General features: G+C 42.7%; 6 protein-coding genes, 1 long non-coding RNA gene and 1 pseudogene across 34 annotated transcripts in view; 3 read left to right on the forward strand and 5 right to left on the reverse strand.

Annotated features, from left to right (window-relative positions):
* Positions 1–29,700, forward strand: part of LOC118364159 (polycomb protein SCMH1-like) — a 41,400-nt gene extending 11,700 nt beyond the window's left edge. For 7 of the 8 annotated variants that reach the window (XM_035745392.1, XM_035745388.1, XM_035745386.2 and 4 more), the window contains 10 exons: positions 6,454–6,700; positions 21,164–21,396; positions 21,730–21,906; positions 22,012–22,138; positions 22,381–22,581; positions 22,887–23,054; positions 23,351–23,476; positions 26,019–26,150; positions 26,368–26,501; positions 29,011–29,700. In XM_035745392.1, the coding sequence (XP_035601285.1) occupies positions 6,454–6,700; positions 21,164–21,396; positions 21,730–21,906; positions 22,012–22,138; positions 22,381–22,581; positions 22,887–23,054; positions 23,351–23,476; positions 26,019–26,150; positions 26,368–26,501; positions 29,011–29,139 (1,674 nt within the window). In that variant the 3' untranslated portion in view covers positions 29,140–29,700. Of the gene's footprint in view, positions 1–6,453; positions 6,701–21,163; positions 21,397–21,729; positions 21,907–22,011; positions 22,139–22,380; positions 22,582–22,886; positions 23,055–23,350; positions 23,477–26,018; positions 26,151–26,367; positions 26,502–28,622; positions 28,738–29,010 lie in introns of all 8 variants that reach the window. The other variant, XR_008087846.1, reaches the window with a different exon arrangement.
* Positions 29,701–49,641: 19,941 nt separating this feature from the next.
* Positions 49,642–52,441, reverse strand: LOC118364160 (cbp/p300-interacting transactivator 3-like). 2 transcript variants are annotated; one of them, XM_035745396.2, is made up of 2 exons: positions 52,246–52,441; positions 49,642–51,309 (listed from the first exon to the last, which is right to left on the reverse strand). In XM_035745396.2, the coding sequence occupies exon 2, from the start codon at positions 51,302–51,304 to the stop codon at positions 50,555–50,557; it is 750 nt and encodes a 249-aa protein (XP_035601289.1). In that variant the 5' UTR covers positions 51,305–51,309; positions 52,246–52,441; the 3' UTR covers positions 49,642–50,554. The 2 variants fall into 2 exon arrangements, with proteins under 2 accessions (XP_035601289.1, XP_035601288.1); XM_035745395.2 differs by having other exon boundaries at positions 49,642–51,313.
* Positions 52,442–95,168: 42,727 nt separating this feature from the next.
* On the reverse strand, positions 95,169–96,860 carry LOC127914254 (uncharacterized). The gene is made up of 3 exons (XR_008087840.1): positions 95,904–96,860; positions 95,583–95,698; positions 95,169–95,483 (listed from the first exon to the last, which is right to left on the reverse strand). It is a non-coding gene; the product is annotated as an uncharacterized LOC127914254 (long non-coding RNA).
* Positions 96,861–105,554: 8,694 nt separating this feature from the next.
* On the reverse strand, positions 105,555–111,415 carry LOC118364161 (transcription initiation factor TFIID subunit 12-like; annotated as a pseudogene). Its single transcript, XR_008087847.1, has 5 exons — positions 111,181–111,415; positions 110,674–110,751; positions 110,424–110,538; positions 108,838–108,926; positions 105,555–106,393 (listed from the first exon to the last, which is right to left on the reverse strand). The product of XR_008087847.1 is annotated as a transcription initiation factor TFIID subunit 12-like (transcript).
* A 1,777-nt stretch (positions 111,416–113,192) lies between these two features.
* On the forward strand, positions 113,193–124,381 carry LOC118364162 (glucocorticoid modulatory element-binding protein 1-like). 16 transcript variants are annotated; one of them, XM_035745403.1, is made up of 10 exons: positions 113,193–113,615; positions 113,745–113,841; positions 114,218–114,357; positions 114,495–114,571; positions 114,658–115,044; positions 118,110–118,700; positions 118,791–118,898; positions 121,248–121,388; positions 122,245–122,364; positions 123,278–124,381. In XM_035745403.1, the coding sequence occupies exons 7-10, from the start codon at positions 118,877–118,879 to the stop codon at positions 123,808–123,810; spliced, it is 816 nt and encodes a 271-aa protein (XP_035601296.1). In that variant the 5' UTR covers positions 113,193–113,615; positions 113,745–113,841; positions 114,218–114,357; positions 114,495–114,571; positions 114,658–115,044; positions 118,110–118,700; positions 118,791–118,876; the 3' UTR covers positions 123,811–124,381. The 16 variants fall into 16 exon arrangements, 12 of the variants coding, with proteins under 12 accessions (XP_035601296.1, XP_035601300.1, XP_035601294.1 ...); XM_035745407.1 differs by having other exon boundaries at positions 113,745–114,357; positions 118,791–118,984; XM_035745401.1 differs by having other exon boundaries at positions 113,745–114,357; positions 114,757–115,044.
* Positions 124,382–136,402: 12,021 nt separating this feature from the next.
* On the forward strand, positions 136,403–443,045 carry LOC118364163 (receptor-type tyrosine-protein phosphatase U). Of its 3 annotated transcripts, none has more exons than XM_035745412.2 (30): positions 136,403–136,809; positions 219,411–219,542; positions 266,361–266,632; positions 279,738–279,819; positions 296,780–296,895; positions 308,708–308,882; positions 316,923–317,216; positions 320,725–321,042; positions 326,165–326,274; positions 327,851–328,052; positions 337,172–337,274; positions 337,889–338,162; positions 364,652–364,688; positions 371,114–371,252; positions 374,037–374,194; positions 379,793–379,980; positions 387,606–387,729; positions 399,134–399,210; positions 400,750–400,767; positions 401,479–401,515; positions 402,346–402,443; positions 403,065–403,181; positions 406,953–407,107; positions 407,503–407,638; positions 408,403–408,552; positions 417,578–417,892; positions 418,818–418,943; positions 420,245–420,402; positions 433,867–434,002; positions 437,975–443,045. In XM_035745412.2, the coding sequence occupies exons 1-30, from the start codon at positions 136,740–136,742 to the stop codon at positions 438,041–438,043; spliced, it is 4,386 nt and encodes a 1,461-aa protein (XP_035601305.1). In that variant the 5' UTR covers positions 136,403–136,739; the 3' UTR covers positions 438,044–443,045. The 3 variants fall into 3 exon arrangements, with proteins under 3 accessions (XP_035601305.1, XP_035601306.1, XP_035601307.1); XM_035745413.2 differs by having other exon boundaries at positions 219,414–219,542; XM_035745414.2 differs by lacking the exon at positions 400,750–400,767 and having other exon boundaries at positions 136,404–136,809.
* Positions 443,046–548,049: 105,004 nt separating this feature from the next.
* Positions 548,050–556,996, reverse strand: LOC118364164 (membrane progestin receptor alpha-like). The gene is made up of 2 exons (XM_035745415.2): positions 556,866–556,996; positions 548,050–553,502 (listed from the first exon to the last, which is right to left on the reverse strand). Exon 2 carries the CDS (start codon positions 553,494–553,496, stop codon positions 552,432–552,434), a length of 1,065 nt encoding a protein of 354 aa, XP_035601308.1. The 5' UTR covers positions 553,497–553,502; positions 556,866–556,996; the 3' UTR covers positions 548,050–552,431.
* A 3,061-nt stretch (positions 556,997–560,057) lies between these two features.
* Positions 560,058–563,156, reverse strand: LOC118364165 (stathmin-like). 2 transcript variants are annotated; one of them, XM_035745416.2, is made up of 5 exons: positions 562,992–563,156; positions 561,399–561,442; positions 561,001–561,167; positions 560,652–560,843; positions 560,058–560,462 (listed from the first exon to the last, which is right to left on the reverse strand). In XM_035745416.2, the coding sequence occupies exons 2-5, from the start codon at positions 561,412–561,414 to the stop codon at positions 560,403–560,405; spliced, it is 435 nt and encodes a 144-aa protein (XP_035601309.1). In that variant the 5' UTR covers positions 561,415–561,442; positions 562,992–563,156; the 3' UTR covers positions 560,058–560,402. The 2 variants fall into 2 exon arrangements, with proteins under 2 accessions (XP_035601309.1, XP_035601311.1); XM_035745418.2 differs by lacking the exon at positions 562,992–563,156 and adding an exon at positions 562,358–562,512.
* Positions 563,157–576,716: the final 13,560 nt, after the last annotated feature.

Here is a 576,716-nt window from a genome sequence, read left to right on the forward strand (position 1 = left end):
TCACCCCGTGGGGTCAAAATGATCACAAGAACGGTGAGCAAAAATCCCAGAACCACATGGGGGGACCTAGTGAATGACTTACAGAGAGCTGGGACCAAAGTAACAAAGCCTACCATCAGTAACACACTACGCCGCCAGGGACTCAAATCCTGCAGTGCCAGACGTGTCCCCCTGCTTAAGCCAGTACATGTCCAGGCCCGTCTGAAGTTTGCTAGAGAGCATTTGGATGATCCAGAAGAAGATTGGGGGAATGTCAGATGAAACCAAAATATAACTTTTTGGTAAAAACTCAACTCGTCGTGTTTGGAGGACAAAGAATGCTGAGTTGCATCCAAAGAACACCATACCTACAGTGAAGCATGGGGGTGGAAACATCATGCTTTGGGGCTGTTTTTCTGCAAAGGGATCAGGACGACTGATCCGTGTAAAGGAAAGAATGAATGGGGCCATGTAATCGTGAGATTATGAGTGAAAACCTCCCATCAGTAAAAGCATTGAAGATGAAACGTGGCTGGGTCTTTCAGCATGACAATGATCCCAAACACACCGCCCGGGCAATGGAGTGGCTTCATAAGAAGCATTTCAAGGTCCTGGAGTGGCCTAGCCAGTCTCCAGATCTCAACCCCATAGACAATCTTTGGAGGGAGTTGAAAGTCTGTGTTGCCCAGCAACAGCCCCAAAACATCAATGCTCTAGAGGAGATCTGCATGGAGGAATGGGCCAAAATACCAGCAACAGTGTGAAGACTTACAGTGTGACCGTTTGACCTCTGTCATTGCCAACAAAGGGTATATAACAAAGTATTGAGATAAACTTTTGTTATTGACCAAATACCTATTTTCCACCATAATTTGCAAATAAATTCATAAAAAATCATACAATGTGATTTTCTGGATTTTTTTTCTCATTTTGTCCTGTCATAGTTGAAGTGTACCTATGATGAAAATTACAGGCCTCATCTTTTTACGTGGGAGAACTTGCACAATTAGTGGCTGACTAAATACTTTTTTGCCCCACTGTAGATGAGGTTGGCTGAAAAAAGGACTGGGAGGGAGAAATATTTTTTTGTCATGGGCAAAGAAACTCAAAAGGGGTGATTATACTAATTAATACAAATTTTGATCTGACTGTGCAAACAGATCCGCAAGGAAGATTATTATCATTATTTTAAATATGCTATTGTACCTAAAACAGATCTGTCTAATTCATTTATACGGGGCAAATAATGATGATCCAAACTTCTTTGAAAATGTATATAATAATCTATTGAGCTCGTAAGCAACAAATTCATCTATTATTATGGTGGGAGATTATAATACGGTTTTAAGTACCTCAAAGGATCGTAAAAGAAATCACTCTACAAACTATCCTCCTCAAGCACTTAAGGGGATCATGGATACATTTGAATTAGTGGTTATATGTAGGCTGAAAAACCCTGACCTAGTGAGATATATACCCGAAGGAGGCTTAATCAAGCTAGCCGTCTTGATTACTTCCTAGTAAGTAAAAAAAAAAAGTGATAATAGGAGAACGAATGCAATCGCACCTCCATCTAATTGGCCTCCTTATAACTCTACAGAATTTCCACGTGGACAGGGATATTGGACATTTTATCAAAGCCTATTTGATGACAATTTGTTCTTAACTAAGACAAAATAATTCATAATTGACTTTTTTTTGCACAAAATAGGTACGGCAGTTCCCTTATTGTATGGGACACTTTTAAATGTACCTTTAGAGGTACAATTCAATACAATACTCATCATTAAAACAAAAGCAGTTTAGCAAATGGACACTGTACTATAGAGGCACAAAAGGAAAAAACAAAAGAAATGGAGGTAGTTTTCAAGAACGATCAAGTGTAATGTATTACAAACATATTGAATGGGAAATTGTGAGGGAAAAAAAGATCCAATCTTCAACATAGAAATGCTACCAATAAGAATTTAAAGAAGATCCTTACAAATGGAGTCATCCATGATTCACCAAATTATATTTTGAAAGGAAGCAAAATATTTTAAGCAAATGTTTTATTTTCAGTCTCCTCCATTTCCACTGAATGATGTTAACTGTAAGGATTTCTTTCAATAATAATAATAATTAATAATGTAAAATTAGCAAATTTACAGAAAGACCTGTGTGAAGGCCAACTTACAGAAGAGGAACCTTTTGAGACAATAAAATCTTTTCAGTCAGAAAAAACACCAGGGCTCGATGGTATACCAGTAGAGGTATATCAGGCCTTTTTTGATGTACTCAAACATCCATTATTAGCATGTTTTATTTACTCCTATACAAATGGTAGAATTTCATTACTACTAAAACAGGACCAAGGTGGTAAGTATAAAGATCCAGTCCATTTAAAAAAACGTACATTTCAATGTAGTTATGCGAAAATCCTGGTGAAATGCATAGCACATAGAATTTTAAAAAATGATCAGACAGGTTTTTTTTACACATGGACAATATATTGGAGATGATATACAACAATTACTTGAAACAATTGAACATTATGAAACATCAAAGATACCAGGCCTGGTCTTCAGAGCAGATTTTGACAAGGCGTTTGATAAAGTATGACTAGAATTTATAAATAAATGCCTGGATTACTTTCATTTTGGTGAGTCTCTTATATAATGGGTTAAAGTTATGTACTGCAACCCCAGGTGTAAAATAGTAGATAATGGTTACTTCTCAGAAAGTATTGAGCTTTTAAGAGGAGTTAAATAAGGCTGTCCGTTGTCTCCATATATATTATGACCATTGAAATGCTAGCTATTAAAATTAGATCCAACAACATCATCAAGGGGATAGAAATCCAGGGGATGAAAACAAGTGTCAATGTTTGTCGATGACTCTAGTTTTTTCTGAAGTCTGCAATCTGGATCCCTGCACAGTCTCGTTGAAGATCTTGATCACTTTTCTAGCCTCTCTGTACTAAAAACTAATGACAAGTGTTGGATATAGATCGATAAAAAATAGCGTTTACACTACCTTGTAGTTTACCAATAAAATAGACGTACTTGGTATTCACATCTCAAAAAATATAAATGAACTTACCACAATCAATTTCAATAGAATGTTAGCAAAAATAGATAAGATTCTGCAACCTAGTTGCCTAAGTTAAATAAAAGTTTAATTTAAAAAAATTAAAAACACGGCGAGGTAAATACTTGTCTATTTATGGAAAAATCTAATTGATTAGCTCTTTTGGTTATATCATAGTTTACTTACTTACTAATGGCACTGCCTACTCCAGACGAGTCGTTTTTTAAATCATATGAGGAAAAACATTTTCATTTTATTTTGAATGCTAAGCCAGACAAAATTAAACGTGTGTGTTTACAGTTGAAGTCGGAAGTTTACATACAACTTAGCCAAATATATTTAAACTAAGTTTTTCACAATTCCTGACATTTAATCTTAGTAAAAACGCCCTGTCTTAGGTCAGTTAGGATCACCAATTCATTTTAAGAATATGAAATGTCAGAATAATAGTAGTGTTTTTATTTCAGCTTTTATTTCTTTCATCACATTCCCAATGGGTCAGAAGTTTACATACACTCAATTAGTATTTGGTAGCGTTGCCTTTAAGTTGTTTAACTTGGGTCAAACGATTCGGGCAGCCTTCCCACAATAGGTTGGGTGAATTTTGGCCCATTCCTCCTGACAGAGCTGGTGAAACTGAGTCAGGTTTGTAGCCCTCCTTGCTCTCACATGCTTTTTCAGTTCTGCCCACACATTTTCTAGGATTGAGGTCAGGGCTTTGTGATGGCCACTCCAATACCTTGACTTTGTTGCCCTTAAGCCATTTTGCCCCACCTTTGGAAGTATGCTTGGGGTCATTGTCCATTTGGAAGACCCATTTGCAACCAAGCTTTGACTTCCTGACTGATATCTTGAGATGTTGCTTCAATATATCCACGTAATTTTCCTACTTCATGATGCCATCTATTTTGTGAAGTGCACCAGTCTCTCCTGCAGCAAAGCATCCCCACAACATGTTGCTGCCACCCCCGTGCTTCACAGTTGGGATGGTGTTCTTCGGCTTGCAAGCCTCCCCTTTTTTTCCTCCAAACATAACGATGGTCATTATGGCCAAACAGTTCTATTTTTGTTTCATCAGACCAGAGGACATTTCTCCAAAAAGTATGATCTTTGTCCCCATGTGCAGTTGCAAACCGTAGTCTGGCTTTTTTATGGTGGTTTTGGAGCAGTGACTACTTCCTTGCTGAGCGGCCTTTCAGGTTATGTCAATACAGGACTCGTTTTACTGTGGATATAGATACTTTTGTACCTGTTTCCTCCAGCATCATCACAAGGTCCTTTACTGTTGTTCTGGGATTGATTAGCACTTTTCGCACCAAAGTACGTTAATTCTTAGGGATCAAATCCCGTTAACGGGATCGATTTGACAACATCTGTTGAAATGGCAGAGCCCCAAACTCAAATTAAATTATTAGAAATATTTAACTTTAATACAATCACAAATTAAAGCTTTACTTCTTGTTAATCCAGCCACGGTGTCAGATTTCAAAAAAGCTTTACGACGAAAGCAAACCATGCTATTATCTGAGGACAGCAAATCAAACATACACAGACAGTCATATTTCATCCCGCCAAGCACGACACAAAACTCAGAAATTATGATATAATTCATGCCTTACCTTTGACGAGCTTCTTCTGTTGGCACTCCAGTATGTCCCATAAACATCACAAATGGTCCTTTTGTTCGATTAATTCCTTCGTTATAGCTCCAAAATGGCCATTTATTTGGTGCGTTTGATCCAGTAAAACACCGGTTCCAACTTGCTCAACATGGCTACAAAATATCTAATAAGTTACCTGTAATCTTTGTCCAAACATTTCAAGCAACTGTAGGTATTCTTTAACGTAAATAATCGCTAAAATTTATAAACTGCGTTCAACAGCGGATAAAATCAAAGTGGAGCGAGCTTTCAGGTTGCGCACCCCTAACAAACAGTACAATAGACTCGACCCTCGTTCTGAACAGCCCTACTTCTATATTTCTCAAAGGAAAAACATCAACCAATTTCTAAAGACTGTTGACATCTAGTGGAAGCAATAGGAACTGCAAGCAAGTGCCTTAGAAATCTCGATCCCCATAGAAATCCCATTTGAAAAGAGAGTGACCTCAACAACAACAAAAAAATCCTGGATGGTTTGTCCTTGGGGTTTCGCCTGCCAAATAAGTTCTGTTATACTCACAGACATTATTCAAATGGTTTTAGAATCTTCGGAGGGTTTTCTATCCAAATCTACTAATAATATGCATATCCTAGCTTCTGGTCCTGAGTAGCAGGCAGTTTACTTTGGGCACGCTTTTCATCCGGATGTGAAAATACTGCCCCCCTAGCCTAGAGAGACAGAACGCGTCTCCTTCCTGAGCGGTATGACGGCTGCATGGTCCCATGGTGTTTATACTTGTGTACTATTGTTTGTACAGATCCATGTGGTACCTTCAGGCATTTGGAAATTGCTCCCAAGGATGAACCAGACTTGTGGAGGTCTACAATTGTTTTTGAGGTCTTGGCTGATTTCTTTTGATTTGCCCATGATGTCAGACAGCAAAACATTTCAGACATCACAGTTTATATACATCCCACTTAAGACACTCCTCTTTCTCTCCAATCCTTACATTTTATGGCTCTACAGAGGGTAACAGGATTCCAAACATGTATTACTCTCTTATTAAGAATCTGTCCTCACCTCCTGACCTCAACCCCTCTTTCATCTAATACACAATGTCCATCTGTCTTCCTAATATCAACCCATCGCTCTCCTCCATCAAACACATTCCAAAGCCTTCTGTCTTTCTTCAGAGAACCATTCACTTGTAGCATAGTGTCTTTCATTTCCTATCATTCATTTAATATCTCAATGTTCAAAGTTTAGCCGATTCCAACAGTATGTTATCATGTGTTTATTGTATGCATGTTTCTATGCCTAAGTTTGTGTTGCTTGTTGAATGTCCTTCCCTATAAGCATACTGAAAGTCTGTTGTCAATTTGTTTACTGTAAAATAGCATTGTATCTGGTCAAACCTATTTTTTTCCTAAACTTTACTAACAGGCTGATTGGTCAGCTATTTGTGCCAGTAAAGGGGGATTTACTTTTCTTAAGTAGTGGAATGACTTCTGCTTCCCTCCAGGCCTGAGGGCACACACTTTCTAGTAGGCTTAAATTGAAGATGTGGCAATATCGTCCGCTATTATCGTCAGTAATCCATCCAAGTTGTCAGATCCCGGTGGCTTGTCATTGTTAATATAATAATAATAATAGACAACAATAATTTGTTGTGATCATATACATTTGCCAACTAAATAAAGCTTCCGAACAATTTCACATTTCATCTGGATAATCCCACATTTACCCACTCCCTTGTCACTGACCTCTCCCGTCCCTGCCACCTCCCTTCCCCTCGTACCCCAGCAGGAGCCCCCGGTCCCAGAGCAGAACTCCTTCCAGGTGGGCATGAAGCTGGAGGCAGTGGACCGCAAGAACCCCCACTTCATCTGCCCGGCCACGGTGGGGGCGCTGCGTGGCGTGGAGGTGCTCGTCACCTTCGACGGCTGGCGGGGTGCTTTCGACTACTACTGCCGCTACGACTCCCGGGACATCTTCCCCGTGGGCTGGTGCTCTCTCACCGGGGACAACCTGCAGCCGCCTGGTACCAAAGGTCTGTGCGTGTCTGTGTGTATGGACAGTATGTGTGTTTGTTTGTTTGTCACCCTGTAGACTTGTCAGCTGTTTGTACCTGTGGTATTGACTTTAACATGATTAATTCATGTAAAATAACATTTTACAGTAACTGAAAGAATTCAAATCTGATGTTGGGCTCTGAAATGTCCTCTGAATGAGATGAGTGGTTTATTAGGTCAATAGAGCGCACCTTTGAAATTCCTTCTCGTGTTGGAGGAAGACATAATGTGAGTGAATGAGTGAGGAAGCACAGAAGGGCGAGAAAGAGAAAGGGTCACTTTTGTAAGAGTGTGTTTTATGAGACCTTGGCACAGGACTGTGGGGGGTGTAAAGCTATGAGAGTGTATGCCCCACTCTATGGGCCTCATGCTGGCACTAAAATGGGACAAGGCAAAGGGGGCATCCAGGATAACCAGAGACTGAGAGAAAGAAGGAGAAAAAAACAATAGGGAAAAGGAGCTGTCTGCGAAAAGCAGGCTGTTTACAATGTCTTGTCAGCAGAGGGAAGGAGAGTAAGAGTCTGAAAAGAGTAGAGCGTGAAGGAGAGGACAGCAGTGCAGCAGATTGAGGGTGGGTTTTCCACCGCTGAAGGGTACGGTAAGTTGAAATGAATAAAGGTCGATATAACATTTTAGAGGCCCTCCTGTTAGCCACAGTGACAAAAGTGCTGTTTTAAAGCTAATTGCCTGCAATTCTACACATTTTGCTATGGCTTATGCTGTCTGATTTGAACAAAATCAATGGCAAGACAAAAATGCTCCTGAATGCATCATTTTTAAAATGTTTGATTCCCTGATTGTCTAGCTTGTGTATAGGTGATTGTTAGTTCTCAATGATAATCTAATTAAAAAATATATAGGTCCATTATCTTTTCTACATACAGTGCATTCGGAAAGTATTCAGACCCCTTGACTTTTTCCACATTTTGTCACGTTACAGCCTTTTTAAAATGGATTAAACATTTTGCAAATGTATTAAAAACTGATATCACATTTACATTGAGACCCTTTACTTCTGTACTTTGTTGAAGCACCTTTGCCTGCAATTACAGCCTCAAGTCTTTGGTATGACGCTACAAGCTTGGCCCACCTGTGTTTGGGGAGTTTGTTCCCATCCCATTCCCGACCGTCACTGCAGAGCTATTTTCAGGTCTCTCAAGAGATGTTCGATCGGGTTCTGGGCTCTGGCTGGGCCACACGAGCATTCAGAGACTTGTCTCAAAGCCACTCCTGGATGTGTGCTTAAGGTTGTTGACCTGTTAAAAGGAACATTTGCCCTAGTCTGAGGTCCTGAGAATCTGGTTTCTCATGGTCTGAGAGTAGTTTAGAACCAAGTGACCCTCTTGTTCTTAGTCACCTCCCTGACCAAGGCCCTTCTCCCCCGATTGCTCAGTTTTGCCTGCCGGACGGCCAGCTCTAGGAAGGGTCTTGGTGGTTCCAAACTTCTTACATTTAAGATTGATGGAGGCCATTGTGTTCTTGGGGACCTTCAATGCTTCAGCCATTTTTTGGTAACCTTCTCCAGATCTGTGCCTTGACACAATCCTGTCTCGGAGCTCTACGGACAATTCCTTCGACCTCATGGCTTGGTTTTTGCTCTGACATGCATTGTCAGTTGTGGGACCTTTATACAGACAGATGTGTGCCTTTTCCAAATCATGTCCAATCAATTGAATTTACCACAGTTGGACTCCAATCAAGTTGTAGAAACATCTCAAGGATGATCAATGGAAACAGGATGCACCTGAGCTCAATTTTGAGTCTCATATCGAAGGGTCTGAATACTTATGTAAATAAGGTGTTTTTGTTTTTTAATACATTTGCTAACATTTCTAAAAACCTGTTTTCGCTTTGTCATTATGGGGTATTGTGTGTAGATTTTTATTTAATCCGTTTTAGATTAAGGCTGTAACATAACAACGTGGAAAAAGTCAAGGGATCTGAATACATTCCGAATGCACTGTAGTTTATATCTAGTTTTAGTTGTTCAATAAATTTACACTGAAAATGTTTTTTTAATCTCGAAAATTATATAAGCAATATACAGTACCAGCCAAAAGTTCATCAGCATGCACCATCACACCACCACCTCCATGCTTCACGGTGGGAACTACACATGTGGAGATCATCCGTTCACCTACTCTGCGTCTCACAAAGACACGGTGGTTGGAACCAAAAACCATTCCTGTGGCGGTCCTCATTAGAGCCAGTTTCATCATGGTGCTTGATGGTTTTTGAGAATGCACTTGACGAAGCTTTCTTTAAATTTTCCGTATTGACTGACCTTCATGTCTTAAAGTAATGATGGACTGTAGTTTCTCTATGTTTATTTGAGCTGTTCTTGCTATAATATGGACTTGGTATTTTACCAAATAGGGCTATCTTCTGTATACCACCTCTACCATGTCACAACACAACTGATTGTCTCAAACGCATTTAAGGGTCTGACCCTTTTTTTTTTCAATTTTAGCCTAAAATGACATACCCAAATCTAACTGCCTGTAGCGAAGGACCTGAAGCAAGGAAATGTATATTCTTGATACCGTTTGAAAAGAAACACTTTGAAGTTTGTGGAAATGTTAAATTAGGAGAATATAACACATTCGATCTTGTAAAAGATAATACAAAGCTTTTTTTGTATTTTCTTGTACCATCATCTTTGAAATGCAAGACAAAGGCCATAATGTATTATTCTAGCCCAGGCTAAATTTGGATTTTGGCCACTAGATGGCAGCAGTGTATGTGCAATGTCAGACTGATTCAATGAACCATTGCATTTAAGTTCAAAATGTTATAACAAGACTGCCCAAATGTCAGTAATTGGTTTATTAATACAGTTTCAAGTTCATAACTGTGCATTCTCAAACGATAGCATGGTATTATTTTACTGTAATAGCTAATGTAAATTGGACAGTGCAGTTAGATTAACAATAATTTAAGCTTTCTCCCAATATCAGATATGTCTATGTCCTGGAAAAAATGTTATGTTACTTACAACCTCATACTAATCCCGTTAACCTATGTTAGCTCAACTGTTAACGGGATTAGCATGAGGAGGACCCACCAATCCTGTAGAGGTTTTAAGTTAAGAAGGAAAGAAATTCCACAAATTAACTTTTAACAAGGCGCACCTGTTAATTGAAATGAATTCCAGGTGACTACCTCATGAAGCTGGTTGAGAGAATGCCAAGTGTGCAAAGCTGTCATGAAGGCAAAGGGTGGCTACTTTGAAGAATCTAAATATATCTGTTTAATACTTTTTTTTGTTATTACCATATGTGTTATTTTGTAGTTTTGATGTATTCACTATTATTCTAAAATGTAGAAAATAGTACAAATAAAGACAAATCCTTGAATGAGTAGGTGTGTCCAAACTTTTGACTGGTACTGTATGTATACACTACCATTCAAAAGTTTGGGGTCACTTAGAAATGTCCTTGTTTTTTGAAAGAAAAGCACTTTTTTTGTCCATTTAAGATATCAAATTGATCAGAAATGCAGTGTAGACATTGTTCATGTTGTAAATAACTATTGCAGCTGGAAACAGCTGATTTTTAATGGAATATCTACATAGGCGTACAGAGGCCCCATTATCAGCAATCATCACTCCTGTGTTCCAATGGCACATTGTGTTAGCTAATCCAAGTTTATCATTTTAAAAGGGTAATTGATCATTGATCAATGTCAACAGTGAAGAGGTGACTCCGGGATGCTGGCCTTCTAGGCAGAGTTGCAAAGAAAAAGTAATATCTCAGACTGAGTACACACTGGACAGAGGAACTGTGCCTAGAAGGCCAGTATCCCGGAATCGTCTCTTCACTGTTGACATTGAGACTGGTGTGTTGCATATACTATTTAATGATGCGGCCAGTTGAGGACTTGTGAGGTGTCTGTTTCTCCAACTAGACACATTAATGTAGTTATCTTTCTCAGTTGTGCAACAAGGCCTCTCACTCTTCTTTCTATTCTGGTTAGAGACTGTTTGCGCTGTTCTGTGAAGGGAGTAGCACACAGCGTTGTACGAGATCTTCAGTTTCTTGGTAATTTTTTATTTGGATAGCATAACAGCGTCTGTCAAACAGCGCCTGTCTGCATCAACAGCCTGCCGCCTCGTCCATGCCTTCCCCATTTCTCCTTCTCCCAAATCCGTTCAGCTGATGTTCTGAAAGAGCTGCAAAATCTGGACCCCTACAAATCAGCCGGGCTAGACAATCTGGACCCTTTGTTTCTAAAATTGTCTGCCGAAATTGTTGCCACCCCTAATACTAGCCTGTTCAACCTCTCTTTCGTGTCGTCTGAGATTCCCAAAGATTGGAAAGCAGCTACGGTCATCCCCCTCTTCAAAGGGGGGGACACTCTTGACCCAAACTGCTACAGACCTATATCTATCCTACCATGCCTTTCTAAGGTCTTCGAAAGCCAAGTCAACAAACAGATTACCGACCATTTCGAATCTCACCATACCTTCTCTGCTATGCAATCTGGTTTCAGAGCTGGTCATGGGTGCACCTCAGCCACGCTCAAGGTCCTGAACGATATCTTAACCGCCATCGATAAGAAACATTACTGTGCAGCTGTATTCATTGATCTGGCCAAGGCTTTCGACTCTGTCAATCACCACATCCTCATCGGCAGACTCGACAGCCTTGGTTTCTCAAATGATTGCCTCACCTGGTTCACCAACTACTTCTCTGAAAGAGTTCAGTGTGGCAAATCGGAGGGTCTGCTGTCCGGACCTCTGGCAGTCTCTATGGGGGTGCCACAGGGTTCAATTCTTGGACCGACTCTCTTCTCTGTATACATCAATGAGGTCGCTCTTGCTGCTGGTGAGTCTCTGATAATATAAATAATAATATATGCCATTTAGCAGACGCTTTTATCCAAAGCGACTTACAGTCATGTGTGCATACATTCTACGTATGGGTGGTCCCGGGGATCGAACCCACTACCCTGGCGTTACAAGCGCCATGCTCTACCAACTGAGCTACAGAAGGACCACCTCTACGCAGACGACACCAGTCTGTATACATCTGGCCCTTCTTTGGACATTGTGTTAACAACCCTCCAGGCAAGCTTCAATGCCATACAACTCTCCTTCCGTGGCCTCCAATTGCTCTTAAATACAAGTAAAACTAAATGCATGCTCTTCAACCGATCGCTACCTGCACCTACCCGCCTGTCCAACATCACTACTCTGGACGGCTCTGACTTAGAATTACGTGGACAACTACAAATACTTAGGTGTCTGGTTAGACTGTAAACTCTCCTTCCAGACCCATATCAAACATCTCCAATCCAAAGTTAAATCTAGAATTGGCTTCCTATTTTGCAACAAAGCATCCTTCACTCATGCTGCCAAACATACCCTTGTAAAACTGACCATCCTACCAATCCTCGACTTTGGCGATGTCAAGTCCCCCCTTATCTCAGCTCGCTGGTCACCATAGCATCTCCCACCTGTAGCACACGCTCCAGCATGTATATCTTTCTAGTCACCCCCAAAACCAATTCTTTCTTTGGCTGCCTCTCCTTCCAGTTCTCTGCTGCCAATGACTGGAACGAACTACAAAAATCTCTGAAACTGGAAACACCTATCTCGCTAACTAGCTTTAAGCACCAACTGTCAGAGCAGTTCACAGATTACTGCACCTGTACATAGCCCACCTATAATTTAGCCCAAACAACTACCTCTTTCCCAACTGTATTTAATTTATTTATTTATTTTGCTCCTTTGCACCCCATTATTTTTATTTCTACTTTGCACATTCTTCCATTGCAAAACTACCATTCCAGTGTTTTACTTGCTATATTGTATTTACTTTGCCACCATGGGCTTTTTTGCCTTTACCTCCCTTCTCACCTCATTTGCTCACATCGTATATAGACTTGTTTATACTGTATTATTGACTGTATGTTTGTTTTACTCCATGTGTCGTTGTATCTGTCGAACTGCTTTGCTTTATCTTGGCCAGGTCGCAATTGTAAATGAGAACTTGTTCTCAACTTGCCTACCTGGTTAAATAAAGGTGAAATAAATAAAAATAAATAAATCTAACAATTCCACAACTACCTAATACACACATCTAAACTAAGGGGTGGAATAACAATATACGTATATACATATGGATGAGCGATGACCGAGCGGCGTAGGCAAGATGCAATAGATGGTGTAAAATACGGTATATACATATGAGATGAGTAATGCAAGATAGGTAAACATTATTAAAGTGACGAGTGATCCTTTTATTAACATCTTGCGTCGAGCCAGCCAGGATCCGGGATCGTGACTACAGCCTCAAGCCCATTACCATAACGCAATGTTAATTATTCATGAAAATCGCCAATGAAATTAAATAAATATGCTAGCTCTCAAGCTTAGCCTTTTGTTAACAACACTGTCATCTCAGATTTTCAAAAATATGCTTCTCAACCATAGCAAAACAAGCATTTGTGTAACAGTATTGATAGCTAGCGTAGCATTTAGCGTTAGCATTCAGCAGGCAACATTTTCACAAAAATCAGAAAAGCATTCAAATAAAATAATTTACCTTTGAAGAACTTCTGGTGTTTTCAATGAGGAGACTCTGTTAGATAGCAAATGTTCAGTTTTTCCTGAAAGATTATTTGTTTAGGAGAAATCGCTCAGGTTTGTTCATCACTTTTAGCTACGAAAAAAACCTGTATCCAGGAGTGTCATTCGATTCGCAAGCTCATTAGCATAACACAACGTTAACTATTCATGAAAATCGCCAATGAAATGAAATAAATATGCTAGCTCTCAGGCTTAGCCTTTTGTTAACAACACTGTCATCTCAGATTTTCAAAAATATGCTTCTCAACCATAGCAAAACAAGTATTTGTGTAACAGTATTGATAGCTAGCGTAGCATTTAGCGTTAGCATTCAGCAGGCAACATTTTCACAAAAACCAGAAAAGCATTCAAATAAAATAATTTACCTTTGAAGAACTTCGGATGTTTTCAATGAGGAGACTCTCAGTTAGATAGCAAATGTTCAGTTTTTCCTGAAAGATTATTTGTGCAGGAGAAATCGCGCCGTTTTGTGCGTCACGTTTGGCTACCAAAAACCCCCGAAAATTCAGTCATCAAAACGCCGAACTTTTTTCCAAATTAACTCCATAATATCGACTGAAACATGGTAAACGTTGTTTAGAATCAATCCTCAAGGTGTTTTTCACATATCTCTTCGATGATACATCTGGTAGAATACTAATAGGCTAAAATAAGGGTTTTCATTTCGATGTTCATTTGAAATTGCTATGATTGTATTGTTCTTATTTAATGTCTCATTGAGAATTATTTACATGCATGTTTGTTTCTTAAACTCCCAAATTGTCCACATAATTTTAATTTCTACCTGGAAGTCTCCTCTCTCCTCTCAATCACATGGATCACAACCAGGATAAAAAAAAGAATGGTTGCAGCTGGAGATTGCGCACCAATTTCGACGCAGGACACCGGGCGGACACCTGGTAAATGTAGTCTCTTATGGCCAATCTTCCAATGATATGCCTACAAATACGTCACAATGCTGCAGACACCTTGGGCAAACGAGAGAAAGCGTAGGTTCATTCAGGGCACATTCACAGCCATATAAGGAGACAATGGAAAACAGAGCCTCAAAAATCCTGCTAATTTCCTGTTTGAAGTTTCATCTTGGTTTCGCCTGTAGCATCCGTTCTGTGGCACTCACAGATAATATCTTTGCAGTTTTGGAAACGTAAGAGTGTTTTCTTTCCAAAGCTGTCAATTATATGCATAGTCGAGCATCTTTTTGTGACAAAATATTGCGCTTTAAACGGGCATGTTTTTTTATCCAATAATGAAAGCTTCAAGAGGTTAAAGTGGCCAATGATTTCGAGTTTGGCTGTTTAACAGTCTGATGGCCTGTTTTTCAGTCTCTCGGTCCCAGCTTTGATGCACCTGTACTGACCTCACCTTCTGGCTGGTAGCGGGATGAACAGGCAGTGGCTCGGGTGGTTGTTGTCTGTGATGATCTTTTTGGCCTTCCTGTGACATCGGGTGCTGTAGGTGTCTTGGAGGGCAGGTCGTTTTCCCCTGGTGATGCGTTGTGCAGACCGCACCACCCTCATAGGACATCATATATAAATGACTGATTTGTTCCATAAAGTTCCATCATTTTTGTCCAAATAGCCACTTGTTAGCGTGTTCAGCCCAGTAATCCATCTTCATGAGGCGCGAGCATTTCATCCAGACAAAAACTTGAAAAGTTCCATTACAGTCCTTTAGAAACATGTCAAACGATGTATGGAATCAATCGTTAGGATGTTTTTAAGCCTTCTTGGCTACAGGAACAATGGTGGCCATCTTCAAGCATGTGGGGACAGCAGACTGGGATAGGGAGAGATTGAGTATGTCCGTAAACACACCAGCCAGCTGGTATGCGCAGTTTCTGAGGACATGGCAAGGGATTCTGTCTGGGCTGGCAGCCTTGCGAGGGTTAACACGTTTAAATGTCTTACTCACGTCGGCCATGGAGAAGGAGGGGGGTGGGCCCTCAGTCCTTGGTAGCGGGCCGCGTCGGTGGCACTGTATTATCCTCAAAGCAGGCAAATACGGTGTTTAGTTTGTCTGGAAGCAAGCACCCAACACCTTATTTTCCGCAAGCTTGTGACAGAATAGCTGGCTGGGTAAAGGAAAAGCGCTGGAGTGGTTCTGTGGGCTGCGTGACCAGATTGTCGGTTTTCTCAGAAAAAGCTAAATATGTGCAGCAGCTGACCACCTTCGCATTCTGGAAAATGAGGATTTCCTCTCCGTTCTGTTTTTGGCTGAACTGTTCTGTCACTTTAAACGGGTTAAATCTGCAGTTATTACAAGGAAGAGGGAAAACAGTCGTGGACATGGTGGAAAAACTTGAGGCCTTTACTAGGAAGCTTGAGTAGTTCGATTTCGACTTTTCATCTGGAAGGCTGCGCTTACACACATTGAAGAATCAGGAGTGCCATGTCCCTGAATGCGTTTTGGGTGGCAAACTCAGAGGAATACAGCACAGTAAAGAAACTTGCATTTTATGTGCTATGTGGATCAACTTACACCTGCGCGTCCTCTTTTTCCTCTGTGAACGCAATCTAGACTCACGACAGAAACTGGATTTCACACAAGTCAATCAAGGACTGCCTGCGTATCAAAATCACATCCAGCTCACCCACCATCAACAAGATCGTGTCCGAGGATAAATGCAACTTTTCCCATTGAGTAAGTAACTTAGCAAATACTAAGTCATATAGGCTACTAAGTACTTATCCAAGGCTATTAGGTCTCATGCTGACAGTATTTTCTGTTCTGTCATTACAGGAGCAGGCTATCGCGAGACATTCAGACATTTGCAGACGTCACCTTTTTTTCTTTACATTATTGTTTTTATGTAGGATGCTACATTTTTGTCCAGTTGCCATTGTAAGCAGGCCCAATTGGAAAAACGTCCACTTCTATTAGGCCACATTTATTTCTTGTGAAAAATGCAGCCTACCTCAGCCAAGTTATTTTATGTAAGGCTCGGAAGAAATAGGCTGCAAATAAGCTCTCTTGTTTATAAAGTCAAATTAAAATGAAGATATATATTCCTGTGCGCCACATGCATAACAAGTTAGCTAGGTTATAATTTCAACAACAGGCGCTGTTCACCTCCGATTGATTGCGCACAGCTTTACATTTCAGCACCACAAAATGGTCCGTTGACTGTCTCTTCTCCTCATGAATGTTAAAATGTAACTTTTGCGTTATTTAGGTGGGGTAACTTCCTTCTTTTTGCATCGCGTGTCTGATGGGGGTGTGTCGGATAAGGTGGAGGTGATATTATCCATAACTAGCCTCAAAGCACTTCATGATGACGTAAGTGCTACTGGGCGATAGTAATTTAGTTCAGTTACCTGCAATTGTGGACAACATACTGGGATAGGGAAAGACTGAATATGTCCGTAAACACACCAGCCAGCTGCTCTGCACATGTTCTGGTTGTATTGCTACACCATCCAAAGCCTAATTAATAACTTCACCATGGTCAAAGGGATATTCAGTGTTTGCTTTGTAAACAATTGGTGCCCTTCTTTGCAAGGCATTGGAAAGGTCCCTAGTCTTTTTGGTTGAATCTGTGCTTAGAATTCACTACTCAACTGAGGGATCTTAAAGATAATTGAGTGTGTGAGGTACATTCACTATATATACAGAATTATGTGGACACCCCTTCAAATTAGCGGATTCCACACCCGTTGCTGACAGGTTTATAAAATCGTGCACACTGCGATGCAATCTCCATACACAAACATTGGCAGTAGAATGGCCTTACTGAAGAGGTCAGTGGCTTTCAACGTGGCACCGGCATAGGATGCCACCTTTCCAACAAGTCAGTTCATCAAATTTCTACCCTGCTAGAGCTGCCCTGGTCAACTGTAAGTGCTGTTATTGTGAAGTGGGAAAGTCTAGGAGCAACAACGGCTCAGCCACAAAGTGGTAGGCCACACAAGCTCACAGAACGGGACCGCCGAGTGCTGAAGCGAGTAGCACGTAAAAAACGTCTGTCTTCGGTGGCAGCACTCGCTACCGAGTTCCAAAGTGCCTCACTTCATGAAATGGGTTTCCATGGCAGAGCAGCTGCACACAAGCCTAAGATCACCATGCGCAATGCCAAGCGGTGTAAAGCTCGCCATTGGACTCTGGAGCAGTGGAAACTGGTTCTCTGGAGTAATGAATAACGCTTCACCATCTGGCAGTCGGAAGAACGAATCTGGGTTTGGCGGATGCCAGGAGAACACTACCTACCCCAATTTATAGTGCCAATAATGGTCTGGGGCTGTTTTAAATGGTTAGGGCTAGGCCCCTTAATTCCAGTGAAGGGAAATGTTAACGCTACAGCATACAACGTCATTCTAGACGATTCTGTGCTTCCAACTTTGTGGCAACAGTTTGGGGAAAGCCCTTTCTTGTTTCAGCATAACAACGCCTCCATGCACAAAGCGAGGTCCATACAGAAATGGTTTGTCGAGATTGGTGTGGAATAACTTGGCTGGCCTGCACAGAGCCCTGACCTCAACCCCATCGAACACATTTTGGATGAATTCGAACGCTGACTTCGCGCCAGACCAAATCGCCCAACATCAGTGCCTGACCTCACTAATGCTCTTGTGCCTGAATGGAAGCAAGTCCTCGCAGCAATATTCCAACATCTAGCTTTTGCCAGAAAAGTGGAGGCTGTTATAGCAGCAAAGGGGGGACCAACTCCATATTAATGCCCATGATTTTTGAATGAGATGTTCGACGAGCAGATGTCCACATACTTTTGGTCGTGTAGTGTAGATGGTGTAGTCATTCAAAAATCATGTTACCCCCATGCAAACTATTATGTGATTTGTTAAGCACATTTTTACACCTGAATTTATTTAGACTTGCCATAAAAAAATGTATACTTATATAACCAAGACGTTTTTGTTATTTATTTTGTGTTCATTTGTAGTAATTTATAAAATGCTCTTTTCACTTTGACATTAAGAGTATTTTGTGTAGATTTGTGACAAAAAAAATCACAATATAATCCATTTTAATGCCCCTTTGCAACGCCACAAAATGTGAAGAAAATCCAAGTGGGGGTGAATACATATGATAGGCACTGTGTCTCATGTGTCCATGAGTATATTTATAACCTGCAGACTTTATTTTGGTGCGTGCCATTATGGGTGTGTGTATTTTACAAACCTGGGTTCAAATACTATTTCAAATGTCTCAATTACTTTCACATACATTCAATGTACCTCTGGTCTCTTGGCAGCTCCCACCAGCCCAGTCCAAGCTCTTCTCTGTCCTTTCACCACAATGGTGGAACCAGCTTCCCCCTGAAGCTAGAACAGCATTGTATTTTCTTCCCGAAAACATGTGAAACCCTACCTCTTCAGAGTATCTTCTAAATTACTAAAATGTAAGTGAATTAAGTATTCTAATATATTATATTTGAAGTTGAATATTTTAATGTATTTTAATGTATTTGGAAATGGCTCAAATACACTCCCATGCATTTAACCCAGGTATTTGAAAATAGTATTTGAAATAAGTATTTGGAAATAGTAAATGAGTTTTTAAAATTTGTTTACAAATAACCATTCAAATAATCAAATAAGAGTAATTGTTTTAATCTGTGTATTTGAAAATACTCAAACAGAAAAAGTATTTTTAAATACCAGATACTCAAATACACGTGTATTTGAACCCAGGTCTGGTATATTGCCCCACAGGCTAAGTCATGTGCGAGTGTCCGCATTGTATCACTCATTGCAAGTTCTGCCATTGATATCTATCTCAGTGAAGAATTCTCTCAATTCTATCCAAAGGGCTTTATTGGCATGAGAAACATACTGTATGTTTACATTGTCAAAGCAAGTGAATCTATAATAAACAAAAGTAAAATAAACAATCAGAAAAGAACGGTAAATATTGACTCAGAAAAGTTTCGAAAGAGTAGAGACATTTCAAATGGTATATTATGGTTATGTATGGAGTTGTAACAATGTACAAAAGGGAAAAATAAATAAACAGAAATATGTGTTGTATTTACAATGGTGGTTGTTCTTAACTTGTTGCCCTTTTTCTTGTGGCAACAGGTCACACATCTTGCTGCTGTGATGGCACACTGTGGTATTTCACCTAATAGATATGGGAGTTAATAAAACAATTCATTTGTTTTCAAATTCTTTGTAGGTCGGTGTAATCTGAGGGAAATATGTGTCTCTAATATGGTCATACATTTGTCAGAAGGTTAGGAAGTGCAGCTCGGTTTCCACCTCATTTTGTGCGCAGTGTGCACATAGCCCATAAAATGAGGTGGAAACCGAGCTGCACTACCTAAAGTCAGGTCTGCCTACGGTGGCCTCTCAATAGCAAGGCTATGCTCACTGAGTCTGTACATAGTCAAATCTTTCCTTAATTTTGGGTCAGTCACAGTGGTTAGGCATTCTGGGCCAAATAGCATTGCAGTTTGCTCAGTTGTTTCGTAAATTCTTTCCAATGTGTCAAGTAATTATCGTTTTGTTTTCTCATGATTTGGTTGGGTCTAGTTGTGTTGCTGTCCTGGGGCCCTGTGGGGTGTGTTTGTGAACAGAGCCCCAGGACCAACTTGCTGAGGGGACTCTTCTCCAAGTTCATCTCAATAGGTGATGGTTTTGTTATGGAAAGTTTGAAAATCATGACTGGGGTTATTGATATATCATCCAAAGTGTAATTAATAACTTTGCCATCCTCAAATGGATATTCAATGTTTGCTTTTTAACATTTTTTTTTTTTTTTTTTAACCTATCTACCAATAGGTACCCTTTGCGAGGCATTGGAAAATCTTGGTCAGTGGTTTTGGTGGTTGTATCTGTGTTTGAAATTCACTGCTCGACTGAGGGACCTTACAAGTATCTGTATGTGTGGGGCACAGAGATGTATTCATTTAAAATAATGTTAAACACTATTATTGCACACATGCAACTTATTATGTGACTTGTTAAGCAAATGTTTACTCCTGAACTTATTTAGGCTTGCCTTAACAAAGGGGTTGAATACTTATTGACTCAAGACATTTCAGCTTTTCATTTTTTTTGTTACCTGTGGTGCTGATGTTTAAGCTGAGGCAGGTATAGTTTGTTGTGTGCGATAGGTCAACGGTGTCTAGATTGGAATTTGTATATGTAGTCCTCCCTCTGTCTCTCATCCTTCCCTATGAAGGCAGGGCAGTAAAATAGTGTAACACATAAGTGTGTAACACAACTTGCCCCTTTGTTCCACAGCTGAAAGCAAACTGGGTCACCATGGCCCTCCTTAACACAAAAGCTGTCTGGTTCTATGTGCACTTGTGTGTGGCCAGGTCTACCACTCCTGCTGTGTTGTTAGAGGCATTACTTGAGCATTGGCTGTTTATGTCATGATTTTGATTAATTTGCTGCTCTTTCCTGGTTTGTTATTGTGTATTACCAAACAGTCATGGGGTCAATTTGATGCTACTTCCCGAGTCTGACATTCATTGTTTCCTGCCAAGTGTAACGGATGTGAAACGGCTAGCTTAGTTAGCGGTGCGCGCTAAATAGCATTTCAATCAGTGACCTCACTTGCTCTGAGACCTTGAAGTAGTAGTTCCCCTTGCTCTGCAAGGGCCGCGGCTTTTGTGGAGCGATGGGTAACGATGCTTCGTGGGTGACTGTTGTTGATGTGTGCAGAGGGACCCTGGTTCGCGCCCGGGTATGGGCGAGGGGACGGTCTAAGTTATACTGTTACACAGGCAGCATTTGAATGAAAGAAGGAAATAATGAATTACATAACTTGAGTGAATATCTCTAGACTCTAGAGGATAAATTGCATTTGTTTGATTCCTTAACATCCTATTTGAACTTTTTGTTTTTACACTCCCCCTATCTCTTTCTCTCTCTGGGGACAACAGTGCTACCCAAGACCCTCAGTTGCCTTTCAGACGGTAGCGAGGGAACAGCCATGCACCCCATGCCAGGACAGCCGCCTGGCCAACGGGGACGCAAGCCAGGCTGCAGGAAAGCCAAGCTGACAGGGCCCTGGGGGCAGAAGGGGGCCAGAGTAGGACCACAGGCCCCCCCGTCTGGAAAGGGACTGGAGCCTATCAAGGTCCCCAAGAAGAGAGGCCCCAAACCGGGGAGTAAGGTACAGACCAAGGACCCGGGTGGGGAAAGGAGGTTAGGGTGGGTGGGGTAGGGAGGGTGGGGTAGGGTTGGGTGGGTGGGTAGGTTGGGTGGGTGGGTGGGTGGGTTGGGTGGGTGGGTGGGTGAGTAGGGTTGTATGTTTCATCCTGTGTCGCAGCATGGAAATAGTATTTTATAATAACAACCTTATTTGTCAAAAGTTTAACTAAAGTCAAGAATTCACTTCTATTCTAATTCCACTGCTACTGAGAAAAGTAATGTTTGCCCTCCAATTAACAACTAGAGTGGTTGACTTGACCCTAACAGTGTCCTCTCACTCCTCCTTTGTGTTTAGTTGGGCTGGGCGAAGAGAGAAGGCTGGCTGGAGGGTGCCATGGCAGGCCCAGGGCAACCCGTGTCCCGGCCCAGAGGGAGGCTGCCAGCCAACTGGGCCCAGAGGATGGCACTGCAGGAGGGACAAGTGGAGTCTATCAAGATCCCCAAAAAGAGAGGGCCCAAGCCCGGCAGCAAGGTAACCACACACACACACACAATTATATATTTTTTAGGTTTTTATGGATGAGGGCATACCATCCCACTAAACATTGTGTATATGTGTGTGTGTCTGTGTGAACAGAGAAAACAGCGGGTGGTGCCCAACCCCATGCCCGTTTCCCCCAACAGCCGTATGCCAGAGCCAGACACCAGCACGGTGCCTCTGGACAACGCCACCATCCCCAGCGCCGCCTTGCATGCTGCCACAGGTAAACACACACAAAATAGTACTTCGTCCCTGCAATTAATACTCATATGGATTTCTGTGGAGTGCAATGCAACTTTTATTATGAATACTTGTATGCCCTCGGACATCCTTGTGAGTCAATAATCCATGAAAATGCATTAAGTCGAATCTGCCTTTTTCAGCCGGAGTGGTATACACGCTGAATGTTTGATGCCTCTGTGTTTGTGTCCGTGAACTGCCTGCATCTACCTACGTGTCCCACAGTGTGTGTCTACCTGAACAAGTATGGGAAGGTGGGACCCCACTTGGACGGGCGGCGGGTGCAGCAGCTTCCCGACCACGTTGGTCCAGGCCGGGCTTCCTCGGTGCTACAGCAGTGTGTCCAGGCTTGTGTGGACTGTGCCCACAACCAGAGCTCTGTCTTCTCCTGCCTCAAGCCAGGTCACGGAGGAGAGGTCATATCAGGTAAGGTCTGGGACTGGTACCTGCTTTCTGTATGGGCTATTTTCTCTATACACTTTATTAGAAGTTTGCTTATAGAGATAATCAAATAGTCTTTGCATTTCCTTAAAAAATATAATTTCTCCTTCATTTATTTCAAGCCTCCCTGTGCACTACACCAGAACCAGTTGTTAAAACAGACTGGTAGATCCTTTTTCTTCCTGAAATTGATCAAACCATAGCTCTATATCTCCTATTCACTTGGCATTGCTGCTAAATGTGAGGAACAGTATTGGCTGTCTGAGCCTAACCCTCTGTGTCTCATGCAGCCCACTTCGACCACCAGCACCATACCCTCACCCTGCCCACGGTCAACAGCGTCACGCACGTCCTGCACTTCCTGGAGAAACTCTGTCACAACCTCTACTGTGACCCTCTGTTTGGGAGCCAGCCCATCCCAAGAGGGGGCTTGCATTACGACAGCCATGCCTACCCAGGTCAGCACACACACACACACACACACTCACTCACTCACACTCACTCACTCACTCACACACACACACACACACACACACACACACACACACACACTCACACTCACACTCACACTCACACACACACTCTCTCTCTCTACTGGGGCTTAAACCATGGCTTTTCTGTTGATTCAGGACAGAAAAGGGTTGTCTTTCTTTTTGGCCTTTTCAACATTGTAACAGTGTCGATTTGAGTCAAGTATGTATGTATTTACTTTTCACTCCTCACTGTTTCTCTTTTCTGATACGACTCCCTCCAGAAAGGAGAAGTTTTAGGGAGGGCCTCGCGACTGGTCCAGGAAGAGGCTCCAAGCGGTTCCTTCAAGAATCCTACTACAGCCCCCTCCCCCACAAGTTGGCCAAAAACCTCTGCCTCTCCTCGGAAGGTACAGCTCCTTAGGAAATCCTTAACGCTTCATTTAAAATAACTTGATTGATAAAAATAGAAACATGCACCTTTAATGGGACAAACAAATGGAAAACATTTGTGCACAAACAAAAAATCTTATTTTAGGGTGTAGCTAGGACTGTGGAGTCCAGTTTTTATTTTAGGGTGTAGGTAGGACTGTGGAGGTCAGCCAGTTTTTATTTTAGGGTGTAGGTAGGACTGTGGAGGTCAGCCAGTTTTTATTTTAGGGTGTAGGTAGGACTGTGGAGGTCAGCCAGTTTTTATTTTAGGGGGTAGGTAGGACTGTGGAGGTCAGCCAGTTTTTATTTTAGGGTGTAGCTAGGACTGTGGAGGTCAGCCAGTTTTTATTTTAGGGTGTAGCTAGGACTGGAGGTCAGCCAGTTTTGTAATGCAAAAGTCTGACTGGTCTCACGGTAATTGACCCTTAATTAACAGCAACACGTTTAGCATCTCCAGATAGGCCTCCACAAAATCAAGCTGCATACCAGCCACATACAAGCTGCATACCAGCCACATACAAGCTGCATACCAGCCACATACAAGCTGCTGATGACCGTGGCTTTGGAACATCTACATTTTAAAAATGTAGATGTTCCCAAAGGCTTGCGCATCAGCAGCTTGTATCTTGTCAGCTATGTGAACAAGCCTACAGCCTGTGGCATGGAGCATAGCCAGATAACATACAGTATGCCAACTCACATTCTGTTTTTCGGAAATACATTTTCTTCAAATCATAATTTTTCTTTAGACCTGACTATAATGGATTTATTGTGATGGTGTATATTCAATTTAATATACACCAATAAGAAACATGATATGAAGAAAATTGATTTCTGAAGAACAGAATGGGAGTTGGCATACTGTATTTTATCTGTCTATGCTCCATGCCACAGGCTGTAGGCTTGTTCACTTAGCTGACAAGATATGCTTATAAGTCCCGTGCCATTATTTTGTATTATGATTTTATATAATTTAACTTAAATAAAATAGAAAGCTATTTTTCCCATTCCAGAGCGAGTGCGCATATGAAGTGGTTATGTTGAGCGTAAAAGTGAACCTTTGAAACAGGTCTTATACGTTAGGTTTACAGTTATTTGGCAACTGTAGTTGTGACTGATACAAACCTTAGAATGTCTTACAAATCCAAACATATGGGCTGCATGATGCGACTATAGGCTGTTTATGATTTGAGAAAGTCGTACAAAAAAGCTTGCACCGTTTCTTGCCTCGGAATGCACAGTTGTTCTCTCATAAAGTGATCATATTTTTACCCATCAGACTATTCTCAATTTAATCTCATCTTTACTAATATGTACAATTTGTTTAGATTTAGAATGGCTCAATATCAAATGGGCAGGGGGAAAAGTACATGTCATCTGCATGCACTCGAATGGAGGCCGTGCACTTTCCCGCCAATACGTTTTTCAATGATGCCTGGTAGGCTACTTCAGTGTTATAGCAGAGGCAAGCAAAATCTGTTTGGGAACATTGATGGTACCATGTTTCCACTACAAAAACATATTTCACTAAACTGTTGACAGCCCCTCTGCACGCTCTAGAAAGGAATAAAGGAGAGACGGGAGGAGATGGAAACTCATGGTGGTGAGGTAGTCTGTATAGCGAAAGGTAATATCACCCAATTTAGTTGTGAAAATATAAAAATTCCCTATTAACTGGATAATCAAATACAAATTCACTCTAATTATAGGCTTATCTGTAAACAGCCCTGCACAACCCTCAGCATCGCCTAGGGCTATATAATTCTCTCCCAGACTCGTTGATAGACATTTTGGAGCGTCCATAAGGTAACCAGTCCATCCAGTATGCATAATAATTACAGTCCACACTCAAGGGCGATTACTCAAATTTGTATAGGCTAGATCAATTATGTACCAAAGACATCTTAAATAAGTTTTGTTTTATGTTTTTTTGCCATGTGTAACATGTGGTAGGCTATGTATTGTGTTACGGCACAATCATCATTTTAATTCAGGTATTTTTCGGGGCTTGGGCTCATAAACTAATGCATATGTATAAGCTCTAAAATGCGTATTGGTGTTTTGAATGAATCATCACCTTAGAAGCGCTATCCATTTTGTTATGTTAGGCTTTGAAACAACATCCACAACAACAACGTTTTACACTCAGTTTCAACCTGCTGTTGAACTTCTTTCTTCAAATTGATCATCACAGTGAGGTGAGTTTTAAAAGCATAATACTGTTTTGAGATTGTTTTGATAGCAAGTGTTTGATGTGATTTTCCATATCATTTGCATATCATTCACATTTATGTCAGAGTGGTTAGAGGGACATGAGAGATTACCAAGACTCAACAGTCGCGTGGAATTTTACTGAGGTCAGACCTCAAGACTGCCGGTGTAGCGGTGATATGGTCACCGCAACAGCCCTGAGTGTAGCCAGTAATGTCCCACTAAGCAAACTTTTTGACTACAGTTAAACTACAGGCTACAGGTGTGTCACTTGGGCCTTGTCATTGACACTCCTCCATGTTGTTCCAGGTGAGCCTTTCCTCATGGAGAATGGTGTAGGGGGGTCGGAGCACTTAAAGAAGAGCCCCCTGTCCCCGGGCTCGACAGGGCAGCCTCTGAGCCTGCGCTTCCCCACCAAGTTGCTACATCTCAACTCTTCAGGTAGGGGATCATCTTTAATGCAGTGGATGACATTAAAAGGCAAAAATGATGTTGTCCAGTGTAATTTTTTTCCCATTTTTAGTGAAGCTAATTTATGGATTGTGTATGGCTTTAACGGCAACACTTTAGATGGATATGCTCGTCATTCCATAATAACAAACCCCACTGGTGACTAATGTTCCTCTGTATCTCTACTCTGACCCGCCATCCGACACAGGCTCTGAGCGTTTCAGAGAGTGCCCCCGGCCCAGTGGCCAGGACCCCAACCTGTGGACGGTAGAGGACGTCATGCAGTTCATCAGACACATAGACCCTCTACTGGCCCCCCACGCAGATCTCTTCAGAAAACACGTATGTATCTACAGAATTGAATAGAACAGTAGTATCCTATTGCATCTCTATGTACATGTCAGCCTGACCGCACAATCAGCATAGAAGGACACTTACAGTGCATTCGGAAAGTATTCACCCCCCTTGACTTTTTCCACATTTTGTGAAGTTACAGCCTTACTAAAATGTATTAAATCATTTCCCCCCCCTAATCAAGCTACACACAATACTCCATAATGACAAAGCAAAAACAGGTTTTTATCAACATTTAGCAAATTCATAAAAAAAAAATTTAAAAGACATACAGTGGGGCAAAAAAGTATTTAGTCAGCCACCAGTTGTGCAAGTTCTCCCACTTAAAAAGATGAGAGAGGCCTGTAATAGGTACACTTCAACTATGACAGACAAAATGAGAAGAAAAAAATCCAGAAAATCACATTGTAGGATTTTTAATGAATTTATTAGCAAATTATGGTGGAAAATAAGTATTTGGTCACCCACAAACAAGCAAGATTTCTGAATCTGCAATAGGTAAGCAGCTTGGTTTGAAGAAATCAACTGTGGGAGCAATTATTAGGAAATGGAAGACATACAAGACCACTGATAATCTCTCTCGATCTGGGGCTCCACGCAAGATCTCACCCCGTGGGGTCAAAATGATCACAAAAACGGTGAGCAAAAATCCCAGAACCACACGGGGGGACCTAGTGAATGACCTGCAGAGAGCTGGGACCAAAGTAACAAAGCCTACCATCAGTAACACACTTAAATCCTGCAGTGCCAGACGTGTCCCCCTTGCTTAAGCCAGTACATGTCCAGGCCCGTCTGAAGTTTGCTAGAGAGCATTTGGATGATCCAGAAGAAGATTGGGAGAATGTCATATGGTCAGATGAAACCAAAATATAACTTTTTGGTAAAAACTCAACTCGTCGTGTTTGGAGGACAAAGAATGCTGAGTTGCATCCAAAGAACACCATACCTACTGTGAAGCATGGGGGTGGAAACATCATGCTTTGGGGCTGTTTTTCTGCAAAGGGATCAGGACGACTGATCCGTGTAAAGGAAAGAATGAATGGGGCCATGTACCGTGAGATTTTGAGTGAAAACCTCCTTCCATCAGCAAGAGCATTGAAGATGATACGTGGCTGGGTATTTTAACATGACAATGATCCCAAACACACCGCCCGGGCAACGAAGGAGTGGCTTCGTAAAAGAAGCATTTCAAGGTCCTGGAGTGGACTAGCCAGTCTCCAGTTCTCAACCCCATAGAAAATCTTTGGAGGGAATTGAAAGTCTGTGTTGCCCTACAACAGCCCCAAAACATCACTGCTCTAGAGGAGATCTGCATGGAGGAATGGGCCAAAATACCAGCAACAGTGTGTGAAAACCTTGTGAAGACGTTTGACCTCTGTCATTGCCAGCAAAGGGTATATAACAAAGTATTGAGATAAACTTTTGTTATTGACCAAATACTTATTTTCCACCATAATTTGCAAATAAATTCATTAAAAATCCTACATTGTGATTTTCTGGATTTTTTTTCTCCATTTTGTCTGTCATAGTTGAAGTGTACCTATGATGAAAATTACAGGCCTCTCTCATCTTTTTAAGTGGGAGAATTTTCACAATTGGTGGCTGACTAAATACTTTTTTGCCCCACTGTAAGTATTCAAACCCTTTACTCAGTACTCAAGTCTTCTTGGGTATGACGCTACAAGCTTGGCACACCTGTATTTAGGGAGTTTCTCCCATTCTTCTCTGCAGATCCTCTCAAGCTCTGTCAGGTTGGATGGGGAGCGTCGCTGCACAGCTATTTTCAGGTCTCTCCAGAGATTGTTCGATTGAGTACAAGTCTGGGCTCTCGCAGGGCCACTCAGGACATTCAGAGACGTGTCCCGAAGCCACTCCTGAGTCTTGGTGGTTCCAAACTTAATTTTATTTAAGAATGATGGAGGCCACTGTGTTCTTGGGGACCTTCATGGTGCAGAATTGTTTTGGTAATCCTTCCCAGATCTGTCCTGTCTTGGAGCCTTTGACCTGATGTGTTGGTTTTTGCTCTGACATGCACTGTCAGCTGTGGGACCTTATATAGACAGGTGTGTGCCTGTCCAAATCATGTCCAATCAATTGAATTTACCACAGGTGGACTCCAATCAAGTTGTAGAAACATCCCAAGGATGACCAATGGAAACAGGATGCACCTGAGCTCAATTTTGAGTCTCATAGCGAAGGGTCTGAATGCTTATGTAAATATAAGGTATACTGTTTTTGTTTTTTAATACATTTGCAAAAATTTATAAAAGCTGTTTTTGCTTTGTCATTATGGGGTATTGTGTGTAGATTGATGAGGGAAAAAATCATTTAATCCCTTCTAGAAGGGATTAAGGTCAAGGGATGTGAATACTTTCCGAATGCACTGTTTTTTTATGCCATTGTTTTTAGTGCAAGGAGTTTTTTATTCTTAAGTGTTTTGTTGAGTTTATAACCTCCATAGCAAATTAAAATATTATCCCACTCCTATGTGTTGCAGGAGATTGATGGCAAAGCCCTCCTGTTACTACGCAGCGACATGATGATGAAATACATGGGCTTAAAGCTCGGGCCTGCCCTCAAACTCACATTCCACATCGACAGGTTCAAACATGGACGCCCTTATTGAGCTCATCAGCGTCCCCGCAACCCTGCTACTTCTACTCCCCTCCCCTCTACAGGATATAATGCGCTGCATACTACTGGACTGACCTAGGCTACGATACTTAGTGTCATATATCACCCTCCCTTTCCCTGCCGCATCTAAGAAGCCCTGTTGCGAATTTCTCTTATTTAGATTTTATTTCTGTTGTGTGGCACAATCCAGCCCTACGGCAGCATGGGATATTGGATATGCAGACTGACTGACTCGCCCACATATCCTCCTCATCCATCATGTTACTCGCCTGTTTTTCTATTCCATATTCTCTTACAACAACAATGATGCCCTCCCTGTGTGTAGCCATTTTTTACTGTAATGGCCATTTTAGGCCCGAGTTTTTATTACATCGTTTCTTTTTGTTTGATCAAGTACATTTCTTTTTTGTACCCTCCCTGAAAATAAGGACTTGCATTAAGCCATTTTCACCGTTTTGTATTAAATATGTATACTGAACAAAAATATAAATGCAACATGTAAAGGGTTGGTCCCATGTTTCATGGGCTGAAATAAAAGATCCCAGAAATGTTCCATACGAACAAAAGCTTATTTCTCTCAAATCCTTTTTAGTGAGCATTTTTAATTTGCCAAGATAATCCATCCAGGTGTAGCATATCAAGAAGCTGATTAAACAGCATGATCATTACACAGATGCACCTTGTGCTAGGGACAGTAAAAGGCCACTCTAAAATGCACTGTTTTGGCACAGATGTCTCGTTTTGAGGGAGCGTTCAATTGGCACGCTGACTGCAGGAATGTCCACCTATAGCTGTTGCCAGATAATTTAATGTTCATTTCTCTACCATACGCCGCCTCCAATGTAATTTTAGAGAATTTGTCAGTACGTCCGACTGGCCTCACAACCGCAGACCACGTGTAACCACGCCAGCTCAGGACCTCCACATCTGACTTCTTCACCTGTGGGATCGTCTGAGACCAGCCACCCGGACAGCTGATGAAACTGTGGGTTTACACAACTGAAGAATTTCTGCACATTCTGTCAGAAACCGTCTCAGGGTAGTTCATCTTTGTGCTCATCGTTCTCACCAGTGTCTTCACCTGAGAGCGGTTATGCACCGTATCCGACTTCAGTAGGCAAATGCTCACCTTTGATGGTCACTAGCACGCTGGACAAGTGTGCTCTTCACAGATGAATCCCGGATTTCTACTGTACCGGGCAAATGGCAGATAGCGTGTGTGGTGTCATGTGGGCGAGCGGTTTGCTGATGTCATTGTGAACAGAGTGCTCCATGGTAGCATTGGGGTTAGGGTATGGACAGGCATAAGCTACGAACAACGAACACAATTGCATTTTATCGTGACGAAATCCTGAGGCCCATTGTCATGCCATTCATCCGCCGCCATTACCTAATGTTTCAGCATGATAATGCATGGCCCCATGTCGCAAAGATCTGTACAGAGTTCCTGGAAGATGAAAATGTCCCAGTTCTTCCATGGTCTGCATACTCACCAGACATGTCACCCATTGAGCATGTTTGGGATGCTCTGGATTGACGTGTAAGACACCGTGTTCCAGTTCCCACCAATATCCAGCAACTTCGCACAGCCATTGAAGAGTGGGACAACATTCCACAGACTTTACATTTACATTACATTTAAGTCATTTAGCAGACGTTCTTATCCAGAGCGACTTACAAATTGGTGCATTCACCTTATGACATCCAGTGGAACAGCCACTTTACAATAGTGCATCTAAATCTTTTAAGGGGGGTGAGAAGGATGACTTTATCCTATCCTAGGTATTCCTTAAAGAGGTGGGGTTTCAGGTGTCTCCGGAAGGTGGTGATTGACTCCGCTGTCCTGGCGTCGTGAGGGAGTTTGTTCCACCATTGGGGGGCCAGAGCAGCGAACAGTTTTGACTGGGCTGAGCGGGAACTGTACTTCCTCAGTGGTAGGGAGGCGAGCAGGCCAGAGGTGGATGAACTTTAATCAACAGCTTGATCAACTCTGCGAAGGAGATGTCTTGCGCTGCATGAGGCAAATGGTAGTCACACCAAATACTGACTGGTTTTCGGATCCACGTCCCTATCTTCTTTTAAAGCTACCTGTATTGCCAGTCATGTGTAATCCATAGATTAGGGCCTTTCTTTATATGAACTGTAACTTAGTAAAGTCTTTGAAATTGTTGCATGTTGCGTTTATATTTTTGTTCAGTGTCATTAATTCCAGAAAAAAAACACTATGTTTCTCCCAGCTGTTTGGGAGTTGTTTGGAGGCATGGTTTTCAAACAGTATGACACACTACATTATAAAAATGCATTATACTGTGCTGAAGTTTACAATGACTCGTTATTTGTACTTTTTACATTTTTATACTATATTATTAGAGTTAATACAGTGAGAGCTTTATCATACGCATTAATGTTCAATAAATATATAATAAATGTTGGTATCTGTCAGTCATACTTTCTTAATTTGTAAACAGTATTGGCATAGCATTAAGTTACTTAGCCAACATCCACATAGCGGTTTTTGGGCAGTGTCGGAGTTGGAACTGTGTTAGTGCTGTCAAATCCACAAGAGGCTCCTGGCAGTATACCTAAAGCGGACATTGCCATTAAGATAAATCCCCATTAAGCCTTTTTTACAAGTTCGAACACTGGAATGTGAGGTAATTTACACCTCGATTATAGGCTGATAGAAGTCCTCATTTTGTTTAAGGATTTTAATTTGGAGTGTCATTTCTATATGGCCTACACATTCTGGTTCTGAACTTCTAACACAAGTGGGGCTGGTGTGGCTTCATGAAAATGATCAAGAACAGCTGCTCAACGATCTCCACACAGTTACACCTTGGTTATCGACATTAATACTTGATCTGATTGATTCTAGGCCAAAGTCTCAAGATGAGTGTATAGCATGAAGAGTTATGCAGTAATTGTTTTTGTACATTTTGGTATAGTGGCTCAAGATTAAGTAAATATTGAAATCACACTCTATTGCTCCAGGAAATTTTTGATGGACGACAATTGACCAACAGAGGGCAGGTGAGCTCCATCCATCCAGATTTACTCAGTCCTGTCTCCTTGATTCCTCTCCTTGAGGCTCAGGCACATGTTCTGCCATGAGTCATTTAGTCTGAATTGGAGACCCAACTTAACTCACAGTCATGTTATTTGCAGAGGGCATACTATTTGCATATGTTTTATTCCTTTGAGGTGTCCCAAGTGATGCTACAAGTTAACTAGCCCATATGTTGCGTAACACCTGGGTGCTTATTGAATTTAGTACCTCTTTTCTGACTGGTGGGCTAGATTCTCCAAAGCAAATTGTAACATAATTCTTACATCAACGTTAGCCTATTATTTTCACGTTTCCTTGACAAAGTGATTTGTGATTTGAAGTGATGGTTATTCCAATGAATTAAAGTGTGAATGAGAGTTAGGCCTGTGTGCATGACGTATCGATTGCAGCAGAAGCATTATAAGTGCGGATGTAACCACATCCTCATTGCAAAAACAGGAAAGTGCATGTGAGGGTTAACGGACCAAACCCACTGATCAGTGCCGATTAGGGAGGTTTGTGTATGTGCTTGCGTGCCTGTTAGTTAGACTTGTTCACGTGTGTGTATTTGTGTGCAAGACGGTTATAACAAGATCAAGGGTATAGGCTATGTTTGTTGTCTAATAGTAGCCACGGTGTCATTCATGAAAAAAATAGCTATTTATAGACCTCCCAGCTCCTTGCTCTTTATGTTGTGCTCACATCATGTGAGTTTCACAAACACTGAACAAACATGAGTGAGTCAGGTTTTAACTACTGACCCTTGAACGACCCTTGAACGAGATGGCCACGTGAACTAAGAGCTCCGCACAAGTAGTTTCCAATTCCTCATCTTACCTCCACTTTAAGTTTAAACTCCTTTAGCTTTAGTAAAAAAGTCATGGCGGCTACAAAAGGTGACATTTTTACCCGGACTCGAGCATTAGCGACGGAAAAAGCCTCCAAGAAGAATCTAGCTTCAGAAAAAGCTAGCGCCACTACTCAGAAGCAAGAGGACCCCCCCCCGAGGCCCAATGAATGCCAACCTCGCACTCTGTCGAATACATCCTTTCTGAGTTGAGATCCCAACGTACAGAACTCAACATTAAATTAGATGCCATTAACTCTCAGCTCAGTGCAATAGGGGGCAAGGTGACAATCCTGGAAAACGCTTTGCCTGACATCAACAACAAGATGTCCAGGCACCCCGCGTTTATGGTTGAGGCAGAGGGGTGAATCCTATCCATGTATTGACAGATCCTATCCACGTATTGACAGATGCCATGGAAACAATAGCATATGCTAAAAAGAAAATAGAACATCTGGAAGAGAAAACAGAGGACCTGGAAAACAGGGAGCGAAGGAATAATTGTGTTCTATTAAATCTTGGCAAAAAAGAAGAGGGAAACATGCCACTGATCCGCTACCTGCAAGACAAACTTCCCGAGTGGCTCCACCTGTCCATCGAGAGACCAAAAGAACTCGAGAGAGCTCACCGAGCACTGAGGCCCCCACCAGCAGCCAGACAACCACCGATTCACCGGCAAGGAACAAGTCCTACAGGCCGCGAAAATTAACACCCACAGTGGGAAACGCAAAACTTACTTCACACCAGGACCTGTCAGCTGGAATACGCAGAAAGCGCCGAGAGTTTGACAAGGTGAAGAAATACTCCATTGTTCGAGGCATCTTCAGGGGATTTAAATACCCAAACGAGTTCAGGATGCTTCACCAAGGAGCCCTGCGACACTTCAAAACTCCCAAAGAGGCGAAACGTTTTTGAAAGACAATCCTGGTCAATGAGAAACGGACCAATGACTAAATGCGATTAATGCTATTACTAAAGACAACATATAGCCGATATCCAAAGACCCACCCGCCCCGCTAAATGTCATTATAGCCGTCCAATCTATATTTATTTTCCTTTAGCTGAGGGATAGGCTCTATAGCCTAACCTAGGCCGACTAACGTTTCGGGCTACTTTTATTTCCATCTTTTTGTTGCTATTATTACTTGTGGTTCCCTGTCCCTTGGGGGAGGTATAGTAGTCTGGGCTATTGATTTTATTTTCTCCCTCTTTTAATGTGGTCTGGACGGGGGCTAGGTTGTAATTTACTCAATGCGGGGTGGAGAGGATGAGGCATTTCTTTGGTGGGGAGACGTGCATTGCTAACTTCCCGTTTTTTTGTGTGTTTTTCTTTCGGAACACAGAACTGAGACTGAGCGGGGGGGGGTAATAGATCCAACGGGATGTGTCGAGTTGTTTGGGAACTCGGCTGGGGTGTTCAGAAATTTTATGTACACCATTTATTTTCCTTTTATGTGAACGCAGCTGTAACTATTATCCACTTTTACCCAGAGATGACTTGCACTAAATTTCGATTACTGTTCGATGACGATGACTAGTACCTTAAATCTATGGACATGGAACTGCCATAGTCTAGGGCATGCAATAAAACTTTATTTTATTTATTTCAAAAAGATACTATGTGCTCTAAAAAGGAAAAAGCACACATCGCAGAAATTTGCTATTACAAGAGACACACCTACGTGATGCCGAACATGCCAAACTTCACAGAGCTTGGGTGGAACAGGTGTATTTCTCATCTTTCAAATCAAACAGTAGAGGCACAGCCATACTTATCCATAAAAATGTTCCATTCATAATTGACAAAAGCATATCTGATCCGGAGGGGAGATTTATTTTGATAACTGGGTCACTATATGGTCAACCAATTACTATCTTAAATATATACGCCCCTAACACAGATACTCCTGCCTTCATGTCAAAAATGATAACCCTGTTCAATGAGCATTGTGTTTCCTTTGGCGTGGTGGCCAGAGATTTTAATTGTCGCCTTAACCCAACCCTAGACAAATCATCTCAAGTCCCCACCACAAATCCTAGATCTGCAAAGATGTTGAACTCTCTTACTAAAGAGATGGGACTGATAGATATCTGGAGAGAGACTAATAGCTAATCTATGGACTATACGTACTACTCTAATGTCCATAACACCTACTCCCGTATAGATTACATTTTTATCCCAAAGAGTTTCATAAATTCAGCCACGTGTACAATCGGCCCCATAGCACTTTCAGATCACACCTTTGTCCAACTCCGCTTTGACCTCTGCAAAAACATCCCGAGGTCAAAGAGCTGGAAATTCAATACCTCCATGTTATCAAACGAAGCGTTCCATACATTGGTAACTACATGGATAGATAGACAACTCCACACAAGACAACAAAGATTCTCCTGTTTCTCCGGCCACAATGTGGGACACTGCTAAAGCCACACTAAGAGGTCATCTAATTGCATATGCTTCCTCTAAGAAAAAAAGCAATGGAAGCACACAGGCTAGATCTTGAGAGGGAGCTGGAATGCTGTGAAAAAGTACATAAACAATCCCCAGACAGCACCTCCTGGAGTCATCTTAAAGCAGCCAAAGCTAAACTGAATTTGGACTACACTCGGGAGATAAAAAAAAGTTTTCTTTACTAAACAGAAATACCATGAGTATAGCAATAGGCCGAGTAGATTGCTTGCTTACCATTTTTTTAAGCAGTCAGACCGTACAATCATGGCTATCCGAACAGCAGAGGACGAGGTCACATATGACCCAAAAAAGATCAATTTAACTTTTCATGATCTTTCCTAGAGGGAATCTCGCTACCTAAACTATCAGAGACCGACCAAGAAGATCTCAACTCCCCCCTCACTCCCGAGGAGATCCTGGAGGCAATTACCTCCATGCCACCTAATAAGTCCCAAGGCCCAGATGGATTCCCCAGAGAGTTCTACAAAGCTTTTTGGCCCCAGCTCAGCCCCATCTTCATGCCAATGCGGGAGGATTTTTTGCAAAAACTGAGTTCTCCCAGACTCAATGCACACAGCTCGCATTACAGTGTTGCTCAAAAAAGACAAGGACCCTCTATCCTGCTCGTCCTCCCATAAGCTTATTGGATTTCGACTACTAAATAATTACCAAATTGCTCACCAAAAGACTAAACACTCTTCTTCCCAAAATAATAAAAGCTGACCAAACTGGATTTATTAGAGACAGATACTCTTCTGATAATATTCGCCGTCTTTTTGATATTATTGATCAAGTAAATGCACAGAAGACCCCTGTCCTGCGGGCTTCACTGGATGCTGAGAAGGCGTTTGACAGGATGGAGTGGAGCTTTCTGTTTTCAGTCTTAGAAAACTTCAATATGGCCCCAAATTTTATTAAATGGATCAAATCACTATACTCTCATCCAAATGCCATGGTGACTACTAACGGACTGAACTGATTCCCTCTGGAACGGGGCACAAGACAAGGGTGCTCGCTGTCCCCCCTGCTTTACTTGTTGGGGGCGGAGCCTCTGGCAGAGTTGATAAGGAGCAATCCAAGTATTATGATTGTTTCTGCAGGCGGCCTTCACCACTGCGCCACCCGGGAGGCCCCGTATCTATCTTCTTAATGCCCAGCAGGACTTTGTTCTTTGCTTATGACTATTACATACTTTGCTAAGAAATGTATTATTCTATTGTGGGCCTCTAATACCTCTCCTACATTTAAAATGTGGATTGACCAGATTGTTGACTTTCTCCCTCTTGAAAAGCTCACTTATGACCTCCACAAGAGGCAGCCCAAGTTTGATAGACTCTGGTCTCCACTACTCAACTATATTTCAAATTGGACAGAGTGAATGGGGAGATTAGGGAAATGAGCAGATACATTCTGTAAGGTGCTGTGAAATCTAAAAACTGATTATTTGCTCGTCGTCTCAGGGAAGGCTAGAAATAGCTAATAAGAACCTTGATAGTACTGCTGCAAGTTTTATATATATGTTTATTTTTTTATTGTTCTTTGTATGTATGTATGTGTATAACTATTATTTATTATTATTATATATTTTTTTTAAAGCCCACATCTGTCAATGTGGAATGTGTTGTGTTGGTTGATTTGAAAAACAAGAAAACTTTAAATTTAATAAAATAAAATAACTGCTGACAGGGAGGCGAGCAGAGACAGTGGTGTTAACAGAATGCTATCTGACTCACCCACAGTTTTAGCTAACTGGTGGTGGCATTCTAGTGGGGATGCCAGAGACTTTTAGGAAAGACCTGAAAAGGAAATTCCCTGCCCATTGAGCAAAATTACGTTGAAAGTATGTATTATAGATGTATTTTCCAGACGTTGAAGCAAGGTTAATTTTAGTTTCTGATGAATGCTGAAAATATGTATGTCCAGACTTTGAAAACGGATGCAGAACACATCGGAGTAGGATTCTATTGCATTGACTCACTACTCAGCCTGTACTCCACACAGACCTAAACAATCAGAGCTGCAGTATGCCTATATACAAATAGACCATTGTCATACAGTGCATTCGGAAAGTATTCAGACCCGTTGACTATTTCCACATTTTGTTACATTACAGCCTTATTTTAGAATGGATTAAATAAATAAATACATCCTCATCATTCTACACACCACACACCATGATGACAAAGCAAAAGGTTTTTAGAATTTGAGCAAATGTATATACACTACCGGTCAAAAGTTTTAGAATACCTACTCATTCAAGGGTTTTTCTTTATTTTTACTATTTTCTACATTGTTGAATAATAGTGAAGACATCAAAACTATGAAAAACTAGTAACAAAAAAGTGTTTCGTTTATATATATTCTATATATGAGATTCTTGAAAGTAGCCACCTTGATGACAGCTTTGCACACTCTTGGCCTTCTCTCAACCAGCTTCAAGAGGTAGTCACCTGGAATGCATTTCAATTAACAGGTGTGCCTTGTTAAGTTCATTTGAGGAATTTATTTCCTTCTTAATGCGTTTAAGCCAATCAGTTGTGTTGTGACAAGCTAGGGGTGGTATACAGAAGATAGCCTTATTTGGTAAAAACCAAGTCCATATTATAGTAAGAAAAGCTCAAATAAGCAAAGAAAAACGGCAGTCCATCATTACTTTAAGACATGAAGATCAGTCAATACGGAAGATTTCAAGAACTTTGTGCAGTTGCAAAAACTATCAAGCGCTATGATGAAACTGGCTCTCATGAGGACCGTCACAGGAAAGGAAGACCCAGACTTACCTCTGCTGCAGAGGATAAGTTTGTTAGCGTTAACTGCACTTCAGATTGCAGCCCCAAAAAATGCTTCACAGAGTTCAAGTAGCAAACACATCTCAACATCAACTGTTCAGAGGGGACTGCATGATTCAGGCCTTCATGGTCAAATTGCTGCAAAGAAACCACTACTCAAGAAACACATTAGACATTAGACTGGTGGTAATCTGTCCTTTAGATCTGATGAGTCCAAATTTGAGAGGTGGTGTTGGGGTGCTTTGCTGGTGACACTGTCTGTGATTTATTTAGAATTCAAGGCACATTTAACCAGCATGGCTACCACAGCATTCTGCAGGGATACGCCATCCCATCTGGTTTGCGTTTAGTGAGACTATCATTTATTTTTCAACAGGACAATGAATTCCAGGCTGTGTAAGGGCTATTTGACCAAGAAGGAGAGTGATGGAGTGCTGCATCAGATGACCTGGCCTTCACAATCACCCAACCTCAACCCAATTGAGATGGTTTGGGATGAGTTGGACTGCAGAGTGAAGGAAAAGCATCAAGACAGTTGTAAAAGCATTCCAGGTGAAGCTGGTTGAGAGAATGCCAAGAGAATGCAATGCTGTCATCAAGGCAAAGGGTGGCTACTTTGAAGAATCTAAAATATGTTTTGATTTGTTTAACACTTTTTTGGTTACCACAGTACATGATTCCACATGTGTTATTTCATAGTTGTGATGGCTTCACTATTATTCTACAATGTAGTAATAGTAAAAAAATCTGAAAAACCCTTGATTGAGCAGGTGTGTCCAAACTTTTGATTTCAACTGTATATACTAAGCAGTGTCAGAGGAAGGCCCAAAAAATGGTCAAAGACTCCAGTCACCCAAGACATAGACTGTTCTCTCTGCTACCGTATGGCTAGCAGTACCGGAGTGCCAAGTCTAGGACCAAAGGCTCCTTAAAACTTCTTCAGGCTCGGGTCTATTTTTCTCCATTTCCGCCCGACTGACACACTCAAAGTAAACTGCCTATTGCTCAGGCCCTGAAGCCAGGATGTGTATATAATTGGTACCATTGGAAAGAAAACACTCTGAAGTTTGTAGAAATTTTAAAATAATGTAGGAGACTATAACACAATAGATATGGTAGGAGAAAAACCAACAAACTTTTTCTGATCTTCCAATAGAACGTTTAAGGAAAAGGTTTAACAATAATAATATATATAATAATAATAATATATGCCATTTAGCAGACGCTTTTATCCAAAGCGACTTACAGTCATGTGTGCATACATTCTACGTATGGGTGGTCCCGGGAATCGAACCCACTACACTGGCGTTACAAGTGCCATGCTCTACCAACTGAGCTACAGAAGGACATAGCTTCCAGTATGCGATTCCTATGGCTTCCAATGGATGTCAGTAGTCTTTGTTCAAGGTTCCAGGCTTGTTTCTTCCCAAACAAGGAAAAATGAAATTATGAGTTTTAGTACTGGGACATAGACTTGGAAATCAGTCTATGTGCGTGCGACAAAGAGAACATGCTATTGAACATACTTCTTTTCGTATGAAATATTATAGTTGACATTTTAGGGTACCTGAGGATTAAGTAGAAACATATTTTGACTTGTTTTAACAAAGTTTAGCGGTAGCTTTTTGGATTCCTTTCTCTGCACGTTGAACGAGTGGAATACTCAAATCGATGGTGCCAACTAAACTGACTTTTTGGGATATAAAGAAGTATTTTATTGAACAAAACGACACATGTTGTAGCTTCACCCTTTGGATGACAAATCAGAAGATTTTCAAAAAGTAAGTCAATTTTTATTCGCTATTTGTGAATTTATGAAACCTGTGCTGGTAGAAAAATATTTTGATGTGGGGCGCCGTCCTCAAACAATCGCATGGCATGCTTTCGCTGTAAAGCTTATTGTAAATCGGACAGTGCATTGAGATTAAGAAGAATTTAAGCTTTTAACTGATATAAACACTTGTATGTTCCTAAATGTTTAATATTATCATTTTTATTTTTATTTGCGGAACTGGCGGGACTCCTATCCCTAATTAACAGCTTCTACCCCCTAGCCATAAGACTACTGAACAATTCATCACATTGACTTAGTTTTTTTACTTTAGTTTATTTCGTAAATATTTTCTTAACTCTATTTCTTGAACTGCATTGTTGGTTAAGGGCTTGTAAGTATTTCACGGTGAGGTCTACAACTGTTGTATTTGGCACATGTGACAAATTTGATTTGACTTGATCCCTTCAAATATTGGATTTGGCTATTTCAGCCACACCCGTTGCTGACAGGTGTATAAAATCAAGCACACAGCCATGCAATCTCCAGAGTTAAACATTGGCCTTACTGAAGTGACTTTCAACATGGCACCGTCATAGGATGCCACCTTTCCAATAAGTCAGTTCTTAAAATTTCTGCCCTGCTAGAGCTGCCCCGATCAACTATATGTTTTGTTATTGTGAAGTGAAAATGTCTAGTAAGAACAATAGTTCAGTTGCGAAGTGATAGGCTCACAGAATGGGACCGCCGAGTGCTGAAGCACGTAAAAATCATCTGTCCTTGGTTGCAACACTCACTACAGAGTTCCAAACTGCCTCAAGAAGCAACATTAGCACAATAACTGTTTGTCTGGAGCTTCATGAAATGGGCTTCCATGGTCGAGCAACCACACTCAAGCCTAAGATCACCATGTGCAATGCCAGGCATTGGCTAGAGTGGTGTAAAGATCGCCGACAGTGGAAACGTGTGGAGTGAAGAATCACGCTTCACAACCAGATGGACGAATCTGGGTTTGGCGGATGCCAGGAGAATGCTACCTGCCTGAATGCATCGTGACAACTGTAAAGTTTGGTGCAGGAATAATGGTCTGGGGCTGTTTTTCATGGTTCGTTCCTGGCCCCTTAGTTCCAGTGAAGGGAAATCTTAACGCTACAGCATATAGAGACATTCTAAACGATTATGAGCTTCCAACTTTGTGGCAACAGTTTGGAGAAGGCCCTTTCCTGGTTCAGCATGACAATTGTGCACAAAGTAAATTCCATGCAGAAATGGTTTGTCGAGATTGTTGTGAAAGAACTTGAATGCCTTGCACAGAGCCCTGAACTCAACACCATCAAACATCTTTAGGATGAATTGGAACGCCGACTGCGAGTCAGGCCTAATCGCTCAACATCAGTGCCTGACCTAACTAATGCTCTTGTGGCTGAATGGAAGCAAGTCCCTGCAGCAATGTTCCAACATCTAGTGGAAAGCTTTCCCAGAAGAGTGGAGGCTGTTATAGCAGCAAAGGGGGACCAACTCCATATTAATGCCCATGATTTTGGAATGAGATGTTCGACGAGCAGGTGTCCACATAATTTTGGTCATACGAAATGATGACGGACATCCAAAAAGTAATACATACCATACCAAACGTAACATATCATACCAAATGTAACATATATATCATATTAATTTGAGTGTTCCAGATTTTTGTTTACTATGTTACGTTTACCCCCGAGTCCAGGTTGAGGGCAGTGGTTCTAGCCATGTGGTGTAGTGAGACAGGTTTACCAAAGGGATAAAGTGTTCAGGCCACCTGTTGTGTTTATGCACTGAAGGTAGGTAAGGAGCCAAGCGTAGTAGAGCAGAGATGTCAGTGTAGCATATATTTTAATAAGGGCAAGTCCAAAACAATGGAACAATACAATACCCCAAAACAACACAAGACAATGGAAACTAACAGTACTCCCGTAAGGTGCAAAAACACAACGCACCTTACTATAATAACCACACGTGAATTACACTGAAGAAAGCTTCCACAAGCAACAAGAGAATAATCCCGCACAAACCAAAGCGGGGAAACAGCGGTAAATATACACACAGAAATAAAAGCAAATGAAAACCAGGTGTGAATGAACCAAAGACAAAACAAACGGAAAAGGAAACATGGATCGGTGATGGCTAGTAGGCCAGCGACCCCGACCGCCGCCCGAACAGGGAGAGGAACCACGGTGGGAGTGAACCAAAGACAAAACAAACGGAAAAGGAAACATGGATCGGTGATGGCTAGTAGGCCAGCGACCACGACCGCCGCCCGAACAGGGAGAGGAACCACGGTGGGAGTGAACCAAAGACAAAACAAACGGAAAAGGAAACATGGATCGGTGATGGCTAGTAGGCCAGCGACCACGACCGCCGCCCGAACAGGGAGAGGAACCACGGTGGGAGTGAACCAAAGACAAAACAAACGGAAAAGGAAACATGGATCGGTGATGGCTAGTAGGCCAGCGACCACGACCGCCGCCCGAACAGGGAGAGGAACCACGGTGGGAGTGAACCAAAGACAAAACAAACGGAAAAGGAAACATGGATCGGTGATGGCTAGTAGGCCAGCGACCCCGACCGCCGCCCGAACAGGGAGAGGAACCACGGTGGGAGTGAACCAAAGACAAAACAAACGGAAAAGGAAACATGGATCGGTGATGGCTAGTAGGCCAGCGACCACGACCGCCGCCCGAACAGGGAGAGGAACCACGGTGGGAGTGAACCAAAGACAAAACAAACGGAAAAGGAAACATGGATCGGTGATGGCTAGTAGGCCAGCGACCCCGACCGCCACCCGAACAGGGAGAGGAACCACGGTGGGAGTGAACCAAAGACAAAACAAACGGAAAAGGAAACATGGATCGGTGATGGCTAGTAGGCCAGCGACCACGACCGCCGCCCGAACAGGGAGAGGAACCACGGTGGGAGTGAACCAAAGACAAAACAAACGGAAAAGGAAACATGGATCGGTGATGGCTAGTAGGCCAGCGACCCCGACCGCCACCCGAACAGGGAGAGGAACCACGGTGGGAGTGAACCAAAGACAAAACAAACGGAAAAGGAAACATGGATCGGTGATGGCTAGTAGGCCAGCGACCACGACCGCCGCCCGAACAGGGAGAGGAACCACGGTGGGAGTGAACCAAAGACAAAACAAACGGAAAAGGAAACATGGATCGGTGATGGCTAGTAGGCCAGCGACCCCGACCGCCACCCGAACAGGGAGAGGAACCGCGGTGGGAGTGAACCAAAGACAAAACAAACGGAAAAGGAAACATGGACCGGTGATGGCTAGTAGGCCAGCGACCCCGACCGCCTCCCCGAACAGGGAGAGGAACCACGATGGGAGTCGTGACACCTCCTCTCCCTCTCTGGCCTCTCTGGTGTACCCGATTCATTCCAGAATTCCCAGAATGCTTTCACTGTCAGCAGAATGAATGTGCTGTAGGGTGCTTTTCAAATTGCCTCAGGTCTTGGAATGCATGCTGAATGGAGAGCAGCCCCCTCCTTGGGCTCCTGCGACCTTGTTTGTGAGACAATCACAAATGAAAAGCCCCATCTCAGCACCCCCATGTCTCTGCAGAAGGTGCCGGCTAATGTTAGGAAATGTTTCAGCAATGATTGCAGGAACGTGGCTGATCGGTCACATGTCAGCAAGGGTATTATCTCTCAAGGGGAAAAGTAACTCTCACACACACATTCACATGGCTTCTTCAGTCAGTGAAAACATTTCCGTAACAGTATAGAAACATGGACATGAATATTGTGTGAAGCCGTGACAGGGTGGATTTCAAAGCATGGGCATTGCAAGTAATGGGCTAAACGAAGAAGTGAGTTTGAGAAATCAGAAAGTAGTAAGACATAGTTTTCACATATAAACTTTATATGCCTGAACTCAGAATCAATTGGGCTCTCCAAAAATAATATGGTCACACAAACACCAACACAGTGGTGAAGAGGGCAAGACAATGCCTCTTCCCCCTCGGGAAGCGGAAAAGATGTGGTATGTTAAACAGCTGCACCATTGAGTGCATCTTGACTGGTTGCATCACCACTTGGTATGGCAACTGCTCGGCATCTGACCGCAAGGCGCTACAAGGGCAGTGCGTACGGCCCAGTACATCACTGGGGCCGAACTCCCTGCCATGCAGGACCTCTATACCAGGCGCTGTCAGAGGAAGGCCGTGAAAATTGTCAGACTTCGGCCACCAAAGTCATAGACTGTTCTCTCTGTTACCGCCTGGCAAGCTGTACCGATGTACCAAGTCTAGAACCACCTTCTATCCCCAAGCCATAAGACTACTATGTAGTTAGTCTGAGTAGCTATTGGCTAACTATTTAACTATCTGCATTGACCCTCTTTTGACTCATCGCATACAGTGCATTCGGACAGTACCCCTTGACTTTTTCCGCATTTTGTTACGTTACAGCCTTATTCTAAAATGGATTTAAAAAAATGTCCTCATCAATCTACACACCATAATTACAAAGCAAAAACAGTTTTTTATTCATGTTTGGAAGTGTTTAAAAAACAAAACACTTAAATATCACATTTACATAAGTATTCAGGTCCTTTACTCAGTACTTTGTTGAAGTACATTTGGCAGCGATTAAAGCCTCGATTCGTCTTGGGTATAACGCTACAAGCTTGACACACTTGTATTTGGGGAGTTTCTCCAATTCTTCTCTGCAGATCGTCTCAAGATCTGTCAGGTTGGATGGGGAGCATTGCTGCACAGCTATTTTCAGGTCTCTCCAGAGATGCTCGATCGGGTTCAAGTCCGGGCTCTGGCATTCAGATATTTGTCCCGAAGCCACTACTGTGTTGTCTTGGCTGTGTGCTTAGGGACATCGTCCTGTTGGAAGGTGAATTTTCGCCCCAGTCTGAGGTCCTGAACGCTCTGGAGTAGATTTTCGTCAAGGATCTCTGTACTTTGCTCTGTTCATCTTTATCTCGATCCTGACTAGTCTCCCTACCACTGAAAAACATCCCCACAGCATGATGCTACCACCACCATGCTTCACCATAGGGATAGTGCCAGGTTTCCTCCAGACGTGATGCTTGGCATTCAGGCCAAAGAATTCAATCTTGGTTTCATCAGACCAGAGAATGTTGATTTTCATGGTCTGAGAGTCCTTTAGGTGCCTTTGGCAAACTCCAAGCGTGCTGTCATGTGCCTTTTACTGAGGAGTGGCTTCCATCTGTTCACTCTACCATAAAGCCCAGATTGGTGGAGTGCTGCAGAGATGGTTGTCCTTCTGTAAGGTTCTCCCATCTCCACAGAGGACCTTGGGAGATCTGTCAGAGTGACTGTCGGATTCTTGGTCACCTTCCTAACCAAGGCCCTTCTCCCCCGATTCCACAGTTTGGCCGGGTGGCCAGTTCTTGGAAGAGTCCTGGTAGTTCCAAACTTATTCCATTTAATAATGGAGGCCACTGTGTTCTTGGGGGCCTTCAATGCTGCAAAAATGTTTTGGTACTCTTCCCCAGATCTGTGCCTCGACACAATTATGTCTTGGAGCTCTACAGGGAAATGCCTTCGACCTCATGGCTTGGTTTTTGTTCTGACATGTACTGTCAACTGTGGGACCGTATATAGACAGGTGTGTGCCTTTCCAAATCATGTCCAATCAATTGAATTTACCACAGGTGCACTCCAATGAAGTTGTTGAAACATCTCAAGGATGATCAATGGAAACAGGATGCACCTGAGCTCAATTTCGAGTTTCATAGCAAAGGGTCTGAATACTTATGTAATTAAGGTATTTCTGTTTTTATTTTTAATACATTTGCAAACATTTATATACACCTGTTTTCAATTTGTCATTATGGAGTATTGTGTGTAGATTGAGGATTTAAAAAACATACATTTTAGAGTAAGCCGGTAATGTAACAAAATTTGGAAAAAGAGGTGTCTCAACTTCCCGAATACACTGTATGCTGCTGTTACTGTTTATTATCTATCTTTTGCCTATTCACTTTATCACTACCTATATGTACATATCTACCTCAATTACCTCGTACCCCTGCACATCGACTCGGTACTGGTACCCCGTGTAAATAGCCAAGTTATCACGACTCATTGTGTATTTATTCCTTGTGTTATTATTTGACTATTTTTCTATTATATAACAAAAACAATCTCTGCATTGTTGGGAAGTGTCCGTAAATAACCATTTCACTATAAGTCTACACCTGTTTGCAAAGAAGCATGTGACAAATACAATTTGATGTCCTCTCAATTATCTCATCCTAGTGAAGCTGCAGTTTGTTTGTTTACCTTCTATGAGAGGTTAATTCAGGTCCTTAAACAACCCTAAAACAACCATTCTCTGCAAATAGTCAGACTGCATGATAATGCAACCTCCCACATTCAACCAGGCTTTCAGGAACCTGCCCCTGCTATCAATAATTAACTCAGCAGCTGATCCTGTGTTTTTTCTGTCCTAATTCCCGTGAGGCTTCTACTTTGTCATCAAATAATCAACTGAACTACAAACTTTTGGGTCAACGTTTTTATCTGAATAATATAGTGATTATATCGTCATATAGTAACAATGGGCACTAGTTCCAAAACTAATGGTCCAATCACTACTACATAGGATATTTTAGTTGGACAGAGAGAAGCTTACTCAATGTCATATTTACAAAGGGAATAGCCTACAGCATGAGATACAACTGCAAATAAAGGTGTATAGACGAGAGCCAATGCAATGATGTTTTTAAATGACAAAAAAACTTTTGCACAGAATTGCTAGCACTTTATGAGAGAAATTATTCAGAGCGAAATACTAGTGTTATCCAGTTAGCATGTTTGATAAGCCTGCAGGCCTGGTCAGCTTGCTTTATCAGAGGGGTTGGGGGTGGGGACCACAGCCCATGCGTGACTAGGTATGGCCACCGTGCCCTCATTGGTGCAGGGCCCGGAGATTACACTGAGCTCATGGGAAGCCTCGACACCAGCTGTAGTACCTGGAAATAGAACGTTTGGGCCTGTTCAGGAGGTAGACATATAAAGTGTAGATAGAATTGACTACCATGTGCAACGGAGAATGAGAAGAATATTAACATTACGCAACATATTTCTAGATGCAACAATCTGATCTTTCAGCCCGTGTGGGGGTGCTGAAGCAAGGAGCTGTTAGAGATACAAATAGATAGGCTTGTGTAGAACGGACCAGGTGTAGCAGAGAATGAGAAGAATATTGACACTATGCAATATATTACTAGATGCAACAATCTGATTATTTCAGCCATAGTGATCTCTCAGCCCGTGTGGGGGTGTTGAAGCTAGGCGCTGTTAGAGATACAAATAGATAGGCTTGTGTAGAACGGACCATGTGTGACAGAGAATGAGAGGAAACAACACTATACTTGTTTCCATATGCAACAATGCGATCTGTCTGCCCAAATGAGGGTGCTGAACACTGTTTAGGGGTGGTCTTTGTCAGGAATCCTAGGGCCTCTTAGGGGTAAATCCCACCGAGAAATCCCCATGCACCAAAAACTCCAATCCACTTCATTTCAAGAAGTAGTTTTTAATGTAACTTTTTTTCACATTGGAGAATTTCCTTGGTGTTTATATGTAGTATTTTGTTTCTATCAGTCTTTCTCTCCATGTGGGTTTTGAGCTTTGACATAGAGAAAACAGCAAGCCGCCGACACAGGAAGAAGACAAGTTGCGTAGCTAGCAGTTTTTGTGGGTGAGCTGCCTTGTCTGAGAGAAAGAGAAGAACAAAAACAGGCTAACTGTAAAATTCTTCCAGTCACACCCTGCTTAGTCTATGTCTAGACTGGCCCCTCTGTAGGAGACTGAGACATAACAAGGGTGAGCAAATGGGTGTATGGGACATAATCCCATTTAACTCTGAATGCACAATGATGAAGAACCCATTTTTTGTATTGATGCTAAAGAGGGACCTTGCAATGCAGTGTGATTTCAGATATACAATATGTGGAGCCAGTGTTCTGCCAGTTAGTCAACCTGCCTCAGCACAACTTGCACTGGCAGTTTCCAGGAAGACCCGGGAGACTGGACATGAACTCTGCAACCTTTACTAAGGATGGTGCCAAGAGGGGCAGCGCAATTGTAGCTTATGCCCCAGCCTTTCTCATGACAACCCAAGTAACCCCACATGCCCTCGGCTGAATCTAGAGTTTTTGTGTTTGGCAAACAAGTCGCATTAAGATCAAGTGAGTTTCATTTAGAGCAAACCTCCAGTTGATTCCATGTTTCAATTTGGCAGTAAGGGCTAACTTGTTCTACACAATTAAACTACTGAAAATAGATGTCTCTTTTTAGAATGAGTTAGACAAAAGCGAGGACTTGTTACTCATCAAGTTGCAAAAAAAAAGTATCTTAAACTTGCAATGTAACTTTTTGGGCAACCTGACCAAATGCACATATAAAATGTGATATATAGATCTATCAATCTACTGGAAAGCAAGTCTATGTGCTCTATTTCTATGCTTCCCATTTTGTTTTTGTACACTACCTTCAAACAGCTGAAACATATAATACAGCAGCTTAGACGGTACAATGATTCTATACTATCTTCTTCTTTTGCCACTAACTGAAATTAGGCGAACAAGTTTTATTAACCAGGACATTGCGGAGTGATTTCTGCATAATGCACCTTTAACTGTTAATGTGGAGGTGATGTTCCCATAACATGGCATCAATCAAGCATTCCAAGCCCTGAGGCAAAATACTCACCCCAACCCCATAGAATAGTAAACTCATCTGAATGTAATATAATTCCTATCAGGTGGCTATAACATTGCATAAGGCATGGAATATTTATACAGATTTTCTTTTGAAGAAGGAGCCATGCTTGTATATGCCATTTATTATTGGCACTAACCTATACTCATTTTGCTTCCCCAACCAACCATTAAGTGCATTCTCAGAGCTAACAACTGTCACTAAAGGTGCACCTTACTTCTTTGCCCCGGTGGGGGGGTAGTAATTTACAGGGGATGAATTCAGTTAAACCCCCATCAAGGTAAGCATAGATTAACCCTGGCCCGCTCCATCTCCCCCACCACACACACACACACACACACACACACACACCTAGGTCTCACCTACTTTCTACCCAGCAACATATAGTTACCATAACTCATAGGAACCAGGACATTCATTCCTCGTATCTATTTTTATTAATGGTGTCAGGATGATCAGGAATGCAATGACTAAAACCACAATGTGGGTCCTTCTCCATATCAAAGGTCAAGAATTCAGATTAGAAATTCAGCTTTTTGGTGGATAGCAGTGCGCCGTTGAGTTTGATTTTAACATACCAGTCATAATTTTCCATGGTAGGATTGAAGGCAATTTGCTGCTTACAGCAGTAAATGTGGGTCATCATAAGACGGTGCATACCTTGAGGGAGATAAAGATATTCCTAAGAAACAGGGACACCTTTGAGATAATACTGAATTAGTTTAAGTTATTTAATATCCTGAACCCTGCAGGCTGGAAAGCACTAAAGTGGAATATTCCCTTTAGCCCCCAGATTACCTTTAATGCTCTCCTCTGCAATGAATGTAAAAGCAGGCCACACTTATATCCGGGCCATTTTTATTGATCCTCAAAACCCCGTCTTGACCGCAAAGGGAAGATAAAAACCACCAGTAAAGAAAATAATAAATTGGCATAATTAATGTAGTTCTATATCTTACATAGACTTTCCTGTATTAACACAGCTTTATACAGTACAAGGAGTAGGTTTGAGAACATCACAGCTAAAAGCAATCCTTGCCAAAAGTGAGTTATTCAACGATGATAAGACTTCCATTCAAATTCATGAAATGGCATTCTACTTGTACTGCCGTCTCCATTCTTGGAGAGAAATCCAAGCTCTTGGAAAATCAAAAATGAATTTGAGGGGCTTATTTTCAAAACAGAAGGCCCAGACCAATTAACTAAAAATAAATAAAAAAAATAAAAAAAATACAAACTACGAGCTTCCCCTGACCTTACCCAAAACACCAAAAGAACTTGATTCTCTCTCTGGACGATCTGTCGGTCTCTGGTTTGTTCCATTTTAATTTCTCTGAGAGTAACAAATAAATACATCTTACTACTAAACTGCCATTGAGTCCAGTGTAGGAGGCAACAGTGTCTTAACATTGAGAAGCCACTCTGAACAAATTCTGCAGTTTTGTTTACATTCACCTCTGGAGAGAAGAGATGCTGGAGGACGATGTCCCATTTACAAGCGAGCTGCGACCCAACACAGAACCACACCTCTGGTCACTTCACAAATGACACCATAGCACTGTGGCTATCCATACCAGTGTCTCTCGCTCACTCTTCTCTGCGACCTAGCACTGAGAGTGAAAGGAACAACACAAAAACTAAAAGCGGAGCAGTAGTTGTTTCCAGTGGGCAACACTCTACTCAAGTCTTTCCAAACTCTCCACCCTTCCAGGCCCCTTCACAGCATCGTTGACTTAGGTCCTCTCTCACTCAGCAGCTGATGGTGCTGGGCAGCTGTTTGCTCACAAAGTCTGAGATGAAGTCAAACTCGTTCTGGCCCAGGAAAAGTTCGGGCAGCTCCTGAATGCGGTCCAGGCCCAGCTCCACAACCAGGGATGTCAAAACCTCCTCGTCAATCATGTCCGCATCCATGCCATTCAAGGCCAGAGCCGGCCCGGCCATCTGCTGCATGTTAGCCAGCTGGGCCGGGCAAATGCGGTACTGGGCTGCCCCGTTGCCCATGTGGTTGCCGTTCATGGGCCCCAGTGGATGTCCGTGATACTGGGTGTTGAGTTTTTGCAGATGCATGCTGGCCATGAGCTGCTGGGACGTGAGACCACCATTCATATACTGCTGTTGTTGCTGTGGGTGCTGCTGGGCCTGCTGTTGCTGGCTCATGTGATGATGCTGGGTGTGGTGTTGCTGCTGGGCCTGCCCGTTGTTGTACATCATGTTACTAGACGTTATCTGGTGGTGGCCCATCTGAGCCCCGTTGGGCTGTCTGTTCACGGGCCCCACCATGCCTTGCCGCTGCCTCATGGCCACCTCCATGGTGGCCTGCTGCTGAGGTCCACCACCGTAGTGCATCATCTGGCCATTGGGCAGGGCTCGGAGGCCTGGCTGAGGCACTACGTGCTGCTGGTGGCCTGCCTGCAGGCCTCCGTTCATGCCTAGTCTGTAGCCGTGGAGGCCCCCACCTGCAGAGCTGTGGTTCATGGGCATTATTAGATGATCCGCCATGGCTCCTGTCTTTCAGCACAGAGGAAACACAGTTAGAGCGATGCAGTTGATTTTCAACCATCATGTAGGTAGGTAGAAGTTCAGTGAGCATGCAGTAGCCTACATTTAGCACAGTTGAAGCCAATTAGTGAATAGGTGACATGCCATGGACATATTTGACTTGGCTGCACTCGAGAAACCCATATGTTTGGATGCATAAGATCAGTTCATGTGAAAACAAAATGGGTTGATTTGGTAACAAGACAATTCCCTTCGATATATTTCTCAACCCTCCAAAATATTATATGATTACGCAATATTATTTCATGGAAGAATGTAGCCTACAATGTCCTAAACTGGCAGAGTAAAACCACAAGAGACGCTTCCTAGTCAAGAACCGCCGGGTTTGTTCTCCTTTTCGCGAACACTAGAAAGCCTTTCCACGTCTTCCTCAGTTTCGCTGAAAATGCTCCTCTTTGTGCTTTGCCGATTGAAACACAGGTAGGCTAGCTATCAACCTTGTTACCTTTACAACTGGACATTCGGTTGATTTAATAGATAACGGCGTCTCGGTCAGTGATGATGCATTAACTATAATTTGGTGTATAGTCCCTCCACAGTGCACATCAAACACAAAATGAAACTAGCTCGGTTATTTTACCCACGTTGCAACAAAGAAGCGAGAAGCGATACATTGGCATTATGCATTCCCAAACAGCTGTAGCCTATATTATACGGTTGTTCAAATTTAGGATTGCTTCCCAAATTTAACACAACGTCTACGACTTCCTACATTTGTTAATACACATCACTATTTTAGGTCTAGCCTATAATTGCATTGCCGATTAATTATTCCAACACCCCTAAAGACAACGAAAATGGAAACAATGGAACATCAACCTCAAGACCTTCACACAAACGCCAGACAGCGAATTCTACAATAAATTAAAACAAACACGTACCCGTATCTACTCGGATTAAAGTTCAGCGATTTTGCTACTGCTACGTTTTTATTTTAGTTTTGCAAAGCGAGGTGTCTTCAGATTACAGTATGTATTCCACAGGGTTACACTTCATGCTCAAGCAGGGCCGACGCACATACTGTTTATTTTCTGGGTCAACTCAGGGATTATACATACATTTTTTTTAACTCAATGGAAGAGGGAGGTGGAGCTACGGTTGCCTCTATTTATTATAGTTGCGCATGTGCATAGAAAAAAGGTACACTAGCCAATTTGAATACTTCCTCTGTATTTATTTTATAATCAATGTTTCTCCCATAGAGAATGACAGAGGCCTCTAGTGGCCAGTTTTAGCATGTGCAATGCCATTGAGGACGTCCACCATGCTTCTGCCATTTTAAAGTAGTCAACTTTAGATGTAATCTTTATTTATCTAGGCAAGTCAGTTAAGAACAAATTCTTATTTACAATGATGGCCTACCCCTGGCCAAACCAGAACGACACTGGACACGACACTATTGTGCACCGCCTTCACGGCCGGATGTGATACAGCCTGGATTCAAACCAGGGACTGTAGTGATGCCTCTTGCAATGAGATACAGTGCCTTGGACAGCTGTGCCACTCGGGAGCCTATCACTATGGTTTCTCCCCTTCCCTGATAAATGTAGACAACAATGTGCTTTAATAAAATGATCTTGTTTCTAAGATGTTGCTGGGTTTTGGTTTAACAAATACAATGTAATTCATAAGAGTTACAGTGGGAAATGTGTTAAATTATAATAGATATGTCGGTGGTGTGTGTGTTTTTGTCTATACCTACTGGAGTGAGTGAGTGAGTGAGTGAGTGAGTGAGTGAGTGAGTGAGTGAGTGAGTGAGTGAGTGAGTGAGTGTGTGTGTGTGTGTGAAAGTGTTTCATCTTGACGATCACTGAGAGTCCCTGTGACACACCAGTCTGCTGTGCATTGCCTGAGTGAGGACAGGACGGGGCAGTGGAATGCCTGTGCTATTCTAGGCCACTGGCTACAGTGGCTGTTGTGATAGTGTGCTCTGACCGCAGATGCACGTGCATCAGATCGCCTTTCACCACAAGGACCCTAGCCTGCAATTGCAATTGAATGAAAACCACTTAGTATTTTGAGAAACCCATTGTGTAGGGCACATATTTTATGGGTGAATCCTTATGCCTAACGCTTGCCTGTGTCCTTGTCACTTTAAGCAGGTGCTAATGACTTTTGGCCTCAGGTGTGTGGACTTTGAGAAACTCACAAATCCTGTCTGTTAGGCTTTTACAGAGAATCCACGTGGCTCTTTCTGTTAACTACCTGTCCCCATTCAACATGACGATATCTGTCTGACACAAATGTACACGTGAATGTAAAAAAACATGTAAGTCTCCACATTCACATTCACATTGCCTAGTCTTTGTATTCTGCCAGGGCCTAAACCTTTACCCAAATTTGCATCAGAATTGGTTAGTGCCTTATTCAGGTCTATGATACGAATACTCCAATCAAATCTGCACTGCTCACTCTGTTTTGATCTAGTGCAGAATGCAATCGGACTATCTTTGTATACAGTAGTCATAGGGCTCCCGAGTGGTGCAGCAGTCCAAGGCACTACATGTCAGTGCTAGAGGAGTCACTACAGACCCTGGTCAATTCCAGGCTGTATCACAACCGGCTGTGATTGGGAGTCCCATAGGGTGGTGCACAATTGGTCCATCGTCGTCTGGGTTAGGTTTTGGCCGGAGTAGGTCGTCATTGTAAATAAAAATAAAAATTTAACTGACGTACCTAGTTAAATAAAGGGTAAATAAATATTACAGTGCAAAGGAGAGTATGGTTGGTCTATGATACATTTGAATATATCCTCTATATTGCTTGCCTAAGGGTTGGGGGAGGAGCTTCCAAAGAGCCTGCCCTCAGCCATGTAGCAAATATTGATTTATTTGATCTGTGTGTATGTGGAGGTTGGTGGCACCTTAATTGGGGAGAACGGGCTTGTGGTACTGCCTGGAGTAGAATAAGTGGAATGGTATCAAATACAGCAAACACATGGGTTCCATGTGTTTGTGTGTGTGTGTGTGCCTGTCTAAGCGTGTCTTTGTTTGTTTGGGAAAGATGTTTAGCCTCAGTGTTGTTCATTACCTCACGTGACAAAATTTGTTTTCTGAAGCTCTGACGCTTGCTGGACTGGAAAAGCAATCCAAAGCTTGAGTATGAGAACAATAAAATCCTTTCCATACTTGCTTCATGTAATATCATGTCATGAAAGTGCATCCTTCACACACAATTTAGATCAGGGCTCTCCAGGAGCAAACCTGTAGGTTTTTGCTCCAACCTGTTGTAACTAACCTTATTTTGTTTATCAATCAGCTAATTATTAGAATCAGGTGAGCTAAATTAGGGTTTGAGCAAAAACCTACAGGATGGTACCTTTCTTAAATGTGTCCTTTGAATTTGCATAATGATCATCACCATGCTACCCACTGGGCACACATCGGTTGAATCAACATTGTTTCCACGTCATCTCAATTAAATTACTTTGAACAAACGTGGAATAGATATTGAATTGATGTCTGTGCTCAGTGGGTAGCTTTGTCTCTTGTGTTTTTGTTGTTATTATTATTAGTAGTGTTGTTGTTTGAGTTCTAGTAGTTAGCTACATGGCAAAAAAGTAATTAACTATTGAAAAAACGACCAAGATATGAATTTAGTTCAACTACCACCAAGCTACTGCAAAATGTAGTTAAATTACCAGTTGAACTACATGTAGTTTACTACTTCCCAGAACTGCTGAAGACATTGTTTTGCTGTGTGTTCTCTACTCTCCTTCAGTTCCTCTTTGCTACAATAGCAATGTAGCTACTTTTTTGGGCAGCTCAATAAGCTTTCTCCTCTCTCATACATCAGTACTTATACTATCACTTTTTTCCCCAAGCCCTTGGTCATATTCATTATGCGCCAAACAGAAGAACAATTAATCCGGGAGAGAATAACTGAATTTGTCCAATGAGAAACACTAATTTTCAATTTCTGTTTTAAAATGTTTTCTACTGTGCCATAATTCATATTTTCATGGTGACGGACGCAATAAGGCCACCTTACACAAGTGATCTGCTTTCTGAGGAACCAGTCCAGAATGATGAGACAGTTGTTCACAATGTAGATCATGAATCATTCATAGCCGTGATAATCTGTGTGGTTGGATATTGCTTAACAGCCAACCATGTCACTTATTGGCCCAAGCACTGAGAGGGCGCTGCAATCAGATTATATACAACAAAGCAGACCACTCTCTTGTTACAGGCATTATAACTACCTTTGTTCCAGGTGTTAAAACAGAAACTTTTGGTGAAGGTAGGAAACAACACCTCCACTTCGCTGATCCTCAACACAGGGGCCCCACAGGGGTACGTGCTCAGCCCTCTCCTGTACTCTTTGTTCACCCATGACTGCGTGGACACGCATACCTCCAACTCAATCATCAAGTTTGCAGACGGCACAACAGTAGTAGGCCTGAGGGGTGCATGCTCAGTCCTCTCCTATACTCCCTGTTCACTCATGACTGCATGGCCAGGCACGACTCCAACACCATCATTAAGTTTGCCGATGACACGGCCTGATCACCGACAATGATGAGACAGCCAATAGGGAGGAGGTCAAAGACCTGGCCGTGTGGTGCCAGGACAACAACCTCTCTCTCAACGTGATCAAGACAAAGGTGATGATTGTGGACTACAGGAAAAGGAAGACCGAGCATGCCCCCATTCTCATTGACAGGGCTGTAGTGGAGCAGGTTGAGAGTTTCAAGTTCCTTAGTGTCCACATCACCAACAAACTAACATGGTCCAAGCACATCAAGACAGTCTGAAGAGGGAACGACAAAACCTATTCCCCTCAGGAGACTGAAAATATTTGACATGGGTCTTCAGATCCTCAAAAGGTTCTAAAGCTGCACCATCGAGAGCATCCTGACCGATTGCATCACCCCCTGGTATGGCATCAAACTGGCATATGATTTTACTGCTGCTCTTTAATTATTTGTTACTTTTATTTCATATATTTTTTAGGTATTTTCTTAAAACTGCATTGTTGGTTAAGAGCTTGTAAGTAAGCATTTCACTGTTGTATTCAGCACGTGACAAATTATTTGATTTGATTACCAACAATGACGAGACCACCTACAGGGAGGAGGTGAGAGTCCTGGCAGAGTGGTGCCAGGAAAATAACCTCTCCCTCAACGTCAACAATATGAAGGAGCTGATCGTGGATTTCAGGAAACAGCAGAGGGAGTATGCCCCTATCCACATTGACTGGACCGCATTGGAAAAGATGGAAAGTTCCTTGTTCCCTGGCGTACACATCACTGACAATCTGAAATGGTCCACCTACATAGACAGTGCGGTGAAGAAGGCCCCTAAGACCCTCAAACTTTTACAGATACACAATTGAGAGCATCCTGTCGGGCTGTATCACCACCTGGTACAGCAACTGCACTGCCCGCAACCGCAGGGCTCTCCAGAGGGTGGAATGGAATGCTCAACGAATCATCAGGGGCACACTGCCTGCCGTCCAGGACACCTACAGCACACAATGTCACAGGAAGGCCAAAAAGATCATCAATGACATCAACCACCCGAGCCACAGCATGTTCACCACGCTATCATCCAGAAGGTGAGGTCAGTACAGGTGCATCAAAGCTGGGACCGAGAGACTGAGAAACAGCTTCTTTCTCAAGGCCTCAAGACTGTTAAATAGCCATCACTAGCCGGCTACCACCCGGCTACTAAGCCCTGCACCTTAGAGGCTGCTGCCTTATATACATGGACATGGAATCACTGGCCACTTTAATAATGGAACACTCGTCACTTTAATATTGTTTACATACTGCTTTACTCATTTCATATCTATATACTGTATTGTATTATACTGTATTTTAGTCAATGCCACGCTTCATTGCTCGTCCTAATATTTATATTTTTCTTAATTCCATTCTTTTACTTTTAGCTTTGTGTATTGTTGTGAATTGTTCGATACTACTGCATGGTTGCAGCTAGGAACACAAGCATTTGGCTACACCTGCAATAACATCTGCTAAATATGTGTATGTGGCCAATAAAATTTTATTTGATTTGATGTTACATCTGTGGATCCTCTTTTCAAGAAGAAGGGTTGTTCTCTTGGTAAGAAAGTCAAATACCAATTGTTCTCCTGATACTTTGACGTGTTTCATCGGAATAACGATATAGCTTTGACCCTGAATCCTTGATTGCTTGAGTTTATATCTGACATTGAACAGCTGACAGAGCAGACAAGGCCTTGACTGGGTGAATCTACTCCACAGTAACTAATTTACTCCCTCTCTGGCTGCAAGTGCTTAGTTTCATGGGCTCAGCCTGTGTGAGTTTCCTCATGTTTACCGTGAAGCAGGGGATTAGACAGGAAGCCTGATGGGAAACTTTGCCGCACCACAGAATGAGCTAATCAGCTGGCCAGCGGACACAGATCTAGGAACAAGCAGTTCAACCTTAATTCTCACACACACTCTATCTCTCAGGCCGGTAATGAGCGCTAGCATTGATCGGTAAGGTTGCTCAGGAGTTGTAGCATTGAGCCTTATGGTTGGTTAGGAGAGCTTATGCTATCATAGCAGCCATATGGTGGAGCGGTTAGGAAAATGCTTGCACATGCTTCAACCTGATTGCCCACTTCTTTCAATGGGATTGTCTGTAATGCCCAGCAATTTGGTCACGTTTGATCAGGGTACACACTATACACTGTGAGGTTATTCATCAAACTGTACAAGTACCACGGTTCTCATTTAATTGGCCACCTGTTAAAGATATTGACAAAACACAGACGAGTGAATTGTTGGACAGTCAATATTTTTTATTTTGAATTGTTGAGTAAATGGGTTAAATTCTGGATAAACAGGTGATAGCACATGTTGAAAGGGAATAAAAAATAATATGGTATCACATTAACTTCATCTAAAAACATAGCTGGGAGAGTATAGATCTATCCAGATTACCAATAATTATCCTGCAGCTATAGTCTTATATTTCTTGTCTTGTGTTCAAATCTCCAGTTGTGTTTTCTACAGGTTGTGAAAGGGTCATTCTTGAATTGCGGTGGCATTTGCCTCCCTCGGCATAGTAACCGCGAAAAACGCTTTAAAATGATAGATAGTTATACATCATACATGTTTTTGTTTATATTTAACTGTGTTTATCAATATAAAACATAATAAAACTCCTTCACAATGCAAAACTTTACCTAAATGAATTGTTAAAAGTACTAATGACAAGCAAATTGGCTTGCCACTGTAGTGATGATGTTGTAGTGCCATGTTTTGGGGATTTAGAGATATCTATTACTTTGAATGATAGAAAGTATTTCAAATATTGGACTGATCAATAAAAACAAAGGCTACTAAAATACAGATAAAAATATATATATATAATAAGTATCCCTTCGTTTAATGTCATTGGTGTTACCACCTTGAAAATCATTCATTACAAATATATACATGGACCTTGAGCATTCCCTCCAGTGGAAAACTGTTATGGGTGAGGGGTCTATATTAAATAAAAATGATTAGCTAATCACACATTTTTAGTATGTCATCAATTTGAGGATTCCATTGATAATTCGGTGTGTCTTAATAAAAGGTGTCTTGGTTTTAGTCATTTTAAATTTAAATACATTTAAATAAATCCGAATCTAGAAAAGTGAACTTAATTTTCACCAAAATTCCATGCTTCGGCAATTCAACAACAACCCAAAACTAAAAGTACTGTTAATCCAGGCTATGCTCGTTCTTTCTTCATTTGGGGGTGGTGGTGTGGTTGGAGAATTGTTATTGTTCTGGTAAATGAGAGACGTCTATAAATACACTCAAAGTTTCCTCTTGGACCCAGTACCAGAAGTGAGTGTTGTGTTCAGTGAGACAGCTCTGAGGGTTCAGTTTAGCTGAAGTCAAGGCTCAGGGTGGGGGATGGGAGGGCCTGCCAGCCTGCCTGACTTGAGCACTGCAGTGGGGGAAATTTGGTTATGGGGAAACCTGTTAAGCGTCACTTGATGGCCCCAGGGTAGAGGGGGAACTTGGGCTAAAGTGGGGGAGAATTGACACTCAAATTTGTAGTGCTCATTCGCTCAATTACAATTGATGAAGTTTCCACTCTTTTGGAATTGTTCCTGACTGCCAACTAAACTGTTATTCTGATTCTCATCACTGGTCAGTAGTCAAGAGATTTATGAATTCCTACCAGAGAGAATTAGGGACACACATTAGGCATGTTTTTATTCAGTTCCATAATCTCTTACCATAGTCTGGAAAGCCCCACGAGCAACACTCAACAATACTACCTCCACAAAACAAAAACAAATGACTATCCAACTGATTGTGGTGACACAAAGAGTTTGACTCAGTGGTTGAGGTGCTAAACATTGTTTGATTTATGTTGCTCATAATACATATCAATCTAATGTCAGTCCTGTGTTCTTACCAATACTGTCCATACCACATTTACATTTACATTTAAGTCATTTAGCAGACGCTCTTATCCAGAGCGACTTACAAATTGGTGCATACACCTTATGACATCCAGTGGAACAGCCACTTACAATAGTGCATCTAAATCTTTTTAGGGGGGTGAGAAGGATTACTTACCCTATCCTAGGTATTCCTTGAAGAGGTGGGGTTTCAGGTGTCTCCGGAAGGTGGTGATTGACTCCGCTGTCCTGGCGTCGTGAGGGAGTTTGTTCCACCATTGGGGGCCAGAGCAGCGAACAGTTTTGACTGGGCTGAGCGGGAACTGTACTTCCTCAGTGGTAGGGAGGCGAGCAGGCCAGAGGTGGATGAACGCAGTGCCCTTGTTTGGGTGTAGGGCCTGATCAGAGCCTGGAGGTACTGAGGTGCCGTTCCCCTCACAGCTCCGTAGGCAAGCACCATGGTCTTGTAGCGGATGCGAGCTTCAACTGGAAGCCAGTGGAGAGAGCGGAGGAGCGGGGTGACGTGAGAGAACTTGGGAAGGTTGAACACCAGACGGGCTGCGGCGTTCTGGATGAGTTGCAGGGGCTTAATGGCACAGGCAGGGAGCCCAGCCAACAGCGAGTTGCAGTAATCAAGACGGGAGATGACAAGTGCCTGGATCAGGACCTGCGCCGCTTCCTGTGTGAGGCAGGGTCGTACTCTGCGGATGTTGTAGAGCATGAACCTACAGGAACGGGACACCGCCTTGATGTTAGTTGAGAACGACAGGGTGTTGTCCAGGATCACGCCAAGGTTCTTAGCGCTCTGGGAGGAGGACACAATGGAGTTGTCAACCGTGATGGCGAGATCATGGAACGGGCAGTCCTTCCCGGGAGGAAGAGGAGCTCCGTCTTGCTGAGGTTCAGCTTGAGGTGGTGATCCGTCATCCACACTGATATGTCTGCCAGACATGCAGAGATGCGATTCGCCACCTGGTCATCAGAAGGGGGAAAGGAGAAGATTAATTGTGTGTCGTCTGCATAGCAATGATAGGAGAGACCATGTGAGGTTATGACAGAGCCAAGTGACTTGGTGTATAGCGAGAATAAGAGAGGGCCTAGAACAGAGCCCTGGGGGACACCAATGGTGAGAGCGCGTGGTGAGGAGACAGATTCTCGCCATACCTCAGCCATGAAGGTGATGTGATGAATTATGAATTCTGTAAGTGATCGATCAAGCCAATCTCAATAGCTAAAGGGTATGAGCCAATCCTAGAGATCAATACTTAGTGCCACTGAGTTGTCACTACAGGCTGGCCTCCATCCCTAAATGAAAACAGTGCCCCTATAAGGGCACAGGGCGAGACCCAAATGCAGACACGGGAGGCAGATGGTTCGAGTCTCTATTTATTATAATCCAAGGGGCAGGCAAATATCATGGACAGGAAAATGATCATAACAAGGTCAGAGTCCAGGAGCTACAGGATGGCAAGCAGGCAGGCTCGAGGTCAGGACGGGCAGTATGGTCAGGCAGGCGGGTTCAGAGCAGATGCAGGCAGTTGTCAAAACCGGGAGGACTAGCAAAAACAGAGAAAAGGAAAAAACGGACAAATGGGGAACACAGGAATAAATACCCAGGGACTAATGAGGAAAACAGGTGACATCTGGAGGTGGGTGCAGACAATAACAAAAACAGGTGAAACAGATCAGGGCGTGACAGACCTGGTCAGTAAGGAAAGCCTGGTACTGAATTAGATTATTTCTTTGAGGCATTGGATATCTGTTGTTTTTATTTAACAGGTCTATCCTAGAATATATATCAGCACTGAATCATTTATTTAATATTTTTGAATGATTAAGCTTACAATTGTTAAACACCTGCGCGATTCATTCTGTCTAGTGATGAGTTACTATTTCTGAACGTGCATTGTATCTGTGACCAGTCTCTCTAGCCCTGTTTATACCTGCTGCTAACATGCGTCCTTCATCCTTATCTTGTCCCGATCTTGCCTGTTTACACCTATAATATCTGATCAAAATCAGTTCACAATGTGTCTTTTAATCATCTACACCTATCTAAAAATGTGGGCACAATCAGAATGAGGACAAGATCAGGACAAAAACGCATATTAGAACCAGGTATAAACGTGGCTAGAGTCAACCATTTTTGTACCAATAATGTAGTGAAGACATTTCCACAATCCACACCACATTCTCTTTTTGTGTTTCCTGCCCAGGTGGTTGGAGGGAAGACACACCTATCTCTCGTTCTTCTTCACTGCACTTCCTGCTCTGCATCCAGCCGCAACATTTTCACAGTCCTCATATTGAGTTAAAGCCAGGAACCTGACCAAAGAAGGAGAATGAGGGGGAGAGATACCAGGGTGGACAAACATAGATATAACTTGTGAGGCATGAGGAGGGCTGAGGGACATGAACAGAGGTCGACATGAAGAATGGCCCATAAATCATGTATTACCTCCCAGCACTGTTAATGAGGTGGTGGCTCTTAAATAATTAGCGATGTGACTGAAGCATAGTTCCAAAGCAGTAGCCCAAGGATAAGGAGGAGGACATCGGGGACGAACGGTGAAGGGAATGTGGGACGCACCATCCAGGGGGAGGGAGAAGGAAAAGATAAGCAAAGTGAATGTACAGTATTTTGAGAGAGAGAGGTGAGCCAGAAAGAGAATAAATAGAGGAACAGAAAGATATATATATATGTATATGTTGATATATATATATGTTGTGGGTGGGTTAATTTGTTCATCCTGTTTATACATTGTGTGTTACTTCAGAAAGCTAGCACAAGGGCCTTTTGGTTTTTACACAGGAGTCAATGGGGAGCCATGGTTAGCTACTGTAGACTCATAGAAAAAAGGGTTCCAAAAGGGTTCTGCGGCTGCCCCATAGGAGAACCCTTTTTGGTTACAGGTAGAACCCTCTGTGGAAAGGGTTCTACCTGGAACCCAAAAGGGTTCTACCTGGAACCAAAAGGGGTTTTTCAAAGGGTTCTCCTGTGGGGACAGCCAAAGAACCCTTTTTTGGTTCTAGATAGCACCCTTCCCCCACCAACCTCTCACCAGGCAGGCTGCATTCATATTCATTACGGATGACATGCTGGGGCTGCTAGCTGGCCACGGGTTGTTTGGTGGAGGGGGCAGGGATGTTTTCTCTCCAGTCAGCTAATTGACACACAGATGTCAGGAGGAGCCAAGAGGGCCAAAGCACTCACTGACGTCAACCCTCAGCCTCTACCCTTACCCTCCACTCCTGCTTCGCTCCACTCACTACAAAGGGAATTACTTGGGTTCTCCTGCATTGAAAATAGCTCTTGCTTTTGTAGATAGTTACAATAGTAGGATGGTAATTTAGACACCCTAGCTGGTAGCAACACCACTTTATATGACCTACATAGAGCAAACAATGTTTTGCATCACACGCCATTTGTTCAGGGTAGCACTCCATCGGACATCTACATACTACAGGATTTCTGGGAATTCAAATGTCTCCCGGAGCGTCCAATGGCTGACAGTTCAGCCACCCAGTTTGTCTGTGTGTGTACTATGGGAGTGTTAAACACCTTTCCTGCACTACTACTCATTTTATTTACAAAATTACACACAATCCAATTACAGCTTGAAGATATGCTGTGTAAATACACTGTACATGCTGCTAACGCTGCCCTCTTCATCTTGGTTAACAAAGAGATATGGTTGAAAATGAATGACTGACACGGAGCTTCATATCTTGGTCAATAGTTGCCTCAAAATACATCATGCCTCAAATGGTAAAGGGGGATATCTAGTCAGTTGTACAACTGAATGTGTTCAACTGAAATGTGTCTTCCACATTTAACCCAACCCCTCTGAATCAGAGAGGTGCGGGGGCTGCCATAATCGACATCCACGTCTTCGGCACCCAGGAACAGTGGGTTAACTTCCTTGCTCAGGGGCAGAACAACAGATTTGTACCTTGTTCAGCTCAGGGTGTCAATCCAGCAACCTTTCAGTTACTGCCCCAACGCTCTAGGCTACCTGCCGCCAGGTTCAGCAATACCATGTGAGCTGACAGCCAGCTGACAGCCAACCAGTACTTACAGGAAACAGCCAGGCTGCCTTCCTGACTGGGGGGAGACAATCTAGCTTGTACCATGGGTTCTGTGTGTTGAGCAATGTCCTGATGAGCACGTGTCTGTCTCCAGGTGGCAAAATGTGAACGCAGTCTGCCCAACAGCGCCTCGTCCACTTCCTGTTTTTACACTCACCCGCACTCTGTTGCCATTTTGTCCAGGAAGCTGTGGGAGAGATACGGTTGACAAAGTCACACTTTATTCAATTGGCAACAGAGTCTGTATGAGAGAGGGAAAGAGAAAGGGGGGATACGTGGTCAGTTGCATAACTGAATGCATTAAACAGTAATGTGTCTTCCTCATTTAACCCAACTCCACTGAGTCAGGGCTGCGGGGGTCAGCCTTAAAGCGTCGTGTCCACCAGATACCTCAAACTCTGCATTCCGGCGGAAGTGCTCGTCGACCATCTCATTCCAAAATCATGGTCATCAATATGGAGTTGGTCCCCGCTTTGCTGCTATAACAGCCTCCACTCTTCTGTGAAAGCTTTCCACTAGATGTTGGAACATTGCTGCGAGGTCTTGCTTCCATTCAGCCACAAGAGCATTAGTGAGGTCAGGCACTGATGTTGAGCGATTAGGCCAGGCCCGCAGTCAGCGTTCCAATTCATCCCAAGGTGTTCGATGGGGTTGAGGTCAGGGCTCTGTGCAGGCCAGTCAAGTTCTTCCACACCGATCTTGGCAAACCATTTCTGTATGGACCTCGCTTTGTGCATGGGGGCATTGTCATGCTGAATCAGGAAACCTCCTTCCTCAAACTGTTGCCACAAAGTTGGAAGCACAGAATCGTCTAGAATGTCATTGTATGCTGTATCGTTAAGATTTCCCTTCCCTGTGCTAAGGGGCCTAGCCCTAACCATGAAAAACAACCCCAGACCATTATTCCTCCTCCACCAAACTTTGCAGTTGGCGCTATGCATTGGGGCAGGTAGCGTTTTCCTGGCATCCCCCAAACCCAGATTTGTCTGTTGGACTGCCTGATGGTGAAGCATGATTCATCCCTCTCGAGTGGCGCAGTGGTTTAAGGCACTGCATCTCAGTACAAGAGGTGTCACGAAGGTCTCTGGTTCGAATCCAGGCTGTATCACATCTGGCCGTGATTGGGAGTCCCAATTTGTTCTTAACTGATTTGCCTAGTTAAATACATTTATAAAAATAATTTACTCCAGAGAATGCATATCCACTGCTCCAGAGTCCAATGGCGGCGAGCTTTACACCACTCCAGCCTACGCTTGGCATTGCGCATGGTGATCTTTGGTTTGTGTGCGGTTACTTAGCCATGGAAACCCATTTCATGAAGCTCCCAACAAACAGATCTTGTGCTGAAGTTGATTCCAGAGGCAGTTTGGAACTCGGTAGTGAGTTTTACAACTGAGAACAGACGATTTTTACGCATTTGCATTTCAGCACTCTACAGTCCCGTTCCGTGAGCTTGTGTGGCCTACCATGGGCTGAGCCGTTGTTGCTCCTAGATGTTTCCAATTCACAAAACAGCACTTACAGTTGACCGGGACAGCTCTAGTAGGACCGAAATTTGACTAACTGACTTGTTGGATATCTGGCATTCTATGACTGTGCCACGTTGAAAGCCACTGAGCTCTTCAGTAAGGCCATTCTACTGCCAATGTTTATCTATGGAGATTGCATGGCTGTGTGTTTGAATTTATACAACTGTCAGCAATGGGTGCGGCTGAAATAGACGGGTCCACTAATTTGAAGGGGTGTACACTTACTTTTGTAAATATAGTGTACACTTTATGAAAGCTTCCACTTTCCAGTTAATTATTTCACATTCAACTGACCAGATAATCCAATTGTTTGGCAATGTGTCTCCTTGCATCATTTTTATCAGCAATTTTTGCAGCCTTGCGAAGCAATTGTGATTCAAGTACGAAAAATGCGGACTAGATGTCTGGCAAAAACAACAGAGAAAACATATGCGCGTCTGGTGGACATACGGCTTTAATCGACATCATCATCGCCTTGGGAGCTGTTGTTGTTGGGGGTTAACTGCCATGCTCAAGGGCGAAATTAAAGATTTTCACCTTATCGACTCGGGGATTCGATCCAGCAACCTGCCAGTTACTGGCCCAATACTCCTACGCAAGAAAGAAAGAAAGAAAGAGTCTGTCATTGATAGCCATTCCTTTAGAATGTCAACTAAAACAATCATATCCCACATATTACCTTTATTTCAAAGGCACAGTAGTCCCATTGAGACCAAGGTCTCTTTTACAAGAAGCCCTGCATTTCACAAATATTATAGAATACAAGCAACAGTTAAAATTCACAATAAAGGAAGAGAACAACATTCTTATATATTCTACCTGGAACTTGTAAGTAATACATATGGCAGCAAATACACTTGTAATATCTGACATGAGTGGTTAACATTTAGACAAAACAGAAATGTTCCATGTATTATATCAAAAACATGTAAGCCATGTAAGACATGTAAGCTAAACCTTTTAAGGTCTTATCACGTACAGTGCATTCGGCAAAGTATTCAGACCCCATGACCTGTTCCACATTTTTTACATTCCAGCATTATTCCAATTATTAAATAGTTTTCCCCCTCACCAATCTACACACAATACCCCATAATGACAAAGCAAAATGTGTTTTTAAGTTTAAAAAAAAAAGAAGCAAAAACGTAAATATCACATTTACATAAGTATTCAGACCCTTTACTCAGTACTTTGTTGAAGCACCTTTGGCAACAACTACAGTCTTGAGTCTTCTTTTGGGTATGACACTACAAGCTTGGCCCGCCTGTATTTGGGCAGTTTCTCCAATTCTTCTCTGCAGATCCTCTCAAGCTCTATCAGGTTGGATGGGGAGCGTTGCTGCACAGCTATTTTCAGGTCTCTCCAGAGATGTTCAATCGGTTTCAAGTCTGGGCTCTGACTGGGCCACACAAGGACATTCAGAGACTTGTCCCGAAGCCACTCCTGCATTGTCTTGGCTGTGTGCTTAATTTTGGACCATAGGGTTCTTGGTCACCTCCCTGACCAAGGCCCTTCTCCCCCAATTGCTCAGTTTGGCCGGGTGGCCAGCTCTAGGAAGAGTCTTGGTGGTTCCAAACTTCTTCCATTTAAGAATGATGTGTGTTCTTGGCGGCCTTCAATGCTGCAGATTTTTTTGATACCCTTCCCCAGAACTGTCTCGACACAATCCTGTCTTGGCGCTCTATGGACAATTCCTTGGACCTCATTGCTTGGTTTTTGCTCTGACATGCATTGTCAACAGTGGGACCTTATATAGACACATTCCAAATCATGTTTACTAGAGGTGGACTCCAATCAAGTTGTAGAAACATCTGAAGGATGATCAATGGAAACAGGATGCACCTGAGCTCAATTTTGAGTCTCATAGAAAAGGGGCTGAATGCTTACGTAAATAAGGTATTTCTGTTTTATACTTTTTATTAATTTGCAAAAATGTCTAAAAAAACATTTTCACTTTGTCATTATGGGGTGTTATGTGTAGATTGATGAGGATTTGTTGTTATTTAATACTTTTTAGAATAAGGCTGTAATGTAACAAAATGTGGAAAAATTCAAGGGTTCTGAATACTTTCCGAAGGCACTATAGATGGGAGACGAGGAGGAGGACAGAAGGTGAGAGAGAAGAGGAAGAGGAGGACAGGATGAGGTGGAGGAGAGGAAAGAAGGATGAAGAAGAGAGGAGTAAGAGGATAAAAGGACAGGAGGAGAGAAGACAAGGAGGAGGGGTAGGGGGAGGAGGAGGAGAGAGAAAGACGGGAGGAGAGAAGAGAAGAAGAGGAGGAGGGGATGAAGGAGGGGGTGAAGGAGGAATGGTTTTGATAGCAGCAGTGAATCTATTTAGTTATTAAGTGGACGTCTCTCAACAATCATTCTCACGATAGCACATTGATAGTGACAAATATCAAAGCTAAGCAAGGCTGGGTGTGGTTAAAACCCTGAATGGGAGACCAAAGGCATAGCTGTAGATAAAACAGGAGGTGCTGCTCATGGAAACTCATACCTGAAAATTAAAATGTATGTAGAAATGTTGTATTTTTCTGAGAGTAATTGTCTTGTTTTTTTATGTTGTCTTTGCCCTACCAAGAAAAAAGGCAGTAACTGCTCATTTGGTCGACAATTCGTTTTTTAATTTTTGCTACATTAAATACATGCTTAATCACGTGGACAAGTATCGTGGGGGTCATGTTAGTGTAACGGATGTGAAACGGCTAGCTTAGTTAGCGGTGTGCGCTAAATAGCGTTTCAATCGGTTACGTCACTTGCTCTGAGACCTTGAAGTAGTAGTTCCCCTTGCTCTGCAAGGGCCGCGGCTCTTGTGGAGCGATGGGTAACGACGCTTCGTGGATGACTGTTGTTGATGTGTGCAGAGGGTCCCTGGTTTGCTCCCGGGTATGGGCGAGGGGACGGTTTAAAAGTATACTGTTACATTCATGCTGTTGACCCGGATTACTGGTTGCTGCGGAAAAAGGAGGAAGGTCAAAAGGGGGGTGAGTGTAACGGATGTGAAACGGCTAGCTTAGTTAGCGGTGTGCGCTAAATAGCGTTTCAATCGGTTACGTCACTTGCTCTGAGACCTTGAAGTAGTAATTCCCCTTGCCCTGCAAGGGCCGCGGCTCTTGTGGAGCGATGGGTAACGATGCTTCGTTGATGTGTGCAGAGGGTCCCTGGTTCGCGCCCGGGTATGGGCGAGGGGACGGTTTAAAAGTATACTGTTACATTAGCAGTAACTGCATAATGTTACTGTGAAACCAAGGTAAATAAAAGCCATTTTACTCAGTTCCACGCTATGAGCACTTACTTAGTTTTTACTTGGTAGGCCAGTATAAGGAGAGCAGTTATTTTGTAAAGGTTACATTATCAGAACATACACTATTCTTATAATATTCATAGATGACTAATATAATTCATATATTTTGATTCAAATATGTCACATCACGTCTTTGTAGGAAATTCACATCAATCATGTAATCAATCAATGGCGTATGTCATAAGCACATAAGTTAAAACATATACAAATAAAATACACCACTGACAAATAAGGAAAAACATACAAACTCTTACCAGATCCTTATTAGATTACATATTAAATATTTGTACAAATAACCTTTTGCCATTCAAGATTCTTATTTGATTTTCATGATTCTTTTCCATATGGGATGGTCCAGATGTTGCACATGGGCAATTGGACAGAGCATTTATTTTTTTATTTTACCTTTATTTTACTAGGCAAGTCAGTTAAGAAGAAATTCTTATTTTCAATGACGGCCTGGGTTAACTGCCTGTTCAGGGGCAGAACGACAGATTTGTACCTTGTCAGCTCAGGGATTTGAACTTGCAACCTTTCGATTACTAGTCCAACACTCTAACCACTAGGCTACCCTGCCGCCCCAATTGTGGTCAACACGTTTAAAGTAAGTCATATTTAAAATAAAGTTACAGCCTGCTGATCTTTCAAGAGTTGACGCATGAGTCATGATGGTACAGTATTAATTTAGATGGAAAGATACAATAAGAGAGCCTTAAAACTCTTAACTTAATGTTAACTGTAAACAGAAACATAGGTTTCTGTTGGTTGGTGTACCAGAGATGCTGTGTTGTGTTCAGTGTTCAGATCCACTCGGTCTCAGTGTTGAATAAACAGGTTAAATAAAATAAAAATACAAATATAGATAGAAATATGGAAAGTAGAAGCTAGGTGCTGGCAATTTCTTAGCTATAAGCTACCCGATAAATATACAAAAGTATGTGGACACCCCTTCAAATGAGGGAATTTGGCTATTTCAGCCACACACGTTGCTGACAGGTGTATAAAAATCGAGCACACCGCCATGCAATCTCCATAGACAAACACAGTAGAATGGCCTTACTGAAGAGCTCAGTGGCTTTCAATGTGGCACCGTCATAGGATGCCACCTTTCCAACAAGTTAGTTTGTCAACTTTCTGATTCCCCGTCTGGCAATTTGACAGACGAATCTGGGTTTGGCGGATGTGAAGAGGGTTAAACCAAGGCCCCATAGCTTTTAAAGGGTTAATAAATTGTGTTAAGATAAACTGTAAGGTCTTCTCTTCTAGGAGACCTCTGTGTGTATTAACATCTGTTTTGAGTGTTGTGTCCTTCAGACATTCTCAGAAGGCGGAAACCGCCTATGTTCATACATACTCCTCCTGTCTGGGTCCCACCTGGCTATCTAGGACTCGTTCACCTTGTTATGACCCTATACTTGTGATGAAAGGTCAAGTTTTGGTCAAACCCACTTCTGAGCTTTTAATTGCTGATAAGATGGTTGCTGCTGTCAGGGGGAGGTTAGAGTTATTAAAATATTGTTGCCAGGGAAACTCACACAAGGAGGACTGGGAGAGGCTATATGAGTTGCAGGATGTCTTAGACATTTTGCAGAATCTGGGGAGAGCTATCATATACTGTACTCTGTACCAACTTCTGCCTACAATTGTATAATTTAAATACTTAAACAAAGAGTCTGTGTTTCCTTTCCATTACTAATGCATGTTTGATAATTATATAGACCTGATCATTTGAAGAAATTGATCAACTAAGGCCAGAAGAACTCTACCTGCCTGAATGCATAGCACCAAATGTAAAGTTTGGTGGAGGAGGAATAATGGTCTGGGGCTGTTTTTCATGGGTCAGGCTATGCCCCTTGGTTCCAGTGAAGGGAAATCTTAACGCTACAGCATACAATGACATTCTACACGATTCTGTGCTTCCAACTTTGTGAGAATGGTTTGTGGAAGGCCCTTTCCTGTTCAGATTGACAATGCCCCTGTGCACAAAGTGAGGTCCATACAGAAATGGTTTGTCGAGATCGGTGTGGAAGAACTTGACTGGCCTGCACAGAGCCCTAACCTCAACCCCATCTAACACCTTTGGGATTAATTGAAACACCTACTACGAGCCAGGCCTAATTGCCCAACATAAGTGCCCGACCTTACTAAGGCTCTTGTGGCTGAATGGAAGCAAGTCCCTGCAGCAATGTTCCAACATCTAGTGGAAAGCTTTCCCAGAAGAGTGGAGGCTGTTGCAAACTCCATATTAATGCCCATGATTGGGCATGATTTCCATTTTGGAATGAGATGTTCGACGAGCAGGTGGCCACATACATTTGGAGCAAAGAGGGGCGATAAAAAGTGTGAGGAGATTAAAAAGGAGTTGGCGGAAATTGCATAATATTTTGATTACCAAGCTATCAGAGTGGTTCATAACGTATTTCCATTTCGACCCATATGGACAATGATGACATTATTACAGCCATGGGATGAGGTGGCTCAGCCTTCTTACAGGGATTTCCTGGAGCATTCCTAATCAGGACATATCTCCTGATATCGGCGACATACTCAATAATATCACTCAACCTTGCCATGGCAAACAAACATGATTGTGTGATGTGTTTGAATCACAGGCATTACACAAAAAGTCACATTGAGATAAAGCATGTGTCACGCCCTGGTCTTTGTGTTTTCTTTATTATTTTGGTCAGGCCAGGGTTTGACATGGGTTATTTATGTGGTGTGTTTTGTCTTGAGGTTTTTGTAGGTTATGGGATTGTGGTGTAGTATAGTTGTCTAGGTAAGTCTATGGTTGCCTAGAGTTGTTCTCAGAGGCAGGTGTTTAACGTTGTCTCTGATTGGGAACCATATTTAGGCAGCCATATCCTTTGAGTGTTTCGTGGGTGATTGTTCCTGTCTCAGTGTTTGTGTGCACAAGAGAGGGCTGTTTAGGTTTTTCACATTACGTTTTGTATGGTTCGTCATGATCTTTACTAAAGATGAATCGAAATAAACACGCTGCGTTTTGGTCCGCCTCTCCTTCGACACAAGAAAACCGTAACAGCACGTTCAGAATTGAAATGAATAATTCACACATTCAATTCCATTCCCAAGTATTTGATTCACACAACACAGGCACCATCTTGCAAAAAATGACATCCTCATGCACACCAACAACATTTCTTTCTTCCACTGTCTGATTTATGACAGTTATCCTGTAACAGGATAGGAGTGTCTCATTTTTGGACCCATTTGTTTTCATCAGGACAATGAATGAATTCCTTCTAAAAAGGGTTACACAACAGATAGGCAGCCAAACTACTTTTAGGTACCAACACCAACGCAACAGAAAACCCTCTCAAAATCTGAAAAGGATAGCTTTTGAACACCAATGCCTTTGTGGCAAATCTCTCTGGCTCACCTCTTCGTTTCCTATCATACGACAACTAGATCTGGAGCCATTGAAGCTATTCACATTCTTAACCATATGCACAAAGCTTTGAAAAATCACTAGGTTTCAAGTGCTAAAATATTTTCCGCCATTCAAATCTACATCTCTGTAATTCAATCTCACAAATAACGACCAATTATTGTTTCCCCAGCTCCAAACCCGCAGGTTTGAGTCCTCCCTGTACATGCATGCCTTAAGTAAAATATTCCAAACAGAGGATTCAATATTTTGAGGGTCGCATGTTTTCCTCGGTTGACTTTCACACAGTGCTTGTGAATGGGGTGGAGAAACAGTGTCCCTCCACATAAACACAGGCTTGTGTACTTTCACAAACAGTCATCTGTTTGTCTGCACATTTTTCCCTCAGTTATTTTTTCTGCTATATCCAGAGACATTTAGTCAGTTTGAGTCATGATGCTTGAGTGTGGAATGCATCCAATTCAATTCATTATAACATGAACTTTTCATTATATTAATGCATTTGCATGTTCAATGAGCAAGTACATCCAATGCTGCTACTGCTGAGAGATACGTTGATTTGTACATTCAGCTTTGCCCAAGGTGTGCACCATAAAACATCACACCACTTATTTTTGTTAACACAGTCAGCAACCATTAACACAGTCAGTAACCATGTTAAATGCAAGACCTACAGTATTGATCTGTTATTAAGGGAAGTGAAGTTTACAAAAGAAGGCAATATATTCCGTGAAGAGAATGAGAGTGAGTAAACATTTGAGAGATTAAAAAAAGGTTTTGGTTCTAACTATATATTCCCTGTCAGATGACAAGATGGTCATTTCCATATAAATATTTGAGTGGAGGTTGAATAATTGATGGTTTCACTAGCAAAATGAATGTGATGCGGAGGCTCGCTCTGCCACCTTCTCTCTGCTCTGACTTCAGGGGTTCCAGGGTCTCTGTGTGTGTGTGGTATGGGGGGGATTACAGGCTACTGTCCAATCTCTATGAATACTCCTCTCCCAGTTAAAAAGAGACTGCCCCACCCATTCTTGCTTCCAAAATGTTCTGTCTGTCATTCATTCTGTGTAGGGCTGTGTTTGGCAGAAAGAGACATCTCCTCTGTGAGAGAATTCCCTAATTATTAATTCGTTCCCAAAGGCACATTTTGGCCTTACTTGGCTGTTTTATTGTTGCTGTTTTGTACTTTGAACCAGTGAGATAGGAACATAAGCCCTGACCAATGAGGTAATTATTCAAATGCAGGTTGGGATAATATTATACTTGTTTTTTGAAAATTGGTTAAGAACAAGACTGCATCTCCTCTAATCTTTTGTCGTAGTCTTTTTTGTTGTTGTAAAAGTCCTAATGCGCTACAATTTGGTCAGATTGACAAAAGTGTCCCACGCTCCCACTCTAAGCAGCATCACAATGTAAATCTTGTGGACACATCATCTGTTCAGTTCCACCAAAACAAAGGAGCCACTAGGCACAAACTGGTTGAATCAATGTTCAAATATAATCTAATTTCATTGGTCACATACACGTGGTTAGCTGATGTTATTGGTCACATACACGTGGTTAGCTGATGTTATTGGTCACATACACGTGGTTAGCTGATGTTATTGGTCACATACACGTGGTTAGCTGATGTTATTGGTCACATACGCGTGGTTAGCTGATGTTATTGGTCACATACACGTGGTTAGCTGATGTTATTGGTCACATACGCGTGGTTAGCTGATGTTATTGGTCACATACGCGTGGTTAGCTGATGTTATTGGTCACATACGCGTGGTTAGCTGATGTTATTGGTCACATACACGTGGTTAGCTGATGTTATTGGTCACATACACGTGGTTAGCTGATGTTATTGGTCACATACACGTGGTTAGCTGATGTTATTGGTCACATACACGTGGTTAGCTGATGTTATTGGTCACATACACGTGGTTAGCTGATGTTATTGGTCACATACACGTGGTTAGCTGATGTTATTGGTCACATGGGGTGGCAGGGTAGCCTAGTGGTTAGAGCGTTGGACTAGTAACTGGAAGGTTGCAAGTTCAAATCCCTGAGCTGACAAGGTACAAATCTGTCGTTCTGCCCCTGAACAGGCAGTTAACCCACTGTTCCTAGGCCGTCATTGAAAGTAAGAATTTGTTCTTAACTGACTTGCCTAGTTAAATAAAGGTCAAATAAAAAAATGTAAAAACATACACGTGCTTAGCTGATGTTATTGGTCACATACACGTGGTTAGCCCCTAGATCCACTCTGCATACCCCTGTTACCTCCTTTGTCCCACCCCCACACATGCGGTGACCTCACCCATTACAACCAGCATGTCCAGAGATACAACCTCTCTCATCATCACCCAGGCAGGTGTCATTAGTTTTTTTTTTAGTTTAGATTATTTTTTATTTATAAAGGGACAGTGCACATTAATCAACGTTTCAGTAAAAGTGCCGGTTTTAGCCAGCCGGCTAATTTTCAACCGCAGTCCCTGGGCAGGTTAATAAAAACAATTACAATATAGACAATAGCAACATAGAACAAGCAAAACGTAGCAACATAGGACAAGCAAGACATAGCATACAGACAGAGCAACATAGAACAAAAAGCAGCAAGACAAAATTCATAAAAGCAACAAAGTGTTTCCACACCTCACAAGCTACAGACAACAGACAACATGGAAAGCGGCAACACACAGCTAGGGACCATGTTCACAAATCTGATTGACCTTTAGCCATGTCTTCAAGCATTTTGTGAAAGTGTGATATGTGGTGCAGTTATGTGTGTCTGATGGCAGTGTATTCCAGACATGGGAAGCTCTCACAGAGAATGCAGATTTACTAAAGGTGCTTTTCCTTAGGGGAACTATACAGTCACCTCTCATGGCAGACCTTGTGGATCTGCTGCTATATGTCTGGGTTTTCTGTTTAACAAAAATATTGAGTGGAGGGGGAGCCAGGCCACTAAGGATCTTGAATACAAGACATGCGTCGGTGTATTGCACAAGATTTTCCCAACTCAAGAGCTCATGCTTTCTAAGGATGTGACAATGATGATGGCTATTGGGCTTCCTATCAAGCACTTTGAGAGCCTGTTTGTAGACAGACTGAATAGGTTTTAATGTTGTACAGCAAGCTTGGGCCCAACTAGTCAAGCAGTATGTTAAGTGGGGGAGTATCATAGAGTTGAAGTACAGTTTTGCTACCTCTGTAGTCAAACAATTTCATATAAATCAAAAATTAGCTAGGTTGAATTTAGTTATTTGAATTACCTTTTTCACATGATTTTTAAAAGAGAGGTTGGAATCAAGTATGATTGTCTCTGATTGAGAATCATACTTAGGTAGCCTTTTTCCACCTGTGTTTCGTGGGTGTTTATTTTCTGTTTTGTGTGTCATCACTAGACAGGACTGTTTCGTTTATTCATTCTTCCTAGATGTTATTTTGTTTAGTGTTCAGTTTTGATTATATTAAAAATCATGAACACTTACCACGCTGCACCTTGGTCCTCACCTTCCACAGACGACGGCCGTTACAATAGTACTGTGGATATAGATACTTTTTGTACATGTTTCCTCCAGCATCTTCACAAGGTCCTTTGCTGTTGTTCTGGGATGATTTGCACTTTCCGCACCAAAGTACGTTCATCTCTAGGATCTCCTTCCTGAGCGGTATGATGGCTGTTTCATGGTGTTTACACTTACGTACAGATGAACATGGTAACTTCAGGTGTTTGGAAATTGCTCCCAGGGATGAACCAGACTTGTGGAGGTCTACAATTTTTTTCTGAGGTCTTGACTGATTTCTTTTGATTTTCCCCTGATGTCAAGCAAAGAGGCACTGAGTTTGAAGGTAGGCCTTGAAATATATCCACAGGTGCACCTCCAATTGACTCAAATGATGTCAATTAGCCTATAAAAAGCTTCTAAAGCCATGACATCCTTTTCTGGAATTTTCCAAGCTGTTTAAAGGCACAGTCAACTTAGTGTATGTAAACTTCTGACCCACTGGAATTGTGATACAGTGAATTATAAGTGAAATAATCTGTCTGCAAACAATTGTTGGAAAAATGACTTGTGTCATGCACAAAGTAGATGTCCTAACCGATTTGTCAAAACCACAGTTTGTTAACAAGATTTGTGGAGTGGTTGAAAATGAGTTTTAATGACTTCAACTTAAGTGTTTGTAAACTTCAGATTTCAACTGTATACATATAAATATATGGATGAGCAATGACAGAGCAGCATAGGCAAGATGCAATAGATGGTATAAAATACAGTATATACGTATGATATGAGTATTGCAAGATATGTAAACATGATTAAAGTGCCATTATTATTAAAGTGACTAGTGATCCATTTATTAAATGGGCCAATGATTCAAAACAACCTGTACTGACCTCGCCTTCTGGATGGTAAGCGGGGTGAACAGGCTATGGCTCGGGTGGTTGTTGTCCTTGATGATCTTTATGGCCTTCCTGTGACATCTGGTGGTGTAGGTGTCCTGGAGGGCAGGTAGTTTTCCCCCGGTGATGCGTTGTGCAGACCTCACTACCCTCTGGAGAGCCTTACGGTTGTGGGCGGAGCAGTTACCGTACCAGGCGGTGATACAGCCCGACAGGATGCTCTCGATTGTGCATAGAAGTTTGTGAGTGCTTTTGGTGACAAGCCAAATTTCTTTAGCGTCCTGAGGTTGAAGAGGCGCTGCTGCGCCTTCTTCTGACCAGTTTCCCAGTCCCTGCTGATGAAACACATCCCCATAGCATGATGCTGCCACCCCCATGCTTCACTGTGGGGATGGTGTTCTCAGGGTGATGAGAGGTGTTGGGTTTGTACCACACATAGTGTTTTCCTTGATGGCCAAAAAGCTCCATTTTAGTCTCATCTGACCAGAGTACCTTCTTCCATATGTTTGGGAGTCTCCACCATACCTTTTGCTGAATACCAAACGTGTTTGCTTATTTTTTTCTTTAAGCAATGGCTTTTTCTGGCCACTCTTCCATAAAGCCCAGCTCTGTGGAGTGTACGGCTTAAAGTGGTCCTGTGGACAGATACTCCGATCTAATTATCTGAAAACATGGACAGTTATGTTGCCAACAAGACACACTGATTTGGCATTGGAGAAATATGGTAAGATGAACACAGGCCTATCTCCCTGTCCATTCTTAGCCTGTAATTTCGTTAATTTGTGTGGTAAAAAAAGATTCCGCTAATATGTCAAATGACATAGAATGGCATGTAAATGTATATTAAAGGCCATTTTTTGCAAATGGCAAATATATTCATGCAATTATTTTACTATAAAGGAGATCTTTCCACCCCTACTCTTGTCCACGGCGGTCTGCGAACCCACAACCTTCTGGCCCGCAGCCTTGTGTGCTATCACAATTCCTGAGTAAATGTAATCCTTACAGGACGAAGAACAGTTTCTAAAACTGCAAATCTAAGGCTCTGGTCTGTCCAAGATGTGAGGGAAAAGGAAGACATGTTCTTCTATTCAATTTGTGATAATTCTTATTTTGGGTATAGGGGAGGGTCAAAATGTTGTTTTTCAAGCATTCAGGGAGGGTTTAGGTCAAATGTATTTTACTGAAGGGAGGGCCATCCATTTTCATTTCAGAGTTTCTCCATGTAACCCTTATTATAACGTACACTCCCTAACATTCTTAGAACTTTTCTTTGAACGTTACAAATGTTTCTTGTGGTTTTTATGGAAAGTTTTCTTAATTTTCTGAAAACATGACTTTTAAATAGAACCATGAGGAAACCTGTAGAAAATGTTATGCTGAAGTACTAAAATTCCCAGAGAAGAATGTTGTTTCTTAACATTCTCTGAACTATTTGAGAACATTCCCAATATCAAACCAGTTGGGAAACATTCCTAGAACATGACAAAACATGTAATTAAATGTAACTATATTTGAACGTTTAGGATACGTTCTGTTAAAGTAATAAGAAAGAAAATTATGTTATTTTGTTATTTTGTTAAGTTCCGTAAATGTGCTGAGAATGTTCCAAAGTCAAGTAATCATTCCCAGAAAGTTGTGGAAAGGCTGTATGCAAAATAACCATAGGACAACCACACTCTCACCAAGCCCTAAGCAACATAATGGTTCTCAGAACATTATGTGCATCTTGAAAGCTAGTTATGGAGGAGAAAATTGAAGGCTTGAGTTCCCGCATGATTCCAAAGTATCCCAACTAGTCCCTGGAAATAGGCAGGAACCAATGACATAATAAACAAATCTCTGTTGTGGGGAAAAGGAGGGGACATGAAACTCAGAAGGTCATCTCTCGTGTTTCTGTGAGTCCCTGAGCACGGACATTTTTGCTGACTACTGCCGTCTATGTTCTACATAATTGGCTAAAAGAGCGAGCAACTATATTTACACATCCCCAAAAACATTAATTACAAGACGAGAGAGAAGTTATTCCTGGGGCTCCAGAGTGGCGAAGCGGTCTAAGGCACTGCATCTCAGTGCACTACAGTAACCTGGTTCAAATCCAAGCTGTATCACAGCCTGCTGTGAGTGGGTAGGCTGGGGTAGGCCATCATAGTAAATAAGAATTTGCTCTTAACTGACTTGCCTAGTTAAATAAAAATGATTAAAATAAATGATGACGCCCTAGTTGTTTTCCACACATTCTATAGACACATATAGAAGATTGTTAAGATGCTGTTTTATAGGCTATGTGCTGGCTGCATTGTCATGATCATGTCTCTTATAGAATTACCTGAGGATTATATTCAAATATTAGATTCGCATGGAAACGTTTTATCCTAAAGCTTGTTTATGAACAGGATGTTTCTGGTATGTAACACATATTAGGAAGCGGGCACAATCTAATCTAGCCTAGAGCCCCACGGCAGCTGAACGCTCTCCCATATAGTATCAAGGTTCACCCCAACCATGGGGTGAATTGCATATTTGCTGTGAGTGCAAATGCCTCTGGCTGCCTAAAAACACTACATTGCTATTGTTTTTTCCCCAAACAGAAACAACTTATTTGAGTACAAGTGAGAATCCACCTTTTCAAGCTTTATGGCTTTGTATCCGGCTTTTTCCTGGATCACAATAGATTCAGGAGGAGTCTCTAGTTGTCACCCGCCCACCCTCTGGTTTGAAAGAGGCATGTTGCTCTGGAAGGAATTGCAGTGTTTCCAGTGAAGGGATGGCTGTCGTAGACCTTGTTAATCACTTCCTGTTATTGTCTCTCTGAGGATGCGGATGGGCACTGATATTGCCGTGGTTCAATAGCAGACTTTCAATTTCCCATGTGTGTTTGTGTGTGTGTGTGTGTGCGTGTGTGCGTGTGTGCGTGCGTGTGTGTGTGCGTGTGTGCGTGCATGGGTGCGTACGTGCGTGGGCACATGTGTGCGTTTGTGGCAAAGGAAGGTGTTTATAGGCTGAAGGAAGCAGGATGGCTTGCTTTTGTTGTTACTTTGTCAATGATTGATAAAATACTCCAAACGAGACAGCTAGTAACAATAGGATGGATTGGATAGATGCCATTATTGATATTGTAGCAGCACGAAACCTATAAATGCAATTTGAAAAGACAATAACTGAGAGAGGAATCTATTTTAAGGCAATCTAAACCATTATGGGGAATCCCACACATCCTATCTATAAAAGGGATTTATAGAGAAGACCGGGTGCGGGAGAGGTGCTAATGCTTGGTGTCACTTTGTGGACCTCCTGGGAAGTCCAAGGAAAAAGTGAGCATGGTATAATACAGCAGGTAGAGATTAGCCAAATGTGGGAATATTGCTGGGATGAAACAGATATCTTAATGGAGACAATGTAAATAACATAGGTGATATAATGTTGCCTTGGTTGCCTTACAACGTTCCGTACGTTTTTTTTAATGAGAAAAAAAGTAATAACGCTAAATAGATTTATAAAGACCAGTGAAATCCCCATAAGCATAAATACGATCACACACTGTTTTTTCATAATTTCCTCATTTACAGACTGTACAAATTGCTGAGCGTCCTGATGGTTTTGACTAGGTTGGGTGTTGATGCAACTACATGATCATGTCCCTTGATGTACACAATCCTTTTGATTAAGCCATCAAGTTATTGTCATAGACATTAATCTTATGAAGTTATATAAAAACAAATATATATACAGTACTAGTCAAAAGTTTGGACACACATACTTAATCAAAGGTTTTTCATTATTTTTACTATTTTCTAAATTGTAGAATAATAGTGAAGACATAAAAACTATGAAATAACACATATGGAATCATGTAGTAACCAAAACATCTAAACTTCGTGGCCAACCTTTGCATTGATGACAGCTTTGCACATTCTTGGCATTCTCTCAACCAGCTTCATTAGGTAGTCATCTGGAATGCATTTTAATTAACAGGTGTGCCTTGTTAAAGTTTATTTGTGGAATGTCTTTCTTTCTTAATGCACTTGAGCCAGAATTTCTTTCTTAATGCGCTTGAGCCAATCAGTTGTGTTGTGACAAGGTATGGGTGGTATACAGAAGATAGCCTTATTTGGTAAAAGACCAAGTCCAAATTATGGCAAGAACAGCTCAAATAAGCAAAGAGAAACGACAGTCTATCATTACGTTTTGACATGAAGGTCAGTCAATCTGGAAAATTTCAAGAACTTTCGCAAAAACCATCAAACGCTACAATAAAACTGTCTCTCATGAGGACCGCAACAGGAAAGGAAGACCCAGAGTTACCTTTTCCTTAGGATAAGTTCATTAGAGTTACCAGCCTCAGAAATTGCAGCCCAAATAAATGCTTCACATAGTTCAAGTAACAGACACATCTCAACATCAACTGTTCAGAGGAGAATCCATGAATCAGGCCTTCATGTTCGAATTGCTGCAAAGAAACCACTACTAAAGGACACCAATAAGAAGAAGAGACTTGCTTGGGCCAAAAAACACGAGCAATGGATATTAGAATGGTAAAAATCTGTCCTTGGTCTGATGAGTCCAAATGTTTGATTTTTGATGGTTCCAACCGCCGTGTCTTTGTGAGATGCAGAGTAGGTGGATGGATGATGTCTGCATGTGTAGTTACCACCGTGAAGCATGGAGGAGGAGGTGTTATGATGGGAGGGTGCTCTGCTGGTGACACTGTCAGTGATTTATTTAGAATTCAAGGCACACTTAACCAGCATGGCTACCACAGCATTCTGCAGCGATACGCCATCCCATCTGGTTTGTGTTTAGTGGGACTATCATTTGTTTTTCAACATGACAATGACCCAACACACCTCCAGGCTATGTAAGGGCTATTTGACCAAGGAGAGTGATGAAGTGCTGCATCAGATAACCTAGTCTCCACTCCCCAAAATGCTAACCTCCCCATGTTATTGTAATGGTGAGAGGTTAGCATGTCTTGGGGGTATGCTATTTGTGCGTCTGTAACTTTCTCATTCATCATTATTCACGATTCATTCAGGATTATTCGTAATAATGGTAGCAGCCACATTAATGTAGAAGTGTTTAGAAACATATTCTATACATTTGTAGTCACCAGTAGTCATTGCGTGCTATGAATATGGGACCAAATACTTAACTTTTTACTACTTTAATACACATAAGTGAATTTATTCCAATACTTTTGCTCCCCGAAAATCGGGGGACTATGTACAAAAAGTGCTGTAATTTAGAAACAGTTCAAATACCCATAAATAAACGCTGACAGTCTGCACTTTAACCTCGTAGTCATTGTTTGATTTCAAATTTAAACTTTTGGAGTATAGAGAACAAGAAGAATACATGCTTAACTGTCCCAATAATTGTGGAGGGCACTGTATGTCAGACAGATACATTGAAAGTAAGAAAGAGAACTATCTAACATATGTTCTACTTAGTGTCAATGGAGAAAATAAGTCTACCCTGTGATATCTGGGCTGGTTGGGTGGGACCAACTGCCAGTGCATATGACTGTGCAGATCTAGGACCCCTCCTGCCATATCGATGTGATAAGGGTCCAAAGAATGGAGGTGATTGTGACATGATTAAAGGTCAAAGTCTAGTCTCCTCATATGACTCTAGTAGAGAGGGCAGTTCCACAATGATGCAGATAGTTAAATATTTTAGGGAGAAAAGAAGTATGAACATTCAGTGAGTATGTGCAGTACAGAGTAAATGTGGTTAAGTAGTTTTATGTGGCATCGTGCATCTCAAGAATAAATTCTCTATCTTTCCTCCCAATACAGACACATACACGTACGTACGCCTATGCAGACACACACACACGCCTGCCTAACTGCCTTGCACATGAGCATGTTCTGGCGAGCCTCCATTGTAAGCGTCCCTGGTGAAATGGGGAGTGAATGAGGCCCTTTGAGACCTGGATGGTGAGAAGCAGGTCCATTGTTAATGACAGCTGGGCTTCTTGTTTCTGCTCCCCTCTCTGGGGGCAATGGGCAGGGATTGGGTTTCTACCGCCCACCCAACCCCACATCTGCAGCAGCAGCATTGACTGTGACTCGGCTATGCGAGCTGAACGAGTGTGCTTGGGTACTCCCTTAAAAGACCTTTGCTTGAAAAATGAGAAAAAGCGGCAATAGCACTGTTTGTACATTTTGAGACACCATAGCCAGTATACACTTCCACAAAATAGTCAGAATTAATAAATAGATAACTCAAGATATGTCATTAAAAAAAGAATTGCTGAGAAGCAAAACATTTTTGCACTATAACGAACTAACGAAACAAATACCAAAACGTTGTAATGATCTTAGATTAATTCTGACTATTTTGAGGAAGTGGCTACGGAGTCTCAAAATGCAGAAATAGTACTATTGCTGCTTTTTTCTCATTTTTCAAGGTGAAGGTCTTTAAAGGGAGGCAAGCCACTGAGGGGAGGACGGCTCATAATAATGTCTGGAATGGAAAGTGTTTGATGTGTTTGATATCATTCTACTGATTCTGCTCCAGCCATTACCACATGCCCAACCTCCCGAAATAAGGTGCCACCAACCTCCTGTGGTACATGAGCACACTTGTTTGACTTGCTCGGCTGAATTAGGCGCCAGCCGAACTGAAGCATGCTGAGGCCTCGAGACAACTTCTTTCTGGACCCTGCATCCATCTTGTTTTTCAAAAATGTTTTGCTGTGTGGGAGTGTAACTACTTGTGACAAGGGATCAAGACAGAGATCCTTAAAATGCCCACTTAGAAGTGTTTCATGTTTGACAATTCCTTAGAACACAATGTAATTGTACCACAAACAATTAATTTGATGTGTGGTAGACTATGATGAAATTCATGTGAAATAGCAATAATGCAAATGTAACAGTATAACTTTAGACCGTCTCCTCGCCCATACCCGGGCGCGAACCAGGTTTGCACACACCACCTCTGCACACATCAACAACAGTCATCCACGAAGCATCGTTACCCATCGCTCCACAAAAGCCGTGGCCCTTGCAGAGCAAGGAGAACCACTACTTCAAGGTCTCAGAGCAAGTGACGTCACCGATTGAAACACTATTTAGCGCGCACCACTGCTAACTAGCTAGCTATTTCACATCCATTACACAAAGGCTGATCTGACTTTCTGTAATGATTGGCTAATGTTGGGGGCTGCATGTATGCTCAATATTGCATCTTCATATGTAATTGATCTAACTAGAGCCAACCATTTATTTCTGTACCATTCCTCACTGGCCACTCACAACACAAAACTACAAGCCTCTTCCTCTCTCCACATCCTCTCCCTTCTTCTCCTCCCCATCCCCCTCTCTCTTTTCCCACACTCCCTCCCATGCTGCCTGTGCTTTTATTGGTCAATCAGAAGCAGTTCTCAAGAGCACGCTCAGTTAGTCTCCTTGTGGCCGGAAAGTGGAATGGAACAAAGCTTCTCAAACTGGGGTATTAGGGCTATTTTTAGCAGTGCACGTCCATTTCTCCGGGCTCAGGCTCCAAATATAGATCACCGCATCAATGATTCCAAACAAGTCCCCTAGTCCCTGGCTCAAATCCACTTATGTAATGTCCCCTTGTAAGCAAGAAGAGTTGCTTGCACCACTGGGGCAGATCCAATACATGTTCTACTTCTCATCGTTTGTCTTTTTCTATGTGAGTCTTAGGAACTAGGCTATGTTCATTATTTAGGAGTTTTATTTCTCTCTGTGTGTGTGTGTGTGTGTGTGTGTGTGTTGTGTGTTGTGTGTTGTGTGTGTTCCTGTAGCTCTAGTCTAGTAGGTCAGGTGCATGTGGCGTGTTGGAAATTGAGAGTGGAGGAAGCAGTCCATTTCCATTTGGACGTCAAACACAAATCCAGGAAAACATGTTGGGTGTGACCTAAAGGTCCCAACTGGTATCCTGTCATTCAGCACACAATACAGTGAGGGAAGTGACAAATCCCGTAGCCAGTTCGTGTCAGTGCTCCCAAATAGGAGGAAGGTATGTACAGTGTCCCGACTGACAGAAGCTGCAACGTCCTTGGGTGAAATCACTCAAGACAAGGATCACTTCCATTCTAAAAACTGTCATAAAACTCAGTAGAAACAGCAACCTGTTCGTATCTCTGCTGCCACATCTATTTACATTAGCCTAGGGAGAAGGGAAATAATGTTACTCACCACCAAAGAAAACTTTCTGTCGATGAAAGCACCTTTTGACAATTACAAGACAACCAATATTTTTTTAACCGAGAGGACCATTCAATTGTCACAGATTTTAAATCAGACGAATGTTTAGAGTACATGGGGAAAGAACATCTTTAAGGTGTTACCCACGTGGATGAATATCCCCTCTCTTTTCTTTACATGGACATTGTGAATTATTGTGTGATCCTGCTGCTGTAAGATATTGTGAGTTGCTGCTGTGGGATGGGTGGGTCAGTGGAGCAGCTGGTCCCTGGGAGGAAGAACTTAACCAAGCCAATGTTGTGGATCAGCTGTGTCTGTCTGCGCTTTGTCATTCCAAATTGGCTTTCCAAATATATCCAGAGCCTGGGGAGGCTTTGACATGCTAATGTGTGTCTGTGGCGGTGGGGGCACCACACACTCCTCTTAACCCAGAGCTTTAGGTTACTACTGCCCCTGAAGGTAGGCTACATCCACGGGGGACGGGACCATGCAGGCCCACCGTTAGCGCAGACTGAAGTGAGCCACAAAGTCGGGAATTATGAAAATAACTCTGTTTCTGACATCAAACCCTTCAAGCAAAACAGTTATATTGAAGAAGCATAGCTACAACATAATTGATAAATAAATACTGATTACTGATTGAATCAAAACTCAGTGGACCTGTGTCCCATTCCACTTATAGCACAATTTAGACCATACCTCTAGATCGAACTTACCAGTAAGTTGTTATTTTGAAAAGTTGCTCATTGTTAAGTGTGAGGGCATATAAGAACAGTAAATTCCTACTCTAATGAGATGAGAGCTATGTTGCTGGTGCTGTCTAGCCATCAGGCAAAGAGAGATAAATTAATTCATTTTAAAGTGTGGGCACAAAAGTTGTACCTCATCACCTCTCTGTCCATTTCAGTTGCTGAATTAAACAAAGGAGAAAACACCACAGCTCCAATGAAGTGGCCTTCGGCAAGGCTGTGTGCCAGAGGTCATTAAAAGATCAACAGCAACCCTCCCATAGCACTAACTATGCAGTCAATTTTCCTCAGCAGACACCTCAACATATTTGGATTTTGTTCAAAACAATAAACATTGCCGCTCAGACAAACATTCCTCAATAATGCATGATAAAAGTCAACACAGGGCACATTTTGAGAGAGGAAAGCCAAGCCAATAGTATTTTTACTGCATCGCACAGCAATTGCAAAAGCACACTAGCACAGGAAGTGATATCAATATACTGTAGCCTGAGAGAGAGAGATAGAGAGAGAAGAGAGAGAGAGACTTGCTGACACCCCTAGCTGCTGTGAAGGGAACCCTATATTTGTGGTAGCTGTTTGCAACACAGCACACACAGAGTACACTAAGCATGTAAACACAGGATTTACCCTCCTCATTGTTCTCAGCTTATCTGGAGGACCTGGCTGGCACCATGGCAATGACAGCCCACAGCCCGCCCACAGTGGCTAGAGCAGCACAGATTGCCCCACTTTTGCCTGTCGTTTGTTCACAGGGTATATTTGTTTTGAACAGGGGGTTTATTCAGACTTTACATTCCTTTAGAACATTGTAGTCTCACCTGCTGTCTACAACAGCATCTATAAAAAAAATGCTGTGGGAGAAATCACTCACTGTGTTGATGCATGGGACACAGTGATGATTTATGAGAAACAACAAATAAACACACACTTATTATATTTGGACACCTTCCAATTGCTTATATGAACACTGTTTCTTTTCACATCCTTTTCATTAATTGGTCGGTAAATGCTTGTTCTTTTCTAAAGTCTGCAAAGACGCATAGTATTGTAATTGAATTGATTAATCTTTGCAGTGATGTGATTCAAACTTCCATGAATTTACCATCACCTGGAATTACAGAAAGAAAACACGGAGAGAACAGAAAAGCTCCACAGCAAATAATGACCTCATCTTCCATCTGTGGGCTGCTGCAGGGAGGAGACACCTTCAGCCTGGCCACGGCAGTCTGTCGCTCCGTCATCCTTGTCTGCTTCTGGGTGACTAAGAGATGAATGCAGAATGGGCACCCTACACTGACAACACGCAGGCCACAGCACGAGCACAGATGGCTTAGTCCAGTCACGTTATTAGTCAAGTGAAAATGCAAACTAACCTATCCCTAATAATTCCAGTTATAGTGGATAGAATTCGATTAATGATACCTTGATGATAATGGTTATGCTTATAGCACATCTTCCGACTTAGGGAAAGTAATGTTTATATTCTACTAACTGCATAACTATGGTAAGTCATTGTTTGTTTAACTGAATAGTGTCCCTGGTAACCCTAAGTACTCAAACCTGTACAGATGTAAGTGTAGAAGCTGACAGACATGTGGAGAATCTATACATCTCATCCATATCACAACCCTGTGTCATAGTTCATTTCCCTAGAAATGTAGTGTCATTGTCCTGTATATCACTTAGTTACATAATTACCAGGCATAAAGATTCCTGTTTTCAGTGTGGTGTCCAGTGAGTGGAGGGATGGAAGGCAGAAAGAGAAATTCAGCTCAGAAAACAGGACATCCACATGAGAAAAGAACCAAAAGGTTGAGGCTGTGGCAACCTTCAAACTTGACCTGAATGCTGCTGAGATGTTTTTGTTTTGGTTCCTAGAAACAAGGCACTCCCCTCACAAGGAATTGTATTGACTTAGAATAGATAGTCACTGTCTAAGGACAATACAATAAAGACTAAAGGTCTGGGTTCCTTTAATCCCCAGACTCCTGAAATTCCATGGACAACCCCCAAGCATGCACACAGACACACACCTAAATAAATTCATGCACACCCACCCAAGCACCCTAATTCACAGACACTGCTATGTCTGTGAAATGTGGAATCAGAATAACTCTGAAATTCCTATGAGTAACACCTCCCACCGCACGCACGCACGCACGCACGCACGCACGCACGCACGCACGCACGCACGCACACACACACACACACACACACACACACACACTCCTGCAATTATTCACATCCATAAGATAAGTACTTTATTAATCACCCAGGGGACAAATTTGATTGCACCAGCCACTACATACAGTTGAAGTTCAAAGTTTACATACACCTTAGCCAAATTTAAACTCGGTGTTTCACAAATCCTGACATTTAATCCCAGTAAAAATTCCCTGTCTTAGGACAGATAGGATCACCACTTTACTTTAAGAATGTGAAATATCAGAATAATAATAGAGAGAAAGATTTATTTCAGCTTTTATTTCTTTCATCACATTCCCAGTGGATCAGAAGTTTACATACACTAAATTCGTATTTGGTAGCATTGCCTTTAAATTGTTTAACTTGGGTCCAATGTTTCGGGTAGCCTTCCACAAGCTTCCCACAATAAGTTGGGTAAATTTTAGCCCATTCCTCCTGACAGAGCTGGTGTAACTGAGTCCAGTTTGTAGGCCTCTTTGCTCACACACACTTTTTAGTTCTGGCCACAAATGTTCTACTCCAAAACTTTGACTTTGTTGTCCTTAAGCCATTTTGCAACAACTATGGAAGTATGCTTGGGGTCATTGTCCATTTGGAAGACCCCATTTGCAATCAAGCTTTAACTTCCTGACTGATGTCTTGAGATGTTGCTTCAATGTATTCACATAATTTTCCTTCCTCATGACGCCATCTATTTTGTGAAGTGCACCAGTCCCTCCTGCAGCAAAGCATCACAACATGATGCTGCCACACCTGGGCTTCACAGTTGGGATGGTAATCTTCGGCTTGCAAGCCTCCCCATTTTTCCTCCAAACATAACAATGGTCATTCATAACAATGGTCAAACAGTTCTATTTTTGTTTCATCAGACCAGGGGATATTTTTCCAAAAAGTATGATCTTTGTCCCCATGTGCAGTTGCAAACAGTTGTCTGGCTTTTTCATGGTGGTTTTGGAGCAGTGGCTTCTTCCTTGCTGAGCGACCTTTCAGGTTATGTCGACTCGTTTTACTGTGGATATAGATACTTTTGTACCTGTTTCCTCCAGCATCTTCACAAGGTCCTTTGCTGTTGTTCTGGGATTGATTTGCACATTTTGCACCAAAGTGCGTTCATCTCTAGGAGACAGAACGTGTCTCCTTCTTTAGCGGTATGATGACTGCGTGGTCCCATTGTGTTGCATACTATTGTTTGTACAGAAGGTGGTACCTTCATGCGTTTGGAAATTGCTCCCAAAGTTGAACCAGACTTGTGGAGGTCTACAATACTTTATGTGGTCTTGGCTGATTGATCAAAGAGCAAAGAGCAAAGAGGCACTGAGTTTGAAGGTAGGCCTTGAAATATATCCACAGGTACACCTCCAATTGACTCAAATGATGTCAATTAGCCTATCAGAATCTTCTAAAGCAATGGCATCATTTTCTGGAATTTAGTGTATATAAACTTCTGACTCATATTGTGATACAGTGAATTATAAGTGAAATAATCTGTCTGTAAACCATTGTCGGAAAAATTACTTGTGTCATGCACAAAGCAGATGTCCCAATCCGACTTGCCAAAACTATAGTTTGTTAACAAGAAATGTGTGTAGTGATTGAAAAACAAGTTTTAATGACTCCAACCTAAGTGTATGTAAACTTCCGACTTCAACTGTACGTGCAGCGTGAGTGGAATACGTTGAAATGGTTGCAATTTAAATACAGACCAGGTAGCATGGGACTGTGGCTACATGGCTGACAAATGGTTTAAAACAACAGACCAGAAAATTGTAAGACTCTGAAACTCTCGAGTGAAGAAGATCGAGACTACATCGGAGCATTCAGTCTGCAGCTGTTTAAGTACTTAGTAAACTCGACCAAAGACCACCACGTGTGGAACATTTGAAGGATTCAGTCTAAAGAAGATGAGAGGAGAAGAACATTTCCCTCTCACCACCATGTTGTACATCTGAAGCATCCGGTCGAACGAACACTTTGACTTCGACGAGCCCGACGTGAATGATATACTGCTTTCCCGGGAACAGGCCCAGATCCCATCATTTGCGTGAAGAGAAGGCGGAGAAAAAAGGGCCAGAGGGCGGGCTGCCTTCTGAGAGTTCGTAGGCGATCGAATAAACCCCCACTTCCTTCTATTCTGCTAGCAAACGTGCAATCTTTGGAAAATAAAATTGATGACCTACACGGAAGATTAAACTACCAACAGGACATTCAAAAATGTAATATCATATGCTTCACAGAGTCTTGGCTGAACGGCAACGTTATCAACATACAGCTGTCTGGTTATACGTGGCAGGATAGAACAGCGGCGTCTGGTAAGACAAGGGGTGGCGGACTATGTATTTTTGTAAATAACAGCTGGTGCACGATATCTAAGGAAGTCTCAAGGTTTTGTCGCCTGAGGTAGAACATCTCATGATAAGCCGTAGACCACACTATCTACCTAGAGTTTTCATCTGTATGTTTTGTAGCCGTCTACATACGTACCACCACAGACTGATGATAGCACTAAGACTGCAGTGAATGAGCTGTATTCCGCTATAAGCTAACAGGAAAATGCTCATCCAGACATGTCGCTCCTTGTTGCCAGGGACTTTAATGTAGGGAAACTTAAATCCGTCTTACCAAATTTCTATCAGCATGTTAAATGTGCAACCAGAGGGGAAAAACACTCTGGACCACCTTTACTGCACACACAGAGACACATACTAAGCTCTCCCTTGCTCTCCATTTGGCAAATCTGACCATAATTCTATCCTCCTAATTCCTGTTTACAAGCAAAAATTAAAGCAGGAAGCACCAGTGACTAGATCAATAAAAAAGGTGGTCAGATGAAGCTGATGCTAAGCTGCAGGACTGTTTTGCTAGCACAGACTGGAATATGTTCCAGGATTCCTCCGATGGCATTGAGGAGTACACCACATCAGTCATTGGCATCATAAATAAGTGCATCAATGACGTCGTCCCCACTGTGACCATACGTACATAGCCCAACCAGAAGCCAAGGCAACATCCGCACTGAGCTAAAGACTAGAGCTACTGCTTTCAAGGAGTGGGACTCTAACCCGGGAGCTTATAAGAAATCCCACTATGCCATCCGACGAACCATCAAACAGGCAAAGCATCAATACAGGACTAAGATCGAATCGTCCTACACCGGCTCTGACGCTCATCGGATGTGGCAGGGCTTGCAAACCATTGAAGACTACAAAGGGAAACACAGCCGAGAGCTCCCCAGTGACACTAGCCTACCAGATGAGCTAAACTACTTCTATGCTCGCTTCAAGGCAAATAACACCGAAACATGCATGAGAGCACCAGCTGTTCCTGGAAGACTGTGTGATCACCCTCTCTGCAGCTCTCTGCAGCCGATGTAAGACCTTTACTGTGTGAATTTAAGTACGCTCTCTCTAATTCTCTCTTTCTCTCTCTCGGAGGACCTGAGCCCTAGGACCATGCCTCAGGACTACCTGGCATGATGACTCCTTGCTGTCCCCAGTCCACCTGGCCGTGCTGCTGCTCCAGTTTCAACTGTTCTGCCTGCGGCTATGGAATCCTGACCTGTTCACCGGACGTGCTACCTGTCCCAGATTATTTGACCATGATGGTAATTTATGTACATTTGAACATCCCGGCCATGTTCTGTTATAATCTCCACCCGGCACAGCCAGAAGAGGACTGGCCACCCCTCATAGCCTGGTTCCTCTCTAGGTTTCTTCCTAGAAGAAAGTCTCAAGGTTTTGTCGGGAGTAGGGAGTTTTTCCTAACCAACGTGCTTCAACACCTGCATTGCTTGCTGTTTGGGATTTTAGGCTGAGGTTTCTGTACAGCACTTTGAGATATCAGCTGATGTACGAAGGGCTATATAAATACATTTGATTTTATTTGATTGTGGACTACAGGAAAAAGAGGACCGAGCACGCCCCCATTCTCATGGACGGGGCTGCAGTGGAGCAGGTTGAGAGCTTCAAGTTCCTTGAAGAGGGCATGACAAAACCTTTGCTCCCTCAGGAGACTGAAAAGATTTGGCATAGGTCCTCAGATAATATATGCCATTTTAGCAGACGCTTTTATCCAAAGCGACTTACAGTCATGTGTGCATACATTCTACGTATGGGTGGTCCCGGGAATCGAACCCACTACCCTGGCGTTACAAGCGCCATGCTCTACCAACTGAGCTACAGAAGGACCTCAGATCCTCAAAAGGTTCTACAGCTGCACCATCAAGAGCCTCCTGACTGGCTTAATCTCTGCCTGATATGGCAACTACTCAGCCCTTGACCGCAAGGCACTACAGAGGGTAGTGCGCCCGGCCTAGTGCATCACTGGGGCCAAGCTTCCTGCCATCCAGGGCCTCTATACCAAGCGGTGTCAGAGGAAGGCCCTAAAAATTGTCAAAGACTCCAGCCACCCTAGTCATAGACTGTTCTCTCTGCTACCACACGGCAAGTGGTCCAAGAGGCTTCTAAAACAGCTTCTACCCCAAAGCCATAAGATTCCGAAACATCTAATCAAATGGCTACCCTGACTATTTACATTGACCCCCCCCCCAACCGCTGCTACTCTCTGTTGTTATCATCTATGCATAGTCACTTTAATAACTCTACCTACATGTACATATTTCCTCAGCTAACCAGCACATTGAGTCTGTACCGATACCCCCCTCTATATTCTTGCTCTTGTTATTTTACTGCTGCTCTTTAATTACTTGTTACTTTTATTTCTTATTCTTGTACGTATTTTTTTAACTGCGTTGGTTAGGGTCTCCTAAGTAAGCATTTAATTGTAAGGTGACTTGTTGTATTCTGCACTTGTGACTAATACAATTTGATTTCATTTGATTTAGATGAAGGGGAGGAGACAGGTTAGAGGAGGATTTTTAAGACTTGAGACAATTGAGACATGGTTTGCAGAGGGTGAATGGGTAAGACAACATATTTAATTGCCTGAACTGGGTATCGTAGTAGGTGCCAGGTAAACTGGTTTGTGTCAGGAATTGCAATGCTGCTGGGTTTTTCACACTCAACAACTGACCTGTGTGTATCAATAATAGTCCACCACCCAAAGGACATCCAGCCAACTTGACACAACTGTGGGAACCATTGGAGCCAACATGGGCCAGCATCCCTGTGGAAAGCTTTGGACACCTTGTGGGGGGGTATACTCAGTGTATATCATCAAATAGGTTAACAAAAACAATGATAGAGCTCACATGCCATCTGGTGGTCATAGAACTGACTGCCACAAGATTGGGCCACCTTCTGCCTCCCACAACAGTAGGGCTCCCAGCCTCTTTGTGGATCAAGATGTAAAATTAAGAGTTTGAATGATAATAAAACACGAGAATCCCCTTCAACATTTTTAACAATCAAATTACATTTGGGCCTCTAAAGTAAATGTAATTTAGGTTGTATTGATAATATATTAGTTCATAGAATCTTGCCTACAGTGGTTTCCACCCACTCAAACACAACAAACAAACCTCCTGCAGGTTGAGTTAAATAACTACAGGCAGAAGTATGGTGAGATGCCGGAGGGAGATTTGAATAGGTCAGTAGCCTACAGAGTATTACAAGAAGAACACAATTGCTGAATTTACAGTCTTATACTCAGCTGGCCTATCCCCGGATTTTGTGTTAAACGCTCTACAACAAAGCTTTCTTAGTGTACAACATGCTTTCTCTGCCCTTAACTTTGTTCTGAGCACCTCCAAACAAAGGTCATGTGGTTTAGTAAGAAGAATGCCCCTCTCCCCACAGGTGTGATTACTAACTCTGAGGGTGTAACGGCTTTCTTCCTGGGAAGGAGAGGAGGACCAAAATGCAGCGTGGTTATTTATAAACATCTTTAATGAAAGATGAAAACGTGAACACTATACAAAATAAGAAAACTTAGAAAAACCGAAACAGTCCTAACTGGTGCAAAACACAGAAACAGGAACAATCACCCACAAAATACCTAAAGAATATGGCTGCCTAAATATGGTTCCCAATCAGAGACAACGATAAACACCTGCCTCTGATTGAGAACCACTCCAGGCAACCATAGACTTACCTAGAACAGTCAACTGAACACAACCCCATAGACTACAAAACCCCTAGACAAAACAAAACACATAAATCACCCATGTCACACCCTGGCCTAACCAACATAATAAAGAAAACACTGAATACTAAGGCCAGGGCGTGACAGAGGGTTTAGAGATTGATGTAGTCACCTCATACAAGTACCTGGGAGTAAGGCTAGACAGTACACTGTCCATCTCTCAGCACTTATCAAAACTGCAGGCTAAAGTTAAACCTAGACTTGGTTTCCTCTATCGTAATTGCTCCTCTTTCACCCCAGCTGCCAAACGAACCCTGATTCAGATGGCCATCCTACCCATGCTAGATTACGGCAGGTAAGGGTGCTCTCGAGTGGCAGATATTCTTTACCATTCGGCCATCAGATTTGCCACCAATGCTCCTTATCCAATGGTCCTTACAGGACACATCACTACACTCTATACTCTTCTGTAAACTGGTCATCTCTGTATACCCGTCGCAAGACCCACGGATTGATGCTTTTTATAAAAACCCTTTTAGGCCTCACTCCCCCCTATCTGAGATATCTACTGCAGCCCTCATCCTCCACATACAACACCCATTCTGCCAGTCACATTCTGTTAAAGGTCCCCAAAGCACACACATCCCTGAGTCACTCGTCTTTTCAGTTCGCTCCAGCTAGCGACTAGAATGAGCTGCAACTAACACCTAAACTGGACAGTTTTATCTCAATCTCTTCATTCAACAACTCAATCATGGACACTCTTACTGGCAGTTGTGGCGGCTTAGCGTGATGTATTGTTGTCTCTACCTTCTTGCCTTTTGTGATGTTGTCTGTGCCCAATAATGTTTGTACCTTGTTTTGTGCTTCTACCATGTTGTGCTGCTGTCATGTTGTTTTGCTACCATGCTGTGTTGTCAAGTTTTGCTGCCATGCTATGTTGTTGTCTTAGGTCTCTCTTTATGTAGTGTTGTGTTGTCTCGCCGTGATGTGTGTTATCCTATATTTTGATTTAATTTATTTTTAATCCCAATCCCCGTCCCCGTCCCCGCAGGAGGCCTTTTGCCTTTGCTAGGCTGTCATTGTAAATAAGAATTTGTTCTTCTCTGACCTGACTAGTTAAATAAAGGTAAAAAAATAAACAAGAACATTTATGTAGATTTTCTAAACTAAGTGTTTTGATAACTTTCGGGGCGGCAGCGTAGCCTAGTGGTTAGAGCGTTGGACTAGTAACCGGAAGGTTGCGAGTTCAAACCCCCGAGCTGACAAGGTACAAATCTGTCGTTCTGCCCCTGAACAGGCAGTTAACCCACTGTTCCCAGGCCGTCATTGAAAATAAGAATATGTTCTTAACTGACTTGCCTGGTTAAATAAAGGTAAAAAAAAAAAAAAACTTTCAAATGTAGTAACAGGTCCATGTAAAATAAACAACCCTTTACATAATACCATAGAACCATAGAATCAGTGTTTGGCTAATATAACAATGTGCACCTTTGATTGTCTTTCCCAGCTGATAAAGATACTGTGCCCATCGGCATTTTGTTTGGTGTTAATGGGGCTACCTTGGTAAACATGTCAGGGTGGTGGTGTCCTGTATACACCAGGAGTTACCTGATCCTGGTGCAGAATACACCGGGTTTCTCCCTCCCCATATTGCCGTGCACCATTAAATTCAATAATAAAAAAAGACAAGTTAAAGTGGTCTAGTAAAATGTTCATGCCGAGTACCAGGTCTCTCTCCATTTAGAGACAGCAGTATGAAGCCCGTATGTCATTCTGGACTTCATCACATCCTCTTGCCAGTCTCCAAGTTCCGGGTCAATAGATACATCTGTGAACAAATACACAGTCACTGTTTGATCACCAATGCCAATTAGGATATTTGATATACCATATTAAAGTTTGAACAGGTCAGACTAAACCTACCTACCTCTTCATTGACAACCGTTGGTAAGCAGGCAAGAAGTGAGGATGGAGGTAAGTTCTTTGCCAGCACCCCATTGATGGGCATGGCAGTGTAGATGAGCTCCTGGCCCCTCCTGAGCACTGATTACATTATAAATGGTGGTTATAATTAGCATGGTGGAAACAACCTGATCGCTACATTCACCTTTCTATTTCACTTCAGATATGAAGTTAAATATAATGGTAAAGGCAGTGATCAGGCTGGTCCCAAAAGGCTATGTTTTGAAGTTGAATTGGGACAAAACTCGCAACTGTTCTACCTTTGACCAGGTCAAATGTCACCAACCTGATTCAAGTGTCCCCACTGTTCCATTTATAGGAATGCTCACAGCGAGGACATGTCTGTGTGATTGTGAGGGCCCCCTTGCTGGTCTTCTCTATGTTGTATGTTTGGCTGAAACGGGACATCTCTCGAACAACTGCAGCAGGCAATGTACTTCGTCATCTTATGAGCTGGTGTTGACTGGTAGGGCCTGTGACAGGGTGATACAATAGACAGCCAAGTAGAACATTTCATTTTGGAATAAAGAAAGGACAATGTTCTTTGATAATGCACTTCACAGTTACAAAATCACTCTACTACTTGTATCTGCTTGGCTGGGTAATTAACCTACTAGTTATCAAACTGGGTATTTTTTTTGTATACAAATTTTCACATAAGACACATTACCGTTGTTGATGAAGCCGTCTGTATCATCAGGGCAGTAACTTGGGTCAAGCTAATTCTAGTTCGTCACTAGTTACCACGGCCACAAAGTCATACAGGCCGTCTATTTCTACAATTTCTCTTCTTAAAATGTGATTTTAAATCTAACCTTAACCACACAGATAACCTTATGCCTAACCGCAGCCATGTAGCCAGAAATTCACGTCGTTTTGGTGGCTGACTAAATATTTTTTGCCCCACTGTAGATAAAATTAATCACTAACCTTTGATGATCTTCATCAGATGAAACGCATAGGACATCATGTTACACAATACATGTATGTTTTGTTCGATAATGTGCATATTTATATCCAAAAATCTCAGTTTACATTGGCGCCTTACGTGCAGTAATGTTTTGATTCCAAAACATCCAGTGATTTTGCAGAAATACTCATAATAAACATTGATAAAGAATAAGTATTATTCACAGAATTAAAGATAGACTTCTCTTTAATACAACCGCTGTGTCAGATTTCAAAAAAACTTTATGGAAAAAGCATAATCTGAGAACGGCGCTCAGAACACAAAACAGCCAGAGGAATATCCGCCATTTTGGAATCAACAAAGTTAGAAATAACACCATATATATTCACTTACCTTAGATGATCTTCATCAGAAGGCACTCCCAGGAATCCCAGTTCGACAATAAATGACTGATTTGTTCCATAAAGTTCCATCATTTATGTCCAAATAGCCACTTGTTGTTCGCGTGTTCAGCCCAAGTAATCCATCTTCATGAGGCGCAGGCACTTCATCCAGACAAAAACTCAAAGTTCCATTACAGTCCTTTAGAAACATGTCAAATGTATGGAATCAATCTTTAGGATGTTTTTAACATAAAACATCAATAATGTTCCAACTGGAGAATTCCTTTGTCTTTAGAAATGCACTGGAACGAGAGGTAACTCTGTCGGGAGCGCGCGTCATGAGACCAAGGCTCTCTGCCAGACCACTGACTCAAAGAGGTCTTATGAGCCCCTCCTTTATAGTAGAATCCTCAAACCAGTTTCTAAAGACGGTTGACATCTAGTGGAAGCCGTAGGAAGTGCAACTTTATCCATATCTCAATGTGTATTCGGTAGGCCAAGCTTTGAAAAACTACAAACCTCAGATGTCCCACTTCCTGGTTGGATTTTTCTCAGGTTTTCGCCTGCCATATGAGTTATGTTATACTCAGACATCATTCAAACAGTTTTCTATCCAATACTAATAATAATATGCATATATTAGCATCTGGCAGTTCACTCTGGGCACGCTATTCATCCAAAAGTGAAAATGCTGCCCCCTATCCCAAAAAGGTTAAGAAAAAAATCTTATTTACAATGATGGCCTACCCCGGCTAGACTGCTGTGCCACTTGGGAGCCACGTCACTACACCCAGTCACTACAAAGATACAGGCGTCTTTCCTAACTCGGTTGCCGGAGAGGAAGGAAACAGCTCAGGGATTTGACCATGAAGCCAATGGTGACTTTAAAACAGGTACAGCTGTGATAAGAGAGAACTGAGGATAGATCAACAACCAGTGGTGGGAAAAGTACCCAATTGTCATACTTGAGTAAAAGTAAAAGATACTAAAATAGAAAATTACTCAAGTAACAGTGAAATTCATCCAGTAAAATACTACTTGAGTAAAAGTCCAACAGTATTTGGTTTTAAATATCCTTGAGGATCAAAAGTAAATGTAATTGCTAAAATATACTTAAGTATCAAAAGTAAAAGTATTAATCATTTAAAAATCCTTACACTAAGCAAACCAGACGCCCCATTTAAAAATATATGTTTTAACAGATAGCCATGGGCACACTCCCAACACTTAGACATAATTTACAAACAAAGCATGTGTGTTTAGTGACTCCGTCAGATCAGAGGCAGTTGCCAGGGGATGTTCTCTTGATAAGTGCGTGAATTTCACAATTTTCCTGTCCTGATAAGCATTACAAATGTAACCAGTACTTTTGGGTGTCAGGGAAAATATATGGAGTAAAAAGTACATGCTTTTCTTTAAGAATGTAGTGAAGTAAAAGTAGTCAAACATATAAATAGTAAAGTACAAATACCCCAAAAGCTACTTAAGAGGTACTCATTTTATTTAAGTACTTTACACCACTTGTCAACAACATTGTAGTTAATCCACAATTACTAACCTAATTGACAGAGATGCAATCTCAATTGCACTCCACACTGCCCTTTCCCAACTGGACAAAAGGAACACCTATGTGAGAATGCTGTTCATTGACTACAGCTCAGCATTCAACACCATAGTGCTCATGAAGCTCATCACTAAGGACCCTTGGACTAAACACCTCCCTCTGCATCTGGATCCTGGACTTCTGACGGCTGCCCCCAGGTGGTAAGGGTAGGCAACAACACATCTGCCATACTGATCCTCAACACTGGGGCCCGCCAGGGTGTGTATTTGGTACCCTCCTGTACTCCCTGTTCACCCACGACTGGGTGGCCAAACACAACTCCAACACCATCATTAAGTTTGCTGACGACAACAGTAGGCCTGATCACCGACAACGATGAGACAGCCTATAGGGAAGAGGTCAGAGAACTGGCTGTGTGGTGCCAGGACAACAACCTCTCCCTCAATGTGAGCAAGACAAAGGAGCTGATCTTGGACTACAGGAAAAGGCGGGCTTAACAGGCCCCCATTAACATCGATGGGACTGTAGAGGAGTGAATGAGTTTCAAGTTCCTTGGTGTCCACATCAACAACAAACGATCATGGTCCAAACATACCAAGACAGTCGTGAAGAGGGCACAACAAAACCTTTTCCCCCTCAGGAGACTAAAAATATTAGGCTTGGGCCCCCAGATCCTCAAAAGGTTCTACAGCTGCACCATCGAGAGCATCCTGACCGGTTGCATCACTGCCTGGTATGGCAACTGCTCGGCATCTGACTGTAAGGCGCTACAGAGGGTAGTGCAAACAGCCCAGTACATCACTGGGGCCAAGCTTCCTGCCATCCAGGACCTATATACCAGGCGGTGTCAGAGGAAAGTCCATAAAATTGTCAGAGACTCCAGTCACCCAAGTTATAGACTGTTTTCTCTGCTACCACACGGCAAGCGGTACCGGAGCGCCAAGTTTAGGACCGAGAGGCTCCTCAACAGCTTTCTACCCCCAAACCATAAGACTGCTGAACAATTGAAAAAAATTGCCACTGGACAATTTACATTGACACTCCCTCCCCCCTCTTGTACACTGCTGCTACTCACTGTTTGTGTGTTAACAATGCATAGTCACTTAGTCCCCACCTACATGTACAGATTACCTCAACTAGCCTGTACCCCCACACACTGACTCGGTGCCCCCGTATATAGCCTCGTTATTGTTATTCTTATTGTGTTCATTTTTATTATGACTTTTTATTTTAGCCTACTTGGTAAATATTTTCTTCTTCTTGAAATGACCTGTTGGTCAAGGGCTTGCAAGTAAGCATTTCACGGTAAAGTCGACACTAGTATTCGACGCACGTGGCAAATAAAGTTTGATTTGATTAAATGGGAACAGGTCTGTCCGTGATATGGCACTGCTCTGCTTTCTTGATATCTCAGTCAACCAGACAGGTCCTATAAGCTTTAGTTTTGTTGCACCTGGACTACTGTCCAATTGTGTGGTCAGGTGCAGCAAAGAAAGACATAGGCAAATTGCAGTTGGTCCAGATCAGTATTCTCATGCACGTACGTCATTGTGGTCCTGTATGGCTCAGCTGGTAGAGTATGGAGGTTGCAAGAGTTGTGGGTTTGATTCCCAGGGCCACCTATACAGAGGATGTATGCACGCATGACTGTAATTTGAGTCTGCTAAATGATTTATGTATTATTACATACACTAGATGACCAAAAGTATGTGGTGCTAACATCTCATTCCAAAATCATGGGCTTTAATATGGAGTTGGTCCACCGTTTGCTGCTATAACAGCCTCCACTCTTCTGGGAAGGCTTTCCCCTTGATGTTGGAATATTGCTGCGGGGACTTGCTTCTATTCAGCCACAAGAGCATAAGGGAGGTCAGGTACTGATGTTGGGCGATAGGCCTGGCTTGCAGTCGGCGTTTCAATTCATTCCAAAGGTGTTTGATGGAGTTGAGGTCAGGGCTCTGTGCAGGCCATTCAAGTTCTTCCACACCGGTCTCGGAAAAACATTTCTGTATGGACTTTGCTTTGTGCACGGGGAATTGTCGTGCGGAAACAGGAAAGGGCATTCTCCAAACTGTTGCCACAAAGTTGGAAGCACAGAATTGCCTAGCATGTCATTGTATGCTGTAGGGTTAAGATTTCCCTTCCCTGGAACTAAGGGGCCTAGCCCGAACCATGAAAAACAACCCCAGACAATTATTCCTTCTCCACCAAACTTTACAGTTGCCACTATGCATTGGGGCAGGTAGCATTCTGCTGGGATCCACAAAACCCAGAAATGTCAGTCGGACTGCCAGATTGTGAAGTGTGATTCATCTCTCCAGAGAAAGCGTTTCCACTGCTCCAGAGTCCAGTGGTGGCGAGCTTTACACGTTTGGCATTGTGCATGGTGCGGCTGCTCGGCCATGGAAACCCATTTCAGGAAGCTCCCGACAAAAAGTTATTGTGCTGATGTTTCTTCCAGAGGTAGTTTGGAACTCGGTAGTGAGTGTTGCAACTGAGGACAGCAGTTTTTTGTGCGCTACACGCTTCAGCACTGTGAGCTTGTGTGGCCTACCACTTCACGGCTGAGCCGTTGTTGCTCCTAGACGTTTCCACTTCCTAATAACAGCACTTATAGTTGACCGGAGGCAGAAATTTCATGAATTGACTTGTTTGACGGTGTCATGCTGAACGTCATTAAGCTCTTCAGTAAAGGCCATTCTACTGCCAATGTTTGTCAATTGAGATTGCATGGTTGTGTGCACGATTTTATACACACCTGTCAGCAACGGGTGTGGCTGAAATAGCCGAATCCACTAATTTGAAGGGGTGTCCACATACTTTGTATATATAGTGTATATTTGGGTTCTCGAGTGGCGCAACGGTCTAAGGCACTCATCTCAGTGCTAGAGGCGTCACTACAGACACCCTGATTCGAATTCAGGCTGTATCACAACCGACTGTGCTTGGGAGACCCATAGGGCGGGGCACAATTGGCTCAGCGTCATCGGAGTTTGGCCGGTGTAGGCTGTCATTGTAAATAAGAATTTGTTCTTAACTGACTTGCCTAGTTAAATAAATGTTAACAAATATATATATATATATATATATATAATGTCAATCTCTCCTGGCTCAAAATTGAGGAGATATTGACTGCATCCCTTTTGGTCACAGTTCAGATAATCATTGGTATCACACAAGGCATGCAATCAGAAGTCTCTTCACAGTCCCCAGGTCCAGAGCAGAGGCTGGGAAACATACAGTATTAAGTAGAGCCATGACTAAATGGAACTCTCTGCCACCCTAGGTAACTCAAGCTAGCAATTAAACAAGATTGAAAAACCAGATTAAAGAAGACCTTACGGCACGACGGGGACGAGACACATCTGCATGCATTTTGTATTTTATTTTGCATTGTATCTTGTATTCAGGTATTCCCCAGGGGTACACGCAATGCCGTCGGGGGGAAAACAAAATAAAATGTGATTCACATTTTTGAGCAAGAATTAAGACGACTATCGAGTAGTAAGACATGTATAAAAGCAACAGATACCGTTCATAAGAAGGGTCTAGAAGCATCTTATATGGTGAGCTACCGAGTGGCTAGGACAGGCAAGCCCCATACTATTGTGGAGGACATAATTATTCCTGCTGCTGCGGGTATGGCTAGGAAAATGCTGGGGAAAAGGCCCAAAAAACTATACAGACAATGTCTTCATCAAACACCACTGTTTCACGACACTTCAGTGACATGGCAGGAGATGTTTTGAAACAATTACTGCTTTGCATACATGCCAGTGAATTCTATGCGTTACAGCTGGATGAGTTAACAGACGGGCCTGGCACAGCTCCTGGTATATGTCCGTTAATAATTATGGAAGACATCCTCTTCTGGAAACCAGGACAACAGGAGAGGATATTTTGTAAGTATTGGACAGCTTTGTGACATCAAATGGACTTTGGTGGTCACGATATGTTGGTATCTGTACTGATGGCGCAAAATCCATGACAGGGAGACATAGTAGAGTGGTAACGCACGCACAAGCAGTTGCTCCCGATGGCACTGGGGTACATTACATTACATTTAAGTCATTTAGCAGACGCTCTTATCCAGAGCGACTTACAAATTGGACACTGCAGCATCTACCGAGAGGCTCTTGCTGCCAAAGGAATGCCTGGCAGCTTGAAAGATGTTTTGGACACTACAGTTACAATGGTTAACTTTGTTAAAGCAAGGCCCCTGATGAACTCTCGTGTATTTTCTGCACTATGCAATGATATGGGGAGCGACCATGTAACGCTTTTACAACATACAGAAGTGCGCTGGTTATCAAGGGGCAAAGTATTGACACATTTTTTAAATTGAGATGAGCTTAAAGTTTTGTTTACTGACCATCATTTTCACTTGTTTGACCGCTTGCATGATGACGAGTTTCTCATATGACTGGCCTATCAGGGTGATGTTTTTTCTTGCCTGAATGATCAGAAGCCATTGTCAGATTATGGATAGGGCTGCGCTCAAGAGTTTCTTGCATTGACCAATGGCCCTGTTAAGACACTGATGCCCTTTGTAACTACGTACCGATGTGAGTGTATACTCGGCCCTCACTAGCATGAAAACTAAATATAGGCACAGACTGTGTGTGGAAAATTATTTAAGACTGAGACTCTCCAATACAACCCAACATTGCAGAGTTATGTGCATCCTTTCAAGCACACCCTTTTCATTAACCTGTGGAGTTATTCACAATTTTCAATGAACAAATAAGGTTTTATATGTAAGATGGCTAAATAAAGAGCAGAATTATTGATTATTATTAGATTATTATTTGTGCCCTGGTCGAAAAAGGGCTTTTACTCACTTACCACGAGCCGGGTTGTGACAAAATCATTCTTATGTTTAATAAATGTATCGTATAGTGTGTGTGTGGGCAGGCTTACAATGATGGCAAAAAACAACATTTGAGAGTGCGCTGACCCTGGTGCTAGAGGGGGTACGCAGCTGAAGGTTGAATCTTTGAAGAGGTAGGGGACTATAAAAAGTTTGGGAACCACTGATGTATGTGATATGTGGTTCTCGCATGGCTATCTTAAGATGAATGCACTAGTTGTGGGTCACGCTGCCAGCATCTGCTGAATGGCTCAATGGCAATGTAAATGTAGTGCTAAATATGTACAGTTGAAGTTGGAACTTTACATACACCTTAGCCAAATACATTTAAACTCAGTTTTTCACGAATTTTCACAATTTTATTTCTTTCATCACATTCCCAGTGGGTCAGAAGTTTACATACACTCAATTAGTATTTGGTAGTATTGCCTTTAAATGGTTTAACATGGGTCAAACATTTCGGACAGCCTTCCACAAGCTTCCAACAATAAGTTGGGTGAATTTTGGCCCATTCCTCCTGACAGAGCTGGTGTAACTGAGTCAGGTTTGTAGGCCTCCTTGCTCGAAAACTCTTTTTCAGATCTGCCAACAAATTTTCTATAGGATTGAGTTCAGGGCTTTGTTATGGACACTCCAATACCTTGACTTTGTTGTCCTTAAGCCCTTTTGCCACAACTTTGGAAGTATGCTTGGGGTCATTGTCCATTTGGAAGACACATTTTCAACCAAGCTTTAACTTGACGGTGTTGCTTCAATCCACATAATTTCCCTCCCTCACGAGGTCATCTATTTTGTGAAGTGCACCAGTCCCTCCTGCAGCAAAGCAGGAGGGACTGGTGCAGCAAAACACCATGATGCCGCCACCTCCGTGCTTCACGGTTGCGATGGTGTTCTTTGGCTTGCAAGCCTCTCTTCTTTTCCTCCAAACATAACAATGGTCATTATGGTCAAACAGTTTCATTTTTGTTTCATCAGACCAGAGGACATTTCTCCAAAAAGTACAATATTTGTCCCCATGTGCAGTTGCAAACCATAGTCTTGCTTTTTTTTATGGCGGTTTTGGAGCAGTGGCTTCTTCCTTGCTGAGCGGCCTCTCAGGTTATATCGATATAGGACTCGTTTTACTGTGGATATAGATACTTTTGTACCGGTTTCCCCCAGTATCTTCACAAGGTCCTTTGCTGTTGTTCTAGGACTGATTTGCACTTTTCACACCAAAGTGCATTCATCTCTAGGAGAAAGAATGCGTCTCTTTCCTGAGCGGTATGACAGCTGCGTGGTTCCATGGTGTAAATACTTGCGTACTATTGTTTGTACAGCTGAACGTGGTACCTTCAGGCATTTGAAAATTGCTCCCAAGGATGAACCAGACTTGTGGAGGTCTACAATTTATTTTGCGGTCTTGGCTGATTTCTTTTGATTTTCCCATGATGTCAAGCAAAGAGGTACTGAGTTTGAAGGTAGGCCTTGAAATACATCCAGATGTACACTTCCAATTGACTCAAAGGATGTCAATTAGCCTATCAGAAGCTTCTAAAGCCATGACATCATTTTCAGGAATTTTGCAAGCTGTTTAAAAAAGGCAGTCAACTTAGTGTATGTAAACTTCTGACCACTGGAATTGTGATACAGTGAATTCTAAGTGAATTAATCTGTCTGTAAACAATTTTGGGAAAAATGACTTGTGTCATGCACAAAACCGACTTGCCAAAGCTATAGTTTGTTAACAATAAATTTGTGGAGTGGTTGAAAAACGAGTTTTAATGACTCCAACCTAAGTATATGTAAACTTCCGACTTGAACTGTATGCCATGTCACAATGCTGCCCTTGAAAAACTGACTGCCAGCTTGGACAAAAGATTATGATCTTGACTGGAGGCCCTTCACCGGATGAGAAGAAATGTTACAAGATGGGCATTACCAATTGTGCCAACTTGTCAGAACATGGACATAACAGATGTAAAATTCTTTGCAAGTGCGTGAACAGGGAATTTCCTGAAGGAGGTCATTCGTTTGTCCTCCAGAATTGAGAAAGTCTATACCAAGTGGTAGTACAGTTATGAAAATGTAGTCAAATCTCTTTACCCTGTATAGTGATATACTGATGTAATCCATTTATATAGAAAGTGAACTCTGAAAAACTCAAGTTTACAACAAATGAGAAAGAACATGACTGAACAGTGAAATAAACACACAAATTAAATGCCAAGTGAAATATGAATCTTATTTATGGAATAAAAATAACAGGTTTAACACTGCCAATATAAAGTAAAACAAATGTTAGAGCTTCCCCACACATCCCCAGATAAGGACCATTACCCAACCACATCTCACTGCAGTCTGGCGACACAAGACATACTTCACATACTTATTATTTTTTGAATAATAGTCAGTCATTTGTTTTTAATTGTTGACATCTTATGAAAAACAATGTCCTGGGTAAATTTCTAATGAACTATGGAGATGACATCAGATCCCTACAGCAGACAAAAACATTGTGCCATGATAGTATCCTGGAAACCAACTAAATGCAAATGATGTATATTTCTGATGTTAGATGAAGGGGGTTCGTTTATGTGACAAAAACTAAACACACAACAGCAAACACATGCCAGACAAAATAAAAAAAAAGTTTACAAAAAAAATTGGGAAAGAGTATGGAAGACACCACCATATTGAAGATGTGCGTGTTTGGTGGTTACCCCCTGAACAAAAAAGGAAATTTGAACAGATAATTCCAAAAACAAAACACTGTCCCAAAACAACACTCTATACCAGAGTGTACATTTACACTGAATGAGGAGTGTGTGATTTTGGCCAGTCTGTGGTGAAAAGCATTAAAACGGACTCAAGATCAAAATACTTGTGTGATGATGGAGCTGATAAATCACACACAAAACCTGGGGAAGATGAAGACATGGGTGAAAGAATGTCCCCCATTATTAGAAATACACAGAGAAAAGACAAAGACAAACAGCACAGAGGGTTTGTGCGAGGCCGGTTCCAGGTCTTGCTACTTTTTGGTTGTTTTGCGGATCAATGCCATTCTCTGGATGAGACAAATGAAAAACATGCTCAATCACTATTGCATTTAGGTCATTTTTTCATAGACATTCTTATCCAGAGCACCTTACAGTCAGTGCATTCAACTAAGGTTGGTAGTAAGACAACCACATATCAGTCCCATATTAAATTATGGAAATTATTTTCAGTACTTCCTAAACAAACAATACACCAAAATAATAATGATATAATACATGTACAGTGCTGTGAAACAGTATTTGCCCCCTTTCTAATTTTCTCTACTTTTGCATATTTTTGATACTGAACCTAATATTAGACAAATGGAACCTGAGTGAACAAATAACACAAAAATTACATACTCATTTCCAGTGGTGTAAAGTACTTAAGTAAAAATACTTTAAAGTACTACTTAATTAGCTTTTGGGGTATCTGTACTTTAATATTCACTACATTCCTAAAGAAAATAATGTACTTTTACACCATACATTTTCCCTGACGCCCTAAAGTACACGTTATAATTTGAATGCTTAAGCAGGACAGGAAAATTGTCAAATTCACACACACATCAAGAGAACATTCCTGGTCTGATCTGGCGGACTCACTAAACACAAATGCTTCATTTGTAAAGATGTCTAGCCCACTCTTCCATGCAGAACTGCTTTAATACAGCAACATGTGGGTTTTCAAGCATGAACTGCTCATTTCAAATCCTGCCCCAACATCAATTGGGATTAGGTCTGGACTTTGACTAGGCCATTCCAAAACTTCAAATGGGCTGCTTTTTAGCCATTTTCATGTCGACTTGATTGTGTGTTTTGGATCATTATCTTGCTGCATGACTCAGCTGTTCCTTCTAGGGCTGGGTGATATGGCCAAAATCTCATATCCCGATATAGGTAATTTCATATCCTGATAACGATATATATAACAATATGGCACATTTGCTGTAATTTCAATGAATAAATTGTGTATATAAAATGACCACATGTAAAGGCCTATTTCTTATTACATTTTGAATTATACTCAACAAATAAAAGGTACTTACTCATATTTGATTATTTCTCCTTTTCTTTAGAACCTTTGCGCAAATGTTCAATTAAGCATGTAACAAAATATAAAATATGTATATAAAAAACATATATATATTTTGGGGGCTTGCCTGTTTTGCATGTTATTTTGGCATTAATGTGTGTCACATATCAATTTGCATTTGGTACCTTGGTCGAGTGTTGGCACCAACTCACGAAACCCCCGTTTCTCGACCGTGTAAATTGGGGCCATGTCTTTGCAGATGTAAGTTGTAATGGCAGCTGTTATCTCCTTCCATCTTCGTGAATCTTTGGCATATGGTGTGCCGCGGGCAAAAGCCTCTTGCGAGTCGGGGGCTTGTGTTGAGCACGCGACTGTACTTTTTTGGGTCTCATCTGTAGACTCTCTCCGTACTGTTTCACATGATTCTTGTGTAGGTGGTAAAAGAGGTTAGTGTTTTTTTTAGTCCGGGTTAGACTTTTCATACCCAAACCCCTGTGCATGCGACCAAAGAAGCCCCTCTTTTAGGTAGGAGGTCCTTGCTCTGTATCACGTTCACTCTCCTCCATGTTTGTTTGTGTTGCAAATTTCCCCGTGTGGAAGAACGCAAACCTTCGTCCAATTGACGACAAAATATTGCCGTAAAGAGTGATTTGCCACACAACGAAATAAACAATAGAAAAGCGTTTATCGTTTCATATTATGCTCTATTGTCACACAATATATATATATCGTCATATCGCCCAGCCCAAGTTCCTTCTATTAAGGCAAGTCGTCTAGGTCCTGAGGTAGCAAAGCATCCTAAAACTATCACACTACCACCCATCACCATGCTTGACCATTGGTAGAAGGTTCTTACTGTGTAACTGGTTGTGCCACCTTTAGCTGAATGACTGCAACCAAATTTCATCGGAAAAGTTCTCAAGTTTGCCAAAAAGCACCTGGATGATCATCAATACTCTTAGAAGAATGTTCTTTGGGTGACATAGGTCCTATTATTCCTGGTGAAAACCAAACACTTGATTCATTCTTCTAAGAGTCTTGATGATCATCCAGGTGCTTTTTGGCAAACTTGAGTAAACTTTTCAGATGAAATTTGGTTGCAGTCATTCAGCTAAAGGTGGCACAACCAGTTATTGAGTGTAAGGGGGCAATTACTTTTTCACACAGGGGAATTGGGTGTTGCATAACTTTGTTAATTAATAAAATAAGTACATCTTTCTTTGTTACTTGTAAACTCAGGTTCCCTTTATCTAATATTCGGTTTTGGTTGAAGATCTGATAGCAATCAGTATCAAAAATATTGAAAAATAGAAAAACTCAGAAATGGGGAAAATACTTTCACAGCACTGTTCATTTAAATTATTGAACGTTTAGCACAATGCATTAGTATAAATGTGAACCCTGGGTGTGATTAAGATGAAAGAGTGACAAACAAACCTGTTTGTGGGCCTCTGTGGTACAAGCCTTCTTATACGGCCGAATCTCATCTGAACCATAGCCAGGAATCCACATGTTCCATTGGCGCTCTGTTGAGTGGCAGGCAACATAGGGAGTGAGAATAAAATTCCAAGAGAAAATACACTCAATAGGAAATGGTCCATTAACTTAATCCACCTTTTATATGGATATCTTTAAAACTCAAAACTGCACTCAAGACTCTGTTCATTTTTGCCATTGTAAATCAATCATTCGAGTAATGGAGACAAACACTGCTTCTGTCACAATAGCTGCCAGGGCTCTACGGTGCGACTATTTTACTCACATATGCACCTGGAATTTTTATTTAGAAGCACCAGTGGAACTAGAAAAATGAAGGATTCTATCGTTATTACCGCTAATATTGTGATCCTAAATGTCTTTGTATGCGCCAACATTTCTCCAAAATGTTCAGCATATAGCCCTGCCTCCAGCGGCTGCTCCAACCATTTTTTTCCTTCACCTTTATTTAACCAGGTAGACTAGTCGAGAACAAGTTCTCATTTACAACTGCGACCTGGCCAAGATAAAGCAAAGCAGTGCGACACAAACAACAACACAGAGTTACACATGGAATAAACAAACACAGTCAATAATACAATAGAAAAAGTATATATACAGTGAGTGCAAATGAGGTCTAAGGGAAGGTCTAAGGGAAGTGAGGCAATAAATAGGCCATAGGGATGAAATAATTACAATATAGCAATTAAACACCAGAACATCTGGTGTTCAACCTTGTAAATGTAAATGTGTTCAACCTTCCCAAGTTCTCTCACGTCACCCCGCTCCTCCGCTCTCTCCACTGGCTTCCAGTTGAAGCTCGCATCCGCTACAAGACCATGGTGCTTGCCTACGGAGCTGTGAGGGGAACGGCACCTCAGTACCTCCAGGCTCTGATCAGGCCCTACACCCAAACAAGGGCACTGCGTTCATCCACCTCTGGCCTGCTCGCCTCCCTACCACTGAGGAAGTACAGTTCCCGCTCAGCCCAGTCAAAACTGTTCGCTGCTCTGGCTCCCCAATGGTGGAACACACTCCCTCACGACGCCAGGACAGCGGAGTCAATCACCACCTTCCGGAGACACCTGAAACCCCACCTCTTTAAGGAATACCTAGGATAGGATAAAGTAATCCTTCTCACCCCCCTTAAAAGATTTAGATGCACTATTGTAAAGTGGCTGTTCCACTGGATGTCATAAGGTGAATGCACCAATTTGTAAGTCGCTCTGGATAAGAGCGTCTGCTAAATGACTTAAATGTAAATACTGAGTTGATAGATGTGCAGAAGGTACATGCATTTAAGAGCAGTTGGAGGCAACGGAAGAAGAGTTGTAATGGCATTGAAGCTCGTCTAGAGGTTAGTTAACACAGAGAAGAAAGAAGAAGGGCCAGAAGTATACAGAATGGTGTCGTCTGCGTACAGGTGGATCAGTGAATCACCAGCAACAATGACCGACTTCATTGATGTATAACAGAGAAAAGAGTCGGCCCGAGAATTGAACCCTGTGGAACCCCATCAGCCAGTATTAGCCTGTACTTTTACTCACCCAGGTGTAGCTGGACGTCCTTCACTTCTAAGGTGTTGGATTTTCGATGGCGGGCCAGCTGACAGGCAGCCGTCACCACACTGTCAATGAAGTCATCTGCAATCTGTAGCAGCATCTGAGAGGAAGACAGATGGGGGACCTCAGGTGACAAGTGATGAGGCTCCTAAACATTGCATGCACTAACTAGTCTTTGCATTGTGGTTTGGGACGCCATCGTCAGTGAAAGACACTTCTGAGCTGGGAAGCATACCTCCTCCACATCCTCATCGAGCTGCTCATTGGGGTCAATCTCTCTTACGAGGTCCTGCAGCTTCTTTTTACTCAACACCTGAGTGGAGGGCAAACAGGTTGTTCGTCATAGTCAATGGTGCACTCGAAGCAGTCAAGTAGAGTGGCTATACGCTCATTGTACACCCTGAAACTTGGCATCTGGCTAGGGAGATGAATATAGAAGGCATGTTTTTACAGAATCAACCTGCACATGAAACTGAAGGATTGGCGTCAATGTATGTAAAGCCAAGTAGTAATTGTACCTTACAGTTATAGTGAATTCTTTGAACAATTCTATTTAAAACCGTCACCCAGCAAGAGGTATACACTTGCATGGTCGTGCTTATTAGCCACCAAATGGAAGAATCCGAACTTAAACAGGGAGGGATTTCCTGTCCAATAAGAAAGATACATTTTCATTTTCTGTCGCAAATTTTTTTACAGCATGCCCCAGGTAGGTGATGAGGAAATGGATAGGAGGAATCACCTGACTTCCTTCTGGGCTGACTCTGCCGGCAGGGCCAGGTGTGCCCATCACCTTCCCTGGAACGGCGGCGGCGGCGTTGCTATTGGCCATGCTGGTGGCAAGAGGTAGTGTTGAGGTAGGCCTCGGCCTTCACGGTGAAGAAGTTGGAGTGGTTGGACAGTGGGTGGCACTGGGTCATAATCTGCCAGATGGTGGGGCCTCTCTCTGGGTCTGCACTGTCGTCGTAAGGACCGTGAAACTGGAATCAAAAGGGAAAAGTGTGAGAAAAAAAGCTCCTTGCGCCCTCAATCAAAAAGCACACAGAATGCCAGGGTGCGGATAGACTGGTACATGGGATATGACTAGGGCCTTATAACATCTGCGTTGTGGAGAACACCTGCATTAAAGGGTAACTCCACCCCAAAACCCACACTTCTTCTATTTTTCCCAAGACCTCAAAAGTAATCTCCTGATGTAGTTAATATTGTAGTCCACAACAATGCTTTAAGTGTGATTTTGAGCATGAAAACCTGAAAAACAAACATAATTTTGGGGGAAAAAAATTCTACAGACCTAGTCATATCACGACATCTTGGCAGTTATGCATTTAAATGTCAGACTAGTTAACTAAAACCTAGGTTACAAAACCTGGAATGATATTTATATGGATATTTACTGGGTAGTTAAAAAAACAAATATCACACATTGCGGCTGGCAAACCAGTAAACATTACACCGTCTGTCAGTTTTATATTATTGCGTATGGGCATATCAACACTCACGTGACAGCTAAGTTAGCTAGCTGGCTATGTTTGTTGACTAGCTAGCCGGCCGACATGTTAACTGGATAAATATTTATTAAGCACATGTTGATTGTATGATATCGTGAGACAAGCGTTGAGCTTAACTAAAGGAATCCGTAATAATGTTGAAAAACTAACGTTAGTAACAAATGCATCACAACAACAGCTATTTTCAGTTAACGTCAGTTAGTTAGCAGGCTAATAACATGGTTTAACTAGGTAACGTTACAGATTTAGCAAATATTCAGCTTGAAGACACAACGGTCACATTTTTCATGGAATGGTCCAAGCAAGCGTATCTACATATAGTAAATAAATACCTTAATAGCCAGCTAGATACCTGCTAACACGACATGGGGAGGATCTCAATTGCAGACGTCATCTATCTTTGCCTCCTTCTCAAAAACCTATTGGAGGAGAGGGTCCGAAGCGCGGGACCTCTGGCTTTCTCATCCAATGTGTTTTTGAGAAGGAGAGAGGACGCGAGCAGTAAATAACTGAGCTCTTCCCATAATCATTACGCTGTGAAGCTAGCTGGAAAATGTACAAGTAATCTCTCAAAGATACATATATATATGTTTTGAATACTTACCTGACAAAACAAACACTATCTCCCCATGTTTTAAACTAGCTCATTTAAGTCCACACAACACAAACCTGTCTGTGACAAGAAATTCCGATTTTTTTTTCTTCTCTTCCTAACTGTATTTCCGGTACACCCAAATAGACGTACTACTCCCTCCAGTGTCTGATGAGGGAAATGTTGCACAAGTATAATTTAACACATTTATGAAGATTTTACACTATTGTGGCGAGATGTACTGTTTGGATTCTTTACATACAATAGAAATAAGCTGAAACATTTTTATGTAATTAATTTCATTATACTTTTGGCCAAATGTCATATACACAAATGTAAATTTACAAACAGAAAACCACATTTTCGTACCCTACAAAAAGAAATTGAACTGTATTTTAAGACGGTTAAATGCTCTACTAACAAAAAAGCTGTTAGAATTGTAAGTATATGTATGTCCCTTAAGGTCCTTGTGTAATTGTAATGTAATATTGTACCCCCTAGCTCGATTGTCCATTGTTTGTAATCTATGTATGCTTGTGTTACCTCATGTGCTTTATGTATTGATTAATAGAAAAAAAGAAAGAAAAAAAGGGAAATGTTGCACAATGTAGCAACGCCCACTTCCGCTCTACATTACATCCGACCCGATACATAGCTTCCTGTCTCGATCGCGTCCTGTCAGCCTGATTGTAGCCATACTAGCTTCGAAGTCCCTCGTTTTATTATTATCTCAGTATATTAATATTATCATATTTCTATAGTGTTTTTTTATAATTATTGTTGAAAATCATGTTTATCCGTTCAGTTAGTGATTTTTGTAATTCGATTATTGTGTGCTGTGTCTTTTTTTGTTTCTTCACTTGCTAGCTATTAACGTTCTAACTAGTAAGGTGGCTAGCAATTAGCCAACGCCTCCCTCCGCTACCAATCATGGCACTGTTTTACTCAGGACGCTTGTAAGAGCTGCCATTGACGGATGTACATCGTCTGGCCAAGACAAGTAGCAAAGCACCGAACTCCAAGTTAAAAACAAGGATTCAAACTTTGTGTCCAGTTACCTTTTCAACTATGAAGGTAAGTAATAGCCAAGTTGCCTATCTGATCAGACAATGACGTTTACTCAAAGCTGTAACTTAGTTTAAGACATGCCTTTTGCAGTAGTTAGCTAACATTATGATTGCTCTTTCTTTTGATTCCAAACAGCTTCGAACAGGGCCAATGTGACAGGAGAGGTCAGCATAAGGGTTTGCTGCTACAGGTCCAGGAGGAAAAATGAGAAACCACACAGTTTGACTCTAGGGTAAAAAGTCAGGTGTTTGTGACACTATATGCAGGTTACACAGTCAGAGATGAAGCCTAGTCTTAGACTAAGAAGTTCCTTTCAATGGAGATCTGCATTAAGAGGCATTGCTGAGTCTAGTAATTGTTCATTTCTCTTCCTTGCTGTTTATGTAAGCTCTGTTATGTTAAGACACATTAGATTACATTTAAACAAGGACATATACCCTTAATAGAAAAGTTTAAATCCGTATTGCTGTAATGAATTTATTGGCTGTTGCATGTTGCGCCAGTCATTTCTGTTTGCTAGTCGTGACATGTTGAGTGATTTTATATCCCCACGTGGGTTGTACTGAACCCCTGTGTGCCAGTAACAATGACACAACATCACCACACAGTTGCAATACTATTCCAGTCTGCACAACATCACCACACAGTTGCATTACTATTCCAGTCTGGGACGACTGGAACACCAGTCGTCCCACCTGTGCATTGCTGCACAGAGGCCGAGCAGCAGTGGCGTAAGCCAAGGACTATGGTATGTTTTAATAGCTATACCACATATCAAAATCATATGGTTATAATCCCACCATAATGCTAATAAATGATTTAATGAAAACTTAAATCGTCTCATGATTAGATTTAGAATAGTGCCCCGGCACTGTCTTTTTACAGGGTCTGCAACCTGGGCCCAAAGGCAAAATGACCATCACCAAGCCCACCAAAAAGCGCATGGCAGAAGGAGGGATTAGGTGAGTATTCCCTAATAACCAGTGTAGTAGGTAGTAGCTGGTCATATCCTATTAAACTTAGACTATATAAAATTATTTAATTTTAGGTGGTTTCAAGTACATTGTTTAGATTGGCTAACCACAGAGGCTGCTTTGCGGAAGAACACTCTACAGCTCCCTTTTTGGAATGCTCCCTGACCTCTCAGTTCTCCAGATAGAAGAGGCATACAAGAACTTTGACCCTCTATCCAAGCCATTGATCTGCAGCATGGGGATGTCTGCTGAAAAGCTTTTAGTTGACTCCCATTTTGGAAAGGTACAGGTGGGGAGCCTCCTGTCTTACCAGCAGCCTCCAATCACAACATGACCATAGTTCACTATAAGGAGACACCACCATTCCCTTTACTGCCCCTGGGTGGCTACAGACTGGAGAGCAACTTTCAAGGCTGTACTTGTGCTCAATGAAGAAGACCAGCTTCACATAGTCTCTTCAGGTGAGAGAATACATAGAGACCCAGTGGTGTTCTCACTAATTGGAAAAGGGTGACTGGCACTACTTATGTGTACATGCAGAAGTTCTTAGGCAGGAAAGACTAAATAACAAGGGACAGGCTCCTTTATCTTTCAATTCATGAAAGAGAAACAAACCAACATCTGTCTGTGCAATTCATTAATAATTTAAAATAATTCCGTAAAATGTTTCTGTTCTCATCACTAAATAAAAACTATTTATAACATTTTGTTTGGAGTATAAGCAGAGGTATTTATTATCAATAAAGGGACTACAGGGTGTTAGACAATGTGGATGGTCACAGCTAAAAAAGGATAGATGCATTGCGGTAGTAGCTCATTGCCCCTTGGCCCATGCCTTCACAAGAGGCATTCACTGGTAGTTTTGTGAGAAGGCAAGCCACAGCCCAGATGCAGTTGATGCTTCCCATCAGTGACATGAGGATCTCTTGGACATGGTAATATTCTACTGGAATAGCAAAGGTACTGCTCACTTTTTTTAGACGTCGAAGCCCACTAGAAGGTTCAATGAAATCTTCTTAAATTCCTAACTTCCAATAAAGATGCCGTACCAACTAATAATGTTAACGTCCTTAGCACTAACGTTAGCTAGGTACTGGTAGCGAACGTTTGCTAGCTAAACAGACAAAAGACAACCCAATCGAATTTAAAAAATGTATAGAAATATGATTCTATTAATATACTTAAGTAATGAAAGTGAGGCAGCTTGCATTTCTGATTGCAAATCACTCATAAAAGCAAAATATGGTCAGCATTGCTGTGTGCTGCTGGTTATAACAAGGTAGAGTACAATTTCATTTAATAATTTAATTAGAATTGTTCTAACACCAATTATAGTCAAACTCGCAAACTGTTTGACTTGAAAAAATACAAAAAGAACCGTTTGGGCGCCAAAAGACCCAGCTTTTTTTGGTGAGCTTAGCAGAACGAGCCGGCTCACTGAAAAGAGCCGGAATGCCCATCGCTACTGACAAGATGCGATCGGGACAGGAAGCTATGTATCGGGTAGGAAGGTGAGTGGAAGTGGGCATTGCTATGTTTTGCAAAAGGTCTATGTGAACGCAATCCCCAAAAACTGATATCACGTGTAGCCTAGTCAATAACCCACAACTGGTCAGTGTGATTGTGTATGGGTAAATTTGGGCGTAACATAATTTAATACTAAATAAAAATGTTTGGTTTTATGTTTTCACACATTTTCTTTACCGCTTGATGTCAACAAAGCACTTTTGTGTCAGTTTTATTCAACCACAACACACTTTTAGCTCTGTACACAAACATTTGAGGCCCAAATAAATTTTTTAAATGTAATAGAAATAACTATTCGTCACAATTTTTTCCCCAGTACAAATATATTCACATTTCAGTGTCATTCAGTTCACTCTGTGAACATGAAGTTCTCATAAATTCTTTAAAAAAATATCACAGTAAAAAGGAAAGATGGTAAACATTATCTAAACAGATGAGTCACAACTTGATACAATATAATATAATAATCAGACAGTCATTGCTGTTTCTAATACATGCATTTTTTTGTACAGCTCTTGTAAACAAAGATTTAAACTGTATAACAAGTTCATATGACACTTCAATGAGCATTTCAGCTTTCAAATATGTTAAACTATGACATTTATATTTTACTTTTTGTGCTGTTTTATTTACAAAATATATTAGATAGTGGAATCTGTATATAGCCTATAGCCATTCAATGCTAAGAGAGACACATTTTCTTGTAAATAACAGGTCATCAATGTTGGACGGTACTGGTCATGAATGGTCCCTGCTTTGCCCATTAAGGTGACCCAAGGGTTGGGAGTGCAAGGCAGCCAATGGTGCCACCAAGTGCATTCTGGTACACACAGCCAATTTAAAGAGTATGGCTGTGTGTACCAGGTTGGGCTCTATTCAATCCATATTGGTGAAATTCAGCATTACAGTGAGATTTACATTTAAAGATAATGTTTCTGTGTTAGTGGAGACTGCATTCACAGTAAATGCTGCACGTTTCAGCTCAATGGGAAATTACCATTACATTTATAGCGTGCAGTATGTAACACTTCAGCAATACTGGTTGAGCTTGCTGTATTCAGAAAGGCTCCTCATATGTGTAGACCACACTGGCCAGGTGTGGGCCATTGGCATGGAGAGATGTAGTGCTCCAGGGGCAGGGCCTCAGTGTGCTCTAGGAGCTTTGCAGGGGTATCATAGTGACTTGACAGTGAAGGGGACGGTGTAGCCCTACACCACTGTGGGCCGGAAGGTGGAGCCAAGCTTCTGCCCCCCAGCCTTCACATCTGGCTCAGCATAGTTTAGGCAATCAGAAACACAACAAACATGAATGTGTCATAGTGCTCACATATTATTTATAGTTCTATGAAGCACCAGAAACATATAGCTCAAGTACAGTTTAAATGTGACATCCTTAATTTCAGAAAGGGTAACGGGGGTTAAGGATTGAGATGACAACATACCCCAGTACTGTACACACAGGGGCTTGGGCTCCCGAGTGGCGCAGTGGTCTAAGGAATCTCAGTGCTAGAGGCGTCACTACAGATACCCTGCTTCGAATCCAGGCTGTATCACAATCGGCCGTGATTCGGAGTCCCATGGGGCGACGCACAATTGGCCCAGCGTTGTCTGGGTTTGGCCGGTGTAGGCCTTCATTGTAAATAAAATTTGTTCTTAACTGTCTTGCCTAGTTAAATAAAGGTTAAATGTTTTTTACAGTACTGGGGTATGTTGTTATGACAGAGCTCACAAGGGCAAAAATACATTCAAATTCAAGTGTTGCCCTGTACTCTCTCCAGCCATGTCTTGAAAGAGCCTCCCTCATACTCAGTAGGGATCATATCATGGGCATTGTTGAGCCCCTACAAGAGCTCTGTGGCTGGGATGAGGGCTGATAGGGGAGGCCTCAGACCCTATCCCGTACCCAACCTTCGAGAAGGAGCTATTTTAATTTGAGATGCCTATAATTGTCTTAGCGACTGACCCTCTGTCTTGTTTATCACTGGCCTTCTCATTATAGGGCCCCCTCATCTGTGGGAAGGAGGGGGAGGCTGTGCTTCCCTGGCATGAGTGCCCTTTATCCAGCACATATTAAAGGGTCTCTTTTAGAGCAGGCTCCACAGACCAAAGAAAGGAATGTTTATACTGCAATTGTGAGACTGACTAAGCGAAGGGGAAGAATGAGCAGCCCATGGAGAAAAGCTGTTTGCTTGTTGAAAGAGAGAGAGAGAGATGAGGTGGGACTGAAAGACTGATGCACTCAGATTCACGGATGGCTGGAGGGAGGGAGTTCCAGAGCCTAGGAGCAACCCTGGAAAAGGCCCTGTCACCAAAGCTCTGGAGCTTGGACCTGGGGATGTCAAGGTGGCCTGCTGTGGTGGAACGGAGTGAGCTTGAAGGTTGGTGCGGCAGGTAGCCTAGCGGATAGAGGCGAGCCAGTTCCAATCCTATGGACCACTGCCTGTCGTTCTGCCCTTGGGCAAGGCACTTAATCCCCCACGGGAGAGGGAGGTCTTGACTTTGGCAATGTTGCAGAGGTGGAAGAGGGTAGAGTCCAGGCTGACGCCAAGGTTACATGCGTGAGAGGAGGGAGAGAGTGGTGTCGTCAATGGTGAGGTTGCCAGCTTTGGTGAGGGTAGATTTGGTGGCTATCATGAGGAGTTCCATTTTAAGGTTTGTTGCATCCATGTTTTTATTGCAGAGGTGTGAGGTATGATTGTAGCCTGGTGAGGAGGACCTGATGGCTCACTGTGTCAAAAGCGGGAACTTAGATGGAGAAGAATCAGGATGGGCACCGGCATCAGCAGAGGTGAGGAGGTCATTGACAACTTTGCGGAGTGCAGTTTCAGCCCTGCGGAGGAGGCGGAAACCAGACTGGAAGGGCTCGATTAGCAGGTGGGTTTGGAATTGGGAGGCAGCAGTCCATTCCAGTCTTGGCAAGGAAGGGGAGTAGGGCATACAATTGTATTTTTGGTCCACCAGCCACTGTGGCAGGTAGATTAAAAATATATACCAGCCACTCAGATTTACCAGCCAAAATATTTTTGTTGTTGCTAAAATTACACCATCAAAACACAAAAAAACAGATGAGCATGCTTTGTATTGTTTCTAAAACAATACATGTATTACTAGTAAGAAGTAATGTGGTATATTGTTTAATTAAACGTTTGTGACCCGAGTCTTTTAACCAAATATCATAGATGAGACAAATCTTCACCTGACCCTTTAAGGGCGGGAGGTTACATGGTAGCATGACTCCAGTCATATTTGTGCCTGTGAGATTGAGTCTGACTAGTTGAGACGTTGTCTTCTCTTCCCTAACAGTTGAAATTTAAACATAGAAAAACAACCTAACTTGTGAACGAAACAATGTAAATAGCCAAGAAACATGAGGACAAAATCTTACATCAGTAGACTTTCCTATAAATTAAACCAACTTTTATGCCTCTGGAAAAGTAAAAAAGAAACAGAGTGCAAAAATACCATTTGGGTAAGGAATACTTTTTCATGTGTGCAGCTTTTTTCTTATAAAAGACAACAAATTAAATTAATCAAACTACACCATAATTATATGCAGTTGAAGTCGGAAGTTTACATACATTTAGATGTTGCTTCAATATATCCACAAAAATTGTATTCCTCATGATCCATCGATTTTGTGAAGTGCACCAGTCCGTCCTGCCCCCACAACATGATGCCGCCACTCCTGTGGTTCGCGGTTGGGATTGTGTTCTTCGGCTTGCAAGCCTCCCCCTTTTTCCTCCAAACATAACGATGGTCATTTTGGCCAAACAGTTATATATTGTTTCATCAGACCAGAGGACATGTCCCCCATGTGCAGTTGCAAACTGTAGTCTGGCTTTTTTTTATGGCGGTTTTGGAGCAGTGGCTTCTTCCTTGCTGAGCGGCCTTTTAGGTTATGTAGATATAGGACTTGTTTTACTGTGGATATAGATACTTTTGTACCTGTTTCCTCCAGCATCTTCACAAGGTCCTTTGCTGTTGTTCTGGGATTTATTTGCACTTTTTGCACCAAAGTACGTTCATCTCTAGTCGACAGAACGAGTCTCCTTTCTGAGCGGTATGACGGCTGCGTGGTCCCATGGTGTTTATACTTGCGTATTATTGTTTGTACAGATGAACGTGGTACCTTCAGGCGTTTGGAAATTGCTCCCAAGGATGAACCAGGCTTGTGGAGGTCTTAGCTGATTTTTCCAATGGTGTCAAGCGAAGAGGCACTGAGTTTGAAGGTAGGCCTTGAAATACATCCACAGGTACCCCTCCAGTTGACTCAAATGATGTCAATTAGCCTTAGGAATTTTCCAAGCTGTTTAAAGGCACAGTCAACTTGGTGTATGTAAACTTCTGACCCACTGGAATTGATACAGTGAAATAATCTGTCTGTAAAGAAATGTTGGAAAAATGCCATGTGTCATGCACAAAGTAGATGTCCTAACTGACTTGCCAACACTATAGTTTGTTAACAAGAAATTTGTGGAGTGGTTGAAAAACAAGTTTTAATGACTCCAACATAAGTGTATGTAAACTTCCGACTTCAACTGTACATAAGTAGCAGACAGTGTAGTCTCTCATTGGTTATTTTTGGTGATGAGAGAACTACAGTGTACTAACCAGCGCTGTGTAGGTTATTTTCTAAATGTAAACTGTTACAGTTACTAGTTAACTGTCCAAAATTGTAATCAGTAACGTAACTTCCGACTTCAACTGTACCGGTATATCATATCCCGTGGCTGCTGCCATTTATTAAACTGCTGTTATCCCTGCACAAACTACACTTCACCTTCATAAACTGCACCACTCATATTTCGAAATGGACTACATCAAAACATCAATGAATAATTGCCCTCAGCAGTCTTTGGAGTGGCACCTGTCTTATCACTGCACAGAGCAGTGATTGGAATCTAGAAATAAGAAACAATTAGATTTAGGGGCCTCAATGGTCCCCTCAGCAGCGCGTAGAACGTGGATACAAAACCCTGTGTTAATGAAGGCACTTGCAGAGTCATACAGTTGTTACCACTGCTTACAACCAAATGTCTACAACAGAAGTGTATCAGAATTTGAGCTACTGATATGAGTGATGACATGAGATGTGGGTGGAGTGATTTGGTATGTGTTGGTGGCTCTCTGTGTATAGTAGATGGAGGCCATGCTGCAATGTCAGATGAGAGGCAAGAGAAGGCTTACACTACAGTGGAGTGGAGCCCTGGGCCAGCTCCTCCCATCATCAGCACAGCCAATGGACATGTCAAGAGGGAAAGTGCCAATATTATCCCTGGTCAGCATAGCAACAACATGGATTTTTAAATTGATAGTTATCTTAATGTAAACACGTGCAAATAGGCACACGCATACGCACACACGTTCACACACACATACTGTATAAACACCCACACTCACGCACTCACTCATGCGCGCACGCAAACACACACTCTTAGGGACTTACAGTACTAATGAAAGTCACTGATGACTAAAAAGGCATCCTGGTCACATTTGACATACACACACACATTCCCCCCCACACCATTCCTCTTTCCTAATCATGCCACGCCTCTTGCCTTTAGATGGCAGTCTAAGCTTTTGGAGAGGCATAGCAGATGTAGGCTTGATGGGGGAGATGTTATCCAGTTTCCGCACAGAACTGGTAGCCATGTTGAGAGGAGTGGAGGTCCTCAGTGATAAGGCCATTCTGCAAGAGGCCGGTGGGCTTACACTCTGGGTGACAGCTTCCCACAAATACTTACATGTATGAAATATCAGAGAGTTAAAAAAATGTAATGTTCTGTGGGTAACATGTACACTGAGTGTACAAATCATTAGGAACACCTTCCTAATATTGAGTTGCACCCCCCTTGCCCTCAGAACAGCCTCAATTTGTCGGGCATGCACTCTACAAGGTGTCAAGTGTTCCAACCATGTAGCTGGAAGTCCTTTGGGTTGTGGACCATTCTTGATACACACGGGAAACTGTTGAGCACCTGTACTCAGTGTATTTAGCAGGTTTATATAGAGGGAGGTGGATTGGCAAGGGTTTCGTAGAAAAAAAAATATAATTGGGGATTGGTTAATTTGTTGGACTGATTTATTTGAATTGTCTGTCTATTTGTTGTAACTGTAATGTGTTTTGTTGTCAGATGCTGTTGTGCGAACTCCCTTTCTGAGATGTTTTGGACTGCTGGACTCAGTGAGGAGGGTTCTGGACCTGAGACCCAGTGAGACTGACAACCAGCAGCAGGTCCACAATGCTCTTAATGGTGAGAGAATGTAAGCTTGGATGTGAGCAAACATACAGTGGTTGCTCCACTAAAAGTTTTGCGATTAGAGGTAATTTGTGGTTTAGTACAGTACCCTGCGTCACCACTTCATTGCTCCAGACCAGTGCAAGGGGGAGTTAGAGCACTGATTATGTTTTTGAGTCCTACTGTGTCTCTAACTGACAATGAATGGGAGACATGAACCTAAATAGAAACTGATAATTGTGCACGATTTCAGTATTACTTACTAAAACTTGTTACACTAAGGTTTTTATTATTTTATTTTGTTAGGATTAATTTGCTCTTACTGTAGTGCTGTAGGCCACTCCCGACCGGTCTCGTTGTACAGCGCCTGAGTGGTGCAATGGTCTCAGACACTGCAGTGCAAGCTGTGTTGCTACAGATGCTGGTTCAATACCTGTGCCTGCCTCGACTGGGAGACCCATGAGATAACTGTAGGTTTTTGGTTTCTCTCCCTTTAAAAACAATAATAAATCATTCTAAATAACATACTGGCTTTATTATTTACAAATTAGCAACCATGTCTAACCCCATGTTCAAGAATGGCCTTTTTCCTCGATCATTTTACGTTATTTGAAAACGAAATAATCTCCAAAATATTTATAATTTTTAAACAAAGTGATTATTATTAATTTACAATTATATAAAAGCCCATTGGATATTCTCACAGATGTATTTTTAACCCTGTTGTTAGCAGGACAATATATATTGGTCATGGCTCCCGAGTGGCGCACAATGGGATTGCCTTGCAGTTCTCCAGCTGTATCCACTGAAAGCGCGCAAGGTTCAAGGCTCGAGGGTAGGGGGCACAGGATGGGCCGCAGAGCCGTGTTTCTTATTTCAGTGTTCATTGCCCGATGTTATACCAGTACAACCATGTATACTTCCTCAGTGCTGGAGGACCAGTTGGAGGACCAGTGGAAGCCGAGGCAGGATGAGCGCCCACCCAGCCCTGGTCACCTCTACGTGGGCAGCTTCTCCAAGGCCACCCCCTCAAAGTGCCTGCGGCTGTATTGCTCTAGCTCTTCCACCACCCAACCTCAGAACCAGACCACACAATCGTCCATTGTCTTATCCCGCATCACCACATCCTCAGTGTGTCCGCCTCTCACTGTGGCTGGCCTGCCTGTGGCCACACAGGCAGTCCGAACTCCCCACCGGCTCTTCAACCACTACACCACTGGCAACACCTCTGCAGGAAAGAGAGGCAGGGCCGGGTCTGTGGCTCTCCATGCATCCTCCAGGGTGACTGTGCTCAACACTACCACAGAGTCAGGGCTGGGGACCCCTCTACAGGTGCTTCATCTAACCCAGGAGAGGGAGCAGGAGTCTGGGGACATGGAGAGCCAGAGGCTAGGGAAGGAGAGGATAGTACTTGTGCAGCAGGGGGTACTACTGGACACTCCAGAGATTCAGACACACTAGGCTGGGAACAGTGGGGGTCTCAATCAATGATGGAGAAAGAGGGGGAGGAGGAGGGGAGGAACAGGAGAATGAAGGTACAGAAGGAACGGTTGCATAATGGCAAGAAGAGGGCATTAAAATAACATAAAACCAAGTGAGAGAAGAGAGAACCGTAATGAAAACAGTTAAAAGAAAATAGAGTGAGCGAGCGTGTGTCCTTGTGGAAGAGAACAAGAAGGTGAACTTCGTCATGTCATGTAACTCCACACAGACATTTCAGATTTATTTTAATTTTTACGTACAGTACATTTTCACATGGTGTTTATTACTGCAGTGCCCATAGTACTTTAATTACCCATGGTCTTCATCATCAAGGACATTGAAATACTTAATGATTGGGGAGAGTATGCTAAGTTGAGCCATTTTTTTACATTCAGTATTACCCTGTTTTGGGAAATATCTTTGTTAGAAAGACTACAATATCTACATATATTTCAGGATGTTGTGCATCCCTGGAAATAATCAGAATCATTAAATATTACAGTTAAGTGGGTAAGGTAAGTTAAGCTGCCTATTTCTGTACTGAATTAAATATTACCACTATTTTTTTAAACACTGTCTATCTTTATTTCCCAAACACAAATCAGCACAATCACACAATCCATTGTTTTGTGTTTTAATAATATAAAGCATATTTAACACTGGCTTAATTAATACCTGACTAGCACTTTGTACTTTTTAAAAACACTTTTAACTTAGGCCAGGCTCTGTTTCACCTCATATCCCAGCGATAATGCAAAGAAAACACTTACATTTGCTCAACTTTCACCCCAAGGCAAACATTTAGACTATATTAGCCCACACAGCTACAAGGATGCACTTTCATGCTAGGTTTAGGACCTCACATTGAAGCTTATAGGGCAAATCATTTGTGTCCCCCCTCTTGACAGGGTAGATATAATTTCCTGCAAATCTACACATTTTTCCATAGGGCGGAGAGAAATGATTGCAGTTTTTAATATGATATAATTGTATTTGACCTTTTACTGCATTGTGCTAACTCAGGGTCACACAGTGTTTCTTGGAAGACTTAAATAAATATACTTTGAAACAAGTCTACACCGCAGACACATGGTTAAGGGCTTAAAGAAATTAAGACAGCCGTACCATGTGAGGTATAGAGATTAAATGTATTCCATTTTGAGTTTGCATCCTAATATTACACTTTATATACATCACAGAAGACTGAAATATAACAAAACTTTTTTTCAAAATGTATAATGTTTGTTAATTAAGAAAAAATATTAGTAACATTCCACCCATGAGGCCACTAGGTAATTTGACTTTAGGAAAGGGCTACAAAATGAATGCCCCCCGGCCGGTACTTCGACCATGATAACAAGTTTAGATAGTTTAGCAGCCAGCTAACTTAGTAATCTAAAAAATGTTAGCTGACATGGGCTAATTGCCTATCAGTGACTGACATAAGAGAAAAACTGATGAATCACAACCAAATTTTGAAATTGCACCTTGTGTATTGTATTCTAATTTGCAACAGTAAATTGAGACCCCAACTGTTCCCAAAAAATACAAATAAAAGTTGCCCATCCCTGATATAGCTAGTACACACATAGCTCTAAGAATAGCTTGTCACTTGTTATGGATCCTTAGATATGAGTGTCACACCTTTTTTCAGATGAACCTATGGGATGTTTGAGGGGGTGTTCCTGCAGCAGCATATGCAGGAACGCCCCATATTGCGGGCCGCAATCACACACTGTCGCTCTCATCTCTCAGGCGCATCAGTTACGAACCTCCCAAGGAAAACGAACCCCCTCTTTCAATTGGCTCCTGGAGGCTTCTCTTCCTATTGGCTCTTGACTCCTGTCTGACGTGTAGATAGTTCAGGGAGAGGGGCCTGAGAGATGAGCTCTCTAGTAGGTAGCAGTATAGCGAGGGGCCTGAGAGATGAGGTCTGCAGCTGGACTTCTCTCAATGAGTGTCCCAGACAATGTCCATTCAGACTATGGTGATCTGTCAAAAAACAGCGGCCACTAGTCGGTAAGCCTTTCCCGACTGTAAACAAAAAATGGAATAAAGTGTGTGGATGTATGGATTATGTGAGCAGCACTACACTACCTACACAGGTCTAATGTCATGATGTTTTTGAGATGTCTTAGCCCTGTGACATTGATGTAACCTAATTCAGTGTTTCCCAATGGAACCTGTAGCATACTGTATATTACACAGAGGCCGGAGCTGTCTGGATTTCCTGATTCCCCCTTGTTTCCATCAGAGGTGCTGTAGATTTGAATACAAACCCCCAATCACTACTCTATTCATCAGGGCTCAGCTTAAGCAGCCTGCTGCTGCTTTCGGATCTCTCTGATCTGAATATGGCTCTTTATTAAATTGAGGAATTCTCAGACTGACCATTTAAAACACTGTCTAGGGATTGGGAAGGTGGGGGACTTTTGAGTCTATGTTGGGTCATAGAAGTAGAGTATTACTTTTGTTTCCTTGGGGATTGGAATCATAACCTTTCTTGATTAGAGGCTAAAGCTAATCTGTTTGGTTCTCCAGATGTGTTTGTTTACAGAGGGTTGCTAGTGGCAGATGCTGGTCTAGTTGACCACTTAACACATCCACACTGTGAGTGTCCATCTGTTCACCTATCCTTGTATTGGATTCGTGGAGCATATTATCCCATCCACCACCTCTGTGTGGCAAATTACCCTCCTGTTTCAAAGTAACCAAATTTGTGGTGTGGTGGACTATTAAGGTAGCAAAATGGCTGCCATGCATCACCCAGGTGTGATTCCAGATGTTAGTTTGACATTCACTTTGCTCCTTTGGTCAAATTGAATCATTTGCAGAATTATCCATCGCTCATCTGCCATCCCCGGCTAACTACATTAGAGACTGGGATGGAAGCTGGCCCAGTGATGTCGCTGTCAGCAGGGGTGTGCGTCTGTTTACCCTGTTTAATCCAATCCAGCATCTAATGTTCAGGCGGGACAACAAAATGAATGATGAAACAGCCTGCAAATGGTTGTTTGATCCAATTGGGCGTTCTGGGGCCACAGTGTTTAATGACGTCCAAACTATGTTCAAATCAAATCTCATTTGTCACATACCGATACAGAGACAATATGCGGGGGCACCAGTATCGAGGTAATTGAGGTAATATGTACATATAGGTAGAGTTATTAAAGTGACTATGCATAGATAATAACAGAGTAGCAGCAGTGTTCCAGGGGGTGGGCAATGCAAATAATCTGGGTAGCCATTTGATTAGATGTTCAGGAGTCTTATGTCTTGGGGGTAGAAGCTGTTTAGGAGCCTCTTGGACCTAAACTTGGCGCTCTGGTACCGCTTGCCATGCGGTGGCAAAGAAAACAGTCTATTCCTAGTGTGGCTAAAATCTTCCTCTGACACTGCCTGGTATAGAGGAAATGGGTGGCAGGAAGCTTGGCTGTAGTGCCTTGCGGTCGGAGGCCGAGCTGCTGCCATACCAGGCAGTGATGCAACCCGTCAGGATAATCTCGATGGTGCAGCTGTAAAACCTTTTGAGGATCTGAGTCTCCTGAAAGGGAATAGGTTTTGTTGTTCCCTCTCCACAACTGTCTTGGTGTGCTTGGACCATGTCAGTTTGTTGGTGATGTGGACGCCAAGGAACTTGAAGCTCTCAACCAAGTGGAATATAGCTCATCATGAAATACTCTACCGCTGGCGAGCAAAACCTTGAGACTTCCTTAATATTACATTTCATGCACCAGATGTTATTCACAAAATGATCAACTTGGATTAGCTAACACAACATGCCATTGGAACACAGGAGTGATGGTTGCTGATAATGGGTCTCTGTACGCCTATGTAGATATTCCATTAAAAACCCAGACGTTTCCAGCTACAATAGTCATTTCCAACATTAACAAAAATGTGCTTTTCTTTCAAAAACAAGGACATTTCTAAGTGACTCTGAACTTAACAGTAATGTACAGTGAGGCAAAAAAGTATTCAGTCAGCCACCAATTGTGCAAGTTCTCCCACTTATAAAGATGAGAGAGGCCTGTAATTTTCATCATAGGTACACTTCAACTATGACAGACAAAATGAGAAAAAAAATCCAGAAAATCACAGTGTAGGATTTTTAATGAATTTATTTGCAAATGATAGTGGAAAATAAGTATTTGGTCAATAACAAAAGTTTATCTCAATACTTTGTTATATACCCTTTGTTGGCAATGACAGAGGTCAAACATTTTCTGTTAGTCTTCACAAGGTTTTCACACACTGTTGCTGGTATTTTGGCCCATTCCTCCATGCAGATCTCCTCTATAGCAGTGATGTTTTGGGGCTGTTGCTGGGCAACATGGACTTTCAACTCCCTCCAAAGATTTTCTATGGGGTTGAGATCTGGAGACTGGCTAGGCAACTCCAGGACCTTGAAATGCTTCTAACGAAGCCACTCCTTCGTTGCCCCGGGCGGTGTGTTTGGGATCATTGTCCTGCTGAAAAACCCAGCCACATTTCATCTTCAATGCCCTTGCATTGCCGTGATGGTGTTCTTTGGATGCAACTCAGCATTCTTTGTCCTCCAAACACGACGAGTTCAGTTTTTACCAAAAAGTTATATTTTGGTTTCATCTGACCATATGACATTCTCCCAATCTTCTTCTGGATCATCCAAATGCTCTCTAGCAAACTTCAGACGGGCCTGGATATGTACTGGCTTAAGCAGGGGGACACGTCTGGCACTGCAGGATTCGAGTCCCTGGCGGCGTAGTGTGTTACTGATGGTAGGCTTTGTTACTTTGGTCCCAGCTCTCTGCAGGTCATTCACTAGGTCCCCCCGTGTGGTTCTGGGATTTTTGCTCACCGTTCTTGTGATCATTTTGACCCCACGGGTTGAGATCTTGCGTGGAGCCCCAGATCGAGAGAGATTATCAGTGGTCTTCCATTTCCTCTGTCATAGTTGAAGTGTACCTATGATGAAAATTATAGGCCTCATCTTTTTAAGTGGGAGAACTTGCACAATTGGTGGCTGACTAAATACTTTTTTTGCCCCACTGTATGTGTTATGGCTTTACAACCTCTGCTAGATTGTGGATACATATTTACCTGTCTAACAAAACACAGAGGGTGTTCTTTAATGGCAGTCTCTCCAACATAATCCAGGTAGAATCAGGAATTCCCCAGGTCAGCTGAATAGGCCCCTTACTTTTTTCAATTTTTAATAATGACATGCCTCTGGCTTTTAGTAAAGTCATGTGTCTATGTATGGGGATGACTCAATACGTCTGCTACTACACCAACTGAAATGACTGCAACACTTAACAAAGAGGTGCAGTTAGTTTCAGAATGACTCCTCAGGAACCTCCCCAGCTCCTGGTTCATGCTCTCCACCTGCCTGTTTGACTTAGGCCTATAGCCGGAAGTGAGGCTGATCATGACCCCGAGCGTCTCCATAAAGACTCTCCATACCTGTGATGTGAATTGGGGGCCACGGTCGGAGACTATGTCCTCCAGAAGGCCATAAGGACGGGAGACCTGCTGGAGTGATCTGTGAACTCAGTGATCTGGAGAGCAGTAGGGAGACCAGAGAGAGGGATAAAAACGACAGGATATGTAAACTCTATCCACAACCACCAAAATGGTGGTGAAACTGTCAGAGGGGAGATCAGTAACAAAGTCAATGGATAGATGAGACCAGGGACGCTGAGGCACGGGAAGGAGTTTCCTTGCTGGAGCATTATGGGAGGGATTTGGTTTGGGCACAGGAGTTGACATAGCGAGTGGCATCCTGCGCCAAGGTGGGCCACCAGTACTTCTCAAAGATGGATTGGGTAGTGTGAGAAATACCTGGATGTCCAGTGACGACAGCTGTGTGTGCCTAGGTCAGCAGCCAATCCCTTGTCCCTGTGGGAACGTAGATGCGCTCAGGAGGACAGTTAGTGGGTTCGGGCTCCCTCTCCAGAACCTGGCGGATGTCCACATCTACATCCCAGACAACAGGGGTAATGACTCGAGAGTATGGGGTTATAGGTGCAGTCTGGACAGGACCATCTTCAGAATCGTAGAGACAGGACAGGGCAGCGGCCTTGGTGGTTTTTTAACCTGGGCGATAGGCCAGCTTGAAGTCAAATCTTGTGAAGAAAAGGGCCCACCTTGCTTGGCACAGATTCAGCCTCCTCGCTGTCCGTATGTACCCCAGGTTCCGATGGTCAGTGAGGATGGCTGACGCCCTCCAGCCAGTGTCACAACTCCTCTAATGCCAACTTCACTGCCAGGAGCTCTCGATCACCAATGTTGTAATTCCTCTCTGCAGGTGACAGTTTCTTAGAGTAGCGGATACAATTTATGTAGATTACCTTGTTGTTGAGACAGAACTGTCCCCATGCTCACCTCTGAAGTATCCACCTCCACCACAAAGGATATCATGGGATCAGGGTGTTTGAGCAATAGGGTGGAGGTGAAACGTCCATTGAGTAGACGGAAGGCCTCCTACGGGGGCCAACCTTGAGGAGAGATAGGAGCGGAGACAGAGCTGAAGTTCCTAATGAAACGGCGGTAGAAGTTGGCTAACCCCAAAAACCATTGTAACCCATTTATGGTGGTTGGGGCTGGCTATGACCAGACCGCATCTACTTTCTTGTCATCCATCCTCACTCCCTGCAGGCTGATTTGGTAGCCTATGAAGGAGATCGACTTCTGATGAAACTGGTACCTCACAGCCTTGATGAACTGGTGGTTACCCAGGGGGTGTTCCAGGACTGCTCAAACGTGAGCGATGTGATCTTCCAGGGTAGCCGAGTAGACCAGGATGTCATCGCTGTACATGACCACCTGGCATCCGAGCATGTCCCTGAACACCTCGTTGACAAATGCCTGGAACACTGACCGAGAATTGGCTAAGCCAAAATGGCATCACAAAGTACTCGTAGTGACCAGACATCGTGCTAAAAGCCATCTTCCATTCATCCCCCTCACAGATGCGGATGAGATTGTATGCACTCCGCAGGTCCAGTTTGGTAAAGAACCAGGCCCGCGGAGCTGTTCGATGGCTGCCGGCACCAACGGGAGAGGGTAACGGTGCTTAGTGGTGATTTCATTGAGTCCTCTGTAATCAATACATGGACGTAACCCTCCAATCTTCTTGGCCACAAAGAAGAAACCAGCCAACGCAGGAGAAGTGAATGTGCGAATGAAACCTTGTTGGAGTGCCTCTTGGATATACTCCTCCATGGCTTGGGTTTCAGCCACTGACAGAGGGTAGATGTGTCTGCACGGGGGCACAGAACCTGCAAGCAGGTCGATGGCACAGTCCCAGGGGCGATGAGGAGGAAGAAGGATGGCATGGGTCTTGGAAAATACCTCCGGGATGTTAGGCTGAAGGGCAACCACAGGACTCTCAACCAACGTGGAACCACAGGGGATGGGGAAGCAGGTCCTCCGGCATTTGGATGACCAGTCTGTAATTCTCATCCTCGACCATGAGATGGTGGGGTTATGGACAAGGAAGGCCAGTTCCATCTTGACAAACTCGCTCAGACGTCTGCTGAATAGCGCAAGAAGCGCCGGCTCATTCCATCCGCTGGATGCGGCTACTGTCCGGAAGATGAGCGTGTCCTCGGCAGCCGTCTGGTGGAGTAGGCTCTCATCCCCTCTCTGCCCTCCGGTGGATGATCAAAGATACATTTCAACAGAGCCATGAACCCCTCATATGAATCTAGCTCCTCCTCTCCCAGACGGCCGTGGCCCGTTCCAACGCCTGCCCAGTCAGCAGAGAAATAACCGTGGCAACCTTGGACCTCTCGGGTGGAGGGGTTCCCCATCTGGTGTGCAAAGTAGAGGGAGCACCGAAGTAGGAAGCCATGGCATTTAGATGGGGTGCCATCATATTTATCCCGGAGAGACAAACGGGCATCACTGGCCTGAGCGGGTTCCTAAATGGTCTGTAGTGCTGGCTCGCTGGGTCGACTGGTTGTAGAGTATCCTCCGCTAGTTGAAGGCAACGCCTCCCGGGTATGTTCGAGATGTTGCACACTGTGAAGAACCTCTTCCATAGGCGTCTCCAGTTGTGCCAGCTGGTCGTGGTTTTGACAAAGAAGGTATCCCTGCTCGTCGACTGTCTGGGAGATATTCTGTTATCCTGCTGCGTCCATTGTTTGAGTCAGTATTCTGTAACGAAGACGCTGAGAGTTGAGAAGCAGGTGGTACCTTTAACAAACCAACAAACATAGACCGAGACAACATAGTAGTGACGTCTTCACATAGACACAGAAACAATAATGACTGTGACAATAATCACTGTGTGCGTAATGATGGATGCCAAGACCGGTGTTTAGTATACCTGCAACGTCGAATGCCGAAGGGGAGGAGCGGGAGTAGACGTGACAGTACTACATAGAGCAATGACTACATGGAACTTTATTCCACATCGGATTTAAAAAACGGATGAAAATACACAGCGGGGACTCCTCCACCTGTGGGATACTACTCAGTATCAGGTGATGCTGCATCCCAACAAACCAGTGTGTGGATTATTTGTTTACGTTGGAGTAACAGGGAGTTGCAGCGCCATGGACATTGCGGCATACGCCATATGGAGAACAGGAAGCCTGATTTGCCCCTATTGAGCAGAATATACAGTCTTCGCATTATGCAGAAGACCAGATCCTCCTGTCAGGGGAGCCCTCTTCAACAGGTTACAGTGGAGAACATGGGACAGTCATATGGAGGACAGCAGCAAGAAGTTGCCTCTCCAGCCCCGGCACCATTGTCGGGCATGGCTGCGACTGAGATATCATGTCCTCGTTCCTCAGGAGTTGCCTGCTATGGAGACTGAGCCCACACTAGATGTCCTTCCCCATCCTGCCTCTACTGCGGTGGAGTCTGAGGGAACCTTCTCCTCGGCTCGGGTGGCCTATAGGGTTCCAGCAGCATCGCCTCCAGATCATCACCAGCCAAAGCTACCTGGCGAGCCGTTGACTATACAGGTCACACAATACTTGCAATCTCCTTCAAGCAGTGACAGAGAGCAACATAGCTCTATCTGCCGATCTCTGGACTTGTGGGATGGTGTGTGTGCCCAAAGTGAGTTCTGTGACATTGATTTAATCTTTTCTTTACAGTACCAGACAAAAGCCACCATTTGCCTTGAAGACAGCTTTGCACACTCTTGGCATTCTCTCAAAATCAAATTAATTTTTTTGGTTACATACACGTTTAGCAGATGTTATTGAGGGTGTAGCGAAATCCTTCATGAGGTAGTCACCTGGAATGTATTTCAATTAACAGGTGTGACTTGTTAAAAGTTAATTTGGGGAATTTTTTTCCTTCTTAATGCGTTTGAGCCAATCAGTTGTGTAGTGACAAGGTAGCGGTTGTATACAGAAGATAACCCTATTCGGTAACAGACCAAGTCCATATTGGGGCGGCAGGGTAGCCCAGTGGTTAGAGTGAAAGCCGAAAGGTTGCAAGTTCAAATCCCCGAGCTGACAAGATACAAATCTGTCATTCTGCCCCTGAACAGGCATTTAAACCCACTGTTCCTAGGCTATCATTGAAAATAAGTTTGTTCTTAACTGACTTAAAGGTAAAATATTATGGCAAGAACAGCTCAAATAAGCAAAGAGAAATGACAGTCCATCATCACTTTAAGACAAGACAGTGCAGTCGCAAAAACCATCAAGCTCTATGATAAAAACTGGCTCTCATGAAGACCGCCACAGGAGACTCAGAGTTACCTCTGCTGCAGAGGATAAGTTCATTAGTTACCAGCCTCAGAAATTGCTGCCCAAATAAATGCTTCACGGAGTTCAAGTAACAGACACATCTCAACATCAACTGTTCAGAGGGGACTGCAGGAATCAGGCTTTCTTGGTCGAATTGCTGCAAAGAAACCACTACTAAAGGACACCAATAAGAAGAGACTTGCTTGGGCCAAGAAACATGAGCAATAGACATTAGACCGGTGGAAATCTGTCCTTGGTCTGATGAGTCCAATTTTTTTTTGTCCCCACAGTGAAGCACGGTGGAGGAGGTGTGATGGTTTGAGGGTGCTTTGCCGGTGACACTATCTGTGATTTATTTAGAATTCAAGGAATTTAAGGCACCAGCATGGCTACCAAAGCATTCTGCAGGGATACGCCATCCCATCTGGTTTGCGCTTAGGACTATCATTTGTTTTTCAACAGGACAATGAACCAACACACCTCCAGGCTGTGTAAGGGCTATTTGTCCCAGAAGGAGAGTGATGGAGTACTGCATCAGTTGACCTGGCCTCCAATCACCCGACCTCAACCCAATTGAGATGGTTTGGGATAAGTTGTACCACAGAGTGAAGGAAAAGCAGCCAACAAGTGCTCAGCATATATGGGAACTCTTTCAAGACTATTAGGAAAGAATTCCAGGTGAAGCTGGTTGAGAGAATGCCAAGAGTGTGAAAAACTGTCAAGGCAAAGGGATGCCAGATGTGTTGCGCTGCATGAGGCAAATGATGGTCACACCAGACACTGACTGGTTTTCTGATCCCCGATCCCTACTTATTTTTTAAGGTATCTTCGACCAATAGTTGCATATCTGTATTCCCAGTCATGTGATATCCATAGATTAGGGCCTAATGCATTTATTTCAATTGACTGATATCCTTATATGAACTGTAACTCAGTAAAATCTTTTAAATTGTTGCATGTTGTGTTTATATTTTTGTTCAGTGTACATACTGTATCAGGGTACTTTTCAAGAGTGTGCAGGTCCTGGTTGATACAGTTTGTTTTCCTATTATTTGCTCTTATCCTTATTTAATGTAAAAAAGCTTACATCACAAAATGGCAACTACTTCTAAACATATAATCAACACACTTCATGGATTGGCAATAATCCCTGTTGAATTCATGATGCGTTTTGGTCAAATCAGTTCACAATGTGTTCTCAACCTCATTCCAATATTTAAATGTAGTTGATTATTAGTCGAGTACAGTTTATAAACTCGATAGTACTGAAATTAAATAACAGTTTACTGTCTTTTGTGAATAAAGGTTGAAATCTCATTGATCAACTTCTCTACCAAATATTACCACTTTGAAATGATGTGGTGTGCCCACTGGGATGCTGTTGCCTTGTCAGCACTTTGCGGCTTCCTAAAATATTTAACTTGAATTATGAGTCACAAGGCCCATATAATTCCAGCATAAATATGTGAGGACACCATTTGTATGTGACAGTATCTGGCAATTCATGAAATAAATCATGGAATAAGTAAATCACATTGCAATGTCTTAATGCATGTTGCTGTATGCAATCACATGGCAGCAAACAGGTCGGCTGGCAAATTAACTAATCTAAACGTGCCATCATGGCTGACTTAATGGTACATTAAACTCACAAAATGATCAGTGTCCATGGCTTTGTGTTGAATCAATGACATGTTTGAAAATGGATGTCAGGTGAATGACCAGTAAGAGTGACAGACCAAGCATCCTAATTTAAGTGTCCTTAACCTGAATAGCAGGATTAGCTAAGTACTAAAATGCCTGATGGAACATGTAACAATGATTTTCAATCAGAAAACAGACCAGACAAGAGAAAATACTCAATTAGAGACTTTAACAGGTCAGTAACATGCAGGAATCTTCTTCTTCAGAACAACACATTGGAAGAATCTCAATTGCATACTTCTCACGTCCTCTCTCAAAACATATTGGAAGAGAAAGTCCCTCCCCTCTGACCTTCTCCTCCAATGTATTTTGAGAAGGAGGCAAGGAGAGATGACTTGAGAACTAATGTATTTGTATTTTTGTATGTATTATGGATCCCCATTAGCTGATCTGTTAAAGTCTCTAATTTGTATTTTCTTGTCTCTTCCTGGGGTCCAGCAAAATAAAGGCAGTTATATTCAAATAAAAACGTTACGTTACACATTGTGTGCCCTCTAATTCCATATATCTACAACAACAAAAAAATTCCATGTGTACGTGTGTGTCTATCTGTGTCTGTGTCTCTTCACAGTCCCCGCTGTTCCATAAGGTGTATTTTTTTTTATCTGTGTGCATACTTTATGGAGTAGAGATATGCACCTCTGAACAAGTCACACATACCCATAGCCTACACAGTACAATGTCATAGAGACTGAGCTATACATTTACATTGATAGCTGGATTAACATTTGGATATCTATGTCCCTTCTACTCCCTCAGTTATGACATAGCAGCCAGCCAAAGTTGTTGGCTCCGCACAAGTACAACTATTCATGGCTCAAAAGGTCTTTTGTTGTGTGCTAAAAAGATTTGCCTTATCCACTCAACCTGTGAAGCTGTTAGGATAATCAATCTGTTTCTCATTCTGCAGATAGACTGACAGACTGTGTCCATTGTTGCAGATATGCTCATCTCAGCTTTGATCATAAAGCCACCAGTGAATCCATTGTTGAGGCTACTTTGAGCCACTGGTCAGGGTGGATCTGGTGTGACATATTTTGGGAGATCGTCAGGTGGATAACCTCAGCACCCAGAACCATCAGTTTTGATGGAGACTAGGCTGTTGCAAGAGACTAGGTGGATGTATGTGAATGCTTGGTGAGGCACACACACACACACACACACACACAGAGAGAGCAAGAGACATGTAGCGAGTTCAGTCTTACCTCAGAAAAACCTTTAGACGCCAGAATAGTTGCAAGATGGTGCCACTTGGAGGCGTCCGTCGCATATTTTAAATCACACACATATCGAGACAGAACGTGTGCTTGGCGGAAGAGTGAAAATGTGGTGTACTGTTTATCCTGACGTCAGTTAGCACGTCTTGCACTACTGCTGCTGTCTCGTAACTACGTTTCAGAAAGAATTAGGGAATCGATAGGCTGGAGAAAACAGTTTGCACATCGGCCCTCGCGGAGTCACTGAAATTATTTCTGCATCTATTCCAAACTGGACTAAAACAGCACAATGAACAACTGTGCATTTCTACTGATCCTGGCCGTTCAAATCTACGCCGAAGGCATAGAGGGACCAACAGGTAAAGAGCCATTTATTCCTGTTTTCAAGTCACTGCGCACTTGGGAAGCGATGCATCCATCCTGGAGAGTTTTGCATCGATATATTGATCCTGAAAAGGGGTATGAAAGATGTCGCAGTATGTTTTCCGCAGTTAACTTTATTCATAGGCGACTGAAGGCTATTCAATGGAACGCTCGATATATTGTATAATGAAGAGGGTTTACTGAATTGTCAAGGTGCGAGATAAGGGGCTTTTATGAAAATGTGTTTCATTAGATTGCTTCGAATCGGAGGATAGTGCTTGTTTTGTGGCTCACTGTTTTGAAAGACTTGACCCTCAGATCAGAGTCCACCTCACATTCCCGCTTTTTGTTATAACTCTACCCGTCCCTTTAAATATGGTAGTCTAGGGTATGTTATTAGTATATTCGCCTAATCGTTTATAGCCAATATTTCCAATATTTAAGTAGGCTATTGAAACAGTGCGTCTGCTACCCTGTCATGATAACCTATTCGTATTTTTTGCTACTCTAATTCTGGATGAACATTTCTGGACATTCAATTCCCGAAATTGCATTCCAACGTATAAATGTGGATACAGCTTTACCCATGTTTTGTGTTGAGTTCCGTTTTAAAGCCTCATATCTAATTGAAATATGCAGACTGCTGAGGGAAAATCATGATTTGATTTAAGAACATGTGCTGACCAGCTGGCAAGTGTCTACACTGTCATTTTCAACCTTTCCCCGACCCAGTCTGTAATACCTACATGTTTCAATCAGACCACCATAGGCTATGTGCCCAAGAACGCCAAGATAACTCTCTAAATGACTATCACCTCATAACACTCAAATCTGTAGGCAATAGCTCACTGGTAATGGCTCACATAAACACCATCATCCCAACCACCCTGGACCCATTCCAATTTGCATACAGCCTCCACAGATGACGCAATCTCTATTACACTTCCCTCTCCCACCTGGAGGAACACCTACACGATATATACAAAAGTATGTGGACATCCATTCAAATGAGTGGATTCAGCTATTTGAGCCACAGCTGTTGCTGACGTGTATAAAGTCATCATCTTGTCCTGTGTATATATCTTTTAATCTTTTTTCTTTGCATATATTTTTCTTAACCTCAACTTCAACATACTCTCTTGCAATCTGCCTCACCCAATGTGGTATGGATCTACTATCTTCTTTACTTTAGAACCAGAACCCCCAACAGTAGCTACTAGCTAGTAGTCAGCTAGCTAGTAGTCAGCTAGCTACTAGCTAGTAGTCAGCAAGCCACTGCTAGCGGTCATCAGTTAACATTTAGCCCGGACAGCTCTTGCCAGTCTGCACAGCGCAATTCAAACCAGAGCATATCGGACTTATTTTTCTACATATCTCCGGATTCCTACCGCAAGCTCTGAAACTTTACACCTGGATCATCGCAGCTAGCTATCTGCTATCCAAGTGGCCACTCCTGGCTAATGTCTCTGTCATGAAGCAAGCACCAGTTAACCTGGAGCTAGCCTATGCTAGGCCCATCTGAAGAGGTCCATCAGCCACTCCTCTGGCTACAATACCTATTTTGCCAATTGGCCTGGACCCCTTTTACTGCCGATATGGAGCCCCACCCATCCATCACGACTGGACTACCAACGTAATCTGCCCAAGGTTTTTTTTTTCAACAGGCTCCTGCATCGCGATGTCCCCTGAATGCCCATCTGCTAGCCTGTTAGCCGCAACCCGCTAGTTATCTAGAGCATATCGGACTGTTAACTGAAGAGGCCCATCAATATACCTATTTTGCCAATTGGCCTGGACCCTTTTACTACACTGGTCTGCCATATTAACCGCACGAGGGGGCTACAACAGATTTCTTACATTGCGACGTCCCTCTAAGGCCCTTCTGCTAGCTTGCTAGCCTCGGCCCGCTAGCTGTCTGAATGGCCGTGTCTCCAGCCATCCTAGCTATTCACTGGACCTCTATGATTACTTGGCTACGCATTCCTCTCCCTAATGTCAATATGCCTTGTCCATTGCTGTTTTGGTTAGTGTCTTATTTCACTGTAGAGCCTCTAGCCCTGCTCAATATTCCTTAGCTAACCCTTTAGTTCCACCTCCCACACATGCGGTTACCTCACCTGGTTTAAATGATGTTTCTCAAGACATTATCTCTCTCATCGTCACTCAATGCATAGGTTTACCGCCACTGTATTCACATCCTACCATACCTTTGTTTGTACATGGCTTGAATCTATTCTACCGTTCCCAGAAACCTGCTCCTTTTACTCTCTGTTCCATTTACATTTAAGTCATTTAGCAGACGCTCTTATCCAGAGCGACTTACAAATTGGTGCATTCACCTTATGACATCCAGTGGAACAGCCACTTTACAATAGTGCATCTAAATCTTTTAAGAATCCAACAGGTCCCAGGGGGGTGAGATGGATTACTTTATCCTATCCTAGGTATTCCTTAAAGAGGTGGGGTTTCAGGTGTCTCCGGAAGGTGGTGATTGACTCCGCTGTCCTGGCGTCGTGAGGGAGTTTGTTCCACCATTGGGGGCCAGAGCAGCGAACAGTTTTGACTGGGCTGAGCGGGAACTGTACTTCCTCAGTGGTAGGGAGGCGAGCAGGCCAGAGGTGGATGAACGCAGTGCCCTTATAATAATATAATATATGCCATTTAGCAGACGCTTTTATCCAAAGCGACTTACAGTCATGTGTGCATACATTCTACGTATGGGTGGTCCCGGGGATTGAACCCACTACCCTGGCGTTACAAGCGCCATGCTCTACCAACTGAGCTACAGAAGGACAGAAGGACCTTGTTTGGGTGTAGGGCCTGATCAGAGCCTGGAGGTACTGAGGTGCCGTTCCCCTCACAGCTCCGTAGGCGAGCACCATGGTCTTGTAGCGGATGCGAGCTTCAACTGGAAGCCAGTGGAGAGAGCGGAGGAGCGGGGTGACGTGAGAGAACTTGGGAAGGTTGAACACCAGACGGGCTGCGGCGTTCTGGATGAGTTGTAGGGGTTTAATGGCACAGGCAGGGAGCCCAGCCAACAGCGAGTGAAAGCCAGACGGGCTGCAGTAATCCAGACGGGAGATGACAAGTGCCTGGATTAGGACCTGCGCCGCTTCCTGTGTGAGGCAGGGTCGTACTCTGCGGATGTTGTAGAGCATGAACCTACAGGAACGGGCCACCGCCCACAGATGTGTGGAGTGAGCTTGGCCCAAGATTTGTTAATGCTGTATAGCCAACTCATAAGGTTATTTGGCATGGCAATGACCATAGGAATCTGCAAGACTGCACAAACAGATCTCGGACCAGGCTAGTGTAGTGGCTCTTGTATTGCCTTGTGTATTGGCTCACAGGTATTGCCTGTGAGTCCCTGGTAGTTCATTACCTTTGAAGCTGCACGACTAAGTGGACAACTCCTTAGAATACTGTTTTTCATGTCAGTCCTCCTGAGATTCAGCCTGTGAACAAAACGAAGCGATTTCTCCTACACAAATAATCTTTTGGAAAAACTGAACATTTGCTATCTAACTGAGAGTCTCCCCATTGAAAACATCCGAAGTTCTTCAAAGGTAAATGATTTTATTTGAATGCTTTTCTTGTTTTTGTGAAAATGTTTGCCTGCTTAATGCGCTATGCTAGCTATCAATACTCTTACACAAATGCTTGTTTTGCTATGGTTGAAAAGCATATTTTGAAAATCTGAGATGTCAGTGTTGTTAAATAAGTGAAGGGAGTGTGAGAACAGAGAGAGCACAAGCAGCTTTATTCACATCCAGGTGTTGATGGGAGATGGAACAAAGGAAGGTCTATCGATTTCACAAATGCAGGCTGTCAGATACAGCTTATTGGCTTCATCTTGAGCCCTTCTCTCCTGCCAAAATCCTCCTAACTTCGGCATCACTCTATCATTCAGAGTAGCCTAGCGGCAGGTAACCGAGTGGTTAAGAGCGTTGGGACAGTAACTGAAAGGTCGCTGGTTTCAAACCCTGAGCCGGCAAGTGAAAAAAAACTGCCCTTCAGCAAGGCAGTTAACACCCAACAACAACTGTTCCCCGGGCGCTGATGACCTTGATTAAGGCAGCCCCCTACACCTCTCTGAATCAGAGGGGTTGGGTTAAATGCGGAAGACACATTTCGGTTGAATGAATTCAGTTGTGCAATTGACCAGGTGTCCTTTCTGCCCTTGGCTGACACATGTAAGACACATGTTAGTTTGGTTTTCGAATTGGGTATAGGTAGTGTGAAAATATTGGTCCTTGGTGTGTTCATATGACACATTACAAAGTGTCAATTTCTTTTCACAATGTCGTAGTCTTGCCTGAAGCACAGGAGGATTTCAGACCATATCTCTGTCCGAACTTTAACTTTATGAGCCGCTCATTAGTGACACAAGGCAAGAAGGAAAGGGACTAACTGGGAGCATCTGGTGTCCTGTATCTATCCATCAACAGTAATGTACAGATGTAGGCAGCGATAAAGCACACACTCAATCATGGCCTTTTCATAAGACACCATGCCATTCATGCCTCCAGCAAAAGCTCATGATCAATAGCAGAAGGTGACCCAATGGCCCACTCTCTATATATTTCTCTCATGTCTCTGTCTGGACAGAAGCCAGGTCCTTGATGTAGGCTGGTGGAACTGAGGCAGCATAGTGGTAGTGTCTCACATTAGCACAAAGCACCTAAGAATGCAGGAACACCCCTGTCCTGCGGCCCACGGGGTGCTGTTGACAAAGGGATGGATCCACCAGGACAAACGGAAGATTGTGTGTTTGATATTATTTTCATTATTTTCAGTCATTTTGTAGGCAGAATCATTCCCACCTGAGTGTATGGGAATATTTGGGGATGGCTGGAACGGAGCAAATGGAATGGCATATAATCACATGGAAACCATCTATTTGATACCATTCCACCTATTCCGCTCCATATTCCATTACCACGAGCCCGTCCTCCTCAATTAATGTGCCACCAACCTCCTGTGGTAACCAGTCTCTGTAGTTTGTCTGAAAGGGTGGTTATTTGTCTCAGATCAGTGTGTGACAATGGCCTGCTTTTTTTCCTTTTAAGGAAAAAGTACAGAAAAGCCCTGTGTCTTTCCCTTTGTCTGTTTGGTCAGATGGCGCAGTTAACAATCAGTTTAGGCTCAGATTATGCCTGGAGGTAGTCGGATCACAGGGGAGAGGAGAGAAGGCATTAGAGGGAGAATGGTGTTTAATATGGGTCTTTGTTTGTTTTGGTACGGTATCATGTGACACTGACACAGCTGACAATGGAAGCCTGTTGATGCTGTGGAGTTCTTGCATGGAGGCTTTCTTATAATAGGCCTTAGGCTTTACCTCAAAGCTGTTCACACACAGTCAGAGTACTTGTCTCTCTTAGTCTCTCGTTTTCTCAAATTGTCATAATTAGTTTTTACCTAATTGGAGTATGGTAATATTTTTGCTGTATTCCTCCCCGAGGTATTTTGGAAGTGCTCTAAAGTGTTTGGAACACACAGACGCTGGTGTGAACACACACACACACACGCACGCGCGCAAGTACCTACCCACGCACGTAGGCACGCACCACCCATAGCACACACGCTCACTTTTGAGATATTTTGGGGGATTGTAATGTTCTCATTTGTTAAAGTGAATCAGCTGAAGGCTTATGCATTGAAAGCATGATACTCATGGGGCTTCCGCTGGGGAAGGGAGAATCTCTCTCCGTCTCTCCCTCCCCTGTTTTGAAAGGATTAAGGTGGTGCTATTGATTTGGCTTGAGATCCAGACAAAAAGAGGTTGTTTCCCAAAACAGACACATGACCATATTTCTAGTTTCTCTAGTACAGGTTTTCCAGTATTTATCGTGGGCTATTAGTCTGATCCACATGTCATAGTAATATGATCCATACAGCCTATGATCCACCTCTATAAGTCAAGCCATAAAAACGGACCTTTAGACAGGATATGGCATTAAGCCAGGCTGAATAATAATGGCTGGTGTATAAGGTTTATGCAACCACAGAGTTTTTGTCCCCACATCAGGCTATCCTCATCTAATATGCACAGGTGCATGGATTCCCATCGCTTTATTTACATTTTACATGAGAAGGCGCACAATTTGGCCCAGCGTCATCTGGGTTTGGCCGGGGTAGGGCGTTATTGTAAATAAGAATTTGTTCTTAACTGATTTGCCTATGCCATGGAAATATTGAATCAAATTTCTCAGATATAAAGTATTCAAAAAGACTTTATTACAAGTGTAACAGAAGCCGAGCAATTCCAGTGAACAACTGCCTTCTCTTGTTATAGACCTCAGGCTTTATAGGTTTCCACTTTCAGATAACACACATGGTCACTCCCCTTTATGTAGGTGATTAACACCCCTTGGCCTCTTGCCACCATTATCTTTCTGTATCAATTCTTGGTTGTTTACAGATTCTATTGGTGGCATATCCATAGCAATGATACAAAAAAGAAGACACACAATTAATATAGGTGTCTGTCCAATGATACTCATAGGACTACACAATGGCTCTCCCCAAGCAGACATACATATACAATACAATCACATGCCTTAATGCTAGTCACAGGACCAGGCAATGACTTCCCTCAGGTCTAAAACAGCGCAGGCAGGCATACATACATAATGCAATTGCATGTTTCAATGCTAGTCACAGGACCAGGCAATGACTTCCCTCAGACCTATAACAGCACAGGTATACATTTTCTGCTTACATTCTGTTTTTACATGTCTAGTGATTAACTCCATGTTGACCCAGCTCTGTTCATTCACCTGAGCTCAGCCCCCATTCTGCTTACACATGTCTATTAATGAACCCTATGTTGATTTGGCTCACTACTTCTGGGAGAACAGTCCAGATACTGGAAAATCTCCATGATGTCATGAATCCTCTCCTGCACATAGTTAAATAAAGGTTAAATTATAAAATAAAAAATGACTGAATCACAGCATTGTGTAACATTGACCTTAGAGGAGGAAGGATATAGAGAGAATGAAAGAACAAAAAAACTTTCAGAGAGAGAGGTGGCGCTTGTTTTCCATGACAGATCTGTTAAATCCCCTAACTAACATTATCCCTTCAGAGGACCTGTACAGTGTGGTGCCCTGACAGTCACCATAACAGAACACAACACCATTCAGACAGAAATGTGCTTTTGTGGCTGTCTGGCTAACTTTGCTTTATTCACTGTACAGGAAAAGGGAAAATGTCCTTCCAGATGATTTAATTCCTTCCCCCTGAGCTGAAATGGAATAGTTAGGCTGAGTCTGACTCTGAGTTGATATGTCGGTGAGAAGGTGGTTTTGGAGGGTGGGGGAAGGAAGGGGAGGGGAAGCATGAATGGTCAGTTTAGGCTGTCATTACACTGCAGGGACAGGATTAACTGGGGCAAGTTTTACCTCAATGACGGATGCTACCTGGCCTCACTCCATTTGCTACACTATCAGTGTGGTGTTTAGAATGGTGATTTCCTGTGGGGCTAGCTAAATAGGTTTCCTGGCTGGGGAGCAGGCCCATTCAGTAGTGAGTCCTCGGGATTTAGCCCAGTCCAGTGAGCCCCAATTGCGCCAGAGGTTCTGCATGGGTTCTGTCTGGGGGCTTTGGATCTGACACACACAAACTGGAGGGATATTCTGAAGCCATTCTTTTCAATTATTTTGTGATACATGTCTGGGTCTGACTCTGTCTCCGTGCATGGATGTCTGAGTATGTGTCGGTTAAGAATGAGTTAGTGTGAAATAGTGTTTGAGGAAGATTCTCACACACACTGATAGTCACGTGCTGTCTAGGGCTTTGTCAGGGGATTGCACGGCAGGAAGCCTGTCTTAGTTTCTACAGTGCTGTTGAACTGATGAAATACAGGAGCCCAGCGATACATTATTTCTCTTGGTCCTTTATCCCCACATTTTGTCGATCCATCTCTCTTTCTCTATTTCTTTCTCTGCATCTTGCACTCTCTCTCCTGTCTGTCCGTGGGTAATTTGCCCCAGTGTTTCGGGGAAGGGGTAGAAGGTGTGTTTTCCTTAAGGCTACAGGGCCAAAAACACGTTGAGTTTGAAAGGCCCACGACAAAGTCATAACTCCACTCCCTTAGGCTATGGGAGAAGGTGACTTCATTAGCCAGCTCTAGCATCACTTTAACTTGATTACACTAACTGAGTTTAGATAGCGACATTGGTACTGAGGACGCAGTTCACACCTGGAGCCATTGTACTGTGTGTGTGTGTTCGTCTAGCAGTGCTTGAGGGAGGTCTGACACCTAGGACTTTGGCGTCTCTGTACTCAGTTAGGTTTTATGATCTACAACATAATGAACAGGTATCATTCTGGGAGCCCTCTATAATACTTTGAGACTGATGGGGGTAATACTCCACACACACACACACACACACACTCACACTCACACTCACACTCACACACTCTCTCTCTCTTATGGTTTTCCATCAATGTTGACTTTGCCCCCGATTTGTGTTTGTTGTGGGGGGGTTTTGTTTGTGGCATTGCATGTGGCTGTGGGACAGGTGAGTTCTATACCAGAGAGGGGTACCACTGTTTGCACACTGATGCCATTGAGCTCACAGTTCAATTTTCCTCTCTGAGATTGTGTCCTTGAGGTGTGTGACACCCAGGTGGCAGGTGGAATGCCAGGTATGGCGGTTATTGTTGCCAGGCACTCCATGTTTACAGGCTGGACCTCACACCGCTTCAGGAGGTTCTTGCTGTGGTCCTTTAAGCATTTATTTTGTCCCCCGGCAGACCTCCATTTTTCAGGTGGCCATAGAGGATCTGCTGGGGAATGCGGATCACATGCAGGTGTCTCTGAGCAAGAAACGCTTGCTCACCGTTTGGGTTTGTCTGTCGATGTAGGGTACCCTATGTTAGTCCCAGGATCCGTTGAAGGTACCGTATGTTAAACGCCTCAAAGGATGTTAATGTGCCTTCTGTACGGTGTCCAGGCTTCGGAGCCCTACAAAAGGGTGGATCAACGCACTGCTTTGTAGACTGAGGTCTTAGTGGGTATTGCCAGGTTTCTGTTCTGGAATACCCTGGACTTGAGACGACCAAAGGCCACAGATGCGAGTCCCACACGAACCTGGATGTCATTGTCAATGCTGCATGTTGGGGACAGGACACTGCCGATATAGGTGAAGTGAGGTACGACTTCGAGTTGTTGACCACCGATGTGGACATTGTCTCAATGGGTGTGACTTGTTGCACAATGATTTGCATATTTTTTTGTTGATGTGAGGCCAATGGAGTTGTTGATGGAGGAGATCCCATTTAGAGATGCTGCATGGATTCTGGTGAGTGGGCGAGGAAAGCATGGTCGTCTGCATATTGTAGTTCAAAGATGTGTTGAGGTCTTTGTGGTGTCAGAAATGGAAAAGTTTGCCATCCAGGTGGAACTGTATGCTCATTCCATCCTCATCTCCCAAGGACTTGTGTGAGAGGAGAGCGACTGCGGTGAGAAACATGTTGAAGATGGCAGGGACGAGGAAACAAACTTGTTTCACTTCAACCTTAACATTGAATGGGGTTGCCTGATCACCACCAATGCACACTCCTTTGAGGAACTTTGGCGGAACTCCGAGCCTGCCGATAAGTTCCCACAGGAGCTTGTGGTTTAGCGTGGTGAAGGCCTTGGAGAGGTCAATAAAAGCAAGGTACAGATCTTGATTCTGCTCTCTGCACTTCTCTTGCACCTGCCTTACCATAAATACCATTTATTGCAGTCGCGTCTGAAGCCACATTGGGTTTCTGGAAGAATGCTTTTAAATATGTGTTGCCAAGCGGTATAGCATAATCCTGGCTGGGACTTTGTCAGCAACCGCGAGGAGAGATACTCCTCTGCTGTTTCCGAGGTGTCTGCTTTGTCACCTTTTTCTCTTGCAAATTAGATATGGCTTCCGAGGACCAGATATTATTTATCAGGAGGAGAAGGCGGTGAGTGAGGAGGTATGTGAAAGCATCCAGGCAGTCACTCTCCTCTCAACTCAAAACAACACATGCTTATAGATCTCAGCTGGGATTCCTCCTGTTGTTTTTGAGAACCTTGATGACTCGTAAAACCTCAAAGCTCAGGGGAGAGTCCAATTGGCTGGACAGGGGGGGATGTTGGGCAGGTCGTTGAGTGCGTTGTGTACTGTTGGGTTCCCTTGTTGAGAAGGATGCTGAAGTGCTCAGCCCATCTTCCCAGAATCTGATGGAGCCACACACATCAAGGGCACACATCTGTGGATCTCACTGGGGTTATGTTTTTTTCTTTGGGGACCGTTGATAGATTTGATGACATCATAAAGTCAAAACGTAGTAATATCTGTGAGTTTGGTGGATGAGGAGTTGAGCTTCACCACCCATGTTTTTATTTAACTAGGCATGAACATTTTTTTATTTACAATGACGGTCTACAAATTGAGAACCTTGTCAGGGAACTCAAGCTGCATATTACCAGCACAAAGCTTGTTTTTCCTTTGCTACCAGAAAATAGTTGATTTGTTGTACTTTTCTCTCTGTGTTGGACTATGGTGATACTACCTATGTGCAAGCCTCCAGCGCTACACTGAAGGCTCTTGACTCTGTGTATCATGCAGCCCTTTGTTTTGTCACCAATCAAAGACGTCTAACTCACCATTCTGATATCTACAGTGCTGTCGGGTGGACATCACTACAAACACACAGGTTCAAACACTGGTACATTCTTATTTATAATTATAAGTACATTTTAGGAAAACTGCCATTTTATCTGTCCTTGAAATGAAAACACATACAAGCTCGGATCTTAATCTTGTTTCATGCTAACAGTCCGGAAAATTTGAATTGAGCATGGAAAAAGGTCCTTTCATGACAGCCCTGGTCTTGGAATTCCCTCCAAGCCAACCTAAAACTCCAGGACCTGGCTCCACATGTATAACTGTTGTGTAAATGTAACACTAAATATCTGAGTGCACAATTTCACGCTTCAAAATTTTGAGATATTGAGATTTTTGCCGCACGCCATATGCATGTTTCCCGTTATACATCAGACCTGTCGTGAAACTGTGCGAGCGTGAACTGTCAAGGATTCCCCCAGTACTGCTGCTCATTCAGTGCACCGGTCTCTAGGCGTCACTGAACTGTCTCACGCACACCTGATTCCATTTCCTCTGATTAGTAATTGTATTTATGTGCCCTCTGTTCACCATTGTCTTGTCGGTTATTGTTCCCATGTCTGTTGGTCTGTGAGTACCTGTGCTTTGTTATTCCGGCTTTCGTGCTGCATGTATTGTGCACTTGTTATTACGAGTTTTGTCCCGTATATTGTTGTGCATTTGTTACTTAGGGTCTTGCCCCGTGTAGTGTACTGCGGGTCTCATTCTGTGTAGTTATTAAAGGTTTAACCTCGCTCTTTTGTTTGGGTTACATCCATTTGTTTTTGTATACATGTTTGTTCTGGGCTTTGTCCCAGTGCCTTTTCATTGCATGATGTATCTTTGAGTGGAGTATTAAAAAAAACCTATTACGTATTCCTGCGCCTGTCTCCAATCATTTTTACAACGTGACATGAACGAGTATTATAAAAACGCCCATCATTTGCTGTATACTTTGGAAGTATTGGAATTAGGCCAAGACAGTATATAAGGATATAGAAATTGATAACATGTCTTTGGAGGAGTTGGCAGAATGTTGTCTTTTGCAGTGACATTTGCTGTATCTGACCATGTCTGAAAGGCAAACAATTGCACATTGTTGTGGACCTTTAAACAGATCAATAATGTTTTGGATTTACTTTTTCCCAAACCTAAATATGCTCCACTGCACGCGAATACTGAAACGTTGTCTACTCGGATACTATCTATAATATATAATAGGGACAATGAGGGATGTGCATGATAATTTGTTATAAGGCAACTTCGGGAATATGAACTCATCATGGCCAGAAAAGGTGAGGAATTTATTCTGCAATGGTTATGATATACAGTATGTATTATGTTTATAAAGGAAATATGTGACCTCCTTGAATCGGTCTTAAGTAGCAATGTTTGAATATATATATTTTTCTTACATTGGTTAAAAGTAGAGACTCTGAGCTAGAACATTGTATATCGTACACTGCAGTTGAGGAACAAAGGGAAAGTCATTCTGCTTTGAAAGTTGATTAACTTGTAACCCCACTTTTGAGAAAATGTCCCTTGAATGTTTTGGTACACCTACTGGAGAGCCCTTCTTTGTCTACAACTGTTTAGCATCGTTCACACCCTCTTAAGCCTTAGCCCCACCCATCTCAGGGTTGACATGTGAGGCCATGTGTTAACCTCCCTGGGAAATGTGGGACGGTAGCGTCCCACAGTGAAAGTGCAGGGTGCCAAATTCAAAACAACAAAAATCTCATAATTAAAATTCCTCAAGCATACAATTATTTTACACCATTCTAAAGATACAATTCTTGTTAATCCAGCCACAGTGTCTGATTTCAAAAAGGCTTTACATCGAAAGCACCACAAACGATTGTTAGGTCACCACCAAGTCACAGAAAAACACAGTCATTTTTCCAGCCAAAGAGAGGAGTCACAAAAAGCAGAAATATAGATAAAATTAATCACTAACCTTTGATGATCATCATCAGATGACACTCATAGGACTTCATGTTATTCAATACATGTATGTTTTGTTCGATAAGGTGCATATTTATATCCAAAAATCTCATTTTACATTGGCGTGTTATGTTCAGTAGTTCCAAAACATGCAGTGATTTTTGCAGAGAGCCACATCAATTCACATAAATACTCATAATAAACATTGATAAAATATACAACTATTATACATGGAACTTTAGATACATTTCTCCTTAATGCAACCGCTGTGTCAGATTTAAAAAAAACTTTACGGAAAAACCATACCATGCAATAATCTGAGTACGGCGCTCAGAGCCCAAACCAGCCAAAGAAATATCTAAAATATATAAGTCAACATTAGTCAGAAATAGCATTATAAATATTCACTTACATTTGATGATCTTCATCAGAATGCACTCCCAGGAATCCCATTTGCAAAAATGTTTGATTTGTTCGATAATGGCCATAATTTATGTCCAAATAGCTACTTTTGTCAGCGCGTTTTGTAAACAATTCCAAATTCACGAAGCGCGTTCATGAATTGTCAAAAGGTTCCATTACAGTCCGTAGAAACATGTCAAACGATGTATAGAATCAATCTTTAGGATGTTTTTAACATAAATCTTCAATAATGTTCCAACTGGAGAATTCCGTTGTCTGTAGAAAAGCAATGGAACGCGAGCTAACTCTCTCATGACCGCGCTTCACGAGCCCGTGGTACTCTGCCAGACCACTGACTCAAAGAGCCCTTATGAGCCCCTCCTTTACAGTAGAAGCCTCAAACAAGTTTCTAAAGACTGTTGACATCTATTGGAATCCTTAGAAAGTGCAACATGACCAATATCCCACTGTATCTTCAATAGGGAATGAGTTGAAAAGCGACCAACCTCAGATTTCCCACTTCCTGGTTGGATTTTTTTCTCAGGTTTTCGCCTGCCATATGAGTTCTGTTATACTCAGACATCATTCAACAGTTTTAGAAACTTCAGAGTGTTATCTATCCAAATATACTAATTATGTGCATATTCTAGCTTTAATGGCAGAGTAGCAGGCAGTTTACTCTGGGCACCTTATTCATCCAAGCTACTCAATATGCCCCCCAGTCACCAAGAAGTTAAACACACGCTATATCAAATAAAATCCAGGTTTATTTGTCACATGCACAGGATACAGAAGGTGTAAACGATACAGTGAAGTGGTTACGTGCAATATCAAAAACAAAGTGTCCAGATAATATTTTATAAATATTTTTATCATTATTAGATTACGCTTACCTGACACACTTGTCTAAATTGATGTGTCATGAGAAGGAAATGCTATAACCACCCCCCAGCCATGTCTAGCTAAGTGGATGGGTCACTATTGTCTAGACATGAACACATGTTCATGAGATCGATAGATCTTTTGTTTAGACATGCAGCTAAACAATGAACCAGAATAATCCCAGCTCATACTACTACCAATACAAACATGGCTGTAGTTCTAGCTGTAGTATGAATCTGCATGTAGTTAATGCTAACAAACTATGTACATTGTTAGCTAGCTAACATTAGGCTATAACTAGCAATGCAAAAGGATTTCAGATTTGAATAATATTCCTTCACTGATCATACACGTAACATTAGCTAGCGAGCCAGAAAGCTAACGTTTGCTAGCTAACAGACAGTACGCTTTAAGTTGCAATAAAAACGACTTTCTGACAAAATTAGAAACTTATCTTAAAATGTAGCTGGACTCTTACCTGTGTACATGGATGAACCATTTAACTCTGATTTGTTTCTAGCTAATTTACATCTTTGGGGCGGCAGGTAGCCTAGTGGTTAGAGCGTTGGGCCAGTAACCAAAAGGTTGTTGGATCGAATCCCCGAGCTGACATGATACAAATCAGTCATTCTGCCCCTACAATGACGGTAGGCCATCTCATTGTAAATAAGAATTTGTTATTACCTGACTTGCCTAATTAAATAAAGGTTAAATAAAATAAAAAATAAAATCTTCTTTGGCCAGCGTTGTCAAGTCACTCTGGTTCACACAGACCGTGGCATGTGCAGACAGACTTTTTCCAACTGATCTGTCGATAGCGCCTGCTAAATTCAGAGAAAAGTAGCACAACTAACATTTTCTTTCAAGAACTACACTGTAGAAAGGACTGTCCTCACATAGTGAACAGCTCACGTTATAGACAGAAGCAAGCTACATGGCAGACCAATCCAAACACATCTCCCGGCATGTCCAGCTCATCCATTCTTTTTTTCGTGGCTAAACCAATTAGGTAATTTTTTTTTACAATTTTATTTGTATTTAGGGATGGAATACACACTTGTTATTAAGGCACATGTTCCAGAAGGCTTTTCTGCCAAAAAAACACATTTGTATAAAAAAATGTATGTTTACGTTCAAGTGCCGCTCCTTTGAAGTAGTGACGTGCGACATGCTCCTAGTTTCCTGAAACAAGTCACATATGGTCTACTCAAGAAATTTGACATTACAGTATTCAGATGTAGTAGCCTACAAACATAAATGGAATAGGTGAACCATCTGTTTTATTGTCAAACTGTTTGTGATCACCAGGTGACGCGCAGACCATTGCTGTTGTGGTTACTGACATAATGCTGACCGATCACATGATTTCACTTTGGCGTTTAAAACCTCTTAGGAGAGTTAACTTGTCATTTGGAGTTGTCCGGCAAATGACGGCATTCAGGAAGGCGTAGAATGCTTCTTTGCTCTCCAGGTCTAAATCTAGGTTTGGCGTTTCTTGGTGAGTGGAATTTGCCATGTCATGAGTCTCATTGATACCTACTGGGGATTCTGGTATGTTGTGGAGCAGGCTAGTTCTGACTACAAAACCCACTCCATGGAGGCTTCAGGGGATCCTTCCAAAAGAAGGTGTATCCTTCTCCCACTTCAGTTAGTGTGTCCTCTCCATGGAATCGGATCTCGCTCAGAACTGCAATGTCGATCTTGTATCTTTTGGAGTTCATGTGCAACCAGTGTCTATAGTCTTTATGGGCGAATAGAATGTGTGGGGTGCTGCAGAGGAGGCACACTGTTCCTGTCCTGTGCCGCCTACTTGCAGGGTTGGACTAGGTGCTTACAGTCACATCCTTGACCTGCACCTTATACCCTTCCTGTCACGCCTTGGTCTTAGTATTTTGTGTTTTCTTTCTTTATTTGGTCAGGCCAGGATGTGACATGGGTTATTGTGGTGTGTTTTTTGTCTTGGGGTTTTGTGGGTTGTCTACGTAGTCTATGGCTGCCTGAGGCGGTTCTCAATCAGAGTCAGGTGATTTTCGTTGTCTCTGATTGGGAGCCATATTTAGGCAGCCATATTCTGTGAGTGTTTCGTGGGTGATTGTTCCTGTCTCTGTGTAGTTGTTCACCAGACAGGCTGTATAGGTTTTCACGTTCCGTTTGTTGTTTTGTATATATTTATATTTATTTCATGTCTCGTTCACTTTCATTAAAGAACATGAGTAACCACCACGCCGCATTTTGGTCCGACTCTTTCAACAGACGAACGCCGTTACAATTTCGATTTGTTTAATGCTTTTTTTGGTTACTACATGATTCCATATGTGTTATTTTATAAAGTTTTGATGTCTTTCCTAATGTTAGAACATAGTAAAAAATAAAGGAAAATCCTTGCATGAGTATGTGTGTCTAATATTTATACTGGTAAATCAGATATTTCCGTATTTTTCATTTTCAATAAATTTGCAAAGGGAGTTTATCAGCTCAATAAAATCCTGTTCATTAGCTCTGATTGACCCTTTTTTATATAATTTGATCCCACTTGCACAATGACAGCCCTTGGTTGCTGATGTTGGACGGATGGAGTTTTTGCTTCAGGAACCGAGATGTGCCTCACCATGGAACTACCAATGATGATGGCTGAAGGAAGGTGACGGGCCATGAATGTCTGGCCTCAGACACCCTCGTGGCCTGATGTGAAAGGGAGCCCTGGAGGTATGGGTCTGTGGTAGAGAACCCCTGAGCGGGACCCTCAGGAGACAGGATAGAGGATGATGGAGCATGAATTTCTGGAAGCAGGTGAGCAAAACTGTTGGTCAGCAGGATGGGATTCCCCATGACATTTCATTCACTAAAGATAGCTGCCTTGCACTGGGCTTACAGTGTGTGAATTGCCGCCACTGGGATGCAGGATAGATAACCGCGGCATCTGCCAGCTCCTCATAAAGCCGGGATGGGAGTGGGGTGTAGGATGGGAAGTGGTACGACGCCCAACCTGAGTAGAAAAAGTCTTAGTGTGACATGTCCAGGATACGCTGCAATGTCTCAATTTGCTTACACTTACTCCAGCAAGGAGCAATGACCTACTCAATGCAATTAAATGCTGGGGCCCATTAAAACAGAAATGTAACAAAGGTTGTGTTACCAGAATGATAGCCAGGAGAGAAGCACCTTGGAGGGGATGGAAGCCGGGAGGGAGGCAAGCGCTACACTGGGCAGCGGGAGAGTAAAAAATAGTAAATAAAATGTTATTTGTCACACGTACCGAATACAACAGGTGTAGGCCTTACTGTGAAATTCTTACTTACAAGCCCTTACTTAACCAACAATGCAGTTAAATAAATAGAGTTAAGACAATATTTAATAAATAAACTAAAGTACAAAATTAAATTTAAAAGTAACACAATAAAATAACAATAATGAGGCTATATACAGGGGGTACTGGTTCCCGAGTCAATGTGTGGGGGTACAGGTTAGTCGAGGTAATTTGTACATGTAGGTAGGGGTAAAGTGACTATGCATGAATAATAAACAGTTAGTAGCAGCAGTGTACAACAGGGAGGGGGTGTCAATGTAAATAGTCTGGGTGGCCATTTAGTTGTTCAGCAGTCTTTTGGCTTGGGGGTAGAAGCTGTTAAGGAGCCTTTTGGACCGAAACTTGGCGTACCGTTGCAGCTTGCCGAGAGGTAGCAGAGAGAACAGTCTATGACTTTGATGACTGGAGTCTTTAACAATTTTTGGGGCCTTCTTATGACACCGCCTAGCATATAGTTCCTGGATGGCCGGAATCCTGGCCCCAGTGATGTACTGGGCTGTACACACTACCCTCTGTAGCGCCTTATGGTCGGATGCCGATCAGTTGCCATACCAGGCGGTGATGCGACCGCCTGATGCTTTCAATGGTGCAGCTGTAGAACTTTTTGAGGATCTGGGGACCCATGCCAAATTCTCCTGAGGGGGAAAAGGCGTTGTCGTGTCCTCTTCACAACTTTATTGGTGTGTTTGGACCGTGATAGTTTGTTGGTGATGTGGACACCAAGGAACTTGAAACTCTCGACCTGCTTCATTATAGCCCCGTCTATCTGAATGTGGGTATGTTCAGCCATCCTTTTCCTGTAGTCCACAATCATCTCCTTTTGTCTTGGTCATGTTGAGGGAGAGGTTGTTGTCCTGGCACCAAACTGCCAGGTCTCTGACCTCCTCCCTATAGGCTGTCTCATCGTTGTCGGTGATCAGGCCTATCACTGTTGTGTCGTCAGCTAAATTAATGATGGTGTTGGAGTTGTGCTTGGCCACGCAGTCGTGGGTGAACTGCGAGTACAAGGAGGGGACTAAGCACACACCCCTGATGGGCCCCCATGTTGATCAGCATAGCAGATGTGTTGTTGCCTACCCTTACCACCTGGGGGGCGGTCCGTCAGGAAGTCCAGGATCCAGTTGCAGAGGGGGTTTTTAGTCCCATGGTCATTAGCTTAGTGACGAGCTTTGTGGGCACTATGGTGTTGGACGCTGAGCTGTAGTCAATGAACAGCATTATCACATAGGTGTTCCTTTTGTTCAGGTGGGAAAGGGAAGTGTGGAGTACGATTGAGATTGTATCATCTGTTGGGGCGGTATGCAGATTGGAGTGGGTCTAGGGTTTCTGGGATGATAGTATTGATGTGAGCCATGACCAGCCTTTCACAGCACTTAATGGCTACAGATGGGGCAATAGTCATTTAGGCAGGTTACCTTCGCTTTCTTGGGCACAGGGACTATGGTGGTCCACTTGAAACATGTAGTTATTACAGACTCAGTCGGGAGAGGTTGAAAATGTCAGTGAAGGCAAACATCCAAGGTACAATGTCAGATAATACCCCAGTGCAGAGTAGGGTGCCCAGATATTTCCAAGTAGGCCTCAAAAGTTTCAGCAGACCTGTCTCCTTAAAAAACTGTTTCTAATATTGTATTGCCCAATGTTTTCACAGCCAGATGAAACGCAGCTAAATGTAGACAAAAACCCACGAAAAGCTGTTCAGCTACAAACACTGATCAGAGAAAAAAAGACATGCTTGCCGCCATCTTAAAAAATGGGTGTGACCTGTAACTAGGTAGTGGAATATTTTCTTGGGGTGCTCTAAGTTGCTATTATATGCATTTCTGGCATTGAGAAATACACTACATGACCAAACCCTCGCTGGCCATAGCGCCCTGCTCGAGCAACGTGACCAAGCCGTGAAAACCCTTCTGGAGCACGTCAAGGAGTTTTCAAAGAGCCTTTCAACTTGCCTATAGAAATGGCAATGCATGGCACAAGAAGGGGAGAACACTGTCTCAATGGCCACTAAAACTCTATTGTCCATCCATATGTACAGTTTCAGCACATACACATCTGTGGTGGATAAACAAACGTATCATAATGTTGAGAGTAGTGGATCTCTACAGAGAGAGATCTGTCCAGAATCGTAAAAGATGTTTCTGAAATTGTTTAAGAGCCACGTGTGTGTGTGTCTGTGTGTGTTCACATGCTAGTCCTGGGAGCGAGGGCAGACAGACCGCTATGTGAAGGAGTGCCCTTCAAACACACATATCTGATAGGGCCTGGACTTGTATAGACCTATCAATCAAATTGTCAGTTAACCTGTTGCGACGAGCCACCCCGGATCCGGGATCGTGAATACAGCCTCAAGCTCATTACCATAACGCAACGTTAACTATTCATGAAAATCGCAAATTAAATTAAATCAATATGCTAGCTCTCAAGCTTAGATTTTTGTTAACAACACTGTCATCTCAGATTGTCAAAATATGCTTCTCAACCATAGCAAAACAAGCATTTGTGTAACAGTATTGATAGCTAGCGTAGCATTTAGCGTAACATTTTCACAAAAACCAGAAAAACATTCAAATAAAATAATTTACCTTTGAAGAACTTCAGATGTTTTCAATGAGGAGACTCTCAGTTAGATAGCAAATGTTCAGTTTTTACAAAAAGATTATTTGTTTAGGACAAATCGCTCCGTTTTCTGCGTCACGTTTAGCTACAAAAGAAACCTGTATCCAGGATTGTGTAAATCTATCCGCAAGCTCATTAGCATAACGCAACGTTAACTATTCATGAAAATCACAAATGAAATTAAATAAATCTATTTGCTCTCAAGCTTAGCCTTTTGTTAACAACACTGTCATTTTAGATTAAAAAAAAATATGCTTCTCAACCATTGCAAAACAAGCATTTGTGTAACACTATTGATAGCCTAGCATAGTATTATGCCTGACATTCAGCAAGCAACATTTTCACAAAAACCAGAAAAACATTAAAATAAAATAATTTACCTTTGAAGAACTTCAGATGTTTTCAATGAGGAGACTCTCAGTTAGATTGCAAATGTTCAGTTTTTACAAAAATATTATTTGTGTTGACAAATCGCTCCGTTTTCTCCATCACGTTTGGGTAAGAAGAAAAACGAAAATTAAGTCATTAAAACGCTAACTTTTTTCCAAATTAACTCCATAATATCGACAGAAACATGGCAAACTGATGTTTAGAATCAATCCTCAAGGTGTTTTTAAGATATCTATCGACGATAAATCCATCGTGGCAGTTGACTTTCTCTTCTGAAGAAATGGAACGCGCATGGACCTAGAGATTACGCAACACAGGACACCTGGTAAATGTAGTCTCTTATGGTCAATCTTCCAATGATATGCCTACAAATATGTCACAATGCTGCAGACATCTTGGACGAACGGCAGAGAGCTTAGGTTCATTCATGGCACATTCACAGCCATATAAGGAGACGATGGGAAACAGAGCCTCAAAAATTCTGCTCATTTCCTGTTTGAGGTTTCATCTTGCCTGTAGCATGAGTTCTGTGGCACTCACAGGTAATATCTTTGCAGTTTTGAAAACGTCAGTGTTTTCTTTCCAAAGCTTCCAATTATATGCATAGTCGAGCATCTTTTCGTGACAAAATATTGCGCTTAAAACGGGCACGTTTTTTTTTATCCAATAATGACATAGCGCCCCCATAGGTTGAAGAGGTTAAGTAATGAATGTGTTCATTTAGGTGTTAACTCTTCCCAAGAGTAAATTGTAAATTGCATAAATGTTTGTTAGCATCTGTCATGACGTGGCCCTCTTTGGGTATAGCGAGTGGCTTCCCCCCCTCTCCCTCCTACACCCAGGTTCTGTTATCTCCGGTCGTAAATTCCTGGAGGAGACTCTCCTCCTGGCCATGCATAAAGAGACATCGAGAGAACAAGGAACTTCTTCTACATCACAGAACTTGAGAACTGAACAATATCCATGTTTTGGAGAATGTGTAAACGGTTGGTCTGTTTTGTTTCATGTTTGTGACCTCATGAAAGACAATATTTATAATAATAATTACCTTAACTATGTTTATACAGGAGCCTCCGTTATGAGGTTTGTGTCTAATTATTGTATAAAATGAATGAGTAAAGATTAAACTATTTGTGAAATGATGTAATGTGATTTTAAATCCATAATGTGAGAGAATTGTATTCCCTTTAAAGTTTAAGTCATTGTCCCGCCCCCATGAGCACAGACATGATCTGGACAGCCCTTTTCTACTGTTCCGAATAAATCCCCCCACTTGAAGAAATCCTCTTTAGACCACGCGTATCTCAGTCAGCGGAGGGGGCGAAGGTTGAGTAGAAACAACAAAAACCGCAGTATAAGCTAAGATTGTAATGGTTGTTGAATTCCTAACCATACCACATGGCGCATTGGCTACACGAGTGGAAATGGATCAACTCTAAGACTATCGATCCCGACAGAATAAGAGAAAATCTTCCATACTAATTACTAGTCTGCAGCTAGAAATTATGTCAACCTGATATGCGAAGACCAACAACCGCCAAAACATCTATTCTATCAGAACAGTTCTGAATGGTACTCTGAAGTAACCATTCTAACCACGAACGACTCCAGCGAAGCAGATAGACGCTTGGATGAACTTTCTAACAGAAAGACAGACGATTCCAACAGAGATCACGATGACACACTGAGCGTAAATATATATTGATTGCAATTATTCCCGAATGAGTGAGCGTTCATGTGCAAAGGATTAGCATTTCAATTAATATAATTAGCAACTGCGTCGTGACTAATTTTTGTCTTTCCCGCCCTTCTTCGTCCACACCCACCTCCCTTTGTCCGCCAAGCCGTCATATCGGCTTAGCCCACTAGGGGACCTCCCCTATTATTTCCTTGTAACCATATCTACTGTTTGTTTGTTTATGCATTTCTGTGATTATTTAGTTAGTAGATAAATTAAGACAATTGATGATTCATAGTAAAGGCTGGGTTTGTGCAGATAACCAACATTTTACGACATTTGGAATGAGAATAAAGTGAGGTAAAGAATAATTAATTAATTAGAAGACTGATTAATTGATTAGATATTAAAATATCTGAAGAGTTATATTTGGAAAATTATAATTTTGTAATCTGAAGATTTATCCTTGGTGCCCCGACCTCCTAGTTAATTACATTTACATTATTTGTTTAATCACGTAATAATAACTACAGAGAATTAATTTGATAAACTAACAGTCTTCACTTTAATGATGCCAAAGACTTGCTTTGGGCTTTACATTATGTTTAGTTTAAAAACATATCCACAAGAGTAATGAATGTGTCTGAGAGCTTCATTTAGGCTATGATGAATACAATTGGGAAGATTTCAACACGTATTCTCTGGACATGATTATTTGTTTGTGAACAGCACTGTTGATGTGTGTGTGTGTGTGTGTGTGTGGACACTATTGTTAAACAAAAAATGAATTATGCAAACTCTCATAGACGGGCTCTATTTACTCTCTGTCTCTCTCCCACATGCATACACTCTTATGCTCTCTTTCACCCCCACTTATCTCTCACCAATACAGTGCACTGAGGCATAAACAACACATTGTCACAAAGCTCTTCAGATCACACACACTACCACAGTGTGGCCTTGCTTGGGACAAGCCCAGCTCTGCACAGTCTTGCTTCTGGAGTTTATTTCAGGCTTCACACACACACACACACACACACACACACACACACACACACACACACACACACACACACACACACACACACACACACACACACACACACACACACACACACACACACACACACACACACACACACACACACACACACACACACACACACACACACACACACACACACACACACACACACACACACACACACACACACACACACACACACACACACACACACACACACACACACACACACACACACACACACACACACACACACACACACACACACACACACACACACACACACACACACACACACACACACACACACACACACACACACACACACACACACACACACACACACACACACACACACACACACACACACACACACACACACACACACACACACACACACACACACACACACACACACACACACACACACACACACACACACACACACACACACACACACACACACACACACACACACACACACACACACACACACACACACACACACACACACACACACACACACACACACACACACACACACACACACACACACACACACACACACACACACACACACACACACACACACACACACACACACACACACACACACACACACACACACACACACACACACACACACACACACACACACACACACACACACACACACACACACACACACACACACACACACACACACACACACACACACACACACACACACACACACACACACACACACACACACACACACACACACACACACCACACACACACACTGCCAGGACAACAACCTCTCCTTCAATGTAAGCAAGACAAAGGAGCTAATCGTGGACAATAGGAAAAGGATGGCCGAACAGGCCCCTATTAACATCAACACAGCTGAAGTGGAGCGTTAAGAGTCAGGAGTTAAGTTCCTTGGTGTCCACATCACAAATAAACTATCATGGTCCAAACATACCAAGACAGTCGTAAAGAGGGAACGACAAAACCTTTCCCCCTCAGGAGACTGAAAAGATTTGGCATGGGTATCCAGTTCCTCAAAAAGTTTGACAGCTGCACCATCGAGAGCATCCTGACTGGTTGCATAACTGCCTGGTATGGCAACTGCTCGGCATCTGACAGTAAGGCGCTACAGAAAGTAGTGCATATGACCCAGTACATCACTGGGGCCAAGCTTCCTGATATTCAGGACCTATATACAGTTGAGGTCAACTTGTATGTAAACTTGTTGAAGTCAACAAGTTTACATACAATTAGGTTGGAGTCATTGAAACTAGTTTTTCCACACTCCACAAATTTCTTGTCCTAACTGACATGCCAACACTGTAGTTTGTAACATCTACTTTGTGCATGATAAGTAATTTGAATTGTTTACAGACAGATTATTTCTCTTATAATTCACTGTATCACAATTCCAGTAGGTCAGAAGTTTACATCCACTAAGTGTGCATTTAAACAGCTTGGAAATTTCCAGAAAATGATGTCATGGATTTAGAAGCTTCTGCTTGACTAATTGACATCATTTGAGTCATTTGGAGGTGTATCTGTGGATGTATTTCTAGGCCTCCCTTCAAACTCAGTGCCTCTATGCTTGACATCATTGGAAAATCAAAATAAAATCAGCAAAGACCACAAGTCTGGTTCATCCTTGGGAGCAATTTCTAAAAGCCTGAAGGTACCACGTTCATCTGTACAAAATAATAGTACGCAAGTATAAACACCCTGGGACCATACAGCCATTATACCGCTCAGGAAGGAGACGCATCTCCTTGAGAGTGCAAATCAATCCCAGAACAACAGCAAAGGACCTTGTGAAGATGCTGGAGGAAACAGGCACCAAAGTGTCTGTACCCACAGTAAAACAAGTCCTATATCAACATAACCTGAAAGGCCGCTCAGCAAGGAAGAAGACACTGCTCCAAAACTTCCATAAAAAAGCCAGACTACAGTTTGCAACTGCACATGGGGACAAAGCTTGTACTTTTAGGAGAATTGTCCTCTGGTCTGATGAAATAAAAATGGAACTGTTTGGCCATAATGACCATCGTTATGTTTTGAGGAAAAAGGGGGATGCTTGCAAGCCGAAGAACACCATCCCAACCGTGAAGCACGGGGGTGGCAGCATCATGTTGTGGGGGTGCTTTGCTGCAGGAGGGGCTGGTGCACTTCACAAAATAGATGGCATCAAAATAGATGGCATCAAAACAGATGGCATCAATTAGTGGATATATTGAACATCTCAAGACCTCAGTCAGGAAGTTAAAGCTTGGTCGCAAATGGGTCTTCCAAATGGACAATGACCCCTGTAAGCAGCTGTAGTTTATAAACTAATTAACATGGCTATAATTAATATTTCCTCTGGGAGAGCATGTAGATAGATGACAGTCGACAGTGACTCTCCTGCTCTCTCTCGCTATTTTATGTGTGTGTGTAAATATTGATGGTGGCGACATCCCAGTCCTGTCAGAAGCGTGTGTGGAATTCCCTGTTAGGAGGAGTAGCAGGCATGAGGTCCGTTTTTAACACACATACACGCATGGGACGATGACAGCCCATGGTGCGCACTGCACTCTGACTTCCGCCAGGCTCTTTGTGATGTAACTGTAATTTAGCCTCCAAGCCTTTATGCACTACCAAGGCTAGTGGAAATTGTAATTTGGGATATTGGTAGGTCTATCACGGATCTCTGCTGTCCTCATGTACTGGATGAGTGAACCCAATGACTCTTCTCCCTGACACATTCTTCTCAACATGTCAATGCTCTTACAGGTCAATTATTTACACCATTAGCTTCAAGGCAAAGACAGTGTGTCGATCAATGGTTTAATCCGTGGGCTATGTTTCCCTGCGTTCTCTCGCTTGCTCTCTCTGTGACAGACAGCAGCTCAGGACCGTGTATTTCTGGAGCCGGCTGGATGAATCAGAGTGGAGTAAATAACACATTTGGAACAAGGAGGCGTCAGCTCCGCAGGACTGAGCTGTACTCACGGCCTCCATCATTGGCTTATTAGATGTGCGTTTTTTCCTATCAACCCATAGGGCCTGCTGCTGCACCGCTCTTCCCTCCTCCTCTTCTCCCTCGTTTTCTACTGTACATCTGTATTCTGTTCCGCCAGCAACCTGCTGTTTCTACAAATGTGTGGAGCACCAAGTCTATTGGGGTTTGCTTAGTGAGGGGATGCCACAGGCCGAAGGTGTGAAGTACCTGTAATTTGAGGATGTGAATGGGGTTAAGACACAAGTGAGGAATGGAATTGGAGCTGGTATGAGCTTGTAGGTTTAAAGACATTACAATTAGAATTGGGGTATTGGACATGCTCAAGTTTTATACTACTTGTGGCAGACAAGGGGGTCAAAACGTTTACACGGACAGAGTAGGATTAGCTCGGTTTCAAAGGTGTTTATTTGAATAACAAACCAAAAGAAAAGGTCTCCCCCATGAGACCCTCTCCAGGATACCGTCTTTTGGGCTCAGGGTCTAGCAGTATCCCGTGGGGAACAAAAACTGAGCTCCCTCCTTTTATCTCCTGAACCGTCCCAACTATACGGGAGTAACCTTTCTTCCCCCAGTCCCTTCTGTCGTGCCCTTCTGGCAGCTTTATGGGACTCGTCCAGCTGGTGAGCAATCAGCCCTTGATTACTCACCAACCACAATCAGCCCCGATTAGTTCTGGCTGGAGAGCCTGTCAAGACCTGGCACGTCCAGCAGAGGGAGCCAACGCCTCGTGATGTGGACGAGTCTCCCCTTGTGGCTGACCTGCTGTATACCACATACTGTATTCATCAGTAATGATTGTGTACACACAGTCGTTTAGGTAGGAATTTAAGAGTAATACTACCTAGTCACACTTCAGCGTCAGTACAAGTCTGTGTGGTATGATGCCAGTACTACCACAGAGGACTAAGTGAGCCATACCACTAGTCCTACTCACACACACCCGTCCAACTGTCACAACAGGCCTGTCTGGTGCCCAGTCAAACCCGACTGGGGGACTTGACTGACTCTGACAGGGGGACCCATCACTGTAAGGGCACGCTGTGCCCCCGAACCTGACATTTGATTGACAGGCTGGAAACGCTTCAAGACGGTGTGAGCACTGTAAAAAGGCAGTAATAGACAATGCCACACCAGAGGGGTGTATGTGATCACCATGCATTATTTATGGATCTCTCAACCTCGGTGGAGTTTTGTTTTAAGCCTTCTTTACTGCTGAAGATCCATCCCTGCCAATGGGACTTGGTTGTGATTCATCACGTCTTCTCTTTCATGCTGAGAGGAATGGCCCGACCGACCATTCACTCTATATTTACAAAGAAAAAGGGAAAAGTCTCATGATTCGTATTGGTGCCCAGGTGAGCAAGTAAACGGTGCATCTTGCTCTCGAAAGGAACAACGTCACCTGTATTATTGGTTGTGAAAGAATGACCTCACCTCGTGGTCCCATTATCGTTTGAATCCTTTTCCCTTGGACTTTTATTCATGTTCATAGGCAGTGCCATCCCTAGAATAACCTGGATAACTGAAGTACATTCTCCCCCTCATGGTCTACCTGTATCTTGTAGCTAATTATTCTTTAGAGATGACTCGTCTCTTATTTACCCAATTAGGAGACTGGTATTAGACTATTATTACATTTCCAGACTCCTATTTGGCTGTCTCAGATGACTGACATGGACTCTACTTTGTGGGGAGTGGTGACTCTGGGAGCAGGGGGGTGGGTTTGTTTACCCCTCTATCACAGGCAGGGTTTATGTAACTGCAGGGGCCTGATCCCCCTGTTAACTCCCCTGCTCTGTGCTTCTCTGCACAGCTGTCCCCAGACGCAGCGCTAATTACCAACCATAATGAGTAGGAAGAGAAAGAGTTACACCAACCAACCTAGAGTAGAGAGTGTCAAATGGGTGTACAGTCATGGCCAAAAGTTTTGAGAATGACACAAATATTAATTTCCACAAAGTTTTCTGCTTCAGTGTCTTTAGATATTTTTTTGTCAGATGTTACTATGGAATACTGAAGTATAATTACAAGCATTTCATAAGTGTCAAAGGCTTTTATTGACAATTACATGAAATTGATGCAAAGAGTCAATATTTGCAGTGTTGATCCTTCTTATTCAAGACCTCTGCAATCTGCCCTGGTATGCTGTCAATTAACAATTTGTTCCAGTAATTGGCAGCAGAGAACTGGAAGGATAGGCGGCCAAAGGAGGTGTTGGCTTTGGGTATGACCAGTGAGATATACCTGCTGGAGCATGTGCTACGGGTGGGTGTTGTTAGCGTGACCAGTGAGCTGAGATAAGGCAAAGCGTTACCTAGCAAATACTTTTTGGCACTGTGATAGACTGCATCCAGTTTGCTGAGTATAGTGTTGGAGGCTATTTTGTAAATGACATCGTCAAGGATCAGTACAGTCATGGCCAAAAGTTTTGAGAAGGACACAAATATTAATTTCCACAAAGTTTGCTGCTTCAGTGCCTTTATATATTTTTTGTCAGATGTTACTATGGAATACTGAAGTATAATTGCAAGCATTTCATAACTGTCAAAGGTTTTTATTGACAATTACATGAAGTTGATGCAGAGAGTCAATATTTGCAGTCCTGCAATCCGCCCTGGCATGCTGTCAATTAACTTCTGGGCCACATCCTGACTGATGACAGCCCATTCTTGCATAATCGATGCCTGGAGTTTATCAGAATTTGTGGGTTTTTGTTTGTCCACCCGCCTCTTGAGGATTGACCACAAGTTCTCAATGCGATTAAGGTCTGGGGGTTTCCTGGCCATGGACCCAAAATATCGATGTTTTGTTCCCCGAGCCACTTAGTTATCACTTTTGTCTCATGGCAAGGTGCTCCATCGTGCTGGAAAGGCATTGTTTGTCACCAAACTGTTCCTGGATGGTTGGGAGAAGTTGCTCTCGTAGGATGTGTTGGTACCATTCTTTATTCATGGCTGTGTTCTTAGACAACATTTTGAGTGATCCCACTCCCTTGGCTGAGAAGTAAAATACACATGAATGGTCTCAGGCTGCTTTACTGTTTGCATGACACAAGACTGATGGTAGCGCTCACCTTGTCTTCTCCGGACAAGCTTTTTTCCGGATGCCCCAAACAATCGGAAAGGGGATTCATCAGAGAAAATGACTTTACCCCAGTTCTCAGCAGTCCAATCCCTGTACCTTTTGCAGAATATGAGTCTGTCCCTGAAGTTTTTCCTGGAGAGAAGTGGCTTCTTTGCTGCCCTTCTTGACACCAGGCCATCCTCCAAAAGTCTCCACCTCACTCACTTCACCTGCCTGCTGCCATTCCTGAGCAAGCTCTGTACTGGTGGTGCCCCGATCCTGCAGTTGAATCAACTTTAGGAAATGGTCCTGGCACTTGCTGGACATTATTGGGCGCCCTGAAGCCTTTTTCACAACAATTGAACCGCTCTCCTTGAAGTTCTTGATAATCCGATAAATCGTTGATTCAGGTGCAATCTTATTGGCAGCAATAACATGGCACATGTTTCCTTGCAGGTAACCATGGTTGACAGAGGAAGAACAATGATTCCAAGCACCACCCTCCTTTTGAAGCTTCCAGTCTGTTATTCAAACTCAATCAGCATGACAGAGTGATCTCCAGCCTTGTCCTTGTCAACACTCACACCTGTGTTAATGAGAGAATCACTGACATGATGACAGCTGTTCCTTTTGTGGCAGGGCTGAAATGCAGTGGAAATGTTTTTTGGGGGATTCAGTTAATTTGCATGGCAAAGAGGGACTTTGCAATTCATCTGATCACTCTTCATAACATTCTGGAGTATATGCAAATTGCCATCATACAAACTGAGGCAGCAGAATGTGAAAATTAATATTTGTGTCATTCTCAAGACTTTTGGCCACGACTGTACATAAGTGTACATTTGTGAGAAAACAATTTCCAGGATCCTGTTGTTTTCATTTCACTCTCTCTCTGCCTTGCAGTGTGGATCCAGAGATTGCCAACGGCTGGTATTTAAAGCATGTGGAAATTGCCATGGGCATGTAAGTGTAGTGTTGTGAACTTTTGAAGGCATCACCTCTTTGATGTTTGTGTGATCCTCTCGGTACGGTTGTTTTGCTCCACCACCACCCATAGAGCTGAGAGGTTTTTCTGAAAAAGAGTAACTGTTCCAACATGCCACATTTCGCAGGGCCACCTTACTCCTCCATTCTACTCTCTTCTCACCTTATCGTGTCTGTCACCACCTTCTAATTTATTGCTTTATTGTTCTTTTCTACACATACTACAATTTGTGAAACAGCTTGAAAGCAGAGGTAATCACAGATAACATATTTCTCTACTTTAGAACCTGTAATGTTTCTTGTTCATTATGCTGGCTGCAGCCTAATAAACAGTATCGGGTATGTACAAAAACACAGAGAGAGCTCAATATTACATTTCAACTACTCAGTCGGTGTGAGGAGTGAAGTCTCTGATGGGCATTTATTAGAGCAGTGAAGTCAGTTATAGTTTCTGACGTCACTATGCACAGGATTGCTGAAAGGTGAGAGTCCGTAAGATATGATCTGTGCCTTGACTTATATTTCATCACTGAAAATTTCTGTTCACATACACTTCCTCACAAGTCCTCAACTGGCAGCTTCATTAAATAGCACCCGCAAAACACCCGTCTCAACATCAACAGTGAAGAGGTGTCTCCGGGATGCTGGCCCTCTCTGAATAACAAATGACTGAGCGGTGGTAGGCAGCAGCAGGCTGTTTATGACTTCAAGCCGATCAACTCCCGAGATTAGGCTGGCAATACTATAGTGCCTATAAGAACATCAAATAGTCAAAGGTCTATGAAATACAAATGGTATAGAGAGAAATAGTCCAATAATTCCTATAATAACTACAACCTAAAACTTCTTAACTGGGAATATTGAAGACTCATGCTTAAAGGAACCACCAGCTTTCATGTGTTCTCATGTTCTGGGCAAGGAACTTAAACGTTAGCTTTTTTATATGGTACATATTGTACCATAACTTTCTTCTCTGTTTTTGCATTATTTAAACCAAATTTAACATGTTTCATTATTTATTTGAGACTAAATTGATTTTTATTTCTGTATTATATGAAGTTAAAATAAAAGTGTTCGTTCAGTATTGTTGTAATTGTCATTATTAGAAATATATACAGTGCTGTGAAAAAGTATTTGCCCCCTTTCTGATTTCTTATTTTTTTGCACATTTGTCACACTTAAATCACAAGTAAACACAAATTACAGTTTTTAAGTGATAATTGTATTTATTAAGGGAAAAAGCTCTCCGAACCTTCATGGCCCTATGTTACAAAGTAATTGCCCCCCCTTGTTAAGTCATACATTTACTGTAGTTAATCACATTTTTTGGAAAGCTGAGTTCATTTTCACTAGCCACACCCAGGCCTGATTACCTGTTGAATCAAGAAATCACTTAAATAGAACCTGTCTGACAAAGTGAAGTAGGCCAAAAGATCTCAAAAAGCAAGACATCATGCCGCGATCCAAAGAAATTCAGGAACAGATGAGAAACAAAGTAATTGACACCTATCAGTCTGGAAAGGGTTACAAAGCCATTTCTAAAGCTTTGGGACTCCAGCGAACCACGGTGAGAGCCATGATCCACAAATGGCGAAAATGTGGAGCAGTTGTGAACCTTCCCAGGAGTGGCCGGCCTACCAAAATTACCCCAAGAGCGCAGCGATGACTCATCCAAGAGGTCACAAAAGAACCCACAACAACATCTAAAGAACTGCAGGCCTCACTTGCCTCAGTAAAGGTCAGTGTTTATGACTCAACCGTAAGAAAGAGACTGGGCAAAAATGGCATCCATGGCAGAGTTCCAAGGCGAAAACCACTGCTGACCAAAAATAACATAAAGGCTCGTCTCACTTTTGGCAAAAAACATCTTGATGATCCCCAAGACTTTTGGGAAAATATTGTGTGGACTGATGAGACAAAAGTATAACCTTTTGGAAGGTGTGCATCTGGTGTAAAAGTAACACAGCATTTCAGAAAAAGAACATCATACCAACAGTCAAATATGGTGGTGGTAGTGGGATGGTCTGGGGCTGCTTTCCTGCTTCAGGACCTGGACGACTTGCTGTGATTAATGGAACCATGAATTCTGCTCTATACAAAAAAATCCTGAAGGAGAATGTCCGGCCATCAGTTCGTGACCTCAAGCTGAAGCGCACTTGGGTTCTGCAGCAGGACAATGATCCAAAACACACGAGCAAGTCCACCTCCTGAATGGCTTTAAAAAAAAATGAAGGTTTTGAAGTGGCCTAGACAAAGTCCGGACTTGAATCCGATTTGAGATGCTGAGGCCTAAAAAAGGCGGTTCATGCTCGAAAACCCAGAATTAAAACAATTCTGCAAAGAAGAGTGGGCCAAAATTCCTCCACAGCGATGTGAAAGATTCATTACGATAACTGGCAAACGCTTGATAGCAGTTGTTGCTGCTGAGGGTGGCAAAAAACTGCATTTTGTGTTTACTTGTGTGATCTTTGTGTAATATTTAAATTTGTTTGATGATCTGAAACACTTAAGTTTGTGCAAATGTGCAAAAAAAAAAAAAAAATCAGGAAGGGGGCAAATACTTTTTCACAGCACAGTGTGTGTGTGTGTGTGTGTGTGTTTATAAAATTGGCTGATTTAATCGGTATCAGCGTTGAAAAATCATAATCTACTGACCTCTACACAACATGGCTCATTTTTAGAACACATTTACAGACCACCTCCCTCCTGATGAATAATGCAATGCAGGAAAATAATTTTCTGATCTGGGTTCAGCTCAGCTACTTGATCTTGATCAATTTTTTTTCCTGTCAAGTTTGCACCTACCAGTGGTCAAACTGGATAACTTCTCAAAACTCAGTCCCAGCTTTGCCACACACTTATTAACCTCCTCCAAAAAATATTTCCCTGTGGTTGTGCTCTTCATTGACTGCACTGAAGCAAGCTACTCTGTCATTTCAAAGTCTGGGGTTATGCCTCGGAAGAATATCAACAACTGCGCCGTGTCACATGCATCACTGTTCTCATCCAGGGCCAAGGAGAAATAGGTGAAATCCTTTACCTTGTCTTTCAACTGTTGTTCCATATTCTCTGTGATGTCCTCAACACGCTGTATCACTGTTTGTCTTGACAGGGAAAACATTTTCAAACAGCTCTTTCTTGTCAGGGAAAAGTATTGCTGCAGAGATAAACCTTTTTTTAATGAATTCACCCTCAACAAATGGCTTGCTATGTTTAGCAATTTTGTGGGACAGTGCATAGCTAGCTCTCGCAATTCCGTTGTTTGTCGAATGCAGTTTTGTGAAAAGTCCTTGCTGTTTTTGCAACTATTTCGATGCACTTGCCCTCTGCTCAGAAGACATATTCCTATACTTCTCTGCATGCTTTGTCTGGAAGTGTCGGGACAAGTTGTAGTCTTTCAAGACAGCAATGTGCTCTTTGCACACTAAGCGCACAACTTTCCCTGATATCTCAATAAAGAAATATTTTGATGTCCACTCTTGCTGGTACATTCATTATCTACTTTCCTTTTCTTTGACTTATTTTTGCGCAATTTCTAGTTGCCTACTATTTGTAACTGTGATGTGTGGGTCAGCCTGTTAGTCTCTATCTGTCCTTGTGCAGTTGCTTTTTATATGCGCATTCAAAATAAATGTCCCACAAGCGGTGGGAGTTAAATCATTCCACAAAGGCGTGTAATCATTGAGCTGTTCATTTGTATAACAAATTAGTTTTTCTAAACTTTACAATCGCAAATGTTTTGTGTGATCTGAGCATGATTCTGCGGGCTGTATTTAATCAGGTCGCGGGCCGCAAACGGGTCCCTAGGTCAGCCTTTTCCCAGGCCTGTCCTAAGGCCATGTTCTCTTTTCTCCTAAATATGATTGAGTTCCCCTTGGTCTTCTTACTGTGGTAACTACAGTTTTAGCATAGCTTAATTTGGCTACATGCAGTTTTCGGAGCGGAAAACTATCATCTAGATTTTTGGGTTGATATGGGTCCCATATTCAGTGACATTCTGTAGGGATATTTATTGAAGGAATATGAGTGACTGACTTCCTCTATAGCTACAACTATGAAAATAAACAGACTGCTTTTTGAATACCCTCTGTGGTGCAAAGGAAATAACAAACCACATAACCTGCTGGAATGGAAAGATTCAAATCAGTGTACAAACAGAATGTCCTTACGTTCACCTTGGATTGTGACAGCAGCTTCCTGTGGAGGCAGAGCAGTAGCAGCCAGTAATAGCGTCACACATTGAAAAGCTGGGAGGATTTCATGCAGTGTATTTTTAACCATGCAAACTCTGGCGGGTAACACATTGTTTGGTTTGAGCATGGAGATGTTTGGGGTGGAACAATATTGGTAGGGCTTTGGATCTGTCACAAACAGCATGTAGTAATGTCACCACAATAGTCCAAGCAGCCATATACAGTAGGTGTTGAGTTTCTCAGTGTCGATACAGAGGTGGTAGCAGAGTCTGCGGTGTCTGCCTGTCACACATCCAGCTCCTCACAGAGAGTGCATGGGGTTATGGCACCACATCCACACTACACCCTTTGTTCATGGTCCAAAGCCACCCTAATTTTGGAGGTGACCCGCTGCTCCCCAGATTAAGTTATGAATCACCCCCTTAATCCTGGCTGACAAGGAGTCTGTGTGAAGTGGAGAGGTGGACTTCTGCTTCGTGTCATACACTAACAGATGGCATGAATCATTCTCTTAAACGCTGCATTAAGTATTACTCATTCTCAGCGCTGTTACACAGTTCGCCTGGCCACTGCAAAGTGTGATTAATGGTGTCAGAGATTTGAGGAGCCATGCTCGCTGGAGCCCCCTCCCCTTTACCCAGCATCTCGCACCTCCACTTCCAGGACTGTGATCTCAGAAAGGTGGCCAGACGGATCATTCCAGATCATTTGCAATTTTCTTTCTTCCTTGAAAGATGGAGCACCTGAATTTGGTCTCATTACCATCACACTCTTACTGCTGTGTGGAGGAAATGTTGACTTTGGCTACTGTATGTTGGTTTGGTTTGAGAAATGTATGTTGTAGCTGGTTTGCTTTGTGAATATCTTCATGATATCCAATTGCTTTGACAAGGGGATTTAATCGTGATAATATCACATTTCTAGAAGATAAACAATACTCAGAATTTAAGAAGATGCCCTTCAAGTACACTCAAAACACACATATATACAGTACAATCACAGCGGAAAAAAGTTAAGCTCATGATGATATTTTTATTGACGTGTTCTTTCAGTCCTGCCCCTGGCACCAATTTCGGCACACATTATGCTGTGGTCAGCTGCTTTGTCAGTGTGTATTATCTCTGTGCCGAAACTGTGACCACTTCTAAGTGTTAGCGCTCTGACAACTCCCATCCCTTTTTACATAATCAAACAAACAGGGGGTTTGTTTACATAAGCTGTGCCTGCATCTCCTACACTGTGATAGTTATGCCCAGAGGCCAGACAGGCTTTACACTCCGACTTCCAGGACTGCAGGCTTAACTGTCACTGTTGCTCCTTCTTCTCAGCCCACATGCATCTTGTTCGCTTCAGTTAACTTCCGTTTTCCTCTCTTCACGGAAAGAGTTTTGCTAAAGAGGAGGAGATTGCTGGAAATGCCCAGGGACTTTATCTGTGCTTTGCTATTGTACATTTTACTGGTTTTAATGATCTCATTGGCCAGAATCTGTGATTCCTACTCTGTTTTATTTATTTTTTATTTAACCTTTATTTAACTAGGCAAGTCAGTTGGGAGACCAAATGTCATTGGGTGAAGGCAGGTTTCTCTCAATATGAAGCACTCTATTGCCCCAATCCAACTTTATTTGTTACATGCGCCGAATACAAAATGCTTACTTACAAGCCCTTAACCAACAGTGCAGTTCAAGAAAGAGTTAAGAAAATATTTACGAAATAAACTAAAGTTAAAAAAATATATATAAAAAAAAGTAACACAAAGTAACAATAACGAGGTTATATACAGGGGGTACTGGTACAGAGTTAATGTGCGGGGGTACAGGTGAGTCGGGGTAACATGTACATGTAGGTAGGGGTGAACAAACAGCGAGTAGCAGCAGTGTAAAAACAAATGGAGAGGGGGTGTCAATGTAAAGGTTATTTTTACCCCCATTACTTTTTGTTGTTGTTATTGTGTACACTCTTAGAAAAAAAGGTGCCATCTAGAACCTAAAATGGTACCAAAAAGGAACCTTTTTGTTGTTGTTGAGTGTAGCTCAAGTGTAGCTCAACTGATGTTTAGTGGCAGGACTTGCCTTTTCAAAACTATTTTTCTCCTCACCCCTCCTCCCCTCTCCTGCCACCCTTGCCCCTTGGTGCCTTAACTCTGCTCAGCTCTTTGCCAGTGCCCTTCCATTGATGCTAATGAGAGGCGAAGGGACATTTGCCCCCCCGGTATCCCGCCTCAGCTACGGCCTCCTCCGCTGCTACTGGGACCATAGACCCAGAGACAGTGCTGATGTGATCATGCATGCGAGTGTTAGGGATGATAGATATAATTATGCTCTCCGACTACAGCCGCATGAGACAAAGTGCCAGGAACATGTCACTCTGCATCCCCATGGATGCACCATTAGTGAAATCAAGCCTTGCCCTGTCATATCTCTTTCTGACTTCAGATGATGATGGGCAAGGCGAGTTGGTGCTGGTTCTGTCCAGTCTAAGCTGTTTCTCCTCAAAAATACTTGTCAGAGAAGTTGAGAGTTGAGTCTCTCTCTCATTCACACACAATATTCTATGAAATGTATTGCTGTCACAGGTCGTTTTTTGCATTTTAGCCTCATATCTGCGCTGTGATGCATCTATTCTTCGGTTTTATTGTAAAGCATTTTCAACTGTTGTAGAGTAATGTCCTAGTTTCCATCCATTATAAGTCCTTGTTTAAGATATGGATGAGGAGGACTTACACTCTGTTGTCTTGTGTGCTAGCCTCATGTGACATCATGGAACCTTGTGACTCCTCTAATGTTATAACCGCTATGGTGAGCCGAAGCAGAAGACAATTCATGAATAAAGTTAAGACATTCTCATGTTTCGCCAAGACCCTAAGGCTCTATAAGCAATTAACCTTCAAAGATAATCCCTGAGAAGTTACTGGACTTTATCTCCTCCCCTCAATGTCGGCACTCTTGATGTGTGCTTTCGCAATTAGGCCATGGACACACTTCGCTATTTCTGGTTAAGGCCTGAGTGCTCAAACCATAAGACAGCCACAATTTCTGGCTCGGGAAGCTGATGGCTAAGTGTGGTATGGTGTTGTCGGGCAAGGCCTTGTTGTGGCATTAATGAGGACTAATTGGCTTTATATGTGGATACTGCAGACAAAGCTAATTACCAGTGGGCTTTGAGATGACAGAGATCATGCACAAACAACACAAATGACAATTCTTACATTGATAGATTTAATCAATAATGTATTTTGACAGTGGTGTAAATGTGTAATTACTAGGCTATACTGTATCGCCTGTCAGTAAATACGGCAAATTCAAACTACAGAAATATCAATATTCAACATTCAAGAAAATCTCAATTTAATACATCAAAATAAACTTCTTGTTAATCCAACATAATCCAGCCGATGTGTCAGATTTCAAAAAGGCTTTATGGCGAAAGGAGACAATGTGATTATCTGAGGACAGCGCCCCACATACAAACACATGAAAATTCATTTTCAACCAGGCAGGTGCGACACAAAAGTCAGACATAACGATATAATAAATGCCTTACCTTTGAAGATCTTTTTGCAATCCCAAATGTCTCAGTGACACAATGAATGGTCGTTTTGTTCGATAAATTCCTTCTTTATATCCCCAAAATGTCCATTTATTTGGCGCCTTTGATTCAGAAATACATGGGTTCCAACTTTCCCAACATGACTACAGTCCCAAAAAATTACCTGTAAACTTGGTCCAAACATTTCAAGCAACGTTCCTAATCCAACCTCAGGCATCCTAAAATGTAAATAATTGATAAATTTAAGATGGGATAAACTGTTTCTAATACCAGATAAAAACAACGTGAAGTGCGCTCCAGTTCACGTGCACCAAAATAGTAGGGACCTTCAGAGTGACACATGGAATGAACAGCACTACTTCTTCATTTCTCAAAAGAAAAACATTGACCAATTTCTAAAGACTGTTGACATCTAGTGGAAGCCATAGGAACGGCAACCAGGTTCCTAATAATAAGGGCATCCCATAGAAACCAATTGGGAAATCCTATGACCTCCATTTTTTTCCCCCTGGATGGTTTATCCTCGGGGTTTTGCCTGCCAAATCAGTTCTGTTATACTCACAGACATTATTTTAACAGTTGTAGAACATTTAGAGTGTTCAGAACTTTGGAGGGTTTTCTATCCAAATCTACCAATTATATGCATATCCTAGCTTCTGGGCCTGAGTAACAGGCAGTTTACTTTGGGCACGCTTTTCACCCGGACGTCAAAATACTGCCCCCTAGCCTTAAGAAGTTACGCTTTGTTCAGGGACAGAACGACCAATTTTTACAAGATGTTTTACAGCCTTGTTCCAACATCTGGTGGAAAGCCTTCCCAGAAGAGTGTAGGTTATTATAGCTGCATAGGAGGGACCAACTCCATATTAATGCCCATGATTTTGGAATTGTTTGACAAGCAGGTGTCCACATTATTTGGTCATGTAGTGTGTGCTTGGTAGTGTGAAAATACATCATTGAAGATTACAACAATTTAATTTAATCTTGTGTGATTCCCAATCATTACACTTAGCTAAGTAGCCTACGTGTACACATCCTAAACTATTGTATTAGGCTACCTATTGATGCTACGTTCTCCACTCAAAAGCTAATAAACCCAAAGGTGGCGCTATAAGCTCTTCCATGTCAACAAACAGATAATCTCAGCACCCAGAACCAATTCAATGTCTGTCACGAGACTAACAAAATGACATTGAAATGTACATGCTTATTTGCTTTTATTCCTCCAACATGTTCCGTTATGTTAAGTGGTTTGACTATGCCACCTCTTGTTATACAGTTTCTAAACACACTGACCAGAAAGGCTGTGACAACCAACCAGAACGTGAAAACATGAGACGGTCACTAGCGAGGCATTGTATAAAACAAGGCCATGGAATGTTAGCGCTATGGGTAGAGTAGCCGAGTACATCTGGTGTCAGGGCCTTGAGTTTTTTTTACATGCCTCGCCTGTGTGCCCGCTACATGGGTCCACTTACCCCTTCACAGAGGAGACCTCTCCCACTGATTTAGTGCCCACATTGGCTCAGCATGGGTCTGTCTAGTTCATAATGAGAGAACACTTTCAGTAGAATTCAGGCAAATAATGGAGTCTCTCCTGCATACAAATCCAATGATGCTGTTCTTGGACTGTCAGATTTCTGAAGGTTGAGAAGTTCAAGATTTTATTAACCCACTGTTCCTAGGCCGTCATTGAAAATAAGAATTTGTTCTTAACTTTCTTGCCTAGTTAAATAAAGGTCAAATAAAAAAATTGCTGCGGGGACTTGCTTCCATTTAACCACGAGCATTAGTAACGTCGGGCACCAATGTTTGGCGATTAGGCCTGGCTCGTAGTCGGCATTCCAATTCATCCCAAAGGTGTACGATGGGGTCCGGGCTGTGCGCAGGCCGGTGAAGTTCTTCCACACCGATCTTGACAAACCATCTCTGTATGGACCTTGCTTTGTGCACGGGGGCATTGTTATGCTGAAACAGGAAATGCCCTTTCCTAAACTGTTGCCACACAGTTGAAAGCACAGAATCGTCTAGAATGACATTGTGTGCTGTCACGTTAAGATTTCCCTTCACTGGAACTAAAAGGCCTGGCCTGAGCCATGAAAAACAGCCCCAGACCATTATTCCTCCTCCACCAAACTTTACCGTTTGCGCTATGCACTAGCCAGGTAGCGTTCTCCTGGTATACGCCAAACCCAAATTCAGCCATCAGATTGCCAGATGGTGATGGTGAAGCATGATTCATCACTCCAGAGAACTCGTTTCCACTGCTCCAGAGTCCAATGACGCGAGCTTTACATCACACCAGCCGACACTGCATTGCATGTAGTGATCTTAGGCTTGTGTGCGGCTGCTCAACCATGGAACCTATTTCATGAAGCTCCCGATGAACAGTTATTGTGTTGACGTTGCTTCCAGATGCAGTTTGGAACTCGGTAGTGAGTGTTGCAACTGAGCACAGACCATTTTTATGCGCTACTCGCTTCAGCACTCGGTCCCGTTTTGTGAGCTTGTGTGGCCTACCGCTTCGTGGTTGCATCGTTGTTGCTCCTAGACGTTTCCACTTCACAATAACAGCACTTACAGTTGACCGGTGGCAGCTCTAGCAGAGCAAACTGACTTGTTGGAATGGTGACATTCAATGACGGTCCAATGCTCTTCAGTAAGGCCATTCTACTGCCAATGTTTGGTTATGGAGATTGCAGGGCTGTGTGCTCAATTTTATACTCCTGTCAGCAATGGGTGTGGCTAATTTGAATGGGTGTCCACACACTTTTGTGTGTGTATATATATATATATATATTAGTTAATTTTTTTAATTGGATTGTATAAATGACCACTTATGTGGTATGCAAATCAGTGTGGATAAAATAGTTAATTTCAGACAGGTTTCTTTGTACAAGCTTAGGTACAAGATCTGTAGGATTTTCTACAGATATTATGAAGCGACAGCAATAAAGAGGAAAAACATGCATTAACTCTCCTATTTTTAGATCCCTATCCATGTTACTACAATTCAATAGACAATGGGACACATACTATAACTATTGGAGGTGTATGTGTATGGATCTAAGGCTTTTAATCTTCCATCAGATCTGTGTCTTTTGGAACCCCTCCACAGCTTATTTCACTCTTATTGCCAGCCGTGTTGAGCCAACTGCACTTTTCCCTCTTTGTGGCAACTGACCAGTTGAACAGTAGTCTAGCTGTGAAAAAAGCAGGGCCTGTAGGATTTGCCTTGTTGTTAATGTTGTTTAGAAGGCAGCGTAGCGCTTTATTATGGACAGTCCTCTCCCCATCTTAGCTACTGTTGTATCAATATGTTTTGACCATGACAGTTTACAATCCAGGGTTACTTAAAGCAATTTAGTCACCTCAACTTGCTACATTTCCACATTATTCATTACGGGATGTAGTTGAGGTCAAGGGTTTAGTGAATGATTTGTCCCAAAATACAATGCTTTTAGTTTTGGGAATATTTAGGGATAATTTATTCATTGCAAAACTAACTGCAGCTCTTTAAGTGTTGCAGTCATTTCAGTCGCTGTAGTAGCTGACGTGTTGAGTCATCTGCCCACATAGACAAACTGACTTTACTCAAAGTCGTTAGTAAAGATTGAAAAAAGTAGGGGGCATAAAAAGCTACCCTAGGGAATTCCTGATTCTACCTGGATTATGTTTGGGAGGCTTCTATTAAAGAACACCCTCTGTGTTCTGTTAGACAAGTAACTCTTTATCCACATTATAGTAGGGGGTGTAAAGCCATAACACATATGTCTATCCAGCAGCAGACTATGATCGATAATGTCAAAAGCTAAAGTTGTAACAAGACAGCCCCCACAATCACTTTATCAATTTCTCTCAGCCAATCATCACTCAATTTTGTAAGTGCTGTGCTTGTTGAGTGTCCTTCCCTATAAGCGTGCTGAAAGTCTGTTGTCAATTTTGTTCATTGTGAAAAAGCATTGTATCTGGTCATACACCATTTTTCCCCCCAGAAGTTTACTAAGGGTTGGTAACAGGCTGATTGGTTGGCTATTTGAGCAAGTAAAGGGGGCTTTACTCCTCTTGGGTAGCGGAATGACTTTAGCTTCCCTCCAGGCCTGAGAGCACACACTTTCCAATAGGCTTAAATTGACGATGCGGCAAATAGGAGTGGCAATATCGTCCACAATTATCCTCAGTCATTTTCCATCCAGATTGTCAGACCCCGGTGGCTTGTCATTGTTGATAGACAGCAATAATTGTTTCACCTCTTCCACACTGACTTTACAGAATTCAAAAGTAAATTATTGTCTTTCATAATTTGGTCAGATACACTTGGAAGTCTAGTGTCAGCATTTGTTGCTGGCACGTCATCCCTAAATTTGCTTATCTTGCCAATGAAAAAGTAATTCAAGTAGTTGGCAATATCAGTGGATATTGTGATGAATGAGCCATCTGATTAAATGAATGATGGAGCCGAGTTAGCTTTTTTTTCCTAAATTTAATTGAAGATGCTCCAAAGCTGTTTACTATCATTCTTTGTGTAATTTATTTTTGTTTCATAGGATAGTTTATTTAGATTTTTAGTTAGTTTAGTGACATTTTTTGTTTGTATTATTCCCCGCAAACCCTACTGCCCCTCCCCTAATTGGTGTAAACTAATAAACAATGACACTTAGGCTTCTACTTCCAGCTTATACATACTGTATGCATTTTACAGACACAATATATTATAAAATAGTTCTATTTGGTTTGTTTTTTGCCCTATTTCAGATGTCCATCCAGTTCTATTTGCCATATATTTGTAACTGTGCTATTTCACAAAAATTCTGAACCTATATACATTTTACAGACCCCCGTATGTTTTACATTTGTTATCTTATTAGCCCCACTCTTCAGCTCCATTCAACTCTACCCATCTATCTCTTAACACCATCCATATTGGATTTATATTTGCCATATATTTTTCAACTGTGCTGTGATGCTTCACAAAAGTTCTGAACTTTTCTATTGTCCTAGTTTCTACAGATTGTAAATTAAAGATACATTTTTTTGCTAAAAGAATTATATTATTGATTGATTTGACTATGAATTTTCAAATCACCTAGTATTGCTATGTGTAGCATTAGCTCTAGGTAAATGTTGCAATTCTCCAGCCATTCCAGGACCTGTGACCAAAAAGTAGCTAAATATGGACAGTGCCAAAATAAATTATCTAATGTTTCTGCCTCCTCGCAGCAAAATCTGCGGAGCTGGGAAGGTTGTATCTCCCATATATAAAACATTATATTGGTTGCAAGAATTTTCCATAATAATTCAAAATGTAAAAATTAGAAGTTTTGAATCCGGTGTTGTTTTGCGTGTCATTTCATAAACCATGTGTCATGGAATCGGTACATTGTCAGTCTGTCAGTCTCTTCACAACTATTTTGCAATGTTTATGGCACAGCTGTACATTTTTGGGTCCTGAAATGAAATTGGTATATATTTTTATGTATCACAATTTTCTTTAACCAATTTTGGTCTTTAATGCTGGCCCGAAAGACAAGATCCTGACTTTTTACCCCTTCCACTTGTCTCTATCATTTTTGCGTTAATGCTGCAATTAGTTGGTTATAATTTTAGGGAGAGCATACATTTCCATATATCTGTGTCAGCTGCATGTGTGACAACTCCACCAGTCCTATTTTTATTTTTTTATTTTTTTTATTTCACCTTTATTTAACCAGGTAGGCTAGTTGAGAACAGGTTCTCATTTGCAACTGCGACCTGGCCAAGATAAAGCATAGCAGTGTGAACAGACAACACAGAGTTACACATGGAGTAAACAATTAACAAGTCAATAACACAGAGAAAAAAGGGGAGTCTATATACAATGTGTGCAAAAGGCATGAGGAGGTAGGCGAATAATTACAATATTTCAGATTAACACTGGAGTGATAAATGATCAGATGATCATGTACAGGTATATTGGTGTGCAAAAGAGCAGAAAAGTAAATAAATAAAAACAGTATAAAAACAGTATGGGAATGAGGTAGGTGAAAATGGGTGGGCTATTTACCAATAGATTATGTACAGCTGCAGCGATCGGTTAGTGCTCAGCTAGCTGATGTTTGAAGTTGGTGAGGGAGATAAAAGTCTCCAACTTCAGCGATTTTTGCAATTCGTTCCAGTCACAGGCAGCAGAGTACTGGAACGAAAGGCGGCCGAATGAGGTGTTGGCTTTAGGGATGATCAATGAGATACACCTGCTGGAGCGCGTGCTACGGATGGGTGTTGCCATCGTGACCAGTGAGCTGAGATAAGGCGGAGCTTTGCCTAGCATGGCCTTGTAGATGACCTGGAGCCAGTGGGTCTGGCGACGAATATGTAGCAAGGGTCAGCCGACTAGAGCATACAATTCGCAGTGGTGGGTAGTATAAGGTGCTTTAGTGACAAAACGGATGGCACTGTGATAAACTGCATCCAGTTTGCTGAGAAGAGTGTTGGAAGCAATTTTGTAGATGACATCGCCGAAGTCGAGGATCGGTAAGATAGTCAGTTTTACTAGGGTTGACTAAGCTTGGCAGCGTGAGTGAAGGAGGCTTTGTTGCAGAATAGAAAGCCGATTCTTGATTTGATTTTCGATTGGAGATGTTTGATATGGGTCTGGAAGGAGAGTTTGCAGTCTAGCCAGACACCAAGGTACTTATAGGTGTCCACATATTCAAGGTCGGAACCATCCAGTGTGGTGATGCTAGTCGGGCATGCGGGTGCAGGCAGCGATCGGTTGAAAAGCATGCATTTGGTTTTACTAGCGTTTAAGAGCAGTTGGAGGCCACGGAAGGAGTGTTGTATGGCATTGAAGCTCGATTGGAGGTTAGATAGCACAGTGTCCAATGAGGGGCCGAAAGTGTATACAATGGTGTCGTCTGCGTAGAGGTGGATCAGGGAATCGCCCGCAGCAAGAGCAACATCATTGATATATACAGAGAAAGAGTCGGCCCGAGAATTGAACCCTGTGGCACCCCCATAGAGACTGCCAGAGGACCGGACAACATGCCCTCCGATTTGACACACTGAACTCTGTCTGCAAAGTAATTGGTGAACCAGGCAAGGCAGTCATCCGAAAAACCGAGGCTACTGAGTCTGCCGATAAGAATATGGTGATTGACAGAGTCGAAAGCCTTGGCAAGGTCGATGAAGACGGCTGCACAGTACTGTCTTTTATCGATGGCGGTTATGATGTCGTTTAGTACCTTGAGTGTGGCTGAGGTGCACCCGTGACCGGCTCGGAAACCAGATTGCATAGCGGAGAAGGCACGGTGGGATTCGAGATGGTCAGTGACCTGTTTGTTGACTTGGCTTTCGAAGACCTTAGATAGGCAAGGCAGGATGGATATAGGTCTGTAACAGTTTGGGTCCAGGGTGTCTCCCCCTTTGAAGAGGGGGATGACTGCGGCAGCTTTCCAATCCGTGGGCATCTCAGACGATATGAAAGAGAGGTTGAACAGGCTGGTAATAGGGGTTGCGACAATGGCGGCGGATAGTTTCAGAAATAGAGGGTCCAGATTGTCAAGCCCAGCTGATTTATACAGGTCCAGGTTTTGCAGCTCTTTCAGAACATCTGCCATCTGGATTTGGGTAAAGAAGAACCTGGAGAGGCTTGGGCGAGGAGCTGCGGGGGGGCCGGAGCTGTTGGCCGAGGTAGGAGTAGCCAGGCGGAAGGCATGGCCAGCCGTTGAGAAATGCTTTTTGAAGTTTTCGATAATCATGGATTTGTCGGTGGTGACCGTGTTCCCTAGCCTCAGTGCAGTGGGCAGCTGGGAGGAGGTGCTCTTGTTCTCCATGGACTTCACAGTGTCCCAGAACTGTTTGGAGTTGGAGCTACAGGATGCAAACTTCTGCCTGAAGAAGCTGGCCTTAGCTTTCCTGACTGACTGCGTGTATTGGTTCCTGACTTCCCTGAACAGTTGCATATCGCGGGGACTGTTCGATGCTATTGCAGTCCGCCACAGGATGTTTTTGTGCTGGTCGAGTGAACCAAGGGCTGTATCTGTTCTTAGTTCTGCATTTTTTGAACGGAGCATGCTTATCTAAAATGGTGAGGAAGTTACTCTTAAAGAATGACCAGGCATCCTCAACTGACGGGATGAGGTCAATGTCCTTCCAGGATACCCGGGCCAGGTCGATTAGAAAGGCCTGCTCACAGAAGTGTTTTAGGGAGCGTTTGACAGTGATGAGGGGTGGTCGTTTGACTGCGGCACCGTAGCGGATACAGGCAATGAGGCAGTGGTCGCTGAGATCCTGGTTGAAGACAGCGGAGGTGTATTTGGAGGGCCAGTTGGTCAGGATGACGTCTATGAGGGTGCCCTTGCTTACAGAGTTAGGGTTGTACCTGGTGGGTTCCTTGATGATTTGTGTGAGATTGAGGGCATCTAGCTTAGATTGTAGGACTGCCGGGGTGTTAAGCATATCCCAGTTTAGGTCACCTAACAGAACAATAACTCTGAAGCTAGATGGGGGGCAATCAATTCACAAATGGTGTCCAGGGCACAGCTGGGAGCTGAGGGGGGTCGGTAGCAGGCGGCAACAGTGAGAGACTTATTTCTGGAGAGAGTAATTTTCAGAATTAGTAGTTCGAACTGTTTGGGTATGGACCTGGAAAGTATGACATTACTTTGCAGGCTATCTCTGCAGTAGACTGCAACTCTTCCCCCTTTAGCAGTTCTATCTTGATGGAAGATGTTATAGTTGGGTATGGAAATCTCTGAATTTTTGGTGGCCTTCCTGAGCCAGGATTCAGACACGGCAAGGACATCGGGGTTAGCAGAGTGTGCTAAAGCAGTGAGTAAAACAAACTTAGGGAGGAGGCTTCTGATGTTGACATGCATGAAACCAAGGCTTTTTCGATCACAGAAGTCAACAAATGAGGGTGCCTGGGGACATGCAGGGCCTGGGTTTACCTCCACATCACCCGCGGAACAGAGAAGGAGTAGTATGAGGGTGCGGCTAAGGACTATCAAAACTGGTCGCCTAGAGTGTTGGGGACAGAGAATAAGAGGAGCAGGTTTCTGTGCATGGTAGTATATATTCAGGGCATAATGCGCAGACAGGGGTATGGTGGGGTGCGGGTATGGCGGAGGTAAGCCCAGGCACTGGGTGATGATGATGAGAGAGGTTTTATCTCTGGACATGCTGGTTGTAATGGGTGAGGTCACCGCATATGTGGGAGGTGGGACAAAGGAGGTATCAGGGGTATGAGGAGTGGGACTAGGGGCTCCATAGTGAACTAAAACAATGATAATGTTTGATATTATGATATTGTTTACAAAGATTCTACTTTAAAAAAAAAAATAAAAAAAAATGTGGGCCTCCCAGTTGGTGCAGTGGTTAAGGGCGCTGTACTGCAGCGCCAGCTGCGCCACCAGAGACTCTGTGTTCGTGCCCAGGCTCTGTCGTAACCGGCCGCGACCGGGAGGTCCGTGGGGCGATGCACAATTGGCCTAGCGTCGTCCAGGTTAGGGAGGGTTTGGCCGGTAGGGAAATCCTTGTCTCATCGCGCACCAGTGACTCCTGTGGCGGGCCGGGCGCAGTGCGCGCTAACCAAGGTTGCCAGGTGTACGGTGTTTCCTCCGACACATTGGTGCGGTTGGCTTCCGGGTTGGATGGCGCTGTGTTAAGAAGCAGTGCACAACCCAACGGTTGTGTATCGGAGGACGCATGACTTTCAACCTTCGTCTCTCCCGAGCTCGTACGGGAGTTGTAGAGATGAGACAAGATAGTAGCTACTAAACAATTGGATACCACGAAATTGGGGAGAAAAAGGGGTCAAATTCACACACACACACAAAAAAGTAATATAGTTCAGGTGCTATGAGCATAAATACTGACATGTCATGAACAGTGTGTAATGGTTTCCCTACAACCGCGTCATCTTTTCACTCTTCTATTGACGGCAGACTCTTCATTGTCGAAAGGACCCACAAGTAAGCATTTCACAGTTACTTCGTAAACAACAGGTGTAGATTATGTGACAAATAAAGCAACATTTCTCAACCACTATTCTGCCTTCTTTTGTTGTTGGGTTTGTCCTTCCTTGATACACAATGTCTACATTTACCTCAGTAACTTCAGTATAGATTAGTGTGTATATAGCCCATAGCTAAAGGTTTAATCTTTACTGTGGCAATTTGTAGACCTGCCACTTCACAGGACACTGTATGCTGTTGACCATGCCGCAGATATGTGTAAAACCATTAATGAGCAAACATGCAGTTGCACTGAATCGTCCTAAACGTTTCAGTTGCAGCTAGACACCAGCCTGGATATAGCAGGGAAAAGCACCAGACACCAGTCTATGAATAGCAAAGTGAAATCATTGTAGAGAAGCAACAATGAGAGTTGTGGGAAAGTATGCCTGTCTAGTCAAGTCTCTTAGTTCGAGGGCCTCTGTATAACTTCTAGTTCTCTCCTCATGGGCCTTATAGTTTCAGTGGAATATTTATGGCAGAGTTTAAACATGCCTGCAATGTCTTCCCCCAGCAAGAGCGATCCACTGGGGCATGATCAGAACTAAAGTACTGCAGGGGGCAGACATATTGGAAGGCTATGCATATTATTATTATTATTATTATTATTATTATTATTATTATTATTATTATTATTATATTATCAGGAATCAAGGTAAGACCCACATGCAGACTGTCGAAGTAACAATGTTTATTGTAGCAACAGAGGCAGGCAAAGACGGGTAAAGGCAGGCAGGGGTCAGTAATCCAGCGTAAGGCAAAGGTACAGGACGCCAAGCAGACTCAGGGTCAGGGACAAGCAGAGAAGTCAGGTGGACGGGTACAGGATGAGGACAGGCAAAGGTTAAAAACCAGGAGGATGAGAAAAGAGAAGCTGGGAAATGATAGGAGCTGACAGGAAAAACCCTGGTAAGCTTGAACAAACAAGACAATCTGGCAAAAAACAGACAGAACACCGGTATAAAAACACTGGGGATAATTGGGAAGATGGGCGACAACCGGAGGGAGGTGGAGATGAGCACAAGAACAGGTGAAACAGATCAGGGTGTGACAGTACCCCCCCTCTAGGGACGCCACCTGGCGTTCCACCTGGGCGCATACCTGGTTGACTGGGGTGCCGGCGGTGAAAGTCGGCGATGAGGGCCGGGTCCAAGATGTCTTTAGCACCTCTTCACCGGGCCATAACCTGACTGACTTCAGGCAATGAGTGTGGCAGGACGGGCTCCAGCCCACGATGACACCAGTAGCCTAGTCAATGGAGTGATTGTGTCGCTGGAGCTAAGAGAATCCCAATACCACGGGAACCTGCGGAGACTCAACCGGCAGAAATTGGATAGTCTCGCTGTGGTTCCGACACTCGTAGGTTGACGGAGGTGGTCTGGTGGGTGACCCTGGCTATAGAGTGCCTGACCACCGCTCTAATACCCATGGGAATGGAGAGGGGTTGAGTGGGGATGCCCAGCTCGGATGCCAGGGTAACGTCTATGAGACTCACATCGGCCCCCGAGTTGGAGTACCTCGAGAGACTTGGACCTCGAGAGACTGGTCCTCGAGAGACTGGTCGCCCCACAGCAGGGTGGCATGGAGAGGGAGGCGAGTAAGGGGAGAACAATAATTATCTTTCAGACCCGCTAGGTCTCTTGAAGGGACAGGTCAACACAAAATGACCGGCAGTACCACAATACAGACAACTCTGTGCCTCAAGTCTGCGTATGCGGTCAGCTGGAGACTGCCTAGTCCTGCCGAGCTGCATGGGCTCGTGAAGAGGTGAATCGGCCGTCTCCTGAGGCACTCGGGTAAGCTCGGATCCTCTCAGGGACATACATGCCGGGGACTTCCGTAGTTCATCAGCTGCAAGGTGGAATCCCTGAGTGAGTGATTGGGACTGCAATCTAACTTCTTCTCCCTCCTACGTTACCGTAGCCGACCAGCTATCCGGATGGTTAAAGCGATGAGTGAGTCGAGATCCGTCGGTAGTTCTCGGGCTTGCTGCTCATCCTTTACCTCCTCCGATAATCCGTGCAGGAACGTGTCAAACAGCGCTTCCAGGTTCCAGGTTCCCTCCGTTGCTAGCGTGCGGAACTCCACCACATAGTCTGCCACACTGAGGATGTCCTGCCGAAGCTGGAGTAACTTCCGGGCAGCCTCTCTCCCGGACAAAAGAGCCTCGAACACCTTTCTCACCGGGATCAGGACAGGCAAAGGTCAAAAACCAGGAGGATGAGAAAAGAGAGACTGGGAAACAATAGGAGCTGAAAGGAAAAATGCTGGTAAGCTTGAACGAACAAGACGAACTGGCAATAGACAGAGAACACCAGTATAAATACACAGGGGATAATTGGGAAGATGGGTGACACCTGGAGGGGGGTGGAGACGAGCACAAGGGACGTGTGAAACAGATCAGGGCATGACAATGTATGCTGTGTATTCTTCAAACGATAAATAGGATTGTAGCATGCATTTATACTGTTGATTTTGAAAATATCAACAAAACAATACAATTTTCATCATCAGATTTTTTTCATAGCATTTGTGAAAATATAATCAGTCGATAATACTGTTTATGGTTTAACTTGAATTGCAGAATGTAACTAATCTATTTTAAATTACAAATCATAATTTGTTTTATCAGATCTCATCTGATGAAAGACAGCAGGGTTTTCTCAATATGTCACATTTCCATTGTCGTTGCTCATTCAAGTTGTACGCGCTTTATTTAATACAAACTGATTTACTCTGGAACAGAGGACAGAGATTGAGTTTCCCTGTCGTGTTTCAATGATAATCCTCAAAGAGAGAAGTGAAAAGAACAATCTAGTAAACGGTAAACATGATTCATCAATTCCTTTCCCCATACTTATAACTGTTGTTATTGTCCTTCTTGTATATCACAGGATGACTTTCACACAAAGGTGCCATAGAAACAGTCCAGATTTGAACTGCTGTAGTAATCCCTTTGTTTTATATAGAGTACAAGGAGCCTGACACAATATCCTGCTGGGCCTAAATCCAGATGAATAAAAAAAATATTTGGAGGGGAGGGCGGAGTTAATAGTTGTAGGGGATTAGTCGAGCATGAAAGTCTCAGTGTGAATGGGAGTATGGATAACTCAGATGAAGTAAGACCCTTAGCTCGCTGGCCAATGGCGATACATCGTCCAGTGCCAAAGCTTTGCTCAGCATCTTCTAGATCTAGTTTATTTTCTCTTATCTGGAGTTTCTTCAAAATCCCCAACATAGTCTGCTCAGCAGAGAAACATTTTCAAAAGACAATTAGAAGGGAGTGGAATAGAACCTTCCCAGGGCACACTTCATGCACTTTGCTTTGATAAGGTTCAAATATTATGCTGGAGGAGTGAAGCCCTAACCGTGAACATGAAAAGTAGAACATGAAAAGTGGTTGCAGCACACCGCGGTACGCTGCTCAGCCCAACAGGAATAACATCTCCCTCAGTCTTACTGTTTGCTTTAGTGTATATAAATAGTTGTTTAGTGTACACAAAGGTCTGACAGGCCTTTGTGTTGAACACCCTTAATTTCGGCACTCCACACTTTCGTATAACTCAATGTAATATTTTGTACTTTGTGTGCCTAGAAAACCCCCAAATGTGTTATTTTTGTTTCTTTTACTTTTTGAAGCCCAAAATTGCAATACACAGTGTTTACATAACACAGTCGCAGGACTCGCAGTTATACTATTGGCATTCAAACAATAACAATAGTAGTCTACATGGGATCAATGATTTATTATTTGTTTCTAATCTTCACAACTGTCGTGTTATGGGGCATCTCAAGGTTGCTGTGTCACCTGTCTGTCATGGTGTGTAACAAGGCCGATGCTGGGGTCATTCAGCTCTTACAGAGGCCCCTCAGTCTTTTAATTAGCCAATTAACCCCGGAAATAAAAATACAGATGTCTGCCAAGCTGGTTGCAACATGTTCCTTGTGCTCCTTATTTATTGATGGCCACCTGTTGTGCTTTTGAATTTCATTCTCTGCTGGGCATTTGTCTACATATTATTTCTAATCTCTGTTATGGGTACACATCTGTGGAGGGCACCCTGCCTCAAGAGGGCATCTATGGACAAATTTAATTGATTGCAGCCATGATATGTGTTAGTGTTTCGGACAGAGTGTGAATGTGTCAGAAAGGGAAAGAGAGGGGTAGAAAGCAACAGAGTAGAAGGGATAGTGGTAGAGAAATGCTTTTCAGGCCTGTTCGAGTGAGAAAGCTGACTGGTGAGCGTTTGGCTCTTTGAAGTGAAGAGGGGCTTCCTGGGGTGAGTGCTGGCCTGTGCTTCAGCTTTCACCTCTCACACAGGGCTCAGAGGCCTCTCTCCCACCTGGACATCAAACACTGACCCCTGCTGGCCTCATGAGTTTACACAGAGATTCCCTCCTGCCATAAGCTCTCTCTTATCCTCTCTTTCTCTTTTTGTTTCACTTTCTCTCCATCTGATTTTCTCCATCTCCTTCCTTGCCCTTTCTCCCTTGGCTTACTTTGGTTTTAATGGTTTGCCCTTCATTGGTGTATTTTTCTAACTGTAGCATCTCTGACACAGCTGACATTTGTTCTGAGATAGCCTCTATGCCCAATATCATCTAAAATGTCAACTCAGTATGGATGGAATGGGAGAGAGGAAGACCTCAGTTCAGGGGCATTATCCACCCAGGGAGCTGGGGAGTCTGTCATCAGACTGGTGCATGGCTAATCACGTTAAACATTCATTTTTGTTCCTGATGCCTGCCTCCTTTCAACCTTACATGAATGGAACATGGTCCCTTCCCCCTCTCTCTCCTGGCTATCGACCCTTGTCACTGTGGCAAACCAATTTCTCCTCCCACTTTATCTCCTCCCACTTCATCAACCTATACTCACTATACATACAATGGGGCAAAAAAGTATTTAGTCAGCCACCAATTGTGCAAGTTCTCCCACTTAAAAAGATGAGAGGCCTGTAATTTTCATCATAGGTATACTTCAACGATGACAGACAAAATGAGGAGAAAAAAATCCAGAAAATCACATTGTAGGATTTTTTATGAATTTATTTGCAAATTATGGTGGAAAATAAGTATTTGGTCAATAACAAAAGTTTATCTCAATACTTTGTTATATACCCTTTGTTGGCAATGACAGAGGTCAAACTGTAAGTCTTCACAAGGTTTTCAAACACTGTTGCTGGTATTTTGGCCCATTCCTCCATGCAGATCTCGAGAGCAGTGATGTTTTGGGGCTGTTGCTGGGCAACACGGACTTTCAACTCCCTCCAAAGATTTTCTATGGGGTTGAGATCTGGAGACTGGCTAGGCCACTCCAGGACCTTAAAATGCTTCTTATGAAGCCACTCCTTTGTTGCCTGGGTGGTGTGTTTGGGATCATTGTCATGCTGAAAGACCCAGCCACATTTCATCTTCAATGCCCTTGCTGATGGAGGTTTTCACTCAAAATCTCACGATACATAGCCCCATTCATTCTTTCCTTTACACGGATCAGTCGTCCTGGTCCCTTTGCAGAAAAACAACCCCAAGCATGATGTTTCCACCCCCATGCTTCACAGTAGGTATGGTGTTCTTTGGATGCAACTCAGCATTCTTTGTCCTCCAAACACAACAAGTTGAGTTTTTACAAAAAAAGTTATATTTTGGTTTCATCTGACCATATGACATTCTCCCAAACTTCTTCTGGATCATCCAAATGCTCTCTAGCAAACTTCAGACGGGCCTGGACATGTACTGGCTTTAAGCAGGGGGACACGTCTGGCACTGCAGGATTTAAGTGTGTTACTGATGGTAGGCTTCGTTACTTTGGTCCCAGCTCTCTGCAGGTCATTCACTAGTTCCCCCCGTGTGGTTCTGGGATTTTTGCTCACCGTTCTTGTGATCATTTTGACCCCATGGGGTGAGATCTTGCGTGTAGCCCCAGATCGAGGGAGATTATCAGTGGTCTTGTATGTCTTCCATTTCCTAATAATTGCTCCCACAGTTGATTTATTCAAACCAAGCTGCTTACCTATTGCAGATTCAGTCTTCCCAGCCTGGTGCAGGTCTACAATTGTGTTTCTGGTGTCCTGTGACAGCTCTTTGGTCTTGGCCATAGTGGGGTTTGGAGTGTGACTGTTTGAGGTTGTGGACAGGTGTATTTTATACTGATAACAAGTTCAAACAGGTGCCATTAATACAGGTAATGAGTGGAGGACAGAGGAGCCTCTTAAAGAAGAAGTTACAGGTCTGTGAGAGCCAGAAATCTTGCTTGTTCGTAGGTGACCAAATACTTATTTTCCACCATAATTTGCAAATAAATTCATAAAAAATCCTACAATGTGATTTTCTGGATTTTTTTTCTCATTTCGTCTGTCATAGTTAGTGTACCTATGATGAAAATTACAGGCCTCTCTCTTCTTTTTAAGTGGGAGAACTTGCACAATTGGTGGCTGACTAAATACTTTCCCCCCCCACTGTACACATTGATGTATTTCTGTAGATATGTGGTAGTGGTTGAGTAGGGAGGGGCCTGAGGGCACACAGAGTGTTGTGAAATCTGTGAATGTATTGTCATGTTTTTAATATTGTATAAACTGCCTTAATTTTTCTGGACCCCTGGAAGATGGGGATCCATAATAAATACAAATGGAGTCAACAGCAGACGCTCTGTCAGACACCGAATCTCACTGCAAATAATTTTTATTATTACATTTGAACATACCCTGCCCCAAATCAGCCACCGCAACTCCCCAGATTACTGTATGTTTGTCTGTTTTCCCTCACTTTTCAGTCTGGAGCTCATCGTGGTTGAAACACCCTCCCTCTTACTGATGTGGAATGTTAACTGTCTGCAAAGTTCTGAAGCCTTAATGACAAAACAGGAAGGGGGATCACTCAGAGAGCTGGCTCCACATCTTGCTCTTTCCATCTCCATTGTAAACCAAGCCCAGTTGTGGTGAAGCTTGCAGTGTTGTTTCACATTGAAGCTGTTGTGTCCTTTTCTTTGACTGGAACCAGACTAGACAGTTATTGCAACCCAGGAGCACCACCGTCTAGTGACTGGCTGAACACCTCCTTGGGTTTCAGGTCACATCTCTCTCTCAATCTCTCTTTACCTTACTCTTTTAATTCTCTCTTTTTATCTCACTCTTTATTTCTCTTCCCCCTCTATTTCTCTCTCCCTCCCTTTTTCTCCTTACAGCTGTCTCACTACTTCAGTTTCATACTTTCTCCTCTGCTTTTCGCAGGCTTTTGCTTCTCTCTGTGGTTTCCACGCTCTTCCCCTGTGCTTAAATGACCTATTTCAATATACCAGCAGAAGTGGGGCGGGAGAGAAAAGGAGTGCAGAGAGATTGCCAAGAAGTGCAGAGTATGTGCCAAGAAGCATTGTGACTCCTGATGGCTTGTTTGGTGTCTGTGGTTGCGTCTCCAGCTAGGCAGCATGTGTAAATAGATATTCATGTATGACTCCTGGGTGTCTGTGCCCATCTCATTTAGGCTTTGAGGATGTTATTTATATAACTAGGTAAGTCAGTTAAGAACACATTCTTATGTACAATGACGCCTACTGGTGAACAGTGGGTTAACTACATTGTTCAGGGGCAGAACGACAGATTTTTACCTTGTCAGCTCGGAGATTTGTTCCAGCAACCTTTCGGTTACAGGACCAACGCTCTTACCACTTGGCTACCTGCCGCCCATTAGAAAGGCTGGACAGATGCATGAAACACACACGAACAGACAAACACAGGAACACGGCAGGGGACCTAAGCCCTCCCCTCTGTTTGCTTTCAGAAGAGAGGTCCAGAGAGATAGTCGTTGTTTCTGGGCTGACGGCTTGGTTCCAGCCGCAGTGAGATTAATGTTAACACAGAGGGACTGGGTTGGTGGCAGCTGCAGCAGTAAAGGGGTCCATTGGTGACCACATTTAAAATACCCAAATGTGGGTCAACATGGTAATTTTGCAGGACAGTGGAGCCTACACGAATTCAAAATGTTGGCAGCATCGCATGACAATCATTTGATCTCCATCTGTTTCATGGGAATATGCATTTATATCTTCTTCAATTACTTTTTTGTGAGCAGCCTTTGTAGGTCATAAGAAACTTCCTTTACCATGGAGTGGAGTTTAGTCTGCTAAGTGAATTAGCAGCAAATGTAATGTTGAATAAGCATGGATAGCCTCAAGTTCCCTGTAGGCCTATTTTGTTTAAATCCAAACAAATTCTGCCTAGTGGCGCGCTATAGAGTTTTGGGCGAAAAAAAATAGTGACTATTCAGCTAACCATCCTAAAATTAAATGACTAAGGTGGTATTTTTGGTGTAACAGTAGCGTTATACAATGGTGTTATATTTGGTTATGTAGCCTACACGTTTGCTTTGCGCAAAAAAAATGCTGATGCAGAAACGAGCGGCCATGTGTGGCTGTTTTATGAAAATATAGGAATATTTAGCCAAGGCACTACTACTTCACTAAATGGGATTGAGTGAAGTAGTAGTGGACTAAACTCCATTCCATGTTGAAGGAAGTTTCTGATGACCAGGCTTTGTGGAATCTAGGTAAGACTACATCGATTCACCAAAGGTCAATATTTAATTTTTTTATGAAATGCCTACTTTGTATCAATATTTGTACTCTGTAGTTGCGTGCCTTTCTTTGTTTGCTGAAATCCTTTTTTTTTTATAAACGTTAATCAAATACAACCACTGACTGTTTGTTGCTCTAAGATGGCAACACAGTGTAAATGTGAATGTGCCAATTGAATCACAACCCTTGACTGTTTCCATGTTGAATTTTAACGTTTATTGAAAAGTATATTTCAGCAAACAATGAAAGGCACACACCTAAATTATTGAAGCATTAACCTTGGGCAAATCACTAAGTGAAAGTAGCAGCAATTAAAATGTTGAATGAGCAACTAAGAGCATGGTAAATAGCCTCACATCTTTGATGAAATGACCTTATCTTTCAATACAGCTATTTACATTTAACATTTTTACATACTTTTGTAGAGCTTCATCAGAAGCACGCTTTTTGTAAGTACAGTGGCTCATCCTTTACAAGTACTGCGGCACAGCTTGCATGGTGCCATAGAATTCTATAGCACGTTATTTAAATGTCAACCACTGGTACCATTAATGCGAGTTAGTGCTAGTTTGACCACCAGAGGGCATCTTTGAGAAGCATTTGATAGCCTTCAATAGTGGCTGTACTAGAGAATTTTAAACTTTTTTTGTAAGAACATAGTATATGAGACTGATTTTAAAAAATGTTGCTTAATTAATTAGATTTATATTATGGTGTTTATATTCTAAGAAAAATCCTCTGAGTTTCCGTGGATGGAAAATATGGCGCTGTACAATGTGACGGTGGAGTAGGCTACACAGTACTGGGCTATTTAGCTAAAGAATCCCTGTGTCGGGCACGGGGGAGACCGGACTTTAATTCCCCTATGCGGAGGAAGGAGTAGGCTGTCCTTGTAAATAAGAATTTGTTCTTAACTGACTTGCCTAGTTAAATAAAGGTTACACTAAGAGCATAACATTTCTACACCATACTTTTAGTCTAAATAGTTGTAGGCTATTGCTTCAAATCCTATTGCTTCTAACTTCAATATGCTCTTTAAATAAATAAGAAGAATTGTGTGTGTGCGTTCACGCGAGGGGTGGGGGAGAATTCTGGCAGGGGGGATCATTTCGGCCCAACCCCCGGCACGGGTATCTGTAGCAAGGCATTTTGCATTGCGACACAGTGACAGGTGCACCACTGGGGAGGCCCCATCCACAAAGTATCAAAGTAAAACGTGGTGTTAGTAAAGGTATATTGTCCTGCTAATAGCCCATAATGGGCTATTATAATACTGTACATGGTGTCCGATACTTAAAATTGTACCAGCCTTTTAAGCATTCTAGTACAGTTAAATAGTTAACACACACACACACACACACAGGTCTAAGGCACTGCATCTCAGTGCAAGAGGCGTCACTACAGTCCCTGGTTCAAATCCAGGCTGTATCACATCCGGCCGTGATTGGGAGTCCCATAGTGCGGCGCACAATTGGCCCAGCGTCATCTGGGTCGTCATTGCAAATAAGAATTTGTTCTTAACTGACTTGCCTAGCTAAATAAAGGTTACACACACACACACACCACACTGACCAAAAAGTTATTTTGTTGGCATTTACATTTGTCCCCATTACATTAAAACATAATCAAAATCAAAATTTCTTCACTTACTCCGTGTCACTGTTCTCCCCTTGGATAACATGGGCGTGTGAGTGTGAGAAAGGAGTGCAAAGTAAGAGAGAGGGAGTGAAAGAGAAACATACACGTACAGTACTCTATACTGACCCCACCAGTTTGTAGTCTATCGAGAATAAATGCTAGGGGTAGATATTCTGTTATGTACCCCTATTAGTTGTCTTCTGTCGTGTTGCTTAAGTGATTCAAGTGCCACTGCTATGACACAAGCAGGCTTTTGGTGGTGTGTCCAGTAAGTGTTATGATGCTCTATTCAACTTCTTCTAGTCTTTCCCTCACTGTTGATGTCATCTCTTGCAAACAACATTAGCGGACCACTGACCACCTGCAGATGGGCGAAATCAAAAGAGGACAGAGCTAGGGCTAGAATGGGTGTTGGACCTGCCACAGTGTTCTCAACCTTGTGTCCCTGCTCTTAGTGTTCTAAGAGTCGCTCTGCTCCAGTTTTATTTCTCTCTGGCTCCCAGGAACAGCTGCCAGACATACATTTTAGCCAGGCATTGAGAGGCCTTCCTCCTGGGGTCCTTCCCTTCCCAGCATGAGTCTCAGCCTCAGGTCCTAATATACTGTCTCCTGTCACTGTGGATGCCAAATACCTTCCTCTGCATATAAATGAGCAAATTATCTTTTCAAATAGCCTTTGCAGGTGTCTGGTATCGTTCTCCACTCCAAAGAAGACTTCAGCATAAAAATATAGTATGTGACAAAAAAAGGAAGCAGGTGTTGGAGCCCATGCGAGGCAACACCCATCGCATCTTGCTAATTACACTGATTTGCGTTATGCTCCTTAAGATTGACTTTGCTATCAGGATCCACTTATAACTCTGTTCTTATCTCCTCTGGATTTAGAGAGATGCAAAGTGTCCCCTTCTCAAATTGGAAATTGACGGCATGCAGGGATGATGAGGAGAGGCAGCATAGCAATTGCAGCCTCTGGACGAAAAAACAACCCTCCAGATCAACTAAAATAGACCTACTTGAAAAGGATGGGGAGGAAATGGGATAATTAATAGTAACTCATCAGTGGTGTTAACTGAGATTTCCTCTACCCTCCCCCACTTACCTCCCTTCTTCCCTCCCTCCATCCTCCCCTTACAAGAAGGAGGAGGTGGAATATTTGATGCACTCCTCATTTCAAGTCCACATTCTGAGAGGAGAAAACCAAGCTTCCTGTATGTTTTTTTTTTTCACCCTGTTTCTTTTTATTTTAACTGTCATGATAATAGCAGGAACAACTGGTATTAACCCAATGAATTTTGGACTTCTAAAGACAGTGCTTGAGCTACAGGGCTCTACCATATACCAACCATTAGTCTGTGTGATTAATGGGGGCTGAGCTAGAGAGATGTTTGTAAGACAAGGGTGGATAATAATATCTGTAGAGTCCGAAACGTTTGAGCTTCAAACTATTAAAAGCTGTTTTGCTCTATGACGCTCACAATCTACATGAGTCATTCAAAGTCAAATCAAATCTGTCACACACATGTTTAGCAGGTGTTATTGCATGTGTAGCTTGTGTTTCTAGCTCCAACAGTGCAGTAATATTTAACCATTTCACAACATACACAACATACATTTAAACTCAGTTTTTCACAATTCCTGACATTTAATCCTAGTAAAAATTCCCTGTCTTAGGCCAGTTAGGATCGCACTTTATTTTAAGATTGTGAAATGTCAGAATAACAGTAGAGAGAATGATTTATTTCAGCTTATATTTATTTGATCCCATTCCCAGTGGGTCAGAAGCTTACATACACGCAATTAGTATTTGGTAGCATTGCCTATAACCTCTCTAGGGTACGTGGGACGGTAGTGTCCCACCTGTCAACAGCCAGTGAAAGTGCAGGGTGCAAAAATTCAAAACAACAGAAATCCCATAAATAAATTCCTCAAACATACATGTATTTTACACCATTTTAAAGATAAACTTGTCGTAAATCCAGCCACAGTGTCCGATTTCAAAAAGGCTTTACGACGAAAGCAAACCAAACGATTATGTTAGGTCAGAGCCAAGTCACAGAAAAACACAGCCATTTTTTCCAGCCAAAGAGAGGAGTCACAAAAACCAGAAATATAGATAAAATAAATCACTAACCTTTGATGATCTTCATCAGATGACACTCATAGGACTTCATGTTACACAATACATGTATGTTTTGTTCGGTAAAGTTCATATTTATATCCAAAAATCTGAGTTTACATTGGCGCGTTATGTTCAGTAGTTCCACAACATGCTGTGATTTTGCAGAGAGCCACATCAATTTACACAAATAGTCATAATAAACATTGATAAAAGATACATGTGTTATACATGGAATTTTAGATCCTCTTCTCCTTAATGCAACCACAGTGTCAGATTTCAAAACAACTTTACGGAAAAAGCAAACCATGCAATAATCTGAGGACGGCGCTCAGACGACAAATCAAGCCAAATTGATATCCGCCATGTTGGAGTCAACAGAAGTCAGAAATAACATTGTAAATATTCACTTACCGTTGATGATCGTCGTCAGACTGCACTCCCAGAAATCCCAGTTCCACAATAAATGTTTGTTTTGTTCGATATTGTCCATCATTTATGTCCAAATAATTGTGCATACACTATCCAAACTCACGAGGCGCGGTCACTAGCAGTAGACAAAAAAGTTCTGTTACAGTCCACAGTAACATGTCAAATGATGTATAGAATCAATCTTTAGGATGTTTTTAACATAAATCTTCAATAATGTTCCAACCGGAGAATTCCTTTGTCTGTAGAAAAGCAATGGAACGCAAGTGAACTTTCACGTGACCGCGCATTGTCAGCTCGTTAGCTCTTGGTAGACCTCTGACTCATTCCCCTCTCATTCGCCCCCAATTCACAGTAGAAGCATCAAAAAAGGTTCTAAAGACTTTTGACATCTAGTGGAAGCCTTAGGAAGTGCAAGATGACCAAAATCCCACTGTATATTCAATAGGGAATGAGTTGAAAAACGACCAACCTCAGATTTCCCACTTCCTGTTTGGAATTTTTGTCAGGGTTTTGCCTGCCATATGAGTTCTGTTATACTCACAGACATCATTGAAACAGTTTTGGGAACTTCAGAGTGTTTTCTATCCAAATCTACTATATGCATATTCTAGCTTTTATGCCTGATTAGCAAGCAGTTTAATTTGGACATGCTTTTCATCCAAAATTCCCAATGCTGCCCCCTACCCTAGAGAAGTTAAATAGTAAATTGTTCAACCTGGGCCAACCATTTTGGGTAGCCTTCCACAAGCTTCTCACAATAAGTTGGGGGAATTTTTGCCCATTCCTCCTGACATAGCTGATGTAACTGAGTCAGGTTTGTAGGCCTCCTTGCTTGCACACCCTTTTTCACTTCTGCTCACACATCTTCTATGGGATTTAGGTCAGGGCTTTGTTATGGCCACTCCAATAGCTTGACTTTGTTGTCCTTAAGCCATTTTGCCACAACTTTGGAAGTATGCTTGGGGTCATTTGGAAGACACATTTGCGACCAAGCTTTAACTTCCTGACTGATGTCTTGAGATGTGCTTCAGTATATACGCATAATTTTCCTCCCTCATAATGCAATCTATTTTGTGAAGTGCACCAGTCCCTCCTGCAGCAAAGCACCCCCACAACATGATGCTGCCACCCCTGTGCTTCACGGTTGGGATTGTGTTCTTCGGCTTGCAAGCCTCCCCTTTTTTCCTCCACACATAACGATGGTCATTATAGCCAAACAGTTTTATTTTTGTTTCATCAGACCAAAGGACATTTCTCCAAAAAGTGTGATCTTTGTCCCCATGTGCAGTTGCTTGCAGTTGCTAACTGCAGTCAACTGTCTGGCTTTTTTTATGGCAGTTTTGGAGCAGTGACTTCTTCCTTGCTGAGCGGCCTCTCAGGTTATGTCGAAATAGGACTTGTTTTACTGTGGTTAAAGATACTTGTTTACCTGTTTCCTCCAGCTTCTTCACAAGGTCCTTTGCTGTTTTTCTGGTATGATTTGCACTTTTCGCACCAAAGTACGCTCATCTCTACGAGACAGAACGCGTCTCTTTCCTGAGCGGCATGACGGCTGCGTGGTCCCATGGTGTTTATACTTACGTAATATTATTTGTATAGATGAACGTGGTACCTTCAGGCATTTTGGAAATTGCTCCCAAGGATGATCAAGACTACAATTTTGTTTCTGAGGTCTTGGCTGGTTGTCTTCCAATTTTCCCATGATGTCAAGCGAAGAGGCAATGAGTTTGAAGGTAGGCCTTGAAATACATCCACAGGTACACCTCCAATTGACTGAAATGATGTCAATTAGCCTATCAGAAGCTTCTAAAGCCATGACATCATTTTCTGGAATTTTCCAAGCTGTTTAAAGCCACAGTCAATTTAGTGTATGTAAATTTCTGACCCACTGGAATTGTGATACAGTGAATTATAAGTGAAATAATCTGTATGTAAACAATTGTTGGAAAGATTACTTGTGTCATGCACAAAGTAGATGTTCTAACCGACTATAGTTAACAAACTATAGTTTGTTAACAAGACATTTGTGGATTGGTTAAAAAAAATATTTTAATGAGTCCAACCTAAGTCTATGTAAATGTCCATCTTCTAAGTAATGGAATGTAATTAAGAATATATAAATACATGGACAAGCAATGTCATACCAGCATAGACTAAGATACAGTAGAATAGTATAGAATACAGTGTATATATACATATGAGATGAGTGATGTGCTAGAGTATCCTCTAAGTAATTGCTATTTAACAGTCTGATGGCCTTGATGGTCTCTCGGTCCCAGCTTTGATGATAGCAGGGCTTGGGTGGCTGTTGTACTTGAGATTTTTTACCTTCCTGTGATATCGGGAGCTGTAGGTTTCCTGGAGGGCAGATAGTTTTGATGCGTTGGGCAGACCGCACCACCTTCTGGAGAGCCCTGTGGTTGAGAGTGGTGCAGTTTCCCTACCAGCGGTGGGTGATACAGCACAATAGGATACTTTCAACTGTAAAAGTTTGAGGGTTTTGGGTGCCAAGCCAAATTTCTTCAGCCTTCTGAGGTTGAAGAGGTGCTGTTGCACCTTCTTCACCACACTGTCTGTGTGGGTGGATCATTTCAGTTTGTCCATGATGTGTACGCAGAGGAACTTGAAGCTTTCCACTTTCTCCACTACGGTCCCATCGATGTGGACAGGGGGTTGCTCCCTCTGCTGTTTCCTGAAGTCCACGATCATCTCCTTTGTTTTATTGACATTGAGTGAGAGTTGGCACCACACTCCTAGAGCCCTCACCTCCTCCCTATAGACTGTCTGGTCATTGCCTGCTAATGTTGTGTCGTCTGCAAACTTGATGATTGAGTTGGAGGTGTGCTTGGCCACGCAGTCATGGGTGAACAGGGAGTACAGGAGGGGGCTGAGTACGCCCTCTTTTGGGGCCCCAGTGTTTAGGATCAGCGAAGTGGAGGTGTTGTTTCCTACCTTCACCACCTGGGGGCGGCCTGTCAGCAAGTCCAGGACCCAGTTGCATAGGGCGGGGTTCAGACTCAGGGCCTCGAGCTTGATGATGAGCTTGGAGGGTACTATATGGTGCTGAATGCTGAGCTATAGTCAATGAAAAGCATTCTTACATAGGTATCTCTCTTGTCCAGATGGGATAGGGCAGTGTGATGGCGATTTGTATTGTCTGTGGATCTAATGGGGCGATAAGCAAATTGGAGTGGGTCTAAGGGGACAGGTAAGGTAGAGGTGACAGGTAAGGTAGAGGTAATATGATCCTTGACGAGTCTCAAAGTACTTCCTGATGACAGAAATGAGTGCTACGGGGCGATAGTCATTTAGTTCATTTCCTTTCTTGGGTACAGGAACAGTGGTGGCCATCTTGAAGCATGTGGGGACAGCAGACTGGAATAGGGAGAGATTGAATATGTCCGTAAACACACCAGCTAGCTGGTCTACTCATGCTCTTAGGACGCGGCTAGGGATGTCGTCTGGGCCAGCAGCCTTGCGAGGGGTAACACTCACGTCGGCCATGGAGAAGGAGAACCCACTATCCTTGGTAGCGGGCCATGTCGATGAAAGTGGACAAAGAAGGGGTTCTTCTACATAGACTATTGTGATCTTCTATGAAGAAGAACCACTTCTAACGAAATCATACTGTAATAGCTCACATATTTACTGTCTCAAACTCTGAACTCCGCACAATTGTCACCGACTAGTTGGAGATTCATTTTCCAGTGAGCAAACCATTTCTGTACTTAACATTTATATTTTTATTAGGTTTTTGCTTTGGCGGAACCATGTTTTTTTATTGATATTTGCAACTGTTTATGTCTAATTGTTTTGCATTCTTCTTGTAGCCCTGGTTGTCCTTAAAAGGAAATGGTAAACACTTAATTGTGAGGTTAAATATAATGGCTGTCATACGTATGAGTGTATCACAAACCTTCAGGGACTGAGGATGATTGGAGTTGTCTTTTAAACTGTTAAATGTTTTATTTAATGTAAAAGCAAATGGCCTCAGAGACCTCACAGCAGCACCTGAGGGCACCAAACCGCAATAGCTTTCAATATGACTCTACACTGAGTGTACCAAACATTAAGAAGACTTTCCTAATATTGAGTGGCACCCCCCCAGCCTAAATTCGTTGGGGCATGTCGAACGTTTTCCACCGGGATTCTTTCCCATGTTGACTCCAGTGAGTCCCACAGTTGGCTGGATGTCCTTTTGAAACATTCTTGATACACATGTGAAACTGTTTGGCGTGAAAAACCCGGCAGCATTGCAGTTCTTGACATACTCAAACTGGTGCACATACCCTGTTCAAAGGTACTTTAATCTTTTGTTTTGCCCATTCACGATCTGAATGGCACACGTACAAAATCAATGTCTCAATCGTCTCAAGGCTTAAAAATCCTTCTTTATCCTTTCACTCAGTGTATACTATTCAACTCAGTGACAAAGAATGAGTGCAGTGGAGCAGCCTGTTGAGAGAATTCCCCATCCTCCTTATGAGGTTATGAGGTTAGACTGAATTATTAATGCCCGGGGAGCCAGATACATTATTTAATGTTGTATGCAGTGGGGATGGATGTGTAAATAACTAAATAATATGGACACTCTATTTTATGTAATGCAAATTAGACCAGCAACCTCGCCAACCACTATCCTCCTGTAACTGGTGTTACACAATAGACAATATCTGGATCCAGCTACATGGACCCCATATAGTGTTAAGATTGGTTCCAAGATGGCGTAGCAGTAAGTCGTCCTGTCGTGTCATGTCCCTTGTATATATCGTTTCTTTTTCGTTTTTTACATATTTTTCTTCGCATATCTCTTTAAAAACTTTTTGCTAAACCTAAGCTTCCAAATACTCTCCTGCAACCCTCCTCACCCAATGTAGCTATTTTTCCTAAAGTATTTATATTTACTTCGGAACCGGAACCCCTCAACTGAAGCTCAACTGAAGCTAGCCAGCTAACCACCAGCCATGCTAGCGGTCTTCAGCTAACCGGTCATCAGCTAACCTTCAGCCCGGAAAGCTCTCGCCAGTTCGAACAACACGACTCTAACCAGCATAACGGACCTACTTATTTTTCATCCCCGGATTCCCACCGCAAACGGAACATTTTTTCAGCTGGATCTTCACAACTAGCTATCTACGAACTGTTAGCTTGCTAGCACAGGCCTGCTAACCGTCTGCATCGCCGCGTCCCAAACACCCATATTTACCTTCTATCTCCTTTTGATTTTTAATTTGTTTATACCTTCCGGAAACCTGCCTCACCCAATGTGATACGGAATCGCTATTATTTTTAATTTTTTAGAACACACTCAAGAACCTCCAGAAGCTAACTAGCTAGCTAGCTTCAAGCTATTTAGTCATTGTTAGTTTTTTTTAACCTGGATAACACTCGCCAGTCCAGCTTCCCTGCCCCATCCACCGCTGCCCCCTGGACACTGATCTCTTGGCCACATAGCTGATGCACGCTGGACTGTCCATTAATCACGGTACTCCATTCTGCTTGTTTGTTTTATCTGTTGGCCCCGTTGCCTCGTCAACGCCATTTTACCTGCTGTTGTCGTGCTATCAGATTAGCTGTTGCTGTCTAACCTACTGTTTTAGCTAGCTCTCCCAATTCAACACCTGTGATTACTGTATGCCTCGCTGTATGTCTCTGTCAAATGTCAATATGCCTTGTATACTGTTGTTCAGGTTAGTTATCATTGTTTTAGTTCACAATGGAGCCCCTAGTTCCACTCTTCATACCCCTGATAACTCCTTTGTCCCACCTCCCACACATGTGGTCCTTCTGTAGCACAGTTGGTAGAGCATGGCGCTTGTAACGCCAAGGTAGTGGATTCGATTCCCGTGACCACCCATACGTAGAATGTATGCACACATGACTGTAAGTCGCTTTGGATAAAAGCGTCTGCTAAATGGCATATATTATTATATATTATTATTATATTATGCGGTGACCTCACCCATTACAACCAGCATGTCCAGAGATACAACCTCTCTCATCATCACCCGGGGCCTGGGCTTACCTCCGCTGTACCCACACCCCACCATACCCCTGTCTGCGCATTATTCCCTGAAATATATTCTACCATGCCCAGAAACCTGCTCCTCTTATTCTCTGTCCCCAACACTCTAGGCGACCAGTTTTGATAGCCTTTAGCCGCACCCTCATACTACTCCTTCTCTGTTCCGCGGGTGATGTGGAGGTAAACCCAGGCCCTGCATGTCCCCAGGCACCCTCATTTGTTGACTTCTGTGATCGAAAAAGCCTTGGTTTCATGCATGTCAACATCAGAAGCCTCCTCCCTAAGTTTGTTTTACTCACTGCTTTAGCACACTCTGCTAACCCTGATGTCCTTGCTGTGTCTGAATCCTGGCTCAGGAAGGCCACCAAAAATTCAGAGATTTCCATACCCAACTATAACATCTTCCGTCAAGATAGAACTGCTAAAGGGGGAGGAGTTGCAGTCTACTGCAGAGATAGCCTGCAAAGTAATGTCATACTTTCCAGGTCCATACCCAAACAGTTCGAACTACTAATTCTGAAAATTACTCTCTCCAGAAATAAGTCTCTCACTGTTGCCGCCTGCTACCGACCCCCCTCAGCTCCCAGCTGTGCCCTGGACACCATTTGTGAATTGATCGCCCCCCCATCTAGCTTCAGAGTTTGTTCTGTTTGATGACCTAAACTGGGATATGCTTAACACCCCGGCAGTCCTACAATCTAAGCTAGATGCCCTCAATCTCACACAAATCATCAAGGAACCCACCAGGTACAACCCTAACTCTGTAAACAAGGGCACCCTCATAGACGTCATCCTGACCAACTGGCCCTCCAAATACACCTCCGCTGTCTTTAACCAGGATCTCAGCGATCACTGCCTCATTGCCTGTATCCGCTACGGAGCCGCACTCAAACGACCACCCCTCATCACTGTCAAACGCTCCCTAAAACACTTCTGTGAGCAGGCCTTCCTAATCGACCTGGCCCGGGTATCCTGGAAGGACATTGACCTCATCCCGTCAGTTGAGGATGCCTGGTCATTCTTTAAAAGTAACTTCCTCTCCATTTTAGATAAGCATGCTCCGTTCAAAAAATGCAGAACTAAGAACAGATACAGCCCTTGGTTCACTCCAGACCTGACTGCCCTCGACCAGCACAAAAACATCATGTGGCGGACTGCAATAGCATCGAATAGTCCCGTGATATGCAACTGTTCAGGAAGTCAGGAACCAATACACGCAGTCAGTCAGGAAAGCTAAGGCCAGCTTCTTCAGGCAGAAGTTTGCATCCTGTAGCTCCAACTCCAAAAAGTTCTGGGACACTGTGAAGTCCATGGAGAACAAGAGCACCTCCTCCCAGCTGCCCACTGCACTGAGGCTAGGTAACACGGTCACCACTGATAAATCCATGATTATCGAAAACTTCAATAAGCATTTCTCAACGGCTGGCCATGCCTTCCGCCTGGCTACCTCGGCCAACAGCTCCGCCCCCCGCAGCTCCTTGCCCAAGCCTCTCCAGGTTCACCTTTACCCAAATCCAGATAGCAGATGTTCTGAAAGAGCTCCAAAACCTGGACCCGTACAAATCAGCTGAGCTTGACAATCTGGACCCTCTATTTCTTAAACTATCCGCCGCCATTGTCGCAACCCCTATTACCAGCCTGTTCAACCTCTCTTTCATATCATCCGAGATCCCCAAGGATTGAAAGCTGCCACAGTCATCCCCTCTTCAAAGGGGAGACACCCTGGACCCAAACTGTTACAGACCTATATCCATCCTGCCCTGCCTATCTAAGGTCTTGAAAGCCAAGTCAACAAACAGGTCACTGACCATCTCGAATCCCACCGTACCTTCTCCGCTGTGCAATCTGGTTTCCGAGCCGGTCACGGGTGCACCTCAGCCACACTCAAGGTACTAAACGATATCATAACCGCCATCGATAAAAGACAGTACTGTGCAGCCGTCTTCATCGACCTTGCCAAGGCCTTCGACTCTGTCAATCACCATATTCTTATCGGCAGACTCAGTAGCCTCGGTTTTTCGGATGACTGCCTTGCCTGGTTCACCAATTACTTTGCAGACAGAGTTCAGTGTGTCAAATCGGAGGGTATGCTGTCCGGTCCTCTGGCAGTCTCTATGGGGATGCCACAGGGTTCAATTCTCGGGCCGACTCTTTTCTCTATATATATCAATGATGTTGCTCTTTCTGCGGGCGATTCCCTGATCCACCTCTACGCAGACGACACCATTCTATATACCATTCGGCCCGTCATTGGACACTGTGCTATCTAACCTCCAAACGAGCTTAAATGCCATACAACACTCCTTCCGTGGCCTCCAACTGCTCTTAAACGCTAGTAAAACCAAATGCATGCTTTTCAACCGATCGCTGCCTGCACCCGCATGCCCGACTAGCATCATCACCCTGGATGGTTCCGACCTTGAATATGTGGACATCTATAAGTACCTAGGTGTCTGACTAGACTGCAAACTCTCCTTCCAGACTCATATCAAACATCTCCAATCGAAAATCAAATCAAGAGTCGGCTTTCTATTCCGCAACAAAGCCTCCTTCACTCACGCCGCCAAGCTTACCCTAGTAAAACGGACTATCCTACCGATCCTCGACTTCGGCGATGTCATCTACAAAATTGCTTCCAACACTCTACTCAGCAAACTGGATGCAGTCTATCACAGTGCCATCCGTTTTGTCACTAAAGCACCTTATACCACCCTCCACTGCGAATTGTATACTCTAGTCGGCTGGCCCTCGCTACATATTCGTCGCCAGACCCACTGGCTCCAGGTCATCTACAAGTCCATGCTAGGTAAAGCTCCGCCTTATCTCAGTTCATTGGTCACGATGGCAACGCCCATCCGTAGCACGCGCTCCAGCAGGTGTATCTCATTGATCATCCCTAAAGCCAACACCTCATTTGGCCGCCTTTCATTCCAGTACTCTGCTGCCTGTGACTGGAACGAATTGCAAAAATTGCTGAAGTTGGAGACTTTTATCTCCCTCACCAACTTCAAACATCAGCTATCTGAGCAGCTAACCGATCGCTGCAGCTGTACATAGTCTATTGGTAAATAGCCCACACATTTTCACCTACCTCATCCCCATACTGTTTTATTTATTTACTTTTCTGCTCTTTTGCACACCAATATCTCTACCTGTACATGACCATCTGATCATTTATCACTCCAGTGTTAATCTGCAAAATTGTAATTATTAGCCTACCTCATGCCTTTTGCACACATTGTATATAGACTCCCCCTTTTTTTTGTACTGTGTTATTGAATTGTTAATTGTTTACTCCATTTGTAACTCTGTGTTGTCTGTTCACACTGCTATGCTTTATCTTGGCCAGGTCGCAGTTGCAAATGAGAACTTGTTCTCAACTACCCTACCTGGTTAAATAAAGGTGAAATAAAAATAAAAAAATAAAAAAGATGTGTGCATGGGTAAGTGTCCCTATCCACGTAACAGTGAAGAAGGTATGAGAGATAAAAATAGGTATTTTGACCTCATTGAGACTGAATGGTTAAGTAAAAATAAATGAGTAGGGACTGTGCTTTTTCCTGACCATCTGATCTGACCATGAAGGACTGGGAGAATAGCATGTATGGAATGTCTCTCCACAGGTCTCTCAGATGTGTGCTCATTTTCTAATCGTGTGGACAGCTAGTTAGCATATCCTCATTTAATTTGTTTCCCAGGTGGCTTGGTGAAGCCAGCATTTATTTTAATCGGTGGGGATTCATTACCCATAGCGCCTGTGAACTAGTTATAACTGAGGTGTGTGCTGAGAGATAAGAGGGGCATGAAGGCTGAGCAAAAGTTTGTGAATTGGTTAAAGTTGCATATGAATTTTGTTTGGGCTTTGTGTGTGGATTTGTGTGTGTGTGTAATTGGGTGGCGGTGGTGTTGATGTTAGGATCTGCTTTGGCACTTGGTTTGTTTTATATAACATAAGCAGCATTTTCTCCAAGACTCTATCCAAGCGGAAAGTGTCTGTCCCCTTAAATGAGCGAATGCATGCTACACCCTGAATACAGCATATGTAAATGAAGAGGATAATCAGAGATTCACTAGCAATGCCAACTGTGCATAGCAAACACCTCATTATGTGGTAAAGCAGGGGTGCCACAAAACAGATGAGCAAAGACATGTGAAGTCTAATTTGTGAAGCTACATATGACATTGAGAATAGACTGATCCAGGGAGACAGACAGCCCAATCCCTGATTTGATGCACATGTAATATAATAATAATATATAATAATATATGCCATTTAGCAGACGCTTTTATCCAAAGCGACTTACAGTCATGTGTGCATACATTCTACGTATGGGTGGTCCCGGGAATCGAACCCACTACCCTGGCGTTACCAGCGCCATGCTCTACCAACTGAGCTACAGATGTCAAAGGGGGAGCAAATTGTTGAACACATTGCCCACCTATGACATCTTTATTCAGTGACATTGTATCCTTGTGAGCTTCTGACAACTTTCTATTCTGTTTGCACCTTGCTCTTTTCTTTGGTAATACCCCGAGAGTCATGGCAACAGTACCAGTGGATTTGTGAAGTTATTATGATTACTGTGATGCTGAAGAGGTCGTCTTTTCATAAAGGGGATGCAGGTTAATGTATTCTCTTATACATAGATGGTATTATAACTGTTACTGTAATTTAATTATACCAATGTGTTTTCATTAATTGAATTCCCTTAATCTATTTTATGAGAATTTGTAAGATTCTTGTTTGCATAAAATAGACGGAGACCAGTCTTATCAATAATAGGTAACAGAATTTATTCTCGGAGCGCGCTGCCACGTTACCACGTTTATTTACAATAACATGACGTCATTTCATTGCTTGTAAAATTAATCTCCTCCTCTCGACCGAGACAAAGGGATCTTTAAAAGTTCATTCTGACCCCCCTAGCACATACAAAGGACACACAACACAACTCAATTAACTTTTGACCCCTCAACATTATCGATCACCACTTAGCTGACAGTTCTAATTAACAGAACACTTAGGAATGTACTCACTGCCTTATCTAAAACACCCCAGAGCACAGAAGACTAGTTCTGAGCATATTTGAGCAGGTAAGAATTTTAAGATACAAAAACAGAAAGTGTACAGTAATGTGTTCCATTTCATTTGAAGTCATTTAGTTTTTCTAGGGCAGAGGTTACCAAACTGTGGGGCGCACAGTCTTTTTGTTTGTTTTTTAACTCTTGAAAGTTGTAATAGTAAAATACACAAGGTGACATTTTGAAATTGTGTAGTGCATCATCAGTATTCCTCAGTCATTGCATACCTTAGAGAACTATTTATAACTTGTCAGAAATGGAACAGATCAACTAGCCCATGTCAGCTAGGTTTGTTAGCCCATAGATTTTGTAATAATGTTTGAGTCACTCAAATATCACATGAATACACATTAGACATGGCAAAATATATAGAATTGGAAGTAAATGCACTTTAAAACTTCACCTTTTAACCTTGGCACTGTCTCAAACATCATATTTAGGTTCACGCTGTGCCTGATGCCAAATTATAATGTAATTACTTAGCGGGATAGAGACACCGCTGTCATGGAGGGAGGGAGGGCGGGAAAGAGCGAGGGAGAGAGATAGAGGGCAGAATTGAAATGTGAAGGCTGGGCTGGGCCATACACTATATAGACCAGTCAGAGCAGAAAAGACACTCCAGTCCTGATGCTCCAGCTCTCGCCTGATTGGTCCCTGTGGAGAGAAATCAGCATGCTTCATTTATAGCTCCAGTAAGGAATAATATACTGGCAGCGTTTGGATGTGTCAAGTCCCATATCTTTGGCTGTTCTATTAGAAATAGATCCCTGTGCAGGACAATTAACCTCTGGCCCTCGCCATGTGGATCCCTTCAGTAACGGCTTAGCATGGGCCATAAATCAGCTCCCCGGGGTGAAGAAGAGGAGAAACCTAGCCCAACTCAACATTCATTACTCTGTTGGCTCTCTGGCTGGGCTGCTACTATTCTCTGCTACCAATTACAATGCTATAGAGTTTCCAGTTTTAGCATATTATCATTGAAATGTAATGGAGGTTGGAGGAGGTGAGCAAGGCTGACTCCTGTGCGTTTGCGCGCCACTGAATAAATCGTCTGGCAGACGATTCGTCTGGCAGCTTAATACAGAATTAAGTCCACAGTACGTCTGCTATCTGTTCTTACAGGCTTGGAATGAACCATCTAGTTAGTAGACCAAACCTAGTTTTTTTATGATTGCCTGTAATATTTGAACTTCCAGACAACAAAATTGCCAATGATCTGTAATGGTTTTGGTGTCCTCTTGTTCATCAGCTGTAAAATTGCTTTGAAGCTGACTGTAGTCCGTGCGTCTGCTGCTTAATGGCAAAATGGTCAAATTTGAACCATTTGCTTAATGGTGGATTAGAGTCCAGAATGAGTTTTAATAAAGCAGTGGACCAGCAGGGTGACCTTGAGGGTCTGGTTCTAGTCATCCCCATCAGTAGCCCCGATGCGTCTCTAGGCTCTCACTGTCGCGCTCCAACTCTGGCTGGGGGAATCAGTGGCTGCCCACTTCTAGCCTGTAATTTTCACAACACTGGGCTAATGTGTGAGATGGCAACAGATGCTGCGAGAGGAGACGGACGCAAATGATGCCCAAGGGCCTTAAAAGCCCTGGCTATTAAATATAATTTGGAAATATTTTGCTTTTTGGTATGTGGAATGTAGCATGTTGTGATGTATTACAGTACAATAATAATCACAGACCCCTGGTTGCCATCCCTCTCTCCCTCCCCAACGTTATTAGTGTGTGTGTTTATGTGGCTGTGCTTAGGGGATGTGCGCTGTAGTTTGTTTGTGTTTTATGGGAAGGGGAATTCTTTACAAAAGCAGGGGGCCATCATTGCCTTTGCCAGGATCTGTGTGTGTGCGTGTTGCAAGGTTTGTGTTTTTATATTTGTTTTATTTCTATTAGTTTAAAGTTTTTTGTTGTTGTTTCGGTTAGTTTTCCGATCCATTTTACTCATTATTATTTAGCTAAAGTTTTATAAAAACATTTATTTCGTTTTTCATATTATTTAGTTTTGGTGTGTGGGACAGAAAGTAGCCTATGCATGGGAGACTAGGAGCCATTTATGTATTTTTATAGTTTTTGTGTTTTGGGGATGTCAGTTCTTTCCACTGTGGGGTAGTAATGCATAAGGTGCTCAAATCAAAGTTTATTTGGCACGTGCGCCGAATACACCCTTACAGTGAAATGCTTACTTACAGGCTCTAACCAATAGTGTGAAAAAAAGTGTGTGTGTGTGTGTGTGTGTGTGTGTGTGTGTGTGTGTGTGTGTGTGAGTAAAGAAATAAAACAACAGTAAAAAGACATTTGAAAATAAGAGTAGCAAGGCTATATACAGACACCGGTTAGTCATGCTTATTGAGGTAGTATGTACACGTAGGTATGGTTAAAGTGACTATGCATATATGATGAACAGAGAGTAGCAGAAGTGTAAAAAGAGGGGATGGCGGGTGGTAGGACACAATGCAGATAGCCCGGATAGCCAATGTGCGGGAGCACTGGTTGGTCGGGCCAATTGAGGTAGTATGTACATGAAGGTATAGTTAAAGTGACTATGCATATAAGATCAACAGAGAGTAGCAGCAGCGTAAAAGAGGGGGTGGAACACAATGCAATTAGTCCAGGTAACCATTTGGTTACCTGTTCAGGAGACTTATGGCTTGCGGGTAAAAACTGTTGAGAAGCCTTTTGATCCTAGACTTGGCGCTCCGGTACCACTTGCCATGCGGTAGTTGAGAGAACAGTCTATGCCTGGGGTGGGTGGAGTCTTTGACAATTTTTAGGGCCTTCTTGGTTACATTGAGGGATAGGTTGTTATACTGGCACCACCCAACCAGGTCTCTGACCTCCTCCCCATAGGCTGTCTTGTCGTTGTCGGTGATCAGGCCTACCACTGTTGTGTCGTCTGCAAACTTAATGATGATGTTGGAGTCATGCCTGGCCATGCACTTGTGGGTGAACAGGCAGTACAGGAGGGGACTGAGCACGCACCCCTGGGGAGCTCCGGTGTTGAGGATCAGCGTGGCAGATGTGTTGCTACCTACCCTCATCACCTGTTGACCTGTTTAAAGGTCTTACTCACTCCGGCTACGGAGCGCATGATCACACAGTCGTCCAGAACAGCTGATGCTCTCATGCATGCCTCAGTGTTGCTTGCCTCAAAGCGAGCATAGAAGTGATTTAGCTCGTCTGGTAGGCTCGTGTCACTGGGCAGATTGCAGGTGTGCTTCCCTTTGTAGTCTGTATTAGTTTGCAATCCCTGCCACATCCGACTAGCGTCGGAGACTGTGTAGAATGATTCAATCTTAGCCCTGTATTGACACGTTGCCTGTTTGATGGTTTGTCGCAGGGCATAGTGGGATTTCTTGTAAGCTTACGGGTTAGAGTCCCGCACCTTGAAAGCGGCAGCTCTACCCTTTAGCTCATTGCGAATGTTGTGGGGACGACGTCCTCAATGGACTTTTTGATAAAGCCAGTGACTGATGTGGTGTACTCCTCAATGTCATCGGAAGAATCCCGGAACATGTTCCAGTCTTTGATAGCAAAACAGTCCTGTAGTTTAGCATCTGCTTCATTTGACCACATTTTTTATAGACCATTTCACTGGTGCGTCCTGCTTTCATTTTTGCTTTTAAGCAGGAATCAGGAGGATGGAGTTGTGTTCGGATTTACCAAATGGAGGGCGAGGGAGAGCTTTGAACTCGTCTGTGTGTGGAGTACAGGTGATCTAAATGTATTTCCCCTCTGGTTGCACATTTAACATGTTGATAGAGATTTGGTAGAAATTATTTAAGTTTCCCTGCATGAAAGTCTCCGGCCACTAGGAGTGCCGCCTCTGGGTGAATGGTTTCCTGTTTGCTTATTTCCTTTTACAACTGACTGAGTGAGGTCTTAGTGCCAGCATCTGTTTGTGGTGGTAAATAAACAGCCATGAAAAGTATAGCTGAGAATTCTCTAGGCAAGTAGTGTGGCCTGCAATTGATCACAATATTCTCTACTTCAGGCGAGCAAAATCTAAAGACTTCCTTAGATTTCGTGCACCAGCTGTTGTTTAAAATATGCACAGACTGCCCACCCCCCCTCGTCTTACCGGAGTGTGCTGTTCTATCCTGCCGGTGCAGCGTATATCCCGCTAGCTGAATATCCATGTCGTCATTCAGCCACGATTCCGTGAAACATGGGATATTACAGTTTTTGATGTCCCGTTGGTAGGATATTCGTGATCGTACCTCGTCTAGTTTATTGTCAAATGATTGCACTTGGCGAGTAATATTAACAGTAACGGCAGCTTTCCTACTCGCCTTCTGCGGGTCCTGACGAGGCATCTGGCTGTTCGTCTTCTGCGTCGCTTCCTTTTGCAGATATTTGGGATGTCTGCCCTATGGGGTGTTTGGAAAATATCGTGAGTCCTGCTTGTTGTTGAAAAAGTCTTTGTCTAATCCGAGGTGAGTGATCGCTGTCCTGATATCCAGAAGCCCTTTTCTGCCGTAAGATACGGTTGCAGAAACATTATGTACAAAATAATTAACAAATATTGCGAAAAGAACACATAATAGCACAATTGCACAATTGGTTAGGAGACCGTAAAACAGCGGCCATCTCCTCCGGCACCATCTTGTTGCCTGGGTCAGGTCATAGTTTAGGTGTTTAACAGTAGACTCGGCGAGATGATGAAGATTCACATAGTAAACAGTAGTAGTGGGTCAATTTCCCAACAACCAGGAGCGTTTGTTCCATTGTTGTGGTCCTGGAGCGTGCACGTTGTAGCAGTGTGAAGTGCACCCCATGCACATACGCAGATACTTCTGTGTGAGAAAAAAGTATTGCATCATGCTCATCTCAATGGGATGAGCATCTCAAGGGGAAATTTTAAGCAGATTACTTTTGCCATTCAAAGTGTGTTGCATTCTGAGGATGAAAATTGTCTGATTTGCACCTACATGCCAACTGCATGAACTTTACAACAATCATGTGATCAAAGGTCATGAAGTATTGACTGCAGTCAATTGCAAGTTTGTTGCTCTTCCCCAACCTCTTCCTGCAGCCATCACCTGCATTGTGGCAGGCTCTATTGTCAACCAATCATTAGGGTGTGTTTGTTTGACTCACGAGAACGTGAACAAAGACATGACTGAAACAGGAACCAATTAGCTACGATTTACAGTGCCTTCGAAAATTATTCAGACCCCTTGTCTTTTTTCACATTTTGTTACATTACAGCTTTATTCAAAAATGGATTCAATCGTTTTTTCCCTCATCAATCTACGCACAATACGCCACAATGATAAAGCCAAAACAGGTTTTTAGACATTTTTGCTAATTCTTTAAAATAAAAAAACTGAAATATCTAATTTACATAAGTATTCAGACCCTTTTTTCAGTACTTTGTTGAAGCACCTTTGGCAGCGGTTACAGCATCGAGTCTTCATGAGTATGACGCTGCAAGCTTGGCACATCTGTATTTGGGGAGTTGCTCCCATTCTTCTCTGCAGATCCTCTCAAGCCCTGTCAGGTTGGATGGGGAGCGTTGCTGCACAGATATTTTCAGGTCTCTCCAGAGATGTTCGATTGGGTTCATGTCCGGGCTCTGGTTGGGCCACTCAAGGACATTCAGAGACTTGTTCCTAAGCCATGCCTGCATAGTCTTGATGCACAATCCAAGATGGCGTAGCAGTCGGACGTATGTTTTGTCTTGTCCCGTCCTGTCTAGTGTAAATATAGTTTTCTTCGTTTTTTTCTGTATATATTTCGTACATATTTTAATCTCACTTTCAAACTAGAGCTGAATATACTCTCCTGCAACCCGCATCACCCAATGTGGTACGGATCCGCCTTTTCTATACTTTACTTTAGAACCGGAGCCACCATCAGAAGCTAGCCAGCTAACTAGCTACTAGCTCGTACTCAGTTAGCCATTGCTAGCGGTCTTCTAAGCTAACTAGAACACCAGCGCGACATCAACCCAGAGCATATCAGACTGCTCTTTCTCTACCACATCTCCGGATTCCTACCGCAAGCTCTGAACCTTTACACCGGATCATCGCAACTAGCTAGCTGCAATTCCGAGTGGCTACTCCTGGCCAACGTCTCTGGCCCAAAACAAGCTACAGTTAGCCTTGAGCTAAGCCCACCTCCCGACTAGCCGAAGAGGCCCAACGATACCTCTTTTGCCAATTGGCCTGGACCCTTTACTGCCGACACGGAGCGCCGCCGATCCATCACGACTGGTCCGCCCGACATAATCGTCCGAGGTGGTTTCAACAGGCTTTTTCGTTGCGACATCGCCAAAGATCCATCTGCTGGCCAAGGCCCGCGAGCTTTCTGAAACGCTGTGTCTCCAGCTCACCCAGCGCACTAGAGCTCCTGTAGCATACTCCTGGGCTACAATTACCCGGGCCCACGACCGGTCTGTCGATGTCACCGCAAGAAGAGGAATAAACAGACTCACCCCATCGCGACGTCCCCCAAAGGTTAGCTCTCTAGCCCTCGCTATCTCCCTACTTGCTATTCGGCCTGCTAACGGCTAGCTTGTCTAGCCCGGGCCTACGAACTGTTAGCTTGTTAGCACAGGCCTGCTAACCATCTGACTCGCCTCATCCCAAACACTTCTGAACCCATTTACTTTCTATCTCTCTTTGATTTTTATTTGTTTATACCTTCCGGAAACCTGCCTCACCCACTGTGATACGGATTCGCTATCACTTTTAATTTTTATTTATTTTTATGACACACTCAAGAACCTCCAGACGCTAACCAGCTAACTAGCTACAAGCTATTTAGTCATTGTTAGTTTAAAAAAAAAAAAAAAAAAAAAAACCTGGATAACACTCGCCAGCCCAGCTTCCCTGCCCATCCACCGCTGCCCCCTGGACACTGATCTCTTGGCTACATAGCTGACGCACGCTGGACTGTCCATTAATCACGGTACTCCATTCTGCTTGTTTGTTTATCTGTCGGCCCAGTTGCCTAGTCAACGCCATTTTACCTGCTGTTTGTTGTGCTAGCTGATTAGCCTCGCCTACTGTTTTTAGCTAGCTTTCCCAATTCAACACCTGTGATTACTGTATGCCTCGCTGTATGTCTCTCCCAAATGTCAATATGCCTTGTATACTGTTGTTCAGGTTAGTTATCATTGTTTTAGTTCACAATGGAGCCCCTAGATCCACTCTGCATACCCCTGTTACCTCCTTTGTCCCACCCCCCACACATGCGGTGACCTCACCCATTACAACCAGCATGTCCAGAGATACAACCTCTCTCATCATCACCCAGTGCCTGGGCTTACCTCCGCTGTACCCGCACCCCACCATACCCCTGTCTGCGCATTATGCCCTGAATATATTCTACCATGCCCAGAAACCTGCTCCTCTTATCCTCTGCCCCCAACGCTCTAGGCGACCAGTTTTGATAGCCTTTAGCCGCACCCTCATACTACTCCTTCTCTGTTCCGCGGGTGATGTGGAGGTAAACCCAGGCCCTGCATGCCCCCAGGTACCCTCATTTGTTGACTTCTGTGATCGAAAAAGCCTTGGTTTTATGCATGTCAACATCAGAAGCCTCCTCCCTAAGTTTGTTTTACTCACTGCTTTAGCACACTCTGCTAACCCTGATGTCCTTGCCGTGTCTGAATCCTGGCTCAGGAAGGCCACCAAAAATTCAGAGATTTCCATACCCAACTATAACATCTTCCGTCAAGATAGAACTGCCAAAGGGGGCGGAGTCGCAGTCTACTGCAGAGATAGCCTGCAAAGTAATGTCATACTTTCCAGGTCCATACCCAAACAGTTTGAACTACTAATTTTGAAAATTACTCTCTCCAGAAACAAGTCTATCACTGTTGCCGCCTGCTACCGACCCCGTCAGCTCCCAGCTGCGCCCTGGACACCATTTGTGAATTGATCGCCCCCATCTAGCTTCAGAGTTTGTTCTGTTAGGTGACCTAAACTGGGATATGCTTAACACCCCGGCAGTCCTACAATCTAAGCTAGATGCCCTCAATCTCACTCAAATCATCAAGGAACCCACCAGGTACAACCCTAACTCTGTAAACAAGGGCACCCTCATAGACGTCATCCTGACCAACTGGCCCTCCAAATATACCTCCGCTGTCTTCAACCAGGATCTCAGCGATCACTGCCTCATCGCCTGTATCCGCCACGGAGCCGCAGTCAAACGACCACCCCTCATCACTGTCAAACGCTCCCTAAAACACTTCTGTGAGCAGGCCTTTCTAATCGACCTGGCCCGTGTATCCTGGAAGGACATTGACCTCATCCCGTCAGTTGAGGATGCCTGGTCATTCTTTAAAAGTAACTTCCTCACCATTTTAGATAAGCATGCTCCGTTCAAAAAATGCAGAACCAAGAACAGATACAGCCCTTGGTTCACTCCAGACCTGACTGCCCTCGACCAGCACAAAAACATCCTGTGGCGGACTGCAATAGCATCGAATAGCCCCCGTGATATGCAACTGTTCAGGGAAGTCAGGAACCAATACACGCAGTCAGTCAGGAAAGCTAAGGCCAGCTTCTTCAGGCAGAAGTTTGCATCCTGTAGCTCCAACTCCAAAAGTTCTGGGACACTGTGAAGTCCATGGAGAACAAGAGCACCTCCTCCCAGCTGCCCACTGCACTGAGGCTAGGAAACACGGTCTCCACCGATAAATCCATGATTATCGAAAACTTCAATAAGCACTTCTCAACGGCTGGCCATGCCTTCCGCCTGGCTACTCCAACCTCGGCCAACAGCTCCGCCCCCCGTAGTTCCTCACCCAAGCCTCTCCAGGTTCTCCTTTACCCAGATCCAGATAGCAGATGTTCTGAAAGAGCTGCAAAACCTGGACCCGTACAAATCAGCTGGGCTTGACAATCTGGACCCGCTATTTCTGAAACTATCTGCCACCATTGTCGCAACCCCTATTACCAGCCTGTTCAACCTCTCTTTCATATCGTCTGAGATCCCCAAGGATTGAAAGCTGCCGCAGTCATCCCCCTCTTCAAAGGGGAGACACCCTGGACCCAAACTGCTATAGACCTATATCCATCCTGCCCTGCCTATCTAAGGTCTTCGAAAGCCAAGTCAACAAACAGGTCACTGACCATCTCGAATCCCACCGTACCTTCTCCGCTGTGCAATCTGGTTTCCGAGCCGGTCACGGGTGCACCTCAGCCACACTCAAGGTACTAAATGATATCATAACCGCCATCGATAAAAGACAGTACTGTGCAGCCGTCTTCATCGACCTCGCCAAGGCTTTCGACTCTGTCAATCACCAAATTCTTATCGGCAGACTCAACAGCCTCGGTTTTCGGATTACTGCCTTGCCTGGTTCACCAATTACTTTGCAGACAGAGTTCAGTGTGTCAAATCAGAGGGCATGCTGTCCGGTCCTCTGGCAGTCTCTATGGGGTGCCACAGGGTTCAATTCTCGGGCCGACTCTTTTCTCTGTATATATCAATGATGTTGCTCTTGCTGCGGGCGATTCCCTGATCCACCTCTACGCAGACGACACCATTCTATATACTTTCGGCCCGTCATTGGACACTGTGCTATCCAACCTCCAAACGAGCTTCAATGCCATACAGCACTCCTTCCGTGGCCTCCAACTGCTCTTAAACGCGAGTAAAACCAAATGCATGCTTTTCAACCGATCGCTGCCTGCACCCGCATGCCCGACTAGCATCACCACCCTGGATGGTTCCAACCTTGAATATGTGGACATCTATAAGTACCTAGGTGTCTGGCTAGACTGCAAACTCTCCTTCCAGACTCACATCAAACATCTCCAATCAAAAATCAAATCCAGAGTCGGCTTTCTATTCCGCAACAAAGCCTCCTTCACTCACGCTGCCAAGCTTACCCTAGTAAAACTGACTATCCTACCGATCCTCGACTTCGGCGATGTCATCTACAAAATGGCTTCCAACACTCTACTCAGCAAACTGGATGCAGTCTACCACAGTGCCATCCGTTTTGTCACTAAAGCACCTTATACCACCCACCACTGCGACTTGTATGCTCTAGTCGGCTGGCCCTCACTACATATTCGTCGCCAGACCCACTGGCTCCAGGTCATCTACAAGTCCATGCTAGGTAAAGCTCCGCCTTATCTCAGTTCACTGGTCACGATGGCAACACCCATCCGTAGCACGCGCTCCAGCAGGTGTATCTCACTGATCATCCCTAAAGCCAACACCTCATTTGGCCGCCTTTCGTTCCAGTACTCTGCTGCCTGTGACTGGAACGAATTGCAAAAATCGCTGAAGTTGGAGACTTTTATCTCCCTCTCCAACTTCAAACATCAGCTATCCGAGCAGCTAACCGATCGCTGCAGCTGTACATAGTCTATAGGTAAATAGCTCACCCTTTTTCACCTACCTCATTCCCATACTGTTTTTATACTGTTTTTATTTATTTACTTTTCTGCTCTTTTGCACACCAATATCTCTACCTGTACATGCCCATCTGATCATTTATCACTCCAGTGTTAATCTGCAAAATTGTATTATTCGCCTACCTCCTCATGCCTTTTGCACACATTGTATATAGACTGCCCATTTTTTTCTACTGTGTTATTGACTTGCTAATTGTTTACTCCATGTGTAACTCTGTGTTGTCTGTTCACACTGCTATGCTTTATCTTGGCCAGGTCGCAGTTGCAAATGAGAACTTGTTCTCAACTAGCCTACCTGGTTAAATAAAGGTGAAATAAAAAAATAAAATAAAAAGGGTCATTTTCCTTTGTATGGAGAACCTTCGCCCCAGTCTGAGATCCTGCGTGCTCTGGAGAAGGTTTTCATCAAGGATCTCTCTCTATACTTTTCTCTGTTCATCTTTCCCTTCATCCTGACTAGTCTCCCAGTCCCTGCCACTGAATAACATCCCCACAGCATGATGCTGCCACCCCAATGCTTCACCGTAGGGATGGTGCCAGGTTTCCTCCAGACGTGACACTTGGTATTCAGGCCAATCTTCAATCTTGGTTTCATCAGACCAGAGAATCTTGTTTGCTTTTTGCCATTTACTTCATCATGTGTGACCTCCCACTTAATGTAATCTCCGTCTCTCTCTCCTCAGCAGCAGGCTGCACCTTTGACGAGGATTCTGAGCCCAGTCTGTGTGACTTCACCCAAGGGGAGGAGGATGACTTTGACTGGCAGCTCTTCAGGACACACAACTCACCCTACGCCTCTTCTGACCTCCTGCGTGGTGAGTTCCTGCTCATATTATGCTTCAGAGTATTGAAGTATTCTCAGGTGCTAACCTGGTATCCACTATGGTATCCAATGCAAGTATCACTTTCACTTTGTGGATGGGTTATCTGTATCAGCAAGTATAAGAAACAAGGACTGGGGGGTGAGACATCTCAAGTCTTAATGTGTGATGTTATCCTCCCTGGATTACAATCCTTAGATTATCAGTGTGCTAGCCAACAACACTGCCTTTCTAAACAGACAGCGCCTGCTCTTCTTAGGTGCATGTTTGTTCAAATGAGATGCTGAAGCTGTCCAGAAGCTGTGGGTGTTTTGGAAAACTCCAAAGTGTGGAAGCCTGCCTAGGATTATTAAAACCTCTTAGAGCTCCCCCTACTTTGTGCAATTCCCGCCTGAAGACATACCCAAATCTAACAGCCTGTAGCTCAGGCACAGAACCAAGGATATGCATATTCTTGGTACCATTTCAAAGAAAACACTCTGAAGTTTGTGTAAATGTGAATTGAATGTAGGAGAATATAACACAATACATCTGGTTTAGATAAAACAATGAAAAAAACGATACGTTTTTATTTTTATTTTGTATCATCATCTTTAAAATGAACAAGATAAAACAAACATTCAGATAGGATGATAGGGACAATTTCGGTGAAATATATAAGAGGGCAACAGTACTTTGTGCAAAGTTTCAGAATGATAACTTCCAAAATGAGTGTGCTACATGACATTTATCATGAAGTCACCCAGGTGTCCTACACAAGTAGCCCAAATGTACCCAAGTGGCCAAATTGGTGAAGGTATACATGTTGAACCAAATAACTATATACAAAATATCAAAATGGTATTCTAACACACCCCCAAAAAAAAAAAAATGAGGAAAAAGAAAATGGTGGAAAAAATAATTATGAATTAAAAAATATATGAAAAAATATATATATTTATATATACATTTACAAAATAACATGGGTAACTATTTACACACTTTCAATATTTGGAAGACCCTCAGTCCTCTATCAAATCAAATCTATTTATATAGCCCCAGCCTAAAACCCCAAACCGCAAGCAATGCAGGTGTAGAACCACGGTGGCTAGGAAAAACTCCCTAGAAAGGCAAAAACCTAGGAAGAAACCCAGAGAGGAACCAGGCTATGAGGGTGGCCAGTCCTCTTCTGGCTGTGCCAGGTGGAGATCACAGTTGTTGTAGAGGGTGCAACAGGACAGCACCTCAAGAGTAAAAATGAACAGTTTAGGGTTCCATAGCCGCAGGCAGAACAGTTGAAACTGGAACAGTGCTAATGCCAGGTGGACTGGGGACAGCAAGGAGTCATCATGCCAGGTAGTCCTGACGCATGGTCCTAGGGCTCAGGTCCTCCGAGAGAGAGAAAGAGAGAATTAGAGAGCATACTTAAATTCACAGAGGACGCCGGATAAGACTCCCATTCGGAGTCAGTGTCACTGTGAAAGACAATGTTCAGTTAGAATAGTTTCACATATGAGCCCTGTATCAACAGGTATAATAAACCGATATATATATACACTGCTCCAAAAATAAAGAGAACACTAAAATAACACATCCTAGATCTGAATGAATGAAATATTCTTATTGAATACTTTTTCATTACGTAGTTGAATGTTGTGACGGCCCGGAATTTTTCTGAACCGTCTCAGTGCAGCTCCTTCCAATAGGACGCTTTCCCTTTAATTCCCAATTAAATAGCCAGCATCAGCTGCGCAAAAGTGGGGTTGTGATGGAGACGTGCATGAGGATGTGTTCAACCCTCAGTTCGAAGCTTCTCTATTCCGTTTGTTTTGTTGCCGTTAAACGTGTGTTTTGTAGCCTAAGAGAGTTTACCCAGGATCGGATCCACTCTTTGCGTCCCTGGACTACACCTCTCCGTTCTTCGTGGCCTTTCTCCGCTGGAGATCTATTGGCGGATTGGATTGTCTGACTGACCGACTGACTACCACCTTTTTGTATACGGTATTTCATTTGTTTGGATGTGATGTATACTGTGATTTATGTAGTTAGTTGTAGTTGAGGACTTAATTAAGAGTTGATCCGCTTTAAAGTTCTGTGGTAAAGTAATTGTTATATTGATTGTATGTTTAGTACTGGGTTTACGCTACACTGAATGAACGGACAAACATCGCGTGACAAAAGTCACTTGAGTTCACTGAACTCCTTTACCGGGCTGGACTCTTTTTAGGCCCGAGGTACAGGACATTTCTGGAGGAACCAGAACTCATTGTGATATTATTATATATATATGTGTGTGTGTAATCATTGTTGTTGCTAATACAACCCACGCAACAGAATATAGTTGTTTTTGAAGTTCTTTCCAATGTTTTAAGGGTTTATGAAAAGTTTATTTCCATCCTGACTTTTACATAAGTCCTTTGTATTGGTGTAGACTTGACAGACCAGATGGGACTCATTCGCACCCAAACTAAAAGGAGAAAACCAATGTTTTCTCTGGTAGGCACAACCTACCTGGCACCCCTATAAATAATAACCTCAAGTCAAAACCGTTACAATGTGCTGACAACAAAATCACACAAATTATCAATGGAAATCAAATTTATCAACCCATGGAGGTCTGGATTTGGAGTCACACTCAAAATTAAAGTGGACAACCACACTACAGGCTGATCCAACTTTGATGTAATGTCCTTAAAACAAGTCAAAATGAGGCTCAGTAGTGTGTGTGGCCTCCACGTGCCTGTATGACCTCCCTACAACGTCTGGGCATGCTCCTGATGAGGTGGCGGATGGTCTCCTGAGGGATCTCCTCCCAGACCTGGACTAAAGCATCCGCCAACTCCTGGACAGTCTGTCTGTGGATGGATGGAGCGAGACATGATGTCCCAGATGTGCTCAATTGGATTCAGGTCTGGGGAACGGACGGGCCAGTCCATAGCATCAATGCCTTCCTCTTGCAGGAACTGCTGACACACTCCAGCCACATGAGGTCTAGCATTGTCTTGCATTAGGAGGAACCCAGGGCCAACCGCACCAGCATATGGTCTCACAAGGGGTCTGAGGATCTCATCTCGGTACCTATTGGCAGTCAGGCTACCTCTGGTGAGCACATGGAGGGCTATGCGGCCCCCAAAGAAATGCCACCCCACACCATGACTGACCCACCGCCAAACCGGTCATGCTGGAGGATGTTTCAGGCACCAGAACGTTCTTCACGGCGTCTCCAGACTCTGTTACGTCTGTCACATGTGCTCAGTGTGAACCTGCTTTCATCTGTGAAGAGCACAGGGCACCAGTGGCGAATTTGCCAATCTTGGTGTTCTCTGGCAAATGCCAAACATCCTGCACAGTGTTGGGCTGTAAGCACAACCCCCACCTGTGGACGTCAGGCACTCATACCACCCTCATGGAGTCTGTTTCTGACCGTTTGAGCAGACACATGCACATTTGTGGCCTGCTGGAGGTCATTTTGCAGAGTTCTGGCAGTGCTCCTCCTTGCACAAAGACGGAGGTAGCGGTCCTGCTGCTGGGTTGTTGCCCTCCTACGGCCTCCTCCACGTCTCCTGATGTACTGGCCTGTCTCCTGGTAGCACCTCCATTCTCTGGACACTACGCTGACAGACACAGCAAACCTTCTTGCCACAGCTCGCATTGATGTGTCATCCTGGATGAGCTGCACTACCTGAGCCACTTGTGTGGGTTGTAGACTCTGTCTCATGCTACCACTAGAGTGAAAGCACCGCCAGCATTCAAAAGTGACCAAAACATCATTCAGGAAGCATAGGAGCTGAGAAGTGGTCTGTGGTCCCCACCTGCAGAACCACTCCTTTATTGGGGGTGTCTTGTTAATTGCCTATAATTTCCACCTGTTGTCTATTCCATTTGCACAACAGCATGTACAATTTATTGTCAATCAGTGTTGCTTCCTAAGTGGGCAGTTTGATTTCACAGAAGTGTGATTGACTTGGAGTTACATTGTGTTGTTTAAGTGTTCCCTTTATTTTTTTGAGCAGTGTATATAGAGAGAGAGTACAGGGAACATAAGGTTGAATACATTATTATGACCTGCTAGATCTACCGTCTCTTTTTATATTATGACATTTCAGCTAGATCTACTGTCTCTATTATATTATGACAGACCAGCTAGATCTACTGTCTTTATTATATTACAACAGACCAGCTGTATCTACTGTCTCCATTTCACTTTGGCCATTGTTGTGTGGGCCTGCCCTCCCCTCAACAGCCTCAAATAGGCTATTTCATGTGGGTTGGGGTGGGGCGGCAGACACACGCATCTCACATTTCATGACATTACATGTTTATTTATTGCTTCTAAAATGTAACAAAAAAATCACAAATAATATTTTCAAACAAGGGCATTAGCATGATAAGACGATGTCCTCTCCCGTTCAAAAAATATTCCTCCACAATCGCTAAATGAATCGTCCTACAACAATCTCTGTCTCACCTTCCCAATCAATTTATTCTAAAATTGTGTGTATATCTGGACTTAGATTTAGCTTTCCCTGACTTAGTCGCCATAATGATTGATATATGAACAGCTGAATCTGCGCGTTTACCAAACAATGCAGTGCGTAATATGTGTTTCTCCTTCCGGTATGAAACTTCAATAGCAAATTATTCACTTGCTCTGGAGCTTACTACATGGGTTGGTCTTGCAACACATAAACATGGCCTATTGCCGTTTAGCTCAGCTCATTGGCTATCTAACCAGCTAGATTTCAAGACGATCAGTGGTCATTTGGTTAAGACAGTCAATCAATGAAACAGTGGGCAAATCATTGGTGCACAATGATGTCATGACTTGTTGTCTTCAAATCGGTTTCTTTCAGTCAATACGTCCCGCAAAATGGCCCATCACGTTTGATTGTGTTACAAACGAACCAGTTGATTGCAGTGAAACCAAACATGACTGGAAATGTCACGTTCTGTGTGGGTTATTTACCTGGAATGTGTCGTCGAAAATGGAATGAGACGGAATTCACGACACAAGCGGTTCACAAAATGTTTCGTGTTGGGCTATAAAAACGGATTTTATCAAACAAAAGATCATTCATTGTGTAACAATGAGCATTGGGATTGCAAACAGACGAAGATTGTCAAAGGTAAACAATTAATTTTAATGCAGTTTGGGAATATGTTACGCCTGTGCTAGTTAAAATGTTTTTTTTTTTTATGGGGCTCTATGCTCAGATAATCGCATAGTATTCTTTCGCAGTAAATACTTTTTAAAATCTGACAACGCAGTTGGATTAGCAAGATTCTAGGCTTTCGATACATGTGAGACACTTGTATTTTCATTAATGTTTAATATGACTATTTATGTAGCGATCACCGTATGTTGTGGAATTTCAGCCCGCTAGTTGGTTCCGTGCGCAGAGAGGTTAATGGGATTCAGCGTAAATGGGTGTGGCGTCGAGCGGCGTCGGCCTCATCAGGAATGTGTGGCCGTATGCAAATCAACCATGAAATGTCCAGCATGTCTTTAATCAAGCAGTCATATCCCACAGTGGTGTCTATTCCCCCACTAACACATGGGATAACTCCTATGTTATCCCATGTTATGTTATGCAGACAGAAATGTACAGTTTCATGCGTCTCTGCTGGATGCTGCCACATGGAGAATGGAACTGCATGCGTACTTCATAAAATGCACCAATCATCCGACCCCCACATTAACAAGCACCTTGGGGGAACAGACAGAAAGAGAGGGGGGAGGTTACAGTATTTACAGCAGTGCTATTGAAGCTTATGGGCAAGGTTGTAGCTCTTCAAGCCGACTGCCTGAGAGGAGTGATTAGACCACTGATCTTTGTCTTAGTCAATCAATCAGTCAACCAATGATGTCTCACTGTGTGAGTGAGAGGTGTGGCAGGAACGTTGTGCAATGTGTAGAGTGTAGAGAATAGTATGGAGTCGTTTAAAAAAAAAAAAAAAAGAAAAAAGTTAGAGATGCAAAATAAACTTGAAAGAAACCCCCCAAGACATCATAATTACATAATAGAGTAGGACAAACGGTTGGCTGATACAAAAATGGATATTAAGAAAGATAACATAAGCTGTGCTGAGACAGACAACACAATGATAAGACTCACTACAATCAAGCGAATAGAATAATAGAACATTTATTAACCACAGTCCTGTAAAGCTTAGAGAGGATATCATGTCAAATACTGTTAAAGTAATATGGCTCTAGGTTCATCATCACCTTTGATGATACAGTGGTAGCAATATATGGTTTACAATTTACCGAAAAGACACATGCCAATGGAGGCACTGTTGTGGTCTATATAAAGAACCATACTGGCTACAGGTTCATCTGCCTCACCTAAAGGCCATTCTTGTGGGAAGCTGCTATAGACCACCAAGTGCTAACAGTCAGTATCTGGATAACATGTGTGAAATGCTTGATCATGTATGTGATATCAACAGAGAGGTATATTTTCTGGGTGAGTTAAATATTGACTGGCTTTCATCAAGCTGCCCACTCCAGAAAAAGCTTAAAACTGTAACCAGTGCCTGCAACCTGGTTCAGGTTATCAGTCAACCTACCAGGGTACTTACAAACAGTACAGGAATGAGAGTTCAAAAGAGGTCATACAAGAAGTTTTGTAGTTATTCCTATGTTATTGATGTAAAGAATATATGTTGGTCCGTGGTGTGTAAAGATGAGAAAACAGACAGTACACTTGACACATTCATGAAATTGCTTATTCCAGTTGCTAATAAGCATGCACCCATTAAGACAATGACTGTAAAAACTGTTAAATCCCTGTGGATTGTTGAGGAATTGAAAAATTGTATGGACGAGAAGGATGAGGCAAAAAGAATGGCAAATAAGTCTGGCTGCACAACCTGTTAGCAAATGTATTGCAAATTGAGAAATCATGTGACTAAACTGAATAAAAAGAAGAAGAAACTATACTATGAAACTATCAGGGTTCGGGTATGACCCAGGTGCAGACAGTGTCGAAGTAACAAATGTGTATTTCTAGTACAGAGGCAGGCAAACGACAGGTCAAGGGCAGACAGAGGTCAGAAATCCAGAAAGGGTCCAACAGGTCTGGAACGGCAGGCAGTATTAGGATCAGGGCAGTCAGAAAGGTCAAAACTGGGAGGAACAGGAACAGACAGGAGCAAGGGGACAAACGGGGACAAAGAATGTGTGTGCCCACAGGCTTAGAGGGAAGCAGAAGTCATTCCGCTACCTAAGTATAGTAAATCCCCCTTTAATGGCTCAAATAGCTGACCAATCAGCCTGTTACCAAACCTTAGTAAACTTCTGGAACAAACTTTCAGCATGGATATAGAGACAGACTTTCGACAAGCACAGCACTTACACAAATGACTGATTGGCTGAGAAAAATTCATGAGAAAAAGATTGAGGGGGCTGTTTTGTTAGACTTCAGTGCAACCTTTGACATTATCAATCAAAGTCTACTGCTCGAAAAACGTTTGTGTTATGGCTTTACTCCCCCTGCTATATTGTGGATAAAGAGTTACCTGTCTAACAGAACACAGAGTGGGTTCTTTAATGGAAGCCTCTCCAACATAATTCAGGTAGAATCAGGAATTCCCTGATTAGATTAAAATCAATTCCCTGCAGCTGTCTAGGCCCATTTACTATTTTCAATCTCTACTAATGAATTGCCACTGGCTTTGAGGAAAGCCTGTGTCTATGTATGCAGACAACTCAACACTATACATGTCAGCTACTACAGCAACTGAAATGACTGCAACACTTAAAGAGTTTCAGTTAGTTTCAGAGTGGCTGGCAAGGAATACGTTTGCCCTAAATATTTCTAAAATTAAAAGCATTGTATTTGGGACAAATCATTCACTAAACCCTAAACCTCAGCTAAATCTTGCAATAAATAATGTGGAAATTGAGCAAGTTGAGGTGACTAAACTGCTTGGAGTAACCCTGGTTTGTAAACTATTATGGTCGAAACATTTTGCTACTTCCCCCCCCATCTTCGCTACTGTTGTATGTCCATGACAGGGCACTGCTCTACCTTCTTGACAGCACTGTCAACAAGACAGATCCTACAGGCCCTAATTTTTTCGCACCTGGACTACTGTTCAGTCATGTGGTCAGGTGCCACAAAAAAGCACTTAGGAAAATTGCGATTGATTCAGAACAGGGCAGCACGGTTGGCCCTTGGATGTACACAGATAGTTTATATTAATAATATGCATGTCAATCTCTCCTGGCTCAAAGTGGAGGAAAGTTTGACTTCATCACTGCTTGTATTTAAATGCACCCAGGAATGCACCCATGCAAACCCCACAAGACATGCCACAAGACTATGGTAGGCTCAGAGTACTACATAAAGCCATGAGATTGAACTCTATTCCACATCAAGTAACTTACATTTACATTTAAGTCATTTAGCAGACGCTCTTATCCAGAGCGACTTACAAATTGGTGCATACACCTTATGACATCCAGTCAGAACAGCCACTTGCATCTAAATCTAGTTTTTTCCGCAGTGAAGAAAGAAATAAAGAGCAGGGGGTGAGAAGGATTACTTAGCCCTTTATGAACTGACTTACCCTATCCTAGGTATTCCTTGAAGAGGTGGGGTTTCAGGTGTCTCCGGAAGGTGGTGATTGACTCCGCTGTCCTGGCGTCGTGAGGGGAGTTTGTTCCACCATTGGGGGCCAGAGCAGCGAACAGTTTTGACTGGGCTGAGCGGGAACTGTACTTCCTCAGTGGTAGGGAGGCGAGCAGGCCAGAGGTGGATGAACGCTGTGCCCTTGTTTGGGTGTAGGGCCTGATCAGAGCCTGGAGGTACTGAGGTGCCGTTCCCCTCACAGCTCCGTAGGCAAGCACCATGGTCTTGTAGCGGATGCGAGCTTCAACTGGAAGCCAGTGGAGAGAGCGGAGGAGCGGGGTGACGTGAGAGAATTTGGGAAGGTTGAACACCAGACGGGCTGCGGCGTTCTGGATGAGTTGTAGGGGTTTAATGGCACAGGCAGGGAGCCCAGCCAACAGCGAGTTGCAGTAATCCAGACGGGGAGATGACAAGTGCCTGGATTAGGACCTGCGCCGCTTCCTGTGTGAGGCAGGGTCGTACTCTGCGGATGTTGTAGAGCATGAACCTACAGGAACGGGCCACCGCCTTGATGTTAGTTGAGAACGACAGGGTGTTGTCCAGGATCACGCCAAGGTTCTTAGCGCTCTGGGAGGAGGACACAATGGAGTTGTCAACCGTGATGGCGAGATCATGGAACGGGCAGTCCTTCCCCGGGAGGAAGAGCAGCTCCGTCTTGCCGAGGTTCAGCTTGAGGTGGTGATCCGTCATCCACACTGATATGTCTGCCAGACATGCAGAGATGCGATTCGCCACCTGGTCATCAGAAGGGGGAAAGGAGAAGATTAATTGTGTGTCGTCTGCATAGCAATGATAGGAGAGACCATGTGAGGTTATGACAGAGCCAAGTGACTTGGTGTATAGCGAGAATAGGAGAGGGCCTAGAACAGAGCCCTGGGGACACCAGTGGTGAGAGCGCGTGGTGAGGAGACAGATTCTCGCCACGCCACCTGGTAGGAGCGACCTGTCAGGTAGGACGCAATCCAAGCGTGGGCCGCGCCGGAGATGCCCAACTCGGAGAGGGTGGAGAGGAGGATCTGATGGTTCACAGTATCGAAGGCAACCGATAGGTCTAGAAGGATGAGAGCAGAGGAGAGAGAGTTAGCTTTAGCAGTGCGGAGCGCCTCCGTGATACAGAGAAGAGCAGTCTCAGTTGAATGACTAGTCTTGAAACCTGACTGATTTGGATCAAGAAGGTCATTCTGAGAGAGATAGCGGGAGAGCTGGCCAAGGACGGCACGTTCAAGAGTTTTGGAGAGAAAAGAAAGAAGGGATACTGGTCTGTAGTTGTTGACATCAGAGGGATCGAGTGTAGGTTTTTTCAGAAGGGGTGCAACTCTCGCTCTCTTGAAGACGGAAGGGACGTAGCCAGCGGTCAGGGATGAGTTGATGAGCGAGGTGAGGTAAGGGAGAAGGTCTCCGGAAATGGTCTGGAGAAGAGAGGAGGGGATAGGGTCGAGCGGGCAGGTTGTTGGGCGGCCGGCCGTCACAAGACGCGAGATTTCATCTGGAGAGAGAGGGGAGAAAGAGGTCAGAGCACAGGGTAGGGCAGTATGAGCAGAACCAGCGGTGTCGTTTGACTTAGCAAACGAGGATCGGATGTCGTCGACCTTCTTTTCAAAATGGTTGACGAAGTCATCTGCAGAGAGGGAGGAGGGGGGGGAGGGGGAGGAGGATTCAGGAGGGAGGAGAAGGTGGCAAAGAGCTTCCTAGGGTTAGAGGCAGATGCTTGGAATTTAGAGTGGTAGAAAGTGGATATATATAGATAGATAGATATCTCAAAGTGCTGTACAGAAACCCAGCCTAAAACCCCAAACAGCAAGCAATGCAGGTGTAGAAGCACGGTGGCTAGGAAAAACTCCCTAGAAAGGCCAAAACCTAGGAAGAAACCTAGAGAGGAACCAGGCTATGTGGGGTGGCCAGTCTTCATCTGGCTGTGCCGGGTGGAGATTATAACTGAACATGGCCAAGATGTTCAAATGTTCATAAATGACCAGCATGGTCAAATAATAATAAGGCAGAACAGTTGAAACTGGAGCAGCAGCACGGCCAGGTGGACTGGGGACAGCAAGGAGTCATCATGTCAGGTAGTCCTGAGGCATGGTCCTAGGGCTCAGGTCCTCCGAGAGAGAGAAAGAAAGAGAGAAAGAGAGAATTAGAGCACACTTAAATTCACACAGGACACCGAATAGGACAGGAGAAGTACTCCAGATATAACAAACTGACCCTAGCCCCCCGACACAAACTACTGCAGCATAACTACTGGAGGCTGAGACAGGAGAGGTCAGGAGACACTGTGGCCCCATCCGAGGACACCCCCGGACAGGGCCAAACAGGAAGGATATAACCCCACCCACTTTGCCAAAGCACAGCCCCCACACCACTAGAGGGATATCTTCAACCACCAATTTACCATCCTGAGACAAGACCAAGTATAGCCCACAAAGATCAGATTAACTGGACTACCGGGAGGGTAACTACTTGGAGCACCTTTTGTCGTTCTAATTGTTTACCTTCTGCCCTTCCACCTGCCTTGTCTGTACCCCAGTCCATTCCAGATCCCCCGGACCTGTCTTCTGTTCCTCCAGAGTATCACAGTTTAGCTCCTGTGTTCAGTAAGCACCACACCCCATCTCTGCCGCCTCATCGGCCGTACGACTGCGCTATTGAGCTTCAGCCTAGAGCTCCTCTCCCCATCCCGAGTAAGAGGCTATGGAGGAATACATCCAGGATTCCCTGGCTGTCGGACATGTCAGCCATTCTTCCTCTCCGGTGGGAGCTGGGTTTTTCTTTGTCAAGAAAAAGGATGGGTCATTGAGGCTGTGCATAGACTTCTGTGGGCTGAATAGTATCACTGTCAGGAACAAGTATCCCTTGTCTGTCATCAGTTCTGCTTTTGGCACTCTCCGTGGTGCCACAGTGGTCACTAAACTTGACCCCCAGAATGCCTTGTCCGCATCAGAGAGGGGGACGAGTGTAAAACGGCATTCAACACACCACTTTGAGTATTTGGTCATGCCGTTTGGTCTCACTAACACCCTTGCTGTTTTTCAGAGCCTGGTGAATGATGTTTTGAGGGATGTTATTGGATGCTTTGTTTTTGTATATGTGGATGATATTCTTATTTTTTCAAAGGATCTTGAGGCTTACAAGCAACACGTTCACCAAGTCCTCTAGTGGCTCTTGGAGAATAAACATTTTGTTAAGTCTGAGAAATGTGAGTTTCATGTTTCCTCTGTATCCTTTTTGGGTTACATTATTGCACAGGGACAGCTAAGAATGGATCCTGCCAAGGTTAGGGCAGTCAGAGTGGCCTGTGCCCGCTAATCTGAAGTAGCTACAACGTTTTCTAGGGTTTGCCAATTTTTACAGACGTTTAATCCATGACTACAGTCGTTTGGCAGCTCCTCTCACCACTCTCACCTCCACTTCGCACCGCTTCACTTCCGCTCCAATAGTTACCCAGCCAGACCCAGAACTCCAGTTCATCCTCGAGGTGGACGCTTCCGACAGGTGCTGTCCTGTCTCAACGTTCACCCTCTGATCAGAAGCTCCACCCATGTGCCGCCTTGTCCCGCAAGCTCTCACCTGCAGAGAGAAATTTTAACATAAGTAACCGGGAACTTCTGGCCATGAAGCTGGCTCTTGAGGAGTGGCGTCACTGGTTAGAGGGCTCGGTTCTCCCTTTCATTGTGTGGACGGATCATAAAAACCTATCCTACATCCAGACCGCCAAATGTCTGAACTCTCGATAGGCCAGGTGGGCATTGTTTTTCGTTAGATTCAACTTCACACTCACTTATTGCCCCAGATCTAAGAATGCTAAGCCCAAAGCCCTCTCCCGCCAGTTCACCGCAGACAACACAGGTTCCGAGCCAGAAACCATTATGCCATCCTCATGCATCGTTGCAGCTGTCTCCTGGGAGATTGAGTCCCTTGTTCTCCAGGCTCAGCAGAACCAGCCTGACCCAGGTAACCGTCCTAGTAAGCCTCTGTTTGTGCCAGATTCAGTTCGCTCTGAAGTTCTTTAGTGGGCCCATTCTACTCACCTCACCAGTCACCCTGGCATGAACTGGACTGTCGTCTTCCTGCATCAGCGATTTGGGTGGCCTACCATGGAGAAAGACACTCGCAAATTCATTTCAGCCTGCTCGGTCTGTGCCCAGAACAAAACCTCCACCAAATCTACGTCCGGTCTGCTTTGCCGTCTTCCCACACCCAGTCGCCCCTGGTAAAAACATAGCTCTGGACTTAATCACTGGCCTTCCCCCATCTAATGGTATCTCACTGATCCTCACTATTATTGACCGATTTTCCAAAGCGGCTCACTTCATTCCCCTCTCCAAGCTTCCTTCCTCCAGGGAGACTGCGGACCTGCTGATATCCCATGTGTTGCGGCTGCATGGCATCCCTATTGATATTGTTTCTGACAAGGGGACCCAGTTTACATCCCAGGCCTTCAGGAGTTGGAGACTGCCCTACGCTGTGTGACTTCGGCTAAACCTTCCTACTGGACTGCCCAGCTACCCTGGGTGGAATATACCCACAATACCCTCAGCAATGACTCATCAGGTATGTCACCCTTTGAGTGTGCCCTGGGTTACCAACCCCCCTTGTTCCCTGCCAAAGAGGTTGAGGTATGGCTCTCATCTAAGGATTTTCCCTTGAAAGTTGCTTCCAGAAAACTAGTGCCCCGTTTGATCATGTCATTAAACCCTCTGCTGTGCATCTGAAACTCCCAGACTCTCTCAAAATCCACCTCACCTTCCATGTGTCTTTGATTAAACCAGCTGCTCCTCCCCACCTCTTTGGCTCATCGATGACCATTCTCCCTATACTGTCCGGTAGCTTTTGGATGTAATGCCGTTGGGGTCGTGGTTGGCAGTATCTGGTGGACTGGGAGGGTATTACAGGCCTGAGGAGCGCTGCTGGGTGCCCCGTCGTCTGGCTTCAATATATCCACATACTTTTCCTCCCTCATGATGACATCAATTTGGCGAAGTGCACCAGTCCCTCCTGCAGCAAAGCACCCTCACAATATGATGCTGCCACCCCCGTGCTTCACGATTTGGATGGTGTTCTTCTTCGGCTTCCAAGCCTCGCCCTTTTTCATCCAAACATAACAATGGTCATTATGGCCAAACAGTTATATTTTTCATCAGACCTGAGGACATTTCTCCAAAATGTACGATTATTGTCCCGATGTGCAGTTGCTAACCGTAGTCTGGCTTTTTTAATGGAGGTTTTGGAGCAGTTCCTTGCTGAGCGACCTTTCAGGTTATGTCGATATAGGACTTGTTTTACTGTGGATATAGATACTTTTGTAGCTGTTTCCTCCAGCATCTTCAAAAGGTCCTTTGCTGTTGTTCTGGGATTGATTTGCAGTTTTCGCACCAAAGTACGTTCATCTCTAGGAGACAGAACGCGTCTCCTTCCTGAGCTGTATGACGGCTGCGTGGTCCCATAGTGTTTATACTTGAGGAATATTTTTTGTACAGATGAACGTGGTACCTTGAGGGGTTAGAAAATTGCTCCCAAGGATGAACCAGACTTGTGGAGGTCAACAATTTTGTTTCTGAGGTCAAGGCTGATTTATTTTGATTTTCCCATGATGGCAAGCAAAGAGGCACTGAGTTTGAAGGTAGGCCTTGAAATACATCCACAGGTACACCTCCAATTGACTCAAATGATGATCAATTAGCCTATCAGAAGCTTCTAAAGCCCTAGCATAATTTTCTGGAATTTTCCAAGCTGTTAAATGGCACAGTCAACTTGGTGTATGTAAACGTCTGACCCACTGGAATTGTGATACAGTGAGTTATAAGTGAAATAATCTTTCTGTAAACCATTGTTGGAAAAATGACTTGTGTCATGCACAAAGTAGATGTCCTAACCGACTTGCCAAAACTATGGTTTGTTAACAAGACATTTGTGGAGTGGTTGAAAAAGGAGGTTTAATGAGTCCAACCGAACACTTCCGACTTCAACCATATATACACTCTCACTCACACAACCCACACACCGGGATGCATGCATACAGTATTTTATAATAATAATAATAATAATAATAATAATAAGTATTTTGGCATTAAAAAGCATTTGACTCCAGGTTAGATGCCAGAGGAGAGTGCTGTGACTGAGAGGCAGGTGTTGTTCCTCTGTCATTTTTTGGAAGTTTGAAGTTTGAGCAGTGCCAAAGAGAGACTGCACTAAAGCCTGCATCAGTTTTATTATGACAGTACAATAATGACGTTTCAGTTTACGATGCTGTGCACTTAGGCACTAAACAGCCTCCATGTCACCTTGCTGGAGGTCATGCATTCTCAAGGGCGCAATAACAAAAGCTATACACATATCTTCCGGGGAAACTAGTATTATTTTATACTTTGTGCTTTTTCATTGCAACTAAAATTAGGACTTTTGGGGTCGATCCTCTGGGTAACATTGGGCAGAGTGGAGAGAGTTTCACATCAGAGCGGTGCGAGCTGCCCTATGGCATCGGAAGCATGTTTTTCTCCTCTTCCCCTCACTCTTGAAGTGGCAGGGGACTGTCTGTGATCTGCAACTGGCTGTCCCACACATGGTCACAGAACACTCTCAGAAACAGCTGCCGGATTTGCACGTCGCCTAACTCCTAATTTGTGGGCGCCCACTGGGAACCAGGAGCATAAACACACTCACTTTTCCATCTCAGTGGACCCTTGCAACACCTCCTCTCTCTTGCTCTTTTTCTCTTTCTTTCTCTCTTTGTCTCTCTCCGATAATTAAATTAGATAATTTGGCTACGTTTGTGGCCGGGGCATTGTACATGCCTATAGTACACAGTGGCTCCAGCTGCAGCCATCTAGACTGCAGGGAGTGTCAGTGCCCTGCACTCAGCCTTTCCACAGAGAGACAGGCTCTGCGTGGGAAGGGGCTCTGAGATGCACTATGCCAACTGCTACATGTCTCCTTCTTGCCAATATTACTATAGCTTCAGGGCATTTCTGCTTTACAGCAGTAGGGCCTCCCCTTTCCCTGAAGTCTTCCAGTCACCACGGCTCTAAATACCCCTGTACCAGCCTGCTGCCTGCCCTTGTTACATCCATCATCTGTCTCCTCATTGTGGTTCCCTCACCCCTACTCTTCATTGCAGGCTAAATCCAACACATACAAAACTTTGTCCAAAAAAAGACTAAACTAGCCACGATCTAATCTAGCGATGAGCAATGCTCAACAAGATAGATATCCCCCTTCCACATATCTCAGGGTTTCATTACCAAGTTTAACATTCCAGCAGCTTGGTCAGAGAGGTGCTGTCTCCTGTTATGATTACAGAAGGAGATAACCATGATTTATTGGCCAAACACCAAGACGATTAATTAGAAAGTGGAGTTGTGCTAATCCCGTTTCCTTGGACCCGTAATCGGGTCTAACCAACCCCCTCACACCATGAGAAGTCATGCAGGAAGGTGAGGCTTAAAGCCGTTACCACATTTAGGCTTGTTTGTGTTGACAGAAAGTGTGTGTATGTGCATGTGGATATGGACGAGATGAGACGAGGCACCGTTGTTTACAGTGCCCAGGCGCAGCAGCAAATCTATCTCACTGGCGTCTTAAGCATGAGGGATTAACGGGCTCACCAGTTCAAAGGCTTGTGTCTAATGCTATGGGCTCCTCCTGTCTCTGCTGTTCCTCGCTGCTCTGCTCCGCTGCAGCCCCACAGCAGTCACGCTTGGGTCTCCGTCACATCGGACCATAACTCTCCAAGGTCATTAGTAGCCTACCAAACTTGCTAACTGCCTGGTACTCGGCACTCTACTGTCCCTCTATTCACTCTGACATCAATGCAAATGTATTCGAAAATGTAATCAAACACTTCACGAGAGCCCATGAGCTCATGACGTGAGCAACATTTCTGTAGGCTATGCAATTGAGGGAGAAAACAGAGTGATGGCCGATAATAAAAAGAGCAGGGTCCCATCAGCTTTCTATAGGCTAGACCTACTATATTTATTTCTCAACTTTTCTCAACTTTCCTAATATTAAGCACATTGCTTATATTTACAACAGGAGTATAGCCTACCTGGCTGTCATGGAAATAAACCACGGGGAAAAGCATCCTCCATTCGCTATTTAAGGGCATAGGTGACATGTCATTTTTCCCGCTGCCTCTGTTTTGGTATAGGTGCACGATAATTGTCCATTTTAAATCAAAACAAATATTAACAATATTAACCTGTCACTTGATTATTTATTGAATGATTTATTATCAGTTATTTATTATCACTTATGCCCAGCATAAGAAACAATGCCTTTTTGTGCGACTTTTGCGATTCATAGTCACCAATGTTCACCATAAAAATGTACATTTATTAATAAAAGCATTACATGCATAATTGCATTTGCAGTCACTTACGATAATGTTTTTTTCCCGCTTCGGATTGCCAGCACACTCAGGGAGAAGGGAACAACACAGCACTCCAGGCCACAAAAGACATGGATTTTTTTTAGATGCATTGCAGCCACAAAGGAGATGCCACTGTGAAAATCGAGGCATTATCAAGTGCTTGTCAAATTGTGAATGAGAGTCTGTTCGTGTGTACAGCCTGCGCAACAAAACAAAGCATGGCTCATGACTTTCAAGCGACTTTAAAAAAAATTATCATTAGAGTCTCATCAGGCAGCCTTACAATGTATTAAAAATAAATAAAACATAGGGCCCAACATTTGTAGAACAACTAAAGTTACATGAATAACTCTAGATTAACTGCTCAAATCCTTTGGAGAAAATATTCCTATTTTATTCAGCTTTGTTTAATTGTATTCTTCATAATATAAAATAATGTGGCATAATTATAGTGTGTAGCCCACAGCTCTTTGCCATAGCCACATCAGGACCTAACATAAGGACAACTCAGAGTATTCTATTATTTTCTTCTGAAATAGACTACATTTTCTTCATATCATGCTTCTTTGGACCTGTCTAAAATAAATTATGGTATCATTTTGAAGGTGTAGGCTATATTACATAGACTACAAGCCATTTCAAACTGCTCAAAAAAATAAAGGGAACACTAAAATAACACATCCTAGATCTGAATGAATTAAATATTCTTATTAAATACTTTTTTCTTTACATAGTTGAATGTGCTGACAACAATATCACACAAAAATGATCAATGGAAATCAAATTGATCAACCCATGGAGGTCTGGATTCATTTTGAGTCACACTCAAAATTAAAGTGGAAAACCACACTACAGGCTGATCCAACTTTGATGTAATGTCCTTAAAACAAGTCAAAATGAGGCTCAATTGTGGCCTCCACATGCCTGTATGACCTTCCTACAACGCCTGGGCATGCTACTGATGAGGTGGCGGATGGTCTCCTGAGGGATCTCCTCCCAGACCTGGACTAAAGCGTCCGCCAACTCCTGGACAGTCTGGGATGCAACGTGGCGTTGGTGGATGGAGCGAGACATGATGTCCCAGATGTGCTCAATTGGATTCAGGTCTGGGGAACGGGCGGGCCAGTCCATAGCATCAATGCCTTCCTCTTGCAGGAACACACTCCAGCCACATGAGGTCTAGCATTGTCTTGCATTAGGAGGAACCCAGAGCCAACCACACCAGCATAGGGGTCTGAGGATCTCATCTCGGTACCTAATGGCAGTCAGGCTACCTCTGGTGAGCACATGGAGGGCTGTGCGGCCCCCCAAAGAAATGCCACCCCACACCATGACTGACCCACCGCCAAACCGGTCATGCTGGAGGATGTTTCAGGCACCAGAACGTTCTTCACGGCGTCTCCAGACTCTGTTACGTCTGTCACGTGCTCAGTGTGAACCTGCTTTCATCTGTGAAGAGCACAGGGCACCAGTGGCGAATTTGCCAATCTTGGTGTTCTCTGGCAAATGCCAAATGTCCTGGACGGTGTTGGGCTGTAAGCCTCATGGAGTCGGGCCCTCATTCCAACCTCATGGAGTTTGTTTCTGACCGTTTGAGCAGACACATGCACATTTGTGGCCTGCTGGAGGTCATTTTGCAGGGCTCTGGCAGTGCTCCTCCTGCTCCTCCTTGCACAAAGGCGGAGGTAGCGGTCCTGCTGCTGGGTTGTTGCCCTCCTACGGCCACCTCCACGTCTCCTGATGGACTGGCCTGTCTCCTGGTAGCGTCTCCATGCTCTGGACACTACGCTGACAGACACAGCAAACCTTCTTGCCACAGCTTGCATTGATGTGCCATTCTGGATGAGCTGCACTACCTGAGCCACTTGTGTGGGTTGTAGACTCCGTCTCATGCTACCACTAGAGTGAAAGCACCGCCAGCATTCAAAAGTGACCAAAACATCAGCCAGGAAGCATAGGAACTGAGAAGTGGTCTGTGGTCACCACCTGCAGAACCATTCCTTTATTGGGGGTGTCTTGCTAATTGCCTATAATTTCCACCTGTTGTCTATTCCATTTGCTCAACAGCATGTGAAATATATTGTCAATCAGTGTTGCTTCCTAAGTGGACAGTTTGATTTCACAGAAGTGTGATTGACTTGGAGTTACATTGCGTTGTTTAAGTGTTCCCTTTATTTTTTGAGCAGTGTATAATACATCTATGTGTGGAAGCCAGGAGATGCTACTGTAAATGTGTTTATGTTTATTTAAAAAACAACATTATTTATCTAGGCAAGTCCATTAAGAAGAAATTGTTATTTACAATGATGGCCTACCAAAAGGCAAAAGGCCTCCTGCGGGGACAGGGGTTGGGATTCAAAATAAATTTAAAATATAGGACAGAACACACAACATGACAAGAGAGACAACGCTACACAAAGAGAGACCTATGGCAGCAACACATGACAACACAGCATGGTAGCAACACAACATTGCAGCAGCACAGGGTACAAACATTATTGGGCACAGACAAATGCTCAAAGGGCAAGAAGGTAGCGACAACAATACATCACGCAAAGCAGTCACAACTGTCATTAAGAGTGTCTGATTGAGTCTTTGAATAAAGAGCCATTAACGATCAATTATATGCTTGACAATCACTGACTGATAACATTTCATGACCACCACAGCCCTAGACATGCTTTGTTTCTTTTAAAGAAACCAACCTTTTAACTTCACCTTCTTCGCCAGCTCAGTAACATGTTTTTTAAATGACAGTTTGTCATCAAGCCATATACCAAGATATTTGTAGGAAGGACCTCGCTCAATTTCTCTACCGCTCAAACTAGTCATGACAAATTAATTTAAAAATGGGTTATGGGACCTAGAAAAAATAATGTATTTTGTTTTGTTTGCATTTAACATTAATTTCAGGGAAAATAGTGACCTCTGCAGTGCTTTAAAAAAAACTTCAAACGTGAGAAGGCTTAGACAACCAAAGGAGCAATGGAATACAGCACTGTCATTTGGTTACAAATGAACATTACATTTTTTTGCATTACCAATGTTATTTATATAGATTGTAAATAGTAGTTGGCCGAGTATCGGACCTTGGGTCACCCCTTTGGGTCCTTGAGTTACATAATCTATCTTGATGGCCTGAGTTCTGTCATTAAGATAATTCTGAAACCATCGGCAAGCATCGGTACCTCTCTCCTTTTGAGGGCAGCTTATTCAACAGAATAACATGGTCGACAGTATCAAAAGTGTTTGACAAGTCTACACACATGTCAGCACAATTCTTTCATTCATCTAAGGTATTTTCATTATAATTTATAACAAGCATGGTAGCCGTAGTGGTGCTATGTTTAGATCTGAATCCGGATTGATTAACATTAAGAATACCATTTACAGATAGAAAATAACGTAGCTGTTTGTTGACCAATGATTCTAGTATTTTCACAAGACAAGGGAGCCTGGAAATGGGTCGATAATTATCAAGATCACTACTATCCCCGCCCTTATGGAGTGGAAGCACAAAAACTGCTTTCCATACTTTTGGAATATTTCCTGATACTAAGTTAGGGAAAAAATGTGTGTTACTGTTCCAACAATGAGGGGCACTGCATACGTAGCTGTTTCATGCAGTCAATGACCAAAAGTGCCCTCTTTGGCCTCGTGGGTGGAACGTCATTAATATTTTTCTCAATTTCATAATAACAATTATGACATTTTGGTGTTCCTATATCAAACAGGTTTGTTATATTTCAGTATTCTGTGATGTACAAGTCAAAAGTTTGGACACACCTACTCATCCAAGGGTTTTTCTTTTCTTTTTACTATTTTCTACATTGTAAAATAATAGTGAAGACATCAACACCATGAAATAACACACATGAAATCATGTAGTAACCAAAAAAGTATTTTAAAAAATCCAAATATATTTTAGATTCTTCAAAGTGGCCACCCTTTGCTTTGATGACAGTTTTGGCATTCCCTCAACCATATTTGCCTGGAATGCTTTTCCAACAAATGATAGTACCACTAAACGCAAACCAGCTGGGATGGAGCATCGCTGCAGAATGCTGTGTTAGCCATGCTGGTTAAGTGTGCCTTGAATTCTAAATAAATCACGAACAGTGTCACCAGCAAAACACCCCAAAACCATCACACCTCCTTCTCCATGCTTCACGGTGGGAACCACACATGTGGAGATCATGTGTTCTCATACTATGTGCTGTTCTAATTTGAGCAGCTGCTGAAAAATGAGCTCCTGTATATATTGAGATTTAAATGTTTTTTTTAGAGTGAAAAAATCGAAAAAAATCAAGAGAACTGCAAGACTCAATAGAAGACAAAACAAGGAACACACCAAAAAAGACAGGCTTTTGAAAAATTAACTATTTTTCATAAAATTGTACAGTTATCTTAGCTAGCTGAATTGCTAGCAGAATTGTTTACTTGTTGCTAAGCAGTTGCTAGGGACTCTCCTGGAAGAAGCTAGCTAGCTTACAAAGAATAACAACAAAAATATCTAGTTAACAGAAGAAAGGAAGACAAAATAAGGACAAAAGAAGGACAGAAGAAAAAGGAAAAGAAAGAGGACAACAAAGTGAAACAGTCAGCACTTCTATTGCAACTTCGTATTTCGTCGTCCTAACGTAGTCTACACTGCTATCTGCCCAGCAGCTAGCCAGCTAGCAAACGTCCACCGTCTGAACGACTTGATTAGTGTAGTGTTAGCTAGCTACATAGTTGTCTTCGTATCCAATATAATTGTGTAGTTTAGAGCGTGTAGTCTTAGAGTGATTATCTTAATTTACCGAGGTTAGCTAGCCAGCTATTTGTCGTCCTTAACGTAGGAGACACTGCTAGCTAGCCAACAGCTAGCCAACGTCTACTGAATAGAACTTCCGCACTCAACAACCCGGTCGCATTCCGCTTCGCTCCACAACGGTTTGATTTGTTTGATCGTAGCTAGCTACATAGCTAGCTACATAGCCGTCTGTGTATCAAAGATAATTGTGTAGTCTAGAGCGATTTTCTAGGTTAGCTAGCCAGCTATTGTCGTTCTTTTAACGCAACGTAACGTAATCAACACTGCTAGCTAGCCAGCTAGCCCCCGAATAGCAGCACTGTAGAAACTATTACACTCAACGGAACGACTTGATTAGTGTAGTGTCAACAACGCAGCCACTGCCAGCTAGCCTACAAAGTCAACAACGCAGCCACTGCCAGCTAGCTTACTTCAGCAGTACTGTGTCATTTTAATCATTTTAGTCAATAAGATTCTTGCTTACGTAAGCTTAACTTTCTGAACATTCGAGACGTGTAGTCCACTTGTCATTCCAATCTCCTTGCATTAGCGTAGCCTCTTCTGTAGCCTGTCAACTATGTGTCTGTCTATCCCTGTTCTCTCCTCTCTGCACAGACCATACAAACGCTCCACACCGCGTGGCCGCATAATCTGGTGGTCCCAGCGCGCACGACCCACGTGGAGTTCCAGGTCTCCGGTAGCCTCTGGAACTGCCGATCTGCGGCCAACAAGGCAGAGTTCATCTCAGCATATGCCTCCCTCCAGTCCCTCGACTTCTTGGCACTGACGGAAACATGGATCACCACAGATAACACTGCTACTCCTACTGCTCTCTCTTCGTCCGCCCACGTGTTCTCGCACACCCCGAGAGCTTCTGGTCAGCGGGGTGGTGGCACCGGGATCCTCATCTCTCCCAAGTGGTCATTCTCTCTTTCTCCCCTTACCCATCTGTCTATCGCCTCCTTTGAATTTCATGCTGTCACAGTTACCAGCCCTTTCAAGCTTAACATCCTTATCATTTATCGCCCTCCAGGTCCCCTCGGAGAGTTCATCAATGAGCTTGATGCCTTGATAAGCTCCTTTCCTGAGGACGGCTCACCTCTCACAGTTCTGGGCGACTTTAACCTCCCCACGTCTACCTTTGACTCATTCCTCTCTGCCTCCTTCTTTCCACTCCTCTCCTCTTTTGACCTCACCCTCTCACCTTCCCCCTACTCACAAGGCAGGCAATACGCTCGACCTCATCTTTACTAGATGCTGTTCTTCCACTAACCTCATTGCAACTCCCTCCAAGTCTCCGACCACTACCTTGTATCCTTTTCCCTCTCGCTCTCATCCAACACTTCCCACACTGCCCCTACTCGGATGGTATCGCGCCGTCCCAACCTTCGCTCTCTCTCCCCCGCTACTCTCTCCTCTTCCATCCTATCATCTCTTCCCTCTGCTCAAACCTTCTCCAACCTATCTCCTGATTCTGCCTCCTCAACCCTCCTCTCCTCCCTTTCTGCATCCTTTGACTCTCTATGTCCCCTATCTTCCAGGCCGGCTCGGTCCTCCCCTCCCGCTCCGTGGCTCGACGACTCATTGCGAGCTCACAGAACAGGGCTCCGGGCAGCCGAGCGGTAATGGAGGAAAACTCGCCTCCCTGCGGACCTGGCATCCTTTCACTCCCTCCTCTCTACATTTTCCTCCTCTGTCTCTGCTGCTAAAGCCACTTTCTACCACTCTAAATTCCAAGCATCTGCCTCTAACCCTAGGAAGCTCTTTGCCACCTTTTCCTCCCTCCTGAATCCTCCTCCCCCCCTCCTCCCTCTCTGCAGATGACTTCGTCAACCATTTTGAAAAGAAGGTCGACGACATCCGATCCTCGTTTGCTAAGTCAAACGACACCGCTGGTTCTGCTCACACTGCCCTGTGCTCTGACCTCTTTCTCCCCTCTCTCTCCAGATGAAATCTCGCGTCTTGTGACGGCCGGCCGCCCAACAACCTGCCCGCTCGACCCTATCCCCTCCTCTCTTCTCCAGACCATTTCCGGAGACCTTCTCCCTTACCTCACCTCGCTCATCAACTCATCCCTGACCGCTGGCTACGTCCCTTCCGTCTTCAAGAGAGCGAGAGTTGCACCCTTCTGAAAAAACCTACACTCAATCCCTCCGATGTCAACAACTACAGACCAGTATCCCTTCTTTCTTTTCTCTCCAAAACTCTTGAACGTGCCGTCCTTGGCCAGCTCTCCCGCTATCTCTCTCAGAATGACCTTCTTGATCCAAATCAGTCAGGTTTCAAGACTAGTCATTCAACTGAGACTGCTCTTCTCTGTATCACGGAGGCGCTCCGCACTGCTAAAGCTAACTCTCTCCTCTGCTCTCATTCTTCTAGACCTATCGGCTGCCTTCGATACTGTGAACCATCAGATCCTCCTCTCCACCCTCTCCGAGTTGGGCATCTCCGGCGCGGCCCACGCTTGATTGCGTCCTACCTGACAGGTCGCTCCTACCAGGTGGCGTGGCGAGAATCTGTCTCCTCACCACGCGCTCTCACCACTGGTGTCCCCCAGGGCTCTGTTCTAGGCCCTCTCCTATTCTCGCTATACACCAAGTCACTTGGCTCTGTCATAACCTCACATGGTCTCCCCTATCATTGCTATGCAGACGACACACAATTTTTCTTCTCCTTTCCCCCTTCTGATGACCAGGTGGCGAATCGCATCTCTGCATGTCTGGCAGACATATCAGTGTGGATGACGGATCACCACCTCAAGCTGAACCTCGGCAAGACGGAGCTGCTCTTCCTTCCGGGGAAGGACTGCCCATTCCATGATCTCGCCATCACGGTTGACAACTCCATTGTGTCCTCCTCCCAGAGCGCTAAGAACCTTGGCGTGATCCTGGACAACACCCTGTCGTTCTCAACTAACATCAAGGCGGTGGCCCGTTCCTGTAGGTTCATGCTCTACAACATCCGCAGAGTACGACCCTGCCTCACACAGGAAGCGGCGCAGGTCCTAATCCAGGCACTTGTCATCTCCCGTCTGGATTACTGCAACTCGCTGTTGGCTGGGCTCCCTGCCTGTGCCATTAAACCCCTACAACTCATCCAGAACGCCGCAGCCCGTCTGGTGTTCAACCTTCCCAAGTTCTCTCACGTCACCCCGCTCCTCCGCTCTCTCCACTGGCTTCCAGTTGAAGCTCGCATCCGCTACAAGACCATGGTGCTTGCCTACGGAGCTGTGAGGGGAACGGCACCTCAGTACCTCCAGGCTCTGATCAGGCCCTACACCCAAACAAGGGCACTGCGTTCATCCACCTCTGGCCTGCTCGCCTCCCTACTGAGGAAGTACAGTTCCCGCTCAGCCCAGTCAAAACTGTTCGCTGCTCTGGCTCCCCAATGGTGGAACAAACTCCCTCACGACGCCAGGACAGCGGAGTCAATCACCACCTTCCGGAGACACCTGAAACCCCACCTCTTTAAGGAATACCTAGGATAGGATAAAGTAATCCTTCTCACCCCCCCCCCCTTAAAAGATTTAGATGCACTATTGTAAAGTGGCTGTTCCACTGGATGTCATAAGGTGAATGCACCAATTTGTAAGTCGCTCTGGATAAGAGCGTCTGCTAAATGACTTAAATGTAAATGTAAATGTAAATGTGCCTCAAAAAGGCATTGCGGTTGGAAACAAAAATCTCAAATTTGGACTCATCTGACCGAAGACAGATTTTGACCGGTCTAATGTCCATTGCTCATGTTTCTTGGCCCAAGCAAGTCTATTCTTCTTATTGTTGTCCTTCATTCGTGTTAACTGCACCTCCGAAATTAAGTAATAGTTTCTTTGCAGAAATTAGACCACGAAGGTCTGATTCACACAGTCTCCTCTGAACAGTTGATGTTGAGATGTGTCTGTTACTTGAACTCTGTGAAGCATTTACTTTCGGAGGTGCAGTTAACACGAATTAACCTATCCTCTGCAGCAGAGGTAACTCTGGGTTTTCTTTTCCTGTGGCGGTCCTCATGAAAGCCAGTTTCATCATAGCGCTTGATGGTTTTTGCAACTGCACTTGAAGAAACCTTGTCCAAGCCATGCTGATCGTTGGTAAGCGAATGTTCCTGCTATGTGTCTCTCCTTAACTTGATGACCAGTGTTTTTGCTCACTGCCCCGTATTTTACTGCTTGCTTCTAAGGCACCGACTTGTGAGTTGGTCATCTCCCACTCGTGTAGTGTAAGTGCACGGAAGCCCAGGGCTCAAAAGATTCAATCCATAGCGCTGAAGGTCCGTGCTGTAGCGTGATTGAAATTTAAAGGTAATTTCCAATTGAGCCGACATATGCAGCTCTCTTGTGAACTGCAGTCTCTGCGAATGTGGGAACAATGCCAAGAGTGTGCAAAGCTCTCAAGGCAAAGGGGTGGCTACTTAGAAGAATCTCAAATAGAAAAAATATTTAGATTTGTTTAACACTTTTTTGGTTACTACATGATTCCATATGAATTATTTAATAGTTTTGATAATACTTTTTACATGTATGTATATATATGTATATATATATATATATGTATATGTATGTATGTATATGTATGTATGTATATATGTATGTATGTATATACACATATATATACACATATATATACCAGCATGGGCAATGCGTATTCACAGGTTTTCCTTATGGATTCTCCTCACGTAGAAGGCCACTGACAGTAATGCAGAGTAAAACCTGAGCAAATTCTCTGTCTGTCTGAGTAATTCTCAAAGGCACACTCATTAATGTGGCCAGACTAGATTAATTGATGCCTCAGCGCGCCTCACAGTTTAAGAGAGGAGACAAGAGTCATAGATTTAGGAATTAGGAGGAGGATATTGTCAGGCATATACAAAATATCTCTGTAGACACGTTGCACAACTGATACGGAACATCGTAGATACAGAGGAATGAGTTGGTGTGATACACATTTCTCTTTACATTCTACACTCATAAAGAGCATCGGACAAAGTATTAGTTTTGTTTAACATTGATTTCAAAGTGTGGATCATTTATTTTTCAATTTAAAAGTATAAGCTCATTAGTGCTATTTTAAGTGGATTTCATATTCTTAGGCTAGATTAAAAAACATGCCCTTAAAAATGTAGACTTTCTACAGGATGAATTCAGAGTGTAACAAAATAACGAACGCTAGCTAGAGTATACTTTTTGGCTCCTTATCTAGTGTGGCGCCAGTCATTGGAGGCTCTGGTCTCTCTCCATCTGGCATGTTTGGCTGATGACATCAGCCTGATTTCGGAGGTGGTTAGTGGGGCTCCCCGGAGCTCCCTCAGGCTGGAGCTTGGCAGGGCTTTCCAACGCCGCTCACTCACAAACTCTCTGAAACCCAGCACGACACTCGCCATGGGTGCCTAATGGCCTTACTGCTCTTCAGAGTTTGTAGTTGACAGTTTCTGATCCTTTTTAAGCAAGAGGCACAGATGATCCGTGATTAAAGATTTGTGTGTGGAAATTGTGGTTGGCTGACAGCACGTCATTCTTTAGAGAACTAAACCCAGCTAGAACTATTATTGATACTTCAATGCTCAGCAGTTAGTATTGTTGTGTAGTTTAGATGTCCATAGCATACTAAACGTAGGTATTGTGAATCATGACTCAGGTGTGATAACATTGAAATGCAGAATGAGTACCCTAAACTGTATGCAGTCTCTTTATCCATGCACAGAGGGTTTAGTAAAGCTTCTTTTGTCATGCTCTGTATCACCCATTGTATTAACCTGCCTCTGTGCACACCACTCTGTCAGAGGGCAGCCATTTCTACACAGGGCCAGAACCCATCCCCTCATCTGTGACTACCTCTAATTAAATCCCACAAGGCACAGCCATCTTGGGAGGCTGAAGCCAACTGAGAGAGAGAGAGATGGGGGGGAGTGAGAGAGAAAGTGGGGGAGAAGATTGTGAGAGAAGGAGGAGAAAAATCAAACAAGAAAGAAGGTCTCTGCCCCTTGTAATGACTTTCCAATGTATTTAGTGGGACTACAAAAGCTTTTGGTTCCCACTCCGCAGCTTGCTCGTCTGTGGCTGAAATGTTTGTTCCTCTCTTCCCATTTTAACCTCATGACAAGGCCGGGATGTCACAAAATGGAGGAAAGGCACAATGGAGAGGGCGAGAAATACTTCACTCCCCTAACAACTGGGAGAGGCAGCAATCCATAAGTGTTAAAACAAACCCCTGGGAAAAAAAGAAACCCTAATGCCTTCATGGTGAAAATCATTTCAAAACGTTCATGTTCTTCAAGCTGTAGAGGACTGGATTTATACATTTTTTTTTTGCAGAAGAGAAAAATGTATAGCCAAAAACAGAAAAAAGATTGCAGTCATTGCAGAGATTAGAGTGAAATGGTCAATATAATAAGAGGCAATTACCGTTGCATTATTTTGTGATAAATCCAAATCAAATGTTATTTGTCACGTGCCGAATACAACAACCTTTTCGTGAAATGCTTACTTTATACAACAAAGCAGTACAAAAAAAAGAGTTAAAAGAAAAATATAAAAGAGCAACAATAAAATAACAATAACGAGGCTACAGGGGGTACCGGTACCGAGTCAATGTGCGGGGGTACAGCTTAGTTAAGGTAATTGAGGTAATATGTACTGTACATGTACAGTTGAAGTCGGAAGTGTACATACACTTAGGTTGAAGTCATTAAAACTAGTTTTTAAACCACTACACACATTTCTTGTTAACAAACTAAGTCAATTAGTACATCTACTTTGTGCATGACACAAGTATTTTTTTCCAACAATTGTTTATAGACAGATTATTTAATTTATAATTCACTATATCATAATTCCAGTGGGTCAGAAGTTTACATACACTAAGTTAACTGTGCCTTTTTAAACAGCTTGGAAAATTCCATAAAATGATGTCATGGCTTTAGAAGCTTCTGATAGGCTAATTGACATCATTTGAGTCAATTGGAAGTGTACCTGTGGATGTATTTCAAGGCCTTACCTTCAAACTCAGTGGCTCTTTGCTTGACATCATGGGAAAATCAAAAGAAATTAGCCAAGACCTCAGAAACAAAATTGTAGACCTCCACAAGTTTGGTTCATCTTTGGGAGCAATTTCCAAAGGTACCACATTCACCTGTACAAACAATAGTATGCAAGTATAAACACCATGGGACCACGCAGCCTTCATACGCGTTCTGTCTCTTAGTGATGAATGTACTTTGGTGCAAAAAGTGCAAATCAATCCCAGAACAACAGCAAAGGACCTTGTGAAGATGCTGAAGTAAACAGGTACAAAAGTATATTTATCCACCGTAAAACGAGTCCTATATCGACAACCTGAAAAGCTGCTCAGCAAGGAAGAAGCCACTGCTCCAAAACCGCCCCAAAAAAGCCAGACTACGGTTTGCAACTGCACATGAGGACAAAGATCATATTTGTTGGAGAAATGTCCTCTGGTCTGATGAAACAAAAATGGCCTTAAAGACCATCTTTATGTTTGGAGGAAAAAGGGGGATGCTTGCAAGCCGAAGAACACAATCCCAACCGTGAAGCGCGGGGGTGGCAGCATCATGTTGTGGCAGTGCTTTGCTGCAGGATGGACTGGTAGACTTCACAAAATTGATGGCATCACGAGGTAGGAAAATTATGTGGATATATTGAACCAACATCTCAAGTCATCAGTCAGGAAATGGTCGCAAATGGGCCTTCCAAATGGACAATTACCCCAAGCATACTTCCAAAGTTGTGTTAAAATGGCTTAATGACAACAAAGTGAAGGTATTGGAGTGGCCTGACAGTCCGGACCTCAATCCCATAGAAAATGTGTGGGCAGAAGTGAAAAGCGTGTGCGAGCAAGGAGGCCTACAAACCTGACTCAGTTACTCCTGCTCTGTCAGGAGGAATTTGACAAAATTCACCCAACTTATTGTGGGAAGCTTGTGGAAGGCTACCTGAAATGTTTGAACCAAGTTAAACAAGTTAAACCAATGCTACCAAATACTAATTGAGTGTATGCAAACTTCTGACCAACTGGAAATAATTAAATAAATAAAAGCTGAAATAAATCATTCTCCATACTCTTATTTTGACATTTCACATTCTTAATATAAGGAGGTGATCGTAACTGACATAGGATTTTTTTTTCTAGGATTGAATGTCAAGTATTGTGAAAAACTGAGTTTAAATGTATTTGGATAAGTTATATGTAAACTTCCGACTTCAACTGTAGCTCGTCTGGTAGGCTTTTTTCACTGGGCAGCTCGCGGCTGGGCTTCTCTTTATAGTCTTTAATAGTTTGCAATCACTGACACATCCGACGAGCATCAGAGCTGGTATAGTAGGATTCAATCTTAGTCCTGTATTTACGCTTTGCCTGTTTGATGGTTCATCTGAGGACATAGCGGGATTTCTTATAAATGTCCCTGTTAGAATCCCACTCCTTGAAAGTGGCAGCTCTACTCTTTAGCTCAGTGTGGATGTAGCCTCTAATCCATGGCTTCTGGTTGGGGTATGTATGTACAGTCACTGTGGGTGACTGATGTGTTATACTCCTCACTGCCATCTGATGAGTTCCGGGAAACATATTCCAGTATGTGCTAGCAAAACAGTCCTGCAGCTTAGCATTTATGTCATCTGACCACTTCCGTATTGAGCAAGTCATGGGTAGTTCCTGCTTTAGTTTTTGTTTGTTTGCAGGAATCAGGAGGATATAATTATGGTCAGATTTGCCAAATGGAGTGTGTGAGAGAGCTTTGTACGCGTCTCTGTGTGGGGAGTAAAGGTGGTCTAGAGTTGTTTTTTTCTCTGGTTGCATATGTAACATGCTGGTAGAAATTAGGTAAAACTGATTTAAGTTTTCCTGCCTTAAAGTCCCCAGCTACTAGGAGCACCGCCTCTGGATGAGCATTTTCTTGTTTGCTTATGGCTTTATATAGCACGTTGAGTGCGGTCTTAGTGCCAGCATCAGTTTGTGGTGGCAAATATACAGCTATGAAAAATATAGATGAAAACTCTCTTGGTAAATAGAGTGGTCTACAGCCTATCATGAGATACTCTACCTCAGGGTGAGCAAAACCTTGAGACTTCCTTAATATTTGAGGGGTACAGTATAGTACCTGTCACAGTGATGAGTGAGCCTAATAGAGACAGAGCACCACTCACTAGATTGACAGTTAATCATAGACACATTACACCACTGAGCTGGGGAAACAGCTCAGCCTCCTCCTACTAGTCACGCAGTTCTGGAGCCTATCAGTGTCCGCCTGAGATTTATGTCACACAGGCAGACGCCTCGTCTCAGGCCTGGCTTGGCACTTGTCCATCCAACCCTCCTGTGATGGGGTGGACAGCAGCCTGCAGTACTTGAGAGATGGAGAATGGGAGAGCTCAGGCAGTACTCAGACAGCACGGAACCTATAACCATAGTTAGATTTAGTCATCATTATTGTCAAGTTAAGAGAGTGAATACTTCCTTTTATAAAGGCTGGTGATTCATTGACGGATATGGGAATGCAGGGATTGAGCGTGTGGATTGACAATGTAGATGCTTGTGGAGCAAGCTAAGGTTTTTGATTACTAAAGAATGTGTTTAAAACTAAAGAAGTTTTTCTTAAAGTGCGATAGAAGTTTAAGAGCTATTATAATTGCATACACACCTCAATGACAGACATTTTCAGGCCTGTGAGAGAGAAAAAAAGAGCGAGAGGAGAGGGTGTCAGCTTGCGTTTAAGGTTGTTCCCGGTTGAATAGCTTATATGCTGATTTCTCACTATTGATTTTAATATCCAAGGATATTTGCTTAATGCCACGCAATTAAATCACTGCAACACTGATTTTGAATGGACCCCTAGAGACTAAAAATATATTTAAAGCATAGGCAGTGTGGCAATTATGTTTTTAAAAATTAAAAAACTCTTTGTGTGTGCTCAGGATAGCAAATGCACTGGCAATGGATGTCAGTTCATTCCAATTCCCATTTATCTTCTCGATCGGCCACCTCATTGGCTGCCTGGTTGTGAAAAATGACCAATCAGTGTTCCATTCCGCCGGGCAGGAACTTCTCCCATGATACCTTCTCTGTTTACCAATTTAACATATCGGGAGGCTGACATTTTAATGGGATCGGCCATTGATAACAAGAAACTATTGAAAAGCTAATCACGGCACGGTGGTGGCGTCTCTCTCCCCTGCTTTGCATTTCACAACATGACACTGCTGTGCTTGTTGTCGTTACTTGTGGGTGAGATGGATAGCACAGCACCCCTTTCGCAATACATCAACTGCCGGTGCAATAACAGTGTATTGTCCGTGACTGTGTCTCCTACTTTTTGAGAATGTTGTTAATTTCGGCACTTAAACAGCAGATGGATAGGAAAGGAGACTTCTAAATCAACACAAAATGCACCCCTCATTGAGTCCCCGAGGGTGTTGGAGTGTTTGTTAGGGTTGTTAGTGATGGCAGTGGCACAGAGTGGCAGATACAAAGCAGCCAAGGCCAGATCCAAACCAAGTGCTTTGGCATGAGAGAACAGATATCTGGGGTCCTGCAGTCCTCAGGCCTATGCACCAGTCTAGTGGGGCTGAGGCTGCTCACCTGCAATTCCATGTGTAGTGTACTTTGCTTTGGGTGATGATGATTTTGCTATTGCTTTATGATGACTTTATGATGACTTTACATTGCAAAGTGTAAAAGAGTATTCATCTGTCTTGAGATAACTTACTAACTAACTCTCTACCAGAAGACTACAGCCTTTCTGGTCCTATAACAGGACTGCACTGATGATAACTGCCAAATATGCAGAGATATTTACTCACCACGGACTAGCAGAATCCTTTTTCTTCTTTCACGACTCTGATGAGCCCGAGGCAGAGGATATACGGCTCCCTCGGGAACAGGTCACGACCCCAGTGATCTGCGTGAAGAGGAGGCGGAGAAAGAGAGGCCGGAGGGCGTGCTGCCTTCTGAGGAGTCGGAGTCCATCGAATAAACCCCAACTCCCCTCAATTCTGCTAGCAAACATGTAACTTTTGGACAATAACATGGATGAGTTATTGGGAAGATTAAACTACCAACGGGACATTAAAAACTGTAACATCTTTTGCTTCATGGAGTCGTGGCTGAACGATGACAATATCAACATACAGCTGGCTGGTTATACGATGTACCGGCAGGATAGAACAGTGGCATCTGGTAAGACAAGGGGCAGTGGTCTATGTATTTTTGTAAACAACAGGTAGTGTGTACGATATCCAAGGCAGTCTCAAGCTTTTGCTCGCCTGAGTTAGAGTATCTCATGATAAGCTGCAGACCATATTACCTACCGAAAGAGTTTTCATCTTTATTCTTTGTAGCTGTTTTACATACCACCTCAGTCAGAGGCTGGCAGTATTGGATGAGCTGTATTCCTCCATAAGCAAACAAGAAAATGCTCATCCAGAGGAGGCTCTCCTAGTAGCCGGGGACTTTAATGCAGGGAAACTTAAATCAGTTTTACCACATTTCTAACAGCATGTTAAATGTGCAACCAGAGGGAAAATAACTCTGGACCACCTTTACTCCACACACAGAGATGCATACAAAGCTCTCCCTTGCCCTCCATTTGGCAAATCTGACCATAATTCTATCCTCCTGATTCCTGCTTACAAGCAAAAATGAAAGCGGGAAGCGCCAGTGACTAGATCAATAAAAAGTGGTCAGATGAAGCAGATGCTACGCTACAGGACTGTTTTGCTCCACAGACTGGAATATGTTCCGGGATTCCTTCAATGGCATTGAGGAGTTGAGGAGCATTGAGGAGTACACCACATCTGCCATTGGCTTCATCAATAAGTGCATCGATGATGTCGCCCCCACAGTGACCGTATGTTCATACCCCAACCAGAATCCATAGATTACAGTCAGCATTCGCACTGAGTTTAAGACTAGAGCTGTCACTTTCAAGGAGTGGGAAGGGTGTCGGAGAACAGGAAGGGTGAGAAATTCATATCTTAATTTAAACCAGGGTACTTAGTGGCCTGTAGTTTGTCAGTACAGGTGCATCAAAGCTGGGACCGAGAGACTGAAAAACAGTTTTTATCTTAAGGCCATCAGACTGTTAAATAGCCACGCAGTACACTGCCCTGAACTTAGTAACTGTCACTACCCGGCTACCACCCGGTTACTCAAACCTGCACCTTAGAGGCAGCTGCCCTACTGTTGAAGTCGGAAGTTTACATACACCTTTGCCAAATACATTTAATTTCTTGGTGACAGGGGGGCAGTATTGAGTAGCTTGGATGAATAAGGTGCCCAGAGTAAACTGCCTGCTACACTGTCCCAGATGCTAATATATGCATATTATTAGTATGATCCTTTGCTGTTGTTCTGGGATTGATTTGCACTTTTCGCACCAAAATAAGTTGATCTCCAGGAGACAGAATGCGTCTCCTTCCTGAGCATTATGATCGCTGTGTGGTCCCATGGCATTTATGCTTGTGTACTATTGTTTGTACAGATGAGTGTGGTACCCTCAGGCGTTTGGAAATTGCTCCAAATGATGAACCAGACCTGTAGAGGTCTACAGTTTTGTTTCTGAGGTCTTGGCTGATTTCTTTAGATTTTCCCATGATGTCACGCAATGAGTCACTGAGTTTGAAGGTAGGCATAGAAGCTTCTAAAGCCATGACATCCTTCATCCAATCAGTTTAAAAGGAACAGTCAACTTAGTGTATGTACATTTTTGATACTTGTGAAATAATCTGTCTGTAAACAATTGTTGGAAAAATGACTTGTGTCATGCACAAAGTAGATGTCTTAACCAACTTGCCAAAACTATAGTTTATTAACAGTTGAAGTCGGATGTTTACATACAATTAGGTTGGAGTCATTAGAACTTTTCAACCATAACCAATTATTAAATGTCAGGAATTGTGAAAAACTGAGTTTAAATGTGCTTTTTTAAGGTGTATGTAAACTTCCGACTTCGTACTGTGTATATGCTGTGTATATATATACAAATATACTCCGGATTCCGACTTTGCTCGTCCTAATATTTATAGATGTCTTACTTCCATTTTTGTGCTTTTAATGTGTGAATTGTTAGATGTTACTGCTCTGTTGACGCTAGGAACACAAGCATTTCACCACACCCGCATAACATCTGCAAAAATATGTATGCAACCCAAAAAAAAGTATTTTATTTGTGACGCAAATTTGCAGCAAGCTCATATTTTCACACGCAAATTAGTTTAGTCTCTGGTCTTGAAAGTCATGTGTTCACCAGAAATGGCTTCTGGTAAACTGTTTGCCACTTGCTGCCACAGGTTTGCCACATATTCAAATCAAATCTTGAGAGAATTGTCTGACAGAAAAAAACCTCTGGTGACCTGTTTGTCACTAGTGGCAAAAAATATTATTGTTACCAAAGGTGTGCTGCAGATTCACCAACGGTGGCAAATGTCTGGCAACATGTTGTGGTACATAATTTAGTTTGCAGCAAATTTGCCACAAACTTGTGGGAAGTTTGCAGCAACAAATTCATTTTTGTAAGGGTATGTTCTGTGCAGCCTACATGAATCAAATCACATTTAATTTGTCACATGCTTTGGAAACTACAGGTGAAAATGCTTACTTCCTAACAATGCAGAGAGAAAGAAAATAGAGACCTAATAGAAAACTAATAAGACACAATAATAATAATAATAATAATAATAATAATAGTCCACATTGTGACACTGTTCTCCCACTTCTGAAGTCTCTGTGCTGCTCAGAGGCCATATGCTCTGCCAGTCTGACCCCTCTGGAGAAGAAGGGTCCCTGTGGGGGGAAAGACAGAGAGAGAGAGGGAGGAGAGAGGTAGGTGAGCATGGTATATAACAGAATACAGTGTGGGATTATAGAAATAAACAGTGAGAGAAGAGTTTTTAGTCGACTGTGTTTTGTATATTAATGTGTCTTTTTTGTGTGTATTGTATTAATGTATATTTGTTTGTCTGTGCTTGCCTATATTTATGCTTGTTTTTGTATTTTGCAGGGCTCATTTGTAAAATAGACTTCAGTCTCAATATGACTTCCCTAAAAAATATATATTTACATAAAAAAATAATGAAAACACCCAGCAGGGAGAATGATTGTCAGACTAAAAACCTTTTGTCATTGGGAAATATCATGGCTATGAGGGCAAAATTGTTTTAAAGAACAGAAAATGTGGAAGCCTTTACTGAGTTGTGTGTTTCTGTCAGACTAGAAACCTCTTGTCATTGGGAAATATCACGGCTATGAGGGGAACATTTTTGTAGAGAAAATAAAATGTAAATGCCTTCACTGAGTTGTGTATTTCTAATAGTAGAGAGGCGAGGAGAGAGATATGCTTGATGGGTGAAGGTTTAGCTGTAGAGAAAGCAATGGGTGAGATAGACAGAGCGAAGGAGTGCGAATGAGATTGGGTCACACTCCGCAGGTCAGGCTCTGTAACGGAAAGCCTGTCAGTCCCCCCATGACCTGATGCTGCTCAAAGAAAAAAAAATGGAGAAGGCTCCCATACACCCAGCAGAGATGTTTTTCACCTCTAATCTCATCTCGGCCATTTCAATGCTTGTGTCTGCGTGCGTGCGTGCGTGCGTGCGTGCGTGCGTGCGTGCGTGCGTGTGTGTGTGTGTGTGTTTCTGTGCCTGTGTTTTGGATGTGTTTGCTTTATGACTACATTTAAGACTTGAACAGTAAGTGTGGTACTGTAGTAAAATATATATTTTACCTGAGATTTCCCAAAAAATATCATAAATACGATTCCTGTTGAAGACTTAATTAGCTACCATACTATTTGGTTATGCTTGGAACAGGGGGGGAAAGGAGAGTAATGGACGAAGCTTTGCTTTGTGAGACCTACTGTATATTCACAAATATTCATGATAGCACTGACTAGATCTATTCATCTCTCTGTTTCACTCTCATCTGGCACATCAATTGTCTTCCTGATTATTTGTTGAAGATGGTTAGAGAAATCACATAATTCATCTCTTTAGTACTTTTGCCATTTGCTCAACTTCTGAAATGATGTTTTTGCTTTGGAAGTGGTTTTGTAATGAGACGGACTATAAGCCTTTCTTTCAGACTACGACCACGTTTTCTTACAGAGAGCTACTGTAGCATTAATCTATGTTGTGGAATGTTCACTGAGGAGAGAACATATTTGAAAGGAGGGAGAAAGTGTGTGCTAATCCTTGTAATGTTGAAATTGTGAATACTGTAAGTCATTTGAAATCATGAAGGATTTTATTGGATAATGGTCGTTAGTGTTTCCCGTGTGTGTATAGAAAGTATATTCAGATTATGTTATTATGTATCTAAGGCAATAAGTAAGGCCAAGAAACATTAATAATAGTTAACATAATAATAGATTAATATATTTATCTGGTAATAATATTTTCCTGACTCATTTAGCATACGGGCATACTTGATGATTAGCTACAACCTAGTCCTCTAAGAGTTGATTTTGCACTTTTGGGACTATTACATTGGTTTCAGTGTAACTGTGGACGTTTCTGAAATGATTTGATATGGCAAGCCTAAATAAAAGCTGAAATATAAGCTGAAATAAATAATTATCTCTCTACTATTATTCTGACATTTCACATTCTTAAAATAAAGTGGTGACTGACCTAAGACAGGAATGTTCTTACTAGTACTAATTCTCAGGAATGTTGAAAAACTGAGTTTAAATGTATTTGGCTAACCTAAACTTCTGACTTCAACTGTATATGAAGTGTAATATTGGGATGCAAACTCAAAATTGAATAAATGTCACCTTATTATTATTATTATTATATATTATGTCACCTCTTTATCTAACATGGTAAAGGTGTGCATAGCAATGTGTGATGTGTATACTTTTGTTTCAATGTAGATTTGTTTAAGACTGCCAAGAGTCACTCTGGTTGAGTCTGATTTAGCCTACTGCAGTAAAATGTTGTTACGAGTCTGCGGCAAAAGCATCTATTGATCCAAATGTTTTCAGAACTCTCGAATTGCTCCCATTTCTTGATATGTTTACAAGTGCCTCTCTTCCACCCTTGATGTCGGAGAGGAACAAAGCCTTGTTGTTGGGATCAAATAGAGAGAGGCTTCAGAGAATTCAAATGGGAGGAGAATTGAAAAGGAGAAGTGTCTTTGCCCTTCCGTTTCCCTTGCTCTGAGATAGCCCCTGTATTTATATATATTTTTTCAATGGGAGCATCTCTCTGCTTTTACATCAATCCACTGTCGTTTTTTTCCCCTCTTAACCTTCTTAACCTCTCTCATTTGCTATATTCATAGTTTCTCATACTTCTCTTTATCTTAGTGTGGTATTATCTCCTACTCCTACCCACCAGGGATCTCCCTCCCTCCTTGCCATTGTGGCATGCCTAGCATCCCCCAGTACAGCCTGTGACCAGGGTCTGGGTCCTGCAGTGCTCCATATGAGTTATGATGTGCTGGATCAGTCTTAATCTTGTTATGCATGTTCCTACGCCCTTGGGAGGATCAACAGGGGATGAATGTGATTTTATCAGATTTCAAAGGCTTTTGAATCATAATCATAAAAGGTCCTAATGCATTATATATCTCTGTGTCTGAGTGTGTTACTATATGTATGTATGTATGTATGTATGTGTGTATGTGTGTATGTGTGTATGTGTGTGTGTGTGTGTGTGTGTGTGTGTGTGTGTGTGTGTACTGTATATTCAGGCGGTGGAGGATTTTTGTATATGCCTGGGTGTGGCTGTGAGTCACATGAAGATGATAAAATAATGCATGAACAGTCTTTCTTCAACAAGGACAACATGATAGCAACACTCATTTACTCCTGGCGAAGATCATACATACACATAAACAAGCATGCTTTCAGATTTTGCTTGTTGGTCCAGTACGCATATTTCTTCCGTCAGTTGATGAGACATTATGTTTTGGGGGATGGGAGTGTTTTTTTTTGTAAGATATTGCCAGGTGTGGAGGAACAAAGCCTTGTTGCCTTGTAACCGGTCTAGTTATTCAAGCAGTAAATATATATATATATATATATATATATATTTTTTTTTTTTTTAACCACTTACCATTCTCTCTATTTTATTTTTCTCTTTTTGATGGAACTCATCGCTGTTAATGTTAATCAGTGAAGATTGTTTTAAAGTACATTATAGGTCAACAGTCCATTGCTTAAATAAAGGTAGGACAAGGCACTTTTTCTCACAAGTGCAGCTTTTCTAACATCAAAGTAATATCTTGGAATTATGTTGAATGGAACTTTGGGTTATTATTCTGGGTGCTGTTGAATATGTATAACCTGTAATAGACAGAATAAGCATCGTCTATCCCATGCTTTCAAGTCCATATTTATCAACGAGATTGTCATGGAGAAGGATTGAACCGGTGCCAACTCTTTATTTGAGGATTTCTGTAAGTCTCTAATGCCTATCTAAAGAATATAGAGAATGACATTCAAAATCAGTGAATGCCAAAGTGTTCCCTTCTGTTTACTTGAAACTTATATTGTTAATTTGGCATAGAGACAAACGGGAGTAAACTTCATCACCTGCAAACAGGAGGAAACTTCTACACCTGCATTGCTTGCTGTTTGGGGTTTCAGGCTGGGTTTCTGTACAGCACTTTGAGATATCAGCTGATATAAGAAGGGCTTTATAAATACATTTGATTTGAAACTTTGTTGAAGCTAACATCAACTCTAAGAAGTGTTTGTTAGTCAATGTGTATGTCTAGCGAGTAAATATTTACATATTATTTTACAAGGAGAAAATGACTCTCAGCATGAATGTTAATGAATGTAAATACTAGCGTTGGTTGGTTAGCTCAAATGATTTTGTACTGCCACAGCAATTTACACAATATGGCAATACATAATGTCACTAAGTAATATTCCACATGACATGTATAACTCACATACTGTATAGTCCAGTTATGAACTAACGAAATGTTGCTATGGCACTGCTGTTGGCATACAGTATTGAGGCAGAATGTCAAGTCCTTCATCCTTTTAAGTTTCCATCTTGAGGCTCCAAGTTGGCAACAAAAATATGAAGTCAAGCATTATTAAACCAGGCAAGCTATTACAGAAACCTAAAAACCTATAGTCCTCTCTTGTGAATTAATAAATAGGCTAGTATCAGAAGTCAAGCTCATATTAAAGGTGACTGAGAAAGTGTATAATCATAGAGTTGATAATGGTAAGGGTTGACAGGTTCGGCTTTTCAGAAAAGTCAGATGACTGTTTTTTCATGAGAGGCGGAGGTTTCACCATAATCATCATGTGCTGTGTTTAAAGGAGAGCCAGTTGAGGTTGTGTTGACCCCAGCTCTTTGCTGGAATAATGAGATGGTGGAAGATAACAAGAGTTCCAACTAACGTGCTGCTGCTAAAGAGGTTCTTCACACCGTGCGCTAGGATTTCAAAGTAAATGGATGGCGCTCAAGGTCAAAGTTGAACAGCATGTCCATCACTGCAGCATTCAAGTTATCTAAAGTTGTCATATATAACAGTCCACCAGGGTCAATCCTTAGACCTTTCCAACATCTTGAAGCCAGTACTTGTTGTATGTCCGTCTCTATCAACCTTTCTGAACGAGCAACACATGCTGCACATGTTTTCAGGGCTTTAACTCAATGAGAGTCAAGGAACATTGTGCATCAGTTGAGATAGTGGACTGCACATTCCTCCCTTCATCATCACTTCTCCATTCTTTCTTTCTTGTCCTTGTAGTTCTACCGCCAAGCTGTGCATTCACTTTCATGTCCCCCCTGAAACAGAAGGGCACGGTGGAGAGTGTCAGGCAAAGCGCTATGGCTGAGAGATGGACTTGCCCCCCACCTCCAAAAATATCTCACCACAGTGAGAGATGATACAGCAACAAATTGGCCAAAGGTGCACCTTGCATCTTCCAACTCGTATGTTTCGAGACTCCTTTGAGGAGGATTTAATAAAGGTGACAGCATCCGGGACAATAGTGCCAGTAGTTAACTGTTTGAGTGTTTGTAGGTTTGTTGAGAGTTTGATTGAGTGAGCCAGTTATAGTGGTGTCAAACGGTGATTTTTTTTTTTTTTTTGCTGAATAAAATTTGTTGTATCGAATACATTTTTCTTTGCATATTTGATACCTCCAACTCTCTCGTTGCATATTCAACACCTCCCCATTGTCAAGGGAGGGTCAAAGGCATCCATATAAAATGGAGAACAATACATAACATAACATAACATTAACTTGCAGTGACAACAGAAACGTGTTAAAAGCATGTGTATAAAACTAAGAGCAAACACAATTTCCCTTCACAGAGCCTGTGAGGAGAACATTGCCTGCTCATTCGCTCTTACTTTTACGAGTACCTCTGGGTGCAGAAACTGGGAATGACTCTGAAAGATCTAATTAAGCAAAGCGCCTTGAGAGTGCGGAGATTTCAACCCCAGGAGCACAGACACAAATCAGGGGACATCAGGCTAGAGAGGGGGAGATTTTGGTTGTACTAGACCCTCTCGGGCCTTTAGATATGTGGCCACACCACCCCTCTCTACCCCTTTAACATAGGGGGCCAAGGGGCATCCAGATCTGTCACTTCTTATAATAGATCATTTGTGGAACCTAAACCAAGGGAAGTTTCTCCCATCTACAGTGGGGCAAAAAAGTATTTAGTCAGCCACCAATTGTGAAAGTTCCCCCACTTAAAAAGATGAGAGGCCTGTAATTTCATAGGTCATAGGTACACTTCAACTATGACAGACAAAATCAGAAAAAAAATTCCAGAAAATCACATTGTAAGATTTTTAATGAATTTATTTGCAAATTCACTTTTTTTCTGGCCACTTTTCCGTAAAGCCCAGGTCTGTAGAGTGCACGGCTTAAAGTGGTCCTATGGACAGATACTCACATCTCCGCTGTGGAGCTTTGCAGCTCCTTCAGGGTTATCTTTGGTCTCTTTGTTGCCACTCTGATTAATGCTCTCCTTGCCTGGTCTGTGAGTTTAGGTGGGCTGCCCTCTCTTTGTAGGTTTGTTGTGGTGCCATATTCCTTCCATTTTTTAAATAATGGATTTCATGGTGCTCCGTGGGATGTTCAAAGTTTTGGATTTTTTTTATAACCTAACCCTGATCTGTACTTTTCCACAACTTTGTCCCTGACCTGTTTGGAGAGTTCCTTGGTCTTCATGGTGCCGCTTGCTTGGTGGTGCACCTTGCTTAGTGGAGTTGCAGACTCTGGGTGTATATATACTGAGATCATGTGACAGATCATGTAACACTTAGATTGCACACGTGGACTTTATATAACTAATTATATGACTTCTAAATGTAATTGGTTGCACCGGATCTTATTTAGGGGCATCATAGCAAAGATACACACGTGTGTACCACTTCACCAATTTGGACTATTTTGTCTATGTCCATTACATGAAATCCAAATAAAAATATATTTAAATTACAGGTTGTAATGCAACAAAATAGGAGTAAAACGCCAAGGGAGTGAATACTTTTGCAAGGTACTGTAGTGTCATGTAAAATTGTATATATCTGCCTTAATGTTTCTGGACCCCAGGAAGAGTAGGTACTGCCTTGGGGATCCTTAATACATATAAATACAAATACAAATACCGGAAGAAAGGAAAAGCCTGCACTCACTGTAATGTTCTTTACATTTGAATGTCTTTCTCTTTAGCAGCATTCAACAGACATCCACCCATATTTATAGATGGTTGTAGTACTGCTTCTTAATTTTTCACAATCATAATTTACATACTATTTCTACTGTTTTCCAGAAGATCTTCAAAATAAAAGAAAAGCACACCAGTTTAAAGTGTCTGACTACAGCAGACTTCTTGTCACCAGTTCTGAAGTTGCTCTTGTGTTCTGTAATAGGGACTTGGAATTCTCTCTTAGACTTTTCAACATAATAATAGCCACATGGGCATTTCACTAAATAGACCACAAATTTTGTTTACCAGAAAATGTTACCCCTGATATACATTTTCTCCCCATATGAGGGGGGATAAATTACCCCCGATCATTGCATTAGAGTTCTCACAATTATGACATGGAACGTAGACTGAGGGGAGGGTAGATAGACTGTATGTACCCCCTCAGCATTTCCTAAGTCGGAAGTTTACATACACTTAGGTTGTAGTAATTAAAACTCGTTTTTCAACTACCCCACACATTTCTTGTTGGTTAGGACATCTACCTTGTGCATGACACAAGTACCTTTTCCAACAATTGTTTATATACAGTTTATCTCACTTATAACTAACTCACTGTATCACCATTCCAGTGGGTTAGAGGTTTACATACACTAAATTGACTATGCCTTTTAACAGCTTGGAAAATTCCATAAAATGATGTCATGGCTTTAGAAGCTTCTGATAGGTTAATTTACATAATTTCAGTCAATTTGAGGTGTACCTGTGGATGTATTTCAAGGCCTATATTCAAAATAAGTGCCTCTTTGCTTGACATCATGGGAAAATCAAAAGAAATCAGCCAAGAACTCTGAAGAAAGATTGTTGACCTCCATAAGTCTGGTTCATCCTTGGGAGCAATTTCCAAATACCTGAAGGTACCACATTTATCTGTACAAACAATAGTACGCAAGTATATAGACCATGGGACCACGCAGCCGTCATAACACTCAGGAAGGAGACGCATTCTGTCTCCTAGAGATGAACGTACTTTGGTGCGAAAACCGCAAATCAATCCCAGAACAACAGCAAAGGACCATGTGAAGATGCTGGAGGAAACCGGTACAAAAGTGTCTATATCTACAGTAAAAAGAGTCCTATATCGACATAACCTGAAAGGCCGCTCAGCAAGGAAGAAGCCACTGCTCCAAAACCGAACTGTTTGGCCATAATGACCATGGTTATGTTTGGAAAAAGGGGGGTGCTTGCAAGCCAAAGAACACCATCCCAACCGTGAAGCACGGTGGTGGCAGCATCATGTTGTGGGGGTGCTTTGCTGCAGGAGGGACTGGTGCACTTCACAAAATAGATGGCATCATGAGGCACAAAAATTATTTGGATATATTGAAGTAACACCTCAACACATCAGTCAAATTAAAGCTTGGTCACAAATAGGTCTTCTAAATGGACAATGACCCCAAGCATACTTTCAAAGTTGTCATAATGTCTTAAGGACAAGAAAGTCAATCTATTGGAGTGGCCATCACAAAGCCCTGACCTCAATCCTATAGAACATTTGTTGGCAGAACTGAAAAAGTGTGTGCGAGCAAGGAGGCCTACAAACCTGACTCAGTTACACCATCTCTGTCAGGAGGAATGGGCCAAAATTCACTCAACTTATTGTGGGAAGCTTGTGGAAGTCTACCCGAAATGTTTGACCCTAGTTAAACAATTCAAAGGCAATGCTACCAATTACTAATTGAGTGCATGTAAACTTCTGATCCACTGGGAATGTGATGAAATAAATAAAAGCTGAAATAAATCATGCTCTGTACTATTATTTTGACATTTCACATTAAATGAGGTGGTGATCCTAACTGACCTAAAACAGGTCATTCTTAGTAGGATTAAATGTCAGAAATTTTACAACTGTACATTTCTGAATGGAAAAACAGAGACCTTGGAGTGCAAAGACCACAACCTTGATTATGTTGGTACACAGGATCTCCTGGCATTGTTGTTTTAGTCACGTTTGTGGGCACAGACTTGATGGAGGACAGATGCTAGGCGATTGGGGAGGAGGTTGTGTTGTCCTAATTACAAGGGGTTTTGGGGTTTGAGTTCTGGGTCTTAGTGGACTCATGTTTCATCAGTCACCCTCACCAACCTCAGCCTCACCTTGTTGCTGTAAATATCTAGCCTACTGGAGTACTTGTCCCTTTGTTTCAAATAGCCATAGCAGGCTGATTAAATGCCTGCCACACAGTCGTGCATGCCCCTGAACAAGGCTGTCACGATCGTCGTATTGAGGAGACCAAGGCGCAGCGTGATATGAATACATGTTCTATATTTAATGAAGAAAGGACACTAAAACAAACTTACAAAACAACAAATGAGACGCTATATATCAACAGTGCAGACACAGGCAACTAGACATAGACAATAACCCACCAAATACCCAAAGCAGATGGCTGCCTAAATATGGTTCCCAATCAGAGACAAGGATAAACACCTGCCTCTAATTGAGAACCAATCTAGGCAACCTATATAAACACCTAGATGGTAAACAACCCCAAAAACCTACAAAACCCCTAGACAGTACAAAAAACCCTAGGTGAGACAAAAACACACATACCACCCTTGTCACACCCTGACCTAACCAAAATATATAAAGAAAACAAAGAATACTCAGGTCAGGGCGTGACAAAGGCAGTTAACCCACTGTTCCTACGCCGTTATTGAAAATAAGAATTTGTTCTTATCGGACTTGCCTTAAAGGTAATATAAAAATAAATACATCAAATGAAATAGTAACAGAAATATGGACAATGACTGTCGGCCTATATCCTCTCACATTTAGCGTAATATTATATTAACTCCTGCAGAATTATGCATTTCTTGCAGTAAAATGATACAAAAATGTACATTTATCTTGGGAACAGAAATATGATTTATTTCTTTCAGCATCTCTTGAAAAAAATTGAATTTGTGTGTGCCTTATCATTGACACTGTTATGCAAGCAGACAGTATTGCAACCACATAAAATATGCACCCATCATATTCCTGTTTCATATTTTTTTCAGCTTTTCGTTTTCTTAACTGGTCAAATTGGTGAAATTTTGACATTTTGCACCGGACCCCTTTCCGCTGTGGAAGTTTTTGAGCAAGACTATATACAGGGGGGTACAGAGTCAATGTGTGGGGGCACTGGTTAGTTGAGGTAATATGTACATGTAGGTAGAGTCATTAAAGTGGAGCGGCAGGGTAGCCTAGTGGTTAGAGCGTTGGACTAGTAACCGGAAAGTTGCAAGTTCAAACCACCGAGCTGACAAGGTACAAATCTGTCCTCCTGCCCCTGAGTTAACCCACTGTTCCTAGGCCGTCATTGAGAATAAGAATTTGTTCTTAACTGACTTGCCTGGTTAAATAAAGGTTAAAAAAAAGTGAATATGCATAGATCCACTTCACTTAGAATTCTGGGGCAACAAGTTATAACAAAAGAGAAGCTGCTACTATCTAACTATATTTGACAACCAAATGGTCTACCAAATGTCGGAAATTATCATATGGTTTCAGTTATAATTTGGCTTACCAAATGTCAGAAACGCTAAGCAGAAAGTTTTCTAAATTACGGGTGAAAGTAGCCAGTCGGCTACACGGTCCGGATCAGCAAAATAAGTTAACATTTAATTATGGTGGATCGAACTGGGCAGTTAGACTACTTTTTTTTAAAGTGATTTGTTTGACAATCAGATGAAAAAATGATGACACAACACCCATTATATGCGAAACTTAGCCTGCAAAACAACAACAATAAATAGGATAAGATGTTTACATGCCACTGTATCCTTTCTAAGATCAGCATATGTCTGGTTTCCCATAACCGTGATACAAGCTTTTCAGTTTATTGCAAACGGGATATGATGTTTATATGTGTCAACTCAAAAACAAACATTTTGACTATCCCCAATAATAATGGGATATTGGTGGGCAAAGTAAACGTTGTCAGTGAGGCTAGCATCTGAAGAGAGGTTACTCTCTTAGGAGGGATATGTCATTTAGATCTTTAGTGCTTCTATTCTATCATCTGCAGAAATTTGAATGATTCCTTTCTAAAATCGGTTGAAAAATGCACTTCTACTCTGTTCAGTTTTTTTGGCCAAAATGAATGATTCAGTACTTGTAAACACATTCAGAATAACTTACTTCCGATTACATTTCAGAACACTGTATCATAACCCAAAGGGAACCTGAAGGATGAGTCAGGTTAATCAGTTCATGCACCCCAATGGCGAAACACAAATGCAAAAACAGACATTTTGCTCATCGCTGAGTTTGGGGTCATGGCATTACAGTATGCATTATCTCTGACCCTCGTGTGACATTACCCTTATTTCTCTCTCCTCCCTCCAGGTTCCTATATGCTGGTGAACTCTTCCCAGCATGCTGCAGGGCATCGCGCCCAGCTCCTGCTGCAGACGCTGAGTGAAAACGACACACACTGCGTCCAGTTCAGCTACTTCCTGTACAGCCGCGATGGCCACAGTCCAGGGGCACTGCGAGCGTACGTTCGGGTCAACGGCGGCCCGCTGGGTAGCCCAGTATGGTACACGTCAGGGTCCCACGGACCACAGTGGCACCAAGTGGAGCTGGCTGTCAGCACCTTCTGGCCCAATGAGTACCAGGTAAATCCAGTGGCATCACTTCACTGCTACTTTCAGTCGTTACACAGCATGGTTCAATTCTCCCACTGCGTCAGCTACACATTATAGTGGCTAGAATCTAACAGGCTCATTCTGATCCCATTTCCTTCATGTATGATGTTAATGTAGTCCGTATAAGGCCGGATCTTTCAGAGATCCTCACTGAACTTCTGGAGAGAGTTTGCTGCACTGAAAGTAAAGGGGCTGAATAATTTTGCACGCCCAATTTTTCAGTTTTTGATTTGTTAAAAAGGTTTGAAATATCCAATAAATGTCGTTCCACTTCATGATTGTGTCCCACTTGTTGTTGATTCTTCACAAAAAAATACAGTTTTATATCTTTATGTTTGAAGCCTGAAATGTGGCAAAAGGTCGCAAAGTTCAAAGTTCAAGGAATACGAATACTTTCGCAAGGCACTGTATACAGCATAAGGGTAACCAGCCAAAAGCTGTGCCTGATCATCCAGGACTGTGTGTGATAACTTTACTGTTCTCCAACGGTGAGATACTGTACGGCACGGGGAGACCTTGGTGTTAATCACATCCAAAGCAAGCTCAGTTTAATTGTCATTGCTCCCTTGGTAAATGTAGGCTAGGCTTGTTACAGTGTAACCTGCTGAGACTGTCTCCGCTAACTGTACATCAGCAGTTGGAATACACAGCACAACTTCACTCCCTCAGTGGCAAGTTATTATCCACTCGGAAGCAAATTTACTGGCAGCCACTGTCGGTACCTGTGCGCTTTCTATTGGCCTTCGGATGGTGCGACCGGGCCATAAATTACATTTATATATTCTGCAAACTCTGCGGAGCTGTCAAAAAGCAATTAAGTTGAGAAGTGTGTGTTTTTTTGAGAACTGTCAAACCCTTCGACTTAATTAACTTCCATACTGTTCTGCAGGATCTGACCTTCAAGTGTAAATAATAGCTTTGTAGAAACAGGAGCCAAAGGTAGGATGACACTGTGGAATTGTAACTACACGGCCTGACAATGAGGGTTATTTAAACATGACACACACAACACAACACACACACAACACAACGCACAAAGTTGTCAGCACGTGTGGGTGGGCAGAGGGCCATGGGAAAAATCACCTCGATAATGTCTGACGTACGCAAAGCATTGACGAGCTCGCTCTTTCTCTCAACCTAATATTTGCTCGAGAGTCATCTCAGTAAATGTATCACTACATGAGAGAATTACAATGGCATTGTCAATCCCACCACACTCAGACCAGCTCTCACTTCAAATGCTCCCTTTTAGCAGAACAATTGATCAACTCAGTTTAACGACCATTAATATGGCCATGGCAGTTTTCTATAGCAGAAAAACTAGGGATAAACGACATTCCTCTGGCTTATTTTTGATGTGTCTTCCTTTGGCTTGCTTTACAACACTCATCTTCCTTCTAATTCTAACGCTGTTGTCCTCCTTCTCTCTACCCTCTGTCTTGGTACATGCTGCTTCACAGATTCATAAGCAGCACACAGATGGTTCATGTGTGAGTTAGCATCACACCAGTGCTACTGAGGAGAGGCTTCACTTAGGAGAAGGAAGGAATAATTGGCAGATGAGGTTGCAGCAACACACTTGACGGTTCTTGGAATAAACAACCTGTTAAGAAACTGTTTAAACTGTAGCCTGCGATCATCCATTTCAAAATGAAGATACTGTGATGTTATTTATCCAGAATAATACATCTTCTAGTTTTTGGTAAATTTTTGAAACCTTTTGGCCTATAGGGAAATTAATGTACTGATCGGTTCATGTACTGTATGTCTGACCATGGCTAGTTTAGTGTAGCGCAGTGAATAAATAAATCGCAAATGATCTGTCTGATACGGTGTTTTCCGCTTTTGAGTCCCTTCTCTGCAAAATATAATGATGTCCCCTTTCTGCAGTTACATAAAGAGTCATGCCGATGAAAATGGATAAATAAACAACAAACAATGCTGGAGAGAGTCAAGCGGAGTGGAGTTGAACATGACTCGATCTGACCTGGCACGCCTCTATCTCTCTCTCTCTGTATTCACCAAGGAGCTCTTAGCTGCAACCCGTATGACTTTAAATATTAAAGGACTTTGGTTACAGACGCCATGCAGCAAGCTTAATGGAATCTCTTTGGATTTGAAGTGATAGGTCAACAGAGAGTCAGGGTCTACTTTTGAAGGATGGAGAGAATAATGTTCCTTACTAGCATGTTCCATCATGCTAGTAAACCCAATGCACATTAAATTGACCGTATTATAAACCTATGAAGTCTTAAAATAAAATGTTCCTTAAATCTTTCATGGCATTCCTGGATATACTTTCCCTTCGATGCTGCGATCACAGGTTTAGTTGATTAAAAAAAAATTATATTTGTAATGAATGGCTTAAAGACGACAAAGCTTCCCACAATGATGAAAATTACAGGCCTCTCATCTTTTTAAGTTGGAGAACTTGCACAATTGGTGGCTGACTAAATAATTTTTTGCCCCACTGTATATATGTAAACAACAGCTGGTGCACGATTTCTAAGGAAGTATTGAGGTTTTTCTCGCCTGAGGTAGAGTATCTCATGATAAGCCATAGACCACACTATCTACCGAGAGTTTCTGTATTTTTCGTAGCTGTCTATTTATCAACATAAACCGATGCTGGCACTAAGACTGCACTCAATGAGCTTTATACGGCCATAAGGAAAACGTTCATCCAGAGGCGGCGCTCCTAGTGGCCGGGGACTTTAATGCAGGGAAACTTAAATCTGTTTTACCTCATTTCTACCAGCATGTTAAATGTGCAAGCAGTCGGAACAAAATTCTAGACCACCTTCACTCCACACACAGAGACGCGTTCAAATCTCTCCCTCGCCCTCCATTTGGCAAATCTGACCATAATTCTGTCCTCCTGAATTCTGCTTACAAGCTAAAATCAAAGCAGGAAGCACCAGTGACTGTCAATAATAACGTGGTCAGATGAAACAGATACTAAGCTACAGGACTGTTTTGCTATATGTTGCCGGGATTCTTCTGATGGCATTGAGGAGTACACCACATCAGCCACAGGCTTCATCAATACGTGCATTGATGACGCTGTCCCCACAGTGACTATGTACATAAACCAACCAGAAGCCACGGATTGCAGGCAACATTCGCACCGAGCTAAAGGGTAGAGCTGCCGCTTTCAAGGAGCGGGACTCTAACCTGGAAGTTTATAAGAAATCCCGCTATGCCCTCTGACGAACCATCAAACAGACAAAGCGTCAATACAGGAATACTTTTGAATTCTACTACACCGGCTCCGACGCTTGACGGATGTGGCAGGGCTTGCAGACCATTACGGACTACAAAGGGAAGCACAGTCGAGAGCTGCCCAGTGACATGAGCCTACCAGAGTGGCGACATTAATTCAATGCTTGCTTCAAAGCAAGTAACACTGGATCATGCATGACAGCATCAGCTGTTCTGGATGACTGTGTGATCACGCTTTCCGCAACCAATGTGAAGAAGACCTTTAAACAGGTCAACATTAACAAGGCTGCAGGGCCAGACAGATTACCATGACGTGTACACCGAGCATGCTCTGACCAACTGGCAAGTGTCTTCGCTGACATTTTAAACCTCTCCCTGTCTGAGTCTGTAATACCAACATGTTTTAAGCCGAACACCTTAGTGTTCTTGGGCACAGGGACTAAGGTAACCTGCCTAAATCACTACCGACCCGTAGAACTCACATCTGTAGCCATGAAGTGCTTTGAAAGGCAGGTCATGGCTCACATCAAAGCCATTATCCCAGAAACCCTAGACCCACTCCAATTTGAATACCACCCCAACAGATCCACAGATGATGCAATCTCTATTTCACTCCACACTCCCCTTTCACACAAAGGGAACACCTAGAGTCGCAAGAAAAAGTATGTGAACCCTTTGGAAATACCTGGATTTCTGCATAAATTGGTCATACAAAATTGTATCTGAAGTTTATCTAGGTCACAACAATAGTCAAACACAGTCTGCTTTAACTAATAACACACAAACAATTATAGGTTTTCATGTCTTTGTTGAACACACCGTTTAAACCTTCACAGTGCAGGGTGGGCAAATAATGTGAATCCTTGGATATAATAACTTGTTGAGCCTCCATTGGCAGCAATAACTTCAATCAAACGATTTCTGTAGTTGCGGAGCATACCTGCACACAATGGTCAGGAGGAATTTGACCATTCCTCTTTACAAAACTGTTTCAGTTCAGCAATATTCTTGGGATGTCTGGTGTGAACTGCTCCCTTGAGGTCTGTCACAGCATCTCAATCAGGTTGAGGTCAGGACTCTGGACTATGACTTTCTCCAGAAGCTGTATTTTCTTCTGATGAAGCCATTCTGTTGTTGATTTACTTATGTGTTTTAGGTCATTGTCCTGTTGCATCACCCAACTTCTGTTGAGCTTCAATTGTCGGATAGATAGCCTAACATTCTCCTGCAATATGTCTTGATAAACTTGGGAATTCATTTTTCCGTCGATGATAGCAAGCTGTTCAGGCCCTGAGGCAGCATAGCAGCCCCAAACCATGATGCTCCCTCCACCATAGTTTACAGTTGAGATGAGGTGTTGATGCTTGGAGTGCTGTGCCTTTTTTTCTCTACACATAGTGTTGTGTGTTCCTTCCAAACAACTCACCTGTCTACAGAATATTTTGCCAGTAGCGCTGTGAAACATCCAGGTGCACTTTTACAAACTTCAGACGTGCAGAAATGTTTTTTTTTGGACAGCAGTGGCTTCTTCCGTGGTGTCCTCCCATGAACACCATTCTTATTTAGTGTTTTACATTTCTATTTATTACGTGGTTAAATAAATCATGTAACAATTTACTCAGTAGTAACCTTGGGTACCACGGGAAAAGTTTGTTTTATGAGTCATCATTTCCTAAATTAACTCAAGAAAAGATCAGAATATCTCAGTATCATAGCAGTCAATTGATAATTAGTATTACCTCATATTAGTCTCATTCTGAACGTAATCTGTTAAATCTGCTCCAACGCTAGTCTACATGAGGATTCAGTGATACATAAATTGGCTTAATTATTTATTTACTAACTAAATAGTCACACAGAATTACATAAACACACACACAGGATAGATTATACATCGATTACTACATAATGCAATGAAAAGTACCTAGTGGAATAACGCGATGTGAGGGCTGGTTACACAATGAAGGGGTGGGGAAAGAAAGAGCGGGAGAAGGAGAGACAAATTAATTCAACTATTGTACATACAGTTGAATAATACGCTCATTGTAAATGTAGATTTTTAGCTGGAGGCGGTGCACGTCTAGTCTTCTTCTTCTCTGCTGAGTTTGAGGGTCTTACCATTTTCTGGTCAGGTAGAGTGTAACCATTTTACACGTGTAGCCACAGCTCCACACTTTCTGATCTGGTGGTTTTAAACCATTTGTGACGTCTGGCTTACTGTCCGTATACTGGTCTTTAGTTTTAAACCATTACTCAGCCATATAGCCACCAGTCCACAATGTCTGGTTTAATGTAAATATTGTTAGGAGTCCTTTTATAAACACTCTGGGGGAAAAAGGGGTGTTCCATCCTTTTGGTATAATGTCTGTGCTCACGTTGGCGTGGTTACTGACTGGGTAAAACTTTACATGAAAAACAATTCTCATTTAGAATGCTAAAATCACATCTCGTATTTAATCATATGAGTTCACAACATTTAGATGTAACTCTGACGTATATATTGTGAAATCTCTTGAAGTTACAATGTTTCCAATATAACATCTTTAATGATATCACAGGACAATTACGCTGCTGCTACTCTCTGTTATTATCCATGCATAGTCACTTTAGTAAATCTACCTATATGTACATATTATCTCAATTACCTCGACTAACCGATGCCCCCACACATTGACTCTGTACCGGTACCCCAGTATATAGCCTCACTATTGTTATTTTACAGCTGCCCTTCAATTTTTGTTACTTTTATTTTTTATATTTTTTAAATTGAAACTGCACTGTAGTTTAACTTCTTGACCCTACCCATCCCTTAACCTCTTGAAACTATGGGGCACTATTTTTAATTTTGGAAAAAGAACATTCCCAAAGTAAACCGCCTATTTATCAGGACCAGATGCTCGATGCATTAAAAAATAAAACCAGATACCTTATTTACATAAGTATTCAGACCCTTTGCTATGAGACTCAAAATTCAATAAAATATATTTCAATCAATCAAATGTATTTATAAAGCCCTTCTTATAAAGCCCTCCTTATAAAGCCCTGCTGTACAGAAACCCAGCCGTAAACCCCAAACAGCAAGCAATGCAGCTGTAGAAGCACGGTGGCTAGGAAAAACTCCCTAGAAAGGCCAGAACCTAGCAAGAAACCTAGAGAGGAACCAGGCTATGAGGGGCGGCCAGTCCTCTTCTGGCTGTGTCGGGTGGCGATTATAACAGAACATGGCCAAGATGTTCAAATGTTCATAGATGACAAGCAGGATCAAATAATAATAATCACAGTGGTTGTCGAGGGTTAGTAGTCCTGATGCATGGTCCTAGGGCTCAGGTCCTCTGAGAGAGAGAAAGAAAGAAGGAAAGAAAGGGAGAATTAGAGCGATAGAGAGAGCATTAGAGAGAGCATACTTACATTTACACAGGACACCGGATAACCGGTGACCCTAGCCCCCCGACACATAAACTAAATACTGGAGGCTGGGACGGGAGGGGTCGGGAGACACTGTGGCCCCGTCCGACGATACTCCCGGACAGTGCCAAACAGGCAGGATATAACCCCACCCACTTTGCCAAAGCACAGCCCGCACACCACTAGAGGGATATTGAAATTGAACTCCTGTTTCCATTGGTCATCCTAGAGATGTTTCTACATCTTGATTGGAGTCCACCTGTAGTAAATTCAATTGATTGGACATGATTGGGAAAGGCACATACCTGTCTATATAAGGTCACACATTTGACATTGTATGTCAGAGAAAAAAACGAGACAGGATTATGTCGAAGCACAGATCTGGGGAAGGGTACCAAAAAATGTCTGCAGCATTGAAGGTCCCCAAGAACACAGTGGCCTCTCATTCTTAAATGGAAGAAGTTTAGAACCACCAAGACTTTTTAGAGTTTGCCGCCTGGCCAAACTGAGTAATCAGGGGAGAAGGGCCTTGGACAAGGAGGTGACCAAGTACCCAATGATTACTCTGACAGAGCTCCAGAGTTCCTCTTTGGAGATGGTTGTCCTTCTGGAAGGTTCTCCCATCTCTGCAGCACTCTACCAATCAGGCCTTTATGGTAAAGTGGCCAGACTGAAGACACTCCTCAGTAAAATGCACATGACGATCCGCTGGAGTTTGCCAAAAGCCACCTAAAGGACTCTCAGACCATGAGAATCAAGATTCTCTGGTCTGATGAAACTAAGATTGAACTCTTTGGCCTGCATGCCAGCATCACGTCTGGAGGAAACCTGGCATCATCCCTACGATGATGCATGGTGGTGGCAACATCATGCTGTGCGGATGTTTTTCAGCAGCAGGAACTGGGATACTAGTCAGAATCGAGGGAAAGAGGAACAGAGCAAAGTACAGCGAGATCCTTAATGAAGACCTGCTCCAGAGTGCTCAGGATCTCAGACTGGTGGGACCTTCCAACATGACAATTGCTCTAATCACACAGCCAAGACAACGCAGGAGTGGCTTCGGGACAAGTTTCTGAATATCCTTGAGTGGCCCAGCCAGAGCTCAGACTTGAACCCGATCTAACATCTTTGGAGATACCTGATAATAGCTATGCAGTGACTCTCCCCTTCCAACCTGATAGAACTTGAGAGGATCTGCAGAGAAGAATGGGGGAAACTCCCCAAATACAGGTGTGCCAAGCTTGTAGCGTCATACCCAAGAAGACTTGAGGATGTAATCGCTGCTTCAACAAATTACTGAGTAAAGGGTATTGAATACTTACACTACCTTTCAAAAGTTTGGGGTCAAAAGCACATTATTTGTCCATTAAAATAACATCAAATTGATCAGAAATACAGTGTAAACATTGTTCATGTTGTAAATGACTATTGTAGCTGGAAACTGAATATTTTTTCATGGAATATCTACATAGACGTACAGAGGCCCATTATCAGCAACCATTACTCCTGTGTTCCAATGGCACGTTGTGTTAGCAGATTATAAATTTAAAAGTCTAATTGATCATAAGAAAACTATTTAGCAATTATGTTAGCAGAGCTGAAAACTGTTGTGCTTATTAAATAAAACCTGCCTTCTTTAGACTACTTGAGTATCTGGAGCATCAGCAGTTTTCAGTTTTCGATGACAGGCTCAAAATGGCCAGAAACAAAGACATTCTTCTGAAACTCGTCAGTTTATTCTTGTTCTGAGAAATGAAGGCTATTCCTAGTGAGAAGTTGCCAAGAAACGGAAGATCTCGTACAACACTGTGTAGTACTCCTTTCACAGAACAGTGCAAACTGGCTCTAACCAGAATAGAACGAGTAGTGTGAGGCCCCGGTGCACAACTGAGCAAGAAGACAAGTACATTAGAGTGTCTAGTTTGAGAAACAGACACCTCACAAGTCCTCAACTGGCAGCTTCATTAAATAAATAAATAAATAAATGACATAGAAACGTCCCTTTTTCAGGACCCTGTCTTTCAAAGATAATTTGTAAAAATCCAAATAACTTCACAGATCTTAATTGTAAAGGGTTTAAACACTTTCCCATGCTTGTTCAATGAACCATAAACAATGAATGAACAAACACCTGTGGAATGGTCGTTAAGACACTAAAAGCTTACGGACGGTAGGCAATTAAGATCACAGTTATGAAAACTTAGGACACTGAAGAGGCCTTTCTACTGTCTGTGAAAAACACCAAAAGAAAGATGCCCAGGGTCCCTGCTCATCTGCGTGAATGTGCCTTATTCATGCTGCAAGGAGGCATGAGGACTGCAGATGTGGCCAGGGCAATACATTGCAATGTCCGTACAGTGAGACAGGGCAGACAGCTGATCGTCCTCGCAGTGGCAGACCATGTGTAACAACACCTGCAAAGGATCGGTACATCCGAACATCACACCTGCGGGACAGGTACAGGATGGCAACAACAACTGCCCGAGTTACATCAGGAACGCACAATCCCTCCATCGTTGCTCAGACTGTCCGAAATAGGATGAGAGAGGATGGACTGAGGGCTTGTTGGCCTGTTGGAAGGCAAGTCCTCACCAGACATCCCCAGCAACAACGTCGCCAATGGGCACAAACCCACCGTCGCTGGAACAGACAGGACTGGCATAAAGTGCTCTTCACTGACGTCACAGTTTTGTCTCACCAGGGGTGATGGTTGGATTTGCATTTATCGTTGAAGGAATGAGCATTACACTGAGGCCTGTACTCTGGAGCGGGATTGATTTGGAGGTGGAGGGTCCATCATTGTCTGAGGCGGTGTGTCACAGCATCATCGGACTGAGCTTGTTGTCATTGCAGGCAATCTCAACGCTGTGCATTACAGGGAAGACATCCTCCTCCATCATGTGATACCCTTCCTGCAGGTTCATCCAGACATGACCCTCCAGCATGACAGTGCCACCAGCCATACTGCTCGTTCTGTGTGTGATTTCCTGCTAGACAGGAATGTCAGTGTTCTGCCATGGCCAGCGAAGAGCCCAGATCTCAATCTCATTGAGCACGTCTGGGACCTTTTTGATCGGAGGGTGAGGGCTAGGGCAATTCCAGCATGCCAGCAGCATACCACCCTGCATACCACTGCTGGCTTGCTTCTGAAAGTAAGCAGGGTTGGTCCTGGTCAGTTCCTGGATGGGAGACCAGATGCTGCTGGAAGTGGTGTTGGAGGGCCAGTAGAAGGCATTCTTTCCTCTGGTCTAAAAAAATATCCCAATGCCCCACGGCAGTGATTGGGGACACTGCCCTGTGTAGGGTGCCGTCTTTCGAATGGGACGTTAAAGGGGTGTCCTGACTCTCTGAGGTCATTAAAGATCCATGGCACTTATCGTAAGAGTTAGGGGTGTTAACCCTCGGCGCATGTGACAAATACAGTTGAATTTGATTTGATTATTGTCTGATGTCTTTATTTGTAAACTTATACAGGGCTCTCTTGTAAAATAGTTGTATCTCATTTTGTCCCCCTGTTTAAGTACTCACACATTACAATGGAGTGGCCTGTCATTTTGACAAGCAATAAGTCAGGGCTGCACTTCGATCACATGTGTGGGCAGGTTGCCCTCGATACTGGGAAAACAAACCTCACCCCCATGTCTAATAACCGTCTCACTATTACTGGGGGCGGTGATTTGATATTGATTGGATTTCACTGGAGCCCACAGACCTCCACCTTATTGTACCACATGATGGGTACGGAAGCCACCTGTCCCCAGGGACACATGGCCCTTTCCTTGCTATACTATCTGCTGTTATAGCTTTAGAGCTGTCTGTGTCTAGAATGCTGAATGGGGCCCTGTGTCAGGCAGCACATTGTGCTTCCCGATAAAGCCATTATTTCCCCAAGACCTCAGGGGCTTGTAGAGAACTATAGAACTTATCCATCTATTCCTCTTTTCCTCTCTCACTCACTCACTCTCTCTCTCACTTAAATTACAATTGCTTTATTGACATGTCAGAATGTACATATTGCCAAAACATACTTTGAAATTAAGTGATTCATTTACAATATTAATATCATTAAAATTAAAATAATAGTCAGGATTGTCAACAGGACAATCAGAAACAACAATAATTAAGGGTAAAAATAACTGTACAATGGATAATAACAATGGCATAGAGGATATGTGCAGATTGGCTGGTCTGTCAGACACAGTCTCTCATCTTATCTTATGCATCAATTTAGTGCACTGCCAACCCACAGCTCTCTACTTCCTCCCTCAACAGGATGGGTAGCCTATTCTCATAAGAGATGTCTTTGAATAATGGTTTCAAATTTGGGGAAATGACACTTATATTTTACATTTTGTTTACATTCTGTTCGGGAAATACAGCTCTGTCTCGAGTTGTGATGCAGTGATGGCATAGCCTCTACAGTGTCTACCCTTTTTCAATGGTAATGCTGTGCTCACTGAGCCTGTACTTTAGTCAAGGCCTTTCTAAGGTTTTGATCAGTAATCATGGTCAAATAGTTTGCCATGGTGTGCTGTCAATTTAGGGTCAGATTGCATGGCATTTTGCTTTGTGTTTCCCAATAGGTATTTTAGTTTTGTTTTGACGATATTGTCATTTTGATATTCTGATCCTGTGGTGTTAGTAGAACAGGTCTTTAAACTCAGGATAAGCTGGATGAGGTGACTCTTTTCTTTGCTCAGCAGAGCTTGGTAAACTTAATTTGTATTATTAGTGGCCTAATTCTCCCCAGATGCATTGTTTGTAGTTTTCCTCTGGACATCTGAGCAATCGTACAGAACTCTGCATGCAGGGTTTCAATGGGGGTGTTTTTCCCGTTGAGTGACATCTTGTTTTGCAAGTGGGACCCCACTCCCCGCTGCAATAAAGTGCTATTGGTTCAATGACATATTCAATTAATTTGAGACTCATTTTCAAAGGTGTTTCAATTTGAATTTGTTTTTGCTTTTTAATGACTTAGAATGCCCTGCATGCTTTCTCAGTTCATTCATTGCCTCAATTACTGTAGGTGTCCAGTTGAGCTTATTTTTATTGTAGTACTCTGTATATGTTGTACCATTTGAGGACTTGGGCCTAATTCCCTGTGATTTGGATCTTCAATGGAAAATCAGTATTTTGGGGTTTACTGCCAGGGTCCAGATCTGGCAGTACTGCTCTAGCAAGTCCAGGCTCTGCTGTAGGCCATGCATGTGCTGTGGGTGACAACAGGCACAGGTCATCCGTGAAGAGCAACCTGAATTGTGGAGACTTATACCAGGTGTTTTTTCTAGAATAGTTGTCAATTCATTGATGTAAATATTGAAAAGTGCCAGGCTGAGATTTGCAACCTTTGAAAAAACCCCACCCCTGATTAAATAATTCTGTCCTTTTCTTGACAATTTTGATGCCACGCGTATTATTGATTTAATTATGTCATATGTTTTACACCCTATACAACTTTCAATAACTTTGTAGAACAGTCCTGTATGCCAATAAAATAAAATGCTTTTTGGAAGCATAAATGTTGGTCTTATTTTGGTGGATATATTTATCGATCAGGGTTAGCAGGGTGTAAATATGATCAATCGTGTGATGTTTTGATATAAGTCCAAATTGGATTTTATTCAAGACATTGTGCTTAATATTAAGGACACCTGCTCTTTCCATGACATAAACTGAACAGGTGAATCTAGGTGAAAGCTATGATCCCTTGTTATGACAGAGGTTAAAGAGGGTTGAGACATCGATTGTGTACAGTATGTGTGCCATTCAGATTGTGAACAAGCAAGAGAAAATATTTAAGTGCCTTTTGAATGGGGTATGGTAGTAGGTTCCAGGCGCACTGGTTTGTGTCAAGAACTGCAGCGCTGCTGGGTTTTTCACACTCAACAGTTTCACGTGTGTATCAAGAATGGTCCACTCAAAGGACATCCATCCAACTTGACACAACTGTGGAAAGCATTGGAGTCAACATGGTCCAGCATCCCTGTGGAATGCTTTTGACACCATTTAGAGTCCATGCCCTGACTAATTGAGGCTGTTCTGAAGGAAAGGGGGAGAGAGCAACTTAAATTTTTAGGAAGGTGTTCCTATTGTTTTGAATACTCAGTGTATAATACTACAGAAATCCAGTTAGTGTCAAATTTGTATCCATTCTTAAAGATGTGGGTCCTTGGTCTTCTCTCTTTTTTCCCTGACATATCTTGTGGGTTAGTAACTGTGCAATGCATTGGATGCAATGCATCTAGAGCTTTGTGATAATAATTAAGACCTCTGCCTCAGGAGGACAGTTTGAATTGATGCCTCTCAAATGCCTCTTACATTTTTTTAAATGCTTCAAAACAAATGCCAAAGCTTCATTCAATTGTATAAAGGATAACAGCAATCACATTTGTTTCAATATTTACCCCTCCATGGTATCTCACTTATTTGTTTTAATTCTACTCCCCAGGTCCTGATCGAAGCAACTGTTTCCAGGGAGCGGCGAGGCTACATCGCCATTGATGACATCATGCTCCTGACCTATCCCTGTTGTGAGTACCATCACCAATGTATAAGAGGAGGGAGGTAGTTGGGGATTGTCGTGGAAATTTCCTCTATTTACCAAATCATGGGAGCAAACCACACACACACGTCAGAGTTAGTTATAAAAGTCCATCTTTAATTATATGAGCTCTATCACAATCCTGTGACTCTCAGATAAATTCAGTGTCTCTCAGTGAATTCTCTGAGAGCCCCCTTACAAATGCAACTGAGTTCCTTCATTAGCAAAGACACACATAGTCAGACAGCATAGACATAATTCATCGTTCAGCTTTGTCTCCTTTCCCAAACCCCAGAACCATAAACCAATCCTCCATATCAACAGGCATATATCAAATTGTCATTTAGATACAACCCACTCTAAATACAAACTCACGGAGAGGAGAGTGAGGCTATAGGTTAAGATAGAAACAACATTAGAGGGAGCATAGAATGATTCCAGATACTGCCACCCTCCTTTCCCCACTGGGAAGGGAGTAAAAGATATGTTTACACATGATGACACTTTGACCTCTCCCCTCTCAGCGGCCCATGCAACTTAGTCTTGACATAGAACAGATAACTGCAACCTCGCCACAGTATTATACAAAAATACCATTCTGATGAGAATTAACTTACACACATTTGATGAATATTAAACATCTTACAAATGTTACCAACAAATTCTGATCCTTCCACGACAGGATTAAGTAACAGTATAAAATAGAAAATGTAGAGACAGATACTGCATAGAGAGTGAAATGTAGAGTTAGTTCCATTTGATAAAGAGGAAAAGAACGCTAATGGAAGATTTACTTTTTCATTGGTTGATTGCAATGTGGGTCCAAATGTGGGTCCAGGTTTGATGTGAATGACATTTGCCCAAAACACTCACCACATACACTTGCCTCTTCAGCTCCAGCCACTCCCCTGTGATTTAGTCTCAAGAACACTCATAATGTGCCCAACTGACTCAAGGTTAGAGATGGAAAAATAGAAACCTTTTTCTGATTTATTTATCCCACAAAGTAAATGCACCCTCTAAGTTCTAAAAAGCTCTTTAGCTCTTCTCTCCTCTGTATTATATACTGTATTATATATAGTGATTATTGATGTTTATTGCAGTGTTTGTATTTTTTTGTCAAATGTAGCGCTCATCTGTGAAAGAGCATGACTCAAAATAAATATTAGATGGTTGACCGATTATGATTTTTCAACGCCGATACCGATTTATTGGAGGACCAAAAAAAGCAGATACCGATTGAACGGCCGATTTAAATAATAATAATGTATTTGTAATAATGACAATTACAACAATACTGAATGAACACTTATTTTAACTTAATATAATACATCAATAAAATCAATTTAGCCTCAAGTAAATAATGAAACATGTTCAATTTGGTTTATATAATGCAAAAACAAAGTGTTGGAGAAGAAAGTAAAAGTGCAATATGTGCGATGTAAGAAAGCTAACGTTTCAGTTCCTTGCTCAGAACATGAGAACATATGAAAGCTGGTGGTGCCTTTAACATGAGTCTTCAATATTCCCAGGTAAGAAGTTTTAGGTTGTAGTTATTATAGGAATTATAGGACTATTTCCCTCTATACCATTTGTATTTCATTAACCTTTGACTATTGGATGTTCTTATAGGCACTTTAATATTGCCAGTGTAACAGTATAGCTTCCGTCCCTCTCCTCGCTCCTCCCTGGGCTTAAACCAGCAACACAACGACAACAGCCATCATCAAAGCAGCGTTACCCATGCAGAAGGCTCAGAGCGAGCCTTTGAAACGCTATTAGCGCGCACTAACTAGCTAGCCATTTCACTTCGGTTACACCAGCCTCATCTCGGGAGTTGATATGCTTGAAGTCATAAACAGCGCAATGCTTGACGCACAACGAAGAGCTGCTGGCAAAATGCACGGAAGTGCTGTTTTAATGAATGTTTACGCGCCTGCTTCTACCTACCACCGCTCAGTAAGATACTTAGATACTTGTATGCTTGTATGCTCAGTCAGATTATATGCAACGCAGGACACGCTAGATATCTAGTAATATCATCAACCATGTGTAGTTAACTAGTGATTATGATTGATTGTTTTTCATAAAATAAGTTTAATGCTAGCTAGCAACTTACCTTGGCTTACAGCATTCGTGTAATAGGCAGTCTCCTTGTGGAGTGCAATGAGAGAGAGGCAGGTCGTTAATGCGTTGGACTAGTTAACTGTAAGGTTGCAAGATTGGATCCCCCGAGCTGACAATGTAAAAATCTGTCATTCTACCCCTGAACAAGGCAGTTAACCCACCGTTCCTAGGCCTTCATTGAAAATAAGAATGTGTTCTTAACTGACTTGCCTAGTTAAATAAAGGTATAAAAAATATATTTTAAAAAATCGGCAAATCGGCGCCCAAAAATACGGCCATTCCGATTAATAGGTCGACCTCTAATAAATATTAAATAAAGTGTTTTTCTAGAATGAAATAGCAAATGTGTATTTTGCAAAAACTGTTCCTCTAGGACAGGTATTCCCAAACTGGGGTACGCGCAATGCCGTCGGGGGTACACCAAATAAAAATGTGATTCACATATAAAATAGAAATTTGACATTTATTTTTTATTTAAAAATCTATATATATAATCTTCACATTTTCAAACAGTCCATTTATATTATCCAACGGGGCTATACATTTGGGTGAGGTTTTCTTCTCGCCTGAGTAGCCTCGTTTCACTGCCAAAATATAATTTCACCATCTAGTGTTCAGCGAATTAGCAACACAATGTCAAATACAGGTAGCCTTGTAAAATAATGAACATCCAATCACATGAACTGTTACTGTCTCGTGGGAATTCCAATAACAGTCATTATGTAGCCAAACGTAGCTGCTGCTCATTCTGTTTGCTTGAAAATGGTAAATGGTTAAAAAAGTAAGGCCCATAGAGACACATACCAGCTCTACTGGTAGAATTGTTACTGTCAACGACAGGTGTTCTGCTTCCACGAGCACATCCAATGCTAGCATCAGTAATTATACATTTGTTGTTAGCCCAGCTAGCATGGACACTGACAGTTGTGAATCTAATGCAGCCGGAGAGCTACTGCCCCCTTACCCGGGAAAGCACCGAACAACAGACAGGGATGTTGGACCATCGAAGAGGCGCAAATATGATAAGAACTACATTGATTTGGGGTTCACTTATATTGGGAGTATTGTCTTTCCTCAGCCACAGTGTGATATATGTGCAAAAATACTATCTCACAACTCAATGAAACCTTCACTCTTACACAGAAATTTAGAAACAAAACATGCCAATTTGAAAAATAAGCCACGGGAGTTTGAGGGAAAATTAAAACGGCTTTCGAGTAGTAAGACATGTATAAAAGCAAGAGATATCATTAATAAGAAGGGGCTCGAAGCGTCTTATATGGTGAGCTACTGAGTGGCTAGGACAGGCAAGCCCCATATTATTGTGAAGGACTTAATTATTTCTGGTGCCGCGGATATGGCTGGGGCAATGCTTGGGGAAAAGGCCCAAAAAACTATACAGACAAACCTTCATCAAACAACACTGTTTCACGATTCTTCAGTTACATGGCAGGATATGTTCTGAAACAATTACTGCTTTGCATACAAGTGAATTCTATGCATTACAGCTGGATGAGTCAACAGACTTGGCGGGCCGGGCACAGCTCCTGGTATATGTCCGTTACGTTTATGGGGGTCAATTAAGGAAGACGTCCTCTTCTGGAAACCAGCACAACAGGAGATGATATTTTTTAAGTACTAGACAGCTTTGTGACTTCAAATAGACTTTGATGCAAAAGCCATAATAGGGAGACATGGTGGAGTGTTAACGCGCGTGCAAGCAGTTGCTCCCGACACCACTTTGGTACTCTGCAGCATCCACGGAGAGGCTCTTGCTGCCAAGGGAATGCCTGACAGCTTGAAATATGTTTTGGACACTACTACAGTGAAAATTGTTAACTTTGTTTAAAGCAAGGCCCCTGAACTCACGTGTATTTTTTTGCACTATGCAATGATATGGGCAGTTTTTTCTCATCTAAATTATCTGAATCTAGGATTACAGGGACTCTCCACAATTATATTCAATGTGTAGAACAAAATTCAGGCTATGATTAACCTCTTGAAACAAGGGGCACTATTTTATGTTTGGAAAAATAACGTTCCCAAAGTAAATTACCTATTTCTCATGACCAGATGCTAGAATATGCATATAATTGACATATTAGGATAGAAAACACTATAAAGTTTCCAAAACTGTCAAAATATTGTCTGTGAGTATAATAGAACTGATATTGCAGGCGAAACCCTGAGAAAAGTCTTCTATTTTGAAAATGCCATGTTCCATAGCCTCCCATTGCTCTATTTGAAGGGATATCAACCAGATTCCTTTTCCTATCGCTTCCTCAAGGTGTCAACAGCCTCCAGACATAGTTTCAGGCTTTTATTTTGAAAAATGAGCCAGAAAGATTACATCACGTCAGGTGGTCACATGAGTTTTGCTCGCGCAACAGAATTTGGACAGCTATTGTTATTGTTTTTCCCTCTCCTACATTTGCGATTGATATATTATTGATTATATATTTTAAAAACAACCTGAGGCTTGATTATAAAAAACATTTGACATGTTTCTGTGGACATTACGGATATTATTTGGAATTTGTCTGCGTTGTCGTGAACGCTCTTTCCTGTGGATTTCTGAACATAACGCGCCAAACAAACGGAGGTATTTTGGATATAATAATAATCTTTATGGAACAAAAGGAACATTTGTTGTGTAACTGGGAGTCTCGTGAGTGAAAACATCCGAAGATCATCAAAGGTAAACGATTAATTTGATTGCTTTTCTGATTTCCGTGACCAAGCTACCTGATGCTAAGTGTACTTAATGTTTTGTCATTAACTTACAAACACTTGGATTGCTTTCGCTGTAAAGCATAATTTCAAAATCTGAGACGACAGGTGGATTAACAAAAGGCTAAGATGTGTTTTGCAATATTGCATTTGTGATTTCATGAATATGAATATTTTTTGTAATATTATTTGACTGTGGCGCTATGCTATTCAGCGGTTGCTGATGACAATTATTGGGCTTAAGGGATGGGTAGCTTTAAGAAGTTGGAGCTCTTCTCTGTCTGCATTAACAAGTGTAACAGTATTCTTCTTGCGTTATGTACAATCAATCATCGACACAAACTCTAACTTGTAGCATCATGGAGATTTATTCGGATAGAAACAGCACAAAATTGCACGTCATGCAATGCACGGCTCACCATCCAACTCTGCACTCACGCACACTGGTTTGGTGCTTGTTCACTGGGACGATTCTAACTGAAACATCATGCCTCGTAAGCAAGGCACTCAAACCAGACAGTAACATACCAGGTTGAGTAGGTGAAGGCAAGACAATACTAAAACCAAAACTCCATTGGCTTAACAATAAAATGGGGAATCACCAATGTAACCCTGTTACACTCCCCCCTACTGAATTCCACTTGCAAACAAAAATAATAAAAATGCAAAACTGCCCTGTGCAAGCAAAGCAGGTACACAGACACACAACATATTTACAGAACAATCCAGAGATAAAAAGTATATATATTTTTAGACTACCTAATAGAGAAAACTAAAAGGTAAAGTTGTGTATATATCGAGGATGCAGACCCTGCTTTGAAACAGTCACTAAATATTCCAGTCATTAGACTATTCTCCAAGAGAATTAGAGTGAAAAGTCGTTGATCAATTCCCTTAGCCCTCATAGGTGAACATGCCTGTTACGTGTTAAGTACAATCAGCGACTTTAAAACATCCAAGTAATACAATAAACCATCATAAGAGACTTTATCATATCCGTCACATTACCATCCTGCAACCTCTACACATGGTCACAATGATGTAAAAACAAAACAAATAAAAGATGTGAATACCATTGACCCTATATTCATATATGAACCTTCAAGAGCTAATTGTCTGCTGATTCCTAATCTCAATCAGTCTTGACACTGGTTTAAATAGTCTTCTTGCCCTTGAACTAATACGACCCAGAGTACCTTCAACTTCATAAGGAGTGACAGCGTTGTGTACTGTTGCAATAGTGGGTCTGTCAACACAGTTGACATCAGTTGATACCCACTGATCAGGTAAGGAATGGTCAGAGTTTGGTAGGTCAGTACAGATATTGTAAGCAGACTGGTCAATTAGCTCACTCACTACACTGTTACGGTCTTGGTCAGATTCTTGAAGACTCTCTGATCAAGGCAGACCTTCCAGCTGCAGTACATCTTCCACAAAATACAAAGGTGGAATATCCTGAGCATCCAAGGATCGAACATCACCCTCCAGGCTTGTGTCACCTATTCCTTCAGAAGGCAACTCCGACACCCACACTTTTGTTCTGTACTCAGCATCATCATCCACTGCAGTGTCCATGGCAGGTGAGACCACAAGGCCATCATTCATGTCCTCAGACTCTGTTAATCCAGACATGCCTGTTCCATAATCAACGTCAGTATGAGGAAGTTGACTGGCATTATCAGGTTGTGATGTACCGTCTTCTGTCCAGTGGAGCTGTTCTGAATCTTTAAAGTGTGACTGTCAGCATTCAATCTAGTGACAAGGGAGATAGTATCCTCCCAAAGGTCAGCAAGCTTCCGCTTTCCACGCTCCCCCTTGTTAGCCAACAACACTCTATCACCAATCTCCACTGGTGCTCCTCAGACTTTTCTGTCATACAGGTTAACATGCCTCTTCAACTGCTTCACTGCAGATGCCTGTGCTCTATTCGTGGCTTCTTTCAGATCTCTCCTCAAGGACTGAACAAACTGGTCATAGTCGACAATTTCTGGGCCCAGAACATTGTTTTCCAATGTCCTATTCATCCTATCACAGGACCTTTCCTCATCGGATGGTACAGCGTGATGTGAGGCTTCTAAATACCTGAAACACTCAACAGTTCAGCTATTAGAGCACTCTCAAAAGTGGCTCCCTGATCTGAATGTATACGGCGAGGCATCCTGTAGACACAGAAATAGTTATTCCACAACAGATGAGCTACAGACTTAGAAGACTAGTTTGGACACAAGAAGGCATCTGGTAAAGTGCTCAGTAACAACGAGCACATCCAGGGACTTATTTGAAGAATCTTCTGCAGAACAAAAGTCTATGCACACTAGTTTTGCTAGCTTTGCTTTGGTCAAGATGTATGTCAAGGGATTATTATCCATCCATACCGTGAACTGCTGCCCCAGTGGTGGAACTTGTCATATAAAGCCCATTTCAATGCAAGAACTTGAGCCTGTGCGCAGGATACCTCGACTGCTTATAACTGAGGGGCTTGCTCACAAGGGCTATAGGTCTCGCTCTAGCTCCCCGTTCCTGTACCAGGGACAACACAGCACCTAAGCCGTTGCTGGACATGTCCACCAAGAGTATAAAGGGTTTGTCGAAGTTGGGGTGGGCCAACAAAACCTGGTCCAGTAAGGCTTGCTTTAGCTGGAATAAGGCCTGTCTGCATTCTGCTGTCCAGTCGGCAGCCATCAACTTCGCTTCTTTTTCCAAAAAGAAGCCCTTTGTCCAGTTGTCAAGCCAAAGAGAGGCTTTGCGATGGTCGAGCAACCTTCAATGAACTGCTGGTAATACACCACCACGCCCAAGACATTAATTTCTTCTGGGATGGAATGTCAGGGACATATTCCATCAGATCAGCTTCTGTTACTCCTGTAATGGCCCTCACCTTCTCAGGGTTTGTAGCTACACCATCCGCACTAATGATATACCCCAGAAACTTCACATTCCTCTGCATAAAGTGACACTTTTTTTGCACCAACTTCAGGTTGTGAGCCTTGAGATGCTCAAAAACCATTTCCAGGTGCTGTATAGCCAGATCTGCAGTGGGCGTATAGACCAAGACATCGTCAAGGTAACACAGCAGGCTAAGAAAATTCTGACCCCCAAAGTTGTTTAGCATCGTTATAATAATAATAATAATAATAATAATAATAATAATAATAATAATAATATCGTCCTCATAAAGGTTGCAGGACTATTACATAACAGGTGGCATACGGTTGTATTCATACAATCCAAATGGCGATGTAAAAGCTGTGAATCTCTGGTCATACTCATGCACTTCCACATTGTAGTAGCCAGAGGTAAGGTCCATTGTCGAGAAAAAGGCATTTCCACCTAAAGCAGCCAGCGCGTCAGCCTGTTGAGGGAGTGGGTGGGCGTCTTTCATTGTGTGAGAATTGAGTAAACGAAAATCAGTACAGTCTCAGGTCTCCAGACTGCTTCCAGACAAGGACAAGGACAAGGTGCGAGGCAAACTCACTACTAGACTTCTTTATGATTTCACGTTCTTCCATCTCATTCAACACTTGCTTGAGCTTCTCATAATGAAAGGCATCGGTAGGGCATCCGAAAGGGTTTCTCATCACTCAGTTGAATGCGATGAAGATATCTGGTAGCTTTTCCACAATCCAACTTGTGCCTGGAAAAAATGGACTGGTACTCAGCTATGAGCTGGATGAGTTTCTTCTTACCAGCAGGAGTCACGTGACAGGAGTCAACGTCAGTATCAGTCATACCTAAGTCACGTAAGACCCCAGGACTGCTTGAACTGTCAGGTCCGTCAGTATTGTGAAGTCAGATGGAACCGTCATCAGTCAGAGTAAAGTAATCTTGGCAGTCAGTGAGTATGTTAGCTGTTCTCTGCACTTGCGGCTGAAAAGCTGCTGCAGCTCAGAAACTCCCAAAGGCCTCGTCTTCATCCCACCACAACCAACCAAGACTACCTCTGTAGGAATCAATGATGGACTTTTCAACACTCCTGCATGCAACAGTTCAGGTAAGACCCTAGAGCTCAAGGTACAAGCCATGGACCAACTGTCAAGCATAGTTCTCACTTCCACTTCTCCTCCTATTAACACCTTGGCATAGAATAAATCATCATATAGGGAATGTGTATGTGTGTTCTGCATTATGATACTCTTCTCAGTCTCCATTTCATCACAAACACTTTTATATGCAGACTCCAAATCAACAGCTCTCACCGATGGGGCCTCTACAAAAGGCCCAACACTCTCCCTTCCTACATGCAGGCCTACTAGTTTTCCGGCAGCTGAGCAGTGATTACTGTAGCTCAGAGCTGCGGCCTTGGGGCACTGAGAGTGTGCGTGGCCAGCTGCATGGCAGAGGTGATTGGCCCTGCAGTGAAAGTAAGTATTGTGTCCTGCATGCCCACATACTTCACATGGCCCATGAGACCTCAATTAGCTCCTATTCCCTTTTTGGAACTGACAGTTAGACTGTTGTGGCCCCTGCTCCAGCACATGCTCCAGCATTGCAAGGAAACGTTCCAATGGCTCAGCTGAGCCCTGAATAGCCTGGGCTGAGGAAGGCAACACATTACAGTAGGTGATTCCATGTAGGGCCTCACAGCAGGCATGTTGAGTGGCATAATAGCACCAACTTCCTGCTTGATTGTTGCGATGGCTGAGATCACCTTAGAAAAGTGAGAGTACCTCCGCTCCCTCCTGTATTCATCCAACCTCTAATATAATATAATAATATATGCCATTTAGCAGACGCTTTTATCCAAAGCGACTTACAGTCATGTGTGCATACAGTGGACATCTGCAGCGGTCCACTGCTATAATGGTGTGCACGTTTCAGCATTAGGGCAATGTCTAATGAACATGACTGTGAGCTCACGAGATGGGTCTTCAACACTTTTCTTCTGTCTCCTTAGATAATCTTCAGCAACCTCCATAGCCCTGTTTAGTCTGAGTCAGTAGTCGAATGGTTGTTCATCAGTCAGAGGTAATATGTCATAATAGTCAGCGAGGGGCATACTTGAAAAAGCAGTGTCACTAAAATGTTGTTTCAATATGTCAAAGATGGGACTTGGGCCTTTAAATAAACAACAGAGAGATTGCTGCGTATGCCCATTTTAACAACATCGCGGGCCCATCCCATAATCCTACCCATAACCTCATCTGCTTGGTCCATCACAGACACGCCCCTCTTACGCATTGTGGCAAAGAAGGGGGTCGAGTGATAAATGGCAGATATGTGAGAGCAGAACTAATAAACGGGCTCTGCCCGATCACTAAAATGGCCACCCCTGTCAGAACTACAGATCACAAAATGGCCGACCGCCAAAACTACAAGTCCCAGAAGCAAGGGAACCCTCAGAAGGTGGAGCCGACCCACAGATAAAGCGTCAAGAAAAACCAGGAAGGGAGAGAGAGAGCTGGAAGGATCTATGAACAATAGAGAAAGAGACAATAGAGATTGGCTGGATTTACCGGGTATGAGCTGGATTGTTTTGGATTTACCTGTTGGTGTTTGGACCTACTGAGAACCCGATTTGTGTACCGAACCCAGCTATCCTTGACCTCGCCTACGGCCTGGGTGGACCAGGACGGAGAAACAAACACACAGGTGCTGTCCTGTTCGAAAGAACTCTCATTCTTGGGTGATTTGGTGACAGTTTACCACTTAATTTGTGACAAACGCTCCTAACCTTGAAGAGGTTTGCCACAGCATGTAAACCCAGACCATTTCCTCCCACTCATGCACTGTGCACTTTCAGAGCCAACCCCCCTAAAGTACACCGGCTGCCTATCAGACTTCAATACCAGGTTCAGGCCCGACACATCCATACCTTTAGAGCTGCGGGCATTCCCCATAACATTCCCCAAAATCAAAAGTAACAGTCAGTATCTGGTGTGGCCACCAGCTGCATTAAGTACGGCAGTGCATCTCCTCCTCATGGACTGCACCAGATTTGCCAGTTCATGCTGTGAGACTCTTCTACCAAGGAACCAGCAAGTTCCCAGACATTTCTGGGGGGAATGGTCCTAGGCCTCACCCTCCGATCCAACAGGTCCCAGACGTGCTCAATGGGATTCAGATCCGGGCTCTTCGCTGGCCATGGCAGAACACTGACATTCCTGTCTTGCAGGAAATCACGCACAGAACGAGCAGTATGGCTGGTGGCATTGTCATACTGGAGGGTCATGTCAGGATGAGCCTGCAGGGAGGGTGGAGGATGTCTTCCCTGTAACGCACAGCGTTGAGATTGCCTGCAATGACAACAAGCTCTGTTCGATGATGCTGTGACACACCGCCTCAGACCATAACGGACCCTCCACCTCCAAATCGATCCTGCTCCAAAGTAAAGGCCTCGGTGTAACGCTCATTCCTTCGACAGTAAACGCATATCCGACCATCCCCCCTGGTGAGACCAAACCACAACCCGTCAGCAAAGAGCACTTTTTGCCAGTCCTGTCTGGTCCAGTGATGGTGGGTTTTAGCCCATAGGCAACGTTTTTGCTGGTGATGTCTAGTGGGGATCTACGTTCCTGGTGTAACTCGGGCAGTTGTTGTTGCCATCCTGTACCTGTCCTGCAGGTGTGGTGTTCGGATGTACCGATCCTTTGCAGGTGTTGTTACACGTGGTCTGCCACTGTGAGGACGATCAGTTGTCCTTCCTGTCTTCCTGTAATGCTGTCTTAGGCATCTCACAGTATGCAATTTATTGCCCTGGCCACATCTGCAGTCCTCATGCCTCCTTGCAGCATGCCTAAGGCACGTTCACGCAGATGAGCAGGGACCCTGGACATCTTTCTTTTGGTGTTTTTCAGAGTCAGTAGTAAGGCCTCTTTAGTGTCCTAAGTTTTCATAACTGTGACCTAAATTGCGTACCATCTGTAATCTGTTAGTGTCTTGCTGACCGTTCCACACGTGCATGTTTATGAATTGTTTATTGTTCGCCATAAACTGCACCAGCAACATCTTATTTGATTCTCGAACGACAAACACGGTGATGTTCTGAGATGGAAATCCAGCGAACGATGATACGATCCAGGAGAACGGTCATGGCACTACTATAACAGTACTCTTCTTGCGTTTTGTGCAATCAATAATCGACACAAACTCCAACTTGTGGCACTAGTCATGGAGATTTATTCTGACAGAAACAGCACAAAATTGCATGTCATTTAATGCACGGCTCACCATCCAACTCTGCACTCATGCACGCTGGTCTGGTGCTTGTTCACTGGGACGATTCTAACTGAAACATCCTCCCTCGTAAGCAAGCCACGGAATCCAGCCAATAAGATGCCATGTTGAGTTGGTGAAGGCAAGACAAAACTAAAACCAAAAACCCTTTGGCTTAACAATGGGGAGTCACCAATATAACACTGTTACTCAAGGACAACACACAGGTCCATCATCTCTCCATAGTATGATTTTTTGTTTGCACTGAATTCAAGCTTACAGACAACGTCAAATGTGATATAGCGAAGCACCTGAGTGAGTTGGGTGCGCAATTATGCAGGTACTTTCCCAAAGCGGATAACACAAACAACTGGATTCGTTATCCCTTTCATGCCCTGCCTCTAGTCCACTTACCGATATCTGAACAAGAGAGCCTCATTGAAATTGCAACAAGCGGTTCTGTGAAAATTGAATTGGGCTGCGCTCAGAGTATCCTGCCTTGGCAAATCTCGCTGTTGAGACACTAACGCCCTTTGCAACCACATACTTACAGTATGTGAGAGTGTATTCTCAGCCCTCACTAGCATAAAAACTAAATACAGGCAGAGTCTGTGTGTGGAAAATGATTTAAGACTGAAACTCTCCAATACAACCCAACATTGCAGCGTTATGTGTATCCTTTCAAGCACAGCCTTCTCGTTAACCTGTGGTGAGTTATTCACAATTTGTGATGAACAAATAAGGTTTTATATGTAAGAAAAATGATAAATTATTATTATTATATTATTATTTGTGCCCTGGTCCTATAAGACCTCTGTCACTTCCTACGAGCCGGGTTGTGACAAACTCACACTCATTCTTATGTTTAAGAAATGTACCATATAGTGTGTGTGTGTGTGTGTGTGTGTGTGTGTGTGTGTGTGTGTGTGTGTGTGTGTGTGTGTGTGTGTGTGTGTGTGTGTGTGTGTGTGTGTGTGTGTGTGTGTGTGTGTGTGTGGCAGGCTTACAATGATGGCAAAAAACAACATTTGAGAGTGCGCTGAACCTGGTGCTAGAGGGGGTACGCAGTTGGAGGTTGAATGTTTGAAGGGGAACGGGACTATAAAAAGTTTGGGAACCACTTCTCTAGGAGAAGACCTGTGGTGGTTTGTTCACTTGGTGGTTTTTCACTGCATGCACAGTGTACCTTGGATAACACAGGCTTAGTGTGCTGTCAGTCCTAGAGGAGTAGAACATTCCTGGGAAAAGCAGTAATGACAGTGGCTAACATGCCTGAGCTTAAACCCTGGTCAAAGCTTCTCTCTCCCTGTGGCATGTTTGCCCCCTTACATACTGTACTGCTGGTCAAAAGTGATCTGCCAGCTCACTAATTTGGAATTCAGGTAACACCTTTAGTGTAGTTAGATTTATGTGGCTCTATTATAAGTGACTTGAGCGTGAGGTGAGGATATACTCTGGGCTTTTTCCCCTTGTCATGAGGGTTTCGGAACGGTGTAATTGGAGGATCAGTTATAGTTCAAAGAAGGAAGTCAGTCAACTGAAATAAATACATTTGGCCCTAATCTATTAATTTCACATATCTGGGCAGGGGCGAAGCCGTGGGTGGGCCTGGGAGGTTATAGGCCCACCCTCTTAGGAGCCAGGTCCACCCACTGGGGAGACAGGCCCAGCCAATCAAAATGAGTTTTTCCCCACAAAAGGGCATTATTACAGACAGAAATACTCCTCTGCAACCCCCCGGTTGGATACACTGTCAAACTCTCTACGTTGGAGACGGCTTATGGAATAGAAACATTCAATTCTCTAGCAACAGCTCTGTTGGACATTCCTGCAGTCAGCATGGCAATTGCACACTCCCTCAAACTTGAGACATCTGTGGCATTATGTTGTGTGACAAAACTGCACATTTTAGAGTGGCCTTTTATTGTCCCCAACACAAGGTACACCTGTGTAATGATCATGCTGTTTAATCAGCTTCTTGATATGTCACACCTGTCAGGTGGATGGATTCTCTTGGCAGGGGAGAAATGCTCACTAACAGGGATGTAAACAAATTTGAGAAAAAGCTTTTTGTGCATATGGAACATTTCTGGGATCTTTTTATTTTAGTTAATTGCAAATGTTGCCAACACTTTACATGTTACATTTATATTTTTGTACAGTAGAGTTTCTACTGTATGGTTTTATAGACACCACATGCCATGGAGACAGGAAGGGATTTAAATCAGAGATGCTGACTATGTCCCTGCCAAGCCACCCAGTGGTTCCCTGCGTCTCCCATGGAGAGCAGATGGTATTTTCTACACCCCCTCAGTGCTACCATTAAATAATTAAGACTATCATCAGGACCTGGGCACAATACTGTCTACGGTGGCACACGGCCAGCCTGCACCATTTGTCACAGGGAAAGGAGACAAAAGTGAAGTGAAAAAAGTCTAAGGAAGGAATATGAAGGGAAAAAAACTAAGATAAGCCATCAAGCTCCTTCCTTCTTGCAAATTCTGGTTGAGACTGCTAAGCACGCTTGACATTTCTGTTGTAGTCTCTATAGTCCTAGTCTTTGACTCTGAAACCAGTGTTGCAGTCAAATTAAATATTTATCATGGTAAAGAGTCCATCGGGATGTGATCTGACACATTTATACTACCAAGTTCTTTAGTCAACAGAAGGACCAGTTTTTTTATGACATTAGTTTTTGTGTTTGTTTATGCTGGCTCATACCTACGATGAATTATGAATTAACCTTAGACGGGGGAGTCGTCTATGGGAAACATGACCACCTGTGGACTACAAATGCACGAGGCATCTTCGCCTCTCCCCCTGCCTATTCACACAATGTAGATCAACAAATTCTCTCTCTCTGCCAGAAAGCAACAGTGTAATGAAACACTGAACATGGAAGAACAGGACTTGAAACATTCGCCTCTCTCATTTTGATTTTACTACTACTCCACCTCTACAGTAACGTCTCCTGTCTGTCAATCACTTTGATTGACAGGTTGGGTTGTCCTCCATTTTCTGGCCTGTGCTGGAGGCTCTAACCCAGTGGTTAGGCTCTGCGGGAAGTCCGTCTCACAGCGCTGTGGAGGAGCAGGAGAGCTCCAGTGTTAATCACAGTGTAGCTGGGTGGGATTTCTGCTGCATCACCCACACTCTGACTCACCTCGGAGCTTGTCCTTATCAGAAGAGTGCTGCTGTTCTTCATCAGTGTCGTGGCGTTGTATTAGTTCATGTGATGACTGTTGTTCATCGAATGATTAAAAGTTTCTAATTGCGTGATTAACTGAATCAAGCAATTATTAACTCATTAACCTGGGGCACCATGGGAACACTAGTTTTTATTGAGTTGCTATTTCCCCAAAATACTCAAAGAATATCAGAATATCGATTTTACAACAGCCGCTAATGAACTAGTTACCTCTACAATCTCGTTCTGAACGTCGTATAGTCCGTGAATCTGCACGGACCCGGGTCTCACCAATGAGTTCGTACCACTCTAATCTTAGTTGAAAATGTATTTACGAAAAAGCTAAAATGATGATACACATAGACAAAACACATTAGGCTATTGATTAAAACTTAGTATAACGGGCCAACACACTATGGCGCGTGTTATGCAAAATGGGGTAACACGCTCTCTCAAAGAGAGAGAGAAAAAAGAAAGTACACGAGAGATATACATTTGGGTGAATTTGTCAGCTATGGTATTTTAACCCTAGCCTTGCCCCAAACTGCCGCTCTTATAGGTCAGAATATAATGATGTAATTACGTGGGGAAGGTCTCCGAGGATTCTCTGCGTGGACAGTTCAGCTGCTCGATGACACACTTCTCTGGCGCACCTCTCTGATCGTCCTCCCGATGTCAGTGTCCTTTTGGCTTAGGAGTCTGTTCCCTCACCCAGAAGGTGTCTTCTGAGGACAGACAGCTCTGTAGCGCAGAGCTCACAGCGTTGGAATGAAACAATGTAGATACCACGATTCGATGAGAGATGGAGGCTAGGTGGTTCGACTTGAATTCACCCGCTTAGACACAGCTACTCATCCGTAGCTTGGGTAGAAAAATATTTATTTGTCTTCAAACATGCGTTGCGTTTTGGGTTCGTTGACTTTTCAGACCTTGGCTGCAGCTTGGGTCACGTAGTCTTCTCTGTAAATTCTTTACTCACAGATTTTATACCCTTGGGTCAGAAGTGGGCGTAACCGCCTTTAGGGCAATTCTCTGGGCGTACCAAGTTAAGAGCAAGGTCTAGGTTTTTCTCAAACCAATTCTAGACAACTAACTTAACATTTCATCGTTACCAAAACATTCCCTTTGATTTGGACATTTTCCACACAACGTACAATGTATAAACATCAAACATATACTAGGAAAACTCTTCACGTTACAATGTCAACCAGCGGTGAGATCCTTCATGGGAGAAAATTAGTGTCTGATTCTTATCTAATTAAACATAAAAGTTTGAATTACGTTGTTGTATAATGTGAAAAGCTGTTCTTTCACAGTCACACACATCTCACACTGGTAATGAAGCTGATCAAAGTCTGATTTATGAAATTTTACAGCAGCTATTTAGAAATCACAGAATGTAGTATTTTATTTAACTAGGCAAGTCAGTTAAGACAAATTCTTATTTTACAATGACAGCCTACCACGGCCAAACTCTCCCCTAACCAGGACAATGCTGGGCCAATTGTGCACCGCCCTATGGGACTCCTGATCACAGCCGGTTGTGATACAGCCCGGGATAGAACCAGGGTCTGTAGTGACGCCTCTAGCACTGAAATGCAGTGCCTTAGACCGCTGCGCCACCCGGGAGCCTTAGTACGCTGCGCCACCCGGGAGCCTTAGTATAGCTGAAAATCCTGTCTGGCATTGTGATTGGCTGTCTGTCATGGCACAGCAGTCCTTTGATTTCTACTCTCTCATTCTGTTCCTACAGATAAGGCGCCCCACTTCTCCCGGCTGGGGGATGAGGAGGTCAACGCTGGGCAGAATGCCACCTTCCAGTGTGTGGCATCGGGCCGGGCATCGGAAGCTGAGAAGTTCCTACTGGAGGTCAGTGGGGATTTGGAGGGCACATCTGTAGTATTTATTTTCTTTCAAATACTTTTGAGAGTTTGATTGAGCCTGTCTGGAGTGCCAGGTAGGTGGGTTTGCACTTTTGCGTTCATTTTCAACTATTACATGAGTTCCATTGAGCCAGGCAAGCTCGATCAAGCGCAGCTGAAGTATTTCAAAGAAACCAAATATTATTTGAATGCAGGTCTCTTTGGGAATACCAGCACTTTTGAGTTCTACTTGAAGTGTGTTTGTGGTCATGCCATTAAAGAGGGAAACTTGAAACGATGGGTAAGTGTCTTTGAATTACAGTTGAAGTTGAAAGTTTACATACACTTCAGTTGGAGCCATTAAAACTCGTTTTTCAACCACTCCACAAATTTCTTGTTAACAGACTATAGTATTGGCAAGTCGTTTAGGACGTCTACTTTGTGCATGATATAAGTAATTTTTCCAACAATTGTTTACAGACAGATCATTTCACTTATAATTCACTCTATCACAATTTCAATGGGTCAGAAGTTTACATACACTAAGTTGACTGTGCCTTTAAATAGCTTGGAAATTCCAGAAAATTATGTAATGGCTTTAGAAGCTTCTGATCGGCTAATTTACATAATTTGAATCAATTGGAGGTGTACCTGTGAATGTATTTCAAGGCCCAGCTTCAAACTCAGTGCCTCTTTCCATCATGGGAAAATCAAAATAAATCAGCCAAGACCTCAGCATTTTTTTTATTGACCTCCACAAGTCTGGTTCATCCTTGGGAGCAATTTACAAATGCCTGAAGGTACCATGTTCATCTGTACAAACAATAGTACGTAAGTATAAACACCATGGGACATGCAGCCATCATACCGCTCAGAAAGAAAAGCGTTCTGTTTCCTAGAGATAAATGTACTTTGGTGCGAAAAGTGCAAATCAATCTCAGAACAACAGCAAAGGACATTGTGAAGATGCTGGAGGAAACGGGTACAGTATAAAGTCCTATATCGACATAACCTGAAAGGCCGCTCAGCAAGGAAGAAGCAACTGATCCAAAACCACAATAAAAAAGCTGGACTATGGTTTGCAACAGCACATGGCGACAAAGATCATACTTTTTGGAGAAATGTCCTCTGAACTGTTTGGCAATAATGACCATCATTGTGTTTGGAGTAAAAACTGGAGGCTTGCAAGCCGAAGAACACCGTCCCAGCCGTGAAGCATGGGGGTGGCAGCATCATGTTGTGGGGGTGCTTTGCTGCAGGAGGGACTGGTGCACTTCACAAAATAGATGGCATCATTAGGTAGGAAAATTATGTGAATATATTGAAGCAACATCTCAAGACATCAGTCAGGAAGTTAAAGCTTGGTGGCAAATGGGTCTTCCAAAAGGACAATGACCGCAAGCATACTTCCAAAGTTGTGGCAAAATGGCGTAAGGACAACAAAGCCAAGGTATTGGAGTGGCCATCACAAATCCCTGACCTCAATCAGTTACACCAGCTCTGTCAGGAGGAATGGGCCAAAAAAATAGAAAGTTGGGGGCAGAACTGAAAAAGTGTGTGCGAGCAAGGAGGCCTACAAACCTGACTCAGTTACACCAGCTCTGTCAGGAGGAATGGGCCAAAAGTCACCCAACTTATTGTGGGAAGCTTGTGGAAGGCTACCCAAAATGTTTGACCCAAGTTAAACAATTTAAAGCAATGCTACCAAATACTAATTGAGTGTATGTAAACTTCTGACCCACTGGGAATGTGATGAAAGAAATAAATAAAGCTGATATAAATAATTCTCAATACTATTATTCTGACATTTCACATTCTTAAAATAAAGTGGTGATCCTAACTGACCTAAAACAGGGACTCTTTACTTGGATTAAATGTCAGGAATTGTGAAAAACTGAGTTTAAATGTACTTGGCTAAGGTGTATGTAAACTTCTGACTTCAACTGTATAAACATGCTTGTGGTAGTATTTAAATTCAGCAGAGCATTCGGGAGAGTTTTAATGCTACGCTCCAGCCTTGAAGACTCTCCAGCCCAGCACCTTTGAAAATCGAGTTTGCTCATGAAATCACAGTGCTCTGCTTTCTTCACAGCCTTCTTCCTTTATCCAAATAGAGGGCTCTGTTTTTAATATCCCCTTTTCCCACTTGTATGCTTTATTCATGCTAATTCCATCCATCTGAAGGTCAGGAAGGCCACTGTATTGTATGTCTGAGTGAATAACATTCATTGGTTTTAAAAACCTCACATATGAAGGCCTGATGGAAGACCTGTCTTTTGTTTCACAGCCTCTGTCTCTCACAGCAATTACCACACATCCACAACTCTTACCACCACCTCTTACAGTATGTGTTACTTACACCATGCAAGCCTTGAGACACAGTGCACATCATCGTCTTCATCTTTGAGACCCTGTCCTTCCTTCAACGTTCAAAAACTCTAACATCCAAGTGAGAGTGATATCAGACAAACCATTTTGTCACATCACAAGGACATATACCTGCAGTAGGGAGCTGTCATAACAGCACTAACATTCGTAATAACAAAACTCCTCAAGGCTCTTCGAAGCCTGCCTTCCCCAAACAGCATGAGGAGATACATGTCTGTGTGTCACGGCTACCATTTTAGGTTGCTTCCCCTTCATGTTGTTTTCGTTTGATTGTTGCATCTGTTGAGTACCAGCTGCGACCTAGACTCACCATGCCAACTCCTGCCAGACTAAACAGATAATTTTGATTAGTTTTCTTAATACGCTCCAGCCTGATTGTTTACATAATCCTTCTCAGGCTTATTTGATTAACCCGATTTCCCTAATATCCTTTAGTGGAGGCAGAAAAAACTAAACATATAAAAGAAGTAAGTCATGGGCAGTGGCCACTGAAGTCTATGATTGAGTGTTTGGTTTGGTATGACCACCAGACCAGACTGGTTGTCACTGCTTGACCCTCATCAGAGTTTGTTTACTTGTGACAGCTGGGGCTTGTGGCTTTCGAGAGCAAACATGTCCACCGTGGCTTTGGACAGCACAAATACTTTTTATTTTACCTTTATTTAACTAGGCAAGTCAGTTAGAACAAATTGTTATTTATAATGATGGACAACGCTGGGCCATTGTGCGCCGCCCTATGGGACTCCCAATCACGGCCGGATGTGATGCTGCCTGGATTCGAACCAGGTGCTGCAGTGACACCTCTTGCACTGAGATGCAGTGTCTCAGACCACTGTACCACTCGGGAACCCCACATGATGAGTTATCCAAAAAAACAGAGAAGGGGCCTAGCTCATCCCACTTGCTTCCCAGAGGACCCCGGGCCTACGTGTTCTCTGAGACTGATTCTGTTTACTCACCAGCTGTTTTTCAATTAAAAAGAAAGAGAGAGTGTAACGATCTGAGTGTAGTGGGTGAGAAGTCAGGTGCAGGAAGCAGAGAGTTCAGGGGAGTGCTATTTTAATGCACGAAGAAACGGCGAACATAAGCCATATATAAGCCAACCCCACGAAAACACAGGGAATAATGAACAAACAAATGCCCCAAACAGGGGGACTTAACCTGTTAAGTCGACCCTCTACTTTTTCGAACATTCTGTTAAAAATCGTGCAACATTTCAGCGCCCTGCTACTCAGGCCAGGAATATAGTATATGCATATGATTAGTATGTGTGGATAGAAAACACTCAGACGTTTATAAAACTGGTTAAATCACGGCTGTGACTATAACAGAATGTGCGTTTCATCGAAAAGTGCAGGAAAATCTGATCACTGAAAATAAATATCCTTGCGCTACTTCCAGGAATTGTTCAAAGTGAACCGAATTAAATGAGGCCGAGGTTGCAGTGCCTACAGCTTCCACACGATGTCTAGAGTCTTGTCATTTGATTCAGCTTTTCTTTTTTTAATTTTTTTTTTTACCTTTATTTAACCAGGCAAGTCAGTTAAGAACATATTCTTATTTTCAATGACGGCCTGGGAACAGTGCCTGTTCAGGGGCAGAACGACAGCTCGGGGGTTTGAACTCACAACCTTCCAGTTACTAGTCCAACGCTCCAACTAGGCTACGCTGCCGCCCCAGCTTTGATTCTTGGTCAAACCGAATCAAGGGAACCGATTCCCTCCGGTCTCCGACCGGATGTTTTGGTCGAGCTCTCTCCAGACATTTTTCGAGACGGACACCTATAGAATTGACATCGCCTCCTGATGAATTTTATCGCTTATTAACATGTACTAATACCTAAAGTTGCATTACAAAAGTATTTCGAAGTGTTTTGTGAAAGTTTATCGTCGACTTTTTGAATTTGAAAAAATGACGTTACGTTATGAAACGCTATTTTTTTCCGTTTATCACACAGTCTTCATAGATCGATATCTAGGCTATATATGGACCGATTTAATCGGAAAAAAAGACCCAATAGTGATTATGGGACATCTAGGAGTGCCAACAAAGAAGATGGTCAAAGGTAATGAATGTTTTATATTTTATTTGTGCAGTTTGTGTAGCGACGACTGTGCTAATTATTTTGTTTACGTCCCCTGCGGGTCTTTTGGGGTGTTACATGCTATCAGATAATAGCTTCTCATGCTTTCGCCGAAAAGCATTTTAAAAATCTGACTTGTTGCCTGGATTCACAACGAGTGTAGCTTTAATTCAATACCCTGCATGTGTATTTTAATGAACGTTTGAGTTTTAACTAATACTATTAGCATTTAGCGTAGCGCATTTGCATTTCCAGAGCTCTAGATGGGACGCCTGCGTGCCAGGTAGGAGCAAGAGGTTAAACTGTCCAGGAAAACCACAAAATTGGGAAAACAGGAAACCCATAGACGTGCACACAGGTACACCAAACAGACGGTCACAATAATTAATCCCGCACAAGGAACCAGGCGGGCCGGCTGACTAATAAAGCCTCACTACTATATTACCTAACTCAAAACAGGTGCACTCATTAAGGGGGGGGGGGGGTGAGAAGGATTACTTTATCCTATCCTAGGTATTCCTTAAAGAGGTGGGGTTTCAGGTGTCTCCGGAAGGTGGTGATTGACTCCGCTGTCCTGGCGTCGTGAGGGAGTTTGTTCCACCATTGGGGGGCCAGAGCAGCGAACAGTTTTGACTGGTCTGAGCGGGAACTGTACTTCCTCAGTGGTAGGGAGGCGAGCAGGCCAGAGGTGGATGAACACAATCCTCTCTCTGTCATGACTCCGACCGAAGGACGCTTCCCTTCCCGTTCGGGTGGCGCTCGGCGGTCATCGTCGCCGGCCTACTAGCTGCCACTGATTATTTCCTCCCCCTCCTCTTAAAAGATTTAGATGCACTATTGTAAAGTGGCTGTTCCACTGGATGTCATAAGGTGAATGCACCAATTTGTAAGTCGCTCTGGATAAGAGCGTCTGCTAAATGACTTAAATGTAAAATGTTAAATGTGTTGATAGGCAAGCCTGCTATTTCACACACTGGGAAAGGCCTTGGCCTAAACGTTAGCTTAATGTTGGGCTCAAAGTTGCCTGTTATTGAGACTATAGGCTTGAAGGATACTTGTGGTGATAATGGAATACAACATTGTGAGAAATGCCTTGGAGGGTTCAGTGGGATACCTCCTTTCATTCAACAACATCTCTAGTGCAGCTTTCTTTTCCCAGCACTGGTAATCTCTTTTGTTTTTGTTATTTTTTTCTCATGCGCCCGCACTACATTTGTCATGCCCACTTCTTCTCCGTGATATATTCTGGCTTTGAAGAGCACTGGAGTCAGTCATTTTCTCTGTTTTGTTTCCTTTTGCCCTGTACCAAAACATGAAAGCTTACACCCTGCTATTCATCTGCAAGACTCCACATTAGAGTGGCTAAAGGGTAAAACATTAAGCCCATCAGGCATGCACTTATAGCTACTCATGTGGATTTAAATGTATTGGCTCCATAGTGTTTTGTATGACTGTGTGAGTGCTGGGTGGTGATAACACCCTATATTGCTACAGTATGGACACAAAAGAGGACTGACTACCGGCGCCTGCACTGAATTAACTAATGGCCCTCATAACCAACATTGCTCTCATTGTCATTATTATCTTGACAAGATTTCATTTGTTTGTATTAAAAGGTTCCTGATTGTCATTGTACATGTTTAAGTCAGAGGGGTGACTCCTGCCATTTTAATTGTGTGCTGCTGGACAATCATCCTTTTTAATCACTCAACTTAAATGGCCTGGATAGCAATAATTGAAACATATTAGGTTATTATGTTGTTAGCTGAGTGTCATGGCTCCACCAAGGGAACAATAATCTTACTATGCAGCCTGCCTCAAATATTGCACTCCGTTTAGCTGGTTTAAGAATATGTTGTGGATGAACAAATGTTGTGGATGTTGTTTCAAAGCCTAACACAAAGAAATGGACAGCACTTTTAAGGTGAGGATTCATTCAAAACACCCATATGCATATTAGAGCCTATGCGTACGCATAGGCCTATATACACTGAGTATACCAACCATTAGGAACATGGGCATGAACTCTACAAGGTGTCGAAAGCATTCCATAGGAATGCTGGATCATGTTGACTCCAATGTTTCCCACAGTTGTGTCAAGTTGGCGTGTTATTATACTGAACAAAAATATAAATGCAACCATTTCAAAGATTTTACTGAGCTACAGTTCATATAAGGAAATCTGTCAATTGAAAATAAATGAATTAGGCCCTAATCTCTGGATTTCACAAGACTGGGAATACAAATATGCATCTGTTGGCCACAGATACCTTAAAAAAAGGTAGGGGCGTGGATCAGAAAACCAGTCAGTATCTTTAATGACCACCATTTGCCACATGAGGCACAACACATCTCCTTCGCATAGAGGCGGTTGATTGTGACCTGTGGAATGTTGTCCCACTCCTGTTCAATGGCTGTGCGAAGTTGCTTGATATTGGTGGGAACTAGAACACACTGTCGTACACGTCGATCCAGAGCATACCCAAACATGCTCAATGGGTGACATGTCTGGTGAGTATGCAGACCATGGAAGAACTTGAACATTTTCAGTTTCCAGGAATTGTGTACAAATCCTTGCGACATGGGGCTGTGCATTATCATGCTGAAACATGAGGTGATGGCGGCGGATGAATGGCACGACAATGGGACTAAGGATCTCATCACGGTATCTCTGTGCATTCAAATTGCCATAGATGAGATAAAATTGTGTTCATTGTCCATGGTTTATGTACGTTGTCCATAGCATAACCCCATCGCCACCATGGGGCACTCTGTTCACAATGTTGACATCAGCAAACTGCTCTGCCAAACATGCTGTCTGCCATCTGCCCGGTACAGTTGAATCTGTGAAGAGCCCACTTCTCGATTAGTCGATTACGATGCCGAACAGCAGTCAGGTCAAGATCCTGAGGGCGATGACCATGCAGATGAGCTTCCCTGAGACGGTTTCTGACAGTTTGTGTAGAAATTCAGATGTGGATGCCCTGGGCTGGCGTGGTTACACGTGGTCTGCGGTTGTTAGGCTAGTTGGACTTACTGCCAAATTCTCTAAAATGACAATAGAGGTGGCTTATGATAGAGAAATCAACGTTAAATTCTCTGGCAACAGCTCTGGTAGACATTCCTGCTGTCAGCATGCCAATTGCATGTTCCCTCAAAACTTGAGACATCACTGGGCATGTTTTGTTGTGTGACAAAACTGTTGGCACTAGAAGTATAAGCATTTCGCCACACTCGCATGAACTTCTCTGGGATATGTGGAACGGTCGCGTCTCACCTCGCCAACAGCCAGTGAAATTGCAGGGCGCCAAATTCAAAACAACAGAAATCCCATAATTAAAATTCCTCAAACATAGACATATTTTACACCATTGTAAAGATAAACTTATTGTAAATCCAGCCACAGTCTCCAATTTCAAATAGGCTTTATGGGTAAAGCACCCCAAATGATTATGCTAGGTCAGCACCTAGTCACAGAAAACCATACACTCATTTTCCAGCCAAGGAGAGGGCTCACAAAAATCAGAAATAGCGATTAAATGAATCACTAACCTTTGATCTTCATCAGATGGCACTCACATGACTTCATGTTACACAATAAATGTGTGTTTTGTTGGATAAAGTTAATCTTTATGTCCAAAAACCTCATTTTAAATTTGTGTGTTATGATCAGAAATGCATTTGTCTCAATCAAACATCCGGTGAAAGTGCAGAGAGCCACATCAAATTACAGAAATACTCATAATAAACATTGATAAAAGATATACAAGTGTTATACATGGAAATATAGATGAACATCTCCTTAATGCAACCGCTGTGTCAGATTTCAAAATGGCTTTACGGCGAAAGCACACCTTGCTATTATGTTAGGTCAGTGCTAGTCATAGAAAAACATCCAGCCATTTTCCAAAGAAGAAGCGGTGTCAGAAAAGTCAGAAAGAGCATTATAAATATTCACTTACCTTTAATGACCTTGATCGGAATGCTCAGGAACAGGAGCACCTCATGAAGATGGATTAACTGGGCTGAACACACTAACAACAAGTGGCTATTTGGACATAAATGTTGAACTTTATGGAGCTTTATGGAACAAATCAGTCATTTATTGTCGTACTGGGATTCCTGGGAGTGCATTCTGATGAAGATCATCAAAGGTAAGTGAATATTTATAATGTTATTTCTAACTTCTGTTGACTCCAACATGGCAGATATTTCTTTGGCTGGATTGGGCTCTGAGCGCCGTACTCAGATTATGCTTTTTCCATAAAAAAGAATGTGAAATCTGACACAGCGGTTGCATTAACCTTTCTAGTGCAGGCGTTCTGCTAGCGGAACACCTCAACAACATTCCGGGTGAAAAGGCAGCGCGTGAAATTCAAAAATATTTTTTAGAAATGTGTAACTTTCGCACATTAACAAGTTCAATACAGCAAATGAAAGATAAACATCTTGTTAATCTACCCATCGTGTCCGAATTCAAAAAGGCTTTACAGCGAAAGCACAAGCATGTTAGGTCAGAGCCAAGTCACAAAGTCAAACACAGACATTTTTCCAGCCAAAGAGAGGAGTCACAAAAAGCAGAAATATAGATCCAATTAATCACTAACCTTTGATGATCTTCATCAGATGACACTCATAGGACATCATGTTACACAATACATGCATGTTTTGTTCGATAATGTGCATATTTATATCCAAAAATCTCAGTTTACATTGGCGCGTTACGTGCAGTAATGTTTTGATTCAAAAACATCTGGTAATTTTGCAGATAGCCACATCATTTCACAGAAATACTCATAATAAACATTGATAAAAGATAGAAGTGTTATTCACAGAATTAAAGATAGATTTCTCCTTAATGTGTCCAGAGGGTCCCTGGTTCGAGCCCAGGTTAGAGCAAGGAGAGGGACAGAAGCATTACTGTTACATTGGATCACTCAGTTGGGCTCTGCCCAGCTGCTGGGGTGGAGAAGGAGAAGGAGGTTGTCAAAGAGGGGTGAGTGTAACCGGTGTGAAATGGCTAGTTAGTTAGTTAGTGGTGTGTGCTAGTAGTGTTTCAATTGGTGACATCACTTGCTCTGAGACCTTGATGTAGTTGTTTCCTTTGCTCTGCAAAGGCTGTGGCTTTTGCGGAGCGATACAGTGGTTCATCCTTTAAAAGTTGCAATGTACTACAGCACAGCTTGCATGGTGCTGCAGAATTCTATGGCACGTTATTTAAGTATCAGCCATAATAACCATTAAATCTAGTTTGTGCTAGTTTGACCACCAGAGGGCATATTTGAGAAACATTTGATAGCCTTCAATAGTGGCTGTACTCAAGAGTTAAAAAACTTTTTTTGTAAGAACATCGTATATGGAACTGATTTTAAAAAATGTTGCTGAATTACTTTGATTAAAATTATGATGTTTCTATTCCAAGAAAAATGAAAAACCCTCTGGAAAATATTTCGCTGTACAACGTGATGGTCGGGAGTAGGCTGTAGTACTGGGCAATTTAATCCCTGTCTCGTGCGGACACGTGGGAGACTGGTGTTCGATTCCCCGATTGGGAGGAAGCAGTAGGCTCTCCGTAAATAAGAATTTGTAACTGACTTGCCTAATTAAATAAATGTTACACTAAGAGCATAACATTATTCACCCTAATTGTATAATTGTAGTCAAGCCAACACCCAAATGGAGATTCAGTGAAAATAAAAATCTCATTGATTTATCAAGACCAGTCCCCATGCTTGTCTCAGAGCAGTGCGAAATGGTGCTAAAATAGTTGTAGGCTACTGCTTCTAACTTCAATATGCTCTTTAAATAAATAAGACCTACACCACTTCTAACAACACATTACTCAACACTATTGAGACTCATGTCGCCTATGGTAGGCCTACAGTATATTGAAAAATATGTATTTCAATGATGTGACCACCAATAATTACATATGGGTCTCCCGGTGGTGGCCGACATGGGTATTGAACCTGCATCTGTAGCATCTCATTTTGCTCTGTTATGAATGAGTGAGTCCCTCAGCTTTATGTAGGTGCCGGGCTATATGACTGTGCCATCTACTTGATAATATATACCAATATTTTGGAGGTTATTTTCTTTAAAAAAAAAACGAAAGTGAGCAATTGTAATCTGAATAAAGGCCAAAATATTTATTTATGTTTTTAGAGGGAGAGAAATGCTGGGCCAATTGTGTGCCGCCCTATGGGACTCCCAATCATGATCGGAAGTGATACATAATAATTTTTGTTGTATTATTTTTTTATTTTTTTTATGGTGGATTAAACTGAAATTGCAACCAATCACGGCCGGTTTTGATACAGTCAACCTAACTAAGAAATACATTTGACGATAGAACTCTCCCCCTACCCTCCTTCTAGGCAGGTCTATTGTCCAGCTACCTGCTAATAGCCATAATGGTGCTGTACAATGTGACCTTGTGTGTTTGAAATAGTATTTTCCAGTAAGCAAACATTTGTTTACCTGCATTAGTCAACTTAGTTCCAATATTTCTGTAATTCAGTTATATTTATTCCCATAGTAATTCATTATGGATACATAACTAAATAAACATCTGCATTTTGAAAGAGTATGTTTTATCATAATTTTAATAAAATCATAAAGATGCTGATGAAGAAATACAATACTGTACAGTATATGCTTTATCCAGCATTTTGCGGTTGCATGAGGTCGCCCACACAGAGCTTTATGTAGGTGCCGAGGCTATATGACTGTGCAATCAACTTGATTATTTAGCAGACATCACCTGCTGATATTCAGCCAACACATATATTTTAAGAATATCATGGAATATAATTGAACATTTTTCTCCATACTTGTCTCAGAGGTGGTGGAGTTCCAGAGCTCACAGGTGTCCCTGGCATGGATTGTGACTTACTTGGATTGTGAGATCTCATTACTCACTCTATTCAACGCGTCATTTTTCGACTCTCCGCCAATGCCATCTGGCTCTGGACCAATGCATCAGCTGTCGCCCGTATCTCTGCCCTCGGATGATGTTTCTCTTTCTGCTGGTCTGTCTTCAATGACTCGATCTCAGTCTTCAAAGTTTGAATCTGATCCATGTGCACCTTCATCAGATGAGCAGAATGGTACCATAGATTACAGTGGCCTATCATAGAAACTGTAGATCAATTAATAATTCAAAGTGACTCCAACGCTGCACACACATTTTACGAATCTAGCAAAACTAACTGCTTTCTTGGCAACCATGCGTTCTTTTGGTGCGGCCCATTTTCCAGCCCTTTGTCCACTGATCTCCACAGATGGTTGTCGGCATGTGTTTTTGTGTGCCTGTTTATATTTGACCCATCCTGTTTTCTCTCTTCAGAGGCACAGTGGGGACGTGACATCTACAGCCTTGGTCAAGCACCTGAGTCACCGGCGCTTTGTGGCGTCATTACAGGTGGACAGTGTGCAGTGCAACAACCAGGACCTGTACCGATGTGTCACCCAGTCCTCCAGGGGCTCTGGGGTCTCCAACTTCGCTGAACTCATCGTCAAAGGTAAATCTCAATATGCAGTACTGTAGGTCTATGAACCAAGGGTGAACTGAATAAAACTGATTTAGTCATGTTACTTTGTGTTAGCAAAAGCAGTAAACTTAACATTAATCAATTTACACGTCAAACACACTTGTCAGCTGTGGCATGATTCAATCAATACATGGAAGTGCTTGTTTGATATTATCATGATACTATCACCAGGTATTCCCAAACAGCGGCATGCACAATGCTATCGGGGGTAGCCTCGTTTCACTGCCAAAACCAAAATTAAATCTAGTTTTTCAGCGAAATAACAACACATTACATTTACATTTAAGTCATTTAGCAGACGCTCTTATCCAGAGCGACACAGGTAGCCTAGTCAAATAATTAACGTCAAATCACATCAACCGTTACGCCATCACAGGAATTCCATTTACGATCCGTATGTAGCCAAACGTAGCTGCTGCTCATTCCGTTTGCTTGAAATTGGATAAAAAAGTAAGGCCCGCTGGTAGAAAAAAGTAAGTCACACTGCTACTACCAGCAGTACTACTCCTGCACCTGTCGATGACACATTGTTCTGCTTCCACGAGCACATCCATTGCTAGCATCAGTAATTCTACATTCGTTGTTTGCCTAGCTAGCATGGACACTGACAGTTGTGAATCTGATGCAGCCGAAGAGCTTTCCCTTACCCGGGAAAGCACCGAACAACAGACAGGGATGTTGGACTATCGAAGAGGCGCAAATATGATAAGAACTACATTGATTTGGGGTTCACTTATATTGGGAGTATTGCCTTTCCTCGGCCACAGTGTGTTATATGTGCAAAAATACTATCTCGTAACTCAATGAAGCCTTCACTCTTACGCAGACATTTAGAAACAAAACATGCCAATTTGAAAAATATGCCACGGGAGTTTTTTGAGCGAGAATTAAGACCTTCGAATAGTAAGACATGTATAAAAGCAACAGATACAATTCATAAAAAAGGTCTAGAAGTGTCTTATATGGTGAGCTACCGAGTGGCTAGGACAGGCAAGCCCCATATTATTGTGGAGGAATTTATTCTTCCTGCTGCCGCGGATATGGCTGGGACATTGCTTGGGGAAAAGGCCAAAAGAACGAAACAGACAATGCCTTCATCAAACAACACTTTTTCACGATGCATCAGTGACATGTCAGGAGATGTTTTGAAATAATTACTGCTTCACATATAAGCCAGTGAATACTATGTGTTACAGCTGGATGAGTCAACAGATGTGGTGGGCCTGGCACAACTCCTGGTATATGTCCGTTACATTTATGGGGGGTCAAATAAGGAGGCCATCCTCTTCTGGAAACAAAAGCAACAGGAGAGGATAGTTTTAAAGTACTGGACAGATTTGTGACATCAAATAGATTTTGGTGGTCAAGATGTGTTGGTATATGTACTGCCCTTGGCGCAAAAGCCATGACAGGGAGACATAGTGGAGTGGTACCGGGCATGCAAGCAGTTGCTCCGGATGGAGTTTGGGTACACTGCAGCATCTACCGAGAGGCTCTTGCTGCCAAGGGAATGCCTGACAGCTTGAAAGACGACAGTGAAGATGGTTAACTTTGTTAAAGCAAGGCCCCTGAACTCACGAAAGTATTCACCACCCTTGGCATTTTTCCTATTTTGTTGCCTTACACCCTGGAATTATTATATATATTTTTTTGGCTGGTTTGTATCATTTGATGTACTGTACACAACATGCCTACCACTTTGAAGATGCAAAATATTTTTCAATAACCAACAAGCAAGAAATAAGACAGAAAACTTGAGCATGCATAACTATTCACCCTCCCTCCAAAGTCAATACTTTGTAGAGCCACCTTTTAACAGCAATACAGCTGCAAGTCTCTTGGGGTATGTCTCTATAAGCTTTGCACTTCTAGCCACTGGGATTTTTGCCCATTCTTCAAGGCAAAACGTCTCCAGTTCAAGTTGGATGGGTTCCGCTGGTGTACAGCAGCCTTTAAGTCATACCACAGATTCTCAATTGGATGGAGGTCTGGGCTTTGACTAGGCCATTCCAAGACATTTAAATGTTTCCCCATAAACATATTGAGTGTTGCTTTAGCAGTATGCTTAGGGTAATTGTCCTGCTGGAAGGTGAATCTCCCTCCCAGTCTCAAATCTCTGGAAGACTGAAACAGGTTTCCCTCAAGAAGTTCCCTGTATTTAGCACCATCCATCATTCCTTCAATTCTGACCAGTTTCCCAGTCCCTGCCGAAGAAAAACATCCCCACAGCATGATGCTGCCACCACCATGCTTCACTTTGGGGATGTATTTCCGGGGTGATGAGAGGTGTTGGGTTTGCGCCAGACATAACGATTATCTTGATTGCCATAAAGCTCAATTTTAGTCTCATCTGACCAGAGTACTTTCTTCCATATGTTTGGGGAGTGTCCCACATGCGTTTTGATGAACACTTTAAACAATGGCTTTTTTATGGCCACTCTTCTGTAAAGCCCAGCTCTGTCGAGAGCACGGCTTAAAGTGGTCCTATGGACAGATACTCCAATCTCCGCTGTGGAGCTTTGCAGCTCCTTCAGGGTTATATTTGGTCTCTTTTTTGCCTCTCTGATTAATGACCTCCTTGCCTGGTCCGTTTTGGTGGTTTGTTGTGGTGTCATATTCTTTCCATTTTTGAATAATGGATTTAATGGTGCTCTGTGGGATGTTTTAAAGTTTCTGATATTTTTTTATAACCCAACCCTGATCTGTACTTCTCCACAACTTTGTCCCTGACCTGTTTGGAGAGCTCCTTGGTCTTCATGATGCCACTTGCTTGGTGGTGCCTCTTGCTTAGGGGTGTTGCAGACTCAGGGTCCTTACAGAACTGGTGTATGTATACTGAGATCATGTGACAGATCATGTGACACTTAGATTGAACACACGTGGACTAATTATGTGACTTCTGAAGGTAATTGGTTGCAGCATATCTTATTTAGGAGCTTCATAGCAAAGGGGGTGGATACATATGCACGCACCACCTTTATCTTTTTGTTTTGACATTTTTTTTTCATTTCATTTCACCAATTTGGACTATTTTGTGTATGTTAATTACATGAATTCCAAATAAAAATCCATTTAAATGACAGGTTGTAATGCAACAAAATAGGAAAAACATCAAGGGGGATGAATACTTGTGCAAGGCTGTATTTTCTGCACTATGCAATGATATGGGCATCGACCATGTAACACTTTTACAACATACAGAAGTGTGCTGGTTATCAAGATAAAAGGTATTGACGCATTTTTTAAAATGAGAGACAAGCTTAAAGTTTTCTTTACTAACCATTTTTGCTTGTCTAACACAAGAAAGTTTCTCACTCTTTTCTGTCTGCATTAACAAGGACAACGCATAGGTCTTTCTATCATTGTATGATTTTTTTGTGTGCAAATTAACTCAAGCTTACGGACAATGTCAACTGTGATATATCGAAGCACCTGAGTGAGTTGGGTGCGCAAATACGCAGGTACTTTCCTGAAACAGATGACACAAACAACTGGATTCGTTATCCCTTTCATGCCCTGCCTCTGGTCCACTTACCAATATCTGAACAAGAGAGCCTCAACGAAATTGCAACAAGCGCTTCTGCAAAACTTGAATCTAATCAGAAGCCACTGCCAGTTTTCTGGATTTGGCTGTGCTCAGAGTATTCTGCCTTGGCAAATCTCGCTGTTAAGACACTGATGCCCTTTACAACCATGTACCTATGTGAGAATGTATTCTCGGCCCTCACGAGCATGAAATGCAACAGTAATGAATATTGCCAGTTATAGAATCCTTGGGAAAGTACAGTAAGGGAGTATTGTTGATGCGAGATTAAGTGAATTTACATCAATATATTGTACTATAGCCTGTCTCCCTGTGTTTCCAGAAGCTTGTGAGGCTTGCATGATTGCCTGCAGTGTGTACATGCTCTGTGGAAGCATCCATGGGATGAGGCAGGAATAGACATGAGAGCCCTCTGAGAGGACAGTCAAATCAAATCAAATTTTATTTGTCACATACACATGGTTAGCAGATGTTAATGTGAGTGTAGCGAAATGCTTGTCCTTCTAGTTCCGACAATGCAGTAATAACCAACGAGTAATCTAACCAAACAATTTCACAACAGCTACCTTATACACACAAGTGTAAAGGGATGAAGAATATGTACTTAAAGATATATGAATGAGTGATGGTACAGAACGGCATAAGCAAAATGCAGTAGATGGTATCGAGTACAGTGTATACATATGAGATGAGTAATGTAGGGTGTGTAAACATTATACACTGCTCAAAAAAATAAAGTGAACACTTAAACAACACAATGTAACTACAAGTCAATCACACTTCTGTGAAATCAAACTGTCCACTTAGGAAGCAACACTGATTGACAATACATTTTACATGCTGTTGTGCAAATGGAATAGACAACAGGTGGAAATTATAGGCAATTAGCAAGACACCTCCAATAAAGGAGTGGTTCTGCAGGTGGTGACTACAGACCACTTCTCAGGACCTATGCTTCCTGGCTGATGTTTTGGTCACTTTTGAATGCTGGCGGTGCTTTCACTCTAGTGGTAGCATGAGACGGAGTCTTACAACCCACACAAGTGGCTCAGGTAGTGCAGCTCATTCAGGATGGCACATCAATGCGAGCTGTGGCAAGAAGGTTTGCTGTGTCTGTCAGCGTAGTGTCCAGAGCATGGAGGCGCTACCAGGAGACAGGCCAGTACATCAGGAGATGTGGAGGAGGCCGTAGGAGGGCAACAACCCAGCAGCAGGACCGCTACCTCCGCCTTTGTGCAAGGAGGAGCAGGAGGAGCACTGCCAGAGCCATGCAAAATGGCCTCCAGCAGGCCACAAATGTGCATGTATCTGCTCAAACGGTCAGAAACAGACTCCATGAGGGTGGTATGAGGACCCGACGTTCACGGGTGGGGGTTGTTCTTACAGCCCAACACCGTGCAGGACGTTTGGCATTTGCCAGAGATTGGCAAATTTGCCACTGGCGCCCTGTGCTCTTCACAGATGAAAGCAGGTTCACACTGAGCACATGTGACAGACGTGACAGTCTGGAGACGCCGTGGAGAACGTTCTGCTGCCTGCAACATCCTCCAGCATGACCGGTTTGGCAGTGGGTCAGTCATGGTGTGGGATGGCCGCACAGCCCTCCATGTGCTCGCCAGAGGTAGCCTGACTGCCATTAGGTACTGAGATGAGATCATCAGACCCCTTGTGAAACCATATGCTGGTGCGGTTGGCCCTGGGTTCCTCCTAATGCAAGACAATGCTGGACCTCATGTGGCTGGAGTGTGTCAGCAGTTCCTGCAAGAGTAAGGCATTGATGCTATGGACTGGCCCACCCGTTCCACAGACCTGAATCCAATTGAGTACATCTGGGACATCATGTCTCGCTCCCTCCACCAACGCCACGTTGCACCAGAGAGTGTCCAGGAGTTGGCGGATGCTTTAGTCCAGGTCTGGGAGGAGATCCCTCAGGAGACCATCCGCCACCTCATCAGGAGCATGCCCACGCGTTGTAGGGAGGTCATACAGGCACGTGGAGGCCACACACACTACTGAGCATCATTTTGACTTGTTTTAAGGACATTACATCAAAGTTGGATCAGCCTGTAGTGTGGTTTTCCACTTTAATTTTGAGTGTGACTCAAAATGAATCCAGACCTCCATGGGTTGATAGATTTGATTTCCATTGATCATTTTTGTGTGATTTTGTTGTCAGCACATTCAACTATGTAAAGAAAAATGTATTTAATAAAAATATTTCATTAATTCAGATCTAGGATGTTGTCACGCCTTGGTCATTGTATTTTGTGTTTTCGTTATATTATTTGGTCAGGCCAGGGTGTGACATGGGTTATGTTATTTTATTTTCGTATTGGGGTTTGTAGTATTTGGGATCGTGGCTGATTAGGGGTGTTGTATAGGCTTGGCTGCCTGAGGCGGTTCTCAATCAGAGTCAGGTGATTCTCGTTGTCTCTGATTGGGAACCGTATTTAGGTAGCCTGAGTTTCGCTTTGTATTTCGTGGGTGATTGTTCCTGTCTCTGTGTAGTTTCACCATATAGGCTGTAATTAGGTTTCACGTTCCGTTTGTTGTTTTGTATTTTGTATAGTTATTTCATGTGTCATGAGTAACCACCACGCTGCATTTCGGTCCGACTCTCTTTCTACAAACGAAGAACGACGTTACAGAATCACCCACCACACACGGACCGAGTGGCGTGGTAACAGGCAGCTGGAACAGCGAAGGGAGGACGTTATGGACAGCAGAGGCATGGAGTATACGACGTGGGAAGAAATAGACAGGTGGGCGGCCGACCCAGAGAGAGTGCAGGAGCCCGCCTGGGATTCGCTGGAGCAGTGCGAAGAGGGCTATAGGCAAATGGAGTTGAAAAGAAAGACACGGCGGCGCAGAGCGGAAACCGGAAGTCACCCCCAAATATTTATTGGGGGAGGGCTCAAAGAGAGAGTGGCTGAGTCAGGAGTCAGACCTGAGCCTACTCTCCCTGTTAATTGTGAGGAGCAGCGATATAAGGACTTCTGGTCTTGGGAGATGATATTGGACGGAAAAGGACCCTGGGCTCAGCCTGGAGAATATCATTACATTACATTTAAGTCATTTAGCAGACGCTCTTATCCAGAGCGACTTACAAATCGCCGTCCCAAGGAAGAAATAGAGGCGACAAAGCGGAGAGGCACTGGTATGAGGAGGCAGCACGGCGACGCGGTTGGAAGCCCGAAAAGCAGCCCAAAAGATTTTTTGGGGGGGGGGCTTAAAGAATATATGGACAACTACAAATACCTAGGTGTCTGGTTAGACTGTAAACTCTCCTTCCAGACTCACATTAAGCATCTCCGATCCAAAACTGAATCTAGAATGGGCTTCCTATTTCGCAACAAAGCATCCTTCAGTCATGCTGCCAAACATACACGTAAAACTGACAATCCTGCCTATCCTTGACTTCGACGATGTAATTTACAAAATAGCCTCCAACACTCTACTCAGCAAATTGGATGCAGTCTATCACGGTGCCATCCGCTTTGTCACGAAGCCCCATATACTACCCACCAATGTGACCTGTATGCTCTCGTTGGCTGGCCCTCGCTTCATATTCATCTCCAAACCCACTGGCACCAGGTCATCTACAAGTCTTTGCTAGGTTAAGGTATCTCAGCTCACTGGTCACCATAGCAGAAAGCGCTCCAGCAGGTATATTTCACTGGTCACCCAAAAAGCCAATTCCTCCTTTGGCCACCTTTCCTACCTGTTTTCTGCTGCCAATGACTGGAACGAATTGCAAAAATAACTAACTTTAAGCATCAGCTGTCAGAGCAGCTCACAGAACATTGCACCTGTATATAGCCCATCTGTAAATAGCCCATCCAACTACCTCATCCCCATATTGTTATTTACTTTTTGCTCCTTTGTACCCCAGTATCTCTACTTGCACATTCACCTTCTGCACATCTATCACTCCAGTGTTTATTTGCTAAATTATAATTACTTCGCAACTATGGCCTGTTTATTGCCTTATACCTCCCTAGTCTTACTCAATTTGCACACACTGGATATAGATTTTTTTTATTGTGTTATTGACTGTGCATTTGTTTATTCCGTGTGTAACTCTGTTGTTTGTGTCGCACTGCTTTGCTTTATCGTGGCCAGGTCGCAGTTGTAAATGAGAACTTGTTCTGAACTGGCCTATCTTGTTAAGTAAAGGTGAAGAAAAAAAATGAAGGTTATGGATGTAGTAAAAGGAGGCCTATTTAGAGTAAAAGCCCTCCTATTTAGAGTAAAAGGATGAATAAAGCTGATAAGCATGTTGTAATAAGACTGATTAGCAATAGTATATAGTACTTTTAAGTATAGTGGAATGCAGTTCAACCACTTCCGACCAACATAGTCCTCAAATGTCACATAATGGATGGAAGATATACAGCTACAGTGTATAGAAGCAATAATAACATTTAAATAAACCCACAGCCTCCTACCCTTTCTTCTTCCCACAGTTCCCCCCTCCCCTATCGCACCCCCACAGCTGCTGAGAGCTGGCTCCACATATCTGATCATCCAGCTCAACACCAACTCCATCCTGGGAGATGGCCCTATTATCAGGAAGGAGATTGAGTACCGGGCCAGCCAATCACCTTGGTCTGAGGTCCATGGGGTCAACATGGTCACCTACAAGCTGTGGCACCTGGACCCAGACACGGAGTATCACATAAGTGTGTTGCTGACCCGGCCCGGAGAGGGCGGCACCGGACCACCTGGACCACCCCTCGTCAGCAGGACTAAGTGTGCAGGTGAGGGTCTGGGCGGTGTGACAAGGTCTAGATAAGCTTGTACAGTATGTGACATTCTCATAGTTGGCAGTGTTTGGTAACACAGAATATTTTGGTAATACATGTTATTAACCACTTGCAAATCCTTGATAAAATCTTACCATACCATATCATACTTTCAAAGCCACATACCTTTTGAAATTATTTGCAATTGTTATTGTAAGATCATTCTAGTTTTCTTGGTCTTGGTATGTTTCTAGTCTTGATAAATAGAGGGAAATGTATCACTCTACAAGCTGTTTGCTTCCTTTGTGGATGTTTCCTCTGAAAATTCAGAAACTCTCATATTTGTTGGTCATTTTAGAGAGAATATTTTAGAGAGAATATTTCTTAATACTATTCAAAGTACATATGCACAACAGCTAGATCTCATTATATTGTGGAATAACAGACCATGGACTGTGGCGATAATGTGGAAAAATTATATTCCAGACTGAAATCTCTGTGAGATTGAGTAAAAATATAATTTGTGCTGGAAGAAAACAACTAACACACACACGCACAGACACTCAACCACAAAATTCATGCCTATTTCCTGTGGACATTTGTCCCATGTCTTCTACAGTCATCAGTCTAATATGCACAGCGATCTCTTCCCACCACAAACCATCTCTCACACCCCCCCTCCCTGTTCCACCAAGAAGAATCCATGTCCTCTCTCTGATGATACATTAAGCACACTCCATTTCCCAATAGCCACAGACAGTAAAATAGAGAGAGCCCAGAGCCAGCTCTCATTCAAAAATATATTTTATATCTCTTTGAAATAGAGAGGGAAAGAGGAGAGGGAATGTTATAGTTGTGAAGTGAGAGGATACACACACTGTTCTAATGTACATGTATTTTAGTGGCACCATTGTATCCTGTCTGTCATGTTTTTTTCCTCCAGATAATTTGCATACTGATAGTGACTCCAAATAACTGTCTCAGATATCAAAGCCTGACCTCTTGCCCTGTAATTTCCCAAGCTGTTGTTTTCACAACATACTGGTTAGGTTGTTGTGTCTACTTGTTTGTTCTGTTGGTGGCCTCATCCTGATTCACACACCTTCACATACTCCTCATCCATCACCAGGTCCACCCTCCATGATTCTCTAATCACCACCTGGACACCCTTGAGTTCCTTTGACCCCTGTCCCCCAGACCATCTGGTCCAGATCCCACACTGACCCCACAATTCATCATTGCATTATGATCCTCCTCACCTTTGTTGGGCTGCTTAGGTAAGGAAGGAAATGTATGGTCTGGTCACAGTGGGTATCTCTGGGAGTGTGCTAGTTACCAGAGTGAACAGATGGGAGGCTTGGACCCTCTGGGTGTTATTCTGACTAAAGTGAATTTCTTCTCCAAAAAAAAAAGAGTGTTGCCATGGACTGGGTATGTTCTGCTGTTCCGTGTGAACAACTCATCTCTTCCTGGCTTGCTCTGACCTATGTAGTGTAGCCCGGACGTCCTCCTGTGAGTGCTGTAAAACTAACGGCCGTGAATATGAACATGGTCTCCGCCCGCCTCTGATGGCCAGCCAGGTGTGCTTGATGAGCCATCACTGTGATTATCAGCAGGGCTGCATTATCGTAGCTCTAAATCCCTCAAGTAAATCACAGAGGAGACAAGTTATTTCCAAACCACGTTAATAGGCTTCCACCTGCTTCTGGGTCACTGAGCCTTCTGAAGAGCCCCCTGCCACCAAACCTCTCTGCTGAGCGAGGGGCTTCATGCCGGTGCCCAACTAAAATTAGGAACATTACAGAGAGTGCTCATGCCTTTCACAGCTCGTCTTACTCACCCATCATGTCAGGCCTCTCTTGTCAGTGATTGCATCTTGCTTCATTCCTCCTTCATCTCCCATCTCCCTTGTGGATAAGTCTCCACAGACTCCCTCCACAGCTTAGCACCAACCCAGGCCAAGGATAACCCTATCCACAGTTAATCCCATGGATCAGTTTTAGTGGGGGTAATAAACCAGAAGCTCTCCCCTTCTTTTCCTCTCACTTCTATAACATGAGGAATAAGCATGTCGCTCTGAGCCATGTTGGGGATACTGCAACCCCTCTCCGAAGGCTGCCAGGGAGTGTGCGTTGCACACAGTCGAGCGTGGCATGCAGGCAAATAGACTGGGCAAGAGGAAGGGTGTTGGCAAAAAGTCAAATTTGATGAAAATCCACAATGGGCACACTGTGGCCTCTTCTGTGTTTTTTTCATCAGTTCGTCAGTTTAAAGCCCCTCTTTATTTAGCTTTGAGACTGTGCAGACTATCAATTACACCATAAAGACAATCCTCAATCAAATCGAACAATTGTTCAAACATTTCCTGCTACGTGCCACTAATGTACCACTACTTGATTCTCTAGCCCACATTTTTCTGCTATCACAAACTGATGTCCAGAACAATGCAGTGGTCATGCTTCCTTCTAGACCAAAATGCAAAATAAAAAAGTAAAACAGGTGACTGGAGAGGCTTAAGTTTAGATTGCCAGTATCATGAAATTCTGCTTCAGTGAGAAAAATAATGAATAGGAAGGGATAAATGGATAAACTTCAGGGAGAGATATAATGAATAGAAAGGGATACAGAGGGATAAATATCCGCAAGGAAGAGATTACCTTTTGAGTGGTGAGTTAGTGTGTGTGCATGTGCCTGTTTGTGCTCGTATATGTCCTTGCTTATTTAGAGAGAGCACCTTTCAAATCCATCTCCTTTGATTTACTGCCTTTGTTCCTTTAAGCGTCCCATCGCTTATCGATACATTATCTCCATTGTTTTAGTTCTCAGCACAAATAGCTGCAGCAAGAGAAGAATCCCTTTGAGTGTGTGATAGTCGGTGCAGGAATGAAGACGTTGGCTGGTATAACCTTACTCTTCTCACTGCTGAGCCCTCCGCTCCATATCTCCTCTGTCACTCTCACTCTCCTCCGCCATTAGTCACGAATCCCTATTAAAAGAACAAAGCAACACAATACATTATGTGGAATACTGTTTGACAAAAAGGCATCAATAATGGGCTGTGACAAATGCCTCCATTGGTAGTGTGTTGCTGAGATTGGCCTTGGCTCACCCCTGTAGCCTGTATCTGCAACACTGACTGGCTTATGCTTGAAGGCACAGAAGCTTGTCAGTACCTCTGTATCCCTCTAGCTGTCTCTCCCGAGGGAGGAATAGGAAGATAAGGCTTTAGTTCTCTCTGCTTGAGTCAAAAGAAACAGTGTTGACCCCAAACCCAGCAGTGACCAGAAGTAACTGGGTGACTACTAAAAACAAGCAGCCTTTCCACAATGACCTAGCAATAAACATAACTGGCGGATTTCGTAATTTACACTGTGTTTAAACAGTTTTTATTTAAGCTTTATTTAACCAGGTTAGTCTCTTGAGATAAAAACATGTTTTTCAAAAGAAGACCTGGACCTAGTTGATAACATTGCCTTCTCTCTCTTCCTTTCCCTCCCTTCCTCCTGCCTTCCCTCTTTATCAGAACCCACACGGGCCTTGCGAAGTCTCACAGCCTCAGAGATCCAGTCCAGGCAGCTGACCCTGCAGTGGGAGACGCTGGCCTACAACTTGACCCGCTGCCACACCTACTCTGTGTCCCTGTGCTACCGCTATGCCACCGCAGGGGGCGGCGGTGGGCACAACACTACTGTGCGTGAGTGCCTGGCGGTTGAGCACAATGCCTCACGCTTCACCCTGCGTGACCTGCCGGCCTACCACTCCATCCAGGTCCGTTTGGCGCTCGCCAACCCTGAGGGCAAGAAGGAGGGTCGGGAGGTCACCTTCCAGACTGAAGAGGACAGTAAGTGATGGGAGAATGTTGGAGACATATACTGTACGTAGGAGCTCATACAGGGTACCTATTCATAGAAACCAGAATAACATGGGAGAATGTTTGAGACATAAAAAGGAACTGATACGTACAGGGCACATTTTCATAGGAAGTAGAATGATAGGAACCGTCTTGTGTTAGAGTGCCCTAATTGGCTGCTTTCCAACCTCCTCACATGGCTGTCTACCTTCTCAATCCCTTCTTCCTAGAGACCTGTAAGAAACACTTGGCTGTTTTAGTGACAGACTGTTCAGGGATCACTTTGGTGATCAAAATAACCGAAAGTACCTAGGGAGTCATCCAAAACCTTTCTCCAGAGGGTATTATCTCTGCTCTAAATTCATATTTGTGTTAACAAATTAACAAAAATAATGCTGGGAAAAATGGGAAAAGAAATCTAGCTATCTATACTCTGGATAAGAGCGTCTGCTAAATGACTTAAATGTAAATGTATACAGTTGGGATTGATAACACTGGGTCAGTCAACATCACTAGCTACAGTTTGATTGACGCGATTCATAACTATCATGATTCGTCTCCTGTCCCATGCGGTTGTGTCTCAGTAGACTAGAATAAAAGCATTGTGACCATCTCCAAGAGGCTGCATCAGCATACCAAAGGATCCATCTCATTTCTCAAATGAAAATGAAGCCAGAGAGAACGGATTTTCCCCCATATCTCTCAATATATTCCTTTTGAGCCAAGGCAGCCAACAGCCTCTGTGCATTGCAGATGCCTGGCTGAAGATCAAATGTATTTTTCCATTAAAAAGAAACTAAATGAAAGGGAGAAAGAAAAAAAGTGTATGAGATAGCGAATGAGAGAAAGAGAGGGAGAGAGACTATTGGGGATTGTGGTCTGGAATAGAAAACCACAGTGCACAGAGGATACTATCAAAACAGTTAGCTTTGTTTTTATAGGGATGTGTATAGGCCAGGCGTGTCCAGGCCAGACAGAGGTTTAACAGCATTCAGCATTTATACTAAGGAATGTCATCACTGGCCATCAGCTGAGGATGCATTTAATCACCACTATTTCATGGAGGTATTTTGATATTTTGAAGGCATAATGGTCATGGTACAATAGAAATGCCCTGTCCACTATAGTACAATAATTATATTTGTATTTATTATGGATTCCATTTGCTGCTGCAGCAAAATTAAGGCAGTTTATACAATTTTAAAACATTACAATACATTCACAGATTTCACAACACAATGTGTGCCCTCAGGCCCCTACTCCACCATTACCACATATCTACAGTACTATATCCGTGTGTGTGTGCGCATGTGTGTGTGCGCATGTGTGTGTGTGCCAATGTTTGTGTTGCTTCACAGTCCCCACTGTTCCATAAGGTGTTTTTTGAATCTGTTTTTAAGTGTAATTTTACTGATTGCATCAATTACTTGATGGGGATAGTTCCATTTAGTCATGGCTCTATGTAGTAAGTAGTGATGAAGTCAATCTCTCCTCCACTTTCAGCCAGGAGAGATTGACATCCCTAATATTAGCTCTCTGTGTACATCCAAGGGCCAGCCGTGCTGCCCTGTTCTGAGCCAAGTCATTTTTTGTGACACCTGACCACACGTCTGAACAGTAGGCAAGGTGCGACAAAACTAGGGCCTGTATGACCTGCCTTGTTGATAGTATTGTTAAGAAGGCAGAGCATCGCTTTATTATAGACTTCTCCACATCTTAGCTACAACTGCATCAATATGTTTTGACCATGACAGTTTACAATCTAGTGTTACTCCAAGCAGTTTAGTCATCTCAACATCTCAATTTCCACATTATTTATTACAAGATTTAGTTGAGGTTTAGGGTTAGTGAGTGTTTTGTTCCAAATACTGTGCTTTTAGTTTTATAAATATTTAGGGCTAACTTATTCCTTGCCACCCACTCTGAAACTAACTACAGTTCTTTGTTGAGTGTTGCAGTCATTTCAGTTGCTGTAGTAGCTGACGTGTATAGTGTTGAGTCATCCACGTACATAGAAACTTTACTCAGTCAGTGGCATGTCGTTAGTAAAGATTGAAAAAAGGAAGGGGCCTCGACAGCTGCCCTGGGGAATTCCTGATTCTACCTGGATTATGTTGGAGAGGCTTCCATTAATGAACACCCTTTGTGTTCTGTTAGACAGATAACTATTTATCCACATTATAGCCGAGGGTGTTAAGGCATAACACATACGTTTTCCAGCAGCAGACTATGATCAATAATGTCAAAAGCTGCACTGAAGTCTAACAAGACAGCCCCACAATAATTGTATCATCAATTTCTCTCAGTCAATCATCAGTCATTTGTGTAAGTGCTGTGCTTTTTGAGTGTCCTTCCCTATAAGCATGCTGAAATTCTGTTGTCAATTTGTTTAGTGTAAAATAGCATTGTATCTGGTCAAACACCATTTTCTCCAGAAGTTTACTAAAGGGTTGGTAACAGGCTGATTAGTCGACTATTTGAGCCAGTAAAGGGGGTTTTACTATTCTTGGGTAGTGGAATGACTTTAGCTTCCCTCCAGGCCTGAGGGCACATGCTCTCTAGTAGGCTTACATTGAAGATGTGGCAATATCGTCTTCTATTATCCTCAGTAATTTTCCATTGTTGATAGACAACAATAATTTTTTCACCTCTTCCACACTGACTTTAAGGAATTCGTAAAGTTCATGATTTGGTCCAATATACTTGGATGTGTCGTGTCAGTATTTTTTGCTAGCATGTCATCCCTAAGTTTGCTTATCTTGCCAATGAAAAAGTAATTAATGCAGTTTGCAATATCAGTGGGCTTTGTGCCGACTTGGCTTTTTTCCCCAAAATGTAATTTAAGGTGCCCCAAAGCTTTTTACTATGATTCTTTATATCATTTATCTTTGCTTCATAGTGTAGTTTATTTTAATTTCGTTTTGTGATTGATTTCTCAATTTGCAGTACGTTTGTCAATCAGTTGGGCTGCCAGACTTAATTGCCATACCTTTTGCCTCATCCCTCTCAACCATACAATTTTTCAAATCCTCATCAATTCAAGGGGATTTAACCGTTTTTACAGTCATTTTCTTAATGGGTCCATGCTTATTAGTAACTGGAATAAGTAGTTTCAGAAATGTGTCAAGTGCAGCGTCTGGTTGCTCCTCATTACACACCACAGACCAGCAAATATTATTTACATCATCAACATAAGAATCACTACAAAAGTTATATGACTTCTTATAAACTATATTAGGCCACGACTTTGGAAATGTGTTTTTCCTAGATATGGATATTATCTGCAGCGTTAGTAAACATTTTATCAATACATGTTGATCATTTAATTCCTATGCTGTCTGTAACTATCCTGGTATGTTGACTGACAACCTGATCCAGGTTGCAGGCACTGGTTACAGTTTAAAGTTTTTTCCCGAGTGGGCATCTTGATGATAGGAAGTCCATATTTAAATCACCCAGAAAATATACTTATCTGTTGATCTCACATACATTATCAAGCATTTCACATATATTATCCAGATACCGACTGTTACCACTTGGTGGTCTATAGCAGCTTACCACAAGAATGGGATTTAGGGTGAGGCAGATGAACCTGTAGCCATATTACTTCAACAGTATTTAACATTAGATTGTCTCTAAGCTTTACAGGAATGTGGTTCTGAATATAGACCGCAACACCGCCTCTGTTGGCATTTCTGTCTTTTCAGTAGATGTTATAACCATGTATTGCTACCACTGTATCATCAAAGGTATCATCTAAATGAGTTTCAGAGATAGTCAGAATATGAATGTCATCTGTTTACAAGCAAGTTATTGACTTCATGGACCTTGTTTAATAATAATAATAATATATGCCATTTAGCAGACGCTTTTATCCAAAGCGACTTACAGTCATGTGTGCATACATTCTACGTAGGGTGGTCCCGGGGATCGAACCCACTACCCTGGCGTTACAAGCGCCATGCTCTACCAACTGAGCTACAGGACCACCTGTGCCATTGTTTCTTATTCTACACGTGTTAAAATTGATTAATTTTAGCACTTTTCTGGGTTGCTTGATTGTTTTGAATTTAATTTAATTTTACCTTTATTTTATTAGGCAAGTCAGTTAAGAACAAATTCTTATTTTCAATGACGGCCTAGGAACAGTGGGTTAACTGCCTGTTCAGGGGCAGAACGACAGACCTGTACCTTGTCAGCTCGCGGATTCGAACTTGCAACCTTTCGGTTATTAGTCCAACGCTCTAACCATTAGGCTACCCTGCCGCCCCGAATGCTTGAATGAATGCTTTACTGGGAAGCTTACCAGTAAAGCAGGTAGACTTACCTTATTTACATTGAAGCTGATGTCTTCCTACTATTGCACACCGCCACAGTGCTAAAAGTGTAACTCTGGTTTATAGGCTTACAATAGCTGTAGGATGAACAGATGTATTCAGTGCAATTAGGGGTACATACATTAAATTACTTACATTGTGTTTGCCAATGCCCCTAAGATCATGTACATTTGATGCAGCGTTGTGACGGCTCATTGTCACAATGGTAGGGATTAACTGAGCTGGTCTTGGATCATTTACTAGGCATTGTTTCAATGCAACCTTGAAATGTGTAGACAGAGTCCAGGAGCCAAGATGATTTGGATGGATGCAATCATTCCTGAAGAGTATCTTCTGTTTCCAGAAGGTGTCAAAGTTATCAATAAAAGTGACTCCAGCAGAGCTACAATAGTCTTCATGTCAGACTCATGTCAGACTTCATGTCAGTACTCAAATAAATGTATTTTGGGATCTCTATATCATGTAATATGAACCTCACCCTCATGATGATAGTACAAACCTGATCAGTCTGAATTGATTGTAAGCACTTGATAATGATTACTCTATTTCAGTGGTTTTATATCCATCAATCATCTCCTTTTCTCTTCGCTTGTACACTCTCTGACTTTGACACAAAATATAGTCCTTTATGTCCTACATGATGCAGAATTCTCAGTTCTAAGGCTAACATTGTAAGAGGGACTCAGTGACATTGACCACTGAATATGATATTGACATTATGAGATGCTTGCCATGATTTTACAGGTTCAATTGCCTGACATGCTTGTTTCCCATAGTTCCCGGTGGCATCACCCCTGAATCGCTGACCTTCACCCCCCTGGAAGACATGATCTTCCTCAAGTGGGAGGAGCCAGTGGAACCCAATGGTCTCATCACCCAATACGAGGTAAATCAAATCAAATCAATTTATATAGCCCTTCTTACATCAGCTGATATCTCAAAGTGCTGTACAGAAAGATAAGGATGCTTTTTTACAGGTGGCTGTTAATTGACGTAATAGACACAACACAGCTGTTTGACGTTAAGAATACAGGCAGAAGCTACAGTACATATCAGCCTCTATATATGTGTGGTTGTGTATGGCATTTTTTTACAAGCTCATAGTCCATCCCCAGAGTGCTCTCTGTTTCTCTCCGCTCATCTAACAGTACATCTAGAGCTAGCAAGTAGTCTTGCACATTGTCACCAAGAGAAGTTAAGAAAAATATTTATCAGCATATACTGTAGCACTGCCATGCATCATCACATTTTTCACCCTCATTTATTAGCACTAATTTATTCATGCTAATTTTGTCTTCACCTATGGTAGGGGCTCAGCCCTCTCTCTTTCAATGTCATCTCAAGGAGGATATTATTAAATGGGATTTGTGGTTTGACATATAAAGTGGATGGATTTTCTTCCAGTAACGTCCTGATCTCTCTGAGCTGACAAAGAGGGCTTTAGACAGAGCCGCAGAAGGAATCCTCTTAATTTCTCTCCCATTAAAGCTTTGACCAGTCTCCCTGAGCCCATCAATCGCTATAACTTCAGCCTCACAAGCCCCTCCTTGGTCCTCTTTGCTCTTTCTAAAGGCTATTATCGGCTTTTATGTTGGCTTTTTTATGAGGAACTGTGTGTACTGTGTACAGTCATTGGCTATCTTCACAGTTACCACGCCTGCATGGGCATATCGTGCTCTTAAAATAATCTGCATAGTCAATAGTTTGGTTCAAGTCAGTGGGAAGCAAGGCGTGTCTGTGTTATTTAACATTCCCAGTTTTTACATTACTCTCTGACGCCACATGGGTGGAATCCCATAAGACAGTTTGACTGGGAGGGGAAAAATTGCTTCCAACAGCATCAATATTTCACACAGAACACATTTCCATATTAGCATGAATGTCCTTCAGGCTTGACCATTATGAATGGATGAGCAAGCCAAACAAAATCATTAACATCTTGTTATTGTGCAACCCGCAGGTTGGGAAATCTGTAAACACACAAAACAATAACGGTTTGATAATGATTCTACTTTTATGAAAAAATAACAGCATTACACTGGATCACATTTCCTCCTGCTACTATTTCTGTCACTTCATTTCTAGTTACATGTACATGTCTACCTCAGTTACCTTGTACCCCTGCACATCGACTCAGTGTAGCCAAGTTATATACTATTATTAATTTTATTATTACATGTTTTACTTTTTAGTTTTCTATTATTTCTCTATTTTGTTACTCTCTGCATTGTACACACCGTGTTGTTTACTAAGCATGTGATTAATACAATTTGATTTGAAAAGCAACATTACCAATCAGTAGAGCAGAAGCACAATTTTCAAAGTCAGATGTGAATCCTCAGAGAAAATCAATTGAACAAAAGTTCAAAGGTAGTTGCTCCACAAAGTAGATAACTCCTGTTCTCAGAAATAATTGCTATATGAATCATTCTGGTGTCTTTTTTGTATTTATCTGTTCACAGATCAGCTACCAGAGCATTGAGTCGTCTGACCCAGGCATCAATGTGCCAGGACCTAGGAGAACAGTGTCGAAGCTGAGGAACGAGACCTATCACATGTTCTCCAACCTTCACCCTGGCACCACGTATCTGATTTCTGTCCGTGCTCGCACAACCAAGGGCTTCGGCCAGACCGCCCTAACTGAGATCACCACCAACATTTCTTGTGAGTGTCGATGTGTGTGTACAACTGCAGGTGTATGTGTTCACACTTGAATGTTTGTCTATCCATTTGTATTTGTATTTATTGAGGATCCCTTGGGTCCAGCAACATTAAGGCAGTTTCTAACCTTTATTTTACTAGGCAAGTCAGTTAAGAACAAATTCTTATTGACAATGACGGCCTACCGGGGAACAGTGGGTTAACTGACTTGTTCAGGGGCAGAACGACAGATTCTTATCTTGTCAGCTCGGGATTCAATCCAGGAACCTTTCGGTTACGCTCTAACCACTAGGCTACCTGCTGCCGCATTTACAGTGCATTCGGAAAGTATTCAGACTCCTTCCCAGCCTTATTCAAAAATTGATTAAATATATTTTTTCCTCATCAATCTACAGACAATACCACACAATAACAATCGGAAACAGGTTTTAAGAAATGTTCGCAAATGTATTAAATATAAAAAAACAGACATATCTTACTTACATAAGTATGCAGACCCTTTGCAATGAGCCAACATTTTTTGCTCAGATGCATCCTGTTTCTATTGATCAGAGATGTTTAACTTTAACAAGATTAACTGGTCTGATGAAACCAATATTGAACTCTTTGTCCTGAATGCTAAATGTCACATCTGGAGGAAACCTGGCAATGTCCCAAAGGTGAAGCATGGTTGTGGCAGCCTTATGCTCTGGGGATGTTTTTCAGTGACGGGGACTGGGAGACTAGTCAGGATCAAGGGAAAGATGAATGGAGCAAAGTACAGAGAGACCCTTGATGAAAACCTGCTCCAGAACGCTCAGGATCTCAGACTGGTGCAAAGGTTCACCTTCCAACAGAACAACGACTCTAAGCACACAACCAACACACTGCAGGAGTGGCTTCGGGACATGTCTCTGAATGTCCTTGAGTGGCCCAGCCAGAACCCAGACTTGAACCTGATTGCATTTCTCTCTCATTTCTGGAGAGACCTGAAAGTAGCTGTGTCCACGACTCTCCCCATCCAACCTGACAGAGCTTGAGGATCTGCCGAGAAGAATGGAAGAAACTCCCCAAATACAGGTGTGCCTGTAATCGCTGCCAAAGGATCTTCAACAAAGTACTGAGTAAAGGGTCCGAATACTTATGTAAATGTAATACTTCAGTTTTTTTTGCAAACATTTGCACACATTTCTTAAAACCTATTTTTGCTTTTTCATTTTGGGATATTGTGTGCAGATTAATGAGGGTAAAAAAAAAACATTTGAATCCAATTTACAATAAGGCTGTAACATAACAACATTTGGAAAGAGGCAAAGGGTCTGAATACTTCCGAATGCACTGTATCTACAATACAAAATCCATGTGTGCGTGTGTGTAGAGTGCGTGTCCATGTGTGTGCCATGTCAACCTTTGTACCTAGCTTGCAACCAAATTGAACATCAACTGTCTGAAGGATATAACAGGAGTCTGTAACTACACTATATATATACAGTGCCTTGCGAATGTATTCGGGCCCCCTTGAACTTTGCGACCTTTTGCCACATTTCAGGCTTCAAACATAAAGATATAAAACTGTATTTTTTTGTGAAGAATCAACAACAAGTGGGACACAATCATGAAGTGGAACGACATTTATTGGATATTTCAAACTTTTTTAACAAATCAAAAACTGAAGAATTGGGCGTGCAAAATTATTTACTTTTGCAAGGCACTGTATATATATAAAAGGATGTGGACACCCCTTAAAATGTGTGGGTTTGGCTATTTCAGCCACACCAGTTGCTGACAGGTATATAAAATCAAGCACACAGTCATAGACAAACATTGGTAGTAGAATCGCCTTACTGATGAGCTCAGTGACTTTCAACGTGGCACTGTCATGGGATGCCAACTTTCCAACGAGTCAGTTTGTCAAATTCCGGCCCTGCTAGAGCTTCCCACGTCAACTGTAAGTGCTGTTATTGTGAAGTGAGAATGTCTAGGCGCATCAAAGGCTCAACCGTGGTAGGCCACACAATCTCACAGAACGGCACTGTTGAGAACAGAATCTTGTAGAGATTGAAAATCATCTGTCCTTGGTTGCAACACTCACTACTGAGTTCCAAACCACCTCTGGAAGCAACATCAGCACAAGAACTGTTCGTCAGGAGCTTCATGAAATGGGTTTCCATGGCCGCACACAAGCCGAAGATCACCATGCGCAATGCCAAACATCGGCTGGAGTGGTGTAAAGCATGCTGCAATTCAACACTGGAGCAGTGGGAACGCGTACTCTGGAGTGATGAATCATGCTTCACCATTTGAATTTGTATTCATTAAGGATCCCCATTAGCTGCTGCTAAGGCAGTAGCTACTCTTCCTGGGGTCCGGCAAAATGAAGGCAGTTATACAATTTTAAAAACATTGCAATTCATTCATAAGGGAATTTAGAACACACCATTAGGCATTCTGACTTACAAATCTGGGATTGGCAGATGCCAGGAGACCGCTACCTGCCCGAATGCAGAGGAATAATGGTCTGGGGCTGTTATTCATGGTTCAGGCCCATTAGTTCCAGTGAAGGGAAATCTTAACACTACAGCATACAATGACATTCTAGATGATTCTCCGCTTCCAACTTTGTGGCAGCAGTTTGGAGAAGGCCCTTTCCTGGTTCAGCATGACAATGCATCGCTCCAACCCGAGCGGTCGCATCGGCACTTCGCTCCGCAGGTAGTATAACTTTTTCATTACATTTCATTACATTTCATTATAGTACAACGGTTTGATTTGTCTAATCTTAGCAATTTCTTCTTAGCTAGCTACATAGCCGTCTTTGTATCAAAGATAATTGCATAATTATCGTATTTCGTCGTCCTAACGTAGTCCTCACTGCTATTAGCCAGCTAGCAAACGCCTACCGATTAGCACTGTAGTAACTATTACACTCAACTGAACGACTTGATTAGTGTAGTGTTAGCTAGCTACATAGTTGTCTTTGCTGTCTTCGTATCCAAGATAATTGTGTAGTTTAGAGTGTGTAGTCTTAGAGTGATTATCTTAATTTACCGAGGTTAGCTAGCCAGCTATTTGTCGTCCTTAACGTAGGAGACTCTGCTAGCTAGCCAACAGCTAACAGCTAGCCAACGTCTACTGAATAGAACTCAACAACCCGGTCGCATTCACAGGTAGTATCACATTTTCACATTCTCATTTCATTACAGTACAACGGTTTGATTTGTTTGATCGTAGCTAGCTACATAGCCGTCTTTGTATCAAAGATAATTGTGTAGTCTAGAGCGATTTTCTAGGTTAGCTAGCCAGCTATTGTCGTTCTTTTAACGCAACGTAACGTTAACAACACTGCTAGCTAGCCAGCTAGCCCCCGAATAGCAGCACTGCAGAAACTATTAAACTCAACGGAACGACTTGATTAGTGTAGTGTCAACAACGCAGCCACTGCCAGCTAGCCTACTTCAGCAGTACTGTATCATTTTAATCATTTTAGTCAATAAGATTCTTGCTACGTAAGCTTAACTTTCTGAACATTCGAGACGTGTAGTCCACTTGTCATTCCAATCTCCTTTGCATTAGCGTAGCCTCTTCTGTAGCCTGTCAACTATGTGTCTGTCTATCCCTGTTCTCTCCTCTCTGCACAGACCATACAAACGCTCCACACCGCGTGGCCGCGGCCACCCTAATCTGGTGGTCCCAGCGCGCACGACCCACGTGGAGTTCCAGGTCTCTGGTAGCCTCTGGAACTGCCAATCTGCGGCCAACAAGGCAGAGTTCATCTCAGCCTATGCCTCCCTCCAGTCCCTCGACTTCTTGGCACTGACGGAAACATGGATCACCACAGACAACACTGCTACTCCTACTGCTCTCTCTTCGTCCGCCCACGTGTTCTCGCACACCCCGAGAGCTTCTGGTCAGCGGGGTGGTGGCACCGGGATCCTCATCTCTCCCAAGTGGTCATTCTCTCTTTCTCCCCTTACCCATCTGTCTATCGCCTCCTTTGAATTCCATGCTGTCACAGTTACCAGCCCTTTCAAGCTTAACATCCTTATCATTTACCGCCCTCCAGGTTCCTCGGAGAGTTCATCAATGAGCTTGATACCTTGATAAGCTCCTTTCCTGAGGACGGCTCACCTCTCACAGTGCTGGGCGACTTTAACCTCCCCACGTCTACCTTTGACTCATTCCTCTCTGCCTCCTTCTTTCCACTCCTCTCCTCTTTTGACCTCACCCTCTCACCTTCCCCCTACTCACAAGGCAGGCAATACGCTCGACCTCATCTTTACTAGATGCTGTTCTTCCACTAACCTCATTGCAACTCCCCTCCAAGTCTCCGACCACTACCTTGTATCCTTTTCCCTCTCGCTCTCATCTAACACCTCCCACACTGCCCCTACTCGGATGGTATCGCGCCGTCCCAACCTTCGCTCTCTCTCCCCCGCTACTCTCTCCTCTTCCATCCTATCATCTCTTCCCTCTGCTCAAACCTTCTCCAACCTATCTCCTGATTCTGCCTCCTCAACCCTCCTCTCCTCCCTTTCTGCATCCTTTGACTCTCTATGTCCCCTATCCTCCAGGCCGGCTCGGTCCTCCCCTCCCGCTCCGTGGCTCGACGACTCATTGCGAGCTCACAGAACAGGGCTCCGGGCAGCCGAGCGGAAATGGAGGAAAACTCGCCTCCCTGCGGACCTGGCATCCTTTCACTCCCTCCTCTCTACATTTTCCTCCTCTGTCTCTGCTGCTAAAGCCATTTTCTACCACTCTAAATTCCAAGCATCTGCCTCTAACCCTAGGAAGCTCTTTGCCACCTTCTCCTCCCTCCTGAATCCTCCCCCCTCCTCCCTCTCTGCAGATGACTTCGTCAACCATTTTGAAAAGAAGGTCGACGACATCCGATCCTCGTTTGCTAAGTCAAACGGCACCGCTGGTTTTGCTTACACTGCCCTACCCTGTGCTCTGACCTCTTTCTCCCCTCTCTCTCCAGATGAAATCTCGCGTCTTGTGACGGCCGGCCGTCCAACAACCTGCCCGCTTGGTCCTTCTGTGGCTCAGTTGGTAGAGCACGGCGCTTGTAACGCCAGGGTAGTGGGTTCGATTCCCGGGACCACCCATACGTAGAATGTATGCACACATGACTGTAAGTCGCTTTGGATAAAAGCGTCAGCTAAATGGCATATATTATTATTATTATATTATCCCCTCCTCTCTTCTCCAGACCATTTCCGGAGACCTTCTCCCTTACCTCACCTCGCTCATCAACTCATCCCTGACCGCTGGCTACGTCCCTTCCGTCTTCAAGAGAGCGAGAGTTGCACCCCTTCTGAAAAAACCTACACTCGATCCCTCCGATGTCAACAACTACAGACCAGTATCCCTTCTTTCTTTTCTCTCCAAAACTCTTGAACGTGCCGTCCTTGGCCAGCTCTCCCGCTATCTCTCTCTGAATGACCTTCTTGATCCAAACCAGTAAGGTTTCAAGACTAGTCATTCAACTGAGACTGCTCTTCTCTGTATCACGGAGGCGCTCCGCACCGCTAAAGCTAACTCTCTCTCCTCTGCTCTCATCCTTCTAGACCTATCGGCTGCCTTCGATACTGTGAACCATCAGATCCTCCTCTCCACCCTCTCCGAGTTGGGCATCTCCGGCGCGGCCCACGCTTGGATTGCGTCCTACCTGACAGGTCGCTCCTACCAGGTGGCGTGGCGAGAATCTGTCTCCTCACCACGCGCTCTCACCAATGGTGTCCCCCAGGGCTCTGTTCTAGGCCCTCTCCTATTCTCGCTATACACCAAGTCACTTGGCTCTGTCATAACCTCACATGGTCTCTCCTATCATTGCTATGCAGACGACACACAATTAATCTTCTCCTTTCCCCCTTCTGATGACCAGGTGGCGAATCGCATCTCTGCATGTCTGGCAGACATATCAGTGTGGATGACGGATCACCACCTCAAGCTGAACCTCGGCAAGACGGAGCTGCTCTTCCTCCCGGGGAAGGACTGCCCGTTCCATGATCTCGCCATCACGGTTGACAACTCCATTGTGTCCTCCTCCCAGAGCGCTAAGAACCTTGGCGTGATCCTGGACAACACCCTCTCGTTCTCAACTAACATCAAGGCGGTGGCCCGTTCCTGTAGGTTCATGCTCTACAACATCCGCAGAGTACGACCCTGCCTCACACAGGAAGCGGCGCAGGTCCTAATCCAGGCACTTGTCATCTCCCGTCTGGATTACTGCAACTCGCTGTTGGCTGGGCTCCCTGCCTGTGCCATTAAACCCCTACAACTCATCCAGAACGCCGCAGCCCGTCTGGTGTTCAACCTTCCCAAGTTCTCTCACGTCACCCCGCTCCTCCGCTCTCTCCACTGGCTTCCAGTTGAAGCTCGCATCCGCTACAAGACCATGGTGCTTGCCTACGGAGCTGTGAGGGGAACGGCACCTCAGTACCTCCAGGCTCTGATCAGGCCCTACACCCAAACAAGGGCACTGCGTTCATCTACCTCTGGCCTGCTCGCCCCCTACCACTGAGGAAGTACAGTTCCCGCTCAGCCCAGTCAAAACTGTTCGCTGCTCTGACCCCCCCAATGGTGGAACAAACTCCCTCACGACGCCAGGACAGCGGAGTCAATCACCACCTTCCGGAGACACCTGAAACCCCACCTCTTTAAGGAATACCTAGGATAGGATAAGTAATCCTTCTCACCCCCCCCCTTTAAGATTTAGATGCACTATTGTAAAGTGACTGTTCCACTGAATGTCATAAGGTGAATGCACCAATTTGTAAGTCGCTCTGGATAAGAGCGTCTGCTAAATGACTTAAATGTAAATGTAAATGTAATGCCCCTGTGCACAAAGTGAGGTCCATACAGAAATGGTTTGTCGAGATTGGTGTGGAAGAACTTGACTGGCCTGCACAGAGCCCTGACCTCAACCCCATCAAACACCTTTGGGAAGAATTGGAACGCCAACTGCCAGCCAGGCCTAATCACCCAACATCAGTATTTGACCTCACTGATGCTCATGGCTGAATGGAAGCAAGTCCCCGCAGCAATGTTCCAACATCTATTGGAAGGTTTTCCCAGAAGAGTAGAGGCTGTTAATAAAGCAGCAAAAGGGGGACCAACTACATATTAATGCCCATGATATTGGAATGACATGTTCGATGAGCAGGTTTCCACATACTTTTGGTCATGTAGTGTATGTCTGAAGGGTGTTACAGCAATATGTTAATTGGTATTGCACATGGCTGTTGTAATCACAACTCCTCTGGGTCTCAAGTGAATGTTGTGAGATAGACTAATTCATTCCTTTGTATCCATCAGAGGAAAATATACCAATGTCAGGTCCTCTTCCATATGGTGTATGTCTCTCATCAATTTCATAGATTCCCAATACTGCAGTCTCTCTATTCGAGGTATATCACTGAAGACTGTCTGTGCTTGTGCAGTTGTGTAGCTAGCTATAGTAGGTTTCACTCACTCTGTGCTATTATCAGGGTCTGAAATTTGACTTTCAACCTCAGTTGCTTTATCCTCTTGCAGTGGCAAAACAACTCCTCCAAGAATAGAAGTACTACCTCTCCCATCCTCTCAAAAGGATTGACACCCTTTCATCGCACACAACAAAGCACAAACAGCAGAGAGGAAACAGCGGTTGTTATGTGTAAGGATAGATGTAGTGCTATCTTCATGGGATCATGCAGCATCTCCCAGCTGAGAGAGAGACAGACTCTGAGCATATTGCTGAAGAAGGAAATCCATCCTTGGTGTTCCATTCACTTTTAATGATGCATGTTTACCTGTGTAAAAAGGCAGGAATAAAAACACCTCAGAGGAAACCTCAATGCTTTTCTCTCTCTCTCTCTCTCTCTCTCTCTCTCTCTCTCTCTCTCTCTCTCTCTCTCTCTCTCTCTCTCTCTGTCTCTCTGTCTCTCTGTCTCTCTGTCTCTCTCTCTCTCTCTCTCTCTCTCTCTCTCTCTCTCTCTCTCTCTCTCTCTCTCTCCGTGGGTGTCTGAGTGTGTCTCCATGCAAAGGAGAGTACTAAGAGTTATTTAATTATAGGTTTACAGCTGAATCACTCTTTGGTGGCTGTATGTCAGACAGGGACCTGCTGGTACATGGCCATACAGAGAGTCCAAAAGCCATTATGTGCCATCCTCCCCCTCCATACCCACTTGAATGGCCTACAGTACAGAACATTCACTTGTCTGGAACATCTCTCATTGCTACATTGACAACTAGCTTACAGCGCTTCTAATGAACTCCACATAATGTACACGCACCCCTACTAAGACAGCCACAGAGCCTGCCTTCTACAGTCTTCCAGAGTGAACTACCACAGAGCACACACTGAACTGTACACAACCCTCAAGCTAATTTTTACTTTATCGCCATTGAACTTACTCCAATAAACCCCCTCAAAACCTACTCCCAACCGATCAACACCTTACTGACATCAAACAACTCACTCTTTGTAACACGCTAGAGCTTTTGTTACGTGTGAATAAAATAAACACTTATTAAACACCTCACTTTAATTGAAGGCAGCTTTTTCAGCTTGCTGCAATTTTCCAAATCCTATTTCTTTATACCATAATCATTCATTTCTCCGTAATAGTTTACCTTTCCTCCCCTTCACTAATTGACTAGGGATATTAAAGACACGCTGTGCAGGAGGCATCTCCTGGGAGAAATGCAGCTTTGGCCAAATCCCTTTAAATGAGAAGCTCCTACTATTTGTCCTCCACTTCCAGGACTTTTAATTGCACTCGGTATCCAAGACAACCAGAACGGATGGAAATTCTGGAGAGACATTTCTGTGGGAACAGTGACTCACAAGATTCGATGGGGCTGCAGACCTTTTATGAGAGAATAGGGAAAGAGCCTGTATGTTTATTAGATAGGATGTGTGGATAGACACAGTTCAGCTGGTTTTAAAGGGCACTGATGAAGGATGTGTCTGTGTGCATGTGTGTATGTCTGCGTGTGTGTGTGAGTGTGTGGCGTGAGAGTATGTATGTGTGTGTGTGTGCGAGCATGTGAATAAGTGCGTTTGTGTGTGCGTATGTATATCATCTTGTTTATTACAAGGTCAGTCTAATTGCTATATAATATAACTTTGTCTGTACTCCTGTGCTCTGCCTCCTCAGCTCCAATGTTTGACTATGGAGACATGCTGTCCCCTCTGAGTGAAACAGAGAGCACGATCACTGTGTTGCTTCGCCCCGCCCTGGGCAGGGGAGCTCCCGTCAGGTGAGAACACAAAAGCAACAGACACACACAGACATGTACATAAATATATGCATTTGCATTGTGTGCCCCCCAACCCCTCTTTTACGCTGCTGCTACTCTCTGTTTATCATATATGCATAGTCACTTTAACTATACATTCATGTACATACTACCTCAATTGGGCCGACCAACCAGTGCTCACCGGGCTATCTGCATTGTGTCCTGCCACCCACCACCCGCCAATCCCTCTTTTTACGCTACTGCTACTCTCTCATCATATATGCTTAGTCACTTTAACCATATCTACATGTACATACTACCTCAATCAGCCTGACTAGCCGGTGTCTGTATGTAGCCTCGCTACTTTCATAGCCTCGCTACTGTATATAGCATGTCTTTTTACTGTTATTTATTTACTTACCTATTGTTCACATAATACCTTTTTTGCACTATTGGTTAGAGCCTGTAAGTAAGCATTTCACTGTTGTATTCGGCGCACTTGACAAATAAACTTTGATTTGATATACGATTTATAGACATTTTGATGTCACATTTACAGCACATACATATTATTTGCCAATGCCCCTATATGACTAAACTTAATGAGAAACATCTTACATCTCTCTCTCCACCAGTACGTACCAGGTTGTGGTAGAGGAGGAGAGTGGCAGGAAGGTGAAGAGGGAGCTGGGGGTTCAGGACTGTTACCCTCTGCCCATGTCCCATGGGGAGGCCCAGGCCAGAGGGACCCCCAACTACTACACGGCCGAGCTGCTTCCCAGCAGCTTACCTGAAGCCAGCCCCTTCACCGTGGGGGACAACCACACCTACAATGGCTACTGGAACACCCCGCTGGACCCCCGCAAGAGCTACCTTGTCTACTTCCAGGCCATGAGCAACTTCAGAGGGGTGAGTACAGGACTTGAAGAAGGCTGTGGCTGATTTCTAGATCAACCCCTAGTCCCTAGGTGATCTGAGAGTATGTGCAGGTAAGCAATAGGTCATTATCACAATACGGTTTAGAGCATTTGATTTGGCTGCTGGGAGACCCTCAGCTCATTTAAAACCATTGACAACTACCTGCGGGTTTCAAGGCATTTTTAAATAAATGTTATAACTATTTGGTTTTAATATTATAACTTCTTGAAGAGCATAGTCAGAACTATACATTTCCGATTATTCCACATTTAGCTCTATGATCGGAGTTATACGACAAGTAACTCGTGCTTTTGATGATCAGTTAACATCAATTGATTATGTACTGTTTTCAGATGTGAGGGTGTCCTATCCATATAGCTAGCTAGCTAAGCAAACACCTTGTCATTTAGCTTGCTTCATCAGAGATGAGGATTTTGGAAAGAGCTTGGCATGGGCAAATCACTTGTCAGAAAATGTAAAAGATACGGTGTGGCTAATCTCAGTGCGACGGCTCCCGGTGAGAGCAGTAGCCCAATGGAGATGTTATGTTAAAACAAAAAAATGCCCAATGCCATCATGCACTGACTAAGAGACACTTCAACACGTATTATTACAATGTAGCAGAACAAAGCAAATCTGGGAACAAATGCAAGATATTGGAGACACTATTCAAGTCAGCCATACTGAGAACAATGGGAAGTTATTGACTTTTTATTTTATATATATATATATATATATATATATATATATATATATATATATATATATATATATATATATATATATATATATATATATATATATATATATATATACAGTATATATAATGTAAATGTGATGTAATTTATAATGTATGCTAATAATCCAGTTTAAAAATAATAAAGATAATAATAATATTAAAGCCTAATAATATAATTTAAAAGCACAAAAAAAAGGAACAAAACAAGAAATGATGCAAACAACTGGTTGTAAGTCATGAAAGAGAAAAGAAGCAGAGAAATATGGTTTAACAGCTGATGTTGTTTGAAAAATGTATGGTTTTCTGTCGGACTGCTGTCATCACCACTACAGATGGCAAGCAAATCAAACAATATTTGGATATAGCCATCTCGTTTATCCCCTGAAAGTTAGTTTGTTAATAACTAGCCATATTGAAGTGATCTGTTCTGAGCTAGCGAACCAATTTGAAGTGGTCCATCAATAAATATACAGTTGAAGTCGGAAGTTTACATACACCTTTAGCCAAATAGATTTTTAAAAAGTTTTTCACAATTCCTGATATTTAATCCTAGTAAAAATTCCCTGTCTTAGGTCAGTTAAGATCACCAATTTATTTTAAGAATGTGAAATGTCAGAATAATAGTATTGAGAATGATTTATTTCTTTCATCACAGTGGATCAGAAGTTTACATACACTCAATTAGTATTTGGTAGCATTGGTTTACTTGGGTCAAATGTTTTGGGTAGCCTTCCACAAGTTGCCCACAATAAGTTGGGTGAATTTTGGCCCATTCCTCCTGACAGAGCTGGTGTAACTGAGTCAGGTTTGTAAGGCCTCCTTGCTCGCTCACGCTTTTTCAGTTCTGCCCACAAATGTTCTATAGTATTGAGGTCAGGGCTTAGTAATGGGCACTCCAATACCTTGATTTTGTTGTCCTTAACTATTTTGCCACAACTTTGGAAGTATGCTTGGGGTCATTGTCCATTTGGAAGACCAATTTGCGACCAAGCTTTAACTTCCTGACTGATGTCTTGAGATGTTACTTCAATATATGCACACAATTTTCCTCCCTCATGAGGCCATCTATTTTGTGAAGTCCACTAGTCCCTCCTGCAGCAAAGCACCCCCACAACACGATACTGCCACCCCCATGCTTCACAGTTGGGATGGTGTTCTTCGGCTTGCAAGCATCCCCCTTTTTCCTCCAAACATAATGATGGTTATTATGGCCAAACAGTTCTATTTTTGTTTCATCAGACCAGAAGACATATCTCCAAAAAGTATGATCTATGTCCCCATGTACAGTTGCAAACCGTAGTCTGGCTTTTTTATGGCGGTTTTGGAGCAGTGGATTCTTCCTTGTTGAGCGGCCTTTCAGGTTTTGTCGATATAGGACTTGTTTTACTGTGGATATACAATTTACTCAAATGGTGTCAATTAGCCTATCAGAAACTTCTAAAGCCATGATGCAATTTTCTGGAATTTCCCAAGCTGTTTAAAGACACAGTCAACTTAGTGTATGTAAACTTCTGACCCACTGGAATTATGATACAGTGAATTATAAATTAAATAATCTGTCTGTAAACAATTGTTGGAAAGATTACTTGTGTCATGCACAAAGTCGATGTCCTAACCGACTTGCCAAAATGATAGTTTGTTTACAAGAAATTTGTTAAGTGGTTGAAAAACTAGTTTTAATGGTTCCAACCTAAGTGTATGTAAACTTCCGACTTCAACTATAGGTATTCCTCTAGTCTAGATGGGATAAGACGTCTGTTGGTCTATTGGGGCAGTAAGCAAATTGAAGTGGGTTTAGTGTGTCAGATAAGGTAGAGGTGATTTTATCCTTGACTAGTCTCTTAAAGCACTTCATGATGACAGAGGTGAGTGCTACGGGGCGATAGTAATTTAATTCAATTACCTTTGCTTTCTTGGGTACAGGAACAAAGGTGTACATCTTGAAGCATGTGGGGACAGTAGATTTGGATAGGGAGAGATTGAATTTATCCATAAACACTCCAGCCAGCTGGTCTGCGAATGCTCTGAGGACGCGGCTAGGGTTGCCCTCTGGGCCGGCAGCCTTTCGAGGTTTAACACTTTTAAATGTCTTACTCACCAGAGGGCCGACATACAGTATGTATGTATGTATGTATGTATGTATGTATGTATGTATGTATGTATGTATGTATGTATGTATGTATGTACAGTGGGGAGAACAAGTATTTGATACACTGCCGATTTTGCAGGTTTTCCTACTTACAAAGCATGTAGAGGTCTGTCATTTTTATCATAGGTACACTTCAACTAAAAGAGACATTCCGTCTAAAACAAAAATCCAGAAAATCACATGATTTTTAAGTAATTCATTTGCATTTTATTGCATGACATAAGTAATTGATACATCAGAAAAGCAGAACTTAACATTTGGGACAGAAACCTTTGTTTGCAGTTTCAGAGATCATACATTTCCTGTAGTTCTTGACCAGGCTTGCACACACTGCAGCAGGGATTTTGGCCCACTCCTCCATACAGACCTTCTCCGGATCCTTCAGGTTTCGGGGCTGTCGCTGGGCAATACGGACATTCAGCTCGCTCCAAAGATTTTCTATTGGGTTCAGTTCTGGAGACTGGCTAGGCCACTCCAGGACCTTGAGATGCTTCTTACGGAGCCACTCCTTAGTTGCCCTGGCTGTGTGTTTCGGGTCGTTGTCATGCTGGAAGACCCAGCCACGACCCATCTTCAATGCTCTTACTGAGGGAAGGAGGTTGTTTGCCAAGATCTCACGATACATGACCCCATCCATCCTCCCCTCAATACGGTACAGTCGTCCTGTCCCCTTTGCATAAAAGTATCCCCAAAGAATGATGTTTCCACCTCCGTGCTTCACGGTCGGGATGGTGTTCTTGGGGTTGTACTCATCATTCTTCTTCCTCCAAACACAGCGAGTGGAGTTTAGACCAAAAAGCTCTATTTTTGTCTCATCAGACCACATGAACTTCTCCGATTCCTCCTCTGGATCATCCAGGTGGTCATTGGCAAACTTCAGACGGGCCTGGACATGTGCTGGCTTGAGCAGGGGGGACCTTGGTGCGCTGCAGGATTTTAATCCATGACGGCGTAGTGTGTTACTAATGGTTTTCTTCGAGACTGTGGTCCCAGCTCTATTCAGGTCATTGACCAGGTCATTGACCCAGACCAAGGGTGATTTTCTAATAATTGCACCAACAGTTGTTCTCACCAAGCTGCTTGCCTATTGTCCTGTAGCCCATCCCAGCCTTTTGCAGGTCTACAATTTTATCCCTGATGTCCTTACACAGCTCTCTGGTCTTGGCCATTGTGGAGCGGTTGGAGTCTGTTTGATTGAGTGTGTGGACAGGTCTTTTATACAGGTAACGAGTTCAAACAGGTGCAGTTAATACATGTAATGAGTGGAGAACAGGAGGACTTCTTAAAGAAAAACTAACAGGTCTGTGAGAGCTGGAATTCTTACTGGTTGGTAGGTGATCAAATACTTATGTCATGCAATAAAATGCAAATTAATTACTTAAAAATCATGCGATGTGATTTTCTGGATTTTTGTTTTAGATTCCGTCTCTCACAGTTGAAGTGTACCTATGATAAAAATGACAGACTTCTACATGCTTTGTAAGTAGGAAAACCTGCAAAATTGGCAGTGTATCAAATACTTGTTCTCCCCACTGTATGTATGTATGGTATGTATGTATGTAAACAAACTTCCGACTTCAACTTTAGCCTATCATGGCTGTCTGCAGCAATCGTGATTAAACACTCTTAAAAACAATGTTGAAAAGGCTATAATGTTTGCTAACTTCACTAGGTAGGCCTATGTTGGTTGGAGAAAAAGTACACTAGGTCTGCTTACCACTATGTTTAGCCAACTGTGTAAAGTTTCTACCGGTAGCTTGCAAACTAAACATTATAATATCAGCTAACAGTACATCGGAAAATGCACCCTTCTGCTGCTTGACAGGCAGAGCCCACAAAGGATGGGAAATTAGATGATGTTACAACTAAATAGTTAACATTTATTTAAAAATAAATTGAAAATGGCATGCCGTTGTCAACAGTTTAAAATGAGGTGGGGGTCTCCTTGCCCCCCAGCAGGCAAATCGAATGCTTTGCACCTTATTGAGACGTTTTATTGATAACGACCTATATGATAATTGCTTCAGTTGCTAATTGGCTGGGTAAAATTTTTGCCCAATTACTTACCAATCCTTTCCAATCCACAGCAGTGCCCAGAGAGTAGTGGGCAATTTGGAATTCAATATATAACGCCAAATACGTGTTGGTTTATGAAAATGTTGTATTTTTCTAACTTCCATTGTTCTCCACAAGACTGGCTGAAAACACTGCCTTCAGAAAGTATTCAGACGACTTGACTTTTTCTACATTTTGTGACGTTACAGCCTTATTCTAAAATTGATTAAATAAAACAAAATACTCAACAATCTAAACACAATACCCCATAATGACAAAGTGTAAACAGGTTTTTAGAATGTTTGAAAATGTATTAAAAACAGAAATACCTTATTTACATAAGTAATCAGATCATTTGCTATGAGACTCGAAATTGAGCTCAGGTGCATCCTGTTTCCATTGAACATCCTTGAGATGTTTCTACGAGTCCACCTTTGATAAATTCAATTGATTGGACATGATTTGAAATGGCACACACCTGTCTATATAAGGTCCCAGAGTTGACAGTGCATGTCAGAACAAAAACCAAGCTATGAGGTCAAAGGAATTGTCCTAGAGCTCCGAGACAGGATTGTGTCGAGGCACACATCTCTAGAAGGGTACCAAAACATTTCTGCAGCATTGAAGGTCCCCAAGAATGGCCTCCATCATTCTTAAATGGAAAAAGTTTGGAACCCCCAACACTAATCCTAGAGCTGGCCACACCCAGCAAAACTGAGCTAATGGTCACTCTGACAGAGCTCCAGAGTTCCTCTGAAAAGATAAACATCTCTGCAGAACTCCACCAAGTAGGCCTTTATGGTAGAGTGGCCAGACTGAAGCCACTCCTCAGTAAAAGGCACATGACAGCCCATTTGGAGTTTGCCAAAAGTCACCTAAAGACTCTGACCATGAGAAACAACATTCTCTGGTCTGATAAAACCATGATTTAACTATCTTGCTTGTTGGCCAAGCGTCACGTCTGGAGGAAACCTGGCACAATCCCTATGGTGAAGCATGGTGGTTGCAGCGTCATGCTGTGGGGATGTTTTTCAGAAGCAGGGGCTGGGAGACTAGTCAGCATCGAGGAAAAGATGAACGGAGAAAAGTACAGAGAGATCCTTGATGAAAACCTGCTCCAGAGCACTCAGGACCTCATACTGTGGTGAAGGTTCACCTTCCAATAGGACAACGACCCTAAGCACACAGCCAAGACAATGCAGGAGTGGCTTCAGGAGTTGAACCTGATCTAAAATCTCTTCAGAGACCTGAAAATAGCTGTGCAGCAACGCTCGCCATCCAACCTGACTTTGCTTGACAGGATCTGCAGAGAAGAGTGGGAGAAACTCCCCAAATGCAGGTGTCAAATCAAATCTTAAGCTTGTAGCATCATACCCAAGAAGTCTGAAGGCTGTAATCGCTGCCAAAGGTCCTTTAACAAAGTACTGAGGAAAGGGTCTAAATACTTATGTAAATAATATTTTTTTGTTTTATAAATTTGCAAAAATGTATAAACCTGTTTTTTCTTTGTCATTATGGGATATTGTGTAGATTGAGAGAAAAAACAATGTAAACAATTTTAGAACAAGTCAAGTGGACTGAATACTTTCCGAAGGCACTGTATATTTCCAATAATGTATGCCAGGTTTGAAAGAGCAGGGGAAACTACCTCCTTTTGTACCCCATGTGTACCCCATGTAAAAATATTTGTGGTGTGAAATGTGCTTGTTGGAAGAGAATGCCTGGATTGGCATGGTCCCTAGCTGGAATCCATGTAACTGAACGTGTCGAGCGCTTTGATTCGATGCACAGCATACAAAAGGTGTCAGGGACAGGGAATTACTTGTGCGCATTACTTCCAGCTAGTAAATCTGTGATTAGCTGGTATTACTCAGATAGACAACAGAGACAAGTAGGCTCTCCTTCTCTTCTCCCTCCAACATTATCCCTCCCTCCATTCTCTGTCCTTTCCCTCTCCCTCCTTTCTCTTTTCATCCCTCTGCTACTGGACTTAGCCTCCTCATCCCTAGCCTTATCCTCCATTCCCTCTCTCCTCATCCCTCCATTCTTCTCCTCTGTCTACTCCTTTTCCTCTCTGTTATTCCAAATCATTGGAGACTCATTAAACCCTGTGACTAATAGGATCCTCAGTAGAGGAAGATCTGGATCCTGATCCAGCAGGGCTTTATTCCAGACCACGTCCTCTGTTCCTGTTCTCCCACTCCACTGCTCCTGTCCTGCCCAAATAAAGCTGCAGCAGTCCCAATCATACACCTAGGAAGCCCCATTATCAGTCCAAACTGCCATTACAGGATCACCCCGCTACCTGGTAGAGACAATTACTTAGGGATAATTGGACACAGGTGCAGATGATCAGAGATAGAAATGTTCTGTTTTAATATTCAGAGAGTGCGGCAAGGCTTTACTTTGCAAATCTAAATCTGGGCCAGCATTCGGAGCAGCCTTTTGTGGATCATCAGTCGCAATGGATTAGCAATGGACTTTGCATCATCGCTCTTTTTGATACCTCTGGCTAGCTTGGTATGGTAGGTTACCGTTGTTATTGTAGAGTATTTTAGGTGGAAGTCTGATAAATGGGTGTTTTCTAGTCTAGGGCCCATTATTTAGTTTGACTTGCTATATTATGTATTGGATCACAATTTTTTTTGTACTTTTACGTTAACATGTAGTTTACCAATAAAATGGACTGATGGGGATGTGGACATAATCGGACAATGTATCCTGAGAGAAAGAAATGACCTCACTCCAATCAATTTTTATAGAAAGTTAACAAAAATTGTTAAGATCTTGCTACCATGGAAAGGATAATACCTGTCTATTCGTGAAAAAATCACCCTGATTAACTCTTTAGTCATATCACAGTTTATGGGCTTATGGTTTTACAAACTTGTTTAAATTATATGAGCAAAAATATTCAATTTTTTGGGGAATGGCAAGCCAGACAAAATTAAAAGGGCCTATTTATATAATGAATATGAAAGCATTAGACCTCTCACTAAAGGCGTCAGTCATACAAAAGTTATACTTAATTCCGAACTGGTTCTCCAGTAAATTAGTAAGAGTTTTTATTTTTTTTATTTTTTTTTTTTTATTTTATTTTACTGTTTACTGTATTTTATTTTACTGTTATTTTACCAGGTAAGTTGACTGAGAACACATTCTCGTTTACAGCAGTGACCTGGGGAATAGTTACAGTGAAGAGGAGGGGGGTGAATGATGAATGAATGAACTTCAACATACTCTCCTGCAACCTGCCTCACCCAATGTGGTATGGATCTACTATTTTCTTTACTTTAGAACTGGAACCCCCAACTTAAGCTAGCCAGCTAACTAGCTACAAGCTAGTAGTCAGCTAGCCACTGCTGGCGGTCATCAGCTAACCTTTAGCCCAGACAACTCCTGGCCGTCTGCACAGCGCGATTCAAACCCAGAGCATATCTCCGGTTTATTCTTCTCCATATCTCCGGTTTCTTACCGCAAGCTCTGAACCTTTTCACCTGGATCATCGCAGCTAGCTTGCTGCTATCCGAGTGGCTACTCCTGTCTAAAGTCTCTGTCCCGAAGCATGCACCAATTAGCCTGGAGCTAGCCTATGCTAGGCCCATCTTCCGGCTAGCTGAAGAGGTCCATCAGCCACTCCTTGGGCTAAAATACCTATTTTGCCAGTTGGCCTGGACCCCTTTTACTGCCGATACCGAGGCCCGCCGATTCATCATGACTGGACTACCACCATAATCCGCCCAAGGTTTTTTTTCAACAGGCTCCTCTATCGCGACTTCCCCTGAATTCCCATCTGGTAGCCTGCTAGCCGCAGCCTGCTAGCTGTCTAGAGCATATCGGACTGTTTCCTGAAGAGGTCCATCAGCCAATTTCTTGGGCTACTATAACTATTTTGCCAATTGGCCTGGACCCTTTTACTACACGGAGCCCTGCTGATCCATCACGACTGGTCTGCCAACGTAACTGCACGAGGGGGCTACAACAGACCGTCTCCAAGGCGGCCCCGTTGATGAGGATGGGGGTGTGTCCAACTTGATTCCTTCTGAAGTCTACAATCCGCTCCTTTGTTTTGCTGAAGTTGAGGGAGAGGTTGTTTACCTGGCACGACGCCGTCAGAGTGCCTACCTCCTCTCTGTAGGCCGTCTCGTCTTTGTTGGTAATCAGGCCTACTACTGTTGTGTAGTCAGTGAACTTGATGATGGAGTTGGAACTGTGTGAGGCCAAACAGTTGTGGGTATTCAGGGAGTACAGGAAGGAATTGAAGACACACCCCTGTGTGACTCCCGTGTTGAGGTTCAGTGGTAGAGGTAATGTTGGCTACTTTCTCCCAGCCCGTAAGGATGACCAGGACCCAGATGCATAGGGTGGAGTTCATTCCCAGGGTCATGAGCTTTGTGATGAATTGAAAGGGCACTATGGTATTGAAGGCCGACCTGTAGTTGATGAACACCATCCTTACATATGCATTCCTTGTCCAGGTAGGTGAGGGTATTGTGCAGTGCAATGGTGATTGCATCTTCCGTGGATCTGTTAGGGTTGTAGGTGAATTGGAGAGGTTTCAGTGTGTCGGGGAGGGAGGAGGTGATGTGAACTTTAATTTAGCCTTCATGACTAGCACTTCCTGGTTACCGAAGTGAGTGCTACAGGTTGGTAGTCATTCAGTTCAACTACTTTCCCTTTCTTGGGAATGGGGATGATAGTGGACATATTGAAGCAGGTGGGGGGGGTGTAACTAAGCTAGAGATAACTAAGCTAGGTCTCTCTAAGCTAGAGAGAGATTGAAAATGTCAGAAAACACAACACCCAGCTGTTCTGCACATGCTCTGAGGGCACGGCTAGGGATACCGTCTGGGCCAGCAGCCTTGCGAGGGTTAAGATGCTTGAATGACTGCCATACATCCTCTGTGGAGACATTAAGCATGTAGCCCTCATTGTCCTCAAGCAGACACCACCACGTATTTGTACTTTGTAACCCTACAATTTACCCCGCTCTCCTTGCCGTGTTTTTAAGCACTGGAACTTCCCTCTTGAGTCTTCGTTTGTAGGTGGGGAGGAGCAAAATGGAGTCATGGTCAGATTTGCTGAAATGAGGACAGGAGAGAAACTTATACACTTGTTGAATAAGTGTGTAGCAGTGGTCGAGGGTAAAATTTTGGCGAGTTGCACAGCCAATGTGTTGATAGTAATTGGGCAGCATGGACTTAAATAAATTGTGTTAAAGTCCACCTGATCGCTGCCTCCGGGTACGCGGTCTCCAGTTTTTTCAAGGTCAAATGAAGATATTTGAGAGCATTTTTTTTTGTCTTGGCTTGGGGCGGAATGTATACAGGTGCAGCAATAATTCCTGAGAACTCTCTCGGAAAGTAAAATGGGCAATGTTTGATGACCAAGTATTTCAAGTCGGGAGCGCAGAAGCTCGCAAGTTTGTGTACATTTCCCCCATCACACCACTTGTTATTGGTCATAAAGCAAACACCTCCACCTTTGTTCTATCTGCTCTATGAACTGTGAACCCCACTGATTGTATATAATGGGTTTGGATGATGGAGGAAAGCCAGGTCTGAAAAACAGATTATGTTGCAAAATCTGATGTCCCTCTGGAATGAGATGTTTATTCACTAGTGATTGAACATTGGCGAGTAGTATGCTGTTGGAGGACGGGTCGCCCGGCTTCTCAATCTCACAAAGACCGCTCCACGTCTGCCTCTACGTCCGTGTCTTCATTTCCTTTTCTCCAGTAGGACCCCCAGGCTACCCGGCACCTCACTGAAGAGGCTGGACCTTTGTTCCGCAGTCTCTGGGAATTTGGGAAGGTCGCGTGGACGGTGAGTACTAAGACAATTTGAGAAAAACACTAGAAAAAGTAGAAACCTGCAATTTTGTAGGAGTTTGTGGTGAGGCTACCATGTTTGTCGGCTCCATCTTGCCAGCATGGTAATGCAAATTGAGCTGCACCCTCCAACCCCAGCCAGTTTCGGCTTGAATCCATCTCGGCTCAAAAGGCTCATGGAAACTAAGCTTGTGACACACTGTTGTGGCGAAATCCTGCACGGAGCCTTCACTGTGCGCTGCTACTTTAAGAGAGCATCAGCTGTCAGAAAGGATGAAATAAAGATAGCTCTTCCAGGTCTCTGTGGGAAGCTCTCGGTTGGCGCGGCAGTTTGATAGTGTGTGCAATGCTGCAGAAGACTTTTTATTTTCAGCGTGCTAAGTTTGTAAAGTGTTTAACTTGATCATCCATGTTAACGCTCTAGGTCGTGGATGTTTTCTTTTTGGACTGCACCGGTTATTGATCGCATGGATAAGTAGCAACGTTGGCAATGGAAAAACCTCCACTTCCCTCAATTCTGCTAGCAAACATGCAATCTTTGGACAATAAAACGGACAAGTTATTGGGAAGATTAAACTACCAACGGGACATTAAAACTGTAACATCTTATGCTTCACAGAGTCATGGCTGAACGACGACAATATCAACATACAGCTGGTTGGTTATACGATGTACCGGCAGGATGGAACAGTGGTGTCTGGTAAAACAAAGGCGGCGGTCTATGTATTTTTGTAAAGAACAGCTGGTGCACGATATCTAAGGAAGTCTCCAGCTACTGCTCGCCTGAGGTAGAGTTTATCATGATAAGCTGTTGACCACACTAGCTACAATGGAGATTTCATCTGTATTCGTTGTAGCCATTTACATACCACCACAGTCAGAGGCTGGCACTAAGATAGCGTTGATGAGCTGTATTCCACCATAAGCAAACAAAAACGCTCACCCAGAAGCAGCACTCCTAGTAGCTGGGGACTTTAATGCAGGTAAACTTAAATCAGTTTTACCAAATTTCTATCAGCATGTTAAATGTGAAACCAGAGGGAAAATAACTCTGGACCACATACACTCCACACACAGAGATGCATACAAAGCTCTCCCCTGCCCTACATTTGGCAAATCTGACCATAATTCCATCCTCCTGATTCTTGCTGACAAGCAAAGATTAAAGCAGGAAGCACCAGTGACTAGATCAATAAAGAAGTGGTCAGATAAAGCAGATGCTAAGCTACAGGACTGTTTTGCTCCACAGACTGGAATATGTTCCGGGATTCCTTCAATGGCATTGAGGAGTTGAGGAGCATTGAGGAGTACACCACATCTGTAATTGGCTTCACCCCAAGCAGGAGCCATGGCAGCATCCGCACTGAGCTAAAGGCTAGAGCTGGAAGCTTTTAAGAAATCCCACTATGCCCTCAGACGAACCATCAAACAGGGAAAGCTTCAATACAGGGCTAAGATCAAGTCGTACTACACCGGCACTGAAGCTCGTCGGATGTGGCAGGGCCTGCATACCATTACAGACTACAAAGGGATGCACAACCAAGAGCTGCCCATTGACAGGAGCCTACCGGATGAGCTGAAGTACTTGTATTCTCACTTCGAGGCAAATACCGCTGAAACGTTCATGCATGAACCAGCTGTACCGGAAGACTGTGTGATCACGCTATTCGCAGCCGATGTGGGTAAGATCTTTAGACAGAAGACCGCAGGGAAAGACAGATTACCAGGACGTGTACTGCGAGCATGCGCTGACCAACTAGCAAGTGTCTTCCCTGACATTTTCAACCTCTCCCTGTTCGAGTCTGTAATACCAACATGTTTTTTATTTTATTTATTTTATATCAATTTTTACCCTGTTTTCTCCCTAATTTTGTGGTATCCAATTGTTTTTAGTAGCTACTATCTTGTCTCATCGCTACAACTCCCGTACAGGCTCAGGTGAGACGAAGGTTGAAAGTCATGCGTCTTCCGATGCACAACCCAACCAAGCCGCACTGCTTCTTTACACATTTACATTACATTTAAGTCATTTAGCAGACGCTCTTATCCAGAGCGACTTACAAATTGGTGCATTCACCTTATGACATCCAGTGGAACAGCCACTTTACAATAGTGCATCTAAATCTTTTGGGGGGGTGAGAAGGATTACTTATCCTATCCTAGGTATTCCTTAAAGAGGTGGGGTTTCAGGTGTCTCCGGAAGGTGGTGATTGACTCCGCTGTCCTGGCGTCGTGAGGGACCACCATTGGGGGGCCAGAGCAGCGAACAGTTTTGACTGGGCTGAGCGGGAACTGTACTTCCTCAGTGGTAGGGAGGCGAGCAGGCCAGAGGTGGATGAACGCAGTGCCCTTGTTTGGGTGTAGGGCCTGATCAGAGCCTGGAGGTACTGAGGTGCCGTTCCCCTCACAGCTCCGTAGGCAAGCACCATGGTCTTGTAGCAGATGCAAGCTTCAACTGGAAGCCAGTGGAGAGAGCGGAGGAGCGGGGTGACGTGAGAGAACTTGGGAAGGTTGAACACCAGACGGGCTGCGGCGTTCTGGATGAGTTGTAGGGGTTTAATTGCACAGGCAGGGAGCCCAGACAACAGCGAGTTGCAGTAATCTAGACGGGAGATGACAAGTGCCTGGATTAGGACCTGCGCCGCTTCCTGTGTGAGGCAGGGTCGTACTCTGCGGATGTTGTAGAGCATGAACCTACAGGAACGGGCCACCGCCTTGATGTTAGTTGAGAACGACAGGGTGTTGTCCAGGATCACGCCAAGGTTCTTAGCGCTCTGGGAGGAGGACACAATGGAGTTGTCAACCGTGATGGCGAGATCATGGAACGGGCAGTCCTACCCCGGGAGGAAGAGCAGCTCCGTCTTGCCGAGGTTCAGCTTGAGGTGGTGATCCGTCATCCACACTGATATGTCTGCCAGACATGCAGAGATGCGATTCGCCACCTGGTCATCAGAAGGGGAAAGGAGAAGATTAATTGTGTGTCGTCTGCATAGCAATGATAGGAGAGACCATGTGAGGTTATGAGAGAGCCAAGTGACTTGGTGTATAGCGAGAATAGGAGAGGGCCTAGAACAGAGCCCTGGGGGACACCAGTGGTGAGAGCGCGTGGTGAGGAGACAGATTCTCGCCACGCCACCTGGTAGGAGCGACCTGTCAGGTAGGACGCAATCCAAGCGTGGGCCGCGCCGGAGATGCCCAACTCGGAGAGGGTGGAGAGGAGGATCTGATGGTTCACAGTATCGAAGGCAGCCGATAGGTCTAGAAGGATGAGAGCAGAGGAGAGAGAGTTAGCTTTAGCAGTGCGGAGCGCCTCCGTGATACAGAGAAGAGCAGTCTCAGTTGAATGACTAGTCTTGAAACCTGACTGATTTGGATCAAGAAGGTCATTCTGAGAGAGATAGCGGGAGAGCTGGCCAAGGACGGCACGTTCAAGAGTTTTGGAGAGAAAAGAAAGAAGGGATACTGGTCTGTAGTTGTTGACATCGGAGGGATTGAGTGTAGGTTTTTTCAGAAGGGGTGCAACTCTCGCTCTCTTGAAGGCGGAAGGGACGTAGCCAGCGGTCAGGGATGAGTTGATGAGCGAGGTGAGGTAAGGGAGAAGGTCTCCGGAAATGGTCTGGAGAAGAGAGGAGGGGATAGGGTCAAGTGGGCAGGTTGTTGGGCGGCCGGCCGTCACAAGACGCGAGATTTCATCTGGAGAGAGAGGGGAGAAAGAGGTCAGAGCACAGGGTAGGGCAGTGTGAGCAGAACCAGCGGTGTCGTTTGACTTAGCAAACGAGGATCGGATGTCGTCGACCTTCTTTTCAAAATGGTTGACGAAGTCATCTGCAGAGAGGGAGGAGGGGGGATGGGGAGGAGGATTCAGGAGGGAGGAGAAGGTGGCAAAGAGCTTCCTAGGGTTAGAGGCAGATGCTTGGAATTTAGAGTGGTAGAAAGTGGCTTTAGCAGCAGAGACAGAGGAGGAAAATGTAGAGAGGAGGGAGTGAAAGGATGCCAGGTCCGCAGGGAGGCGAGTTTTCCTCCATTTCCGCTCGGCTGCCCGGAGCCCTGTTCTGTGAGCTCGCAATGAGTCGTCGAGCCACGGAGCGGGAGGGGAGGACCGAGCCGGCCTGGAGGATAGGGGACATAGAGAGTCAAAGGATGCAGAAAGGGTGGAGAGGAGGGTTGAGGAGGCAGAATCAGGAGATAGGTTGGAGAAGGTTTGAGCAGAGGGAAGAGATGATAGGATGGAAGAGGAGAGAGTAGCGAGGGAGAGAGAGCGAAGGTTGGGACGGCGCGATACCATCCGAGTAGGGGCAGTGTGGGAAGTGTTGGATGAGAGCGAGAGGGAAAAGGATACAAGGTAGTGGTCGGAGACTTGGAGGGGAGTTGCAATGAGGTTAGTGGAAGAACAGCATCTAGTAAAGATGAGGTCGAGCGTATTGCCTGCCTTGTGAGTAGGGGGGAAGGTGAGAGGGTGAGGTCAAAAGAGGAGAGGAGTGGAAAGAAGGAGGCAGAGAGGAATGAGTCAAAGGTAGACGTGGGGAGGTTAAAGTCGCCCAGAACTGTGAGAGGTGAGCCGTCCTCAGGAAAGGAGCTTATCAAGGCATCAAGCTCATTGATGAACTCTCCGAGAGAACCTGGAGGGCGATAAATGATAAGGATGTTAAGCTTGAAAGGGCTGGTAACTGTGACAGCATGGAATTCAAAGGAGGCGATAGACAGATGGGTAAGGGGAGAAGGAGAGAATGACCAGCGCGCATCCAATCCGGAAGCCAGCCGCACCAATGTGTCGGAGGAAACACCGTGCACCTGGCAACCTTGGTTAGCGCACACTGCGCCCGGCCCACCACAGGAGTCGACGGTGCGCGATGAGACAAGGACATCCCTACCGGCCAACCCCTCCCTAACCGTGGTGACGCTAGGCCAGTTGTGCGTCGCCCCACGGACCTCCCGGTTACGACAGAGCCTGGGCGCGAACCCAGAGTCTCTGATGGCACAGCTGGTGCTGCAGTACAGTTTTAAGCAGAACACCATAGTGCCTGTGCCAAAGAACACTAAGGTAACCTGCCAAAATGACTGCCGACCCGTAGCACTCACTTCTGTAGCCATGAAGTGCTTTGAAAGGGCTGGTCATGGCTCACATCATCCCAGAAACCCTGACCCACTCCAATTTGCATACCGCCCCAACATATCCACATATGATTCAGTCTTTATTGCACTCCACACTTCCCTTTCCCACCTGGACAAAAGGAACACCTATGTGAGAATGCTATTCATTGACTACAGCTGAGCGTTCAACACTATAGTGCCCTCAAAGCTCATCAATAAGCTAAGGACCCTGGGATAAAACACCTCCGTCTGCAACTGAATCCTTGACTGCCTGAAAGGCCACCCCCAGGTGGCAAGGGTAGGTAACAGCTCATCCTGCACGCTGACCCTCAACATAGGGGCCCCTCAGGGGTGCATGCTAAGCCCCCTCCTGTACTCCCTGTTCACTCATGACTGCACGGCCAGGCACGACTCCAACACCATCATTGAGTTTGCCGATGACACAACAGTGGTAGGCCTGATCACCGGCAACAACGAGACAGACTATAGGGGGGAGGTCAGAGACCTGGCAGTGTTTTGCCAGGACAACAACCTTTCCCTCAACATGATCAAGACAAAGGAGATGATTGTGGACTACAGGAAAAAGATGACCGAGCACGCTCCCATTCTCATCAACAGGGCTGCAGTGGAGCAGGTTGAGAGCTTCAAGTTCCTTGGTGTCCACATCACCAACAAACTAACATGGTCCAATCACACCATGACAGTCGTGAAGCGGGCACGACAAAACCTTTTCCCCTTCAGGAGACTGAAAAGATTTGGTATGGGTCATCAGATCCTCAAAAGGTACTACAACTGCATCATCGAGAGCATCCTTACTGGTTGCATCACTGCCTGGTATTGGAACTGCTTGGCCTCCGACCACAAGGCACTACAAAGGGTAGTGCGAACGGCCCATCACTGGGGCCAAGCTTTCTGCCAACCAGGACCTCCATACCAGGCGGTGTCAGAGGAAGGCCCTAAAAATTGTCAAAGACTCCAGCCACCCTAGTCATTGACTGTTCTCTCTGCTACCACACGGCAAGCGGTACCGGAACACCAAGTCTAGGTCCAAGAGGCTTCTAAACAACTTCTACCCCCAAGCCATAAGCCTCCTGAACATCTAGTCAAATGGCTACCCAGACTATTTGCATTGCCCCTCCCTCCTCTCTCCAAACCACTGCCACTCTCTGTTGTCATCTATGCATAGTCACTTGATTTAACTCTACCTACATGTAAAATCAGCAAAACAATAAATATCCCTTTTTCAGGACCCTGTCTTTCAAAGATAATTAATAAAAATCCAAATATCCATACAGATCTTCATTGTAATGGGTTTAAACACTGTTTCCCATGCTTGTTCAATGAACCATAAACAATTAATGAACATGAACCTGTGGCATGGTCGTTAAGACACTAACAGCTTACAGACAGTAGGCAATTAAGGTCACAGTTATGAAAACTTAGGACACTAAATAGGCCTTCCTACTCACTCTGAACAACACCAAAAGAAAGATGCCAAGGGTCCCTGCTCATCTGCGTGAACATGCCTTAGGCATGCTGTAAGGAGGCATGATGACTGTAGATGTGGCCAGGGCAATAAATTGCAATGCCCGTACTGTGAGACACCTAAGACAGCGCTACAGGGAGACAGGATAGACAGCTGATTGTCCTCGCAGTGGCAGACCACGTGTAACAACACCTGCACAGGATCGGTACATCCGAACATCACACCTGCAGGACAGGTAGAGGATGGCAACAACAACTGCCCGAGTTATACCAGGAACACACAATCCCTCCATCAGTACCATCCAGGCTGTCCTTAATAGGCTGAGAGAGGCTGGACTGAGGGCTTGTAGGCCTGTTGTAAGGCAGGTTCTCATAGGACATCACCGGCAACAACATCGCCTATGGGCACAAACCCACCGTCGCTGGACCAGACAAGACTGGCAAAAAGTGCTCTTCACTGACATTTTGCGGTTTTGTCTCACCAGGGGTGATGGTCGGATTTGCGTTTATCGTCGAAGGAATGAGCATTACACCGAGGCCTGTACTCTGGAGCGGGATCGATTTGGTGGTGGAGGTTCCGTCATGGTCTGTGGCGGTGTGTCACAGCTTCAACGGACTGAACTTGTTGTCATTGCAGGCAATCTCAATGCTGTGCGTTACAGGAAATATACTCCTCCCTCATGTGTTACCCTTCCTGCAGGCTCATCCTGACATGACCCTTCAGCATGACAATGCCTCCAGCCATACTGCTCGTTCCGTGCGTGATTTCCTACAAGACAGGAATGTCGGTGTTCTGCCATGGCCAGCGAAGAGCCCAGATCTCAATCCCTTTGAGCAAGTCTGGGACCTGTTGGATCGGAGGGTGAGGGCTAGGGCCATTCCCCCCAGAAATGTCCGGGAACTTGCAGGTGCTTGGTGGGGTAACATCTCACAGCAAGAACTGGCAAATCTGGTGCAGTCCACGAGGAGGAGATGCACTGCTGTACTTAATGCAGCTGGTGGCCACACCAGATACTTACTGTTCCTTTTGATTTTGATCCCCCCCCCCTTTGTTCAGGGACATTTTTCAATTTCTGTTAGTCATGTCTGTGGAACTTGTTCAGTTTCTGTCTCAGTTATTGAATCTTGTTATGGTCATACAAATATTCACACAGTTTGCTGAAAATAACGCTGTTGACAGTGAGAGGACGTTTCATACATACTACCTCAACTAACCGGTCCCCCTACACATTGACTCTGTACCGGCAACTGCCTATTTGTATCATTATTTTTTTACTGCTGTTCCTTTAATTACTTGTTACTTTTATCTCTTATTCTTATCTGTATTTTTTTAAACTGCACTGTTGGTTAGGGGCTTGTAAGTAAGCATTTCACTGTCATGTCTACTACCCTGTTGTATTTGGCGCATGTGACTAATACAATTTGATTTGATTTGACATTTTTACAAAGCTTTGACATACAAACCATCAGACTGATAGACAGTGCAACTGAAAGCCTGAAGTCAACAGCTAAGACCCCCTCTCTCTCTCTTCCCTCTATCACTCCAGTGCTTAACACTGCAGCAGACTTTCTTTTTTTTCAATGCACTTCCCTTTGACGCTCAGTGTCGCTGGGCTATTATTGCCCTGCCAGACGTATTTGTGTTGACATTTTAGTTAAAAGGGAAGGTTGCTTGCGAGTTTATTGTGTATTGTTATTTGAACAGTATTGATGTGCTGTGGTACTATTGAATGGTGGCCGAGAAGATTTTGGACATTTTAAGTCCTTTGTTTATCTATGAACACCACCCCCCCATTCATACCCTCTGCACTTCTCCACTGGGATGTAAATACAGATTATTGCAAATCCTCTAATGTTGATGACTGTGTTCTTTCTTGTCAATTGTTTCTATGATGTTGCCATTTAATTACTCTGCCATTATTGTTGTATGAGATATTATTGGTTGGGTTACCCCTGTGCTGTGGCGTGTGTTTTATATGGTGTGTCTTATCTTTTCTCTCCAATGGATATCTGGCTAATAGGCTACACTCTAGGCAGTCTCTTCTGCTGATGTGTGTGTGTCTGGGATGATTACTCTATCTATCCTACTCTTTCCTTTCGGCAGGGTTAATACCTGGCGCCCAAACAAAATCTTAATATCTACCCCTCTCTAACAATACCGCTACAGTGTATAATGTAAAGCCAGAAGAAGTCTATAGAGGGCCACTCACGCGATATACAGTGCCTTCGGAAAGTATTCAGATCCCTTGACTTTTTCCACATTTTGTTACGTTGCCTTCTTCTAAAATGTATGAGCAATCTACACACAATACCCCATAATGACAAAGCGAAAACGGGTTTTTAGAAATGTTTGCAAATTTCTTAAATAAAAAATAAAAAACAGAAATACCTTATTTACATAAGTATTCAGACGTTTTGCAATGAGACTCGAAATTGAGCTCAGGTGAATCCTGTTTCCATTTATCATCCTTGAGATGTTTCTACAACTTGATTGGAGTCCACCTATGGTATTAAGTTGATTGGACATGATTTGGAAAGGGACACACCTGTCTATATAAGGTCCCACAGTTGACAATAATGTGAGAGCAAAAAAAAACAGGAGTTTGAAGGAATGGCCGTAGATCTCCGAGACATGATTGTGTCGATGCACAGATCTGGGGAAGGGTGCCAAAACATTTAATCAGCATTGAAGGTCCCCAAGAAGACAGTGGCATCCATCATTCTTAAATGGAAGAAGTTTGGAACCACCAAGACTCTTCCTAGAGCTGGCCGCCCGGCCAAACTGAGCAATCGGGGGAGAAGGGCCTTGGTCAGTGAGGTGACCAAGAACCCGATGGGAATTCTGACAGAGCTCTAGAGTTCCTCTGTTTAGATTGGAGAACCTTTCAGAATGACAACCATCTCTGCAGCACTCCACCAATCAGGCATTTATGGTAGAGTGGCCAGTTGGAAGCCACTCCTCAGTCAAAGGCACATGACAGCATGCTTGGAGTGTGCCCAAAGGCACCTAAAGACTCTCAGACCATGACAAACAATATTATTTTGTCTGATGAAACCAAGAATGAACTCTTTGACCTGCATGCCAAGCGTCATGTCTGGAGGAATCCTGGCACCATCCCTAAGGTGAATCCTGGTGGTGACAGCATCATGCTGTGGGGGAGTTTTTCAGCAGCAGCGACTGGGAGACTAGATAGCATCGAGGCAAAGATAAACGGAGCAAAGTACAGAGAGATCCTTGATGAAAACCTGCCTCAGAGCACTCAGAACTTCAGACTGGGGCAAAGGTTCCATCAAAACAACGACCCTAAGCACACAGCCAACACAACGCAGGTGTGGCTTCGGGACAACTCTTTGAATGTCCTTGAGTGGCCCAGACAGCGCCTGGACTTGAACCCGATCTAACATCTCTGGAGAGATCTGAAAATATTCTTGCATCAAGACAACCCATCCAACCTGACAGAGCTTGTGAGGATCTACAGCAAAGAATGGGAGATACTCCCAAATACAGGTGTGCCAAGCTTGTTGCGTCATACTCAAAAAGACTATGGCTGTAATTGCTGCCAAAGGTGCTTCAACAAAGTGCTGAGTAAAGGGTCTGAATACTTTTGTAAATGTATTCTTTTTTTTTAATTAGCAAAAATGTCTAAAAACTTGTTTTTGCATTGTCGTTACGGGGTATTGTGTGTAGATTGAAGAGAGAAAAAAACGATTGAATACATTTTAGAATAAGGCTGTAACCTAACAAATGTGGAAAAAGTCAAGGGGTCTGAATTCTTTCCGAAGACACTGTAGGCTGGATAGCTGGGTTCATTTTATGACTATTAAGATTCCCCTAGCCTGCTATTCTAACAGCAATGTCATGATGTACCTGATTTGTTTGATAATGTATGGTCTTTCTTAAAGGAACAGTAACCTCATTGTGATTTGATTGACATTTATTTGAGGGTTATCACTTGACTACAGCAAAACTCTGGTGATCTGAGATAGTTTCAAATTAGCAGGGAGAGCTGTTAGAATGTTCTGGACTTGTATGTCAGGCCACATTTATTATCTGGGTGGTTTTTGGCCTGCCTCATTCCTTGGCCCAGGTCTACAATGTGATTAACTTTTAAAAACTGTTTTTATTTAACTTGGTAAGTCAGTTAAGAACAAAATCTTGTTTAAAATGATGGCCTACCCCGGCTAAACCCGGATGACACTGGGCCAATTGTGTGCCGCCCTATGGGACTCCCAATCATGGCTGATTGTGATTCAGCCTGGGATTGAACCGGGGTCTGTAGTGACGCCTCTAGCACTGAGATGCAAAAAATATACTCCTGCCCAGTGAGAAACACCATCAGTAGAGAGCTTTACCATCGTTCAACTGTCAAACACAAAACTCTGGTGATCACTGCGCCACTCAGAAGCCCTAACCTTCAGGAAGTCCCCCTTGTATGTTCTCCACTAGAAATGTGTTTGACAGTTGAACGATGGTAAAGCTCTCTACTGATGGTGTTTCTCACTGGGCATGAGTATATTTTTGGCATTTAAATCTTCCATTGAGTACCCTACTTCACTGCATTTTTGATGATCTGGTTCTTTTTCGAGTGGAGTTCAGTATTCCTGTATTCCTGCTCTTATACAGTATAGCAGTAATTTGTTTTTTTTTATGTATTCTTTCTTATATTGTTAGCCCAGAACATTTACATTTATATTTAAGTCATTTAGCAGACGCTCTTATCCAGAGCGACTTACAAATTGGAAGAAAACCTTAAGTGGTATTACATATAGCCGGGAAGAACTATTGGATATCAGAGAGAAGTCAACTTACCAGCAAAACCAGCACTACGACCAGGAATATGACTTTCCCAAAGCGAATCCTTTGTCTGCATCTCCCAGTGCATTTGAACTGATTCCAGAGGCCAACCCAAAACAATGCCGCCGGAGGAGAATGAGCCGGAGCGATCTTCAAGTGAGGCTTTGGAGGTGCGCATACCACCCAAGTATATTATTCTCTAATGTCCACTCCCTATTTAACAAAGACGATGAAATCAGGGCAAGAGTTGCTTTCCAAAGAGATATCCAACATTGTAACATACTCTTTTTAACGGAAACATAGCTAGCTTGGGATATGCTGTCGGGAGTCTGTACAGCCAACGGGAATTTCAGTGCATCATGCCAACAGAAATAAACATCTCTCCGGTAAGAAGAAAGGCGGGGGTGTATGTTTCATGATTAATGACTCATTGTGTAATCGTAACAACATACAGGAACTCAAGTCCTTTTGTTCACTTGACCTAGAATTCCTCACAATAAAATGCTGAGCGGTTATTGTCACAGCCGTGTATATCAGACAGCCCTCAAGGAACTTCACTGGACTTCATGCAAACTGGAAAACATATATCCTGAGGCTGCATTTATTGTATCTGAAGATTATAACAACGATCATTTGAGAAAAAGGCTACCTAAATTCTATCAGTATATCGAATGCCGTACATGAGCAAGTAGCATGCCCTCCCCCGCCCTCCTTTTGGCAAATCTGACCATGATTCCATCTTGTTGCTCCCTTCCTATAGGCAGAAACTAAAACAGGAAGCACCCATGCTGAGGTCTATCCAACTCTGGTCTGACCAATCATATTCCACGCTTCAAGATTGCTTCAATCACGTGGACTGGAATATGTTCCAGGTAGCCTCAGAGAATAACATTGAAGTACATGCTGACTCGGTGAGCGAGTTTATAAGGAAGTGTATAGGAGATGTTGTGCCCACTGTGACTATTAAAACCTTCCCTAAACAGAAACCGTGGACGGATGGCAGCATTTGCGCTAATCTGAAAGCACGTTTCACCGCATTTAATCATGGCAAGGCGACTGGGAATATGGCTGAATACAAACAGTGTAGTTATTCTCTCTGTAATGCAATCAAACAAGCAAAGTGTCAGTCTAGAGACATAGTGGAGCCGCTATTCAACTGCTCAAACACGAGACGTATCTGACAGGGTCTACAGACAATCATGGATTACAAACAGAAAACCAGCCCCATCGCGGACATCGACGTTTTGCTTCCAGACAAACTTAACACCTTCTTTGCCTGCTGTGGGCTCTCCTTGACCGTAGCTGACATGAGTAAAACATTTAAACGTGTTAACCCTCACAAGGCTGCCAGCCCAGATGTCATCCCTAGCTGTGTCCTCAGAGCATGCGCAGACCAGCTGGCTGGTGTGTTTAAGGCCATATTCAGTCAATCCCTATCCCAGTATTTTGTCCCCACATGCTTCAAGATGGCCACCATTGTTTCTGTTCCCAAGAAAGCTGAGGTAACTGAACTAAATTAATATAGCCCCGTAGCACTCACTTCTGTGATAATGAAGTGCTTTGAGAGACTAGTCAAGGATCATATCACCTCCACCCTACCTGTCATGTCACCCTAGACCCACTTCAATTATTTGCTTACCGCCCCAATAGGTCCACAGACAATGCAATCGCCATAACACTGCACACTGCCCTATCCCATCTAGACAAGAGGAATACCTATGTAAGAATGTTGTTCATTGACTACAGCCTAGCATTCAGCACCATAGTACCCTCCAAACTCATCATTAAGCTTGAGACCCTAGGTCTCGACCCCACCCTGTGTAATTGGGTCCTGGGCTTCCTGACGGGCCGCCCCCAGGTGGCGAAGGTAGGAAACAACATCTCCACTTTGCTGATCCTCAACACCCACAAGGATGCGTTCTCAGCCCCCTCCCCCTGTTTACCCACGATTGTGTGGCCATGCACACCTTCAACTCAATCATCAAGTTTGCAGACGACACAACAGTGGTAGGCTTTATTACCAACAACAGCGAGACAGCCTACAGAGAGGAGGTGAGGGCTCTCGGAGTGTGGTGTCAGGAAAATAATCTCTCACTCAATGTCAGAAAAACAAAAGACATGATCGTGGACTTCAGGAAACAGCAGAGGGAGCACCCCACTATCCACATGAACAGGAAAGCAGTGGAGAAAGTGGAAAGTTTTAAGTTCCTTGGTGTACATATCACATCACCAACAAACTGAAATGGTCCACCCTCACAGACAGTGTTGTGAAGAAGGCGCAACAGCACATCTTCAACCTCAGAAGGCTGAAAAAATGTGGCTTGTCATCGAAAACCCTTACTAACTTTTACAGATGCACAATTGAGAGCATCCTGTCGGGATATTACCTGTTAGATCTAGAAGCATAAGCATTTCGCTACACTCACACATGGTTAGCAGATGTTATTGCATGTGACCAATTTTTATTTTTTCATATTCCTAATTATTTCCTTTTAGTTTCTGTGTTTGGTTAAGAACATCTCAGCAGCACAAACGTTTTATTTTGATCTGAATAAGCTTTGTTAAGGATCAACATTACGGCTATAAGTGGTCCTTATAAACATTGGCAGAGACGTTTAAAAAGTGAAACAGACAATAGTTGGCATTTACTCATGCTAATGAGCTGGAGGTTTGCTGTCAAGCCTCTGTGCAATTGCTTTGATTGATGCATGTAAAGAGGCACTTGAAAGAGGGTGCATTCTGACTGGCTCTTTGAAGACCATAGCATGGGCAGCATTTCAGTCACAACACCCAGTGTGTCCCCTAATGGCACACTCACACAGGCTAACCTGAGTTTACTGTAGTAACGATGGCTGCCAGGGCTGCCAACCCCTCTGGCATGACTGGCACAGTTTGTGTTGGCGGCAGGGCATCAGTGTCCCCTATGTGGGCTATCTGTTTCTGCTCTCCAGATCACCAATTAACTCCATTCTTCTGCCTTCTACACCCAGACTGACGACGTGCCAGTATGGATGGTTTGAGCAGCAATATATCACCTCTGCATTACACATTTTTCTGTCAAATGTAGTAAACCAAGTCTGCTCAGTCTTATTCCCCATCCCTCGGAATGGTTTGAAAGTCTTCATAATTTGTTTGCTGACAGATCTGCTTTTGGAAAGCCAGGCTGGGCATTATCACACAAGCCAACGTATTTATATGCAGGACACGTTCGATTGGAGAACCATCTAACGAGTGAACATGTAGTTCATCTGAAATGTTCTGACGAGAGTTTAAAAACAGCATTTATTTAGTTTTGCCTGTATTAAGCAAAAGTGTTAAATCAGCATTGGATTCCTGCATAGATTCCTGCAAATGATTGCCTTGATGCAGTGAGGAATTGCCCCTGTATTTTTATGGGCTGGTTTCTGTCTGTCTTGATAGACTTCTAAGAGCCCATTGTATTTGAATTTCCAAAGCATCCTGCAATTACATTTTCATAGTGTTTACTCATACTAAAAAAGAGAGCTGAAATTGTGTGAATGTTTTAGTCAGTTTGTTTGAGGATCGTGTGTGTGTTATTCTTCAATATGCCTCCCTACGTGTCTGTACTTTTTAGGAAAAAACATTGCCATAGGTTTAAGAGTGGGCTTAGGAGGAAGTCAGCTTGAAATGGGTTTTCAATAAAAAAAAGGCAATTTAGCCGCAGTTTGAGAGGAGGGCTCTTGCTCCTTTCCGGATGGGCAGATTTGCATAATTGTCCCATAAGGCCTGAATTAGCGTCTGTAAATCTTAATTTGATAATGCATCTCCTCGTTGAGGTGGCAAGACGGAATTGGATTACGGTCTTAATTCTCATTAGTGTTGTTTGACAAAGGTCCTTTTCATAACACCAAGATGTCATCAGCTGAAATTTGAAGGAAATTAATTCCTTTTTATAGCGGCATATTGGTCCAGGGCCATCTTCTCTATTCATTTAATTTCCCTTTCATAAAATCTTCCTTTCTCTCTTTTAACACTTCACCTCAACTCTTGCCTTTCATATTGATTAACATTCACTGGTCATATTTCATTGTAAGTGACTATCATTTTAGCTGATTGAATGACTCCTCAGTATTCCACTCATGGGGCTCTATTTTGAGTGTCTTTCAATCCAATATGCTGGTCTCTAAAGATGTAAGACAATCCAACAGTGAATGTTTGTCTAATTTTCATCTGTTGAAGATAATTTGCTTTGTGATTTTATTGTCAAAATACAATTTTCATTGTGGTTCAGCCAAAATAATATATAATGCTCATCATCCTTTCTGCATTGGCAATGTTCCCACCTCTGATCTCTGTATTCTCTCTTTTTTTTCAGGAAAGCAGAATAAACTGCATCCGAATAGCCCGCAAAGGTAATTCAACATGAATATTGTATGGACCTTTTATGGATCTCCCCGAGTCTCTGAAGTCCTGTAGGCTTTATTGTAGCATGTTGATCTTACACTATAAATGCATCTCCAGAGATGAAAAGATGTGTTGAGTTTTGCTGGTATTCCAGACATGTACAGTAGATGGAGTTTAGCATGTGGGAGAAGCAGGGGGACTTCTCTGAAGATCCATGTTGTTTAGTGATGAGGCAGACTCCTGTGAGCTTTCCTCTCCTTACCTTCAGAGAAAAGGACAACAAGCAGGGAGAGATTAGAGGTCAGGCTTTCATCATGCTTGTTTCGGGGAACACAACCATATCAAAGGCAGTTCCACTGTTCCCGTCAGACAGCTACACTACTCGGAGGGGGAGGGAAACATCTGAGGGCTTTTGACCCGTCTGCTCAAGAAGGGCCCTTCACATCAAAAACACAAATGTAACTACTTGAGCCCATCAATATGAGCAATGTTTCTCGCCCCTTCCTCCCTCCCACTCTCTATCACCCTGCCACAGGGACTCAAAAGAACATGAAAAGGGCATAGAGGTTGAGTCCTGATGGCACCACAGGCTCTACCCCACTACTGTTGTGCTCTGTCGGATCGTGGTGACTAATAGCCATGTATTTATAAGTATCATAGTGATGCAACAGTAAGCTAGTCTTGATAGTAAATTGTCTTGGCAAGGTGTACTTTTCGGTGAAGATGTCTTTTTTGTGACTGAGTAATGAAAGAGACCAGGCTCTCTTGAAGCATGAAGCCAAAAGGCAAGGCAAGTCATTTTAGCTCTGAGTCTCACTCCATCTGCTCCTCACAGACACCCAGTTGGGCTTTGACTAATTACGTCTTGACACATTGATGAACATTAAACAGTACGTGCCTCTTGTCTCTGGCACATACTGTAGGTGGGGAGAGAGACACAGAGAGAGAGAAAAAACGTAAAGGGCCTTGATGAGAACCCTATGGAAATGTATTTGAACATTCAGCCACATTGTACTTTAACCCCCAAATAGCTTTCAAATTGGTTAAGATCAACATGAGATACTTTTTAATCAGTCTTTTAACATCCTCCTTGAGAAACAGGAAATAACATCGTGTCCGACACAGTTAAGTAAGAAGACCAGCTTTAGAAACTACAACTGATGTAACTAAACTGACAAATAGGATTCCCCGGTGTCTGTTTCACCTGTCCTTATGCTTGTCTCCACCCTCCTCCAGGTGTCGCCCATCTTCCCCACTTATTCCCTGTCTGTTCGTCTTGTTTGTCAAGTCAATCCGCGTTTTGTCTCAGCTTTTCCCCAGTTTCTCTTTTCCTCGCTCTCCTGGTTTTGACCATTGCCTGTCCTGACTCTGAGTCCACCTGCCTGACCACTCTGCCTGCCCCTGCCTGCTGTCCTGTGCCTTTGCCTCTACTCTTGATTTTCCGACCTCTTCCTGACCTGATCCTGTGCCTTTGCCACTACTCTGCATTATCAACCCCTGCCTGCATTGACCTGTCATTTGCCTGCCCCTGTTGCTGTAATGAACATTGTTACCTCAACACAGTCTGCATTTCGGTCTTACCTGAAACGTGATACCCAGATTATAAAAAATGTCAAGGTACAACACGTGGTTAGTCATTTTGTATCTATGTGATCCCTCTAATGTGAAACATGATTGCATTTTTCACCGCATTTTCTGGTTGTGAAGCGTTACTTTTAATCAGCCTTTGATCAGCAAAGTGGAGACAATTAGTTATCAAAGCTGGAGATTACTTATCAACTTCCAGATGACAGTTTAATTAACAGTCTCTTGGCAGCTCCCATCGCAACAATAGACTTATATTTCTTCTCTAAGTGCCAATGTCCACTCTCAGCTAGCCGGCAGGTGTATAGATTCATGTGGAAAAAATATATTGTTTGGCTTAATAGAAATTCGCAGAGTAAATGTGGCAAGATGATCGTCTCTGTCCAGGGTGTCAGTAAAATAAATCAAATATTTTCACCCGCAGCCATGTTATTAGGTTGAAAAATATAGGCCTACTCCTGTATTTCACATGATGAATTGAAGTTATATATGCCTTCTCCGTCTCTCTGTGTTTGGTAGGAACAAAGTCTTTAATTAATCTTCTGCCAACTACAGTGCCTTCAGAAAGTACTCATACCCCTTGACTTTTTCTACATTCTGTTGTGTTACAGCCTGAATTTAAAATGGATTAATTAGGCTTGTTTTGTAACTGGCCTCAACACAATACCCCATAATATCAAAGTGGAATTATGTTTTTTGACATTTTTACAAATGAATTAAAAATGAAAAGTGAACATGTATGCAACCCCTTTCTTATGGCAAACGTATTTAAGTTCAGGAGTAGAAATGTGCTTAACAAGTCACATAATAAGTTGCATGGACTCACTCTGTGTGCAATAATAGTGTTTAACATGATTTTTGAATGACTACCTCCTCTCTGTACCCCACGCATACAATTATCTTTAAGGCCCCTCAGTCGAGCAGTGAATTTCAAACACAGATTCAACCACAAAGACCAGGGAGGCTTTCCAAAGCCTCGTAAAGAATGGTTGGAATGGTTCATTTTTAAAAAGCAGACATTTAATATCCCTTTGAGCATGGTGAAGTTAATGATTACACTTTGGACGGGGTGTCAACACACCCAGAATCTGGCGTCCTTCATAACTCAGTTGGCCTCATGGGATTTCACCATGAGGCCAATGGTGACTTTAGAGAAAACTGAGGATGGATCAAAAACATTGTAGTTGCTCCATAAAACTATCCTAAATGACAGAGTGAAAAGAAGGAAGCCTTTAAAAAAAAGTAATATTCCAAAACACGCATCCTGTTTGCAACAATTCATTAAAGTAATACTGCAAAAAAAACTGTGTCAAAGCAATTCACTTTTTGTCCTTGAATTCAAAGTGTAATATTTGGGTAAGAATACATTACTGAGTTCTACTCTCCATATTTTTAAGCATAGTGGTGTCATCATGTTATGGGTATGATTGTAATCGTTAAGGACTGGGGAGTATTTCAGGATAAAGCGATGAACGTAATGGAGCTCAGCACATGCAAAATCCTAGAGGAAAACATTGGGCAAATGTTGCACAATACTTGTGTACAGAACTCCAAGGATTAACATGTAGTGGAGCGGGGTCAAGAGTTTCAAGTTCATTGGTGTCCACATCACCAACAAACTATCATGGTCCAACCACGCCAAGACAGTTGTGAAGAGGGCGCAACAAAACCTTTTCCCCCTCAGGAGACTGAAAAGACTTGGCATGGGTCCCCAGATCCTCAAAAAGTTCTACAGCTGCACCACCAGGCGCATTCTGACCAGTTGCATCACCGCCTGGTATGTCAACTGCTCGACATCTGACCGTAAGGCGCTACAGAGGTTAGTGCAAACGGCCCAGTACATCACCGGGACCAAGCTTCCTGCAACAAAACCTATATAATAGGCGGTGTCAGAGGAAAGCCCATAAAATTGGCAGAGACTCCAGTCACCTAAGTCATAGACTGTTTTCTCTGCTACTGCATGGCTACTGCATGGCAAGCAGTACCGGAGCACCTAGTCTAGGACCAAAAGGCTCCTTAACAGCTTAACCCCCAAGCCATAAGACTGCTGAACAATTCATCATTTACCCCCCTTCCATTTGTTTTGTACACTCCTGCTACTCACTGTTTATTATCTATGCATAGTCACTTCACCCCTACCTACATGTACAAATTACCTTAACTAACCTGTACCCCCGCACACTGACTCGGTACCGGTACCCCCTGTATAAATCCTCGTTATTGTTATGTTATTTTGTACCTTTTTTAAATTTTTACTATAGTTTATTTGTTAAGTATTTTCTTAATACGTCTTGAAATGCCCTGTTGGTTAAGGGCTTGTAAGTAAGCATTTCACGGTAAAGTCGACACTTGTATTCTGAGCATGTGACAAATGAAGTGCTTCTACAGAATATTGACTTAGAGGTGTGAATACTTATGTAAATGATTTATTACTTATTCAATTTGAGCATATTTCTAAAAACATGTTTTCACTTTGTCATTATGGGGTATTGTGTGTAAATGGCTAAGAAAAACAAATATATTTAATCCATTTTGTATTCAGGCTGTAACATACCAAAATGTGGCTTAAGTCAAAGTGTATAAAAACTTTCTGAAGGGAGGCTGGCTGAATTAGTTATACCTGTCACCCTTGCATGTCAAGCATACTTGTGATACACAAAAAGATGACCTGTGATACTCATATAAGGAACCCCAAGGCTGTATCCACTCTGTCAGAGGATTTATAAGGCTCAGAGTCCATTAGTCGATGTGATCTATACACCAATGACATCTATGGTAATTATCTGAATAAATGTGATAGACTGTAAAAAACATTAGTGTCAGAGTACATACAAGGCTGCTAAAACTTTGGGGCTATCCCTTAGTATTGATCAAATGCAACGAGTCATATACAGTATTTGGTGATTTTTCATAAGAAAAACTCTGGGCACCAACCACAAACTTTTCCAAATTGTACTGTAAGAATTCTCTCCCATAGGGATGAGGTCGATGAAATGCCCCTGGGCCTGGTTGCACAAGAAGAGGGCTAAAACATGTCTTATTTTCCCTTTCCTCTTGCCTCTGCCCCAGATCTCATTCTGCTCTTGTGAGCCTCTTCATTCCAACCGCTAGCTATCTAGACCTCTTTCCTTAGGCCAGCTCTGACTTTCTCCTCCACTAGAGAATGGCTGTGCTGTTCCTAAAGGCACAGTAGGGCTGGTTGCAGGGCTGCTTGGGCCGTAAGGAGAGGCTGACACTACACAGAGAATGTAGACTGATAAAAGACAAAAAAAAGCTTCTTGCTTCGCCCATTTCCATAAGTGTAGAGCTTTGTGCCAGTGAGATGAGTAACTTGCTATTATAATAATGACCTTTACTGTATCTTAGACACTGGGGAACCTTGAAATTATACTGGGGAAAGGGGAATACCTAGTCAGTTGCACAACTGAATGCATTCAACTGAGATGTATTTCGTATTTAACCCAACCCCTCTGAATCAGAGAAGTGCCTTAATCAACATCATTGGTGCCCAAAGAGCAGTTGGTAACTGCCTTGCTCAAGGGTACAACGGCAGATTTTTTTCACCATGCCAGTTAGGGGATGTGAACTAGCAACCTTTCAGTTATGGGACCAACACTCTTAACGACTAGGCTACCTGCCACCCTTACTCTGCTGTACTCGTGTGTATTTAAATAAACCACACTATCGTCTTGGATTTAGATGAGTATTGTCTTGGATTTCTTCCACAAAAAATGCTTTTGTTTTGATGTGACGTTAAACATTCTGTGGTTGTACAGAATGTCTTTGTCTTCAAGCAAAGTCGCATTCATTAGGACACACAATTGAAAAACGAAAAGGTCTAGGTAGGCCCTCTCTATTTCAGTCTGCGGTTCTTCTGTTTGGTGCCCGTTGAACACGACCCAGGTACCAAGTGTGGCAAGCTTGTGAAGACCTTCCACAAAGCATTCCCCCAGTCCTAAACAACTTTTATCTCGGGCCTCATACAGTATATCTCAAACCTCCTTTCCTGTGTATCACTCGAAGACACAAAGGGCTCTTATTGTTAAAGAAGACGCAAACCTTTCCCCATGGCTATTAAAAGAGTAGAGAAATATCCAGTATGATTCACCTATTGAAAAGCACGCACATGACTGTTGTCTGTTTGTGTCTCCCATCCAATTATTTTGTCTAATGAACACAATGTGTCTATATTAGCAGGAGCTATTGATGTGGGCACCACCCTTTGTAAGTGTTTTTATCGTACATTCTGGTAGCCGACAGAGTTTCAATATGTAACATTTGTCCCTTGAAACATACTGCCATATAAATAAATCAAACCGTGCGAATGAATGCACAGATGTGGCGGTAAAGAGCCAGTCTGTTTTATCTCTATTCTATCTTATCTCAGCGGTCAGGGTGGTTAGTGTCAGTCCAGCCATTGTGATATGACAGTGATGACTGTTGTGTATGTTAAGTATTGATTATTGATCTGCATTTTAAGCCTGTACATTTCTTCCTATATCCCTTTTTCTGTCCCCCTCTTTGTAAATGTTTATTTAACTAGGCAAGTCAGTTAAGAACAAATTATTATTTACAATGGCGGCCTAGGAAGAGCCTTGTTCAGGGGCAGAATGACAGATTTTTTCGGAGATTCAATCTAGCAACCTTTTGGTTGCTGGCCCAACACTCTAACCACTAGGCTAGCTGCCACCCCTCTTTCAAACCTCTCTGTCTGTATCTCTCCTTCCTTCTGTTTCTCTCGCTCTCTCTCTCTCTCCACCCCCTCTCTGTCCCACCTCCTTTCTCTCTCCCTTCATCCCTCCCCATCTCTGCTTCCTCCCCTCACTTCATCTCTCTCTCTCTCTCTCAGCGGCCTGTAAGGACCACCGGCGGGCTCTGGAGGTATCCCAACACTCAGAGGAGATGGGGCTGATCCTGGGGGTGTGTGCTGGGGGCCTGGTGGTGCTCATCCTGCTCCTGGGGGCCATCATCATCATCATCAGGAAGGGGTGAGTCACTGGCCCACATTTTATGCCACTTCTAGGTCCTCACTCAGTTAGCCAAATAGTTAACTTTCCTCAGATTACCACACAGGGTGGTAAATAAGTTGTTTCCTAACTGACAATTCTACTCTCGAGTCTTCCCTAGAACTCGTATTTGCCTTGCCAAAGTGCCAGGTTGTTTTGAAGAGAGTACATGTGACAGGGAGAGAGAGAGAGGGGTACACCCTTATGGTATATCAGAGGGACCACACCGCTCTCATCTGCAGGGCTCGTTTGAGTGTGAAATATTTAATTAAATGCAAATATAATTAAATTACTCACTTACTGTAATTACGCACGCTGGGCAGAAGCGTGACCCATAAATGAGGATAATTGGGAGGGAAAGGGTGTGCTTTAGGAGATGATTAACCTCGCCGCTAGCTCCCAAAGGTCTCACCTCCCCGCAGATGGTGACAACGAGAGGGTCGCCCCACACACCTTTATGGCAGCATATGACCCAGACGTTACACCCTACTCATATACTCCCTTTCACAGGAGTGACTTGACACTGCCCTGAGGGGAGTGTCTGGGTTTTGCCCGCGTTTTAATGGCCCACTCTATGATATTTAAATACATTTTGTTGTAATTATTGGGACAGTGAAGTTTTTTTCTTCTTTTGGCTGTATACTTGACAAGTTAGAATTTGAAATCAAACAATTTGAGGGTATTTTCATCCATATCGGGTGAACCGTTTAGGAATTACAGCAGTTTTTGTACATAGTCCCCCCATTTTAGGGGAGCAAAAGAATTCAGACAATTCACTTGTATTAAAGTATATGTGTCTTAAAGTAGTAAAAAATAAGTATTTGCATTTTCAAATTCATAGTATGCAATGACTACATGAAGCTACAAATTTGTTGGATGCATTTGCTGTTTGTTTTGGTTGTGTTTCAGATGATTTTGTGCCCAATAGAAATGAATGGTAAACAATTTGTCACTTTTATTGTAAATAAGAATAGAATATGTATTTAAAAACTTCTACATGAATGTGGATGCTACCATGATTACGGATAATCCTAAATGAATGTGAATCATGATGAGTGAGAAAGTCACATATGCACAAATATCATACTCCCAAGACATGCTAACCTCTCACCATTACAATAAAAGGGGAGGTTTGCATTTTTGGGGGGGGTATAATATTTGTGCTTCTGTAACTTTCTGCACTGTAATCTCATAGTTATTGTTTGATTTCAAGTCCAAACCTTTTAAGTATAGAGCCAAAAGACAAAAAATGATTCACTGTACCAATCATTTCGGAGAGCACTGTATATAGCCCTAATTCTTGAGAAATATATAAATGCCTCATGAGCTTAGTTCCAACCCCATCATAACTCAGTCTGGTCTATGCTTATTCAGAAATAGGTGGACATTTCTCAATTAGGTAAAGAGGGTGTTGAGAATTTCCAGTCCAGCTGAACAGGCATTATACATTTCATTTATTTTCATTTAACCTTTTTTAACCAGGTTAGTCTCATTGAGATTAAAAAACGATTGTTCAATTGAGACCTGGCCAATATAGCAGCACATTCATTTTCATTTACAAATAAAACACAAAGCACTACAGTTTAAAAAAACACGTATTTACACATTGAGCAGTCATGTTGTAGGCTGAACTCAGTTCATATCGTTTCCAGTCTGTTCAAGCATCAGTTAACCCCCAACAACTGTAGACCCTGCACCTCTCTGATTCAGAGGAGTTGGGTTAAATGTGGAATACATATATTGGTTAAATGCATTTTGTTGTGCAACTGGCTAGGTAACCCCCTTTCCCTATATGTAGCCTATTAAAATACACTATATATGCAAAAGTATGTGGACACCCCTTCAAATTTGTGGATTTGTCTATTTCAGCCATACCCGATGCTGACAGGTGTATAATATTGAGCACATAGCCATACAATCTCCATAGACAAACATTAGCTGTAGAATGGCCTTACTGAAGAGCTCAGTGACTGTCAACGTGGCACCGGCATAGGATGCCAACTTTCCCGCAATCAGTTTGTCAAATTTCTGCCCTGCTAGAGCTGCACTGGTCAACTGTATGTTCTGTTATTATGAAGTTGAAACGTGTAGGAGCAACAATGGCTCAGCCACGAAATTGTAGGCCACACAAGCTCACAGAACAGGACCGCTGAGTGCTGAAGCTCATAGACATTGTCTGTCCTCAGTTGCAACACTCACTACAGAGTTCCAAACAGCCTCTGGGAGCAACGTCAGCACAATAACATAGTTGGGAGCTTCATGTAATGGGTTTCCATGGCCGAGCAGTAAGCCTAAGAGCAGCATGCTCAATTGCCAAGCATCGGCTGGTGTGGTGTGGAGCTTGCCGCCATTGGACTCTTGAGCAGTGGAAAAGCGTTCTCTGGAGTGATGATTCACGCTTCACCATCTGGCAGTCCAATGGACGATTCTGGGTTTGGCAGATGCCAGGAGAATGCTACTTGCCTGAATGCATAGTGCCAACTGTAAACTTTGATGGAGGAGGAATAATGGTATGGGGCTGTTTTTCATGTTTTGGGCTCGGCCCCTTAGTTCCAGTGACATATTCAATTAGAGGCTGGTCTAGCTGCTTTGGCTGTGGTTTGGTCCTGCCACCCTCCTACCTTTCCATTGTTTTGCCAATCGAGCATTCACATGCTTGTGCTCTCTGGCTACCAATGAAGAGTTTCAGTGGCCAAATAAAACTGTTGCTCTCTCTATCCCCCTCTCTCCCCCTCCCCCTCCCTCTCTCACTCTGTGTGTTTGTAGGAAGCCAGTGAACATAAATAACACACCCATAACGTACCGTCAGGAGAAGAGTCACATGGGTTCGATGGAGCGCAGTTTCACTGACCAGAGTACCCTGCAGGAGGATGAGCGTGTGGCCCTCTCTGCAGCACGCATGGCACACACCTGCAGCATGCGCGGTAAGACACACACACACAGGCATAAGCACACACACCTGCAGTATGTACTTTCAAATAAAAAGAAGACACCAGCAATCAAGCTGTGATTCATTCCTGGAACACCTGAGGACTAAAATATTCACTCACATAATCACTTAGTACAAGCTTTTCCCAAAATGTTCATCAAACGCGCCCACAATATTGTGTGTGAACGTTATTCCTCCGACAGCGTCCATCTAGCCTTAGAAAAGCTTCATATACCTCAGAAGCAGCTATGCTCCCTGCAGCAAATCCACAGTCTAATAAGATAACAAGGAAAATCAAATTGCAAACAGATGTAAAGTGATACACCTTCTGGCAAGAAAATGATTTGTGATACCAGTTGTCGTCCTTCTCATCTCGATATCTTAACACAGAGAAGGAAGGAACAATCATCTTGTTCCTTAAAGTTTCCTTAACTTTAAGTCAGTTGTACAAAACATTTAAGGTGAATTTCCCCCTTATATTAAGTGAAAAAGTTAAGGGTGCCCATGATGTCCCTTAATTGCTTCAATCTGTATCGATGTAAACAGCATTTGTGGAGGTGAATGTTGCTTTCATCCGCGCTGTTTACAAAAGGAAAACATCAACCAGCTACTGTAGTTACTTAGCTAAATAATGGAGGGTGCACAATCTATGGCTACAAAGCTAACTGGCTAGTCTATCTTTAGCTGGGGGATGCTGCAACTTCGAGCACTTTGACCCTGCAAGCTTTCAACAAATGAAAATGTGTTGAAACACCATTTTACCACTATTATAATTGCTTTTGATTTGTCTAGAAATAATATCTGATAATGGCTGTGATCGTAGTATTCAGGAATGTATATATTTTTGTCATTTTTCTCAGACAGAAAATAGTCAAATGTCATTTCGATCACATCATTAAACATCAGTTTTAGTTGAAAATTAAATATCATACAGTTAATTTGTATCACATTAATTTATACATTTATTCATTAATTTGTATTTAATCTTATTTTAAGTGATTTTTAATGTTTTTCTAAAATACATTATTCAACACAATGCCTGAATGTATAAACGGAAAAAAAATGTATCATGAAAAATGAGATGAGACCTTTTTGTGAGATTATGATAACAACCATATGATAACCCCATCTAAAACAAATCAATCAATCAAATTATACATAATATTCTCATTTACCTAAAAAATATGGGTGTGGTGGAAATGACATCTATATAAAAAATAAATAAAAAACTTGATGAAAACAATATTTTATTACAAACAGTTTGAACAACAACCATTGTTAAACATTTAATTAATTTAAGATAAAGTTAGATTCCAAAAGTAGCCGATGGGAAGAGCTCAAGGAAGGAGGCCAGTGTTTTTGAGAGATGGGCCCAGATTGCAGGGGGTCATCTGCATAGAAGAGCTCAATGAGCAAAGTGAAACTGTATAATTTGTGGTATGTCCATCACGGGCGTGGAGGGTCACCTGCTTGTGAGAATCACCGAAGTGAACTGCCTGGATTTCACTGGTGTATTTACACAGGTAGTTCTCTGCAAAGTTAATATGCACGATGATCTCTCCGCATATTCTCTTTTAATTATATCAGTTTGGAGTATTGATGTCGAATGTTGTACACGTTTTTCCCCAAATTCTCTTTCAATCCTTTGGAAAAGTCCTCCAGTAGACTCTGCAGTGTGCTACACACCTTTTTCAGTGAAGTTCTCCATGTTTCCCTCTTTTTTTTTCCTTCTCTCTCTTCAGCTTTGTTTTTCCACTCAAACCACCATGTCTGCTCACCAGCATCACTCTTTCTTCAGGTTCTCACAGCACAAATACTCAATAAGGTTCTCAATGTTGCTGTAGCTGATCCCTTTGTGATGCTGTAGTTTTGCCGCCATGAACTGGAGGTTGGCTCGGGTTTTGCAGAGGCATGTGTCCCTATCCTGGACTGTGGGCTTGACAACCCAAAAAGGACGTATTCTGCAGAATTCATAGTAGGACATTTTAATCTCTAAATTATCCCTCTTAAAATTCTGATAAAGGTTCTGAATTGTGCCATTCAAGAAGCACTTCTGCTTTTTCTTCTTGTTCCTTGTTACTGTATCATTTTTCTCTGTTGTTGCTCTACTGTTGTCATCACGTTCATAGACTCTAGTGATTGTCTCTTCTGTGGCTTTGTAATTATGGTACACTTTTTATCCCTTGAGTTTTGAAGACGTGTTGGCCTGTTTTCATTTGCTCTTTGACCAGGCCATACTTTCTCAGGATGTTGCCTCTGAGCATTTTTGAAGCTTGTCCTTGGCACTGAACATTTTTTTATAGTTTTGCTTTAACTCTGATGATCAATGATGGCATTTTGAAACAATAAAATCCTTCGGTGTTCCTTTCATTTGCTGTTTTGTCTTTGTCTTTGGGGAATCTTGTCTCTCCATTTTCTTCATCAGTTGATCATACATTATTTTGTATTTCTCAGCGTTCCGTAAAGTTTTATTGAGTTTGACCTTTGTCATTTGTATGTTTTTGAGCGACCTCTTCCAAACCTTTTCCTTCCAGCAAGTATTCGACTTCTCATTCCTGTTGCAGATGATGAGGAAGGGGTATCAGGGCATGCATCAGGGGCAGGTAAGTTAGGGGCAGGTATGTTAGCCTCATGTTCTGGCTGCAAGTCCTCTGGTGACTGAGGTGGTGTTGCCTGATAGGTAGGTCTCCAGTGCACCTGTTCTCTTTAAAGTCTGTCTTCTATTCCGTTGGTTGCATTTCCATTGCCTTCTCTTGCTTCTTTGTTTTTTCGCTTTGTAAGATCAGAGATAGATTTCACTTCTCTCTTCTCTTTTTTCTTCCAGTATCTCTCCCTGTCTATATGCAGATGTATTTGTATTTGGTTTCTATGTCTGTGACCTCTGTGCTGTTTTACAGTGGGGCAAAAAAGTATTTAGTCAGCCACCAATTTTGCAAGTTCTCCCACTTAAAAAGATTAGAGAGGCCTGTAATTTTAATCATAGGTGCACTTCAACTATGACAGACAAAATTAGAGAAAAAAAATCCAGAAAATCACATTTTTAATGAATTGATTTGCATATTATCTTTTTAAGCGGGACAACTTGCACAATTGGTGGCTGACTAAATACTTTTTTGCCCCACTGTATGTGGCATCTTTTAAACGCAAAGAAAAATACTACTTAAGTTTTCAACTTGTGCATATCTTGGAGCATTTTCGAGATTACATTCATTTAAAGCATGATTAAATAAGCCTAAAATGAATGAATTGTCATTTCTGCTACATTCGGTCATTTTCACCACAGCTAAGTTTGTGTTGGAAATGACTGTCATGGAAATGACACTTCTACAGTTTTTGGAGAAAAATTACAGCTTAGCATGTTATATAAATATTGATATAGATTTTATTTTATTTACTTTTTCTCTAGGAGATAACATTATATAATGTGCAATTAATGTTTTCTCATAGAAAAATATACTAGAAGCTTAAAAGGGACAAGGACAAAACAGTGAAATTGAGGTATAAAATGCATCTGAAAAGTAGCTAAAATACTTGATAGAGAGGTGTTAAAGAAATCTGGGGTGATTGTAGTGTGAACTTAACATATAAAGAATAAAAACATATATGTTTTTTAATAAAATCCACCAAATTTACCCTGAGGACATAGAAGTGATCGTAGTTGCAGAATCACCCAGCTACTCCGTAAGCTAGCTTGAGAAAAACGTAACTCCAAGAAATGTGGGTTATTACTTTCTGAGGTAATTTGGTTATCCTGTCTTGATTGTAGAGGTTCTATTTTGCTATCTTACAAAGTTAAAGCGATCTCTTTGAGTTTAGTCAGTGAATCAGGCCGTCCCAATGGTAACCTGAAATTCTTTCAGCCGTACATGCCTTCAAACTAAGGAAATATTTGAGGTGCTCTATGCAACTCCCTTAAACAATTCCCTTAGGTAAGGGAAAATTATCCCTTAAGGTAAACTCTTAAGGGAAACACTTTATATGTTCTATATAACCAGGCCCTGATACACTTAATAGTTAATCAAAGAGATAAAATGGTGTTGGGTCTGTAACTTATCACCCTCCTCATGGAGAAAAGCACCCTAGCTAATTATAACACACAAAGTAAGACAAACAAATAAATGCATAATTCTAGCATTGCCTGCAATTATTAATTAGATACTAATGAGATAACAATATAAGCAATATAACAGTGTAGATGTACAAATTATGGCAATGGCATATATGATGATAAGCAGTTAAGAGGCAAGCCGTCATTTTGATTAAGACATGAGCGAGCTGAGACGGATGTAGCCTATATGCCGCCTAATTGTTCAGCATTTTTTAAATTTACAGAGCGACATAAACATGGGCCTTTCTTACAGTATTCTCCTTGTACATCAAGTCAGAACCATATAATAAATAACGTGGGCACATAAGCAGACAATGAAATATTCAACAATATTAAATGTAATATTCAATCATTACATTTCTATAAAACAGGCTATAGGCCACATGTGCACTACCAAGTCCGAACAGTAGACTACATGCTACAATTCTGCCAAGCACGTACCTATTGTCATCCTTTTCTTGGTTGTGAAATTCGTGTCTATGCAGTGTGTAGTTGAGCCACAACATTACTGATCAGAGTTTTACAGCGTTGTCTACTGTATATGTGATGCACAATTCTCATGTTTTAAAACCCTTTCAGACAGATGTTTTAAATCCTTAAACCCAGACTTGGACCACACACCCTCTCAACTGAATAACAGGCGAAATGGTGATTGCTTTGAGATGCTTGCAGTTAGCCACTGCTTCCTTCCAAATCACTCATTGTTGAACTTGCGATTTCAGACTTGTTGTGTAATGTTTATATCCAATGGCCGATGAGCACCAAAGGATTGAAAAGGATTTGCTAGTAGATTGTCAACTTGATTCATGGTGACGACTGCTAGCTTGCTAGCTAAGATTTTGAAAGTATGAAAAATGTTGAAAGTATCAGTCCAATCAAAGCTACTGTAGATATAATGTCATGTCATTCTATCTGTGGCCAATGACCTTGAGCCTTCTTGGATGGGCACTTGTAACCCAAGGGGCTAAAATGTTCGAGCTCTAACCTTAGACTTGGAGGTGACGTACTGCCCCATGAGTGATAGAAAACTTAGCCAATCATGACAGAAAACTGAGCCAATCAGGCACAACGCTCTGTATTTTCTGCTGGCTTGCCCCACCACCACAGAGCACTGAGCTAGGCTGAAACACCTGCATTTTGGAGCTGCCTTGTTTTTTGCGGCTTTATTAACTCAATGACATTTGTTTTACATTGTTTGCAATCTGATATGTGACGTGTATTAATGCCAAAATAACAAGCAAACCAGGAAAAAATGTATCCCCCAAAAAATGTACCTAAAAATGTGGGGCTCAAAACAGGTGGGGGCTCTGCCCCACCTGCCCTGAATAACGGGTCACCACTGAGCCTATGGAATATTGACTGGCATTGACATCAACAGGAGTTTCATATGAAAAATGAAGTTGCAAATTACTCAATTTCAGATATCACCTTTTGTGTGTAACTCTATGTCTAATGGTGCCCCCTTCCTTTGTCCTTCTCTCACAGGTGAGCAGTGTAGTTCAGTGAATGAGTCCAGTAGTCTTCTGGGGGGTTCGCCACGACGCCAGTGTGGGCGTAAGGGCTCACCCTACCACACCGGTCAGCTCCACCCTGCTGTGCGCGTGGCTGACCTTCTCCAGCACATCAACCAGATGAAAACTGCAGAGGGGTACGGCTTCAAACAGGAGTACGAGGTAAGAAGTATAGGTACAGAGGCATGGTTGTGGCTGATGTGTGTTTGGTTGGTATAATGGTGTGTTGCTGGAAAATAATGGTGTGCGAAAATACAAGTTTGTAGTCTTGTCACCGTACACTATTTAGGGGTTTAAAACCTCTTAAGACTCGGGCTGAATACTGCCCCCTTTGGAGGAAGTGCGTGCCCAAAGTAAAAAAATATATATTTTTTCAAAAATTGCTAATATATGCATATAATAATTATTATTGAATAGAAAACACTCTAAAGTTTCTAAAACCGTTTAAATTATGTCTGTATGTAGAGGAGTTCTAAATTTGAGCAACTGCTGAAAAATGAGCTCCTGTATATATTGAGATTTAAATGTTTTTTTAGAGTGAAAAATCGAAAAAAATCAAGAGAAAACTGCAAGACTCAATAGAAGACAAAACAAGGAACAAACCAAAAAAGACAGGCTTTTGAAAAATTAACTATTTTTCATAAAATTGTATAGTTATCTTAGCTAGCTGAATTGCTAGCAGAATTGTTTACTTGTTGCTAAGCAGTTGCTAGGGACTCTCCTGGAAGAAGCTAGCTAGCTTACAAAGAATAACAACAAAAATATCTAGTTAACAGAAGAAAGGAAGACAAAATAAGGACAAAAGAAGGATGGAAGAAAAAGGAAAAGAAAGAGGACAACAAAGTGAAACAGTCAGCACTTCTATTGCAACTTCGTATTTCGTCGTCCTAACGTAGTCTACACTGCTATCTGCCCAGCAGCTAGCCAGCTAGCAAACGTCCACCGTCTACCGAATAGCAGCACTGTAGAAACTATTACACTCAACTGAACGACTTGATTAGTGTAGTGTTAGCTAGCTACATAGTTGTCTTTGCTGTCTTCGTATCCAAGATAATTGTGTAGTTTAGAGCGTGTAGTCTTAGAGTGATTATCTTAATTTACCGAGGTTAGCTAGCCAGCTATTTGTCGTCCTTAACGTAGGAGACACTGCTAGCTAGCCAACAGCTAGCCAACGTCTACTGAATAGAACTTCCGCACTCAACAACCCGGTCGCATTCCGCTTCGCTCCACAGGTAGTATCACATTTTCATTTCATTTCATTAAGGCATAACGGTTTGATTTGTTTGATCGTAGCTAGCTACATAGCTAGCTACATAGCCGTCTGTGTATCAAAGATAATTGTGTAGTCTAGAGCGATTTTCTAGGTTAGCTAGCCAGCTATTGTCGTTCTTTTAACGCAACGTAACGTAATCAACACTGCTAGCTTGCCAGCTAGCCCCGAATAGCAGCACTGTAGAAACTATTACACTCAACGGAACGACTTGATTAGTGTAGTGTCAACAACGCAGCCACTGCCAGCTAGCCTACAAAGTCAACAACGCAGCCACTGCCAGCTAGCCTACTTCAGCAGTACTGTGTCATTTTAATCATTTTAGTCAATAAGATTCTTGCTACGTAAGCTTAACTCCTTATCTCCTTGCATTAGCGTAGCCTCTTCTGTAGCCTGTCAACTATGTGTCTGTCTATCCCTGTTCTCTCCCTCTGCACAGACCATACAAACGCTCCACACCGCGTGGCCGCGGCCACCCTAATCTGGTGGTCCCAGCGCACGACCCACGTGGAGTTCCAGGTCTCCGGTAGCCTCTGGAACTGCCGATCTGCGGCCAACAAGGCAGAGTTCATCTCAGCCTATGCCTCCCTCCAGTCCTCGACTTCTTAGCACTGACGGAAACATGGATCACCACAGATAACACTGCTACTCCTACTGCTCTCTCTTCGTCCGCCCACGTGTTCTCGCACACCCTGAGAGCTTCTGGTCAGCGGGGTGGTGGCACCGGGATCCTCATCTCTCCCAAGTGGTCATTCTCTCTTTCTCCCATTACCCATCTGTCTATCGCCTCCTTTGAATTTCATGCTGTCACAGTTACCAGCCCTTTCAAGCTTAACATCCTTATCATTTATCGCCCTCCAGGTCCCCTCGGAGAGTTCATCAATGAGCTTGATGCCTTGATGAGCTCCTTTCCTGAGGACGGCTCACCTCTCACAGTTCTGGGCGACTTTAACCTCCCCACGTCTACCTTTGACTCATTCCTCTCTGCCTCCTTCTTTCCACTCCTCTCCTCTTTTGACCTCACCCTCTCACCTTCCCCCTACTCACAAGGCAGGCAATACGCTCGACCTCATCTTTACTAGATGCTGTTCTTCCACTAACCTCATTGCAACTCCCTCCAAGTCTCCGACCACTACCTTGTATCCTTTTCCCTCTCGCTCTCATCCAACACTTCCCACACTGCCCCTACTCGGATGGTATCGCGCCGTCCCAACCTTCGCTCTCTCTCCCCCGCTACTCTCTCCTCTTCCATCCTATCATCTCTTCCCTCTGCTCAAACCTTCTCCAACCTATCTCCTGATTCTGCCTCCTCAACCCTCCTCTCCTCCCTTTCTGCATCCTTTGACTCTCTATGTCCCCTATCTTCCAGGCCAGCTCGGTCCTCCCCTCCCGCTCCGTGGCTCGACGACTCATTGCGAGCTCACAGAACACGGCTCCGGGCAGCCGAGCGGAAATGGAGGAAAACTCGCCTCCCTGCGGACCTGGCATCCTTTCACTCCCTCCTCTCTACATTTTCCTCCTCTGTCTCTGCTGCTAAAGCCACTTTCTACCACTCTAAATTCCAAGCATCTTCCTCTAACCCTAGGAAGCTCTTTGCCACCTTCTCCTCCCTCCTGAATCCCCCCTCCTCCCTCTCTGCAGATGACTTCGTCAACCATTTTGAAAGAAGGTCGACGACATCCGATCCTCGTTTGCTAAGTCAAACGACACCGCTGGTTCTGCTCACACTGCCCTACCCTGTGCTCTGACCTCTTTCTCCCCTCTCTCTCCAGATGAAATCTCGCGTCTTGTGACGGCCGGCCGCCCAACAACCTACCCACTTGACCCTATCCCCTCCTCTCTTCTCCAGACAATTTCCGGAGACCTTCTCCCTTACCTCACCTCGCTCATCAACTCATCCCTGACCGCTGGCTACGTCCCTTCCGTCTTCAAGAGAGCGAGAGTTACACCCCTTCTGAAAAAACCTACACTCGATCCCTCCGATGTCAACAACTACAGACCAGTAACTCCAAAACTCTTGAACGTGCCGTCCTTGGCCAGCTCTCCCGCTATCTCTCTCAGAATGACCTTCTTGATCCAAATCAGTCAGGTTTCAAGACTAGTCATTCAACTGAGACTGCTCTTCTCTGTATCACGGAGGCGCTCCGCACTGCTAAAGCTAACTCTCTCTCCTCTGCTCTCATCCTTCTATCTAGACCTATCGGCTGCCTTCGATACTGTGAACCATCAGATCCTCCTCTCCACCCTCTCCGAGTTGGGCATCTCCGGCGCGGCCCACGCTTGGATTGCGTCCTACCTGACAGGTCGCTCCTACCAGGTGGCGTGGCGAGAATCTGTCTCCTCACCACGCGCTCTCACCACTGGTGTCCCCCAGGGCTCTGTTCTAGGCCCTCTCCTATTCTCGCTATACACCAAGTCACTTGGCTCTGTCATAACCTCACATGGTCTCTCCTATCATTGCTATGCAGACGACACACAATTAATCTTCTCCTTTCCCCCTTCTGATGACCAGGTGGCGAATCGCATCTCTGCATGTCTGGCAGACATATCAGTGTGGATGACGGATCACCACCTCAAGCTGAACCTCGGCAAGACGGAGCTGCTCTTCCTCCCGGGAAGGACTGCCCATTCCATGATCTGCCATCACGGTTGACAACTCCATTGTGTCCTCCTCCCAGAGCGCTAAGAACCTTGGAACCCTGGACAACACCCTGTCGTTCTCAACTAACATCAAGGCGGTGGCCCGTTCCTGTAGGTTCATGCTCTACAACATCCGCAGAGTACGACCCTGCCTCACACAGGAAGCGGCGCAGGTCCTAATCCAGGCACTTGTCATCTCCCGTCTGGATTACTGCAACTCGCTGTTGGCTGGGCTCCCTGCCTGTGCCATTAAACCCCTACAACTCATCCAGAACGCCGCAGCCCGTCTGGTGTTCAATCTTCCCAAGTTCTCTCACGTCACCCCGCTCCTCCGCTCTCTCCACTGGCTTCCAGTTGAAGCTCGCATCCGCTACAAGACCATGGTGCTTGCCTACGGAGCTGTGAGGGGGAACGGCACCTCAGTACCTCCAGGCTCTGATCAGGCCCTACACCCAAACAAGGGCACTGCGTTCATCCACCTCTGGCCTGCTCGCCTCCCTACCACTGAGGAAGTACAGTTCCCGCTCAGCCCAGTCAAAACTGTTCGCTGCTCTGGCTCCCCAATGGTGGAACAAACTCCCTCACGACGCCAGGACAGCGGAGCCAATCACCACCTTCCGGAGACACCTGAAACCCCACCTCTTTAAGGAATACCTAGGATAGGATAAAGTAATCCTTCTCCCCACCCCCCTTAAAAGATTTAGATGCACTATTGTAAAGTGGCTGTTCCACTGGATGTCATAAGGTGAATGCACCAATTTGTAAGTCGCTCTGGATAAGAGCGTCTGCTAAATGACTTAAATGTAATGTAAATGTAATGTATGTAAAGCAGAACTCTCAGGGCAGCCTTTCTCCCAAACTCTCTCTTGTCAACAGAAAAGTTGGGTCAACTTTGACGTCATCGCCCTCACCCTTCCCAAGCAGCTACGGATCTGGGAACAGTGTGTATGTGTTCAGCGCGATGTCTGCTTTCAAATGGGGCGTTCATTGTGAGAATCACTCGCGCCCTCGTCTTTTGGCGGGCTAAAATGTTCGGGTCATGCGAGAATACATGCACTCTATTGCGCACGTCTGAATTGGTGGGCTCTCTTTTTCCAAGAAACACCAATTGATATCGGTTTGTCCGTTCGCGCTGATTCTTGTTTTACACGTTTAAAACATCCTAAAGCTTGATTCTGCACGTAGTTCGACCAGTTTAGTCGACATATAATATGTAATTTTGAAGTTTTGATGCGCAAGAGTGTGGGACTAGAAGTAATTTTGGGTGCATTTCAGCTGAAACATGTATATTTAGTCATGTGTATTGCTTGTTATCTGACGTTATCTGTCGGAGTTAGCATCATTTCTCCGGACATTTGAGTAGCATTTTTTGAAAATGTCGTCATTGTAAACAGAGATTTATGGATATAAATGGCATATTATTGAAAAAAACAAATGTACCTTGTACCATGTCCTATTACTGTCATCTGATGAAGATTTTCAAATTTATTTATGATTTATTTTTTAATCCTGCTTTTATAATTTGATATTTTCTGGGACAAAATGGCTGTCTCTTGTCTTTGTTTCGGTGGTGGTGTAATATAAATATGTGGTGTGTTTTCGCCGTAAAACATTTTTGAAATCTCACTTGCTGGGTAGATGAACAAGATGTTTATCTTTCATTTGAGCTATTGGACTTGTTAATGTGTGGAGGTTAAATATTTCTAAGAATATTTTTGGCATTTTGCGTTATGCTAATGAGTTTGAGCCTGTAGTCACGATCCCGGATCCGGGATTGGTAGCATCAAGAAGTTAACATGTAGAATAAGTCATAATTTAAAAGTAAAAATTGTCGACGGGAGATTATGCATTTAGTAGTCAGATTGTATGAAGTTATCACTCACCTCCCAGTTGTTACAGATTGTGAAAATGCATGATCAGGACACTTCTCGGACCAAGGTCACTGTGAGACTATTAAGAAATCATCATTGTCTGGAGCTCAAATAGCCCCTCTGTCAGAGTGGCTGTCGCTGATGAAGCCCCAATCCCCAGGGGTTCTCCAGACCAGGCCATTTGTTCCCCAGCCCAGTGACCGCCAATTGTCTAAGCATCGGGGGCTCGGTGGCTTCCAACCCCTGGCTGATCTCCAGTACCACACTGAAAAAAGAAGAACCTCTGTACTCTGGTTGGAGGAGAATTCTCAACAGAGGTTTTTAGGCTTGTATAGGATGCCACCAAGTTGAAAGTGTTATTAAGTGGTGCACGGCACAACGAGGGAGTCATTTTGTTAAGTCATCGCCTACAATTAAGGAGAGAAGCCTTGGAGGACTCTGTTCCAAACGTCTTTATGCATCAGGGAGTGTATGTTAAGGAGAGTCTCCCTCAGTTCCATTATCTTCCGAGGGCTCCCGAGTGGCGCAGACCCTGGTTTGATCTCGGGCTGTGTCACAACCAGCCGTGATCAGGAGTGCCATATGGCGGTGCACAATTGGCCCAGCATCGTCCGGGTTAGGGGAGGGTTTGGCCTGGGTAGGCCATCATTGTAAATAAGAATTTGTTCTTAGTTGAGTCTGTACTTTATCTGAGTCTGTACTTTACCATGGGTAGAGAGGAAAACGTTTTGATTTGGGAGACAAGCAGAACTTAACCCACTTATTATTCCAGTACCTCTGGGGCGGCAGGGTAGTGGTTAGAGCGTTGGACTAGTAACCGGAAGGTTGCAAGTTCAAATCCCCGAGCTGACAAGGTACAAATCTGTCGTTCTGCCCCTGAACAGGCAGTTAACCCACTGTTCCTAGGCCGTCATTGAAAATAAGAATTTGTTCTTAACTGACTTGCCTAGTAAAATAAAGGTAAAATAAAAAAAAAGGCGGATTTCCATGGCTGTCTGGATGCGTCGGGCCACATTTTGGAGGGCACACAGCCCTGAAACATTTCTCCCCGGTGGGATAATTCTCCATGATTAGGAAAAAGGAAAGTAGTCAAAACCGGTGGTTGACACAGTGATATTGGTTGACACAGTGATATTGCACTGGGGAGAAAAAAGACAGCGATAATTTGTAAACACTGCAGCAAAATGATTCAGAACACAGTTATGTAACGGCTCAGATTGTGTCTCATCTTGTCTTTCATTCGAGTATTACTCTTCATTTTTTGTGTGATCCTCAGAACCAATTAACCCCTCCCTGCATCCTCCACCCCGATCAATGGGCCTAAATCTCCAAGTCTGTATTGGGGAAAAGTGGGCGGGTTGGTGTAATCCCAGGCAGAGTTTGGGTGGTTACTCTCTCTGTGGGGAGCAGCGGGGTTGTATTCCCCTGCTCAGCATGCAGGCTTGTATTCACCCACAGTCCCCCCCCCTGGGGGCTGAACAACCACAGGGGTGTGTGTGGGGGGAAACTTGGCCCCACACATTAGGGGAGAGGAGTAGTCAGGACTGTCATAAGATGGAGATAGTGGGGCATGTTGATGAGAGGACAGGAGCGTGTTGGAACAGAATTGTGCATGGGGCGATGACTAGGGAGGATGTATGGAATTCACTAGAGTGCTCTGTCTGTGTGTGAACATGAAGCTAAGGCTCTTCCACATGTTCTGCATGATCAGTTAATGTGAACGGGTAGCTACTTGTCATCTATGATGCTTTTGAACTCCCTTTCAGTTCGAATGGTCTTTGAATAGCACTACACCGTCATGATGTATGCATTGGCTCACTACTTGAAAGATATTGCTCCAATTATACCCATTCATTTTCTATTTCCCCCTTACGTCGCTCAAACACAACAGACAACTGCAGATATAATGGTTTAGAAGAGACGCATTGTAAATATGTTTGACTCGATAGGGGAAGGGTGGTATTGGTGATAGTATCATTAACATATACTTCCCTACCCCTCCACAGAGCTTCTTTGATGGCTGGGACTGCACCAAAAAGAAGGACAAAACTAAAGGGAGGAATGACACGTTGATGGGATATAAGTCATCATGGACATGCCAGCCCTCTTGGGACGAATGCACTGATCACCGTAAGCAATATTGTCAATCACAAATATGTGTTATGCTCTTTTACATGAACATATTGATATGTAGGATCTTTTGGCCAGGTCTTACATGTAAAATATATATTTTTACCTCAGTGGAAGAACCTGAGGTAAAAATACAGTTGAACTCTGAAGTTTACATACACTTAGGTTGGAGTCATTAAAACTTGTTTTTCAACCACTCCACAAATTTCTTGTTAACAAACTATAGTTTTGGCAAGTCGGTCAGGACATCTACTTTGTGCATGACTTTTAAACTCAGTGCCTTTGCTTGACATCGTGGGAAAATCAAAAGAAATCAGCCAAGACCTCAGAGAAAAAAATGTAGACCTCCACAAGTCTGGTTCATCCAATTTCCAAACGTCAAACGAACGAACCACGTTCATCTGTACAAATAATAGTACGCAAGTATAAACACCATGGGTCCACGCAGCCGTCATACCGCTCAGGAAGGAAACGCGTTCTGTCTCCTAGAAATTAACGTACTTTGGTGCGAAAAGTGCAAAGAATCCCAGAACAACAGCAAAGAACCTTGTAAAGATGCTGGAGGAAACAGGTACAAAAATATCTATATCCACAGTAAAACGATTGTCGTTATATCGACATAACCTGAAAGGCCTCTTAGCAAGGAAGAAGCCACTGCTCCAAAACCTCCATTAAAAAGCCATATACATATACAGTTGAAGTTGGAAGTTTACTACATACACCTTAGCCAAATACATTTAGACCCCAAGCAACTTTGGAAGTATGCTTGGGGTCATTGTCCATTTGGAAGACGCATTTGCGACCAAGCTTCAACTTCCTGACCGATGTCTTGAGATGTTGCTTCAATATATCCACATCATTTTCCTCCCAAATGATGCCATCTATTTGGTGATGTGCACCAGTCCCCCTGCAGCAAAGCACCCCAACAAGATGATGCTGCCACCCCGTGCTTTACGGCTGGGATGGTGTTCTTTGGCTTGCAAGCCTCGCCCGTTTCCTCTAAACATAATGATGGTCATTATGGCCAAACAGTTCTATTTTTGTTTCATCAGACCAGAGGACACGTTTTCTCCAAAAAGTACGATCTTTGTCCCCATGTGCAGTTGCAAACCGTGGTCTGGCTTTTTTATGGCAGTTTTGGAGCAGGCAATGAGTGAGTCGAGATCGGTCGGTAGTTCCTGGGCTGCTAGCTCGTCCTTCACTTCCTCCGATAATCCGTGCTGGAATGTGTCTAATAGCGATTCCGGGTTCCAGGCACTCTCAGCTGCCAATGTGCCGAAATCCACCGTATAGTCTGCATAGTCTTGTCGAAGCTGGAGTAACTTCCGGGCAGGCTCCTCTCCCGGACAATAGAGAATCAAAACCTTCTTCCCCCTCCGCCACAAACTCCTCCAGACTGAAGCATACGGTCGACTGTTGTTCCCACACAGCCATAGCCCAGGCTCGAGCCCTCCTGGACATCAGTGTGATGAGGTATGCAATATTTGAGCTGTTCGAGGGGAAGGAGGAGGGTTGCAGCTTGCAGCTTGAACACTGCATGAGAAACGGCCAACAGGTTCCCGAGTCTCCAGCGAAGCATTCCGGGGGAGGCAAGCAGGGTTCTCGGGAAACCGGGGTGGCCGGGGAGGCCACGCTGCTAACAGCAGGGTGATCGAGATGCTGGGAGGTTACTGCCGTGGTAGGCTGCCTGATATTCAATCTGCAGAATTGCTCCAGCAATGTGTTCAACTCACTGTCATGGCGTTCGGCCAAGGTCTGGAACCCTTCCGTAAGACCATGAAGCAACTCCTCGTGCCTTCAATTGTGGCTCTTTGGGAGGAGACAGCATTGGGGAGCTGGTCTGAGTCTGCTGGGTCCATCATGGCCAGTTTTGTACTGTCAAGGCTCAGGAGAAGACCCAGATGCAGACAGTTTCAAAGTAACCAAAGTGTATTACAAAACAGGGGGGGGAAGGTAAACAACAGGTTAAGGGCAGGCAGAGGTCAGCAATCCAGACAGAGTTGAAAAGATACAGAACGGCAGGCAGGCTCAGGGTCAGGGCCAGCAGAGGACAGTATTCAAGGGTTGTGTGACAAGGTACAGAACGGCAGGCAGGCTCAGGGTCAGGGCAGGCAGAATGGTCAAAACCAGGAGAACTAGAGAAAGGAGAAAAACTATGGTAAGCTAGATGAAACAAAGTGAACTGCAACAGACAAAAAGAGAACACAGGTATAAATACACTGGAGATAATGGGGAAGACGGGTGTCACTTGGAGGGGTTTGACAAAAATCCATAGATTAGGGCCTAATTTATTTATTTCAATTGACTGATTTCCTTAATTTTGGTCGCATGTTGAAATGTTGTGCACAAATCTGAATCTGATTAAACAGCATGATCATTACACAGGTGCACCATGTGCTGGGAACAATAAAAGGCCACTCAAAAATGTGCAGTTTCGTCACACAACACAATCCCACGGATGTCTCAAGTTTTGAGGGAGCGTGCAATTGGCATGCTGACTGCAGGAATATCCACCAGAGCTGTTGCCAGAGAATTGAAAATTAATTTCTCTACTGTTAGCCGCCTCCAACGTCGTTTTAGAGAATTTGGCAGTAGGTCCAACTGGACTCACAACCGCAGAGCATGTGTAACCATGCCAGCCCAGGTCCTCCACATCCTGCTTCTTCACTTGCGTGATTGTCTGAGACCAGCCACCCGGATTAAACTGGGTTTGCACAGCCAAAAACTTTCAGCACAAATGGTCAGAAACCTTCTCAGGGAAGCTCATCTGCATGTTCTTCGTCCTCACCAGGGTCTTGACCTGACTGCAGTTTGGCCTTGTAACCGACTTCTGTGGGCAAATGCTCACCTTCGATGGCCACTGGCACACTGGAGAAGTGAGCTCTTCCCAGATGAATCCTGGTTTCAACTCTACCGGGAAGATGGCAGACAGCGTGTTCCTCATGGAGGTGGTGGGGTTAGGGTATGGGCATGCATAAACCGACTTGCCAAAATTATAGTTTGATAACAAGAAATCTGTGGAGTGGTTGAAACACTTAGGTTGGAGTCATTAAAACTAGTTTATGTAAACTTCTGACTTTGACTGTATGTTCTAGTGTGGACCCTATATAAATAATGACATTGAATATGTATTTTACTTACCAGCAGTATAGTATGATTGCTATTCATGTGTGCATGGTTATTATTGGCATTGACCGTGACCTTTCCCCTTGGATGATGTCGTCACCCTGTCAGATCTGTACAATGCGACTCTACCACGTTGAGTGGGCTGTATTGTTTGGCTGTGTTTGTACATGGCTGTACACGTTCTATTTCTTAGGGTGAAAGTAATATTGAAATGCGTGTGGGAATTCCTTGTCAAGTTACTACATCTTTTTGGCGACGAGGATAAAACTTTATTAGCATGTACAGGGCGATGAGCTAGCGAGCTAAGAAACAGTGGAGGTAGTCACTTAGCTAGATAGCTAGCTCAATGAGCGACAGAGAGCAGCCGCCACTGGAGGGAAACATCGATGGTGACAATCGGTAGCAAGTGAAAATCGATAATGAGGGTCAAGGACAAGTTGGCGTTATAATGGAAATGTTTGGGACTATCACTAAGTTTATGGAAGAGAACGAGGTCTGAACAGAATATGTGGAAAGGTAGGGATGCTTTTTCTTGGCCAATAGAATTACAGATGAGGCTTGAGTGTGTGTGGGGCTAAAACCTAAAAGCTAATGAGGAATTTGGCTACACAACGGAGACCGGGAGAAATTCATTTTGTGGATTTAGTTGCTCTCGTTCAGACTCACCACAATCCAAAGCCAGTGATTGTCCATAGGTTCTAGTTTAACTGCCATTTTCCAGTCAGTCTGTTGATAGCTTTGTTGCTGAGTTATGTGAACTCTCTGAACATTGTGAGTTTGAGGCTATGTTAGAGAACATGCTCCGTGACAGATTAGTCTGTGGCATTAATGATGACGGCATACAGCACTGTTTGCTGGTGGAAGCCACACTGACTTTCAATAGATCATTGGAACTATCTCAAGGGATGGGGATGGCTTGTAAATGCTATAAATATTCAAAAAGCCGAAAGTGGAAGTTGTGCAATGCATCAGGTGACAAAAGAGGCAGCAGGAAAAAGGGGAAAAGCAGTGGAATGTTTCAGATGTGGGTGAACACATTATGCAAACAACTGTAAGTTCAAGGACACTGTCTGTCACAATTGCAACAAAAAGGGACATTTAGTAAAAAAATGCAGGAGCAAGCAGGAGCAAGCCAGAGGGTGGGCAGACTGGGTAGGGCAAGTTCCCAGCTAAGAAGCTGCAGTCAGTAGCTCACCACCTAGAGAGCACAGAGGAGGAGGACGAGCATTGTTCCTACAACATATTTAATGTGAGTGAGCCACGCGCAGAGCCTATCTATGCTACAGTGGAGGAAGATGGAAAGCAGATGAGAATGGAGGTTGACACGGGGGCCTCTGCCTCTGTTATCAGTGAGGAGACCTACAAACAAATATGGGGCTCAAAACAGGCTTCAGCCCACACACCGGCAGGGATCAGACTGTGTACGTACGCCGGTGTGACGATGCCATTGCTTGGGGCTCTGGAGGTGGACATTGCATACAAAGCCAGGAAGCGAGACCACAGCTCCTGGTGGTGAAAGGGAATGGGCCTAGTTTACTAGGGTGTGAATGGCTCACCAAAATACAACTGAACTGGGGTGAGATAAAACACGCACGAGTGACTGAGGATGTCATTCAAAAGTACCCTGAGATTTTCAAAGATGAACTGGCCACACTGCAGGGCACTGCAGTTAAGCTGTTCGTGGATCCTCAGGCCAAGCCTAACTTTTCCAAGCCCAGGACAATGCCTTACGCCATGAAAAAGAAAGTTGAGGATGAGTTGGAGCGGCTGCAGGAAACAAACATCATTACTCCCATTCAGTTCTCCCGCTGGGCAGCTCCAATCATTCCCATTCTGAAAAATGACGGCACGTTGCATATATGTAGGGACTACAAACCACCATCAACAGGGCCTCTAGGCTGGATGCTTTCCCACTGCCGCGGGTGGAGGACCAGTTCACAATGCTTGCAAGAGAGAAGACGTTCTCAAAGCTTGACATGAGTCGAGCCTACCAACAACTCCTCCTGGATGAGGTCTTAAAAGAGTATGTCACAGTCAACACGCTCAAAGGCTTGTTCAGGTACAACCGCTTGTTTTTCAGAGTGGCGTCCAGTCCAGCCATTTTCCAGAGGACAATGGACAGTCTACTGCAGGGGATCCCTCATGTAGCAGTGTACCTGGACGACATCCTGGTTACAGGGGCACCTCCACCATCTGGAACAGATGTTAAAGAGATTCTCAGAGACAGGTCTGCGCCTGAAGCGTAGCAAGTCCACATTCCAAGAACAGAGTGTGCCATACCTAGGTCATAAGATCAGAGCGCAGGGTCTGTATCCTGTGGAGTCAGGGCAATCAAGGATGCTCCAAAACCCAAGAACGTGTCTGATGTCAGGTTGTTCCTGGGCATGGTGAACTACTGTGGTAAGTTCCTCCCTGTCAACAGTGTTGGCTCCACTTTATCAGCTGCTCCACAAAGACTGTAAATGGAATTGGGGGCCAGCACAAGAGAAAGCTTTCATGGAAGTGAAAGCATTACTAGAAGCTGCACAACTGCTGGTTCATTTTGACGAAGACTCAGATCATCCTGTCATGTAACGCCTCGCCCTATGGCATTGGTGCAGTACTCCCCCATTAGATGGAGGACAGGTCAGAGAACCCATTGGATTTTCTTCAGGCACACTGACGAGTACTGAGAAGGGTTATTCATAGTTAGACAAGGAAGGTCTGGCCATAGTCTTTGCTGTGAACCGCTTTCATCAGTACCTCTACGGTCATCATTTCACCATATGCACTGACCAAAAACCACTGATTAGTCATTTTTGCGAATCAAGATGCATTCCTCCAATGGCTTCAGCAAGGGTACAGCGCTGGGCCCTAACACTGTCAGCTTACGAGTACACTATCATGTACAGAGCTGGGAAGAATATTTCAAATGCAGACGCGGTCAGCCGTCTCCCACTACCAGAGATGCCCGGCACAACTGTGGTGCCTCCCGAGACAATTTTCCTGATGTCAAACTCACCTGTGAATGCCAAACAGATCAAACAGTGGACAGACCAGGATCCTATCTTGGCCCTATCCTGGCCCAAGTGAAAAGATTCCTTATTCAGGGTTGGCCTCCTGTCATAGAGGATGATGGACTGAGACCTTATGCAAACACAAAACTGAGCTGGGCCCAGAGTGGTTGTTCCACCCCCCGGCCATTTGCAAGTCATGGATGAGGTCCATGAGGCTCACACAGGGTTCTACCGGATGAAAGGTTTAGCCAGCTCTTACATCTGGTGGTCTAACATGGATCAGGACGTAGAAAACAAAGTGAAATCATGTTCTGAGTTCCAGATCAACCAGAAGATGGCGCAATCCGCAACACAAAAATCTGTAGGAGTGGCCTGACCACCCATGGTCCAGGCTACGCATAGACTTTGCAGGCCCTTTCATGGGCAACATGTTCCTTGTGATGGTGGACGCGTGCTCCAAGTGGCTCTAGGCTCACATCAAGCGCAACATCACAGCGGCCACAACCATCGAAAAGCTTTGGCAGGTGTTTGCAATTCATGCTTTACTCTCTTGTGTTCAACAAGAGTCAGACAAAACAACCTTTATCTGCGACTTGTTCCAAAAATTCATGCGGAGAAATGGGATTCGCCATGTCCGCAACGCTCTGTTTCATCCGGCCTCAAAAGGCTTAGCGGAGCGGGCTGTGTTGACAATGAAAGAGGGGGTCAAAAGGATGACTGGGGGAACCATCACAACTAAGCTCTCACAGTTCTTGTTCCAGTACTGCATCACGCCACAAACAACCACAGGACATGTTCCAGCTGAGATGTTGATGGGCAGAAAGCCAATGGCTCACCTGGATCTACTGTGTCCGGACATCAAAGCACAAGTGGAATGGAAGCAGGAGAAACTTAAAGCGAGACATGACCACAACGCGAGGGAAAGACAGTTTCTTGGATTTGAACTATCTACATCCACAACCAGCAAGCGCTGGTCACCAGGTATCATTCTGAGTCAGAGTGGTCCAGTCTCCTTGTAGTCAAACTGACTGATGGTTGAGTCATGCGTGGACACCAGGACCACATCCGCCTGCGCTATGACAAAGAAAATACCATATTTTCAGACGGAACAGTTGCGGGTGGAATTATACAAGTTAAAACCTCCTGAAAGACTAACAAAGTCATTGAGACTGAGAGACTTGTTGTGTTAGTGTTTGTTTGGAACAGCAGATCTAGTTGAAAAGAAAGAAGGACCATCATATACACTACCTTTTCAAAAGTTTGGGGTCACTTAAAAATGCCCTTGTTTTTGAAAGAAAAGCAAAATAAATTGTCCTTTAAAATAACATCAAATTGATCAGAACTACAGTGTAGACATTGTTAATGTTGTATACGACTGTTGTAGCTGGAAACTACTGTTTTTTATGGAATATCTACATAGGCGTACAGAGGCCCATTATCAGCAAACATCACTCCTGTGTTCCAATGGGACGTTGTGTTAGCTAATCTAAGTTGATAATTTTAAAAGGCTAATTGATCATTAGAAAACCCTTTTGCAATTATGTTAGTACAGCTGAAAACCGTTATTCTGATTAAAGAAGCAATAAAACTGGCCTTCTTTAGGCTAGGTGAGTATCTGGAGCATCAGGTCTGTGACCAAACAATTTGAGCTTTTAATTTTCAAAATCAACCTTTCCAGAAACAAGTCTCTCACCTTTGCTGCTTGCTATAGACCACCTTCTGCCCCCAGCTGTGCCCTGGACAACATATGTGAATTGACTGCCCCCCTTCTATCTTCAGAGCTCGTGCTGTTAGGTGACCTAAACTGGGACATGCTTAACACCCGGCCATCCTACAATCTAAGCTTGATGCCCTCAATCTCACACAAATTATCAATGAACCTACCAGGTACACCACCAAATCCGTAAACACAGGCACCCTTATAGATATAATCCTAACCAACCTGACCTCCAAATATACCTTTGCTGTCTTCAACCAGGATCTCAGATCACTGCCTCGGTGCTTGCATTCGCAATGGGTCTGAGGTCAAACGACCACCCCTAATCACTGTCAAACGCTCCAAAAAAGCACTTCAGTGAGCAGGCCTTTCTAATCAACCTGGCTCGGGTATCCTGGAAGGATATTGACCTCATTCTGTCAGTAGAAGAAGCCTGGTTATTCTTTAAAAGTGTTTCCTCACAATCTGAAATAAGCATGCCCCATTCAAAAATTTGAAAACCAGGAACAGATACAGCCCGTGGTTCACTCCAGACCTGACTGCCCTTGACCAGCACAAAAACATCCTGTGGCTTATGGCATTCACGTCAAATGGCCCCAGCAATATACAACTTTACAGGGAAGTTAGAAACTAATATACACAGGCAGTTAGTAAAGCTAAGGCTACCTTTGTCAAACAGAAATTTGGACCCTCTCTTTCTAACATTTTCAGCCGAAATTGTTGTAACCCTTATTATTAGCCTGTTCAACCTCTCTTTCATATCGTCAGAGATCCCCAAAGATTGGAAAGCTGCCGCGGTCATCCCCCTCTTCAAAGTGTGAGACACTCTAGACCCAAACTGCTACAGACCAAAATCTATCCTACCCTGCCTTTCTAAGGTCTTCGAAAGCTAAGGTAACAAATCACCGACCATTTTGAATCCCACCGTACCTTCTCTGCTATGCAATCTGGTTTCTGAGCTGGTCATGGGAGCACCTCAGCCACGCTCAAGGTCCTAAACAATATCATAACCGCCATCGATAAGAGACAATACTGTGCAGCCGTATTCATCGACCTGGCCAAGGCTTTCGATTCTGTCTATCACTGCATTCTTATCGGCATACTCAACAGCCTTGGTTTCTCAAATGACTGCCTTGCCTGGTTCACCAACTACTTCTCAGACAGAGTTCAGTGTGTCAAATCAGAGGGCTGTTGTCCGGACCTCTGGTAGTCTCTATGGGGGTGCCACAGGGTTAAATTCTCGGGCCGACTCTTTTCTCTGTGTACATCAATGATGTCGCTCTTGCTGCTGGTTAGTCTCTGATCCACCTCTACGCAGACGACACCATTCTAATACTTCTGGCCCTACTTTGGACACTGTGTTAACTAACCTCCACACGAGCTTTAATGCCATATAACTCTCCTTCCGTGGCTCTTCAACCGATCACTGCCCTCACCTGCCCGCCCGTCCAGCATCACTACTATGGACGGTTCCATGTGTGGACAACTACAAATACCTAGGGGTCTGGTTAGACTGTAAACTCTCCTTCCAGGCTCACATTAAGCATCTCCAATCCAAAATTAAATCTAGAATGGGCTTCCTATTTCGCAACAAAGCATCCTTCACTCTTGCTGCCAAACATACCCTCGTAAAACTGATGCAGTCAGCAAAGCCCCATATACTACTCACCACTACAATCTGTATACTATCGGTGGCTGGACCTCGCTTCATATTCGTCACCAAACCCACTGGCTCCAGGTCATCTAAGTCTTTGCTAGGTAAAGCCCCGCCTTATCTCAGCTCACTGGTCACCATAGCAGCACCCACCCGTAGCACTCGCTCCAGCAGTTATATTTCACTGGTCACCCCCAAAGCCAATTCTTCCCTTGACCGCCTATCCTTCCAGTTCTCTGCTGCCAATGACTGGAACGAATTGCAAAAATCACTGAAGCTGGAGACCCATATCTCCCTCACTAGCTTTAAGCACCAGCTGTCAGAGCAGCTCACAGATCACTGCACCTGTACATAGCTCATCTGTAAATAACCCATACTGTTGTTTTGTTGTTGTTTTTTTTCTCCTTTGCACCCCAGTATCTCTACTTGCACATTCATCTTCTGCACATCTATCACTTCCGTGTTTAATTGCTGAATTGTATTTATTTCACCACTATTGCCTATTTCTTCCCTTTACCTCCCTTACCTAATTTGCATACACTGTATATAAACTTTTTTGCTCTATTGTGTTATTGATTGTTTGTTTTTTCCACGTGTAACTCTGTGTCGTTGTTTGTGTCGCACTGCTTTGCTTTATCATGGCCAGGTCGCAGTTGTAAATGACAACTTGTTCTCAACCAGCCTACCTGGTTAAATAAAGGTGAAATATAAACATTTTTTTTTAAATGCGATCTCGTACAACGCTGTGTACTACTCCCTTCACAGAACAGTGCAAACTGTCTCTAACCATGAGAGGCCCCAGTGTACAACTGAGCAAGAGGGCATGTGCATTAGATTGTCTCGTTTGAGAAACAGACGCCTCATTAAATAGTACCTGCATAACACCAGTCTCAACGTCAACAGTGAAGAGGCGACTCTGGGATGCTGGCCTTCTAGGCAGAATTACAAAGAAAAATACATATCTCAGACTGGCCAATAAAAAGAAAATATTTAGATGGGCAAAAGAACATAGACACTGGACAGAGGAGCTCTGCCTAGAAAGCCAGCATCCCAGAGTCACCTCTCACTGTTGATGTTGCTCACTGTTGATGTTGAAACTGGTGTTTTGCGGGTACTATTTAATGAAGCTGCCAGTTGAGGACTTGCTGTTTCTCAACTTAGACACTCTGATGTACTTGTCCTTTGAAATTAAGGTGGGAGATGTGTTATAGTGTGGACACTATGTACATAATTACATTAAATATGAATTGTACTTATCTGCAGATTAGTATGATTGCTATTCATGTGTGCATGGTTATTATTGACCGTAACCTTTCCCCTTGGAAGATGTCATCACCCTGAGTTGGATCTGTACAATGCGACTATACCACATGTTGAGTGGGCTGTATTGTTTGGCTGTATTTATACCGTTTGTACATTTAAAATGTAACCTTTATTTAACTAGCCAAGTCAGTGAAGAACAAATTCTTATTTACATTGATGGCCTACCCCGGCCAAACCTGGATGGGCCAATTGTGCGCAGCCCTATGGGACTCCCTATCACAGCCCGAATATGATACAGCCTGGATGTGAACCAAGGACTGTAGTGACGCCTCTTGCCCTGAGATGCAGTGCCTTAGACCACAGCGCCACCCGGGAGCCAGTTGTGTACATGGCTGTACACCTTTTATTTCTTAGGTTGAAAGTAAAGGAAAGTTACAGTGCCTTGCGAAAGTATTCGGCCCCCTTGAACTTTGCGACCTTTTGCCACATTTCAGGCTTCAAACATAAAGATATAAAACTGTATTTTTTTGTGAAGAATCAACAACAAGTGGGACACAATCATGAAGTGGAACGACATTTATTGGATATTTCAAACTTTTTTAACAAATCAAAAACTGAAAAATTGTGATTCATATGTTTCCATTCCAGACAACCGCCACAGAGTCAAGCTCCACCCACTCCTGGGAGACCCCAACTCCGACTACATCAACGCCAACTACATAGACGTAAGTTTCAGCTCCCTTTCCTTTCTGCTCAGAATCCTGTCCAATCACAGTGTTATACTGGGAAACACACCAAATCATTCCTTATGCCTTTCTGAAAAACCACAGTCCATTTCACAGTATTTTGTGTCGCCCTAAGCAATCCTGTTCCCCAGATTTACCTGTGAGAGGTTATTCATATTCCTGGAAACACCAGGCTCACCCCACCATCCACCCAACCCCCATCCAATCACAAACCTTCCTCTTGGCATTCTTCCAGATGCCATGTCTGTTTGGTGACTACCTCTACAACCCCTTATCCAACGCTATTAATAGACAATACATTCATTTTATAATACCAAGTCCTGGCGCTAAAGCCCTTTGTAAAAAAAAAAAACAGTCCCTCTGAATTGAATAGACTGGATTGATGTTGTTCAATTCCTGTATGGACGGGAAGCATCTCTGAGACATGATCTCTTTGGCTGCTCACCTTTACTTCATTATACTTCTTGTTTCCATCTGCATCAACTGGAATGTGTTTCCCGTAGAGCAACATGCATCATCAATTTGTTGGACTGTACAGTCATGAATGCACGTTATTCCATCATAAGAGACAAACTTGTCTAAAACGCCTCGTCGGAAAGATGAAAGCATTCCTTTTACATCGTTAAGCCGGGAGAGATATAGAAGGAGGGGACTTGTGGAGGAGAAATGCTTTTAGGGGACTTCATTAGCATAGAGAGGGCACTTGAGAGGGCACTTAAAATGGATCCGTCCTATTTTGACTCCTGCCATTGTGAGGGTGCCAATTAGAGTGTCAGGGCACAGGGAGACCAGACATCATTAGAGACATGCCACTTAATGCTTGGGTGCTGCTCGCTCTATGGCCAAGTTGGCCCCCTGACAAGGCCTGACACTGAATGATGAATAAATACGTTGCCACAGGGGAGTACTTGTGGAGAGCGCATTACTATTTCACCAAAGGTTACATGGAAAAGTTTATCCTCTCTCGGAAATGTGTTTTCTGTTTGTTAAAGCAGAGGTTGACGAAGTGCGAGCTCTCAGATAGTTTTTCTCTTTAGCATTTGATTTTGATCTCTTTGTCACTCATCGCCTGGCTGTGTGCCTGTATGTGTGGCTGTGTGTGTGTGGGTATACAGTATTGTGCTGTATGTATATGCATGCTTGGCAGCTGCCTGTGTTTGTCGTGTGTTGTAGCACATACGGGGCAGTATTTTCCATCATCAAACTCAGCAAGTGAACCCTGCTGAATGCTATACGACAGCGTCTAATTTGTTAAATAGGGAGACAGTCCAAAGCAATACACACACATGGCAGCACGTGCATGAACGAATGCATGCACGCACGCTCACACACGCACACACAAAACACACACTCAGCCTCACACACACATACTGTATGTAAACAAGCACACCTCTCTATACAGGTTCTCCTCCTGTCTGCAACCTTAGATTTCTCAATCTTCTTTCATTAACTCGCTTCTATCTCTTCTCTCTTTTTTTTCTACTACCTTCCCCACCTTCTCGACTTTGGACCCTGTAGATTCGGATTAACAGGGAAGTAAGTAATTCACTGCTCTTTCTATTGTCTACCATCCCTTTATTTTCCCTCTTTCCCATGCAGCACATCCCTCTTTCAAAATTCAAACCCTTCAGTCTAGTGTTTGGGAGCCTGCATTCAGAGTTGGCACAAAGCAAGCTGCTGCGAGGTGTCACAATGTTCAGATTGCAGCAGAGTGAAGAAACTCTGAGGGTTGCCATCTCTTTTCCTTTTATCTGCCATTGAATCTTAGATGTTTGTCTATTTCCACCTGAGCCATGTCCAAGCTTCAAGCCAGTAGCTCATCTTACAGTAGAATAACAAGAGCACCATTGCACTCTGGCAATACAGTTGAGAGGTATTGTGAATAGGCACCCTTTTCTCGACCAACCCTAAATCAAAGATAACCGCTAAGTAAAGAGGAATGCACGTTTGAAGGAGCTCCCATATCTGCAGAAGACGAGACTGCCTTGGCCCATTGTTTGTGTGACCTGTAAGCATATAGAGCTGTGTCATTTTCACCATACCCACTGGCATGCCTTGTCATCTCCAGCATGTGACAAGTGTCCCTATGTAGTTATATTACTTGTGCTTGCATGAGGTCAAATCTCAGGAGGTTACGGTTACCACTATGACCGGTTGAGGTGGTGCGTGGATGCCGTAGGCATGCTGAAAGCGCTGTCTGGGGCACAGATGGCTTACTAAGCATGTCACCCCTGTTCTCTTTTTCAGGGCTACCATCGATCCAACCACTTCATAGCCACTCAGGGTGAGTGTCCCGCCATGTCTGGAGTTGGGTGCTTGTGTGTGTTTTTGTGTGTAAAATTGAGGTTGACCAACCTACCCAATGAACTTCTATGTAGGACCTAGCAACAGTGACACAGACAGATCTCAAGTGTCTCTCCATCCAATCAAATGGTGACTGCATGTGTGACCCGCCAACCCACTGCATGACATGGGGTGGGTGATACATGGAGACAGAGAGAGTGTGTGTGTGTGTGTGTGTGTGTGTGTGTGTGTGTGTGTGTGTGTGTGTGTGTGTGTGTGTGTGTGTGTGTGTGTGTGTGTGTGTGTGTGTGTGTGTGTGTGTGTGTGTGTGTGTGTGTGTGTGTGTGTGAGAGCGAGAGCCTACAGATCTCCCTCTGTCAATCATCCAGTTTCCCTTTTGTGTGTGTGCAAGCTTTTCCATGCGTGCATGTTTGGATGTGTAGATACACACCTCAGCATCAGTTAAACCCTCTCCTAGCGTATCTAGCTACTCACTTATCTTTCACAAACTCTCTCTCTCTCTGATAGAGTGTGAGTCTGAGTGATTAAGCTATTCTTAGTGTCTTCCTCAGCCATATGATCCGTTTCCTGTTTCACCTGTCACTTCTCATACTGAGCCACAGTTCGCTGGCACAGGCCAATGAACACTGCTATGAAGCACTGTACAGCACAACTTTAATTACATGTACCTTGATCCTGTGTCCAAGAAAAGTGACTTAGTACAGTAGTATCAGGTCACGTGGTCAGGAAACAATCCTGGCCCTAGTCATATTGATAATTTGTTTTTGACTGAGATGGTTGATGTGATGGTTTTACCTCTTTGTCCCATAGGGCCCAAACAGGAGACAGTGTATGACTTCTGGAGGATGGTGTGGCAGGAGAACTGCTTCAGCATCGTCATGATCACTAAACTGGTAGAGATAGGCAGGGTGAGTCTCACACTCACACAGTGCAAAGGGGGACACACCATTTTCTCTGTACTGTATGCAGGTCCCTTGCTCTTTGCTCAGACAGACATAAGAGTAATTGAAACACCTGCAGAATGTAAATGCTATAGTCTTTGTCCCGTTATTTTCTTCTGAAGTCATAAACGTAGACATAATGGTTAGGATGACAAAATGTTTCTATCAATATCAGTACATCAACATTGCTGTTCCCTCTTAGCAGCTGTACTCCATAATCGATACATTAGCTCTGGATTGTTCGTCAGCTGAATAAAAAAAACATCTAACCTAAATAAAAAGTTACAAAAATCCTTTGTGCCTTAATGGAAAACATTAGTGGTGGCCCAGTTTTAGATATTATGTTCCCCCTCATTAAAGACTATTATATAGTTACCCCCTGTCTATGGAAGAACTGGTTGATTTTTTTGCAGCTGAATTGAAGTATAATTGTTCTGTGTCTTCTTCCTTACATATATTTCATGCTGAGCAGTAGGTAACATAATTCTCCAACAAGTAACACTGCTTGGTCAAACCCATGTCAAACACATTTCTGTGACTATCCTTGTATGCGTATTTGATCAAATGTAATTTGTCTCTGTTGACCAGGTGAAATGCTGTAAATACTGGCCTGATGACAGTGAGATGTATGGAGACATCAAGGTTACACTGCTGAAGCTGGACACACTTTCAGAGTACACAGTTCGTACTTTTGCCTTGGAGAGGGTATGTCCAACCATTCTGTACCTGCACATTTTTTGACATCGAGTCAGTCTACGTCGATGACGTATCACATGGATTTGACTTGTACAGGACAAATCCCAGCTATTACTAAGCATCTTTCCCTCATTCTTTTCTTATTTGGGTTTCTTATGGCTTCACTGCTCAAATACTGCTCAAATGTACCGCGATGGCATTGTTTCTTCATCCAGCGTTTCCAGGCAATATTCTATAATAGAGAGTCTGTGATGTTTATCAGTCCAACTGAACAGAACCAGCAGTCAATCCGTCTCAATTATGAGGTGCTTCTGTTGTGAATGCATCCTATTCAGAGAACGTGGCTCCACAGAGGCCTCTTTGACTCCTCTTTCTGATGAAGGCACTTGGCGGACATATAGCACCCTGTCTCTGACTAAAGAGGGGTGATAAGTAGGAAATAATACTCTGGCTCTATGGCTCTTTCCTCTCCTTTGTTACTGAGTTGGCCCCTGTACCAGTCTCATTCCCAACGCTCATAAACATTGCAGAGACCGCAGCAGTTGGCATACACTGACTTGAGTAGACATTGTCTTACTGCCTGCCGATGCATAAACACGATGTAGAGAGATTAGAATAAACAACAGCTCCTGATGTACAGACCGATGTGACTCAGAGACGATGACCATCGAGGGCCCTCTGATTAAATATGCCTGCAGTGAGCGGATTTTAATAACTCAAGCTACTTAACCCCCCACACCACTGAGGCATTGCTGCTTCTACAATGACAGCACCTGAGCTTGAAGAGTTCATTGCTCTCAGTAGACCGACCTGTCAATCAACGCCGGGGTCTCTCCATGGAGCGGCTCAGAGCAACTCTGCGGAGTGACAGTGGCACAAACACAGAATTATCGTTTCACTGTTGCCGCAACTCTCTGTGGGAGCACCACTGTGCGATTATGGAGTACAGCTGCTGAGAGGTAACAGCAAAGTCCTCACACACACTTTTTCAGTTGTGCCCACAAATTTTCTATAGGATTGAGGTCAGGGCTTTGTGATGGCCACTCCAATACCTTGACATTGTGTCCTTAAGCCATTTCCCCACAACTCTGGAAGTATGCCTGGGGTCATTGTCCATTGGAAGACCAATTTGTGACCAAGCTTTAACTTCCCGACTGATGTCTTGAGATGTTGCTTCAAGATATCCACATAATTTTTGTTCCTCATGAAGCCATCTAATTTGTGAAGTGCACCAGTCCCTCCTGCAGCAAAGCACCCCCCACAACATGATGCTGCCACCCCCGTGCTTCATGGTTGAGATGGTGGTCTTCGGCTTGCAAGCATCCCCGGCCAAACAGTTCTATTTTTGTTTCGTCAGACCAGAGGACATTTCTCCAAAAAGTATGATCTTTGTCCCCATGTGCAGTTGCAAACTGTAGTCTGGCTTTTTTGTGGCGGTTTTGGAGTAGTTTATACTTACGTACTATTGTTTGGTACCTTCAGGCGTTTGAAAATTGAACCAGACTTGTGGAGGTCTACAATTTTGTTTTTGAGGTCTTGGCTGATTTATTTTGATATTCCCATGATGTCAAGCAAAGAGGCAATGAGTTTGAAGGTAGGCCTTGAAATACATCCACAGGTACACCTCCAATTGACTCAAATGATGTCAAATAGCCTATCAGAAGCTTCTAAAGCCATAAAATAATTTTCTGAAATTTTCCAAGCTGTTTAAAGGGACAGTCAACTTAGTGTATGTAAACGTCTGACCCACTGGAATTGTGATACAGTGAATTATAAGTATAAGAAATAATCTGTCTGAAAGTGAATGTTGAAGAGGTGATAATGATTTTTCTATCAACAATGACAAGCCACAGGGTTCTGAGAACTCGGATGGAAAATTAATGTAGAAAATAGAGGACTATATTGGCACTCATGTTTGCCGTATTTTCAATTCAACCCTAATAGAAAGTGTGTGCCCCCAATCCTGGAGGGAAGCAAAAGTAATTCCGCTACCAAAGAATAGTAAATCCCCCTTTACTGGTTCAAATAGCCGACCAATCAGCCTGTTACCAACCCGTAGCAAATGTTTAGAAAAAATGGTGTTTGACCAGATACAATGCTATTTTACAGTAAACAAATTGACAAGGGGAAAGGGGGATACGTAGTCAGTTGTACAACAGAATGCATTCAACTGAAAACTGTGTTCCGCATTTAACCCAACCCTTCTCAATCCGAGAGGTGCAGGCGGCTGCCATAATCAACATTCATGTCTTCGGCACCCAGGGAACAGTCGGTTAACTGCCTTTGCTCAGCGGCAGAACAACATATTTTTACCTTGTCAGCTCGGCGATTCGATCCAGCAACCTTTCAGTTCCTGGCCCAACAGTCTAACCACTAGAATACCAGACTTTCAGCATGCTTATCGGGAAGGATATTCAACAAGCACAGCACTTACACGAATGGCTGATGATTGATTAAACCTCAACTAAATCTTGTAATACATTCTGTGGAAATTGAGCATGTGGAGATGACTAAACTGCTTGGAGTAACCCTGGATTGTAACTGCCATGGTCAAACATATTGATACAACAGTAGTTAAGATGGGGAGAAGTCTGTCCATAATGAAGCGCTGCTCTACCTTCTTTACAGGACTACTGTTCAGTCATGTGGTCAGATACCACAAAAAGGGACTTGCTCAGAACAGGGCAGCGCGGCTGGCCCTCGGATGTACCCAGAGTAACATCAATAATATACATGTCAATCTGTCCGGGCTCAAAGTGGAGGAGAGATGAACTTCCTCACTACTTGCATGTTGAATGCGCCAAGCTGTCTGTTTGAACTACTGGCACACAGCTCGCACACCCATGCATACCCCACAAGGCATTCCACAAGTGGTCTCTTCACAGTCCCCAAGTCCAGAACAGACTATGGGAGGCACACAGTACTACATAGAGCCATGACGACATGGAAAACTATTCCACATCGAGTAACTGACGCAAGCAGTAGAATTTAATTTCAAAATAAATAAACATGTACCTTGTGGAAGAGTGGGGACTGTGAAGCAACATAAACACAGACACATGCACACACACAATAACATACACACAGGTAGGTACACATGGATTTTGTATTGTAGAAATGTGGTAGTGGTGGAGTATGGGCCTGAGGGCACACAGTGTGTTGTGAAATCTGTGAATGTATTGTAATGTTTTTAAAATTGCCTTTTTTTGCTGGACCTCAGCAAGAGTAGCTGCTGCAATGGGGATCCATAATCAATACAAATACAAACCTAAAACGCAAGGCCAAATCTATACTGGAGTTGCTTACAAAGAAGACAGTGAATGTTACAGTTTTGACTTAAATCTACTTGAAAATCTATTGCAAGAACTGAAAATGGTTGTCTAGCAATGATCAACAACCATTTTGACAGAGCTTGTAGAATTTTGAAAATAATTATGGGCAAATTTTGTACAATCCAAGTGTGCAAAGCTATTAGAGACGTACCCAGCTGTAACCACTGCCAAAGGTGCTTATACAATGTTTTGACTCATGGGTGTGAATGCTTAGGTAAATTAAATATATGTTTTTGATTTTCAATAAATTTGCTAACATTTATAAAAACATGTTTTCACTTTGTTATTATGGGGTATTGTGTGTAGATGGGTTTGAAAACAAATATTTACTCCATTTTGAAATCAGGCTGTAATACAACAAAATGTCAAGGGGTATGAATACTTTCTGAAGGAACTGTAACTCCTGTAATCTTCTTTTTGGTCTTCTTCTGATGTTGTGTTTCCACAGATGGGCTACTCAGCTAAACACGAGGTGCGTCAGTTCCACTTCACGTCCTGGCCGGAGCATGGGGTTCCCTACCACGCCACAGGCCTGCTGGCCTTCATACGGCGGGTCAAAGCATCCACGCCCCCCGATGCTGGACCTGTGGTCGTCCACTGCAGGTACCAGCCTCCAATCAACGCACATTGCAGTACATCACTTCCTGCTAGCTGTCAATGCTCATGCAACCATTACTACTTTGTGTTTTCAAAGCTTTAAAGCTTAGTCCCAGTGGGCAAAACTGATAGAAATGACACCATTTTAAACAGTTTTACATTCGTTATGAGTCGGACGCCATTTCAACCAGTTTTACCTGCTGTGGCTGATGCCTTGTATAGGGGAATTGCATCCATCCCCAGCCCTGATTATATTATTTTCATGTCACCCAAAGAAAGAGAGAGCCAAGAGTTGCTTTCAACCCTTATCTGAACACTGTTATTCCAGTATTGTATGTGAAGGCTTGTCCTAAAGGGTCAAAGGTCAGTGACATGTTGTTCTCCCTGTGTCTCTGTGTCAGTGTGGGGGCGGGCCGCACAGGCTGCTACATCGTGCTGGACGTCATGTTGGACATGGCCGAGTGTGAGGGTGTGGTGGACATCTACAACTGTGTCAAAACCCTCTGCTCACGACGCATTAACATGATCCAGACAGAGGTGAATGGGCTGGCCTACAGTACATTTCAGTGGGGGAAGATAAAATGATTCACACCTCTCTGGTCTCCTTACATCTTTATTTTCTGTATTGTGTTTGGGGAACTCGGAGAGAGTGAGGGGAATATTCTAGCCTAGCTCGTCCACTGGGACTTGTGTATAGGTCGATGGTTCCGAGATGCGAAGGCTTACATTGTCACAGTGCAATGCAAAAGCACATGGCTTTTCTTTCGTTGATATAGCATATCTTAATCGTATTATGTAAATCCAATATTGGTTTAGCTGTGTATTACATTTGTAGTTATTTGTAGGGGTGCTCTAATGAAATATATACACTGCAAATGTTTATTTATTTAGACATATTTATTCAGTCTCCCACCGCTCTTTGATACACTGTACAATATTATAGCTTATATTTAATTCACATCATGGCAGGTAATGAGATTTCTCTCTCGCCACCCTTCCACACCTCATACTCTTTCTTTGTGATATGGTCCTATGTTATTTATGTTCTAACTCTCCCTGTTCTTTTGTTCTCTCTTTCTTATCTCTCTCCCTCTCACTTTCTCTAACACCCCCCCTTGTCCTCTGTATCATACTTCGCCCACTTTCTTTGTGATATCATCCTATGTTCTTCATGTTCTTTACTCTCTCTGTTTTGTTGTTCTCTGTCTTTTTCTCCCCCCCCCCTTTTCGTCTCCCCTCTCTCTCTCTTTCTCTCTCTCTCCATACACACCTCTCTCTCACCCCTTTCTCTCTATCTGCAGGAGCAGTACATATTTATCCATGATGCCATCCTGGAGGCTTGTCTGTGTGGAGAGACGGCAATCTTGGTGAATGAGTTTGCACTCATCTACAAAGACATGCTGCGTTTGGACTCTCAGAGCAACTCCTCCCAGCTACGAGATGAGTTCCAGGTCAGTCACACACTGGAATGAAATAATACATATTCTGTTTCCTTGTGAAATACTATTTGTTTTCAGTGACTTCACAGAAAAGGTTAAGACAAAACAAACAACACAACACAGCCCCAACCTAGAATACTGAATTGAAGCACTGTTGGATATTTTGACTTTGTTGCTGGTGGACTAGAGGGGATCAGACAGAAGTTGTGTCTGGCCTGAACTTGATGTAACAATGCTGCATGGCTCAGAAGTCCAACACATTGTAGCAGAAAACAGGACAATGTAGACTGATTAACTCAGCATTCTTGGGGTGGCAGGTAGCCTAGTGTTTAGAGCAGTAACCGAAAGTTTGCTGGATCGAATCCCCGAGCTGACAAGGTAAACATTTGTCGTCCTGCCCCTGAACAAGGCAGTTATCCCACTGTTCCCTGGGAGGCTGTCATTGTAAATAAGTATTTGTTCTTAGCTGACTTGCCTAGTTAAATAAAGGTTAAATACAAAAACTTAACAGACACTATGAAAGCTTAACCAAGTTTATTCTTCCCAGAGGGTCAAGACACCTTATTAGACAAAAACATTTTCACACAAGCACTTATGCTTAACCCTTCCTCCTAGGCTGAGTCTCCTCCTACACATCTGTACAAACATTGTGTCTTTAGTGCTAGGCAGGCCACTAAGTGGGCCATAAACTTTTATTTCTCCCTTAACCTGTTTGGGCTAGGGGGCAGCATTTTCACGTTTTGGATGAAAAGTGTGCCCAGAGTAAACTGCCTCCTACTCAGTCCCAGATGCTAATATATGCATATTATTAGTAGCATTGGATAGAAAACACTCTGATGTTTCTAAAACGGATTGAATGATGTCTGTGAGTATAACAGAACTCATACGGCAAAATCTGAGAAAAAAATCCAACCTGGAAGTGGGAAATCTGAGGTTTGTAGTTTTTCAACTCAGCCCCCATTGAAGATACAGTGAAATATTAGTTATGTTTGACTTCGCAAGGCTTCCACTAGATGTCAACAGTATTTAGAACCTGTTTTGAAGATTCCACTCTAACGGAGGGGCTCATAAGGGCTCTTTGAGTGAGTGGTCTGGCAGAGGTGCCACAGCCTCGGTCTGACGCGCTCACGTGAAAGGTTCATTTGTACGTTCCACTTTATTTGTACAGACAAAGGAATTGTCCGGTTGAAACATTAATTAAGTTTTATGTTAATAACATCCTAAAGATTGATTCCATACTTAGTTTGGCATGTTTCTACGGACTGTAACGGAACTTTTTGAACTTTTCATCCGACGTTCGGCGCGACCTGAACGCGCTTTTGGATTTGTTTACCAAACGCCCTAACAAAATAAGTTATTTGGACATAACTGATGGACATTATCGAACAAATCAAACATTTATGGTGGAACTGGGATTCCTGGGAGTGCATTCTGATAAAGACCATCAAAGGTAAGTGAATATTTTACATTTCTGAGTAATGTTGACTACCCAATATGGCGGGTATCTTTTTGGCTGCTTTGTTGTCTAAAGGCTGTACTCAGATTATTGCATGGTTTGCTTTCTCCGCAAAGTTTTTAAAAAATCTGACACAGCGTTGCATTAAGGAGAAGTGTATCTAAAGTTGTATGTATAATAGTCGTATCTTTATCAATGTTTATTATGAGTATTTCTGTAAATTGATATGGCTCTCTGCAATACCACCGCATGTTTTAGAAATACTGAACATATGTAAACTCATAGATTTTTTTATATAAATATGAACTTTATCAAACAAAACATACATGAAGTCATCTGATGAAGATCATCAAAGGTTAGTGATTCATTTTATCTCTATTTCTGCTTTTTGTGACTCCTCTCTTTGGCTGGAAAAAATGGCTGTGTTTTTCTGTGGCTTGGTGGTGACCTAACATAATCAATCGTTTGTGGAGCTTTCGCTGTAAATCCTTTTTGAAATCAGACACTGTGTAATGAGAATTGTATCTTTAAAATGGTGTTAAATACTTGTATGCCACTACTCTACAACACACACGCGATAACATACACATATACACGTAGATTTTATTTTGTAGATATGTGGTAGTAGAGTAGTGGCCTGAGGGCACACACTTAATGTGTTGTGAAATCTCTTCTAATGTTTCTAAAATTGTATAAACTGCCTTAATTTTGCTGGGCCCCAGGAAATGTAGAATATTTAGCAGATGTTATTACGGGTGTAGTGAAATGCTTCTGTTCCTAGCTTCAACAGGAAAGTAGTATCTAACAATTCACAACAATACACAGAAATCTAAAAGTAAAATAATGGAAATAAGAATGCCGGAGTGGCATTGACTAAAATACAGTATGTAAACATTATTAAAGTGACTCGTGTTCCATTATTAAAGTGACCAGTGATTCCGTGTCTATGTACATAGGGCAGCAACCTCTAAGGTGCAGGGTTGAGTAATGGGGATCCATAATACATTTAAATACAAATATAATGTTGCTCCAAAAGGAATTACAGTTTATTACACAGGCACAAATAGTTATAGTCACCACCAAAGTAACTGTTTATTCCCACTGAAAAATTGTTCCCAGGGGAACAAATAGTTACTCTGTAGGTGACTACAACTTTTTGAATACAGATCTCAGAAAATGTATGCTTTTTTTAAGGTCTGGTGCAGGTGTATGTGCATCCATGCGTGAATGTGAGCTTGTATATGCATTGCCTGCCTGTTTTGCATGTGTGTTTGCTAATGGCAAAACAAGGATTCCAGTTTCTTCTCACCTTTAAAAGTGTGGGATTGTCATTCAAATCCCCCATGATTTGTGGGAAGCCGGGAATGTTGTGGTCTTAACTTCTTGCGTCGAGCCATCCCGGATCCGGTATCGTGGCTACAGCCTACAACTCATTACCGTAACGCAACGTTAACTATTCATGAAAATCGCAAATTAAATGAAATGAATCTATTTGCTCTCAAGCTTAGCCTTTTGTTAACAACACTGTCATCTCAGATTTTCAAAATATGCTTCTCGACCATTGCAAAACAAGCATTTGTGTAACAGTATTGATAGCTAGCGTAGCATTTAGCGTAGCATTTAGCGTTAGCATTCAGCAGGCAACATTTTCACAAAAACCAGAAAAGCATTCAAATAAAATCCTTTACCTTTGAAGAACTTCGGATGTTTTCAATGAGGAGACTCTCAGATAGCAAATGTTCAGTTTTTCCTGAAAGATTATTTGTTTAGGACAAATCGCTCTGTTTTCTGCGTCACGTTTAGCTACGAAAAAACCTGTATCCAGGATTGTGTAAATCTATCCGCAAGCTCATTAGCATAACACAACGTTAACTATTCATGAAAATTGCAAATGAAATGAAATGAATCTATTTGCTCTCAAGCTTAGCCTTTTGGTAACAACACTGTCATCTCAGATTTTCAAAATATGCTTTTGAACCATAGCTAAACAAGCATTTGTGTAACAGTATTGATAGCCTAGCATAGGTCTTTCAGAATGCAACATTTTCACAAAAAACAGAAAAGGATTCAAATAAAATCATTTACCTTTGAAGAACTTCAGATGTTTTCAATGAGGAGACTCTGTTAGATAGAAATGTTCCGTTTTTACAAAAAATATTATTTGTGTCGACTAATCGCTCCGTTTTGTTCATCACGTTTGGGTCAAAAATGTTTTTTTTTAAATAAGTCATTAAAACGCGAACTTTTTTCCAAATTAACTCCATAATATCGAAAGAAACATGGCAAACCGAGGTTTAGAATCAATCCTCAAGGTGTTTTTCACATATCTATCGACGATAAAATCCTTCGTGGCAGTTGACTTTCTCTTCTGAAGAAATGGAACGCGCATGGACCTGCAGAATATATGATGATTGTATTTGAGTGGGTGTGCGTGTGTGTGGAGTATGTATATGCATATTATATGTGTGTGAGCAAATTATGAAGTGAGTAGTTGTGTGTGTTTTGAAGTGTCAGTGTGCATGAGTGTGTTAGGCTCTGTGAGTGTGCAGTGCAAAAATAAAATAAAAGGGTCAATTCAGATAGTCCATGTAGCGATTTTGTTAGCTATTTAGTCACCTATTTAGCAGTCTTATGGCTTGGGGATCATCAAGTCTGGTGCATCAAGTCTGTTGGTGTCAGATTTGATGCAACGGTACCACTTGCCATGCAGAAGCAGAGAGAACAGTCTATGGCTTGGGTGGCTGTAGTCTTCTTGGTGTTAGGGAGCAGTATTTTCATTTTTGGAAAAAAACGTTCCCGTTTTGAACGGGATATTTTGTCAGGAAAACATGCTAGAATATGCATATAATTGACAGCTTTGGATAGAAAACACTCTAACGTTTCCAAAACTGTAAAGATATTGTCTGTGAGTATAACAGAACTGATGTAGCAGGCGAAAGCCTGAGAAAAATCAAATCCGGAAGTGCCCCAGGTTTTGAAAGCGCTGCGTTCCAATGACTCCCTATTCAGCTGTGAATGTACCATCAACGAGCTTACACTTTCTACGTAATCCCCAAGGTGCTTTCACGTCTACAGCATTGTGACATAGTTTTACGCATTTCTGTTAAAGAATAGCCGTAGACAGCCACATTGCGTAAGTGGTCAAATGGTGGCTCCGAGAGAGATTCTCACGTAAAATACACAGGTAGCCATTACTCCAATGGTCAGAGTGAAAAACGAATTGTCCCGACTGATATATTATCGCATAGATATTAGAAAAACACCTTGAGGATGGATTCTAAACAACATTTGCCATGTTTCGGCGTTGTGGTGACCGCAATTTCCGGGCGATTTCTCAGCCAAACGTGAAGAACAAATGGAGCTATTTCGCCTACAAAAATAATATTTTGGGAAAAAATGAACTTTGGCTGTCTACCTGGGAGTCTCGTGAGTGAAAACATCCAAAGTTCATCAAAAGGTAAACGATTTAATTTAATTGCTTTTCTGATTTCCGTGACAAGTTTGCCTGCTGCTAGCAAGGCATAATGCTATGCTCGGCTATGATAAACTTACACAAATACTTGTCAAGCGTTGGCTGTAAAGCATATTTTGAAAATCTGAGACGGCAGGGTGATTAACAAAAGGCTAAGCTGTGTTTCAATATTATATTTCACTTGTGATTTTCATGAATAGGAATATTTTCTAGGAAGATTTATGTCCGTTGCGTTATGCTAATTAGTGTCAGATGATGATACCGGTCCCGTTCACGGGCTGGTTGTCACTACAGGTTAATGATTCTCTGGGCTTTTCTTTCACACTGCCTGATATAGAGATCCTGGATGGCACGGAGCTCGTTCCCAGTGATGTATTGGGCTGTCCGAACCACTCTGTAGCGTCATGCGATCGACGGCAGTGCTATTGCCATTACAAGCAGTAATCAGCCAGTCAAGATGCTCTCAATGGTACAGCTGTATAACTTTTTGAGGATTTGACAGCCCATGTTCAACATTTTCAACCTCCTGAGGGGACTGTGAGAGTGTGTGTTGACCATTTTAACCCTTGTGTAGTCTTAACATTCTGTATTCTCCCCTTGTCCTAAGGGTTAAAAAGGACCCGCCTTCACCAAACCCCTGAATTTTAAACCCCAAATCTATTTTTCATGAAGAAACAACCTGTCATGCATCACAAACTTTGTGAATATCTGGGTTTTTCCTCTTCACAATGCCGAAAGACTGCATTTAATCAGTGGACACCACTCGTTTTTTATTACAACACACCTTGTTTTCTTTACTAAAGTAGAGGTTTACTATTACTATTGCTAAAGGTACTGCATAGGTGTAAACATACATTTGTTTTAGCAAGAGATAGCACTTGTATAGCCTAAGAAAGTAGCTGAAATGTGCAGAAAGTAGTTTTGAATGCATTTTATTGAAGGGAAACAATAACAGTCTTGAACTTTTTTGTCAACATAGTCATATATTCTTATATACCGTACAATGAGGAATTCAACTACAAAATACTAGTCTTCTCCCATTTCTTAACCATTACCCCCACCCATAAGGTGTATAAACAACAACAATAAATACAAAACAAAAACATGAAGAACATAAATAAGTCAACTCTAATTAGCACATGTAGGACAGTATGCATGTTTGTGTGCATGGACTTTGCAGATGTATTTCTCACATGTGCAGCACATAGTATTTGTTTTACAGTCCTTCTTTGGGGGGCAGAATTGGTATCTCCTCCTCTTGCCTGCCCCAGCTGCAGCCTCAAGTGGATCAGGACAAGATTCAGCCCCCTGAACAGCTTTCACAAGCGCTGCAGAGGCTTCTGTTTGGGGGAGGCGCTCCCTTCTTTGAATGTGTGGGGTTACATGTGCCTTTCCCAGCTGTTCCATAACACGAAGGCATTGTTTGAGGACACATCAATGATGTTATGGAAGATGACCAGAGGCCAGCGGGCAGTCATCCTCCTGCAGCTGTAAGTTCCAATCACCTTGTCCAGGTTGTCCACGCCTCCTTTGTTGTGGTTGTAGTCTAGGATGATGGCTGGTTTTCTGTCCTCATGATCACTGATCTCAGCCGTTTTGTGGAGTGTGCTCAGGAGGACCACATTATTGTTACTCTTTGGGAGGTAAGAAACTAGAGTGGTGGTGGGGCTGAAGGCAATTTTTGATTAGAAGGCCTCTCCCTTGTTGCGAGGAGTGCAGGGGGAGCTCAGGCTTGTTCTTTATAACTGTGCCAACCATGGTGATCTTCTACTTCGGGAGCTGCTGGCTGAGTTCAATAGGTCTCATTGTGAGTGTGTGTGTGTCTTTGTGGCTTTTGTGGTGTGTAAATTATTTTAGAACCGCTGGGTCAAAAATGACCCAAAGACATTCTTTGTACTCTGGTGATGTACAGCTTTCATGGAAATATGAACAAAGGTGATGTTTCACTTTTTCTAATGTTGGGGTCACTCAAATTGAAAAAATATAATTTAGGGGGTTTTCTCTGCTGTTTAACATAGTGGCGGGTCATTTTTTACAAAACAAGGGTTAAGTCACACCGAGGACCTTGAAGTTAGTTTCTCTCATCTCCTTGCCTTGGATTTATCTAGCTAACTAGCATAATTAGCTATAAACTGGTCTAGATGGCTTGTTCTCAGAGGTGTTCAGTTTTAACTTGTTTGTATAGCTAGCTAACTAACTAACTAACAAACAAACAAATATATGTACTGTCAATCAAAAACGTAGCGCCCAAGTCTTTGCATTTGCAAAAAATCTCTCCTCACATTGACCCTCAGCACTTTGACGCACAAGTCCGGGTATTTATATGCTGATCTCATGCCTCAACAAGCTTCTGATTGGTCAGAGTCAGTATTCCTTGCAGATGTGTAAAGCAAATGTGTGTGAGAGAAACATACACACAAGCTCAGCCATCCATCCACATAAAGAGATGCATGTGCAATTATTGAGCTGGGATTTTCACTCTGGGAGAGATTTCACCGCAAGACGTCACAATCAGAACGACTGCAAACTTTTTCATGCGGGGAAGATTTTTACATGACACAGGGTAGTAGTCATTGTTGCATAAAGACTTCTTGGGAACAGGAATGGTGGTGGTCATTAGAACATGTGTGGATTACAGACTAGAACAAGGAGAGGTAGAAAATTACTATGAATATGCCTGCCAGCTCTGAGTACACGTCCGGGAATACCATCGGACCCCGCGGCCTTGCAGGGGGTGACATGATTAAAGACCTTACTCGTGTCGGCCTCAGAACGCGAGTTCACCCAGTCCTCTGGGTCGGTGATGGCCCTCACACCCGGCACACTTTTACTGTTTACTGTGTTTTTCCAAATACACTTCATATGAATTATGCCACTTTTCATTACTTGACGATTCATTACTTAGGCAGGGGGAAATGGGCATGGGTGCTCTCTGATTACAGGTTGTTAGTTCTTCCTAAGTAAGATGGGCAAGTGGATCCCTTTTGATCCTGTAAATTCACCCAACTGACATTCCTTCTGAAAGGATCCATGCAATGTATACCCAAATACAACCTCTGATACAACCTCTACCTATATGTTGCTCATGCCGTATCTATCATAATGTCACGTCTTGGTCATAGTGTTTTGTGTTTTCGTTATATATTTGGTCAGGCCAGGGTGTGACATGGGTTTATATGTTGTGTTTCGTATTGGGGTTTTTGTAGGCATTGGTATTGCGGCTGAGTAGGGGTGTAGCTTAGGTTGGCTGCCTGAGGCGGTTCTCAATCAGAGTCAGGTGATTCTCGTTGTCTCTGATTGGGAACCATATTTAGGTAGCCGGGGTTTCACTTTGTATTTCGTGGGTGATTGTTCCTGTCTCTGTGTAGTGTTCACCAGATAGGCTGTATTAGGTTTCACGTTCCGTTTGTTGTTTTTTATTTATTTAGTTATTTAATGTATCGTCATTCTCTTCATTAAAGAACATGAGTAACAACCACGCTGCATTTCGGTCCGACTCTCTTTCGACAAACGAAGAACGCCGTTACACATAAAGCCAATACCAGCCAGTATCACTAAGATAAACATTTCCCACATCTATTATTGATGTGGTGCATTAATGATCCAAATATTCTGTTTATATTGTCTTATGTAATTAGGGTGGAATATTGTTAATGTTCATCAAAAGCAATAGGTGCAAATTATTCTGTTTTCACTTTTGTTTTCCCAAAGGTTCATAACATTTGTGTTCATTATGCAAGAGGCTGGCCTAATTATTCCAATTTGTTATTGAACTCTGACTATTTCAGAGTGATGTTAAACTATTTTAAAGATGCTTCTAACTGAAACTGTCAATCAATGTACCAGTATTGACAGAGAATTACGAGTGGCCAATCTGTCATTACATGCTGTTTCTCCACCCCCACTTCCTCCCCTTCTCTCTGTCCGCCTCCATCAATTCCCTCTTTTCCCTCTTTTGTCTTCATCACCTATTTTTATTTCTGATACTTCATCTCACCTCACCAATCTCATAAATTCTCCCCTCATTAAATCTTTATATCCCTCCAACTTTTCTTCCTCCCTCCTCCCCTCCATCTTCCCTCCCTTTCCACCTCCCCTGCGTCCTCCAGACATTGAACTCGGTCACCCCTCACCTGGACGTGGAGGAGTGCAGCATCGCCCTGCTCCCCAGGAACCGGGAGAAGAACCGCAGCATGGACGTGCTGCCGCCCGACCGCGCCCTGGCATTCCTGGTCACCACCGAGGGCGAGAGCAACAACTACATCAACGCGGCACTCACTGACAGCTTCCACCAGCCCGCCGCTTTCATCGTCACCCCTCACCCGCTCCCCGGCACCACCGCCGACTTCTGGAGGTTGGTGTTCGACTACGGCTGCACCTCGGTGGTCATGCTCAACCAGCTCAACCAGTCCAACTCTGCCTGGGTGAGCTATACATATCAATATTTATGTATATTAACATATACTGTATGCATGTAATATATATGTATATATATATATGTATATGTTAATGAACGTAGTTTATTAGGAAGGGACAGTGTTCGGTTGATGAATCCGCGTTTCACTTTTCACAGTGAAAAATGCTGCAGATCTGAGTCTGAATCTAGTTCTGATTCTACTGGCAGTGTCTGGGATGCTGTATCTTAGCTCAACTCTTGCTCCTGTGTCCGTAGTGCTAATAGCAGAAGACTTAGCCAGTCAGAGCCATGCTGCTCTGCCATCATTTAGTCTCTGTATAAGTGTGTGTGCTTTTGGATTTGTTCTTTCACACTTTATTGTGCCTCTTTGATCTCTGACCACATTGGTATTGTGGAGTCAGTAACACTCCTCGCTTCATTTCAGTCTCTAGAGATTCAGCTATATCAACTTTAATTCCTACCCCCAAGCTACAACTCAAGGTTTCTCTTTGTAGGTATCTCACAGTGTCTGCCTGACTGTCATTTAATACCGGCCCACTTCTCTGTTGCTCTCTCTTGCTCTGTCTCTCTCACACATATACACATTCTCTCCTCCTCTCGCTCTCTCCCTCCACCTCTCTCTTTCGCTCTCTCTGCGCTCACTTTGTTTCATAATTATGTGAGAGCCCTTCCTTTCAGAAAGGTCTGCTAGTTTTTGTTGCAGTACCAGTTCCAAGCACATGCCGTTGGAACACATTTGGAGTCGTCACAGGGTGGATTTGGGGGTGAATTGATTAGACTCTGATATTTCCCTTTTGGAATCTTGACATTGATCTATAGGTCCCAAAGATGCCAAATGAACTATTTTCTCCTCCTCCTCCTCCTTTTTTCACTCTACCCTACCTCCCTGTCTCTCTCTCTGTCTCTCTCTTTCCCCTCCTCTCTATCTCTAGCCCTGTGTCCAGTACTGGCCAGAGCCTGGTCTGCAGCAGTATGGGCCAATGGAGGTTGAGTTCCTGTCCATGTCAGCTGACGACGACGTCATCACTCGTCTGTTCTGTGTCAAAAATGTGACAAGGGTGAGCATTTACACACACACACACACACACGCACACGCACACACACACACACACACTAGATGCGTTCAACCCTATAAAACAACCGTCTCCCTTTTTCAATTTCCTGCTTGTCATTACATTGATGGGCATCTTCCTTTTCTTCCTGCTGGGGAACTTTGACCGTAATGCATGTCACATCCACAATGTGGGATATTCTAACAGGCTCAAATGCACATTTTCTCTCCCTTTTTATTTGTTCATAAAGCGTGTCACAAATGTACCTGGACGTAGAGAATCAGGCAGAACTCATGAATTAGGCTTCATGTCAATCCCAACTGAAGATGACAGCTCTGTTGTCAAAGTACAGGGAGTACTGGTGTTGTCAAAGTCCCCCTTAGTATGCCGGCAGGAAGAAAAGGAAGATGCCTGTCAATGTTCCCTCCCTACCTCTGTGAAGAATAATAGAGACTTTGTTTGGTGTGCGTGTGCATGTTTGTGCTTGTGCATATGCCTACATGCCTTTGTGTGTGTGTCTTAATTATCTCTGTCTGTCTGTCTGTCTGTCAGAACGGTAGAAAGAGCTGCGTTTGTGTACATTACTGTACTGTGTGTGGGTGTGTAAATGAATAGGTGTGTTGCATCACTGTCAACCAGACTGACACCTCCATGCGCGAGACCTGTCCCTGCTGGCAGGTTGTGAGAGGAAGTGCCCATAACCACCCTCATAGAGTGGCGTCCTCCTTTCCCCAATCTACCCCTCCTGTCATCCCTCCTCACCTACACTACCTCTCTCTACCTCTCTCCTCCACACTGCACTGTCAAACAGCACCTCACACAACCTGGAAGAATGCAACCCACAGATAGCATAGTGTCGGGAAATGGTGTGTTTGTCTATGTGAAACGAGGGTGTGTGCAATTGTTTGTGTGTGTGAAAGAGAAATAGGTCCATAGAAATTCCCACTTCCATGATTGTAACTTCTCCTTGCATCCTATTTGTTTGTGTTAGTCCAATCTGTATGATTTACAGTGCATCCCTAGCTCCTTACTTGTAGGGCTGGAGGCTGTTACAGCTGTCACGTGTGCCCCTGCAGCATCAGAGTGATATTAATGCAGGTGCTGGTTTGGGCTATAGCTCTGAGCACACATGGACATCTTTCTTTCACACCTCAGGTCCCAGTCTCACCAGCAGAGCTATAAATCTCTCACACACTTATGGACACACAATGAACGCGCACACGCAGGCAGGAACTCATGCACACACACATGCATACACACACACACATTTAGGTCTCATGAGCTTCATGTTTTCTTTCTGTCCTTAGCCCCAGGAGGGCCAGATGGTGGTGTGTCAGTTCCAGTTCCTGCGCTGGTCAGCCTACCGCGACGTGCCCGACTCCAAGAAGGCCTTCCTCAGCCTACTGGCTCACGTGCACAAGTGGCAGAGGGAGTGTGGAGATGGCCGCACTGTTGTCCACTGCCTGTGAGTATTCCTGACAATCTGATACACACACAAGTGCTCACATGCACGAACGCAATCACTGACACACAAGCACACACACACACTGGTGCTCTCGTGTATGCTTCAGTGCTCGCTTCGAGCCAAGCAACACTGAAGCATACACGAGAGCACCAGCTGTTCTAGATGACTGTGTGATAACGCTCTTGGTAGCCGATGTGAGCAAGACCTTCAAACAGGTCAACATTCACAAAGTCGCTGGGCCAGATAGATTACAAGGACGTGTACTCAAAGCATGAGTGAACCAACTGGTAAGTGTCTTCACTGACATTTTCAACCTCTCCCTGACTGAGTCTGTAATACCTACGTGTTTCAAGCAGACCACCATAGTCTATGTGCCCAAAGAAGCGAAGGTAACCTGCTTAAATGATTACCGCCCGTAGCACTCAGTGCTTTGAAAGGCTGGTCATGGCTCACATCAACAGCATCCTCCCGGATACCCTAGACCCACTCCAACTTGCATACCGCCCCAACAGATCCAAAGATGATGCAATCTCTATTGCACTCCACAATGCCCTTTCCCACCTGGACAAAATGAGAATGCTGTTCATTGACTACAGCTCAGCCTTCAACACCATAGCGCCCACAAAAAGCTCATCACTAAGCTAAGGACCCTGGGACTAAACACCTCCATCTGCAACTGGATCCTGGACATCCTGACAGGCTGCCCCCAGGTGGTAAGGGAAGGCAACAACACGTCTGCCACGCTGATCCTCCTCACTGGGGCCCCTCAGGGGTGTGTCGTCAGCAAACTTAATGATAGTGTTGGAGTCGCCTGATCACCGACAACGATGAGATGGCCTATATGGAGGAGGTCAGAGAACTGGCAGTGTGGTGCCAGGACAACAATCTCTCTCAATGCTACTGCATGGCAAGCAGTTCCGGAGCACCTAGTCTAGGACCAAAAGGCTCCTTAACAGCTTCTACCCCCAAGCCATAAGACTGCTGGACAATTATTCAAATGGCAACTGGCCTATTACATTGATCACCCCCCTCCATTTGTTTTGTACACTGCTGCTACTCGCTGTTTACTATCTATGCATAGACACTTCACCCCTACCTACATGTACAAATTACCTGAACTAACCTGTACCCCCGCACACTGACTCTGTACTGGTACCCCCTGTATTTAGCCTTGTGTGTTATTGTGTTACTTTTTATTTTAATTTTAAAAAATTGCTTTAGTTTATTTTGGTAAATATTTTCTTAGCTCTTCTTGAACTGCACTGTTGGTTAAGTGCTTGTAAGTAAGAATTTCACGGTAATGTATACACTTGGAGTATTCAGAGCATTTGACAAATAAAGTTTGATTTGACACACAGGGACAGACATACACAAACATCCACACATAAACAGCAGTACTCCCAGCTTAGTTCATCCCAGACTGGAGGTCAGCCTTGCCTTTACCTAATCAAACACCAGCAGTCAACATAGCTAGCACCCAATCACAGACAATGAAGTAGGCGTTACCTCGGATAAACACCAGTTCATAAGGTTCAAAGCCAATCTGGTACCAGCCATCAGGAATGCCCTGATTAACAACCCCCAGGACATACATCAATCAGTGTAAGAGGTGGTTTGAGCTGTAAGCATGGCGCCACATGGCTTATTGGCTGCATTGCACTGTACTCTCCTCTCATAAGAACTCAGCTAAGGACCTGACTGAATATAGAGCTATGGAGCCTTATGCACATTGCTGAATGACAACACGTGCACCTCCGCCACCACAGTCCAAAAACACATCACTCAGTGCTGTCACATAGCATTACCCACGACAACCAGGAAAGGATTATGGCGATGAAATCACTTATGGCTTAATACAGAATGTGCCGGCTCTCACGACAGTAAATTCCAGGCTGCCAATCTGCTGACGCCGATTGATTGCCTTAACATTGCCCGTATTGGCTGCCGCAGCGACTTGATGTCAGTCTTCCCAGGGTGCATTTCAGGAATGACTCCGTCGCCTCCGTTGTTTATTAATGTTCCTATGGCTTATGATGATAACCCAGACCATCTAGCACCACAAAATGCCACACACAACATGCTTACTGGACCCTGTCCTCACATTTCAAGGCCGCGTTGAGACAATGACTTATCAGGGACCCAAACCCTGCTCAGATAATCCCTACCATTTTGTTGCTGAGCTGTTGTGGTTCTGCTGCAAATGTTATTTTTCTCAGAGGTGTTGGCGTTCATAATGTAAGTAACCTAATTTATTTTCCTCTAAATGCCTCTGTCAAAACAACAGATATTCTCAGCAGTAAGCATGTGCCTATGAACCTGAGTTATACTGTTAGCACTGAGATCGTTTGCACTAGTAAGAAGCCCACTGTTAGCACTTCACCCTGTGCTATCAGTTCAAATGTAAATATCACTGTCATGGCTACCTCTGATAAGCCTCCCATTAAAGCAATAAAAACAATCAAGAATCCCAGAAAAGCACTTCAAATACACTACATTAACATATGTAGCCTAAGAAACAAGGTTCATGAATTTGATAACTTGCTAGCAACAGAAAGCATACATATACTGGCTATCTCTGAAACTCACTTAGGATATACATTTAATGATACAATTGTAGCAATATATGATTATAACATATACAGAAGAGACAGGAATGCCGACGGAGGAGTCATATTCCTGTAAAGCTTAGAGAGGATCTCATGGCAAATGAGATATGGCTAAAGGTTCACCTGCCTCACATTGACTATTCTTGTGGGAAGTTGTTATAGACCACCAAGTGCTAACACTCAATATCTGGATAATATGTGTGAAATTCTTGATAATGTATAGGATATCAACAGAGAGGTATATTTTCTGGGTGACCTGAATATTGACTGGCTTTCATCAAACTCAAGAAAAAGCTTCAAACTGTAACCTGTGTCTGTAAACTGGTTCAGTCAACCTACCAGGGTATTTACAAACGGAACAGGAACTAAATCATTGTATTGTATCATTGTATTGACCACATATTTACTAATTTACTGCTCTTAAACCGTATTCAAACCCATCCGGTGTAGGGATCATAATATAATAGGAAAAACAAGGTTCCGAAGACTGGACCTAAAATAGTGTACAGTATAAATGATCATACAAGAGGTTTTGAAATGACTCCTATTTTGAAGATGTGACAAATATGTGTTGGTCCGATGTGTGTAATGAGGAACATCCTGACACTGCACTTGAAGCATTTATGAAATTGCTTATTCTGGTTACTGACAGGCATGCACCTATAAAGAAACTGACTGTTAAAAATTCCAAATCCCCATGGTAAATGATTAATTGAAAAACTGTATGGCTCAGAGGAATGAGGCTAAGGGAATGGCAAATAAGTCTGGCAACATAGCAGATTGAAAAACATACAGTAAATGAGAACACACATAGCTAAACTTAACAAAAAGAAGAAGAAACTATACTATGGAACAAAGATAAATGATATGAAGAATGATAGTAAAAAGCTCTGGAGTACCTTAAATGAAATTATAGGCTTCTAAATTAAGCTAACTCAGCTCCGTCCTTCATTGAGGTGAATGGTACTATTCATTATAGTACCAACCAGGTTGGCACCCGGAAGGACTCTGACGTTGTTCACACTGCTCGGTCACACAGCTCGTTCTTTGACCAGTGTTTTGGCTTAATGCACCGCATATTGCTTGTATCCACAGCACTAATCTGCGAGTTGGTAATCTCCAGCTCATTTAGTAAAGTGCAGCCAGGATCCATACAGTGAGCAAGTTGTCCGATTTCTCTCTGTTTATCGTACTGGTGCGTGTGTGTTGCTTGTACGTGTTTGCCATTTCACTGGTGGCGCTTGTTTTTGGGGTGTGGGTTGTGTTTGCGAACTCATTTTAGCTCACAACAAGCTTGTAGCATGGCTAATACTAGAAATACTCTGCAAAGCTCAATGTGGAAGAGGAATACGTCTCAAGCACTACACTCCATGAACTAATTGATCAATGAAAATAGTTCTATAAAGATCTAATAGATCTGCTGGAAAATAACGCTGAGTCTTTCCTGCAACTCCTTATGGATTCTACCAACAAAAGGGTTGATTATCTGTTTATGGTTGTAATGGAATATAAACACTGTTTTGAATTTACACTGTCAGAGGTAGAGGAGCTAAAGGGACGAATGTCACCAGCCAGACGTCATTCAAAACCATGTCTGAGGATTTTCGCAATTTTCCAAACAACACTTGACAAGCATTCTTCCAAAGGAGACTCTTGGTTACCAACCGGTCTAAAAACAATTATAATTAAACGTTTCTCACAAATCCTTCTCCCCTGAATTCTTCAAATTACAAAAAGTATAAGAACAAATTTGTGACTTGTTTCAGGAAGGCGTATGTTGCAGGTCACTACTTCACAGGAGAGCCATTTGAACATAAAAAAAAATATTTTTATCAAAATGTTTTTGACAGAGATGCCTTCTGGAACGTGAACTTTCATGTGCCTTAATAAGAAACTTGTATGCCATCTGTAAATATGAATAAAATTGTTAAATTACAAGCCTAGTTTATTTATCCACATATAGATACTTTTGTACCTGTTTTCTCCAGCATCTTCACAAGGTCCTTTGCTGTTGTTCTGGGATTGATTTGCACTTTTCGCATGAAAGTGCGTTCATCTCTAGGAGACAGAATGTGTCTTCTTCCTGAGCGGTATGACGACTGTGTGGTCCCATGGTGTTTATACTTGCGTACTATTGTTTGTACAGATGAACGTGGTACCTTCAGGTGTTTGGAAATTGCTCACAAGGATGAACCAGACTTGTGGAGGTCTACAATCTTTTTTTCTGAGGTCTTGGCTGATTTCTTTTGATTTTCCCATGATGTCAAGCAAAGAGGCACTGAGTTTGAAGGTTTGAAGGCCTTGAAATACATCCACAGGTACACCTCCAATTGACTCAAATTATGTCAAATAGCCTATCAGAAGCTTCTAAAGCCTTGACATAATTTTCTGGAATTTTCCAAGCTGTTTAACTTCTTGGCGCACCCATCCCGTTAGCGGGATCATTTTCGTCAACATCCGCTGAAGTGCAGAGCGCCAAATTCAAATTAAATTACTAAAAATATTACATTTTCATGAAATCACAAGTGCAATATAGCAAAACACAGCTTAGCTTGTGACACGCCACCAGATTTCCAAAAAGCTTTTCTGCAAAAGCAAACCAAGCATTTATGTAAGGACATCTCTCTCAGCAGACAAATCATTACAAACAGCGAGCAGCAAAGTAGATTGGTCACGAAAGTCAGAAAAGCAATAAAATGAATCACTTACCTTTGATGATCTTCAGATGTTTGCACTCACAAGACTCCCAGTTACACAATAAATGTTCCTTTTGTTCCATAAAGATTATTTTTATATCCAAAATACCTCCATTTGGTTGGCGCGTTATGTTCAGTAATCCACAAGCTCGAGCGGTCATGACAGGATAGACGAAAATTCCAAATAGTATCCATAAAGTTCGTAGAAAAATTGTCAAACGTTTTTTATAATCAATCCTCAGGTTGTTTTTACAATAAATAATCGATAATATCCACTGAGGTGATGTGATCGTTCTCGCTCATTTTTCAGAATAAAAGGCTGAAACTATGTCTAAAGACTGTTCACACCATGTGGAAGCCACGAGGAAAGGAATCTGGTTGATATCCCTTTAAATGGAGGGAAGGCATTCAATGGTACAGGGAGCTTACAAAATAGAAGGCACTTCCACTTTGGATTTTCCTCAAGTTTTCGCCTGCAATATCAGTTCTGTTATACTCACAGACAATATTTTGACAGTTTTGGAAACTAGGCAGTTTCATTTGGGTACGTTTTTCATCCAAACATCAAAATACTGCCCCCTACACTCAGGGAATACCTACATGTTTTAATGACTTCAACATAAATGTATGTAAACTTCTGACTTCAACTGTAGGTATTCCTCTAGTCTAGATGGAATAGGGCAGTGTGCAGTGCAATGGTGATTGCATCGTCTGTTGGTCTAGTTGGTCTAGGGTGTCAGGTAAGGTAGAGGTGATTTGATCCTTGACGAGTCGCTCAAAGCACTTCATGATGACAGAAGTGAGTGCTATGGGGCGATAGTCATTTAGTTCAATTACCTTTGCTTTCTTGGGTACAGGATCAATGGTGGACATCTTGAAGCATGTGGGGACAGTAGACTTGGACAGGGAGAGATTGAATATACAGTGGGGCAAAAAGGTATTTAGTCAGCCACCAATTGTGCAAGTTCTCCCACTTAAAAAGATAAGAGAGGCCTGTAATTTTCATCATAGGTACACTTCAACTATGACAGACAAAATGAGAAGAAAAAAATCCAGAAAATCACATTGTAGGATTTTTAATGAATTTATTTGCAAATTATGGTGGAAAATAAGTATTTGGTCAATAACAAAAGTTTACCTCAATACTTTGTTATATACCCTTTGTTGGCAATGACAGAGGTCAAACGTTCTCTGTAAGTCTTCACAAGGTTTTCACACACTGTTGCTGTTATTTTGGCCCATTCCTCCATGCAGATCTCCTCTAGAGGAGTGATGTTTTGGGGCTGTTGCTGGGCAACACGGACTTTCAACTCCCTCCAAAGATTGTCTATGGGGTTGAGATCTGGAGACTGGCTAGGCCACTCTAGGACCTTGAAATGCTTCTTACAAAACCACTCTTTCGTTGCCCGGGCGGTGTGTTTGGGATCATTGTCATGCTGAAAGACCCAGCCACGTTTCATCTTCAATGCCCTTGCTGATGGAAGGAGGTTTTCACTCAAAGTCTCACGATACATGGCCCCATTCATTCTTTCCTTTACACGGATCAGTCGTCCTGGTTCCCTTTGCAGAAAAACAGCCCCAAAGCATGATGTTTCCACCCCCATGCTTCACAGTAGGTATGGTGTTCTTTTGATGCAACTCAGCATTCTTTGTCCTCCAAACACGACGAGTTGAGTTTTTACCAAAAAGTTATATTTTGGTTTCATCTGACCATATGACATTCTCCCAATCTTCTTCTGGATCATCCAAATGCTCTCTAGCAAACTTCAGATGGGCCTGGACATGTACTGGCTTAAGCAGGGGGACACGTCTGGCACTGCAGGATTTGAGTCCCTGGCGGCGTAGTGTGTTACAGATGGTAGGCTTTGTTACTTTGGTCCCAGTTCTCTGCAGGTCATTCACTAGGTCCTCCCGTGTGGTTCTGGGATTTTTGCTCGCCGTTCTTGTGATTATTTTGGCCCCACGGGGTGAGATCAAGGGAGATTATCAGTGGTCTTGTATGTCTTCCATTATAATAATTGCTCCCACAGTTGATTTCTTCAAACCAAGCTGTTTACCTATTGCAGATTCAGTCTTCCCAGCCTGGTGCAGGTCTACAATTATGTTTCTGGTGTCCTTTGACAGCTCTTTGGTCTTGGCCATAGTGGAGTTTTGAGTGTGACTGTTTGAGGTTGTGGACAGGTGTCTTTTATACTGATAACAAGTTCAAACAGGTGTCATTAATACAGGTAACGAGTGGAGGACAGAGGATCCTCTTAAAGAAGTTACAGGTCTGTGAGAGCCAGAAATCTTACTTGTTTGTAGGTGACCAAATACTTATTTTCCACCATTTTCTGGATTTAAAAAAAAAAAATTCTCTGTCATAGTTGAAGTGTACCTATGATGAAATTTACAGGCCTCTCTCATCTTTTTAAGTGGGAGAACTTGCACAATTGGTGGCTGACTAAATACTTTTTTGCTCCACTGTATCTGTAAACACTCCAGCCAGCTGGTCTGCGGATGCTCTGAGGATGCATCTAGGGTTACATTCGAGGTTTAACATGCTTAAATGTCACTCACGTCGGCCACAGAGAAAGAGAGCTCACAGTCCTTGGTAGCGGGCCGCGTCAGTGGCACTGTGTTATCCTCAAAGCGGGCAAAGAAGGTGTTTAGCTTGTCCAGAAGCAAGACGTTGGTGTCCGCAACATGGCTGGTTTTCCCTTTGTGGTACGTGATTGTCTGTAGACCCTTCCACATAGTCTCGTATCTTAGCTGTTGAATTGCGACTCTACTGTCTCTATACTGACGTTTTGTCTGTTTGATTGCCTTACGGAGTGAATAACTACACTTTGTTAAATGGTTAAATGCAATGTTTTGCGCTTGAGTTTTGCACGAATGCTTTCCTCTTTCCACAGTTTCTGGGTTGGATAGGTTTTAATAGTCACAGTGGGTACAACATCTCCTATACACTTCCTGATAAACTCAGTCACCGTATCAGTATATGTGTCTATATTATTCTCTGAGGGTACCTGGAACATGTCTCAGTCCACGTGATCAGAACAATCTTGAAGTGTGGATTCTGATTGGTCAGACCAGCATTGTCCTTAGAACGGGTACTTCCTGTTTGAGTTTCTGCCTATAGGAAGGGAGGAGCAAAATGGAGCCGTGATCAGATTTGCCGTAAGGAGAACGTGGGAGGGCCTTGTCGGCATTCCGGAAGTTGGAGTAGCAGTGGTCGAGTTTTGTAGCAGCCGAGTACTACAGTCAATGTGATAATTGAATTTCGGCATTCTTTTCCTCAAATTTGCTTTGTTAAACTCCCCAGCAACTATACATGCGACCTCAGGATATGTGGTTTCCAGTTTGTATAAAGTCCAGGGACATTATTTGAGGGCAGTTGTGGTATCGGCTTGAGGGGGGATATACACGAATTCTCTTCGGAGGTAATATGGTCGGCATTTGATTGACATATTCTAGGTCGGGTGAACAAAATGTTTTGAGTTCCTGTATGTTATCACAATCACATCATGAGTCGTTAATCATGAAACATACACCACCCCCCTTCTTCTTCCTGGAGAGATATTTGTTCCTGTCTGCATAATGAACCCAACTGACTCAGACAGTATATCCCGAGAGAGCCATCAACTTTATTATCCAAAGTTTTCTAAGCAGTTTCTGTAGTTTCTAAGTTTTCTAAGCCCTCTCTGATAGGTAGGTAGGTGTAGGTGTAGCCAAATATTCTAAGTCCATTTTCTCAAAAGTGAGGTTACAAGTTTATCAACTTTCAAAGTAGAATTACACTACAGAGTACACTACAGTTGTTCCTCCATTTTCTAGCTCTGAGTCTAAACTTTTATCCAATGTAAAAAAAAAATATTTTGCTACATAAGACCGAAACAAGGCGGTCGGTCACATTTAATCACCTACTTCGGATATCCCCCAAAATATATTTTACTAACAAATTCCATAATTCCTTAAATAATATAAAGTAAACTTGGAAAATCAATCAACTGTTGAAAAAGAAAAAGGTATATTCAACTATCCCATCTCAATTTATTGTTGGAAGTAGACCTATAGAAGAAGACCTATATTGATCCTGATGTTATTTCATGTGAATTTAATAACTTTTTTGAAATAGAGAAAACTGATGGAAATCCCTTGGATTACATTAAGGGACATTTCCCTTCTCTGCTTCAGTTTGATCCTCCTGATGTGATGGAGGTAATTGGTAACTTAAAGATATCAGCAGCAGGTCATGATGAGTGATTAGTGTCTGATTAGTGTCTGTTTGTTGAAAAATTGACGGCATTAATATGGAGTTGGTCCCCCCTTTGCTGCTATAACAACCTCCACACTTCTGGTAAGGCTTTCCACAAGATGTTGGAACATTGTTCCGGGGACTTGATTCCATTCAGCCACAGCATTAGTGAGGTTGGGCACAGATGTTTGGCGATTAGGCCTGGCTCGCAGTCGGCGTTCCAATTCATCCCAAAAGTGTTCAATGGGGTTGAGGTCAGGTCTCTGTGCAGGCCAGTCAAGTTCTTCCACACCGATCTCAAAAAAATAATCTGTATGGACCTCTCTTTGTGCACGGTGGCACTGTCATGCTGAAACAGGAAAGGGCCTTCTCCAAACTGTTGCCACAAAGTTGGAAGTTGGAAGTACAAAATGAACAGTTCTTGTGCTGACGTTGCTTCCAGAGACAGATTGGACCTCGGTAGTGAGTGTTGCAACCAAGGACAGACGATTTTTACACGGCCCCGTTCTGGGAGCTTGTGTGGGCTACCATTTCGCGGCTGAGCCATTGCTACTCCTAGAAGTTTCCACTTCACAATAGCACCACACAGTTGACTGGGGCAGCTAGCAGGGCAGAAATTTGACAAACTAACTTCTTGGGAAGGTGGCATCATATGATTGAACTTTGAAAGTCACTGAGCTCTTCAGCAAGCCCATTCTACAGCCAATGTTTGTCTATGGATTTTGTTCACCTGTCAGCAACGGGTGGGCCTAAAATAGCCATATCCACTCATTTGAAGAGGTGTCCACATACTTTTATATATAGTTCAAATATAATTGTATATATAGTTATGTTTATGCAATCGGCTCTGCATCTCCCAGGGTGAAGATATCCTGTGGCATGCCACAGGGTTCGATAATTGGAATTTTGTTATTCCTAATCTATATCAATGCCCTTGTTGCTGTGTCTTCTGTGTTCCCATTTTCTTTGCTGATGATACTAATTTGATTTTATCACAATCATTTTATTCACTAATTAATAAAGCCAACTCAGTCATGGCCAAATCTTCTGAGCAAATTATCTTTCAATGTAAAAAAAATCCTACTTTATTGTATTCACTAGTAAGAATAAGAAATATTATACAGAAAAAAGATCCACCATCTCAAATGGTGGGAATGAAATGGAACAAGTCATTTCCAGAGTTTTAATTGATGAAAAGGTATCATGGAAAGACCATATTCCATTCTTTTGCAGCAAAGGGATGAACGATTAGTGGTTTGGTTCATCAGGCTTGCTTCCTAACTCTATACAATATTTTAATTTAACCATATCTCATTTACTGTACTGCCTGGGCCAGTACTGTACATATGTCTCCTACCTACACAAAGTACTCATCATACAAAAAGACTAACCATCTCTAATTAACTAGCTCCATCTGCACTCCATCTGAGACTCAATATATATTGACAATTATGCACTTTAATCTACAAATACTCATACCTCCCACAGTGTACCTAAACCCTTCAATGGATTCGTCCAGGTTCCTTCTGAAATTCACCCTCCCCAATGCCGCACCTCACATAGTCAATTCTCTATCAGATACAGAGGTAACATACTCTGGAATTCTTATCTTCACATTGCTGAAACATCATCATCCCTAAATAACTTCAAGCGGAGATCAGCCTGATGATCCAAACTACTCAGTAATCTCCCCTCCAAATAGCCTAACTCTCACATGCACACATACGTATTTTGGAACTTACAATATGTATTGTATATAGTTTTTTTTGTAGTGTGGTTTTCATATAAGCCCATATAATCCACACCTGCACCCTGTTAAAAAATATATATATATGTGTTGGTTTTTTTCATTGGTGCAAAAAAATAAAAAGTAACAAAACCCTTTGATATTGCCAACCACTTTTTAATACCTTTTTTGTTGACTAGATTAGCTAACTTTGGCATGACATGCAAAGTTCACAGTTCTACATAATGGACCAAATAATGAAACACAAGCACTGTAGCTTTGAATTCCGCAAAGTGAGCAGAAAAAAAATCATTGCTATCTATAAATAAGGATGAACCACCTGGAACCGACAACCTGGATGGTAAATTACAGAGGTTGGTAGTGGAATACATTGCGACTTCTATTTGCCACATCTTCAATCTAAGCCTAGAAGATAGTGTGCCCTCAGGCCTGGATAGAGGCAAAGGTCATTACGCTGCCCAAAAATAGAAAAGCACCATTTAATGGTTCAAACAATCAGCTTGTGCTGATTTTGTGCTGATTTTGGAAGAAATCGTGTTCGACCGAATACAATGTTAGTTTACAGATGTTTTCTTACAGACTATGCTTATAGGGGAGGACACTCAACATTAAAATTTTTTTTTTTTTAACCTTTATTCTACTAGGCAAGTCAGTTAAGAACAAATTCTTATTTTAAATGACGGCCTAGGAACAGTGGGTTAACTGCCTGTTCAGGGGCAGAACGACAGATTTGTACCTTGTCAGCTCGGGGATGTGAACTTCCAACCTTCCGGTTACTAGTCCAACGCTCTAACCACTAGGCTACCCTGCCGCCCCATGCCTCCTACCTACACTGACACAAATGACTGATTATTGACTGAAAGAAAATTATAATAATGTGATTGTGGGAGGTGTTTTGTTAGACTTCCGTGCAGGCTTTAATATCATTGTTCATAACATATTGTTGAAAGAATGTATGGATTAACATCCTCTGATTTATCATGGATGGACAGTTACCTGTCCAATAGAACACAGAGGGTTTTCTTTAATGGAAGCCTCTCTAATGCAATTTCGTTTGAGTGGGGTGTACGACAGGGCAGTTGGCTTGGACCATTGTTGTTTTCTATGTTTTACTAATGACCTTCCACTGACCTTGAATAAAGCTTGTGTGTCCATGTATGTTGACGACTCAACAGTATCAACAGTGCCTTAGGAAAGTATTCAGACCCATTCTAAAATGTATTAAATCTTTTTTTTCCCTCATCAATCTACACACAATACTCCATAATGACAAAGCAAAAACAGGTTTTTAGAAATTGTTCCTAGTTTAATAAAACTGGTCAACTGAAATATCACATTTACATAACTATTCAGACAGATTACTCAGTACTTTGTTGAAGCACATTTGGCAGCGATTACAGCATCGAGTCTTCTTGGCATGACGCTACAAGTTTGGCCTACCTGTATTTGGGGAGTTTCTCCCATTCTTCTCTGCAGATCCTCTCAAGTTCTGCCAGGTTGGTTGGGGAGTGCTGTTGCACAGCTATTTTCACGTCTCTCCAGAGATGTTCGATCGGGTTCAAGTCCAGGCTCTGGCTGGGCCACTCAAGGGCATTCAGAGACTTATCTCGGAGCCATTCCTACGTTGTCTTGGCTGTGTGCTTAGGGTCATTGTCCCGTTGGAAGGTGAACCTTCGCCTCACTCTGAGATCCTCAGCATTCTGGAGCACGTTTTCATCGGATTCTCAGACCATGAGAAACAAGATTCTCTGGTCTGATGAAACCAAGATTGAACTCTTTAGCTTGAATGCCAAGCGTCACGTCTAGAGGAAACCTGAGGAGGAAACCATCACTACGGTGAAGCATGGTCGTGGCAGCATCATGCTGTGGCAATGTTTTTTAGCTGCAGGGACTGGGAGTCTAGTCAGGATGAATGCACTAGCTGTAGGCCACTGGATGGGAGCGTCTGCTGAATGGATAAATTGCAATGTAAATGTATTTCTGCTATGTATATTTATGTATATTATGCATTTTATCTGTTGTGTTGTTTCCTGTTTGGACCCCAGGAAGAGTAGCCGCTGCCTCGGCAGCAGCTAATTGGGAATCCTAATAAATACTAAATACTAAAATCCTAGCATCTTAACACTGAAGGTTGTGTTTCAACTCCTCCTTCTCTAACAACTCCTCTCTGTCTTATAGGAACGGCGGTGGGCGCAGTGGGACATTCTGTGCCAGCACCATCCTGCTGGAGATGATACAGTACCAGAACATGGTGGACATCTTCTACTCCATCAAGACACTCCGCAACTCCAAACCCAACATGGTGGAGTCACTGGTAGGTGGAGTGGAGCTGCCCGGCTGCAATTTAGCTTTGGAGTACTTTTGTGAGGAATTCCGTCCCAGGTTAAGCGAACATAATTCCCCTTTTATACGCTTTTCTCTCTGTGTATTCTGACCTTGCATTTAGCATGAAAATAGCATGCTATTCACCCACTATTTGTTTGAGGTGGAGCTCGAATAAGCTCGAGGTGGAGCTCGAATGGCAGAGGTGTGTCTACAGATACGCTGTATTATGACCTTGACTTAATTCCCTAATATTTCCACCACATTTACACGCGAGGAAACCATGATTGAGGAAACCATGAATAAGGTCTTGCGAACCAACCAGTTCCAAGTGGAAAAATAATCTATTAAATGTTTTCCCCATGGAAATAACACCATTCTCCATGCGGTGTAATTTACAATTTGATAAGATCTATTGATAAGAATTAGGTTAATAAGTAATCTGTTTGGATACGGGGATTGTAAATATAAATTACACTTATTTTAGATCTATTTTACCTTATGATCGCCGGAGACAAATGTGAAACCAGTCATATGACAGCAAGAGTAAAGTTTATGAAATGCAGTGCTATTATGCAGAATTTAAATTGTACGTATGGCCTTTTAACTTGCAGGGCACTCTTGAATGTCATAATGATTGGTTACCCGGACTTTCTCTGTCTCCTATTTCTATCATGTTAAATATCAGTATCGACTGTAAGTAGGCTACTGTAAGTAGGCCTTCAGTTGATATAACCTTATAATCTTAACCTTATATAACCTTATAATCTTATTATTCAGTTTAATTACATTGTTTTGTTTACTTTAATTTACTTCCTCTGTAAACGCTTCATGGCCGTTCAGTTGTTGCTGAGGATCATTACTAACCGTTGATAATCTAAAATAAGACATGTAGGCTAATTTAATCATTATGAATTAGAGCGCATGGCGCAATACTTGACCTTGTCATCACACAGTTCCATGGTTAATGCAGGCACTAGACAACGATATTCTCCCTATTTTAATTATATCTACACTAATCTTCCAACATTACCATGGGTTGAAGAACTGACATTTTCAGAATGAATCAAACCACTGTTTTCTTTCTTTTCTACGTAAAGACTCTCCAAACCTGGTTTTATGATTCATAAATACTTTCCGAAACAGAAATAATCTACAAGATCAGAGTATTTTTTTATCTACCAGTTGATGCTGAAATGGAGACGAATATGCATGTATTTATAAGGCATTCTTTCATTGATCCCTTATATTCTGAACCCGTTCTTTCAATGTTTAAAAAAATACAAATAAAATATTTCACCTTTATTTAACCAGGTAGGCTAGTTGAGAACAAATTCTCATTTACAACTGCGACCTGGCCAAGATAAAGCAAAGCAGTTCAACAACACAGAGATACACATTGAATAAACAAACATACAGCCATGGCCAAAAGTTTTGAGAATGACGCAAATATTAATTTCCACAAAGTTTGCTGCGTCAGTGTCTTTAGATATTTTTGTCAGATGTTACTATAGAACACTGAAGTATAATTACAAGCATTTCATAAGTGTCAAAGGCGTTTATTGACAATTACATGAAGTTGATGCAAAGAGTCAATATTTGCAATGTTGATCCTTCTTTTTCAAGACCTCTGCAATCCACCCTGGCATGCTGACAATTAACTTCTGGGTCACTGATGTTAGCCCATTCTTGCATAATCAATGCTTGGAGTTTGTCAGAATTTGTGGGTTTTTGTTTGTTCACCCGCCTCTTGAGGATTGACCACAAGTTCTCAATGGAATTAAGGTTGGGGCTTTACAAAATGTCAATGTTTTGTTCCCTGAGCCACTTAGTTATCACTTTTGCCTCATGGCAAGTTGCTCCAACATGCTGGAAAAGGCATTGTTCGTTACCAAACTGTTCCTGGATGGTTGGGAGACGGTACCATTCTTTATTCATGGCTGTGTTCTTAGGCAAAATTGTGAGTGAGCTCACTCCCTTGGCTGAGAAGCAACCCCACACATGAATGGCCTCAGGATGCTTTACTGTTGGCATGACACAGGACTGATGGTAGCGCTCAGCTTGTCTTCTCCGCCTTTTTCCGGATGCCCCAAACAATCGGAAAGTGGATTCATCACAGAAAATGACTTTACTCCAGTCCTCAGCAGTTCAATCCCTGTACCTTTTGCAGAATATCAGTCTGTCCCTGATGTTTTTTCTGGAGAGAAGTGGCTTCTTTGCTGCCCTTCTTGACACCTGGCCATTCTCAAAGTCTTTGCCTCACTGTGTGTGCAGATGCACTCACACCTTCCTGCTGCCATTCCTGAGCAAGCTCTGTACTGGTGGTGCCCCAATCCCGCAGCTGAATCAACTTTAGGAGACGATCCTGGCACTTGCTGGACTTTCTTGGGCGCCCTGAAGCCTTCTTCACAACAATTGAACCACTCTCCTTGAAATTCTTGATGATCCGATAAATGGTTGATTTAGGTGCAATCTTACTGGCAGCAATATGCAACCTGTGAAGCCCTTTTTGTGCAAAGCAATGATGACAGCACGTGTTTCCCAGCAGGTAACTATGGTTGACAGAGGAAGAACAATGATTCCAACCACCACCCTCCTTTTGAAGCTTACAGTCTGTTATTTGATCTCCAGCCTTGTCCTCGTCAACACTCACACCCGTGTTAACGAAAGAAACACTGACCTGATGTCAGCTGGCCTTTTGTGGCAGGGCGGAAATGTAGTGGAAATGTTTTTTGGGGATTCAGTTCATTTGCATGGCAAATAGGGACTTTTCAATTAATCTAATCACTCTTCATAACATTCTGGAGTATATGCAAATTGCCATCATACAAACTGAGGCAGTAGACTTTGTGAAAACGTATATTTGTGTCATTCTCAAAACTTTTGGCCACGACTGTAGTCAATAATACAAGTAGAAAAAGTCTATATACAGGTTTTGCAAATGAGGTAAGATAAGGGAGGTAAGGCAATAAAATAGGCCATAGTGGCGAGGTAAATTCCATATTTCTCTCAATTTGTTTACATTCCTGTTAGTGAACATTTCTCCTTTGCCAAGATAATCCATCCACCTGACAGGTGTGGCATATCAAGAATCTGATTAAACAGCATGATCATTACACAGATGCATCTTGTGCTGGGGATAATAAAGGGCCACTGAAAATGTGGTGTTTAGTCACACAACACAATGACACAGATATCTCAAGTTGAGGGAGCATGCAATTGGCATGGAATTGCAGGAATGCAGGAATGTCAACTAGAGCTGTTGAAAGATAATTTAATGTTAATTTCTGTACCATTAGTCACATCCAATGTCGTTTTAGAAAATTGCCAGTACGTCTAACCGGCCTCACCATCGCATACCATGTGTAACCTGGCTCCCAAGTAGGTGGGCCTATGCCCATCCATGGCCGCGCCCCTGCCCAGTCATGTGAAATCCATAGATTAGGGTCCGATTTCCTTATATGAGCTGTAACTCAGGAAAACCATAAAAAATTGTTGCATGTTGCGTTTACATATATATGTTTGTAAAGTATTAAAGGAGCACCCGATTTAACGGGATGACTTAAGATACAATAAATGTACTAAAAACCCTATTGAATGAAATTTTGATGAGAAAATCTGTTGGCTCAGCAAGTGGGAGGGTTTTCAGCAATAGAATTACATTTATTCAGAATGCTTAAGGTAGCCACACCTGCAGAGCGCGTTAGGTGACCGAAAAAGTTATGTCTGAATACCAAATACTGAGAGGTGTGTGAGAAAGGCATGAGTAGGAAAGGCCTAAATTCCAAAGTCGGGATCGGGACTAAGATGAAATTGACTTTCAATTCAAGACTTAAAAATATATATTTTATTGAAGCTTTTTCAATTTTTCAGTTCCTGAGTTTAAATGGATTTGACCCTAACCCTACATATCACTACCATTGTTGATCTATGTAACTAATGCATGTATGTGTGTATTCTGCAGGACCAATACAGATTCTGCTACGACCTTATCCTGGAGTACTTGGACTGCATAGAAGACAGCATGAGATAGCAATGTTCCGTAGCTGGTGCGTCTTGTGGGCTGTGACCTGCTGACTGGGTTACACACCCTGTGACCCCATCAACATTTACTTTATTGTTTGGATTAATGTGCCTAAGGTGTTGTGAAGGACAATAATAGACAAAAAAGGGGGAAGTGCTCCTCACTTTTAACCCTTTAATGTACAGCTGTGGTTTCCTCCATTTTATTGTTGACGTTGGTCATGATACTTTCAGCTTCGTTTTTGTGCGTTCTTGGTATTTGCCTCTGGACTGGAGCTCTTTTGTGCTAAATGTTTCTGTGGCGTCAACGATGGAGAAAGATGAGAGAGTACCTGTGAAGAGGTTACCCTGCCTTTCATCATTTTTCTTCAAACATGGATGGCCCGGGCAGTTTTTTCTCTTGTTGACGAGAGTCCGGCGCTAAAAACAGAATTTGACTCCACATGGAAGTGTTCCGGTCTCTCCAAGAGACACAGCAAATGCAGTCTACTGTGGTGAATACAAGATATCTCTACCACAAACTGCCTTACCGTCCACTAACACTGGGGGAGATATAGTACAACTCAATGGAATGATTTCAATGGGCTACATGAAAAACAGTGCTTTGCGTAATACATTTTCCAATTTGGCAGTGCTATGATAAATAGATGAGAGTCATCGAGACAGGAGGAAGAAGTACAATTTTATGTGCCACTTTTTGTGATGGGCCAACCTGGTATGTCATAAGACTGATCCAATGCCAATCAAACGGGATGCCTAACCTGTCACTTAATTTAATTGTGTCAATCCCACAGACTGACTTGAATCCTGTCTTCACTTTGTTCTACTCCTTCATGTTGATACATGTACAGTGCATTCGGAAGGTATTCAGACCCCTTGACTTTTTCCACATTTTATTCTGTTACACCCTTATTCTAAAATGGATGACATACTTTTTTCCCTCATCAATCTACACACAATACCCCATAATGACAAACCAAAAACAGTTTTCTTGAATTTCTTGCAAATGTATAAAAACACCGGAAATAGCTTATTTACATAAGTATTCAGACCCTTTGCTATGAGACTCAAAATTGAGTTCAGGTGCATCCTGTTTCCATTGATCATCCTTGGGATGTTTCTACAACTTCATTGGAGTCCACCTGTGGTAAATTCAATGGATTAAACATGATTTCGAAAAAGGCACACACCTGCCTTTATAAGGACCCACAATTGACAGTGCATGTCAGAGCAAAAACTAAGTTGAGACAGGATGTGTCGAGGTACAGATCTGGGGAAGGGTACTAAAAAATGTCTGCAGCATTGAAGTTCCCCAAGAACACAGTTGCCTCCAACATTCTTAAATGTAAAACGTTTGGAACCATCAGGACTCTTCCTAGGGCCTGCCGCTCGGCCAAACTGCGCCAACGGGGGAGGAAGGCCTTGGTCAGGGAGGTGACCAAGAATCCGATGGTCACTCTGACAGAGCTCCAGAGTTCCTCCGGGGAGATGGGAGAACCTTCCAGAAGGACAACCATTCCTGCAGCACTCCACCAATCAGGCCTCTATGGTAGAGTGGCCAGATGGAAGCCACTCCTCAGTAAAAGGCACATGAAAGCTTGGAGTCGGCCAAAAGGCACCTAAAGACTCTCACACCATGAGAAACAAGATTCTCTCATCTGATGAAAACAATATTTAACTCTTTGGCCTGAATGCTAACCGTAACGTCTGGGGATAACCTGGCACCATCCCTATGGTGAATGAAGCATGGTGGTGGCAGCATCACGCTTTGGGGATGTTTTTCAGTGGCAAGGACTGGGAGACTAGTCAGGACAGAGGGAAAGATGAACGGAGCAAAGTACAGAGATTCTTGATGAAAACCTGCTCCAGAGCGTTCAGGACCTCAAATTGGAGTGAAGGTTTACCTTCCAAAAGGACAACAACCGTAACCACACAGCCAAGACAGCGCAGGAGTGGCTTTGGGACAAGTCTCTGAATGTCCTTGAGTGGCCCAGCCAGAGCCCGGACTTGAACCCGATCCTAACATCTCTGGAGAGACCTGAAAATAGCTATGCTGTGACGCTCCCCATCTAACCTGACGGAGCTTGAGAGGCTCTGCAGAGAAGAATGGGAGAAACTCCCCAAATACAGGTGTGCTTAGCTTGTAGCTTCATACACATACATCAATGCTGTAATCACTGTGAAAGGTGCTTCAACAAAGTACTGAGTAAAGGGTCTGAAAACTTATGTAAATGTGAAATTTCAGTGTTTATTTGTAATACATTTACAAACATTTCTAAAAACCTATTTTTGCTTTGTCATTATGGTGTATTGTGTGTAGATTGATGATTTAATCTCCTGTAGAATAAGTCTGTAATGTAACAAAATGTGGAAAAAGTCAAGGGGTCTAAATTCTTTCCGAATGCACTCTATTTGTAAAACCACTGTTCCAAATGTGGATGTGTGCAATATGATGACCCTCTTATGGGGTAGTCTTGAAAGAAGTGCAGATGTACAGATATATTTAAGAGGCTTAAAGAGAGTAAAGAGAGTTAAAACTGCCACTTTATCCGTGACCACGTGTCTATATGAGCAGTCCTTGTAGGACATCTGTGTTCTCTATCTCTAGTTAGAGTTAAACAAACAGGGGGAGTGGAAAACCTGGTTTTACCCAACCGTGACCTTGTTCCACAATACAGACTGGTGTAACTAACCCATTAGACCCTGTCTGTATGAAAAGCTCGTATATGCATGTTGGAATGTATAGACTATTATATGATCTGTGTTGAGACCCTGATCTCAAATTAAATTACAAGTGTCTATAACCCATAGAACACTAATATACATTTAAGTCATTTAGCAGACGTTCTTATCCAGAGCGACTTACAAATTATGAAGAAAATCCGCTTTGGGATTTTAAATAAAACATTTTGTGGCTAAATCAAGGGTCAGTAAACCAATATTGCAGTCTCTACTAATACCCACTTTGTGAGAACATAAGCAGTTCTCAATATATTGCTTTTTCTTTAGATGATCTCAGTGTCTTACTGTACTGTAATGGTGGTGCAAATGTCACTATTATTGACCAGAAGAAGTTCCTCCTCCTAAAAAAGCCATCTCCATGCCACCAGAGACTCTGGGTTTGAGCCCAGGCTCTGTCGCAGCCGGCCGCGACCGGGAGGTCCATGGGGCGACGCACAATTGGCCTAGCGTCGTCAGGGTTAGGGAGGGCTTGGCCGGTAGGGATATCCTTGTCTCATCGCGCACTAGCGACTCTCGTGGCGGGCTGGGCGCAGTGCACGCTGACCAGGTCGCTAGGTGTTTCCTCCGACACATTGGTGCGGCTGACTTCCGGGTTGGATACGCGCTGTGTTAAGAAGCAGTGCGGCTTGGTTGGATTGTGTTTCAGAGGACACATGGCTCTCGACCTTCGTCTCTCCCGAGCCCGTACGGGAGTACAAGACAGTAACTACTAACAATTGGATACTATGAAATTGTGGACAAAAAGGGGGTTTAAAAAAAAGCCCTCTCCTTTGGACTGGGACCATACAATGAGTGGCATTCACCCCAACCACGACAGCTAAGACAAACCCAGTCCCTGCTGGTTCTTAAATCCACGGTCTGGTCAAAGCACCAGGATGGAGGAAGTGGAGAAAGAGAGTATTCCAGACCCAAACAGGGTCTTAAAAATCTGACAGATGTGCATATTTTTTATGCAAAACTGGAAGAGGAAAATGGTGAGGCTTGCTAGTGCAGCACTTCCTGGGTTGTGTTGGGCACTTCATGTGCAAAAGGCAATGTTGCTCATCTTTGGAATCCCTGGACTCCAAAAGGTAGTGCCTGGACACTTATTTGAGGTTGAAGAGTATACGTGTACATATAGATGTATATTTATTGTATGTTCTGTGACTAATTACTATCTGTTTGCCCAGAGTAAAGATATACAGTAAGTGACCACAATGCTGAATGTACTGTAAAAGTACCATCATTCTAGCCCTGTCTAAACCTGGTTATAACTTGCATCTTTTGTACTGATCTTGTCTACATTCTGATTGTGCCCACATTTTTTGACAGGTGTAGACGATCCAGACGACACATTGTGAATCAGATCATCCTGTCCACCTCAGGAGGTAGTCAGACACGATCTGGAAATCTGGTCACAATGCAGACTCAGTGGATGGATAACAAACACATGTTATTTGATTTCCGCATTGTTGGGGTTAGAGCTTGTAAGAAATGCATTTCACTGTACTTGAAAATTGTAATACCATGCGTAGACACATTTCTGGAAGTGTGGGTACAATCAGAATGTAGACGAGGACAAAGGACCTATTTTACCACCAGGTATAAACGGGGCGTCTTGAGTTTAATGCCATCGGATTATTTGACACATTTTGGCACCGATATTGGGTGTTTTTCCTCTGAGTGCCATTCCAAAACCCTTCCATCTAAAAAGCACGCCTCTGACCATCATCAACGCATGTGTGAATCCAAATGTTCTGCTTCTTCAAATCAGTTTGCCTTTTTCTTCCACTTCAAAGACATTCTCATTGACGTTCAAATTTCCGTTACGTGGCGCTCTATTCAATCTGTAAAGCTGAAGTATTACAGATTCTGCCATAGAAATGTAAAGGTAATTCCTGATTGTGCCGACCTATGCAGCATTGCAGCAGTGTTATGCAGTCTCCGCTAAAGCAGGAACATTACCTTTAAACTTATATCACGCTGTAAAGCTGAACTTACTGTGTATTTCCACATAGGTGTCACAGTGTGAACTGAACGCTATTTACGTTTTCAAAGCTCTCATGATGCAATGACAGTAATTGCTTGAGTGGCCGGCCCCCATTAGTTCCTTCTTGAGTGTTTCTGTATGATATTGGAACAAGACTACTGTGTTTCTGACCATGTATTTGTGGGGCAGGGTGTGTATGTAAATAGAGAGAGAGGGAGACAAAATAACGGAAATATATTTGGGGTTGTGAGCGGGTTTTTGTTCTGAAGAATAACAACCATCAACAATAAAAATGTATTGAGACAAAGGGCTACTTGTATCTTTGTGGTAAATGTTTCCCATCATATGGTTTGATTGAAACCAGTCGTGTAAAGACAAATGATGATGTCATTCACTGCGCTGTATAGCTAGTACCACTCAGCTCCAATGGCAAAGCATCTGTCTGGAGTTCTTATGATCTCATGTCCTCCTCTCTGAAATGTACAGCAATGAAAATAGTCTGTGGTTTTATTATGGTCTTGTCAGCAGGAGTGGAGAGAGCTGACAGCTGGAGAATGACTTCCTGTCTGTCTGTAGGGCCTTGACCCACTGTGGTTACTCCATACGGATGTGGTCTGTTAGCATCAGTGGCCCTGGATCAGATGACATCCGTTCTCTTCCCATATTTTTCCCAATAAGTATCCTACCCCCTCCGTCTCCTTGTTGTCATATCATTCTTCTCACTGAGTGTCTTCAACTCTCCCTCTCTCTCTTTTCCACTCTCCTCTCTCCTCTGTTGGTACTCTCCTCACGGTTGGTAAGGTATCTGGACCGCAAACCTCCTCCCTCAGCGTGGGCTATGGTGAATAATTCAGTGAGCCTGGAAAGTGATCCAGTGTTTAAGCAGAGTGACAAGCCAGATTAATTAGAGGACAAGACCCAGCTCCCTTGTTGAATTGGGGGACAACTCATGGCCAAGTAGACTCATCGAATGTGATGTTATTTTATGTTATGTTCACTTAATTTTAAACTCCATAGGCATTCGGCCGAATAACTGTATTTGCGTTCCAAATAGTAGGCATTTTGGGTATTCAAAAAAAAGTTTTATAGTATGTGAAATTTCAACAATTTTGTATGCTTTGAATGTTAGGATGTCATACTCATTTCGGCTTTTCATCTAGTAAAATTCGCTGCACACCATTGAGGAAGAGAATTGTCTTTCGAGACCCATGTGTTTTTGACGTGATAATCAGCTGTGGGGACGCGCTGTAACAACATGAAGGAATGGCGGGAATCAACGTAATTGTGCATTAGATGAAGCGTTCTCAGTAGGATGAGCCTAGTATGTTGTTGCTTACTGCTGCTCATTCTCTTCCCCTTTCATTCCTTCCTCTCCTACACATGTTGTGGATCTGTAAATGCAGATAAGATCTGACAGTCAGCAGCTGCTGTGTTGAGAAGGAGAGCTGCTGCTCGAGATGTACTGCGTTCCATTTATTTCCAAAGAAAGCTCGGGCGCTCGGCTAGTTGATGAAAGATGGTGTGAAACTCCTGGAGATTTCAGCAACTGCAGCATGCTGTATGTCAAAGTGCACAACGGTGTCAGTTTAACAGCGAAACATCTGTTATCTCCGAAATGACTCAACTTTAAAAATGCTAATAAACCACCAAAAGATTACAAGGGAGATACAGTGATTGCTTTGGAGGTTGACCTTGCCCAAACATCAGTGGGAAAACAAACAGAAGAGTATTTGCATTCCGGGTTGCCACCAGGGAGGAGAATTATGCAGCTATACACAGGCCATCACATCCACATGTTGTGTGATTGCTGGGCACAATGTCCCACACCAGCAATCACAATGTGAAGCAATGGGGGAAATGTTTGTCCCCTGGGTTCAGGAATGTACACTGTTACGCACGCACACACACACACACACACACACACGCACGCACGCACACACGCACACACACACACGCACACACGCACACACACACGCACACACGCACGCACACACACACACACACACACACACACACACACACACACACGCACGCACGCACACACGCACACACACACGCACGCACGCACGCACACACACACACACACACACACACACACACACACACACACACACACACACACACACACACACACACACACACACACACACACACACACACACACACACACACACACACACACACACACACACGTCCAGCTATTATCTTGTCCCACCCTCTCTGTGGTATTCATCTTGTTGGATGTGTACAGAGCAGGAGGGTCTGGTGGCTGCAGCAGGTCTTAGCTCAGTAGAGCGATGTGGGGATGGAGGTGTGGGCCACTGTCTGACTGCCTTGTTCCCTCACTGGTTTACAGCTACGGTCCATTTGACTGGATCCCTTATACTACCTGGTGTGTTCTCAGCTCAATGGAAGTCACTGTGCACACACTGTATGCAGAGCTTCAGACTGTTTCAGTCCAGCACCCAGGGGCAATCAGGCCTGAAAACGTGATTCAGTGGGATGCATGGCTGACTACCTCCCAGACCTCTTTTCTTTTTTATCACGCTTACCTTCCGCCATCTCCCTCCCAATCCTGTGGAGACTTGGCAAACTGACTGACTGATTATCTGAGCTCCTGGATATCTTTGTGTTACCTATTTTATTTGAGGGCCAAGAACCACAGGCGCTGCAGCCCCTTTGTATTTATTGGATTTACAAGGTCTCACAAGAAAACCTTTAATGCTAACATAATGAGGGAGATAATGCCCACTATTCAGCCATGTATTCTTCAGGGGATACTGTCCTGTCATTAGTACAGTTACAGTTGAAGTCCGAAGTTTACGTACACCTCAGCCAAATACATTTAAACTCAGTTTTTCATTTAATCCTAGTAAAAAGTCCCTGTTTTAGTTAGTTAGGTTCACTACTTTATTTTAAGAATGTGAAATGTCAGCGTAATAGTAGAGAATAATTTATTTCAGCTTTTATTTCTTTCATCACATTCCCAGTGGGTCAGAAGTTTCCATGCACTCAATTAGTATTTGTTAGCATTGACTTTAAATTGTTTAACTTGGGTCAAACATTTTGAGTAGCCTTCCACAAGCTTCCCACAATAAGTTGGGTACATTTTGGCCCATTCCTCCTGACAGAGCTGGTGTAACTGAGTCAGGTTTGTGGGCCTCCTTGCTCGCACACTCTTTTTCAGTTCTGCCCGCAAAGTTTCTATAGGATTGAGGTCAGGGCTTTGTGATGGACACTCCAATACCTGGACTTTGTTGTCCTTAAGCAGTTTTGCTAAACATTTTGGAAGTATGCTTGGGGTCATTGTCCATTTGGAAGACCCATTTGCGACCAAGCTTCAACTATCTGACTGATGTCTTGAGATGTTGCTTAAATATATCCACATCATTTTTGTTCCTCATGACGACATCTTTTTTGTGAAGTGCACCAGTCCCTCCTGCAGCAAAGCACCCCCACAACATGATGCTGCCACCCCCATGCTTCAATGTTGGGATGGTGTTATTCGGCTTGCCTCCCCTTTTTTCCTCCAAACATAACTATGGTCATTCTGGCCAATCTGTTCTACTTTTGTTTCATCAGACCAGAGGACATTTCTCCAAAAAGTACGATCTTTGTCCCCATGTGTATTTGCAAACCGTAGTCTGGCATTTTTATGGCAGTTTTGGAGCAGTGGCTTCTTCCTTGTTGAGCAGCCTTTCAGGTTATGTCGATATAGGACTCGTTTTACTGTGGATATAGATACTTTTGTACCCGTTTCCTCCAGCATCTTAACAAGGTTCATTGCTGTTGTTCTGGGATTGATTTGCACTTCTCACACCAAAGTACATTCATCTCAAGGAGACAGAGCGCGTCTCGTTCCTGAGCGGTATGACAGCTTTGTGGTCACATGGAGTTTATACTTGCGTACTATTGTTTGTACATATGAACGTGGTACCTTCAGGTGTTTGGAAATTGCTCCCAAGGAGGAACCAAAGGAGGTCTATAATTTTTTCTGGGGTCTTGGCTGATTTCTTTAGATTTTCCCATGATATCAAGCAAAGAGGCACTGAGTTTGAAGGTAGGCCTTGAAATACATCCACAGGTACACCTCCAATTGACTCAAATGATGTCAATTAGCCTATCGGAAGCTTCTAATGCCATGATGTAATTTCTTGTAATTTTACAAGCTGTTTAAAGGCACAGTCAACTTAGTGTACCTCTGACCCACTGGAATTGTGATACAGTGAATTATAAGTGAAATCATCTGTCTGTAAAAATGACTTGCCGAGCAGAAAGTAGAGTGGTTGAAAAACGAGTTTTAATGACTCCAACCTAAGTGTATGTAAACTTTTGACTTCAACTTTATAGACATGTTGAGCCTTGGCTTTGCTGAGAGAGAGCTTGTAAATGTTCGGGTCTGTGGTCTCCACATGAGCTATTTGTCGGTTGCTGCTCAATAAAGCATCTTAGTGCTGCCATAAATTTGAAAGATGAGCTTATCAAAAGGTCGCCTCTTTTGAGGAACAGACAGGCATACTTTGATTCATCTTTGGTTTTATTTGGAGAAAAATATGAGGCCACCTGTCAGGCCCTGATCTGTTTTACCTGTCCTTGTGATTGTCTCCACCCCCTCCAGGTGTTGCTTATTTCCCCCAGTATATTTATCCCTGTGTTTCATGTCACTCTGCGCAAGTTGTCTGTTCAAGTCAACCAGTGTGCGTTTCCTTTGCTCCTGCTTTTTCTATTCTCTTTTGCGTGTCCTCACAGTTTTGAATCTTGCCTTTTTCTGGACTCTGTACCCACCTGCCTGATCTCCAGGCTGCCTGCCATACTACTACTAATATGCATATATTAGCAACTATGACTGAAGAGCAGACCGTTTACTCTGGGCACCTTTTCATCCAAGCTACTCAATACTGCCCCTGCATCCATAAAAAGTTAACCTCAGCCAAGGAGACGGCCCAGCCCATGGTGCAGCACGTCTTCCGGATCCATGGACTTCCGGTGCACATGGTCTCCGTCCGCGGTCCTCAGGTCTTGTCCCGGTTCTGGAAGGCGTTCTGCACACTCATTGGGTCGTTGGCCAGCCTGTCCTCCGGGTTTCACCCTCGGACTAACGGCCAGTTGGAGCGAGCCAATCAGGACCTCGAGCCAATCAGGACCTCATCTCCGCCAACCCCACCACCTGGAGCCAGCAACTTGTGTAGGTGTAATATGTCAGCAACAGCCTTCCCTGCTCAGCCACTGGTCTCTCACCTTTCGAGTGTTCAATGGGATATCAACCCCTGCTCTTCCAACCCCTGCTCTTCTCTGTGCAAGCGGAAGAGGTCAGCATACCCACGGCCCAGATGTTCATCCGCTGCTGTTGCTGTACCTGGAAGAGAGCCCGGTCCGCTCTTCTCTACACCACTTCAAGATATCGTCTCGGGCTGTCCATTCGGGATCTGCCCCTCCGGGAGAAGTCCCTCAAACCTTCCCCTGTTGTATTGTCCCTTTCTCCATCTCTAAGATTCTTAGCCCCTCTGCTGTTCGTCTTATGTTGCCCCACATCCTCTTTATATATCCCACTTTCCATGTGTCTAGGATTACACCTCTGTCTCACAGCCCTTTGTCTCCTGTTTCAAACGACCCAACTACACTGATGTTCAATTGATTAGTCCTGTAAAGAGTTAGAAATTACCAGTAGTACTCAAGTCAAAGATGGCCTATGGAAGTGGGGTCTCTCTTTTTCACCCTCTCTCCCCATCCCTTTCTTTCTCTCCCCCCTGTCGCTATAGTAGACTGATGCAGTGTGGAGAGGACAGAGCTGCTAATGCTGTAAAACAACACATTTCACACCTATCCGGTGTGTGTGACACTAAAAAATATTTGTTTTATAACAAATCTGAAATATTACAGTTACATGAGTTTTCAGATTACAGCCTCGATTCTTCTTGGGTATGAAACTACAAGCTTGGCACTCCTGGACATTCAGAGACTTGTCCCGAAGCCACTCCTGCGTTGTCTTGGATGTGTGCTTAAGGTTGTTGTTCTGTTAAAAGGTGAACCTTCGGCCCAGTCTGAGGTGCTGAGCGCTCTGGAGCAGGTTATCATCAAGGATCTCTCTGTATCTTGCTCCGTTCATCTTTCCCTCGATCTTGAACACTCTCTGCTGCTGAAAAATATCCCCACATCATGATGTTGCCACCCCCATGCTTCACCGTAGGGATGGTAATTGGCCAGGTGATGAGTGGTGCCTGGCATTCAAGCCAAATAGTTCAATCTTGGTTTCACCAGACCAGATAATCTTGTTTCTCATGGTGTGAGAGTCCTTTAGGTGCTTTTAACCTCTTGGAACTACCGCTCCTGGATCCAGGAGAATTGTCATCAACTGACACTACAACAGACAAAAAATATTACTAGAAAATATTCATATTTTATTTTTTCACAAGTGAAATATAGTGAAACACAGCTTAGCCTTTTGTTAATCACCCTGTCATCTCAGATTTTGAAATTATGCTTTTACAGCCAAAGCAAGACAAGCATTTGTGTAAGTTCATCGATAGCCTAGCATAGCATTATGTCCAGCTAGCAGCAGGAAGCTTGGTCACGAAAATCAGAAAAGCAATTAACCATTTACCTTTGATGATCTTCGGATGTTTTCACTGACGAGACTCCCAGTTAGACAGCAAATGTTCATTTTGTTCCATAAAGATGATTTTTATAGCCGAAATACCTCCGTTTGTTCTTCACGTTTGGTTGAGAAATCCACCGGAAACTGCGGTCACGACAATGCCGAAAAATATTCCAAATTAGATCCATAATATCGACAGAAACATGGCAAACGTTTTTTATAATCAATCCTCATGGTGTTTTTCAAATATCTATTCGATAATATATCAACCGGGTCAGTTGGCTTCTTAGTAGGAGCGAGAGAAACAATGGTCGCATTTGTCTATTACGCACAAATCACTTTGAGAGCCACCAGCTGACCACTTACGCAATGTTGTCGCTCACGCTCATTTTTCTAAATAAAAGCCTGAAACTATGTCTTGTGACTCTAGACACATTAGGGAAGCCATAGAAAAGGGAATCTGGTTGATATCCCTTTCACTGCTCAATAGGGACGCATAGGAACACAGAGTTTTCTAAATAAGAGTCACTTCCTGATTGGATTTTTCTCAGGCTTTCACCTGCAATATCAGTTATGTTATACTCACATACAATATTTTTACAGTTTTGGAAACTTTATAGTGTTTTTTATCCTAAGCTGTCAATTATATGCATATTCTATTATCTAGTCCTGAAAAATAGCCTGTTTACTTTGGGAATGTTATTTTTCAAAAAATGAAAATAGTGCCCACTAGTTTCAAGAGGTTAACTGAAGAGTGGCTTCAGTCTGGCCACTCTACTATAACGGCTTGGTTGGTGGAATGCTGCAGAGATGGTTGTCCTTCTGGAAGTTTCTCCCATTCCACAGAGGAGCTCTGGAGCTCAGTCAGTGACCACTGAGTTCTTTGTCACCTCACTGACGAAGGCCCTTCTCCCCCAATTGCTCAGTTTGGCCAGGCGGCCAGTTCTAGATAGAGTCTTGGTGGTTCCACATTTTTTCCATTTAAGAATGATGGAGGCCATTGTGTTCTTGGGGACCTTCAATGCTGTAGACATTTTTTGGTACCCTTCCCCAGATGTGTGTCTTGACAGAATCCTGTCTCGGAGCTCTACGGATAATTCCTTCAACCTCATGGCTTAGTTTTTGCTCTGACATGCACTGTCAACTGTGGGACCTTATATAGACAGGTGTGTGCCTTTCAAAATCATGTCTAATCAATTGAATTTACCACAGGCGTACTCCGATCAAGTTGTAGAAACATCCCATTGGAAACAGGATGCACCTGATGATTTCAAGTCTCATAGCAAAGGGTCTGAATACTTATTTATTTCTGTTTTAATATTTTATAAATGTGCTAAAATATTTAAAAACCTGTTCACTTTGTCATTATGGGGTATTGTGTGTAGATTGATGAGGAATTGTTTTTATTTTATCCATTTTAAAATAAGGCTGTAATGTAACAAAATGTGGAAAAAGTGAAGGGGCCTGAATACTTTCCGATTGCACTGTATGTCAGGGCCTGAGACCTTATCAAAGCCTTTAGCTGCTGAGGCACAGGAAAGAATCGATAGACCCAGTGGTTAGGTATTTACCTCTACAGACCACTATCCATATAGTTCTGGGTGACCCCCATACAAAGAGGTCTCTGCTTGCCTAAGGCATACTGCTGATTAACAACCCGTTCTATTCCCCCACCTCTCTGACCTGCCCCACACTTCATGCATCCAGCCCCATGGTTCCAGACACATTATAGACCCTTCTCTCTCCCAGTCAAAAGCCCCATTTATACCTTGTGCTAACACTGGTCCTTTATCCTGGTGTTGATTCTGTTTGTGCCCAGATTTCCAGAAGTGTCTAGACATTCAAATGTGGTATTAAAATGTGTCTTTTATCCATGCCCTGTGTCTGCATTGTGACCAGATTTCTAGGACCCTTCCTTAATGAACATTATTTAATGGCTATTCTTTCAAAATAATATGTATTTATTTATTATAAGACACATATTGATGTAATCAGTCAATGATTTTAGAGGGCAGAATAATTATGATTTAAGTGGTTTCTCTGTCCCAATCTGTCTACACTTGTAAGATATCCAGACACAACGTGTGGCTGACTGGTAGTCCCTCTGGAGGTGGGCAGGATGATCACAATCAGATCATAATGTTTATTTTGATTGTTTTACACCTATCTAAAAATGTGGGTGCAGTCGGAATGTGGACAAGATCAGGACAAAGGACGCAAGTTAGAACCAGGTATAAACAGGGCTAGAGATGCTTATACCTCATAGGGAGACTGCACTGACCTCTCACATCACCCTCCAACTTAATTATGAGTGAAAACCTCTTTCTTCTAGGCTGGTTGTTGTTAACCTCCTTCCCTGTCTGTACTTGGACCTCCAGGTACCTTGGGGATCCTATATCTGTAGTTCAGGGCATTGGGGATTCTAGTGGCATGCTACTGTACAGGCCATGCCCAGGAATCCACACACATCCAGAGAGTAACCATTTAATATTTGATTTCTGTACAGGTTACACTAAACACTTGTCTGTGGAGGGGAAACTTTTTCTAAAAATGTGTTCAGAGACTCTTGTCAGAGGATTAGAGCAGAATAATTCATGTGTTTTTCCTCCCTTGCCATCCCCCTTACCTTTGTCTCCTTCCCTCTCTCCATCCATCTCCCTCTCTCCATCCATCCATCTCCCTTTCATAGCAGGCAGGGGGAAGGTCACATTTGGCGGAATAGGGAGCTTCTGTCCTGACAGCTGGTGGGGGTCTGGGGAGCTGGCTGCAGATCTGGGTCTCTCCCCCACGGCCCCCCCTGGTCCCCCCTTGTTGTCTGTCAGTGGTGCCGCACAGCTCCAGGTGACAGGGTTACAACCCACTTTGAGGTGGTGTGTTTTTGATGTTATGTCATTCACTGCGTATGGGGAGGCCACGTTCACGCTAAACTGCTAGCGCAGCATAGACCTGCCACACTATAGCATTAATATAGCATGGGAATTTATTATCCAAATGCAGCATTTGTTAAATAACTAATGCATGCACTAAGGACAAGGTTTATTGGCACTTTAATTGTAAAGGAATGCAAAACTCTTAATGTGTATTTGCATTGTGAGAATGGCTTAATGTGGACATGGTTCTTCTGTCGCCTGGTGTGATAGTTTGAGCCTTCTGTGACAGAACATCTCAGAGTTTGTACGTACGTATGAGTGCAGCACGATACAGAGACAATGAATACTATCCCACTCTACAGTGTAATGGCCAAATGCATGCAAGTAACACACACACACACACACACACACACACATACGAACACACACACACACACACACACACACACACACACACACACACACACACACACACACACACACACACACACACACACACACACACACACACACACACACACACACACACACACGAGAGTAGTGACACCTTAATCATTGACCTCTGGTAAAGGAAGCCTTTGTTTGTCAACATCCACCATGAAATGAAATGTATTTCCAAAGCACTTTTTACATCAGCAGATCTCACAAAGTGCTGTGCAGAAACCCAGCCTAAAACACCAAACAGCAAGCAATGCAGATGTAGAAGCACGGTGGCTAGGAAAAACTCACTAGAAAGGCATAAACCTATTAAGAAACCTAGAGAGGAACCAGGCTCTGAGGGGTGGCCAGTCCTCTTCTGGATGTGCCGGGTGGAGATTATAAGAGTACATGGCCGTTAAAGGCCAGATTGTTCTTCAAGATGTTCAAAAGTTCATAGATGACCAGCAGGGTCAAATAATAATCACAGTGATTGCTTCAACAGGCAAATACCTCAGGAGTAAATGTCAGTTGGCTTTTCATAGCCGAGCATAGCCATCAGTCCAATATAATTTCACACAATTAATAAACCTATGATAATGGCATGGTTTTATAGCCCAAGATAGATTGACATTCAGTCTGACAACAATTTAGCGAGAGGAATTTACAGCCAGTACCTTGTCCGGTTATTCCATGTGCATCATTGACTGTTATCTCTTTCCCATTTCTGCACTTGTCAGCTGGCTTTAATAGGCATACAATAAGGACGCTGCTTCTACTGCACATTAAATGCACACAGACAAATGAGCTGTGCTCAGACTAGACAAACACAGCCAATCCTGTCAGCCGACAGTAGGAGTGAGGGTTAAGGCGTCCCCATGCATCCCATCTGAAACGGTTAGAAACAATTAGTACGTATATTATGACAACATTCTGTGACGTTTTTTGTTCCTTTTGGTCATTGGGCAAGGGTTTTTTCAGCTGTTCGTGCACACAAATGTTTTTCTTGAGTCAAGCTGAAGTTCAGTAGCTGAAGTCTACGCTCTTTAGTCAGTGATTGGTCATCAGTAGGCATTTTTCAATTGAGTGTTTGTTGTCATTCAACGAGAGACCACTCATTTTCATGCTGATTTTTTTCACTTGAGAAATACTGCATTAAACATCTTACAGTAGGTCGATGTAAAATGGTGCAACTAAGACTTCCTCAGCAAAAAATTCACAACTAATTGCAGATTTCTTTAGAAGACTATTTTTAGGAAGCCAAAACACTTCGAAATACTTTTGTAATGCAACTTTAGGTATTATTAAACGTTAATAAGCGATCAAATTGATCACGAGGCGAAGTATATTCTTTAGCTGTCTGTCTGGAAAAAATGTCCGGGTATTTCTCAACCAAAATATCCGGTCAAAGAGCGAAGGAAATGCGTTGCCTTGCGTCTGTTTGACCAAGAAACAAAGCCTAGGCAAATGACAAGACTCTAGACAACGTGTGGAAGTTGTAGGTATTGCAACCTCAGCCCCATTAAATGTGGTTCATCTTTATCAATGGGTTCAAGTCGCGCATGGATATATATTTCCATTTTCAGCGATCAGATTTTCCTGCGCTTTTCGATGAAACGCACGTTCTGTTATAGTCACAGCCGTGATTTAACCAGTTTTATAAACGTCTGAGTGTTTTCTATCCACACATACTAATCATATGCACATACTATATTCCTGGCATGAGTAGCAGGGCGCTGAAATGTTGCGCGATTTTTAACAGAATGTTCGAAAAAGTAGGGGGTAGGATTAACAGGTTAACCTGGGGAGTGCACTGAAATTCTTTTCAGCCTCACATGAAGACACTGGCACCACAAACAAAATTCTGATCAGCTCCTCAACTTGGACAAACAACCCCCGCACCTCCACTGGAAGCCTCCTGAGGACCTCTGCTGCCTAGACACTGCTGCTACAGGGTTATTTGTTGCGAAAGAGAGACAACTGCACTGAAAGATAATCTATGTTCAGCTCAGGGTACTGATCTAGAGACTCATCCAACTCCCCTGTGAGAAGAGCTCTTTCCTACTTTTGCAGGACTGTCCCGGTCAAAACGTTCGCCAAACTGAACATCCACACCATCCACCACTTAAAAAATGTCTGCCCTACAGTGATCCGCTGCTTTGCCAGCAAATCGTCTTGAGTGCGTCTCAATGGAGTTAATCAATGTTGTTGCTTTCTCATACAGTGCAAGGTAGCTTTCGTCATTTCTCTTGCCCGTAAGAGATGACCGCACACACTCGACTGCAGCCTGCATACCAGAGACAGTCTGAGTTTAAGCATTCAAGCTCTCCAAGAACAGCAGAGGCAAGTGTGAGGGCCCAACACAGTCTTAACTTTGCTGAAGTGCTCAAATAAGCCACTGGCAGTTGAAGCTGTCTTGGATGCAGTTTTTTGCCATTACCGCTAGGCTGCTTAGTACCCGCTCATACTACCCCCTAATACAGCTCTTATAGCAGTATTCTGCACAGTCCACCTTGTTGGACATAATATATATAATATAATAATAATATAATATAATAATAATAATAATAATAATAATAATATAATAATAATATAAGACATAAGGGTTTCAGGGTAGTCAGATGTGTATCTTTGGTGTGTATCTTTGGACGTGGCAATTGATTCAAACATGCTCTTAAACTTTCCTGACTGGCCATAGAGGACACCTAACTGATGGACCCAAGAAAGGGAATCCCGGATCAGTGGAGAGGCTGAGCAGCCAGCCTGTGTAATCAGATTTACACTATGTGCTCCACAATGCACATAGAGGGCTAATGGTTGCTGCCTCCTCACAATTGCCTGTGCACCTGTGTATTTTCCTGCCATGTTTGAGGCGCCATTGTAACTCTGCCCACGTAAGCCAGACATGGGCAAATTGAGCCTAAACAACACATCAGTTGCCACTTTCGCAATGCCCTCGCCTGTTGTCCCCGACACCCTGTATAGCCCAATAAAGTCATCGTGAGGGACAAGGTCATGGTCAACATAACGCACGCAGGCACTCTCCTGTTCAGCACTGAGACATCTTGAGTACCATCAACAATGTACAATCAGAAGAGACCTGATCTCAACTGCAATGCCTCGAATGACTGTATTGGCCAAGATGTTCAGAATTTCATTCTGTGCTTTAGGGCCTGTGTACATTGTGGTACTCTGTGTTTAACCACTTCAGTAAAATGGGATCCTCTTCTGCCCTAAGTTTCAAAAGCTGGTATAAATTCCCACTGTCATCCGTGTGGCCTCTAAAAGCTTGTCATCAAGCAATGCCTTGCGTCCTCCTGCTGTTTACCCCACGCACTGGATAACTGGACACTGATTGGATTTAGCTTGTGTGCTGTTACCGTTACAAAGTGGCGGTGGGGTTGGCAGTTTTGATGTGCTGTGAATCTTTCAATGGCTTTTCTCCAGTTCCTAAATTCTGCACTAATGAAGGCAGCATCTGCTCTTTGGCCAAAAGATGGCTGGCTTGAAAACCCTTGGCTACAGTGTAAACACCACTCCTTTTATTGATGGATTATAATGTAGCCAGGGGAAATCGCGAAACCATCTCTCTTGAAACGTCAACACTCTGTTGGGAAGAGTTTGCGGATCTATAAATTGTGGGTGTGGTTGATATGGTTTTGTGCCATCACTGAGGTAACTGGACAATGTTGTGCCACTGTCCACTATACTGGTGCTGCTGGCAACAAGGTTGACACCTGGTCCTGCCGTGGCTGTGACACTGTCCACTATACTGGTGCTGCTGGCAACAAGGTTGACACCTGGTCCTGCCATGGCTGTGACACTGTTCTCTGAAGTCTCTCTCCCTGGCTCTTTCCCTTTCACCCCCTTCACTGGCTCACAGTCTGTCTCCTATAAATAAATAAGGTGTTTGCTGTATTCCTAACTACCGGTACCCAAAACTACACAATTAATCCCAACAGCAATACCATTGCCTTACACAAATCTTAGTTCAGTCACCAGTTTAAGTTGAGAGTGGGGGTATCCATGGCATTTTCCAATTATGTCCCTATTGTACAAGTCAAAAAAATGAGACTCAACAAACTTACCTGAGACTACCTGTCTCTGCCAGTCTGTCCCTGCCCATCTGTCCCCAGCTCTGCTGTCTGTGTGCCATATGTTGCCTGCTGTGCCTAATGACATCATTGTGAAACATTTCTTACTTTGCGTTTTGGTGTACTGAAAAATACTCTGTCCGTCTTTTTCTTTTTTCTGCCAGTCTTCTACACACACACACACACACACACACACACACACACACACACACACACACACACACACACACACAGTGTGCAGGATCTTTACAGTAGGAGTTGGTCTTCTATTATCTTCTATCATTCTATATGGGCTTCGATCTAAAAGGTGGCTAGCAAATGTGAAATGGATTGCAGTGACAAGGGTTGACAGCTGTATGAGTTCACCATTTACACAACATATGCTGCATCCTTTTGTAATTTAATATAGTTTATGTTTCATATTGGTTGGCTCCCAACAATAGCTGAATTTGCAGAGCCTGCGAGCACCAATTCCGTTTCTGTGGTGTTTGCTATAATCTTTGCTATTGTCAGTTTACTCCAAGATTGGCACACAGGTGCTTCAAATTTAGCTTTTGCAATGAGACCATTAAATATATTTAAGACAATGATAGAAAACAAAACACCACGAACTCATGTCGGGAAATGCAAAAAGGCGAAACTAACCTACAACCGTTCTGATAAAAACCTTAGGGCATTCAGCCTCGGGGGATGCCCAGCTGACCACACCCTTCTTCCTTGTTCCTGGCCTGCCCTGCCTCTTCCACTAATCCAATTGTTTCTTATGGACAGAAAAGAGCAGAGGCTCTGAGCTGTCCGATCAGGTCCATTGTCTACTTGTCGAAAAAGTGTAGTTCATTTTGGAGTTCAGTTTATCACTAACCTTTTTACAGGGACTTCGAAGCACTACAGCTGCATGCTGATCTTGGAATTAAGATTCCATCTTTGAAGACGCCACATAAATGGAATAGGTACTAGCTAGCTAATGTTTGCTTTAGTTTGCTTGCTAGCTCTGCAAATTCAGCTATTGTGTGTGAACCCTGCCAACATAAAACGTTGGGTGACGTGCATTGAGTGCCTTTCAGATGGTAGACACAAACCCTCTGTTACCTTGTCAGCTAAGGAACACGACATTGCATTGCTAGCTTCTTTCATTGACTCAAATTCAAATAGCTGCAAACACTGATGTTGATGTTACTGTAGCTAGCTAGCTAGCAAACATCAGCTAACCGCTAGCTAACATAAAGAGCGGCCTGTAATTTAATGCTGTGAAAATGAATACTGGTGACAGTTATAAATGTGTTTTCTTGTATTGAGTGGTAGAAGTAAAGAAATATCTAACATACCCTTTGTTTGAACTATTTACTGGAGGTCAGCCACCAACGACAGACTCTGTCAGATTCCCACACATGCACAGTACTTGCATCATGTGCCACTGCTGAGGGCTGAGGCCTGGGGGAGTTGGAGGCAGTGGATCAAACCATTGTGAGGCAAAAAGCAGGGGTCTCGATCTTTTGAAACTTAAAAATGCGCTATTAAGTGTCTATAATCAGCACAGGTGCTTTCATTGTGTATTATTCATATTATTGAAATGACATAGTTATGTTTACAGTGATATATTGGGGGGGACAAATCCTATTTTTCCCAGGATGGGGGGGGGTCGTGTCCCGTCCCCCCTGGGATTTCCGCCTATGAGCTCAGTACAGAGCCTCTCTAGCTAATATTGGAAAGCACACCTCTGTGTCTCTGTCCTACTGAGAGAGTGAAATGCTCCCTGTCTGTTTTCCTCTGTGAGCTTGAGCCTATACCACCTGCCTAATTACCAATTACCAACACTGTCAGACAACTGTCATCACATCAAGAGCTTTTCACCTTTACCGGGCCCTACAGCATTGATGAGTTAGAGAGTGCAGCTGTGCAAGAAATGACAAAAATAACAAATACATGTACTTTTCAACAAAGCAGGACTTGAAGGGCTTCAATTGGCCTCCTCAGCAGCTGCTGTTGATTAAACACATTTTGAGGACCTGCATAGCTTTTTGGCTGTCGCTGCCTCGTTGCCTCCTGTTTCCTCTGGCTCCAGGTTTTGACTAGATTGTACAGTTTATGTCAGAATTTACTTCTTGTAGCACATTAGGAGAATGTACGCTCGCCCTGTGTTTTCCCCACCTCCAGCCTCTAAGCTTTTCCTGGCACTCAGGCCGTGTGTTGTTTGGATCCTGGCTGGGAGAGATTGTTTGCCGCCCCTCAGATGCTTCCCGCTCAGTTCCAGAGGAAGGAAAAAGCAATTTCATGCTTGGGCCACAGTGAATCCGTCTCTGTCAGTTCCGCTGCTTGGTGACCTCATCATTGTTTCCCACCACAACCCTTTCTGTCCCGTGATCGAGAGACCAAGAGCACAAACCAGCCGCGGAAGTGAATTGAGGAGGTGCTTTAGCGTGCTCCCTCACAGTTATATCCTCTCTGATGTTTCTCAGATTTACGTGTTTGACTGTTCTTTTATAAAATCAATCAACTGTGTTTAATTATTAAGCGATTCAATTAATCATATAATATTCAATTAAGTAGTAATCTGGGACACAACGGGAAAAGTTATTTAACGAGTTACTAACGAGTTACTATTTAACGACTAAACTCTAAAGATATAAATACTTCTTACATTAGTAATTTAATTAATTCTTATTTACCTTCAGTCTCATTCGTAAATGTTGCAAAACTCTTGAGTATCTGCAGGAACCCTGGCATAAATTATGAATCAGCGATATACAAATTTGCTTCATTATTTATTTACATACTAACTAAATAATCACACAGAATTACATAAACACAATCAGGATAGCTTACACATTGATTACTACACAATGCAATGAAAAGTCCCTTGTGGACTAAGAAATTATGATGGTTTGTTACGAAAGGGGCATGTAAGAAAGAGTGGGAGAAGAGAGGACTTCACTATCGTACATACAGTTGATGACTACGCTCATGGAAATGTGAATACTTTGCACATGAACGGCCGCTCATTCAAAAAGATTTGTAATGTACAGTACATATTTACGTGTGTATGACTTGTTGTCGCTGTTGAAATCGACGGTCCGTCTGGGGAATAATTCGACAAAGTCTCTGGTTTCTCCATCAGAGATCAACATTTTTTGTAGGTGTAGCTTGTTCAGAGGGCTCAGTTAGAGTGGATACGTCAGACGTACCAATGTTTGTTTGATAGGGAAATGTTCTTCACAATGGATCTTTCAGAGCACCACCCGGTGGTTCCCGGCCGAGTTTACTAGACAAAGAGTACTTCATTAATCAGGCTAGGGTCTATTTTTTCTCAATTTCCTCATGACTGACATGCCCAAAGTAAACTGCCTGTTGCTCAGGTTGCTCACCAGAGACACCTGCCCTGAAGCCAGGATATGCATATAATTTGATAAGATCCATTGATATGCATATAATTTGGATCCATTGGAAAGAAAACACTGAAGAAAACACAGAAGTGTGTAGAAATGTTAAATTCATGTACAACACAATAGATGTGGTAGGAGATAATCCAAAGAAAAACCAATTGGAATTATTTATTTTTTTAGAGCCCATGCTCTTCCTATGGAACATATAGGTACAAAAATGTAATCTACCTTTCAGTATGCACTTCCTATGGCTTCCACTGGGTATCAGTAGTCTTTGTTCAAGGTTTCAGGCTTGTTTCTTCCAAATTGAGGAAGAATAACGAGTCAGGGACACAGACTAGGACATTTGTGTATGTGCGCGCAAAGAAGACACTCACCTGCTAAATCGTTTTCGTATTGAACATTTTAGTGTATCTGAGGATTAAATAGAAACACATTTTCACTTGTTTTAACAAAGTTTAGTGGTAGCTTTTGGATTCCTTTCTCTGCATGTTGAACAAATGGATTACTCAAATCGATGGCGCCAACTAAACTGACTTTGGGATATAAAGAAGGATTTTATCTAACAAAAACAAGACTACATGTTGTAGCTGGGACCCTTTGGATGACAAATCAGAGGAAGATTTTCAAAAATTAAGTGAATGTGGGGCGCCGTCCTCAAACAATCGCATGTCATGCTTTCGCTGTGAAGCATACTGTAAATCAGACAGTGCATTTAGAATTTAAGCTTTAACCGATATAAGACACTTGCATGTACATAAATGTTTAATATCCATAATTTTTATGATTATTTATTTGAATTGTGCGCCCTCCAGTTTCACCGGAAGTTGTCCCGCTAGCGGGCCGCCTAGCCTTAAGTTAAACAGCTGCAGACTGATTTTTCCTTTGTAGTCTTCATCTTCTTCACTCAAGAGAGTTTCAGAGTGTCTTACCATTTTCTGATCTTATAGTTTTAAAACCATTTGCCACGTATTCAGCTGGAACCATTTCACACACCGGCAGCAACCCGGCGTGTTTTGGTCTAATGTGTTAATTCTTCAAGGAGTCCTTCTAAGCACCCGCGTTGGAGGGCAGTGTCAGTCACGTTGCCACAAGGTCTGTGCTCACGTGGGCGTGGTTACTGAATGGGAAAACTTTACATGAAAAACAATTATCTCATTTAGAAGGCTAAGGCCCTTGTGCTCTAGTGTTGCATTCGACATTATTTGCTATGATGTCCTTCTGGACAGACTGGAGAGGTGGGTTGGCCTCTCCGGTCCATTCTAAATTGATTTAGGACCTATTTAACTGGTCAAGAGTGTTTTGTCACCCTTGGTGAACGTACTGTAACTCAGAGAAAAACATATATTTTGGGTCCGGTACTGTTCAGTTTATATGTTAGCCCTTGGAAAAGTTATCAGAAAGCATAGCATTGATTTCCACTGTAACGCAGATGATACACAACTTTACATTTCTGTGTCACCAGAGGATTTTGGCTCCTCTGATGAATTTTTACACTGTAGGTGATTTAAGTACTTGGATGGCTCACAAAGCACAGAGAGAGAGAATCTGGCTGCAGATTTTAGATCATGGGCAATAAAGATAGAACACCTGGTAAAAACGTAGGTGTTGTTTTAGGTTCTGAACTCAATTCGAATGAAATGAAATCAAATGTATTTATATAGCCCTTCGTACATCAGCTGATATCTCAAAGTACTGTACAGAAACCCAGCCTAAAACCCCAAACAGCAAGCAATGCAGGTGTAGAAGCAAGGTGGCTAGGAAAAACTCCCTAGAAAGGCCAAAACCTAGGAAGAAACCTAGAGAGATGGTGGCCAGTCCTCTTCTGGCTGTGCTGGGTGGAGATTATAACAGAACATGGCCAAGGTGTTAAAAGTTAATAAATGACCAGCATGGTCAAATAATAATAATCACATGCAGAACAGTTGAAACTGGAGCAGCAGCACGGCCAGGTGGACTGGGGACAGCAAGGAGTCATCATGTCAAGTAGTCCTGAGGCATAGTCCTAGTGCTCAGGTCCTCCGAGAGAGAGAGAAAGAAAGAGAGAAAGAAAGAAAGAGAGAATTAGAGAGAGCATACTTAAATTCACACAGGACACCGGATAGGACAGGAGAAGTCCTCACACGTTAGGAATGTGACCAAAATAGCTTTTTACAACATGAAGAATATTGCCAAGCTGCGGTCATTTCTCACTTAGGCTGATACAGAGAGACTCATGCAGGCTTTTATTACAAGCAGGCTTGACCACTTTAATGCTCTCCTGTCTGGTCTACCCAAGAATGCCACTGCAAAACATACAGAATGCTGCAGCACGGTTACTGACCAAGACCAGACGGAGAGCACACATCACACCATTTATAAGGTCTCTGCACTGGCTGCCTGTGAGTTTTAGAATTAATTTTAAGATTATTCTACTGGTCTTTTAATCAATAAATGATTGTGCACTCCAATACATACAGTTGAGGTCGGAAGATTACATACACCTTAGCCAAATACATTTAAACTCAGTTTTTCACAATTCCTGACATTTAATCCTAGTAAAAATCCCATGTCTTGGGTCAATTAGGATCACCACTTTATTTTAATAATGTGAAATGTCAGAATAATAGTAGTGATTTATTTCAGCTTTGATTTATTTCATCACATTCCTAGTGGGTCAGAAGTTTACAAACACTCAATTAATATTTGGTAGCATTGGCTATAAATGGTTTAAATTGGGTAAAACGTTTCGGGTAGCCTTCCACAAGATTCCCATAATAAGTTGGGTGAATTTTAGCCCATTCCTCCTGACAAAGCTAGTGTAACTGAGTCTGGTTTGTAGGCCTCCTTGCTCGTACACGCTTTTTCAGTTCTGCCCACAAATTCTCTATAGGATTGAGGTCAGGGCTTTGTGATGGCCACTCCAATATCTTGACTTTGTTGTCCTTAACCATTTGCCACAACTTTGGAAGTATGCTTGGGGTCATTGTTCATTTGGAAGACCCTTTTGCGACCAAGCTTCAACTTCCTGAATGATTTCTTGAGATGTTGCTTCAACATGTCCACATAATTTTTGGTCCTCATGATGCCATCTAATTTGTGAAGTGCAACAGTCCCTCCTGCAGCAAAGCACCCCTACAACATGATGCTGCAACCTCCGTTGCTTCACGGTTGGGATGTTGTCCTTCGGCTTGCAAGCCTCCGCCTTTTTCCTCCAAACAAAACAATGGCCATTGTGGCAAAACAGTTATGTTTTTGTTTCATCAGACCAGAGGATATTTCTCCTAAAAGTAATATATTTGTCCCCATTTGCAGTTGCAAAGTGTAGTCTGGCTTTTTATGGCGGTTTTGGAGCACTGGCTTCGTCCTTGTTGAGCGGCCTTTCAGGTTATGTTGATATAGGACTCGTTTTACTGTGGATATAGATACCTTTGTACCTGTTTCCTCCAGCATTGGTCCTTTGCTGTTCTGGGATTGATTTGCACTTTCGCACCAAAGTACATTCATCTCTAGGAGACAGAACGCGTCTCCTTCCTGAGCAGTATGACGGCAGCGTGGTCCCATGGTGTTTATACTTATTGTTTGTACAGATGAACGTGTTACCTTTCAGGCGTTTGGAAATTGCTCCCAATGATCAACTCGTCTTGTGGAGGTCTATAATTTTTTTTATTGAGGTCTTGGCTGATTTCTTCTGATTTTCCCATGATGGCAAGCAAAGAGGCACTGAGTTTGAAGGTAGGCCTTGAAATACATCCACAGGTACACCTCCAATTGACTCAAATGATGTCAATTAGCCTATCAGAAGCTTCTAAAGCCATGACATCATTTTCTGGAGCAGTTTCCAAGCTGTTTAAAGGCACAGTCAACTTAGTGTATGTAAACTTCTGACCCGCTGGAATTGTGATACAGTGAATTATAAGTGAAATAATCTGTCTGTAAACAATTGTTGGAAAGATGACTTGTGTCATGCACAAAGTAGATGTACTAACCGACTTGCCAAAAATATAGTTTATTAACAAGAATTTTGTGGAGTGGTTGAAAAACAAGTTTTAATGACTCCAACCTAAGTATATTTAAACTTCCGACTTCAACTGTATCGGACATGCTTTTAAGTTATGTACCCAGTAGGTCCCTCAGGTCCTCTGCCACTTTAAGTATCCCAAAGCCTAGGTCCATGAGGGATGGAGAGGCATTCTTTAGTTACTATTCCCCCAGCCTCTGGAATAGCCTGCTAGAGAAATAAACCTTTTTAGCTTTGCTTTTGCCTTAGGGTGCTTTTTAGATGTTCAGTTTTTGTTATTGTTTTGTTTTTTGTCCTCTTAGGTTTGTTGTGTAGTAAATATTTATTTTTATTGTTTTCATGTTTTTTCCTATGAAGCACATTGTGTTGCATTTCATGTATGAAATGTGTTGTATAAATAAAGCTTGATTTGACATAATGTTCTTGTTTTCAAGCCTTGTCGTTAATGTCTCACCTGTCCAACTTACAGTATTACAATAAGAGGCATGTGTATAGCCTATAGCAGGGGTACTCAACTCTTACCCCATGAGGTCAAGAGCCTGGTGGTTTACTGTTCTACATGATCATTAATTGCACGCACCTGATTCTCCATGCAATGTTCCCTACACATTTTTTCGGCAATGAACAAATTTCATTTCTGCTGGGTGCAAACTTAAACATTGTGAATATTCTGTGCAACTTCCGGTGCACTTTTACTGTGAACACTGAGGCTGTATCCACTTGAATGTACTGTTTTAACAGTGGCACACGTGGCTACATGCAGCTCTCACTTTGATCTCAAAACAAGCTCATAATAATCACAACTGCTCATGCTGTAAAACCGTCCAGTTCAAAGTGAATGGCACAAATCCATATAAGGCAATGGTCATTTTGCATATAGGCCTACTGCAGCTCTGAATGGTTATAGCACACCTGTCTATATAGAGTGCGGAGTCATGCCTGCCAATGCAATAGAATCCTACTCCGATGTGCTCTGCCTAAAACAACATCTCTTGCATAGTTAGTTTTGCATACTAAGTTTTGTATAGTTAATTTTGTTTTGTTATGTTGCATTGAAAGCGGCTAATATTGCATTTATTCGATCATAATTCCCATAGTAAAGGGAAAGGTTGATAGTGTTAACTGACGGGGAAAACAATTGGAAGTTGCGTGAAGTTCAATCTCGTGCTTCTCTGCATGGGCTGATACATGTATTTCAGCCTTGGAGGAGCTGCGCGCCTGAATACATTTAGAGGGAACGTTGAAAAAATGCAGTGGGACTGGCTTCGAGGTTCAGAGTTGAGTTTTAAGGTCCTGTACAGCTGATGCATTGGTCCAGAGCCAGATGGTTTTGGCGAAGAGTCACTCGTCATTGGCGGAGAGTCAGGCGGCATTGGCTGAGATATATACCAGATTCATTTAAGGACCAAAGAATTTAAAGTTTTGCCATATAGATTGCAAAATAGTTGAAGAGATTTCCGATGTACCAATTCCATGGCACATGGTTTATGAATTGACACGCAAAACGACGCAGGATTCAAAACTCAGAATTTGTATTTAAAATGATTATAGTAAATTCTTGCAATCAATATAATGTTATATATATGTGGAACACAACCTTCCCAGCTCTGCAGATTTTTTAAATCTAGAAACCGCCTCTTAATGAGTTCCGAGAGCCGATCTGTTATCCAACGATGATTATTATTAACCCTGCATTATAATTGTATAAAAGCCCCTTAAATTATGTGTTTTTATTTACAGTAGTGATGGACAGCTGGAGGCATTTTGAAAACATGTTTTCAAACACTTGTCATTTTACAAAGGATATTAGGCAGGGCAATAGACACGACGTGGTCCCAAAAACACCTCTCTGACATCGGGTCCAGCATGTCTCTTGATGATGTCATTGAATGTCTCACCAACTTTGATCTGGGCCTGGGTCTGTAGAATGCAAAGTTTTTTGTTTGTCAGACGAATCATTGGGTCGAAACTACAGAACGGTACAAAACTGTTCTGGAATTTAAAAAACAATATACTATATTAAATGTCTTACAGAGCCTTTCCATAAATCCACTCAAGTTTCTTCAACTGTCTTCTGACTGTGCTTAGAGCGATGTTTATGTTGTGCTGTGATGCCAGCAGATTACAGATTGCCTTTGCTGATCGCTCATCATCTTCAACCATCATTGAGTCGATGGCTTGAATAGTCTCGCTGGAAACGGAATACAATGTCAAAATGTGCAGCATACAGTAAAGACCAGCTTTATTTAAGCATTATTTTTTTGCATTATTAGGCCGACTTTACAGTATTGTAGCCGACTGTACCTGTTCATTTTCCTGGGCTTTCATGTTCGGCGTAACACGAATAGCACTCTCCGTGACCATAATCTCCAAGTCTAACAGTGTTTTACCGACATATTTAATTATTCAAGGATCCTTTCTCTTCCCTGTGCTGGAGTTCTTTTAAGAATACAAAAGAGAAGAGGAGGGTGCCATGAGAACAGTGACACATAATTATAGAAAGTAATGAAGGCTTGCAATGTGATTGATGGTGCTATATTGGATGGGAAAACGTTTTGGACCATTAATTGTACAGAGCCAAGGAACCAGCTCAGGACTGTCAACACAGGAAATTAATGAAATGTATCTCCCGGCGAGTATGTCTGGGGAGAGGGCCTCAGTGGAAGACTCAGTGTGAGGACTAAGAGAGCTCAATTGGTGTGGTTTGGCACATGGGAAGCACAGGTTTGGTATATGGGGAGTGCAGGTTTGGTACATCAGATGACCTTTTAGTATATTTACATTTACATTTAAGTGCAGTCAGATGCATTCACCTTATTTAGCCACTTTACAATATATAAATTGAATATACTTGAATTTGATTTATTTTCTGTAAATGATCATCATAATCACTGGCATAATCCCTGCTTCGACATGTTTCAAGTTTTATTGCCACATGCCCAAGTGCAGTTAAATGCTTAACTTGCGAGCCCTTCCCAACAATGCAGTATTAACTATCTAAAATAGTATATCTAGAGAAATAAAACAAACATGAGAAATAAGAAACAAAGAAAAAGAAAACAGGAGAGTGCAACAGGTTCAATGCCAGTAACACTTTTTGAAAAGAAGGTCCTCGTTTGCTAAGTCAAACGACACCGCTGGTTCTGCTCACACTGCCCTACCCTGTGCTCTGACCTCTTTCTCCCCTCTCTCTCCAGATGAAATCTCGCGTCTTGTGACGGCCGGCCGCCCAACAACCTGCCCGCTTGACCCTATCCCCTCCTCTCTTCTCCAGACCATTTCCGGAGACCTTCTCCCTTACCTCACCTCGCTCATCAACTCATCCCTGACCGCTGGCTACGTCCCTTCCGTCTTCAAGAGAGCGAGAGTTGCACCCCTTCTGAAAAAACCTACACTCGATCCCTTCGATGTCAACAACTACAGACCAGTATCCCTTCTTTCTTTTCTCTCCAAAACTCTTGAACGTGCCGTCCTTGGCCAGCTCTCCCGCTATCTCTCTCAGAATGACCTTCTTGATCCAAATCAGTCAGGTTTCAAGACTAGTCATTCAACTGAGACTGCTCTTCTCTGTATCACGGAGGCGCTCCGCACCGCTAAAGCTAACTCTCTCTCCTCTGCTCTCATCCTTCTAGACCTATCGGCTGCCTTCGATACTGTGAACCATCAGATCCTCCTCTCCACCCTCTCCGAGTTGGGCATCTCCGGCGCGGCCCACGCTTGGATTGCGTCCTACCTGACAGGTCGCTCCTGCCAGGTGGCGTGGTGAGAATCTGTCTCCTCACCACGCGCTCTCACCACTGGTGTCCCCCAGGGCTCTGTTCTAGGCCCTCTCCTATTCTCGCTATACACCAAGTCACTTGGCTCTGTCATAACCTCACATGGTCTCTCCTATCATTGCTATGCAGACGACACACAATTAATCTTCTCCTTTCCCCCTTCTGATGACCAGGTGGCGAATCGCATCTCTGCATGTCTGGCAGACATATCAGTGTGGATGACGGATCACCACCTCAAGCTGAACCTCGGCAAGACGGAGCTGCTCTTCCTCCCGGGGAAGGACTGCCCGTTCCATGATCTCGCCATCACGGTTGACAACTCCATTGTGTCCTCCTCCCAGAGCGCTAAGAACCTTGGCGTGATCCTGGACAACACCCTGTCGTTCTCAACTAACATCAAGGCGGTGGCCCGTTCCTGTAGGTTCATGCTCTACAACATCCGCAGAGTACGACCCTGCCTCACACAGGAAGCGGCGCAGGTCCTAATCCAGGCACTTGTCATCTCCCCGTCTGGATTACTGCAACTCGCTGTTGGCTGGGCTCCCTGCCTGTGCCATTAAACCCCTACAACTCATCCAGAACGCCGCAGCCCGTCTGGTGTTCAACCTTCCCAAGTTCTCTCACGTCACCCCGCTCCTCCGCTCTCTCCACTGGCTTCCAGTTGAAGCTCGCATCCGCTACAAGACCATGGTGCTTGCCTACGGAGCTGTGAGGGGAACGGCACCTCAGTACCTCCAGGCTCTGATCAGGCCCTACACCCAAACAAGGGCACTGCGTTCATCCACCTCTGGCCTGCTCGCCTCCCTACCACTGAGGAAGTACAGTTCCGCTCAGCCCAGTCAAAACTGTTCGCTGCTCTGGCCCCCAATGGTGGAACAAACTCCCCTCACGACGCCAGGACAGCGGAGTCAATCACCACCTTCCGGAGACACCTGAAACCCCACCTCTTTAAGGAATACCTAGGATAGGATAAAGTAATCCTTCTCACCCCCCCTTAAAAGATTTAGATGCACTATTGTAAAGTGGCTGTTCGACTGGATGTCATAAGGTGAATGCACCAATTTGTAAGTCGCTCTGGATAAGAGCGTCTGCTAAATGTCTTAAATGTAAATGTAAATGTAACACATTTACAGTGTGCAGGGATAGTTGAGGTAGATTTGTACAGTACATGTAGGCAGGAATTAGTAAAAAATGACTGGTAGTAGTAGTAAACAATATAGCAGTGCTGAAAATTGTCTTATAGAAGGAATATATACGGTAAATTCTATGGTAATATACTAATGGTCATATCAACATGTAAACAGGAGTAATTGTGACCAGTACCAGGATAAATAGATACATTCTAATGGTAATGGAAATCAACAATGAATGAACGGCAGTATAACGGTAGTAATAAATCTAAATTAAACTTAAATGACACACTACAGAGATTAGAAACAGACCATCATGGATTAGTCAGCTGGTGTTTGCGTGTACATGTGTGTGAGAGAGAGAGTGTGCATGTGTGCGTCCATAGGAGAGACTTTTACAGTATTTGAATGTTTTCTTAATGTTGTCCAGAATAAAGAATAGTTAAAATACTGCTATGCTATAATGCTATACCATGACTCTACCTTAATCTAACGATCATTATTTATGAGAAGGGTGGAATCTACAGAAAGTTCTTATTGGAATTGTAGAAAGGTTATTTATCAACACAGTGCTTCAAGGTTTGCAGAAAATTCTTTGGTCTTTGGAATTAAAGATTCTTCTTTGTCTTTGATATTCTCTGTGACCTCAGACACTTTGCTAAATAGATTACTCTGTTTCATTATCAATATACAATACACAAGAAGCCAAATCACTCAAGAGGATCTAGCTGCCAAGAGCGTTTTCATTAGAGACTCTGTTCAAAAGTCCCAGTATTTAAAAAGTTATCTATTTCAGGTATCAGATAGGATGAAATGCATAAAAATAAAATGAAAAGATTGAGGGTCCGCATCCAAGTCAATGATTTGTGCATTCTATTTATTCAATTTCTATGCCTTTAATCCTATCGGATAGGCGAAATCCAGATAACTTTTAAAATACTGGGCTCAGAGATCCATGAGTATCTCAGACATAACTTTGTTCATATGTGACCGACTGGCTCGATCACATGTGGCTACATTAGTTTTTTTTTTTTTACATTGGATAAAAGCAGAGATTCAGAGCTAGAAAATGAATGGTATTATCATACACTACAGTTGAGGTAAAACAGGAAAGTAATTTTGCTTTGAAATTTGAAAAACTTGTAACCTCACTTTTGAGAAAATGCCCTTTATTGTTTTGGTAAACCCACTGAGAGCTCTTCTTTGTCAAATCAAATGTTATTTGTCACATACATATGGTTAGCAGATGTTAATGCGAGTGTAGCGAAATGCTTGTGCTCTTGTTCGACCATGCAGTAATTCCTAACAAGTAATCGAACCCAACAATTTCACAACAGCTACCTTATACAAACAAGTGTAAAGGAATGAATAAGAATATGTACATAAAAATATATGAATGAGTGATGGCCGAACGGCATAGGAAAGATGCAGTAGATGATATAGAGTACAGTACATACATATGAGATGAGTAATGTAGGGTATGAAAACATTATATAAAGTGCCATTATTTAAAGTGGCTAGTGATACCTTAAATTACATCAAGATGGCAAGATGCAGTAGGTGGTATAGAGTACAGTATATACATATGAGAAGAGTAATGTAGGGTATGTAAACATTATATAAAGTGGCATTGTTTAAAGTGGCTAGTAATACATTTATGACATTGATTTTTTTCATTATTAAAGTGGCTAGAGTTGAGTCAGTATGCACTGCTGAGTCAGCACTCAATGTTAGTGATGGCTGTTTAACAGACTGTTTAACAGTCTGATGGCCTTGAGATAGAGGCTGTTTTTCAGTCTCTCGGTCCCTGCTTTGATGCACCTGTACTGACTTCGCCTTCTGGATGATAGCGGGGTGAACGGGCAGTGGCTCGGGTGGTTGTTGTCCTTGATGATCTTTTTGGCCTTCCTGTGACATCGGGTGGTGTAAGTGTCCCGTACTGAGGTTGAAGAGACCCTGCCACATACCTCTCATGTCTGAGCCGTTGAATTGCGACTCTACTTTGTCACTATACTGACGCTTATAGTGTGTTTGATTGCCTTGCGGAGGGAATAGCTACACTGTTTGTATTCGGTCATGTTTCCGGTCACCTTGCTCTGATTAAAAGCAGTGGTTCACGCTTTCAGTTTTGCACGAATGCTGCCATCAATCCACAGTTTCTGGTTGGGGAATGTTTTTTAGTAGACGCTGTGGGTACAACATCACCAATGCACTAATAAACTCGCTCACTGAATCAGCGTATTCATCAATGTTGTTGTTCGACGTTATGCGGAACATATCCCAGTCCACGTGATCGAAGCAATCTTGAAGCGTGGAATCAGATTGGTCGGACCTGAGCATAGGTACTTCTTCTTTTAGTTTCTGTCTATAGGCCGGGAGCATCAAAATGGAGTCGTGGTCAGCTTTTCCGAAAGGAGGGTGGGGGAGGACCTTATATGCATCACGGAAGTTAGAATAACAATGATCCAGGGTTTTGCCAACCCGGGTAGTGCAGTCGATATGCTGATAAAATTTAGGGAGCCTTGTTTTCAGATTAGTCTTGTTTAAAATCCCCAGCTACAATAAATGCAGCTTCAGGATATGTGGTTTCCAGTTTACATAGAGTCAAATGAAGTTCATTCAGGGCGTCGATGTGTCTGCTTGGGGGGAATATACACGACTGTGATTATGATCGAAGAGAACTCTCTTGGTAGACACTGCGGTCGACATTTGATTGTGAGGTGAACAAAAGGACTTGAGTTCCTGTATGTTGTTATGATCACACCACGTCTCGTTAGTCATAAGGCATACACCCCCGCCCTTCTTCTTACCGGAGAGATGCTTGTTTCTGTCGGTGCGATGCGTGAAGAAACCAGGTGGCTGTACCGACTCCGATAGAATTACAATGTTGAGGATTAGCTTGTGGGCTACACAGAAATACCTCCAATGTGTCAAGCTGCAACACCAACACGATGACTCCTCCTGAATTGCTGCTCCTGCCAAAGTCATATGGTGAAATGAGCATTTAAGTAGCATTTGAGTGTGTTTATGCAGTACAGACTCTCAGTCTATGGCAACTTAGAGTTCTGGTTAACAGTTAGATCAGTGGTTTATTTAGGACATCGGGGACAGGATGTGGATTGAATGATAGGTGATTACTCAGGACAGATGTTTGGCCTCCAGCACATGGCATTGTATTTAAATGTTTTGCACAAGTAGTGCATTACTCCCTTATTCAGCTCACTCTTGAATTAAAAAAATATGAAGTCATACAAAGCAAAAATCCTTTATAAAGCCAGTCCCCCATTTTGCCATTACCCTTCCCCCTCCTGCTGACAGGTCTTTGTCATTTTATTCTCACCAGTGAGGGTGCTTTGCTCCTTCCAGTGCTGTAACTCTCAACCACTGGAGCAGGGCTGTCTTAAGCCTTAGCCCCAGTCGTTAATGAGATGACTCCCAGATCAATTCTTATCGACTGCAAGGCTCCATTATTAGCTTGTAAAACATTACTGTTACATCACATTATCACTTAATTATTTTGAAGGCAGAGAGAGCAATGCTGGTGGAAGTCTCTAGTATGAAATTAGGCAAATGTATTAGTCAGTTCCTCTAACTAAAATGGCCTGAGGTCTGTGGCATTAATGTTGCATTTTAATGACATCATTAACAAACAGGAATGATTAATGTTTCTTGGGGCCATGTGAGTGCTGATTGGCAGAAGACTTGAGAAGAGATAGTACTTCTTACTAATTGCGTATAATGAAATAGTGTCTCCATTGGTGTCGACACAGCTCCTGTTACACATTCATGACAAGTATAAATGCATACTCTGACATGGAAAGCAAAGCATAACCCTTTTCGCATGCGTGCACACACACAACCAAAGAGAACAGACAAAGTTTTCTCTGAGTTTTGATAAAGCACCATTTAATAAGAAATTAAGCTTTGCGTAATGAGAGGCAGCATTGTTAGAAATTGAGCTTGCCAAACCTGCCATCTACTCCTAAACTAGTCATCAATGCACCAGATACCCCTATCTATCCTACAGTGGTTCCTCCTTTAAAAGTTGCGTCATACACACCCTTCAGCATTCTGTGGCACGTGATTTAATTCTCAGACATGTCTTATGTTACTGCAAGTTATTTCTAGTTTGACCACCAGAGGGCATCTTTGAGAAGCATTTGATAGTTTTCCATATTGGCATTGTCAGATTATTTAATTTTTTTTGTAATAACATTGTTATTAGGATGGAATGGAAAATATGGCACTGTACAACGTGATTGTCGGGAGTAGGCTACCGGATTGGAGGATTCAAAATGGTTTGCCTTCATTAGACGACTTTGTTCCAATATTTCTGTAAATCAATGATATTTATTCCCATAGTAATTTGTTATGGATCCATAACTAAATCAACATCTGCATTTCGAAAGATTTTTTTATTTGTGTCTTATTAACAAAATGAATGTGGTTATTTGTTTATTAGGCTACTGTGCTCTGGTATTCTGCGCTCTGGTACACTCAAATAAGAGTGCTCTGAAATCCATGTAGATAGTAGGGCTAGACACATAACATTTTTAATAACATTCATTGCATCCGCCGTGGAGCTCAGTGTCATAATATGACCATATTTCTCAGCTGCTTGACGTTGTTATTTTAGTAAATGTTTCACCCTGCCAGCTCTTATTAGTTATATCGTGGCACCAACTCGCATTCCGAATGTTCTATTCCCAGCATATTGTTCAACGTCACAATGCCTGCTTTGTTATTGTTGGCAATGTTGTTTTATAGTTAAAATGTAAACAACAAAAATAATATTGGAACTCTGCGGTCTTCCCATTTTTTCCTATGTTTGTCTATTTCGACAAATATCTCGCAATGTGTATAAGTCGGACGCCATTTTAATTATGAGAATCTCCCCTTTCTAATTATGCAAGCCTGGGCAGCTAGCTCGGTTGTCATCAAATCCTAGCCCCAAAATACTTTTTGCCAATTGGAACGCTGAGCTCCCCCCATTGATTTCCTTTGGAGAGGCATGCCGGTCTATTTCACCAAATATCTCACTGTGTATATTTTGGTTTTTTTTAAAGTCGGGTGGAACCGGTGTGAAATGGCTAGTTAGTTAGCAGGGTGCGTGCTAATAGTGTTTCAATCGGTGACGTCACTCGCTCTGAGACCTTGAACAACTGTTCCCCTTGCTCTGTAGGGTTGTGGCTTTTGTGGAGCGATAGGTAACGATGCTTCGAGGGTGGCTGTTGTCTATGTGTGCAGAAGGTCCCTGGCTCGAAGCCCAGGTAGGGGCAAGGAGAGGGACGGAAGCAAAACTGTTACACTGGCAGCATTTTAATCAGGAGAATCTCCTCCTCTTGATTTGCAGTAAATGCTTTACCTAGCTATATTCTTTACATCCACTGTTTCACAAGACGACAGCCTGGTTTGCTGTTTTTCTCAGGAGTCCATAAAATGTTAAACAACACGAATTACAAATTCATTCTCCCAACACTAGCTAGCTGGCTAATGTTATCTAGTCAGACAACTTGCTAAATAGTGATATTCGTAAATTAACTTTAGAGCAACAAAATATGAACAAACGTTTGTCTCTACATGAACTAACATATTCCTCTCAATTGTACATTTTGTCAGCCATCTTCACCCAGGGACAGGTGGCTCGTGTCAAAATTCGTCATTGGAACCACTCGATACGATTGGTCATAAAAACCGTGGGACCCAAATGCATAATGAGTGCTCTAACTCCCCCTTGTGGTGGTCTGGAGCAATGAAGCCGTGACGCTGGGTACCTCGGTGCAAGCTCGCAGCTTTTAAAGGAGGAACAACTGTATCACTTATAACACCTCTAGTCAGATAAAGGTACATTAAAAACAAATATCATATTCATCCCCCAGGCTTGTATACAATGTGCTTACCTACAGGATGTACCCTCAGAGTTCTATTTTAATATGTTTGTGACTCCTTGACCAAACAAATCAACATAATATGACATGTTTACTATAGTATTCAAATTACCATGACAAATGGGATGAATTGAAAAACTGTATCAGTGGAGGGTCATAGTAATATATGCTACATGTGGTAAGATTGATTTGTTGTAAAATATGCCCAGCCGTAGAAGATAAAACCAAAGACCACAAAGCCCCTTTTTAAAAGGCAGACAGAAATGTATCTTACAGCGGCAGGTAGCCTTAGTGGTTAGAGCGTTGGACTAGCAACCGAAAGGTTGCCATATTGAATCCCCGAGCTGACAAGGTAAAGATCTGTCGTTCTGCCCCTGAACAAGGCAGTTAACCCACTGTTCCTAGGCTGTCATTGAAAATAAGAATTGTTCTTAACTGACTTGCCTAGTTAAATAAAGGTTTAAAAAAATTAAGACTTGACAGTGTGGGACAGTGCAGTGGTGGATCATAGACAGGTGAAAAATTACCCCTCAGCTCAATCATAACAGTCTAAAGGTGATGGTTCTTACAAATGTCTCAAGCCACCTACCAAAAGCTATATTAGAAAACAGGTTATTTGACTCTTGGATGCTGATTGGTTGATACAGTGGTTGCTCAATTAAAATCTTTGAGGTTATGCCAAGACTGTTTGTGGTAGATGGTGGCAGATTGTGGTAAATTGCATCATTGCACCACACTATCACAAGGGGGAGTTAGAAAGTTAATTATGCTCTCCCTCTATAAACTGATATAAAGAATTCTAAATAACATACTGGCTTTATTTACCACAGTGTGAAAGACTGATAGCTCCTCGGAAACACAGAGTCCTTTTTTGCTGATGTGAAGAAGAAACTGAATGAATGAGAAGATAGGGAGGGGAATATGGTTGCCCATATTTTCAAGACCTGAGCCAATTAAATTATTTAAGAAATGTACTAGTTTACTTAGACAATTTAATATATTTGTTTAGGCTTGGCCTATTTATTAGGCTATTTTGCAGCATAGAGCTATATTTGTCAGCATAAATCTGAGTGACACTCATTCGTGTCTTTGGATGAAAATAAATAAGTACCAACATTTGAAAATCTTTAAAAAAAAAAAGAATGTTTTGAACAAGTTAATCTGCTCATGTTGTATGTGTGTATGTGTGTTCAATTGTTTGAGACATGTAAACAAATGCATCACTCTCCGCCACATAAACCTCTTGTTCAGATATCGGTTAGTGGACTGGAGGGAGGGCATGAAAGGGATAACGAATCCAGTTGTTGTATCTATCAGGAATCAAGGTAAGACCGAAGTGCAGACTGTGAGGAGTAGCAACGTTTATTGGGGCAGGCAAACGACAGGTAAGGGGTCGATAATCCAGAGCAGAGGCCAAGATACAGGACGGCAGGCAGGCTCAGGGTCAGGTCAGGCAGAGGTCGGTAATTCAGAGGTGGAGCAAGGGCACAGGATGGCAGGCAAGCTCAGGGTAAGAGACAGGGAGTGGTCAGGTGGGCGGGTACAGGGTCAGTTGGAGACAAGCGCAAGGACAGGTGAAACAGATCAGGGTTTGTTTTTGGAAAGTACCTGCGTAATTGCGGTACCAAGCTCACGCTATATCACATTTGAAATTGTCCGTAAGCTTGAGTTCATTTGCACAAAAAAAATCATACCATGATGGAAAGACCTGTGTGTTGGCCTTGTTAATGTAGACAGAGAAGAGCTCCAACTTCTTAATCATAGCCTCAATTTTGTCCAGCATATCATTGCATAGAGCAGAAAATACACATGAGTTCAGTGGCCTTGCTTTAACAAAGTTAACCATTTTCACTGTAGTGTCCAAAACATCTTTCAAGCTGTCAAGTTTGGCAGCAAGAACCTCTCGGTGAATACTACAGTCTACCCAAGTGGCGTCGGGAGCAACTGGCTGCATGCACTTTATCACTCCACTATGTCTCCCTGTCATGGCTTTTGCGCCATCAGTACATGTACCAACACATCTTGACCACCAATGTCCATTTGGTGTCACAAAGCTGTCCAGTACTTTAAAATATCCTCTCCTGTTGTCCTGGTTCCCAGTGGTTTGCAGAAGAGGATATCTTCCTTAATTGACCCCCCCATAAACGTAACGGACATATACCAGGAGCTGTGCCAGGCCCGCCATGTCTGTTGACTCATCCAGCTATACTTGCATATAATTCACTGGCTTGTATGCGAAACAGTAATTGTTTCAAAACATTTCTTGACATGTCACTGATGCGTCATGAAACAGTGTTGTTTGATGAAGGCATTGTCTGTATATATTTTTTTGCATTGTCCCAGCCATATCCGCGGCAGCCTGAAGAATTAAGACCTCCACAATAGTATGGGACTTGCCTGTCCTAGCCACTCGGTAGCTCACCATATAAGACGCTTCTAGACCCTTCTTATGAATGGTATCTGTTGCTTTTATACATGTCTTACTACTCGAAAGTCGTCTTTATTCTCGCTCAAAAAACTCCCGTGGCTTGTTTTTTGAAAGTTTCACGCGAGTGAGTAACGGATCATGTAATTGGTTGTTAGTTATTTGACTAGACTTCCTGTATTTGACATTGTGTTGTTATTTCGCAGAACACTAGTTTGTTGCATTTTATTTCTGGCAGTGAAATGAGGCTACTCATGTGAGAAGAAAAACCTCACCCAAATGTTTAGCCCTGTTGGAAAATATAAATGTACTGTTTGAAAATGTAAATATATGTATATATATATTTAAAAAAATGTGAATCACATTTTTATCTGGCATACCCCCGACGGCATTGCGCGTACCCCAGTTTGGGAATATCCGATCCACAGTATCAAAGGCCTTAGACAGGTCAATGAAAAGGGCAGCACAATGTTGCATTTTGTCCATACAATTAACCACATTACAACCAGTGATGCCGTAGAGATTGGGTGGTCTATTACCTGGTCTAAAGCCACAATGATGAACAGACGAGAATTGATCAATGACTAATATTTTTGCTTGGCAAGAAAGTACCAAATATGATCCTCACATAAACATATGGGTTAAAGAATTTGCAATCAAGTGGGTGGAGAGCTGCAGTAGAAATGGGTCAAGCATATCAACCTCAGTACATTTATTTTGTTACATGAATCCGAAACAAGGCATATTGCACATCACAGGTCGTAAATTGTTGAAATTAAAACACAGATTCACTAGTAGTTGACAGTTTATCATTCAAGTCAGCTAGAGGCTGGGAGCAGGAAGATCAGCAAACTGACTGAACATGGTTGTTTAAACCACCATTCCTCTCAAATTAAAGCTTGCCGAGCTAAAATGATGATTAATAACATGCCTTATCTAATTGTTTTCAGTAATGATGTAAGAATTCTGATAGAATTTGCATAATTCTGTGAATTTATTGTTCTCACAAATTTTCAAAGGTAGAGCTTAAAAGGTAGCTGGATTAAAATGTCTAATGTCCAGTGGGGATTCCATGCTTAGACACCAGGGTGGTGTCCATAAAACTCTCGTCGGCCCTAGAGTCAATGAGTACTCAGAGAGAGTTGGACCGGTCACCCCTCAGCAGGATGGAGAGAGGTACGAGTAAGTGGAGACTAGACATTCTCAGTAATGCCCACCAGCATACTCATACCTCCTGATGAGTCAGGTTTTTTTACAGGACAGGTAGAAATGACCTGTAGTTCCAAAATACAGACAGCTCTTGGTGTTCAGTCGACAGGAAACAATCTAGCTCTGTCAAGTTGCATAGGCTCCGGAGGAGGCGAGTCGACAGACCACGGTGATTCCCGGGGGAACTCGGGAAACCTTGGATTCTTTCGGGCAATGTAGACGCTGAGGACTTCTGGCATTCCGTAGAGGCGAGGTGGGATCCATGGACGAGCGAGGGCGAATGGGAACAGACCTCCTCTCCCTCCTACATTTCCGTAGTCACCCATCAATTTGGATAGTCAACGCAATAAGCGAGTCGAGGTCGATGGGCAGCTCCCAAGCTGCAGGCTTGTCTTTGACCTCTTCTGATAATCCGTGAAGGAATGGGTTGAACAGGGCTTCCAGGTATAAATGCACAGGGGATAATGGGGAAAATGGGCGACACCTGGAGGGGGGTGGATACAAGCACAAGACAGGTGAAACAGATCAGGGTGTGACAGATATAGCATTAACAGCAACCGTCTTTGCAGCAGGGGCGCGGTAGATTTCAGCAACAAAGACATTGTACATTCTGATTAATGGAAACATCTATTACAATGAGGTCAAATTGATTAGGAACAGAAATAGGTGTTTACTGCAGAAGATGGATGTTCTGGTAGCCAACTTGTGCCTTTTATATGATCAAAATACATTTCTGGGTACAGTGAACTATTTGTGGTAGTGGACATCACACAGTTTCAACATTTAACACCCAGCCTACTTCAGAAGAATCCCTTAATGCCTAACTCATTATTTCAACTCATTCTTAAAGAGCTTAAACATCCCTTGTGGTTTATCCTACTTGATATTCTGCCCTATAATTCTCCAAAATATTATAGGAGAGCTGACCATATATTTTTTTATTTCAAGTGACTTTTGTTGAAAAGAAATGTGGCAATATATTATTAGTGTGAAGAGATCGGCATGCTGGTTAGTTTCCATTAAATATGAATGTATATAATCCCAAACCAGACCAGCAGCTATGTATTAACTATAATAGCAGAAACCTTGAGGAAAGCCTCTGCTGAGCTCTGCCTGTTATGTATACAGTCTTAGAAGTCAGTATACAATCAGGACCTTCCATATGGAGTTCTCCCATTTTGAATGATGGATGCCTTTCAGGGCGATTCCTGAATCCTAATGCATTACATAATCGCTTTGTGTCTTTACAGTTGTTTATTGACAGAGCAAAGTATCTAAGTCTATAACCCATGAAAACGCATTAAATAACACATTCATAAATGTAAAAAAAAAGACAGTCAAAAAGTAGATCATGAGGAATAAGGTTTTGAAGTGTGTGTGTTAGGAGATACATTTTTGTTTTTTAAACATATTTAACCCCTTATTTTTGTTAAAAACTACCTCCATACTTACATTAATTTGTATGTGTGACACTTGTAGGAGCAAAACGGTAAACACCATTGTGTTCGTGAGTCTCCCCTTTCCACAATGGGGTATGTATTAGTTTGTAGGCCAAATAGTTCAGACATTTTTGTGAGAAGTCTCATTTCCGCTCTAGTTCAGCCACCTTCCACCACAGATGCGGAAAGCCGACATAGGAGGATGTGGTGGATTGAGAGACAACCCATGCAAAAACGCTGCTTAAACTGATGGATTTTGATGGGGATGTGTTTTATTATGTTGCTTAGATTGACTCTTAACGATTAAAGTCAGGTGTAGGTGAGCCCCTCAGGACCTAATGTAACCTTACGGTTAATCATCATTAAAATCAAATGAAGCTAAAATGTTTAGTTTCATATAGAGTGACAAAACATATGACTTCATCAAAGCATTTGCCAACCATTTAATGTGCAACATGATGATGGATGCCTTTAAAAGGTGCAATAGTGTTGAGCAATGACTGGCTAAGGAATACATACAGTATCTCATGACAATAACTGGGGTCAAATGTTTATGGTATCAGTAGAAGAGCACTTATGGATAATAAAGCATCCATTGGTAAATCCTTCATGATCCAAAGAAGGTGAACAAAACGGTTTCTGTTAGTGCCTGGTAGATCAGTAATTAGCAGCATCATTGCATTGAGTTATACCAACATTATGAATTCCCAATCACTACTGTACCTACTGTAAAGAGGCAGCGTGAGTAGCATCACACCACAAAATTACACTAGAACGTGAAGTCCACTCTGTTACTCTACCAAAAACCGAAGTCTTCTGAGCTTTCCCCAACATCAATCCCACTTCCATCAAAGCACAACTTTCAAAAGAGTTTCCACCTCAGCGCCTCCACTCATCTCCATCACTGTTTATGAGACAGGGTGATTTTTCCCCCTTATGCCGAGGCGCTTTGTGAGACAAACTGTGGTGAATGGAGAGGAGAGCTGACAATCATGCACGTGTGGGGGATTACTATCAGCTTGTGTTTGATTGATGTGTCATCTCCCGCTCCATTGGTAATACACAACCACAAAGTGAGGCTTGTGGGTGGTGTTGCTACGAATTGTGTGTATGTGTGCAGATGTGTGCGTGCGGGCGCGTGCATGATGATGGTGTTGGGAGCACTGTGGTGGAACAAAGTGGATTTCCTGACCAGGTGAGACAGCTGGATGGCATTGATTTTGTGCCAGTCAAGAATGTTTTCACACTGTGAGAGGTAGCTTTGTGTATGCATTCCTTTTTCAGATTTCTGATGCCTGGGGTTCACTATGTAGATTCCACTTTGCTTAACTGTTCCAATATCCTGTAGTGGGCAAATATGATTTGGGCTAGGTTCAACATAACCATTTCATCAATTTACAAACATTCCAGTATATCTGCAAATAATAATGTGAGTTTCCCTGTGGAGACTTGGATGTTTTTTTTTTACCCTGTGTCTAATATCATCTAATGAATGGACTCATTTGAAAAGGGAGACGGAAACATGGGTTGACCACAACACACCTGCTTGGTGTTCTACTGAACCATGGCAACAGAGCTTTGTTTTATCAAAACAGTAATGAGAAGCTAGCGACAGCAACAGTGTAGCGGGCAGGTTGGCCCGGTTGCTTTGACCAAGGCATGCTTAGACTAACTGCTTTACTTTATTGAATGTCTACAGCCATGCTTTCTCTACAGTACACGACCGGTTCACTTTACACTAAACTTGCTCAACATGGTGGGATCTTTTTGTGTCGGTAAAAATGTATTATGCAAGGAATGTCGGTGGAATTGCCTTTATTATATAAATATTTACTCATAACCATCATATCGAAGTAAACTTGGAGTCCCTCTATGATATGTTGTGTGGTCCTCCCACTATTGCTCAGGAAAGCATGCAGTTTATTAGGCTACAGATTAAATAAATTATGAACTTCACAGAGTGGTGAAGTGCACAGCGTTGAGCTTGACACTCTTTTCCAATAAATATCCAGGGTCTTATTCTGGTGACATGATGATCAATGTTCGGCTGCTATTTTACAAATACAAATATTTTGTTATTATCCATAATAATGTCATATTGTAGGCTAGCCTACCTGCACTGTATCTGCAAGCTGTTGGCTAAAGCGCATGTGCCAAGACAATAGTGGGCACATTTGCTATTTAAAACCTGTTGAATCTAGGGGGCACTATTTTCATTTTTGGAAAAATAACGTTCCCAAAGTAAACGGGCTATTTGGTCAGGACAAGATGCTAGAATATGCATGTAATTGACAGTTTAGGATAGAAAACACTCTAAAGTTTCCAAAACTGTAAAAATATTGTCTGTGAGTATAACAGAACTGATATTGCAGGCGGAAGCCTGAGAAAAATCCAATCAGGAAGGGACTTTTATTTAGAAAGCTCTGCGTTCCAATGCGTAGTGAATGAGATATCAACCAGATTCCTTTTCCATGGCTTCCCTGATGTGTCTAGTGTCACAATACATAGTTTCAGGCTTTTATTTTGAAAAATGAGCCTGAACGTCAACATTGCGTCATTGGTCAGCTGGAGTCTCTTGGAGTGTTTTGTGCGTAAGAGACAAATGCGGCAATTGTTTCTCTCTTTCCTACTAAGAAGCCACCTGTCCCGGTCGAATAGATATTTGAAAAACACCTTGAGGGTTGATTATAAACAACGTTTGCAATGTTTCTGTCGATATTATGGAGCTAATTTGGAATATTTTTTCGGCGTTGTCGTGACCGCAATTTCTGGTCGACTTCTCAGCCAAACGTGAAGAAATAACGGGGTTATTTCGGCTACAAAAATAATGTTCTTGGAAAAAAGGAACATTTGCTATCTAACTGGGAGTCTTGTGAGTGAAAACATCTGAAGCTCATCAAAGGTAAACGATTTAATTTGATTGCTTTTCTGATTTTCGTGACCAGGGTGCCTGCTGCTAGCTAGGCATAATGCTATGCTAGGCTATCGATGAACTTACACAAATGCTTATCTTGCTTTGGCTGTAAAGCATATTTTCAAGATCTGAGATAACAGTAACAGGGTGATTAACAAAAGGCGTGTTTCAATATATTTCACTTCCTGAATATGAACATTTTCTAGTAATATTCATGTCCGTTGCGTTATGCTAATTAGTGTCAGTTGATGACAAAGCTCCCGGATCCGGGATTGGTAGTTAGAAGAGGTTATTAACAAATAAGGTTTTTGAGACAAACCATCAATAGAGTTGAAAATGTGATGGAAACCCATTTACAGTAACTTGTTGTTTTATCTGGTACATGAGAATTTGACTGCAAAAGTAATTTTTATGTTTTACGACTGCAAAAGTAATTTTTATGTGTATTACATCACGCCCTCTTTTTTCATCAACAAGTCACTTTGATGGAAACACATCTCTGGTGGGAAAATGTTCATATTATTTTTGCGGATTTTCGAATATTCACATCAAAATCTGTTGCCAATTGGATTCAAACCTAGTGTGAACCATCCAGAGGTGTGGGGGCCAATGGGAGCCAGAGGGGCAGGGCAACTCCAGGAATCACCGCCAACGTCACAGGATTCCCCGAACACACCCCTTATTACCGGTGCAGGTGAAGAGACGGGGGCAATTACACAGGAGGCAAAGAGGAGAACAAAGGAGACACGGGGGGAGAGAACAGAACGGACAAAGAAATAAGGAGAAAGGACAGAAGAGGACATGATATCCGGTACTGTCTGAATCCACTGGCAGGGCCAAGTGTTTTCAAAGTGGACATTTGATAGCAACGAGTCAGTGAGAGCCAAAATGTACCAGCTAATACAGATGACCAGGGCTTGGCTTGAACCATAAAAAAGAACCAGGGCAGTCATCGAAACACTGGTGATGGACAGGTGTCTCAAAGCCCCGTTGTGGAAATATTAAATCAAATATTTCACAGATACCGGAACTTGTAAATTCAATTAAACTTTATTACAAAAGTAACAAAGCTGAGCAGTTCCATGGAAGAACTAAAATTCTCTTGCCACAGACCTCAGGCTTTATAGGTTTCCACCTTCAGATAACACACATGGTCACACTGTATTACCTAGACTTGCCTGAGGTTCTCTATGTAGATGATTAACACCCCTTGGCCTCTTGCCACCATTATCTTTCTGTCTCAATTCTTGCTTGTTTACTGATTCTATTGGTGGCGTATCCATACACAAATGCAGGTGTCTGTTCAATGATACTCATGGGACTACACAATGGCTCTCCCCAAGCCTGCAATGGCACAGACATACGTATACAATACAACCACATGCCTTAAAGCTAGTCACAGGACCAGGCAATGACTTCCCTCAGGCCTACAACAGCATAGGCATACATACATAATGCAACTGCATGTCCCAATGCTAGTCACAGGACCAGGTAATGACTTCCCTCAGGCCTATAACAACAGCACAGGCATATATTTTCTGCTTATGTTTTTGCATGTCTAGTGATTAACTCCATGTTGACCCTCCATGTTGATGTCTATTAATTAACCCTATGTTTTCCGTCTCAATACTTCAGGGAGAACAGTCTAGATACTGAAAAATCAACCATGGACATGAATTTTCACCTACATAACCCCCCTTTGGAACTTACGGAGTTCCACACAATTATATTTTCCAGTATAGATGAGAAGGGGAGCACATTCTGAAACTCTATCAACCACTCATCCCATCTTAACAATCTGAGCTCCACTTTCTCATGCACACTGGTGAGTCAGGACCAAACATCTCCACGCATAAATAACTAGAAAGGAGTAAAATATCCATTCTCAAGGCAATTATCCTTTAAGTATACAGTGTTAAAGCATGTGTATGTAATACCTAGACTTGCCTGAGGTTCTCGGTTATGTAGAATATATGAAATAATACAAAAGTATTGTAACCTTCATTAACCCTTACAATGTCATTCTAAATCAGATAACTAAACACAAAACCCTTCCTAACAGACACCTCTCTAACAACTGTTATATCATAATGAAAAGGATGATGAAGGACAAACCCTATGTCACATACATGTCTAGGTGAACAGATATTCAGAAGGTCTAACATCATTTATCATTCAGCAACGGAAACATTGGTTATATTCTGTTCTACTATGTGTATACTTTAAACACATCCCAATCATAAGGGACGGTCACCCTTTTGACACAGCACAGAAAATTGGGTAAAATATCACCACCATTTGCACAAACCTCAAACGTTGCAGGTTCAGATATTATTAATATACCTGTCAGACTGTTAAACAGCCACCACTAACATTGAGTGGCTGCTGCCAACACACTGACATTGACACTGACTCAACTCCAGCCACTTTAATAATGGGAATTGATGGGAAATGATGTAAATATATCACTAGCCACTTTAAACAATGCTACCTTATATAATGTTACTTACCCTACATTATTCATCTCATATGCATACGTATATACTGTACTCTATATCATCGACTGCATCCTTATGTAATACATGTATCACTAGCCACTTTAACTATGCCACTTTGTTTACATACTCATCTCATATGTATATACTGTACTCGATACCATCTACTGTATCTTGCCTATGCTGCCCTGTACCATCACTCATTCATATATCCTCATGTACATATTCTTTATCCCCTTACACTGTGTATAAGACAGTAGTTTGGAATTGTTAGTTAGATTACTTGTTGGTTATTACTGCATTGTCGGAACTAGAAGCACAAGCATTTCACTACACTTGCATTAACATCTGCTAACCATGTGTATGTGACAAATACAATTTGATTTGATTTGATAGGGGATTTGCTACACAGTATACAACTGTCCATTCTATGTTTGTTTTTTTGCTTTTCAAAAAAATGTAATATTTGATTCAGGGGTAGTTTCTTCATTGTAGCTACCCCAGTTGGTAACAGATGTCCACATTTTCTTCATCAGACCACTTTCTTGTGGTTTTACCATTATCTTATTTGGTGTACTAGTGCTAGTGGGAAGTGATTTTACAATTTCTGCTGGGTTTGCCGCTGTTACTTTCAAGGTCATTCTACCATTCTTCATCTGTCCTGGTTTCCACTGTATGTTAGGAAGACCATGTGAGGGCAGAGAAGTCAATGGTAAGAAAGTCTCCTTTCCATTCTCCGGTCATTGTTTCTCCATCCCCTTACCCCTGACCGAGGCGTTGTCTATCTGTTTGAGTAGGTGTGTCATCAGGAGCAACAGTCGTGTCACTCCTCCCCATCCCTGGACTCTGGATATTCATGCGAGAGCATATGTTGGCTGTTAGAAGTTGCTCCTTGATCCGCCTCTCCTTCGGCTACTTCCTGGCTCCTGCCGGGCGTGTCAACCTCCTCTGCACCCATTCCCTCCGGACACGCGCCTGATTTATGAGCATCCTCTGCGTCCTCATTGCTCGGTGGTCGCCTCCTTCTCCCCGCCGGGAGTCTGGTGCAGTGGTTTAGATGGTACCACGTGTCGCTTCCTTTCACCTGGACGACTCTTGGTGTTGCTAGGACCACTTCGTAGGGACCCTCTCGCCTTGGCTAGTTCCACTTCCTCCGGAACACTCGGATGTAGTCCTGGTGCCCTGGGATCACCGGACGTGGAACCTCTGGTCCTGGTTCAGGTTGTTTCCTTCTTTCCGTGAGGTTTTCAAACTCGGAGACTTATGGCCTCTGTTCTATGATTACACCACACACCATCTTATTTCCATCTCTCATCACACAACAAAATGACATTCCAACTGAAGCTGGCAACTTCCTCTCCTTCTGGTTCCTAAGAGAGTGATAGCATAAGACTTGCAAAGCAACGAGAAACATAAAACATATCAGTATTAACAATGTGGTAAGCTATGCATAATTATATAGACCATGACAATTCCCACTCTCTCTTCACCTGACTTTATGCCTTCAGGATACTTTTCTGTTGGACTCTACAAAAATAATAGCCCTAAAGAAGCTTCCTCATGCTTTCGTCCAGTCTTCCCCTTTCGGCCCCAGGTTCCGAGAGATGTTCCCAAGTCATGTCATTTTCACTTTGTTCCCCATCTCCTCCATTTCAATTGATAGGCACGTCACCTGATATGCAAGTGCGTATCCCTAATTAACATTATATCCTCGAGGTAACTCAGCACTATGCTTTTACATCGATGCCTTCAAAATGTTGTGGAATCTAGTCTCTCTCTCACACTCTCTAGCTCCGCTTCTTCTGTCATGGTGTCTTCAAGCTCACCCATTATACGGCTGGACCTTACTTCACGTCAGAACTATACAACCCACCAAGGAGAGACATGGCGATTTTTACCGCTGCAGGTGCTGTAAGGCGTACTGTGTGTGTGGACCAGACCAAATCTGTCCCAGCACCCCCTCCTGGTGTATCTGGATGTTCACTCAATCTCCAGAATTCAGCCCATAACCATGGTTATCTCTGCTTTCACCTGAGGATATACACACTGCAACACATAGGTTATTTCCTGACAACATCATTTTTTAAACATTTTAATACCTGCATCTGCACCTGTACTCCCATTAGTCTCCCAGTTTCCAAGCCATGTGGCATAAATCCTCATAAACTGATATCCCAACAAGGCTACTAAAGTAGCCCCTGAGACTACGAACATGGCTCATGCCTATAATCTGATTCAATTTCAGTCCCTTCGGCGACTGACGTGAGAATAACTACAGCCTGTAATCTGTGTTCGCCGGCTGTTAGAAATTGGGAAAGAGATTAATGAGTTGGAAGAATATTCAACCTACATATATCATTCCATCTAACCCATAACACACTAGTCACTACGACTAATGCACTTCTACAGTTACAAACATACTGATACATTCTCAAATCAATTAGTCAATTTACACTGCTCAAAAAAATAAAGGGAACACTAAAATAACACATCCTAGATCTGAATGAAATATTCTTATTAAATACTTTTTTCTTTACATAGTTGAATGTGCCGACAACAAAATCACACAAAAATGATCAATGTCTTGCATTAGGAGGAACCCAGGGCCAACCGCACCAGCATATGGTCTCACAAGGGGTCTGAGGATCTCATCTTGGTACCTAATGGCAGTCAGGCTACCTCTGGTGAGCACATGGAGGGCTGTGCGGCACCCCCAAAGAAATGCCACCCCACACCATGACGGACCCACCGCCAAACCGGTCATGCTGGAGGATGTTGCAGGCAGCGGAATGTTCTCCACGGCGTCTCCAGACTCTGTCACGTCTGTCACATGTGCTCAGTGTGAACCTGCTTTCATCTGTGAAGAGCACAGGGCGCCAGTGGTGAATTTGCCAATCTTGGTGTTCTCTGGCAAATGCCAAACGTCCTGCACGGTGTTGGGCTGTAAGCACAACCCCCACCTGTGGATGTCGGGCCCTCATACCACCCTCATGGAGTCTGTTTCTGACCGTTTTGGCAGACACATGCACATTTGTGGCATGCTGGAGATCATTTTGCAGGGCACAAAGGCAGAGGTAGCGGGCCTGCTGCTGGTTTGTTGCCCTCCTACGGCCTCCTCCACGTCTCCTGATGTACTGGCCTGTCTCCTGGTTGTGCCTCCATGCTCTGGACACTACGCTGACAGACACAGCATACCTTCTTGCCACAGCTCGCATTGATGTGCCATCCTGGATGAGCTGCACTACCTGAGCCACTTGTGTGGGTTGTAGACTCAGTTTCATGCTACCACTAGAGTGAACGCACCACCAGCATTCAAAAGTGACCAAAACATCAGCCAGGAAGCATAGGAACTGAGAAGTGGTCTGTGGTCACCACCTGCAGAACCACTCCTTTATTGGGGGTGTCTTGCTAATTGCCTATAATTTCCACCTGTTGTCCATTCCATTTGCACAACAGCATGTGACATTTATTGTCAATCAGTGTTGCTTCCGAAGTGGACAGTTTGATTTCACAAAGTGTGATTGACTTGGAGTTACATTGTGTTGCTTAAGTGTTCCCTTTATTTTTTGAGCAGTGTATATATATATACAGTATCATATACAGTATCTGTGACCAACAAATGCATATCTGTATTCCCAGTCATGTGAAATCCATAGAATAAGGCACAATTTATTTATTTCAATTGACTGATTTCCTTATATGAACTGTAACTCAGTAAAAAATCTTTTAAATTGTTGCATTTTCATGTTTGCTCAGTGTGGTTACAACATGGTGTGTGGTCCTTCTGTAGCTCAGTTGGTAGAGCATGGCGCTTGTAACGCCAGGGTAGTGGGTTCGATTCCCGGGACCACCCATACATAGAATGTATGCACACATGATTGTAAGTCGCTTTGGATAAAAGCGTCTGCTAAATGGCATATATTATTATTCGTATATTATGGGGAGAGAGGAACAACCCATGCAAAGGAGTGAGTGAGAGATGTAATAACGAACAGCACTTTCTGTCCCTCATTAGTGCATAATCCACATTCTATAACTTCTTTGACATCAGTAATATCAGCACGGCGTTGGGCTTTAGACACCCTGCCTCTGCCATCTGTACAATAATTGCCTGTTCCAGCTGACTGGGCCTGTGTATCTCCCACGGATAATGCAAACCACAATTTCGCTTGAAGAGGACAACCAATTTCCCCAGAAAAAGGCAGCTCACTCCATTTCCTGGTCGAGGGCAAATTGAACGATGCTGATGGAGAGGAAGAAGGCTTCTGGATTTACCATGACGGATGGAGGTTTGTGTGATCCCATAACTGTCTTTGCAAGCTTTGTTTGTTGAAGGGTTGCAATGGATGCCACTGTGCATTTAGTAACTAAATACAGACCAAAGTTAAATATGAACAACTGAGAGGGAGTTAAGAACCATAATTATGTGAAGATATAGGGCTCAATTCAAACTGTATCGGCGAAGTTCAGCGCTATAGTGCGCTTGAAATGTGAAGGTAATTTCCAAATGAGCTGACATGCCGACATTTACCATGAATCCAGTCTCTGCTAATGCAGGAAAATTGCCTTTAAATGTCAATCGACTACAACGCGGAACTTCAGCGCCACGCATTGAATCGAGACCATAATGTGGTGGAATCTTATCATCAGTTTAATCCTTACATACCTGAGATTTATCACTAAGCTTTGGATTGTTGGGTCTGTTGAGCTACTTTATCTGCAGCCTGCACTGATTCTGTCAAACGTGATCAATCTCTCTCTCTCTTGCTTATAACAAATCTTAACTGTACTAGGCTCATCAATACTTAACCATTGCCCTTGGTCAGGGGCAGGGCTTCCTTGGACGTATGTCATATCATTGATAGGTGATTTATATTTGCATTTGTTTAAGATATTGCCATCCATATCAATGGCACATTCGTCCGTTGTCATGGATTCCCATAATGCATTTTAAGATCCAACCAACCTGAGACCGTCCAGTGTTAGCATCAGATCTAGCCAACTAGCTTGCTAAAAGTCAGAGCTCTAGCTTAAATGGCAGAATTTGCTTAAAACTCTAAGCTAAAACATTATTAATCATTGGTAAATTAAATTAAAAAACAATATTCTCTGTACATGTTCGACTTGGGGAATCAGGTAGTGAAAATGCTAGCTGTCAGAAGTGTTTGGATATTTACTTAACCTTAATTTAACTAGGCAAGTCAGCTAAGAACAAATTCTTACTTACAATAACGGCCTAGGAACAGTGGGTTAACTGTTTTGTTCAGGGGCAGAATGACAGATCTTTACATTGTCAGCAAGGGGATTCAATTTAGCAACCGTTTGGTTACAGACCCAACACTCTAACCACTAGGCTACCTACTACCCCCAAAATGGATCTTGCGGGTTCAGTTTACCCTGGGTCCAAAAATAAAGAAAATGCTGTTTCCCGGATGCCTTGAGATGGGGAGGAATAAACAGCCAATATTTGCTCCTGGAACCTGAGAGAGGACGTAAATAAATCGTCCAGCGTGCACCTGTCCAAAGAATCAGGCGGCGAGTTATGGGTCATTGCATTTGGGATCGTCCATCTCTGAATCAATGTGCCAGAGGTTGCTCGGAGCTCTGGTCCCACCCATGGCACACGGGCCATTTTCCACTGTTCCCCATGGCTCCCTAACTAGCATGTTTTTAGAAGTGCAAGACGGTTGTTTTGGTTATTGAATAGAAACAAGAGAAATGGTGTGTATTTATTCTGATAGAAGGCGCACCAGTATATGGAGGCACTGTGTATTCTTATCAGCACCACTGGGCAATCAGTTATTTAAATAGTTATTGAAATGATTGACCTATTTACCCAATTGCTTCACAACTTCTACTGTATTATCCTTCTGCTATTTTAATTTGAGTCTTTGTTTTGTATGTTAGTCTAATTGAAAACTGCTCTTGTTAAGGGCTCTATAATATTCTCTGTCTTACTCTTCTCCGTATTTTTCACCGGTCGGCCACAAAAACTCAGCAAAAAAAGAAATGTTCCTTTGTCAGGACCCTGTCTTTCAAAGATAATTCGTAAAAATCCAAATAACGTCACAGAACTTCATTGTAAAGGGTTTGAACACTGTTTCCAATGCTTGTTCAATTAATCATAAACAATTAATGAACATGCACCTGTGGAATGGTCGTTAAAACACTAACAACTTACAGTTGGTAGGCAATTAAGGTCACAGTTATGAAAACTAAGGACACTAAAGAGGCCTTTCTACTAACTCTGAAAAACACCAAAAAGTTTCCCAGGGTCCCTGCTCATCTGCGTGAACGTGCCTTAGGCATGCTGTAAGGAGGCATGAGGACTGCAGATGTGGTCCAGGGCAATAAATTGGAATGTCCGTACTGTGAGACGCCTAAGACAGTGCTACAGGGAGACAGGATGGACAGCTGATCGTCCTCACAGTGGCAGATCACATGTAACAACACCTGCACAGGATCGGTACAGCCGAAAATCACACCTGCGGGAGAGGGACAGGATGGCAACAACAACTGGCCGAGTTATACCAGGAACACACAGTGCTCAGACTGTCCACAATAGGCTGAAAAAGGCTGGAATGAGTGCTTATAGGCCTGTTGTAAGGCAGGTCCTCACCAGACATCACCGGCAACAACATCACCTATGGGTACAAACCCACTGTCGCTGGACCAGACAGCACTGGCAAAAAGTGCTCTTCGCTGATGAGTTGCGGTTTTGTTTCACCAGGGGTGATGGTCGGATTCGCGTTTATCATCGAAGGAATGAACGTTACAAAGAGGCCTGTACTCTGGAGCGGGATTGATTTGGAGGTGGAGGGTCTGTCATGGTCTGTGGCGGTGTGTCACAGCATCATCGGACTGAACTTGTCATTATAGGCAATCTCAATCAAATCAAATCAAAGTTTATATGTCACGTGCGCAGAATACAACAGCTGTTGTATTTCACCTTACAGTGAAATGCCTAATTACAGACTCTAACCAAAAGTGCAAAAAAGGTATTAAGTGAACAATAGGTAGGTAAAGAAATAAAACAACAGTAAAAAGACAGGCTATATACTGTAGCGAGGCTATTAAAGTAGCGAGGCTATAAAAGTAGCGAGGCTACCTACAGACACCGGTTAGTGAGGCTGATTTGAGGTAGTATGCACATGTAGATATGATTAAAGTGACTATGCATATATGATGAACAGACAGTAGCAGCAGCGTAAAAAGAGGGTTTGGGGGGCATATGTAACCGATGTTAAATGGCTAACTAGTTAGCGGTGGTGTGTGCTAATAGCATTTAAATCGGTGACATCACTCGCTTTGAGACCTTGAAGTAGTTGTTCCCCTTGCTCTGCAAGGGCTGCGGCTTTTGTGGTGCGATTAGGTAACAATGCTTCATGGCTGGCTGTTGTCAATGTGTGCAGAGGGTCCCTGGTCTGAGCCCAGCTAGGGTCGAGGAGAGCGACTGAAGCTATACTGTTACATTGGTGCCGTGACCCGGATCACTGGTTGCTGCGGAGAAGGAGGAGGTAAAAGGGGGGTGAGTGTAACTGATGTGAAATGGCTTTTTAGTTAGCGGTGGTTCGCGCGAATAGCATTTCAATTGGTGACGTCACTCTGAGACCTTAAAGTAGTTGTTCCCCTTGCTCTGCAAGGGCAGTGGCTTATGTGGAGCGATGGGTAGCGATGCTTCAAGGGTGGCTGTTGGCGATGTGTGCAGAGGGTCCCTGGTTCGAGCCCAGGTAGGGGCGAGGAGAGGGACGGAAGCTATACTGTTACACACACAATGCAAATAGTCTGGGTAGCCATTTGATTACCTGTTCAGGAGTCTTATGGCCTGGGGGTAAAAACTGTTGAGAAGCCTTCTTGTCCTAGACTTGGCACTCCGGTACCGCTTGCCCTGCGGCAGTAGAGAGAACAGTGTATGACAGGGGTGGCTGGGTTCTTTGACAGTTTTTAGGGCCTTCCTCTGATACTGCCTGGTGTAGAGGTCATGGATGGCAGGCTGTTTAGCCCCAGTGATGTACTGGGCCGTATGCACTACCCTCTTTCGTGCCTTGCGGTCAGAGGCCAAGCAATGGCCATGCCAGGCAGTGATGCAACCATGCTCTCAATGTTGCAGCTGCAGAACCTTTTGAGGATCTCAGGACCCATTTAGTTACCTGAGGGGGAATAGGCTTTGTCGTGCCCTCTTTACGACTGTCTTGGTTTGTTTGGACCAATCTAGTTTGTTGTTGATGTGGACACCAAGGAGCTTGAAGCTGCTCCACCACAGCCCTGTCGATGAGAATGGGGGAGTGCTCGGTCCTCCTCTTCCTGTAGTTAACAATCATCTCCTTAGTCCTAGTTACGTTGTGGGAAAGGTTGCTATTCTGGCACCACCCGGCCAGATCTCTGACCTCCTCCCTATAGGCTGTCTCGTCGTTGTCGGTGATCAGGCCTACCACTGTTGTGTCGTCTGCAAACTTAATGATGGTGTTGGAGTCGTGCTTGGCCATGCAGTTTTGGGTGAACAGGGAGTACAGGAGGGGACTGAGCATGCACCCCTGGGGAGCTCCAGTGTTGAGGATAAGAGTGGCAGATGTGTTGCTACCTACCCTCACCACCTGGGGGTGGCTCGTCAGGAAGTCCAGGATCCAGTTGCAGAGGGAGGTGTTTAGTCCCAGAATCCTTAGCTTAGTGTTGAGCTTTGAGGGTACTATGGTGTTGAATGCTGAGCTGTAGTCAATGAATAGCATTCTCACATGAGTGTTCCTTTTGTCCAGGTGGGAAAGGGCAGTATGGAGTGCAATAGAGATTGCATCATCTGTGGATCTGTTTGGGCGGTATGCAAATTGGAGTGGGTCTAGGGTTTCTGGGATAATGGTGTTGATGTGAGTGCTAAGGGTAGGTAGTCATTTAGGCAGGTTGCCTTTGTGTTCTTGGGCACAGGGACTATGGTGGTCTGCTTGAAACATGTTGGTATTACAGACTCAATCAGGGACATATTGAAAATATCAGTGAAGACACCTGCCAGTTGGTCAGCACATGCCCAGAGCACACGTCCTGGTAATCCATCTGGCCCTGCAGCCTTGTGTATGTTGACCTGTTTAAAGGTCTTACTCACGTCGGCTATGGAGAACGTGATCACACAGTCGTCCAGAACAGCTGATGCTCTCATGCATGCCTCAGTGTTGCTTTCCTTCGAAGCGAGCATAGAAGTGATTTAGCTGTTCTGGTAGGCTTGTGTCACTTGGCAGCTCGCAGCTGTGCTTCCCTTTGTAGTCTGTAATAGCTTGCAAGCCCTGCCACATCCGACAAGCGTCGGAGACGGTGTAGAATGATTCAATCTTAGCCCTGTATTGATGCTTTGCCTGTTTGTTGGTTCGTCGCAGGTCATAGCAGGATTTCTTGTAAGCTTCCGGGTTAGAGTCCCACACCTTGAAAATGTCAGCTCTACCCTTTAGCTCAGTGCGAATGTTGCCTGTAATCCATGGCTTCTGGTTGGAGTATGTATGTACAGTCACTGTGGGGACGACATCCTCGATGCACTTATTGATAAAGCCAGTGACTGATGTGGTGTACACCTCAATGCCATTGGAAGAATCCCAGAACATGTTCCAGTGTGTGATAGTAAAACAGTCCTGTAGTTTAGCATCTACTTCCTCTGACCACGTTTTTATAGACCAAGTCACTGGTGCTTCCTGCTTTAATTTTTGCTTGTAAACAGGAATCAGGAGGATAGAGTTGTGGTCGGATTTACCAAATGGAGGGCGAGGGAGAGCTTTGTACGCGTCTCTGTGTGTGGAGTACAGGTTGTCTATAATTGTTTTCCCTCTGGTTGGTTGCACATTTAATAGTAATTTGGTAGAACTGATTTAAGTTTCCCTGCATTAAAGTCTCCAGCCACTAGGAGCGCCTCCTCTGGTTGAGTGGTTTCCTGTTTTCTTATTTCCTTTTACAGCTGACTGAGTGCGGTCTTAGTGCCAGTATCTGTCTGTGGTGGTAAAAAAACAGCCACGAAAAGTATTGCTGAAAACTCTCTAGTCAAATAGTGTGGCCTGCAATTTATCACAATGTACTCGACTTCAGGTGAGCAAAATCTAGAGACTTCCTTAGATTTCGTGCATCAGCTGTTGTTTACAAATATACACAGACCACCCCCCCTCTTCTTACCGGAGTGTGCTGTTCTATCCTGGCTGTGCAGCGTATATCCCTCTAGCTGAATATCCATGTCTTCATTCAGCCACGATTCTGTGAATTATAGGATATTACAGTTTTGATGTCCCGTTGGTAGGATATTCGTAATCGTACCTTGTCCAATGATTGCACTTTGGCGAGTTGTATTGATGGTAATTGCAGCTTTCCCACTCGCCTTCTCCTGGTCCTGACCAGGCATCCGGCTCTTTGTCCTCTATAACAGTGTCGCTTCCTCTTGCAAATTATCTGGATTTCGGGCCAGTGGGGTGTTTGGAGACTATCTTGTGCGTCTTCCTTGTTGTAGAAAAAATCCAATGTGGGTGAGTGATCTCTGTCCTGATATCCAGAAGCTCTTTTTTGCCGTAAGATACGGTTGCAGAAACATTATATACAAAAAAAGTTACAAATAACACGAAAAACACCACATAAAGCACAATTGGTTCGGCACCCGTAAAACTGCTGCCACTTCCTCCGGCGCCATTTCATATGCTGTGCATTACAGGAAAGACATCCTCCTCCCTCATGTGGTACCCTTCCTGCAGCCTTATCCTGACAAGACCCTCCAGCATGACAATGCCACCAGCCATACTGCTCGTTCTGTGCATGATTTCCCGCAAGACAGAAATGTCAGTGTTCTGCAATGGCCAGCGAAGAGCCCGGATCTCAATCCAATTGAACATGTCTGGGACCTGTTGGATCAGAGGGTGAGAGCTAGGACCATTCCCCCCAGAAATGTCCGGGAACTTGCAGGTGCCTTGGTGTAAGAGTGGGGTAACAACTCACAGCAAGAATGAGCAAACCTGGTGCAGTCCATGAGGAGGAGATGCACTGCAGTACATAAAGCAGCTTGTGGCCACACCAGATACTGACTGTTACTTTTTTCAGTTCGTCACATGTCTGTGGAACTTGTTCAGTTTATGCCTCAGTTGTTGAATCTTGTTATGTTCATACAAATATTTACACATGATAAGTTTGCTGAAAATAAATACAGTTGACAGTGAGAGGACATTTTCTTTTTTTTGCTGAGTTTAGTTGATGTATTGTAAGGCAGCTGTTTGGAAGCTGCTAATGGCTGTCTGATGTTTGCCATATTTCCAATTGACAAGTGAAAGTACATCCAGAGGGGGAAATGAATCTGGATAGATCATGGCCCTAGACGGTTCTGATGCCCTTTGGAGAGACAAATAAGTCCTGTCCACAACCACAACAGCAGTCTGGGATCATATCCTGTGTCATTGTGGATCAGTCTGGCCTGGAACAGCCTCTGGCTCAGATCATTATGTGTGAAGACGATGCCATACATCAGTGAGGCTCCATCAGGTTTTTAGTGAAAGTAGGAAGATGCTTTAAAATCAGAGACACACCAGAGGACAGAGAGGTAACTGTGAATTCCAACCTTTAAGACATCTAAATGCTCCAAATGTCCTAGTTTCTTCTCAGTTTTTGCGTACATAATTGGCCTTCCTTCACCATGCTGTAACCAGCCGCTTTTTAAATGGGGAAAGATTAGTTTTTTTTTACATTTGCCATTTGTCATGGACTGGGACTCGTGGCCCATTGCCTGACCACTTTTGACTGCACAGCTCCCAGGCTGGTGTGAAAGCCCAATCATAGTCTCTTAAACCAGCTGTAGAGGTCAAGCTCAGTATGGGCTCAGCTGTGCCTAATAGTGAGATGGGTAGATACACAGGATCGTCTCCCATTCACACACACGCCAACTGTCTGGCATACACAAATGACTTTTATTGTTGATGCATAGTGGCCCTGTTTTCAACACTAACTGTGGCATTTCTCTAAATCGGAAGATTGAATAACATGAAGGATACATCTGTAGAAAGAAATAATAGGATCCATAAAACCAAGTCCATTGCAAATGAATGGATACCTGTTGAATAACACAAACAAAAAAATATATATATATAAACATTCTGTCACAGTATAAATATGAAATTCGGGAAGTCCAATCGATTGTGCGATATGGCATATACATTTTATGTGAGAAATTTGGGTCACGGGTTCACATATCGACCATTCCCGAGGTCTCTGCCTGTCACGCCCTGACCTTAGAGCCGTTTTATTTTCTGTATTTGGTTAGGTCAAGGGTGTGATTTGGGGTGGGCATTCAATGTTGTCTATTTCTTTGTTTTGGCCGAGTATGGTTCCCAATCAGAGGCAGCTGTCTATCGTTGTCTCTGATTGGGAAACATTCTTAGGCAGCCTTTTTCCCACCTGTGTTTTGTGGGTAGTTATTTTCTGTTTAGTCTCTGTTATCTGACAGAACTGTTCGCTTTTGTTTAGTTACTTTGTTATAGTGTTTTTTTAAAGAAATCCTGAACACTTTTCACGCTGCGCTTTGGTCCACTCCTTCCGACGACAGGCGTTACACTGCCAAGCAAGGAGGAACGAAGCCGACCTAATCCCGCCTCCCACTTTTACCTTGAAACCCCATTGGACATCATTTCACATGCCAATCAACATTGTCCATCTCTGACTGTAGGCTACATCGTTGCATGGTGTGATCAGATCATTATGGCAAAATATATCTACTAAAATGAGAGGGAAAGACTAGTGAGTGTGCATCGTAATGTCCTCTTCATAAGATGACAAAGGTTTATTTATCTAACAAATGTTTCATTAGATTGTGACTTTCCTACAGCGAACATATCCTTGTAAATGTATTATCTGTTGCAGATATAATAGATAGCCTAGGGATGAATGCATCTATCAAAATGTGATTTATTTGATCTTTATTGGGGTAGATCAAATATGCCACTATTATATTTATTATTAACATAGATTCAAATGTGTAAATCGATAGAAAAATGATGCAGGGGATTTAGTTTACAAGCCAGGGCCAAATTGCCTTCCTCGAACGAGTATGAGAACGTGATAATGTAGGCAAATTTTATAAAATGGAAAAGTATTCTTATAGCCTATGTTTGCATCAAATACCCTTGTATCAAATACCCTATTCCTTGAAAGTTGTGTATTTAAGTGATAATGCCCTAAACACTGGCTTCAAGGGCATGATCACTTTTATACAATGGGTTAACAACATATTCAAAGAATGATTGACATATTTTAATTAAAAATGTTATTTGATTAATTTATTCATACTATTTCATCCTTCCACAAGATATAGTCCCGACACAAATGTAGGGTTGCTTCTCAAGCCGGCTGGTCGTAAGTTCTATCGGTTCGGTTGCCAGAGACGGGACCCAGTCATTCAGTCTTTTTGTCCTTTATCTATGGACGAGACCCAGTCATTCATTCTAAATGTTCCATTGCTGTACTGGCTGATAACGTTCTTATCCCTTGCTTGCTAGCAAGCCAACTACGACTAACTTAAAGTCAAGTCAAAAATTGCAGCCAGAATAACTGCAAAGTAGCTGCATTTGCATTTGTTTAAGCTGTTTTCTAGTGACATTTACTTGGATACATCCATAACAATGAGCTAATGAGACTGTTGTTCAGGGGAGTTAGCCAACAACACAGCTAACACAATCACTTCAAACAGAACCTGTAAAGACTACAAACTAGCTGCAATGAATTTTGTTTGAACTTTTTTCAAATGACTTTTCTTTATATATATCCATAAAAATGATGCCAGCTGATTCATGAATTCAAGACAAAAGGCGGACACATGGAATTGTTTGACTTGACAGGACAGAAAGGTAGGCCCATTTTTTTATGTAAAATGTGAGAGAAAGTTTGCTTCAGTATACGTTTCTCTAGCTCGTTGTGTGTGTTATTTCACACATGCGACTCGAGCCAGGATGGACTCTCGTCTGGTAAAAACCTTAGCCTATTGTGCAACATACAGTGGGGCAAAAAATGATTTAGTCAGCCACCAATTGTGCAAGTTCTCCCACTTTCTGTCTATAACTGTGGCGATCCTACAAACTAACTATCACACCGTGTGGCTTGATTGAATTTAATCTGATTCCTAGTCAACCCATTTTCTTTGCGTGGATTTTAACTGAATTTTTGCAAAATGGCGACAGCCACTTTCTGCCATACGGTAAAACATACTTTTTCCAAATTGGCGGCTACTAACTTCAGAGACTACGGTGCACAGTTCCTGGATAGTACTGGCCAGCCAAAATTCCAATGTGAAAACTGTCAGCTTATTGAGGAATATACTGTATAATGTATCTGAGCTGGATGCCAGAGTAAGCAAATTGAGACATTGCAGCACATCCTGAATAGGACCCACTAATACCTTTTCCTTTTCAACTCCTCAGCCTGGTCATCCTGCCACTGCCTCGCCACTGTGTTGCCACTCGCTGACTGACTGCCCAGGGCTGCCCTGCAGAGATCACTTTCCACCTGACCCCGACCTCCCATCACGGCACCCTGTCCCCATCCACCTTGGAGAATAAAGGAGCACTTAAGCTTTATGAGGAGCTGGCGAATGCCACAGTTATCAATCCTGCATCCCAGTGGAGGCACGTCACACACTGTAAACCCAACGTAAGTGGTCTTTTGTGAATGGGGCTGAAATGGCTTTCGTGGATCCCATCCTACTGACCAGCAGTTTCACCAAACTGCTTCCAAAGATTCCTGCTCCTTTGTTCTCTACCCTGTCTCCCGAGGGTCCAGCTCAGCGGGGCTATACCACACTATTTTATTTTTTAAATTTTTTTTAACCTTTATTTAACCAGGCAAGTCAGTTTAAGAACAAATTCTTATTTACAATGATGGCCTGGGAACAGTGGGTTAACTGCCTGTTCAGGGGCAGAACGACAGATTTGTACCTTGTCAGCTCATGGGTTTGAACTTGCAACCTTCCGGTTACTAGTCCAACACTGTAACCACTAGGCTACTCTGCTACTATACCGTACCTCCAGGGCTCCCTCTCACATCAGGCCTTGAGGGTGTCTGAGACTCTAGGCTCCCCTTCCTGCTCGCATAGCCGTGGGAAGAAGTTTGCGGGTGGGGGTGCTGCAATTAAATATATATATATATATATATATATATTTAATTGCAGCAATTAAATATATATATATATATATTTCTCAACACGCTGGCAAACGGCTGTATTGGTCCGCTAATACAGTAGTAGTAAAGGCCCAGTGCACTACTTTTGTGAGAAAAAATATCTCCCGAGCTGCAGAGGGCTATATAGGTCCGTTAATACAGGCAAGGCCGGCCCGTTCATTCGGCAGGATTAGGAGGTAGGATTAGGCAGCAGGATTAGGTGGCTTGAAGAGGGCAGCTTTTTATGAGCTAAACTGACCAAGACGCACCTCCAACAACACATAAAGCCTCACATAATTCTGTCAATTTCTCTCAAAAAGTGGCATATGGGCTTTTTAGGTGAGAGCTGATGCAGCCCTATGATAGTGCCCACTTTGTCAAAGGCAGGCAAGCAAAATAATTAGCTTGTCCATTCCCAGCGCACCTCTCCAGGGTCTATTGCTGCCACGCTCTGACAATTTTCTGCAAAAAAAATGATCTAACAAAAATCATGTAGCAGATATAGTATATTGTAGAAAGAGTATGTGGTCTTCTCTGTTGCCTACAGGCTGGAGATAAAATGTATACGTAATGAGACAGACACTTTTCATATCACGTAGGATTCTCCGATCAAATAGCCTAACTTAAAAGGCACCCAATCAAATAAAAATGTGCTGACATGTAAACAAACAACATATCCTAAAAACAGGACAAGTCAAAGTAAAATGGACAATATGTCATGGATAATCAGGCTAACTGCTGTCCAGGTGTTTCACCCCATGGGCTAAATTGTCATGATCAAGTTTGTATCCACACATTTTTGACAAGATGATCATAGCGAAAAAGAAAGGATTATGCAGGGATAGCTCAGGATACCTGCTCATAAAGTTGGGTAGCTGATATTCAGAGCTTAAATAGCCACATTGATTAGTCACAGGTATCAGAACTAATTAAGCCATTGGAAAAGCCTTTAGAAACGGTGGGCCTAAGACCTGGATGGGCTTTAATAAAATGTATTTGCATGCCTACACTGTAGGCTAAGCACGGACCGACAACAATGTCTTTTGGAAGTCTTTTTTGGTGCAGTCAAGACAGGTCTTGATTTCCAAGTCCATGGACGTTGGTTTTTGGTCCCTCTGGACCAGCCTTGATTTGGCTCAACCATAAACGTATTTTCAACTTTCATTCAGAACCGTAAATGTACTTGATTTCACCATCAGGAAAATATATATTTTCAACGTCTGGAAAATACATCTCTTCACTGTCATTTTGCTTACTGTGACTATTCTAGTTTTGTGGGGTAGCAATATTTTTGTATTTCCTGTGGCGCCAGAATGGCCAGGACCAGCCCTGAAAACAGAAGTAGTAAAGGCCATATGCACCGCTTTTATAATGTTTTTTTTGTTCTTCCTGCGCTGTAGACAGCTATATTGGTCCACTAATACAGTACAGGTGTTGTAAAGGCCCAGTGCACTGTTGGGACACATCTACTCATTCCAGAACCTTTCTTTATTTGTACTATTTTCTACAATCTAGAATAATAGTGAAGACATCAAAACCATGAAATAACGCATATGGAATCATGTAGTAACCAAAAAAAAGTGTTAAACAAATCTAATTTGAGATTATTCAGAGTAGCCACCCTTTGCCTTGATTTGATTTTATTAGGATCTCTTTTAGTCCCCATTTGGACTAATCTTCCAAGAGTCCTTAACATTAATACAATTTATAATTACAAACAGACTTTCACATATAGCACACTATTACAAACATACATAATATACTAGCATAATGACCCAATAAATACTCAATCTAAAAAATATTGATTCTTCATCTACTATAGTCTCACAACATTTCTATATACTATATTTAAATTGTTTTAAAATCATGTTTAAATTTATATATTGAAAGTTGTCTAGTTTGCTCATTTAATTTATTCCATTTCTTTATTGCTCTAAATCAAAATGTTATTTTGCCTACTTCTCTTTTCTCTCTGGATTACGCATAGATGGTGGACAATCTATTCCTAGTATTTACGGAATGTCTGTCTCTTACCAACTGAATACCATTGTGAATAGAACTTGGCCGTTTTAAATTATGTATATTATAAAATAAAATAAGCATGTTTTTTTCAATTATCTTGTCGATGGATGACCAACCAAGAACATTGCGCATGACTGCAACAGAAGAACCATATCTCCGCCTTAAAACAATCCTTGCTGCTTTATTCTGTGCATTCTGCAGCCTCCTAACTTCACTTGATGATGCATTTCTCCAGACCACCGAACAGTAGTTCACCTGACTCTCAATTAATGCTTGTGTTTTTTGCTGAAGAATTTTTCCTGGTAAATATTTAGCTATCCTTCTGAATATGCATGCTGTTTTAATGTTGTTGTTTTTGACATAGATGAGTTATTTGTGCCGACCATGATAAGCAGTTGTCTAGCTGCACTCCCAGTAGTTTGGTTTCTGCCACTTCTTCAATTTGTACTCCTCCCATACTTAATTGTATCCCATGCTGTTTTGGCCTTTTCCTAGTTGAACAGACCAACATAACTTTGGTTTTCTTGGTGTTTAAAGCAAGTTTGTTTAGGCAAACCCATTTCCTGATATTCTCCAAATCTCCCCGTAAAAAGCTTGCTGTACCTGTTGAACCGATTGTCTTGCCGCATAAATTGTAGTATCATCTGCAAATATAGTAGCTTGAGTTTCAACCAAGGCATAGAGAAGGTTGTTGGTATATATTAAGTAGAGAAGTGGCCCAAGGCAGCTGCCCTGCGGTATTCCACAGTTTAACACATTAGGGGAAGAAAAATAACCATTGATATAGGTGGACTGTTTCCTGTCAGTTAGATATGACTGTACCCAATTCAATGCTACCTCCTTAACCTGTTAAGTCAATCCTCTACTTTTTCGAACATTCTGTTAAAAATTGCGCAACATTTCAGCGCCCTGCTACTCAGGCCAGGAATATAGTATATGCATATGATTATTATGTGTGGATAGAAAACACTCAGACGTTTATAAAACTGGTTAAATCACGGCTGTGACTATAACAGAACGTGCGTTTCATTGAAAAGTGCAGGAAAATCTGATCACTGAAAATGGAAATAAATATCCTTGCGCTACTTCCAGGAATTGTTCAAAGTGAACCGAATTAAATGAGTCCTAGGTTGCAGTGCCTACAGCTTCCACACGTTGTCTAGAGTCTTGTCATTTGATTCAGCTTTGATTCTTGGTCAAACCGAATCAAGGGAACCAATTCCCACCGGTCTCCGACCGGATGTTTTGGTCGAGCTCTCTCCAGACATTTTTTAGAGACGGACACCTATAGAATTGACATCGCCTCCTGATGAATTTTATCGCTTATTAACGTGTACTAATACCTAAAGTTGCATTACAAAAGTATTTCGAAGTGTTTTGTGAAAGTTTATCGTCGACTTTTTGAATTTTAAAAAATGACGTTACGTTATGAAATGCTATTTTTTTCCGTTTATCACAGTCTTCATAGATCGATATCTAGGCTATATATGGACCGATTTAATCGAAAAAAAGACCCAATAGTGATTATGGGACATCTAGGAGTGCCAACAAAGAAGATGGTCAAAGGTAATGAATGTTTTATATTTTATTTGTGCGGTTTGTGTAGCGACGACTATGCTAATGATTTTGTTTACGTCCCCTGCGGGTCTTTTGGGGTGTTACATGCTATCAGATAATAGCTTCTCATGCTTTCGCCGAAAAGCATTTTAAAAATCTGACTTGTTGCCTGGATTCACAACGAGTGTAGCTTTAATTCAATACCCTGCATGTGTATTTTAATGAACGTTTGAGTTTTAACTAATACTATTAGCATTTAGCGTAGCGCATTTGCATTTCCAGAGCTCTAGATGGGACGCCTGCGTGCCAGGTAGGACCAAGAGGTTAAAGGTCGTAGAAACTTGTCAAACTAAGTATAGAATCAATCTTTAGGATGTTTTTACCATAAATCTTCAATAATGTTCCAACCGGAGAATTCCATTGTCTGTAGAAAAGCAATGTAACGAGAGCCAACTCTCTCGTGACCGCGCCTCACGAGCCTGTGGCACTTTGCCAGACACCTGACTCAATCCCCTCTCATTCGCCCCCACTTCACAATAGAAGCCTCAAACAAAGTTCTAAAGACTGTTGACAGCTAGTGGAAGCCTTAGGAAGTGCAATATGACCCCATTTACAATGTATATTGGAATGGCAAAGAGTTGAAAAACTACAAACCTCAGATATGAGTTCTGTTATACTCACAGACATCATTCAAACAGTTTTAGAAACTTCAGATTGTTTTCTATCCAATAATACTAATAATATGCATATATTAGCATCTGGGTCAGAGTAGCAGGCAGTTTACTCTGGGCACCTTATTTATCCAAGCTACTCAATACTGCCCCCGTCACCAATAAGTTAAATGAAGTTGAAATAAATTAAAAAGTTCAAATTAAAAAAACTTGGTGTGATCATATCGCTGCAATAGCCAGTTCTTGACAAGGACCGACGAGTTGTGCTTTCCGAGGTGCCATTCTGCACACCACTATTGTACTGCACCATTATTTGCCTGTTTGTGGCCCGCCTGCTATAGGGGCATAGGCATGGTTGGGTCTGGGTGGACACCCACGGGGGAGCCAGGCCCTGCCAGGTCCACCCGATCAGATTGAGAAAAGAATTAAAAATAATAGATTGTTTTTTTTTTTTAAATACTCCTCAGCCACTCACTGTCTGTTGGAGCAAACCATTTTCATGAACAGGGTGGTGTACCTATAAACTGGCCACTGACTGTATGTATATTAGAACATATGGATTACTATTCCTTTGTAATAACAGTATAATTAAAATGTTTGACCTCTGTGACCCTTTTGCAACAGAAGAGATTTATCCAGTAATTCAAAGGCCAACTGAAACTGGTTCTTCTTGAGATGCATAGACAAGTTACCAGGAGACATGAGATGACACTAAAATATCATTCAATGAGAAAAACCAAGGGAAATCACACATGAGCTTTGCCTGTGCTCAAGTGTTCCTGTCCCCAGTTAGAGAAAGGCGCAGAGAAGCTGTGAGCACACTGCATTCTGAGAAATTAAAGTGCTTCTCATGTCTCCTCGTCCGAGAAGAAAAGAGAATGGCTCCTTTAGCTCCTTCATGACTCTGCTGACTGGCTTCTTTATCAAGCTACAGCTCAAAGCCAGCCAGTGCACAGGGGCCCATTTAATGCGATATTAAGTGATGCTGAGGCTGCAGCAACTACAAATACCTAGATGTCTGGCTAGACTGTAAACTCTCCTTCCAGACTCACATTAAGCATCTCCAATCTTAAGTTAAATCTAGAACCAGCTTCCTATTTCGCAACAAAGCATCCTTCACTCATGCTGCCAAACATACCCTCGTAAAACTGACCATCCTACCGATCCTCGACTTCGGCGATGTCATTTACAAAATAGCCTCCAACACTCTACTCAACCAATTGGATGCAGTCTATCACAGTGCCCTCTGTTTTGTCACCAAAGCCTGATATGCTACCCACCACTGCGACCTGTACGCTCTCATTGGCTGGCCCTTGCTTCATACTCGTAGCCAAACCCACTGACTCCAGGTCATCTACAAGTCTTTGCTAGGTAAAGCCCCGCCTTATCTCAGCTCACTGGTCACCATAGCAGCATCCACCCATAGCACACGCTCCAACAGGTATATCTCACTGGTCACCCCCAAAGCAAATTCCTCCACTGGCTGCCTTTCCTTCCAGTTCTCTGCTGCCAATGACTGGAACGAACAAAAATCACCGAAGCTGGAGACTCATATTTTTCACAGATCACTGCACATGTACATAGCCCATCTGTAAATAGCCCATCCAACTACCTCATCCCCATACTGTATTTATTTAGCTCCTTTGCACCCCAGTACTTGTACATTCATCTTCTGCACATCTGTCACTCCAGTGTTAAATTGGTATATTGTCATTACTTCGCCACCATGGCCTATTTATTGCCTTTCCTCCCTTATCTTACCTCATTTGCACACACTGTATATAGACTTTTTCTACTGTGTGTTTGTTTATTCCATGTGTAACTCTGTTGTTGTATGTGTCAAACTGCTTTGTTTTATCTTGGTCAGGTCACAGTTGTAAATGAGAACTTGTTCTTAACTAGCCTACCTGGTTAAATAAAGGTGAAAAAAAGTTTAAAGTGTAGGGCACGGATGTCTAAAGAGGGGGCATCGGCCTACCATGAAAGAGATCATTAGTCCCATTTTATTGAAGCACATCTGATAGCTATTATCCTTCTCTCTCTTTTTCTCCCCACAGGAAGGGAACTGTTATTCAGTGACATCAGCAGCCACTCAAGTCTTCAATGTTGATTGTCGAATGTTTATGAAGTACTAGCAACTTAATTGCCACTGTGGAACAATTGGATGTTATGTTTAGGTAATGTGAGCGGACCAAGTACTTAGAGGTTGCTCTAAAGCGGAAAGGTGGAATAAACGAGTCAGGAGCAAGTTTTCCTAATTGATCAAAGTTCTCTATTGAGGTATTTTTTCCCCTTCTCAAACTCTCCTACACAATCGAGGATGATATCCCAAGGAAAACACAAAGCTTCTTCTTCACGAGAACAAGGAACACAAGGTGAGTATCTTTAAACTATAACATAAATTACTGGTGTGTCACTGTCTTCCCAATCCGTCCATGGAGAACTCCCTTCGGGTGGTTGTCCGGACCCGTGGTGACCATCCCCTAGAGTTGGTGTGTCCCCCTTTTCTCCCTTCCGAAAGGTATGTCCTCTCTTTTGTAGAAGCAAGCACTCTTTTCTTTCTCCCATCTCTGCCGGTTCCCTCCTTGCTCATTAGTGCCGTCAGCTGTGCTTCATTGCCTCTGATCACCTTGACTCACATGCCGGGCTGGGCCACTGTCTGTGGGAGCAGCCTGCCCTCTGGTGGTCCTTCCACAGTAATCAGACAAACTGGTTTGTATCAGACAGGCACACAATGTACCAACTTCTCTATTTTGTTACTGTGAAGAGATGTTTAAAATACACTTTAATTGAAGTTTGATTATATATTGTACCACTTGTCAATAATAATGGAATACATGGATTAATAAAGCTCCCTTAAGGATGCAATTGGCAGATTTCCAACACTTTTACCACATTTCCCTCCCATAAGTCCTATTGCAGCTTGCTTTATCCTAGTTGAGCTCGTCCTTTAAAAAAGCAATCTGCACAGGCACCAATTAGCATTATGTAGGGGGTATTCTATAAACCCAAAGTTTACAGATTGTGATTATGCTTGTTGAACATCTCAACAGCATCTTCCAAAGCTCTTAAAATGATTAAACACATGTATTTACATACATCTCATATGGTAGCCAATCATTGTGTGAGGTGAAAGAAACAAATCAGTTAATTAACTCACAACCCTCATATTCCATATATAGAGACATATCTGGTTTTAGAAGAAGTGATATGAACATATCTGGTGCAAGATTCTTCTAATTGCGTTCAGCATCCCTCAAACCTTCCATTTTAGTAGAGAGTTAGAGAGAAAGCACTTCTATGCCAGCCATTTTTTTAAAGACAGTGGTGAAAGTGTTTTTCCTCCCACAGTATTTATCACGCTAAGCAATTAGGTGACCTACAGTATGTGTGTACCGTTAGAAACGAGAGTGTGTGAGAGAGAGACGAGACAAAGCAAATATAATTTTTCTAATTTGAAGATGTGTTTTAGTACTTTCATAATTTAATGAGAGCTATTTTGATATAGCATAACAAAGCAGTGTTCTGGAATGCTCTGAACATCTCTGTAATGACTTTGAGTATTATCCTAAGATGAACCCATATGGGACAAATCCATCAGAATCCATCGCTATTTTATGTTTTACAACATTTGCAATAACTCTGTGGCATTGTTCATTTTCAATTACCTATCATAAAGTGATGGAACAGAGGCATAGATATGAGCTCACATGCCTTAGTATATACACAGTCTCCCCCATTCACGCAGCTCTTGTTCCACAAAATACTTACTTATTCAGGATTAGGTGGATGTGTTTCAATGTTTTTGGTATATGAGGAGAAAAGCAGTGCATCTGTTGGTGAATGGCAAGACCTTGCACTCATTTCCAGGGGGAACGGCTGAGAATTTCTCTCTCCTAAATTTCTATGGTTGTAGTCATGAGTTCATTGGAAGCGACGGTTTTCTGGCACATTTAGCACTCCCTTGCTGCAAGCCAGGCACAGTGACTAAAAAGAGAGATTTGCTCCATATAGATAGAGTCGGATGTACAAGGAATTACTAAGCATTCATAAGTGTAAAACGTAATCCTCTGTTCCAATGGGGATAAAATATTGTTTTTAGCAATACTGTGTTTTTCCCAAAGACGTATAGCAGTTAAGGGATAAGTCAATGTCATGATATTATAAAGTGTCATGATCATTACAACAAGATGTCAACTACTGAGTTTCTCAAAAAGTTCAAAGAAGAATTCCCTGACTCATAAGTCGTTCAATTCTGAATGACATAGTTTCAAAATTAGTTAAAGTTTTACATGCGAATATCAAACATACCTTAATGTTTCATGACTTTCTGGCCAGATTGGCAGTACGTATACTGGAGGAATACAAAATGATCTGTGTGACACATCTGGGTCCATGCACTCCATTTAAGTTTTCACTATGATGTTAAAGGATAATTCTGGATCTCTTCTTGCATATTTGCTAACTGAGGTGGATCCATTAATAGCACTATTTGAGCATGGATACATTTCTTCCCAGACTCTGGTTTTCAAACTTCAATCAATAACTTCAATCAATATGAGCTATAGTGCTAATACACTACAGCTTTAGAGTAGCTAAAACCAACCTTAAGTCTCACACTGGCCAATGTCTTTAGACTTGCCACGGGACATGTAAAGCATTAGACAAAAACTACTGCTAAAGCACTACTGACTGAAGGCACAGGTTCAACACAAGCAGCAGGGTAAAACTCCCCACACACTATAAGCTGTCATCAGTGTCTCTTGCTTTTGTGAAGAGACTGATATAAGCACAGATCATATATTCCTCCCCGTAGGGGAAAAAGAGGGAGGGGGCCTGCACCAAAGACACACCAGTGGAGGCATTCTGTCTTTATTTATGACTTCCCATCCTCCTCAGTAGTATTGTAAGGAGAGAGAAAACACAAACTCTACATGTTCCCACCACCATCACCCAGAACATCTCAGAGGACAGTGGGAGGGACACCATACATTACTCGTGTAAACCAATTATGAAGATTTGGTTTTAATGATGAATGGTGGAATATAATTGCATTTACATATTGCTTATCACTGCCATTCAGGATTTTATTTTCACTACTGCTTTTTGTTCCATGATGGCATGAAAGTATATGTGAGTTTATATAAGCAATTAAACATTTACAAAGCATAATCATTTTTCATATCAATCATGCATGGTGCAGATGTAAACCAAGCTTCTCTGTCAAGGGAGATGAATTAGTACATTATTTTCAGAAGTCCATATTCTCTCCAAATGTTTTCCAATTATCAAAGTTGCAAAGAGAACATACATTATCCCACTCAGATGTGATCTCCGTTAAGTAATGTAAGACAAGACCAATTTGATCAGGAGAAAAGGGTAGAGAAAGTGAACTATCTCAGACAATACGAAATAGAGATTGAACAGGGTAGTGATAGGGGTTGCAACAGATAGCAGATCATTTTAGAAAGAGAGGGTCCAGATTGTCTAGCCCGGCTGATTTGTAGGGGTCCAGATTTTGCAGCTCTTTCAGAACATCAGCTATCTGGATTTGGGTGATGTAGAAATGGGAGTCTTGGGTGAGTTGCTGTGGGGGGTGCAGGGCTGTTGAGGGCTATAATTTGTCGGCAGAACTGAATAAGCATTTGCGAGCAATGAGGCCTAGAAATCCGACTCAGTTACACCAGCTCTGTCAGGAGGAATGGGCCAAAATTCGCCCAACTTATTGTGGGAAGCTTGTGGAAGACTACCCAAAACATTTCACCCAAGTCCAAAAATGTAAAGCCAATGCTACCAAATACTAATAGAGTGTATGTAAACTTGTGACCCACTTGGAATGTGATGAAAGAAATAAAAGCTGAAATAAATAATTCTCTCTACTATTATTCTGACATTTCACATTCTTCAAATAAAGTGGTGATCCTAACTGACCTAAGACAGGGATTTTTTCTAGGATTAAATGTCAGGAACTGTGAAAAACTGAATTTAAATGTATTTGGCTAAGGTGTATGTACACTTCCGACTTCAACTCTACATTTCTCTGTACAAGTTCTCAAATGGGAGCTAAGTTTGGGCACAAATGTTTTTTTAGTTTTTTTCAGCTAACACTTGGACCGAAAAGTTGAGTGAACAAAAAAAGATTGAGGAACCAGCTACTTAATAATAGTTATTTGAAACAACTAAATTTGTGGCCGTTATTTTTTTCAGTGTAGCTCCAGGACAGGCTTCCCACTTCACATGTAAAGGAGCTCTTTGAGAGGTGGAGAGGGAACAGAGACTTGGCTAAATGTCTTATTCTGAACTGGCGTTATTTTCTCTCCCTTAATCTTCTAGCGATGAGAACATCTGATTTCCAAAAGTGCAGCCCACACGTGAGTGTGATTGTACTGTGCCCGCCTACTGAACCACTAACACTACATGCAAAGTGTACTTGGCCATATGGCGATGTGCAGCACATAAGACATTGTTCAGTGTGTGGGTGCCAGTTTTGGCACAGTTCGATAGTTTTTCACAGCTTTATGTTTGCTACCATAAGCTAAGGCAAAGCAGCTCAGAGACATGGAGGGGGAGTCAGAGGAGGAGGATGTTTAGTTAAGCAGTGATGAGAGGACAAAGGGTTTAAAGTGTTTACAGCAGTTACAGGCTGTAAACTGACTTGAAGAATAATAGCTGCATGTCTGCTTTGAGAGGCTTGTGGTAGAAACAGTGGCAGTCCTAGACCCTTTCAATTGGGGGGGGGGGCAAGTTGGGGCCAGTTGTACTGCCAGTTACATTAGATGTTATTGTCATCGTTTTCTTCATTGCATTAGCAGGCAAAGACCATGTTCATAATCATCGTTGCCACCGTCTAATAACGGATGTAAAAAAAGAACGACAGCAAAAATGTGTTATGTAAAAATGGTTTCATACTCCACATTTAGGGGGGCCACAAGGGGGGTCCAAAATTGTTGTCATAAGGGCACTGCCCCCTCCCCCCCAGAACTGCCACTGGGTAGGAACAGAGCTTTAATATAGCTTTTAAAGGGGAAGTGTTTGTAACAGCTTTGGTATCAGAGTTAGGTTTATAGAGTAGAGCTGTATAATGAGTCGACTTAAAGTTTAGTGCACAGAGAATAGGTTTAGTACCACTACTGCATACATAAATGGAATTGAGGATATACTGTGTCTAGCTAGTATCAGTAAATAAATCCTGTATATATTGGAGAAAGGATCCCAAGAAAAGGAGCTGAGCAATCTGAGCAATATACAAAATGTTCTTTATTCCTTAATCCCTGCTAGTCTAGACTCTAGTCCAAGAAGTTGGTGGTCCCACCCTGCAGCATCACATGCACAGTAGCAGCTCCTCTCTCCACGCATTTCAACATCCATCGTTCCGAGCAAAGCATTTTTTTTATTTAGTTTTGGAGCCGTGTTGAAATGTGCTTAATAACTGTAACAGGAGGGAGTGTAACTCGATTTAGGAGCCTCTGCAGCAATAGGATTCTGATCATGATTGTAGGGAATGTGTGACAGATCCTCTGTCCTTTGGTTGATGATTAAGTGATAATGCCAGAGAAGCCGGTGCGTGGAGGATATATTGGCACGAGTGTTTTTAGGCAAACTGTGCAAATATATCCTCCAACCACCAGCTTCAAAGGCATCACCTTTCTACAACAGGTTACCAACATATTCAAATAATGACGTGACCTCGTCGTTTGCTCTAAATGTTCCATTGCCATACTGTTTGCTAGCTAGCCAACTACGGCTAACTTAGTCACGTCAAACAGTGTAGACAGAAAAACAACAGAAGCTGCATTTGTTTAAGCTGTTTTCTAGTGACATTTATTTGGATACATCCATAACAATGAGCTAATGAGACGTGATTTTGCCTGGCATAGAAAATGTACTCTCGTCAGAATAATGTTGTTCAGAGGAGCTAGCCAACTCACAGCTAACACAATAACTTCAAACTGAAGCTGGAAAGACTGCAAACTAGCTGGCACTTGGTTTCGTTTGACCTTGTTTCAATTTACATTTATTTGCATATATTCATAAAAATTATGCCAGCCTATTCATGATTTTTACTGGCTGAGAAACACTGCCTGCCTGTCGGTCTCGTCCTGACCCCTACACGTTCATTATTATGGGACAGCTGGAGATCGAATTTGAATATTTAAACAATGTTGCAAATGTCGGAGAGACGGACAGCAAGGTTTATAGAAATCTCTGCTGTTGAAAACTAAATTTTAGTCTAAAAGATATGTGAGATAATCTTTAGATGCTTTTTATAGTGGAGATCCAATGTATAACTTGCCTGGCTGGGCTGATGAGACAGTGGATTGCACAATCAGATGGAGCAGAGTAAATAGGCATTTTACCATCATAGAATTAGCTGGTGGTAACTTGTGGATCAGACACAGGCTGGAATGAGGTTTTAACCAATCAGCATTAGACCCACCCATTATTTAAAGACCAATATGTGATTGGTTAATATTGCCTTAGTCATCTGTTGCATTGACCCAGTAGAACCCATCTAGGGATGTAGATTCCTAAACGGTGGTTTGGTTCTTCAACTTCACCACACATAGTCCCACTGTAGACTGAGGAGTAAAAAAAACGAAATCAAGTTGTTTACAGTTTGCCTTACCAGAGGTTCCACATAAATACGTCAGTTTAGTACAGAATACTAGAGTAAACTGTAGCATACTGTAGAGTCCTACACTCCACACTGTAGTATCCCTTGATCGTACGTAGCACTTACTTTAGAATTGCATACTATACACTGTAGTGTACATTTACAGCTAACCCACATGAAAAAAATACTATAGTATCATATGGTCTAAATGCTGTAGTATTAATGTATATACTATAGTATTCAATTTAGTGTGTTTGCAGACTTTACTGTTGTATTCACTATAGTGTTTTTGCGAACATGACTGTAGTATACTATAGTATTCACTGTAGCGTCATCCCCACAGTGACCTTACGTACATACCCCAACCAGAAGCCGTGGATTGATTACAGACATCTGCACCGAGCTAAAGGCTAGAGCTGCCGCTTTCAAGAAGTCCCAGAACAACCTCAGAAGATGAGGCTATGATGCTCGACGGATGTAGCAGGGCTTGCAAACTATAACAGATTTCAAAGGGAAACCTAGCTGTGAGCTTCCCAGCGACGCGAGCAAACGTACTAAATGCCTTCTATGCTTGCTTCGAGGCTGTTCAGTAGTTGACATTCAACATCATAGACCGCTCCAAGCTCAGGACCAAAGTACTGAACACTTCCCTCTGCAACTAGATCCTGGACTTCGTGATGGGGCGGCCCCAGGTGATAAGGGTAGGCAACAATACGTCTGCCACGCTGACATCAACACGGTAGCCCCTTAGGGATGTGTGCATAGTGCTCTCTTGTACTCCCTGTTCACCCACAACTACATGGCCGTGCACAACTCCAACATCATCAAGTTTGCTGACAACACGATGGTGGTATGACTGATCACTGATGACGATGAAGCAGCTTATAGGGAGGAGGTCAGAGACCTGGCAGTGTGGCTTCTCCTGCGTTGTCTTGGCTGTGTGTTTAGGGTCATTGTCCTGTTGGAAGGTGAACATATATGAGGTCCTGAGCGCTCTGGATCAGGTTTTCATTAAGGCTCCCTCTGTACTTTGCTCCATTCATCTTTCCCTTGATCCTGCCTAGTCTCCCAGTCCCTGCCGCTGAGAAACATCCCCACAGCATGATGCTGCCACCACGCTTCACTGTAGGGATGGTGCCAGGTTTCTTCCAGACGTGACACTTCGCATTCAGGCCAAAGTGTTAAAACCAATCATGGTTTTATCAGAACAGAGTATACTGTTTCTCATGGTCCGAGAGTCCTTTAGGTGCCTTTTGGCAAATTCCAAGCCGGCTGTCATGTGCCTTTTACTGAGGAGTGGCTTCCATCTGGCCATAAAAGTCTAATTGGTGGAGTGCTGCAGGGATGGGAGAACCTTCCTCTGGAGATGGGTTGTCCTTCTGGAACTCTGGAGCTCTGTCAGAGTGACCATCGGGTTCTTGGCCACCTCCCTGAACAAAGCTTTTCTCCCCCGATTGCTTGATTTGGCCGGGCGGCCAGCTCTAGGAAGAGTCTTGGTGGTTCCAAACTTCTTCCATTTAAGAATGATGGATGCCACTGTCTTCTTGGGGACGTTCAATGCTGCAGAAATGTTTTGGTACCGTTCCCCTGATCTATGCCTCGACACAATCCTGTCTCATAGCTCTATAGATAATTCCTTCGACCTCATGGCTTGGTTTTTGATACGACATGCACTGTCAACTGTGGGACCTTTCCAAATTATGACCAATCAAGTTGTAGAAATATATCAAGGATGATCAATGGAAACAGGATGCACCTGAGCTCAATTTTGAGTCTCACAGCAAAGGGTCTGAAACCTTATGTAAATATATTTGCATTATAGGTCGTTATAGGGCATTGTATGTAGATTGATATAATCAATTTTAGAATAAAGCTGTAATGTAACGAAATGTGGAAAAAGGGAAAGGATTTGAATACTTTCCGAATCCACTGCAAAAAAATATTTGTTGTTTCAATTTATTATTTCCAGTGGTCAAGTTGTGTGCTGTTTTTCATGCTCAGAGTACCTCACATTATCCTAGCTTTTATTACATTTATTTTGACTAACAGACAGTTAATTTGATGTTTGTTAATTATTCATTTAATTTGATATTATTTGAATCTATTTAAACCTTATGCTAACAATAAATGTGGAGTTCTAATAACTAAAGCTACATTATTGTTAAAATAAAAGACCATTAAGTCCACTGCTTCATCTCAGTGTAACTTACTATTCTCACTTGAATCATCTTAAACATTTATTACATCAACAATAAATGTTGAGCTATCATAACTAAAGCAACATTTGTTGACAAATAAAAAACATTTAAGTCCACATCATCGTGTCAGTATAACCAACCATTTTTAGTTGAATTAATTTCACATTTTGTCAAGTCAACTTCAATTAAGATATTATAACTATTAATGAAGTTATCATAACTACATTTAAAGTTTACATAACAAAATTGTTTAAGATAGGATGACGTGACATGTTAAGTGTTCTGAGCTTGAAAAAGGCCTCGCAACTAGATGACTGGAAATAACAAGTTGAAACAACCTTAAGGCTAGAGTTGTAAACTAAAGCCAGTTACTTCAATTCATAAAAGAGCTAACCATTTGCTGTTACATTCTGCTCCATTCCATTTTTATATATGTATACACACACAAACATAGGCTATGGGTCATACACATACATACAAACATAAGCTATGGGTCATACACATACATACAAACATAAGCTATGGGTCATACACATACATACAAACATAAGCTATGGGTCATACAGATACATACAAACATACCACAACCCACAATGTATAGTACTTTACACATTTCATTACATTTTTATATATGGCTACTAAAATAAAAACAAAACACAAATAATATTTTATATTATTAATTTCAAACAATGGCATTAGCATGAGAAGAACTTACCAGTCCAAAACGATGTCCTCTCTGTTCCAAAAATATTCCTCCATTTGGGAGGAATAACTGAATCGTCCTCCAACAGCCTCTCTGTCTCACTTTCCCGATCAATTTCTTCTAAAATTGTTTGTACATCTGTATATATAGACTTCGATTTAGCTTTCCCTGACTTAGTCGCCATACTGATTGATATATAAACAGCTGAAGATGCGCTTTACCAAAATAGTGCTGTGTGTAACACGCGTGGCTCCTACCAGTATGAATCTTCAATGGCGAATGACCCTCTTTACACCGGAGTTTACTCGATGTATTTACATCGAATGTTTCGTCAAAAATTTTATGAGACGGAATTCAGAAAACAACATTTTTCGTGTTAGGCTATAAAAATGGATTTTATCAAACAAAAGACCATTCATTGTGTAAAAATGAACATTGGGATTGCAAACAGAGGAAGATCGTCAAAGGTAAACCATTTATTTTATTGCAATTTGTGATTTTGTTAGGCCTGTGCTGGTTGAAATAGTTTTTTTATGGGGCTCTGTCCTCAGATAATCGCATCGTATTCTTTCGCAGTACATTCTTTTTTAAATCTGACAACGCAGTTGGATTAGCAAGATTCTAGGCTTTCGAACCATGTGCGACACTTGTATTTTCAGGAATGTTTAATATGACTATTTATGTAGCGATCACCGTATGTTGTCTAATTTAATCCCGCTAACGGGATCTGTGTGCAGAGAGGCTAGCAGCATCAGCCACCTGCACAGGATGGAAGCCACGTCTGACTCTTGTTCTATTCCCATTTACAGCCAGGTGTAGGTGAATATGATTATGTAAAAAGATACCTCAAAATGGGTCATGTCATTGAATACTGTATGCATTTGTTAAAAAGTTAAAGCTGGAGGAGTTGAATGTCTGTAAAACAAATTGAGAGATTTGTATCATTGCTCTCTGTATAAAGTCATCATTGACTGTTCAAATGCCAATACCTAATTAACAGTCAATTTTGGTTTGTATATGGGGCTATCCAAATAATCTGTTGATAAACAACTACTTGTTAAGGTTCGGGTTAGGTTTAGAATAAGGATTAAGGTTAGGGCCAGCGATAGGGTAACAATTACGTTTAGGATAATGGTTCATGTTATGGCTATGGTTCGGGTTAGTAGATAGTTGAAATGTTGACAGCAATCAACATTTACAATTTTAAAACTCCACAGACGTTTAAATGACATCAGTCTTAAACAGTAATAAAAGGGACAAGTTGTCATTGATATTGCAACAAAACAGGATTCAAAGCATGAGAAAAGGCCGGCAATAACTTCAATTGGGTCTGCCTCCACAGCTAATAACAGAAAGGTCAGATTTGTTTCGATTTTAACTCTGCCAAATGACATAAGGCAAAGATGATCTAGCTTTGTTTTGTAAGTATCAGATGTGCAATTATTTGGGCTAAAACAATGTCTAAACGTTTAATAGAATGCTTGTCAATTGCATTTAAGGGGATAACATCTGTTTACAGACTTATGTGGTCCCCAGACAGCGTCTGTTAATTTGACATCAGAGTGACGTGGGTGACCAGCTCAGGTTGACAACAGATGTATGGCGGGAAGCTGAGTATTGTGCACCATCTGTGTGTTTACACATCCCCGTAACCACACAGAGGTCCCCAGAATGTCTCTGCTGTGTTTAACAACCCCCTCACAGCTGCCCTTTCATCTGCACACACTACTATGTCCTAAAATGAAAAAGCTTATGCTTGCTCACAGACAGTGAACAACGACGGCCTAGCTTAGTGTCATGCTGTGTCAGTGTCATGTTGCCTAGCAGGAGATTCCTCATGGGAGCAGTCTTCGTCCTTTGAGATTGCCTTTCACAGGATACAGACATGCAGCCCGCTTAGTGACAGGGTAAACACCTGTGGACAGTGTTGAGAAGGAGGAGGATGTCATTTCCCATTTAGCAGCATTTTGCCTCCATGGGGGACTTGGAAATGTTGCTGGTGCATATTTGGGGTTTTCCTGACTCCTGTCCTCGTGCAGTAGCAGTTGGAGGTGTCTCCGCAGGGGTGTAGTGATTGATATCCATGGTGCTTAGGAGAACTGTTCGACAAAACTGTTTTTTCCCTCAAATGCTGCTGATGCAGCAGAGGGACCGATTTAAAAGGCAGATTGTAATCTCCAGGCTGCTCCCTCTACTGTGCTCTCTCCTCTGCATGCTCTCTTTCTTTCACTCTCTCACAAATGTTCACTCTCTTTTGCTCTCTCCCCTCACCTTTTTTCCTCTCACTTTCCATCTTTCTCATCTCTCTCTCTCTCTCTCTCTCTCTCTCTCTCTCTCTCTCTCTCTCTCTCTCTCTCTCTGTTTGCTCCCTCTGTCTCTTTACCTTATTTTTTTTTCTCCCCCCCCCCCCACTCCACTCTAACCCAACCCAAAATGCTTTTCCCTACTGTTTGAGATAAGTAGCACGACAGTGATTTGTCTCTGTCCAGCCACCTGCGTCTATTCCTGGATTCTAGGAGCAGCTAAACCTATACTGCCTGTCGACTGCAGCACGTGTCAACATTTCATAGCATCTCCAACTGACACACCAGTGAGCTGGAGCAGGAAAAGGCATGCTGCTGGGGACAGAAGGTGACAAAATGTCAAAAGCATTTTAATAGCTTTGAAATGGCCACATCATTCCATGGAAATGGCACACGAATTCAGTTATCAAACTAATAACAAGTGGCATAAAGAAACTAGAATGGCCTTTAGGTTTGGAGAAAAGTATAATCATTTAAACTATTACTATCTACCATATAGGGGACATTCTTTGTTGTTGAGTTTTCTCATGATGTATTATATTGACTCAGAATAGAGTAGAGAATTTGGTCACAATGCATTTTCCATCCTCCATTCTCAAGTCATTTGGAAAGATTTGTACCAGGTCACCCTACTTGGACCAAAATCGTGTCAATTTCCCATGTATTTGTCCATCTCTTTTGAACGTGTATAATCAAAATAGGGGTCGGCCAGGAATCTGAGTGTCACAGAGTGTCACACAATATGTTCCAGATGAACTCTTCACGCCAAAGTTAGACAACTAAATAATAAATGCTCATCATCCCCATACTAATTATGTATTTTTCTGTCCCCCCCTAAATGCACAGCGCTAATTATGGAAAAAGTTATTATCAAGTAGTAAACCGTAGTTAAGTGTAAGTAGGTTACATTGAGATTTACATTTTGAAGGTTCCTCTTTAGAAACTGATTGCAGTACACCACATATTAGCCATTCAAGAAGACATCTTAATTGCAGCTGCACACTTGACCTCCTGGAACAAGCATCTCCAATCCAGGTGCACAACAGGCCTGCTGTACTGCAAAGGTGAAGAGGTCTATCTATCGGAGTGGTTAAAGGCTGTTATTTGCTTTCACACATGCCAGTTACAGCAGCACAATCCACGTCCTCCCCTCTAATACACCGTCATTAAGAGTAATTACCCGACATGGAGGCAAACAAGGCTGAGCTGGAAAAGATAAGGATAGTGAGAGGTTGCACACCAAGGAGCTCAAACCTGACCTCTGCTCTCAAGGGGAGTCAAAGCTCGGGCATGACATGACTGGAAAAGAGAAAAACCTAACATAACAAATACTCTGCAGCACACTATCTGCAGTATACTTAAACATTATACTTTTCTGTAGCAGCCATCCAGCTAACTTCCATTACAAGTGTTCATTGTGATAATTCCAAATAACATTACAACACAATAAGTGCAAAAGCAGTGTTTCCACATCAATGGAAAATGACAAAATTATGTTTTTATCTATACAAGGTAATTCATCCATAGTCACTGTGCAGGCTATAACATTAGGTAAACTATCCCTGACATTCAAGCACTCATATACTATACATACCCGTACATTCCTTCTGTCACTCAAGGGAAGGGTGAATAAAGTACATCCCCTCATACATATTCAGAGCTCCACTCTCTGGTACCTCTATTTTGATGCACCACAGTGATACAGAACATCCCAAATGAAATTAGTAAAGCATCAGTCACTAAATCATGTTGATGTACTTGAATGAATCAGGAGAAGTGGGATAAAACAATTTGCAGAGGCAGGAAGATGGTGTCGATAGTCAATCACATCTTGGAGATAGAATTCTAATGGACTGTGGAGACTGCCAGTAACAGGAAAAAACTAGATTGAAAACTTTTTTCATAGCTCTACTGTTATGTACGCCTCTTGGAGAGGGAACGCAACACCCTGCTACAACTCAACTCCCCGTGGAGTGAAAGAGGTATGGGATTGTAGGTGCGAGTAAGGATGACAAAAGACAGAGAATTTACCGTTTACTGGGAATTTATTGCTTCCTTTACACGGTACATTTTGGGAAAAGGGGCTGAACGGAACCAAAGCAAAGAAAGTAAATCTCAAAGCCCCCTCTCCTTACCTTACCTGCCTACCCACTACTTAACTAACTTTGCACCACCTGGTGCACTAACCAAAATACAGGCGGTGGTTCACCCAAGTCTTAGTGTGCATAGACAGTAAATACTACGGGTTATGTATGCCGCAGGCCTCTTGCCTAAGCACTCCCTAGGTGCCTTCCCCTTCCCCCCCTGGGAACAAATGACACAGAATAACACAAACAATTTCAATAATCATAAACATACCTCCGCAGGACCAGCTACAAACTACTTCACAAAAGCAAAAAAAACTCTGACACACAACTCTCTCTCTCAAAGGAACACTGTCTTTTCTAGCTGGAGAAGGTGTATCCTCTGACGAGAGTGCGGGGTCAGCTCCAAATAGCAATGGGACCGACCAATCAGCTGCTTGGGGGAATTTCAGGAAGCCATCCTGAAACACACAGACAAACAAAACCACAACACAGAAACTGGGGAACGTAACATATACCACTAAATAACTTCTACTTTGTCCCAAGCACTGGTCAAGCTGTAGTGCTGCCAATGCGGGATCACATATGCCCCCCTGCCTCAGCAATAGGGGACTTGATCCCTGCTTATGCTTTACTTGACCTCTCTCTATATCACTCATCTATCTCCCACTTTCATTCCTTCACAATAAAAGCATAAAAAATAGGATTCTCATTTTAAAATAACATTTCTACTTCAACAACTTGGGCTGTCCAAGGAGTGAGCGGGTGAGATGGTAACAGTGTGTGTACTGGTAGAGAGTCAGGTGTTAGGGGCATAAAATATGGTCTTGCTTGTTGGAACAGATGAACCAAGGACCAATAGTCCTCCTACCAAAAATCTGAATAAACACTTTTCCAAATGTCTGTATAGCAAAATGTCAATAAAAAAAACATGAACATGACACGGCAGCTAAGTTTAGAAGCCAAAAGATTACCTAAAAGAAATAGTTTAGTATCAATGTATTATAAAAATCAATGTAAGAACTTTAATGAGAATGGGAGATTAGTATACAAAATTACATTACTATTTTGTTAGCGTTCGGTCTGGACGCTCTTTACTGTCAACATGTCGTGTTTTCACAGCCACTCCCTATCTCTTTGACAATTTCGCTCTCGCCGGTTCTCTAAAAGCTATGCATTACTGTGCACCAATCCCTTTCTGATCATAGAGCTACTATTGACTCATTTGTAGTTCCAATGCATCTTCCTGGCACTCCCAATTGTGTTAACAAGCAATGCAATGCCTACATGATCAGTGTTAATGAAGCCAGTGAGGGAAAACCATGTTACTTGGGCATCCCAGCACACTGGCCGAAAGAGATAAAGGAATTAAATCTAGGACACACAAACCCAAGTTTTAATTTCATGCAAATAAGGATGACCCGGGTTCCTGATGTAAACAATAAAGTGTGATGGACTCCATACTTGCTCAACAAGGGATCTAAAAAATAATCACAATAGCGTGTAGTGCACTTCCCCTGTTAATTTCTTTCAACCACTCATGCTGGAGAAAATTGTTGAGAGTTACACATGCACTTAAAGGTTATTGAACCCCTACTCTGGCTTGATCCACATCTTGAGCACTCGCTCTCTGTCCCTTCATTCCTCCATACCGCTCCTTATGCCCCACTTCCCCCAGCCATCTGTCAAAGCGGCCCCTCGCTCCCTGGCACAAAACAAGGGCGGGACAAACTACTACATATAGGGAAGCTAATTAAACTAAAATACACACAGGTGAAACTAATGAGACAAAACCAACAGACAAACGAAAAAGGGATCGGTAGCGGCTAGTAGGACCGTGACGACGACCGCAGAGCACCGCCCGAACAGCCGACTCGTTCGCAAACGACCCATCACTAAAAGTTGTAACAATTGAAACTTTGGGATTTGCATGGGCTGTTAAAGGAAGTCACACACCTCTGTTAGCCTCATTGAAGCAACAAAACGGTTACTGTTCAACCTTAACATGTGTCTGAAGAATCCACCAAATGCAATACGGTTGCAAATAGAAATCCAAACTCTATTGCTCCAATGGACAAAAATGCAAGCTTATAATTAACTTTCTCTCACAACCATGTAATCCTGGTTCATTGAATAGGAATATTGATTTCTAAAACATATTGCAATTAACCACACTCTTAATGTTAACCACACTCCTAAACATTGCACAAGGCGAGACCCAAATGCAGACACAGGAGGCAGATGGTTGGAGTCTTACAATTTATTAATCCAAAGGTGTAGGCAAGAGAATGGTATGTGGACAGGCAAAAAGGTCAAAACCAGATCAGAGTACAGGCGGTACAGAGTGGCAGACAGGCTCGTGGTCAAGGCAGGCGGGTGCAAAGTCCAGAAACAGACAAAGGTCAAAATCAGGAGGACTAGAAAAAGGAGAATGCAAAAAGTAGGAGAACGGGGAAAACCGCTGGTTGATTTGGAAACATACAAGACCAACTGGCACAGAGAGACAGGAAACACAGAGATAAATACACTGGGGAAATTAAGAGACACCTGAAGGGGGTGCAGACAATCACAAAGACAGTCACAAAGACAAAGATGGGTGGTCCTTCTGTAGCTCAGTTGGTAGAGCATGGCGCTTGTAACGCCAGGGTAGTGGGTTCGATTCCCGGGACCACCCATACGTAGAATGTATGCACACATGACTGTAAGTCGCTTTGGATAAAAGCGTCTGCTAAATGGCATATATATATATAGGTGAAACAGATCAGGGCGTGACACACACACACACAATACCCTTCAATTAGTGGCACACAAATGTTGAACTAATCAGTGAGCCATTCAACTCATCATCTGAAAAACAGGCGAGAAAAGTAAGGACATTTTACTGCACCTTCCAAGAGCTTCCGTCTGTTAAAGGTGGGTAAAATTGAATAGCATGTAAAAGAAAACGGAGAAATGGGAAACGATGGGTATAAATACGTTAATAGACTGAGCCAACTCGAGTCCTTTGAGAGAACTCATACCATAGCATGACAGAGGCCACACTATTCAGACAAGCACAAAAGGCTCTTCTCAGAGACATGATAAGAGCACTGGTTTAACAGTCAACATTCTGCCGAGATATCAGAGAAAGAGACGATCAGGGGCCTCTGCATCTTTGTATATATATTTTTTTATTTTCTGTAATTCGGGAAATTGAAAAGAAAAAACACCCCCAAGGACACGAGAGGTAAGGTATTACACCCTGAATCTTCGAGCGAGGAAATACATTTTAATTGGGTATCTTAAAGGTTGAGCAGAAAGGTCATTTCCACAGTGAGCCAGAGGAGAAGAAAGTCTATCAAAGAGAACCTGGAGGACAGGGCAAAGGATGCAGGATTTCTCATCATAGCTGGTGAAAAGAAACCAGCAACATGACTTGTTGACCTTTACCACAGTGAATAAAGATGCTAAAGCCACTGAACAAATAGATCAGCCCATTGAGCGGCTGCACTGTAAAACGAAGTATTTGGGATCTGAACACATAAATAAAACACATAACTAAACCCTATTCTGTGACACTTTTTAGACATGTCAAGCCATTTAAAATGTAGAATTTCAATGAAAATGCATGTGTTTAGATTATAAACACCAGAAGATGTTTATTCCCTGTAAAACTTTTTAAAGACATGAACACGTTTACTGAGCCCAAGGCATTTAAGGTTTAAACGCTAAACACTGTAGGGTGTAAAGCCTTTCAAGTAAATGTGGCAGATACCTACCCATGACTGTGTTTGCTAGTGACAGAGACATCCTTGTTTCATTTGATGAATGCTAAACTTTAAGCCTACACCAAGTGACTGCATAAGGGTTTGTTTAACTAAAAGAAAACTAGTTATGATCACATATGTGACTAGTTTCAGGAAATTAGTTACCTCTAAATACTTCACAGGAGAGGCATTTGAATGTAAACATTTATTTTTTCTAAAAATGATTATTTGGGGGGCAGAAATGCCTTCTGGAGCATGCACTTCATGTGCCTTAATAACAAACTTGTATACAATCTGTAAATACGAAGAAAATTGTTAAATTACTATTACATCTTCAAACAAAGGGCAACCGTGGCATCCGTGACAGAGAGGGAGAAGCAGTCATCCATATATATGGGTAAGAGAGTCTAGATGGTTACATTTTCAGATATTATAAATTGTACATTTTATCAGAAATGTGTTTTCATTACAAGTTAAAGAGTACTGTTAGTTAGCTACCGTTATCTGGCTGGCTCGCTAGCTAATGTTGCGTGTATGATCTGTGTAGTAATGCTATTTGTATCTCAGAGCTATTTGCATAGCTAATTATAGCCTAATGTAAGCTAGATAGCTAACATTGAACCTAGTTGGTTATATATTCAGACCCTTTACTCAGTATTTTGTTGAAGGACCTTTGGCAGCTATTACATCCTCAAGTCTTCTTTGGTATGAAGCTACAAGCTTGGCACACCTGTATTTGGGGAGTTTCTCCCATTCTTCTCTGCAGATCCTCTCAAGCTCTGTCAGGTTGGATGGGGAGTGTCATTGCACAGCTATTTTCAGGTCTCTCCAGAGAAGTTCAATCAGGTTCAAGTCTGGGCTCTAGGTGGGAAACTCAAGGACATTCAGAGACTTGTCCCGAAGCCACTCTTACATTGTCTTGGCTGAGTAATTAGGGTTGTTTTTCTGTTAGAGGGTGAACCTTTGCCCCAGTCGGAGGTCCTCAGCGCTCTGGAGCAGGTTTTCATCAAGGATTTCTGTACTTTCCATTGATCCTGACTGGTCTCCCAGTCCCTGACGCTGAAAACATCCCCAGCAGCATGATGCTTCACCATAGGGATGGTGCCATGTTTCCTCCAGACGTGACACTTGGCATTCAGGCCAAAGAGTTCAATCTTGGTATCATCAGACCAAAGAATCTTGTTTTTCATGGTCAGTCCCTTAAAAAGTGCTTTTTGGCCAACTCCAGGCGGGCTGTCTTGTGCCTTTTACTGAGGAGAGGCTTCAGTCTGGCCACTCTACCATAAAGGCCTGATTGGTGGAGTGCTGTAGAGGTGGTTGTCTTTCTGGAAGTTTCTCCCATCTCCACAGAGGAACTCTTGAGCTCTGTCAGTGACCATCAGGTTCTTGGGTACCTCCCTGACCAAGGCCCTTCTCCCCTGATTGCTCAGTTTGGCCGGGCGTCCAGCTCTAGGAAGAGTCTTCGTGTTTTCAAACTCCATTTAATAATGATCGAAGCCACTGTGTTTTTGTGGACCTTCAATGCTGCAGACATTTTTTTGGTACCCTTCCCCAGATCTGTGCCTCGACACAATCCTGTCTCGGAGCTCTACGGACAGTTCCTTTACCTCATGGCTAGGTTTTTGCTCTGACATGCACTGCCAACTGTGGGAGCTTAAATACTGTAGACAGGTGTGCCTTTTTGAAATCATATCCAATCAATTGAATTTACCACAGGTGGCCTCCAATCAATTTGTAGAAACATCTCAAGGATGATCAATGGAAACAGGATGCATCTGAGCTCAATTTAGAGTCTCAAAGCAAAGGTTCTGAATACTTATGTCATTGAGTGTGGTTCTTCAACAATTAAAAAATAATACTTGTTGGATGCGCATTAGGTGTCCAACTGTTTAGTTAGGCCTACTTGGGGAAATGTTCAACAATGACAGTCAAGTGATTAAAAGTACTATTTTCTGCTTTATTGACAGTAGCTTCTAGTAAGAAAGTGTCAAGGTAATGAGTTAATGTTTTTATTTGCTTCTGTTCGTCAGATTGGGCATCTAATCCACTGTGCATAAACTATTGTGCAACACCCAACGGTATTTTTCTTTCCATTAAATCAGGACATTTAGAATGACAGCAAATGAGTTCCCTAGTGCACTTAACCTGATTACCAGATCCTTTTGTCTATCACATTTCATTACACATTCAATTATAGTCCTAGCTCTATGTTGTTAGACCCAATGTGTGTTTCCTCACTGATGTCAGTGAATGAATGGTGGGCAATCATATTGTGCATGTGATTTTATTGAATTTGAATTATGTGAACAGCCTAGTGATGATAATGAGGATGATGATGGTGTGAGCCCAGTAACAGATTGACTGCAGTCCTTGTAATTTGTCTCTAAAATCACAATATTTCCATTTCTGTAGTTACGTGGCTGTCTGTTTTATTGATGTGTCATCCTTTTACCCAATCCAAATGTTTTCATATGAACTGTATATTTTCATAACATATCAAATTTGTGTAGGCTACTTCACACCCAAATACAGGGAAACTCAACATATTGTATAACGCGTACATCGAGTGAGCAGAGGGGTCTTTATGCAGTGATGTGCCCTTCGCTGTCCCATTTTGCTTGACAAAAAGACGGAGTGTAGTTTATTACACCTGAGAACACATACTTTTCACGCAACTTAGTAAAGTTTTGCCACGGTACGGCTCATTACTTTGTTGTTCGCTTAGCATCGTGGTGGAAAAAGTACCCAATTGTCATACTTGAGTAAAAGGAAACATTTCTTAATAGAAAATTACTCAAGTAAAAGTGAATGTCACTCAGTAAAATTCTACTTAAGTAAAAGTCCAAAAGTATTTGGTTTTAAATATAATTAAGTATAAAAAAATATGTAATTGCTAAAATATACTTAAGTATCAAAAGTAAAAGTGTAAATCATTTAAAATTCCTTACGTTAAGCAAACAGGATGGCACCATTTCCTTGTTTCCTTTAGGAATGTTGTGAAGTAAATGTATTAAAAAATATAAATAGTAAAGTACTTGTGTAGTATTTTTACCTAAGTACTTTACACCACTGGCTTAGCATAGCATATACTGTATGGAGGCCTAGTGACACATGCTGAGAGGTAAAGGGGTGGATGGAGAAAATGCATTATCTCGGAGCAGGAGGGTGACCTTCAGATAGCATGTACTTCTCTCCCAGTCACCTTAGCCTGGCTCCAACCTTTTCTCATCGGCCATATGATGAATAGGTTCTCTGAGCCAGCAAGACAGATTATTAGCAAAGCAGGTTAAATCTCTGTAGCCACGAAGATGAAGATGAGGAGGATTGCAATAGGTAATAGTGTGAATACTCACAGTACCAGAAACATGATTAACGTCCTGAGACTTGTGTTAGGGATTTGGGAGTACAACTAACTTGCAACTTATGCAACCTTACTTACAACTGTCATTCATAGCACTTAAATCCATGCAGCAGCAACTGTCAACTGACAGAGAGGTATCTCCATCAAATCTAGTCCACTCTCCTCCTCCTTTTCCACCCTTTATCTGTGCTGCTCCATGTCTCCCTTGATTAACCCGTTGTGACGAGCAATCCCGTATCCGGGAGAGTAATTATAGCCTCAAGTCATTACCATAACGCAACGTTAACTATTCATGAAAATCGCAAATGAAATGAAATAAATATATTGGCTCACAAGCTTAGCCTTTTGTTAACAACACTGTCATCTCAGATTTTTTTTTAAATGCTTTTCAACCATAGCTACACAAGCATTTGTGTAAGAGTATTGATAGCTAGCATAGCATTAAGCCTAGCATTCAGCAGGCAACATTTTCACAAAAACAAGAAAAGCATTCAAATAAAATAATTTACCTTTGAAGAACTTCGGATTTTTTCAATGAGGAGACTCTCAGTTAGATAGCAAATGTTCAGTTTTTCCAAAAAGATTATCTGTGTAGGAGAAATCGCTCTGTTTTGTTTGTCACGTTTGGCTGAGAAAAAAAACTGAAAATTCAGTCCAAACAACGCAAACTTTTTTCCAAATTAACTCCATAATATCGACAGAAACATGGCAAACGTTGTTTAGAATCAATCCTCAAGGTGTTTTTCACATATCTATTCGATGATAAGTCACTCGTGGCAGTTTGGTTTCTCCTCTGTTCAAAATGGAACAATGCACGCACCTGGAGATTACGCAATAGTTTTGACGGAGGACACCGAGCGGACACCTGGTAAATGTAGTCTCTTATGGTCAATTTTCCAATGATATGCCTACAAATACGTCACAATGCTGCAAACACCTTGGGGAAAAGACAGAAAGTGTAGGCTCATTCCTTGCGCATTCACAGCCATATAAGGAGACATTGGAACACAAGCGCCTCAAAAATCTGGCTCACTTCCTGTATGAAATTTCATCTTGGTTTCGCCTGTAGCATTAGTTCTGTGGCACTCAGACAATAGCAGTTTTGGAAACGTCAGAGTGTTTTCTTTCCAACGCTGTCAATTATATGCATAGTCGAGCATCTTTTCGTGACAAAATATCTTGTTTAAAACGGGAACGTTTTTCATCCAAAAAGGAAATACTGCCCCCAGAGGTTCAAGAGGTTAACAATAAAGGGCATGGCGGGTGAATAGCTCAACTGTATTTCTGTATGTGTGCCGTGCAGTAACATCGAATCAAATTGTATTAGTCACATATGCCGACAACAACAGGTAACGTATGAGACTTCTGTTCCAACAAAAAGAATACTTCACTTTATGTTAAATGCTGTATGTATTTATTAACATTTACAGTGAAATGCTTACTTACAAGCCCCTAACTAACAATGCAGTTTAAAAAAAATATGGATAAGAATAAGAAAAAAAAGTAACAAGTAATTAATGAGCAGCAGTAAAATAACAAGAGCAAGAATATATATATATAGGGGGGTTTACCGTTACAGAGTCAACGTGCGGGGGCACCGGTTAGTTGAGGTAATATGTACATGTAGGTAGTGTTATTAAAGTGACTATGCATCGATGATAACAACAGAGAGTAGCTGTGGTGTAAAAGAGGTGGGGGGGTGCAGCTATGCAAATAGTCAGGGTAGCCATTTGATTAAATGTTCAGGAGTCTTATGGCTTGGGGGGTGGAAGCTGATTAGAAGCCTCTTGGACCTAGACTTGGCACTCCAGTACCAGTTGCCGTGAGGTAGCAGAGAGAACAGTCTATGAACAGGGTGGCTGGAGTCTTTGACCATTTTTAGGGCCTTTCTCTGACAGGGGTGGTGCTCAGTCCCCTCCTGTACTCCCTGTTCTCCCATGACTGCATGGCCAAGCATGACTCCAACACCATCATTAACTTTGCCAATGACACAACAGCCTGATCACTGACAATGATTACTGACAAAATGTACTGTTTTGATCACATCTTTACTAATGTAGCAGAATTTTGCTTTAAAGCAGTATCCAAATCCATAGGATGTAGTGATCACATAATAGTAGCCATATCTACAAAATCAAAAAGTTCCAAAGGCTGGGTCTAATGTAGTGTATAAGAGGTCATACAATACGTTTTGTAGTGATTCATATGTTGATGATGTGAATAATATTTGCTAGTCTGTGGTGTAATGGGGAGCAACCAGACTCTGCACTTGACACATTTTTGTAATTGCTTATTCCAGTTACTAATAAGCATGGACCCATTAAGAAAATGACTGTAAAAACTGTTAAATCCCTTTGGATTGATAAGGAGTTTGTATGGTTGAGAGGGATGAGGCAAAAGGTACTGCAAATAAGTCTAGCAGCCCAACTGATTGGCAAACATACAGCAAATTAAGAAATAATGTGAATAAACTAAATAAAAATAAAAATAAACTATACTATGAAACAAAGATGAATGATAGTAAAAATATTTGGAGCACCTATAATGACATTTCTGGGAAGGCAAAGGCAAAGGCAAAAAGGCTCTACCATTCATTGAATCAGATGGCTCATTCATCAGAAAACACACTGATATTGCCAACTACTTTAATGACTTTTTCATTGGCAAGATAAGCAAACGTAGGTATGACATGCCAGCAACAAACGCAGACACTACAGATCCAAGTATATCTGACCAAATTATGAAAGACAAGCATTGTAATTTAGAATTCCGTAAAGTCAGTGTGGAAGAGGTGACATTTTTTGTTGGTGTCTATCAGCAATGACAAGCCACCGGGATCTGACAATCTGGATGGAAAATTACTGAGGATAAATGCAGACGATATTTCCACTCCTATTTTCCACGTCTTCAATTTAAGCCTATTAGAGAGTGTGTGCCCTCAGGCCTGGAGGGAAGCTAAAGTCATCCCACTACCCAAGAATAGTTAAGCCCCTTTTACTGGCTAAAATAGCCAACCAATCAGCATTTCACAGTAAACATATTGACAACACACTTTCAGCATGCTTATTAGGAAGGACACTCAACAAGCACAGTGGTCTAGGGCACTGCATCGCAGTGCTAGCTGTGCCACCAGAGACTCTGGGTTCGCGCCCAGGCTCTGTCGCAGCCGGCCACGACCGGGAGATCCGTTGAGCGACGCACAATTGGCCTAGCGTCATCCGGGTTAGGGAGGGTTTGGCCGGTAGAAATATCCTTGTCTCATTGCGCACTAGCGACTCCTGTGGCGGGCCGGGCGCAGTGCACGCTAACCAGGTCGCCAGGTGCACAGTGTTTCCTCTGACACATTGGTGCGGCTGGCTTCCGGATTGGAATGCGCGCTGTGTTAAGAACCAGTGCGGCTTCGTTGGGTTGTGTTTCGGAGGATGCATGGCTTTCAACCTTCATCTCTCCCGAGCCCTAACAATTGGATACCACTAACAATTGGATACCATGAAATTGGGGAGAAAAGGGAGTAAAATTCACACCAAAAAAAGTTACTCCCTGGACATACAGTAAGACACACAAACAAGCATACTGTAGACTACATACACGCAGCCCCTTTACACACACACAGAGACACACAAACACTTGTTCTTTCCAGAAATATCGCTATGAGGCTGGAGTGTAAACAGGGAAGGAGTGTCACCACTGTTCTCCCCATGGTACAGTACATTGGGAGAAATCATCAGAGGCCAGATTACTCTTAATATATCCCTATTTAGCAGCTGTCTAGGGGGAATAATGATCCATTTCTATATTTTCTGTATGGAAATGACAATGCAATGTGGTCTGGTTTCCTGTGAAGTTTATGCTTTTGGCCAACACATCTGTAATCTAAGATACAATAGAATGCTTTGAGAGGATTGTATGAATCAAGACTCCTTTGGCTAATCTGTTGAACAGATCATCACTCCTTTCCCTTACAATTCCACTTACTCTCAGACAGCCCAAATCCTTTACAGCGGTTCCCAAACGTTTTATAGTCCTGTACCCCTTCAAACATTCAACTTCAATCTGCGTACCCCCTCTAGCACCAGACTCAGCGCACTCTTAAATATTGTTTTTGCCATCATTGTAAACCTGCCGCACACACATTATACGATACATTTCTTAAACATAAGAATGTGTGTAAGTTTTTGGCACAACCCGGCTCATAGGAAGTGGCAAAGAGCTCGTATAGGACCAGGGCACAAATAATAATCATATAATAATAAATATTTTTTTATTTAGCCATCTTGCATATAAAACCTTATTTGTTCATTGAAAATTGTGAATATCTCACCACAGGTTAATGAGAAGGGTGTGCTTGAAAGGATGCATATAACTCTGCAGTGTTGGGTGGTATTGGAGAGAGTCTCAGTCTTAAATCATTTCCCACACACAGTCTGTACCTGTATTTAGTTTTCATCCAAGTGAGGCCCGAGAATCCACTCTCACATAGGTTGTCAAGGTTGTGTGCTACTGGTGTAGTCAGGTGCAGGAGAGTAGAGAGTTGTGATCAGGTGCACACTTTATTTAGCAGAAGCAAAACAACAGACGGATTCAACTGTGTCAAACAAACCTCGAGCCAAATGAAAAAAGTGAAAAGCGCAACAAAGTCACAAAGATGCTAAAATGTTTAACAATTAAAGATACTACGGGTTGAACATGGTACCCGGAGAAAAACCAGTCACACAAAACACTTAACAAAAATAATTCCAAACAAAGTTTAGGGGGGAACAGAGGGAATATACATGTAGTGTGATTAGGGAATGTAAACCAGGTGTGCGGGGAAACAAGACAAAACACATGGAACAATGAAAAATGGAGTGGGAATGGCTGGAAGGCCGGTGACATCGAACACCGCCCGAACAAGGCGAGGAGCCGACTCCAGCCGCGCGCCGACACCGGCCTCAGGGACGGCACGGAGGGCGAGGCGCAGTATTGCAGGGTCCAGCTTTGCATTGCAGGGTCCAACACGTCCTCCACCGGAACCCAGCACCTCCCCTCCGGACCGTACCCCTTCCACTCCCCGAAGAGTATACCCAGCTTCCGGCAGGGCAGGTGGAAAGGCAGGTTTCGGGTCGAGAGCCAGACCCGGTCCTCACTGCGAGGCACGCTGGAGATGAACCAGTCGTGTGCCTGAACCAGTCGTCCACCACGGGAGCCTTGGTCTGACTCTGATGCCACGGTTCCGGCTTGTTCCCCAATACGCACTGGAGGGGGAGCGGTTGGTGGAGGATTGGCGGAGCAAATTCTGTGCCATCTCTGCCCAGGGCACGAACACCGCCTACCCCCCCCGGCCGGTCCTTTCAATATGACTGCAGAAACCTACCCACATCCAGGTTCACTCTCTCCACCTGCCCATTACTCTCGGGGTGGAAACCTGAGGTAAGGCTGATTGAGCCGTTCCATGAACGCCCTCCAGATTCTCAAAGTGAATTGAGGACCTCGATCAGACACTATATATCCTCAGGCACCCCTTAGTGCCAGAAGACGTGTGTAAACAAGGCCTCCGCAGTCTGTAGGGCCGTAGGGAGACCGGGCAGAGGGAGAAGACGGCAGGACGCCAGGACGCCAGGATCGTGGTGTTTCCCTGTGAGGGAGGAAGATCGGTCAGAAAATCCACCGACAGGTGTGACCAAGGCCATTGTGAAACGGGTAAGGGATGTAGCTTCCCTCTGGGCAGGTGTCTAGGAGCCTTACACTGGACGCAAACCGAGCAGAAGGAAACATAAACCCTCACGTCCTTTGCCAATGTAGGCCACCAGTACTTCCCACTCAGACAGCGCACTGTCCGACCGATCCCCGGATGACCAGAGGAGGGTGACGTCTGGGCCAAATCAACTGGTCACGGACAGCAGATGGAACGTACAGACACGGGACACTGGAGGGAAGCAGGCTCCTGCTCAATGTCTGCGTCCAGCTCCCACACGACCGACGCCGCAAGGCAGGAGTGTCATACAGCCGGGACAGTGCATCTGCCTTCAGATTTTGGGAACCTGGTCTGTAAGACAGGGTGAACACAAAACGGGTAAAAAGATGGCCCACCTTGCCTGACGAGGATTCAGTCTCCTCGCTGCACGTATGTACTCCAGGTTGCTGTGGTCAGTCCAGATGAGACAAGGGTGTTTAGCCCCCTCAAGCGAATGTCTCCACGCCTTCAAAGCCTTAACCACAGCCAACAGCTCCCGGTCCCCCACATCATATTTCCGCTCCGCGGGCCTAAGCTTCTTCGAGAAGAAAGCACAGGGGCGGAGCTTCGGTGGCGTGCCCGAGCGCTGAGATAGCACGGCCCCTATCCCAGCCTCGGATGCGTCCGCGTCCACCTCCACTATGAACGCCAAAGAGGGATCCGGATGGGCCAGCACGAGAGCCGAGATAAACAGAGCCCTTAGGTGCCCAAAAGCCCTATCCTAGGAAGGAGACGCCCTGCTGAAAGAACATGCATTTCTCAGCATTTCTCAACCCTAATCGCATGAGGTGTCTGTCTGGTGCAGAAACTCTGAACTCGACAAGCATCCAATTTCCCCCCTCTCAGCTTTGAGGTGACAGGAAACTACATATGCACTAACTGTAAAGATGCTCTGGAGAAGAGTGTCTGCTAAATTAGTTAAAATGTAGATGTATCTATGTTAACATATTTCCTACTGGAATGATGAGAAACACTGAACAAATCACTGCAAATGTAGTGTACAAAGTCTAATCCAACAAAGCCCCTTTAAGAGAAGAAACTGTTAGTGACGGCGAAGTAAGTGAGATGGAGGGTGAGGGCAGGGAACATTATTTGACGTGAAATGATTGATGTAGTACTTGTCTGCCCCTGGTGGAATTGTGAGATGTGCATACTGGTTTTGTGATTTGAATATCCCACATTCTCTCTGCTTGAGATGAACAACTACAGGAAAGAGATACTATGATTTGATCACAGTGGAAATGCAGTATTTGCTTGGGAGTAAATGGATTGGCCCTGACAACACAGTAGCCTACTGTACATGCTTGTGAGTCCCGTGTGGCCCAGCTGGTTGTTGGTAGAGCATGGCGCTTGCAACGCCAGGGTTGTGGGTTAATTTGCCACGAGGGACCACTATGGAAAAACAGTATGAAATGCATGCACTCAGTACTGTAAGTTGCTGTAGATCAGAGTGCCTGCTAAATGAAAAAGAATGTAATACTTGCAGTTATCCCTTTACCAGAACCTTTTGCTTGACAAGGCTGCCCACTAGTGGTGATGATTGAAGTTATAGCACACATTTTCTCTCATTTGAATAAAAAAAAATATCCCACAAGCTTCAATTCCAAAAAACACTAATAGATGGTATTTACTGCAACACATTTGTGCCGACATAAATAGCAATAACCTGCAATGCAGGCGTCTAGACGTCTTAAGCTACATTGATAACCGTGGAATAATTCCACAAATACAGCAATAGGATATCCACTGAAGTAGTCAAAACAATGTAATGTGACATTTCCTCATTCAAAGGTTCATGTTTTCAAGACTTTAATGCTCATAGGCACATTGTCTTTGCTTGGATGTCCTTGCAGTTATCACATGTAAATAATGTTTGAATATGTTTCATTCTAAAAACAAAATTCACCTCTGTCTCCTGCCAGGGGTGGACTGGAACCAGAAATAGCTCTGGCATTTCAAACATACCGGACCATTTTTTGTTTGAGGCCCCACACTGGCCCATTTTTGTTCCCCTTGAAGCCCCCATTATTAGCCAGATAATGATAATTTTGAGCAAATGGCAAACAAACAGAACCAGCAACCTAAGAATAATACAGTCCTTTAGCCCTCCAATACCGGGTTAGTGTAATAATGTCATACACATCTCGGTCTTGAAGCTGGGCTAGAATTCCTTTTTCACATTTGACAATCAACATACATCAAGATGAAATGTCAAGTACAGACAAGGCGATGGCGACCAACCATAGCAAAGTCAGCAACGAAGTGCTGAATGAATAACCATTTCAAACTCATCACACATTTACTCATCAAAAATTCAGAGGACCAAGGCACATATGATTAGTCTTAAAATGCATTTGTTGTGATGGCATGTTCAAAATATCAAAAAACATGCCATAACAATCAAAGTATTTGACACTAAATATATAAAGACTGCCTTGGTCCTCCGTTTTTTTTAATGTCCATTTAACTATTTTCCCAAAGAGGACCTTTCCCTCTTTTTCACATTTACTCATGCTTTTATGTTGATTAAATTTAATTTAGCCTGCAATATAAAGAGTAATGCAGTCATCTACTGATAAATGGGTGAGTGAATGTATGTGTTGATGTACATAATACATATATTTAAACGCAGACTCAATGATATGATGTGAACACAAGCATTAGTGTGAGATATAGGACTCCCGAGTGGCGCAGCAGTCTAAGGCTCTGCATATCAGTGCTAGAGGCGTCACTACAGACCCTGGTTAGATCGCGGGCTGTATCACAACCTGGCCGTGGTCGGAAGTCCCATAGGGCAGCGCACAATTGGCCTAGTCGTCCGGGTTAGGGGAGGGTTAGTCCATTATTGTAAAATAAACATTTGTTCTTAACTGACTTGCCTAGTTAAATAAAGGTTAATATATATATATCATTATTTTTTAAACAATATTGCAACGTGAAGGCAAAGCAAATTTGTCAGCACCCATACAGATAATGGTAAGAATCTGTGCACCTGCACAGGAGTTTTTCCTAATTTTCCCACAGAATTATAGTTGTGTGACAGCATTCAGTGATTGTGTCTCTTTTCAGATTTTACAACCTTGCATCCTCTCGCTTCTTCAGAATGGATTGCAGGTGGTTTGAGGCGAGGAATCTCAGATATTTTCCTCCAAATGTTTTGAAAAGGAGGCAGAGAGAAAGGACGTGAGGAATCAAAGAAAGACAAATTGAGAAAGAGCCTGTCCCTGAATCCCAAATCAATCCCTTAGACCCTATGAACTTGTGTAGACCTTAGCGTGTTGGATAGGTGTAAGCAATGGATGACCAAAATGTTGTGTCCTGCTCAACGTGCCCCTGATCTACCTGTAATCTTCTGGATCCTTCTAAACCTCTATCTCCTCCCCTTTTATTTTACTCTGCTCCTGTTCTCGAGGATCTAGGGGTTATGCCATGCTCCGAGAAGCCGACCGTATCCTTTCCCCAGACCTGGATCCACCTGATGTTCTCCATGTCCAATATCCCACTTTTCATTACATTATCTAAAGATACTGTTATTGTCATGTTTATTATAATCTGCAAAGAAACTCTGCTTGCCATATCATTATTGGCACAGTGAGAAACAAAGATGCAGTACATGCACTAGCACTGCAAATGCTTCAAGAGCGAAGAGAGCAGCTGTGGGTGGACTTTGCATTTATCATCTTCAAGTCTCCATTCCGCGACTGTCTGCCTGTTGATTGAAAATGACAGAACCACCAATAGCACCCACCTCCCATATATGTATATATATATAATATACAGTGCCTTGCGAAAGTATTCGGCCCCCTTGAACTTTGCGACCTTTTGCCACATTTCAGGCTTCAAACATAAAGATATAAAACTGTATTTTTTTGTGAAGAATCAACAACAAGTGGGACACAATCTTGAAGTGGAACGACATTTATTGGATATTTCAAACTTTTTTAACAAATCAAAAACTGAAAAATTGTGCATGCAAAATTATTCAGCCCCCTTAAGTTAATACTTTGTCGCGCCACCTTTTGCTGCGATTACAGCTGTAAGTCGCTTGGGGTATGTCTCTATCAGTTTTGCACATCGAGAGACTGAATTTTTTCCCCATTCCTCCTTGCAAAACAGCTCGAGCTCAGTGAGGTTGGATGGAGAGCATTTGTGAACAGCAGTTTTCAGTTCTTTCCACAGATTCTTGATTGGATTCAGGTCTGGACTTTGACTTGGCCATTCTAACACCTGGATATGTTTATTTTTGAACCATTCCATTGTAGATTTTGCTTTATGTTTTGGATCATTGTCTTGTTGGAAGACAAATCTCCATCCCAGTCCCAGGTCTTTTGCAGACTCCATCAGGTTTTCTTCCAGAATGGTCCTGTATTTGGCTCCATCCATCTTCCCATCAATTTTAACCATCTTCCCTGTCCCTGCTGAAGAAAAGCAGGCCCAAACCATGATGCTGCCACCACCATGTTTGACAGTGGGGATGATGTGTTCAGGGTGTTGCTTTTACGCCAAACATAACATTTTGCATTGTTGCCAAAAAGTTCAATTTTGGTTTCATCTGACCCGAGCACTTTCTGCCACATGTTTGGTGTGTCTCCCAGGTGGCTTGTGGCAAACTTTAAACGACACTTTTTATGGATATCTTTAAGAAATGGCTTTCTTCTTGCCACTCTTCCATAAAGGCCAGATTTGTTGTCCTATGGACAGAGTCTCCCACCTCAGCTGTAGATCTCTGCAGTTCATCCAGAGTGATCATGGGCCTCTTGGCTGCATCTCTGATCAGTCTTCTCCTTGTATGAGCTGAAAGTTTAGAAGGACGGCCAGTTCTTGGTAGATTTGCAGTGGTCTGATACTCCTTCCATTTCAATATTATCGCTTGCACAGTGCTCCTTGGGATGTCTAAAGCTTGGGAAATCTTTTTTGTATCCAAATCCGGCTTTAAACTTCTTCACAACAGTATCTCGGACCTGCCTGGTGTGTTCCTTGTTCTTCATGATGCTCTCTGCGCTTTTAACGGACCTCTGAGACTATCACAGTGCAGGTGCATTTATACGGAGACTTGATTACACACAGGTGGATTGTATTTATCATCATTAGTCATTTAGGTCAACATTGGATCATTCAGAGATCCTCACTGAACTGGAGAGAGTTTGCTGCACTGAAAGTAAAGGGGCTAACTAATTTTGCACGCCCAATTTTTCCGTTTTTGATTTGTTAAAAAAGTTTGAAATATCCAATAAATGTCGTTCCACTTCATGATTGTGTCCCACTTGTTGTTGATTCTTCACAAAAATATATTTTTATATCTTTATGTTTGAAGCCTGAAATGTGCAAAAGGTCGCAAAGTTCAAGGGGGCCCGAATAATTTTGCAAGGCACTGTACATACACACACACAGTGGGGCAAAAAAGTATTTAGTCAGCCACCAATTGTGCAAGATCTCCCACTTACAAAGATGAGAGAGGCCTGTAATTTTCATCATAGGTACACTTCAACTATGACAGACAAAATTAGAAAAGAAAATCCAGAAAATCACATTGTAGGATTTTTAATGAATTTATTTGCAAATTATGGTGGAAAATAAGTATTTGGTCAATAACAAAAGTTTATCTCAATACTTTAATAAAGATCCTTTGTTGGCAATGACAGAGGTCAAACGTTCTCTGTATGTCTTCACAAGGTTTTCACACACTGTTGCTGGTATTTTGGCCCATTCCTCCATGCAGATCTCCTCTAGAGCAGTGATGTTTTGGGGCTGTTGCTGGGCAACACAGACTTTCAACTCCCTCCAAAGATTTTCTATGGGGTTGAGATCTGGAGACTGGCTAGGCCACTCCAGGACCTTGAAATGCTTCTTACGAAGCCACTTCTTACGAAGAGGCGTAGTGTTACTGATGGTAGGCTTTGTTACTTTGGTCCCAGCTCTCTGCAGGTCATTTACTAGGTCCTCCCGTGTGGTTCTGGGATTTTTGCTTACTGTTCTTGTGATGATTTTGACCCACGGGGTGAGATCTTGCGTGGAGCCCCAGATCGAGGGAGATTATCAGTGGTCTTGAATGTCTTCCATTTCCTAATAATTGCTCCCACAGTTGATTTCTTCAAACCAAGCTGCTTACCTATAGCAGATTCAGTCTTCCCAGCCTGGTGCAGGTCTACAATTTTGTTTCTGGTGTCCTTTGACAGCTCTTTGGTCTTGGCCATAGTGGAGTTTGGAGTGTGACTGTTTGAGGTTGTGGACAGATGTCTTTTATACTGATAACAAGTTCAAACAGGTGCCATTAATACAGGTAATGAGTGGAGGACAGAGGAGCCTCTTAAAGAAGAAGTTACAGGTCTGTGAGAACCAGAAATCTTGCTTGTTTGTAGGTGACCAAATTCTTATTTTCCACCATAATTTGCAAATAAATTAATTAAAAATCCTACAATGTGATTTTCTGGATTTTTTTCCATGTGTAACTCTGTGTCATTGTATGTGTCAAACTGCTTTGCTTTATCTTGGCCAGGTCGCAGTTGTAAATGAGAACTTGTTCTCAACTTGCCTACCTGGTTAAATAAAGGTTGGTAGGAGCAGTACTCCCAGTAGAGCTGGTATGTGTTTCTATGGACCCGGGCCTTACTTTCGTAACCATTAATCAATTTTCGAGCAAATGGAATGAGCAGCAGCTACATTTGGCTACATAGTGGAATTCCCACAAGAGAGTAACAGTTAATGTGATTTTTGGCAGTCATTTTATTTTTGGCAGTGAAACGAGGCTACTCAGGCGAGAAAAAAACTCACCCAAATGTATAGCCCAGTTGGAAATTCTACATGGACTGTTTAAAAAGGTGAATCACATTTTTATTTGGCGTACCCCTGATGGCATTGCGCGTACCCCTGGGGGCCATTACAATGATCATCCACACACAGTTGTGAAACCCTAATCGCATGAGGTGTCTGTCTGGTGCAGAAACTCTGAACTCGACAAGCATCCAATTTCCCCCCTCTCAGCTTTGAGGTGACAGGAAACTACATATGCACTAACTGTAAAGATGCTCTGGAGAAGAGTGTCTGCTAAATTAGTTAAAATGTAGATGTATCTATGTTAACATATTTCCAACTGGAATGATGAGAAACACTGAACAAATCACTGCAAATGTAGTGTACAAAGTCTAATCCAACAAAGCCCCTTTAAGAGAAGAAACTGTTAGTGACGGCGGAGTAAGTGAGATGGAGGGTGAGGGCAGGGAACATTATTTGACGTGAAATGATTGATGTAGTACTTGTCTGCCCCTGGTGGAATTGTGAGATGTGCATACTGGTTTTGTGATTTGAATATCCCACATTCTCCCTGCTTGAATGTCCCTGTGAACAACTACAGGAAAGAGATACTATGATTTGATCACAGTGGAAATGCAGTATTTGCTTGGGAGTAAATGGATTGGCCCTGACAACACAGTAGCCTACTGTACATGCTTGTGAGTCCCGTGTGGCCCAGCTGGTTGTTGGTAGAGCATGGCGCTTGCAACGCCAGGGTTGTGGGTTAATTTGCCACAAGGGACCACTATGGAAAAACAGTATGAAATGCATGCACTCAGTACTGTAAGTTGCTGTAGATCAGAGTGCCTGCTAAATGAAAAATAATGTAATACTTGCAGTTATCCCTTTACCAGAACCTTTTGCTTGACAAGGCTGCCCACTAGTGGTAATGATTGAAGTTATAGCACACATTTTCTCTCATTTGAATAAAAAAAAATATCCCACAAGCTTCAATTCCAAAAACACTAATAGATGGTATTTACTGCAACACATTTGTGCCGACATAAATAGCAATAACCTGCAATGCAGGCGTCTAGACGTCTTAAGCTACATTGATAACCGTGGAATAATTCCACAAATACAGCAATAGGATATCCACTGAAGTAGTCAAAACAATGTAATGTGACATTTCCTCATTCAAAGGTTCATGTTTTCAAGACTTTAATGCTCATAGGCACATTGTCTTTGCTTGGATGTCCTTGCAGTTATCACATGTAAATAATGTTTGAATATGTTTCATTCTAAAAACAAAATTCACCTCTGTCTCCTGCCAGGGGTGGACTGGAACCAGAAATAGCTCTGGCATTTCAAACATACTGGCCCATTTTTGTTCCCCTTGAAGCCCCCATTATTAGCCAGATAATGATCATTTTGAGCAAATGGCAAACAAACAGAACCAGCAACCTAAGAATAATACAGTCCTTTAGCCCTCCAATACCGGGTTAGTGTAATAATGTCATACACATCTCGGTCTTGAAGCTGGGCTAGAATTCCTTTTCACATTTGACAATCAACATACATCAAGATGAAATGTCAAGTACAGACGAGGCGATGGCGACCAACCATAGCAAAGTCAGCAACGAAGTGCTGAATGAATAACCATTTCAAACTCATCACACATTTACTCATCAAAAAAACAGAGGACCAAGGCACATATGTTTAGTCTTAAAATGCATTTGTTGTGATGGCATGTTCAAAATATCAAAAAACATGCCATAACAATCAAAGTATTTGACACTAAATATATAAAGACTGCCTTGGTCCTCCATTTTTTTTAATGTCCATTTAACTATTTTCCCAAAGAGGACCTTTCCCTCTTTTTCACATTTACTCATGCTTTTATGTTGATTAAATTTAATTTAGCCTGCAATATAAAGAGTAATGCAGTCATCTACTGATAAATGGGTGAGTGAATGTATGTGTTGATGTACATAATACATATATTTAAACGCAGACTCAATGATATGATGTGAACACAAGCATTAGTGTGAGATATAGGACTCCCGAGTGGCGCAGCAGTCTAAGGCTCTGCATATCAGTGCTAGAGGCGTCACTACAGACCCTGGTTAGATCGCGGGCTGTATCACAACCTGGCCGTGGTCGGAAGTCCCATAGGGCAGCGCACAATTGGCCTAGCGTCGTCCGGGTTAGGGGATGGTTAGTCCATTATTGTAAAATAAACATTTGTTCTTAACTGACTTGCCTAGTTAAATAAAGGTTAATATATATATATCATTATTTTTTAAACAATATTGCAACGTGAAGGCAAAGCAAATTTGTCAGCACCCATACAGATAATGGTAAGAATCTGTGCACCTGCACAGGAGTTTTTCCTAATTTTCCCACAGAATTATAGTTGTGTGACAGCATTCAGTGATTGTGTCTCTTTTCAGATTTTACAACCTTGCATCCTCTCGCTTCTTCAGAATGGATTGCAGGTGGTTTGAGGCGAGGAATGTCAGATATTTTCCTCCAAATGTTTTGAAAAGGAGGCAGAGAGAAAGGACGTGAGGAATCAAAGAAAGACAAATTGAGAAAGAGCCTGTCCCTGAATCCCAAATCAATCCCTTAGACCCTATGAACTTGTGTAGACCTTAGCGTGTTGGATAGGTGTAAGCAATGGATGACCAAAATGTTGTGTCCTGCTCAACGTGCCCCTGATCTACCTGTAATCTGTGTGTTTTCTTTCTGGATCCTTCTACACCTCTATCTCCTCCCCTTTTTATTTTACTCTGCTCCTGTTCTCGAGGATCTAGGGGTTATGCCATGCTCCGAGAAGCCGACCGTATCCTTTCCCCAGACCTGGATCCACCTGATGTTCTCCATGTCCAATATCCCACTTTTCATTACATTATCTAAAGATACTGTTATTGTCATGTTTATTATAATCTGCAAAGAAACTCTGCTTGCCATATCATTATTGGCACAGTGAGAAACAAAGATGCAGTACATGCACTAGCACTGCAAATGCTTCAAGAGCGAAGAGAGCAGCTGTGGGTGGACTTTGCATTTATCATCTTCAAGTCTCCATTCCGCGACTGTCTGCCTGTTGATTGAAAATGACAGAACCACCAATAGCACCCACCTCCCATATATATATATATATATATATATATATATATATATATATATATATATATAATATACAGTGCCTTGCGAAAGTATTCGGCCCCCTTGAACTTTGCGACCTTTTGCCACATTTCAGGCTTCAAACATAAAGATATAAAACTGTATTTTTTTGTGAAGAATCAACAACAAGTGGGACACAATCTTGAAGTGGAACGACATTTATTGGATATTCTCATTTTGTCTGTCATAGTTGAAGTGAACCTATGATGAAAATGACAGGCCTCTCTCATCTTTTTATGTGCCGTCATTGAAAATAAGAATTTGTTCTTAACTGATCTTGCCTAGTTAAATAAAGGTTAAAAAAAAATGTTAAAAATGTGGGAGAACTTGCACAATTGATGGCTGACTAAATACTTTTTTGCCCCACTGTACATATTTTAGGCAAGTCAGTTAAGAACAAATTCTTATTTACGATGACGGAAAAGTAACCTTTAAGTAGTAAAATAAAGGTTAAATAAACATAAATAACCTACAAAACCTACGGTAGGCCTACAGTATATCTAAATAAAAAAAATGTATCTCTACATGTAGGTCTCCTGATTTAAACCCATTTGAACTTGTTTGGCATCAACTGAAAACATTCATCCTTAACGATACAATTCTCCCCCTTATCATCCTTCTTGGCAAGAGTCTATTGTCCTGCTAATAGCCCATAATGGATGAATGATAAATTACTGTAATTAATCCATTCTCAGACTGGAAACGTTCACAATCCCATTTTCAAGTCCTTGATTAGAAAATAACGATATTTTAGAGATGATTTCATTTTCGAATAACCAAAAGTGAGCGGTTAAAAGTGAGCGGTTATAATCTGAATAATGGGGGCCATTCTTGAACATGGGGTGAGACAATAGGCCCTTTTAGTCTTGTCTGGCTTGCCATTCCAAATTAAATTGTAGATTATTTTGCTCATATAATTTAAACAGGTCGCGCTACACCTGACTCTTCGCCAAAGCCGCCTGGTAATCAACCAAAAACACTGCATCTACCATGGTATTCCATTTCCAGCGAGACTATTCAAGCTATTGACTCACTGACAGTTGAAGATGAGCGATCGGCCAAGGCAATCTGGAATCTACGTGCTGCAAAACCAGTTCAGATTTAAGTATAACTTCGCCCATTAATTGTCAGGTAGAGACACATTAGGCCTTGGGACCCAAATGCATAGTCTGTAATCTACCTCCCCCTTGCGGTGGTCTGTAGCAATGAATCAGTGACGCAGGGTAACGTACTAAACCACAAATTACTCTTTGGCGTCAATGCCAAGCATCGGGTCTTGAGGATACCTGGCACCATCTCTACGGTGAAGCATGGTGGAGGCAGCATCATGCTGTGGGTATTTATTTGAGCGGCAGGGACTGGGAGACCAGTCAGGATTGAGGGAAAGATGAAACGAGCACAGAGAAATCCTTGATGAAAACCAGCTACAGAGAGCTCAGGACCTCAGACTGGGGTGAAGGTTCACCTTCTAACAGGACAATGTCCCTCAGCTAAGAGCCAAGATAACACAGGAGTGGCTTCGGGACAAGTCTCTGAATGGGGCTCCCGAGTGACGCAGTGGTCTAAGGCACTGCATCTCAGTGCTGGAGGCATCACTACTCGACCCTAGTTTGATTCCAGGCTATATCACAACCGGCTGTGATTGGGAGTCTCATAGGGCGGAGCACAATTGGCCCAGTGTTGTCTAGGTTAGGGTTTGGCCGGGGTAGGCCGTCATTGTAAATAAGAATTTGTTCTTAACTGACTTGCTTAGTTAAATAAAAATAAATGAATAATACATGTCCTCAAGTGCCCCAGCCAGATCCCAGACTTGAACTTGATTGAACATATCTGTAGAGACCTGACAATAACTGTGTAGCGACGCTCCCAATCCAACCTGACAGAGCTTAACAGGATACAGGTGTGCCAAGCTTGTAGTGTCATACTCAAGAAGACGTTGAGGCTGTAATCGCTGCCAAAGGTGCTTCAACAAAGTACTTAGTAAACTTATGTAAATGTGATATTTCCTTTTCCCGCTCAATATTCAAATGCCAGTATGCATTATACAAATGGTGGCATAGGCAAAATATGATAACACAACAACAGACGGCAGCAGCTAACTACTGTAGCTAGCCAAATAAAACAAAATGTTTTTCTAAATATTAGCTAGCTGGCTAGCATTTATGAGGCCAGCAAATACGTTCCTCTCGCGCTAGGAACGTATTTACTCCAACGTTATCATGAAAATCTGGCTCTCGGTCCCAAATAACACGTTTTCTGGAGAATTGCATGAGGAGTGCTGATCACGTAGCACACTGTATGCACTTGCCATAGCCTGATTTCATCCAGACTGAGGAGAAATGCATCCTTGACCACCTCCTGAAGTGGTCAGACAGATCTGAACACAATCAGACCACAAAGCAAAGCACTCAACCAGTCTTTTCAATGCGATATTTGTATTCTGATAGCAGAAGTCACATATAAGTGTCATTTAAATTAATTTGTAATGACTAGTTTGAATGGTACACAAATTGAGCGAGTTCCTTCCTACAAATATATTGGTATCTGAAACATGTTACTGAGCTGGTGAAGAAGTTGAAGTTCAAGGTTGGGATTTATTTTACAGAAACAAACATGTGTCGTGTCTTTACTATCATTAAATGAAGACTTTTAGTTTTTATAAAAGATTCTCTGTAATTAGTATTATGCGATTAAACTGATTAATCATGTAACTGTAATTAACTAGGAAGTCGGGGCACCAAGGAAAATATTCAGATTACAAAGTTATAATTTTCCTAATATAACTTTTCAGAATATTTTCTTATCTGATCAATAGTCTTCTGATTAATGAATTCTTCTTTACCTCACGTTAGTCTCTTTCCAAACATCGTAAATTGTTGGTTATCTGCACGAACCCAGTCTTCACTATGAGTCATCCATACATCAATTGTCTTAAATAATTTATTTATTAACTAACTAAACAATCACAGAAGTGCACACACAAACAAACAAAGTAAATATGGTTACAAGAAATGATCGGGGAATGTGCCCCAGTGGGCTAAACCGGCATCGCGGCTTGTTGTACAACAGGGGAGTGGGGGTCGACTGAGATAAGACAACACACAGTTGATAATTATAACAATTGAAATGCTCATCCTTTGCACATGAACGCTCACTCATTGTGGAACAATTGCAATCAATATCTATATTTACATTCATTGTGTCGTCGGGGATCTCTGTTGAAAATTTAGTTTCTGTTGGAGAGTTTGTCCGCCCTCTCTGTCGTGGTTAGAATGGATAGTTCAGAGTGACATTCATTCAGGTTGTTATGGATAGATTTTTCGGCGGTTGTCGGTCTTCGTGTTCAATGATACCGAATTCCTAGCTGCAGACTAGTAATTCATATCAAAGACTTGTACTTATTCTGTCAGTATCGATAGTCTCAGAGTTAACCACGTGGGATGGTTAAAAGATTCAGCAGTCTACTCAAACGTTTGTCCTCTCGCAATTGAGGGAAACATGGTCAGTTGAGAAATTATCAAAGTGGGGGTTTTATTCGGGAGTTGCAGAAAAGGGCCTGTCCCAGTATGCCAGACCCTAACTGGGCTCATACACGGTCCTCTGATTTAGTTAAACTCAAAAAGGAATTGGAGTTTCCTTCATTAAACAGTCCAAAATCACATTACACAATTTTACAAACAGTATCATCCTCACTCATTCATCTTATACAACAATTAGATGTAAACCTCATATCTGAGGCTGTTATATAAACAGCGTTATGGTAATGTGGTCGTATTGTCTTCCATGAGTTTCACCAAATTGTACCAAATGGACCAGTTTGTAGCTGGATTCTACACCGATCTGTTATACCTTCTCCAGAACATAAATGTTGTTCGGACCTCAAGTTCTGTGAAGTGGAAGAAATTCCTTTGTTCTCTATGAAAATTCACTCTGTCTGTATACTGTGGCCATGAGGAGATTAATATCCTCCAGGAATTTACGACCTCTCTCTGACCACAGAAGCCTGTGTGTAGGAGACAGGGAGAGGGGGATGGGGCTTGCTGTACCCAAAGAGGGCAACGTCATGACACACGTCTGACTTTTGTTAAAGGAAGGGAATTGTCCAGGCCACTTAAATGTCTATTTTAGACTATGGGGATATTATCTATATGCATGCAGCATCATTTACATATAAAGGGTGCAAAAAAAACAAAAAGCAGCTTTACCCAACTCTGTGGAGACCAGAGGGGCCTCCAGTGCTATCCAAGCCTGAGACCGGGTTTGATCATTTGTATGTCTAAATTGAATTAATGATGATAGATACATAGGAAGTTTCTGCATGAGTGCTTTGTTGATAAACACAAGAAAATGCTGCTCATCTGTTACATACATCCAACCCAATTTTTTGATTAAAAAAATAAAATAATGGTGAGTTCTATAACCATCACCAGTAATAAACCTAAGGGCACAATGGAAAACAGCATCTAGTTGTTAATGTGAAACAACTTACAGAGCTCTCTAAAATGAGATATTCTGGGGCCATTGGCCAGTTCAGAGTAATGTTTGTTTTTCTTAATATGTTTTGTAATTTTGTACATTGTGTTTGTTTGATGTATTTATGCAGGGCGTATTAATCAATAAACACAATAGCTACATAGACTGTGAGTAAATGTGTAATTCGGCCTACAGTTGCATAGGGCTGGACTACACAATGCAAACCTGCATAAAACAAGCTCAGCCCTGTGAGTTTTATTGTCCAATCATGATGTTGCTTTGTCTGTGTATAGGAAACCTCCCTAGTCTTTATTTTAATATGAACAAGTACAAGGTTGCTGCAGTTTGACATGGTTTTCACCCTCCCCAAGTTCAGGAGTTTTTTTTAAACCATGTGACCTGATAAGAAAAACTCTGGTCCCATCCGAGCCCATATTCAACCTTTTTGCAACAGATTAATCAAGATTCCATGCCTTAGGTTCTGTGCAGTATAGTGAGAGTCTGTAGTATCAAGGTGAAAAGTTATCTGATTCAGAGTTGGTTTGTGTTAGGAATGGCGCTTACAGTGGTAGTTTGAATACTAGGGGTCACAATAATTTTATTCTAGTCATTGCAACCCCTTTATCAGTGAGACCATAACAATTAAAATTCAAGGAACTGCCTAAATAACATAGTGTCTTAATAGGGCGTTGGGCCAGCACGAGCCACCAGAACATTGTCCATGCTCCTTGGCATAAATTCTACAAGTATCTGGAACTCTATATGAGGGATGCGACACCATTCTTCCATGAGAAATTCCATGATCTGGTGTTTTGTTGGTGGTGGTGGAAAACGCTGTCTCAGGCGCCACTCTCGAATCTTCCTTAAGTGTTCAATTGGGTTGAGATATGGTGACTGACACACACACACACACACACACACACACACACACACACACACACACACACACACACACACACACACACACACACACACACACACACACACACACACACACACACACACACACACTTACTTTAATAAACCCCATATGCTCCTTTGAGACTCCTCTTTCAAAGTCACAGAGCTCTCTTCTTCTAGCCATGGAAGCCAAAATAACAGGCAACTGGGAATTTTTATACATGACCTGAAGTATGATGAGGTGTTCATTGCTTAATTAACTCAAGAACCACATCTGCGTGGAAGCAACTGCTTTCAATATACTTTGTATCCCTCATTCACTTAAGTGTTTCCTTTATTTTGGCAGTTACCTGTAAATCAGTCATGATTTAACCTTTCCGTCACCTGTTAGATATTAGCCTAAGCTTTGTAGGTGACATTATCAGTGACTTTGGCTGAGCCCAAACCCAGGTCTCAGGTCTGTAAAGTTCAATGCCACCTCAAACTTGATCAGCACATATAAAATTACGTTAATTTTACGAGACATTTCACAACAGAACACTAGGGGCAACATTTTCTTATTAATATAAAATGAACATTTTAAATGGCATTTCTTCCAAAATTAGTGTTGGAATTTTTCTCTCTGGGTCCTGATTTGAATACCTGTGTAATAAATGTATTGTTTACATTAGCTCTAAACAATTATTGCCACCATTTCATGGACATCATAAAATTAGGTTTTAAAATAAATCCTGCTCTTTTGTGAGCAATTATTTCACCTTTCATTGATGTGTGACAGACTTAAAATGTCACCTTAAGGGACTTGAGAGGACGTTAACGGACTACAATGTTCTTAAGAGGGGTCTTGAACATAAGAAATAAGTGCAAAGACACGCTTTCAAACACATTCACATCTGAATCAAACACAAGCAAACACAAGCAAAGCAATACACGTAAAGAGACATGCTCCAAGGCATGTACATTTTAACTCAGAACTTTACATACACCTTAGCCCAAATACATTTAAACTCAGTTTTTCACTATTCCTGACATTTAATCAGAGTAAAAATTCCCTATCTTAGGTCAGTTAAGATCACTTTATTTTAAGAATGTGAAATGTCAGAATAACATAGTTGAGAGAATTATTTATTTCAGCTTTTATTTCTTTCATCACATTCCCAGTGGGTCAGAAGTTTATATACACTCAATTAGTATTTGGTAGCATTGCCTTTAAATTGTTTAACTTGGGTCAAACTTTTTGGGTGGCCATCCACAAGCTTCCCACAATAAGTTGGGTGAATTTTGGCCCATTTCTCCTGACAGAGCTGTTGTAACTGAGTCAGGTTTGTAGGCTTCCTTGCTCGCATACGCTTTTTCAGTTCTGCCCACAAATTTTCCAAAAGATTGAGGTCAGGGCTTTGTGTTGGCCACTCCAATACCTTTACTTTGACTTTCCTTAAGCTATTTTGTCACAACTTTGATATTTTGCTTGGGGTCATTGTCCATTAGGAAGACCTGTTTGCGACCAAGCTTCAACTTCCTGACTGATGTCATCTATTTTGTGAAGTGCACTAGTCCCTCCATCAGCAAAGCACCCCCACAACATGATGCTGCCACCCCCGTGCTACACGATTGGGATGGTGTTCTTCAGCTTGCAAGCTTCAACCTTTTTCCTCCAAACATAATGATGGTCATTATGGCCAAACCGTTCTATATTTGTTTCATCAGACATTTCTCCAAAAAGCATGTTCTTTGTCCCCATGTGCAGTTGCAAACCATAGTCTGACTTTTTTATGGCGGTTTTGGAGCAGTGGCTTCTTTCTTGCTGAGCGGCCTTTCAGGTTGTGTCGATATAGGACTCGTTTTACTGTGGATATAGATACTTTTGTACCGGTTTCATCCAGAATATTCACAAGGTCCTTTGCTGTTCTGGGGATGATTTGCAAGTTTCACACCAGTACATTAATCTCCTGGAGACAGAATGTGTCTCCTTCCTGAGCGGTATGACGGCTGCGTGGTCCCATGGTGTTTATACTTGCATACTATTGTTTGTACAGATGAACGTGGTACCTTCTGGCGTTTGGAAATTGCTGCCAAGGATGAACCAGACTTGTGGAGGTCTACAATTTCTTTTCTGAGGTCTTGGCTGATTTCTTCTGATTTTCCCATGATGTCAAGCAAAGAGACACTGAGTTTGAAGGTAGGCCTTGAAATACATCCACAGGTACATCTCCAATTGACTCAAATTATGTCAATTAGCCCATCAGAAGCATCAGCTGGAATTTTCCAAGCTGTTTAGAGGCACAGTCAACTTGGTATGTAAGCTTCTGATCCACTGGAATTATGATACAGGGAATTTTAGTTAAATAATCTGTCTGTTAACAATTGCTGGAAAAATTACTTGCGTAATGCACAAAGTAGATGTCCTAACCGACTTGCCAAAACTATAGTTTGTTAACAGGAAATTTGTGGAGTCTTTTAAAATGAGTTTTAATGACTGCAACATAAGAATATGTAAACTTCCGACTTCAAGTCCATGAAAAGACTGAACAATATACACAAAGGCATTGACATCATTGGGTGTGAAAAGGCAAAAGCTGAAGTTCCATCCCTTTGAATACAAAGGAATATTATCACAATGACAAAGAGACATCATAGTCATCTTGGGCACATAGTTCCATCCATTTCTTACGCCAACTATCCTAAGAGTGCCAGCTTTGTTCTTTGACATGATCAATCCACATGTTAGTAAAATGGCCAATGTATGCGTCTTAGAGGAGAAATGTTCTGTTTGGTTTGCAAATTGTGCGCGGTATGCCTCTAGCCCAGTCTAACTGCCAGTCTATTATATCTGACAGCACGTATAGGCACCTCAATCAGTGAGCAAACCCAGCTTTGGAGAAAATTGGCAGAGAAAATGGTAGATAAAACAGAGAGAATGAGTAGGGGAGACAGCATTTGGAGGTGTCGACTGCAGCTCACTGGAATATCATGAGATAACCAAGGAATAAAAAAAAGAATACTGGTCTTCATTAAGCGTTAACATTTGACTTGGGAGTCAAATAGCTTTGAAACTCACATTGTACTTTTAAGAAATAAAAGCTGGTGTGAAATTATTAAACTATTGTAATTATTTATTTGATGATCCACTTAAGGTTATTCTTTCCATTCTTTCCTGCATACCTCTATTGAGATGGTCTGTGTCATGCCTGGTGTTGGTCAGTCTGTACAGTACAGTATGTAGTCAAACAGTCATTCAGACTCGCTAGCCAGGCCATGACATGTGATCTCACAGTAGAGAGTGCAAAATGAATAGGATTATCAACACAATAAAAAAGTCTCAATTCCGACCTTCATCTTAAGTGCAAAGATGTTTTTTGGAGTGTTACAGGGACTGCTTGTGATGTGACAGACAGAAACTACCAGGATTTTTCTGTCTTCCTGGAAGGTCAACATCACAAGACAGTCAATGTTGCCAGTTTAAAATGTCATTTGGCAGGCCACAAAAAAATTAAAAATTAAAAAATTTAAAAAACAGCAGGTCACTGTTTTTACAAAATGAACAGTCTAATTGCTTTAATCTCTTGTCTTTTTTTTTAGCTTTCCAGTGTAAATCAGATTAGTCTTTCTCCCTTATCCTCCTTTCTCCCTCTGTCCTGACAGCTCCTACTTCTCTTTTTCGCACAGTTCCGCCTGCACACGTTTCCGCACATAGAAGGCAGTGAGCGCGCTGCAGCATGCCGTGAAGATGAAGAGCGCCACTGCATCATGGGCCAGGTTGCCGTGGAGACGCTCGTAGAGGGGCCTCCGCTCAATGTAGTCTATGCGTGTCGCCTCGATCTGCACCAGGGTGCACAGCACCAGGAACACGTGGAAGATCTGGTGGCCCTGGCCAATGAAGTCACATCGCCCGGGCAGCCAGCGCTCTGGGTGGGGGCAGGCAAAGAAGTAGGCGCTCACCAGGAAAAAGATTACCTGGTAGCGGTGGTAAGCCACAGCCTGGTTGGAGCAGCCCCCCTCCTGCTGGTGGCAGCTGTAGATGCGGTGCAGCACGGGACTAATGTCCAGGCAGTAGGCCAGGCCCGAGGGCACCACCTGGAACAGCTTGTGGGCAAATTTGGGCAGCCTCGGGCTGGCATACTTGCCGTAGCAGCAGCCGAAGCACGAGAACCAGGCTAGGAACGCTGCGGTGGGCAGGAAGATCCCTCGCACCCGGGTGTGCCAGCCCTCCTCGATGGCATAGTAAAAGTGGGCCAGGGCGCTGCCATACTGGTAGATGGCCACGCCCACATAGTCCAGGAAGTAGAAGGTGTAGTGGGAGAGCTCGGACTTGGCATTGAGCAGGTGGGCCAGGGCACTGCACGACAGGTAGGTGAAGGCTGAGAGGAGGACAATAAACAGGGGCTGGGCGTGGGGGTCACGGAGAAAATCCACTGTCTCGGACAGCTCCTGGCACTTGACCAGGATGATAAAGGCGGCGAGCAGGTGGGTCCAAACGTTGAGTGCCTCGTTGTGCCTCTGGAAGAGGGTGAGGAAGTAGTAGCGCCAGCTGTGTTCCGGCTGCCTGTAGCCTCCAAGGATGTGAGGCTCACGGAACACCCAGGGCACATCATGGGCCTTCACGGTGCAGGGCAGAGTAGGGAAGGCCGACTCGAGCAGCTGAGGAATCTGACGCAACTGTTGAGCATTGATGAACAGGCGACCAATCTGCTCCATCACCACGGTCGCCATGGCAAACTAAAGACGGAAGATGAGGGCAGAGAATGAGTTCACAGTCAGTCAATAATATCTATCTGGCCATGAGCTGTCATTTCTGATTGCAAGCGAGAGGATTTAGACCCTAATCGTGTGTTGCATTACAATGCTTTGCTTTTTTGGCTTTGGCTTAGTAATGGGGGTGGGTGGAGGGGGTAGATTAGCTTGTTAGATTATTTCATTTAACACATCTTTATAAGGTCTACATTGGAAATAAAGCAGTGCACTTTTTAAAATTATTTGCAATTTAAAAGTTTTATATCATGAAATTTCAATCTGAAATATTTTGGACATCAAAGCAAAGGATGTTTAACTCGGATGTTTATCTCGGGCCCGTGTTTTATGATTCTGATTCTTCTTCTTTGAGTCAGAAAAGGATACTCATATGATAGGTAAGATATAGCCTACAAAACTTTGCAGAGAGCCTATCCAACTGACACTAATTGAAAAATATATATAAAATACTGGAACCAAGACCTAAAAAGAACTGTTGAAGCATAAATAACAAAATTACAGCTAACAAAAATGCAAGCTTAATCAAGTATAAACTAATGTATAGAATATATTATACAAGAGACAAAATACACAAATTCGACAGCACAACGGTAGAGTCAATGTCTTGAGTGTAAAACAAACGACTCAATAATTCATGCCTTCTGCGAGTGTTCTAAAGTCCAACAGTTATGGGTGGAGTAAGAAAGTTGTAAGAACGTTTAAGAGGTTTTACAATGTAAGTTTGGAGCGGGAGAAGACGAGGATGTCATCGAGGTAGACGAAGACGAACCGGTTCAACATGTCGCGGAGAACATCGTTAACCAGAGCCTGGAGCACAGTAGGGGGCGTTGGTATGGCCGAATTGCATGACCAGATACTTGTAGTGACTGCCGGCTCGTGTTGAAGGCAGTCTTCCACTCGTCCCCTTCCCGTATCCGCACCAGGTGGTGTGGGCATTCCGTAGGTCTAGCATGGAGAACACAGTGGCCCCCTGGAGCGGGTCGAAGGCCGAGGAGATGAGTGGTAGCGAATAGCGGTTCTTCACCATGATGTCGTTGAGACCCCGGTAGTCGATGGACGGGCACATGGTTTTGTCCGTCTTCTCTACAAAGAAGACACTTGCGCCGGCGGGGGAGACAGAAGGACGGATGAACCCTGCAGCTAGGGAGTCCTCAATGTAGGTCTCCATAGCCTTGGTCTCCAGACCCGCAGAGAGAACAGTCGTCCCCGGGGCAGAGTGGTGCATGGGAGAAGGTCAATCCTGCAGTCATATGGTCAGTGCTGCGGAAGCGAAGTGGCCCGGGCCTTACTGAACACCTCCCGGAGGTCCTGGAATGGGGAATGGCGGAGAGATCCGGGGCAACTTCCGAGCCCCCAGGAAGATGTCCTGGGGCAGGCTGCACTGACTTTGGGAACTGGGGATAGCAGAACGGGCGAGGAGAATCCCAATACCACGGGAATCTGAGGAGACTTAATGAGCAGGAACTGCATCGTCTCGCTGTGGTTCCCTGACACGAGTAGGTTGATGGGGGTAGTATTGTGGGTGACCGGGCCTATAGAGCGCCCGTCCAGTGCTCTAATATCCATGGGAATGGAGAGGGACTGTGGGGATATCCAGCTCGGATGCCAGGGTAGCATCCATGAATACCCGGGGAGATTTTGACTGGTTCCCCCACAGCAACATGGCATGAAAAGGGATGGGAGTAAGGGGAGAGGAAACGTTCTCCCACCAGAGTACTCGCTCCTACCGGTGAGCCTGGTCTTTTAGTGGACAGGTGGGGATGAAATTACCAAAATCTCCTCTCCTTCCTACAGTGGTTCTTCCTGTAAAAGTTACGTCATACTGCAGCACACCTTGCTGGCTGCTGCAGAATCTAGGGCACTTTATTTAATTGTCAACCATTGTTGCTAATTCTAGTTAGTGCTAGTTTGACCACCAGAGGGCATCTTTGAGAAGCATTTAAAAGTCTTCAATATTGGCTGTACTAGAGAATTGCAAACCTTTTTTTGTAATAACATAGTATAGGGGATTGAGAGATTGCCAAGACTGAGAGAATGCCAAGAGTGTGCAAATCTTTCATCAAGGCAAAGGGTGGCTACTTCGAAGAATATAAAAAATATTTAGATTTCTTTAACACCTTTTTTGGTTACTACATGATTCCATGTGTTATTTCATAGTTGTGATGTCTTCACTATTATTCTATAATGTAGAAAATATTAAAAATAAAGAAAAACCCATCAATGAGTAGGTCTGTCCAAACTTTTTATTTGAACTGTATGTCTGTGTTGGTGTTTTTGTCTTTTTTTATGTTGAAGGTTGGGCATTAAGTCCCAGCCAAGGTAATGTCTAGTTTAGTGGATATATATCTGTGAAATGTTAAGTTGTCTATTGTCTTTTGTCTATGTCTATTGTCTAAAATCTGAAATAAAATCGTACAAAAAATATCAGAAATAATGCAGTGTACTTTAGGCTACTTATGTACTGTGTTTTCTTATGTATTATTTATTTTCAGTGTCAGCAGTGCAAATATGTAAACGCTGTAGCCTAGGCCTACTCACGGGGTGCATATTAATAGCCTTCAGTAAATGAAACAGCTTCCTCAAACTCCCTTTTGTTACTTAATTTGCATGCATCTACAAAAAGCCGAGCAAGCGAAAGAATGCCGATTCTACTGAGAATTGTATTGCCCTTGTCCTTCCATGACCATGCAGGCGTGGAAAAGGTTAAGGAGACAAGAGGAGACCACGTAAATTACTGAGTGCTAAGGAAAAATGGTATCATGGAGCAATCGTTGAATGGGAAGAGAATTATGTAAACATATTCCCCATCCTGCCGGTCTCCACCCTCAGATTTGTGCATTGGTTGCATGCCTAGCTGTCTTAAAATATTCATGGCTGAAAAATTCCTCGAGTATAAACGAATCCAGAAGCTTTGAGACTATAGAATGGTATTCTAATGTAAAGTATTTGTTCAAGACATCCAACAATGAGGCGTATTTTAGCCTACTAGCTAACAATCGGTAATTGCATGGAAACGACTGATCAATATGTTATCCTAATTATCGACGTAGCCTAATATGAACACAAATTGGGTATTTCTGTAAAACGACAGAATTAAGCCGACATATGATAAGGGAGGGGTAAACTGCATACAGAATAGACTTCAATTTCCCATTCTGACAGCTGCTATATTACATGTTATCCGAGATGTACTAAAACAGAGTCTTCTATACAAATGCACATTATTAAAATGGTCTATCCGCATGCACATTGACATTTTATGCGACCATATTCTGGCGTGGCCATAGTGCTGAAAACCATAAGAAATAAAGAAATAAGAAATAAACCTACCTGAAGAAGGCAAACGCAGTATCAGTGCAAAACCTTGAATAGTGAATAATTTGGATTATTCATTAATACATCAAATATAAATAATATTGTTTGATCAATAAAATTACTAAAGTATGATTATTCTTGTGCGGGTGGAGCGCCCGTCTGATTTTTATCAAGGCGCAATCGGTAGTCAAAGAGCCACGAGCCTTTGACAAGCAGATGTTCTAACCAATCAGCAGTCAGATATGGTGTTTTGTTCCTGTCTTTTCATCCGATTCTCACCAATAGCGTAGGTCTTATTTGACTGATTGCACACTGTCAGGGAATGAAATGCAGTGTGTGCTCTGAAAATGAAGAATCATATAAATTATGTATTTGTTTTACTGATTTGAAAGTCTTTTGGAGAGCTGTGTGTGTGTGTGTGTGTGTGTGTGTGTGTGTGTGTGTGTGTGTGTGTGTGTGTGTGTGTGTGTGTGTGTGTGTGTGTGTGTGTGTGTGTGTGTGTGTGTGTGTGTGTAGGACTATATTTATTGGTACAATTACTTTGCTATTTCCTTTTAGCAAAGCAAGATCACTATCAGCTGTTAGCAGCTGTTTGGTTCCCCTCCTAAAACAATAATAGGCTTTGGCATTGACACTTTGTTATTGGTATTTATTACAGTGTCATTTCATTCTGATCCATTCATGATGTGACTTTAAATGTGGGTGTCTACCAGAGTGCTAAACCAATAAACTCAGAAGTTAGCCCACATGTGAAATGACGAACTCAGCACAAGTTTGGCTCAAGTTTGGCTATCATTCGTTTACCACCAATATGGTTCACAGTAAACTGAAACTAATTTGTATATCAAGTCAGGCAAATTTTTTGAATCGCTCCATAGTCCAGTCACTGTATAAAGGCTCACATTTTCCCTCCTCCCACGTTGTGGGTACCATTGACAATGTGTCTTTGTATGAAACACTGTGGATGCATCTGTGAAAGGCTTGCATTGTATATACTCAGTCAGACCCAGCCCAGACCTTCAAAACAATTCGCAGAGGTGTCTCAGCTGTCTCCCCTTCTGTGAAGGCTGACAATACCACCTGCTGAGACCTCTTTATGTGGATGGTAATTGTACAATACAAAAACGTTATTGTACAATTACATAAAGTGCACATAGATATGCACAGCCTACTGTCATATGGTGGATATCTTTCTCAGACTTAACAGGTGTCTCTAAAACAATATAGGCAAGAGCCCGACCAGAAATTTCACACAAGATTAACACATTCTGTTTGCAATTTCAACATGTTTCATGCTTGGTATGTGACTTGGTAACCTGTTTCCAATACATTTCAAATGTATTTAGGAACAAAAAATGCACTCCAAACTAACTTTTCAGGTGTTTGTTTAAGCAAAGCTAGGGTAGAAAGCATATTTAGTGTGTTAAAAAATCTATTTGTGTACCAATTGTGTAATTATTGTATTTCCACACATTTGTATCATGTACATTTCCCTTGTTGATGAATGGTACAGTACCTCATCCTCATTGCTTTTTTTATTACTCTAGAAATGTATGGCTTATTTTAGAACTTGCTCAAAGTGCAGGTCTCATACTTGTTGGAGCACAGATGAGATGGGGTAAATATTCAAGTGTCTTTTGTTTCTTGGAAGGACTTATACAGTAATATATGTTGTTTAAATGGCATATATTATTATTATATTATTTATCACATCTGCCGATACCTCCTTAGTATAACATTAACCATTAGCATGACAAATGATTGTGAACATAGCTTATATAGAGGTGCTATAGAGGTGAGGTAGGTTAACTATAAAGGGACCAGAACATGATGTCCAAGAATTTAGGCTGACCAGACTTCTCTAAATAAAATGTATTCAGCCTCCTAAGGTTGAAGAGGCACTGTTTGTCAACATGCTGGCATTGCGGAGGGACCATCTGTGGCCATACAATCAGTAGGCTACATACCAGCACTCTGTAAGCGTAGGCACCAATTCAACCAAATTTTAGGCCTGAACGGCAAACCTCCCAGTTCCAATAGAATATGGCATCTGCACCTGCATTGTTTGCTGTTTGGGGTTTTAGGCTGGGTTTCTGTACAGCACTTTGAGATATCAGCTGATGTACGAAGGGCTATATAAATAAATGTGATTTGATTTGAACACTTGATCAGTGAAACAATTCAACAAAACACATTATGTTCATTTCATTGTTTATAATGATAAAACAATATTACTCATATGCCCAAAAGACACTGTCTATACACTGCCAAAATGTGTGAAAGAGAAATCTTAATTTCATCTTCCAACTACTGTTGCTCTACATTATAGCTTTGCGCTATTACCACTCGGTGTCAGTAGAGTCAAAGGAATGATTTGCCTTTTTTTACTGTAGCAGTTCGTTATATTTACCAGTACCACTATCAAGACCTTATATCACAACATAGATGGAATGAATAACAAGAACATCTAGATAAAAATTATGATGATGAGTAAACAAACATGGCAATTAACTCTATCCAATCTTTAGGTAAAAGATGAAGATAACATAATTGAAATTCTGAGGGTGATATAATTACACTATTCATCCACTAACATCTACTATGTTGTGGGATCCATTTGAAAATGACTATCAAATTTGCATGACGAAATTAGAATTACCAAATTGGAATTACTAGTGTAGTATCTGTGTGCACCAATACAGAAGGTGTGTAAGTAAATGTCTGCAACCCAAAAGGCACAAATAAATGAAGACCATTAATAATCCTTAAGGAGTCTATTGGCTAAGTAACATAATATAAAAATCCCCATCAAAATCCTTCAGTTTAAGTACACGATGGTGTTCTCCCATTTTGCTCATTTTGCTCCCCACGGGACTTGTCTGAAGGTAACCCATACAAACGAATAGAAGTATGGAGGTTGTTTTATGACAACAAAAATAAGGGATTAATAAATGTGTTAATACATATATATATTTCCTGAGCTTTCTTATATCTCCTAGATATAGAACAGACATTTCAAAACCTTATTCCCTGTGATTCATTTTTGAATGGCATTTATGAATGTGTTATTCAATGCGTTTCTATGGGCTATATAGTAGTAAAGGACAAATTAAATATTATTAAATCAAAATCAAATAGGCTAAATAATCCATGGCCATCTTTAAAAAATAAAAAAAATGTTAGCTTAGTACCCACAACGGCTAAGACTTTTAGAGGTTTTAAAGAACAATTGCAACTTTATTAAGATCAGATAAACGCAGTTTTACAAGGTACAAGGATTTACTTATATTATGCAATTCACAATGATAAGGACCAATGCGTGGCATGCTTCCTTATAGGTAAAAACGCTGCTTATTTCAAAGGTCATAAACTGCAATACACAAATCTACCGGAGGTGGGGGAAGAAATACTTACACATCCACAACAAAAGCAACAATGGACAGCCTAACTAATCCAAACAGGGTGAATAACAATGACAAATATAATACTGTCATTGAACAGAACAAAAAGATATCTTTGCACACGTTTTTTAAAAATTATTACAAAAGAAAATCAGTTCTCCCCCTCTGGTTTTGTTTCCTTTGCCTTTCGTACCTCCTCAAGCTTCTTATCCTAGAATGAATAAAAACAAGAAAATCACATAAGTTATCCTGATTAGTTAAGTATAACTTTGAACAGTGTACATGGAATTTCAACCAACATCCCATTTCCATAACCTGGGCCATTCAATTTGAAATTCTCTCTTATGTTCAGGATTGCAGAAAATGACGTCAAGATGATTGAGAAAAATGGCAGGCCAACCTTCTCCTTGAATTTCTCATTGAGTGCTGCCATTCGTGCCGTGCGATTCTCTTTGTTGGCTTCCATTTTCTGATTGAGCTTCTCCTCTGCCGTCTTGCTGAAGTTGTTGTTCTCTTCCATGGCTTTCTTCAGAACTTCCTTCTCGTGCTCTCTCTTCTCAGCTAAGTGCTTCAGCACCTCTGCTTCATGACTCTGATCAAATTAGAAAATCAAAGTCACACAGGAAGTTAGTGGTAGGCTAGTGGGACCAAACCTGTGCTAGAAAATAATAAAATATAAATTAACTAAACCTGTAATGTGGATGCGGCTCCATTTCCTGATACTTATTTGTGTACATCTGACTAGGTACCTTGCGTCTCTCCTCTGCAGCCTCCAGTTTCTTTTGAATCTCCTCCAGGGACATCTCCTTCTTCTCCTTCGGGGGAGGTAGGGGGATTTCACCCTTGGCATCGGGGGCCAAGATTACCTCAAATGCTTGACCTGAAGCACGCTTGTCCAACTCCTTGACCAGGATCTCTGTGAAAATAGTGAATCCAACAATGTTGATACAAGTATGTATCAAACTGATAATAACAGAGTTATAACACCTAAACAATACAATAGTGTAGCTGATTGCATAAAAGTGACTCCAAAATGTACCATTAATTTCTATTGGGCACTAAACAACAACAAAAAATGTGTAACTGTCCCAATATTGTTGGAGCTCATTGTAATAGTGTAATAAAGGCCTGTCATGTTAACACTTACCTCCAGAGGATGCCATTTCAGCAGAGTACTGAGGGTTGCTATGCCTGGGAGGAAAAATACAGACAAAGCCATAGGTTTAATGACAGAAAGACAATACATCAAAGATGCATCCATGCGCTAATCAGAAATGAACAGAAACACGGATTGAAAAAAGCAATGGCAACTATTGATTCTGAAGGTGGAGAGCCATTGATATGTGCCAAGTAAGAATTCAATTGAGGTTATTGCTGTCTATAAAATGACCGTTGGAGATGGATCACTTGTATTAATGTTAGACATATAGCATGAATGTACGTGATACAACAAATGATTGAGAATAGCTTTCAAAGTAGCCTTACTGCACCTGTTCAAAACAAGAGCTGGCAAATGTTAAAAATAGTCTATTTCAATGGAGACAAAAAGGGCGTGGAAATTAAGTCCTCCCCATCCCTGTTAATCAGGAACAAATACCAGAGCATAAATGAAGCTTACTAAAATAGAATTTCTTCTACCTTGCCATTGGCATGGCAATATCATGTCAGCAGGTAACGTTTTCTTGCTCAACATTGGATTTGACTATTGCACGAAGACAATAAAGCACCATTGTGAATACAGGTCAGAGAACAATATGAACTTAGCGAGGTGTGGTCTGAATTGCCAGTCAGATTGAAGAGCATTCAAATGCAATCATTGCAATTATTGAGTTAAAGCCAATTCCTAGCTAAAGGTCGAGGCGTGCCTACGCTTAAGACCAGCTTCAAAACAAGGAACCAACACTAGCAAAGGCTGAATACAAACGACCAACAGTAATCGCAACCTATTCATGTCGATGACAGCATGACAGATTTCAATTTCATAAAACAAAAAAACAAATACTACACAATTAGGAATCATTACAGTATTAAAGATTATACAATATCACACGTTAACTTGACATAGCTAGACAAATGCCACCGACACTGATATCCATCTCAACCCACCTTCAAATGCACGAATAGCAAACTGGTGCTGAGGAGACAATGGACTCGGCTGCACTGTCAGCTCAGCAGGGGCACAGACACTGGCTAACAACCTGAATAAATTAGCTAGCTACTGTAGCTAGCTATCTTAACAGTTGGCGGACTAAGCCCCTCTTCACATGTAAGTTAAAACACAGCAATGTGTCCTTAGTGGGGTCGAAAGTCTATGTTTAATCGTCGACTGACGACATAGGAATTGGGAAAAAGCGCAGACGAGTGTGATCACACCCACCTAGTCTCCATCACCAGAGTAATGCGCTGGGAAGCAAAACCCGCCCAATTTTTTACGTTTAAGATTAATACAATAATGTATTGTATAATTTTAAAAAATCGTGTAACGTGGAACTTAGAAAAAAATCCAAAAACTCGTGACCAAAAATAAAACCGAGCAGTGTGCTAAAGTTAGCTTAGGGCTTGTTAGCTAGCTATAGTAGCTGTTCAGGGCAGCTAGCTTACATTATATGATTCTCAATTACCATACATTTGTAATGACAACTAAGTTACTTACACCAAAAATGACAAACATCACTGAACGCGTAATGACTACCATCAATATATCTCCAATGATTACCGTTAAAAGCGTTATTTTACCTACCTTCAAATGCTTACAAAGTGGTGTGGTCGCGCCTTCTTCACTGCCTGCCTCAGCACCAAAAGCGCAACAAAAAGGAACGAAGCACAAAAGTCAACTCGTCACATCTCGTGCTCTACTCCAATTGGTCCTAATCGTCCAATCAATAATGTCGATTTAGGGTGCAATCGTAAATTAATGTTCTCTATCTCGTTTGAGTATGCCAGAGAGCAGAATACCTGATGAATTTACGAACGCGCAACACCGTTGAATATGACAGGTGTCAATAAAGGTTTGCAAAAAAAATGAAATCAAATGTTGCTAGCAGCACAGATAGTCACTAACGCTATTGATAGCATGAAAACAGCCTAACTAGCTCTGATAGGGCGATTAAAATGATCAGTGAGGTGTTCTCATTTGTGTCTAGAAGTGGCTAGCAAACTAGTCAACTTTAGTGAGTGAGCTTGGGCGCTCGACTGCCATTGTGAGGTCAGAACGCTCAGATCAACCCTACTTCTTGGCCAGGGCGTCCAGTGTGCGCTCTGGGAGCGAAACGCTGTGCATTTACGAACGGACCCTAATGTATCGAGGTTCTCAGCTGGAATGAAAACAAAAGCATGAGACATCATCAACATAAATAGTTACGCTATCGAGCTTTCTAAAACTATCACTCATTCTTCTAAACCCACTGGCGCAACATCGCGAGGACTTTCGGGAACGCTTGCGAGACAGACCAGGCGAGGTCTGGCGAGGGTTCCGGTGTTGTGCGGTTAAGCTCCCCCGTGCCAGAATCCCCCCATCGCGTGAACGCGCGCGCACTCAATTCTTCATTGCTGCGACTTGCTTGCTAGTTGTGATTTCTGATCACGTTAGGCTGCGTTTATTTTTTTTTATGTCGGTTTGTTCGCGGTGGAGGCACTAGTAATGTCTGCAGTTTTCGGTTTGGCTATTTGTTTCAAGTCTATAAATAAATACCTTTGCCAAAATTCGTCATCTCTCCCATGTCTTATTCGAAGAGTAGTTGTTCTGAAATGTTTATTGGTTGCCTACATTTTACTAATATAATAATAATATATGCCATTTAGCAGACGCTTTTATCCAAAGCGACTTACGCGTCATGTGTGCATACATTCTACGTATGGGTGGTCCCGGGAACCGAACCCACTACCCTGGCGTTACAAGCGCCATGCTCTACCAACCCTGTGCTACAGAACTCCCTCCTCTATGTTTAATATAACACACATACATTAATTATTCATTGCTGTTGCCTATCCTGATGTGAAGTTTGTTCTATAGAAAGTATTTAACTCTTATGTGTGCCACAGAAAGTATTTAACTCTTATGTGTGCCACAGAAATTATTTGACTCTAGCCACACAATTAAGGAGATTGGAATGGGGGGGATCTTTCTCTGTGATCTACAATTGTGCCATTCTTGAAGTTGTCTTCTCTTTAAGGATTCAGTGGATAATCACCAAGACTTCAGCTGTGTACTGTTGCCTAATTGGTTGAATGAGTTGAGCTGCAGGCTTCATAACTGCAAAGTCCCTTGTTGTTTGTAAATGGTGATTCAATAACCACCTATTCAAAAACACGTTGATACTGATTTACTTTTGTACTAAGAATACACTTCTACCTGTTGCTCTATGTTTATAATAAAAACATGTTTGTTGTGCTTTTACTCTAGCAGTGAACAGGTTAGGTAGCAGTTTTCTACTCATCATATTGCATATAATATACTGTATAAGTTACATTTTAGAATATGGTAGATTCCATCATGTAATATGACATCTAACATAACATATATTCATGGTTTCAGCATATACTGTACAAATTGATAACTTCGATTCGCTAAAGTTACATTGATTCTCCCCTGATCCTCTTTATTCTCCCCTGTCCTTATTTCTAAATTTAGTTAACCTAAAATGATACAACAGGTTTGGTTTGTCTTTTTAATCATAAGATATGGTATTGTCTTGCCTCACAGATATCATGATATACAATAAACACAGAATGAACTGATGTATTTTCCATCACTGTGGCTTGTCCAAAATCCAACGTACACCTCATACACATACAGACACACTCTCATGACTATAGTTCTTCTGACTGTAAGATGATATGGCTACACTGCTATGAACAACACACTGTATATTATCAGCATCACAGTTGTGGATTATAAAGATTGTAATGATACGTTTGTATTTACATATGTCACCATGTGTTTTCCCAAAAAATATCTAAATGTGGTTCTCTTTCTGTGCGTTGCTAAAGCCTCTTTTTTTTTGTGAAAGAGTGCTTCATTTTAGTGTTAATGGCTTTTATACTGAAGAGTACTTTATTTATTTTTTTCAGTGTCACAGCATATCATGGGAGACGTCAGGCCTACCTACCCTACGCGATACAACTCATTTGCATTTGACCTATCAGTAAAGCAACAACAAGTGCTTAATTGAAGTGCTTATCCAAAGTACACAACTTGCATAAATGTCATAACATTGCAGATTATTAGAACACAGGTGATTGATTTAATTTCGAAACATATGTTTTCAGAAGAATGGATCCTGCAACCTATAATAACTGTGTCAATTACAAAAGCAATGGTGGCTATATCCCGTGGGCTTGACCAAGGATGAAAAAAAGGTTTTCGGAAAAAGCCCATTAATTTTGTTTTGGAAGGTGAGGCGAGACTTACAAGTACACTTTATCTGTTGATTATTCCATTATTAATTGGTCTAAAACTATCAAACCATTATATTATCTACCTCCATGACTATAATATTTATTATATCATCTTATAGCAATTCGAAACCGTTATGACACCAAGCCAAGTTTAGTTGTTTGCGAGACCAAGTCTCGTCATTTACACCCGTCGTTTACACCCTATGCCTTCAATCTTCCTCAGAGACCAGCCTTTTTGTAGTAATATCTTGTGTCAGGTTGATGTTGTTGTGTTCATTTGTAGTTTACAAAACATTTTTTTTTATATCAAGGTAAGATCTACTAGTGTTAAACTACGATAGTTTAACATTGGGATTAATAATGCATCGTTTGCATATGATAAAATAGCTTACTATCAAATCCAATCGCCTGAGTGATTTATCTAAATGTCATAGTTTCACAGATGATCCTTTTATCTAAATATAGTAGTATGGCTCAGGTTTTCAGACGGTGGATGATAACTTGGCCATTTTGTCTTATAATCAACAGTAGAGGTTTGAAGTAAGTAGGCCAACTTGTTGAATTTTGCAGTCTTACCTTATCAAACATTTAATACAATTAATGAGTGGAATAAATAGAATTTTACTCAATTGTTCCAAGTATTCTTAATGAATACTTTTATTATGTTTAATAACGTATCCACTGAATACTTTTGTCTTTACCTCATAGCTGGTGAGTTATACTACAGCAGCTACAAAGACACCTCCCGTGCCTTCCGGACAAAGGTAGTATGTGGTGCTGAGGAGGCCAAAAACATCTTTATTGAGTTCCATGAGAGCAGCATTGGGGATCATTGTGGACAAAAAAAACAAGAGATGCAATCTCAAAAATATTTTATTGGCCAGGGAAGTCCGCTGACATAGACAATGGCTAATTATAAATCTAACGACCTCTTATCTAAATTAAACTGGCTATTATATTCTGATACTTCTTATGAAAAAATATGCAGATGCTTCTGTGTTTTTTTAATAGTTGGTAATTGCTCTTGAGAACTATTGAAACACTTTTGAAAACTATAGCTCTATCAGTCCTAATATTTTAGGTGTCACAATATGTGTCACAATGTGTACCTTGCCAGGCCAGCATGACATCTATAAAACAGAGGTGGAGTACACTCCAATTGTGGAATGTGGCTTTACAATTACATTTCTGCATTAACAAAATGTAATATATTTATTTTGAGAATATAGTCATAATGTTAACATTTTACATTTAGTGTACATTTGTTACTATGTTATTACACATCTTTAGCCTGCCTGTCAAAGCAGCATAGCAGTTACACAGGAACAGCTATGTAATTGCAGTTTAGTAGTATAAATCATAGGTGGATACACGGTATAGGACTGAACAGAATCTGATTGGTGCCATTGGGAACTGTTGTGCCTCGCAATTATTAAAAGTAGAGATGGATCGTTTTCCAGGTGAGACTGTTTGGACCTGGGGGCGAGCAATCATGTGTACTTTCTTGAGTAATAGACTCAAACACTGTGAAGGTGTCAGGTTTCACAATAATTGTGTGTGTGTGGAGACATCTCCTCCTGTCACTCTTCTGATTTATTGCCCTGGTTGCCTGGAGAGAGCTACTAAAGCCAGTTGTTTTTCTGTGTTTAAGTTTGTGCATGTCTTAGTGCGTGTGATGTAGGTGACCCTAACCTAACAGATAGGTTAACTACATAGCAATTCCTTCTGCAATGTTGTTACTGCATGTGTTGCTATATACTTACAGCAGAGCTAATACACACTTAATGTAAAGTGTGTTCAATGTTTTCTCAAGGTCACGCAGCCATTTGAACTACTTACATTTACATTTACATTTAAGTCATTTAGCAGACGCTCTTATCGACTTACTGTGCATACATATTTATGACAACCAGTGCCACTTGCATCTAAATCTTGTTGGGGGAGAAGGGGGGTGAGAAGGATTACTTACCCTTACTTACCCTATCCTAGGTATTCCTTGAAATCAGGTGTCTCCGGAAGGTGGTGATTGACTCCGCTGTCCTGGCGTCGTGAGGGGAGTTTGTTTTAGTTTTGACTGGGCTGTACTTCCTCAGTGGTAGGGAGGCGAGCAGGCCAGAGGTGGATGAACGCAGTGCCCTTGTTTGGGTGTAGGGCCTGATCAAGCCTGGAGGTACTGAGGTGCCGTTCCCCTCACAGCTCCGTGGCGAGCACCATGGTCTTGTAGCGGATGCGAGCTTCAACTTGGAAAGCGGAGGAGCGGGGTGCGTGAGAGAACTTTGAACACCAGACGGGCTGCGGCGTTCTGGATGAGTTGTAGGGGTTTAATCAGGCAGGGAGCCCAGCCAACATGCAGTAATCCGGGAGATAATTAGGACCTGCGCCGCTTCCTTTGAGGCAGGGTGTCTGCGGATGTTGTAGAGCATGAACCTATGATGTTAGTTGAGAACGTCACAGGATGTTCTTAGCGCTCTGGGAGGAGGACACAATGGAGTTGTCAACCGTGATGGCGAGATCATGGAACGGGCAGTCCTTCCCGGGAGGAAGAGGAGCTCCGTCTTGCTGAGGTTCACTTGAGGTGGTGATCCGTCATCCACACTGATATGTCTGCCAGACATGCAGAGATGTTATTCGCCACCTGGTCATCAGAAGGGGAAAGGAGAAGATTAATTGTGTGTCGTCTGCATAGCAATGATAGGAGAGACCATGTGAGGTTATGACAGAGCCAAGTGACTTGGTGCCAGAGCGAGAATAAGAGAGGGCCTAGAACAGAGCCCTGGGGACACCAGTGGTAGCGCGTGGTGAGGAGACAGATTCTCGCCACGCCACCTGGTAGGAGCGACCTGTCAGGTAGGACAAAAGCGTTAACTCCAGAGAGGGTGGAGAGGAGGGATCTGATGGTTCACAGTATCGAAGCAATAGGTCTAGAAGGATCCAAGCGCCTCCGTGATACAGAGAAAAGTCTCAGTTGAATGACTAGTCTTTGACTGATTTGGATCAAGAAGGTCATTCTGAGAGAGATAGCGGTAGAGCTGGCCAAGGATTACACGCTAGAGTTTTGGAGAAAAAGAGAGAAGGGATACTGGTCTGTAGTTGTTGACATCGGAGGGATCGAGTGTAGGTTATTTTTTTCAGAAGCAACTCTCGCTCTCTGAAGACGGGAGGGACAGCCACAGCGAGGTGAGGTAAGGGAGAAGGTCTCCTATGGTCTTAGGGTCAAGCGGGCAGGTTGTTGGGCGGCCGGGTTGATTTCATCTGAGAGAGAGGGGAGAAAGAGGTCAGGCATAGGGTAGGGCAGTGTGAGCAGCCAGCGGTGTCGTTTGACTTAGCAAACGAGGATCGGATGTCATCGACCTTCTTTTCAAAAGACGGAAGTCATCTGCAGAGAGGGAGGAGGGAGGGGGGGGATTCAGGAGGGAGGAGAAGGTGGCAAAGAGCTTCCTAGGGTTAGAGGCAGATGCTTGGAATTTAGAATGGTAGAAAGTGGCTAGACAGCAGAGACAGAGGAGGAAAATGTAGAGAGGAGGGAGTGAAAGGATGCCAGGTGTTTTCCTCCATTTCCGCTCGGCTTTCTCGCATCGTCGAGCCACGGAGCGGGAGGGGGAGGACCGAGCCGGCCTTAGGGAGTCCAGTAAGGGAGGAGAGGAGGGTTGAGGAGGCAGAATCAGGAGATAGGTTGGAGAAAGTTTGAGCTAGCGGGGGGAGAGAGAGCGAAGGTTGGGACGGCGCGATACCATAGGGGCAGTGTGGGAAGTGTTGGATGAGAGCGAGAGGGAAAAGGATACAAGGTAGTGGTCGGAGACTTGGAGGGGAGTTGCAATGAGGTTAGTGGAAGAACAGCATCTAGTAAAGATGAGGTCAAGCGTATTGCCTTGTGAGTAGGGGGAGGGTGAGAGGGTGAGGTCAAAAGAGGAGAGGATGGAAAGAAGGAGGCAGAGAGGAATGAGTCAAAGGTAGACGTGGGGAGGTTAAAGTCGCCCAGAACTGTGAGAGGTGAGCCGTCCTCAGGAAAGGAGCTTATCAAGGCATCAAGCTCATTGATGAACTCTCGAGGGAACCTGGAGGGCGATAAATGATAAGGATGTTAAGCTTGAAAGGGCTGGTAACTGTGACAGCATGGAATTCAAAGGAGGCAATAGACAGATGGGTAAGGGGAGAAAGAGAGAAAGACCACTTGGGAGAGATGAGGATCCCGGTGCCACCACCCCGCTGACCAGAAGCTCTCGGGGTGTGCGAGAACACGTGGGCGGACGAGGAGAGAGCAGTAGGAGTAGCAGTGTTATCTGTGGTGATCCATGTTTCCGTCAGTGCCAAGAAGTCAAGGGACTGGAGGGAGGCATAGGCTGAGATGAACTCTGCCTTGTTGGCCGCAGATTGGCAGTTCCAGAGGCTACCAGAGACCTTCCACGTGGGTCGTACGCGCTGGGACCACCAGGTTAGGTGGTCGCGGCCACGCGGTGTGGAGCGTTTGTATGGTCTGTGCAGAGAGGAGAGAACAGGGATAGACAGACACATAGTTGACAGGCTACAGAAAAGGCTACGCTAATGCAAGGAAATTGAATGACAAGCGGACTACACGTCTCGAATGTTCAGAAAGTTCTTACGTAGCAAGAATCTTATTGACTAAAATGATTAAAATGATACAGTACTGCAGTAGGCTAGCTGGCAGTAGCTGCGTTGTTGAGTCGTTCCGTTGAGTGTAATAATTCTACAGTGCTGCTAAGCTGGCTAGCTAGCAGTGTTGTTTACGTTACGTTGAGTTAAAAGAACGACAATAGCTGGCTAGCTAACCTAGGGAATCGGTCTAGACTACACAATTATCTTTGAAACAAAGACGGCTATGTAGCTAGCTACGATCAAACAAATCAAACCGTTGTACTGTAATGAAATGAAATGAAAATGTGAAACTACCTGACCGGGTTGTTGAATTCAAAACAGTAGACGTTGGCTAGCTGTTAGCAGTTAGCTGTTGGCTAGCTAGCAGAGTCTCCTACGTTAAGGACGACAAATAGCTGGCTAGCGAACCTCAGTGAATTAAGATAATCACTCCAAGGCTACACACACTAAACTACACAATTATCTTTAGCTAACACTGAACTAATCAAGTCGTACAGTTGAGTGAATAGCACTACAGTGATGCTAATCTGTGTGCGTTAGCTAGCTCCTGGGCGAATAGCAGTGAAGGCTACGTTAGGGCGACGAAATACGATAATTATGCAATTATTCTGATACAAGGACGGCTATGTGTACTTGGGATGGACCTTATTGGCAAACTGACACAAACAGACAGCAGACACCAGTATATCTGTGTTATGATTGACTACCTCACTAAATGGCCACAGGCATACCCGCTCCGCACAAAGTCTGCTAAGGAGGTCACAGACTGCATAATAAAGCATTTCTGTCAGTTTGAGGGACCCAAATGTACACTCACAGACGAAGGGAAGGAGTTTGTCAATGAGGTAAATAGTAACTGTGTTACTTAATATCCTCAACTTTAATATTTGTTTAAATGTCTTCAACTTTCTAAGAGTTTTTTTCCCCTTTTATAATAAAAGATCGACAATAATGTCTGCAAGATTGGTGATCCAAAGAAGTCTCTGCTCACTGTACCATCCCCAGATGAATGGATTGGTAGAAATCATGAATGGGACAATACAGAGGTTAAGACTGATGTTATAACATATTTAACAGGCAGTAGTGGTTTTGAGGTCCTCAATTGTAATGTTATAAAAAGTTTCACATTCTAAGAATAACTTGTGTCATATCGTTTTCTGTTCAATCATATTTTCAGATACATCTCTAAACTAGTAAACCAAAAACCAAAAGAGTGGTACAACCACCTTGATGCCATAATGTTTGGTTTAAGAACCAAGAATCAAATGACAACAAAATACACCCCCTTCTACCTGATATTCGGTAGAGAGGCTTGCTACCCGTCAGAGATTCCAGAACATTTACAGGGTTGGTGTACATCATTTTACATTCTAGTTGATTTGAGAAGCGCAGACTGTATCTTTGTAAGTTTAAATTCTTATCAGAAATGTATGTTATAGATTGACAGCAGTGTTGAAGATTAACAGATTAACACTTAGCAGTGGATGATTAACAGAAGATATGCTGAATCTCAATGAGTTTTTCCAGACTGCCACTGCTGAGGTCCAGACGAAATCCTCCAAAAAAACAAAAGGCACAGTGCCAAAACGTAATGTGGGTGACAGAGTGTGGGGGGTAAATATCTGAAGCCAGCAGAGGAAAGGGGGCAAACTAGATCCCAACTATCTCGGTCCATATACGATTCAAGGTCTCGAAGGGAAAAGCTGACTTGGAAGATGACAAGGGGGTTATCTTGTCTAAAATACGCGTGGATCACCTGAGGCCTCATATAGAGGAGACTCCTCGGATCCCTCATAAAATAAAAATCAGCGGCCTCCACCTCCATAGCCACCACACCAGCAGGTGCAGTCTCCACAGCCACTACACCAGCGGCATCCACCTCCACAACCACCACACCAGCAGGTGAGGCCTCCACAGCCACCACACCAGCAGGTGCAGTCTCCACAGCCACTACACCAGCGGCCTCCACCTCCACAGCCACCACACCAGCAGGTGCAGTCTTCACAGCCACTACACCAGCGGCCTCCACCTCCACAACCACCACACCAGCAGGTGAGGCCTCCACAGTCGCCACACCAGCGGCAGAAGCAGCTACTGATATAAACAAATGTGTGTATGCAATCTTGTCAGGTTGATCCATTGATATATCTCAATTCACTTACAGGTACATTTTTCCAGGTGTTGCAGAGGCTTGGGGAGGTAAAGATGTGCTGTTGTCTCGAATCGGGCCATATAAAATCTTTTATCAGAATCTCCAGAGAACTGGTCCAAATATGGAGCTGGAAAGTGAGGTAAGACTGTGTTGCACATACAGTATATGTAAATACTGTATGTGTGTGATTAATCTGTGTATTTATAAGGAAAACCTAAATTGTTGTTTTTACCTTCATTGTATTTATTTTTTTCTGTCAGACCATGAATGCCTACATGTTTCATCTGGTGCAGAATTTTAATAGGCAGTCAACCGATCAAGCTTTGACACATTTGAAATGACTGGCATTTGGGGGAGCAAGAAATCAAAACTATTTGAGTATATCACCGGGGAGGGAAAATGGCTAATTGGGCCAGCGGTTTAGACATTAATGGCTGTGTGTTGAGTTATTTTGAGGGGACAGCAAATTTACAATGTTATACAAGCTGCACACTCACTACTTTGCACTCACTACTTTGCAAAGTGTCATTTCTTCAGTGTTGTCACATGAAAAGATATACTCAAATATTTACAAAAATATGAGGGGTGTACTTACTTTTGTGATATACTGTATATGTTCAGATCATTCCTGAGAGAGAAGGGGTGTAATATCTCCAGATGGGCGTGTGGTACCCTTCATCACCCATGCCAATAAGATATTACTTCTTGGGGGGTCTTGAAAGTAAGTATGAGAGTATAACTAATGCACAATTAACCTACTGAAAGTATACTGACTAAATGGCAAAACAGAGCTGTCAAATTATGTTATAGCTGTGTTGTCGTATACTTGCGAATTAGAATCTCAAGTGTAACATAATTTTGTTGGGGAAAACGGAAATGCGCATTAAAAAAAATGCCCAGATTGCTGAATGTGTTCTGAAGGAGGAGTCGATTGCCTTTTCAAATATGGACAAAGATGTTAACAATATGATTGAAGAAATAGCAGTCACTCTCCTCCAAAACAGTGATATGTTCAATTTCTAATTTAATATGATTGTAAATTAAAAAATAATAATCATTTATATGGATCTTTCAAGGTTATCTTTGATACAACTTCTGACTAGATGGTCACTAAAACACATGTATTTAAATAATTATGTTACAAGAAACCTAAACTGTTCCCTGTTCCCTGTTTGCTCAGAAGAATACATGTAAAGATGTATAGACTACTTGACATTATGTTTTGCTAGATGAAATGAGCCAACTGTGCCACTTCTGTGGGGAGGTGGACAATAATGAGGAAGACACTAACTGGGTAATTGCTTGCTCACTTCTAAAGGCACATTATTACGAGTACGAATTTGTATAAGCAGTAATATTTCTAGAGGTAGCATCATCCGCTTGGTCTGATAATGAAATAATTTTAATTCAAGAAAATGTGTTGAAAGTTTTAAATATATTAACATTTTTCATCATAAGTTTCAGATTGGTTGTGACCGCTGCCCACAATGGTTCCACCAGTTCTGTATGAAAACCATTCCATCATTGGAGGATTATGTCTGCGCTGCCTGTCAGGACTAGGTTAGGCTTGAGTTCCACGTGACGGTATCACCTGGAAAACTATTTGAAGATCTCCTCCCATGTCCAGGAGTCTGGAGATCGCTGCTGCTGCAGCTGCCCGTTACCACGCTGCTTGGTCCTTTGGTGGTGGGTTATTCTGTAACATTTGTCATCTTCCTCTGATGAGGAGGAAGAGAGGTCGGACCAATTTGCAGCGTGGTAAGTGTCCATTTTAATAAGACAAACTGAACACTACAGAAATACAAAATAACAAAGTGAAACAAACTAAACAGTCCTGTGTGGTAACAAACACTAACACAGAAAATAATCACCCACAACTCAGAAGTGAAACCAGGCTACCTAAATTTGGTTATCAATCAGGGACAATGATAAACAGCTGCCTCTGATTGAGAACCATACCAGGCCAAACACAGAAATCCCAAAACATAGAAAAAGGAACATAGACAACCCACCCAACTCACGCCCTGACCATACTAAAACAAAGACATAATAAAATAAGGTCAGAACGTAACAATACCTGCGTCTCCTCCTCTTGCAAATAATGGGGATGTTGGCCGTGTCAGGTGTTTGGAGAATGTCCTGTGCTTCCTGCTTGTTGAAGAAAAAATAATTAATCCAAGGTGAGTGATTGCAGTGAGGTGAGTGATATCCAGAAGGTATTTTTTACCGTAAGATACGGTTGCAGAAACATTACGTACAAAATAAGTTACAAATAACGCAAAACAAACACATAATAGCACAATTGGTTGGGCGCCCTTAAAACTGCTGCCATTTCTTCCAGCACCATTTTACTCAACAAACAAACAGAACAAACCAAACTTTTGAAACAGTATAGGCTGAGGCATGGACATAATCAACCACTGCCCTGCCTCCAACCAGATTGCATCTGTTCCTTCAAAACATGGGGTTCCCTTAAGGTACATTTGTCGAGGCAACATGCAACTGACAAGTCAGTAAGGCCAGGAGAGGTCTTTTCTTTTAAATGTGAAATGTGTAGAGCTTGCAGTTTTTCAACAGAAAAATATGTTTTTTTCAACATGTTGGAAATTAAAGGAATACACAAGTCCATGAAGAGGAGGACACTTTAGAAGAACCAGAATTACAAAATGACTTTGAGCAAAAAATTGGTCACCTTTTGCCCAAATTGGAAAGTATTTACTACATGTCAAACAAGTGTATCAATGAGGTAGTAGAGGAACTGTAGTTCATATCGTGCTCTGTGTCAGGTCCAGCCATAAAAATACATTGTTAATTCCTGTTTAAGGAAACATGGCTTTGTTATTGACAATTACATAATCTCAGATTTGGTTCAAGATGTCTGTGAGACAAATCCCATGAGCACAGTTTTAGGGATGGATGGACTTCTCACCACATCTTACAAGAGGAATCATATTTTTAAGAAAAACGTTTTCGTGGTGGAGCCAGTAAAATATATACTTGATGCAAAGAAAGGAAGAAGCTTTCAGTATGTTCCTATTCTGCAGTCACTGTTACAAGTATTGAGCAACAAGGATATTCAGGAGAAAGCTTTAAAAAGTAGGCCTACGTGTTTTTTCTCGATTACGAGTTTTTTTATGATGGCACACATTTAAAAGAAAATGACTGTTTATCAGGAGATTAATGAACCCTATGTTTACTTCTCTATGTTAATGACTCAGAAGTGTGCAATCCCCTTGGAACATCCTGCAAAACGCACAAAATCACCTGAGTCTATTGGGTATTGGCAAATGTCCCATTACAGTTTAGGTCTACACTCAAGTTTATGTACATAGCTGTTCTCTGCAATGCTGTTGATTTAAAACATATGGATATGGGAAGGACTCTTGCACAATTGGAGGAGGAAGGACTCTTTATTCCTGTGCTGGAATAGATACTGAAGGGCACTGTTTTTATGTGTGGCGGCAGATAATCTTGGAGCCCACTCTATTGGTGGATTTGTTGAAAGTTTTAGTGCAACGCATGTCTGCAGGTTCTGTTTGGCAGAGCTATCTGAGATCCAGGTAAAAGAAGTGAGAACTGGGACATTCCAACACAGAACAAAGCAGGAACTCTGAACAATTCTGAACAAATACAGACAGTTTTAGAAAATCCCACCTTAATAGATTGCTATGGTGTGAAAAAGCAGTGTGCTCTGACTGAAAAACGTAAACATTTTTACGTGCTGTCTGGCTATCCACCAGATGTGCTGCATGGCTTTTTGAGGGAATCCTGCCTCTGGAACTGAAATTGTGCTTAAAGGTTTTAACCAAGAATAAATATTTTATTCTGTTGGAACTCAACAATCTTATCACACAGTTCCCATATTAGTGGAGTGATAAAACTGACTGCCCACAATCAATTCCCCTTGACTTGATGAATCCAAGGAAAAGAAGATTGGAGGAAATGCTCATGAAAGCTGGTGCCTACTGTGTCTGCTTCCATTCATTATAGGAACTAAAATACCCGTAGGTGAACCATCATGGGAAATTCTTATGGGCCTCAAAGATATTGTTGAACTTGTGGTTTCGCCAATTCACACAGAAGAATCAATTTGGTACAATTACTGCAAGATAGATATCCGAGCACAGGCATAGATTCTTAGAGGTTTAGGATAGTCTTATCCCGAAACATCCTTTCATTGAACACTACCCGCAGCTGATGAAGGCATTTGGACCCTTTATAGCTTTTTTGGACTATGCGCTTTGAAGCTAAACACAGCTTTTTTTAAGCGGATTGTTCAACAGACCAACAGAGCTTTCAAAA

Source organism: Oncorhynchus keta, chromosome 31, assembly GCF_023373465.1.
Source record: "Oncorhynchus keta strain PuntledgeMale-10-30-2019 chromosome 31, Oket_V2, whole genome shotgun sequence".
NCBI lineage: Eukaryota > Metazoa > Chordata > Actinopteri > Salmoniformes > Salmonidae > Oncorhynchus > Oncorhynchus keta.

Coding starts and splice junctions, on each gene's coding strand:
- LOC118364160 (XM_035745396.2), bottom strand. CDS start 51,304: ATGGCGGATCATCTAATAATGCCCATGAACCACAGCTCTGCAGGTGGG.
- LOC118364162 (XM_035745401.1), top strand. CDS start 118,877: ATGGGCACCGGCATCAGCAGAG. Junction 118,899..121,247: donor GGGCACCGGCATCAGCAGAG/GTGAGGAGGTCA, acceptor CTCTGTGTATAG/TAGATGGAGGCCATGCTGCA. Junction 122,365..123,277: donor GGTCCACAATGCTCTTAATG/GTGAGAGAATGT, acceptor ATACTTCCTCAG/TGCTGGAGGACCAGTTGGAG.
- LOC118364163 (XM_035745412.2), top strand. CDS start 136,740: ATGAACAACTGTGCATTTCTACTGATCCTGGCCGTTCAAATCTACGCC. Junction 417,893..418,817: donor ACCAGTCCAACTCTGCCTGG/GTGAGCTATACA, acceptor CTCTATCTCTAG/CCCTGTGTCCAGTACTGGCC. Junction 418,944..420,244: donor GTGTCAAAAATGTGACAAGG/GTGAGCATTTAC, acceptor TTCTGTCCTTAG/CCCCAGGAGGGCCAGATGGT.
- LOC118364164 (XM_035745415.2), bottom strand. CDS start 553,496: ATGGCGACCGTGGTGATGGAGCAGATTGGTCGCCTGTTCATCAATGCT.
- LOC118364165 (XM_035745416.2), bottom strand. Junction 560,844..561,000: donor CTGCAGAGGAGAGACGCAAG/GTACCTAGTCAG, acceptor TAATTTGATCAG/AGTCATGAAGCAGAGGTGCT. Junction 560,463..560,651: donor ATGAGAAATTCAAGGAGAAG/GTTGGCCTGCCA, acceptor TATTCATTCTAG/GATAAGAAGCTTGAGGAGGT.